Source organism: Anser brachyrhynchus (genome assembly GCF_964034855.1).
Source record: "Anser brachyrhynchus genome assembly, chromosome: 16".
Lineage (NCBI taxonomy): Eukaryota > Metazoa > Chordata > Aves > Anseriformes > Anatidae > Anser > Anser brachyrhynchus.
The window spans coordinates 9,053,055-9,580,892 of NC_137734.1; the positions used below are offsets into that span (position 1 = coordinate 9,053,055).

General features: G+C 42.5%; 7 protein-coding genes and 3 long non-coding RNA genes across 34 annotated transcripts; 5 read left to right on the forward strand and 5 right to left on the reverse strand.

The window, feature by feature from the left end:
- Positions 1-220: 220 nt before the first annotated feature.
- On the forward strand, positions 221-120,548 carry KCNB1 (potassium voltage-gated channel subfamily B member 1). Its single transcript, XM_080558318.1, has 3 exons — positions 221-361; positions 1,426-2,112; positions 109,941-120,548. The coding sequence occupies exons 2-3, from the start codon at positions 1,546-1,548 to the stop codon at positions 111,960-111,962; spliced, it is 2,589 nt and encodes an 862-aa protein (XP_080414444.1). The 5' UTR covers positions 221-361; positions 1,426-1,545; the 3' UTR covers positions 111,963-120,548.
- On the forward strand, positions 42,953-46,243 carry LOC308178985. Its single transcript, XR_013940092.1, has 2 exons — positions 42,953-43,985; positions 44,017-46,243. It is a non-coding gene; the product is annotated as an uncharacterized lncRNA (long non-coding RNA).
- Positions 113,635-155,943, reverse strand: LOC308178978 (somatomedin-B and thrombospondin type-1 domain-containing protein-like). Of its 3 annotated transcripts, XR_013940083.1 has the most exons (6): positions 155,414-155,943; positions 151,616-151,810; positions 150,601-150,679; positions 148,167-148,343; positions 124,143-124,281; positions 113,635-113,767 (listed from the first exon to the last, which is right to left on the reverse strand). XR_013940083.1 is itself a non-coding variant. In XM_080558340.1 (5 exons), exons 1-5 carry the CDS (start codon positions 155,628-155,630, stop codon positions 143,118-143,120), a joined length of 786 nt encoding a protein of 261 aa, XP_080414466.1. In that variant the 5' UTR covers positions 155,631-155,943; the 3' UTR covers positions 142,289-143,117. The 3 variants fall into 3 exon arrangements, 2 of the variants coding, with proteins under 2 accessions (XP_080414466.1, XP_080414467.1); XM_080558340.1 differs by lacking the exons at positions 113,635-113,767; positions 124,143-124,281 and adding an exon at positions 142,289-143,235; XM_080558341.1 differs by lacking the exons at positions 113,635-113,767; positions 124,143-124,281 and adding an exon at positions 143,242-146,825.
- LOC308178984 lies at positions 155,824-157,023 on the forward strand. The gene is made up of 2 exons (XR_013940091.1): positions 155,824-155,960; positions 156,086-157,023. It is a non-coding gene; the product is annotated as an uncharacterized lncRNA (long non-coding RNA).
- Positions 157,024-172,264: 15,241 nt separating this feature from the next.
- On the reverse strand, positions 172,265-178,310 carry LOC308178979 (uncharacterized protein). Of its 2 annotated transcripts, XM_080558342.1 has the most exons (5): positions 176,554-177,476; positions 175,952-176,087; positions 175,006-175,132; positions 174,355-174,494; positions 172,265-172,856 (listed from the first exon to the last, which is right to left on the reverse strand). In XM_080558342.1, exons 1-3 carry the CDS (start codon positions 176,680-176,682, stop codon positions 175,089-175,091), a joined length of 309 nt encoding a protein of 102 aa, XP_080414468.1. In that variant the 5' UTR covers positions 176,683-177,476; the 3' UTR covers positions 172,265-172,856; positions 174,355-174,494; positions 175,006-175,088. The 2 variants fall into 2 exon arrangements, with proteins under 2 accessions (XP_080414468.1, XP_080414469.1); XM_080558343.1 differs by lacking the exon at positions 175,006-175,132 and having other exon boundaries at positions 176,554-178,310.
- Positions 178,311-185,677: 7,367 nt separating this feature from the next.
- STAU1 (staufen double-stranded RNA binding protein 1) lies at positions 185,678-216,308 on the reverse strand. 17 transcript variants are annotated; one of them, XM_080558319.1, is made up of 17 exons: positions 216,140-216,307; positions 211,314-211,380; positions 205,914-206,190; positions 205,577-205,701; positions 203,667-203,823; positions 202,109-202,247; positions 201,219-201,384; positions 195,814-195,912; positions 194,264-194,494; positions 193,511-193,654; positions 192,693-192,839; positions 191,857-191,929; positions 189,783-190,102; positions 188,902-189,024; positions 187,299-187,384; positions 187,152-187,199; positions 185,678-186,666 (listed from the first exon to the last, which is right to left on the reverse strand). In XM_080558319.1, the coding sequence occupies exons 3-17, from the start codon at positions 206,104-206,106 to the stop codon at positions 186,579-186,581; spliced, it is 2,139 nt and encodes a 712-aa protein (XP_080414445.1). In that variant the 5' UTR covers positions 206,107-206,190; positions 211,314-211,380; positions 216,140-216,307; the 3' UTR covers positions 185,678-186,578. The 17 variants fall into 17 exon arrangements, with proteins under 17 accessions (XP_080414445.1, XP_080414457.1, XP_080414458.1 ...); XM_080558331.1 differs by having other exon boundaries at positions 194,264-194,476; positions 216,140-216,305; XM_080558332.1 differs by lacking the exon at positions 216,140-216,307 and adding an exon at positions 215,802-216,052 and having other exon boundaries at positions 194,264-194,476.
- Positions 216,309-216,444: 136 nt separating this feature from the next.
- LOC308178980 lies at positions 216,445-220,452 on the forward strand. The gene is made up of 2 exons (XR_013940084.1): positions 216,445-217,331; positions 219,459-220,452. It is a non-coding gene; the product is annotated as an uncharacterized lncRNA (long non-coding RNA).
- Positions 220,453-222,849: 2,397 nt separating this feature from the next.
- Positions 222,850-245,290, reverse strand: CSE1L (chromosome segregation 1 like). 2 transcript variants are annotated; one of them, XM_080558303.1, is made up of 25 exons: positions 245,136-245,290; positions 242,596-242,691; positions 241,906-242,048; positions 239,602-239,703; positions 239,037-239,182; positions 238,626-238,716; positions 238,240-238,347; positions 237,374-237,466; positions 235,956-236,123; positions 235,727-235,856; positions 234,973-235,038; positions 232,935-233,137; positions 231,955-232,039; positions 231,181-231,242; positions 230,493-230,629; positions 230,228-230,331; positions 229,667-229,764; positions 228,673-228,823; positions 227,934-228,142; positions 227,117-227,214; positions 226,823-226,908; positions 225,700-225,781; positions 225,121-225,267; positions 224,081-224,312; positions 222,850-223,385 (listed from the first exon to the last, which is right to left on the reverse strand). In XM_080558303.1, the coding sequence occupies exons 2-25, from the start codon at positions 242,678-242,680 to the stop codon at positions 223,296-223,298; spliced, it is 2,916 nt and encodes a 971-aa protein (XP_080414429.1). In that variant the 5' UTR covers positions 242,681-242,691; positions 245,136-245,290; the 3' UTR covers positions 222,850-223,295. The 2 variants fall into 2 exon arrangements, with proteins under 2 accessions (XP_080414429.1, XP_080414428.1); XM_080558302.1 differs by lacking the exon at positions 245,136-245,290 and adding an exon at positions 244,387-244,890.
- A 332-nt stretch (positions 245,291-245,622) lies between these two features.
- Positions 245,623-306,883, reverse strand: ARFGEF2 (ARF guanine nucleotide exchange factor 2). 2 transcript variants are annotated; one of them, XM_080558287.1, is made up of 39 exons: positions 306,801-306,883; positions 274,684-274,714; positions 273,704-273,827; positions 272,806-272,952; positions 271,740-271,919; positions 271,058-271,277; positions 270,327-270,398; positions 269,887-270,035; positions 269,336-269,466; positions 268,568-268,802; positions 268,213-268,312; positions 267,846-267,985; positions 266,883-266,991; positions 266,187-266,388; positions 265,343-265,454; positions 264,548-264,753; positions 263,543-263,627; positions 263,275-263,446; positions 262,067-262,218; positions 261,752-261,880; positions 261,206-261,364; positions 259,911-260,058; positions 259,102-259,201; positions 258,022-258,062; positions 257,770-257,939; positions 256,951-257,102; positions 256,668-256,840; positions 255,207-255,367; positions 254,261-254,391; positions 254,042-254,171; positions 253,445-253,580; positions 252,500-252,638; positions 252,361-252,415; positions 252,005-252,119; positions 251,591-251,721; positions 250,990-251,158; positions 250,445-250,583; positions 249,911-250,028; positions 245,623-249,118 (listed from the first exon to the last, which is right to left on the reverse strand). In XM_080558287.1, exons 5-39 carry the CDS (start codon positions 271,776-271,778, stop codon positions 248,942-248,944), a joined length of 4,797 nt encoding a protein of 1,598 aa, XP_080414413.1. In that variant the 5' UTR covers positions 271,779-271,919; positions 272,806-272,952; positions 273,704-273,827; positions 274,684-274,714; positions 306,801-306,883; the 3' UTR covers positions 245,623-248,941. The 2 variants fall into 2 exon arrangements, with proteins under 2 accessions (XP_080414413.1, XP_080414412.1); XM_080558286.1 differs by lacking the exon at positions 306,801-306,883 and adding an exon at positions 281,312-281,578.
- Positions 306,884-308,926: 2,043 nt separating this feature from the next.
- Positions 308,927-481,351, forward strand: PREX1 (phosphatidylinositol-3,4,5-trisphosphate dependent Rac exchange factor 1). 4 transcript variants are annotated; one of them, XM_080558290.1, is made up of 40 exons: positions 308,927-309,394; positions 377,533-377,604; positions 381,962-382,084; positions 388,815-388,919; positions 392,255-392,356; positions 405,869-406,030; positions 411,350-411,483; positions 414,775-414,890; positions 416,109-416,258; positions 420,044-420,191; positions 423,661-423,761; positions 427,419-427,522; positions 428,234-428,283; positions 432,555-432,630; positions 437,416-437,488; positions 438,829-438,971; positions 445,904-445,996; positions 449,335-449,483; positions 450,097-450,182; positions 451,417-451,553; positions 451,974-452,145; positions 454,313-454,500; positions 455,299-455,460; positions 456,022-456,232; positions 457,416-457,677; positions 458,700-458,906; positions 462,034-462,122; positions 462,480-462,562; positions 463,059-463,149; positions 464,924-465,052; positions 465,505-465,546; positions 467,334-467,551; positions 468,578-468,677; positions 469,324-469,467; positions 470,129-470,243; positions 470,694-470,760; positions 471,498-471,685; positions 472,362-472,464; positions 473,019-473,086; positions 475,123-481,351. In XM_080558290.1, the coding sequence occupies exons 1-40, from the start codon at positions 309,227-309,229 to the stop codon at positions 475,163-475,165; spliced, it is 4,974 nt and encodes a 1,657-aa protein (XP_080414416.1). In that variant the 5' UTR covers positions 308,927-309,226; the 3' UTR covers positions 475,166-481,351. The 4 variants fall into 4 exon arrangements, with proteins under 4 accessions (XP_080414416.1, XP_080414417.1, XP_080414414.1 ...); XM_080558291.1 differs by having other exon boundaries at positions 457,419-457,677; XM_080558288.1 differs by lacking the exon at positions 308,927-309,394 and adding an exon at positions 319,046-322,410.
- Positions 481,352-527,838: the final 46,487 nt, after the last annotated feature.

The window sequence follows — 527,838 nt, forward strand, 5'->3', positions numbered from 1 at the left end:
TCTCCGTTTACGAGGCAGCAGAAGGAAGCACCGGAGCTTTCCTTTGTGTCCTCGCCGGGAGAGGGGCGGGGGAAGGGGGGCAGATGCGGCTTCGGCGTTGACGGTGGGCAGGAGCGAGGAGCCGCAGCCGAGGGAAGGCCTCGGAAAAGCTTCCTGCCGAGGGATCCGATTTACCTCCTTTCGCTTCCCCTCCCCCTGGGCTCCGCGGACAGACGGGAGCGCGGCCGCCATCCCTGCGCCTCGAGGCTGCCCGCGGGGGGATGCGAGCGGGGCCGCCCCGGCTGCCCGCCCCGCCGCACCATGTAGCCGCCCTCGGCCCCGCACAGCCCCGCACCGCCTCGCTGGGAGCCCGCAGGAGGAGGTAGGTGCGGGCCGGGCTCGGCCCGGAGGAGGGGAGCCTTCCCCCGGCCGGGGAGCAGCGGCCGCATTTCGCTGCCGGGGTGGGGGGCACTTAGCTCGGCGGGGAGAGGGGCCGAGCCCCCCCGGAGCTGCGCGGCTGGGCAGGGAGAAGCCGTTCCTTCCTGCGCCGGGGTTTCTCTTCGTGCCATCTTGTGTAAGCAACAGTGCTCGGGGCTGTTCTAAGCCGCCCGGCTTTGCGAGGAAGGCTCGGGGGTGGTTCTTATTCCCATTTTCGTTGGTTTCCCTCTTATGCAGAGGGCTGCGTGGGGTGGGGGGTGGGCGTCCCTGGGTAGCCCGGAGAGGTAGAGTGGCTGGAAATACTCCCCCGTTCCCTTCCCCGGCGCTTTCCTCGGGGAAATCTGCGGGGCTGGAGTTATAAAAAGCCTCTGCTTCTCCCTGGCTCCTACGCGGAGGGGAGTTGCCTCGGGAGGGTCGCAGGGGCGGCCGGGGGCCAGCGGTGGCGGGGCCGCTTCTCTCCGGGATGGGGGCCAAGGCGGCAGTACCTCCGGTGGCTGTCGGCCCGGCTCCTTTCGGGCCGCTTCCCCTCGCAGCACCGCGCAGAGCCCTTTAATCCACCAATTCCCAGCCATTCTTCCAGAAGCAAAAAAAAAAAAAACAAAAAAAAAAAAAAAACCCGCACCGGGGCTGTGCCCAACCTCCTCTCCCCCAGCACCGCGCGTGCAGCCGACCCTAGAGGGGACCCTAGGCACAGCTCCTAGATCCCAAGGCGGTGGGTGGTGTGTGGGGGGGTCAGAGGCACCGATTTCGGGGGGGGGGCATCACCCATCCGCCACCCGGGGGAGCTCAGCGGCGGCTCCTCCGGCGGCCACGTGGGCGCGGGCGCCGCGTTCAGCACCAGGGGCGCGGACAGCGCCTGCCCGCGGCCGCCCGCCGGGGCGCCGAGCGCGGTTCAGCACCACGGGGGCGGACAGCGCCCGCCGCGCCCCCTGAGCTGATTAACGGGGCCGGGCGCTGCCCCGCGGGGATAAGGCCGGCCTCGGGCCCCATGGTTGGCTTCTCTTACAGCTCCGGGGCATGGAGGGGAAGGAGAGGTGAGGAGAAGCCGGCCCCCCCCTCCCCTTCCCTCCCCCGCCAGCCCTCGCCCCGCGCCGCGCCTTGGAGCAGCCAGCCTGAGGGGGACCAGAGATGCCTCTGGGGATGAATAAGCATGGATCTCGCTCTACTACCTCTTTGCCTCCGGACCCCACGGAGATCGTCAGGAGCAAGGCCTGCTCCCGCAGGGTCAAGCTCAACGTGGGGGGGTTGGCCCACGAGGTTCTCTGGCGGACCTTGGACAGGTTGCCGCGGACCAGGCTGGGTAAGCTCAGAGACTGCAACACGCACGACTCCCTCATGGAGATCTGCGATGACTACAACCTGGAGGAGAACGAGTACTTCTTCGACAGGCATCCCGGGGCATTCACCTCAATCTTGAACTTCTACCGTACTGGCAAGCTGCACATGATGGAGGAGATGTGCGCCTTGTCCTTCAGCCAAGAGCTGGACTACTGGGGGGTGGACGAGATCTACCTGGAGTCCTGCTGCCAGGCCCGCTACCACCAGAAGAAGGAACAGATGAATGAGGAGCTGAAGAGAGAAGCCGAGACACTGAGGGAAAGGGAAGGGGAGGAATTTGATAACACTTGCTGCGCTGACAAAAGGAAAAAGCTCTGGGACCTCCTGGAGAAGCCCAACTCCTCCGTAGCGGCCAAGGTAAGATCTCCACGTCTTCTCAAGTCTTGTGTATGTTGGCTTATGACTGCAGAGATGGTTACATGAGGTGTTGCCCTCCTGCTCTTGCTTTAGTGTCTGGGCAATTGTGGCTCAGTAGATGCTGTGAGAGAAGGGGAGAAAGACCTCCCAGATGTGAACGAGGCTTAACGTATGTTTTTTGGGTAGTTTGGAAGGTATCTGGTTTGTGCTTCTCTGAGGGCCACCTAGGCTGGTCAGTGTGGGAGCAGCTCCACGGAGCCCTGGGTCAGCATATGCTGATTGCTGGGGCTGGAGATTAGTAGGTTTGTTATTCTGTGGTCTGTCTTGATGCATTGTGTAACAGAGATTGCTTTGGGCCCAAAACATGTGTGTATCCTACTGCTTAGCTGAACTGTTTTCTTTAAAAGAGGAAATCTACTTGAATTCCCAGACCCAGGTCCAGTTCAGAAATAATGCATTCCCTTTTCAGATGACTTCAAAATTTTGTGAAATGCATCTCCTAGATATGTGTATCACGTACTCCTAGGCTGCAGGTCTGCTAAAGCTAGCATCTGAATTTCTTCCTTTACCTGATTCTAGACTATTTTAAGTCTCCCTGTACAAAGCTGCTGCAGCTCTGTCCCTGTCAATAGCTGAAGTGCTGCAACTCTGAAGTTGGTGCCAGTGCAACAGATCTATTTGAAAGCGTTTGGAAGATAAGATCCTCGTTAGGAGAAACCAATGTCAGAGTTGGCTCTGATAATTTAGCTGTCTCATGTTAGTCACATATTCTTCACTGAGGAAAATCTCTGTGAACACAGTGATTCTGTAACCATGGGGACAAAAGTAAGGGGGGAGAGGTTGAAAACTGTAGGATGGATAACTGGAAAGCATGAGAGACTGAGCAGCAGGGACCAAAACTTGCATTTTCTATGTACCGGCATCCTCACAGTATGGCAAAGAAGTAGAAAGCAACATTACAGAGGTGGCTGAGGCCTATCTCTTTTGTACATGCATTTGCAACTACAAACCCTAGCTCCATCCCTCAGGAAGCCTGGCTTTGGAGGGCTACTTAAGAAAAAAAGCTTTTCCATTCCCTGTCTCATCTCCCAGAAATTTTGCACACCACGAATGGAGAGCATGTGTGAAGTTTTGGGAAGGGATTTTATTAGGTGTGGAGCTAAATGGCTCATTCTGGCAGGGGAAGGGAAAGGCATGGTCTGCTACTGAACCGATTATCACTTTTTTTTAATGACAAACGGAGCCCCAGAACGTCTTTTTCTCTCCAATGGCACAGATGACACTGAATGCATTAATCATTTATAAGGCTCCTTTGGCACAGTCCTGGAATCCTGAAACACAGGCCCCGGGCTTCGCTGTCTGTGGCACTGACTCAAAATCCATTAGAGACTGTTGATGTTCATGATTTATTGTATATGAGCAGGGGGTCATCCTTGCCAAATAAATGTCTTTTGTGATTTATAAATGAAATACACTCTAGCTTCATTTTCTGAGAAAATTCACGGAGTAAGTGCATTCGGCATTGCAGGCTCTGGATTAATTGAGAGTGAACCGTAATGCATTATTATCCTTCCCATTTAAAGCTCCCATTCCATGGCTTCGTTACTGCAATGAAAATGGTTGCTGTATGTTCTCAGACCTCAAATATTTCAGCAGTTCTCAAGCACTGATTTCGACTCGCTTCGAATGTAGCAAGAAAAATGGGCATGATGAACAATTAGCTTACCAGGCAGGGACAGGAGAGCTGGTAAGCCTATTCTTTATCCGTTCTTCTCCCTGCTGGTGGATAGCTTTTCTCTCCTGCCAGAGTGTGCCCTTTGCTTTGATCGCCTTCATGAGAATTCATTCTACATATTGAATAGGCTGGGCCCAATCTTCATCTTCTGATAGACGGGTGTGGGGATAGGGACTTGGCAGCCTGACCCGTTATCTGACCTAACCAGCTGTGCCCAGGCTCCACTTCAGGCTGCGTTCTCTAAATCTGAGCCTGATAGCTGAGAAAAGCTGGCCAGAAGCTGTCTGTTCAGTGGAGCACTTTTGCTGAGACTACAGGTCTCCAGGAACTTCTGTCATCTTTCCTAAAGCCAGATTCGACCTGCTTTGCCAGGTCTGGGCGCTCCAACTGTTCCTATAGAATAGCGTGCTTTGTCCCCTTTCTGAGGTCTAATGACTGTCACTGAATGACCTAGTATCAATTTTCCCCCAAATTATTTTCCTTTCATTTATTCTTTTTCTTCAGACTTGTACAACTCAATGCAAAAGTTTTTTTTTGTTGTTGTTGTTTTTTTTTCCTTCTCTGTTTAAATATAACATGTACAGGCCCCCTTCATGTTCTCTGTAAGGAATTTAGAAAATGGCCACAAATGCATGTTCTCCCTAAACCCAACACAGTGTCCTAGTAAGCCATGCGCCATCATCTAACTCCTGCTCTGATGAGGTGGGTTTTCTTGCTGGCTGTCGACGTTGTTTGTATTTTAACACTTTCTGCACAACACCTAACCAGATTCCTCCATAATAGCTTGCTGCAGAGCTCCTTGTGATACTGGGATGAAATAAATCCTGAGAGGGTGAGTCGTCTTCTTGTTTGTTTTAAAAAGGAATTATAGGTGATGTACCTCAGGGTGGAAAACAGCCTTAAAATAAGAGAAGAAGAATCCCCCAGCCCTTTGTTTTTATTGCTCTGTTATCCAGTGGGGATTTGCGCGTATCTTTTGACTAATCTGTCTGGCTTTTAAACTAACCACCTCATGGCAAGCACTGACTTATTATGTCCAATGCTACATCCTGTACGTGACCAGAAAGAACACTGTTAGATCCTGTATTACCCACTCCTTGAGAGCCTCCAGATCTCCCAGATGAGGAATCAGATGGCTGTTGAAGCCCCAGGGTTACTGCCTTGTCACCACCCAGTGCTAGCACAGGGGTGTTTGCTCCTTCCCTATAACACTTCGGTCCCTCGTGGCCGTAACCAAAGCTGCACTGTCCTCGTGAGAGGGGCTGAAGGTCTGCGTGGCAGTACTCTGACTGATCATCCCTGCACGTGGAGTGCCCTTCCCTGGCATCAGGCAGTGCAACAGGCACACGAGCCCTCTGACCCACCAGGCTGCTTGACTCAGGCTCTGCCGCACTGCTGGGTTCACTTCTCCCAGTGGCAAAACTCATATGCACAAAACTCAGCACTAGGAGGGACACTCCGTACCAAATGAAAAAGTATTGAGTAGACAATTATTTAATAGTAGTATTTAATGGTAGACATTTATTTAATTAAACTTCTCGTCTCTCCCTTTCTAACCTCACAAGACAAAGGATCAGTTTCTCTTGCTTCCTGTGACTTTACTTGCTGTATATCCCTGCGAAATACCCACTGCAATCTTTGTGGATGCTTCCTTCCCTACTCTTCCTGTGATCACTGTGTGTTCCTGCTTATTTCTATCATTCTCCCAGTCTGCCTTAGTATGTTTGTTTTTAATAGCACTTCTCCTGTACTTTGTACTCACAAAATCCATTTTTGACCATGAGGGACTCTGATGCTCACTTCTGTCTGGATTTACTCCAGAAGAAGACGAGTATGGATATTTTCTGGGATAGTTATTGCACTTTGTTGTGTGGTGGTTTTCCCTTGTAGTTCCCTTAGGGAAGAAACCCAGCTCTCCAGAAGCCAAACTGCTGCTGCTTTTCCTCGGGACTTGGTGTAAGCACGAGGGCAGCAGTGGCTAGCAGTTCTCCAGCACTCTGGTTTGGGGGATTTATCTGAATTGGCCTTTCCCTCACCAAGGCTAAGCCTGAGCAGCTTGTTTCTGCCAGCTGCAACCCAGTTAGCAGCCCTGGATTTCCAGAGCACACGTCCCTCCCATAGCTGTTGTTTTTACTAATGAAACTAGTTAGGATTTGTGGGTCTGTCCGCCTGGAGAGGCATTCATGTCCCTTGGGGCAGCCAGCCTAGCTGTAAATCCAAGTAGACTTCAGAGCATCCTGAAAAATCACAGGCTGCAGTTTTTTCCTGCTTTCCAGTATAAACACACAACAAATCAGAGCCACTCAACACCTTAATTAGCTTATATGGTATTGGAAATCCTCTGATCACTTGCAGAACTGCTGGAAAGATCCAGCATCACCCTTTTTGCATCTTAGGGAGAAAAGAAATCCTCCCTACTTTGAGTTCTTACAAATTATTTTCCTGATCAATATCTGAGCAATTAGTGTTGCACAGTGGGGGACAGGAGGGGAAAAGCCTGCTTGTCTTACAGACTCCTGTGCGTGTGCTGGGTTCATCTATTTTTCTCTTGCTGTCCTGAAGGCTGAGAAAAACAGGATGACATCACCCACTTTGCAAAAAGCTGCTCTGCATATCTGCATGTCAAGTAGGCTATGCACTTCCTCTCTGCTCACGGAGGGCTGATTCCACTTCTCGCTTGTTCCTGTCTCATTGGGAGCTCAGCTGCAGCAGTCCCTCTGTTCTGGCAGGCTACTTCTCATCTTTTTGCCTCGTTCCTACGATGCCTTTGCCAGTGCAATAATATCACATTTATCCTTGAAAACATGCAACTCCAATTCAGTAATCTTATTATGCATGCCTCTACATTTGTTGAACAGCTTTTCTCGAGCTGCCCGCTGCTCTCTGCTGCTAATCTCTGGGTGCATTGCTTAGGGATTGAAGAGGTTGCTCTGTAAGCTCTCTCCTTATTATTATTGATAGTGGGGACAAAATAAGAATGATAAAGCCTCTTGGAGATGCATTTGCTACATCTAGAGCATTCTTCCCCCACATGGGCTTTCTATTCCTGTCCCTCCCTTATGGCGTGCCGTTTTCATTCATCTCCAAGGCAGTGCCTGCATTCAGCAGAGGAAACCCCTCTCCCTAATTGTCGGGGTCTCATCTCAGCTGTGTCTTCTGTCTCTCAGGCTTCCACCTCCGGGCAGGTGTTGACTTTGACAGTTACAGCTAGATTGCCCACATTTTGCTGGCAGCTGTGTCTTTTTTTTTTTTTCTGATGCAACTACTGCCTTGGCTTTCCTGCTATATATAGGAGAATATTCCCCTTCACCCAAAGTAAACTTCTGCCTTTGGAGAACATCAAAAGCAGAACCTCATTCCAAAGCCTTTCCCATGGGCTCAGGGATTTGCCACTTTGGTTTATAGCTTATCGCTGGGTTTCTAGCACAGCACTGTCCTGTGGATACACAAACAATTGCTGTTCTGTATCAGTCTCATTTCATCCTGCAGCTCCTTTCTGGGTGCCTATCCTTCCAGTGAGTTTACAATTCCTTTTGCCTGGGGAGCCCTAATTCCTCCAGCCATTCCCTGCAGCGTGTCCTTTGCTTCTGTCTCGCTGATGACCTTTCTGCAATGTATTGCTGTGCCACCAGTTCCCAAAACTCCCCCGCACGACAGCCTCCCTAAGCCCCCAGTTTAGGGCAAAAAAACAATAGTGCTGCCAGGTCAGTAGCTGTGTCCTGTGGTTCTTTGTTGGCTTTAAAGAATCTTGCCAGTGATCCCTCTAGCATAGGAGGCGCCACGGCACCGGCTTCTCAGCCTCCTGCATCCCTAATGCAACATCTCCTGTTATTTTCTGGTGCACATCTGCCAACAGCAAGCTTATTGCGAGCTCTCCAGGTGGGATCCTCGCCCGTCAAAGGTGATCCTTTCTCCAGACCTATTACTGCATCACTGAGCACCCCCGGGATCCAGGCAGACAGCTGCCTGGCATTTGCTGCCATAATGTTTTGGGTTCAGCAGCTTACAACACAAACCTGCGGGCATGCAGTCTCTTAAAGCATTTTTAAAAAAGAAAGTTAAAATTGTTAAGCTTAGTAGTCCTCTTGATGTACATACTATGCTTCATGGACCGTATGGTGTGCATAAACATGTATGCCGGCATACCCCTGCATTTTTAACTTACCTGTAACTTTGCTAGGAGGGCCTGGACCACGTTTGTGGTCTTCCTTGAGGGCAGGTATCCACATCTGTATGAGAGTGCCTGCCTCAGGAGGGAAGCAACAAGCTACCGTGCTCGGGATGAGTTCCATGGAGGACGTGTGCTAAAGAAGTACAGTCAATGCTATTTTTAAAGCACCAGCTCTCATTTGTACCTTTGAAAAATCTGTCTGAGATTCATTCCCCTTGCTGCTCAGTGTTCTCCCCTCCTCTCTGTTAGCTCAGCCTGTGAACAGATATGATTTAAGGTGCCAACATCACCAGTCAAAAATATAGGAAATGGTGCAAGAACGGAAAATCCCTGTTTTTTTTTTTTTTTTGTCAGCTGTAACTGCAGAAGCTTAGGAATAATGATTCAGAAGACAAGTGCTGGGCCTGATCCATGCAGGAAATGCAGGCATGGTGCGATGCTCGCAAAGCGTGAGTGCAGCTTCAGCTGGTACAAAGCCAGCATCAGGCATGTTGTCCCCAACTGGGGTGCGCCAACTGCAGCAGCAGCCAGAGCTAGCTACGCAGAGGTGCTCCAGAGCCTTGTGAAAAATCAATTCTTTCATTTTTTTAATACTTTCTTCATTTAACTGGTTCTATACAGTGGGATAAGTGTCCTGGCCATCAACCTGTGGGAGGGAACGGGGTGTTTAGCTCTTGGTTCCTCCCTCTGTCTGTTCCCCTTGATCCTGCAGTTCACAATTTCCTTCTGATTTCTTTCAACGTGAAGCCCCCACGGAGAGAAATAATCCAATGCTACTTTTACAACACTAGCGTTGCTATTTTTCACTACTAATGGCAAAATATTTATGTCAAAGAAAGTTCACAGCCGATCACTTAGTTCTTATAATAAACACAGTCAATATGATTTACTCCATGGAGATATCTGGCAGCAAGAGAAAAGACGGTGGGGCCAGTGAATGTGAGCAAGGCACTAATATTAGCTTTCCCTGAAGAAGCTATACGTTGTCCCTGCTTCTACTACACGGAGGCAGACAGGGATCAGAGAGATCGTGTTCCCACGAGAGTTGTCCACGTTGCTCCCTGCACGGGTTGGGTTGGCTTCCCGGGAGCAGCAGCACGGAGCTCGCTGGCCTGATGGTGCTGAGCTGCTTCAAGGGCAGAGCGGCTTCACCTTGCTCTGGGTCGTGCACCTACAAGCTGGCAACAGCCCCGGGATCCCTGCCCCATCGCTTAGGGCTGGGGACCTGAGCTGCTTTAGCTCTGGCACCCTTTATCCTTAGGATGACCTTGCCCTAAGGTTAGTCCCTGGGGAGATATCTGTACACACCTCCTGACTCGCCCACTTGGTATAGCAGGGGCAAACCTTGGAGGTAAGCTTCCCCTCTGGGTTTGACTGGTTTCTGATTTCTCTCTGCTGTCCTAGCCTGTCCTAGCTCTTCTTGGCCTCTCCTGTCTCCTTTATCTGACACGAGCTGAGCGTGTTTACCAGCAGGAGTCAGTGAGGTCTCCTGATTTTTAATGGAAAAAATCTACTCACTCTACAGCAAATCCTGAATATTTTCAAACATCCCTACACAGGCGCTGTGACTTTATACCTGCTTTAGCCCCCTACCAAAACGCTAGCACTCAAATATCCCAAGCACATTTGTTTTCTACGTCCCACAATAACGCTGGCAGCCCCAGCCCTGCCTCTGTGGAGGGCAAAACTCCCGTGGAATGTAATGGGAACAGACGAGTATTATAACGTCTGTACTCATCAAGCAAAGCTCTCAAAGTGCTTTGAAAAGATGGATTACTTAAGGCCGGGACAAACCTGCGGTATATGTATTATCCCCATCTTAAAGTGAAGAGGTGATAATTGCCCAAGGTCGGTGAGGGAGGCCAGGGCAGAGCTGGGGGGGACGACCCTGGCTTGTCCAAGTCACCGCTGTGTTCCCGTGCTGGAGGTGAGCTTCCAGCTGCCCTCGCTGCTCCCCTGTAACATCCCATCGCAGAGGGAAGGGGGCTGGCAGCTCTTTGGCAGTTTGTTGAGGTGGTTGGGGTGAGAAACCAAAGCTCTTTGTTTCAGCAGGGGTATTCCTGTCTGATGACCCCTGTCTGCGTGGGAAGGTCCTAGAGAGCTCTGTTGTGTTAGAGGAATGAGTGGTTACAGAAAAGTGGAAAGGTTTTCTCTGTAAGGTCTAAAAGCACAAAGTCTGTCCTGGGGCAATTTCTGATGCAGTTCTGACTGTGGGAAGGGGATTCTGGTAAACTGTACTGAAAAGCAAGAGTGAAAATACTAGGCAATACATATAATTACACTGTGAAATGATATCATCATCCCAAATATCCAATGCATTATGTATCTATATGTATGTACATATAAGTATGGAAATTCCTTTGTAGCAAAATTACCCCATAGAAGGAAGGTATGTGTTTGCAGCTAAGAACTCCTAGTCCTAACAACCAGCTCCTCTCTTCAACAAACACAGCAAACGTAGTGAGCTACTCAAACATTACTCAACAGGAATAATATCTCCTCAGACAAAGCAAGTGCTGCCTTTTACGTTAACAATATTCACATAAACACAAGGGACAGACATGCTGGTCAGAGCATGGGCTTTTTGTTGCTTTGGGAGCTTCCTTCAACATATTTTAGGCAGCAGCAGGAAAGCTCTTGTGTGGTTTGCAAGGACTGGGGTCTTCAGGGGAACAGCAGCCACTTTCCCCACTGAAACTCAAAGTCTGCCCTGATTGTGTCTTCCAAACCCAGGGCTCCAGCCCCTGCAGCTTCATGTGGATTTTCGGAGAGGGGAGGCCCCGTGGTTTGCTCCTCGCTGGGAGCACAAAGTTGCATCACTGCCCCCTCCCTGCCCTGCCACTCATCCCGTGCATCCAGCCCTCCCCTGGCATTCAGCCTCTGCCCAGCCTCAAGGACTCACCAGCACCGTTACGAATGTTGCCCCTTTTCCCGTTCACAAGTCTCCCCCAGACATTTCGTAACCTCTGTGAGTGTTTCTGCTGCCTGCTGAAGTTTGCAGCCAGTCTGGTCTAATAACTTTCCATCTGTGACCATTTTGTGACTTTTCCCCCGAGGGTCGGCATGGGGAAGGTTCCTTAGGTCACCACCCTGCTTCTCGACTGCATCTCAGACCTGGGTTTGGACAAGAGAGATCAGTAGCAAAGAATACAAACCAAAGTGCTTGTCTGTGCCTGGATATCCTGCTGATGAAACACAACATCCATTGGGCATCCACCTAATGCAACCAGAAATTTGTGTCAATAAAGTAGGGTGAACAGTCACAAAAAAAACACAGAAAAAAATATTTTAAAATTCATTTTTCCTGTGGTACACCATCATTTCCAGTTATGAGTTCAACTTATTCAGACCTGTTTGGACTAGGATTCATGCAGAGTCTCTAGCCAAAAGCTCAGATTAGTTTTAAGTCCATTTGCTCTTGCTCATTTTTGAACAAAATGAAGCTTTAAATCTCATTTGCATTACATAAATAGCATTAAAGCCAGAAATACTCTCTGATTGGTACTGATGGATGAAATGTTTCTACGATATGATTATCCTTACCAAACTCTATTACAGACCTAAGATTCCTTGTGGGTATTTGTTAAAAAAAATACTCATGTTGTTAAAAGAACAAATTGAAGATGTGAGCAGCGAGGTACGTCTTGCAGTCTCAGTACTTAAAATCTTTTGTAGTATTATCTATAGTAAGCATATTTTCCGTGACACGTGAATTCTTCTCCACATGCTGTATATGCTTTCTTTGGCTGGCTTCAGTGATACCTGATTCTCTTCTCTTCTCTTCTCTTCTCTTCTCTTCTCTTCTCTTCTCTTCTCTTCTCTTCTCTTCTCTTCTCTTCTCTTCTCTTCTCTTCTCTTCTCTTCTCTTCTCTTCCTTAATCTTTTTCTTTTTCTTGATTTTTTTCCTGCTCTGGCTGTATCCAGCACACTCAGTTCTAGTCAGGCTCTCACGTTTCCTCTGCTAGCAATGCTCTGTTCCCCAAATTGCTGAGGAATGGCCATAAGCACGACCAAGCCCCTCGTACCCACCTGCAGCCAGCATGCTGCTGTTGCACTGGGTGCTCGCGGGAAGCGCCGTCCTTGGCTGCTTTACAGAGGAGGTGCTGGACGCGTGCTCCACGTCCTGCTGGGTTTACTCTCTGGCTGTCGCTAGTGTAAAGCGGGACTGGGAATGTGTTGTTGCACAAAGCACCGGGAGCAGCTCCTTGGCTCTCTGAGGAGCCTCTTTAATGGGACTGCGTCCTTATCTACAGCAATTCGTCAGCTGTCGGTCCCCAGCTTTCTCTGCCATGGCATCCGAGTGCCTCGCAATGTGTTTGTCCTCCCGGTTGTGCTGTGAAGGAGAGCAGTGCGATTCTCCCGAGTTACACGGGGAGGTACAGAGGGGCTGCCTGGCTCCTCAGGGTCTGCGATGCATCAAAGACCGGAGCTCTAAGCCAGCCCTAATCCCGGCACCGCTTTTTTCTCTGGTGCGGCTGGATCCCAGCCAAGAGTGTCCAGGAGGCAGCTGTGGTGCATACAAGGGTTTAACAATTCTGTGAAAATGCCTGGGAGCCCATCTCAGATCAGGGCTTTATTCAGGTTTCTGGGAATCTCATTTGTATCTGGCCCATTCTCAGATCTGAAAAAGTTTATTCGTACAGCTGTAATGTTCGTTTCCAAATGTCCTTCCATTGCTCTGCATGCATAATTTCTTTTGTATCCTGTTCCTTTACTAATTGTAGTGATCATGCTCTAAACTCTCTCCTGTTCCTCATTCCTGGTGCATCTGAGCACTTCCACTATCTGAAATTGCTGTAATGTCTCTGTACTTCTCCATATCTGGCCATTCGCAAAGCTCCACGTGGCTGGATGGAGGAGCGTAGCTCACTTTCAGAGGCTCTTTGCCCTCTGCCATCAGAAGAACCCAGCCTTGGTGGTGGAATAGGGAGCTGTCGCTCCTTGTTTACGTATTTGTGATTTTTTTGGTAAACCTGTCTTTTGTAGCATAAAAGTTAAGTCTTTTTAGAAAAGAAAAAAAAAAGTGTTGTCTCCTTTCCTGTCAATGTGCCAGAAGTTTATTAATAATACATAATAATTATACTTTGCATTTCTTACCTTCTTTCATCTGAGGATCTTAAAGTGCTTCACAAACATTAATTAAGTAATCCTCAAGACTGCCTGGTGCAGTAACTATTATTATCAATCTACACTTAAATATAACAATGCAGAAGAAATTGTAAACAAGAAAATCCCCAAGATACAGCCAAGAGCAAGCCTGGCCTAGCAAGGTAAGGCAAGCTGGAGCAGAGATCATAATTCTGCAGCGCTATTTTGTGCAAGGGAAGCCAGCTGCCTGCCTGTCAACATGTAGGTGCTGTTATATTTGGGGTTGACTGGTGCTGGGCACAGAGCAAGGACAGTGGGTAGGCGATTTTCTAGACCAGAGTGGTATTATCTGTGCTGGCAGGAGCAAGGCTGAGGTTGGCAGCAGAGCTCACATCCCTGGTTGAAAGCAGAGGAGCTGACAGCAGGGAGCTTGCTCTGAAATATTCTCAGGGACGGAATTTAGTGATCCTTGCTTCGAGAGAGCCTTCGTCTGTTTTTGGTTAGGAGGCAATCCCCAAGGTGCAGGCCATGAAGCTTACTTAGTGTCCCAGGAAGTCTTTCCAGCCCTCAGCACACCCCGCTGGCTGTCCCAGCTCTCACAGTGATGGGGTCTCCTCCGATGCCTGCCCCAGGCAGGTGCAGGGGGCCCAGCGTTGCCAGCACGGCACAGCCAGTCCCACCGGGGTGCCACCGTGCGGGGACCTTTCTTCTCTGCTGGCTCCCCTGCTCTCCTCTTCCACAGCAAGCCTCTGCAGAGCTGCCCTCAGGCTGGGGAAGGGGATTTTGTGGTGTCCCCACCTAGAGCAGCCCTTGCCCATCCAAGCATCCCTCCATGCACAAGGCTTTAGGAAGTCCTGGGCAGGGTGGATGGCAAAGCTCACCTTAGTTCTTCCCTCTCAGCCCTTGGACCAAGTGTTGCACGAGCATCTGTGTCTTATCATCTTGACTGGCTTCACTCAGGAATGAGTTTGTTCTCAGAAAGAATAGCTTTTGTTAGGGTAGGATGGAGATTAGAGATAAATAAATGCCAAAGTTGTGGCAGCAAACATCCCCTGCCTTTACAGCTGTACCTCGCACTTGTTGCCAGCGAGCAGAATTAAACTCAGTCAACGTGCAGTTATTCTTAGCCTCTAATCCTCCTCAGGTAAAAGTCTGATTGATCTCAGCAGGTTTTGCAGCATTCAGCCGAGAAAAGCCAAGTCTTTTGAACGTGTTACCCGTTACTACGAGGACGGAAGGCTCACACAGCTGCAGTCTGGGGGTTTGCTGTCGAGCACCTGCCGGTGTTGGCAGTGCATTAGGACAGGTTATGCCGGTGTCGGGAGGTGCCCTATGAAGGCGGTGCAGCCCCGCTTTCCCAGCAGTGCTGACACCCCTCTGGCACCATGAGAGCTCCCAGATGGGTCAGCCCCCAGTCGTGCCTTCAGCAGGAGACACCCGAGGGCATGACTGGCACTTTTGGTTCATTTTGTTGTGGGCTTGGAAGCTGTCTCCAGGTATATTGGGTCCTATTTATTGCTATTTTATTTCTTCAAGCTAAATTTAAAGTAGATGAGGCGTAGCATGTGTGGTTAATTCCCAGTGCCCTGGGCCTGCTAGACCTGCCTCAACTGAAGCAGATCTCAATGGGAGCACTTCGGGATCAAGACCTTCACGCTTCCCAAGGCACGAGCAGACCCAACCCTCTCTGTGTGTACTTTGACCCCTTCCTGACTCCAGGGTCCTGTGTGTAGCTCAGCAGGACACCACAGGGAGCTTTTCTGCTGTCCTAGTACGGAGATGTTTCCACCAAACATGAGCTGTTCTGCGTTCTAGATCACATCGGGTATCAGAGTTCATTTTGCTAATTGAGACGTTAGTGCTTTCTGCCTGTGTTTGCACACAATGTTATTCTATAGGAGTAACTGTAGAGCTCCTGCAACCCCAGGGAATGATCTCATTCGACACCTGCAGCCCTGGCCAAAGCCAGCTTCGGCATATGAAATCTGCCTGCTGAAATATGAGACTTTCATCGTGCCAGACAAATGCATAAGGGCTCACTCGAGTGATGCCTGGCCTCTCTTTTGTCTCTGCTCAACACAGGGGCAGGTGTAATTCCATTATTTTTGCATGCCTGTTAAGCTACAGAACAAACTTGTTAAAATTTCTGGCTATGAATGGCCGTGAATGAAACCCTCTTGACTTAGCGGTTATTTTTAAAGATGCTCTTAAGAGCTTCTTGTAAAGTGGCTGTGAAATATTTCTTCGTTTGCACTAACTTCTGGGAAACTTGCTCCATGGTCCAGAAAACTTGGGCATGGAGAATGCCACTTCCAGGAGTTATAGGTGTAATTTATTGAATTCATAAACTCTTTGTAGGAAGTTCCATCTTTTTGTTGTGTGTTTATATACCACTAAGTGCAATACTGCCCTGACTCACGGCTCATGTATGCTGCCCCAAAACAAGCCATAAATACGTTTCACAGAGAACACAAAAACTGCTCTTGAAAGGTGTGGGGTTTAGTTTCCATAACTGTTAATCACTTTCCCAGAGTGGCCTTTTTCTTGATGGGTCAGTGCAAATCAGTATGACCAAGTGTCCCTCTGAGCAGAGTATCCTGTCTCTGACGGTAAGCAGCAATGGATGCTTAGGGAAAGAGCGAGAAACCAGACACGTTTCTCTCCCTTTGGCAAGGAAACGTCGTTATTGGTTTGGGTCAACCTGGATTCACGATACTTGGTCTAGGTGCAAGCTAGGATGCTCAGTAAAGCAGAGTGAAGCAAGCACAACTGCCTTTGCCTGCTCTGCTGCTGCTCTGCTCACCTCCCCAGCGCTCCCTGGGATCCCAGTCTGCGGCAGGGCTGCAGGCAGTGAGGAGCAGCGGGGATCTGACGCCCAGCCTGCTCGTCCCTCCCCGCAGAGGCAGCACTCTCCAAAGCAGTAAGCGGAGCAGGCATGGAGAGAAAGTTATTGCTTTGGCTGTCCCTGTTTGATTTACCTAAGCTGGTTGCATCATGGGTTTTGTTGCTATAAACTAATCCTAAAGCAACTCGGACCCAAGCCCCCGGGTGCCCTGTGCCAGTTTCAGTACGTGAGTTTGTTGCTGATACTTTCCACATGGACGTAATCCGTGGGTTTGGTTTGAGCAGACTCAGGCAGACGTGTGTGCACAGAGCAGGGCGAGCAGTTCAATTTTGTGCACGCATTTGCTGCAATTTAGCATGCAAAGCAGGCAGATGGAATATGCAAATGGATCTTGCAGTTGATACAAGCAATTACTCAATCTGCGTGTGGAAAAACAGGATAATCGTGTGCAAATTAGATGTGTCATCACAAGTGGCGTGGCTGTGTGTCTACATGGTCAGCAGGTCAGATTCTTTCTATTGGTAATTAATGAATTTATATCCAAAAGGAAATGAAATACTGAGTCTCCTCCTAATTTTATTTTATTTTTTCATTTTCCACCAAGTCCTTAGACAGTTGAGCTCAATTTAAATCTCTGCTGTCATTTCATCCCTTGTTCCCCACATTATCACCTACCTGCTGGGATTTTTCTTTTCCTTATCATTTTTTGGGGGAATGAGCCATAACCATGGTAATGGGCTCCGCCTTCCTGCCCACAGAATGATCTTTTACACCAAAAGGACACTACAAACCCCTCTTTAAAAGACCAGTTCTTTCAGTAAACATCCTTCGCTACTGACCTCCTCAATGCAGTCTTTCCAAAAGTGTTTCTGGTGCGTCTGATGAGCCTGAATTTAGCTTGATTTTCCTGAATTCAGCCCGGTGGCATTGTCCCGCTCTGGTGTGTGTGCTCCCACCCCCAAAACTGGGCAGGAAAACACCAAGCTGAGAGCTGGCAGTCTGTTGGCGGTGACGTGGGTGGTATCGGCACGTCGGGGGCATGGCTTTGCCCCCAGATTTCTGCGCAGACCCATGAAGGTCATTTTCTCTCCTGTGCCTCCGGCCCACATCTGCAAAAGGCAGAAAATCTTTATTTGCTTTGCCCATGCTGGTCTTGGCAGGACATAAATCCTTCAGGCACCACTTTTTTGCTCTGTACTTGTACATTGAAGCCCTAATTCAAGGGGCAAAACAAACACAATCTGCCTTTTTACCGCTCTGCTGCTGCACCGTCACTGGAGCTTGTGTTCTTCAGAAGGAACACAGATAAAGCTCAGTTTGGCCAGCTGTCTTCTTTTTGATTTAGTGTCTTAGGTGGTCAACAGCTAATGATTAATGTTAAATGTCACCTCTTTCCCTTTCATACTGATGCCTTAAACTGTTGGGATGTTTCAATACATTTTAAGTAAAATAATGATGCGCCATGCCAAAGAACAGAGAGCGAATATGGCAAAGCTCCAGCCTTTGCACCTGTTCTGATTTGCTTTTTTTTTTTTTTCTAAAGTGCTGTATAATTGTCTTCTTCATTAGCAGCCCGCTGAATTCTGGCATGTGAGGGACTAAAAACTCTAATGAATATGGATTATTTCAAACATTTTCCTCTGGGACCAAGTAGAGGATGGAGATTAGGGGGGCTATATGTCGGTGCACGAACGAGGAACGGGAGGTGCCTTCCCCTGCCTTTTTAAAAATTTCTCTCTTAAGGGTGAGTATCAAAACAGGCAGCTGATCCTCCCTCGCTGCCTTGGGGCGTACACGGTGCTCACATCCAGCCAGAGCCTCCCGCTGGGTCTGGCTAGAGGCAAAGGGAAAACCTGCTGCGGGTGGAAGGCTTCAGCACGTGCACGCTTCCAGCACGCGAGCAGTCTCACTCAAGTCAACAAGCCATAAGCATCTGCTTAACACGAAGCTCATAGCAAAGAGGGAGTGAGTTGTTGTGCAATTAAAAGCCCCATTTCACCAAGAAGGCCGGGAGCACCTGCTAGCTACGTTTCCATGAAAATAAGGACATTTTCCTCCTTTGGTTGGAATTCCTCGGTGCTTAAGGTTAATGTGTCATCTGCAGCATCCGAGAGGCCTGGAGAGATTGTTTCTGTGGAACAGATGTTCAACAATCTGCATTTTATTTTGCCGTCAGTTTGGACTCTCTCTCCCTTCTACTCTCAGAAATCAGCTCCTTCAGACCTACAGGAAGCCAGCCCACTGCTCTGATCGGGCTCCTCCTGAGGGCATCACAGAGCACTCCGCGAGGTTCCCCTCCAGCCCTCCTCACCCACAGGGAAACTGAGGCATGCTGAGACAATAACAGCTTTCCAGGCCAGGTCTGAAGCACAGGCAGATGTTTCCCAAACCACACTGGCCATGCAGGCAGTGCCCAGCCCCCCCCACGGAGCTGGTGCTGGGGGCACACACCTCCAGGCCACGCAGAGCGGGGCGCGCAGACAGCAGCCAGGTCTTCGTCACCAGCTAATAAATCTCCCTCGTTAACTGGCTGCACAGCGACACTATTCCTCTCCAGGTGAAGAATCACATGGCCATAAAACTCTGTAACATAAACACGGCAGACATAGTCAGAATCCTATTTGGACAGATTTATGGCTTGACTATGGAGCAGCAACCTTGCCTGGGCTTTATGCCACCAGTAATTAATATGCATCCTGGGCTCTGTTTTCCTTCTGGACAGTGTACTCTTGCACGCTTATGTTTTAAGCTGCAAGCATGAAAGTCTGCCATCCTCTGAGGGAAGAGACTGTCCTGGGGAGGCTGTGCTGGAAAGCTAATGCCCTGCAGATTGCATGGAAGTGGTGGTGAATGGCCAAATTTGGGAGAGCAGCACTTCCCCAGCACACTTAAAGCCTCCAGGTAGCTGGCAATGAGTCTTTGGGCAGTGGTTATCACAAGGACAGTCAGTGTTTGCCATATTTTCTGCCTACACTGAGATTAAGAGGTCGCTGGAGAGGCCTCGTGCTGCCTGCTGACACTGGAAGGTGCTCTCTAGTTCCCTGCCCCACTGTGGGAGTTTTAGACACGACAGCTGTTTCCCGTAGGTACAAATACCTACACCAAACCTCTCAGTGCAATTTCTCTACTGCTAATTTATTCTAGTCTCATTCAGCAAAGCATCTAAATGTAGGCTCTGCTTTCAGCATGTGCTTTCATAACTTGCTTGCGTCCCACCAAAGCTGGCTGCGGGTGTGCTCGGGCTCTCTTGAAGCAGATCGGTGCCATGGGACAGCCAGGTGTCTATTTAGGCAATCCGGAGTGCTGTGGTGACACAGAGGGGCGAGGACATGAGATTTATTACCAGAAAAGCCTCCTAGGAACAGGGCAGGCAACAGGATCCTGTTGTGCCCTGGAGAAGCAAGGGACCAGATGGGGATAAATCGTGCTGCCTCCACTCGCCTTCTGTCCTCAAGCGCTGGCTAAAGCCCCCGTTTTATTTCCTCCTCTTGAGGACTTTTCTTGGAAGGACACTGGTGTCCTTCGTTGTCCTCCTCCAGGTGTTTGCACCCAGAGGTGAGCACAGGAGTTGACCCCCTGGAGCTGCTGCCCACACACTCAGACTTGTCTTTGTTGTTCACACTCAGGTCTTCTTTTTGCAACAGCTCTGCACGTTTCTTTACAACTCTGCACTTGAAAAGTTTGAGAAATAATTAATAAATTAAAGAGAAAAAACAGATATGGGAGAGAAACTTATTTTTCATTGTACTGGGGGCTGTGATCCTGGCGTTGGGCACAGGCTTTCAAACCGGGCATCCCCCCACCTAGGAAATCCCCGCTCAGCATCATCCAGCTCTAGCAAGAGACTTCTCACAGCACCACATTTTTCCTCCTCCTGACATGCCAGCTGTTCCCTCTTCACTGTCCTCCCCCTTTCTGTGCATTCGGTCACAGCGTTCATTTACAGAGGAGTTTTGGTGTTGTGAGCCCCCTCCCTCTGCTGTAGGGGAAGGTTACATTATGAAGGATTTATCTGATTAATGCCCAGTGACCTACTGCCATATGAAACTACCCGTCATCAAGCAGAAGGCAAGATACTGAGCACATTAAAACCTCTCACTTTTAGGATTTGAATGTGAAATGAGGACTGTTGCTTGGCTGGGTTATTTGTTATGTCATTAATGGGATTTCTCTGCACTTTTCTGTCTCTGTACCACTCGGAAAACACATCTTGGTAGCCCAGCAATCCTAGAAACATAGGCTTTAACAACAAAATCAATACGGTTTCATTAGGCTTAGTGCTTGGCATGCAATTATGTTATTTTCTCAACAGCAAGCGGCTGTATTAGCTCGGGCACAGGGAAGGCTTAGCCGGGAGCTTGCTGCTGCTTGCCTGGGTGCGGACGTTGGGTTGCTGCAAGCCAGGGCTCGAGTTTAACAAACACCAGCTTTGCACTAACTCCCCACCGTGGTGCTTTCGTGGGCACTACGCGTAAGCGAGTTTACTCCTTGATTTGTGTGTTTGAAGCCATGGAGACTGCAGATGGCAAAGGCTGCCTCGTGTTTGTCATTGGGGTTAGTCACCGGGGGCTGGAGGAAAGGATTTTGTAGCTAATGAGTGCATCACCGGTGCTTTCTGACCCTCCTGCACAATATCCCCAAATAACTTGGCCGTGTGGCAGTTCCGCAGCATATATAGGGCCCAAATTATTTCTTTTTAAAGAAATAGATTAGGCTACAGGACCTGGTTTTCTGATTGGTGCCTTCATCTGTATCAGCCAAATGACAGCCAGGAAGGCTGGTTGCTGTGGGATTGGTACCTCCAAAAGGGATTTATGGGGAGAGGAGAAAGGGTGTTCAGAAGTCAAGGATACACCAGCATAAGGCTAAGGTGTGTGATTTGGCCTTGTTTGTATTCTTACTGCCATTTACAGAGCTCTCTGGCGGTTTGTGAGGTTTCATGTGAGGTGGTAAGAGGGGTAAGAGCAAATTCTGTCCATGCAGGACCCACAGCTAGCTCCTCACCCCAGGACTGTCAGAGCAGCAGGGGTTCGTTTTATGGCAGCACGCAGGCAGCTGGACCATCTGTGTATTTCTAGTCCTTCGTGAAGGTGCACAAGGTGTGGGTGGGGAGGCAGGTTATTTGTCACTGGAGGCGAGTAGCGCACACTACGCTCAGAATGACCTAACTGCTCTAATTATAGAGCTGACAGCTGCGTTATAATTGCGATTTCCAGGTGAATGCTTCCCCCCACTGCTGAGGAAGGGTTTAAAAGTGCAGACAGATCAAATTTGCTCCTTTTTAATTTGTTCAATGATAAAAGATTTGCATGGAGTAAGGCGTTTGTATTAGCAGCACTACGAATGGTGAAGCTGACAGGTAACCTGGAGTTGTAACTCATGAGACTCATCTTAAATGTAGACCAACCACCTTCTAAATCTCTTCTCACAGCCCGGGCCTCCCCTTCCCACTGTTGACATTTCAGGGCAGCTCCAGGGAAAGGAGCATTCTTAAAATTTCATGCTCATAGAGGTGCAGATCATGCCTGTTGCTCACACCATTAAAGAGATATTTGCAGTCATCAAGATGATGGATGGTAAAGGCTCCTGAGCTTTCCTGAGCAGAGCTAGTCATTGACTGCAGAATAAGGGGGGATGCAGAAGGATTGCCAGCAGATAAATCCATCACAGGAGTACCGAGATATTATCACTGGGGTTTGGAATATCCTGAGATAGCTCAACGTCCTGGCAATTTTGCATCCTTTATACTCTCAGCTAGCTAATATGACTTTCTAGAAATGCATCAGATAAACTGAGCTGTTTTAAGAGGGTCTGTCTCTATTATTCACATATTTCTAAGCTTTGCATGCCAGCAGAAATAATAATTTTCCCCAGGGGCACCATTCATTCATACACCCAAAATGCAGCCACAAACGCAAACACCAATAAAACTCAGTGTTGTTAATTAGCAGCCTCAGAAGCACCAGGTCAGGCAGGTAGATGCTATCACCACTTTAGAACAAAGTCAACTTAGAAACAGATGCAGCTATTTACCAAAAGCTTCCTGAAAGCCAGCAGTAAAAGTGTTTGTTTTTCCAGCATACGCCATGCACTCGTCGCCATCCCTCTGTTTGGAGGAAGCAATCTAGGAGAAGCTAAAAAAAATACACGACTTAGATCATCAGAGCTGTAAAACAACACTGAAAAAAAAGAAGTAATCCAAGGAAATCTTCCTAGTTTACAACTGTGTCCTAGGTGTGAGGGAGAAAAGGTTGTAGGGAAGGACTTTATTTGAGGGTGTGTGCTGGGCAGCGTTGCACAAGCTCCGAATCTCTCTTTGCAGCCAGGACACCAAACGCAGGCCAGGTGGGAACACACCCAGGCAGCTCCTGGTGAAAGCCTGACTTTTTTTTCCTCTGATTTTGCTTTTCTCACCGACCTTTGAGCAGGGAGCTATGCACGACACAGTGATGGGTCTGGAGGTCCTACAGAAAGAGCCAGGCATCACCTCTTGGCTCTGCAGGTCCGAGGCTGCTCCGTTTGCCCCCGTGGCTCTGTGTTGTGGGATGGGAGCACAGAAATCTGTCCTCTGTAGGAGCTCAGCTCTTGTGGAAACCAGCAAGGAGGTTCAGTTTGTATCTTCCCTTCTGCAGCAACGTGCAGGGCAGAAAGGAGAGCTGGAAGGAGACATCTGAGCCCAGGAAGAGGTTTTTAACTTCTGAAAGCGCCAGTGCCGGATGCCAGCTGAGGCAGGCAGGCAAAGAGGGTGGCTGGTGGGGACATCGACAGGGGCTGGCGGTGTGTGGGACAGGCACGGAGAGCCAGGGGCAGAACCCACAGGGCACAGGGCTGGGGAGGGACGGGGCAGGGCTTGCAGCCGGGGCACTGCAGGGCTTCGGGTGCCCCGAGACACAGTCTGTGGTCGTGTGTGAAACTGCAGCTCCAAAGCAGCAGACCCAGGGACAAAACCACATTTTCTAAAATAATAGGCATGTCAGAACGTATATTTTATTTATTGACCTTTCCAAAACTCCATAAAAAATCCTTTGCAGGAGAGCCAAGCTTCGCACCTGACTCTGGGGGCTCAGGCAGCGCGGGGACACACCGCGGCCACCGCTCTGTCCCCGGGAGCCGGGCACGAGATCCCAGCCCTCGGGTGTGCATTCGTACATAATTCATTAGCGTGTTGTTGTTTTTTAAGATGACATTTGCTCTGTCTTATGTCAGCCACGCACTTCTGACTGCTGAGCTGCTTATTCTTTCACTTAAGCCCTGCCCTTGTTCTGACAAAGGGTTTCTAGTAGTTTATTTTTGATTGCTCACAGCCTGGTAGAAAGTTATACATGCAGATGTTATTTTCCTGGTAACACAATTCAGCTGTGGTGGTGTTGTTTCTTTTTTTCTCCTTGCAGCCTGTCTATCAGATAGATAAAACGGGCTCTTTTTTCCTCCACTGTCAGAGTTTTCAAAGGCTTCTTCAAAGCAGGTGCATAAATTATAGCAAAAGTGAAGTCAGAGAGAGGAAAACTCTTAAGTCTGAAACCTACTGAGAGGGATTATGGGGACTGGAAAGTATGAGTCACGCCACGGCTCCTTCTTTTAGACATGGCTAATGCTGCTCCGGAGCAGGGCAGAGTCCTCTGGAGGGGCAGCCTGTTCTCTGCTTGGAAACACATTTCCACCCTGGCAAATCTGATCAGAATTTCAAAAAAATGAAAAGGAAACAGGTTGCTGAGATGTACTTATCCTTTGATCTTTCCCTAAAGTCCACTTTCTTGGCTTGTTCTCCGGTATTTTGGTATTAACAGTGTGGCAGTGTTTAGCTGTTTTGGCCGCTCAGCCGCTGTGCCCAGAGGTTTATCCCGCCTGCCATCTCGTTATGCCAATGTACTTGTACACAGAGCCCAAATTAAATGCCCGGGGCTGAAATTTTGCCTCCTGTGCTCTCAGCCTGTGTGTTTATGGGGGCAGCCCCATGGGTGCCCTGCTGCACCTGGGGAAAGAGCTGTCCCCTGCCCGCCGCTCCCTCTGGACCTGGTGCTTATTTGTCCTCCCCTTGTGCAGAACTGAGTACAGATATTGAGCCACACAAATGTTAAAGGAGCTTTAAGGAGCCGTGAGGCTTGAAGTCAGCTCCCATATAGCTCCTAGAGTATGGAAACATTGGGTCTGTGGTTGTGCCTGCCTCCATCTCGTCGTAGGGCTGCCTGGCACACCGCGCACATGCACGTGGTGAGCTACACGGCCGGGAAATCAGAAACACTCACCACGGAACTGGGCTCTTCCTGCTCTGCCCCCTGCAATCCTATTCTTCAGTCCCTGCGAGTAAGCCAACTGTTTTCCCACAGGCGATTTGTGGCATCCCGGCACACAAAGCCCTGGGTTTTGGAGCTCCTTTTCAATGGGGAAGGGAGGACGTGACAGTGCTCAGCCGGATCTGAGGGCTCTGGGGGTTCTTCTCCTGCCCCTTCAGACTGAGCTGAAACCTGGCTCCCCAGTGCCGAGCAGATTTGGTTTCCTGCGTGCGATGGCCAGAAGAGACCAACAGCCCCAGGATGAATGTTAGAAAGGTGCTGAAGTGAACAGGGCCTGCAGCAATGCAGGGAGTGTGTTGGTCACGAGCCTCAGGTGAGTGGGGATTTATGGCACCAGCTTTGTGGCATCAGTCTGGACCTTGCACCCCTTCCAAGAGAGCTCTTTGAGGAGGCAGAGAAAAAAGATCCACAGCCAGACTGTGCTTCTGAAAGTTTCTAAGGGAGCAAGGTTAACAAGGGCTGTCTTATTTTCAGCTTTCAGAAAGGCAAGTTACCTGGAAATGAGAAGACAAGGCTTGTAGGGTTTTTTTCCCCAGGCAAACACAGGAGATGGCTTAAACTGCAGAATGCCTTGTTCTTCAGTTTATTCTCCAAATATAACACATATCCAGAGGGATATAATTTTTCTGTTAAGTTTGCGACACTATCTTTGTTATCTTCGTTCCCGATGATTCACTTGTCACAATAGGAACCTCGGCGGAGACACGAAGCGCAGCGGCTTCCCCCCGGTGCTGCACCCTGCCTCGCGCGGGCACGGCCCCGCGGGGTTTCCCAGCAGAGGTGTCTGTACTGACAGCTGTGATTCCAGCACATCCACCCTGAAGGGGGATCCCCTTGAGATCCCTGTTTGAACCCCTTAGGGTTGGAAATCGGCCGCAGTTAGCCCGAGCCTCGAGCCTGGTGCTGTGTCGCATCCCCTCTGCCAACTCCTCTATCTGTGCTCTCCTTTATTTCCCCTTGGCTCTCCTCGCCACCCTCCCACACTGGTATCTCCTTCATCTTGGCGTGCCCAAGCCCAGGCCACGGTCACCTCCCCCTGGTGAGGGGTTTCTCCTGGCTCACACGTCGGCTGCTCTCCCGTAACCCCATCTGGTGCCACCTCCTTTCAGTGACACCCGCACGGGGCTGTTCAAAATAGCGTTGCTAAAACTGTGCCGTGCTTTCCCCAGTTACCGGCTCCTAAACCCCCTCCCTCCCTCCTTTCCCATTGATATATATAGTAGGGAGAAATGCATATATTTCTTTCCTTCTTGCTGCATAAAATGTAGGCAACGCAAATTTACAGAGAGCTTCCCTCCCCTCATCTTGTGGGGCCTGGGTAAGGGGGAAGGCTCCCTCTACTACCTTGTGCTGAGCTGGTTGGGTTTTGGTATCTTTTAGGAATGTAAGTACAGGCGGATTGTGTTCAAGGTTGAGGTGGATTGCTGTAAGGTGAGAGAAGCCTGACCAAAGCACTTTGCACAGTTCTGGTTGCAAGATGAGAGTTGTTTCTTTTTCATGCTGCGAGTTGAGCTTTCTGCCCTGGGTGTAATTTCTCCCCTTTTTTTGCTCCTCTGCCCTCAAGACGCCTGTTGCCAGCACCACAGGTCCCTGCCATTGCCCTTCCCGGCTCCTCTGGGAGCAGCAAATCCCCGTGAGCCTCCCGCATGAGGCTGCTTTGCTCTGCGAAGGGCACTCCGCAGTGGTACGTCTGCTTTGGTTTTGCAAAAGCAAGGAACAAGGGAGATTTGGGTACTTTTGCCTGAAGGAAATGAGGACGTGGATCTCAAGGAATGTAAGGAGCATGGTACCAGAGGAGACCCGGGGGTGTTTCTGATGTTGGCTAGGAGCGAGTGTCCCTGCAGATATCTGTGGCATCCCAAGCCCTACGTGAGCCCTGGGACAGGAGGGAGGGCTGGCAGGGTCTGGGATGAGGCCAAGCCCCACACTTACCAAATTTGTGCTCATGGGGAGATGGCCTGCAGACCATGCCAAAGAGGGGGGTTGATGAGCTTTTTTTTTCAGCTTTTCAGCGATGGCAGGGCTGGGCTGCAGGGGGAGGAAGGCTGAGAGCAGAGCACCAGGCAGCCTCACGGGCAGAGCCAGCCCAGCCATGGCTGTGCTCATACCTGACCAGCCACACTCCCCTTGGGTCCATGGGCAGCGCTGCCCACCGGGTGCCAAATATCCAGGGATGGTTGCGTTCATATGCTTACGTTACAGCTATTAACAGCAATACGTAACATGCTAACCATGATTTTAACCCAAATGGGTAGGCTACCGCAAAAGCCACGCTTACTTTATCACTTTTTCTAATTCTGGCCTGCGAGGTGTTGGAGATGCTGACGTTTGGCCCTGCTGGGCTCGTCCTCGTGCGCCTGTGGCGCAGCCTCCCAGCGGGCAGGGGTTTCTGCAGCCCTCTTGCGCTGGGTGGATCTGTGCTGATCGGTGCCAGCTCAGGATCTGGCACCGGGGTAGCTGAAAACAAACGTTCTTCGGTATCATTTTCAATGAGAAGGTCGAACGGTTCAAGCCTATGATGAAAATAATTTTCTGCCAACGCTGAGATCAGCAGCGCTGAATTCACACGTCGGAGCGAGCGACACGATTCCCTCCGTACTGACTAATGCAGCCATGCAGGCTGCGGCTGCTCACACCTCTTCAGGGCTTTACTCACCAGCTTGGCTCGGAGGATCAGTTGCCAAACTTAAAGTTAGAGCTTATGAATCACGTTTATTTACACTGCAGCAGTGCTTGGGAGGTCTTGTCCTGTGCCAGGAGCTGCTGTGCTGGGTGCTGCGCAGACACCCTGACCACGGACTTTCCTATCTCTTTCGGGACAAAGAGAAGGGAAGGGGTGAGGGCAGGGGCCATAGCCAACAATTGGAGAGCACGAGTGGTCTTGCTCTTACAAGGTCTTTGTAGATGATGCTGGAAAGGAGAGAAGCATTTTTGCTTTCCTGGGCAGGGGGGTGGGATACAGAAAATGTTGCCTCTCAAGGTGCCCAAACCTGCTGTTAGCATGGGATGGGCACCAGGGCCTGTTTTCCTCAGCATAGAGTAAAACTTTAACAGCAAAAATTCTTTGGGAGGAAAAGATAAATGCTCTCAGCATTGGCAAATTAGTGCATTATCTCCTAGATTAATTACTGTAAAGTGAAATAAGGTGCTCGTTATTTATTCAAACTTTCACTAGAAATCCTCGGTGGATACTGAGCTCATAGGCCTGACGGGATGGAGGAAGTGACAAAGCCGGCAGAGAGGCACATAGATAGAGCCACGCTACCGCTGCTTTAGTGCCGAGCTTGAGGGAAAGGGACCACAGCAGCTTCCCTGCACGGAGGGAGGGTCGGACGCGGGACAGATGGACGCGGGACAGATGGACGCTCCCCGTGTGGGAAGTGCCAGGTCTTGCTCTCACGCAGGGAATCACTGCAGGTTCCCGTGCTCCAACTGCTGACACCGCTTTTACACTTGTCATGCTGGTGGCGTCTACGTAAGCTGCAGGCAGCTCCTGCTTTTTCACCTTCATGGCAGCGAATGCGGATCGCTCCTTAACCAGTTAACGGGACGGGGCCCTGTTGAGTTGTGGCTGTGTTCCTCCCATGCACTGCGAGGCTGCCCAGCCAGGCAGTGCCAGATAACCGACCTCTTCCCGCGACAAAGCAAATACAGAGCTCAAACCACAGGACATGTGCGAAGGCACTGACTGCAGCGGTGGCCAAGCAGCGGAGGACGGCCGAGGCTTTTGCTTCCATGGCTCGCGCAGCCCTTGGCACAGATCAGCTGGGTGACGGACAGGGGCACCTTCCTCCCAACACCTTCTTGAAATGCCGATTGCAAACTTTGCGTGGTCTTGGCAATTTGAGTGATTTTGATGTGTTTTTGACGCGCTCTTTGCCTTCACAATACAACAGGCTTGTGCAGGGAGGCAAGCGATGCTGCGGCAGAGGCGATGGCTGGCGGCAGGGCAGGAAGCAGGCTCCAGGGTTCACAGCAGAGGCCAACAGCCGAGGAGCCCGCACATGGAGCAGCCGTCTCCAGGACTGGCAGGAGCTTTGGGATCAGTGCAGAGCTGGAGAGGGGGGTCTCCATCCCCGGCAGGCGGTGTGTTGCACGGCAGTGCCCTTCTCTGCTGGTCTTTGTGTGCGAGGGAGCTGAAATTGTGGTCCTGCGGTCACACGGGGGAACTGGCTGTTGTCTCCTTCTGTCCCCCCCATGGGACATCTCCCCTCTTGTGCCCGCTGCCTGGCGGGCAGAGCTCAGCCGTGTGCGGCGGTGAGCGCGCAGGGAGCCCTCGGGCTCTTTGGAGTATTTTAGGCGCTGGTGTAAGACAAATGAGAAGTGCCGTTCCTTCAGTGGGCTAGGGAAACTGGGTTGTATTGAAAAGAAATGTTATATAAGGGGCTAAAATTAGCAGGGTGGAAAAAAAAGAAGTCTGCTAAATAATCCCGTCTCTCTGTTGACACAAGCAGACTTCCACCAGAAGGGAAGGGCTCCTTAATTATACTTCTGCAACGGGCTCCAGCGACGAGCCACCGAGGAGGGCTGGAAACTTGGGGTGCTCGTGGGAGAATGGCCTGGGCAGCACCGGCCGAATCCCCCTCCCCATGTAGGGTCTGACCCCCCCGGAGCAACAACTCGGTGTGATGGGAGCCCTGCCACCACGGCAGTAGGTGTCCAACAGGAAAAAGGAGCTGGTGTCGGTGGAGGCAGATTTTTGGAGACAGCAGGGTGGGAGCTGAACCCCCCCCCCGAGACCTGTTGAGCATCCCCATGGGAGGAAAGTGCAGCCTGTGGCTGGTGGGCAGTGGTCCCAGCACCTGAGCAAACTGATCTTTCCTCCCAGCACCTTTTTGATCCCAGCACCTCCCTTCTGAGCCCGTTTTATGGCACAGCCAAGGTTCGTTCTTCCTGCGTCGGCACTGCCCACTCTGCTGACAGGCTCTGGTTTATTTGCTTTTCATCCTTTATCCCCTAAGCTGTAACCTTAGAGACCTCGCTTGCCCTGTCAGTACCAGCTGTCCTTTTGCTCTTTACCCAGAAAAATGGCCTGGCGAGCCCGGCTGGGTGCTGGGGAGCTGCGTGTGCACCTAGGGGTGCTGCTTCGTGCTGCCCAGGGAGCCCCGGGCTGTGCACACCCACGCTCCCTTGCCCCCTGGCAGGGGACGGCGCAAGTTTGGTCATTTCACAGCTCTTGCCTCTCTGCACGAAGGAGGGGATTAGAGCAGTGAAAGGACAGCGGAAAGTAAATCCTCTCCCCAGAAGGGCGGCGTGGGCAGACGCACCTCGCGTGGCCGGGGCCTGGCTGCGGTGCTCCCCTGGTGCTGCCACCCCCGCAGCACACTGCCCGTTCACTGCCACCCCTGCAGCACACTGCCAGGTCTCCAACACCGGTGTGCTCAGCATGACGGGACACAGGAGCCGTGGTACGTAGGTGGGAAGCACTCCAAGCCGCCCCGGAGCAGAGGGATGCTTCACATGGGAGGAACCGAGGGTTCCTCGCTCCAGCTCCCTAAATCGGGGCAGCATGAAGCATTTGGGTGTTACCGGTGGGTGAGAGAAGTCAGCCTGTCCAAACAACCCATGTTCCTACCTCCGGCCCCACAGAGAGCAGGACTCCATGTGCGGGAGTTCCCCAGTTTGTGCCCCAGGAGGGCACGGGGGCTGATGCCTGCAGTGCCCGCGCTTCGTGTCATGCTGGCATCAGATCAGTGCACAGGCTGCTCCTGTGCTCTCCTCCCCCAGGGCCCATGGACACATCGCCCTTCAGCTACGGCGAGAGAGCTGGAAACATTTCCAGCAAAGCCATTTTCTGACTGAAAACTGTGTTTCAGCAAAATGATTTTCTTTCCTGCCAGCATTTGGTTTTGATTTTCCCACAGGCCATTTGGAATTTGTATTTGCCTTTTTTTTTTTTTTCACTGAAATGTTTTGGAAATGTTTTGCAACGATTCCTGGGAGTTGTAGTCTAGTTCTTCCCATCCCTGCCCTTCCCTCTGCTCTGAGCTCCCAGGACAGAAAACCCCTCTGTGACTCCCCGTGTGGGCTTATCAGGAGAGGAAACCATGCATTGGTTTGGAAGCTGTGATCCAGAAATGAAGATTAAACAGGAGGCATTTGTGACAAACCCAGTGGTAGCTGGTGTTACCAGTATGCACTGGTTTATACCGTGCTAGACATAGTCTTTAATTCTGGCGCTCTCTCATCCATTGCCTTGCTGGGATACTGGTGCCCAGCAAAAGGGGAGATTCGCTGACAAGAGCAGGCTGAGCTATTTTGAGCAGAGCCGATCCTGAGGCACATAAATCACCCAATAACTGCAAATTTTGTTTTGAACTTTAAATTCAGACAATGGAAAATAGGATTCCCAGATCACGTAAACATTCTCTTTCCATTGATGGAAAAATAAACACAAGCTGCTTAAATATCTGTAGCACATAATTTATTAATCGCATGAGGATGAAAAACACAAGCCCACTGTGATCTCGATAGAAGACTCTGGGGAGTGCACAAAAGGCCGGGAGAGGTCAAGACTGGAAAATGAAGCAGTTGTGGTTCCCAGTTAGGACATGGCACACACAAGTTTCAGTGTCTCCGACAGCACTGGATAGGACGGAGCGGGGATGCAAACCTCACCCGTGTCCTCAGCAAGATTTCCAAACTCCTGTTTTTGCACCAAAATGGCCAGCTGTAGCTGTTCTTTTTTGTTTGTTTGTTTGTTTGTTTTTGTATCATTTTGCTGAGCTAGCAGCTCTGTTCCAAAGCTGCCTGGCGGTAGCAGGGCAGGATCCCGAGGCAGCCACGGGTGCCCTTAATGGTTTACCCCTTCTTGGTCACTTGTATGACAGCAAACCCCTCTCCTCTAGGTCCTGCTGCCCTGGGGCTGCAGGCTATGAAGCATCATGACCAAAGAAGAAATTGCTTACACATTCCCTTTCATGCAACCCAACCATCCTTGAAATTCTGTCCATGTGAATTTGGGTGTCTTGGTCATCTCCTAAGCTTCTTACAACGGGGCTTGCTTTGAGGTGGTTCTTCACGTAGGAACAAAATAGCACATGTAGTGCATGTATAATGCCCCTATCCGTAGGCACCAAATGCCTGCCGACCAGCCATGGCACACGGGCTCTCTTCACCCCCTAGACCTACCTGCTAGGTGCAAGCTCTTCCTACAGTGCCTGCACAGAGCTGCTTGGAGCTGCAAGCACAGATCGTTGCGTAGAGGGATATTTGACCAGGCATAGGTGAAAGCTGGGTCCAAAACTGCAAATGGTATTTGGCAAGAGAACGCAGCACTATTTCCAGTTTGGAATCATTTTGATTTCTCCTGAAAACATATGCAACACCTCTGAGAGACTTGATGGCTCCAAAACTTTTAATTATCCCTCTCCTTCACCCTCCCATGGCTAGGAACCTCTCACGTGTCTTCTCTGCCTTTGACTGGTGTGTGCGGTGTAGCACTTGTGCGCTGTGAGGACTGCTCATGTCTTTCCCAATGAAAATCAGCACAGGCAGAACGATGCTTATAAAAGCAGAGCAAAAAGGTCTCAGAACAAAGGCAGTGTTTTTGGAGGTGCCCCAGGGCTCGGCCATGGGGCCGGGAGCACCACAGGAGCACGCTGCCCGTGGGTGGGGTGTCCCCAGGGGTGGGAATCTCATCTGGGCACTGAGCCGCCTGTTTGCTTCATGCCAGCTGTCAGGAGATTTTGTTTCTGCATCATGGAAAAGCAGGATGGAAAAGGTATTTTACCCCCAGAGCAGACTCCAAGAAGTGACTAAACCCTGGTCAGCTGAGCATGTGGTCACAAGTCGATGAATACACGTTGGAAGGAGCTTGAGAAAAAATGTTGTGTTCTTACAAACCAGACTTTTCTGTTTCCCATGGTATTGACTTCAATCAATTTCTGTTGTATTGGACCATGTGAAAAATATCACACAATCCCAGAGAAAACAAAAGCAGAATTAAACCCCAAGCACTGTGCTTTTGCTCTTCAGCAAAGTCTCTGCAGACCGAGCTTTCTTTTGGCTTCAGAGAGAAGCAATTTAGAAAATAGTTGGGAGGTGGTTTCAAGTGGCCATGAATCTCAAGAGTTTTGACAGTTTTGTTTTTTCTGTTATATTATAAGCCTTCTCTGTGGTTGTGCTTACGATCAAGATTTGAATTTCAAAGCTGTCCCCAGGCACCTCCTCGTTCTGACACTTCAGGTGAAGTGCCTTCAAATAAAACAGCTTCAACTTCTCTGCCAGGTGACTGCTCCAACTTTGCTCCCTCCTGCCACGGAGATGCCAGCTTTGTAGATGTGGCACTTCTACGGACCTTCAAAAGCCTCTTGCATCAAACGGGATCTGAGATGCAGTTTGGAGCTGCTAGCAAAGGAGCTGACAGTGCTCGGTGCCATGAGCAAACCAGGACAGGCTCTATCCATCCACTATCCATCCATCTATCCATCGTTTGGATGCCAGCCCCGTGCCCCAGGCAGCCAGCTCTGCCCATGGCACCACTGTCAGAGACCCCACATCCCTGCACAGGTACAGGAGGAGGGCACAGCATGCAGAGGTGCCGTGGTTTCCCCAGGCTCAGGTGAACCATGGGCTCACAAGAACAGTGTGTCCCTGGCTGCCCGCTGATCCTTGGCTGCTCGGGAACACCTCTGAGGGACGTAGCACATCCTGGCCACACCGCAGCCACAGCCGTAACAGCAATGGCAGTGCCCAGCCCCCCTGTCACTGAATGGAACCGGGACAATATGCTCTGGTACTTAGGAAATGCAGTTTCAATCCTCCCTTATCAAAAGATAGAGGATGATATTTTTTTCTGGAACTAGAAGAGACCGTGGAGTCCTCTGGCTGTCTCAGATTTGCTCCTGCTGGGAGGGAGCGCTGACCTTTCCAGGCTGCCCAGCTCTGTGCTCTCTCACAGAGAGTTTCTGCTTTTCTTCAGACTCCAGCATCTTCCCCAGTCCTCCTTTGCCCTCCCACTATCAGGAGGAGTCACTTGCGCATGCTGTCCTCCTTCATCTTGTGAGCGATTTCAGATGCAGGATTTGGGAGAAAAAAAAAATAGTTCTCTCTAGCTGGACATCTCTGTGACCTCAGCTTAATTTAAATAAACAGTTGGTTTTTTAGGTCTTACCAACAGTGAAAACTTCTCTTTCTGTCTGCCAACGCAATTCTTATTCCCACTGGTTTTGCTTCCAAAAGATGACAGGCAGAAAAACCAAGCTCCTGCCTCCCCTCTTCCTAAGCTCCCGCAGCAGCGGAGTGGCTGGGCTCACCCTGCAACCCCTTCCAGCTCAAAAAGGGCAGCGGGCAAAGGCAGCCGGGAATGTTTTCAGGAGATTCTGGGTTTGGAAGCAATGTGGAGCTCCTCAGAGCAGTGGGAGCGATGTGTGCTCACGCGGGGCTCTGCCGGGGCTGCCGTGCCAGGCATGGTGTGTCCGTACCGAGGCTGTGATTTCCATCCGAGCCGGGGCAAAATTTTTCTTGATGGCTTTGTCATGCCCTCATTTTAGAAATGGGACAACGTGATTCAAAGAGAACAAACGACAGCCCCGGCTGTGCCAGCAGCAGCCGCGGGGTCAACAGGAGCCGAGCCCTCTGTTTCTGCCTCTGGAACACGCTCTTCTCCTCCCATTGCTCTTCTCTGCTGCAGTCTGGGGAAGGGACCTCCCGGCAGCCCTGTGATGAATTTCCACCTCTCTGTGTGCAAGAGGGGAGCAAAGGCTGGAGAAACAGGGCCAGGGAGGGGAGGAGAGCAGGAGGGGTGTCCTGGCCCAGGACAGGGGGTCCCAGAGAAGTGCAAAAGGGCAGCAGGGGGCTAAATCCTGGCTGGTGCGTGCTGGGAGCTGTGTGAAAGGAAACTTCCCTCCTGTTTCAGGGAGCCAGGGCTGCTCAGTATGCATAAATAAGTAGTAGGATTTCATCAGAGAAATGCCTAAGTCCTTCTGTCAGTTTTTCCTATTAACTGGGCTGTGTAGCTGTGCCCCAGACTTTGATCCAGATCACTCAGGGACAAGTCGGGATGTCGGGAGCAGGACCCAGCCTCAGAGGAACAAGCTCTGCACTGGTATCGCTGCCGAGTCGGACAGCAAATAACCCAGCTGTGCACCCAGCCCAGGACCTTAGGCCGAAAGACTTTAAATGAAGGCTTAGAACAAAAGGTGGAGAACTTGCAAAAGGAATTAAAGCAGATCTAAAGCAGCTAGAGTCTTTGCAAAAGGAATTAAAATATGATTAGAGCAAATTCTAATAAAAGACCATAGGCTCCAAAAAAAAAAAAAAAAAAGAGTTAAAGGAACATCTGGAAGTTTCCAGAGAGGCTGAAAGATGTCCCCTGGGCAGAGGTGAAACTTGTGCTGGGCAGAGAAGCTCGGAGCACCCCAGCTGGTGGCACCATGAGGTGCCTGGGCAGGAGGGGAGTCGGCAGGCCAAGGGGAGCCGCAGCGAGAATGAAGGGGCTGAAAATCCACCTCCAAAAGAGAAACAAAGCAGGCAGAGATCAGTCCCTGGCTGAAACGGAGCCTGGAGGAGCTCCAGGCTGGGAATTTGTTGCACTTTTCTTTCTGCCAAGCCACAGAGGCCTCGAGGGCAAGGTCAGGCCATCTCCACTCGAGCAGGCCCGGACTGGAGAGCTGCACTGACTGGGACGCAGACGTGGGACTTGAAGGTTAGAAAGGGGGTGAACTCCTGAATTCCTGACTTTTCCAGGGGGTCTTTCCCAAGTGACGTGGACCAGGGGATGCTTGCTGGGTTGGGGTTTGTGATGGGGAGGCCAGCGAGGTTTGCAGCAGAGCCCGACCCTCCCTCTGCAGGCAGTGCCTGGAGCTGGCTGGGGCACTGCTGCCCGCACGTCCTGCTTCAGCTCCATGTGGGACAGGCTGCAGAGAAAAGGGGTAGAGCTGGGGAAATGCAGGCATGTGCTCTGGTCTGAGAAAGCACTGAGAGCTTTGGGGTGAGGGCTGGCTGCGGGAGGCGGCAGGGACAGTGATGGTTTTTCTCAGGTACTGGGTGGGAAATGTCTCCTTGCAGCTGAGCTGGTGTCCAGGACGTGCAGACTTGGGCTGTAATGTAGTAATGTGGTGAAATGCCAGGGGGCACTAAGCCGTGGTTATTCTGGATGTCAAACGGTACTTCGATAGAGATATTAGCATATTTTTTTTTCTGGTAATTAAATGCGAGTCTTGTATGAGGTCTGTCTTTCTGTACAGTGAAATTAAGAGATGCTATCTTACAACAAGGCACCGTCTCTGACTGGCAGCACCAGAGCTTTGCAGCAAGAAAAACTAGTAGGAGCCTGGCAATTAGAGCCTATAAATGGCATCTCACTCAAATGCCAGATAACAGGAAGAGAGTAAAGATGGATTAGCCAAGCACAGCAAGTGAACAAAGCCCTCTCCTCTCCCTTCCAGCCCCCTTGGCTCTCTCCGTGATGCTCTCAGGCAGCACTGAAGTGTTTTTGGTCAAAATCTTGTCTAGCGCCTCGTGACACCCTCCCTCCTCTCATCGGGAAGCAGGCAAGTCAAATGGCCTGGATATCAAGCAGAGGAAGCCTAAAGCTGAGCTGGGCAGGGAATGACCTGTACAGGGCTTGTAGCCACTGCACCTTCTCCACCTCCGTCCCAGTTTTTGCTGTCTGGCATTCCCTGGATGTGGCACGCTGTCATCTGGGAGCATCCTGCAGCTCTGGAGGCTTCTCTCCCAGGGGCTGGTGCTGTTGCTTAATCTTTAACGTCTGATAGTTCTCATTGCAAGAATTGCATTTAGTTGCTTATCGGTTTGTCAAAATTCCCCTTAATGGCTGTTTAAGTTAACTTGCAGAGATCTTATCTGCCATTCTTCCTTCATTCCCCTGTGAAACTTATTAAAACAACAAATAGCAGGATGGAAAATTCAACTTTGGAGTCAGCATGGCTGGTGTAAAAACTCAGCTCTGGCAGCAGGGATGCCATCAGGAGGCTTCCAGGATGAGGTAAACGTTTCGGCGTTTGCATTTCTGGGTTCCCTTCCACCCCTCGAGGGAGCACTTTTGTGCCCAGAGCAGGAGATGGGCATCTAGGCTGGCCGCTGTGCCACCGGTAGCCTCCTGTCACGCCAAGCCCCTAACTCTAGGCCAGAGTCCAAACAGCTTCTGGGCACCAAAGCCTCAGGCATCAGGTTAAAATAAATGATTTTTCTTAAATAACATTCCCAGGCCGGTGGCTTTCAAGCTGCATCATTACCACTTAAATTTTGAGCGAGTCAGGGCAGTGTGTGGGGTTTCTGTTGTGCTCATGTTCCGGGGTGCTCACAAACTCTTTCAAGCCCACGCTGGCACCAGCACCACAGGAGCTGTAGGCTCTGCGGCTCCTGCCTCCCACCGCCTCGCTGCCGCTCAGCCCTGCCGAGCACAGCTTCGTGCCTCCGTCCGCTCACCCAGCTGGGCTTCTGGTGGGTTATTGGAGGTGCGATGCCCTAATGAAAGAGACGTGGGTGGGAGACGGTCTGAGCTGTGGTCTACCTGCCGGAGACGGAACTGTTTCTTTCCTTGCAAGCCTCACAGCGCCAGGAAATACCCTTTGTGGCGGCGGATGCCATCGACAGAATCTCATTAGCACAGGATGAGGCTGAATTGTAGCAGCGCATTTCTGAATCCCTTTGAGTTTCTGGCTTTTGTGCCCAGCCACATTTGCAGTGCATTTGCTCCACGACAGCTTTCCGAACCATTTATCTTAACGTTGCAGGTGCCCAGAGGATCCCATAAGGGCTAGCAGGGGCGTTTTCAGTGTTGTGATCCTGGGGAGGGGGAATGCTCTTCAGCCGTGCTTTAGGCAGTCGCTGTTCGAAAAGGGCATCTGCAAGGTTTCCATGGCAGCTGATTCCCACTGCTGGAGCCGCAAGCTGCGGCTGGGGATGCTCTAAAAGCACAAGAAGGAAAACCCGGGCACCCCCCTCATTTGCAGCCTCCGGAGCTGCCTGCAGCAGGGGAGCAGGAAGGACCAGCAACGCGGGCACTGTGGGGCCAGCATTTCCTTAGAAGAGGCTGGGGAAAGCCCTGTCTGCGTGGGGTGGAAAGGGGCCCCGAGCATCCCTCCCCTCCTGCGTCTCTGAGTTATTCCCCATCCATTGCACGGGCAGCATACGATCACGTGCGATTCGCACGGGAAGCAAAGCAGTCTGTCAGTGCCAGCAGCATCCAGCGAGAGCAGAGATTGCGATGAAAAAAAGGAAGCACTGAGCATGAAGCAGATTTACTGGGTTTGCTGGAGCCTTTTTATCCACTTGTTATTTATTAAACTGGGCCCTCCAGCAAATATTTTTCCACCTGCAGTGACTAGACTTCAGATTTCTTCCTCTGTGCAGCTCCGTAAGCCCTTGGTGGGTAGGGAGAGGCTCAGCGCAGGCAGGGGGAATTGGCACTTCACCGCATGCTGCCAGGCAGGAGGTGGGAAAAGCTCTCTCAGGGCCTTTTACAGGGAATGGGCCACGTTTTTAGGACCGAAGCAACCTTTTGGGCACCTGTCAGCGCACACGGTGCTGTCTGACCAAACAAGCAAGCCCAGTGGCTGGGGCGGGTTGTGTTTACAGGCCGGTGTGAGTAGCAGCGTGGGGATGAATTTAGCAGCATTGCATAAGCGTGGCATTTGCAGACACAGGCGAGTTCTCGCGCTGATGTCAAAGAGCAGAGCTCAGCTGGAGTCCGTGCAAATCCCCTCCTACCAAGGGTCGGCCTCCGGTGCCAAAACTCCGGAGTGTTTTGTTTTCAGGGCACCGGGAGAATTTTTCAGCCTTTTAAATTTTTATTTATTTATTTATTCTAATTTCAGCTGGAGAGCTGAAGTAACTACTGGCGTAAAGCAGCTGTCTTGGTGCTGAGGACTCTGCGGGGCAGGCTGTTTGTCAGCTGATGAAATCCCAAAGTGTTTCAAGGGGGCAGGGTGTTTCTCGGTAGGAGACGGGCTCGCAGGCTGGGTTTATTGACCCTGCTCAGATATTTAGCTCGAGACCTTTCTGACACAGGATGAGCTCTAACACCAGCGCCGGTTTCCACAGGGGGAGCACAGCCCCACCGGGCAGAGGACCCCCGCGGTGGGGAGAGGGCCTCCTGCCCAACCTGGCCTCTGCCAGGGCCTCCGCTCCTCCTCCTCAGGGCTGACACCTCGTCCTGAGCCCTGCAGTGGTGGTTCTGTCCGGCCTGCAGGGCTCCTCTTTGGGTGGTGGTGCCAGCAGCCTCGGAAAGTGGGAATGCAGCTCCCAAACTCTGAGGAGCCTGGCAGCACTTTTGAATATCGCTGTGAGACTCAGCCCCGTTGTAATGTGCCTGAGAAATGGTTGTTTCCCTGCTAAGTGGGTCTTAACAATAAGGCTGCCTGTGATCTGTGGGCTCTTGGCTGGCAGCAGCAGGGGGGAAGCTGAGGACCAAAAGGATGGCAGCATCCAGGTACAGAACGCTTGCTGTAGGGGGGAATTTCCCAGTGAGCAGCCAAGGGGCGATGCAGCACCTCTGCAGCCTGGGCAGAGCGCAGGAGACAAGCAGGCAGCTCGGGAGCTCCTGTCCTGCCCCGCAGGATGCTGCTCTGCTCAGGACCACCCCAACCACATCTTCGCCTGGGTTTTCTGTAAGGAATGAACAGGTCTGATTGTGTATTTTATTGCTGCTGGGCTGAGTCCCCAGCTCACTGCTGCCTGCAGAGCGCCGTGGGCTGCCCCAGGCTCCATCCGCCTCCATATAAAACAGGCTGGCAGCAGGGAGGAGGGCACAGTTACCCCAAAACCCGAGCTGGAAGCTCCTCGGGGCAAGGAACATTTGCAATCCGGTGCCTGCTGAGCCCTTGGATCAGCACTCTGCTCCCCCTGCGCTCCTTGCGATAAGTAGCACTAAAAACCCGTCCTGCCTCGCACCCTGAGGGCTGCCACCAGATCTCTGTTTTCCTCTCTTTCCCATCACCCACGAAAAGGGGGCCTAATCCCCGTTTTGGGGGGAGCAGGGTGCTGTGGCTGTCCTGCAGCAGGGGGACGTGCACCAGCCCCTCTCCAGCCGGCGCAGGCGCACCCCAGCCCGCGGCGTGCTGCTGGCAGGGCTTAGCGCTGCATCCCCTCGGCCAGCTTCTAAAAAGGAATTATTTATGTCTCGTGCATATTTCTGGGCTCGACTGCCAAAAATGGCAAGCAGCACTGGGGCGTGCTGATAGCACGGTCTGCAGAGGAGCAGCAGTGCCCGGTGCTGGGCACACGAGCACTGGGGCAGCCTGCGGGCAGCCCCGCTGAGCACGGGAAGGGGCTGGGGGCAGCCAGGGGGCCAAGCTGCTGGGGGATACTGCAGGATTCAGGGCAGATCCTCTGTTTCCCTGAAGTACTTTTTGAGGGAAAAATATATATATATATATATATATATATATATCTTTTTTTAGATCTCTGTAATGGGTAAAAATAGCTGATATGTTACAAGAGAGACGGAGCTGTGCCTGCCCAAAGAATTGGTGTCCTGGTTTGTGTCCTGCTCCTTCCGAGAGCAGTGCCTCTGACAGACGGCTGCTGAGGGGAGGAAGATTCGGCTCTTTAAAGGAGGGCTTCAAAACGTGGAAGTGATTAGTGGTGCCAGTCCCTTGAGAGGAGAGCAGAAGAGATTCTGGAGAGGAACTGGAGAATGTTTGCTTGAAGATGGTGGTTTGCTGAGTGTCTGCAAGCTCAGCGAGCACCCAGGAGGCTGCAGGGCAGCAAAACGGCAGCAGGGGCCATGCCCTCACCAGCCGGGAACAGCCCGGGGCTTTGGAGATGTTCACATCTCATCAGGGTTTTTGCTAGGGCAGGACTGTGCCCCGGGAAAAGGGGTTTTACCATCAAAGCCACTTCACAAAGCTAAAAACTTGGGTTTTGTTCAGAAACCTCCCAGCAGAACCACAACATTTCAGTTATGCTCGAATTAAAATGCTTTGTGGGCCGTGTTAATTTTGTCTGAATCCCCCACAGGAACAGCCCAAATGAATGCATGGTCTTGTTTTGTTTAACTATGTTAAATACAGATATTATATTTAGCTATAATTTCTCTATTACAGTTAATATTCCTATCAAGTGTACTGATCTCGTTAAAGCACAGCATTTCAGTGAGTCGCTTTTCCTTGAATTCCATTCCATAGCACATTTCAAGATTTGAGGCTTTTTTCTTGCAAGGCAGAAGGATTGTGTTGCAAAAACCTATAATAACTGGGATTTCCTGCAGATGGAAATTCTGGTTCCTGCCCACATGGCTCGATAGAAAACTGGTGCAGCCATGCCCCGGGTGCTATTTCTGCAGCAACAGCACTGCTGGAGCCACCCAGAGCAGCAGACTGGGGCAAACAGGACCTGGTCCTGAATGTGTAGGGTTCATGCCCTACCACACCATTTCCTACAGTAAGAGCATTATCACCTGTGGCTCAGTGGGTTCACACAGAGCTGTGCATCCCATGTGGACACAGTAGTAGTTTATTTCCTGGAAATGCAGGCACGTGATTCAGTCTCACCCCTATACTAGGGACGTGCCTCTTGATAAAGCCATGCCATTGGATGCCCATGAAACCTAGATTAAAGGGCTGTGGAAAAATGTATGGAAGAATCCTTCTCTGCCAAAAACCACAGGTTGCATTTGTGATCATGAGCTTTTCCTTTTTCCCATAAATTCAAGCAGTAAATACCCTCCCCTGAAATACCGCTGAGTGTCAGGGTGTCGTGCATGGTACAGCCCTGTAAGTGGGACAACTAATAAGCTCCTAATGGGGGAAAATTAAATTAGACAGCATTTGGATGGTGCTTCCTTTGGATAATATAATCCAACTGTGCAGCCTGTCAGCCCGCAGTCTATCCCCACTGTCACGAATGGAGAGATTCATCTGATATATTGGCATTTATCTCATAATAAAATGGATCAACATCCAGGGTTTCTGAGGGCTCATACGGCAGAGCTGAAAGCTGCTGTGGCGTGAGGGACGTTGACCCTGTGTCAGGAGCAACAGGCATGGCACTGATCCTGCACCTGGGCAGGGAGCGCCCTGCTGGGGATGCTTCTGCTTCTAAAATAAAAAAATACCATTAATTTCCTCAGCCCTAGAGTGTGGACAACAGTGAAAGCTTCTAAAGTGCGTTGATAATAGTAATAAAGGAGAAGATCCCCGAAGCAAGGTGAGCGGGACGGCAGGCGGCCCAGCCACCACTAACAGCAGCTCAGGGGAGGGAGGAGAGGCCCGAGGTTCCTCAGCCCTTGGCCAGCAGCGTGCTTACTGCGTGCTGTCCGTGACTGAACTGATTTCCCTGCGGGAACACCACGGTCCCACCTCGGGGGGGACCACGGTCCCCACGCCTGCTTTGCGAGGCTGCCGGAGGCAACCGGCAAGGGGCCGGAGGTTTCCCCTCTGCCTCCTGCCTGGTGGCAAGGGAGGCGTTTTAAACACACAGCGAAAGTGTTCTCAGAATAGTCCTCCATCTGAAGGCACAGCTTTGTTGAATTAATGCCGTGAGACATCAATTCAATTAATTTTTCGCGCTCCTCCTGTTCGCGTGCTGACGAAACGCGTCCGGGAGGCGGGAGGCTCGGTGTGCAGGTGCTGGCAGCGTGGTGCTGCGGCACGCTGGTTCCTCGGCTGCTTCAGCACAGCGAAACAAACCCACGTGGCATTGCCCTAGCAAAACTTATCTTGATTTCTGGTCTGTGGTGAACTTCAAAAATGTCTTTTTCTCATTTTTCTCAGGTTGCTGGCCAGCCTTGCTCCCCTGATGGCTGTCCGCAGGCCTAGTTCCAGGGGCCCATCACCGGAGACAGGCCTGTCTTAGACAATGGTGCTCAGTTTTAGTTATTATCCTTGTCTGCCACGAATGACCAAATGTACTTGCAGTGCTCCGGGACTGTTAGAAGATCAAAATCTGAATATCGGTAGAACCGCTCCTGTCTGATGGCAGCCTGGGGAGATCAGAGGGACACACCGCTTTGTCAGGGCCGAGCCTTCCACGCCCGAGATCTGAACGGGCGTTTTGGCCTCAGACAAGCCGCCTGTGTTCCCTGTGCTCATTACGTGCAACAGAGACAGGTTTTCATCTTGAGAAGCATAGGGAACATCCTATGAGCAGCCTCGTGTCATGGCAAAACTCTGGTCTGGTCTGCTCAGGGGAAGGCAAAGCAATCCTCCTTCGATTGCTGCCTGCACCCTGGGGAAAGCAGGGCTTCTCCTGGCAGAGGGCAACCTTGTCCCTCATGCTGGGGACGTGGTGTGACACCGTCAGTTCAGTGCAGGGCTGGGCCTGGTGGCTCTGTGCTGCGGGAGGTGTGTAGAATCATAGAATCATAGATTCTGAGCATCCCCAGAGCAGCCCTGGGATGTTGGTGCCCTGAGGAAAGCACCAGATCTATAATCCATAAATACGTACAGGCACACCTGTGCTCTTGCACACGTGGACATGTAGGCACCCAGGCTTTTGTGCACGTCACCTTATATATATGTGCCTACATATGTGCCCCCATCCTTCACCTGGCAGCTCTTTGGTTAGCTGTGCAAGGGGATTTCTATGTTTATTTAAGCCCTGTTTTGATGGTAGTGATTTATCTGGTGATCAATTTTAGCTTGCAGTCTGTTACTTTGTATTGTGAATTTCTGCCACTTTCATTTATTGGGATGATGCCTCCTGTTAGCGTGTTACTGCAGCACATCTTTCATTGTCAGAACCCAGTCCTGTAGCTGTTACCTTTAGCACAAAATTCTGCAGATTTATCTCTCCTTGCTAAGTGACAGGGGAGTGGTAGAATTTATTTGGACCTGGGATGTGTTTGTTTGGTTCTGTGGAACACAAATTTAACCATTACTTGAACCATTCAATCTGGAGCCTCTCCATCTGCGACTCCTGCTCTGTTCCTGGAGCTGTGCGCAGTTACGTGGCCCAGGCTTCAGTGGAGCGTGCTGGAATTCTTTCTTTCTCCCATAAGCTGTCCAGATCTGCTTTGCTTGAAAAAATTAGATGAGATTATACAGATATTTGCTGCTCCCTGATGAGGAGGGAGATGCAGAATGGGTTTGATGCGATCCCGGTCCTGCCACCATGTCAGGAGCAAGTACCATGTGCTCAGGATGCAGTCCTTCATTCTTCGATGGGGACTTCTGCTCCGAATCAAGGCTGAGCAGCCCCAAAGAAAAACAGTGGGATCCTGCATGGCAGTGTAAGGGAAGGCATGGCCAGAAGCCATCGCGTGTCCCCAGTGTGAGCTGGGCATGACCCGCTGGAGCACAGCGCTCACCAGCCTTTTGCTGGGACACCAGGAGAACAGGAGTGGCTGAGCTGGGGTCCAGCTGTTTTCCAGGCTGTTCCCACACCAGCTGCTGCACACGGATAGTACCAAACCAGCTTCATGGCTAGTAGGCAAGAAACAATACTGGTTTTTGTGGTTTTGTGGGCTGAAAGCCGAGGTCTATCTTGGTGTAAGACGTTTCCTCAGTCACTCCTTGCTTCCTGAGACCAGCGTGGTTAGATACATCTGTATGTGCCTCCTGCCTCTGTGGTGTCTAGGTGTCCATAGGCACCTGGGTAAAACACCCCAAGGGCTTTACCATCCTTCTAGGTGATTCCCAGACTTGGCCATGTCCTGGAGTTCTCCATTTCATATGCACTTGTCCTGGCTTTGCCGATCCCTGCTCATTCCCCACCAAACCGGTAAAGGCTGATGTGGGGAAGTGCTGAGCACCACCGTGCCCTTGGTGCTGCTCATGGCCCAGTGGGATTGGGCTGTGGATCTCCCTCCGACGGCATCCCAAACCCCCGGTGGTGCTGCTGGCCGAGCAGGCTCTGTCTGGAGCTCCCGGGGGCCTGAGCCCTCCAAACACGTGGGCTCCGAAACACAGCAAGAAAGCAGCAGATGTAAATAGGAAAGACAGAAATCCCATCAAAACATAACCATGACAGACAAGCCAGGAGCAGCAACGAGGCTTTATTTACATGCTAATCAAATCAATCCTGCTTCGTCAGCCACGTTACCTGCATTGAAAGGGGCTATAAATACAGAGGAGAAGAAAGAAGCCACGGAGAGGAACACATCTAATTCTGGTAGGTTATTGCCATTAATAGAAGGATATGCACTCTGTACAAGACCTGATTAAGAGTTTTTGCCCCTGCGATACCTAAACAGCTATGCCTCCAAACCTCAGTCCAGACATCTGCAAAGCGTCTCTTGGTATTTCCTTTCCCCAGCTTTTTGATGTAGCACTCTTGTGACAACCTGTGTCATCTTGTGTCAGATACAACAGCTTGCTTTGTGTTACTGCTTCTTGTTGTGGGAGTTTATCGCTTGGTATACCATGGCGTGACTCTGTGCAGCAGTCCGAGTGAATGGGAGCACTGGGCTTTGTTGGAAATAAAATGGACAGGAGCTTTTTTCAGTGGACGATGTTTGGGTAAAATTTTACCTTCTTTAACATTTTTTGTATTTGAAAAGGCTTATTTCCCATCAGGATAGTTCCTGGCATAACATATCCTCCCTTCTCTTGTATTGTATCTGCTCCTATCACATTGGCAGACGAAGTAAAAAGGATGTAATGCCAGCCTTTGAAATGGGAATTTTGTCTTGACTTCAATGGGATTAAGATCGTCTTTGATCTTCAGGAAAGCCAAGCTAAAAGGCAGCAGTGGATGCTGGTGAATAACAGGGCAATTTTAAGGTATTTTACAAACCTTCATTTAGATTCCATATTAGTCTGAGTAACAGGAGAAAGGGAGAAAATTGCTGCTTTCTTTGAGAACATATATTGTGATTCATTGTGTAGATGTCCTTTAGGGACAGAACAGTATGTGGTTGCTTAAGATAAAAACTTAAAACATGCACGGATATCCCTGGCAGATAACTCCAGAATGTATTTCAGCTCTCTTCTCTCTGCATATTGGCAGCAAGAAGGTGGGCACTTTGCAGCTAAGGAACAACCTGTCAAACTGCAGCAAGCCAAACACATCATAGTGACTGTATAAACAGACTGAGGACTTCAGTGCATGTTGTCCGCTGGCTTGGTTGTGCTCTTGTTAAAGCTTCCCCTGCCAAAACTGGGAGTATATGGAGGTCTCAGCTTTGTTTAAAAGAAGAAAAGAAGGTCTCAGGTCTTCATGAATGATGAAAAAGGCCTAAAGATATAAAATCTAAAGGTTAAAAAACAGGCAGAGAATGAAAAGCGTGAAACAGCCGTGTTCATGCCAATCTCGTGAGCTGAATGTTTAACATGAGCAGCATCTCCCTCCACCCCTGGTTCACCTGGGTTTGGCGTGCTGCAGGCACTCACAAGTGCCCATCCTCATCCTCCTGAGAACGAAGGCCACCTCTGCCCCTGAGGCACAGACCGGCCGTTGTTTTCCTTGCAGCTCTTCTTCAAAAGCCCCTCCTCCCCCAGCTGATTTGCAGACACTTTTTGTCTGCTTGCTCTAAATAAAAATAGGTCAGTTGTAAGTAATTTATTATGCAATGATTTTACTCTATTTTGCCAGACAAAAAATCATATGGTTGTAGCAAATTGTAGTTTTGGACAAGTAATGGTTCCCCTCCAGCTGTTACAGCTCTTCAGATAAGTTGCTCTTGAACACTTCTCAGAGATCTCAAATATTGTTCTTTCTGCAATGAATGAGCAAGTCAGTGAAGTGGCTCTTTTTCCGTAGAAGAACTGAAAAGACAGAGAATGACAAAAATATTAAGTGGTAATGGAGATTTACATCCTCAAACTGTCTTTCAATTAAAAACCAACCAAACCTGCACCTTCCATTTGGGTTGGGTGAACATTAGAATTACCTTGAAAATTAAGTTTTAAGAACTGTAGGTTTGAGGTAAGTACACCTTAAATACCAGATTTCTGAGTACTTAGGGCTGCAGCTGGACAGTAAATTCGGTGGTGCTGGTGACCTGCATTTCAGCCCTCCATCCTCACCCTTCCCAGCCCCTCTGGCCGAGGACATTGGTCCTGTGGTGCCAGTCTGTGCCGTGGTGTTGCTGGTTCAGGGATCGGAGGGGACTGGAGGCAAAGCCTTCTCCTCCTCCACATGTGTACAAACGCCACATTGCCCCTGGCTCCGTGCTCACTTTCTCCAGCACCCAGTGCCCAGAGCGAGAGGAAAGGGCGAAGGATTGCGGCCACCCAGACGGCGAGAAGTCCGACTGAGTCACATTTGTGAGCGCGTGGGAAACCTCAGCAGAGCTCTTCTCCATTTTTTTCATATGTGCAGAATGTAAGTGCAAACAAAAGGGATTGTTTTCAAATTTTCTTCTAGCTATTTTCCCGTTAGCCTCTAGGTTTCAATCACTGGTCAATGCAATTTGGAAAATCCCATGGGCTTCATCTGCAATGTGCCTGGAAGAATCTGTGTGCAAGTGCCTGCTCTTTTCTCTCTCTGTCAGTGTGACATGGTAGGACAGGTTAGGAGACATTTCTGCTTTCTTGTATGAATGTGAATCCCTGTCACTGCCAGGCTCCATTCTCCGCTCTGAGTACAAGTCGTGCACTCTGTGAATACGATCAGTTTCCTTACTGGACTGATTAATGAACACGGGCAGATGAGACAGCCTCAAATCCAGCCCCGGGAACCAAAATGTGTCTGTCTTTTCTCTCCTCATCTTTTGCTTCACTTGTATGAACCACCTCCGCACCCAGAAACATATTTGCAAAATCTATTTTCAGCCTCACAAGGCAACATGATACATATCAGTTAACATTTGTCAACCGAAAAGGCGCTGATTGGATAAAAATTACAGACCAATCCCTGCTGGAAGTAAACTGTGACAGCTTTGTAGCCATTCATTTATGCCATCTCCAGATCTGACACTATTTTTAACCACTAAATATTAAGATGCTCCTTAACGCATAGATTATGCTAATGTTCAAATGCAATTACCCTGCCTGCACAGGCAAGGGCTATTTTGTTCTGCAATTGCAGTAATTAAATGCACATAAATTAGGTACATTTTTGTGAAACAGGTGTATTTGAAATGAAAGTTTTTCACCTCCTTATTAGTAAAAGCTCAGATGGCTTATTAGGGCTGGACAATTAACGTGAGAGAAATTCATTTTTACCATGGGCTTTAGGGGGAAAAAGTGGTTGGTTTGGGTTCTGCAAATTTCTTTTGTCTTGCAGTGCTGCAGACGAACATTTTTAATTGAGACACTCGGCGGGGATCCCCTAACGCTGCTCACCTGTCACCCCGTGGCCATTACGTATGTGGGGAGATTTCTTTCCACCTTGCCCCACAAAGCTCATGGGAATGTCAGGGGACGGACCTCCTGGTGGGGCTGACGGACACCCTGGGTGATGAAGGGGAGCAGGAGAGCAGCAGCACTCCTGGTGTGCCAGGGGCTCTCTCAGCTGGTTAAGAGCAGCGGGTGCAATTGTGCAGGTCTGCCATCACACATGGCAGCTGGGGAGAGCTGGTGTTTGCAGAGGATGCATCCTATTTTCCATGGAAAGCGAGTTTTCTGTTCCCTCAGACAATATACATTCAAGCAGCAGATTGTCAGGCGCTCATTAAGCATTTATGTCTTGTTGACATTGTTTAGCAAAGATCCCTGGCAAAAGAGGTCGTAGTCTTTGTTGGTCCAGCGGTGAATTCTTTACTCTGCCTTAAGCATTTTGCTGCGTGTACCTCTCTCGGGAGGACTTGGGTGCCTTCTGGTTAGCTGGCGGCTTGCTGGAAAACAGAATTGCTTTTTTCATACATAGGCAATAATGCTTCAGGGTATAAATTATAGTCAATAAAAACATGGCTGTAAAATATGCATCATGCTCCTCCAGAGTCAGAGGAGTGCTGTTGTATGCTTTAATGTTATGGACAAGATTGCTAAAATTACAGCTGGCTTTTTATCTCCTGCTCTTATCCTGTAACATACCCTCTTGTAATATCATCTGGTTTTAATGCAACGTTTTATGGCCAGTTGTTGTAGACAGTCCTACAAAGCTGAAATCCCTGGAGCACTAAAAATCAGCTTTGTTTTATTTATTGTTTTGCATGTTATTTCCTCCTTATTCTTAATGTAACAAATGGAGTCCTGGGGACAATACGGCAAATACGTTGAATGTCATTGAACGGGTCATGCAGTGCAAGCCGATGGTCCATCTGCCTGCAACAGAGGCTGGCCAGCTGTTTGGGGACACAGGCTGCCCATCTCTAGCAGACAGATGTATCAGGCACGATTTGGGTTTAATGGGAGGGTAATGGAGCAGGAGAAATTAAGGCCGTGGTGTCACAGAGCCTTTGCTTTGATGTGCTTGGTGTCTTCCGGTTTGCTCTGGGGGTCGGGTCTGTCCCGTCCAACGCTGTGGCTGCGAAGTTGGAGGGCGTCCATGTCCCCCTCGGCAGCACCGCTGCTTTGTGTGTCTGCAGCTCGCGGATCCCTTGTGGCTGCTGGCAGCAATGGAAATATCCCGTGTGCCCTGGTGGTTGGCTCACCTCCACGAACACATAGAGGTTTCCTGGTGCTCCTTGGTTGTATTATGAACTTTTGCCTTGCTCAAAGTCAAGTAAGTAAATCTAGGAGGAGATACTGTGCAAGGAATGGGGAAAGTCAGGGAAGATGTCATCTGAGATGTTGGACTAAGGAATTAGATCACAATTTAGGTAATTTTACACAAAAGCTTCTTTGCCCTGTGCATCAATTCCTTCATCTGTAAAACTCAGACACTGGCTCTGTATTACTGCCTAACCCCAAAGTTCCAGTCTGTGTTTCCTTAAGGCAAGGCAGGCTAATGATACACGCAGTTTTTTTGGAGGGGCTCTTGACACAGGCAGGAATAACAATTAGAGTGCTCTAAAGAAGAGAAAGTTCTCCAGGAACTGAAAAGTGAGATTCACCTCCAAGAGATTCTGGGCCGTTAATCAGGTTCTTTCTGGCACTCTCTGGATCATTATGATAATAATATAGTAATAATAGTAATAAACTGTGACCATCCGCAGGGGAACATTAACCATTTGTCCAGTGCCTGTATTAGTTCATCTATGAATTCATCATCGTAGCAAGAAAAGTTTAAAACATTCTCAGGTCACGTTGAGATCACCATTTACTGCTGTCTGTTCTTTAAGACAGGAGATTTTTGCCCAAAGTGATTTTCTGTGTGTGTTTTCCCATGAATTTTCAAAGTTGTTAGTGCCCAAGGGACAGGGCAGCGATGTGGAAAATGGCCAGCCCCCGTGCGATTTGTTCTCATGATGAGGCTACGTGCCTCCTGGTCCATTAAGGGTAAAACAAAATTCAATTAAGCCCAGTTTCAAAAAACTCCAAGGCTCCTAATGCATATGCAAATGCCTAACAGCCCATATCTATTAGCCCAACTGGAATTACTAATCTGAGTATTTTAATGTTTCTTGGCCTACCTGTTTGATTTTGGCTGCCTGCAGAGGGTGGTGAGGCAGGACCAGAGCACCTGAATTCTGGCCGAGACAGGCACTCATGTAGCATTTTCTTTCTATGGAAAACTTCATAAGCCTCAGAAAGGCTAAAGCGTACCAGGAAAGATCTGGCTGTCTGACCTCCAGTTATTTCAGCTGCTGTCTCTGAGGACTAGCCCCTGTATTTCGCTGTGACTGTGCTGAAGCTGCAGTGAAAAGCTGGAGCCTGGCTGAAGTCAGGAGTCATTTGCAAAGAGGCCGTGCCGCTGAGACAGGGCATCCCGAAAGCCCCTTGGGCGCTATGATTTCCATCTCCTCTCCCTCTCCCCAGCCTTTTTTCTTCTGCGAGGAAGGAACGAGGTCAGAAGGACCCTGGATGTTTTCATTTTTCAGCATGTCAGGAGGTCATTGCCCTTTCCATGCAAAGAAGGTTATGGGAGTTGCTGGCACAGTTACTCTGTGAAGCTTTTGACTAGAAATAGAAAATTCACACGGACCTGTTCTGACCCTGGTCTTTGCACACTCACAAAACTGCCCAGGTTTCCATTTCTAGCCCACGAGATGATGATAGGACTTTTCCTTTCTTTGTAAAAAGGCCTCTAACTCAGAGTTTTTCTAGAAACTGCGCTAAATAAAGTCACTCGTTGGAGGTCAGAAAGTTTGTTTGCGTTTGGTTGGAGGATAGATCCAGGAATTGCGTGTGTCTTCTGAGCAGGCATTTCTGAACCCAAGTGAGGGAACATCCTTGGCATTAATTGATATTTTCCCTTTGAGTCTCCCGTCACAGTCTTATTTTCAGTGTCACTGATTAAAAAATAGCTAATGGCTCAGAGAAGGCATTCTGGCAGCTGGGAAGACTTTGGAGAGAAGTCTTAGGGATTAAAGTCCCCGTCCTGTTCTTTGTGTGACCTCGCAGTCGCTGATGGTCCTGGGCCGCCGTGGCTGCACCCCTTGGTGGCCGTGGGCAGGTGGGTGCAGCTCTCTCCAGTGCCGCCCCAAGATCCTGAATCTTCCAAAGCAGAAGGAAAGAAAAAAGGAGAAAAAAGGCTTTCTTTAATGCAAATCGAAAAAGGAAACTTCTAGTACATAATTGCAGCTCTATTTGTATTGTTTGCTTTAAGCATTTAAAGCTTGCTAAACTCCCAGGAGAGGGATGTGATCAGTGACTTTGCCATCTTGTAATATTTTGGCTGTCCCCAGAGCCACAAAAGAAATGGACTGTGAGCTAACAATGAGATCCCACCAAGTTTCCGATGGATTCAATGCCCCCTCCTGCTGCCACAGCAGAGAGCACGCAGCGCAGCTTTGGGGACAACAAACAGCATTTTGACTGCAGCCCCGGCCACTGGTTTCTTCTGCTGATGTCCTGGGTCTGAGTGCAAAAGCTTTCCTGCCCTGCAGCTCCCACGACTCTTAACCATGTTTGGTGTAGATGTGCTCTAATTGCATATTTCTGTGGCAGCCTGTATATATGGTTTGTGGCATCTCGTGAACAAAACCGATTGTAGATAGTCAGGAAAGAGACAGGGAAGAAATTTATCTTATCACCCCTCAGGGCATGCTTTGTGTGAGAAAATACATGGGGCAAGGGAGAAGGAAAATGTACTGCTTTCATTTTTAGAAAGGGCAGGTTGGAGAGGCCATATAGTTCCCTGGCTCACAAGCATTGAACGGATGACAAGTGCCCGCCTCGGGGAACCAGGGGTTTCAGTGCTAGGAGGCCCAGAAAAGAAGCTGTGCTCTACCAAGATGTAACTGGGCAGAAATGGCAAAGAGCTTCCAGTTCCAGCTGTGCTGGTGGTGGTTCCTACCATCTTCAGTTCCCAGCGTGGAGAACCTCCCGTAGCGCAGAGGCGAGGTGGCGAGCGGGGCCAGCTGGGAAGCGGCAGGGCTCCCAGCGCCCCTGGTTGGCCATGCCCGTTGGGGAAGGTGGAGCTCGAGGTTTCCCAGGGTGCCTGTGTTTGCTCAAGGAGTCTTAGAAGCAGCTGAGAAGCGGGAGCAGCAGTGACAGCTAAAGACGCAGACACAACCAGCCTCACGTGTGTGTGGCTGCAGGTCTGATGGGTGGACTTCAAAGACACTAAAAGACTGTCGATGCCAAAGGCAGACCATTTTCTCCTCCTGAATGTGCTGCAGCAAGTCTGAGGGTGTCCTCAGGGAAATGATTCACCCCTGCTTGCAAACACTTTATCATCCGAAATGCCAGCCCTGGAAATGCCACTGCTGGCCTCCAAGCACCAAGGAGACAAAGCGTGACTTCATGTCTCTAAGCGGTCTCTTTGCGGCACATCGTGGGGTAGCAGGGTAGGGACTCGCTGCAGACTCAGGCAGGTTTCCTCCTCTCCATCCTCTGTAGGAAAAGGAAGCAAAATCCCCCACCAGCCCCAGGCTGAACCCTCCTGGGCACGTCCTGCTGCAAGTCCCTCTGCTCCAGGGACCCCCAGTGGCAGCCCTTTCCTCGGGACCTTTGCTGGAGGAAGGGTGTTTGGATACCTTGATTAATAATCAACCGAAGCTCTTTGTACCTGTTTCCATGGGGACCGCAGCGTGGCTTAGGCTTATCTCCGAAGTAGTTAGTGCAGATAATAAAAGCAAGGAAGATACCGCAGAGCAGACTTCCAGTGAATCCAAACCTTGCCTCTGTGGGTGGGAGCACCGTGCCAGGGCTGTTTCCCTCCCTGCTGCTGGCACCTATGCGAAGGGTGAGGCTGGGGCTGGAGGCTATAGCTCTGAGCCTGTACGACCAAAGCCACAGCGGGGCCAGCACAGGAACAAACAAGGGAAGAGTGATCAATGAAAGGATGCAATGAACAGACAGAAGTGGCGAAAGGTCACAGGGGAGAGAAGTTTTTCAGCTGCTGCTGCTGGGCTGTGGTTGCTCTCACCCCAAATCTGGACCAAGAGACTCCAGGCTCTGTCGTAATGCTCTGGATGCTTCTGCGATGCATTAGCCGAGGTGTTTAGGGTTGCAGTGTTAGCCAGCTCATGATGAAAAAATAGGAGAACAGACAGATAGTCAGGAAATCTCACCTAAAACCTCTGTTAAGCCCCTATATCCTACTTAATGCCTTAAATTGTGTTCCGAGATGAAGATGTCTGGCACGGCTGAAAACCCATTAAATGAGCAGAAGTATCCTTCCACAGAGGTGAGAAGGGATGAGCACAATTACCAGTGGTCACTGCAGATGCTCTTGGTTTTAATGCTAGATCTGTGTGTCCCAGCTGTGCTTTTGTATACAGAATGGGAAACCCAGGCCTCACCTCTGTCTGTCTATCATCTATACATCAGCTTCCATTCATTTCGAGGAACAGTTCAGGGTTTAGCATCTGGCTTGTGACTGATTTATGATCTTATAGTACCTCTTTTAGTCTGAACAGCAGGGAGCTGAAATAGTCAAGATTTAGTCCCCTTGTTTCATTGCCTGCTTGAAGAGGTGAGCTGGTGCTACATAACAAATTTCATTTCCTTGCCCTGCCCCAGGATCTTTTGAATATCCAGTAGATGTCACATCTGAACAGTGTTGTGCATGCACCCAGGGAACTACCTCCAGGCATTCTGAAGTGAGACAAATAAATCAAAAATCAAAAATTCTTGCTTTTCAAGCTTCTAACTGGCAATCTGCATGATGAACACGTGGAGAGTGCATTAAGCAGCAGGTGTGAGAGACATCCTATGCTTTGCAAAAGAGCATCGCTGCAGCAGAGAGAGGCAGGCAGACTGAAAGGATGCCAGAATGTTCCTCTCCCTCTTTTGATGAATTTAATTTCTCAGCACCCGGTGCAAATGCTGTTGGAGCTCTGCAAGCCTCCCAAACCACGTGTGCTCTGGGTGTAGCAGGGGGAGCGTTTCATGCTGACTGGTCAGACAGGGAGGACTTTTTGGCGGACTTTGCTCAGGCACCATGTTCATTTTCCATTCCTGCCCAGCAGAGCCACTTCGTTAGGCCCACTCTTCACAAGTCACAACCACTTGCCCTCGCTGGTCGTGTTGCCTTTGTGGTGTGAGCAGATACCCCCGCAGATTCTTCTCAGGGAGGCAGGCAGCACAGCACTGCCATGGGTGCCAACCAGCCTGACTGCGGCCTGTCACCCGGAGCGTGTTCCGTGAGGCCCTTCACTAAAAAACAAAATGCCCACAAATAGCTTGAGGGCCGCTTGACAGCTCTGCAAAGCCCCATCTGGCATTTCCTCAGGGTGGAGGCACTGCAGGACTTCCCTGCACTTCTCCAGAAGTTCTCCTCCTCCTCCAGCCTCTCCTTCCAAGCCTGCAGGCTGTTTTCCTGCAGCAGCGCTGGAGCTTAGCTCAGCTCACAGCTCCCAGTTTCTAATCCTGTTATCCAGGACCCTGTTGTTTTGTGAACAGTGGTCATGTGTGAAAAGCAGGCAAAGCTTAGCAGGTGAAAAAATGTCATGGAAAGGAGTTTGCTTTGTAGAGTCATGTATTTTCCACTCTCTGCATCATGTTATTTCCACATCTCTTTTGCAAGGTGCATGAAATATTTAGATGCTATATGCAACATATATTGTACCGGAGATCTTTGGATAAGACCCAAACCTTCTAAGGAGGTAAATCTCATCGTCTCACCTTCTGTCTCGAGGGTGAATTGATCATGCAGCAGCTAACAAGATAATAAGACGCATCCTATTTCAGGCAGTGGGGCTCTTATCGTCCTTTTCAAGATCAAGTAATTCCTCGAGGTCTGAGTAGCATCACACGTTGTATTCATGCCCCCGGCTTCACAGGAGCGCCCACATAAATGGAATAAACAAGAGAGAAAACAAAACAGGCTTGTTTTGAGGATGCTGCAAGGATTACACGTTGTACAGCCCCGAGCACAACTGGAGCACATATTGGATTGAGGGGCTGGGAGAGTTATGGAAACAGACAACACGACAGCAATAAATTCCTTCATACAAGCCCCAAGCTTACACCTCTACAAGCTACTCCTGCTTTCTCCAGTGTGTGAGGGGAGACCCAAAGCTGGAAGAAACAATGTGTTTCCTTTGAAAAGGGATGCTAAGCATGAAGAGCAGCTGGCTTTGGCAGTCAAGATAATAATAAGTTTGAGTGCTAGATTATTTACAGCATTTGGCTCTGAAACAGGGATGAATACAATGAGAGTACTTAGGGTAGGCTCTGCTGAAGCACTGAAACTGGCTGCTGCTTGTTAGGAGAGGAGCATACAATGTGCAACAAGTAAACAAGGAAAATCACTACACTGCATGGGATAAAATGTTCTCATCCTACTCTAGGGATGAAAGCAGAATAAGTGTATTTTTCTGCTTAGGATTAATGGCATTATTTAGGCTAATTATTCTGGATATTTCCCTCTTCTTTTTTTAGCTTTCTCAAAGAAAGGAAAGGAATCTTTATCTGTGTGAAATGTTTTCATTTGAATCTTGGCTTTTTCAGATATTCATTTTCTACTCCCACACCTCCATAGTTCATGTTTCATTAAATGAACTAACAAAGCCAGCATGGCTCGTTATCTAACAACGGTTTAAGGTCTGACTCTGACCTCACTGTTGCACCCATTCTGCTCTACCCTTTTCCTGTTAACTGCAGCACAGTCAGTCCTGCTTGGTTTCATGGAAATGATAAGAGAATCGCTTCAGACCTTATCCCAAGCTGATATCAAGTTGCCTTCAGCGACCCTGAATGGCCAAGCCCTTAGCCAGTTCCAGCATCCAAATGTTGCTTTTAGAAAGCTGTCCAATGGATCACTACCTTGCTCTTGCAAACTTGCCCAAAGCAATCTTCAAATTTGGAATAGCATTTTTCCCATAAGACTCCCAGCATGCCTCTTTTTCAAACATGGCTCTGAAAAGCTTTGAGAACATCTACTAACTGTGGTGATTCAACTCAGATCAGCCAGATCTACAGGACAAAGACATCTAAAATATGTCATCCCCCACCCCTCCTCAGTGAACTTTTGCCAAAAGTCAGCAAGTTTTTGATTTAGTTAGGAGGGACCAAGCTATTGTTTGGCTTATTGCTTGATCCACAGACAAGGGATATGGGACAGTGCCAAAGGCCCTAGGATTCAAGATGTGAAAGCTGTTTTTTTCCTATGTCCAAATTACCATGTAACTCTATCCTACAGGAGGATAAAGTTCTCTTTTCTGTCAAACTGGGATTTTGCTAGTCCTTTTTTTCTGCAGTGTTTTGGGGTCAGAAATGAAAAGTGCTGAATAAGTCATTGGTTGTTGTCTAACTAGGAGCACGGTGCCAGCCTGTGCTTCCAACTTTGATAAGTAAGTTTGGGGGCAAGGACTGAGGATCCCAAAGTGCTAAATCTGTCGGTGTTGCTAGTCCAGCACATGCAGCCTCTAGGGGATCCCATCAGGCTCTCAGGCAGGATGACCATTGAAATGTATAGATATGAAAAAATAAAGGCTTGAAAAATATGTGTATAATAAGTTACTCTGGACCTGTGAATATATTCACAATGCAAGTCATGCTCTCCGAGAAAGGAGGAGGCAGAAACATCGCCGTTCAGTCAGCTTCCTTGGCAGGAGTCTGATGGGAGAAATCACCATACCACGAAGGTCCCATAGCACGCCAAACCCCGACAAGCCCGAGCAGCATTTTATCTGCAGTCTCACGGATGTCTGCTCCTAAGACAAGTCACAAATGTGAAGATTTTCCTCGAGCTGTTTAGCTGAGGGGAGAGAATTGCCTGGGCAGCTCTCACTCGCAGGGCTAACTGGAGTGGAAAAGGGCCTGGGGAAGGATGGGACCCTCTTCAGTTCCTTCCAAGGCTGTCTCAGACCCCAGAATGATGCCCTAAGGAAGCAATTAGCTCCGGATGTGTTTTATGTTTGTAGGACCTTTTTCTGTTAGTGTGTTTCCAGCTGTATAACTCAACCCTTTGCTCTGAGTTTATCCTGCAAAATGTCTGAAGTAAAAATTCCAATGGATCTGCCAGACACAAAATGCCCTGCTCTCTTCAAAGCAGTAAATGTAGGTAAAACTGAGTTGCAACCCATTGAGGTGCTTCCAAAAGAAGTCAGACCTCAGGATCCCACAAGGTGAGAGGCATCTCGTCATAAAAGTTGAGAGGGACAGTTAATATAAAGGGTCAGGCTTTGGTGGGAGCAAAAGGGGTAAATAACTATTGCTAAACAGTGAGATTTGGGACCCCCTGGCAAGGAGCTGGCAGTGAGGCAGCAATCTGACCAAGCACAACAGAAATGAGCACACTAAGCTGGAGGTTGTTCCTTCGAGTCTGAGTTCCGAATAGATCTGCTGTAAATATTTGGTATTTTGGGATCAGGTCTCCTCACCATGGTCTATCAGATGGGGTTATATGGAGACTGCTGATAAGTTTTTGTCTCTCCCTCAATATTTTTAGTGAACTCAAGTTGAATGATACTCTTCTGCAGAGAAGAGCGTGTCTCCTACTCCTTGAACTCAACACCTGGTGTGTCCAGTTTAACATGGGGGTGATGGACAGGTTCTTTTCAGAAGGCTGATGGCATGCGGGAGAGGCCAAGGAGGTACAAAAATTTCACTTGTACTTAAGGAACTCAGCGTGGGTGGTTTGTCCTGTAGTTCTCCAGCAGCTGAGACTTTCCGTGCAGAAACTGCATGTCTGGGGGAAATCATAATCCTACCATTCAAAACCTTGCTTGTTTTCATAAAGTTCTTCTATTTTATTTTAAGGCATTCTTTGTCATGTGTTCCATAGCTTCAGGTTAGCACCTCTTACCAGTTACAGTAATTATATTGTCTAATTTATCATCAAATAAACAGCGTTGTAATACTGATGTATCATTACCACGTCCATGCAGTACTCTGAACACCAATTTTTTTAGCGTACAACAGGATAGGTGCTTTTTTAACATGTCCTGGCTGCTTCAGTGTTGTCCAAGGTTTCATTAGACCTCTTTGAAACTGCTGGAACAAAAAGAAAAATTCCTCCCTGCCTCTTCTCTACATCTGTCCCCCATGAAGCCAGGGATACGCGAGCACAGGTCAGGACCTGGCACTGGAGATTTTGCCTGCTCCCATCAGGAATTCATTTTGTTCTGGGTCTTTTCAAAGTTTGTCCCTGCCTGGGTGTAAAACCCCACCATAGCACAAACACGCAGCTCTGGTTCAGGCAGGGGGAGGCTCCTCCGACTGCCTGCAGCGAGGCACCTGACTTCCCTGCCCTTCCTGCATCAGGCCTTCCCAGCCTCGTTTAAAAAGCACCCAAATTTTCCCTTCTCATGCCATCCCTGCGTCACTTCCCATGCTGCTAGAGCTGCCATCCCTTGTTTCTGACCCTTGCTATGTAAACAAGCTCTCTGCAAGTGGTGTGCCCAGCAGTTAAGGCCCTGTGGTTTTAGCTGATTTAAATGCTTTGAGGTCAGTGAGGTGAGAGCGCTGAGAAACCTGGAAGCTGCCGGCCACGTTCATCCAGGCTGCACACTCGGCTGGGTGACATTTCTGGGTCTGTCTGCTTCTATGTATGGAACGAGATTAATTTTTGATGCTGTTTCCTGTCCAAGAAGAGGATGAAGATAGGCGATCTTGTCATCTGTGAGGAGGAGAGCGGTGCCCTCCGTCGCTCAGCCTCTGGGCACTGCAGGGAGGGAAACTGGGTGGTGGTGGGTTGGGGTCAAAGGGAGGAGAGACAGAGGTTCCTCCAGGAGCATCTCCCCACCCCAGCGGGGAAGGATGGGAAGGAAAAAAGAAAGAAAGATGAGGAACGTGTGGAGGAAGTTGTTGGGGAAGCCTGGGCATGGGAGAAGGGAGGGGAAAGGCACAGAGACAGACACGAGGACATTTCCTCCTGCAGCGAGATGCTGTGGGTGAGCGATGCGCTGTCGGTAGGCTCAGGGCCAGCTTTGGGGATTCTTGGTCCAAGCGGACCCCGAGCACTCAGCCCCTGTTGTCTCCCACCAGGATGCACAGGTTGCCGCGGGCTATCACTGTGGTGGTTTTGGCCACTGGTGGTGTTCTCCAGCACCAGGCACAGCCACGGCTGGACCGTGTGCTGGTTCCAGCCAGGTGCCTTCAGCTGCTTGAAAGGATCACCCGTAAATGAGTTTTCCTCTCCTCTCCTGTGGGCGAGTTGGCTGGAAGGGACACAGAGAATTACTTTGGGCTAGGCTCTTTCTCTAGCGACTGGATAGAGAGAGAAAGACCCCCAGAGCTAGAGGGAGACGTCTCGGGTTGCAAAGGTACAGAAACAGCTTAATTGAGTCACAGATGATGTCTCTGTTTTGATATTTAAATAATTGGCTGGCTCAGATACCGCTCCATAAACAGGTGGTAAACACACATTCCCTGAAGTCAAAACACAAAAATCAGGGTTTAAGGTTTCTTCTCCCTGGAATATTAAAGGGCAGACCTAGAAATATCAAAGGTTTTGGAGTAAAATCACTTTCTAAGTGACCTTTATAATTAATTTCTCTTTTTATTCCACCTGTACTGGGAAAGCCATGCACTGAGTGGTGTTTAGGATATTCCACAATGGACTATATTGTTTTCTAGTTTTCTTTATTAAAATACTTCCTAGGTACTGAATGAATCAGAATATGGAGATCCTGTTTCTTTTCTTAACAGTCTCTCATAAAAACTGTTGTAGGATTTTACAAAGGATAATGTCCTGTCTTAAACCAGAATATAAAATGATATAGATGAAGTATAATTCTCAATTTAATCCTATAAATTCCTGCATAAAATTATGCATAAACTTTTTATTGAGGCCTGCAGGTTCTTAAGATAACACGCACAGAAACTGAACTGACTTTGGACTGCTTTGTCCCTGTGTACTTCTAAGAGACTTTTGTAGAGGGAGGGACGGGACAGAGTGCCACAGGAAGGGATTCACGTGAAATTGGGAAGCGCTGAGGCTCGTGCTTCTCTTCAATGACTGTTCACACCGGCAGAAAGAGCAGAGAAGTGCACAGAGATGTTCTGCTCCTCTAGGAGCCTACGTGGCCTCTGGGATTGGTCCTGGCTGGGAAACCTGCATCATTTTTCACCGGCATAACATGTTTCCAACAAGTTGGTACAGACCCTGCACGCTGGGGAGGGAGCAAGAAGCAGGAGTGCTGGTGCTGGAGGGATGCGACGTTGGGGGCCTCCCCAAAGCCTCCTCACATTAGAAATCTTTCACAGAGCTGCGTCAGTTCCAGTGAAGTGTTTCATGGGGAACGTCAAATCATTTTGACTTCCTTGTTTAGTTTCAATAACATCAAAGGTGCTTCATTTTGCTCAGGTAAAAATGTTTCCCTTTGATTTGATCATTTCAATTTGTGTCATTTAGGCTTTTGAGTCAGATGGAAATACATCCTTTAAAATGTGAATTTGTAAGAGTACTGGGTACAAGTGCTGTTCAGTATTTTATAGTGGCTTATGACTTTGCAGTTTTAGCAAAGTTTGATCGTAACTCATCAAAGTGAAACAATTCCACATTATCAAAGCACGTTACCTCACGTTCGCTTTTCTGTTACTCCAGAGAAAACACGAAAATGACAGCTCTAGATTACCAAAGTTTCCACAAAACATTTCTTTCTGATTAGCTTTGCTAAAGTAGAGATAAATCTAACATCATACCCAGTGAGTCTGGAGAACTGCAAGCTCTGTTGCGCGTGAAATGACAGCTTCAGAAGTATCAGTGGAGTATTTGCAGCCTGTTGCTCTTCCTCTTTCCCCATCAGAGCAGGTGGGCCCTTTGGGGGAAGTGCTGGTGAGGTTTACCGGCATGTTCTGGGGTTTTTCCTTTACTGTGCATAGAAAAACCGAATGATCTTGGACAAGTATTTAAATCCTGCCATTGGCTGGCTCTTGGTTCAAGCTGAACTGGTATGTGCTGTTATTTCCAGCCTTCGTGCTCTGTGGTTCTCTGCTAGCAGCTTCCCCAGCTACTGTCTTCTCCTTACAGCTCTGTTGCTATTGAGTAGTTTTACAAAGGAAAGCAGCCTGATTCGTGGGACCAAAGGCCATCCCACCGTGACTGCTCCATCCAGCTGCAGTTTGGGAAGAAATGGGGACATTCAATTGCACATGCTGTGTTTTATTGGAGCCCGGGACGGCACAGCCCCTGCCACGCCAGGCAGGCATTGTTCTCGCAGCCTCCTCCACCACCTGGCCATCCTTGCAGTCGATCCTGTGTGTGTCTCAGGCAGGGAATAGTTTCATGGCATCAAGCAAATGCCACGTAGGAAAATGGCAGCAGTTCCCGTGGAGTTCTGCAGCTGTGAGGTAAATGCAGGTCCCTGTAGGAGCTTTTAAACAAAAATCACTAAAATTAGCACGAACAGTGGCCTGTCTCTCCTGCGCTACCAGCATGGGACTCTGCCTGCAGTGAGTTTTCCCCAGGTTTTGCCTCTCTGCAAGACCCAGAAGTTCTCTGGGGCTCCACCAGTGAAAACTGGGACTTCTGGAGGTTCCTGTGATGTACAAACTGGTAGCTGGAACCAGGAGGGTCTGAGCGCACGCGGCGCTGAGGGCCTGTACATCTTCTCGCAGACATACAGAGCGTTGTTAATGAAGGCAGAGTAAATTTACTTGTTCATGTGATTAGCAATTAATAATTAGATATCCCTCCCAGTTGCAGCTGTAATGTAATCATTGCGCGTGTTTACCACTTGGTTTCAGCTCATTGCTAACTGATGATTCTCAGGTTAATTCTCCAGAGTGCCAACCTTATCTCCTGTCTGAAGGAAATTATTAATAAATTCTTATATAGCTCAGGGAAGCCGTTCCAGATTTGCATTTTTTTAGAGTGTACGTATTCTTTCATTCTCCCCTCAAGGCCTTTCAGCCTTATCTAAACAAAACATCCCTGTTGTCATACCAACCCTGTAAATTTGTTTTCGGATATCTTTCCGGTTTTCTCCGTACTTTGTAACTCAACTCATATCACTTCAGAACATAAATTCCTACAAAGCAGGACAATGTTATCCTGCCACCTATCAAAATGATTCCTTTCATATGTTGGTTTTTGAGGAAAAGGATAATTCTTGAGCTGCCAGGGCTCAGGCTATTGAAGGCCTTGGAAAAGTCATGAGAGTTTTGACTTTTGGTGACAGTGAGGACCACGTGGGAGGGCCCTGGATCATTTTCCTCCAGAGCACCCCTGGCCTCTGGTCTGCCATTCCCAAGGGGTCAGTGGGAGAAATCAGTTACACAGCCTGTGCATACACAGCCCAGAAATAAATAAAATCAGAGGGATTTAAACAACAACAACAAACACACACACCAAAGAAAAACCAGACACACTGAGCATTTGGGATTTAGCCATGACTGTCTTTTGTAGTCATCAATGCAGGCCTCTAAAGCAACACAGTAAAAGGATATTGTTGATATCATTAATCTCTTCTGTTAAATTACCTGATGCCTGCTCTAATGGGAAGCCAGGGGGTCCTCAGTGCTTGCCCAGGCAGCTGAGCATTGAGGACATGGGGGCTCTGCTCTCAGCCAAGGCAGAAATAAAGGTTTCAGGATACCCGAAAGGAAGCAGGCAATCAGGAGTAATGGCTCCTTTATTAATAGGACATTGATAAAGCCATTTAACCCCTGGAAGACATGGTGCCATCAGCAGAACTGGGGCAGTGGCCAATTTATCTCTGCCACAGCTGCCGCTTGGTGATGCAAAATGCGAGGGATGAGAGGTAGGGCATGGACGTGGGGCATGAACAGGGTGGCAGCTCTCAGAGGGAAACTCGCCTCTTCAGAACGGTGTTACCAGAATGGCATATTCAGTTTGCTTATCTGAACAGGATGAAATTCAGTACTCGGTATTAGGGCTGTGTTTTCAGAAAACATATTTTTAACCTCCGCTGTGTGGCTTGCCTGCCTGTACACTGCAGATTCACCAACGGCACAAATACAAAAAGAACACAGCACTGAAAATAGCATCGCAGGTCCCCATCCTGCATCACGATGTGCTTTGCAGTCTCCTTAAAGTCAGTAAGATCTCTTTTTATTGGTGATACCAGCTGTACTAGCCAACCTTATGGCAGACTGAGGCTTCAGAAAGTCTGTATCTCTCTTTCCCTCCCCAAGAAGTCTCTGTTCATTCTACCATATGTGGTAGAGATTCATTCATCACGTTCCTATTTTGTATATGTGGGTCTGACCCTACCTCCGCAGAAAAGGACTGACATTGTAGGGGGGGACAGTGACGTTTTTTTGCTCCATATGAATTTATGTCTCCTGGCCTGCTTTATTCAGCAAGATTTAATTTTGCTTCCAAAAAGTCTGTAAAATGGTTCTTGGCAGATGTGGGTAAGGAAAATGTGTCCTTTTGGACATGACTGCCATTGCACGTTAGCAGGGTGCTAATTACAGGCAGTGCTTTGCAGATCCTGTTGCTAATTAGAGTGATTTCAGTGTATCTGTTGGTCATTAGCATAACCAAGCCCAGCTGACAAGCATAGTCCAGCTGAGGCTGCAGGAAATGTGCAGAGAGAAAATGGACAAAAAACAGGCTACAGTGAAATCAAGAAGGGTGAAGCTTCTTTGTCAGCCAGACTTCTTGAGCTGTCTGTGGAAGGGAGTGACCGAGCTTTTATTGATAGCACTTGGGTACAAGCAGAGAGATGGAGACAGCCAAGTGTTACTGGAAGGAGGAGGAGGAGCCCACAGCTGCCCAGTTCTTGGGAGGGAGCCTCTGAGCCTCTCTGCAGTGGGTCTGGAGGCTGCAGGTTCCTCGGCCAACACACAGTACCGGGGGGTCCAGCAACGTCGGCTTGGTCCCATATTGCTGCTCTTGGACACTGAGATACGGACGGGCCCGACGTGAGGGCTGTGTTAAGGTATGGGCTGAGCTGGACAGTCACAGCGTGGTTTTCTAGGTGATGTCCTCTTCATTCAGTGTGAAAGCACGAAGCTCTTACCTGGACTTACCTGGACATATGGGCTGCGGGTCGTTGTCACTCTGCTCTGTCACCCACTGGTCCCAGTTGGACCAGAGTGGTCTTGCCTGAAAGCAGAATGCTGAGGGTCAGCATGTCTGGGCTCTAACCCTGGCATTGCCACGTCACTTTAATTACGTCCAGAATATGTCATTTGTAAGAGGGCCTGGGAAAGCTAGAAATCTTGGTTCTGCCATTGTCCAGGCCTAGAGTGTGGACAGAGCACGCTGTAGCCCCTTTATGGCCTGCATGATCAACCTTTTGTTCTTCTGAAACCAGAATATACATATTTACATGTATATAAATGTCTTCCAGCCTTCCTCAAACACAAGCTTGTGCGGCTACTCATGTCCTACAGTAATGTTAAATATTGCAGACTCACATGGCAGGGTCTGGCCCCAGGTTTTCCGTGTTAGCAACTGAGGAAGCATCACCCAGGGTAGCCTAAAAAATTAACATTCTCTCCCCTCTCTAGATGGACACTGCAAGTCTAGGCATTGCAGAAAACCAACCAGGAGCCATTCCCTGGCTTAGCTGCCATGGGTAGTCATGGGATGGATGGATCTGTGTCTCCCAGTACATCTCCGAACACCAGTTTCTGCCATTTTACACTCTTCAGATTACAGTCAGCCTCTCTGTGGTACCTCTGGGTAACTGTCTCCATAATCATGGTGCAGTAGGATTGGTAGTGGCTGCCGACAGAAAGAGTTTCTCAGCTTCGAGTACTTGCAGTCCATTCAGCCCTCCAGGCCCAGCAGGCTCTGCCACCTGTGCCAGGCTCAGCACCAGAATTTGTACGTAACTTGAATCCTAGCCAGGGCAGAAGCACCTTGGAAAACAATGAAAAAGTCAACCATTGATTTACAATTAAGGTTGATCCAGCAGAAAATTAGAATTTGTTCACATTTGTTCCTCATCGCCGTACTGTCTGCTCCTGGCCGAGGCAGGGGCACTGCTGCTGACAACGTGCGCTGGCTCATGAGCTCCGAGCCTGTTCCAAGACACAATGCTTTTGGCTAGAAATTAGTAGGAGGATTAATATGATAATGGATGCATCCTTAAATTTACTTCCCCGAACTGGGTTTGGGTGTGTTTTCGGATACATCCCAGCATCCTGGAAGTTCTCCAAGTGGCAGAAGGACCGGTCCTCCTGAGCACCGCTTGCAGCCAACTGGCCTGGGGCCACTGGGTGGGAGAGGAGCTGGGCTCCATGACAGGGGCTGGGCACAGCAGCACGCAGGATGCTGAAGTTTTGGAGAGGAAAAACACTGCAAAAATGATAAATATTTGGTTTTAATTTTTTTAAAAGACTAAAAAATCTCAGGTTGGCAGAAGCTGAACTGTTTCTCTTCCTACCTTTCCCCTATCCAATTTTCTCCCTCTCTTCTCTTCTCTTTACCATTTTTCATCCTTTCAACCCTTTTGCCTTTGCTTTCTCCTTATTTTTTTATGGGGAAATATAAAAGATATGTTCAGTGAAATTAGAAAACATATTAAGAACTGCATGTGCTTTATAGATGTTATCATAAAGACACCATCGTTGTGACAGTGTGCCGGAGAGATGAAAACATGAGTGCCATTTCAGCATCTTCCTTAGCATGAGTCAGAGAGATTGATAGTTATCCTCTTGCAATTAGAATTTTTATTAGCACTGCCGGTGGCCCTTGGCATGCTGTGAATGGATGCCATTTTCTTGGAGTGTTTAGTCTTTCATAATGCTTTAGAGAAAATAAAGATGGGCTGGATTCACTCACCACATAATGCTGAGGGGAAAATCACATTTTATGCTGCCTGAGGCTGGGTTTTCGAGCTCCAGACAGCAGGCACAAAGCACGTTAGCTGTCTGCCCGGAGCAGAGCTCAGCAGTGCTCACGTCCCAGCACCCCCTCGCACTGGAAGCTGGCTGTGGCTCAGCACCTAGGCCAGGCACTCCAGCCTCGCTGCTCCCCCACTGCTGATCATCCCTGCTCTCATCTCACGGGAGGCATCTCCAGCTCAGCCCACTGCTGCCCAGCCATCTGTGTCAAAACAGCCATTTCATTCCTTAAGGGAATTTGCCCTTCTCTACCTTTTCTTTTGTTGACACAGAACCCAGAGTGACCTGATGAGGGTTAAAGAAGCTGCGGCACTCTTTTGTAGGATGCTTTTCTTAGTCAACTTCATGAAAATCCTGCTATCATAAAAAACAATTCTACTTTTTTACCTTTCAATAATATTCATATTACTGAACCTGTGAGAGTAAACCCTGTGCTAGAGCCAAAGGGCAAACTGGAAAGTATGTTCTCCTTTGAGACTTTCAACACAGCTTTATGGTCTTCAGAATTCAGCTCCCAAGTAAGACAGGCGCGAGGCTGCTCAGTACAACCCCACATCCATTTCTGGGAGACAGGGGCAGTGGTTTTGCAAAAATCATCCTCTCAGAGCTGACGTTGCCCTGTGAGCACCACAGGCTGTTCTGCAAGCCTGTCAAAAAGTGTGTTCTGGGGATCAAGCTCTCTTGGTGAGGCAGGTGCTTCCTGCTCTCTCCCCAAGTACTGGAGGCTCTGGAGCACCCACTGGAAGCAGCTTTGATCACATCACGAGCATTTCAGCCACTCCCAAATCACCGGCGGGCAGACACACTGCACCCGTGGTGAGATCTGTGCTGCAGCTTCATCAGCACCCTCAGGGTGGGCTTCAGATCCGTTCTCCAGCTCGGCTGCCTGTAGCCATACAAAGATCTGCCCTGCAGTGCCTACGCCTGTCTTGAGAGTGGGCTGCAGGCTTCTAAATCAGGCTTGTGAGCATCGCGGCCGACTGCGCGCCCGTGCGGGCACCCGTGGGCCTCCACACCCAGCGGCTGCTGCAGGATGGACCCTGCCTGGGGGGGACGGATCGCCTCCTCGGGCACCGGCACCACTGAAGGTCTCATGATATGCCTACCAAGCCACTTGTCATTCGAAACAGGCCCAATTTTTCCTCTAAAAAACCCCATAATATGCGGGTTTATTTTCTGCAACTCTTCCAGGCCGGTTACCCCAACTGTTGGCAAATGGCTGGGTTGGGGTTGCCATGGATACGCGCTGCACTGATTCACATGAAATACATCATTGCATTATCCCCGGAGTGGTGAAAGCCTTTCACAGCTGATAATTTTTTAAGAGAATGATTCATCGTTAAATATATCATGGCAGCTCGGCATTGTTTGCTCTTCCTTGGAAGCATGATCTGGAAATAGGCAGCTCTTGGGATGCTCCTGAAGTTGAAAGCAAGGCTGTGAGCAAGACGCCCACAGCAGTGCGCTGTGGTGCTTAGATTTCCTTCTTCCTCCCTCCTGGGGAAGCAAACCCTGTGGTTGAGAGCCCTGTCCCCCCTCTGGCTTTGTGCCCCCCGTCCTCACCACGTGTGCTCCTATGCGTGGTGCTGGTGGCCCTCTCAGTCCCGGTGAACTGTGGTGGCAGGTCAGACCCCAGCCCTGCCACACCTGGCCCACGTCCCACTGCCCTCCAGACCAGCACAGGGACTGGTGAGGAGAAAGGGGGCGGCCAGCAGTGGGTAGGAGAGGCGAGAGCATGGAGGAGAAGGAGGAGAAGAGGAGGAGGAGGGGAGCACGGACACGTCCAGCGGAGCTGGGCTCTCCATATCCAAGGAAGGGTTGCAAGCTGCTCCACGCCGTGCTGGGTGGCCGTTTAAAAACCACTTAGGTGCCCAACGGAGAGGATTCATGGCTGGATTTTCAGATGTGGAGGGACGGACTGCAGCTCAGGACCAGTTGTGTGTCCTCTGGAGTCCCCCGAGAGCCAAGGGACAGCAGTGCTGGGGCTGGGGGGGGGCACGGCGCTGACTGCTCTGGTTGTGAAATGGTGCATTGAGAGAATTTGCCGAGAACACAAAAACTTTTCTTTTCTGTATGAAAGGGGCCCTCGTCAAACAGCTGCCTGCACTTAGAAAGTAACCCAAAACCAAGTGAAAAGAACAAAAAATGGGCTGTGTGTTCTTGACTCCAGGCCAAAATAATCCTCAGTTATTCCCAAGATAAAACTGTTTCCTCTGTCCCTAAAAGCCAAAGACGTACATTTCATGCATAATTAAAGTGGGATTTTAGCATACATCAGAGCCTGGGGTTGCATGAGGCACAAATGGGGCTTTCCAAACAGGGCTTTTGATTACCAGTCGTTTTAAGTGAAGGAAATAATGGCACTGCAGAGCTCTCCAAGCCCTCAGAGAGGAATTTCTGCCATGACTGATGGTTCCCAGTATATTAGGGCTTCGTCCCCTTTAGCAGCCTGGAAGGGGACACTGGGGGAGACCAAAATCCCCCAGACCCTGACCCAGGAATGGAGACCCCTGCCAGGCTCTGCGCTGCCCTACGCCGACCGCTCTCACCTAGCCTCCCCAAACCAGCATGCACTGTGCGTATTTTTGTAGCTCTAATACCCAGTGAGTTTTCAATCCTTTAATCCCCCTTTCCATGCTTCTCTGAGAGCAGCCGCTAAGGGGTGAGGGACGAGGAGAGCAATTCCCATTTGTGCCCTACTAACACTGCTGCTAAAGCCCTCTTCCGTGGGTCAGGCACAGCACAGCTCCTCCTGGGAGACTTTGAAAGGGCAAGCTGGGCTCTCAGGGAGGTAATTAACAACTGCTGGTGTTGCGGGGGTGGTAGGCAAAAACCTGAGTGCATGGTACTGGGCACAAACCTCACCCCAGTATCTTCTCCTGGGGTGGGTTTGGTCCAGGGTCTGGTATCCTGCAGGGTGGCCTGCAAACGTCCCATGTCCTTGCTCCCACCCAGGCAGTGTTTGTAAGAGAAACCCTTGGCTAATGGAGGTGTCTTCTGAGAGGACCAGCAGGGTGAGAACTGGGGGTCCTGGCAAGGAGAGAAGGGAGGTGTCAGAGGAGTGCTGCTGCTTCTCGCCCTTGTCTTTGGGTTTGGGGTTCATTGCAACCCTTTCCCACCCTCTCCCAGCCCCGCTTGCCCACAGAAGGGACGACTCCTGGCAATATTGGTCACCGTCAGCCGGGCGAACTACCCACCCTTTCCTACAAGACCAAGAGGCAGCGGGCAGCACTGCCTGCCCCACAGCACGCACCTGTGAGCGGAGGCAGGGGGCTGCGTGCCAGCACTGCCCCGCGAGGTGAGCCCCGCGCCCCCTGCCTGCCCCCGGCCTCTCACCGTGTCGCAGCAGCCCTCCTTCTATCCGGGCTCATCCCAATCCTTATTAAGGGTTTGCTTCAGATAAGAGCATTGAGAAAACATGATCTCCTTTCCCCTTTCTTGCTCCCTCTCAATGACACGGTCCCCTTCCCAGCAAGAACAGGCTGCCTGCAAATCCAAATCCTGCACTCGGTCTCCCCCAGCCCCAGTGTTGTGCTGGCCACACGCTGCCTCTGTTCTCCCTCCCCAGCTGTGGCACAGACCCCCGGACCCCTCTGGACCCCTCACAGACCCCCGGACCCCTCCGGACCCCTCTGGATGTGGCCAGGCTTGGAGGGCACCTCGTGGAGCCAAGCATATGGCGGGCACCTCGTGGGGCAGCGTGGGGGAGTTCCCATCTCAGCTCTGTAACAGGGTGCCTGAGGCCTCATCAGCCCTGTGCTGGCAATTGGTTTATGCAAGGGGATGTTGACACACACAATGCTGAGAATAAAAGTCATCTGTAGGGCACGGGCAGAGCGGAGCAAAATGGAAAAGATGGGTTCCCTTCTGCTGCGCGGAGCCATTTAGCATAGCGGATTTCAAAGGCCTTTCAAAAAACTTCCACAGGCCAGGGCCTAAAATGTAGGTCACAATTAAGCTCTCGGTTTCAAAAGGAACCTGCGTGGAATGATGCACGGTGTGTGTAATTATACCCAGGATCGTAGGAACTGCAGGGCCACTGGCTTGGCCAGGCCGGGCCTGCAGCCGGCTGGGAGCAGGGCAGGCCCCAGCCCTCCTCAGCGGCACCTCCAGCCCCTGCCGGGCAGTGGTGCTGAGCAGGGGGCTCCAACCACCCCGTCCCAGCCTCCCTGCCCACTACAGGCTCATGCGAACTGGTCAGAGCCATGGCATCTGGAAGTGCTGGCCGAGTATTTCCGAACCAGCAGCCCGTGCAGCCCACGTGCACTCCGGTTCTGCTGTGGAGCTGTTGTTTGGCTGGGGTCTCTTATGCGCTTGATTTCTCTCGTTATCTGCAGTTGTTATTGAAGTGGTGCACCCAATGATCCCAACACATCTGCAAAAACACGTCCCAGTATCTTGCCAGCTTGCCCAAGGAGGCCTGGGTGACTTTTCCCTGCCTGGCACATTCTCTACATTGTAACTCTCTCCTCTGTAGGACGAAGCACTGTGTGTCTGGTTGTTTGTTTGCTGTCTGCTCAGAGCAGGGCAGGCGAGAAACACAAGCACAGGACCCTGAGATGCTCCATCACGCTCTGTCCTGTAAAGGAGGGATTCCCAGGCAGGGCAGGTTTTGGGTCCTGTGCAGAACGGTGTAAACTGCAGGTTGGCAAGGCATGGCTCCAGGCTCAGCAGCCCAGGGAAGCTCTTCTTGGAGGCATCTCCTTGGGATTCCACCAGCCAAGACCTGCTGGGTCCTGCTTGGTTCCTCTGAACCAAGACCTGCTGGGTCTCTCAGAGCTCCTGGTGCAGCCTTCACGCCTGCAGCAAGGGGGAAGTGGAGAGGAATTTGCTCCTTCTTCACTTCTGAAGTTGCAGCTTTGCACATAGGTGTCCTACACGAGCTAGGGTGCATGTTGAAGTGGCTGCATGTTAAATAGGTATCATCCTGCTTGTGAATTAGGCTGTTCATTGAGTGCCTGCATTGCACTTTATGCCTGCACTTGCCTGGATGTGGGTGAGCAGTGGGTTTTCAGGGGTCAGGGTGGGTGTGCAGTGAGGAGCACAGTACTTACCTTCATTATAACCAAAACCAATTCTGTGGTTCTTCTACCTCATTTAAGGGACCTGAGGGAATCCCTCAATTAGGACAATTGCTGGTACACTTATAATACCCCAGGTTCTCCTTTGGCAACCCCTAACTTGACATTTGCAAGCATTCACAAAATCAGACCATGGGTCAGTTAACTTTCCGTTGAGTCCTGAGATGCATTATCTATTGAATTCTTTAATGTCATACTGTCTTTCCGTTGGCAGATTCAGTAAATGGCATTTTGACCTGTTTGCTAATGCATCTCACTGCAGACTAGAAATGTTCCTGGACAATACAAGCACAGCTCTGAAGTACTCCTAAGCCGGCAGTATGATAACACACTTCAGAGACGGAGCTGAAGTGCAGGGGCTGTTGGCTGATCCTTGGGTTTGGGTGAAGGAGTTACAGAGCTCTGGAGGAGTTACAGAGCTCTGGAAACCTCTGCTCAGTCCTGTTGAGTTCATGTTAAAGACAAGGTTTGCACTGTTTTTCTGAAGTCCTGTGGTTCCCCATGTGGGGGTCAGTTTGGGCTGCTCTCTCTCACGAAGAAGCAGGTATTGGGTTGGCCGAAACTGAGCCCATGCTGCCGTGGCTTTGCTCTCACTGCCTCTCTGTGCTCGGGCTGCTGCACATCACACCCCATACAGCAGCTCCCCAGGGGTCCCTGCAGTGGGATCACACAGGGAAAGGTGGGTTTAGCCACGCTGACTGCTACCCGCCAGGAAATTAGCAGTTCCACGGCAGTATTTAATGTCTCAGAGTTGCCCAGGTAGTTTCCAGTAAAGCGCTTTGCCTCTAGAAGCTCACGTTTTGTTAAAATACTTGGATTTCTGTGTGCTGGCTGTCTGCTATCCTGATTAAGTTTGGTTAGCTCTGCTGGGGGACAGGACCCATGCTGGGGTCTGCTTCCTGTGCAAGCACTGGGACTACGGGGAGGTGTTTCACCCACCTGTTCTGGAGGGGGAATGTCTGTGGGGACGTGTTTTCAGAATAAAGCAGGAAGGGAGATGCTGTTCTTGATGAAGTTGAGGTAATACAACTTTGATTCAGCTTTCAAATGGCTTTTCTTTCCAAGATGCATCACATTTTCTGTCACCCATGGTAACATGGCATTTCTTAAGGTTATGGCTGGAACAAATTTTTTTCAGTATTCTCAAAATGCTTTTATTTATCTGAAACATATTTTCAGCAATGTTGTTAGGTAGTAAATGTCAAAATGTCCTTATTTCCTGTGGGAAATGAAAAAACCTGCCTCTCGACAAGCTCTAGTTTTAGCGTGGAGCTGCTTGGTTAATGGCAAAGACCTGAAGTGGCATACTGGAAACCTTCAGCTCACTTCACTGCACACCAGAAAATTATATATACTTATACAGCGCTATTGTATGGAGTGACCCTTAGTCATATTGTCTAAGCCGCTTATCGCAACAGAAATAAGATGTATATGGTAATCTTCTTATACTTACTGACAAACCTGAACAAGGCCAGCACTGTGGTGGGGTCACTTATCTCTGCCTATAATAAGGTTACTATACAAGGAGATATTAATGTTGTAAAAGGCGTCCTGGAGATTTCGTGTTTAAGTCAGTGTAATTATTTCTGTCTTAAATAAGCAAACATACGTTTCTTCGGTGATTCAGGAGTGGTTCATGCTCCAGAAAGGCAAAGGAATGTGTAGGACATCCCCATGGACATACCAGTCTGTGCTTTGTGCAGTCAGGTGATACTGTTCTCTCTGTCTTCCCCAAGCAAGTCTTGTAAAACCAATTGCTCGCAGTAGCATTAAGGATCATGCCGCTCAGCACAGGGGTGTGTGTGGCAAATGTCTCAGAGTTGGAGTAATGGCAAACACTGATTTTCAGTAGAATTAAGTGCAAAGGTACAAGCTAGGAATCATAGGCTGACATTGCACCCACATCCCCCTTCCTTTCCAGAAGTGGCCAAAAAGGCCAGCAAAGGCCTCAGCATGCTCCTGCTGTCTCTAAGAGCTCCTCGCCAAGGCTCCCTCTTGCGCATCTCCCTGGTCCCCTGGGGGCTGTGCTGGGCTCCTAGGCTGAGCAGGGGGAGCCACATCCAGCTACAGCTCTCGAGGCACGCCGTGAGAGCATCTCCGAATCCAGATGGTGTGAGCCAAGGGTTCCCTTTCTTACAGTGGCTGGGTTGTTAAGAAACAGTTGGAAAAGTAAGAAGAGCCACGGAGCAGTTGACGGCACGAAAGAAAGATTTACACCTTGTCTTTGAAACTCAAGTTGCGGAGCATTTTTCTGTAAGGAGAAAAAATGGTTTAGCAAAAAAGCCTCTGTTTTTTCCCTGGGGAGAATATCTCTTAGTTACTCCAGTAATTCCCAGAGAGGGATCTGCTGAGGGTCTCTGCTCAGTGGAACGTTTTTGGAGTTGCTCCTTGGAGGGCAGAAGTGGTCAGCGAGGGAAATTTTTTTACAGTTCTCTGCAGGGAAAAATGGGAGTCATGAGTTCACATGAGAGGGGTCGCTTTCAGGGTTCAGCATACATGTACGCTCCCCGCCAGCAAAGCCTTTCACAGGCACAGCAGTGCCAGTGAAGCGAGTGAAGGAAAGGGTTGGGGCTTTTCTTCATCCCATACCAAGGACAGGAACGACCTCTTGGCCTCTGTCCCCCAGCTGGCACCAACAGAGATTTACATTGGCAGCACTGACCGTGCAGTGCAAAATGGTTTTTAAAAATAAATTTGGAACCAGTCACTGGCCAAGTTCACCAGTGCTCGACACGATGGTCATGGAAACAGCCACAAGAATGGAGAGCAGCGATGCAGGGAGGGAACATCGCAGAGATCCCATTAACGCAGAAATCCTTTTCCAGAAGCACAAAACTGAGACTGAGCAATGCATATTTGGGATAAAACCAAGGCCATTAATCTTGGTTGCACTGAGTACTTGCAGCTCCTATTCAAAAAATGTTTTGAAGAAAAAATCCCCAAAACAATGCTTCAAAGATGAGGGGGAGCCTCTGGTGTGTTTTCTTTCTTGCTTGCTTACATGTGGTATAAGGGGGAGATTTCTCCCTGGTGCTGGTTGATAACAGGGCTATTGCTGCCAGCACTGAATAGCAGATCAGCCCTGATGTAATCAGGGTCATTAAGCTCATTAGGTGTGTGTCTGGAGACAGGGGCTGTGTAAGGAAGGCAAGGGAAACCCAGTCCCAGCGGTACCTGCGTTCGGCTGCTACCTGAGCTGGCAGAAGACCTCCACTTGCTGGGAAGGGCTTGTCGAACTAAATCCCAAATGGTTGCTCCTTAGACTTCAAAAACAGGATTACCAAGGCAAAGACAGCATCCAGGCCTCAGGATACAGCTGTGCTGTGCACCAGGCAGAGCAATAATTCTGAGTGTTCATGTTCTGTTTTGCTTTTGGAAGGTGTAGGATTTGATAAAGCACACACGTATACACACACACACACACACAAAAAAACAACAAACACACCTAGCCCCAACATTCATTTTGCAGTTCCTTTACCTCTTAAGGATGAGCAACCAAGGATGCAAGAGGCCAGTTCTCCCAGCACAAAGTCTCAGCAGCCCCCTGACTTCTTGCAGCACTCCCTTTCTGTCTTTCCATAGGATGCTGAAAAGCAAAAGGCAGCTAACTGCAAACGAAAGGCAGAAGTGTAGAGGCCTCAGCTGATCTTGTCTTTTCCTGATTGTTCCAGGAGATGACGATGAACGCAGCCTCTCAGACGATCCATTGTGTAACCGATCCATGCTGGCATGGACCACGGCTGACCCCTGGGAAGGGGAATGTCTGTGCCCGTGTCCGTGCTTACGCGCTGGCTCTCGCTGCGGTAGATGAGTCATTGTTCACCGTTCATTCATGAAAGTCAAAAATGGCACTTGGGAACTTTCCAAATCTTTTAGGAAAATGAGGCCCTGGACTACTGACTGGTTTTGCAGCAGACGTGGGGACAGGACAGACGTACGGCATGCACTGCAGTGAGCTGCAGATAGTCGAAGAGCTGTGATGGATGACACGGTGCTGCCTCTGCTCTGTCACTGGCACACGTGTCTTGCATGCTCTCCCGTGGAGCTGACACCTCAGAGGCTGGTTTCTTTCCAAAGGCACGGTGATGAAATGTCTATTGTGATTAGGATTTTTTTTTTTCCAAGAAAGAAAACACATCTATCCAGCCCTTTGCCCTTTGGCAGCTGACTTGAGCTCTTCTTCACCTGCTTAACCCAGGAGATCCGTTTTGTGAGCAGGGTGTCACTTCTCATTTACCTAAAAGCTCACAATACTCCTAGTGCTTGCAGATACTGCTGTTGTCATGACAACAAGGTTATTGATGCATAATAGATATGTACTTTTTTTTTTTTTCCAATGTGGTTAAGTGGAGAAAGGGCCAGAGGGGCCATAAAATTGAGTGGGAAACCCCCAGACCCACACACATGTTAATAAGCCTTTGAGACCTCTTTCCTCTTCTCTGCTACCAAGCTGAGCTGGTTCAAGTCCCCACAACTGCCCTCAGAGCAGCCCTACATATGTCAGGGACAAGTGACAGCAGAAGGGCATGTGGAAATACACCCAGAAGATGCCAGCATCCCTTTCAATGCAGGCTGAGTTATGCTGATCTCCATGCAGACCAGAGCCTGTAGCTAACCAAAGTGACATTTGCCAAGCTGCCTTCATTCGTCTGACCCTTTACTTAAGTCAATTAGTAATGTATGCTTTATCAATACCACTGTTCAATTATTAATAGTGAGGCCAGCAAAGAAAAGTCAGCATCCCTAGTGTCAAACCCAGGCTGACGAACAGGTTCTATAGCTAAAATTTCAATTTAGCTAAGTAAGTTCTCCTTTAAATTTTCTGGGTTTCATCTGCCCATTTTCTATGGCAACCAGCAAGGTCAGAGAGAGAAGGTGATGAAGTCATTTCAGTTACATTAGATGGGGCTCCATTAGCCACCAGAAAGCCTTGCATGTGAAGGATTTTTCCATGAAAAGGGCCCCTTGCTCAAGGACAGATGTGGCATGAGTCCTGGCAAATCTCCCTCTGCAGAGCTCTGTTGTTCTCCTTTGCTGGAGGAGCGTCTTCTCAGGAGCTAAATCAATTCTATTTACATATGGTATTGAGTCCAAAGAGCAGAAAAGCCCTCCACAGAAAGATGAGAGTAAGTGGCTGCTCGGAATTCATTGTCAGATAATGATCCAATCTCCCAACAAATAAAAAGCTTCTCTTTACAGCTCATGCACTCCACTTAACTTGGCCCTGCAGATGCTTGCAGCAGCCTGCCTTTAATAAAATCTTCACTTTGCCAGGGCTCAAGTACCCAAGATGCGAAGAGTGACGCTGGGAGTCTCCATGTGCCCAGCACTACAGGCGTGCAGTGTCCTGGGCATCACGGCAAGAAGTGGGGAAGAGGCTGGGGGGAGAACAGCTCTCTGAAATCAGGTTAATCTTTCCCATGTCAGTGCCTGAGGCTGTTCCTGCAGTGCATACCCATCCCCTCCCTGAGCCCTGGTGAGCAGAAGTCACGATATTTTTGCCAGGGGAGGCTCAGGTTGGAAATGAGGAGACATTTCTTCTCAGAAAGAGCGGTCAGGCACTGGGACGGGTTGCACAGGGAAGTGGTGGAGTCACCATCCCTGGGGGTGTTCAAGGAGAGGCTGGACGTGGTGCTTAGGGACATGTTTTAGTGGGTAATATAGGTTGTAGGGGCACGGTTGGACGAGATGATCTTGGAGGTCTTTTCCAATCCTAATGATTCTGTGATTCTATGATCTGCCTACGACTGCAGCGCTGCGCACCCGGGAGCGGGGAGCACCGTCCCGGGGAAAAGCAGGGCACGTGAAGGAATAACAATACTTTGCTCTTATGTAACTCTTGCCTAAAATACTTCAAAGTGGGCTTGCAGATAAATAATTAAAGATAATACGGAATTAGCTGTCATTTTGGATGTCAGAAAGTAAAATTCTCCGTCGCTTTTGTGGCAGTTAGGTATCGAAATCCCCCTGTCTGTGGGCTGAAGTGAGGCCATGTGGCTCCTGAAGCTGACCAACTGAACACAAAATGTTTTCATTCAGGTTACAGACAGTCAATTTTGGGGCCAAAAATTATTTACTGACAAAAATTCATGAATAGCTCTGAATAATGAACAACTGAGAAATTTCGGATTCGCCCACAGGCTGTTTGCAGGGGTGGGGAGGGGGGACAGGGGAAGCAACATTTGTCATATAAATTATTTGTGAATTAATCACTCTGATGCTCTCTGAAGCCGATGGGGTACTTGCATAAATAAGAGTATTCATGGAGAAGACCAAGTCTTTAATGGCTCTTTGAGAATGGGAAATTCATTAGCTGAAAGCACTGATTATGAATCAAAAGGATAGGGAGGGGAGAAAATCAAGTCATAATTAGTCACTTAAATTGCATCAAGTAGAAAGCAACTGATTTTAAACAAGTCCAAACAAAGGGGAAATGATTCGTTCTGATTAAGTCAGTCTCTCTTGCCCTTTTAAAGATTTATGAATTAATGTCAATAAATTATGGCTCTTGGGACTCAACCTATAAAAACTGCATAGAAATGCAGGATAATACAACATCAGAGAAGTGAATTAGACACAGTGGAACAGAAATTAAATGCGTGTTTATTAAGGAGGTATATAATGAGCCTCACGTCACCCAAATATTGACCAACTGTCTCTAGTCTAAACTCTCCCTCCTCTTTGCTCCTGTTGTTACTGATTCTCTCTCTGGCTGCTCTTCTAATGCTGAAGTCAGAGCCAATTTGATCACTGATAAGCTTAATTACACTGCTGAAGGACTTCTTGTAAAACTAAGTGATCTGAATTAATTATGGTGCTGGTGAATTATGTAGCCTGCACATAGAGACCCATTCGGAGTTTCTTGTCTTTCCCACTGCAGCGTGTAATCTGGATTTCCTGGAATCTGCTTTTCAGCTGCCCCCAAAGGGATGCTGCGGGGAACGGCTGCGGCTGAGGGGTCTTTTTTCAAAGCAATGTGTTGAAAGGAAGGCATAGGAAAAGCAAACAGTGTTTTCTACAAAATGGGAAATGCAGGCATGCCACTTGTGGTGCCAGTGTGGTGGTGGTGGTATTACCATCGTTGTTGTCATTACTGCTCCTAAGCGAACACCAATAACATGCTCAGTGATCTCCCTAACAGACATGTTCATCAGAACTGTATCACGGTGGGGGACAGAAATGATGCGAAAGGTCCTGCTTTACCAAACTGATCCATTCACCCCGTCCTGCTCTGGTCTATTTTGGGTCCCTATAAATCTCCTGCAGACATCACCTCTGTCACAGCCTGTTCTCCAGCCCCTAACTCTGTAGACACTTCTCTGTTCCAAATGTAATTGCTCTTCATCCCTTTTCTTCCTTTTTTTCCTGCTGTCCAGAACCATAGCTCATCATCCTACACTTCTCATTATCTTAATTAAACTAGGGCAAATCAGTGGCCTGTTTCATAACCTGACATTACCCTGTACAATTTCTGAGCTCCAAAGATGTGAATTAGTGTTGAGATACCTCCTTGGAGAAAGCTGGCACCTCGGTTCCCTCAGCTCTCGGTAACATGTCTGAGGAGGGCTGAGCTCCAAACCGAGCAGAGCTCTCAGGCATGCCCATCACACCAGACAAAACCAGCCTTCTCCACAGCAGCCCAGTTCCTTCCCAGTGTCTCCGACTGCTTTGGGTAACTGTCCTGCATACTAACAGATCTATCTCCTAACCTGTTCACAGCCCACTGGCCCGGTTAATGGTTGTTTTGTTAAATTTAACCACATTTCTGCATCCTAAGATGCCGCCTGGTAGTGAAACTCAGCACCCAGGCGTGGGGTGAGGGAGCGGGGAACGTCCCTGGGGAGAAGCAGGGGGTGCAGCGGGCTGCCCGCACCGCGTCCTCCGGCCTTTGGAGTGGTTTTGGACAGTGCCTGGGCACAGCTCATGCCCTGCTCAAGTGCTTTCTAGAATCTGGCTTCTGGGACGATCAGAAGGGGAAAAAAGGGAGAAAAGATTTTAAAAAAACAAGTGTTTGGATCACTCATTTAGGTGTCTCAGCTTGTCACAGAGAAAGTCCTTGGGTAATACTACAAATTTCAGAATGGGGAAATGAGAAGAAGAGCACACGGGGCTGGGTGCGACCCGGAGGGGGTGCTGGAGTCAGGAGCTGTCCCCACCATCCCCACAGACACGCACCCGTGTTTACAGACAGCACCGAGCAGATACGGGGCAGCCGTTACCTCCCGACTCTGTGTCTGCACCTGTTGATGGTAATAGCACTATTCGGTTCTTCCAGGAGAATTACCTGCTGTTTAATTAAGCAATGTTTGTGCAGTATCTAGGAAGGCCCTGCTGCAAACATATGGCGAGCAGCCCCAAGCTGCATCAGTGGGGCAGCTGCTGTTTGCTTTGCACAGCAGCAACCGACCGCACGGCGCGCTCTGCCTGTTTCAGGATGAGTTATGGGAGAAGGGAGGGAGTAGCATTAGCACATCCATTTTTCACAAAAATCATCGAATTTACCCAGCCCCAGAGAGCCCCTGTGGCCACCCCAAGAAGGAGGCTTGTGTCGCCTGCATCCCAGCCCCTCCTTCATTCTTCTCCGTAACGAGCGGTGAGATTTTGTGGTGGCAGGATGGCTGCTCCGGTGTGATAATGGAGTCTCAAGGACACGTTACTGGGAGAGTTTACAGCCTGGTTGTTTTTATTCTCCAGGCCCAGGGCTTATTTTGCAGCCTTGTTCTTTCTTTACCTGAGGTACTCTCGGGGCAACAACAGTCGGGGTCTGAAGGGAACTCCAGCCGGCGAGAGGGGCCGGGAGCCAAACCTGCAGGAACATTAGCGTGGAATTAGACATGAGTCACCAAACACCTTCCCCCTAATGAGCTTCGAAAGTGGAGCACCATCTGGCCTCACCTTCAGCCCGGGTTATGTCAGCACCCTGCGGTGCTCGGGCACACCGGGGGGGCTTCCTCGTGTAAGCGGCCCGGCCCTCCACACGGCTCGGCCCTCTGCGACGGGGAGGAAAGCCTTCTCCTGGGTGGCTTCTGCATTGGGGAGAGCAGCTGGGGGAGCGGGACCACCAGTCCCCAGAGAAACCTGGTAATTCACTGCCAAACATGGGCTGGAGAGAGGAGGGCAGTGCAGCCAGGCCGTGGTGACAGTGCCGGGGCCTGTGGCGTAGCAAAGCCGCTGGGGACCGAGAGGGGCACAAACCCACCGCAGGGAGATCTTCCTGCAATGCAATTACACCTTTCATACCTCGTGTAAAGGAGATGTTAGTTCCCAGAGCGAGCAAACAGCTGCCTGCTCTGGTTGTACAGGGAAACGCGGTTCAGATGGTGGCCGACATTATTTCTTTTCAAAACACTGCCAGAAATTTTTCCATTTTTACTCCGAAGTGAAAATACATTTTTAAAACATGCCATCCCCCCTGCTGTCTGGCCACTGCAAGACACTCAGCAATATTAGCAAAGCTGATGGCTGCTAAATGGCCTTCTTTCCAACAGTAATGAGCTGCATTTAATAATGAATTAAACATCATTAACCGGGGAAGTTTTTGGTGAATGCTTCTTTAATATCATTGTGCAGCAATTATCACTGGAGTGAATAGCTCAGCTCTGTCCAGCTGCACCATTTGTCATTATTTGGAGGAGCAGTAAAATCACTCTGGTCCAGGAGGGCTAATAACGTTAAGTGACACTGAGTAAAGTTTAACAAGTGTTTCTGTTCATCATGCAGCCCAGAATAACAAAGATGCTTTCTTCTGCTCCACCTTGCTTCTGTATCCAGATGACCCAGCTAGCCCGGAGATGTTTCTGCAATCAATAAAGGCCCCTCTCAGTATGGTCTAATTCATAGGCACATGAAGTTTCTTTATTAAAAATTGATACACACAATTAAACAATGATAAAAGATGATAATGGGCGTAATGAGGCTGTTTGGTATTTGCAGTCTGTATTATACAGTGCCATTCCACAGTAATGAGACCTTCCATACTTATTTGTCATGTGTAGTTAGAAGGTCAGATTCATGAAAACATGCTTGGTGCTCTTCCAGAAATCCTTCCCTCTAATACAATAGTCTCTAGAAAAATAAAATAAAAATAAAAAATCAAAGTAAAAAATCACTGGTATTTGTTTGGTGTTCCCTTACTGCTATAGCCAAGTGACATTTTTTAGCAAATGGTGTATTTGCCAAAACACTCCAGTTCAGGAGGAGCTGGGGGCATCGCCCAGTTTGCAGCCACGGGGAGTTGTTCAGGTTGCAGCAATGAGATGTGTGATTCAAGGGTGTCTACACATTTTGTCTGGACAGTTGTAAAAGGAAGTGGTTTGTTCTGATATTTTCTGAGTGAAATGGTTCCTCCCTCTTTTTGAAACAGTGCTAAAATAACTTTTCTTAAAAATTAATAATAATAATAATAATAACAATAACAATAATAATAGTAATGTTCGTTTCAGTAACCCAGAACAAAACAATTTTTTTTCTTTAGGCAAAGCAAAATATTTTGAGTTAAGCCAAAATGCTGTTTTTCAGTACATTCATTGAGCTGAACAATCCATTATTCAGCAGCACTGCTCCTGTCATCCCCACCTCTCAGCTGGAGCGAAGGCTCAGCCTCCCCTGCTGCCTTTTCTGTTGGGAAGGGTGAAATGCAAGGAAGAAACTCTAACGTGGGGGGCACTCCTAAGGGTTTTTCTTCTCATAAGCTCTGCGGTGTCATAGCTGTGTGCCATGTATAATGACAGAGTGATAAGGCATTTCAAGCAAGAGCAGTTTCTTGGGTCTGTACCTGTGTGCAACATTCAGCAGTGATCGCCCTGCAACAAACAAATCCAACCGTAAAGTACCTATGGCAACAGCAATGCATAGTAAACATGTAGGCACCGAAATGTTTAGGGACAGAAATGGATACTTGTGATTTAATTAATTTTTAGGCATCCTGGGCAACTGGAGCTCCAGGCTGGACACAGCCATGAGCAAACTATAGCTGCTAAAGATTACAAGAGGGCAAAAATATTGCATGAATTATTTGCCAGACGTCCTACTTGCTGGTTTCCAGGAGGGAAGGTGATGTGCTGCTTATCCCATTCGTGGGACCTGTTGGAAAGTGGGGGCTGTGGGGCTGGGAGGTCTGCCCCAGGGCAGCGGGGTTCCTCAGTTCCCACCCTGCGCAGTGTTCAGTTTACGTGAATATTTGTGTTCCTGGCTGCAGTGCAGTTAAAACCCAGGAGGGGTTTCTTCCTATCTCCCCGTGCACCCATTTGCAGCCTCAGCAGAAACCCAGTCTCTGTAGCACAGCTACCAGCCCGGGCAGAGGGGCACAGGAGCTCCACTCACTGCTGGGATGCTCCTGCCAAGGCTGCAGGTGCTGAGCCACTCGGGGCTCTGTGCAAACACCCGTTTACTTCCTGCTGGTATCGGGCGTGAGCGCAGGCTGATCAGCTCCGCTTTCTTCCCGTTCAATGATCAAAATATTTACAGCTCAGTGAGTGGGGCTGGCAGCAGCCCCAAAACTTTGTTCTTGATAGTAAATGTCACATTTAATATTGATGATGTGGGCTACTCAAGTCATACTCGTATGAGTTATTAACCATTGGGAATGACATCTATAATAGGAAACTCCTAAAATGTGAGCTGCCTCATATGTGCACATCGCTTCTCTTTTGTAAAAGATAGAGAAATCCAAGCAATTCACTAAAATTATATGGATGCTGTTCATTGTTATATGGCCAGGAGAACCGATCTGCTGTCCAGGCTGGTTTATTGTTCACCTTAGCAGTGCATAAAACTGTGCCCTGCGGGGGAACAGAGCAGTTATTTTATCGTCTGAGCAAACGGAGCAGGGAGCAACGCTGCGCCGTGCCACCGGAGCCAGGTCCCTGCTGCCACCGGCCCCCAGCCAGCCCAGCTGCCTCCCGTGCGATTTTGCTTCTGCTGGTGGAAGGGAGCATGCCAGAGGCTGGCACCTTGCTGAATTTTCCTGAATTGTGCAATTCTTGAATTTTCTTTCGATTGTGCACTGAAATTAAAATAAGCTGTTTCACAGGGATTCAGGCCAGCACTAATATAGTATGAATGAGTTGGGCGCTGTATTTTAACACCACTAAGAAATAGTTGGGTACATAGTAAAACTAATTTGTAGTTGATGTTCTACTGGGACTTACCATGAGAGAGGCTCTGTACTTTACCGATATTATAGAAACCAAGAAGCGAATATAAAGTTACACAGAATGTGAACATTTATAGCTTGTCATAAAAGGGTTTCTTATAATTTTTAGATTAAATTCTCTTCTCGGGTATGTTGGTGCAAATGATGAGTATTCACAGAAATACAGTGATTTGATCAAACCATACTACCAGCTTCATCAACCACGGTGTTAATCAACTCAATTTGATATGAATATTCCACGTCTTACTGCATGATTCACACGCTACTGAGATGAGTAGATGCTCTGGAGTGGATGGTTATTCATTGATCCTACAAATCCATGTAAGCCACCAGTTTTGCAAGGCTCTAAAACACGAACAAAGTTCTGTAAGGACATGTGTTGCCCAGACTGGGGAGGAGTGTTGTATGGCAGCTTCAGCAGAAAAGGGATTGAGAGTACGGACAGGCCAAAGCTGCTGCATTTGACGTGTTTTTGCTTCGCCCTCAGCCAGCTAGCAAGTTTCCAAGGTGAACACATCTACTGTGCCCTATAGCTGGCTGAAAAAAAAACCTCAACGTACAACATTGCGTTATGCTTCACCTTCCAAAATAGCAGTATGGGTTTCAAGGTAAAGGGTGGAAGTGAAAGTGGTCATAGAGGAGGCTGCAGCACAATGCAAGAAACAGTTATTCCTCTCATGGTGCTTCTAAAGCTGTCAGAGTCCACTTTGCTTCACTTTATGTTGCTTCTCTGGTAAAGAATAATGGAAAAGCCACAGCAGAGGCTGGTCCAAGCACACCCCGGTGCGACCTGGAGCCCCCTGGCAGCTCCTTGCTGCAGCCCTTCTGGTCAGCCTCGCGCCGCTGGTCCAGCAGGGTCTTGCAGCTACCTCGGGTAAAAGAGGCAGTAATTACCTGCTCTTCTCACTTCTGTGGTCTCTCTTAGCACGTCACAGGCTTGCTGTGTGCCAAAGTCTGCCCTGACTCATTCCTTAGCCCAAGCCAAGAAAAGCCAACCTATTTGAGCAGCAGCTATTAACCTTATTTTACAGATGGGGAAACTGTGCACAAAGAGAATAAATTATTTACCCAAGGTCACAGAACAAATCCAAAATGCCATAATTAGGAAAAGGACCCAGATTGCCTAATTCTCCTTCCTGTGCTTTAGCAGCAAGTGCTATTTTTCCTCCTGGCTGTGACTTTCTCTCCCTCGGGCACACTGTCATCCACGTGCGCCCCTCCCTGGTCCCCTTCTCATTTCGTACCCATCCCACTTCTGCCTTCCTGACTCAGCAGTGCTCCGGTACACGCCAAACCAGTCAGCTCGATGTAGCATTGTGTCTGGCAAAGTAAGATTTGCATTTGACTCTTAGTAGTCTAAATGCAAATTACACGGTTGTGTTGAGGCGCCAGTTTATACTAATTTGTGCTCTGTTTGGCTTTGGTAAGAGCTACCTGAGAGACTACAGCTTTTTTTAACCTTTAATAACGACAGGGCTTTAAAAGCTTGTTCTGTAAAGTGGTGGAACTGATTGTTTCATCAGCCTAAATTGCCAGAGAGATAAGCGCAGTCTACGGACACACTCAGGTCTTTCAATCCTGTGCACTTCCAGCCGCCTGGGCGAAGTGGGAGATAACTCAGGTTGTCCTGGCAGCCCTGCCAAGGGCCCTTTTGCCTGTAATCAAGTGTGAAAGCGTCAAGAGCAGATAATACATCCAAATGATCATCAGCAGTATGTTAGTCAATTTTAACTCCTTGGTGCTCTATCTGGGTGAGGCTTTTCACAGGACCCGACACACGGTATACTGCCAGAGTCTGCAGGTGAATGTGCCGCATTCCTGTGAGGCACTGTCCATCAGGAAGGAAAATACATTATCAAACCATAGCAACACTTTGGCATTACTTTTGCAGAATCAAATCAGAAGTGAATTTAATGTGCAAGACAGGGAGCAGCCAAATGACATCCTGGATGTCGTGAAGGTCTTAGGGAAAGCAGAAAGGTCCGTCAGATGAAGGAGCAATCACCAGGGTTAGAAGTTAACTTCCTGCAAAAGAAAATAAATGTAAATAAAAAGATCACAGGCACAGGGTATAATTTTGCAAGATGCAGTTACTAAAGGGCAATCAGCATGAACCAGGTGTGCTGTGAGACCTTCCAGAGCCCACGTGCATGTTCAACCTGGAAGCAAAGAGCTGTATTTCCAGCATCTCAGTTAACACAATTTCCCAGAAATTCAAAAGCTTCCAATGAGAAACTTTAGGATGATTAAATGTTAAAGAAGAAAAAGAAAAAAATAAAAAAGAAAAAAAAAAAAGAAAAAAAGAAAGTACTATTTCTCCCTGGCTTTGCAGCTCGCATTCAGGGAGAGGAGCTTCGTGACCTGGAGACCTTTCATGTCCCAAGGCACAGCGAAGCAGGGTTTCCCTTTAGCAGACACAAAGGGGTGTGCAAGACCCTCTGAACCTCACAGGAGCGTGCAGACGTGCTTGGCTGCCTTTCCTTGGTCTTCTGAGAGCCATCTTGAGATATGTTGGGAATGACAATGACGTCCTGAGAGCTGCCAAAATATCACAAGGAGCAGCTGGCAAAAAATGTTCCAACCTCCCGGTGCCCTTAATATGCCGTAAACAAATCTGCTTCGTTTAAGCTACACACAAGGTGGGTAGGAGACTCGCTCCCAGATTTATGGGGTTTAATGGTTATAATTGCCCTTACCAAGCATAAGAAATGTAAAGTACTTTAGGAACAAATATCACGGGGACCAAAATACTTGAAGCCTTCTCAAGTTGTTGCTAATGTTTCAAAAAGACCTAGAGCTTTTCTGGAAACCTGTAAAGGAAAATGTGTCACAAAACGGCTTTCTTTTCCCTTTCTGGCCAGTCAGAGCAGCAAGAGACTGTGCCATCGGTGCATTTGCCACAGACCACAGGCAGAAGAATGAAATATTCACACCTTTTGGCTTAAGGTTTCAGGTACCTACCTTCTGCCAGCCACTCCATTTAAGTAACAATGACCGAAGCCCAGCTCATTTCTTAAAAATTAACAACTCCTGGGAATATTTGAGCATTTGGAAACTAAACCAAAGAACGTTGCAGCAAGTCCCTCGCTCCCAGGGAAGCCTCGAGGTCAGGGTTGGTGCCCTCATTTACAGGATTAAAATCCCAGAGTGTCCCAGTGCGGAGGTGGCTGAATTCCAGTGGGGAGGAGAGCAGTCCAAAGGCAAGGACACATGGCCTTGCCAGCACTGGGGAAGCTGTCTGGCTTGGAGCTGCTCTGAAATCTCCATGAGTTATTACTACAGGACCCTGACACCTCACAGCGAAGCAGCACTGAATTATTTTGCAGTGCTCTTATTTGCAAGTTCCTGTTGCACAAGCGCAGGTTACAGAAAAGGTCTAGCCCCGGTTTGTGGCTTTGCTTGGGTGTTACAGCTTGGTAGGGGAGTGCTTTGTCACACCAGGGGTAACCAGTGCTTATGTAAATGTAAAAGACCCTTACACCATTTTCCTGCTCTTTATCTTCATGGAAATTTAATCTTGCATTCAGGGCATTACGGCTAGCAGTAGAAACCTCTCTCATCTGCGTCCTTGCTCCTTTCATCCTCACATTTCTGTTTGCTAATGCACCAAGTGGACATTTCCAAATTGCATCTGCAGCTGCCTTTTCTGAAGAGCCACCCTGCTCCTCGCAGCCTCCTGTACCCCAGGACTGCAGCCTGACAGTGGCCATCACCTCTCTTGCTGCAAGGCTCGCTCCAGCCTGGCAGGGCAGGGATTAGAGCTTGGGCTGGCTCTTCTGGTCCTAAACATGTGCTGCAGCCCTCAGGGCAAGGCAGCACCTCCTCTTTCTCCCTTCTTTTTTCTGTAGGAAAGGACTGCCCTGGTGTAGGTGTCCATCTCCTGAAAGTTCCAGCTGCCTTTCACAGTGACGTTTAGCCCTGACCCAGACCAGGGTCATTTGCTCATTTTGCTGATGCCTGGTCAAACCCGTGACCCCATTTCTTACGTGTTTAACCCTGTGCCTGTATAACACAGGAAATTGGAAGGCACAGCCTGGCATGACCGGGCAGCCAGGTGTGACACCCAGATATGAGCACAGGGTCCCAGGGGGTTAGGATCTAGGAGCTGTTGACTTCACCAAGAGGTAGGAGCAAGGGCAGGCGTAGAGCCTGACTACCTGTGTGGAGCTGGCCCTCGGCCTCGCTGCACCTCTAATTCAAGTGGTGACTCACGGCCTGGAACTATTAGGTAGATGGCATATGCAGTTACCGAGTGGTGTTTTTCAGTGCTCATTTTACTTATTGCATTATATTTTGATTTATAATTATATACTCAGAGCATTCCTCTCCTGGGCTCCGTGCGTCCTTGCCAAAATTAAAAAGTACAGTTAGCAAAACTAAAGCCAGCAGATGCTCAGAGCTCTCGGTCAAAAATAACCAGCCAGAGCTGACTCTTTTTTCCACCAGTTCTTCATACATTTCCTGTTCTCCCTACATTTTCTTTCCCATGGATCTCAGGACAAGGAGAGCAGCCCCCATACCAACCGCCTGGTCCCCCAACAGCAATGCAGAGAGCAAGAAAACAGTTCCAAATCCTTCGCCAGATAAGGAGCAGCATTTGCTGGTAGTCCCAAGCCTTCCAAATTCATCTATTTGCACTCCTGGGAGTTGTTAGTGCTGGGAGAGAGGTTTGTGTAATTGCTGGGTGGGATTTGCAGGTGCCTTTGGGAGGTGATGCAGTGCGGCGATTCGGTACCTGCCTTTCTTGTTCACGTACATTCAGCGTCCTGCGAGGACGATCTGGGGACTTAGGGTGGGGTTTCTGGAAAGACGACGAGGAACAAACTGTATAGCTGGTGTCTTACACCGGGGTATGTGTACAAACACGACAAGTCAGACTAGCTCCAGAACCAGTGCCCTCTCCTTTCCCGGGGCAGTGGCTGGTAGGTGCTACCAGAAGAGATGAAGCCAGGAACTCAGAAGCTGCCTTTACAGTCCTCTGTTAAGGAGTCAGCTCAAAGGGCTCTGCTGGAAAGGGCTGTGCAACCAGCATCAACAAATTATCCGCTAAAAAATCCTCCGTGGGGTCTTTAGACAAGGTGAGGCAATATTCACAGGTTTGCCTCTACCAAGTATGAGTGACAGCTGGCAGGACGGCATCCAAAGAGGCAGTCGGAGGGTTATTAAACCTGCCAGCAAAGAAAGCACAATTTCATAATTATTTCAGGCTTCCCTTGGAGATCAAAGAGCAAAGCTGACACGGGGCTGGTAGGGAATTGTCTAGATTTAGTGTGAGGCAAGAAGAGGCTAACGCTGCGATTACTGCTGGAAATGACTGATGGGGGAACACCTATGGAGCCAGGAGCTGATTAAGGATAAAAAAGCCTTGCCTTTTGCTATTAGTGAAGTAAAAAGGAGGCACAGTCTGGCTGTGGCAGCAGGCTTTCATGGGAATGCTGCAGCAGGGAGCAGTGCAGTGCTCCAGCGCGGTCCCAGCAGGTCTGCCCCAGCGCGACATCGCACGTTGGTTGAAGAGGCTGCTGGGAGAGATGCTAATTGGGGTGAAACCTGCCAATTTCTGTGAAAATTCTGCATCTTCTTGAAAGCTGCCCATAGAAATTTAACTTCCCCAAAATGTAAAATGTAATTTCACATTACATTAAAATTTTCATCACTTAAAATGTAGCTTTTCAAACACAGTAAGAAAAGCCAATACACACCGTGTGTCACCCAGGAGCTACATTTCTAGGTACGTGCGTGACTGGGTCTTGTCCTGTTGGGAAGGGCACCAAGCCACCCAAAGGCAGAGCAGTCCATGCGAGGAATGGAGCAATATCCTTACGGCACGGGTGTTAAGAGTGGGGAGGTGCAGGAAATCCTTTTCTAGTCTGAAATAATTTATAGAAGGATTTGAAAATTTTCCTTTCCCAAATTGGGCAATGATTTTTTCCCACAGACCCTATGTTTTGAGTCTGAGTACTCAAGACATTTTATTTCAGTATTTTCAGACCATTATATCTCAAAAAAATCCTGATTTATTTAAAATTAATAAATAAAACTAGGAAAAGAAGGTATTTTGAGCTCAAAGGGGAACTTTTCATTAAACATTGTTGAACAGGAGAATTCTGGGCATTCAAAAATATGCATGTATGTTTTAACCAGACCTTGAGAAGCCAGCTCTTGTTCCCAGAATGTTCCTGCTTTGATAAATGAGCGCATTGTGACAGACATTGCTGTAATATTTCCGGCCTGGTCACGTTCAGAGCAATCCCACTGATGGGTCAGGGAGAAAGAGATGAGTTTGGTGAGGTGGGGAGGCACAGCAAGAACTGGAGTCTTTAAAAGTCAGCCTAGAGCTAAAGGCTGAACTGAGCACGTGCTTTTTTATAACTGTGTGAAATATCCCACAGGCTAAGGGGGCATGGTGTGCTCCCGAGGGCCCTTAGCAGGCTGTGGCACCGTCCCCGCGCTGCTCCTGGAGCACAGAGGCACGCGGTGGGGCAGCAGGGGAGCGCTGCCTGATTCCGCCTCTTCTCTGCACGGCCCCAGGTGGGCCAAGGCCTGGCAGCACCTCACCAACAACAAATGCCCTCAGAGACAGCCACGGCCTCTCGCTGTGTGATTTTGTAGCTGGGGAATCTTTATACAGAAACCAGCCCAGGCTGCCTGAGGAATAAGGTCAGTACACAGGCCAGACAGCACGCAGCAACGCTGAGTAGAGCGGGGCTTTCCCCTCTGCTTCTAAAGGTTTTGCAGCCACCATTCCTCTTCCTGCCAGTATCGTGGGCTGCTGGCAGGTCCAGGGAGCATCCACATACTCAGTCCTAGGGAGAGCTTTCCGTTTTCTGGGACGGATTTTGACTTTTGTTGAACGAGCACAACTATAGCTGCAGTTTTTGTGTGTTGCTGAAGCTTGCAGACGGCTACTTGTGCTTCCTGAAGGCAGAGGGAAACCCAGCAGCAGTTGGTATCCAAATCCAGCAGAGAACTGTACCTCTGGCTCCAGGACAGCCTGATTCCTGGAGATCTGCTTTTGTTAGGTCGCTTTAAAAAATAGCTGTTGCCTTTGTTGTGATAGAGTTGCTTAAGAATTTATCCATGCAACAACCGAGACAGGAATGTAAGAGGATTATAATAATGTTTTCTCTGGCCCGTGTGGGAGGATGTCATTTCTGCTTTGGTCAGTTCGCTGATAATTGGGCTCTGCAGCCAGCAAGCAACTGCATCTCTCTGGTGCAGGTCTTTGGAACAGGGGGGATCTCACTGATCGAGACAGTGGAAGGATAAACTGTCTGGTTCTGATGACTGAGGGGGTCCAGGCGATGTTCACTGCAGGGTGGCACTGCAGTGGGAACTTCTGAGCTCTTACCACCCTACAGACCCTTTCCCACAAAGGCAGCTCCATTTGGCAACACCAGAATCTGACCTGACTTCCTTGCCTGTCTGGAGAAGCTTTTGCGGTGCCCTCAAAGTTCACTCTGCTGTTTATGCTGTTCTAAAATGAGTTTCAGCACCCTGGGCATTAACAGGGTTGTTGCCCAGTAAAGTCAGTCTGTGAAAAACTTGTAGTTTTTTGAGCAGACTGGAAAAAAATAAAATCATACAATTTCTACGGATAAGAAACAGCATTTCTAAGAATTCTGTTGATAAAAAGCATCCTGCCAGAAGTTACTTAAATAACACCTCGCTGAGATTTCTGTTACTCAGAAATTTGTATTGCCTCAGTTCCTATAAAATGAAAACCCAGGGCTGGCTTTTTTTCCAGGACGGTTGGCTCCTGACCACAGGGGCTTTTGGAAAAGGGGCAGAACGTGGCAGGGATGTGGCACCCGCTCGTGGTGTTAGTGGCCTCAGGCACAAAGCCACCAGGAGATGCAGCAGCTGACAGCCCCAGCTCCTTCTTACAGCAGCAGGCTCCAAGGTGGAGGCAGGGGCCTGGCACATCTGCAGGAGGAGACCCAGAGGGTGAGGCTGCAGCTCCTACAGAGATGTAGGAAGCTCTGCTTGCGCCTGCCCCGGCTCCTTTACCAGGACTGCCCCACTGTACGCTGCTTACGTGCTGCTGCATGAGCCCTGGCAGTGATCGCTCAGCTAGATGGACACCAAGACGCTTCCCAGCCAGTTCCTTCAGCACTCCTCTTGGATGCAAAGACGTTATTCTTCCCAAATGCTGTGTGCCCAGACTCATGCCCGTCTGGCTGCGCTCACACCGATCCCTGTGAGCACCGACACCGCAGCCCGTCGCTGTCTGCTATAACGGGACCTGCAGGGTATTCCCAGACACTGACCTCTGTGAGAGCCACAGGGACCTGTGGAAAGAGGCACGGCTTCACATGGCTGAAGCTTCCGTAATTACTGAGATAGAATGTTAATTAATTCCTTAATTATATTGAAACAGTGATCAGAGGTTTAAAAACTAACCTCTTCTACCTGATGCCTCCAGTGCAGCCCCTGCCCTGGCACAGCTCTGGTGAAGTGCAGGGAGGTGCTGGGGGAGGATCTGAGCTCCAAGGGCAGGGCACCAGTGCTGGCAGGTGCCCTGGGGGCTACAGGGCAGCCTTAGCCCTGGTGTGACAGCAGCACCCAGAGCCACGGAGCAGCCATCAAGAACAGTTTCAGCTTGAACCTTGAGGCAGACCTGCCAGGTCCACATCTTGGAGAAGCACAAATCTCCACCCAGAACACATGAAGGTAGCTTAGGAAACATGAGAGTTCCCTTTTAGAAATCAGTATCCACCTCTGTCCTCCCTGCTCAGCCCGAAGGACACAGGCAGTTCGTGTCTTGCACACAGCAGCACCCGGGATGGTGCTCACGGGGCTCACCTGGAGCTCGGGTCTCTGGAACATCAGGCTCCTTCCATCCTGTTATTTCTAAAACACTTTGGGTTAGGACAATACAGAATACCAGCAGACGTCATTAGGCCGTGCTACTGGCCCATGTGAGCTGGGATGAGCTGCTGCCCTCACCCTGCACTTCCCGGACCATTCCCTGGGCTTTTGTCCCCCTTGGCCTTGTGCTCCTGCGGGCTCTGCCTGGCCTCGTGGTCCTGAGGAGCCAGCCTCGTTGATCTAGCTATTTTCCTACTCCTGTCAACATGAATAAACCATATCCCCTTTAAGCTACCTACAACTTTTGACAGCTATAGTGATGTAAATAAAGCAGCTAACGCAGATGCTAATATTAATTCGCATGACCCAGTTGTGCTTCACTAATAGTATCTGGGTTACCAGGCAGGCGAGGCAAGAACACAAAATATTTAGCCTGTCTCTGTCTGTTACACCAAAAAGCAAGCGTCTGAAGATATTCATTTCTACAGCTAAACCTCAGAGGCACCCTCCATTAGGAAAAGGCAGGGGAAAGGCCTGAGAAGGTCACAGGCACCCACACTCGGTGAGGGTCAGTAGCTAAGCCCTGCTGGCCGCACACCGGCTGGTACAGCACCCTTGGTGTGCTCTGAACGCGCTGCAACGTAACGGGTCGGGGCTTATCCTGTCCGGGGCTGGGCGTGCATTGCACGGACTGCTGTGGCACTCGGAGGTGAGCTGCTTGCAGGACCGAGCCCTGTGAGCTGTGTTGTGGTTTGTTACAGTGGTATTTATGCTGTTAGTTAGCAACAGCGAGACTCTTCTGGGACTGCAGGACGATCAGCCCCGCAGCCTGTGCGCTCCTGCACATCCCTTGGCTCCTGCCCAGGAGCTCCGCTGGCGCTTGGCTTTTGGGAGAGCAATTCAAAGGCTGTCAAGGCTTCTGTGTGCAGAAAGGGAGAGGTGAGAAACATGGATTTTGTCACCTAGCTGTACGCAGCTGAAACGAAGTGGCTGGGACATTCAAATCCGCCCTGACATCCCTCGTACAGCCGGACACGGCTGCTCAGCTCTCCGGCGTGCGTGGGCGCTCACAAGCCTCGCGCTGATGTTCAGCACAAGCGGTCCACGGGAGCACCGGGGCTGCTGCAACCCAGCTAGTTTTTACTAGCATTGTGCTTCTCACAGCAGGCTTGGAGGCTTAATTAAGCTTCTAGTGTTCTGTAAAGTTCATTTCACTGTTCGGTGGAGGACAGTTTAGGATAAGCATAATAGGATTGCCGCTGCTATATACAGCCACATAAGCCAGGAAGTCCTCATAATGGGCCTTTACCCTGTAGGAAAATCTTTTCAGAGGATGCTTTTTATAAACTGTGCAGTTACGCACGCTATGAGTGTTTGGGGGAAAGGCATCCTTCCGTACGCAGGTCTGCCAGTACCAGCCCAGGTGAACGCTCTGCAGTAACACGGGCCTCACAAAGCCCACTAAGGGTGCTAGTCGTGTTTGCTGCCCTGTGGTGTGGGCTTTCCTTTTAGTCACCTCCCCTGCTGCTGATCCTGGGGCTGGAGCTCCAGTGAACGTTGACGGGGGAGGCGATGGCTGCATTCCTGCGGGGAGTTGCAGGATTCACCATGTCACAAGGCAGGAGCAGGGCTGCGTTCATTCGGGAATGGCTAACGCATCAGCACGTCCCACTAGGAGCAGAGATGGCTTCTGGGCTACTGCCTGCAAGAGCCAGAGCCCTGCTGGGCCCTCAGGCACGGAGCCCTGCTGGCTGTGCTCTTTGAGAGCAGCACAAACCTGGGAGTTGTCCCTGGGGCACGAAGGAGCACGCTGCACTTAAAACAAGGCGTGTTTTTAAAAGCACCCGGTGCTGACCTCTCACTTGGGCTGTCCCTATGGTTCTTAAAAGAGCTGCCAGCTCAGAAAAGCCGGCACCAAAACACCCTGGCAGATCAGGATGCAGCACCGAACTGATGAGGAGGTGCCAGAAGGCATCCGTAGCACCCACGGAAAGCAGGAGACCTCTTCCCACTGGCTCTGGTCACCTCAACATTCAGCCCGCTCCTTAGCATCCTTTTTTACTGTTGGGTTGATTGGCGCTTCAGTGAGCTCTTAGAGGAGGAGGCTGAAAGCAGATGGCAGAAATGTGGGGGTGCCTTGATCCCCTGGGGCATCAGCTGGGCTCAACGCAGTGCCTCGGGGCAGGGGCACGGAGAGATGCCAGCAGGTGGAGGGGCAGGGGGGGCTTCTGGGGAGCAGCGCCATGCTGCAAGGCATTCACATCGCCCCGAAGCACAGGGACAGAGCTCAGCAACGGGCAAATCATCCCGCTAATGCTGCTCCCAGCCGGGCCGATGCGGGGCGGTTTCCTTATCTGTGCCGTTTCTGCAGAGCGGCAGGTAATTCACAGATAAAACAATCAGTGCTTATACACACATGCAGACACTTAGGAGCTATTCCTAAGCTTTCCAAATCCCTTAATATACCTTATGTATACAGTTTGGAGTTTGTAGATTCAGCATGATAGATTGATTTCACACGCTATCTCGATGTGAAATGACATTAATAACTAAATTCTTATGTTTTTAGCCCTGGCTAAGCTACTGCAGAGCACTGAGCTGTAAACGCGCCCAGGGTGCAGCGGCAGTGCAGGCAGACCACGCTGCCTGCTTGTAGCTGGTGTTACTGCCTGGATGATACAAAGCCCAAGTTGCGCTGCAGCCATCGGAGAATTTGACCAAATAATTGCAGTTTGAGTATATGCCGTAAACTATCGTCTGGAATTATTGTTTTTGTTTTCTGTGGCTACTCCAAAATGGAGAAAAGGCATGAGAACCGAGTGGCTCGTGCAGGCTGGCAGGGGGAGTTGCTACGGCCGTTTGAACCAGGTGACTCCAGCTTTTGCTTGGTGGGTTTTTTTGCAGACACCCCCAGGAATTTCCAAGGGGTTTCTCCAGTAAAAGCAAGCAGGCAAAACTCCTGGCTTTTCTCTTCACCCAGCTCACAGTGAAAGGGGAAACACGTGGTCCCCTTGCCCGGCGGGCACAGATGCTGACCTACCTGCCGAGCCCGGGCACACTTGTTACACCGGGGGTTGTGTGGCAGGCACACAGCACAGCCTCTGGAGCTGCTCTGCTTGTGCCCCGGCGTTTTGCATCTCCCATGGCGATGCCGTGGCTGTACTACCAAGAATGGAGCTTTCGAGGAGCCTTCGGTGCTTCTCCCTTTTGCCTTCAGAGGAAAAAATATTTCCACTGCGTAAACCAGGCTGTGGCCAACCACGGCTATTGTTTTGTCTACGTTTTTATGTCCCTTTCAATATACTTGTCAGCTCTACCACGTTCTGTCTGTTAGAAAGCGCTAGGGTTTACACATTACCTCATTAGTCTTACTGTCTACCCAGCATTTTTTCCGTCCTACATGTTCCTCACTCCTTTTACATCACTGTGATTAAATCGTTTGCCCGGGCCATTAGCAACGAGCCTCGGTGTTTTTACACTCCTGGCTCCGTAGGAGATGGTGTGGGAGAGGGCCGGGGAGGGGGAATACGTCGACTTTTAAGTCACAAGCTGGGGATGTCAGCACAGAGCAGCGCACGGAGCGCGCATTTTGCAGTGCTGCTGTCGCAAAGCAACACAGCAGAGCAGTGGCTCTGTGTCAAGAAACATTGAGCAGAGCAGTTTCTGTGTTTATTTTTTGGAGCAGCCTGAACTAGGAGAAGGAAAAAAAACACACAGTAGCCTACCCAAGTGAGCAGACGGACACCTTAGGTTCCTCTGAAGCCGTTTCTCTCGAAAATGAGGTTGGAGCCCGGCGACCAGCCCCAGCAGCACGGCTGCGAGGCAGAGCTGTGCGAGGCACGCAGGGTTAACCGGTGGCCTCCCAGCAGAGGTTTTCCACTTGATTGTTCTGCTGCTGGATCGCCCACCGGGGCTGCCGTAATTAAGGCCCTGTCAACTTCCAGCAGCCGCCTTTACACGCTGGGATTTTCGTGGGGGTATAATTTAACCCAAAGCTCTTGCCTGGCAGCACATTATTTCGCAGGGTTGCTTAAAAACATGTTTAAACCTTTCCAAATTACAGATTGGCCCCCAAAAATGCTTTCTCAAACTAGGGTCACCTTTTTAAATATAGGCATGGAAACCTGGCTTGTAAATTATCCGGGTACCTGTGGGGCGTGGGGCTTTCAGGGGGCAATTAAGGCGCGCTCGGAGGCAGGCGCCTGGAACACCGCCGGTCTGTGCTGCAACAGCGGGCAGCTAACGAGGGCTTAAAGGAGAGAAACTGCAAGGGAGGAGATGTGCGTGGCTCCCCATCAGGCTCTTACGGAGCCTGTTCTCTGGATAGTCCCATCTGCTGCGGGGACGTGCTCGCACCGTGCAGAGCCGCGCGGTTTCTGCTCCTGCGAGCAGCTGCAGTGCCCTGTGCAGGTGGGAGGCAAGGGAGAGGCTCAGCAGCACTGTGCACGTACACGGAGGGACCCTGAGATGCGACACAGGGTCTGTTCTGGGGGGAAATCTAGGTCTCGTGAAGGATGGCCAGCCATGAGGGGTGGGGGGATGGCTGGGACGTGCACCCAGGCACCTGCTCCTGTGCACCTTCCCTCTCCCTGGGGCCACATCCAGGCTGCACAACCTGCTGGCAGGATTCGGCCACAGGACTGGAGCTCAGCGCAGGTGCTTAACGCGGGGATATACCCGGAGAGCCCATAAAGCCCTGTGCTGCGGGAGGGAAATCCCCGTGACATTGCACCTGACTGGAGCAGCGGGAAGGAACTGATGCGTTGAGCCACTGTGCCACCTGGAGTCTGTCCACTCGGTGCTCACACAGCCGTTCGTCTGCCAAAAAAAGAACACCCTAATAGACTTATTTTCTTCAGAATAATAAAACAGAGAAACAGCAACAAAGCCAAGAACGTTGAGATGGTGACAGCAAGAGTCTGGCTTAAATCCCCAAAAATAACATCAGCTAGAGCCTGATTTTGAACCAGCAGATAATGTGCTGCAAACACAGGGAGCTGGGGATTGTTATTTTTTTCTTCAAAAGATTCGTTTTTAGCAATCATACTTGTCATTTCTCTTTGAGTATAGTTCCTTCTGAATTCCCCATTTCTTCTACATTTTTGCACCATCTTCACATAAAAGTAAATTGGCTGCCAAATTGGCTTTCTGTGAACAGCAATTTTGGAAGGATACAGGGTCCGACCTGGCTTCCTCTGGGCATCCAAACCTGCAGGGAGAACTGCTGGAAGAGATGGGTGAACCCTACAACAGGCCCTCCAGAGCCCTTTTTCCAGGCTGCCTTTCACTGGGGGCATGCTCCCACACCAGTTTTAAGCTCGTTAAGCTTTCAGAGTTATTTTTTGGTGCCGAGAGAGGAGGTTTTGCAAAAGACCGAACTGAGAGGTGGAGGTCTGGTGCACCACATACGACAATCTTTGAAAAATCCCGTGTTTAGCCCGGTTTTGCTCAGGCTGTGGCATGCTCAGTGTGGGAGCCAGGCTGACCATCTCCCACCCACAGGGGTGCAGTGGCACGGGGGGGGGCTCTGCCCTCTGCCCCCAGCAAAACCCTCCTGGCGCGGCCGTCAGACACCGCTGCTGGCAGCGAGCAGGGACACGGCCCCTGCCGTCACTTTGACAAAGCGACCCTGCTGGCATGCTGCTGGTGCTGTTGATAGTATTTTAGGAATTTTCAAGAGTTGTTTTATTCGAGGGATTTGAAAGGTAAACTGTCAGCCTTTCAGTGCTCCTCCGCAGAGCAGTGAAATAATCCAGAGGCATGGGTTTGCTGGCTCGTTTTCTTCTCTCTTTGCTAACTGGGGTCTTTGTTAGCCGAGTGGTTTAAGTGGGTTTTGAAGCAAAATCTAGAGGTGTAGACAGGATGGGATTTGATTAAGGCATCTTTAAATAGAAGCCATTCCTTCCCTTCCCAAACTGCCCGGGGTAAAAGCAAGCAGCTGCTGCTTACCAAGTACTTGTGATTTTTTATTTGGTTTTCAATAGCATCGTATCTTACATGCAGGTTTAACACAGCCTGAGCTGCTCTTCATGTTTTCAGGAGCAGGTTTTCAGCCAGAATGCCCTAATTCTGTCTGGTTTGGCATCCAACATGCCCAAAGGCAGAATTTAAACAGAAAGTTTCCCCTGGTCTTGTGGGCCAGGGTGGTGGGGCAGGGCAGTGGCAAACGCAGAACCCAGTGTTTAAATCTTTTTTGGTAAAAAGTAAAAGGCTTCCCAGGTGAACAGTCTCTCTCATGACTTTAGTTCTTCAGTCTTGTTCTTGAGCTGACATCTGCAGTCTGTGGGGAGGGGGATGTTGAAGTCCCACTGTTCACAGAGCGCATATCACACCTCCATCTTCCATGGGAGCACACGCCTGACCCGTCTGGGTCTCCTTTTAACAGCCTCCAGCTGGGATCCTGCCTGGCACATCTGCGGTGGCACAGGATGAGACCATCCAGAGCAGAGCATTATTTATTCTTTCTACAAAGGCACACAGCATTAGAGGAAATGAGCTAACAGTGACAAACCCAAACCACGCATCCTCGGCCAAGCATAGCTGCAGTGGTAGCAATTCTGCAGCCATTTTATTCCCCCTGAAGTGAGGGGCAGGGCCCTCCTCCTCCCCATCCGCCTTGCGATGGACCTGTCCTTGCCGAGGTAACCTGTCATCCCGTGGCGATTCCCTTCTCTTTTCTCTTACTTTTCTTTGAGGCGCTGTCAATGTTTCGTACCTGCTTGTCATCTCCCTCATTCTGATGTAGCTCTGCGTAGCCAGCAAGGCTGCTAACCAATGGAGAAACGGAGGAATTTTTTCCCCTGTGCTTTCAATAGAAGCTCACTGAAAGCTACAGTTTGGGAATTTGGGAATTTCCAACCCAGGTGGAAATCCTTCCCCAGAGGCCTGTATCAGGACAGGCTGTGGTTTCCATGCAAACTGCCGAGCTGCATCTTGCAACCAGTGAATTAACCCACAGCAAAAGTTGGGACCAGATCATAAGTGCTGCTGATTTACAGAATTGAATCACATTTTCCACATGTGCTGGGACATTGGGGTGCTCTCAGAGCCTCCCAACTCTGCAGCAAGCTGAGCTGCGTGCTGTGCACAAGTGCTCCCCAGACATTGGCATTTCTGAAACCTGCCTTGCAGGGGTGTGCTTCCAGCTTATTTCTACCTACCACTGAAATAATCAAATAATCTCTGGTCATTGGATTATTTTTTTTTAAGGTGTGTGTTTGAAGTGATCAAAGTGGCTTTTCAAAGGTTTTCTTCATGTGATGGGCTGAGCTTAGGAAGCTCTCAAGGTAAAACCCAAACAGCCTAATGACTCCGGGACTCGGATCTCACCTCCAACAGCAGCAATGAGCCAGGAGAAGATGAGCAGTTCAGGAAACAGAAAATGAACCTTTTGAAGCCAATAATACCCTCTGGCAGCGAGCAATCAACTGACAGAGAAATGAGAGAGAAGGGTAAAAAAAAAAAAAAAAAGAAAAGAAAGGCCGTTCAGCCAGGCGGCAGGAAGGGCAGCGCCATAAAGCAGAACTATCTCGTAAATAGAGCAGCACCTTCCTTCCTTCCTCTCCTTCCCAGGGGACAGTGGCCATGGGAACAGACACGCTTCGTGCCCTCTGAAGGGGATGCAGGAGAGAGCAGATTGACCCTACCTGCAGCAGGTTAATGGGGACACACGGCTCCAGTACAGCTACTGTTGGGATGGTTTTTCCTCTCTAAGAAGTAAAGGAAAACAATAAGGCAACGTTAGCTTCCCTGATGAGGCAGGCTGGCCGGGACTGCCTTGGGAATTGCCAGCTCACTCCACGGAGAGCCTCAGCTGCTGGGGACTTTCATTCACAGCTGTTCTGTGCCTGATTTCAACCATTTAAAGGTTATTCCTAGATCCCCTTGGTTGTTCTTGTAAACATATGTACCTGGCATACTGAGGAGGTTTTTTTCCTCGGTATTTTGTCCTCTGTAAATGTTTCTCAGTGTAGGTTGGGTTTGTTTTTCCCACTCTGCACTGTGTGTCTCCCTGGGCTGGGTTTCTTCCACGTATCATTTCCAAATACGCTGAATTCTCTTAGGAGCAAGCTGGGATGTCTGTCAAACCTTGCCCCGTAGGGGATTCTTAGCATTTTGTGCTGCAGCCATCAAGAGGCCAAACAGAAGAGTAGGAGGTGCCCATTTCTGCAGATGTGCTGAGCTCTGGCTGACCCCAGGAATGCTTCCTGCAGCAACCAGACCGTGGCTCACACTTGTCCATGGGGTAAATCCCCCAGCTCAGCAGTCAGCTTTGTTGCTCTGGCATTTTGGCATAAGCCACCTGGGTGCTTTGTTCAGGACCCACCTAACATCTGGGCTTCCCCACGGACCAGCAAGCGTACGTGGAAAGAGTTAAGCGCTGCCCTGGGGAAGGTAGGTCTTACCGCTCTGTCTCCCTGCAAGAGCAGAGTGCTGAAGTGTCTGCCAGAGCTCGTTAGGGATAATGCAACCTGATCGGAAACAGAGCTTTATCCAGTGGCTAAATGAGCCCACGGGGTGGCTTTCATCTGACCTTGCACTGGATCGCAGGGTCTCCCTCGGAGGCACGGCTCCGCACAGCAGCTCTCAGCTGCTCGCGCTCTCTTGCCGAGGAGCGTTATCGGGGAGAGGCAGGACAGATGTCCCTGCTGCAGGAACCAGCACGGTTAGACAAGTCACAGGCCGTGTGTGCACACGGACAGCTTGTTTTCAGCTGGCCAAGTGCAGTCCTAATGGAAACATCCAAACAATGCCAGGGCTGCAGCTCGGCAGCGAGTGGGGAGCTGGCGCAGCTGAGGCGAGCAGAGAGATGAAAACAGCGGGCTGAGGCGGGGACGGCTCAGCTCAACTGCAACCAAACTTCAGAACTGGGCAAAAAAAAAACCACAAAGTGACCTGGCCCTCGTCCACACGTGGTATGTGTTTTGCAAACCCCAGCTGTCACGCTCACAGTCCAGTCGAAGTGTGAGATAAAGGCACCGCGTCCCTGACAGAAAAGCCCAAGTTTCCCAGGACATCGAAAGCGAGCGTTTCCCTGGAATGCCAAGTTCTATCTTTGGCGAACAGAAATCAGGCTCCTTCGTACGCCGCTCCCCCAGCGCACCATGTTAGCTTGCGTTTGTTTAGCAAACAGTTACTAGGAGGCCTCAGTAGCATTAAAAAAAAAAAAAAAAGTGATACTGGTATTATTATTCATGGCTGGAGGTGGGGAGGAGAAGGGAAAACAGTGCTCGTGTAGCCAACAAGTTCAAGTAAGGTTCAACTTTGCTATTCCAAAATCTGCTGCTATGATAATGAGACAGTCAAATCAGCTCTAATTAAGAGCTCAGGAAGGCTCAGCCTTTCAAAGAAGTACACTCATGACAAGATTAATTCCTGCCAGCCAGTATGTAGTGTGGTATCATCCTATATTAACATAGAAACCCTGAACAGAAACAGGCAACTGAAAACGTGCTAAAAACCAGTGAAGTGCATCATTCCCCTTAATCTTCAGTGCTGGGCTTTGCTATTCTGCAGGTGGATTAAAATAGGATGGACCACCTGGCACCGTTCAGCTGCCATTTACAGCAAACCTTGCCTCTTCCTCCCACCCACCCCTCTCCAATAAACGCTCACGAAGAGGCAGCACACCTGCATTTGTCAAACAGTTTCAGGTGACTTTTATTAGTGTGAAGGGCAAAATATCAATAAAACAGACATTAAAAAAAAATCCCTAAGGAACAGTATGAAAAACAGCTGTGCTCCTTATCCAAAAAGGATACAGTGCTCTGTGCTGCTGGACTGCCTCTGCAGCCTCTGCTGGGGGTATGTCGGGATGCAGCAGCACAGGAAAGGCTATGAATAGAGATTTTGAAACTATCAGAAAGCCTAGGGCTATCCAAACTGGAAGATGTTTATTTCGTCTGGTTCGGAAAGGCTTACTGTTGTGTAAGTGTCGTGTCCGGTGCTCCCAGAAGTCAGTGAGCATAGAAGTAATGAGAACCTCCAGATTGCCAGCTGACACTTCAAAGAGCTCGAGCTTTTTCTTGAGCTCAAAAGAGAATTTTAAATATATATATACATCTCCGCACCTCGGTTCCATTTCCTATATTTGTAACTTGAATGCATGAAAACTGTCTCACTGAGCTGAGATCAAACTCTCTTGTTGAAATGCTGATGTGCAGCTGCCTTGTCTTTTCTCTTGCATTCAAACAGATTCTGTATCTACTCTCTCTATTTACTACTTAATCTTAGATTGATGTGAATGAATAATTGCCAAGGATTAGTTTTTAGCTGCTTTGATTTGTATACAGTTGTTGCTATTTATTAAATATGTGATATCTAATCCAGTGTTTAGCGCTTACAAAGGGAAGAACCATCTGTGCTGGAGACTGCAAACACAACGTGAATGAAGTGTTTGAAAGGGCTGTGTGCTCTGCTGCAGCCCAAGGGAAGCCTCGGGAGCCCTGGCTTGGGAGGGATGAACCCACATGCGGATGTGTCCGCAGCAAAGCCCTGCTCTCTGCAAACACAAAGTGGGGGTGGGCGTGAGGCAGAGCAGAGAAGCTGATCAGGAAAACAAGAGAATAAAGGACTGAGAACGGGGAAGGTGCTGCGAGCTTGGAGGAACCCCTGCAGTGATATTTCCCATCACCTGGGGCCTTCATATGCCCCTCTTGCAAAAATAAGGGCACTAATATTCAACTTATTTGCAGGCTACTTGCAGGGAATAGACGCTTATCATCTGTAATCCCTTGTGTGAGCACAAAGCTTACTCATGGAGGCAGGAGATGCAACTAAAGCTCCTCTTACATCAGGCTGTAAGCGTGTGGGCAGCTCTGGGCAGCCTGGGCAGGGGCTGCAGCCCTCGTACAGGAGGCTTTGTCTCGCTGAAGAAGTCTATCTTCCCCAGCTTGTAAGGCAGCAGAAGTGCCTCAGCCTGAATGTCATGTCCTTGTTCCAAGTCTGAATGGGAAAAGGCTGATACCTGATGGAGAAGTCTCCCATGTGCTGCAGGAGGAGCCCAGTGCTGTGGTTTAATCTAGAAGAAGGCGAAACACTGCACAGCCGTTTGCTCACTTTGTCCCCTCCCCAAAGTGGGATAGGGGAGAAAATTGAAAAGTACAAGAGCTCATGGGTTGAGATAAGGGCAGTTTAATAACAAAGGGGAGGAAAGAAAATGGAAAGAAAATGAGTAAAAAATAAATAAAAAGAATAAACAAAGCAAGTGATGCAGATCACAGCTGCTCACCACCTGCTGACCAATGCAGAGGATATTTCCACTGGCTTTCTATGCACAGGAATTGGCTGTTCATTGAAGGGTACTCTCTTTATTCATGTTATTAGCATGGCTGATGCTGGAAAACAGATTTGCTGCTTCTCCTAATGCATTTCTGGAAAAATTGTTAAACAGGTCGCCGTTTTTGCAGACAAAACATCACTTGAGCACTGCTCCAATTTCCTCGCTAGGTGATAACCCAGTGTGGTATCAGTGACGAGGTGTATCGCCCTGCAGCACAACTAATTATACCTTTCGGTGAGGAAGTGGCAGTGGAACAGGTTTAGTCTTCCAAAAAAACTCCACACTCTGGTATGTGTCAGAGATCTGAAAAGAATTAATATCAGTTATTCTCATGCATATTCACGAGAGGAAGACTAGTTTAGCAATCAAGCTAATAGTTTTTGCTTAATTACATTCAGTTGATTCCGTGCTATCTTGGCACATTCCTGATTGAATTCAGCCATTAAAATAAAATAAAAACCACCTCCCACAAGTACACCAGTGAACACGAACAATTTAAGTTCAGCACAGCCTGTAAATAGTTCCTGAGGCTGAGCGGACTGCTTGGGACACTGGGAGTCGTTCATGAGCATTCACTTTCCCTAGTGCAGGGTTAAATCACAAAAGGACCTTGAGGAGCGGTTCCCAGGTGTTCACTGCTGCTCAGGGTTAAGGCATTGGGTTTTTTTTATTATTATTATTATTTTTTCTGAATTCAAACCCTTGGCAACTGAATACAAGATAGAAAGCAAGAATGGGAGAGGTACCTGAAAGGGGAGCACGAAGCTGCAGGGATGGTTGTGTCTGTGGAGGAGGTCTGGATGTGCAAACAGTTTGGGTCTGCGCGGTGCTGTCTGGGGCTGGGCATCTTGCACAAGCGCTGCTTGCTGGGTTGCAGTCTTCCCGGACAAAAGGCAAGGCCAGGAAAAAAAGGGGAACATTGAGCTTATGTGTGTTTGTTTCCTATTTAACTTTCCCCAGCAGCAGAAATAGGACAGATGCTCCCCTCTCATCCTTTCTTGAGCACTATCACTGTGCTGATGTCTCAAGGCAGTGTATGTCTTTGAAGTTTGCCTTTTCAGTGTTTTCATTCATTTATCATTTTCTTCTCCTGTGCACCATTTGCATCTGGGCTTTGCTCAGGAGGAAGACTGACACCATTTATCATTTAACGGGGCTTGATATCTCTCTGACAACTGAACATGTTCTTTACAGCATCAAGGAATTTACAGGCAGCCATGCCTGAAGGCTACTTTTCTGCCCACTTTAGCTTAGTCAGCAGCAGTTGCAGCAGCAGCTTTCTGGGTGCCTGTAGGTAAACAAGGCATCAGCATATAATCAGCAGAAGTATTATATTCCCTTTTAGACTGAATAGACTTATCCTCCCAACAGATAAAATTATTACAGCTATAACTAAAATCAAATAATTAACCAATATTCAATCTGGGCTCTGCCAGGCAATGACAAAATTGAGATCTCAGGCATTACAAGGCAAAATAGACATGGTTTTGGTTTTATGGATTTCCTGCTATGCAGTGATGCTTACAGAGGAGCACAGGAGTCTGAACTCTCCCAGCCTGTGGACGCAGTCACTGGGGGCACCGCAGGGATGTGGGGGAGCTGGTGTGTGCAGGGTCCTGCCCCTCCACAGGGCAGATCTGGTACAAATGGGTCTCAGGGGGCTCCTCAAGCCAGGGTGCAGAAGTGGTACGGAAAGTGCCCGATCAGGGGAACTCTTGCACATGGCCTTACCTTCCACAGAAATTAGAGGAACTTGGCATTTGGTTTGGGGTTGTGGAGATTCAAGGTCTTTGACTGCGTCTTAGCATCCTTCCCCATAAAAAAGCAGACTAAAGGTTCTGTGTGCATCCCGTGCCTCTTTATCCCCAAGTTAGGTCTCATCTGCTTGCCATGATCCAAGAAGTGCTACCTGTCATTATGGCCTCTAGAAAAAACAAAAAACAAAAAACAAAAAACAAAAAACAAACAAGCCAAATGGTCAGAATCATGGCATCAGAAGTGACCACTTTCTGCAAACTGCTTCGGTTTATGAATAGATAGGCATTCTCTAGTGAAGAGGTGTTTCCTAAAGCCAGTCCCTGTCAATAAATACCTGCCGTGAGTGGGAGCCGTTACCCCGCGCGCAGAGATTAAGGAACCCTCCATCTGTTTCTGCACCGCACAGCACGTGGGATAGTGCTCAAAATACACTGTGCTCTGTTCCTCGGGGCCTAGGGAGACATGGGCTGGCACAGGCATGGCGGGAGGGAGCTGGACAGTCTGACTCAAAGTGTATTGCTCGCTCGGGGAAATAGGAAGGCTGCAGGAAAAATCCCTCAGTAAATGGAGCATATGAATGAAGCCTGGTCCTGATGCCAAGTTTAATCTGCAGGCCCTGATGGAGCTAAAAAAGTGCATTAGACAAAACCATTATTGAACTTCTTGATTACATAACAATTTCCTCATCGTATTTCCAAGAATATTGAATCTATATTCAAACACCCTCCCACTCTCTCCCACACACCACCCCTTCTCCTTGCTATATCAGCTTCATTACTGAGCATGAAGACAGAAAAAGTATAGGGCATGTTGCCATCAGCAGAGAGATCTCAGATGCTTACACTGGGATTTTAGAGCCATCTATGGGATTTGGTCAGCCTATTCTTATTAGTTTTAATGGCTTTGAAAATCTCCAGTCTTATGCCTTGACCTCAGTTAGGGTCTTTAGCGGTGCAAAGAACAGAAAATGAAGTAATGTTTATTACCAGCCCTAAACGCTGCCTTAAACTTACCCCACCCTGAGCTGTCTGGGAGGTAGCATGCGCAGTTTTGCTGCCCACAAAATTCTGCTATCACATGCTGAAGAGAGGCAGGAGATTCCTGAGCATCCTGGCTCCTTTGTGGAGCCCTCTCCTTTCTACAGGCGAGCAAAGACCTTGCTGACACCAAGGATGAATCCCAGGGCCTCTGTCATCTACCAAGCAGGATCAGGCCAGCACAGGAGCATAGCTCCTGCAAGGTGGTTGTTACCTGCCGAATCTGGGGGGGGATTTTGGAGAAGGTGGGGGTTAGTGGCTTGCAAGCCTGGCACATCCATCCTGCCTCAGGAAGCAGCAGTTGCACACAAACTGGCTACACTTACTCACATAATCAGCTTGCTTGTCTCATTTGCATGTGTAATAACCAGCCTGTATGTACAATCATGCTAATCACTTCGAGGCAATGCTTTAAATTCATTCAAAACCTTGCCCTACCTGCCCTTGGGTTATTCAGCTTCCACAAAGGAACCATACCAGCAACCCAGATTCGCTCAATACAAATCTTTGCGAATCAGTCGATTTGGCGGAAGAGAAGTTTTTTCTGGAATCCTGCCTATCCATACTGAGGTGTGCACTCCAAGCCAGGGCTGTCATTAGGAGCCAGTCCAATATCCTCTGCAAGGCACCTAGAAAAGCACCTGAGGGGGAATTTCACAATTCATGGTGTGTTGATGCAGGTGAAACGTGATAGCAAATGCAGAAACAGAGAAAGGGAACTTACCCAGCTTCTTTCATGCCATCTGTTAGAAGAAATGGTCTGAAAGTTGGGCAGGGGATAACTACTCTTAAACCTTATGAGCTTTATGGTGGTTTAGAGAGCGTGTGTGATGCTCAGCTGTGGATACCTGCCCAGTAAGGCCTGGCCTGCCAGGGCTCCTGTCCGTAGCTCTGATGGATCCCTGCGTGAGGACAGCAGGGATCGGCTCTCAGGACCGTGGCACCAGAAGCACACAGGTCACAAGTGAGCCTGGAAGAGCAAAGGAAGGAGGAAGGGCTGGGAATCGAATGGAAAGGTTGCCCACTGCACCCAGCATCTCTGGAGGTGCTCTTGGTAGTCTGAGTCGTTCCTGCAGCTTCCTGTCCCTCATTACCGCCAGTGGAAAACACAAAAGCTGCCAAGGCAGAGAATCAGTATGGCTCTGATAGGAAACCGTATTAGAAGGACAGACGGTGATTTCTGTAATCTGAAATCCAAGACTGTAAATACGTCGGGGTAGAGCCCTGTGCCACTGAATGCACTGCTAGTGCCCAGCAACAACAGCAGCTGGTTGCAGTTTGCTGCAAAGAACTGCTGCTCAGGTGGCTTTTTTGGGTGGTAGATGCTACCAGGATAAGACATACCTTAGAGAAGGACCCTCTAAACACCCTATGGGGATGTTTTTACCTCCATCATCTGGGTACTTTCCAACTGAAAAGTGCTTTGAGTACTTGAGGGCAGTCAGCCCACCTTTAGAAGTTTTTCTTAACCTGACAAGCTTCTAAAGATGTATGATTGCAGTAGATCAATAAGGGGGAAAATCTGTACCTCAGGTGCACTGGGGACATCTTGCTGCAACTTGCAGGAGAAGTGATAAATGTCTCTCTCTGTTTATTGCTTAGCTTCATGGCTAGATCTGGTAAACCAAAAAACAAATCTTACACTCAGATCTACTAGTTTTCAAATTTATGTTCACCTGGCATTGCCTTCATCTTCAAAGCAGGAAAGTATATCAAAGGAAACAGAAGGTTTGACACCAATTACTGCTGCTGGATGACATCCACTGAATAAAGATGGAGTGTTAATATTTACACTGAAATTGAAGGAGATAAAACACACTAGGTACATCTAAGTCTACAAATAAGCCCTTCTGTGTATAGCGGGCAGAGATAAAAACCAGCAAGAAATTGAAAATCACTATTGAAAACATCCCAAACACCTTCAGAAATCTTGGGTTGTAAACAAAGCCACAGCAAAAAACACTGAAAGAGCCTTCTAGGAAATCAAATAGGACTCCCTGCTTCTGGGGATATTTTATTGTTTTCAGGAGATGATCTTCTAAAACAACCAACTGTGCTGAAATAGTTAACAGCTAAATTTCTCCCCCCACTTCAGCATGAGACACTTGACTTTCATTTTATTCTCTTGAGTTTGAAACCATTAGTTCGTGCAGGGGGTGACAGGGAAAAGAAACAGCTTCTCTATCAGTAGGGGTCCATTTCCTGATCGCTGCGCAAGCCAAGGGGGTTTGGTCCCATATCAAAATATCTCTGTGAGTTTTGCCTCATTTTTCACCTTTCCCTTCAGCCAAATAAATACAGAATCCATGAATAAGCTTAAATGGTTGTTTCTTCTGATTGCTCATGAGTCAGATTGTATTTCTGATGACCTCTTTCTAACACTCAATTCACTTAAATGTAGGGATTCATTTTGAGGTTGTTTGTTTCCTATCAGTGGATTGTCTTCTGTGAATGCATCTTTATACTGTTAACAATAAACTTTCTTTTAAGTAATCTGTTTAAAAATGAAAGGGAATCTTCTCAGCATTTCTCCTAGTAAAGATTAAATAACTGAAAGTGAGGATATTCTAAAAATCCCAGTATTAGAGAATTGCACAGGAGGCCATTTACACCATTCACTTTTTCTATTTAATCCAATTTAAGCAATGAAACCAGACTGTTTAATGGAGCTAATGTTTGTTTCTAGTCAGATTTCATTCTTCAGATTAAATTGCTACATCTGCAGTGTCATGTACAAATCAAAGTTATGTAGTACACTTTTAGTGAGTTAAAAGGTAAATGTTTTTATTACATTGATTTGCAAGGTTGTTTTAAACTGCAAGTAGATTTTAAAACACTTTTGGAAATCAAAATGTCAATGTTGAAACTCTTACATTACATTTGGATTTTTTGAAGGCGTATGAGCCAGCTTCTCTCCTAAAACCACAGCTTAGGCTTACTATATGAATTCAAGTGCAGCTTCTAACCTTTGCAGAACACTTCTGCCTTTCAGCTTTTTCGGAGCTGAGACTCTTCCAGAGAAGACCGGGCTGTTTCCAAACCATATTGGATATTTACGTTTCTCACAAGCAAGGCTTGTGCCACTGTAGGGACTATCCCTTCAGACGTCTGTTATTTCCTGACAGTTAGGATATGTGTGCTGGGCTTGGCTGAAGAGAAGTCCTGCAAGAATTTCTTTCTGCAGTGCCCCAGGTGGTAACTGTGAATATTCTGGTATTGCAAGGCTGGCTGAGAAACATGACGGTGAGGAAAGCTAAAATCTAGTTACATGGGCAAGGAAGGACATGGACTCAGAGCATGTCAGATTTGCAATTCATGATGCAGAACTCTTGTCATACATTTTATAATCCGTTGCTGCATATTGTGTATTTAGTCATCACACACACATGTTGCAATTGATTTTATGCTTCTTTTCAATCAAGCAGAAGAAAAGCAAGCATAAGGGACCAGCTTACGCTGCAATGAATACATAAAACATTAGTCACATATACGTGTGTTTTGAAATCATTCCTGTATTTTGGCAGTAACCTAAGAAACTAGATATATTCCTACCCAATTAACAAGCTAGAGAAAGAATCCATGCGTAGAAAAAAAAATCCTCAAATTGTCTGTCAGCTCCAAAACCTCCCTCAAATTACTTTAAAAGAAAATGTAATTAGGGAAGCTGGAAAGTATAGAATTAATGTCTATATAAAACAGATATGGAAGGACAGTCTGCCTACAGCATCTGAACACTGCAAATACACTAATCTAGCACTTTATTCTTTCCGGCTCTGCATAAAGTCAGTGACCCAGGATCAGATTTTATGTGTTTAAATTTTTAGAGACTGCTCACTGCAGATCCTTCTTGTCTCATTGCACTCTTGATCGCAAGAGTCTTGTCTGTCTCACTACTGTGCAGTTTGGTTTGTTTTTTTCTCCTGGCTGTGTTGAGTAGCTGGGGTGGCCAGCTGGTCACATGCAGAATAGCTCAGAGCTCAAAATGTTTTAGAAAGTCTAGGAAGGTTTTCATGTCTTTCACAGCTGTCAAGTTTCAAATTAGAGGTGAGTCATTCAAAAAGAGTGTGTTACTTGTATGCTTATATGTAGTAGAGTTGTACACATCTATCTGTAATTAGCCATAGGCACCCCATTTTATAGATATAGCCATACATTAAATGGTCTACATTGCTGTGACTGAATCTTGCATTCACAATTGCTCTCCTTCTTGCTTAGATTTTAGAGCTTGTTGTCCAGATGGGCTTTGTTGGGCACCTAATTAGCAGCTAATCAAAAGCTCCTGCTGTGAACTGCTTCACAGTCCTCCTGGCGTCCTAGCTGCTTGGTACATGTTCCTTGAATACACTGAGAGGAATGGACAGGAGCTGAAGTAAATGTTTTATCTGCTCTATACATCTGATATAACTAAGAGTAGCTTCCAAAATAAAATCACTTCAGGATGCATTGGTCATCTGATTTCCAGGTACTAAGAGCAGAGTTACTCTTGAAAAGTATAAGTGGAAATAAAGCCATGTGTTAATGACGATGGTAGATAGTGTAATATATTCTGAGCCGAACTCACTGTCTTCTCTTTCCTTTCCAGATTTTGGCAATCATTTCCATCATGTTTATTGTACTATCTACAATTGCCTTGTCCCTTAACACACTTCCTGAACTACAAGGCGTGGATGAATTTGGGCAGACAACAGATAATCCCCAACTTGCCCATGTGGAAGCAGTGTGCATTGCATGGTTTACAATGGAATACCTCTTGCGGTTCCTATCCTCGCCTAAGAAATGGAAGTTTTTCAAAGGCCCACTGAATGCTATTGATTTGCTAGCTATTTTACCATACTATGTCACTATCTTCCTCACAGAATCCAATAAAAGTGTACTTCAGTTCCAAAATGTACGACGAGTGGTCCAAATATTTCGGATTATGAGGATACTCCGGATTCTAAAGCTTGCCCGGCACTCAACAGGTTTACAGTCCTTGGGGTTTACACTGAGGAGGAGTTACAATGAGCTTGGCTTACTCATCTTGTTTTTGGCCATGGGCATTATGATCTTTTCCAGTTTAGTATTTTTTGCAGAAAAGGATGAGGACGATACGAAATTCAAGAGCATCCCAGCTTCTTTCTGGTGGGCAACAATCACCATGACAACAGTAGGCTATGGAGACATCTACCCCAAAACACTTTTAGGTAAAATAGTAGGAGGACTGTGCTGCATTGCTGGAGTGCTGGTGATTGCTCTTCCTATCCCAATTATTGTCAATAACTTCTCTGAGTTCTACAAAGAGCAGAAGAGGCAGGAGAAAGCCATTAAGCGCAGAGAAGCTCTTGAAAGAGCAAAAAGGAATGGTAGTATTGTCTCCATGAACATGAAGGACGCATTTGCCCGTAGTATAGAACTCATGGACATTGTGGTTGAAAAGAATGGAGAAAGCATAGCCAAAAAGGATAAAGTTCAGGACAATCATTTATCTCCCAGCAAATGGAAATGGACCAAGAGAACACTCTCTGAAACTAGCTCTAGTAAATCTTTTGAAACCAAGGAACAAGGATCTCCAGAAAAAGCCAGGTCGTCCTCAAGTCCCCAGCACCTGAATGTCCAACAGCTAGAGGACATGTATAACAAAATGGCAAAGACTCAGTCACAGCCAAACCTTAACACTAAAGAGTCGAGTCAGCCTGGAAAGCAAAAGGAAGAGCTAGAAATGGAGACCCTTCCCGGCCCTATGGTGCCCTTGCTGACGACTCGTGCCGATGGGATCATTGACATGAGGAGCATGTCCAGCATCGACAGCTTCATAAGTTGTGCTGCTGAGTTCCCTGACTCTGGGAGATTTTCCCACAGCCCACTCGCTACCCTTCCCTGCAAAGGTGGCATTAATGTGATTCAGGAGCAGAGCAGAGGGGAGGGGAGTAGTGCCCGATTTGTGGAAATAAACCCAAGCTCTGAAGGCAGCCACTGTTCTGCTTTTTTCATAGAAAGTCCCAAAAGCTCCATAAAGGCCAGTAACCCTTTAAAACTAAGATCTCTGAAAGTCAACTTCATGGAAGAGGACACCAGCACATTAGTACCAGCATCAAATGTCCTGAGAATATATCCAGACCCTCTCAAGGGCAGGGGAGCTGCTGCTGCTGCCACAGATACTTCCTTACTCTCTGACAGATCTCTCATGAGCCCAGAAACCTCGATCTACACAACTGCGAGTGCGAGAACACCCCCAAAGTCACCAGAGACACAGACAGCCATAGCTTTCAACTTCCACGATGCTGGTATTCACAAATACATAGATGCTGACACTGACGATGAAGGTCAGCTGCTTTACGATTCGAGTCCTCCCGGAAATGTGAGTCCTAAGTACAATGTTACAAACAGTGGTTATCTAAAGCAAAAGGACAATGTTTATAGAACAGAGAAGAACCATTTAGAAGCTGCTGCTTTACCCACCTCCCCTAAGCTGATAGGGCAAAACTGCATTTACTCTATGGAAGGTATCACTGGAAGAACCCAGGGCCATCAGGAGACTGTCAGACTAGAAAATCACATTTCTCCAGAAGTCCATGTATTACCAGGCAGTGGAGGACATGCTAACACACATGATCAAAGCATCTGAGACAGGCTCCAAAAGAACTTACTGAAAGTTTAAAGGAATGTCTTTACAGTCAACACAAAAAAAAGAGCTTCTGCATGGCATGAACTTGGCTGAAATAAGCCACATGTTTCTAAAAGTCTGAGGGGAGGTCCAGTGTGGGTTTGTGAAAATGTCCTTCTCTGAAACAACTTTAAAGACATTGCCCACATCAGTCAAAAATAAGGATTGCAAATCATGATCACACATTGATCTCCTTTCATGTTGTCCAGTGAAGCCAATGTGACCAAATATCCATCCATTCCCCTTGAACGCTAGAGCTCCTTTTGGAAATACTAACACCTGATTTGCATTAGTTCCATAAAGGATGCCGAGGCAGCCAGATTTGAACTCTGGAATAAATTGCTGGGGTTGGTATAAAGCTATCAAAAACACAATGCTCTCTGCTTCAGGGCAGCTGTTCCCCATCTACAGCTTTCTCTGATGGATATTATGTCTAAAGGTAACAGGGAACACTTGCATTATTGGAAAATCCAAGTGAAAACCATTTAAAACAAATAGCGGTCTAGAGAAACCAATTATTAAAATGCTCTGTGTGTGTTTAACAATACAATATCCTGTAGGACCTGACATTTTCTTTTGAAACATCAGCAGGGTGAGTTGCACCACTTGTATCTAATTCCAAACACCCCCTAGGATGTAGTGAAACTCGCACTTACCCTCTGCTAAAATCGAAACCTGCCCCTGGGCCAGCGTGTGGCCCTCGGGGCACCCACAGCCCACGCTGGGAAGGTGTGAAGGAGCCATGCAGAAGCAGGGATCTCCGGCGGCATCGCAGGCCCCTTCCCGCAGCCGGGGAGCGCGGGGCTGGAAGGGGAGCTCGGCTCCTCTCCGTGCCCCCGTCCGCGCCGTGGCGGCTCCCTGCCCCATGGGGATGGCCCAGCGCGGCGGCCGGCCCTGAGGCCTGCTCCTCGGGCCTCCCCTTCCCGCCCGCGCCCCGACTTCAGGCCTCGGCCGAAGTCTCGCCCTTGGCGTAGGAGAGGAACCAGTCGGTCTGAAGCTTTTCGCGCCCGTGCGGTGCGGTGAAAGATATGCAAGCGTTACATAAATATGCAAAAAGAGGGATTCTTTAGCTACCCGCCCCGGGCCTGGTCGTGCTCTCTCTTGCGAGGAGGTCGGGCGGGAGCAGCTCCTGCCACGCTGGCGCGTCGTGGCAGCACAGGGCGGCTGCCAGAGACAGCAGGATCAGGCCTGATGTTTTAATAGCATCCACTCATTTTTAAGCGAAACGAGAAAAAAAAAAAAAAAAAAGATTTGACCATTTTAAATGAACAGAACTAGCAGCCACCAGCCTAGGTTTTTAAAATATTATTGTTTCAATAAAGTTATGTCAAATTGTGTAGGAAATAATTTGTCTTTGGTTTTTAATATTGGGGGGGAAAAGCACTTTACGTTGACTTTTTGTTGTTGTTGCGATGCTGGAGTAGGATAGCAGAGTGTAACAATCAAGCACTTTAACAAAGCACTATTTTAATTTGTGCCTCCTGTCGTGACTGTGATTTGTTACACGCCGGTAGCAAGTCACAACCTGTCCTGTGATAACTGTGATGGTAATCTTTTATGTTGTTATCCGTTTCTACTGTAAAACTCAGTTGTAAATAACTCTGTCAATAAGCGTTTCCTGACCTATTTCGGAGTACCTGCCGGGGCGTGTAGCTATCTGCATGCAACAGGTCTTGGGGCGTGCAGAGGCACGGGACTCGGGAGCGGAGGCGCACGCTGGAGGAAGACCGTAACCACACGAGTCCGCTGCGTTTTGTTCCTTCCCCCTGTGAAAAAGCCGTTGGTTAGTCCTGAATGTAACTGTCTCTCCGTCCACGCTGTACAGTACTTCTGTCTGTAATCCGTAATAGTGAATGCAGCATGTACGGACAAAAGCAATAAGCACATATCTGTTTTAGGAACTGTTAAGGGTTACGATGATAGCTTTGTTAGGTCTCTCCTTGGCACAAGCCTGCACACATGCTGAAGCAGTGGTCCCCGCTGGCCCCTGGCGGTGGGACACAGCCCAAGGCACCTGCTCAGAAGTCCTCCTTGCCTCCTGCAAGGCCAGGCCCTGGGGAAGGCGCGAGTGAGACCTGAGCCACCACCTCACGAATTCGCCCGCTGGCAGCAGAAGAGACCTCGTGTCATGCAGAGAGCTATGCGGGAGATACTCAAAATCAGTAAGAGGTATCCGTGCGAGCAAACTGTATTCTCCAGAGTATTTACGCAGGGCCAATTCCTGAGGTTCCTCAGCTTTTACTCTGTCTTCACTCAGCCAAAACCACCGTTCGTCCAAATGGGCTCTTTGCCTGGCGAAGGACTTTAGGATTTGGCCATAGTAAATACAAGTGTACTTAGAGGAACTGATGTAATGCTGAGATGCTAGTTAAGATTGAGTCATTAAGAAGAAGTAAAGTGACTTTCCAGCAGATAAGCTTTAAATACTGATTTATTCTATGGCTTCCCAAGGCCATAGAGCGGCAATGAGAAATTTTAAAGAGAACAGTCTTAACATAATCTCTATGTTTCGGTGATCATTCATGTCTGCCATCAGCACAAATGTAAAAAGAAAAAAAAATCAGGGAAATTTTTTTTGATAAAGTAAGTAATAGTGATTTCCAAGTTAAATATTTTTAAAGCTGATGCTTTCATGTGGAAAAAAAGTCATATTTTACATATCGCAAAAGTGAGCATATTTAAATATAGCCATATAGTGTAGTACTTACCACACTTTTTCATCCAAATTGATGTATTTGGTTTATAGATGGCACTGACAAAAATGTATAGATCAACAATTCTATCATTTTTTTAACTGATAATCAACTGGTGCAACTCTCCTTGTAACCAAAGGCCCTCTGTCTGCCTTGTGTGATCATTTACAACACACATCTTATATCATCTATTTAGTCCTACCTTTAAAGTAGCATTTTATTGAGTCACTTTTGAAAGCCAAATTCAAAAGTATCATTAAGAATCTACCTTTTAAGTATGAATAGCCAAAGTCCTATAGATTTCTTATAGAAAGCAAATAATTTAAAATTAAGCATATAATATGCTTGAAGAGCATTTCTTTCTTATTTGTGTATGAAGATGTAGCTCTCATTTTGTGCCCAGTTAAAAAGGAAGTATGTTTAATTTATTTTAATGAAATAAAGTCTGAATATGAAGTATGTATCTATATATGTGTGTGTGTGCACAATACACATATATATAATGTAAGCACTGGGAAATCTACTCTAAAAATAAAGCTATGGTAGACTAAATCTGTACTCATTACAAAAGGAAAGGCAGTGCTTTGAAAACATAATGCTCACCAAATCCTATAGATACTAGAAGACAATTTCATTTTATAGTTCGTTTGGTACATGTTTCCCAAAGCTCATAAAAGTAGGGGAAAATATGCAATATCTCTTGCATCAAGCTAAAGTGTGCAGTTTAATCACTGATATTTGGCATTCAGGTCTGTGAACTTACTGTGTATCGTGTATCGAGCAAGCTGACAGTTCCACCTGCTGCTGCAGAAGACATCGTATCTGAAAGGACTATGTACGTGTGATGTCTGCTCTTGCTTGTATCTTACGCCATCAACACCATTTTTAATATATATATAAATATATATATATAGAATATATATATTTGCGGAAGGAATGGGTGCAGTTTTCTTAACCAGGAGGCAAAGATACTTTGAATTTTAGCCTTGAACAAAGGAAAACAGCAGTCACTTAATGCAGTAGATTTCTCAGTGCCTTTTCTTAGAAACTTCACCTAAGCACACTTACGGAAAAATGAAACAAAACAAAACAGTCTCCTGTGAAATCCACATTTTCTGAAAGGTTCAAGAGTCTATAAAGGTAGAAGAAGAAAAAACAAGGAAAAGAAAACCCGTGGAACGCACATTCCCTTTCTGAACATGCCGTGTGTCAAATGCCGGGGAATATATGTCTGTGCAAGGCATGCAGGAACGAATCCAAGGCGGTTGGTTTCTTTGGCAACTATGGCTGTGATAAACTGTAGCCTTTTCTTCCCTTGCAGCTAATAAGATACACATTTCTAAGGAAAACAATTCTGTAAAATTGTAATGTATTGTTAATATTTGTACCTATTGTATATTTATGTCTTGACAGAATTATGACTGGTACAGTTTATAGTAAATAACAAGGGTATTTAAAACTCATTACAAAGACAAGGTTTCTAAAGCCAAGTTCTCTCTCTGTTGGTAAGCTCCACATAACATGATCTCCAATAGTTTTTAACACCTCATTTTAAAGCAAATAGTAGAATTACTGAGTAAAGCAGCAGAGCGATGGAGACCGTGTGGCCCTGGCGCCCTTCCGTGCAGCTCAGTGGGGAGGGAGATGGGGAGGTGGGCTTCCCGGGCAACTCCAAATTAGCTCCAACTTCTTCGGCAAAGCGCTCATGTTTGGTCAGTCACTTCTGCTTATGGCAATCGAACTGAACAACTGTTACCTTAGATTGTTTTAGGATCACCCACTTGGGGAGAATATGGCTTTAAATAGTTCTTGAATAAAGTACAGATGTTTTAGTTACCTCTGTACCTTCTGTTTGCCATTGTGTTGGCTTTATAAGTATCTGATGTATGGAAAAGTCATGTGACTTTCATGCATTCCAGAGTAGTCTATTTTTCTGTTCAGATAAAAAAAAAAATTATATATATATACAAATATAAATATATATCTGTATTTTTAGCAAATTTATAATAGGGCAATCAAGTCAGATTTCTTCTTTTTGTATTACAGAATAATATATTAGATGCTTTCTTGTTATTCATTTACATAGATGATCCCCTAACTTTTTTGTTGTCATTATTTTCCTTCATTCTGAAAACACCCGCAACATCCCTCCTGGAAGTGTGTCTGCGAAAGGTCACTGAGTTTGTCTGATGTTGTCGCGTTTTTGTATTTTCCTGTTTGTGGTACTTAAAAATAACCAGGGATTGGTTATGGAAACTAAGATGATCTTTCTGAGAAACAAAGAAGTGGGCCACACTCTGACCTTGGTTATGGCAGTGTAAATGCCAGCCAGTGCCACTGGCTTCAGCATTAACCATAGCCTGGACTTCAGCGGAGTTTTTCCAGATTTACATCAATTAAGCTGAGAGCATAAAGAGACGGGATTTGAATCTGACTGTCCTAATAATTATTTGGAGTTGGGATAAACATCAAAACTGAAAAGACAGACTCTTATTTTAAGGGCAGTGACCTAGCAATGCTCAGGCAAAGCTCCCTCCAAAGCTCCCACATCCAGGGGAGGTTTCCCTGGGTTAAAACAGAAAGGTCGAGACTTCTATTTCTACTTTCAGTCCCAGATAAAATCAGGAAATGAGAAAAAAAGTATAGGGGAATAAAATAATAATAATTTTAAAAAGTACCCATTCAGAAAGGGACTGGATTTGGATTTGGCTAAGGTAAATACTACCCATGTACCTTCTTATTAGTGATCTCTCTTGCTCCTTCGTAACTGTGCCGTCACATAAATTGAATAAAACATCCATGAGACAAACGTGCATCCTGAAGCTATCTCATGGACTGTTGAAGTCTAGCATGACCAAGAGATTCAGACTGTCCTGTAACTCCATATCAGATTTGCAGCTTGATTCAGCCCAGCAGTCCGGTCAGTGACAAGGTGTTTTTTTTTCCAAAGACGGAATTTTGGACCCACTTCCTTTTCTTAGCGCAAAACAATCTCCTTGTGTGATTTTCTTACATGCTCACAACACTAGCCAGTAAATCTGAAATGGATTTAATTTGGGAACACATGTATTTCAGAAAGTCTGGATAACACCCAAATGAGCAGTGTAAGCAGCAGACATTGGTATGCATGTGATTATGTGTCAGCAATAGCCATTTACACACAAGGTTATTAACTGGGTGGGATTTTTTGTTCTTTATTTTCTTATTTTTAACACAATTACTGCAATAGCCCATGATATATATCATCAAAGATCCCATAAATCTCTTCAAAAGGCACCTTCCACATCAGTAAGTTTGTCTGAGCATATTCAACAATACCACAGAAACCTTCTGATCACGTTAGTCTTAAATTTGGCCCTGTAGGTAGCCCTCCTACCACAACAGAAATGCCCCAAATACAAACCAGCTGAAATGATTATTTTTCAGAATGTGTTTTGCACCCCATGCTGATCAGAGGTAGGCTCTTGCACTGAAACTTTGTCTTGGCCAGACAAAGGAAACCTTAGGGAAACTGAACGTTTGCATTCAGGATGTGTATTCCCTTCGTTGCTGGTGTTACCCAAGCCACAAATAAGTGTCCTTTGACACCAATGGTAGGGTGCCACAGGTGTTCGTATCTGTAAATACTACTCAGAATTTTGCTTTGTGTGATTCTGGTTTCATCGCACAAGAAGTCTTCAGTCTAGAGGCTTAGAAAATAAAGCTTCATTTTTCTTTTTAAACAGAAATAATACTATTGCTATTCAGTAGGACTGAGCAAGTATTAACCTTTAACATTTTTAAAGGGGTCTTTTCAAGACTGTAGTGATGCTACCTTCAAAAAATAATAATCAGCCTGGGCTCAATACAAAGATCTGCCCAAACTAGAGCATTGAGAGAAGCCACGGAGCTAAATTTGCAAAAAAAATGCCAAATTCTTTGCTGCTATAAATAAATGCCCATTGAGGTCAATGGAGCTGTGCCCAATTTAGCCCAGTAAAGAATTTGGACCCCTATCTTTAAAAGCTAATGGAAAACCACAGGCTCTGCATGACCTCAGGGATGGAGGTGTCTGTCCACAGCACCTAAGAGGAAACCAGTGGGGTGAGGGAATGGGAAACAGAGACAGGTCAATGAAAGTCTGTGAAAGGAGAAAATCCTTCATGCAAGAGGACAATAACCATCCCCATCATCCCGGCCTTGACTGAGCAGCCTTCTGTGTCAGCTCGCTCTTTGTGGGCTTGATACCGCAAGCAGTGCCCCAGGTTCACAAATGACTGTCCCTACAGCAAGACCACGAGCTCAGCCACAGTTCAACCCTGGCAGCCCTCAGTCCAGGGACCTGCTGATGCTGGGAGGACAGTACTGGCCGACGGGCCATCCTTCAACTGTGTCACAACCTCTGGTCTTACTGGCAATCTGCAGTTAAGGCCATTTTAGGATCCATCGGTTCTGCTCTACTCACCGCGTTTCGTTTAGGATCTCTGCCCATTTTGCCTCCTCATCCTTTTATTTTTCACTACTCCCAAGTACCATTAGCCACACTTTGGTTCATGCTGTCACCGGGATTTGTTTATACCAATTTTGTTGGCTTGTGAGCAAGACAGAGGACTTTTTTTTCCCCATTCTTTCTGGGGCTTTGGTGATGGGCGCACAAAACTGTTTTTGCATTGAAACATTCCCCACTGGTGAGTTTGGGGGGGGGGGGGGGGGGGGGGGCAGCATCTCCATCTTCCTTTGAACTCTGAAGCCATGATACTGCACTCAGAAAGGCCAGCCACAGCTACCAACCAAACTCGCTTTCCAACTAGATTAGCATTAAAAAAAAGCCCCGACTAATGCAGAAAAAGTCTGCTTTTTCATCAGGCCAGTGAAACAGTTCTTAATTGGGGAGAAAACACTGCCTGAGGCAGTGCTGCGTGTGCTGCTCCAGGACACCTCCGTACCCGCCGACGGGTGACAGGCGGGCTGTCTGTGTGCTGCACATCGCGGCTGCTCGGTGTTTCACGGCGCTGGGGAGCAGCCTCAGCTCTTCCTTCTCCAAAAGCACAGGACGGCCGCTTGACTTGCGTTGCCCCGCCAGCCCTCAAACCCCGGCCAGTGCTTCCCGGTGAAAGCTCCGAAGGGCTGTGCTGAGCACCCGTAGTCGCTAAAGGGTAAGAAAGCTGTGGGGTTCCTCTCAAAGAGAAATGTGATATTCAGCAACAAATAGAAAACTGGAAAATGCAGGTTTCCTGTGACTCTCCTAGTATGTGTGGATCAAATTGCTTTTGTATCTGGAAGCTGAAACCAACTGTGACCCAGCTTGAAAAAGGGCAGAATACATGACAGCTTTCTCCATTGCCTCACACTTCACTTATGTTTTACCCTGCGCACTGGGGAAGCAATGGGGAACCCAGTTCAGCTTGTATATAATGATGGGCAGAGCCTCCTGCCTCTGCCTACAGCCCAGCAGATCCTGCACATCTTGCACAATCTCGTCTTTGGGTTATATTGGATCGACCCAAGGGGCAATGCATCGGCAGATGTTTTCTCCCCATTTAAGCACTTTTCCAATCCCCTGGCATTTTGGGGTGATTACAGCAACATTAGCCATATACTAGTGTACCTAGAGTCTTACATTTTTTGTAACTTTGATTTAGTCATTCTTTGTTAAAGTTTATTGACCTCTCCAGTTGTTTCCGTAAACAAATTATTAAAAAAAAAAAAAAATCAATGTCTTTATATGCATGTAGTAGTATGAAACTGTGATCAATGTGTGACATTCAGAAACTGTACTGTCTTGTAAAATATGTCCAAATGTCTGAGGATTTTAAAGCAATGGTCCCTTACTACAGACTACAGAAATAAATAAAAAGGTATGGATAAAACCAAAGCCTTTATTTGCTCTGTTTCATGGTCATATTTGCTGGCCAAAAATATAACTACCATCAGCTGGCACCGAGCTTCTGCTTTAGCTCATTGCAGCTGACAGCAGGTTTAGACATATGTTATTTGCTCACGGATAAAGCCGTGATTCAGGAAAGCAGTGCCGAGCTAGACACCTCCTGTTTTAAGTCTGACGGATTCAGTGCCCAAACCTGTGTGCTTCAGCCCTCACCCTGCACGGACGAGATCCACCCTCACCTCCTGTGGCTGCGGCTGGGCTAGGGGACAGGGGAATTTGCCAGCCCCCCGTGCGCTGCCCTGTACCGTGCAGCCTGCGACGAGGTGCCCGGCACCTCCAGGTGCCTTTGCCTCGGCATCTCAGTCACGAGAACGTGCAGATGCAGAACCAGACACAGATGGGAGAACAGCCGAGGTTTGGAGACAAAGAGCTTTGGGTGTGAAAAGTAGATAAACAGGCTGCTTTTGCTGCTGCTTGAGGCAAAAACTTGGAGTTTCCGATAGAGCCACTGCGGTTTTCTTCTCTATTAGATTAAGTAGCGGGCTGGTTAAATTATGAAAATCATCAGAGCAAAAGTAATTTGAACTGCTCAGGAATATTTTCTTTGAGTTGATTACATCATTTTTTTTTATTATTTTTTTTATACTAGAATTCAGTTTATGTAAGAGTCCTCAAAGCTTTAATCTGAACCCCCTGATTTATGGAGACATTCTGAGTTAACTCAAACACTTTAATTTATGGCCACTTAAAAATGTAGAAAGAACAAGCAAGCACATGTTTCTACAAGGACTGGCCATTTGTTTGCATGGTTCTGCAAGCCGCACAACCTCGCAGAGTAACTGCATGTACAAGGCAAATGGAAAAGACTAAGAAATGCAGTTATACATCTTATTTTATATAGCCACCACGGTTGCAAATGGAGACCAGAAAGTTAAGTACACAAGTGGACAAAACTCACAGAAATACGTGCATAGCCTCTTAACAGCATGTTTCTGCATTTACTTGTGTTCATTTTCAGTTTAGTAAGATCTTTTTCAGAAAATCTAAATGATCAGCTGAGTGTTTCATAACAAGCAGTGACAATGACATCTAATAAGATTAAGGCACTGAACTTGAAGGGAAGTTTACAAATGAAGAACTAGAAAGTGGAGAAATTCCTACAACATATGTCTTCCTCTTCCACTTTCTACTAATGAGATTTTTTTTTTGTTATTTGCCTGCCAGACTGAGCATGCAAGCTCCTGAATTATAACCCAGTATCTGTAATTATACTGTCCAAGGAGGTTTTCTCTATGAAGTGATTTACTTTATCAAGTAAATTAAAATAATGCCTATCTCCTCAGGCGTGCTGCTTCATTATTGTATGCCATTCAGATATTAAATATTTTTGTCCTAGTTAAAGTATACTACAGAAATTATTCTTTGCTTTCCTAGACCCCCAGCCCACACCACTCCCAGCCATTACTTGCATGTACTTTATGCCCCAGCAATGTGCTGGCAGCTCGAACCAAACCCCAAGGCAGAAGCACCGCATGGAAAGCAGGGTCCCTCCCTGCGAGGTGACCGGTGGTGGCACTTTGGTGGCCGCAGAGCGGTCGCTGCCTGCTCAGCGTTACTTCAGGCACCAGCAACCCAAAGTTACCGTGGCTAGCAGCAGCAGATTTACTGGTCTAACAACAACAGAAAGTGCCAGACTTTACACAGATTAATTAAATGCAGCAGCTTTGTCACGTTTCAGATCTCCTCCATCGCCTCCAGCCCGCTTCCTCCATGGCTGCAGCGGCACTAACCTCACTCTCTCTTTCTCCCCACCTGGGGTTTTTCCTGTGATTTTTCTTATATATGCTAAACTCAGCAGGTTTTTTTGTTTGTTTCTTTCTTTCTTTCCATGTTACACACCAACCTCTGATCCTATTAAAGAAACAACAACACCATATCTGTTTAATGAGGGCTGTTCCTCTAAACACCCAGAGCAAGCCTGCACCCTCCCGCACCGAGTCAGCCAATAAACCTGAAGGTTAATCAAACAAAACCATCTGGTGAAGGAGCACGCACCCCGAGTCAGGGCCCCAGGGAGCCAGCAACCCCCCAAGCACCCGTGGGGCTTGTCCAGCTCTTCCCACCGAGGACAGAGGGGTGCAGGACAGCCCAGCTGCTGGGGACCCTGTGCCGCTGGCACCCTCCTTGTGGCACCTTGCTGTATACACCATCTGTCCCCAAGGCCTGTATCATGGGCTGTGGGGTGCTCTATATCAACCATTGGCACAAATATTAAATGTATACTATGGAAAGTTCTGGTAAGTACATGTGGAGCTTTGGCCACAGGCTCTTTTGTGTGTTATTTTTAATTCTCTCCTTAATAAAGCCAGTGGAGTTTTTCCAGAGTTTAACTTGGCCAGCAGTGCTGGAAGCTGGGCTGCTGAAAATATAGCTGAAGCAGCATGGACCTCTCTCCTAGGGATCATAGAATAACAGACTCATTAAGGCTGGAAAAGAGCTCCAAGATCATCTGGTCCAACCATCACCCTACCACCATCATCCACTAAACCATGTCCCTAAGCAGATGTCACTGCCTTCTCCGGGGACACTTCTGTTCCCATGTAACACCACCTTGTGTCACCGAAACCAAGGAGGACACTTAGGCATTTCAGCATGGATGAACACGAGGAAAGGTTCAGGTTTTCAATATTTTCATCATTTCAGAAAAGTCAGTAACAATTTAAATAATTTACAAGGTTTTTTGTAGGAAAATCTCTGCTTATAAAATATGGAGTAGATTCTTCCATACTATCTCGTTCTGCTTACTTACCTTCCTTCCTACCTTCCATACAGAAATTGAGCTACTGAGAAATGCAACATCATTATTATTCAGCAAGCAAGAGCATTTAGAGGTAACTTTGCCCTAGAGTATCATCTGCAACCATCCAAGCAGAAGCTGAGACTAATGTGTCACAGCAATGAAAGTTTGTGGTTTCTGGTTAGAAACACAAGCACCGAGCATTAACCTTAGCTTTGGAAAAGAAGAGCACATTTGCATCACGCAATTTAATCCCTATATAACTGAACAAAGAACCCGCATCTCTAATCTAAATGTAGGCTTACACTTTGCTATACCCAGTGGCATTTTGTAGTGTTGGCAGATATGTGGTTAACAATAATAGAAACTAAAATGAATTGGTCTATGTGCTGAACAGAAAAAATATGTGATGTAAAATGCTGTTTTCATGCCTTGATGATAATTAGTCTAAAAATGAACTGCTCAGTGATGAGGTAGCTTCTAGCATTCTGTGGAATGGCGGAGAGGCAAACACTAGGGGACGTTCAGATGAGATTGATCCAGGCATGAGAAAGTGTAAGTTTAAATTATTTAACAAAAATGAATTCCCATAGATGTTCATGGTCTAGTTTTATTCCTCTTTACAGGGAGATTTAATAGCCAGATGATACAATAAATTGGAGACATTATTTTCTGATTCATAAGAGACTGACAAGGCCAAAAAAAATAATTTAAGTCCCCAAAGTGCACGATTGTAAGGCAGAGCTTGTCAAAACACTTACAACGCTACAGAAAAGCGCACTTACCTTCCAAACCTTTGGAAATACTCAGAGCTCGTGTGGCTACATGGAAACAGCCGCCTTGCATTGCTCCGACCCCTGTGCAGCCAACATGATGTGGGTGACGCCGGGCGTTCAGCTGAGCCATCGAGGAAGGTGATCGCAGCTGAGGCAAGGAGAAGAGTGGGTCACTGGGTTTGCCACCCCACCTGGCAGCCCAGGGACCCCCCCCCTGCCAGCACCGTGCCTTGGGCATGCAGGAAGCAAGGCCCAAGAGAGCGCCTCCTGCTCAAGGCTTGGGAAGACGAGTTAGATGATCTTTAAGGTCCCTTCCAACCCAAGCCTCTTCCCCAACCTTCATGGCTGATTTCCAGTGTTGTACGATGGCAACGAGGGTCTGGGACAGACATGCCACTGCTGCTGTGGTCAGATAGCTCATTTACATTGTTATGGGCCCAAATCCATCGTTATCAACTCGAGGGGCCTGACCCACGCTGACGGGAGCTCTGGGGTCCATGTGCTGCTCACCCCACTATTGGCAGGTCTGGGTGTCCCCCAGCTCTGAAGGGCTTAAAGAGACAACTAAATGGAGAAGCAAATCACAGTACAGGACAATAAATTAGAATGTATATAACCCTTTGCTATAAAGCAAAAATGATTCATTCCCCACGAATAAATTAGCCTGTAAGCTCTCCAGTGTAGCCTTCCTTATACATCATCCCCAAAGAGCTAGTGCTGACCAGCTGGGCAAGATAAGGAGAAGAAAACTTGGCCTGATATGCTACAGCAGCTACACCCAAGCTCCTAAACACAAGCTCATGCCAAATAATGTGACCATAGCTCTAACTCTCTTTTTTTTTTTTTAATGATTAGTCATCAAAAGCCATGAGGCTGTTTGTTGGAAGATAGCTATTAAGAGCTGTCTAATTGCATACAAAAGATTAGACCATTTTCCAAAGGTCTAATTGACCAGAAGAATCTGTGGTTTTCTCCATGTGCTTGTTTTTCACATCAGCAATATTGGTTTCCACTAAAATTTTCTAGCAAACAAATATTTTTGAAGCATTTCAGCACGCAGTAGGAAGACCGGCACGAAAAAAAGCAGACCACCAGCTGTTCCCCTGGGAATCCAGCAGAAAGGAACAGTTGATTTCCTATTATCATAAATGAGCTCGTTAGCTGGGTTGACTTCAGACTGAGTTCAGCAGTTCAGAGCCTCTGTTCCAGGATATATAGAACTTATATAACAAAAATTAAGAAAGTGAAGGAAGGATATTGCAAGTGCCTGTTTCCTCGCTAAATGATTTCAGCATTCTGGTGCCAGGGTAGATGAATGGAAGCTGAGCTAGGATGCTGTGCTGACTGGACCATACCCAGAGCTGTAGGAAGACTTTATAGATGTACTGGGCACTTAAAGAGGATTTCCAGGACAGCAAGGATCCTGTCCTGTATTGCAGTTTTCTTAATATATGCCTATATCACGAGTAATCTGTGCAATTGGTGCTCTCATAGAGTTCCAGAATAAACTTGCAGAATAGCATTTCTTGGACTTTATGTAAAGCAAAAAAGCTTTAAGCGTGGACATTCATTTCCACTATTGCTGCTGTTATGAGCATCTAGGATGACTTGATGGCCTTAGCATAATGGTGAAGCCTGAGCTCCAGTCCTATATTTAACTCTGACCCTTTGTTCCTGAGCACTCTTCAGTAGGAAGGAAACCCATATCTATTTCATTAGAGTATTACAAGGAGTTATTTGCTAACATTAGTTATTGATCTGATAAGAAAAAATGCATAATGTATTCAGCAAGATAATTAAGAGTGCAATACCAAGTAGGAATATAGTTTCATGGGAGAAAAAGCAATTATCACAGTGATAAAGAATAAACAAAAGTATGAGACTTTTGCTGTATCTTGTGCTTTTTGGGAATTATTTCTCTGACTTTATTCCCTAGCCCTTTTGGCAGAGTTTCTCTCTCTTTCTCACCCAATCTCTCCTTCGCAGCCTGCTCGCAGAACATTTACCCCTTTCCTCAGACAGACACCCTTCCCTCCAGCAGCCGTGCCTCCCCCTGCCCGGCCGCTCGGCACGGCTGGAGGCAGGGAGCAGCGGCAGCGCTCCGTCCTAACGCGTGAGCAAGGCGATGACAAGGCAAGAATTGCACACAAGGCACAGGCTGGATGTTTTCTCAAATGCCAGGTTTGGATTTTGCAGTTTAAATCACACAGAGATGCACAAATGGGTAGGGCTGGGGTTTTGTTTCCCCTCCAGGTACACATACCTCCTCATGAGCCCTTCTTCAAAACAGTTTCCCTTACACAGCCACTGTCCCAGCTGGTTTTGAGTCCAGCTTCCCCCAGTGCGTGCTGAGAGCACAAATTGTGCTTTCTCTAGCCTCTTCACAGCCCGTGCACTCTGAGAGGCTGAGCGTTTGCTGTGCCACCTCTCCCGGGAGGAGCGTTACCTGCATACCAGCAGCACCCTGTGGGCTCCCCACCACGGGCAGTCCGCGGGGCTCGCCTGGTCACAACCCATGTTGGAGGCTGTGAACCGCACCACAGCAACCTCCTGGCTCGTGCCTGGCACCTGGGCACTGCAAAAACTGTCACAGATGGGTTATTTTACAGAAACGGAGGCCCAGAGGTGCTGGCTGCCTGCCTCCAGCTCAGGCTAAAGCTCACTGCTTCTTAAAATGAACTGCCTGGTGGCCAAACCAGAGCAAGGGACCCCAGAGACACAGGGTGTTCATGTCAGAAGGGGCTGGGAATACAGACTTCCAGCTCCCAAGCTGCTGTCTCAAATATTAAGCATCCTTCCAGGGGGGAAAGAAAAGGGGGGGGGGGTAAAACCAACCTGTGTTGGAATACTGAGCCTGCATTCCGGACCTAAGTCTGTCATCTTCTGTATTGTATTGCCCATATTCTCTCTCTCTGTGGAGAAGAATATCTCAAAAAGCTTTGCAAATGTTTCTTTTCTTCAGTATCAACCTCTGCCTGGAACAAGAATTTTCTCCGCCATGGGTGAAAAAGCTGGGTGCCACTCTTTTCCTGGCTGTTACTCAAGGTATAAGATCCATATCCCTACCACAAACCATGCTGGGACTTCTAATTGGGTTTTCCTCCCACTGTAACTCCCTCTACCATCTGTTTCCCTTTTTCTCTCGGATGACACATCCCTCAGTCACTGAGCAGTGCCACTGAGATGCCAACCGAACCCTGGAGAACCAGCCGGAGCAGCTCCTTCTCTCTTCCCCGTGCCCCCGATCACCTCCAGCTCAGCTCCAGGTGTGAGGTGGGATTTCAAATGACCACAGCCCCATCTGGGGACAGCGAGGGGATCAGACACCGATGGCCTGGTGTACTCCAGTCCATGGTCCTGGCTGGGTTTTAACTCCAGCTCAGCAGTGGGGCTTTTTTGAAGACAGGGCAGGAACCCCATGTCTCTGAAGTCATGAGCAAAACTTCCGCTGCTCTCAGCAGGGCTGGGGTCCCACACTGGGTTTTAAATAGCACCAGAGCTGTTTAACCTATGACACAACTGATTTTTTTTTTTAAATTTTATTTTATTTTGCATAGCTCAAAACCATCGCTGTGCTTGCAGCAACTTCCCATGTCCCCAGTGCTAACGAAGGGCTCAGGAACCTCTCTGCTGAGATAATTGGTTGCCCCAGGCTTCAACAGGATCTGGCCACTGCTGCATCTAAGGAGATTACCAAATTGTCAGCAGTGTGGCTACTTCTTCTGGCCTCTGTCCAGAACCCCAGCCGTGTTGGAGTTGAGCTACTGCAAATGAAAATACATTAGAATTTTAAATCTGTTCATAAATGATGCTTGCTCATTGGGAATCGTGAAGTTAATGTTGCCTGCAGCTATTACTAGTGTTTTCAGAAATAATTCATTAGCTGCAAAAATCTTCCTTCACGTCTTGGGAGACGAAACAACAAAAAAAAAATTAGCTATTTTAATTTTCTTGTTGTTTTCCTCCTTTCAGTCACTGCCTTCTCCAGCACCACCCCCACCCCTTTTTCAGGTTGCAAAGTCATGACATGACATCTGAGAGTCCTCGGAGACACATTTCAGAGGAGTTCTGGCCACGTACCATCAGCTGGTACCTTCCACCAGTTCCCATAGCAATACTTTACTCAAGTATGGGCATTTTTTCTGACATTTCTTGAAACGCCAGTCCCTGCCTAACAGAGGAGCAGAAGGTAAACTGTAGCGGTGGCCTCTGGCTGCCAGAGGCGTGCTCCCCACATCTCAGCGGCTGCCCACGAAAAGGGTTTTGGCAGAAATACCTTCTGTAAAAGCCGACACAGAGCCCCCTGATACACAGCCCAGTGCTAAGCCACAGGGCACTGGCTTAGACTCCTTTTACCTGCAGTAACTCTAATAACTTAATTTTTCATGGAGTGAGGAAGACCAGGGAAAATTATTTTCTCTCTGCACTTCAGCTGCTCTGCTTTTGGTCCCGAAAGAAAAGAATCACATGTAAGTAAATGGTAGGAGAGAGGAGCCTGCAGATTGTCTTTCAAAGAAAATACACCCAGGTTTGAAGTCAAGTTCTATTGGTTATTCTACCATAAATGTTTTGTTCGACCTCATGATGCCTGAGGAATATGAAACTAAATTTCTTGCAATTTCAGGGCTCTTGCAGCTCTTTCTGCAAGCCTTGAGGAGCACCAAAGAGCAGCAACTGTACTGGGCTGACTGCAGCTACCCTGCCTGCTTGCTGCGAGCCTGGATGACCCCCCGTTTCTGCACAGAAGGGACACAGCCGAAGCCAGCCCTCTCCTAGCAGGAGAGGGAAACCACCGGGTTAAAACAGCACAGAGCGTGTGCTCCCACCCAGCTGCCTCTCTCATGAGTGTCTCAGCTTTGCTGGTAAATTCAAGGAATGGCCTTTCTCCCAGGACACGGAGTTGCTTTAACATCTACGAAAAGCAAGACAAAGACCCGAGTGATTTTAGTTCATTGTGCTGGAGAGCACGTGGCGAAGCCGCTCGTCCCCAGCGAAAACAGCACAATGGATGCCATCTGCAGACAGCAGCGTGTGCTGCTCTGCCTGCCCGCTGTGCCAGCTCCATCTCGGGGCCAGGCGGCACCAGGGCAGGGGAACCGACCCGGCAGAGACGAGGGGCTCTGCTCGTCGGTGGGTGCCCACCACGTGCTGGGGGCTTGTCTTGTCTTGGGGTCTTGCCCACCCCATTCCCAGCCCGGCTCTGCGCCCTGCCTCTTCTCCCGTTCCTCCCTCCGGACCCGGCGGCGGTGCCGGGTGGCATCAGGAAGGGAACTCGTTTTTTCCCCTTAGCGATTTGACACTGAAATTAGATTGGGTTCAATTGCTGGGCCATTACCACCTGTGCTAATGGCTGAAATTGCTTTCAAAGATAGACTGCGGTGTTTTGAATTTGGAGAAAGATTGCTGTCCCTTTTAATTACATTTTCTGTCCATAATGAGACAATTATAAGCATTTAATAGCTCCCAGTCATCAGCTTCCACTGTATGAGAGTGAAGTAGAAAGAGGCTGCTCCACCTCCCCGCTTCTCTTTCCCCTCCCACCCGCTAATTTCCTCGAGCAATTCACAAGTGTGGCACGTACATTCGCCTCTCTTCTGGCAGTGATCCGAGCAGCGCTCAAACTGCCCAAAGCTTTCCCGTGCACCCATTGCACTGCTCCAGCTGCGGCACTTGAGGACCAAACTCAGCTCCGGTCACCTTCAGAGGGCAGCACATGCGTAAGGAAGAGCAGCAGCCCACCCACTCACCCCCCTTTTCACTTAAACCATATGGATTTACCAATCAGGAGTATTTGGGGGCTTTTGAAATCAAAGGTTTCATTCATGTGTATAGAGTGAGAGAGGAAAAACATGGTCTGGGAAGTAACACAGAAGGTGCTGTGCCAGCCCAACGCCAGGCAAAACACCCCGATGCTCTTCTCACAAAGGTCAGCAGCTCCAGCGTTAGCATCATATCTGCACCCTCAGCTCAGGTTGGTGCTCTGGTATCTGAGCACTGGCGGGTCGATTCCTGCCAGCTAGGAATCCTTTCGGCTCTTTAAACCTGAGCTCCTCAATCTTAAGCAGCATCGGATCTTATTATTGTAAGACTGAATAGTGCAGCCAATAAATACTGCATTTAACATACCAATGGAATGAAGTACAGGGCTCTGGTCAAGAATAAAAATTTATTTACAGCAATATAAAAATATTACCATTAATCTAGGGTCTGGTACCCTAAAAAACAGAAATCTGGAGAGCAGCCATTACTGGCAGGATAAACTTAAAAGCCTCCCCAAATATTGGCTGCCTGTATGCGCTAGCTCAGTGCAGTCAGAAGGCATCTTAAATGTCCAGTGAAAATACTCCCAACTCCCACGGGCCTACCTTAAAGATCACAGTTACTCAGGCCCAGCTGAACACACGGGGATGTGTGTGTTTTCCATATGTTCATTCACAAAGCCTTTGCAGAAAGATAGAGAAATTCAAAGGAGGGAGAGAGTTTCAGGTGCAAGTCCGTAGTAAGAAGCACTATTAACCTGGGGAGATGTAAAAACCTCAAAGAGCAAGAGCTGACCATGGTCTTCCCTGTGTCAGCCCGAAGGCTAAACACCTTTCCTCAGCCCTAGGGTCTCCAAAGGGTCAGCAAGCCCTTGTGGTGTCTTAGCAGCACCGCGACTTGTCCCCAGCTGCCCCAGGATCTTACAGCAGCTCCCTAATGGTGGGGACAGGACTTTACCCCTCCTAGAGTACAAAAGGGAAAATAAATACTTCTCAGTATTTATTTATCTCAGTAGGATACTACCAGCTGCTTTGGAGCTAGAATGCATTGAAGTATTAAGGACTGCAGCTGTCTGGTTACAGCCCTACATTTAGGCATGGAGGAAAGAGAAACCCCTCTAGAAAAGCAGCCACACTGAGCAGCAGGACCTGCAAAGGAGGACAAGACTGGAGCAGGAAACAGAGGTAAACATGGTACACATAAATATGTATATTACAGTATCTACAGCCATGTGGGCTGGTGCTAGGGGAGCACACAGCAGGGAAAGTGAGAAGAGAAAGAGACCAGGCACCAAGCACGGGAACAACAGCACAGCCCTCACGGGAGAGGCAGGGTTGCTGTGGCCATAAACATCGCCAGTGCTTGGGACTTCACTGGGACGCTCTGGATGAGCATGCCTGGCTGTGTGACACAGAGACTCTGGGGAGCAAAGGGCTGGGACTCCCAAAAACAATGGATTTCCAACCGACTGACATGGTTTGGCACTGGGAGTTGCAAACCAAGATCACCTCTTTACATTTCTTTTTTCCGTACAGCTTCTAGAAAATAAGTCTGAAAAGATTTGCTAGGGTTCACACTCCCCAGCTACAGCGCTGACATGCTGACAGAAACTGCGTATTAAAGAGTTTCCATCAAAAAGCCCAAGTGGTGGGGCCTCAGCAGTTGTGCAAAACTTCTAACACCCCCCTGTCCTCGGGGAAACTTCACTCTGAGCCAGCCAGCCACAGGAGTTACCATCCACCCCGCTCAACGTGAATCACTGTCGTCTGATTAAAGATGATCCTCCCGGCACTTCTCTGCCTCAACCATGCTGTTTTGACGTCCTAGTTCAAGAGCTGTCACTTTAATTATAAGAATGAGCACTGATGCAGAGCACCGGCAGTAGCAGCAACAACAACAACAAAAAATTGCAAATCTCCAACTCATAGAAACAGAGTTTTAATGAGATTAGTGGAGACGGCTGGAAGGGACTGCACGTTGTATACATGGGATGAAATGAGCATGCTGCCTGCATCCAGGGCGCCTTGCTGAGGGACTCTGACCCCTTCACAAAAATGGCAAAGTTCGTAACCCCTCTTATAACCCCTGGATGAAAAGCTGAAGCAGGGAGAAGAGCTGCAGCAGGAGCCAGGAGCTGAACTAGGACTCGGGGTCCAGCTCCCAGCCCTGCCATAGCTGGGAACATTCAAGAGACATCAAAGTGCTGAGGCAGCTGTCAAATTATTGCTATTTCCAGCAAAGGTAACAGATAATCAAGATTTGCTACTCAAAATCTGGGGGGGCAGGAGTTGTTCTTTTCAATGAAAATGTGGTTTTTTTTGCTAGGAATAAGCTTTAAATCTCTATTTAGCCTTCAAATTGTTCACACTTTTAATAAAGACTTTGCAGACACCAAAGCTACCCAGTTTGTGTAATACCTTTCAAGTTGACCCAAATTTGTGCATTCAGGTTGAAGAAAAAACAAAAAGAAACAAACAAACAAGAAAGCCATGGTTTTGAGAACTGCATTTAGCAGGAAATGAAAAACATTAATTCTCACCAACCATTCTCACTTAGAAATGTGTCCTCAACTGCTTCTATCCAGTCCCACTTCCTAAAAAAGAGGTGAGAAACAGAAATGCTCCGTTTCCCCCCACAAAGCCCTGGGTTTTCGTAGCCCACCTCTCATTAGGACCATGACTTGTTTTTCTGTGATTCCTGCGACTTCAGGCAGCGAGCACCCAACCAAAACTGCTGCCCAGGGAATCCACAGCGAAACCACTGCCCAAGTGAGTGAACTGGAGAAAAAACAGCGGGGGGCCTGGCAGCAGTGGGGCAGCAATGGGTTTGTGATGATGGGGACAGGAGCAGAAGCTCAATAATGGGGCTTTCAAACCCTCTGCACTTTTAGGATAAATCCCAAGGCACTTTACAATCCAGACATCCTATTCTCCCAATCTTATTTACTAAAGCAATAAGAAATTGCACTTCCCATGGCACCCGGGGCACATTATTATACTGTGTAATTTCCTTCTGCAAAAACCCAATTAACTGTACATGTCTGCACCCATTCTGCCAACTATCTCGTTTCATAATTTTAGAACAACAGTGCAAACTGCCGGGGAGTTATCAGTAAGAACTGCTCCGCAATAATTAATAGACTCAAAGATTAAAAAAAGGAGCAAAATAGGCACACAGATTAACAGAGTCAATTATAACGTAGCTATCTACAGGCCCAGGATCTTGTCTAAAAGTAATTTGCCCCAGAGGGCAAGATGGAGACTGAACGTGCATTGCTTCGAGAACTGTTTTGGATTCCCATCTCTTTGTTCTTAAGGGACTGGGATCAGAGTGCAAGCAGACGTCATTGCAGTTAGGGAATCCTAAATCACCTCTGAGCCCTTTCTCGTTCGCTTCTGATCAACAGGCGTTGGAGTCACATCGACAAAACCATTCCCTAAGTGACATTTCTCTCTTATCCTAGCACGTACAGCTTTGTTGTGGATCTAGCCATGTTATATCCCTCCAGACCCCTTGTGAATCCAGGATGGACAGCGCTGACCCTGCTGTGCAGCTGTCTCCACGTCCAGGAGGTGACAACCTTTGCAATTCAGCCCACGGCCAGCCGCAGCCCCCGGGGAGAGCAGTGCCTCCCTCTGGGGTCCTGTCTGCACAATGCTGGGCTGCTCAAAGCACAAACACAACGAAATGCTCGGCTTTGACCTGCCTCAAAGCCTTTGGGCAGCTTTGGAAAATCCACTCCCAAGCAATTGCTCCAAGCAATTTGGGTTCTTCTGAGAACGGTGGGATGTGGTCTAAAATGGAAAAACACAGCAGAACACAGAGCACAAAAGAAGAAACTGCTCCATTCTAGAAACCTCTGCAGCTAATGAGGAATTTGAACATCTACTTGTCAATTCCACACAAGACATTTTTCCTCCCTGATTTCAGGTAAAAACTGCTTTTCCTAATTGTCTCCCTTCAAGCTTCCCTCAGAGCCCCTAAACACACTGAAGCTTTTTCATCAAATCCTGAAGACAGCAAATGAGAAGAGCCCAAGAGACAGACAAACGAGGGGCCTCTTCTGCAGCAGTCTCTGTCTCGCCCGTGTTTCCCCTTCCAGCACCACAGAAGCTGCTGAGCCTGTGCACTGCCCTGCAGTCTGGCCCCAGCATGTGCATTTGTGAAGAGGGTCAAAAGATTTGGGTGGTTTTAAAGAAACCTAAACCTATCACACATCTTTGCATATAAGTGAGGTTATTTTCTGGGCTGAAGACAGGGAAAACTGCTTTTGCATATCCATGAGCTAGAAGAAGAATGCTGTATTTACGCTGCATCTATTCACTTCTTAGCAAAGGTACACAGGAGTGAATGAATCCATTGCAGGCATACTGAGCATATAGAAGAAAAAAAGAAAAAAAAAGAAAAAAAAAAAGATCATAATCCTGGAAAATGCATTTGCTTAATTGCATGGCTTCCACATTTCCCAGTGAAGGACTTTAATCCACTCATTAAGCCATTTTTACTGCAATGTGCTACCATAAAGCAAACATATTTGCCATTGCATTTGCACAATTACAGCCGTTTAATAAACCATTCCAAACACATACATGTAGCAACCAACCTGCATTGTTGTTTTGGAAGCCATTTCTGGCGGTTAGAAATGCCGGATGGAAATGCATTTGGAAATACACCATATTCTAGTGCAGTTCTCATTGTCCCTATTAGCAGAGCACTTCCTGCCCTCACCCTTCCCTGCCTGCCTGTTCCAGCAGGCATCCTCCCTGGCCGGCCACCCAGCAGGCACAGGATAGTGCCCAAATCTCACGGGGGCACTACAGCACCCTGCTGAGTTCAGGGCTCCCGTGGCTGTTCCGTGGTGAGGAACCCTGAACCCTGCTTCTCCCCTCATTGTGCTCCCTTCTCTTCTGAGGAGGCAGGTGACATGCAGGTGACATGCAGGTCTGCTGGCACTGTGTTGCTTTCTGCAAACTCCAGCTGAGGGCAGCTGCAGTGCGCCACGACATGTCAGTTGCCGTCGTTTTTACACGAGGACCATCAATTACTGACTCCAGTTATGGTAAATGCTCCCCATCCTCTGACACCCACAACCATATCCATTTTATTGTACTGTGGTGTTTAACTGTCATCTCCGTTCCCAGGAAACCTCCGTGATCCACCATTGATATTGCAGGTCTGAATGTAAAAAAAAATAATCTTAATGGAGCTGACTGAATTCTCAGCTCCAAAGCTCCCATCTGCCACCAGGCAATTGCTGTGTCATAACACAAACAGAGCCACACAGCTGGCACGCTGGAGAAATATCCAAACCTGCCCTGTGAGCCTGCACCCAAGGTCTGGTTACAATTTTATACAGGTAGGTCTATCGTTCATGAGGAATAGTATCAAACCATTTGAAGAAAATACATTTTAAGGAGAAAAAAATAAAAGCCCACCTATGTGAGCCCACCCAGGGCTCACACGCAGCCTTTCCTCTGCCACTTGCAGCATCTCAACCAGGGGGACACATTTCCTGGATCCATCTTTCAGTAAGTCTGCTACTGACTTGCAGGCTACCTGCGAGATGAGAAGCACTCAGTAAGTTCTGCCCATACACTGTGGATTTAGGGTAATATGAATACTGAACAACCGCTGGTGATTGCAGATCACCCAACCTGACCTTCGAGCACATCCACCTCCTGTCCCTGCTGCTACCCTGACACACAGTCAGCTTTACCAACATGGGCTGTCCTGTTAAAGGCAAGGGAACTGCTTTTAAGAGTAACTAGAAATTCCTTACAGTTTCGAGGCCCTGCTCATTTGCACTGAGACCTTCAAAAATGAAGAATGAGGAAAGAGCTATTGCATTGTTAAAGCGAGGAGTGGAGCAGCAATGCAAGGGCGAGCATTGTTTTATAGGACACAGAACTGATCTCCTGCTTGTTCTCCAAGTACATTGTATTTTCAAAGAAAATGATCATATAAGGAAAGAGTGTAAGTGGGTAACAAAGACACAGTGACGCACACAGGGGCACTGCGAGGGCTGCCTGCGCTACCATATACACTTACTTCTCTGCTTTGACGTTTTCTGTTTGATGGCAGAAGATCAACCAGTTTTTGGAAGCAGAGATGTTTACGTTCACCGAGTCCTGCAGCTCCCACTACACTCTGTGGCTGAAGGTGGAAATTTTGCAGATTCTTTTCCATGCCATTTTTCTGCCTTTTTTTTCTTCAAACCATGCCTCACAGCAGGGGCCTGCTGGGGAGGTTTGCTCTGTCTGGCCAGGAGCTCCGCACCCCTGGCAGGGCACAGGGGCGGTTTCACATGTCCTCCCAGCAACCCGGCACCTCCGAACACAACAAGAAACAGTGACTGACACCAGCAGTGTGATTACTTCACAGCCCCTTGCTGGCAGCAGCCGTGCGGCTATAAGGGGTCATTCTGTGCCAGCAGTCTGACAGACACTCAAGCAGCATGGAAATCTGCAACTCGGTTTGGCAACCTCCCAGACAGTTACAACTTCATTTCCAGGGGAACCTATTCCTGCATCAAGCCCTGATATTCCCCCCGGTGCCCAGAGAGCTTTCCCTTTCTCACAACAAGGTTTGTTTCCTTGATAAAGGTAAGAAGAGGCAGCTTTACGCTGCACTTGTCCCCCGCCATACAAGTATGTCACCCTGGGCAGTGGCAGTGCTCCACGGGCTCATGTCCACGTGCTTACGTCCTTTTGGGTTGTCTGTTGGTCCTCAGGACGCTGTGTAGCTAAAACTTTCCCTTCTACCCAGCATAATAAACAGTGGTGCTTTTCTTGGAAATACTTAAGCTTTTTTTCTGGTTTTGGAAAATGAATGCCTTATGACTTTGTTCCTAAATTGAGCAGATAACATTAGTATTGGGAGGGCAGCATGCAGAGAGCACACATACCCACATACCTGTCGGGATTCACCCTTAGACAGATAAAGAGAGGAGGAAAAGGCAGGCAGGACACAAGCTCCATGGCTTTTACAACTCCACGTGACCAGCTCTTCCACCTGTGCTTACAGGCTGAGTTTTCACACTGCTGTGCCCAAACGAGCCCAGTCAATGCCCGCAGCAGGGAGCTGCGTGGGAGAAGTAACTCACGGGCCTCAGAACTGTGCCTGAGCACCATTTGTGAAACTACTCACTCATTTATCCCCTTGAATTGCAACTGAGCCTTAAGCCACGCTTCTTGTTAAAGCACTTCAGAGATCTGTTTCCATATTGCATCCAGCTGCTAGACAGTGTTAAAACAGAGAGGCAAAAAAAATCACAAACAATAACAGCATCCTGTTGACACCCCAGAGAAACCCGGTTTCTCCAGCTAGCATCCTCCTAACACAATCAGTGATTGTTCCTGGAAATGCTCTCCCCCATCAGACCGCTCATCCCAGCACCCACAATGCAGAAATGGGTCACAGGCTGTTTCAGGGAGGCCCACAACAGCTGCAGACACACCTGCACCCCGAGGGGAGGATGTCCAGCTGTGCTCTGTGCTCTCCAACATGAGCTTTGATGCTCACAGATCAGCCTTAGCTCACGGACGAGCAGAAAATCAGGGGATTAGAGGAGCCGGAGCAGCATCGGCTTTCCCCGCCAGCAGGAGGGGCTGAGCAGTTCCTGGTTTTCAGACAGGCTCTGCTCCGTCTGTAAAGGGTTAGTGGGTGAAGCACGGCACAAGGAATAACCCACGAGTTGGTTCATTAGTTTGGGGAGTGGTATGAAGCAGAGGAAGGTTAAAGCCCATAGCACTGGCACCTCCCTACATCCTTCCAGCAATTCAGGAGCACAGGGCCGTTGGCACAGAGGGGCCAGGACAGGCCTCACATAAAGTGAGCCCAGAGCATGCTCAGGAACAACAAGAAAACAACGCACGGAAACAGGGCCGTGCCTGGGGGCTTGCTTCAGCCTGAGGATGAGGGAAGGGGGATAAAAAGAAACCTCGTGCCCCATTTCCAGCCCAGGCCAAGGTGTGGAAGTCAGGGCTTAGGGACAGCGCGGGGTCAGATGCTGTGTGTGAGCTTACAAAAAAAGGGCAATACTGTGACATTTACCAGCAGATGTGCACAAATTGCACCACGGTTCCAGCTTTCTCCCCTTTCAATATCCATCTAACACATTTACAAGATGAGGCCATGCACATCCCGCCCTAAACACGTGTCTGGGTCCCACTAACAGCACGGTGACCGAGTGCGGCCCTCACAGGAGGGCACAACGGGGGTACCACAGACTGGTAGCCGGAGGCCCCTGGGGATCAGAAATGTGGGGAACAGCCTGTATAAGTGAATGCTTTTCACCCAGCCTGAAATGGGAGAACCAGTGTTTAAAATGACTAACACAACCCAGAAAGCACCCTCTTGCTAATACTTTGTTTTTGTGGTTTGAAGCTGCAGCAGGCGTATTTACGGAACAGAATCACCTCTGCTGGTTCAGAACCTGCTCTCCTTTCTCACCTCTCCTCGTCCGCTTGCAGTATCACACTGTCACCAAGTAAATAATGTATCTGGAAAGGACTCTGGGGAAGCTTCCTCCAAAATAATTAAAAATAAGAACAAAAATAAATAAGTAAAACGGAGAAGTCAGTGATCTTAATATTTAACTACTCAAAATATTCAAAATGAAGGACAAAAAAAAAAGCTCTGAAAAGCTAAAGCTAACAAACTCATTTATGGAAAAGCATTGCTAACTCCTACCATTCAAGCAGAACATACTCCACTACTCTGGCCACTGAGAAAAATTAAAAAACCAACTTTATCTTTAGAGCAAAAAGGATATTTTAGAAAATTAATATTTTTATTGGTGGTGGCGCTCTTTATCTTGGACTCCTAAGCTTTCTGGGCACATTTTATATCTTTTTTTCCAAATGCACAAGGACATTTTCCTTAAAAAAGGAAGCAGATCCTCATACATTCGGATAACTGCAGAAGCTGGGCCCCACATATCACTACACTCAGGGAGCTGACAAGCCCACTGAACATGCCATGGTGAAAAATGGTCTTTTACCATCTTCTGCATCTTCTGTTTCAAATGCAGAAAACGGGCTGAGTCACAGGCTAGACACTATAGGATTAGGGTGAAGAAAAGCAGAATTCTCCCAGGGCGTTCCTCCCTCTCCAACCCAAGACAATGAGAGATTTCCCTGCAAGTGAGAAAAATCACGTGGCTTCTTCAAAGGTCTTCTTAAATGATTTGTAAAATGTCCTGGATTTTTTGCTTGGTTTTTCATCATTAAAATTGAAATCCCTCAGCTGGAGAGCAGAGGGACCTCTAGTAACATCAGTAAAACTTAATTTTCCTTTTACAGAAATGCAGCTCACTGGTGCTTTGAATGTGTTTGCTCTTCCTTTCATCCGACGCCAGGCTGGAGCCTGGAAGGTGAGCTGCACGTGCACAACCGGCAGATCCTAACCCGTGGTGTCCAGCAGGATGATTTGAGAGACGAGGACTGAGCTCCTGGCTTCATGTACTTGCCGTGGGAGATGTTCTCCTGCTGATGCCCGATGGTGAGAGGTTTTTGGCGTTGTCATGGGAACAGCTGTCATCCGCAGGGAACAGCCTCAGTGCGAGGCTGCCTTTCTGGTTTGCTGTACAAAGCCATTTTCAGGAGTATTTTGCCTTGGGTTTCCATTAGTCTTATCTTTCCCAAAACCCAGGCTGTAGAAATTACAGAGATTATAATGATGGATGGTGATAAAGTCCCTAGAGGGAACCAGGCAGTGCTCAGTATTTGTCTACGCCATGAGCTAATTTTCACTTGCCTGGAAAGTGACCTGATAGCTTCATTACCTTCTTCTACTTAAAAGGCTCACTCTTGCTCTCTCTCTCACACTCTTGCATCTTTCCTTCCTTCCCCCAAGAATTCAGTAATAGGATTTGTTTGCAGTTACCCGAGGTGCGGAGGGGAAGCCAGCACACTGCACTGCCCTTTTTAGGATGTGCTGATGCACCGAGACATCTGCAATGTCTTGTTTCATCAAGCGAGGTAGAAATAGAGCTGCTACAAGGGTCTCTCACAGGCTAAGTCTTTCGTGCTCCTGCATGCCTAGGCTACAGTGACATTTGCAGAAGACTGGAAGCTCCACCATGCCACCATCAACAGCTCTTGTTAGGTCCTCCTGTTCCCAGCTCTCAGGGATGAGGCAAGGAAAACCCTGACCAACAAGTCACTGACCATAGCAACAGACAATTTTATGCGTACCGATTTAGTATCGTGGGTGTATCACAAGCAGTACACACACAAAAAACTACTATTGATTCTCTTCATAATGGTAGGAATAGCTTTCAGATATTTCAGACTTAGCCACATACGAGCCCAGTTATCCAAATAACTCACCTTTGATTTAAGAATAAAATGGGTGGTCAATTCAAAATGATGTTTTTCCTCCAGTATTTTCCCTGAAACAATAACTTGAAAATAATGAAGGGGGGGATTGAATGAATTATTTTGACTCAGATTGTTTCAACACAGAAACAGAAATCCAAAATCAGAAATCAATACATTTCACTTAGGAAGTACAAAACATTTTACCACTCTAAATCCCCCTCTTTTCTCTGTGTCCACCTATGAAGACAAATCAGCAAAATGCATGTATTCAAAGCAACTTCAGTCAAGTTAAAATGCATTTTAGCAAACCAACTCTGAACGTCAAAAAAAATAACCAAGCTCAGATCCTGTAGCAATCTGACCCAGAACATTATTTCTGAGCAGCCTATCCTCAAACTTCTCAACTCTCCATACCTTGCTCCACTCTCTTAAGAGACTGATTCTGCAAACTTTTTACACATCAAATTTATACTGAAACCAGCTAGAGTTTCCTACAGCTTCTACTGCAATAGAAAAAAGCATTACAAAAAACAAACAAACAAACAAACAAACACCTCTTTTAAAGCTCACATTCTCAAGACACTGAAGCAGGAGCATAATCTTCTATTTCAGCAAGGGTTGGGGTCAGGGAGGCTGTTTCATACCATTTACACGTGGCAGGTGCCAACCACCATTTCCTAAAAGATCCACAACAGAATGGTTTAATGTCAGTACTAAACATTTGACATCAAATGCTATGACAAAAGTCTTATGCACAAATATAGTGCTGTATCTCTTAAGTACTCAATAGATGAAAGGGATTGCAATTAAAGTGCTTTAAGGTACCACATCATTTCATTGACTGGAATAAAAGCTTCTCCGACTTGACAATATCATGTGTAACTTTCCAATACAGACTCTTCCTACCTGGTTGGTTCTGATATTACAGGAGAGTGGCACCAGGGTGAACACTACATTTGGAAGACTGATTTTTTTAAGCCTTACTAAGCAGAAATTACATCCTTTAGAGATTCATTACTCAGTTCTGAAAGCATCTGATATGAGAAGGGATTCACGTTGTCAAAAGTTGAGTTGATTTTGAAAGTGAAAAATGTTTCCAATAGCAGGCTCCATTCTGTTGCTGAAATGAGTGGCTGCCTCTTTCGGTTCTTGTGGCCCAATACAGAGCTTCTGCAGAAGAAAGCCTTCCAGTGACTAAATACTACTATGATTGTGTATCTCCAGCAAGAAAAAGAACTTGACTTCCAGCTTGATCGACATTCCTCACTGCAAAAACCAAAATGCTGCACTCTATTTATTTATTCATAAGCCATTCCTCAGCAGATCACATCCCTCTGTTCACAAGCCAGCGAGTTTTCCTGAGCAGGCCACAAAGGCAGATTATGTCAGACAGTGAAGCACAAGCCTTTTTTTTTTTGTTAATCCTGTTACTCTGGGATGAGATCACCCCACCGTGAGTCATTAATTCACAGAGACAGCTTGTAACACACAATAAAAAGCGGAGCCTTGTTCTAGAATCCCTACTGCACTGCCCAGGAGGCATCGAGAGGTTTTAGGCCTCTCAGTACCATACTACACATCTATCTATCTGTCTGAAGCACTTATCCTCAGTGCCCTGTAAGATTTTCACAAAAGCCAATGTAGACTCTAGACGGGTTTCAAGACCCAAACCACAGGCCTAGGCTACAGATGGACTTGAGCATTAAAACTTTCTTCTGAACCCATCCCCAGCCACTCAGCTGGGTTTTGACGAATATGATTACCTAGATGCTTGCCACTGCAGTGCTCTGCCACAAGTCTTTTCTGTGCCTGGCCTTCAAGTTATAATTCTTTTAAAGAGATTCAGTTATGTGCACATTAAAAGAAATATATCCACTTCTGCATACTGGTAGGTCATGGTGCTCAACTTCCTTCTGTAAATCCTGAGTAGTTCTGGAATTGGACAGCAGCGACTTCTCTTACCTGCTGGAGCGCAGGAGCGGACAGCAAGATTGGCTGGAACAAATTAAGCAGGTTCAGAAACTAAAGAGATGGCACTACACAGGTTAATCAATCTCACACTGGGAGAACGTCTCCAGTCTCTTTTATTTCCATTTATAGAGATGCGTGAACATAAATCACCAGAATATAAAGAAAATATTTTCCAGTTAAAAATACAAGGCTACAGCCGGCCCCTCCAGGTACAGCTGGGATGATTTGCTATTTAGAGTTCCAGGACAGCACTGCATTTTGGGGCAACTCCAAGATGCTCCTTGAAACCTGAAGTCAGGGACCCATTTATCCCTGGTACCTTCTATTCTCACAGATCTGAACAGGCTCATTTCTAAGTTTTTCCATTATCTCAGCAGCACAAGATCAACCCTCTGTAAGAGTGAGGATCAATATGGAATGAGGATCGATATGAAATGATGAGACCGGGGGCAGGAGGAGGGAGGCGAACAAAAGGGAAAGATATATAAGCACAAGCATCCATGAAGAAATACTACTGCCATGAAAAGAAGGCACTTGAGTTAAATCATTCTGCTGTTGATTTTTTCAGTAGGACTTTAGAAAATAATCATTAAACTTGGGTTCATGTGGGCTTTTTTGTCTGCTTTCTTATGTGAGGATGGGAGGGTTAATTTGAAAGAAGACAGCAGGGTCAGAAAGGCCTCTCTCAGGCAGAAGAGGCTACAGGAATGGATATACAGAAAGAGGCTGGCACTTCACTGCCAGCCTGATTTCTCTGGAAATTGAGGAGTACACATGGACAGAGATGACCCAGTGCAGACAGCAACCTCTTGAACATAAGCAGCATAGCCTCTGACATGGAGAAGTCATTGTTTTGGCTGTGATTGCTCTTGCTGCTCCGTGCTTGTGCCAGATGACTGTCACACCACTTGCTTGCTGAGACCGTCAGAGGTTAGATGAACAAGAAGCTGTGAACAGAAGGACAGGAGCAAGTGTCCAGCTGGCGAATTCTCTTCCAGGTTCCCCTGCATCGAGGGTTCCCTACTGCTTGCCAGTGCAACAGCTGATTCCTGAAACACAAGCATAAGAGGGAGAAAGTCACCACGCTGCACTCCTGCTGCAGGAAGCCACTTGTACAAGCAGGACTTAAATCACTGAGTCAGTGCCATTCAGTTTGCTAACATCAGTTTTCACTCCATAGACCCAATTCTCCCTTTCTGCTGCTGTAAAGCGGCAGCAGGCAGTGATCCCCACAGGATTACAATAGTGTGAAGCAGTCCTCACAGGAACACTGGACTGAAAGAAGCCAGAGCAGCACATATTGCAGATGCTAAGTCCAAAATGATTCACAGAAACATTCCTTTCAAGGTGTCCATCTTTGCATGCAACAACTCACGAAATGCTCCCACAGTCCTGTAACTCCTGTACTGAAACACTTGACAGGCTGCACAGTGAGCAAAATCTCTTTGTGTTTTCCTTTCTGTGCTCCCCTCAGCAGGCAGAGCTCTGTTGCCATTGAAGGCCACTGAGATGCTGAGTGAGTACCCAGCACACATAATCCACAGCACATATCCATGTGAGTAGGTGCAGGGACGTGAGCATCTCTGTATAACCACGTCAGTGGACCATCTGCTAAAGTCCTTCTACCTTGCTAAGAGCTGCACGCCAACACGGCTTCTTGATTGCAGCTGGCTGGAGGTACCAGACCTTCCTTCGTTGGAACAAGGCTACTGACAGGTCTCTTAAGAAGATGAAAAACAAACGAACAAAAAAACCCACAACACTGTTCCCTCAGGCAGTCCATCAATACATTGACCAGAACTGAATAGACAAATATCCTATTAAAACAACCAAGCAGATCTATGGGCTGTTTTTCACAATCAGTGGCTGCAGAAGAAATGCTGGCCAAAGAGCCACAGAAACTAAAAATCTGCTATAGCAAAGGATCACTGCAGGCAGTAGCAGCACAGGCTTTGATACAGATACTCCCTCATGAGCACATAGACCTGGGCTTGAACAGGAGACTTGTAAAACCCATCTCCACAAGCAGCTGGAGTACAAGGAACAAGACACGCAGTGTGTTCCTTCCCATAAATCATCACTTACTAATTTAAGGGAATTCCTCACATCAGTGTGTCTCAGACCTGTCCTTCGGAGAAGCACAGATACCACGATCTCCACATATCCTCTTGCCCTATGCAGAGGGCTGTCAGCAGAACAGTCCAACAGATCCCTAACTTCTGCTTGTTTTATAGTTCCGTGGAAACTGGAATTAGTGCTGTAGCTCCATGAAGATAACTCTGCCCTTGGCTTAATGAGATGTCATGCTCCAGAGCAGGGTTTTATGCATCACACATGGTTGGAAGAAGACTCACTGTATTTTTCTTCTGGCTTCAGGTCATTTCAAAATACCAGAATCTACACAGGGAGGATTAAGATCCCAGATAAAGCAGGCTGCACAGAGCAATCCCATCCCCTTCAAAACTTGGGCTGCAGCTTTACCTTTAAAAGGCTTTACTCCTTAAACACATAAGCTAAACTTGCCAACTCCAGCCTTGCTGGTGGGGAAGGCAAATACTGCCTTTGCTATAAATCAAGTCCATCCATTCTCTTTCTTTCCCCCCCTCGCCACGAGCATGGGCATAAACTACTGCAGTCTGGACATTTATGTGCTACAACCGCTACAGCTTGCTCCAGATGATGAAGAGCAGCTGATCCTCCTAGATGCAGGCTGAGTAACAGTTTCACAGATGTCAAGTTTGCTGCATTGTGCTTTATTTGTAGATCTTTCAGAAGATGATCCAAAATTAACAGATCAATTTCCTGGCTCAATGCTCTGCATTGTTTATCTCTTAACCTTCTAGAAGGAGGAAGCCGATCCAAGCAATTGAATTACCCCTGATGGCCACAGAGATCTGGAAATAAATCAAATATTTTGGGAAACCTCCTGAGCTTGCACACATTTCACAACGGGGGTTAAAATGAACTAGCATCTTCTACAGAGTGGGAGACAGGTGGAAGGCATAGATAACAAGCATCTCTCTTCAACTTGACGCATTTATAAGCCAGACTCCACTTAGACATTAGACGATAATTAGGAAATACTCATCAAAATATACCAGCATTGCTGAGTTTATTTTAAACTCTGTCAGATGTTTTCCTTCCTGAGAGTCACTCTTGGAACAATATCTCAGGGAGCTAAATGCTGGCACAAGCTGCCGAACTGACAGCGCGAGAGAAGCAAAGCGCAGGCACGGCGTGGGTGTGACGGAGCAGCAGCTGTGCATGCTTCCCCGCAGAGCCTCAGCCAGGAGCCCAGCAGACCCAGGGCAGTGTGATGGCACAGGGCAGCTGGTGTAACCACTGCTCTGAGATCACCAGCAAACCACCAACAGCTCCCCAGCAGGGTGGCTGGCAGAGTTACATAGGTGAAAATTCGAAATGAGAGGGAACTGAGTATACGGCCAGACTCATGAGCGGATCTAGGTGTACTCACACATGCTGCATCCTAAGCTCTGGCATCAGCTTTGGCCTCCCACCATCCCTTTTCTCAGGGCAGCAGTTGCCTTCCCATCTTCTTCCACTGTTCTTTCTAAGCATCACACTTACGCTCTCCACATCTGGCCAGCAAATCCCAGCCTGAACAGCTTGCCACACGTTCCTCTCACAGCACTGCTCCATTCCAACACTGCACGCTCAGATACGTCCACTGACTCTGACAGAAGGCAGAAGCCTTTTCACAGACATTTTCCTCACCCTACTCAACGGTTGTCCCCACCAAGAGTCCTTTCCTCCACGTAACCTGGTTTAAAAAAAGTATATTATTTCTGGAAACTCTAATTAGTTATAGTTAGGTAATAGCTCTGTTCATATAAAGAATACCTGTATTAAATATTTAGGATGTTGATATCATGTAAATCAAGCAAGGTGTCCAGCCCTAGACAAGAATCAACTTGATCCACCACTGCAAGGTCACAGTGTTGAGCACCAGACCATGCCATGAAGGTTCTCTAGTGGATGTGTGGGGGTCATCTACAAATCCATGTGAAACGTAAGGGAGGCTTCACACACACACACAAGAGGAGGAAGCTGCAGACCAGACATCATTCATGTTCCGCCAGCCATTTGCCTGCTCATCTCTGCCAAAGCTGCCCAGCACTGCCAGTCCAAGGAGGCGTGAAGTACGTCTCCATCGTCCTGCAGACATGAGCTTTGCCCACTGCTCAGGCCAGCCCGCGCCAGCACTGCAAGCCTACATTGCTACCCTGGTAATGAACTCAAGTGAACACACACAGTACTTCAGCTTGGCACACATAGAACTCATACCTGCCCAGAAAAATGCCACAGGCATGACTTCATTTGATATTATAGGCAGTAACACTGGAGGGGTGAAAGTTTACTGTGTTAAAAGTTGCTTTCCCTGCTGGTTCTCACATGCCTGTAATGAAACGGACCCACCAATTTATCTTCCAGACCTACAGCAAGTCTCTGGGAACAATTCCTAGGCTCTGCTCAGTTCCAGTGGATCCAAACCAGCTGCTAAGACATGGGCCAAGTCCTAGTTCACTGAAGTCTGTGAACCAGTCACCATCCACTCCAATTCCATTATCACTTCCCATGTTGGCAGGCTGAAGGCTGGAGATGGATCAGGTCATCATTCCTGAGGGACACAATCATATTGAATTTGCACAACTATTCCACATACAGTGTTGTTCACCCAATAGCTAGGCAAATGAAAATGCCCTCCTCCTCTTTTTGCAGGCCTGTGAGGAAACAAGTTTCTGAATATACTTTTTATTTTGCTTAATCTGACGTTCCTGTCAGGCTCCAATGTTTTTGTAAAATAACATTATTGTAAGCTTTTAAAATTATTTACATATTGAATGCAAGAAAGAGTTTTTCCTGGCCACACCAGTTAGACTTTTTCCTCTTTATATAAAAGCCTTTTGGAACCTTTGTACATAACGAGCTGAGGCAAGGAAGGAAAAGAACCTTACATGATTTCCTCTTACTAAAAGCCTGAGACAAACCCTGATAAAAGGACCACTATTGGCAGTCCTGCTAGTGCAATACTTTGTGTGCTTAAAGCCTAATAAACCTAGTTTAGAGTTCCTAAGTCAAATGAGCACGCTTATTTCAACCTTTATACATGTTTTTAAAATATCACTCCCCACCACTGACAGACAATGACTTTCTCAGTCAAGGCTGTTTTGCAGTTTCATAGGATGCCTTTAATAAACCAACCAGAGGGTTAAATTCCAAGAGTATCAGGATAAAAGCAAGGCAGAAGCTGTGCCTCCGATGACTACAGCAGAGGCTTGGGAGCCAGGACTCCTCTGTTGCTGGCTCTGCCACAGATGCGTTTCACAGCTTCAAGCCATTCCCTTCATCTTCCATCTTCGCTAGAGTCTACCCAACCTGTACAACTTGGGTGGTCTCCATCAATCGCCCCAAAGCATTTTCAGCTTTCCAGGGAAAGGATGCTGAAAGTGCAAGGAGTTAACAGTATTTCCATCCAACCTCAGGTGCCAGCCCTTACCCCAAGTCCCTAAGCCAGCTACCACTTGCCAGGAATATTCATAAATGGTCACTTGTAGGGAAAAAAAATTCTCAGTGCTTAACAATTTGTTTTATTTGACATCTGACAGAATCGTTAACTTTGGAGGTATGGTTGAAGTGTCTTTAAAACACCAGCAAAAAAACCCACACAACTGTTCCACTTAAAAGTCAGTGAGATTTAGCAGACTAAGAGCAGGGACTCCCACAGTCTAGACCTCTCTCTGCCACTGGTTTAATACACTACCTTCACCAGGATATTTCATCTCTGCAAGAAAGTGATTAGAGCATTTCCAGCGTAACTCACAGTATGCAACGAGGATCACCACTTAATACATGTACAGCGCTTCAGCGAGCTGAGTGCAGCACATTATGAAACTGGAACAAGCAGATCAAGGGAGAAAAACACAAATTCCAACATGAAAAAAGAACCCAAAACTCTTACTTTTTGCTTCCGCTGCCATCCCCGTAGCAATGTAGACTCTTGGAATCTAAAGCTGGGTGCTGACACTCCACGCAGACGGTGTGGCCCTCCCTGAGATACTGCATCCAGTGAGTGTACGAGTGGTGACTGTGCAAGCAGGCCGGTGTGATGGCCACAAGCTGGAATTCGACACAGTATCTGCAAGCAAAATAACCAACTAGGTTAGTGCCTTCCACGGGACAGTAAGAGCAAGATGAAATTCAGTGACTACAGATTACTAATTAGAAACAAACAAACAAAATCCAGCACCCAAGGCTATGAAAAACAGAACATGTGAAGTAGCTGTATTCTGACAAGCTTAAACGGGGAGTAAAGCCACTCTGTGATGCTTTCAACTCACATATCAAATAATAGCAGGTATTACCAACACCTCTTTTTTAAATGGAGATGCAAACAGGTCAAGCATTTGACTAAAGCCAAAAACCAACAGGGCCAGATCTTCTGATTCCATGCCTGGTATCTATTTGCTCAGCCACACTTCTCCATCATCTGCTCTCAATTACTTACAATGAATTTTGTAGAGTGATTTGTGATGGGAGCTAAGATTTGGTCCGTAAAGGATTTCCTTGCAATGATCTCCCTCCTAAGAGACAGTGAGGTTGTCATGTCTCATTACAAAGACTACCTGACTGACATGGCACTTCTGCTCTGCTCAGACTGCTCTGCGCTTCTGCTTCTAACCAAACCTGGCAGGAAAGCTGAAAAGACCTGGCCTTGTTTGAAGGGGAAAACCAAGGAAGTTTGGTAACTGTCTACAAACACAGCAAAGAATTGGGTTCCAGTCTAGACTGGTTGTATATCAGTTATCACGGGGATTTCCAAACACCTTCAAGTGAACCGTGCGAGCAGCTTGCTTCCCTGCCTTATCTGAAAGGGAGCAGGAACAAACGCATGCAGTAGACCTGTGCTGACATTTCAGAATTTTACAGGGAGAAGACTCAACTAACTATGAGTGCAAGGGAGGCACACTATGGAAATGCTTACATGTGCAACAGCATGTGGGGAAATAAATCAACAAGTGTTTGGTTACTTCACGCTGCAAGAGCAGTTCTGGGAACCTACACACCATTCACAGGAATGGCAGCTCTCCACAAGAACCAAGTAAATCATCAGGGACTACAACAAAATTCTGTGGAGAATAACCACCCTGCAAAGCTGTGTGCAAGGGCTAATAGGATGAAAGATAACCTTTCATACCAGCACTGTGTTGCTGCAACTAATGACCCCAACTGGGAAAGATGAGGACTGGGAAGGTCGATGCCAGCCCTCTGTATTTGGGGCACCAGCCTGGAGGCAGTTCAGCATGCACAGAGGCAGCTGTGTCTCAGTGGGTAAAATGCAACAGATGGTTTTCTGCACAACCCTGTCTGTACCTGTGCTGTGCAACAGTACCACAGAAGAGAACGGGCAGCATTACAGCCAAAAGGAGCTAAAGTGGGAGGAGGAAGGGTTTCCCATGCAACAAGATAGCAGATTCTGTCCCCTTAGAATTTATTCCATTTACATAGAACAGTGCAATCAGCACCTGTTTCCACTTCTGACACCAAGGCATCATCCCTCAGGTTAGCAGCTCTCACCAGTGCTACTGGGGGCTCAGCATTAACCATCAGCAGCCAACAATAGCTATAACATATTTCTATTCCATGACACTTGTCTCCATTATACAGTTAAAGACTGAACCTCAATGACATATAGATAGAAAAGAAACCCTGGGTTAGGAACACTCTTCTCTCTCATGGCAACTAGTAAGGACCAAGGCTCCTGTAAGGCTGATGTTAACAAGTTTTCCAGTCAGTGAGTATCTTAAGGAGAGACATGCTGGACTTACGCTGGTTAAAGAAGCAGCACAAGTGTCATCTGTCAGGATTGCTGAGCAGGTGCATCACACTCCAGTGCCCACAGTCTGACAGCATTAGCTCTTGTAGAGTATATATACAATGTATGCTTATAGTAAAGATGCGTGTATAAATATTAAATATGGTCTCTGGTTAGGAATCTTTTCAAGAAGCAGTCTAATTAAGAACAGCCACAAAACTTTCAATGGTTCCTTGCCAGACATCCTGCCATGAAGACAAGCACTGAGCACTCCAACTGGACATTGAGAAGAGCCAAAGTGACTGGTCTTTGGCTTACTGACCACCCAATCTCAGCTCATGACATCACTGCTGTTTAAGATCTGAATTTCAGCCTTGCACTGGCCTTACATCAAGGCAGTCCAACAACTTTCGGGTTCACTGCAGATATTGCTGTTGCTTAGGGGAGAGCAGCACCCTGCTCTAATGAAGTGCTCTTGTCCTGATGGTCCTTATCAGCAGGATGCTGGGCCCTGAACTGCTACCAGAAAGATGTTCAAGGTGGAGTGTGACTGTGTCCCTGTGCAGAGCCTCCAACTTACCCCACTCTTTCATTGCCGTCATCTGCAGCTCTTTTTTTCCTTGCTTTTCCAAAACCTCCTGTTGTTATTAACGCGGGGACTGCATATATCAAAGAGAAAAAGTACACTGAGTAAGTGATAACACCGCACTGAGGCTGTCAATGTCTGCAAAACAGTGAAGCTGGACCTTTAATTTCATATGGTTTTATCTTTGGCAGGACAGAAAAACAAATATAACCTTGTATTTTCGTATTATCAGTGACCACCAAACATTTCACTGAGAAGAGAATCTGTATACCTACTATATTTTTGCCTGAGTAGAGCAAGCCTTTGCATCTCTGAAGTAGAGTAAGGCACTCCCAAAAGACCGAGCGGGAGGCAATATTCACTTAATGCCGACCCTGAAGAGGTTTGGAAAAGCCAGTTGTAGCTAGAATTCAGACTGGACAGATTTTGACCCAAAAATAACAGTAAAAAAATCATGAGCAGTTCTTCTAAAAATCAGCAAAGGTATGTCATAAAAACTTAACCAGAACAAACTCAGATCAGGCATTTCTCCACAAACCAGCAGGAGGTTTCCTCTGCATGCACACTGCTCCAGTGCAGAGAAGTCATACCTTGCCTTTGATGGGTATTGCTCCTTCATGACTTCTTACAGATGACTCATTAAAAGAAAAAAAAAGTGCTCAACACTCACTTCCAGAAGTTTTAAACTAGCATTAATCTACCAACTCTATCAAAAGTGCCAGAGATTTACAGTTGTATAAGTGAGAACACAACAGGTCTGTAATATTTCACTTTTGAAACACACCAGACCACAGCAAACGGCAGGCGCTATTTTTAAATATTGTCCCAGGAAGGATATCTCTAAACCCCTGCGTGAAGAGCTCAGTTCTCAGTTACACCAGACAGGCCCAGAGCTAATCTGCTGGTGTCTGAAAACAACACTTTTCAAATACAATAAAGACCAAGCCTGCTGGCCTAAACAAGAGTCATCCCCCTATTACCAAGACACTTACATTTTCAGTGGACTTACTCAGGGACTGCTTGCACTCTGTTCCTTGCTGAGTCCAGTACTCCACGCAGCCAGCCCTCTCCTCCAGAGGAGGGCATACCTCTCCTCCGTTCCTGGGCTCCTGGATGACATGCCTCCTCCGAACACGATACGTTGTCTTGCAAGGCTCTGCACAGCCGCTCCAGACGCTCCACTGAGATACAACACAGGGGATAACTGGAAGAAGAGTAAGAAACAGGAGTGTGAAACGTTACAGAAATGAGGCAAGCAACGCGCCTTCTCCAGAAAACGCTTTTTGACACAGTTCTGTACCACCTTCCTTTTTTCACACCTGTCCCAAAGTTGTGCCGGGCAGTTTCCGGTAGCTCTGTTCCCAAGAGTCATCTGGCCAGAAGTTCCAGCCAGCCAAGCCAAATCAGACTACATGGGGCCACTCACCTCCCTCTAGCTACACTGCTGCAAGCCTCCAATGCAAACTGGCACCTGCACTGAATGAACTGGAAACTTCTAAATTAGACTAGGTCAAACTGAGTTGTAAGAAAAGAGGAGGGTAAAGAGGACAAGGAAAGGAAACCCTTCACCCATGTAAGGCCTAAAAATCTTACTGATTTCTCTTGTCAGGTGTCACACATCAAATGACAACCAGCCATGGAGTCTGAACCATTGCATGGCTGGCTGGAGTTGGTGGCAGTGTTCAACAAGTGAAATACAATACAATAGCTTCTACCTTGTACATGTTGCAACCAATTTCAAGACATTTATCCAAGACTTCAAATTTTGGGAATCTTTAGTAAGTAATGCATCAAAAATCTTCATGTCTTTGAGCATCCCTACCTGCTCTCACACGGTATCCTTGGTACCAAACTCCAAAGCTTCAGCTTGCAAGCAGCTACAGAAACGTCTTCCCTTAGCATTTACTATCCCATCCACTCACTCTAAAACACACCGGTATCATTCCCTATGTCGCATATCCCCTTTTGTGATCTCTTCCCCATGAGCGTGCCCATAGTTGAGCTTCCTCTGGAGAGAACTATCCAAATCAACAGAGGACATGCTCAAGAGCACAACAGCATTCACCTGCTGGCCTCTCTCAAAGGCAACCTGGTACAATAGCCCAATAATATACTTGATCAATTGTACTTAACCAACACAACCTAAACATCAAAAACAACACATCCAGAAAAAAGCACTTGCAGGTAAGCCCAGTCTTCTACATTGTTTGGATCTATATAAGAAATACAACTTGAGAAAATCATGCCTTGCTCAGATATGCCACCAGCAGGATTATTCACTCAGCTCACTTCCCATCACGTTCTGCCTATTTCTTTATAGCCAAAAAGACTGGACAGAGAACTGTACTTTTTCTTGGTATTGTCCACAGAAGCATTTTAGATTTTAAATCTGGCAGGAAAAAGAAAAAAAAGGAAATTTGTATCATTATGCCCAGGTCAGTGTTGCTGATGCGGTAGGTCTGACACAGCCACACAGAGTATCAGAGGTGGGTTTAGCATGTGTGTATTCACATTTTCCACTGACTCCAGTAACTACTGCTTTTGCAAATATTTAGGCAGAAGAAGTGCGATTCCTGTCCTCCCTGAGCCTTTCATCTTCTTGGGTGGCGCTTCCAACCAGCAAACAAAATTTGGACTGAGCACAAAACTCTTAGGAGGACCAAGTGAATGCAGCGAGCCTTCCACTGGCCAAGGGAGAGCAGGGGCACATCAGGGAGCACCGCCTAGCTTCACTGTCCCTGCAACGCTCCTGAGAAACAATTCTGTGGACGCTAAACCGTACATTTATTATCACAGCATAGGAAGACTACCTGCCAGAGAACTGCCAAAACATTTCACTGCTTCTGTGTCCACACTTCATCTATGAACCACACCATCTGACCTGACTTAGCAGAAGGCAAAAGGACACCAGAATCCCAGCCTTGGCTGCTCTGGCATCTCTCTTTCTCCCGGCAGGACACTGGCTGGCCTCCACTGTAATTGTGTCTGGCCAGCCCTTCTGCTCAGGAACTCCTGGCGGGTATCAGTGGGAACAGAGCCTCACATGCCTTTTGTAATTAACTGTGCCTCACAATTCAATCTTCCCTGCCTGGCTGAAACAGTAACAGGAGCACACGGGTGCAGAGAAGCTGGGATGTCACTGTTTTGATTACATCCCTTCTTCCCTAATATTTTCAGAAACTTTAAAAGGAAGATTCCTTCTTTAAAAGGAAGATTTTTCATATGCTTTTCTTTTTTGTCCAAAGGCACCACAAACAGTTTTTAAACCTATTCAGAGATTTATCAATTATCTAACAGATTGAGACATTTCATAGATGCAGCGATGTACCACAAGAAAAGCCTGTGCATCAGCTTGTATGCTGCACAATGTTACGATCTTTTTGTACATCATATTTTGAATCTTCTGCCCTTTTCGGTTTCATTTGGCCTCAGATATTAACGTCTTTGCCTTCATATTTTGCTTTAAAGTTACTTTGATAAAGTAGCTCTGTAGCGATTAGACAAAAAGAAAACTGCAGAAGAAAGGCCAGGCTACAAAGACAACACAAATCAAAGCAGAGCTGGGTCCCTTCCATGCAGCACAGAGGGACCACAAGAAGAGGGCAGCGGTATCGTGCCACGCACAGAGCCAGTCCCCAGGACCCATGCAAGCCAGCAGGATGCTGCCGTACCGCCGGAGCGCCACGGGACGGCACCGCCGAGCACCGTGCGACACCAGGGACACCACGGGACTGGAGCCGTGATCGCCCTTTGCCATTTCCTCATGAGGTGTAAGCACCTGCAAACACATTTCTCTTACCGCCCTGCTGTAACACGAACGGGGTGCATGAGGGGTTCCTACCGACGCCGGCTATCCCGGAGGACTGCCGAAAGCAGCGGGAGCAGAGGAGAACAGCCAGCAGGGCTGGGGCACTGCTGTGACAGCCTGGGGCCAGGCCAGCACGCTGCAGGGGGGGGTCCCATCGCTGTCCTGCTCACCGCTGCCTGCTGTGCCCAGGGGCTGGTGGTGGTCTCCTTGTTCACAATTTGTCTAAAGTGCATCGGGATGATCTTATTTCCTTCCAACTTCAGGATGAACTTATTTCCTACCTGCCTTCCTGCTCTCTCTTGAAAGGAAAAAGGCAATTGAATCACAGGAACGTCAGCCTGAAGCAAAACTGCGCAAAGGCACAGCTATGCAGGTTGGAAAATAAAAAAAAAGCCATTACGTGAGGGGATAAGTCTCCTCGAGGATGCTGTTTGTGGGAAAGGGATATGGGATTGCACCACTCACTAAAATAACTGATCTCCTTAATACACACCTGTACTTTACCAGCAGACGTTTACGGAGGGCATGCTGCCCGCCGCCCCCGAGGCTCAGCAGCACGGGCACTGCGGGGCTGCAAAGATCAGCATGAGCAGTGGGTTTGATCCCACCCATCGTTACCAGCCCCCACAGGCACAGGGACGGGGGCTTCTGAGTCAGGAAACGTCCCATTTCACATGTGTAAACCCGTCAAGTCGCTCAACCTCCCATTCACCACTCAGAACAGCGGAGCGAACTCCCCCCTTCAGGGTTATTTTGGGGCTCGGCTCCCACTCCAGCTCGCCGAGGCAGGCACGGCCGTACCTTCCACCATCCCCACACACACCCTGACGCCCCCTGCCCATGGCACCTGGGCACCTCCAAGCCTTGGTGTGGAGCAAAGTTCCCCAGTTCGGCCACCCCACGCCCCCTCTCGCCATCCCCACACCCGTACCTCAGCCCTGCCCGGTGCGGGACACCTCCGAGGAGGACGGGCAGCGGGGCACCGGGAGCCACACTCACCTGGGCAGGCCTGGGCATAGTCGTGGCAGCAGTCGAGGGTGTGCTCGCACGCCTGGTCGCAGTAGCAGGGCCCGTAGGAGCCGTCGGGCCGCCAGCCGGTGCCCAGGCACGACGGGTCGCGGCCGGGGCAGCACAGCCCGAGGGCGGCACAGCCGGCGGCGGCGCGGCGGGGCAGGGCCAGCAGCGCCAGCACCAGCGCGGCGGCACGGCCCGGCATGGCGGCCCGGCACGGCCTGAGGGGCCCGAGGGCCGCCCAAGGGGAGGCTCTGCCCGGCCCCGGCTCCTTTCGTTACTCCTGGGCTGCTGCGGGGGGAAGGAGCCGGCCCGCCTCCCCCGCGCCCCGGCCCCGCCGCTGTGAGGGGAAGGCACCGGGCAGGGCCCGCCCGGCCTCCCGCGGGGTGCCCCGGGGCCGGGGCGCGGCGGAGCCCGGGGGCGGCTCCCGGCCCGGGGCCGTGGGTTCAGAGCCGGCTTCGAGAGCCCTCGGGCGGCTCTTGGTGCTCCTGCCGGGGCCCGGGTGCCTCCCGGCCGTCGTGGCAGCTCCCCGAAGGTGCTGCAGGGTTTTGAAGGGGGTCGTTTCTGCACTGACTGCTAGCGCTCGCCAGCCGAATTATCGTGAGGAGTGTCAGCAAAACCAACCAAAAGAGACCTTTTTTTTTTTTTTTTTTCCCCCAGATTTGACTCCAGCATACCTCAGGAGGCATTAAAAACCTGAAACTACTCCTCTCCCGGTACAGTACAGCAGCTTACAAGAAAGACGACCCAGCCGGCTATAGTGCCTCTCTACAGAGCTACTCTGAATTTTCTGCTTACTTTCAAATGCAAGAAGCTTAAAGTGATTAGAGCCACTCCTGTGAATTATTTAGCTATTCAGTGGGATGCAAAAGGCTTTACTGTAACTTCTTATCAAACAGACGTGCTTTAAAATATTGATCACAACAGATGTTCTACCTTGCCGAATACTGTACTGGGATTTATAAAACCCACCCACTGATTTTTTGCGACTGATTATGCTGTTGTACTAATGGTGGGTACGGGCAGAGTGTTCCCACTTCAGGGAGATTCCAGCAAAGATGCTTCTAGAAAAAAAAATAATAGAAAAATAAAAACACGAATATTGCTGGACAGGCTAACACTTTCATCATGCACAGTGCTGGAGGCATGGGAGCAGAGAAGACCTGGCATCGCACCAAACCAGGCATAACATGGTAAAATCTTCCAAAAAGATAACGATTAAAAGGAACTTTAGCTTCTTTGTGCTTCCCTAGATACCTGTATCAAGGAAATGATGTCTCATTTTCTTGGCAGTGGTCAGATATTGCCTCCTTGGAAATCATACACGTAACAAATCCTACAGTGGGTAAGAGACAAAAAGCCCATGAGAGGAAAGAGAAGAGCACTAAAAATTAGAGGCCATAGGGTCTAGGAAGAAATTTAAAGATACCAGGTGTTAATTCCTGCCTCTGCCAATGAGTCACTCACTATGTGACCACAAGTCATTTAATCAATGTATGTCTCATTCTTGATCTAGAACAGGAAGAACATTCAAAAGGAGTCTGCATTACTCAACTAATTAGTCAACACAAACAGAGGACTGTACGGCTTTTGCACAATTAACCGAGGGTCAGTAATAGAGAACACTTCCCAGGTGTTTGTTTCCAGCACTGACGCTGCCGTGCTCCAAGTTGGGGTAGGAGGAATACAACCATATTATTCTGAGACACACAAAACTGACTGAAAAAAAATTACTTTCAGAAAACAGTGTTCTCATATTAAGACTGCAATTTTGACTGTTCCTGTACTATTAGGAAAATCAGATCTGGGTCCGGATGAACCTGGGGGTTTACATTCAATACACCCCCCTTGGGGGCTCTTGGGAGAAAACTTTGTTGCTTATCTCATGTTCCTAGTCTGAAAGCAAAAGTTCCTCCTTGTGGTTTGACGTAATCCTAGGGGATTTTTTTTTTAAAGGCTTGGATCTTTTTTCCCCTGACATGCTCCAAAGATAATAATGTTAAAGAAGCCAGGGAAAACATGGCCCAAGCCCTGGACCATAGCAGCCCTGCTATGGGCTGTTGCAAAAGAATTGCCGAGTCTAAAAGTGGGACTGTTGGCCCTATGAGGTATATTGGAGCCAAGCAAGCGTGCTTTATAGAAAGGAACTGTGGCTAGCCCATGTTACAAGGAGAGTTCAGCAGCAGAACAGCTTGCAGGGCTGTCCTTGGCAGTGGAAATTGTCTTCCAGCTTACAGGGAACATTAAGCAGCAGCTCACCAGGGCAGGTGGAAAAGCAGCTTTATCTGCTTGTTCAAACACAGCTGCTTTCCCTGCTGGCCATGAGGGGCTCCTTCCCTCTTGCTCATTTTCCCTTGCTTAATTAAGTTGCACTGTGATGGAGCTGCTGCTGACCCAGTTCCCAGAGGCCCTCCTGCTCCCTTCGTTAACGCTGATGGACAGAGGATGTCAGCAGATGCAACGTCCGCCCCAAGTGACAAAGGGAAGGAAGCTTATTCTCATTTCTGTTCTGGATGGTGTCTGGGATAGTTCATCACTGTCCATTACCATCTCTGACACAGGCTGAGCCACCCATCTGTGGCATGGGGAATTCTGTCCAATACCAGCTCCTTCGTAAACTTCATTTTGCTATAAGCCCCCTCCTCCTGACAAAATAAAATAAAATAAAATAAAATAAAATAAAATAAAATAAAATAAAATAAAATAAAATAAAATAAAATAAAATAAAATAAAATAAAATAAAATAAAATAAAATAAAATAAATCATTATGTAGCCTGGATAGTATTTTCCACATTTTCAAACAGTATTTACCCTATTCCCTATATGTATCCATCTCTGTATCTGTCTGTCACCTGATGATTTACATGTACACTGTAAATGCATTAGGAGAGAGGTATTTTCTTTGTTCTGTGTTTGTACAGCCCCTTGCACATTACATCCCTTGTGCAGGACCTGAATTCTTGTGCATTGCAGCAATAAGGACATCAGCAGAGCTATCAGTACACAGGCCAAAAAAAAAAAAAGGTTCTGGTTTAGAGCATCTGATTTTAGCCTCCATTGTGACAGCCAAGTCTGTAAAAGCATAAAAGGAAAGTAGCCAACCAAGTGATCTGATTTCTTGGAGCTGATTTCTACAGATATGTGAAGGCCACGAGAGAGCTGGCTGCCAACTCATTCAAACCCTTCTTAGAAGCTATCTCATGAGATGCTCTGCTTGTTTTGTTCTGTCTCAGCAAGTATCACCAGTTCACTTGAGCCTTCCGGAGTATGACACAAATCAACAGACATGACAACAATGCTTGTCCAAAACAAAGCAAAGGTCAGTATTTCCACCTATGCTTTTGCTGCGACGAGCAGGTACCAACTTGAGTAATTCCAGGTGTACATATCAGCTTTGTTCTCAGCTTTTAAATACCAGCAGAGAAACCCTCAGAAACTTTAATGTTTTCAAAAAAAAAAAAAAAAAAAAGCTGGGACAAATAATCAAGCTTCCTACTACTATTAAATCCAATAGATGCAGCAAAACACCAAGACCAAGAAACCCAACGAGAGGTTGAGGCCTTTTGGGATAGGTGATAATCAGATTCTCCTCTGCTGCTCTAAGCGCAGATGGTATTTAAACAAACCAAATCTGTGTGCCAACTCCTGTCACCCCTTCGCCCTTTGGAAGCTGAGCTCTCAACTAGTAGCTACATTAAAATCTTTCAACCCTTTCTTCCTATCTGATCACCCTGTTTCTGGGGATACCCCCCCTTCATGAAATGATGCTGTAGCATCCTTTGAAACAGGGTGTTTAATTTTCAGTAGTAGTTATATTCAGATGCAAGCCCTACATTTCCTCGCTCTCAGGTTGCTGCTCTGGCAGGGCAGTAGCACTTGCTCCTAAGCCCTGCGGGCCTGACCCAGACACAGTGCAGCAGAGGAGAGGAGGGCCAACATGAAACCAGAGACCAAACTGCCCCATGCTATTCTTAACTAACTCTCCCTTTCAAACTGTCCATTATGCTTGTGCCTCACTGATCAGGCAGAATAGGGGCAAGCTGGCCACGTGCCAAGGCCAAAGCAACTGCTGCGGTTTTGTGTTCAGGGCACTTAGCTGATCCTGTAGTTTGCTGAGTGTTTTCCCATCCCAGATCCTTCCCTCTGTGTGGCAGATAGGAAAAAAAAAAAAGCCTCCAACACAAGAAAAGCAGGGAACACATGCAAGAAAAACCTGGCAATCTCTGATGATTTACCCTACCTGGATATTCCACTGAAGCCATTCAGTGGAGCCTGAGAAGAATTTATTTCTTGTTTCATTCAGTTGTTTAACTCCCTTCCCCTTGTGCTGGCAGTAGGAGATCTCTGAAGCATCTCAGCCCTTCATCACACCCGAGGCCCCGAGGATGCAGCTTTCCCAGCCCTGACGTTAAAATTGCTCAGTACACACAGGTCTTCCCTTACATGGGTCAAAGACATCCTTTGCACAAGCTGGTTAGTGTCCTCCTTCTCAGAGCTGCTCTAACCAGAGCAGAGACTGGGATCTGATCTCAGACTGCTGCTGATAAAAAGCTGAGCACTCATTTATCCACTAGAAAAGCTGCATTAGGTCAAAACAAAGACCTATCTCCCCTCGTATCTGTGTTCAATAGTGGCCAATACCCGATGCCCAGGAGGGAGTAAAAGTTGTACGATGGTATTTCCCCAGAATGCTTTCAGACCTTCCGGTAAATCACTTCCAGGATTTCCTAATAGCTGGTGCCCATGCCTCAGCCAATATGTTTTATACAAATCCTCTGCCATCCCACTTCAGACCAATGTAAGCTTTTAGCCCCCGCAGCCTCTCACAGAAGAATGCCGTGCTGCATGGGGCACAAAGTTATTCTCAACCTGGCATCACTTGATTTAATTGGAATTCCTGGTTCTTGTATTGGCAGAGACAGGGAACAATCAATTCTCATTTACTTTCTCAAGGCCACTTAGGATTCTATAGATCGCCATTGAGTTCTCCCTTAATCACCTCTCTTGCAGGCTGAAGAAGGAGCTGAAGGGGCTGCCCTGGCAGTGGTTTGATTTAGGAGAGAGGTGCCACGAGCCCAGGCTCTGCCTCAGCAGTTCCACCACCATGGTTTCCCTGCCACTAGTTGTGTTTCCAGCATCCAGTTCCTTCCCTGCTCACCTCACAGGTCCTGGCTCTCTCGAGTCTTTCTTTAGGTTAGCTGGACCTTAATGACAAAAGAAATCACTGCTGCAGATGTGGTCTTGCTTTCCCATGCACCCACTCACAATACGAATTCACACAGTTAAGGTCAAGATGAAAACAAACTGACACAGACATGCTAAGGGCTTAGGAAAAAAAAAGAAAAGAAAAAGAAAAGAAAATCTGATGTGTGAAAATATCCTAATGCAAGAATTAAGGTTTTTTTTTTTTCTTTCTTTCAGAAACTCAAAACAACAATTGTAAAATCTAGAGGAGCTAGGTGATTTACTTTCACACCTGCTCCTGCTTTCTTAAAATGCCTGTCTGCCTGCTTATCCCAGGCACCCCATACAGAAAGCTGCAATTAAAAAAGTGTTGGGGGGTCAGGAAAGGGAGGAAGACTAGGCACTGAGTCTTAAAAAAGGCTTATTTGGGAAAAGATTCAGGTGGAATTTTCTTTTATCAAGACCAGTAAGCAAAGAATACATCTGCAGGGATCCTAACGCCACTTTACTTGGAGGAGATTCAAGCTCTGCGCTGCAATTCTCTCCTTTGCAGCATCCTTTGAGATCTCAGAATAGAAGTGAAAAGACCTTTGAATGGCATTCTCCTTCTCCCTTTCTGTATGCATCTGCTATTTTTTAGCACGCAGACATGGGTTAAGAGTTGCTACCAAGCACAATTCAGAGATATTGCTGATTGCCATCTGAAGAAAGCAGACTATAGACCCGTGAGACCTGAGATACTAGCTCTTGCTGTAGTAGAGAAGAACATCAGACCAAACAGTCCTAAACTCCACCTGCAAACAAAGCCCAGCCAGCAGCAGTCCTATATCCTGACAAAGGGGTAGGATCTCATTAGGACTGAAGGGCATTTTGGTCAGCACACCTGAACTGGGCTGCTGACCCAGAACCATCTCAACCAGAAAAAAATCCTTTCTTGTTAGGCCTGGACTTTTCTGTGTGCTTAGGAGGCAAGGAACAGCTGCACACCCCTTCAGACATGCCTTTGCCACCCTCGTAAAGCTCACGGTCACCTGCAGAGAGGAAAACCACATCCAGACGGAGTGTGCAGAGGGCACTAGCAGAGGGCAGCAGTCTTCCCCAGTCTTCCCCATATGACCGCGTAGGTCCACAGTCTCCATTTTTCAGGTCACGGATTTTGTCCCCAAGACCCAGACTCCCAAGGTACTGCCGAGAGAGTCCCCATCACAGCAGAGCAGTTATGGCTGGGCCTCTGTCACAGCAGCAAACACCTTCTTGGGTTTAAACCTCAAGAGCATTTGCGCTTGATAAAGGCAGCATCTCAGCACAGTCCCACAGCTCAGACTGCAGCCCAGGGGAGGTGTGATCTGCTCATTCCGCCTTCTCCTCTCTCGTACGCAATGCTGCGTTATAAGACCATGGGGGGAAATCAGGATGGAAGAGAAGTAGAGGTGTCACTCCTCACTCAGGTGTGGCTGTGGGCACAGAGACCAGGGGTGGAAGCCATGCCCTCTCCTCTGCCCAGACCCATTCCACAACCCCATCACATACAGAGCGGGGCTATGACTCACCCAGGGCATAAAGGAAACAAACTCGTTGTCATTAAAAAGCTATTATCTTTAATGAAAGCTGGAGGAGGTTCAAAGTGGCCAGGACTCTTATTTAGAAAACAGAAAAGATAAATACTTTAATAAAAAGCTTTTAGTGGTTTTCTCTCTAGTTCTTCTGCTTCCCCGAAGAAAAAGAAAGGAAACCAGCCAACTTTTCTGAATCCAGTACTTTGTATTTGGATGGGCTTTCTTTTCCTAAGAGAAAGTGAAGGAACAACTTGAGAGTCTGAGCCATGACGGACAACCCTATGAACAAGGCAAGCCATACTTCTAAGCAGAAGAAAAGCCCTGAATAGGTTTGCATTCAAGTCAAAGCTGGAATTTTTCCCTAGAACCTGACTCCACAAAGCATCACTGGGAATCTTTTAAATCCAGAATAACCCTATAGCAAGACACACTCTCTAGAAGGAACACAATGCCTAAAATCCTCCATCAATTCCCCAAGCTACGTGACCCTCTCCCACATCAAGTCGAAAGCAGTGCCTGGCTTTTCAGATTCCTCCCAAACTAGTTCCACTCTCCTACTTTCACCAGCTGCCTCCACACACACAGCCACCTCCTCCTTCGGCCCCTGCACCTCTGCATCCTCCTCCAGCACTGCTTCTCTGGCAGCCCCACCACGCTGGGGGATCCCTCCAGGCAGGAGCAGCCTTACCCTCCTCCCCTGACTCGCGCTATGGCTTGGTGCTACAGAAATAGCCTGTGGGATTTTGTTGCTGGTGTTTAAGGAGGAACCAGATCAACACCAGATCACCCCCATCACACGCAAGTTAACTTTAGCTGATGTTCTGAACATAAGAGCCTAGGACTCCAGGCCCCCATTTCTCCTTCTCTGCGCACACAGTTGCCAAGCTGCAACTTGGCATAGCCCAGAACACAGGTCCCTTTGCTTCTCACAAGTGGATGTCTGTTAGATTAAGACAAAGCAAGCTAACATCTTCCTTTTCTGAAACTGATAAATCTAAGACAAATATCAGTGCTTTTGTATGTGTGGTTTTATTTCAATGATTTTCTCAAAAGTGACAATAAAAAATGGATATGGGATTTACAGTGGTACCCTTCTGTATCTGAGGTTAAATGAATCCACCCACAGCTAAAAAAAACACAAACCAAACAAAAACATTTAGGTATAACTTGAAATGTCAAGTCAGTTGAGCTGGCTCGGGCGGCAGAAAGTACAAAAGTACAAACGGGCAATGTGCAAGTTGCAGGATCAGGCTCCAGTGCACCACAGCACTGCTTGTCCCCTGGGACCCTGTACGATACAGGATCACTTAGGGATAGTCTACAGTACAGTTTCTTCACGGCAGTTGTCACACAGGCCCTGGATTTCACTCTTCTAAATCTCTCCCCAGATGTTCAGAAGAAAAGCAAAGCAAACAAAACAAATCCTGAAGTGATACAGATGCTGCTTAAATAGAACATGGAGGTTTCTTTTATACTGAAAAGCGTACTTAAATACTATATTTGAAATATTACACTGCACACAGACATAGCTGTTCCAACTAACCAGGCTCTGTAATGAGGTATAAAAGCTACAGAAGAAAACAAATATACTTAAATACAACTAGTCCTGCTTTTAAGTTGCCATTTGATTGCACATCCAGAAAAACCTTGGTTTTAAATAAATCTCTCTAGTAAGCAGCAGATATGTTAGCATTTAACTGAGATAAGTGAAGTTTCAAAGACAGATGGTCTCATATCTCTGTAAGGTTCAGAAATTTAAAATGCCCAGTTCAAAAGTGGGTTGAGCATTGCCAATATTAGTCAAGCTTTTAGCTGACATTTGTGACTACCTTAACAAAAATGAATTGATTTCTGATCGTAGTGTCAGGATTAAACTTATCTGAACACACCCTGGATCTCTGTAGTCCAGGTGTTGCCCATGTCACAGTCACACTGCCTTTGTTTCATACGTCATGCTGTCAGGAAGCCAAAGAGGTCAGAGAACAGGACCCAGCTTAATCTCTGCCATGCGGAGTTCCTGGAGGAGTCCACAGATGAAAGAGTCCTGGTCTGATCCTGCTTGCCTGCCAAAGATAATGTGAGTGCCTCTCATGCATGCGGTGAGTCAGACACATCTGGTGCAATCTGCCAACCAAGTGGAAATTACTGCTCCAATGTTGTAAACAAAGCCTGATGCTGCTGGGTCCTGTCGACCAAACGGGCCTCATTCATGCTGGCAGTTCCTTGTCTCCGCTGCATCTTTTTCACTTCACCAAGCATTTGTAGAACAAGACCTAGAACAGATGAGTCCACATTTCTAGACCTGTCATTGGCCTTGGAGCCATACTGCCTCGTGAAATGTATCCATTTCCCCTTGTGTGAAAAACAAACAAAAACCACAGCAAGTCGGCCCTTGTAAATTAATAAAGTTACAGCTAATCTACAAAGCAGCAGATACTCACTTGCAGTAAGGTGTCACTTAGGTGATGAAACCAGAGGCCTTATCTTCAAGAAATATATTTCCACAGGAGGTTCAAGGACACTTCTCTGCACAAATTCAGTCTCTGCAGATGATAGCTAAACACTTCACAAAACATTATGAAGCCAGAAAGAAATATGATGTGAATTAGAGCTAAAAACCAAAGCACTGACCCCAACTCACAGAAGTCTGTTACTGGCATTTCTGAGTGCAACTGTGGAAGATCATACTGTAGTACCTGTATTAAAATAAACGAAACTTCCAATACTAGCTCACCTATTTAATAGTTTTATTCAATTGATACAATTTACATGGCAGAAATGGTCACTTATTTTCTAAAATGAGAGCAGAAGCTGTCATGGGCATGGGAAGGCACTGATCAGTCAAGTCTGCATGTTCCTCAGGCAAAATCAAGTCCCCAAGGCACAGGGCTTTCTGCACTTTGCAATTTAGTAAATAGAAAGTGAAAGAGGTTTTGTGTTGTTTTACCTGGAACAGGGTGCACTGTGTTTTTTTTTCCTCTCCTGTTTTTTTTTGTTTTGTTTTGTTTTTTGTTTTAATTTCACACTATTTCAGCTATACCCAGATTTGAATTCTAGAACTCTGGGAGGAACTTATTAATTCACCTCCTCCAAGAACATTCTTCTTTTCAATGCCCAGGCTCCTCCTCTGATCCATGAAAAGCAATGCCATAAATTACCACATGAAAGAAATATCCTTAATCATTAAATTAATGACATTTTAAAAAGGACTTTTAAATAATACTCCTAATGAGTCAAAAAAAATGGCATTATAAACCCAAATCACCTTTACTCCCAGTGAAAGGAAACCAAAGATGAAGACGCCCTGCGAGATCCTCCTAACACTTCCATCACTACAATTCTATCCACAGAGCTAACCCCACCATCTCTCAAGGACCCTGTACAGGTTTATGGTTCAGGTATGGTACAGGAAACGACAGCTCACTGACAAGCCTGTCGCCCGCAGCTGAAGCCGGTGTCGCATTCATGAAGGCCTGAGAGCTCCTGTCTTCTCCTACCCTCAGAGATCCCCCCCATACAGCTTTACATCTCCCCCCTCCCGAGCAAGAGTAGAGGGAACAATGCTGTCATGGATATAACTCCATCAGGCAGTGGGAATATCTGACAACAGCCAGATATTGGTGAGCTTTCCTCTTCAGTGTGAGGGAAAATCGTTCGTCTCTTCCCTGGATAGGTGCCTCTGTAAGATTCCCTGTCACAATTCAGACAGGCAGGAGGCAGCTCTTGGGAAGCTGCAACCTTTCCATCTGTGGGGTTTGGTTTTTTGTTTTTAGAAGGGGCATTATGGCAGTAGGGAGAACCCATTGATGTGACTTCCAGCAACAGAGCAAGGGAGGCACCCAACTGGAAGGAAAAGGCAGCGTCACATCTCTCAGGCAAGAGGCGATGACATCCTTTGTGCCCGTCATGTCCAGTTCATGTAGCACGGTGAACCCTGCACCCAGCATTTGTCATGCAGGCCTGGCAGTCAGAGCCCTGATTCTGCCTGCTTTCCTTCACTGAGGAAATCCATCTGTGCTTTCCCTCTGCTCTGCTTTATTCTTGCAAGTACTTTTCTCCAGAGGAATAAAAAAAAATAGAGCCAGGAAAAGAACAGTAAGGGGCAGATTTCTATCTGTTTAAACTAACAAGATGACTCAGAAGCTGACCCCTCCTCACCAAGCCTTCTACTTGTCAAAAGGCTACATAACAAGAGGTCTACCTGGTCAGCTCTGCTAGAGGAAAAAACAAACAGGTATGTGTGCACAGAGACATTCACCAGGTCACTGTAACTTATTCTGAGACATGAGACCTCATCAGCCTCCCCCTCATCCCCACCGGTGTTGCTACTTGCCTTTACAGCTAACTGTCTGATGTTCAAGGACTTGGACACTGCTTTGGTCCCCAGCGTACCATCCCCGATCAGAGGAGAGTCTGGCAGGGGGAATGTCAGAGTTCAGAGGAGTGACAGAGAGGGTTTGCAGCAGGAAACCATGACCAGCAGCACAAAACGTGGGTCACCCTCAGGATACAACAGCAGCCGTGAAGCATGAGCCCACTGTACAGGTAGGTAAGCTAGGAACCAACAAGAGATGCAAACTGCTGTTAGCACTTTTGGCAGCCACCATTTTCTCCAGGCAGTTTTCCCAAGCTCTAAGGCGTTTCCACAGCAACATAAATTGCTGACTAACAAAACTTCTCAGACACTTCCAGTCCTCCTCTGCAGATTTCCAAGAAAATTGCACCTACAGCTATCCTGCTGTAAAACACTGACAGTGAATACTCAAAGGGAAAGTCTGCTCTGAACTGCTGGTGTCAAGGGCCTGATCCACAACTGTTAGAAAATGGATTTCCTCAAGACAGATCTTCCCTCATGAATACTTTATCTCAGGGGAATAAAATATTTTTCTCTCTTGGTAGACAAAATTCTTGCAAACATGAATGGAGACTAAGCCTGTGTAACAATTACAGCAACACTCCTGTGAGCCTGCAGATGGTTTGCAACGAGCAACAGGAGATAGCAATCTACTTTCCTTATCTGTGGGCCATTAAGTTCCCCAGCTAGATTTGGGAAAATTGCTGGGGCTAATGTAATGTCTACAATTAATCCAGTAGCACAGCACAGAGAGTGCACATCCTTGCAGCTACTAAACAAGGGCAGAGGTATATATATTTCTTCCGACAAATGGTATCCAGAAATCAGCTGCTGCCTAAGGGCCTGGCTCTATCATGGACCGATGCACAAGCATTCCACTATCTGTGGGAGGATCAAAAGCAAAAGCCTCACCCTTTCTATTAAAGAGCAGTTGTGAACCAGAAGCAGTAGGCTCTTGAAGACGTTGCGGCCACCCACAGCAGGAAATGTGAGCATGTGTGGAGAAGAAAGTGTGTGTCCTACTACAGGCCAGCCCCTGGGTGCTGACATACCGCCCCACCTTCAGAGAGCAACCATCAGGAATGGGCTTCAGGGAATCCATCTGGGCAAGCAGCACCATGTGGGGCTGCATCTGCTTACCTACCCCCCGCTGGAGGGATACCTTCCACCTGATGAACAACGTGCCTTGCTTCTTTGTGTAGTCATGCTGAGATCACATCTGCCAAAGTCTCGCTGGCCCTGGACATCCTCGCTGAGGAAGGTTACAAGAACCCAAGGGAGTCTGTGTGAAGTGGAGAAATGAGGACAACCCCTAGCTTTAATATCTGGTTTGAGAAAAGGTTACAGAAGCCAAATGCATTCTCAGTAATAGATGGAAGACTTCAAGGTGACCCAGCCAGAGCATTCAAAAACAAACAGAGCAAGTGACAGGCACCAGTGAAATGCACTCTCCAGTGGATGGATGCTTTCTAAAAGCAACAGGCAAAAAGGGTAGAAGAAGAATAGGAAAGTCTATAGCTGCAGAACATTTAAAAAGATGCTGTAAGAGAAAGAAACACTCTGCTTAAAAAATAATTAAAAAGTCTTCCCCTTACTGCCTGTGGGACAGTTTGAATGTCCTGAAAACTGAATCTTCTCAGAGCAATCACAAAACCAAGTTGTGCTTCATTGCTCTCCATGATAGCATCTAGCCTGCCAACACAGATGATAATTTAATAATTTTATCTATCACTGAGCAGAGGTGAAGGCAGAGGCATCAATACAAGCAGCAAATAGTACAAGCAGCAATGAGGAAATGGACTGTGCTATCCCATAAGCTGATGCAGCCACTTAACAGATGGGTCTAAAAAGAGTATAATAATCAACAAGGAGTCAAGTCACAAAGATGCCTGGGTCTTAGGGAATATAAATGTTAAACCTCTCACTGTGTATGAAAACACATCTATTAAAAGCAGCAGCCAGAGAAATAATCTGTGCTATTTTCCTCTCAAATGCTCATGGCACCAAGAAACAGAGCTGTTTGAGAAAAGTAAACATTTGCTTAAACATACCAGCCTAGTGAGTGACTCCAGAATTCAGTTTTAGAAAGTTACCCGAGTATATACAACATTGTCTGTTTCTGCTGTAACTGATGGAGCTGACAAATCTGTCTTTGTCCTTATTGCCCTGTTCAGCCGCTTCACAGCAGCAGAGTAAGAGCTCTGGACGTGCTGTGATTTTCCTTTGCCCGTCTGAGCGCTAGTCGGGAGCACTGTGCAGAGATACAATCGGAACAAGCTGTAAGTCAGCCTTGGTCCAAAACATGCCGCTTTGCCTTCATCACTTCATTCAAAAAACCCGGCAGCCACAGTCAGGGGCTGACCAGTGCCTGCAGAAGTGAGGCAAGAAACACTAGGTGCAAACTGCTTTAAATCCAGTGGTAACACCACCCCCATCTTTCATCAAAGGCCTATATTAAGTGATTTTCAAACAGGGTGATCTTACCTGCATTGGTACAGCCAATAAAGACCATTTGATGGTTTCTCTGTTATCTGGGAAACCTACTGCACTACACAGCTGTACGCTGAAGTACTACAAAGTCCACTGCAGCTCGAATTTATGAATAGCTTATGGTTACACATAGCACAATTACCTGAGCTCAGAGCATACCAAGCTGCTGAGAGCCCATAGCAGGCCGCAGCCAAGCTCAGCCAGTTCTCCACTACCAGAGGGGTTGAGAACACCTACAGGAGAAGGTAGGGTATCATGTGTAACAGGGAAAAGACGTTATCGTACTCATGAATGTGACCCCTGGACTGTAGTATTTACCAGCTAGGCCTTCCACATATTCTCATTTTCCTGAAGCCATGTCCAGGCAGACTTTTGGTAAAGGCAGCCACGCTCCCATTTTTGAGCAGCCTTGGGTAGGTTTAAATTAGAATAGCTCAGTTGGAAGGGACCTACAAATATCGATCACAACTGCCTGACCATGTAAGAGCTAACCAAAAGTTAGAACATATTATTAAGGACATTATCTAAATGTCTCTTGAACACTGACAGGCATGGGGCACCCACTGCCTCTAGGAAGCCTGTTCCCGTGTTTGACCACCCTCATAGTAAAGACATTTTTCCTGATGTCCAGTTCAAGCCTCCTAGTGCCGCTTTGTGCCATCGCCTCATTTTATCAATTACCAGAGTGCAGAGACCAGCACCTCCCTCCCCGCTTCCCCTCCTCAGGAAGCTGTTGAGCTCACCTCTTAGGCTTCTTTTCTCCAGCCTAGACAACCCAAGTGCCCTCAGGCTCTCCTCGTAGGTGCACGGGAATTTGGAGCACAGGTCTGGAAGGAGCACGAGGGGATGCCCTCTAGTTCCAGAAGGATCATGGCAGATGTAAAATGAAGGCATTCCTAAGGCACCCTGCCTTTCACAGGTGTATCAGAAACCCCAGAAGAAAGCTTTGAAACAGAAGCCTGTCAGTGCAGAAGACCTCTTCCACCTCTGCTCCTCTAAACACAACCTGGGACAAGTTCAGGCTTACTCACACCTTACTTTCAGGGTTTCTCCCTGCTGCCATTCTTTGTGTTTTTACAGAATAATCTCAAACGCTGGCCCACTGTTATTACAGCAAACTGCTACAGTGACAAAGGGAAAGCATCCTGACTATAAACACACACAAATGGACAGTTGATGCAGAAAACCCATCTGGCTCTTAGCTAAGCTTTGAAAAACACATGCACACAGCACCCTCTACAGCTGCCGGTCAGAGACCTCCAGGCTCAGCTCAGCACATGCATTGAGCTCCTCCATCTCGCTACCCTGCATCCAGAGTGCTCCAGAGCCGCTTACAGCACATCAGTTATCTTCAGACAGTTTTGTCATCCACCCCTACACATACGAACAGTAGCACCAGTGCTTGAATCCTGACCTGGTCTCCTGGTGAGAGATAAAACTTGCAACGTAACTCAGGTACATATGTCCTCACAGCTCCCACTGGACAACCAGCAGTCTCTCCTCCCTAATCTAAAGTATGCTTGCTGTAAGATATGCTCACTAAATTATTAAAGTAATTATATAGGCAGTTCTAATTCCTCATCAATATGTTGTTTCAAGAGATTATGCTGCTTACAGTAATTGAGGAAAAATCTCTGCCCAGTTTAACGGAAGACTGATTTACATGCTGATTAATAGCTAATTTTCCATCATTGCAGCTTCCTATTAAACATACATGCCAAAGCCCACTTATCAGCTCAGATACCAAATCCCCTCCCATAAACACTGAAACTTATTTATGGTTTTTAGTAGCAGAAATGTCCTCTAAAAATCATAGGTGCTGTAAATAACTACCAAGCCATTACGGTATCAATTAAGCTGTTGCTATCAGGTAGTAAAAAACACATTGCAATACTTAAAATGCTGCAGGAAATCTTTCCTTAAAGCCTTCCTTAGCCTGTTATCCAGTCCTTACTCTTGCCCTTCATCTACTTCAAGCAGAATTGTGGCTGCTAGCTCACTGCAGCCCTGCACATAAGTACCCAGCTGCTTTTCTCACTTGGCATTTAGCATGTATGACCCATCAAAATTAGGCCAGGACTAGCAACACATGCTGCCAGGTGGCCTTGCTCCTCAGGAATCTAATGAGGCTGTAGGATTGGTTTTAAACCCCATTCCTAATGCACGTACCGGCTGTGCTCACAGGGAACAGCTACTTCCATCATTAGGCCTGGGGTTTGAATCTGAACCTGCTGTTTGAGATGCTGCAAGGTAATATAGATCCCAGGTCTTCACATCAGCTTGAATTGAAGAGACTATTTACCTCGTTTGTATTGCCAGCGGGGTGTACAAATGCTACCAGACCAGGACCTGCATGAGACATCTGCCAAAGCCTTTTTGAACGTGCACCATGCAGATACCACTTGATTGCCAGGCTAATGGGCACAACAGATGGAGAATGCCTTCTCCTTCCATGCAGACGACTCACCACTAATTCAACCCCTCTATGAGAGGACACTGCACAGTACAGGTGCATTTATACAGGTTCTAGCTCCCACTGAGCCCAATGGTACATATTCTGCAAAGCTGTTATATGGAAGTCTGGAGGTGCAGGAAGCAATACATACTAGCACTCCAACTACTTTTCTCTGGATTAGGGAAGCCTTTAGCTTCAACTTGTGGAGTGTTTCCCTACCTCAGCACATATGTAGATGCAGAATTCATATTTAATTCTCTTGCTCTGCAGACTGGGAAGATTGCCAAACAGCTTCCAGGGGAAGGCTACAGGATCTGTATCAACATCTGCCACTAGTATCTCTAGCCAGAAGCAGTCCATTCCTGCTAGCTGAACACATCGCACATGAGGGAAACATCCAAATCCTTACAGAAGCTGACATCAGCTATCTTCCATCCTGGACTGCTGTCACCTCTCTAAAGGACTCATGTATGAAAGAATTTGCAAAGCCACTGCAACTTACCTGGAACATGATTGCCTACATCTTTCACCAGGCCAGCTAAAACCCCCCAGTGCCCTTCTGTTGTTTCTGGGGAGTATCAGCAGCTACAAGTCTCAGCTAAACACCTTTTGCTTCAGGATATGTGAAGAGTAGCTATACTGCCATGAGATTGAGACCCCTTCTCCTCACTTGAGGCAGCAGGCAGCTCCACACAATGACCACACAGAAGCACTGCTGCAATCCAACTCCAAAACCAACAATTAGGAGGACCCAGGAATTGGCTGTTAAAAGGTATGGAAGACAACTCACTCAGCTGAGTTCACAGAGTACTCAAGGTTTTTATTAAAAATAGGCTCTAAAGATTACAGAAACAGACTGCACTGCAACATCCAAATGTACCTTCCCCGCTTTACATGCGGATGATACTTTACTAAAGCTTTCAGAGTGACAGGGGAGAACCAAGACTTGAATCCCCTCTCCTTACACGCAAGGCCATCATCCCATACATGAGAATAGCTCTTTAAGGCTTCTATACTTTGCATGATACTGACAAGGTAACATTAGTTGACAAGGTAACATTAGTTGCCAGGTGAACACAGACAGCCCTTGCAGACAAAAGCACCAAATTATGTTAAACATACAAGTTCCAGAATCCATTCTGATTAAATGTCTCATACGAAGGAAAAAAATGTAACACCCTCCATCTGTGAGTTGGCAAGACACCAATTTATCATTCCCTGCTAGCTCTGAGAAAAGACCAAAGAGCTGTTGCAGGATGATGTGGATGCTGTAGCTTGGACAAGGGATCACAGGCAGCAGCATGGAGAGGGACATCATTAGCAGGAGACAGCTTTCACCTAGAACACTGAAATCACAGCAGGTCCTGGGACAACTTCTGACAGATCTCAACCTGCCAAGAAAACACCCGACATGTTGTCAGTTGACTCTACATCAAGCAGCAAAACACAGCTTTCAAATTCCAACCACCCCCCCCCCCCAAAATTATTAGACAAGGGCTATTCTGCAAACAACCAAAAGAACCCCTGCACTGTAAGGCACTCCAAATAGGATGCACTGGTAGAACTGCATTTTGGGGGCTTTCAGAGTTGTTCTTGATAAAAGTCTGGGGGAACTCACTGAGAAGAGGGTGCCAGTGTAACGTATTTGGTCAGCTCTACCAGCTTCACCATCTGACACAGACCAATCATACTGCTTTTCAATTTGAGTGTGCCATATAGAATGGTCACATCTGTGCTCTCCACAAATACATACTGACGAGACTTCAGCATCCTTAAAACTATGAACAGCTGAACACCAAGTACCTAAAGAGCAAGACCAAGCTGTAACTGAATGAAGCCAGTAACAATAGCTGCTTATTCAATGAAGCAAGATTGTTAAGCACATTTTCTAGAGCATTAGTGAAATCCTAATCAAATAGCAAAGTTTTCAGAAGAGACACTTGATCCTTTGTAGAAAGTGAAGAAAAATACGAAAAGCAATCCCCCTCCCCCATCCACTTTTGCTGAAAACTCACTTATCAACACCTCCAAGGCATGGAGAACCTCTCACTGACAGAGAAAAGTCTAGGAGAACAAAGGTTCCCTGACTTTATATGAAGCACTTAATTTTATCCCTGCTAAAGTAGGGCAAAACAACAACAAAAAAAGCAATGTTTATGTCATTTATGTTAAAATGAAACCTGTAGAGATCTCAGCCATTTTTGTTACTGAAGATCTTCTGAAAGCAAGAATTCTTTCACTTTTGATCTTCAAGTCTTTTATGCATGTCGGGTAGTGTTATACAATCAGTGTTACTAAGGTACGTGCAGACAGCACCCTCCAGTGCTGCCTGCCCTAAAAGCATGCAGCATACACGAGGATTCCCCACCCACAGGGGTGCAAGGGCAGGTAGCCTCAATACAGGGCCAGGTGACAAACTGAATTTTGCATCTGTGGCATCAGACAAACTGGCTAAAATAGAAGTTTGAATCAGCATTGCCGATCTGATGGGGAAAAAAGTTTGAAGTCATCATATACCACAGATTGACAGAGATACTCTTCAATTTATTATCGAGGCACTTCATTACATTCAGAAAAAAAATTCAGGCCCATAAAAACTGACAAGGCATATTACTCTCTGCAGGCAAGATGGTAAAAGAAACAATATTTTAACAGATGTAATTCTCAGGTCAATAACTAAGAAGTATTTTCTATTCTCCTGAGCAATTGTCTTTAAGAGATCACATCACCACAGGTTCCAGGCTGCTGTTGACTCACAGTGCTAGATCAGCTCATTATCCTCACTTGCCACCTCACACATGCTGTAAAGCGACAAACACGAGGCACAAAGGGCTCCTGCTACAATGCTCAGATCTATGTATCAGTCAAAGTTCCAGGGAAACAACTTACCATTCTCTTCTGCCAGAGGAGAAAGTAAACAGTGAAGCAAACCAGGCCAACTCGCCGCACTGCACAGCTGATCCACTGCCAGCTCCAGCCATCACTTCAGGTCTGCAGCAGGCCCAGCAGCCCCCTGCCCTTGCACAGGCCTAGGAGTGAAACCAAAGATCCAGTCAGCACCCAGCCTCACAAGGCCAGCACACACAACACCTCTTCCCTGCTGGTGCATCAGACAAGGTCTGGCTAGAACAGTGAGAAATCAACACTGTCGCTCTGACGGGGAAAAAAGTTCCGTCATCACCTACACCAGCAAGTCCCTGGGGTGTGACACGGCTGCACTTCCACCCCCCCACACACAGCCATGGGGAACAGTAAGCTAATGGCAGCAGAAGTGGCAAAGCCACACACATACACAGGCCCCAGAGAACACTCCAGCAGTGACACAGGGCACAAAGGGCCCTGGTACAATGCTTCTGCAAGAGGAAACCCTCTGTGCTCTCAGCTCTGCAATGCCCAGGCTAACGCTTCAATTAGACGTGGCAAAGTCTCCAACCACACAAACTTTGCCAAAGCACTTCAGAAGCAGCTCCCTGGCAGAAAGGAGTTTGGTTTTTCTAAATTTAAACCAATGATCAACAAGAAGGACTTAAACACTCTCACCTGCTTAAAGCTCAGGCTCTGTGAAGCAAGCCAGGCAACTGCCCTCATCACATGGCTGATCCCAGCCAGCTCCAGCCATCGCTTCAGGTCTGCAGCAGGCCCAGCAGCCCCCTGCCCTTGCACAGGCCTAGGAGTGAAACCAAAGAAGCAGTCAGCACCCAGCCCCACAAGGCCAGCACACACAACACCTCTTCCCTGCTGGTGCATCAGACAAGGTCTGGCTAGAGCAGTGACAAATCAACACTGTCGCTCTGACGGGGAAAAAAGTTCCATCATCACCTACACCAGCAAGTCCCTGGGGTGTGACATGGCCACACTCCCACCTCCCCACGCACGTGGGGTAATTCATGCAAATGCTTCCCCCACAAAGAACTGCCTGGCTGGCCTGCTCAACAGGCACAGCGGTTAACACTGAGAGCCCAGAGAAAAACACAGATGAACGGGGCTTCTGCAGCACAGCAGGAGACTGCTAAATGCAGACCTAACAGAAAAGGGAGGAGGCAGGGATAACAGCTCATACGCTTTTGCACGTCCAACCTTTAAGGACGAATCAAGTTTCCTGCCTTCATACTGCAGAGGCAGGAGGTTGTGTGTGCAAGACTAAGTGCCACGCAGTCGCCAAACCCCAGGCAGAAGAACTAGCCCAGGCACGACCACAGCATGCCCCATCCTGTGAGCACTGCTGCATACCTACCAGCAAGGGGCAGAGCAGAATGGCAGCAGCAGCCTGCTCCTTTCACCAGGCAACATTCACTACTTTAAGTCACACGCAGTCATATCATTTTCCATAAAGCTCATCCCCTTTCCCAGAAGTCACTAATATATCCATGAGCAGGCCAAACATTTGCAGAACATTTGAGGAAGAGTCTATCTGAGTAATTCAGGAACTCCCTTAAATACATATTTTTTTAAACCAGTAACGAATATGGTTAACTTCAAGACTTACCATTCACACCCATCAGGGGTTCAGGCACAGTGGAGCAAACCGGGCAACTGCCCTCATCACATGGCTGATCCCAGCCAGCTCCAGCCATCGCTTCAGGTCTGCAGCAGGCCCAGCAGCCCCCTGCCCTTGCACAGGCCTAGGAGTGAAACCAAAGATCCAGTCAGCACCCAGCCTCACAAGGCCAGCACACACAACACCTCTTCCCTGCTGGTGCATCAGACAAGGCCTGGCTAGAGCAGTGAGAAATCAACACTGTCGCTCTGACGGGGAAAAAAGTTCCATCATCACCTACACCAGCAAGTCCCTGGGGTGTGACACGGCCGCACTCCCACCTCCCCAGGGAGCTCGACGGGGACCAGCGAGCGCAGGCCGGGACCCCCAGCACAGAGACGGGGACACCAGACGGGGAAGCGATCCGAGAGTAAAACCCTCGGGGATGGAGCCGGGAAGGGGCGGCCATGCCGCCACCTCAGCCGCTCCCTCATCGAGGGACAGCGAGGCGGCACGGGCTGGAGCCCGACCGAGCGGGGAGAACACGGTCGAGCGCGAAATCCCCCCTCACCGCTCCCCCTCACCCCTCAGGATCCAAGCACCCCTCTCACCTCAACCACGCCGGAGCAAGAGGGCGGCCGGTCCCGCGCACCCGGCTTTATGGGGCCGCCGGGGCCCGCCCCGGGCCCGCCCGCACGGAGGCGGGAAGGCGGGAAGGGGGAAGGGGGAGCCGCCGCCATGTCGGGAGGTGTTGCGTGGCTCTGGTGCTCTCCCGGCCGTGCCTCTCCTTCCACAGGTCGTCTCGGCTTTGCCGTGGGTCCTGCTTGCTGCCCGGCGAGGCGCTGGGGAAGCGATCGGTTGCTCCCCGCTCCCGGGTGCTCAGAGGCCGAGGATGGAGGTAGCGTGAGGTGTGAGGGGGCCTGGCCGCCATTTCGCGGTGCAGCCAGCGCCGAGTTTTCAAAGACTTGCCCTTAGGTATGTGCAAGTGGAGAGGCAACGTCCAGCCTGTGGGCAAATCTGAATTCGGAACAGGAGCTCCCAAACTGTTAAATCCAAGTACTGTGCTTACACCACCTCAGGCTCCTTGCCTGCTCTGCCAGGTTCCTGCTCAGCAGTGGCACTGAGAGGATGCGTACCACAGCTTGGGGAACGGGTGGCATAGCAGTGAGTTTGCTTTTAGGTGGCTGTAGGTAGACAAGTTACTTTCCATGAAATATTTTGCTACTGAATAATGTATGGAAAGGGAAAAAAAAAAAAAAAAGATGTGTCCTGAATAAGAGCAGCCTGGCTTTGTAACCCAGGCACTGCTGTGTATATTGATCTTAGAGCTATAAATTTACCTTGGTAATGAGCGGTGAATCCAGTCATCTATATCTAGTGGGGATGTGCCACATGGCATCCCTGAATACACATTAAAGGTATTTTTTAGCGACCTACACTCTTGCAGAGTGTATGCGTCTATTTGTGGTCAGAAGGTTCATCCAAGCACTGCGTTTTGTCCCCGGCCAATGGTCACTGTATAGCAGGGGGTGCCACCAGATCACTCCAAAATGTTCCACAACCACCACCTGCCTCGCAGCACCTCCTGGGGAAGATGGGAACTTTTGTTGCGAAAATGAGAGCAACTAAAGAGAGGAGGTTGAAATGGAGTCAAAAGTTTGAGGCAGAGGGGACAGGCAGGGGGAGGCACAAAGCCATATGCTTTTTATATCTGCAGGGTGGCCTTTTGAGCTAAATATGAGAGTTGAACAATCAGTTCTGCAATACTGAGCTCTTGGCAAGACTAGCTCTAAATCATGCTTCAAAACCTTTTTTTTCTGTTTGTAAAATACACATTGGTTATGACAAGATACCAGGTAGCACTGCTCAGTCACGCACTCTTAAGTTGTATTTAGGGTTAATCCTGTGTGACTTCTCATATCATTGCTTAAGCAAACTAGCTGTTAATTTGATATCAAACTTCTGCTAACTAAAAAGGGATTCTGTGGCAAGGGAACCAGATCAAACTTATTGCATGATAAATACATCCTCTGGGATCAGTGGAAGGGGTAGTTTAAGGATGTTGCTTGAAACGTGATGAAAACAAGAAAAGACACGTGGTAAATTGGTCAGCTACTTTGCAAGCACATCCAGGGCTCTGCAATTCTGCTTCAAAAAGCCATGTGAGATATTTTAAACACTCTGAAACAAGTAAGCCTGTCTTGTTTTATTAATCTTGTCTAGTAGTATCTACAGGCATCTGTACTGTGTGTGTACATATGTAGGTATTGTAGAGCACATTTGGCGTAACAATGCATAATTCAGCCGCCACAAAAACGCTCTTTCCAAATGAAACGTGTTCATAGACAACTAATTCCAGAAAGCAGCTTATCAAACAGGACTTGTGGAATAAATTTCAATCCCATTAATCCAAGTTCCAGAACACCAGGAGATGAAAAGACAATCATGGGGTGGATATTTTAAGAAGATTACCGGGAAAACTAATCTTGTTATAGTGCAAGTCCACGTCACATGTAAAATTCAAAAGGAACTGTAAATGTGATTTGTGTTCCCTAGCTTGGCAGGAAAGGAAAAGTGGGAAGGTCTGGGCTGTTAAGCAGCTGAAGTCAAGCTTAGTGTCAAATTTATTTGATGTCACTGTTTTTTATTCTTTTTGGCAGAAAAATGTTGAAAAACTCATTAGCTAGATGAATTCTTTAACTCAGGGCTCGTTGTATCCAAGACTCATGAAACACAGTAAAGTTCCTCAACTGGTGGCAAAAAAAAATAATAATCATAATATAAATCACAATTCTCCTTGTGTTTTACCTGCGGAGGAATCGCTTCCATAGCTCATTGCTGGCCAGAGCAGCCAGCCTGTGGAAGCTTTGCTTCACAGACTTTGGCCAACGAGACACATCTCCCGAAGGACAGCACGCACTGCTGTCACGCAGGGTGCTTGTTCATTGCATCCAAAGGCAACAGTTATGCTGGGGTAGGCCTCCATAGTCTTGTGTCCTGTTTGCCTTTCGATTATTTCAGCTCCACCAGTAAGACTCATGCAGGAACAATTGCATTGTCAAACCTCACTAGGAGTGGTCAAAACTAAAGTGATGGTTAAAAGGCAGTTAGTTGCATGCTTTTTTTCCTTTTATTTTTAAACAGTACTCAACTTCTGAAGAATGCTTTTATATTATATGACAGCCTTCACAGGCATATTTTTGACTTCTACATGGGAACACTGAGTAATGGCACGCACACAGTCGTCATTTTCTTTAGTGTCCAGAGGAGGGGAAAATTGATGAAAGAAAAAATGCTTCTTAATTGCTAAAAAAGACTTCATTAATCTCATGGAATTATTTAATATTTCACATGCCAGTATCTGCTACGTTATGTTCTGCTTTTTAAATCTGAACTGGATATGAAAAAATATAAATTTTAATTGGGATGCAACCTCTGACTTCGCAACCTAATAACCTACACTAAAACCCTAGCACCAGATGCCTTTGATAGTCACAAAATTTCTAATAGATTATAATATTCCAGCATGAAATTTTGTGGTAGAAAAAAATAGAAAAAATGCATCAAGAATTTTATGAAAACTCCATTGGGTCAGCAACTTCCCTGTTCAGCACTGTGATAATCAAAATATAACAGTCAGCACACTGACAGGGTATTGAAAAAAAATCTGAGCATCTGCCAAATCATACACATTGGCCTTTTGGAAATATGAAAAAATCCAAACACACGAAATTCACAGAACGTATAAAGGGGCCGTATGAAAGAAACCACCATAGTTTTGATTGTGGAGCCAGATATTTTCTAGCCTGTAGCTAAAACTAGAAATAAATGAAGACCATGAGTAGCCCAACTGAATTTCAGCAAGAGACCCAACAAGGAGACATACTGAGATTTGCCAGTTTAATAGAAATCTTTTGCACATAAATTAAGATTATTTATTCTTCTTTCTATAGACTGTCAACAGTTTCCTTCCCAAAATGACAGAAATAGATCACAACCCCATTGTGACTGTAGCAGGAACCTCAGACCTGTTTGTGGTAGCAGATTAAAAGGTCAGTAGCTATTGATCACCAGGGACACAAAACACTTACATGGAGAAATGCCAACCTTGATTTTCTGATGACCACAAATCTTCCCAAAGATGCTGTGGTATTTTAGGGTATAACTGTTGCAGCAAGTCTTAGAGTAAGCCTGAGCACTCCACCTTGCAGGACTGGGTTTAACGCTGATTTAATTCATTTCTTCAGGTTCAGCCTTAAAATTGATCAAAACATTTTAATTTTTCCAAGCTCAGAGAAACCATTTAAAGAGTGGAAACAGTACATGCCTGTTAGATGAGCAGCTGCCTTGTTAACAGCTTTGCACTGAGGACATAGCAATTTCTAATGATACTAGTAATATTTTTGGCTAAAGGAAATTTTTTTTTTTTTAGGAAGAATGTAGCTTTGATGGCTTACAGATTACTCTCTTTTATTATTAGCAAATGAATTTTACATAGGCATTGATGAAAGAGACTGCTCTGTCAAAGAGATGGAGCAAAAAGACAAAGGCAATTATGGACCAATATGGTGTTAACTTGGAAGTGACTTTAGAGAAGGGTGTGAACACTTTTATCTTGCAAAAATTGAACTGAGTGTCCATTTACATGGGACAAGTTTTTCAGCTGCAACGTTGAAAGAGTGTACAGGAACACATTACAAGACTTTTCAACTTACACAGTACAAGAGAAAGCACAACACAGTTATTGCTAATAATGCTTAGAAGAGGCAATTATTTAAATGTATTTAGCCTTTGTGAAATTGTAGTCGTACATTTTTAAATTTTTATCCACTTAGTAATTAAAATAACTTTGTGACTCAACATTTTAATACATAAGCTCTTCAGTATCTACTTAGAAAGCTTTAAAAGGACTAGACAAACATTTTATGCAAATACAGTGTGTAGGACTGTTTCACTGAATCCCCTTTACCAAAAACTACTGATTTTTTTTTTTTCAATGATGCCTTTGTTTCCCAACTGTTTTTTCTTGGCAAGAGCTAAATAGTCTTCTCTCCATTAAAACCAAGCTGCTGTGTGAAAGCAACAATGAGCACTAATTAGCAGTATATCCTTACTGTGATGTACTTTGTTGCAATTTTAAGTACAGCAACTTGGGAGATTGCACCCATGATAAAATGTGGAGTAGGAGCTGGTGTCTGCAGAGATGCCCAGTTGTACCCAAATGGCTTTTGCATTTGGACTTGGACATGAAAAATACCAGAGGTTTTGTCCCTTTAACATAGGGCTAGGATTGCCTCTTTAAGGAGCATTTGACCTACCTTCTCTTAAAAAAAATAAAAGAGAAGGAGGAAAAAAGGCATTTAAACATTGAAGACTATTTTATGGTTAGAAATAGCGAAGAATTAAAGAATGGTAGTTTAGAATGGTACTGTTGAAAGCATACTCTGTTGAGGGTATTCTTTGTATCGTTAACATTGGATATTGAAAAATGTAAACACCTTATAGCAGGTTGCTAAAACATTGAAATTCAAAATGGGAGAAGGAATACAGTTTAAAAGCACTATATTTTTTTCATTTCTAGTTGAATACAATTTATTACATTAGAATACTGCTAGTGGTACACAAAATCATTTGTCTGAGAATAAAATAAACTCTTGGATAAGTATTCACCATCTGTATGATTTTATTCAGTTCTAATCCAGAGATTAAATTAATATCCTAGAGATTTTAATTTGCTTTAACAGCTTATTTTCCCCAGCCTCCTTCCATGGGATGTTCAGGTTCTTGCTCAGAAGTTCCTGGGTATTAAAAAAGTATATGAATCTGATCAGCAGATAAAGGGTAGCAATACAGCATGTCACAACCACAGAGATGAAGTTGAGTATTTCCAGATTGGTAACTACCTCTGGAGCAGTATTTCTTCATCTGAACTTAAACAGAGGAATCATCTACATAAAACTACTTAAACATAGAAGCCCTTAAGGAAGCTATTACATTGATTCACGCTTGTTCTGTTGGTTTTTATCTGCAGACAAACCAAACAATTATGTGGTTGCTTCACAAAACAAGAAGATTATGTGAAGTGATATATACGCGTCGTATCCCTTCCTGCAGTTAGGCACTTCTGGAACCTCGACCATTTGTCTTTATACATGAAATCAGAATAAAAATCCTATTTTAAACTTTGGCCAGTAGGTTAGAACACTATTTTGATTTGATCCTCAGGTAATGAATAATTGCAGTAGAATTCTACATACGGCTACATTTAACCCTGATGTATGTTAGTAAAATTAACGTTCTCAATTCTCTGGCCAAACAGCTACCTTGCTAACTGCAGATTCCCCAACTGAGTCCTTTCAGATAGGATTTATCTCAAGGAAATACCAGCTGTCTAATCAAAAAAAAAAAAAGTCTATTTGACACAAGGTGAGCCAGTATAAGAGCTTCAGCAATATCGTTGTCGTTACATTTAGAACTGACTGCAAAACAAAATTCCATTTTAAATGCAATTCAAGGTATGGGAATGTATTGTAATATCATGGAACAAACATGTATCACAGTGAATCCGGGCTGCTGCTCATTCTGTAGGCACATTTTAGTTATCCTACAGGTCAGCATTCCCAAAAATAAATTTTGCACAGATCCTTGTTCAAGATCCATCACTCTAGTTCCAGGATGGAGATCATGAAAAATCATGTTTCTTCCTTTGGGAAGTCAGGATTTCCTACTAACAAAATATTTTGCTTAAAATATTCCCTGACCAATTTTCATTATTCCCCTTTAAGTGTTGCAGTTTTTCATCTCAAGCATAACAAACTGACCCATTCAATAAAGCAGATAAAACTCCAAAATCCTTGGATAAACCCAACTACCCTTCTTCTTATACATCATCTTTAGCGTGCAATCTGTTACTTAAAATAGAAAACTTATGCAGCAGTTGTTAAACTTGATTACACAGCACTGGAAAAGGTTTCATTTGTTAAGTTTCATATGCAGTACATCTACAAAGCCACTTCTTGGGTTCTTATACAGGGCATTGAAACGGGACATTTGACTGCACCCCTTCAAAAAAATAGTGGCACAGTATCACTCTTTTGACAAGAGCCATTAATAAGTGCAGCTGTATGTATACTTGTAATAATAAGAAAAGACTTTAAGGAAAGCAATGCAAAAGCTGCTAGAATTTAGACATTGGCTTAAGGCTTTGAAATTTTAGAAAAAAGTAATGAATGCTTTCCTTTCTATACCAGAGAATACCAACCTAATGACCGGAGTCTATCAGAGTGAGGGAGTACAGGCAGAAAGGACATTTTCTTTGGTGAAGGAAAATATACTGCCTACACTCTCTTTGCTGATTTTATTTACAAGCTGAACTACTGGAAAATTAACAAAAATATTTCCAGGATCTGTTTTCCAACATTCTGAGCTGCTACTTTGGAGCTTGGTATGCTCTGCATGTTTTTGGAAGTAGGATGGATAGGCATTGAAAAAGGTCCAAATGAACTAGACTGAAATGGACTGAAATTCAGTGGCTTATTCTGCTATGTGACATCTCCTATCATCCAGTAGTCTGTCTCCTCACGAATCACCCTCAATTATAAAAGTTATTAAAGCAGTAGTGGAAACCCCTCAGGATCAAACCTCCTTCCTCTGCACTTGAAGGCAGTGGCTTAGGGGCCGCTCTATTTGCAGAACACTGGCTATATGATTTAAAAGACTGAAATGATGTGGTAAATTCTGAAAAGAAACAAGGTCACTATCTCAATCATTAGTGTAACAGTTACAAGACTGATGTATGCTACTAAATACTTGGTTGTCCTTATTCCCATTTAAACATAGTAATTTTAAAGGGATGTTCTCTGTAGCTGAACTGAACAGTATTATGAATGCAAAATTTCACAATTTACTAAATATACAGTAGATTCAGGAACAGCCAGATTAGTAGTGTCATATTGCCAAATGTTTTCAGAGAAACATAAGGGGAAATGAATTCATTTACTCAAGTTTGTGGCAACTTAAGCAGAATCAAATAGGATAACGGGAAATCCACTGAAGGGACCAAAGGAAAACAACCCTAACCAGTGAAAATCTGAATATTACAAAGTCATTTTAGAACAAGCCTTATACTTTTTGTTTTTATAACGGGATCATTTCTGAACAGTAAGACTGCAAGCGCATTCATAGAAGCCAAGCTAATGTACACATTCAGAAGCTCCAGCTCATTCTGTTGCAGTCAAAAGGTTTCTTAAAGATCCCAAAGTGAAAGTAAAATGTTCAAAGAAATAATCCAAAAAAGGTGAGGTGTCTTGCAGACAGCACTTTGCTAGTACTCAGAAATGTAAGCTTTATACCAGTACTAGCCTGCTAGATTACTGCAGTGAGGGTTTTCCACATTTGCCTCAGTTTTCTCATACTCCTCTTCTTTGTGGAACACTCTAGTATCAGTTGAACTAAAGCATAATACAAAGCCTTTAGGTGATTACGTACATTAGTATGTAATCATTCTTCCAAGCACAGAAGAGCCAATAGAAAAAAAAAAAAAGGAGATTGTAGTGCTCTAGAGAAAACACACTTATCTAGAACTCACTTTGGGTTACCTAGAATCCACAGAGACCTGAAGTCTTCCATGATGTGGCTCTTATTTCAAGGTCTTTGACAAAAGAGCCTTCTCTTACATAGCACCTCGAAGATGAAGGATGCATTTAAGAGCATTGAAACAGAAACATCTATTGCAAAGTACCTTAATGTTCACATGAAACATAGCATTATCAGCAAATTAATGCGGTAAAAAAGCTAGAAGTTCCATCCAAAGAGAAAACTCTTAAGTTGCAGCAGCTAAACATAGGCAGACCACTACTACCAATGTGATAGCTGTTTTCCAATATTAATTGTTTGGTGAGTAGTTTCTAAGTTGTAAGAATTTGCAATACAAAGCCTCAGCCTAGCAAGTTTGTTTTAATTTTTAAATGTACAGCATTTTAGTTCTACAAATGTAAAAAAAAGAACTTTACAATGTTTTTTGCACTTAAAATGAGCAAAACCAACTTGATTCAATAAAATTTGGTATGCAGTTAGTGTGGCCCAATTGCTTTTGATAATGCAAATAAAATGGCCAAGACATTTAGCTTTGAGACATAGCATGTGCAGTAACAGCTTTTTATGACAAGAGTTACTACACGCACTGCAAATAAGTGTTTAGGAAGTGTTGCTACAGATTACCAGTTAAGTACACACTGAATGTAGTTCACATCCAAATGACACACTGCCATGGGTCAGTCTACGGTGCCAGTTTTTGTTGCTAGAAGGAAAGTTCCTCCCAAAATTTACTAAGTTACCTCCCAAAAATTACTAGGTGCAAGGCAAGGTTATGACTCAAGTTACAAGCAAACAAGGAAACTTAAAAGTAGAGACTTAAACTTTGAAATCACTCCAGCCTGTTGTGCCAGGTTTCTTTTCATAATCATAACGTTAGTTTAAGCTCCCATTAATACAGTTGCACTAACACACTGTGGCACAAATAACAAAATGTACCCACATTACTTTTGAATTTCCTTGACCTTGCCAATTTTTCACATTCTCCACATTACTAAATAGCAGTTATTTATATGTAGTTGATAACCATTGTACAGTTACTCCATAGCTTTACAATACTGCCCGTACTATATCACAAGCATTACAAATCCTATAAAAAAGCAGCCCCTGTAGTGGCATACAAGAATAAATTAACCAAAAAAATTTAGTATTACCATTTATTGGTGACAAACACTACGTTTTACTTACATTCCATGGGGAGAAAAAATTCCAGCGTAAACAATGAACTGAAGCAGTACTTAACTTGCAAGGCTATCGTGCTTTACCTGGACCATATGCAAAAACTTTATTGCGCACAGTTCAGTGCGCAATAACACAACATCAAAAGCAACACAGTTTATATATAAACATAGGTAATTTTTTTCAGCCCTACATGGAGATGTAATTAAACAGTATAAAGCACTCAAGGAAAATCAATCTGCAGTTTTATATGCACTACATTGAGATCATATCCTGTAATGTAGTGAGCTGTGTGCGGTCTATACACACAATCTTTAAAACATAGATCAGAGATCATTTAAAGTCATGTTGCATTCAAGTTCCCATACCCCCACTCAAGAAAACTAGAAAGTAACCAAAAATGATCAAAGTTTAAAATTCCTAAAGTGTTTTAATTCACTCAACCGTTGGATAATTAAGCTAGGTTTGCGAAAACATTGGACTTTTAAAAAATGGTGGGCACGCAATTTGTTTCCAGTGAAACTTGCTATTTCAATAAAAACAAAATAACCACATACATGGATATGATCTTCCCAAGTTAGTTCACAGATAACATGTCAGTCTCAGAAGACAAAGTTTCTAAACTGTGCTATTGTTCTAGATACAATTAAGAAACTTTTAAATGAAAAATTTATAGTGTCATTTCAATCAAAACAACATAATGAAACTAAAAATTTATCACTGTTTGAAGAAAAAGCAACGGTTATGATTTAGACACTACAGTAGGTTTTAAAGACTGTAGCACTCTAAAACAGTTAGGTTACATTAATAGGAAGCATTTGATTTTCTCTGGTGCTTTCAGGTTTGGGTCCAGTCAAAAGCCTTTTTAGGCAGTGCTGTCCAGTGTTTGTCCCAAAGTGTTTGAGTTAGCCGGTTTGAGAAGAGGGTCACTTTCCATTTCTTGTTTCACACATCTACAAATGAGGAAACACCTGTTACATGTGGGATAAAACACCACTTCCACAAACAAGACACTTCTAAATCTATTACAAAGTATTTTGCTGTTCAGATGTCAGTCTGTTTACATGTAACTGACCTCTATTTTTAATCAATTAGCAGTTCGCTAATTCCACCATTTTGGTTATATAAATGATGAAACAATTTATTTTTTTTCTGGTCAAAAATAATAATTTGCAACCCCCCACATTTCCTCTGACAGCAAGCTGTGAAACCTATACATTGTTTACAGTTTACATGCAGGAGACTTCTAGAGGCTACTGTAACACTCAAACACACTGAAAAATGTTATTTATAAATACATGTAACTCTTATAAGCAGAGGAATCAAAGTCAGAATTCCTCTGTGTCACAGCCATTACATTTTATCTACTTGCTCTTGCATTAAGTTTAGTAACTTGCATTTGACACATGAAAATTATAAGCTTGATCATAAAACCTACCCTCTCATCCTTCTGAGGAAGGTAACAGCCCTTGGCATTTTAACTTCTCTGGCAAAGAAAAAAACCCTCATATTTTATTTGTTTATAATACATCTTAGGGTTACATGTTTCCATTAATGCAAGGGTAAGTCAATGGGTCACACTCACACAGACATTGGTCCATTTCCTGTTCTTGGCATCTCTGTGGTTTGTTGGTCCAACTCAGACAGCAACTTCAAAATGTTCAATGCAGCCTAAACGAAAGAAACAGCATTCGAACATTCAACTTGAGTCCATTTCATTTACTGAGTGAAACCAAGAGTGGGACTCACTTGAAACAAAATAAGCATTCTAACTTTGGTAATATATACTTTTTAAGATGTGTAATTATGGTGGAAAAAATTCAGTGGTGATCTTGCCAATAAAAAGCAAAATGGTACTGTGACCAGGGGATTCCCATAGCATTTGTTTTAGCAATGGGGAAAAACTAATTAAGTGATACTATCATGGAGAAAGAAACTAAATTAGTAATGGCTCCAACTGTACAGAGCTTAGGTAAAGAACATTAAAATACACAGAACCAAAAAGTCCTTTGCAGAAAAAGAAAAAAAGAAAAAAAATCAAAAATGCAGCACAGATAGGGCACATGTAAATGCTTAAAGAAAATATATTTTCTCAATGCGGCATTGCTAATGTAAAAGTCACCTCCTTTGAGAACTGAAGAGACTTTTCAGTTTTATTCAGATCAATTTCAGGTGTACGTCTTCAAAATATCCCTGATTAGTTATTCAGCTTTCACTAATGCATGCACCATATCTGAACGCAGGAAGGTTTCTCACATCAGCTGAATAACAATGTTTAAACTCCGCAGAGGCTGTCCTTTTCCTTTCATCTACCACACTGACTTGTGTGTGTATTCTTCCAGGAGCTCTTTACAGCAGGGTGTAGAGATAGGTATGAAAACGTCAGAATTAAGTGATGAAGATCAAAGAATCGAAGAAATCTCAATCAAAACATAGCCATTATAAAATTACTGCAAAATTTGTAAAAATCAGTAAAAACCAGTTTTTAAGCGTATGTATTACAAACTCTTTAGTGTGTTGTCAGTACACTGGTCACCAGTGTTATAACTCTTTCCAAGTTATAGTAGTCTGTGTACTAGGAATGTGCTAGGAATACCTAATGCCTTTTATAGACAGAGCAGAAGACAAGGTCCCTTACAGTTTACAGACTAGAAGACTCATTCTTCCACAAAGAAATATTTCAGCTACCGTGAATAAAAAGATCTTATTTATAAGGGAGCTTAACAGATTTAGACTTCTATTTAATGGTTTATTGCATTTCTTCCCCTTTGGATTCCACTCCAGCAGAAAATCTGGTAATGTGAACCCAAGTATTGCAGTTCCCAATGAGATATCAACCCATTCCATTAAAGAGAAAAAAAAGTGATGTGCTCTTGTGTTTTAGAAGTTCCTTTTTACACGTTTTCTTTAATATGTGTTCAGACACATAATATCAAGATAAAACAAATACACTTTTTGTAGATGCAAAATCGTGAGCATATATTAAGCATGTTAAAGGTTATTTAGATTATATTCTGATACTATTCCTCAGTTATTTCAGTAACCCGTGATACCTTTGACAAAACAGTCAGGGAATTATACAGCACTTAATTGTTATCCAGCAGTAATATGAAATCTTGGTCTATTTGCTGCACCTCTTAGAGCTCACTGAAGACAAAAAGAAAGCATTTCAGCAATATTCATCATACCATATCATGGCAAGATTCTACGTCCTTTCCAATTCCATGGCTGATCAGTGGTGGCTGAGAGGAACAGTTTATAAGAGATACAAACTCATTCTTGTTATTTTTTGGAAAGTCTTTATATTCAACCTAAAGGAAACAGAATGATTTAGTTCTTTTCAGTTAACCAGGTACAGGAAATACATCACGATTGCTAAAGATTAGTTCCCCATACACATAGCCAAACCCTACTTTTATTGATTCTCTGACAGCCAGTAAGAACCATTTACTTCGAAGTTTGAATTCAGTTGCAATTGTTTTGAGTAATCACAAGAACTCTGCAAGCTTTCTGAATAACAGTTGCTACATAGTAATGACTGTTGCTGAGATCTTCATTCTGATCACAGCTACCTGCATTTATTTTTTTCCTATTTTACTTCTTAATCCATAGAGGTCTTATTGAGTAATATTCATAATGTATCAATATAGAAAATTAAATGCAATTCTAACTAAAGGGACCAAACACAAGAAAATGTAGAGCTTACAGCAAATGTTAATGTATCAAGGATTTTTCAAAAAAAACAATTTCAGATCAACCAAATACAAGTTCACATTATGTTCCCACATCATGACAATTTGCAGAAAATACTACTTTCAATTTCATTCTTCAATAAGACCTAGAGATTAGCGCTGAATTAAGTCTGAACACATAGTGCATAAATGCATATTTGAAAACCAAATAAAAGAGCTGTAAAATTCAGTACATTTCGTAGGTAAAATAATATGTTTACATGAACTTCAGCTTAACAAACAGCTTCAGAGTACATCAGTGCTAAAAGAAATTTAAACGAACAAGACATACTAGTTTGGATAGCTTTGGAAGAACTATTGCAATATTGAACATTTACCTGGATTCCTTGAACGTTGGAAAGATAGTCCAGCTGCTCAGAGGGCCTAGTAAGTGGTCCGTGGGGTACGTGGCCTGATGAGTTGTTATTTTTTAATATGGTCTCAGCAGTAGGAGAAGTACCACCATACAATAGCTCTCTAGCAATCATTGCTGTTACGGTAGCCTTGGCGGGATTTGGGGCTGCCCTATTGAATTCTTTGGTGTGGTGTCCTTGATTGGCTCCTACAGCTTGTGCAACCTCAGGGACCATGGGAAGAATTCCAGCGGGAAGCTGCTGATGACTGAGATAAGGCATCCTAAACTCATCTTCTTTATTACCTGCGGAACGGAGAGGTACCATCAATATAGAGCTTGCTTACTGAGTAAATGATTCAGTGCAAGACCTGCTTCTGCCAGAAGGAGCACATTTACCTCCAGGAGCAATTTCTCCACATTAGTCAAGCTTACAGACATCTCAGACACTTGCAACCACATTCTAGATGTATCTTTTGGTTTCAGAATCATTTATTTCATGATTTAAACTGCAGGAGTGAATAAATGACACCATAGAATGGCTAGAACCATTAAATATTAAATCACCATTAAATATTGTAAAGACAGTAACAATGTAGCCTGCAAAGTTTATACCATGTATAATGAAAACGTAAACAGGTAGGTAAGATTAAATGTAAAATTAGCACAGCATGAAGCAGCAAGAATCACTGTTTGCAACAACTATCCAACCACCATCAACTGATAGCAATTTATTGACCTTACAGCCTAAGTTAGTTTTAAGAGGTATAACAGCAACTTTGTATGGGGAACTCATACACAGAACTGTGGCAAAAAGTTCGAGGTGTGCTCAAGAAAGATGGGGAAGACAATGCCACCAAAATAAACAGAGGAGTCAGTATTAGGGCTGAATAGATAAGTGAAGTTCAACAGGACTGAGCTGCTGCAAGACTAAGAATGAAAGCCAAAACTGGTAGATGGAAGAAAGCAGGAATAACAGAGCAGTGATAGCAAAGTTTGAGTAAGGACTCAGGAATTTTACCTAAGATTTTATGAATGCATGAAAACATTACTAACATCCAAGTCAGTCAATCCCATTTGTTTATAACTTAAACAACAAAATTATACTTAAAGAAACAAATCATCTGAAATGTACTATCCAGAACAGAATTATTTAGTCATTAACAAATATTCTATAATGACTGCTCCCAAGTTTACATTAGAGAAATCAAACTCCTCTATGCTTGGTGGCCAGGATTTTTTATTTGTTTTGACACCCTTTCCCATTTTCATCCCAGGAACAGTCTTCAACATAGTGCAGTTATTCCCTCAACACCTTTAAGGTGATGCAGCCAAATTTAACACAGTTAACTACCAAATTCAGCAACATCCTCCCTCCATTGCTACTCTTCTTCAGACAGGGAGTAGCATTTCTGGGGCATTCTTCCAACCCGCAACCGTTCTTCCAAACCTGGAAGGCTGTTCCGAGGTGGCAGAAACACCAACCCTTTTCCATGGAATCTGCTTCCATCCTCATTTAGGCCCTACACCAGAGAAACTTTCTCTTGAGTCAAAGAGGCTGATCTCTCCTCCTCCCCTTACCTTTGCCTCAAACAGGAATTGCCTCAACTTCATTTCTGCTTTTAATAGTAGGAGCACCTTCCCTGGACCAGTGCAGTGCTCGATTCTGAACATTTATTCTTGCACTAGAAAGCCCTAGACATCAATTAAAGCTTGCCCCAAGACTCCCCCGCTAGCGGTGAGAGAAGCCTTGACACCATAGGTTGGAGCAGCTGCACTGCCACCAACTGCTTGACTGACACATTAGCGCACACATGCTTTTGGATCAGCCAAAAGCTGAGCAGGAGGCCAAGCAAGCCAAATACTGTACAACTTGGGAGAAATAAGCACTTTGGTATTTCAGCTAAACCCTGGCATGGTATAGATTTAGTTTGCAGGCCAGCAGTTGCACACCTCTGCTCATTATAGCATGTTAAATGACACTACTGAAGGGACTGGGAAATGTGTCTTACATACGTACATGCCAACAGGGCCATGCTTCTTTCAGGAAGGTTACTTACTAGTTGAAGTCTCTTCAGAGCCTGGCTCAAAGAAGGTTACTTTTCTTCCATCACCTGGTTTCTTCACTGGTGTCTTTAAAAAAAAAAAAAGACCAAACAACATCCCTTAAAAACTTTTTTTCCCCAAGATTTCAAGATATAGATGATCTATCAAAATTTTACTTAAGAATTTATTATTCAAAAACCTCAACTATTACATATCCATCAAAAAGACAAGTTCAGTGATTCTTATTTGTTGAATGAGTAAAACTAGCTACAGACTATTGTAGTGTTATTAGGAACGCAGATGTTGAGAACTTGAAAAAGTTAGTTAAGCTAACTTTAATATTGCTGATAACAACATGCATTGGACACAAGTGAACACATACATGAAAAGGAGAAAATTAAACCAGACTTGCTATTTTAACTCCACAGTAATATCTGCTGAACCAACAGATGAAGAATGCAAGGCTTTTTCATGCTACGGACCCACCAAAGAAAGAGACCTCTAACAAGCTTTTGTCTGCAAATATTCATAAGGCCATCTGAAACTACTGCTACCACAAAATCCTATACAGCTTACATGTTTGCAAGTTTCTAAGACCAAATACATCAGTTATTCACAGGTTGAGCCATTCTGTGAAGAATACATTCATTTAGCCTTCTGATGTGACTGATTTTTTCTTGCAAAATTGAAATTCTTGATGTATCCAAAATGTACTGTTATTTAGAGAACAGCCACCTCAATACAACAGTCTTCTGACTAGTGCAGACAGCATGAATTTAGGATACTGTTACTGTCTTCAAAGCTGCTATTTAAACTCATCAAACAGTGACTGATACTTGAAGAACATTACCTTCTCTTCTGTCTTTAATGCTGGCTTTGGAGGCTGAGGTTGAGGGATTTTGAAACCTAAAATTTCCAACATATTTTCAGCTGCATTGCGTTTAGCAACTTTTTTGTTCGTGCCCATTCCTTCAGCTGTGTGTACACCAACTTTCACCTGGACAAAAGAGGAAGAAAAAGCAAATAAAATCTTAAGCAGTAGTATTAGGATTCACTCATCAATCACCTGCATCTCAAGTACAGCATGAGTCACAAAATAGCTCAAGTAATTATTCTAAACAAGAATTATCCTGACATTTATTATCCATGATCATTGGCCTCTAAGCACAAAACCAAACAGACATAGCATAATCAGCTGTATTTCATCATCACATCTTGGCACCAGCCTAAATGCTCAAAAGTGGTATCACAGTCGATATCCTTTTCCAGACTGAAGTTACATGTTTAGCAGATTTCCTAATGCACTGGAAGGGAACTAATTTTTCTGCTTTGTCCAGGGTACAAGAGAGAGCTGGAGAACATTAATTATTAGAGGCTAATAGATACTCAATGTCAAAAATACGACTATGCTCCTAGCAGAATGTTATTATTCCTGTAAATTAAATACAGTAGGAAGTTACAAGTAGACTTCTGGTGTCCTACGCTATATTGTTTTTCTAATCATGACTCAGATCACTTTTCTTGAACCTTTATCTTCCTTGGATGGAATCTACTACATAATTTCTTAATAAATTTCTTAATAAATTTAATGGAAATGTGGCCATAATCCTGTTATTTTGTGTATCATCATGACACTGATTACAATAAGCCAAAAAAAACCATACAAACCTGCATAACAAATTCCCTGCGTCTTGGAAGACCACGTTCTGTGATAAGCATGTACTCTGGTTCCTTTTCTTTCTTGGCCTGCTGTATCTGGGCAAGTCTGCTAATGGGATTCATGCCTTGACCATATTCTGGACTTGTTTGCAGCTACACAGAATAACGTTTAGGAAATAAGCCAAAATTTGTGAATATTTGGTTCAACAGACAAAATGCAGCGTGCCACTGAGCTCATTCATCTCTAGAATTTAAAAAACACTAAAGCAAGAGTTACTTAATGAAACACCTTTACGGCCAAGGAGAAACACTCTATTTATTTGTCTCTGCTGTCATGGTTGACCACATACGACCTACCACTGGAAACACCTTCAGAGGGATCGTCGTATGTTAGAAGGGACGTCGTTATGTTAGAAGGGACGTCGTTATGTTAGAAGGGACGTCGTTATGTTAGAAGGGACGTCGTTATGTTAGAAGGGACAGGTTTGCAGGAGAATTTGCAGAGGTGAAAATCAGGCAAAACCCTAAACCGTGAAATCTAAGGCTTGAAAGTCAGAGCTTGATTTTTAGGTACCACCCATTCTTTTATCTCATTTCTCTTTCATTCTGAATTTACTGTTAACCATTGTAATAATGGTGAACCCCACTTAGAGTGGGAGCAAAATATTTGTAGCACCAAACTACATTTGAGTTCAAAATTGACTCAAACATCTCCCACCTGACGATTATTTACAACAGTTGGATTTTCAGTTTGTCTCTTACCTTCACTATTGATTTTGTTTTCTTTTTGATTCGCGGCTTCATTTTCTCAACTGTAGGAAGGGGCGGCAGTTTTTTCAGTTCTTCTAGGACTGCTATTGCAGCATTTTTCTTTGAGATCTTCTTGCTCTTTCCTTCACCTTCACCCATGAATTCTCCAACTGACACCTTGGTTACAAAGCTCTTCATATGGGGAGGACCACTTTCCTTAGTCACCTGTTTCAGAGGGAAAAACTGAGTGAAAGCGTGATAAACACTTAGTAAAAATGGTAGGGCACATTGTTTATAGCAAAATTCTCTCAAACACTATGGGTAAAAAGATTTCAGATTTTCATACAATTCAGAAAATGACTATGTAAATCATACCCTAATAACATATTCCCACCCAAATAAAAATGTATTTTTAAAAGATCAGATGCAGCAAGCAGTAAACAGCATTAACATATTATAGTCATTAACCCATCTTATTTATTGATTTACTCCTTCAATATAAAAATGATTGGTCTATTTCATCAACATGTACTTCCACACAAATAAATTCACCTCACAAAATACATCATGTTACAGCAATAGAACGTTACTGAGAAAGCAATTATTTGGGATCCAGCAATTTAGTTTAGAAATCAAGAATTCTGGACACATCTAAGGGTTAGCTACTTGCTACAAATTTAGTCTTAACTCCATTCATAACAAATCGTACTTCAAAATATTCAGAGTCAAAAACTGAAAATGAGTTAAGAACTTCCACCCACAACTGGCTTTGTGTGACTATATTTTTACCAGTGATGCTCATGCCAATCTGTTACAATTGTAATATTCATATAAAAATTCATAAAACAGTTTTAAAAGCAATTTAGTTACACAAAATTGCATTTTCTTACTGTAATCATTCATGTAGTTGACTGAAATGTTACTCTGCCAGCTCAAGAAGGCAACATGATACATTAAGATTTAATGCAACAAAGATGGTCCTATGGAAGCTATTGATTTAAGGTAACTAAAATGATCAAAGAGGGGCAAAGAGGCAGCAAGCAGCCAGGCCAAAGGGAAAGGAAAGTAAGACGCACATGAGGTCAACTCATGGCAAGAAAAGAAACCTGTCTATGAGATTCTGCAACTTGCGGGTAGTCCACATCAGTGCTTAAGTAAGCAAATACTTCCATAAATAAATTCTTTTAGAGTGAGTTATACTTTTCTGCCTGGACTTCACACCTCAATGTTCTAATCTTTAATGTGGGTTTGTGTTTTGTTTCTTTACTATAATACTGTTGTTTCAAAAAACTTGGAAAAGATTGCACAGATAACCACAGCATAGCTGTTCACTCATGCTATGATTTTAGTGCATGAATCTGTGAACAGGTGGATTTCTTTCTTTCTTTACTTAACCATGTAAATTCTGAGACAATCAGAGCGACTGTCAAAGGTAAATGTGTATTCACAACTAACAAGGCATGTTAAAAGTCAGTTGTTTGGCTTATCTAGAAAGACTCTACTTAATGTGTACCCTTGATATTCTAATAAAAACAAATCTAGAGCTTGGAAAATAAACATACCTCAAAATTCACAGGCAAGTTCCTTTTAAGTGCAATCTCAAAAACTTGGCTTATTTCAGATTTATTGAGATTTTCATCATCTGGTTCTTTTCCGTTAACCTAAAAGAAGCATACTCTATTTAAAATAATGATCCTATTAAATTGAATTTTATTAATCCAACCAGTTTATTGAATTCTCAAATTTGTAAGTAGTTTAACTTTTACTGCCATTTTACGTGAATGTGTATAAGTGCAGCACACATACTACAGAACTAAAATTTAGGAAGCTCATTTAAGGTGTATGTGTAAAAGCTAGCAAACCTCCATATTTTCATGTGCTCATCACAGGAAAAAACAAATAGAATAAGGGCCAATGGGTTTAAAATCTATTTATAGAAAACCAAACTGAAGTGTTGAATGAACTGCTTTCCAAATGGAAGTACCTTTATGAAATACAGTTTTCATATGCTGATTGGACATTTGTACCAAAAGCACTAAGACAGTAACAGATAAGAGAAAGGGCAGGAAAAATAAAGATTCTGAGAATGGGACCAATGTCAATAAAGGATGGATCATTACACCCTGGCATAGTCCTGTCTTTCAGCATGCTCCCTTGTAAGTTCTTCATCTACGGATTTTTCTCATCATTTGAAAAACATACTATCAGGAACTTGCCTTAAATCAAATAGTGTATATTTCTGACATCTTACACCTGCTAGAAGGACAGCAGTGCCAGGTGGAGCTTACCTACAGGCACTTCTACGTATCTCCAGGTAAAATTTTGATTGTGATTCCAAAAATGTCTTCACTGATGTTGGTATCAACATGAACTAAGAGGCGTGGTAACAGCAACAGAGAAATTTTAACACTAAGTGTCCAGCAGTGATATAGGAAAGATTATGATAAAGATGAATAGCAACAATTACACCAATTATATTATACCATAAAACTGGTTAAACAACCAGGTAACAAAAATGATTTAAATATTTTATTGGAGCAGCAGAAATATGCTAGAGAGCTCTTATCAATTAAAGCTAGTTTTGGTAGCAAACATCCCCAATCTCTGTTACTAGCAAGTTAGATCAGAACATGAAGGACATTTGGTTTCCACTACTCAAAGCAGCCTCTTCCAAGCTCAGAACAAAATATGGGTAAAATTAATCTGTGATTTTCACGCCTTCCTACTGTCCCATCAGATTTTACAATGTTCTTATGGACTGACCACGTATTTCAGGTTTGAGTCACAACATTTCAGAACACATACACCCCAACATCCTGTCCTACAAAAATAACGTCTGATACTTCTGCTAACACTACTACATCTAGTCTTCAACCTCTGAGCCAGATGTGTACATTGAGCAACCTTCAGGTCTGCAAAAACCAAGACCACATGATGGCACCACTCCCAAAGGAGTGAAGTGCACCACAGTGCACAAGAAATGTCAAGGCGATACCTACCCTACAGGAACCCCACACTACATCTCAGCAGGAGGCACAATGCAGGTAAAATTTGGCAAAACTAAGACTGAAGCTAGGAATCAAAAATCTTGATCACCATATTCTAAAACCTATTTCAAATGCAGGTGGTAGGTTGAAAATGAACAGCATCATATTCCAGGAAAAGTATTTGAACTTCGGGGCTTATTTTATTATGGTCTAAGTGTTACAGCAAGTTTACTGCCAGCAACTATAGGAATGATCTTTACTGTCTTTAACTCTACTGTCAACATATTAGCACAATCACTTTAATTACAAATATTTTTCCCGTCCTTGTAATTTTAGATATATTCCAGCTTCTCAAATTCCCACATTTTTTCTTTTTAAGATGACAGGGCAGGGCTTCTCTTTATAGGATTAGACTTTTTGCATTTAAAATCCTTTCAAAATAACAAATACTTTGCAATTACCCACTACATTATGGTGTATATTCTTGACATATTATTTCAGGTCCGTTCATATGGTTTAAAACACAGGTACTTTTTCTTTCCCCAATGTTTTTATTAAAAATGAGTAAATTAGGTACTGTTTTCTTTTCAGAGTTTATATTAGAAACAAGTAAATTAATAACAAAATATTACACTATAGTTATTCTACTATTTTGTCTCTATTTGAGTCCTAGACCAGTTTATTTTATAAATCAAAGATAACCACCCCCTCCCCCTTGCTGCATACCTCAAGGCAGATAATCTATAAAGTCTGCTTTTAAAGTAGTTTGCACGTGTGCATTCCTCTCCAAGGAATCTATGCCTCTAAATCAGAATGAGACCACAAACAAGCATTTACTACACTTAGCTTACATCAAATTGTTCAATCCATCTCTATCAAATGAAAAGTCACACAAAGAAACAAAAGCGATACATTAAAAAGCTCCTGGATAAATTGCAAAAGCAATGTACACATTTACGAGGGGTCTCCTCTATTCTAGGAAGTCTTTCAACAAGTACTTCCTCAAAGACTGCTTATAAGCAAATTATGAAAACCGGCAGAATTGCTGATGAGAACCACATTGATTTCAACATAGCTGTCTAGTTTCTTCCATGTTACGGGGTATAAAGTGCAGCTGATATTGAACAGATAAATTAGGAAAAAGAGCATAGAAGCAGTTCTGGTTTTGCTGTTTTCATGCAAAAAGTTAGAAGTTCTGTCTAAGCATTGTGCTAGAAACCATTGCTTTCTAAGCTTTAAATCTGTGCTTTATTATCTCTGTCTTTGAATACACAAATAACCTTGTACTGCCTCCTTGCAGGGTGTCTTAACTCCAATCATAGACCTAATTTAGGGTGGAACAGTCCTTTGGAGGTTTCCTACTACAGCCTCCAGCTCAAAGTAGAGATGACTTAAAATTAGATCAGTTGCTCAGACAGGAATTTGTATAGTTGAGGGCAAATGTTATTAATTTTTTTTCCCTGCCACTTGCTTCCAGATTTGTGCTAAGAAGGTATGGGAAATGGTTATTCTTACCCTTAAAGGCTAGTCATTTTATTCAATGATTTCTTCTTAAGCATTGATTATTTTCTGGCTAAAAGTACAAGAGTTCAAGATTGTACAATTTATTTATACATGCGCACACTAATGGGATACACAAAAATGCGTTTAAAAGGAAAATTACTGGCAACATCAAATGACAGGAAGTATCAGGATTACGTCTGCTTGTGAAATCTCCATTTGTCTCCATTGTATACACGCTATGACAGAATCTCTTACATCTTACACTGTCGTATCCCTCAAGGACCTTGCCTCACTGAATGCAAAAACTAAGAGTGCTCACTTAGTGGTAAAATCTTCCTTATTTCATCTTCATCTTGTCTAGTGCAAAAAACTGTTACAAAGACAGTAATTCCCGCAGACACTCCTAAAACCATAATAGTTCAGAACCACAAATATTAATGAACCTAGTATTTGATTACCACATTTGAAATTAAGACCTAATTGGAGTGTTCGCTATAATCCAGCACTCTGTGTTCAAAGGATTGCTCTCCTTAAGCATAGCTGTATTTCTCACTGTTCACTTTGTAGACAAGTCAAGCATAAATTAAGAAAATGACAAATGCATGTTTCTTGTGAAAGTTCACCTAAACTGACTTGTCCAGCATATGTACAGAAGGGCCAAAACAGAAGGGAGGTTACAACTGGTTTATTCACAAAACAGTTCTCCCTTCTTGCAATCTTTTGCATCGCTGACAACAGCATTTCCCTTGTCATGTCCTTAAAACCAATAAAAAGAAGAGATACCCTCTAGGTTTACTTTCCTAACCTCTTGATTCACACCGTTTACAATGAATGAGACATCCTATAGAAAAGGATACACAGTCATATAAAGACAATTACAGCGTTTGCTCTGGTGACCTCACATTACTCAACTTTAAACACAACTCTACAAATATTCAAAAGCCACTTGCACATAGGCATTTCTGAAGTGAACAGAAAAGAACTCAAGTTATGTGTGATCCTATGATTTTCTGTAGAGTTGGACTCCTCTGGTCCAGTACACAGACTTCCACTAGCTAAGGTGGAAAACCAGCTGATGACAGTAGGACAATCTTTCAGGACAATGAACACAAAAAGAGGCTATTATGCATCAGTGACATAGGATGACAATAGCCAGAAATTTAGGGCTTCCCTGCATTGAAAGGAAATATCCCCCTGCCCTGTTTGATCTCTTCTGCTTGAAGACCTCCTGCTTGTCCCTGACCACACTCTACCTATTACCATTTTTGATTTCAGTGCAAAAACGATCTCAACTCTGTCAGCTTCTGTTCCCAGAGTCGCTGTCTTCCCTGATTACAAGCTTTTGTAATCCCTTGACTCCCTTGTTAGTAGCCTCCATTATTCACTAATTTACATTCTTCTAGAACTCTGTTACCTGAAACACTACCATCAGTGCCTCCTAGGCCTCTTCCCTGAACTATCAAACGCGGTATTTTTCCCTAATTATCTGGGCAATGCTCTCTCTAACACTAATTTTTAACTCAATGTCCGTTTGCTTCCCCACACGTTTCCTTAGTTCTCTTGCTCTGTCATTCCTGGTAGTTCCCATTTTTATTTTTTTTCCTTTTGCCAAATTCTTTGTTTTACTTCTTTTTCAGCACATAGCCAGACTATGTAACTAAAAGTTCTTACACTCCCCAGACTCTAAGTTATTAGTCCTAGCCTCTACTCCCTGGTTTTAAAACCAAGGCCTTGTAACTCAGGCAAGACTAAATACACACTTTGTAGGAGTCTGTAGTAGGAGTAGTCAGTCAGCACATATAAAGGGAGTGCATGCAGTCAACTCAACCCCAGGAGCTCATGTGCACACAATGAGACTTCCTGCCTAAGCAACTTAAAAATAAATAAATAAATAAATAAATAAATAAAATAAAAAAACAAGGGTCTTTGGAATGGGAAGTGCTGGGCAACCATAAACATATGGAGGGATACAAGTTTGTTTCTTATTATTCACGTTTACATATTATTCATATAAAAAAGTGTGCATGAGTTTACTACTTCCATGAACTTTCTGCCCTGCTGTTCTTTCCAAGATCACAGGGGAATTTTGCCCAGGAAGCAAACCCTGATCTTTGCCTGTGCTGGAATGTAAGTACCCTGTTTAGACACTTCTTCAGAAGTTTGCATATTATCTGTACCTGATAAGACATTAGTTCCTATCTATGTTTCCAGTGCTCATATCTGACAGAAGTCTATAGCATTGCTGTGGAAATATACGACAGCAAAAGAATTAATATAACTTCATTTGGGAAAATTCTAGTTCCACAGAAAATTATTATTTAAATTGTTTCTAGTGACACAAGTAGATCAACACTACCACATAGAATTAAATTTCACAACTATCATCTTCCTCTCAATTTGGAAAAAAAATAAAATCTACAACAATATCTCAGTTTATCTTAGCAATTTATGCTTAGAACACTCAGATTAATTCCCACCTCTGGTTTCTCAGGCAAGGGCTCATTCTGCAGAACTTTCAGTGCTTTAGCAGCTGCATCATGCTTAGCAGCTTGTCTTGTTCTTCCTTTCCCATGAAACTGCTGCCCTCCGATTGAAAGCTCAACTTGATAAAGCAAAGGCCCAACAGGAAATGGGTAAAAGTACCTACGAAGAGAGAGATTTAAATAAGTAAATAATTTTGCTTGCAAAAGTAAACAATCAGAAACGTAAGTTATGCATGGATGAAGCTCTTGGGTATCAGGAAATACCACTCAGCATGAAGCAATAGTATTAAAAAGACAGATTTTCATTCAAGGTCTAAAAGATCTTAGGGAAATCTCTCTGAAACAGAGTATCAGCATTTCTTGTTTTTAAAATATGAAAACATTTCTAACCAACTGGAACAGTGAAAGACAATATATGCTTTGACAAACTTGGCAGTCCAGCAAGTTTGGAATTCTTGATTCCAATGCTGATAACTTTGTTTAAACTGAAGCTGAAATTTAAATAGTCAGTTTTAGAAAAAGCATCAAGCTGTTTTCCTCACTATTTGTTTTTACACAGAAAGGAAACACAAGAAATATTTAGCTGTTCACTTTGTGAAGCTGGATATATCCAGCCTTTTTCCAGGTTTTGAAGTGCCCTTCAAAACACTTCATCATTGGGTTCAATTCCTTCTTCTCCTTCCTCTTCCCCAGAAGAAGAACCATAAAAAAAAAAAATGCAGCTATGCATGGGGTGTACTGATCAAAACCTTTTTGCCCCAAACTAGCTGAACTTCAAGCTTAAGGGACGTTGCATTTTTGGTAGTTTTCAAAAGATAGCATCAAAAGAAAGCGGAATTTCAAAGATTTGGGACTGTAAAACCAAACCATTAAACAATACGTACCGTGGAGGATAAGTACCACCTCTCATAGTATAGTTGTAAGTGGATCTCATCCCTGTATAAGGATCAATAGGTTTGTACATAGGTTTCTTTCCCAGCTTCATGCAAAGTGCATTCAACTCCACTGTGGGGGTTACACTGTCTAAATGAAAAGGAACAAAGAGTTGTCTGGCTGTCACACGAGACTGAAGCAATATAAACTCTCATCCTGTCTCCAAGCACTGAAAAAGGAGGCTACATTTTGCCATGTGCAATACTCTTAAACAAATGTGTTCTGAATATGAATACCAATGAAAACGAAGAAATTAAGTGTGTGAGATGCATATTAAGTTGGCAGCCTACAACAATTTTGTAACAGGATTTGTCACAAAAGTGTAACTTTTTTTAATAGTATGTTTGTAACTATTTTTCTGGTAAACCTTTGAGAAGGTACTGTTTTATTTATTTTTACAGCGTATTTCACAATGTGGTGTGCAGAACGAATGTATTTTTCTTAAAAAAATCCTTTTAAATTAACAGACATGCTACATATCTTCTGCTTCTGTTGTTTACTGATAATGATCAAATGTTTCTCTCTGTACTCAATGACTAAAAGGGATCTTTATGACTTCACTTTCAAATTGCAGTTTGCCTTATGACAAGGAAGGTATATTGCTGCTGAGGGCTCTAAACATTTTTCTCAATGTAGACTTCACGTAGATGAGAAATTGACTCACTGACTATTCTCATTTGATAAAGAACAGTCACATAAATGGTCATTTTTTTCCTATCACAAGCCTCACTAGCTCAAAAATCAGCGTGTACTCTAGTACAATAGTGTTTTGATATAAGGCAATTGCCAAAATAAAGTGAAATTACGGAGCATATTCACAGGAAAAAAATAGGTAATTGCTAGTTTCTAATATTTCCCCCGTTCACTGTACAGAACGTTTCTAAAGAATGAATTCAAGTGATATCAGAATACAACTGGTATTAAAGATAGGTTTTACCCTTTGCTGAATGAAATAATGGTATCCTAATAGCTCTCAATTCAGGTGACACAGGGAACATGCAAAACTATCGCATGTGCAGCTGAGATGTGAAGCTACTTCATACTTAATTTTACATTTTAAATACATTCTAAAAGCAATCTTACTAAACTAAGAAGTTGCCTAAAAATAACCACAACTTAAATGCTTTTATACAACTCAACTTCTACTTCTCTTTAAAGAAGTACAATGATGCACCTTCCAAAGTTCAGATCCAATTGCTCAACACAAATTTAGTTTTTGGTTTTTTAACCTAAATTTCCAAAGAAATCTTTATCGTAAAAATTCTGAATTACTCTGTAAGAATCACTGAACATATTCATCTGCCTATGCAAAAAATTATGATCAAAGATTAACACCAGATGACTTTCTACAAAACCCAGATATTGTTATTTTTAAATAAGCAAAAGATAATTTCAGTATCACGATTTTTATTCATCCTTATGAAACTTTAACATACATGCCGAAAGAAAGGTGTATTGCATACGTGCTTTTTGTGTTGTTTTTTAAAATCAGCTTGTTGAGGTATATACCTGGATTCTTGCCTTCGCTACGAGATGGACGAGCTGTAGGTTTAGGGAATTTTGTCCCTTCCAATGCTTTGGCAGCTGCCGCATGTTGCGCTTTTTTAATACTAGTTCCTTCAGCTTCCCAGTGCTGGTCCCCGAGAGTCAGCTGCACTGTAAACACCTCAAAATAGAGAAATACAAAACAAATTTTTTATTACAAGTGGGTTCAGAATTCACATTATTTATTAGAGCATGTCATTGAACAGTGAGTCTTTAGTGATGCAAAACTCAAAAAGATAGTAACCAACACTTTTCTTAACTACTATGTCAACTCCAGATTTTAAACACTTGGGACATCTACAGGATACTCCTGATTAGTCAACTACGAATTTCTCAAAAATTGTAGCCAGCACTATCCTGCATGTTGCAGGAGATCATATAGGCTATAAAACAGAAGAGGCAACGTGCACAGAGGTGACCACTGCATGGATAGCTGGTATGCCAACATTACTCTGAACAGCTGCCTTGAAAATCGGACTGTTATTCCATAACAGCTTGTTGCTTTAGCACTTTTTTAAACTATATTTTCCAGTAGTTTAAAGAAAGGTAAGCTCACACTGCACCATAAAACCACCTACATGCCCCCAGGTGAGTGCAAGCCTGTCCGATTATAGAGCAAAGCTCCATGGCGCTTCTTTTTAAGTATGTGGGATAAGGAAGGATATATATTGCCCTAAATTTTCACAAATTAATCAGACAACAGAAAGCTAAAGTCTCCCTGGTAATTAAATGAAGTTTAATTTCAATCAGAATGAAAATGCAAGTGAACAGATGCTCTGAATATTATTCCAATACCTTTTGTAAATGCAGACCTTGCCAGCTTTGCACATTGAAGCTGCCATTACACACATTACGGATAAAACATTTTAGTTCTTAGTATTATTCATTTCGAAGGCAATTCCTCTAACATACAACACTCGCACTGTTCCAGGAAACACTTTAAGGAGAGGATGTCAAATTAGGATATCCCAGGCTGTTTTTCCTTATATGCCTTGACCTCAGTACTCATACAACAGAGACCCCCAATGAGTATTAAAAAGGTAAATAATGCTAAAGCTCACATTTTCAGTATTTTTTGAAATAACACAAATTGCTTATATATTTGCCGTATTCCTGAGAAGTTATCTCTTTGCACACAAACAGAACACTACACAAATTATATATTACTGAGATTTTAGCAAACTATAAGAGATACACAACGCTATGTGATGAACAACACATGGTGGTTTATCTTAGGCATTTTGATGATTCCCACCGTGAAGGACTAAAGATCTGTTCGCTAAATTACATAACTACATAGACACAAAAGCACTACAACTCATTATATAGTATTTTTCCTGCAGAAAACTAGTTGCCATAAAACCTCCTGCAACTCAAAGGATAATTTGGACTAAGAAACTATTTTGATCTTTTAAAATTTGTGGGATTTACTTCCAAATATTAAAATGCACTACAGGAAGAACACAGAAAATTTGAAGGCAAGATGCAGAACACAGGTTTAACTTCATACCAGAAACAGATCATGAAAGCTCATACTTACTACAAAATTTCTGAGCAAAGGCTGCAAGGGGCAAACCTTGCTTGACTCAATGGAAATCAAACCCAAGCACCTCATAATGGAGCCATAAAATAACTCTTCAAAAAAACTAAGTAGTTTTAGGTAAGAGGTAAGTTCAGCCATAATATACTTTGGGAAACCAACCTTTTAGCACATATTACAGCTTTACACTCCCTTATCACTGGCATTTTGATGAGCTTCCCATTCCTCTCTATTATTCTGTATTACCTTGCACCAAAAGCACATACTTTGCCTTTCCACTAAAAAAGTGAAAGAGCGTGAACAATAGAAACAAGAAACTTATATGAATGTTTACCTTAGAATGAGCTGGACCTTGCTCACTCAGAAGCTTATATTCAGGCTGAATCTTGTTGAAACGGGCTAACTCATTCACAAGACACATTGGGGTTTTCTCTTTGGGGTTTGCCATGTTAGAAGGAGCTGAAAGATTACAGAAAACAGACAAATGAAGAGGTAGCAATGAACACTACTACCATTTTAAATAAAAATCCCACATTGTCCTAACATCTAGGTGTCTGCAATACAGAGTTCACATTACAAGCTACTATAGCTGGATATATACTACTTTTAAAATATTTATAGGCCCAAGACATCTAGAATACATACATTTATTAACAGACGCTCAATCTTACCTGCAGCTGCATTGGTGGATGTAACAGATGCAGAGGGTAAAGCAGAATTTTGGATAGGTCTACCTGCATTTTCAGAGGGCAAAGAACTAGTAGTAGAAGGAATACTCAATGGCTGTGAAAGAGACGGGTTCTTATTCAATATTTGGCTCCCTGCAAGGGCAGTAGAAGGATTCTGAATTTGAACTTGAGACATGTTCACTTCCAACCAGAGAAAATTACTGTAGGTAAACAGCTTTGAATGCAGGCAAACTCAGTATGATGGAACCGAATTGCTGACCTAAAATGTAAAGATGAAAAAAAGATTACATTGAATGTTTAGCATTCTTTAAGTAACAATCTATTAAAAATTATTTCTCAATTAGCAAAAAAGGGGAAAAGGGGAAAAAGCATTCAATTACGCAGGCCTTGTTTCCATTTTCTATGCAGTGAGTCACTTAGACATACAGTTTTAATAGCACATTTCAATCTCTAAGCTCTGTCATTTCAGTTCCATGTTGTTTTAGTTTGTGAAAGAGTAGCATAAAAGCCTTAATTATGCTTGCTCACTTAAGATGAGCTACCTGTCTGCTCTATCACTGAGTCAACTTACAAAGCAATCCTGTTACTTAAACTGATAGTCACTGCTTATACACTAACTGTAGAGCAACTTTCCTGACCAGCTTACACTTCACGCATTTTACCATTTCAGGTTCTTAACTTGGAAAGGCAAGCAACAAATGTATTATTTACAGAGCAATTCTTCAGAGCATGCACCCTATTATAATCACTTTTTTTTTCCCCTCCAGGCTCACTAAAGAGAACATCTAACCATTTAAGAGGAGAACACAACTGGTGTCTAGCAGAGAGTGCCAAAGTCGGCTACTGAAGGAAAAAAGAAGGTATAAGAGTTTATAAACTTGTTAAGTGACATGCATTTTGAAGGGTACTTCTACTTGAGTCATAAGGTGTCTCAGTGATACTTCAGGCCATCAGTTGAGAGCTATTTGGCCTTACAGTCCCGTAAACAAGGGTTGAAAGTGTTCGTAGGCAACGATGTTAATTTAAGAAAAAACACCTCCAAGCAATGAACTGGCAGCAGGCGTGGTGAAGTATTGTGATAGGTCCTTCCTCCACTGACAAATTAGTGTTAGATTTTTTCTTACACATGGATGCAACATTATCTTCATGCTCAGACAGTTAAACCTAAATATACACTAACAGGTTGCCAGTTTGAAGGATATCATTGCTGCCAGAGCTCAGCTGTCCGTATCTGCTTACGACCCACATATCAAGTCTGTTTGTTCAAAGTAAATTTTACAGCCAAGTACATAGGTTTTACACACAAACACACACACATGTATGCACCCATTGGTCCCACCATTGAATTATTAGGGCACCAAAGTTTTATTCTGTCCTAATTTACAGATGAAGGTTACAAGTGAAATCATCACTCCAGATACCACCAGGGAGCTATTAGTAGCAACACAACTCCGCAAGTGCTCCGTAAGCTTCAAATTCTGAACCTGTGAATGGACTTCCAAATGTAAGAGGAGTGCCAATGAGTCAGAGCGAAGCTTTTAGCTAGCTACTGACAGAACAGTTCCAAGAGGAGAACTTAGGGTAACACACTCACGGATACAAAGATTTTATGTGATAAGAGGAAAAAAGCTACTGGAAAACAACACGCACACCCATCTACTATCTGGAATATTTTGACTTTGAAGAACTATCATAAACACATCAGGCTTACCATACTACTGGTTGGATAGCTTTGTTTTTCACTGGAGAGGGAAATTAGTTCAGAAGAGCTCATTAGTTCACCAGATCTATATGTTGATTACACGCAAAGCGAATTTTATATTTGACTATTAAATTTGCAGAAGTCATGCATTAGGTACATTGTAACTGTAGAATGCCTATTAGGGACTCCTGTCTGAAGGAGCTCCAGAAAGCTCAAAGAGAAAGATGAAAAGTATGTAGACTAAGGCTCCAGGATAATAATTTTGCAATAGCAAAGTTTCATTCACAGGAGCATTACTAGAAACACTGAAATTTTTCAGATATATAACAATAATTAACAAGAAAAGAATATGCAGTCTTGTAGTGCAATAAAAAAAAAAAAAAGCCAGTTCTCCCTTCCTACGGAAGTTCAAAGCCCTTCAAAGGCAATCAAGTCCAACAATTTGTAATCCACACATTTTGAGAAGAGGACACCAAAACTTTTGGTTTTGAAGTCAGTAATGTTAGGATCTTTCAGATCACGCTGGAATGGAAGTCTAAAATTATTCAAAGAGAACTCTGCCTAGAAGTGCTTCATTTTTAAAGCAATGCACTATTCTGCCCTTATTTGCAATCAACTGGTTATAGGGAACATGGAATTTCAACACCAAGATACATACATTAAAGTGGTTTGCTAGTTAACCGTCATACAATGCAGAGAAGGACAGTATACCTTCAATAGCAAAGCTCCACTGAAGAAGCATCTCATCAAATCCATTCCTGTCTAGAAATATGCAAAGGTCTCCTGAATTCAAGCAGAGCATCACTGGATATTTAAAATCTATAGCCATTTTACTCTTATTGAGTACTTTCTATTTACAATTTGCATTTCAATTTTCATTGTCACCATTACAAATTAGTTTCTTTCTATATTGTATTCAATTTTCCAATATTTTTGAGGTGTACTAAAAAGCCCACCCCTTATTTTTCCTTTTCTCAAAACTCACTCTGTAGTTTCATACAGCAATTGTATAAGCCCTAGATAGTGGTTAAAAATTGCATAAAACCATAACTCCTCATTCCAAAACCAGCTCAGTACAGGATACTTTACATCACCATTCTGCTACAAGCCAGCCTCCTGGACACAATGGAAACTACTACTACTGCAGAGCACAAACTGAATTTTATCTGTATATCCCCAGAACAACCAAGACATTTTATAGCCACCAATGTCTACTCACAGCAACTGTTTCAAGGATGTCAATAAGGGCTTCAGAGCAAAATCCAAATTACTCAATATAATGAGTGGTTCAGCTTTTAAAACATTAGTAACGAAGTATTTTAAGTTGACTTTTATGTATTATTCTTGCCTTCATCCTCTTTTACTCCCATGATACTAGTCAAACCGTTACACTGATCCCTATTTTTTGTATTCCAAGAAAGTCCCTGTCAAGGATATTATTAGTTCACTTTCTATATTTACTGCAGAATACTACAGAACCTCAGCTGAGGACACCTCAGACTGTTTTCTACTCCGATCTCACTCCATCAAGAGTTATAATCATCAGAGTTCAGTCTGAAAAAGCTTTTCTTCAAACAGCTCTGGTCAGAATAACATTAAGGACAGAAAATTCAGCTGTTACTCGCAAAATCTATGGAGACTTGAACTCACGTCCTAGCGCTTGAAACAGTAAGGTTTTGGAAACCCATCCAATTGCGAATAGACTTCAGCTGTTCACATTCCATAACCAGGCAAAAAAAATCACTGCAGACATGTCCGTAGTGCCCAACATGCTTATTATTCTCCGCGTGGAAACCAATTGCCCAGCTTCTTTGACAGTCTGGCTGCTCAGTCACATTTAAATGGACTGTTGAAGGCCTAGGAAAGCCTTTGAAGCACACCTCGGTGGAATTCACCACACACCCTCTTCCAGCCTTTTAAGTCAAAAAACTGGAAGAGTTCAGCCTTCACATACCTTCTGGGAATCCAAAAGGATTCCAACCTCACAAGAAGTCAAGTGCCATGAGTTTAAGCACAGCTCACCTTATGCACCCATAAGATGGCAGCAGTCCCACCCGCCCTTCTTTGCCAAATGCTTTGCAATCACAAGCGTAACCATGATTTGATGACCAAAATTACTGTACAAATACTTGGCCTCTGGAACTATTCATTTAACAATGAAGAAAAAATTATACCCAGCAGTATCACGTGAGCGCTCCTTGCCATGACTGTTTCTAAAGGTGAAGGAACAAAGCAATGCCTAACAGAAAAGCAATTTTAAGGAATCAAAAAATCTAAATCTTTACTTGGAATAGAAATCTGAAACCTGCAGAGCACACCAGGATTCAGGGTTTATCCCCATGACATTCAATTAGTTGGATAGCTCAGCGTGCCACTCGTTTTCCACAGCTGAACAGAAATTTACTATCAGGGAGACAGCTAAATTGCAAATAACAATAAAACTGTTTCCAATTAACGTATCATTCTTAACTTATCCGTATTAAGTGAATGTTTCTACAACAATTGGTACATCATCATCACATCATGATTCTACGGACACGTTTCTTCCTCAGTCACCCCTATACCAACCTCATGTTTTTATATCCTGATCAGAAGTTGAATTTACATCCAGCAAGTTATCACCAATTCAGAACTATTTCAGAGCTCATTAGACTGAATTTTGGCAGAACCAAACTATTGCTTCATAAGTTCACCTTCATCATGAGGCAGTTAAAACATCTTGTGGATTGTTAAAATTCCACTTCGTAAACTTCTGACAATTTTAGACACTAGGTGGTAATTTACACAATCACATTACAAGTTTGCATATACAAAGAGCAATTCTGATTTCTTTTTAAAAACATTTATTTGCTACTTTGACAAGTAACTGTTTGCTACTGTTTGACAAGAATATTCTCACAAAGCAAACTAGGATTTTGTTTATAGTTTCTCAGCTACTTGTGTAGCTTACCATGCTGTTGTTGATTTGTATGAAATATTTCACTAGGGTATAAGAACCTACTGCCCCTCATTGTACGTTCAATTATATGTTGTTTGTGGATAATGAGAGGGTTTACAACACTTTTTCAATGTAATACGCTCTCTACCCTATAATGGATTTACAAACTCATAACTCTTGAAGAAAAACACACCATAATCTAGAAAGTTGAGCCTAACAATTTATAAAGGCTGTCTCAGTGGATGGAGAAACAAAAAGCTGCTAGTATTTCAGCTGATTTTTCCATGTAACCTGGGGTTAACTACTTCAAACTTCTCAAGACCAATGCTGCTACAAATTAACAGACCCCTATACCGTACTGGAGGCGCTGCTGCAACTTACAGACTAACAGAGATTGAAAGACAGATAGGTGAAGGAACAAGTGTTTTACTCACACCCTCTTAGCATAACTTGATAATCACGTACCTTGCTCAACCCTTCCACGTTTACTTTTTGCTAATTCGGTTATTAACATTTTAAATTTTATTGAGACAGTGCTGTGCTAGAATATTGTCAAGTTGTCTTGGGGCTTTTTTTGTTTTGTACCATAATTGCCAAAGGTGTTGCAGATAGAAGCTGGAGGGTCAAACAGCAAACAGACACTTCCCGGGGATAATCAAGTTTTTACCACAACTTGTGGTTTCTTCAATATAATGCAAATAAAAGGTAAGAAACTTCAATGTTTTAAGTAAGTTTCCTGTACCTTTAGGAGATCCAGACAGTGAAGATTTGGGTTTAGTTCTGAATAGGATATTTATGATGGAGAATGCCTAGAAGGAAAAACAGAGAGTTAGCATTTTGCTTCCTAAAGCTACAAAAAGATCTGTAGTAAATGTCTCACCACAGCATTAGTTTTACCTCATCCTTTTGGATGACAGGAATTTGTATGACCATTAAATTCTTACTGACGGACTGCTCAACACAGCTATGACCTCCCAAGCAGGAATTCCAACCTGATCCCACAATTGTCTTTCACCACTCTTGCCTCAAACTTATGTGAGCTTTCTTACACAGAGTAGAATCTCACAGCATGCTTTGCAGGACTAAGAATTACTTGCAGTTCGTTTTTCTGCAGTAAGACTTCCAGTGTTGCAGAAGTTCACTGTCTAAAAGCCCTCAAGATCAGCTACCGATATTAGACCTTGAGCTTAATTCACTAAAACACACCAAAACCAAGGCACCAACCTGAGAAACTTCAGCAGCTATTACCAGCAGAAAGTGGCTATCAATGTTACCTTCTGCCTACACGTCTGGTCTAACGGTGATTTCCCTCAGACATCTAAAAATCAATCTAGCTAAAAACATTTTAGAATAAAAACATTTCAGTACTAAATATGAAACCTGTCACTTGCACGGACTGTTCTAAATAGAAATCAATGTATTTTATTTTGCTTACAAATATAGCACAAAGCATTTAATCTTCCTTTTCCATGACTGAAGCCAACTGCATGCAGATGGCTAACAACATTGCTACCAGCAACAAAACGGGTAAGATCTCAACCTTGGTTAAGGTTAGAAGAGGAGTTAAATAAACATGGTCTTGAATTTACTTCAGTTGTTTCAAAGTCTTACAGTGAATCTTAGAAGTGTAACCAGTTATCAGCAGTCCCTGAGAACACGGGAGGACACAGAAGCCTGAAAAAGGCAAACCCCATGCCTATTTTTTAACTGGAAACTGAAGGTGGGAGACAAAAGGATTACAGTCCTATTAGTTTGACTTCTCTTCTAGAAGTGTTTCTGGAGGTTTCATTTATTAAAGCATCTGGAAAACAACGAAATGAAAAACATTCCAGGCAGGATCAAAACCAAGTTGTATATAGACAACTAAACTTTCTCCTGCCATCCCTAGTGGTCAAACCAGGCTTAAAATGAATCACACAACCTCAGCAGGAACGAACACAAAGTTCTAGGCAGGCACTGCCTGCTGATCAGACACAGGACAGAAAAACCACCAAGTGACACCAGCAAACTGAGAAAGGAGTCACAACCAACATAACAGTGCATTACCTAAAACAAGCCAAAGCTGACAGGCTGTTTTAAAAAAAAGCCATCATCCTGAGATCCAGAAACTGAAAAACAGTAGGAGGAGTTCTCTGTGCTCAGTGTTAGGGAGACCTCAGCCAGAGCACTGCAGCTGTACTGTACTGGTGACAGGCTTCGAGCCCGTTGTGGACCCAGTTAGCGAAATAAAAAAAAAAAAAAGGCAAGAAAAGTGGGAATATTTTTTTTTTTTAGAAAACATACACCCTGTAAAAGAAACCTTAAAGGTTTGGGCTTCTATATGCTGAAGAGGAGATGGCTGAATGGGGCCCGACAACCAGCAGTCCTCAAGTACATAAAAGGGTTTTGGGTGGAAAAGATAACCTGTTCTCCATGCTTACAGGGACTGAACGAGACGTGCATCGAGAAAGTGCATTGAGAAAAAGCTTTCTGATGGTAATGATTGCAATGCACTGCACCACGTTGGGTGACAGAGGTGGCTTAGCTGTTGGTACGCTGTGATTGATAAACGTTCAGTTAGAATGAGGTTGGCATAACTGCCACCGCAGAGGGATGGACTACCACGCTTCTGGAAGTCCCTTCCAGCCCTGGATTCCCAGGACTACGCATATGCCTCTGTCTACCTGACTGCACCAGAACGCTTCCTTCTCCCATCACTGAAGGGCATCTGCCCCACAGTTAAACAGCAGGTTTGGCAGAATGGGGGAGATCTCACGCCGGTTCTGCCACGGACTCTCTCTGATTGCTGACAGGCCAGCTGAAAACACAACAGAGACCAGATTCTCAAAGAAATTTGTTTTATTGATGGTCAGAACCAGATGGTCAGGACCAGAATATGGAAACATGTCCTGATCTCTCAGATGTGCACATTTGGAGGACCAAAAGTGACTATGTTCTCATTATGCTACCTATTACAAACTTGCACGTGCCTCCCATTAAAATATTCTTTGCATTTGTTCATGAACTACTGGCACCAGAGAGGGAGGGCTTTTTGTGGAATGGGAACAGAGTAGGATGAGAAACAGAACAGATACCTCATAAAATCGTCAAGACTCAGATTTGCAATTTCTTCTTCTCAAGCACTTCTTGAGATCACCGACTACAAATCATGTCGTAGACAACATTCAAGGAAGTTTTACCTACCAGAAATGAGGTTTTAAACTAAACATTTTTTTTTCTGAAACTAGATGTTTAATAATGTATTGCATCTTTACAGTTGCTGCCCCTGCAGTTGCATAGCAAGGATGTTTAGGTTTTCCTCATCAATACCAAACTGTTCACAAAGCAGGAACGTTCGTTTACCCATTTCACAGATGGGGAACCAAAAAGTCAAGTCCTATCCCTGCAACAGGATGCAAGGGTCTGAGGTGGGGCCTAGGCACAACTGAACCAAGTAAGCGAACTGCGGAACAGCACAAGACTTACTACCTAGCCCCTTGCCACCTGCATTTTACACGCCCGGATCTCTATTGCCACCCAACGTCAGCCAACCCTCATTGGGTAAAAGCGAGGCAGCGCAGCAGCGCTCAGCTGCTGCTCAGGAGCTGTCCCTGTAGAGCAGGCGTGACAGATGAGCCTGATCCGCCCATGAGAAATCAGAAGTTACGGCCACATCACCAAGATAGACCGACTACTGGCCAGCACACCTAAACCTTCACCTGCTCTTCGCAGGCTGAGGGGGATAGCTGTGCATTTATTACCTAGACAAAACAGGGCTTAGAAAGGCTCCCTCCCTTTTCTTAAAAGAACTTAAAGTAGCTCCAATACGGTGGCTGAGCCTCTTTCTTTTGTTGCACACACATTCTGGAGCATGAAGAATAAATTGCTACAAGTTCTAGCAGGTTTGTTGAGATGGCTCTTTTCCTAACATAGATTTGAAAACCCCACATCACCAGTAGCTTTGTAATATGTAGCAAAAATGTTAAAGCATTTGACTTCTGCAACAGTATTAAGAACAATACCTAACTATTTACAACTGAGAAATTCAAATAAATATGCGCTGCCAATCAAGATAAAAGAAACCTACATATTTTACAGACTTGAGGCTATTTACACAAAATATAAATCACTAGCTGAACAATGCTGCTTCTTAGACAAATCTTTTTCTATAGCGTTTGGGCAGGATATGGTACACCTCAAAGACAGCACTCACTGAAGAAAAGGATGATGTTCTTTCTGAGCACAGACAAGAAAAATCTTCAAGGACAGAAAACACTAAATATTAAGCAAAACAGCTCAGGAGCTAAGACACGGATTATTAATTAGAGAAGAGGTGACAAAAAGCTACAATTTGAAAGTAAAATTCAAAGGAAAAGAGGGAACTAGCAGATGTACACATAACCCAGTCAGTCCAAACATAACTCGAAAGAATAAAGCAGAAAGTAGAACGGCAATCACGAATAAATGCTTAGACACTCACTTCTAGCCAAAAGATATTTCACTTCTACTGTCAAAAGATATCTCACAGAATTTAATTATATATATATATTTTCTCCTGAAGTCGAACAGGTCAAAAAACCACAGCCACTAATTACAGTTAACACGGTAATCAATGCACAGATCTCCTCCATTGTTCCTGCTGCATCTTCAGGAACTTTAATAAAACAATCAACCCCCTGGCAAGGATTCCAGACAACGCAATTAAAAAACATTTTTCTGAAAGTTCATATGCCCTCAGAATAAAGTTGCTGTTTTTCAGTGAGCTCTGGAACACAAAGAGCAGCTTTCAGTTCTGCTCTGACTCCACACAATTACAGTTACATTACCCAGATCAGCTTCAACCTATGAATACTTCAGTTTTGCCCCAATATGCCCAATGCTTTGACTTGTACCGATGGTGGAAATGTGATTAACGATAAATATTGTGAAATTGTCAAGGAAAGAAAGAACGGCTGCTGAAAGCAATAATGAAGAATTGTAGCTCGCATGTGTCCTTTACGAAGCTTTGGAATGAAATTCTGATCTAACACCAGAGAACGGAACACGGAGTAAAAGAGCTCGGCCACCTACTCTGAAAACTTCCATCAGGATGTGACAGACCTCCAGTTACCTAACGACACGTAACGCCTCGGTGGTGAGCTAAACGCACACACTGCCGCGTGCCTCAGAGGATGCACGGGCACGTCCGAGCCCCCTTTCCCAGGCGACAGCCGCGGCCCCGGGAGGTGTCCGGAAGACCCCGGGCGCTTACCGAGCAAGGAGCCAAACCACAACGCTCCGGCGGTGCGGGCAGGGGCGCTCGGCGGTACGGCTGAGCGCGGGAGGTGAGGCTTTTACAGCGTCCCAGGGCAGGCAGGGGGCTTGCGCTCGGCTTCTATTAGCGCCACACGCGCGCACACACTCGCACGCACACCCCCGGCCCTTCCCGCTCCGCACGCCGCCCGCAGGCCCCTCGGCACCCCCCGGCCCCGGCAGCAGGCGGCTCCCAGCCCCCGGCCCCGGCCCCCCGGCGCCGGCACCGAGCCGAGCCCCGCGCCGAGGCCGGGCCGAGCCCCCCGCGGGGCTGCCGGGGGCGGTGGCGGCGCTCACCTGGCGGCCTGGGCTGCGGCTCCCGGCCGAGGGGCGCGGGCTGCGGGCGGCTCAGTCCATGGGCCGGCGGCGGGGGGCGCGGCGGGAGGCGGCGGGCACAGGGCAAACACTAAAGAGAATGAGCGGGGCCAGCTCCGGCCGGGGAGGAAGTGACGGCACGGCCGCCCGCGGGACGGAGGGGGGCGCAGCCAATCGGGGGAAGGCGAGCCCCCGTCCGGAGACGCCCCCCCGCGAGGGTCCCGCCAATAGGCTGCGGGCAACGCCGTTCGGCTCGGGGACTACGAGGCCCGGCGTGCCTCGCGGCGGAGCCGCGGGCGGCTTTGGGGAGGGAGGGGGCGGGGCGGGACTACAACTCCCGGCGTGCTGCGCGCCCCTCACGGGCCTCGGCGGCCGGGCAACATGGCGGCGGCGGGGAGGGAGCGGGGCCGGGCCCGTTACCCGTTACCTGCCGGGCTACCCGCAGGGCTACCCGCCGGTACGGGGCGCGGGGAGAGCCGCAGCGTGCTTAATGAGCTCCCCTTTCGAAGCACAGGCGGGTGTGGGGGGGTGAAACCGTGCTGAGCCCGGGAAGAGGTGCGAGTAAACCCGTGACAGGAGGGGGAAAACCTGAGGGGTACGGAGCCGGCGCCGCCCGGCAAAAGGCACCGGCTGCACCAAACCGCCCCTGCTGGGCGCTGCAGCCCGGGACACGCTCACGTTCCGCCTCTCCGTCCAAATCCGACTGTGTTCGTCCTGAGGTGCGCGGGTAACGCCACCCGTGGTGGTTGTGCCCAGCCCAACCGGCCCCGCTGCTCGCTGACCGCGCACGGCTCAGCCGCAAGCCCCAGCCCGGTGTCGGTGAGTAACGGCCGCCACCTGCACCTCGGCCCCGGGTAGCTGGGGAGTGCTGCTGCCGGACTCCTGACATCACCTGGAGCAGAACCACGTACATCAAGTGAAGTCAAAAACCAGATACGAATGCACTTGTTTTGCATTAGGAAAGCAAAAGTTCCAAGGTGCTACTGCTGAAGTCTGTAATTTCAGATTTGTCATACAAATCGAGCCTTCAGCTATTGTTTTTTTTAATCCAGAGAGCCTCGCCCTTCAGAGTGAAAACCACACAAGCAGCAGCACGCAGCTGACTGCTTCGCTTCTAAGGTGGCAGATGTTTCCCTTCCTGAGTCACTGGAGCAAAGTGCTCTGCAGGATTTAAGTAAGTGCTATCATTATGTTTAACTATTTTAACAATGCTTTCCTTGTCTTTATGAGTTCTTAAAGCAGCACAACTGCTTTTTGTAACAAATCAGCACTAGCCAAACAGCAAGAAAAACCACAGTACAATATTAAATAGTCCCCACTTGTGCTAGAACAGGTCAATCCCTTCTGTTATTAAAAGATACTACGAGAACTTTTTGATTTAGAAATATTTTATCTTTCTTAATAGGTAAAAATACATTTTAAATTACAAGGTTGCACTTAAACCCCATGGCATCATTAAATCGCAAGTCAGTAATTTCTGCCATTGTTCAGCGAAAAAAAAAAAAAAGAAAAAAGAAGTGGCATCCAGCCCACATTTACTAACCAAATACATGTAACTTAAATTCTACAGTAAATGCAAAGTCTTCATATTTAGAGGGTAGAATCACAACTACAACACTGCAGCAAAACCAAACAAGAAATAAAAACCAATATATCTAAAGCTCCATATCCATTTCTGTATTTAACACTGGTATGGATACCAAAGATACCATGAAGAAAATACATCATACACATAAAATCAATTGACAATATAGCATTTAAAAGACATTCTCCAGTATGTAAGTATATAGATATATATCCCATATCACATTTAAACACCTATTCATATGCTCTTGTGGTCTGTTGCATAATGATACGTGCTGTTAGATCCTTTAATTATCCCAAGCCAGCAACAGTTACATTTCAGGAGGAAATGAAATTTCAACTGTTGTGCAATTGTTACTGCAAAGGCTCAATGTTGTCTGTAACAGAAACATTTGTACAGTTATTTTTGTAGAAAGTTAGGTGGAGATAGGGAAATACAAAGCTAACTTTTTTTCCATACTGAATTTCATTAAAAATTCTGGTTTATGTTCTCTCAACCCCCCCTCCATTGCCCCTTCCCCAGTCCCTCAGAAAATTGTGAATGTCTGGATAAGTGTAAAATCGCTATGATTGGGACAAAAAGCATCTGCAGCCAAATTACAAACTTGAATATAATTTTAATCAAATACGTATGTAATTCAAAAGTCTGAGAAACCCTTGGTGCAATACCTCAAATATCCACTGTTTTTGTCCTCTCATTTGAAGGATATGTACTCCTCTATTATGTGCACGATTATTACTTGTTGAAAAATGTTACAAAAGACTTTTCTGTTCTTATTTATGCAACAGTTTAAACAGAACAAGGACAGAGACCTATTTCTAGCTAACAATTTGTAAAATATTTGAGCCTTTCATTTTCTTGTATGAAAGCAGTACTGTAATTAGTTATTTTCAGATGTTCACCTAGAAATCTGATATTTATTATTAATATATTTTGTTACTTACTTTGAAATATCTCTTACATCAGACACAAAACCAGAGTGTGAATTTCTCTTCACAGCTTTTGGAAAGGAAAACTTTTTACAAGGAAGCTAAATATATGAACTAGCTGTGCTAAAACCCCTTTCATTCTGCTTTTCTGACTCATTTGTAACAAAATATTTTTTTCACTTTCTATTCCTTTAAGATTCATTTCTTCACAACAATAAAGCATTTACTTCTATTTTCATCTTGAATACAATACATTAAGTCCAGCATAAGCTTTGACCTTGCATGAATTAGATTATTCTGAGAGAAAATGTTTAGGCCTGTAGTCACGTTGCAACTAGCTGTCAACAGAAGTCACGAAGCTTTTTACGTACTAGCTGGTACCTACTATTATAGCCAGTATTCCCTAGGAATACCTCAGATCTCTCCTAAATTATGTGAAAGGCAATAATTGCTTCATTTAAATAAGTAAGGGTAGAAAGCCAAGGGAAAATAAAGTATCTATTCTGCTTTTCAAGTTTTTTTTTCCCTCTCACCTACTTTTTGGCTGAGAGAATCAACAAAGCACTTAACAGTTATTAAAAAAAAACACAGTTATTTCTGTGAAGGAAAGATTAAGGTGTTTTAAGACAACAATCAAGGTTTGACATGGGGAGCTTTGGGACAAGAAAACTGACATGCTGTTTTGGAGCATGGTGTATAGCTGCACCCACACCAGCACTCCACTAGTAGTGTGTGCTGCCTGGCAGAGGCAGCATGGTTTGTCAGGTGAAACAATTTACTCCAACAGATACAGCTGGATGCCTGGACCTCCATACTGCTACAGACTGTTTTTATTATCCAAGCTAGTGCAGGTATATACATATATATATATATATGCCGCACTGCAGGAAACGCACCTTTATTCTTCTAAAGTTTTTTCAAAATGTTTTCAAATTGATTCACCAGCATTTTAGCAGCACTTTTGACAGCATGAAGCATGCAGTCTCAGGACAGATACAGACCACTCTTCTTTTACAAGAATGAGCGAACTTCAGGGAAGGGGGAAGAACTGTAAACAAATAGATTGCTGTGAACAGCTGAGCTGGAATCTCACACAATGCCTTGTGGTTATTTTGTCCTCGTGAAAGACAGTATAAAGACATGCTCTGACAGCTTTAGTCTGGCCCGTCCTTCTTGACAATATTACAGGAAAGCTGTTCTTGATGAAAGCTCATGGAATGAGTACAGAAGTACATTTAACAGTCAAAGAAGTACAGCTTGATGGAAGGCACCTTCAAACAAGCTACTGAGAGCCTAAAGAAAACCAAGTTTTCTGAAAGCATAAGTCAAAATAACTGAAAGAATATGCTCTGGCCTCATCACTTAATTTTTAGAATAAAATGTCTGGCTTGCTGAAAGGATGACTCCTATATTAGCACACGTTTATATGAAGAGACAAAGAAATAGGACTTTGCTTTAGTACATGCTGCCACCATTGCAGGAATGCTGGTAACATCATGGTCCATTCATGACCCATGAAAACAACATGTGTTGGTCTTGAAGGTTGTTTGTTGTTTAAACCAAGAATAACTTTTTTTTTTTTCCATTATAGAAGACTCAGAATATTATTTAGAGATAGATCACCACAGGTCAGTAGGATCAAAATAAGGACAGTAGGTGAGAATTCTGTGGTTCCAAAAGGTCCTGAAACAGATGTCCCTTTACACATTTCATGTTCAAAAAGGAGCAAGTAATCCCTTTTCCTTTGAATATGAATAAACTTCTACCGTTATCAATTGCAAGGGAGAAGTGTCTGTTTACTTTCAGAAGAGGATCTCAGGTGATGTGCAGGAGTTAATTGTCTGAAACTGAATTAGATGCTCACAGGTCCTTGCAAGATCGAGGTGACAGCAGGTGTTTCCAGTCTGAGCTTTCTAAAGGAAGAACTGGTCCAACTGTGTAACAAAGAATACACTGAAGGGTGGCTTAAAGAAGTTCAGCCATCTCGTGGAAACTGTTACCACATTGCTTGCATTGGTTTTCATTAAAATTAGCAGATAAATCTGGTTAGATAAATTCAGGAACATAACCGTCTCCTGAAGATTGAGGATTGGAGGTGTCAGAAGCAGCAATAAGGTCTCCACCTGAATAAAGATGAGGGCACTGCCAATAACATTCGCCTGTACTCTGAAGCACAAATGCATTTTCTTGCCGGCACTACACTTGAAATTTTCATTTCCCTGAAAGGGTAAGTGCTCTATACAAACACTCACATGCCTTATGGAATCTGCCAAATACATCAGGACTAAATAACATCACTAACAGTGCCATGGCTACAGCCGTGTCTACAAAGTCTAAGATAATAAACTGTGAGTGAACTGAAGGACAGTTATGCCACTAATAGTTGTTGATCTGAAGTAACTTAGGCACTTATTCACACGCAATGTCTGTCCAACGACAAAGAGTCACGCCTTGCAAGAAGTGCAAGATAGTGAGTGTAAGATTCACTGATAAACTTCTACTCAAAAGAGCCCATTTCCTTGGCTGCCTCTCAAAAAGGTTTTGGCTTGGTGCAGTAAATCTTGTCCAGGTCCATCTACAGTCTGTACTGGTAAGAAACATCTGTTCACTCACTTCACATACCTCAGCAATCTGTCCCCTAAAGAAATCTTGCTTAGGACTACAGAACTACGACGATCTAATACAATGAGCCCCTTAGTACTGCATTGCATTGAGCCCCATTCTAACACAAGGTTATCTAGCACACATACGTCGGCTGTCTACTTGACTAGATGCAAAGGTAGCATGTCAAATTACTGTTACATGAACACCACTACCGATTTAATTTTGATCCTCTGATGTTGACATCAAAAAAATAACTGTCCTCCCTCTTATCCAAGAAAAAGACAAAGTTGTAGAGCAGGCAGTTATCTGAGTAGCGTTTTGGCTTGCAGGTTATGAATGACCACAGCTCAGTTAACATTGACATTCGAGGTAGGCATTCAGTTCCTTGCAGACATCACACACATCTCCCCTGTGGTTTCAGCCTGTCTAGTGAAATCTACTCTACAAGGTGCTTCTGCAAACTTGCAACACTCACAGTCTTACCAGCATTAAGGCAAACGCTTTTCACGATCACCACCGTATTATTTCACTCTTGAGAACTGCTTTCACTTTACACCTATGAACAAAGAGGGTCTGACACTGCACCAGAGTCAAGAAAACATGTTGATGCTGACTTATTTAATACATTTTTAGGCACTTAAGCAGTTTCCATTGTCTGACAAGTAACTCATTTCTTCACACATTAAAAGATACAGCCAGCATGCATTTATGCATGGCAGCCACAGATAAAGTTCTTAAAGAAGAACTGAAAAAAAAGACAGCTGATTCTGCCTTGTGTTTTACCTTCAGTAAAATCAGTAACTTTCTTGATGCAATGCTCAGCTTCAACAAGCATTGTACCTGTAAAACCCCAAAACTGATTCAAGTAATCTGCAGAATCTCTGTGGTCAAGTAACTTAAAACAAAACAAAACCAACATCTGCCATGTATAACATTGCTTAGTATCATGTAAGTCTGACACATTGCTCTTACTCAGAGTTTTTCAGTCTCTACAACTAAATTTATCTATATCCCTGCAGTACTCGTGCTCTAACAGCCTACGGTTTAGCAGTTCGGTGTCCAGGCCATCTGAGAACTCAGTAAGGCTCAGGCACTTATCCAGTCTCTTTTACGCAACCATAACTGTAACGTAAACTGATGCACTTAGAATTCAAGGCTACCACACCTAATCAGCATATTCATTAAGACAGGGAGAACATCCTAGTTAAACAGAAGAAAAAAAGTCACTGCTTCACTTGCAATAATACATCACTAAAAATCCACTTGGGAAACTGATGTCTACTCTAAGAGGGTACCATTACATGCTTTTACTGCATGACTCGGACATGTCTTGTCCGAAGAGAATGGCTGCACCTGTTGATGAATATCAGAAGAGTAATAGCAGCTTTGGATCTTCTGCCAAAGTTTTAGATTTGCTCTGCGTGATCCTACAACGTATTTAAGCTATTACTTAAGGTAAAGAAAAATCCGTACAGTCCTGCTATCTTATATTCTATCCTAAGTTTAAAACACTACCTTTATTTTTTTTAAACCAGCTACATTCTTCTAAAACAGTAAGCGCACAGTGACAGGCATTTTAAACAAGTACTTCTTATTTATTCACAATTTAGATAAAGTTTAAGGAAAGACAAAAGAAATACAAAGGACAACATCAAAATGAAAAGGAATTTTAGTGACTGAAGGGAGTTTCTACAGCCAGTGCTCTCCATACATTTCCAAATGTTATCCAAATACTGCAGATGCAGATTTCAAATAAACCCCCATAACAAACCGCTACGACTATTCCCTTTGCAATTAAACTGGGAATGGAAGTTAGCCACCGTTTATCTATGATTACACACACCACCAAATTCTTTCAATTTCTGCTTAAAGCCACATTTATCTGTTACAAGATGGATTCTGCAATACATTTTCAAGTAGCATTTTTCATTTTCTCTGAGCTCCGCTATAAAAAAAAAGTCAATGTCAACCTTCTGTATAACAAAACAGCTTTTGATCTTGCTTGTGAAATTTATGCAATTCAGAGCAGTGTCACACTTGCAGCTTGGAGGTATCCTTGGAGATACTGCAACGCTTCTGCATTCAGACTAGTACTCAGCATTGATGGAACCTTAAAATACGATAGAGCAGAAGTGTCAGTGTGCGTATACATTAAGCTACTGCTACATCCTGTTAATTGCCGTGTCAACACACTGTACAAAGTCAAATGACATCCTGACAGCAGCAGTTTTTCACTGTAAATGCAGTTGCTGGAATTACAATTCCTGATACTGACAATATTAAGTTTTATGTAGTACTTATCCGAATTAAACATGAAAGAGGATGTTAGCAAACCATCAGTTATTAAAGCAGATATCTGGATACAGCAAACAGCGGATCTCCCAAGCAATCTTACTTACCAAAATCCTGAAAACAAATACACTATGGGTTAAAAGTCGACTTAAATTTAACTTGTTTAATTTAACGTGAGTTGCCTGAGGTTTCCTGAATACATACAATTGAACTGGAGACAAGTGTTAAGCTGTATACCTTCATGTGGATAGATTTTCATGTAAGAAATGGCATATTAATCTTATCACTATAATAAGAAGGGCTAATATTTTTCACATTATTTAGGTTAGTAGGAAAAAAAACTTACAGAAGCTATATTTAACGATAGCAAAATAGAAAGCAACACCTAGCATTCTGCTTATGATATGCTTCATCTTGCTGAATATCAAACACTATCAGAAGAGACCCACTGTCATATAAGCGTTTTTTCTCTGTAGAATTACGTTTAATGTGCCATGTATGAAAGTCACCTACCCTGCCAGGGCACGCAGTAGACAGTTTGTGAAGAGACTGTGCCAGATGGATTCTAGGATTGTTCACCATTTGACCTACAGGATCGTGCTCTTTTTTCCCAGCAAAGGCTAGCTGAGAGAACGCAGTCTGATATCCTGGAGTATCTTCTATGTCAATGAAGTGTTCTTCGTCAGGGATAGTGTCATCCTCAGGCAGCTCAAAGAGCCCAATGAGGGCCTGCAGCAAAGGAGTCCTATATAGAAAGATGGAGGAGGAGTGTAGAAAAATACGTTAGGGCAGGGTGTTTTTTTTACAGGAATGTTCCAATTATTCAGAACCCTTTCAACTATTTAGTCCTTGCAGGTACTAGCTCAGCTATTGAAAGTTGATAGTGCCCAACCTGAGCTGAACTCAAAGAGCTGTGGATGTGTGTATTTTACAAGGGTAATGTGGGTGTTCACAGTACAAACAGGAACAATGTATCTATTTTTGATCAGGTTAAATTCTCATGAAACTTACCTATGAAAAGTAATTCTTTTATAGATTACACCTTTCCTCTAATATTTTTCTTCTAAATTCTCTGTAACAGTTACTGTTACTGAGTTCAGGCTACCTGACAACCTGGACTGCTAGACTGGCTCACAATCTTACCAGATAGCTTTCCCCAAAAAGCTACTGTCACACTAAGATCTTACAGTGTCTTGCTCAGGTAGTAAGTATCTGTTTGCTATAAGGTTTCCTGATTAGCAGAACAGCTACAAACAAAAATGGGTCCTAGCTTTTCAAAAACAATACAAGCTAAAAGAAAGGTAGTCTATTTTCTTAAATGCAACTCTAGCTAGCCCAGTCAGTGTTATCTTCATCACAAAAATCTCAAACCAGTTCTGGCACCTGCTTTGAAAATGTTTTACTTCTTGAGAAGAAAAAGTGGTGTGAAAAGCCTTAAACTCAGCCTCATAACAGTAGCAGGCCTGAAGAAATCACAATAGAGTATTTTGATGAGTCGTTCACATTTTCATAATCAAGTAGCTTCACCAACAGAACTTGAACTTTCTACATACCACAGTTTGGTGTACTCAGTGTCCATCATAGGAGGACATTCTGTTAGTATTTTTGTAATGCCAACAGCACAGATTTTCTTTTCAACTTGTCCGGACACTTTCTGTATTTCAGGAATTATAATTTTCTCCAAAACCATTCCAAACATCCTATTACGACATTAAAAGAAGAAGTATTAGAAAGCCTTTTCAGCCTTTTAGTGACAACAATCAGAAACAGTATGAATCACGAGAAGAGAGAGAAAAACAGAGAATTTGTTACAGTGCTGCCCTGTCATAGTGGATGCCTGGTAGAAATTAGATAGTAGAAATTTTTCATGAAGGGAGAAAAATAAAAACATCACTCTTCCATTTTTATGAGCTGCTCATGAGATTAATGGTCTTGAACAATCAGGGAGGAACTATGGGCAGCATACCAGAGAAAGAAAAATTGCTAGTCTAAGAAGTTAACCACAGTAGAAGAAACGTCTGGCTAGTCAAATTAGTGACAAATGCAGTTTGCAATTTTAGCTAAAGGAGACAACCATTTCTACTTTAAAAGATAAAAATTACACAACAGTCTTAAATAAAAATCATACTAACTTTGGCTGTATGCTGTCAAATATTTCTTGAAGAGCTAATGCCCCATATTTTATGCAGTACAAGTTAATGAAGACTAGGAAACCTATAATGAGAAAAAGGATAGTCAGCAACAAAATACATTATAACAAATTTGTCAAGGGGATAAAAATGGTAATCTTTGCAAGTGTTCGGTTTTAGTGAAGTACATTAACTTGTTATCTTGAACCCTGTCTAAAAAGCTACAGACCTTTTCACACACCCTAACATGGCAATAACACAACTAGGACAAGATTCAGTCCTTTCCCCCTTATATCATTTTCAAAGCATTAGAAAAGCTATTCCCAAACTTTTCAGATTAAGGATCACAAGAACACTTCAATGCTTTCACCTGAAAACTTCACGCAATGCAGTTTTTCAGATCAGGTGTGAACACCTTTGCATGATCTTTGTACCAGAGCACAGATACAATGCATTAAAAGCATCACTTAATTGGTTGTGAAAGGCCACTAAGTCATTCCTACTCCTATCAGTAGGAGGCATTAACCAGATTTCACAGGGTTAAATAATAGATACTGCTTAATTTGTGCAACGGTAAAATCATTAAAACAATTTAAGCAGTATGACAATAATCTTCCAGTTACAACAGCAATAACCAGAATACCTACCTCAGTAATTTGTCACAGTTTTCCTCGTTTAACACAAAACCTTATCAATAATTTATAATATTAAGGCAGAATGACATGGATCCATAGACTATTTAACAGTAATAAAAAGTATAAATAAGAAAAAGGAAATGTGGCCCGTATTATTGTGTTGTGCAAGATTAAATTGTGTGTTGGAGATTAAATAGAAACACTTTCAGATAACAATACACAGAATAAGAAAGCGGAAGGGAATACAGACTTCTTTCCCTTCATTTCCCACTCCTTCAGTTTCAATAAGGTTAAGTGTGATCTGTTGTGTAAACTTCCCCACACACCACCCTTGATTACACAAACAATTTGAAGCAAGTCCCTGATGTTAGCAGCTCAGCACCCTCCCTTTGTCTGCATAATCACAGGACATGACTGCATACTTATTCAGTACAGCTGCACATTCTAAACTGTAGACATCACTGAAGCTTTTCATATAGCAAGAAACTTACTTTTAATAAATTTTGTTGTTTTGGAATTTTGAAGTCTTTGGAACAGTAGAATGAAGATCTGTTTCCTGTACTGGTCAACTGATTCACTAGAAATTTAAAAGATTAGTTATTCAAGCCATACTAGCATTTTACTCATGTCATTTTACAGAAAACATGTATAGAACTGTTCAAATCTAATTTACTGACAAATGTGGCATTTTTCAGTTGTTAAACATTAACTACAAAGTGTACAAACATACCAAGTATTAAAGTCTACGGAAATTATTTTTGAATGTAATATCAACTCATACTCACGGAGGCATGTGCTCTATAATACTGTTTAGAAGGTAGAATCCTTGATGGTCATTAGCTTTAGAGGCAATCAACTTCTGAAACACACCTAACAATCCAGGCTGTAAGTAAAACAAATATATAACACTATACAACGGTTCTTCATCCATGACCTACCAGCAAGCTGGCCCTTACCATTTAAAAACATACAACATGGCAAAAGCTTTCACAACCTAAAAACAGGATTCTTTCTGTAGGAAGACAGATTTCTCTTGGGACCAAATGATCCTTCTTTGAGCCTCAAAATTAGCCTTGATCAAATGAACAGCAAAGCTAATTTGAAAATGCGTGTCTGCTTCATTATTGGCATTGTCTAATCAAGTCTGACTACAGCAGATCATGCAGCAGAAGTAACAGAAGCTAAGTATGCAGAGTAAATATCCCCATGAATTCACTAATCCTCAGATTTTCCAGCATTTTGACTCATCCTCACTCACAATTCTGGAGACGGTTCCAAGCAGAACCTCCAAATTTTCCCGATCCAGTGTGTTCCACATAAGGCAGGTAAGAAAGTTAAACCACAGAGGCTTAACTGCTTCACTGTATTAAGTGCAGGAATTTTGCATCTTTATCAATAAAAGCAAAAGGATTCCTCTTTTCCCCCATAATGGAAAACCATTCCAAAAGCCTGCATTCACGTTATTTTTTTTTAAATTTAAAGTACAAACATATATTCTGCACAAACCCAGGTATCCACTAAAGAAAAAAAAAAACTTATAATTTTTAATCTTAAATCAGTATGCCTAGAGGCAAACACTGCTACTAAACCAGTCCAACTTACGATTTTGTCAGCAGCAGCACTTGCTATTGTGTTGGCACCCCGCTCTAAATAAGCCTGCAGGAGTCGGACCAAAGGCGGAATATTTCCTGTCCTTTCCCATAACACTGGCTGAAGGAGATGAGGAAATAACGCCATATAGGATGATGGGATTTCATTTTTATGCATTTCCAGAAGTAGTGACATCACTTGAAACACATATGGAATGAACTCTGGAAAAGAAATAATGACACTTAAATTCAGCAAAAATGGTCACTTGTCAAGATTGACAAGATTGTCATAAGAACCACGTATCTATCGATTGAACCTACAGTTGTAAGATATTAACAGAAATATTCCAACAAATAAAACTTTGGAGAAAGTATACTGCTTCTCAAATTTAATTATTCCAAACATTTGCAAGCACTGTATCTATGTATACATACACACTTTCTATTTTCTCTTTTGGTGTTTCAGAAGATGGAATACAAACTACTAGAAACAGGGCAATGTAGCTAAGAAGAGGATTTGGGGGTAGTGATTGTCAGATACTTCTAAAGATGGAGTTTGTTTAAAAAAAATAATACAGTTGATGTATCCGATGGAACAGCTCAGATTCTTCCTAGAAGCATTTATTAGGACTGTGAACATCCTGTGTTCTCACTTGAGTTTCCTGTGCTACAGAAAAAAAACCTGCCACAACATAAACCATGACAATCAATTACAGCAGAGAGAGCACAAGCACTTACTGATTTGAATTTACCTTGCACATCATTCTGTAGTATCTCAGTGAACACCATAAACAAAGCCTCTTCAAAGCTGCCAACTGCATCAGGGTTTGCTTTGCACGTTATCCTTATTGACAAGCATATTGATTCAAACATGTAATGGTTAAAGTGAGGTTTGCTTGGATTCTAAAAACAAGTTATGAACAAATAAATCAACTTAAACTTGCTGCCAAGTCACTTACTTAGCAAAATGTATTTTTAGATTCAACTGAATTCTAAAAGAGCAATTGGAAGTAAGAATACTATGCCTTATTAATATGCTGATGAAATTAAATCTATAGATTAAAGCAAATATTGAAAACCTTTAAAACAAAAATGAGTTTGTTTTTCCAAGTATTTCGAATACAGGTGTTTTTCAGAATCCCTACATGAACTAACAAGCAGTTATAATATGATGTAACAAAAACTCTGCAGCTGAGTTTAAACTACACATAGTAGTAGTTCTTTGGATAGTTGATGAAGGTATTCTAAAGCATTCCCTAAATTAACATTCAAGAATATTGAACATGGAAGAATATTAGTCCAACTTGAACGAGGGAGACTAAGAGAATTTTACCCACCAAAAGCAGGTGGGTAATTTAATTTAATCCGCATTTCAGTGTCTAAATTTAATATTAGTCTCAGAAGTTTCCTGGACAAAGAATAAACGAGTTGCAACAGAAACAGATTATTGTAATGGTGGCGTCTGAACAAGCAAACATTTATACTAGAACCAATTAATATTATAAAAAGATTTTACATGCTGTTCTCAAATTTCAGATGAAAGTAGGGGAAAATGATTTGGAAGGACGCCCTAACAGGAATAAAGTACTTCACTGGGAGGCTATTTTTACTTATTTTAGTCAAAGTATTGAAGAATTTGCGACATATTAACAGAACACAAACAACAAAGTATACATAAATCTTTAAAAAAGATTGCTCTAAGAAAAAAGAAGTGTGAACACTTGGCCCAGATAGCCTGTTCTTTACCTTACTGACAGCCAGCAGTTTCTGTGTAAGCTGTGTGATGACAGAAGGGATGTAGGGAATTATGGATTCCTGCAGCAGAGAAAAACTCCTCATGATTGCTGCAAATAAATTGAAAGTTATTAACTTCTTGAGAGAGATAGATGGCAGAAGTATGTGTCTAAATCCTTTTACCATTAAATCAGATCCCAAGGAATTAGGTACAATAAGGGTGAGCACCTGTTGCAAGCGCAATCAATCTATAATCATGACACAGGATAAAGCAAAGCTTCGTTATTCCCACTCCGTAGACTGAGCACAGACGATTAAGCAACTCACCCAAAGTAAAAAGATGTTCTTCACAAGTCACAATACCATTATGTTTAGTATTTCTCTTTGGTTCCATAATTTACTGAAAAATGACTTAATACTGGCTGGTAAATAACTGTAGACTGTACAGACCGCTTTAGCATTTTTGCACAAAATTAGGCTTTTCAAATAAAAAATTCAGTAGCCTATAACTATAAGCCTTTACCCCAAATTAACCAAGTTACTCTTACAGTGCAGGACTCACACAGCACTTACCTTTCATTATGTATTCATTTTCAGATGAGCCAGGAAGCGTTAGTGCTTTAAACAGGTTTGTTAGCAGCACTTCTACAAATGGTGCCATTTCCGCAGCTGTAATGCTGTAAGGAAATCACAGGGCTTTAATGATGAAATACATTCACAAACTTCAAGCATCTTACAGTACCGTAACAGCAATAAATGAAAGATCCCCTACCAGTATTTCATCCGTAATGTACTAAAACTAGATAGCAATGAATTTAATTTCTGCTTGGAAACTTACAGAATAGTATTATTCGTCCCTCTCACGGTGAACAGTCTTTCAAGAGCATGGGCTGCATAAGTATGGACCACAATACTTTCTGCTTGAAGATGATTGATTAAGAGAGGAATAGACAACAACAGTTGTTCCTTAGGTACCTAAAAAAAAAAATATAGCAACAAATTATATAAATTACAGAAAAATAGAGATGGTTCAACACTAGAACATAATCACTGAACTCATCAACTGTAAATTGAAAGCGTGGCAGAAAGAAGAAGTCTCAGAAGGCTCCTCCAGTTGCTAAAACACACCTTGACAACTGAGAGGTACCTATTTCTGTCATCTCTTGAGTATTTCCCCTACAATATCAATGTGTGATTTTAAATGCATATATTCCTAATGTTTATTTCTTTTTCCACTTTACTTTGTCTTAATGGGTAATTAAATCTGAGTGGGTCACAGGACTAAGCATGCTAAGATACACAGTGTCCAATAGCGTATGGACAGAATATAGGCTACATGTCCATTTGATATTTATAGCAGCAGTATCATTTACTTTCAAAACTCAAAATTCAGCAGGAAATGTTATGTATGGCTGTCTAAACACCTGCTGAGTTAACATATGGCCAAGTAAGATAAATTAGGCTTGGCAAGTGTAAAGTAACAGACCACAGTATGTTTTTACTGTAAGAGTAGAAGAAAAACTTACTTGGCTCCTAAAAATCATGATATATTTGATACCATCAGCTTTTAGCACAGGGAATTCATTCACTGCAATAAAAAAATACACATTACTGAACATATTCTACATATTAGAAGTGATATTAACTCCTGAATCCCCATCCCAGGTAATACACAAAACATTTTTCTGTTTTGCTTATTTTATGCATCTCTGTCTGGGCACTCTGCAATAACATTAAACATATTGTGCAACTGTTCAACGTAAAAGTTCCCCTTCTGGCTCTGATTCTAGCAGACTCCAATGGCATGTTCCAAGACTACCCACTACCCTCTGAATGTCATAAGATAATTGCTAAAGTATAAATACATCACGTTGCTTAAACCTAGACACCTGTAGTCTCATCAATACACACTAGTACAGGCTGCAACCTGGACTTCAGTACTTTAACTTCTCCGAGTTTTGTTTAACGTAGATGTTTGTTGTAAGGTCTCAATTACAGATGTCAAATTACATTGATTCAACAAGTTAAAGCATGTCAGCGGATAGCAACCATGTGTGTACGTGCCCTGATCTTGCAGACAGCATGTGGTAATCCACCTTTGTTTAAAAACTCATTCATTGCTGGTCAAACTAACTTGAATTACTTCCTATGTGCCAGGTGTAAACAGGCTTCTGGCTCAGAGATAATGCTGATACATGAGCACATTTTAACTTCTACTTGAGCCTTAAGAAACAATGGTCACAATCAAGGTTCTAGACATATCACAAAAGATAATGCATGAAAACTAACATTAAACTTACCACTAGGAGACTTTAAGTCGGGTAGAATGTGATTCACAAAGAATTCCGTCAGATTAACAAGTTCATTGGCTTTGGTTATTCCATGCTAAAAAAAATAAAATAAAAAAAAAAACCTGTTTTTATATATGCTCTCACTCAGCTATTTTTCCCACTGATTTTTGTATCTTTTTAATAAAAGCATTCTAAAGTGTGTATGCCCATAAAAAGATGCAATTTCAATAATCCCAAGCAGAGGACCACCCCATTTCTTAACTTTTTCAGTGTCTAGGTTTCAGCTGTAACACTACTGGGGTTCAAAATTCATTAGTCCTGAGTTGAGGAATAATAGCATATAACAGTAATAACAAACCAGAGTTTTAGACAGAAAAACATTAGCAGCTTATTAACTTGATACTTTTTTTTTTAATGACAAGCCTTTTGAAAATGAAGAGTTTAAGAGTCACACTCCAATTCCGAATGAGAACAGAAAAATTATATAAATACTTCAGTTTTACCTGATTGCCATTTCTAAGACAATAAACACTAAAACAACAAGAGACATTATGGAATATAATGACAAAAACCGTGTCGCTCGGATTCCTTCTAGCCTGCTCAACACCACTGATCATCTTCTGTGAAGCTGGATTTGGCCTTCCATGGCTTATAAACTCTGGCTCAGTAACACGTGAAAGCTCACAGATGCTGGACTCAAGCCAATTTTGTTTCTTTATGTCACTGTTTCACACATACTAATAAGACCTGCCAAATGGTCACAAGTGCTTGTTGACTTTGCCCAATCTATGTGAAGATGACATACCATCACATTTCCATCAGCTGTGAAAGTATTATATTACAGATGACTTTTAGTCTCATCAACATTAAACTACTACAAATCTAGTTATTCCCATTTAGAAGCAGAATAAAAGGAATTGCATCAATCCTCTAGTCCTCATAGACATTGTAATTTTTGAATGCTTATAGATTAAAACAAATAGCAGTACCTTCTGTGTCTGAGCTTTGGATGCCAAAGACGTGACAAGGTAAATAGCTGCATCTTTGTGCTTCCAGTTAACAGATGGATTCTTTGCATATTCCTGCAGCATGGAATTAACGTATCCAGAAAAAATCCCTGTCACAGGCCCCTCAAAAAACTTGCACAGGCCTCTGACCAGATCACAAGCTGCTCTGCGTCTGGTGTCAATATCTGCACAAGAACAAAAGGTTCTTTGGATATGAGAAAATACATAGCTTTTCATGTTACTAAGCACAATAATTAAAATGTATCAGAAATGCACAGCTTTTCAAGCTACAGCCACACTCCACATTGATGCCTAAGAACACATTTAACTCTTCTTACTTAATTTAATACCAAGGGCTATTTGCACAGCAAAATGAGGAATGGACACCTAACAGTAATGCACGTGTTTTCACTGTTTTCAATGTACCCTACAGAAAGTTTCAGCAAGGATTCAGGGGGGAGGCTTTTTACTATCTTGATAATTACACACAGAAACGTACTGAGTCTGGCAGTTATGAGTTTAATTTTTCTCTACAACAGCCTGTATGATGATGTGTTTTTAGACTGGTGACTAAAACTGCCTTAATGACACACCAGTGTTTTGGCTCTTGCTGAGCAGTACTTACATGGTGTCAATGCTTTCTTTTTCCTTCTCTGCCTTCCTAGCAAGGAAGCTTGAGGTGGGCAAGAAACTAGGAAGGGACACAACCTGGACAGCTGATCCAAAGGGACCACAGTGCTATTATCCCATGCCATGTAACATCATGCTCGGCAATAAAAACTGAGGGTAGAGTGTTTTTGAAAAGGCAACCATTGCTTGGGGACAGGTTGGGCATCAGTGTACTTGTGGGAAATGGTAAGCAATTGGCTTTTCCTTCTGTTTTCTTCCTCTTTCTTTCACTTATTAAACTATCTCAACCCATGAGTCTTCTCAGTTTTGCACTGCCTAGTTTCTTCCCCCATCCCATCACAGCAGGGTGGGGAGTACGCAAACTGCTGTGTGGTGCTTAGCCACTGGTTAAAAACAAACAAACAGTATTTTTTTCTAGTAAAAAATCTGTAAAAATTGTCTCAAGAAAAAAAGAAAAAAAAGGTCAGCTGGTCTTTAACACTATATACTAACAGAAGGGACAAAAGGAAAATAAAGCAAGTGAATTTAAATGCAACAGAGTGCATTTCTAAAGACATCTCAGAAGAACACAAATACTTCTTGTCTAAATTCTCTTAAAAGCAGAAATAGCTAACAAGCTTTTATAAGCTTCACTAATACCTATAATCCTGGATAAGAATGATAAAATATTTGCTTGAAAAAAAAATCAAAACTTTTTCCTCTACTTCCAATGTACAGGAATTTCTCAAACCTATTATGAAGTTCCAGTCATCTAAAAGTGTCAGTCAGCGCTATGTCGGTGGCACAGAACAGCCCATACAGAGTTATCACACAGATCTAGATTTGGTTCATTTGTGCGCTGACCTGGCTGGAGACAGACAATCAGAAAATCAAGCAGCTCTGTTAGCACAGCGCTGTGTTTTCAGGACAGTTATTACAGTGGTTGGAACACAGTGCCAGCATACGAAGGCGGGCTGCCGTCCAGCTGGCTTCATCACAGATTTGTATGCAGAACTGGTCAGAGTTTCAGTTTAAACACAACAGACTACCAAATAGAGGCAGAGAGTCTATCCACGTTATTTAAAACTCCACGCACAGGAACTAAATACACAACTATGGCCACTACTCAGCATTGACTTACAGGCTATATTTGCTGATACGAGAACACGTGTAGCGCAGGAGACATACCGATCCAATTAAGAAAAGAAACTATAAAAACATTGTTCAAAACAAAAAGACACTGGGACAGGCACATCCTGACAGTAAACTTGACCAAAAAACTGGATAAAATATCTTAAGGAAAAAAGCTTCCCAAGTTCAAAAATAAGTTTTAAAAGCCTCAGTATATTGCTTCAGCTTTTTAGAGCTATATTTAAAGACCAAGTATTCTTAGTATAAATCTGTGGATTACCAGATCCTTCCAAATCCCTTCTTATATATTCTTCAGAATTATCTTCAAATGCTTCTTCATCAGCAGCTGAAAATATAAAATACATAAGAGTTTTAATACTGAGATGTTTTTTATGCTAAAAAGGGGTATCATTATCAACTTACTATTTTTTCAAGTACTTCTCTGTAACACTCATAGACATGAATCAGAAATATCCAGTCAGACTAGCCTGTTTAGCTTGCTGCCCCACAAATTGCAATCTTTCATACTCATGAGCTAATGCATTCCTGATTTAAAAGACATATTCAATACTAAGTGTATTTAAAAGAGTTTTCCGGAGTCATAGACTTAGAGATACTTCTTATTGCTGTAACACATTTGGAACACAATGCATTTTAGATACTAGGATTAACATAAATCCATCTTGGAGAAACAGACATTACAATCCAGTAGGCCGTATATCCATGCCTATTTAGGCTCCTTCGATTATTCTGGTGTTCACTTCAAGCATGAAAACATATTGATGGTACATGACTTAGACATTCTATATTTTTCAATTTGAGATCACAGTAGGACAGAAAAATTATTAGATACATTCATACAACAATTTTACAAAGCCCATAGCACAGCAATTTGCTGTAGGAACTTGGTTTTGAATCTAGTACTAAAGTACACGGGATGTGATCCTCAATTCTTAGTCCTGTAAAGCAAAACATTATTATAATTACAGTTATATTTTACTGTGTCTTTGAAAATTCATATCTTGAAAAGGTACCTCTAAATTCCATATTGGGAACAATAACTTTTTCACAGATGCTTGTCAATGTATTCTGGTCTTCAAAGAGATGCTTGTAATGTGGTCTTTCACAAACTGAGGCCAGAAACTGGATTGCATTGCTAACCAACTAGAATAGAAGCACACACAAAACACATACAACTTTAGCATGAATGAATAATTTATAATTCATTATTGAACTTGACAAGATCACTTTTTAACAGCTTACCAAGTCATATTTCACTTCTTGGCCTGTTGTGACTAACAGATTCCAGATTGCCGTTACAAAACGTGGCAGGTAGGGCTGGAATTCTTCATCATATTTTTGAGCATATAAAGCAGCATTATCACAAATTTGTGATTTCAAGAGCTCCAGTAACCCAGCTTCTTCTTCATCCTCACATAAAACAAAAGTAGGAACTTAAGCATCCACATTTCAACACTACTTAAGTATTAAAAGTATCAACATATTTCAAGGAAATACAGTATTATTTTACCATGTTCTAAGTAGGTCAGAGAAACCCATCCCACTTTCCTGGAACTACTGTATTTTGCTGATTTGTACTGGAAGTGCACTACAGATCATACATTTGTGCTATTATATTCACAATTCAAATAACGGTACTACACACTTTAAGTGATTTAGACCCGGAAAGATTCAGTGCAGAATTAATTTTCCTATTAAATTTGTAAAAGGTAACACAAAGCACTGAAAGTACACATTCAGGAGGCATTCTATCTTGCTACTTTAAATTGATACAGTTGCTAGAAGTGTGTTTTTTTTTCCCGCCTTCTCCATATCAGCACAGATGTTTGTGGAACTGCAAAGCGAATTGGAAAAATGTGTTGGAATAATATTAATAATTAAAAAACACCACACAAAGAACACCCTCCCTCTTTTTTTTTTTAATCCCAACTTTCAATTTTAATGCATGTCAGCATGCAACTGCATGGATGTCTGTGCTTGGATGTCAGTTCAGCCCACAAACAAAAGAGAAGAGCAAGAAAAAAGATAAGCAAGGCTTCTTTTGCACCATCGCTAGCCTAAAATGACCATGAAACTATAGCACAAGATGCACTTAATGTGCCCCCGATATATTTTAAAGGCATTTATAGTTTCATTGGCTCCACCACGTGGCAAGCTACTGTACTGCATCTGGAAGACAACAGCGTTTAAAATAAGGAAAGCATTGCACAAAATGAATTTGAGCTTTGATGACTTGGTATCGCTTTTCACATGTGAAACTACTAATTATTATAATTAAGCAAAGACAGCAAATGGCAAACTAAACTACTTAAAGATGTCATGCCTTATATGTTCACATGTTTCAAGTTCTTTAAGATACCCTGTGTTCTAAAGGTTACTTTCGCAGATCCCCTCAAAAGAAGATATTCACTGACAAGTATTGGTAATTTGACTTCTGCACACAGCTACCTATACCTGTAACTAATATATAACTTCAAGAACTGGAAACCAAATTTTTAGACAATGGAGCTACTTCTCTTAAATTGCATTTCCTTATAGTCATTCTATTTCTTTGTTTACCCAACAAAGGAAACATTACATCACTCAGAATTAGACCTCGGTTCTCTTATCAGCCCTCTCCACCATACAGAGGCAAAACAGGAGGTTTATGCAGTACTTACATCAGTCTGCAAAAGTTTATTATCTAAAGTTAAAAGAGTATGAAAATTTGTCATCCATGTTTCCATGTTATCTTCAAAAAACTCAGGAAGATCCTGTGAAGGAAAAGCATAAATCGACATTTTAATTTGTGACTGCACTGCTCAGATAATATATCTTTGTTTTAAGTAATATGTATCCACCTTATAATCTACTAAGGGACAATGAATTGTGGAAAATACATCTACGAAACAAAACACTACCACCTTGCCCTGCCCTACTACAAAAGCAACCCCATAAATGAAAACCCGACAGACAGAGGCTTTGAAGCACATTTCCAAAAATACTAGTTGCTTATACCCTATATAGCCTACAGCTTTATATGGAAAGAACTTTATTTCCCCTGTCTCTTAGAATAAGAAAGCACAGACCTTCCTTTTAGCTCCAACTTGTTCTTTTGCCCAATATAGAAAGAGCAGCCCAGCAATCAAGTCATGATCATCACACTTCACAGGGTTATGCTCACGGTGAAACACTATACATCACCTCAGCAGAGTCTATTTTTACCATTTTTCATACAGTGCATTTGTTTAATGCTAGAAATTTAGATCTCATTAAAAAAATAAAACTCCACTAGAATTGCTTGCTACTATAGTGCTATAGTTACTAGTTTAAACTAATTGACTTTCATCTACTTGACTGAATTCGTATCGGTACAGATGCATTAATAAAAGAGCACAGCGGGTATAAACTCAAGCATTTGACTTTTGTCTTTCATGGCTCATACTCAGAGATGGCCTTAAAGGCTGCCTCAAATGGATCCTATAAATAAGAGCGTAACAGCTTTGTGAAATCAAAGCAAAACTATTAGAAAAACAAGGAGACTCACCTGAAAATTTAAACTGTAGAACAGCTTCGCAATTAGAACGAGAGAAGAAAATAGAACCTTCAAAGCACTAGCATCATTTGCATGTGTGCTGCAAAGTTCAATAGTTGCCTAGAAAAAGACATAAGATTCAGTGAAGTAACACACACACAAACCAGATCAACAAGAGATATTGACAAGTATCACGTGACATGGTATTTTTCACTTTTTTTTTTAAAACCAGAAAATACAGTTCCTTTTCTTCCTCTTACTGATCCCATCTCATTCCTCACTCTAGCTGGAACATCATTAACAGTTCCAACTGTTTCTAAGTTTTCCTTTTGTAGACATTCACGACAAGCAATTCAGAACGCTAGACTTGTTTTTAGAAATTATTCAACAATAAATACCTTAAAGAGGTTTGTCAAGGGCAATGCAAAGGCATCAAGTACAAGTTTGATCTCTGTCCATAATTCATTTGACTTAAATTCATGGCGGTACCTGATAAGTGAGAAAAAAAAATACACAAAAAATAGAATAGTCTTCAGTTGACACAAGTTAATTTAGGAAGAAATGTGATTTTTCACACTGGACCTTGAAACAAATCTGGTCAAGTAAACACAAGAACTAAACAGCATAGTTAAAGACTATGAAAGGTGTAAAATTTGATAACCACTTCAAGTCTTACTAAAAAGTCAATCAGCATAATTAGAGCCACAGAGGTAAACTTTGTAAATACAAAAAAATTAAGTCCAACAGTAAAAAGTCTGAGTCAAACAAAAATGTTTTGACCCATATATTAATTCCCTTATTTCCAATACCTTTTAAATAAAGAGTGAGCAGTACGAAGGACCCCATTAATGACATGGAAATCTCCACTTTGAAAACGATTCACCATTTCTGTCAGCAAGTCTGGCCATTTCTGAGGGAAGTCTTCCCGACCAATAATACTAATAGCATCACTTAACTGGAAAGGAAATATAACCATTACATGATATAATAGCAGACTACTTACAAAAAGAATGCAGCTGTCATGCCAGATGTTACAAATATTTAAGAATGCTTATTGTTCTTGTCAGATTCAAAAATCATCGGGTTAAGCATCTACTATTTTTCATCACAAGAAATCTCACTTTAAATCCAATGTATCTGCACGTGCAGTTTCACTTTCTACAATTATTATACTTAACCACCTAGTGCTGGAACTTAGATATAAGATATTTTTTTAAAGTGGGCAGAAGTACCTTCAACAATATACTCCAAGTTATTTGGATAGAGGTGATGTCACTGGAAGGCCAAGGGAGCGCTGCCAGTAACCAGAGCCTCTTAGACACACTTGCAATATTCTAAAAGTCTCATGGACACAACCAGAAATTGCCTTATTACCTGCTTTTGTATTTGTTCTGGGCTGCTAAGCATCAAGGGCACGATGTTGGCTTTAATGGCTATCCTGTCTGATTCACAGATTTTGTTCGGTTCATCCTCCACCTACAATTAGAACAATAATTAAGTCATAGGCATATTAGTACACTTCAGGCACTGTGCAAATACCAGTACTTCGAAGCCAAGACATTTATGCAACTATTACGTTGTTGAAGAAGCTAAGAGATCTGTCAAAGCCTACAATGAATCTCACAGTGGTATCTGAAAAAAGCTGAAAGAAATTACACCTTTCTACAAAACCTTGAACTAATTTTCTCCTCTAACACCAACTTTACAAAACAATTCAGCAGCAACAAGGGTGGGTGCACGTGCCAGTAACATACATAAATTTAACCAACAGTCTCCTCTTTCAGCACACCAAACCATGTCTGTCCTCATTTCTGCTAACCTCAAAACTTACTGTGTGCGAGCTGCCTCGAGCCTTGTTTTCTAGAAACTGTACAGGAAGATGGGTGCAGGTGACACACACACACAAATGTTAACATGGGCTTTAAGAATTAGCCAACCAGTTCAAAACCTTGTCAGTCAGTAGTACTAAGTGGTAGTAAATTATGGCATCTCTATTAAAGAAATAAAATTCTAAGGCTTGTCACCAACCAGTGACAGTCACATTATCTGTGATGACAGCACTGAAGTTTAGAAACCTAGAAGTCATCCAGCACTGCAGAGAGTAATTCAACAATCTTAAGATGCCTTTAAGCAGATGGCACTACTAAACTTGTACTTAGATAGATGAAGAGGAGAGAGGTGGTAGTGAAATGAGAAACAGCAAATCCTACTTGTTTGAGGTTATTTATGAGATTTTTTCCAAGGAAATTAGGCTTTTTTTTTTTTTTTTTAAACAAGACATGGAAAGCAGCATGGGTGACCATCTTACAAATACTTGAAATAAAACCAAATCCAAGAAAAAAAATAAAAAGCACACTCTTCCCTCTCTCCAGAAATGCCCTACACAGCTGGCTTTCCAGGGTCTACCAAATCAAAGTGCTTAAGTAAGCAAAACCCTTTTCCTTCCTCTGAGCTTTGTATCAGTCCAAGTTCAATGCTATTAAATTATACCATTTGATCTAAGTAAGGCAGCCTTGAGGCTGTTCATGTTCACACAGCTTCTGAAATGAAAGCTTCAATTTTGAAAAAAGCAATGTGCTTGAAGTCACACAGCAATCCTACCAGTCCCCTGGATGCACTTACTGCAGGGCATCTCCTCCTACTCCAACACAAAACCTCATGCTGAAGAACTTCAGTAACCCATACCAATGAAGACACAAATTTTTCTGTAACTGAGTGCTATTTCTACTGTAAATACTCTACAGATAAAGATGGAAATTTGGAGAAATGACTGAAAACGCAGTGTTACCAACACAAAGTTCTAGAAATTTCATGCCAGAGTGAGTGTGCTGATTTTAACAAACGTAACCAGATCTAGGACTGCAATAGCTTCTTAATATTTGCATGACAGGCAGGGGAAGAAAAGGCACATGCAAATTTTTAAATAGGCACTGAGACATAAAACAAGAGTACACATTTGGTACTCTTTCAGATATACAAACAGTTCTTTCTGGGAGACAAAATACAAATACTAGCAATTAATATCTTTCATCACTGAAGGATTTGAGCTCTTGAACGTAATACTTTACATCATTAATTAAATTCCACTAATGAGGAAAGTTCTAAATGATTTTTTTTTCTGACATCTTCAAAATAAAGGATAAAATGAAGTTAAATGGCAATATTTCTATCTTACGTCTACAAATACTTCTACACGTTAGACCGTCAAGGCTTCTATGCCCCAGAAGCACTAACATGAAATAGAAACCAGCATCATCACTTCCAGCTGCAGTGCTGGCTAGAAATGGCGCTAACACTACGCCAATAGATACAGGCCAACCTGGGCAGCTCACAAATATAGAAACTTCGCAATCATTTTGGTGTAAAAACATTACAGTTAGTTAAATGGGCTGTAAATATTGTACGCATATTTCTAAAGAAGTACGATCACAGGAAGAATTCTTCCTTCACCATTTTATCCCCCAGCTCTATTTCTTTTTTAATAGAATGGATTCCAACAGAGGAGGTTTTAGTCCCTTATCCCTAAGTTACGCTTGGTGTTTGTTTCCTATATGATCTATCTTCTCTCGCAAAGTGAAAACATACAAGCATTCTTCAGTTCAAGGTTACTACAGACTACAGTATTGGATCTTAAAAGGATTACTAGATCTTAGCAGAACTACTCACTAGAATACCTACAATTCTCCAGTTCCTTTTAATGTAGTTCTTGAATGTTACAGATGCACAAACTTTGATGACATTTTCCTGTGATTTCTCCAGCAGCGTTAAGAGTAACAATGGATAATTCTGGCTTCCTTCAACTGACTCAAGAAACTTTTCCGCTGTGAGAGAATACAGTAAGGTTAGCAAAGGTTGAACTGATTTTCTAACTGGAGTCCTACGATTTCTCAAAGGTCCATTTAAAATAATCAACACATGAACACATCTCCAGAGCCTCACAACAACAGATACACTGGGCAAGTACCAAAAGGTACTGTAGCTTCTTCATTACTAAGCTCTTTAATGCTTCTGCTAGTAACAAAAGCTCTCAATTCAAAGCAGGCTGTGGAAATATAGCCTCTTCAGCATTTTTAAAAGCCATGTCCTGACAGAAGCCAGCCCCTGTTCATCATAAACAGCATCCCTGTTTTAAATAACAACAGTACAAAAAAAGTCAGGAAAAAAATATGAAAAGCAAACAGAAAATAAGTTTATATTTACATCCACCCTTCACTAGGTGTCAAGTTTTTGTTTTCTTGTTGTTTTTTAAAGGAGACAGAGAATTTCTGTAAAATAAGTTTTGCATAAACTTCAGCTGAAGTTTGTTATATACAGACTGAAGAGCTAAAATGAAACCAAACTTCTTGGTCTCACACGACAATCACTTACCAGGACGCCTTATAGCAGGATCTGGATCCAGTGTTTTCTTTAGATACTCAGTTAAGGTCTGTAAATTGGCATCGCTCAGCTCCATTTTGGCAGAACCTATGACCCACAAGTAGTTTTGTTAAAAACACAAATTAGAAAATCCAACCTATAAGCTACGCATACGTAAAACTTGATTCCGCAGAAGACACCCATCTGCTCTTTTTGACTACGTTTCATAAAGCATGGTCTCATCTTATATGGCTGGTGCAATAAAACAACAGCTAGCATGCACTAAACACAAAAGAAAAAACATTCAATTTTTTCAACTCCACATAGCTGTTACTGAACGGTTTATTGAAACCAAGCTCCTAAAACAGGACCACACATCCAGCGAACCATTACTCAGGTACAGCGCAAAGATGATCACTTACTCTTTCATGACAGCATGAGTTGGGTTTTGCTTTTGAGAACTACTGTCAGCCACAGAAACCTACTCCTGGTTGAAAAGCTGAATAGCCCTGCCTTAGATAATTGGAAATGGAGCAATTCAAAGTGCATTGGAGAGTAAAGGTTTGCTTAAAATAAATACTCATTACCTACAGAAAACTCTGAACAGAAAATGAATTTCTATAAAGATGAAAGACTGCACACTGCCAAAGGGGTTGTCCACTCTGCAAAATTAACTCAGACTAGGGTAGGCATTCATTTAAACAGCAATACTTATTTCAGAATAACTTTGTGCAAATAAATCAAATTAGTCCTCCCTAGTCATCCTCCCACAGATACCCTCATACTCACCACAGTGATAGATTAACTTCACAGCTTTAAATGGAATACTTAAAATCACAGTAACACTAAAACAATATCAAGAAATGCTGTAATAGATGTGTTGTGTAGGGTATCACCACCTATTATAGAATCATTTAGGTTAGAAAGGACCCTTAATATCACTGAGCCCATCACCTAACACTACCAAGTCCACCGCAGAACCCCATCCCTAACTGCTGCACGCAGCCATCTTCCTCACCAACAGCACGGCTCATTTGCTAGAGAAATAATGAGGAACCAAAGGCTATTTTTCCCCTGGAGTTTCTAAGTGTTAAGGTAGGCTGAAATTTACCCACCCCACTTTGCATTTGTTCTATGTTGACAGTGAGTGCAATAAATACAGTTTCTATTTAAGCACGTTTGCCAAGGAAGTGAGTTTTAATTACTCCGTTTTTATTTTACGCTACCTGTATTGCTGGAAGAGGGGGAGCAGTGTCCCTCCCTTCTGGGGGTTTACTTGCCTGTAGCCTTATTCACCTGTACACATCAACCAACAAAACCCTAACAGAGTACAGGGTAAGCAAACAGCTCCAGCAACAGTCACCTCATCTGTTCTCCTACAAAACGACCTCATGTATCAGTGGTGTGATGCTGAAACAAATACTGAAACCTTTCAGAAAGAGAGGAAAAAAAAATATCTGCTTTGGAAAAGCCGGCAAGACTGAGGTACAAACCCACGTGGAATTCATTTCATAAAAGCTTGAACCTGACCCAACATGGAAGCCAAACTCAGAGCGCGCTGCTCGGTTTGGTGGGGATCCTGCCTGGCCTTCTCCAAATGCCTCATGCCCACACAGCACACAGGGGTCCCACGCCTCGAGCCGGCTTCAGGCTTATTTTGAAGGCCAAAGGTGATGACCTGAGGCCGCTGTTCCATGCCGCCCACAGAGCAGTGATGTTCACCTGCCGGCTCTCGGCTCCTCACCCCCTCCTCCAGCTGTTCCTTCCCTGCTGCCTCCCACGAGGGACACGAGCGGCTCTCACCACCGCAGCCCAAGGCTTTTCGCTGCGCGCCGCTCTGCGTCCCCTCGGCAGGCCAGGGGAGACGAGAAAGTTTCGAACTCCCTCTGCAGAACCCCCCAAAGGCGCCGAACGCTTCCCCGCGGTACTCCAGCCAGCAGCAGACAGCTCAAAGGGGAAATTAAAAATAAACCCCAAAAGCGCGGCCGGCCTCGCGCTGCGAGGCGCCTCAGCGAGCTGCTCCGGCACCGCTGCCGGGCACGGCCCGCCTGAGGGGGCGCGGGGGCGGGCTGGGGGCAGACCGCCGGGTCACGGCCGCACCGCATCGCCATGGGACCACCGCAGGGATCACCTCCGCGGCTCCCTCCCGCCGCAGCAGGAGGCCGAGGGGAGGCCGGCGGCGGGGACGGAGCGCGGAGGGGAGCCCTGGGCAGCCCGGTCCCGATCGCGGCGCGGTCCCGGCCCCGGCCCCGGCGCCTCAGCCCGGGATGGCGCCCAGGGGTGGGGGCGCAGGGCCCCGCCGCCCTCACACTAACTTGCTCCCCGCCGCCTCCCCGACTGACAACCACGAACGCCAATGAGCGGAGCCGCCTGCCAGCCGCCGGCCAATCGTGGCGCGCGGGAGGCGGGCCGAGGCGCCTCAGCATGGTGAGCTGCGCCTCTCGCTGCGCCGCGGGCCCAGCGGGCCGAGCGCGGAGCGGAGCGCTGCGGCGCGGTGCCGAGAGCCGGGCGGCGGGGCTGCGTTAGGGCCGGGCGGCGCGGGCGAAGCTCACCTGGCGGCTGCCCCGGGGCGGCGGCGGCGGCGGGGCGGGCTGGGCCGTGCGGGCCGGGCTGCGCCTCACATTCAAACCGCGCCGAGAGGGCGCGGCGGCGGCACCGTGACGGCAGCGCGCGGGGCGGGGGCGGGGCCTGGCCGCAGGGCCAATGGGCGGCCTCTCCTTCCGCGCGGCGAGCCAATCGCGGACCCGCTCCCCACACGGGGCTGGCGGCCAATGGGCGGCCGCGGCCCGCGGGGCGCTGCGGCGGGGCCGGGCCGGGCCTGCGGCTGAGGGGGGAGGTGGCTGCTGTGAGGGAGAGGAGGAGGAGGAGGAGGAAGGCGGGACGGGGCTGAGGGCTGCCACCAGCCGAGCCCCAGGGGGCCTCTGTGCCTCACACCACGTAATAAGGCCCCGAGGGACCGGGTTAGTCAGTATCCTGCTGACCAGAGGCACCCCCATCCCCGTAAAGTCCAAAAAAAAAAAAAAGCACAAAAGACACACACCGCTTCTTAAAACTTTATTGATTTACCACTTAATTAAAGCATGGAATATTATAACAGTACTATACAGAGTATTTTCATGTAGAAAACTTTACATAGTTTTTTCATATTTTATAATTTCGCTATTCTCTCAAAAATGTATACATCCGTTGGGCAAAGTACTGCTCTTTAAATTATTGGTAGTAAATGCACTTAATACGGAGGTCCTCAAAAACATAGGCATTTTAAATAGGTGAAAACATACATTTTACACAGAAATAACAGTAAAGGTGCTGAACAAACAATTTACATACTAAAGGGAGCCGCACTTTTGACAGGAAAAGCTCAGTTTTAAAAGGTTCTGTATTTAATCCTTCAATAGACAGCAAAAAGTTGGGGGCTGGTTGCTTGCATTAGTGAAAGCTGTTCTGGATTGTTCTGGTTACAGCTCAGAAAGTGACATGAAACACAGGTAATAAACCTCTGAAAATAACTTCCTTGTAAGATGGTAGAATCAACGTGGAAGGGAGGTTTTAGGATTCTCGTTACTGTCCCTCCCCTGCTTACCTGTTTCCTACAAGGTTCGAAAATAAGTAGCAATAAATACCATGCAGTCTCCATATTAATACCGTTATAGTTAAAATCACTTTATACTTTAATTTGTTGCATAACACTACTTCAAAAGTCTAACCTTGTTTTTATTACTCCATGTATTGCACAGATGTTGATCTCTACCAGGCCATGCTGACACAGAACCCTGCTCTCGTTCATAGTTCCACTGCAGCCTAGGAAACTACTACAGGCAAAGTCTTATCGTCAGCAGAGTCAGGACAAGATCAGAACCAGCAGTGATTACTGCAGGAGTTTTGGCTCAGCATTTTTAGCTTCCCGGAGATGTCTGTGGGTTATGATCTTTCTGACTGTATAGGGGAAAACAAAAAGCTGATGCAAATACAATTGTTTCAGGTATTACACTTAGCAAACCACTCTTATTGCTTTAACATCTACAATCAATTCAGAGAACTGAGACAGGATTAAGGCTGTGTCAATCCCACTGCATTCCAGTCCCCTCTTCTCCTTCATGAACTGCAGTAAGTCTAAAACGTTTCTAATGTCACGTGCCTAATTTCAGCAGTTTATAAATGGCATAAATACAATACAAGCTCTAATAAAAGGAGTCTCTCAGGACTAAGGCTGAAGGAAAGGAATGATTAAAGGCCCTAACTGTATATGTAGAGATAGTACAAATGTTGCACGTTAAAGAAAGCCCATGATGCAGTTGTAACTTCAGATTTGAAAATTATGAGACAGGAGTTGTAAGGCTTTCAGAACAATAAAATAAAGAATAATTATGCAACTCTTTACAGTTTTTGTTTTGATAGGTGATAAGGGTATACATTCAATGAGGCAGTGACATTCAAAAATCTGAAATATATATATATTTTAAGGACTATCTAGGGCAGGAAGAAAAAAGAAGGACCTATTCTTACATATTTAAATATAATTAAAATAAATACATTTTTTTACTGTAGTTAAGAGACATTACCAGGGAACAAGCAACTATACTAAATGCAACACAAAAGGACATCTGAAATGCAGCAAGTTAAATATTAGCATTGCTTATTTTTCAGTCTTTTCCTATGGCAAAATGCAGCCCTATATTTCCTCCTACAAAATATTAGTGTATGGATTTATCTACAGGATGTTTAAAAGTTAGAGAGCTGCAATCATGGTTTACTTTTCTTTGGTTAAAAATAAAATCATGAAAGCCTTACTGGTATTATTGCCTGCAAAACAATTGCCAAACAATGCTTACATTGAACAAGCCAATTTACTGAAGAACGCTGTAAGAGTCCTTTCGAAATAGCTCAAAAGAAAAAAATATTATATCCCAATGCTATGACAACTATGGCTGCCCTACCAGGAAATTCAACTTATAATGCAAAAGAATAGTTTGAACACAATACCATTTTTTCATTGTTGTTGTTAAATACTCTTATATTTGAGGTTTGCTGATATGAGTAGCACAATGATTAACATAACACTTTTGTTTACATATATTTTAGGAAGTGGAACTTCTCCATACTTTTCCATTTCAGAAAGTCCAAAACTTGAAATTAAAATTAGTTCAAAGGACAAAATTCAGTCCTGCAGTACTGCACTTGCAAATTGGTGTTACATCACAGAAACCTGATGCATTTGGAGGAAAGGAACATCTCCAGGGTAAGCAAACCTGTAGTGTTAAGTCACATTTGGTTCATATATACTTGGAAAGCAAAGAAATATATTGGTTACTGTTATAGTACATGAATGATCTTAAGTTTAATTTTGCTAGAGCTGTCATGAGAATTCAATTTTTACATCACAATAGGAACTAACAGCTGAAAACAGAAGTGATTTGCACAAAGACAAATCACAAGCTGCAAATCTGCAGTAAAAAGACAGAACTGGCTAGGTATTAAGGATAAGACTTATTGCTAAACAGACAATTGTTACTGAATACATTATGGTCATGGGTAAACAAGTTTTTTTTTTTTTAATTGCTTTGAACCCTGTTTTTAATATTACTGTAGATGCTTTCTGTCCATGATTTGGCAATGTACAAAAGTCAATGGAAAGTTTAAAAGTCTTTTCTTTTTTTAATACCTTTAACTCAAAACTGACAAGCTAAATGGGGTAGATACTACTGTGTACTCCTGATGTAAAACCTTCCATAACAATAAAAATGAATCTTGGTAGGTGAAACACTGATAATAAAAGAAAATAGTTTTAAAGTGACTTGCTAAACAACAGGAAAACCGCTTCCTCAAATATCCTATGGGCTGTCCACTATGACACTCTGCTGGGTCTAGCCATGTGCACACAAAGAAAAACCCAGAATGATCTTGGGTGGTCATTAGCCACTGCAGTATAGTTTATTATGAACACGCGCTAACATCACAAGGCTATACAACTATATTCATTATTTCCAAGGGGCATAATTTCCATCAAGGAATTCAGCTGATTTATAAGATTTAGTTGGGCTGCAAGACTGAACAATTGATAAAAGACTAGAAGAGACAGACTCAATCGTAAGGATGACGAGCATTGAAACAAATAGACTTTACATCCACTGTATTAACTTTGTAAGCAACAATTTAAATAAAAACTGCTGATAGTCTCATAGGATGGACAGGAGTTTTTTTCCCCACCCACCCCCCAATCCCTCCCCAAATGCCACTGTGGTAAGAGTAACTCGCTGCTCTGTTGCTAGACCAGGGTTCCATTTTTTCCCCATCCACTTCAATCCATCTCTGGAACACAGCTTTATGTACAAGCAGAAGTAATCAACTCTACTTAGGGCTACCACGAAGGTAAGTGTGTCCCAGTTGTCCGTATTTGCTCCTCTGTTATGCAGATTTTGAACACAACACCTATACGCAGGAAGAACTTCCGTAGCACAGCTCGAAGCTCAGGAATCAGGTCAAATTGCATGATTTCACACAAGTACGGATAATAGGTTGAAGCATGTGCCCTAAACTATCAGAGGAGATAAGAAAAGAGAAAGTTATTCTCTATTCCTGTAGGAAAGCGCAGAGTTTCTCTCATAACACCGTAGCAACATGGACATCACTGAATTGCTGCTAAATGGTGAAAAACCAAATCACCACTACCACCAGTTTCTTCAAATATTGATAAACTGCAACAAAACATTCAAGACTATGCAGGAGTGAACTGGAATTACAAAATTAACAATACAAGGAAGAAAAAAAACACCAAGAACAAACACCACACTTTTAAATTTTCCAATACAGCTGGAAAAAATACTTCTGGAATACTTCTGGAGAAAAAAAGCCACCCACAGCCTTAAGCAGAAGTTTTTCTTCATGTGATACTCCAGGGAATATTTGCATTCACCTTTTCCTCAAAAGGGCTGAGATCCCAAAGGTTGTTTTTCACCATTACTGTCAAGGAACTAGAATTCCAAATTTTATAACGATGAAGTTTACCTCTGTAATTCTATGCACCTATAATACAGCCTAAGCACATCCTTTACTGCACACTCATGGTGCTTTTGTGTGAAAGCTCTGCAGTAACTGTATCAAGGTTTCTATACAACCCAATTTCATGGATGAAGTCCAATTCTCACTATGTGGAATGCTTGCTAAAAGATGGAAGTGTAATGATTACTGTATTTCAAAGAGAGTACACACTACATGCATCAGCAAAACAGCCATCTTGTGATATGTACAACAATAGAGACTGAATTCAATAAAAGCCAAGATGAAAACACCTGAATGCAAACAGAGATGGCATCCAGCCTGTTCTTACCTTTTCGTCATTGATTTTTAGTGTTTTTGTTAAAAGCAACAGCAGGAGATTGGTCCAAGCTTCTCTGTGGCTTTCCGAGTTCACGGTAATAAAATATGCCAGGGCTTCAGTGCATACACTAAAGAGATGTCACAGTTCAAACAGGCCATAAAGAAAATCCACAAGATGCATTTCTAACATGCACTGTTTGTCCTCTCATAGTGTATTTTGTTTTCATGTAAGATGAAACATACGTTCTGTTTAGATTATCACATTATACCTCTGAATCTTGTTCTGTACTCTGATATGAAAAGTATTCCTTCACTACCACTTTTTTAAAAAGAAGTCAGTCAAGCAGGAAGGTGTTTCATTTATTTCAAATTAATTGTTTCCTTTTTGCTAGATTTGCTTTTAATAAAGAGCAGTCCTTTATATATCTTCATATGCTTTGCATGCTCTGCTCAGCAACTTAAAAATGGAACATTTGTATCCAAGGATACACCATGCATATTTCACTGAAAACAGAACACACCTGAACCAACTTGATATTCTTACCTAAGCAGTCGTTGTTGTATAGCATCCCAGGAATCTCGGTGGTTTTCATCCACATACATTCGAAAGAGTATTCTCAAGCAACAAGCCAAGCTGCTCGTCTCTTGTTTTAAGAGATTGGGTTTTGATTTACCCTTGAACCCTAGAAATCACACATAAGGAAAAGAGAACATTCACAGTTGTAGTTATCAGCCAAAATGTGAAGTTTATCAAGTACATCTCCATTAATGAACAGCAGCAGGTTATCTTTGTTTTTTTTTTTGCAGACAGTATTTCTTCCTCCTTTATGTTGACTGACACCTAATCTATTTTTATAAATATATTTAAATGCAGCAGTAACAACTATACAGTGCTGCTGCAATCAAAAAATAAGTAATTTAGAAGACAGAATTAACCTCAAGTCATCAGAAAAGAGACAAGGAATAAAACCATATGCTACCACATAAAATGTAGAGATTATTGCAGTAGCATACTTTTTGCACCTTGATAGGTACAAGCCCTAACAGAGCTTAGTATATTTTTTTAACCAAACTAAACAAAAGCCTCACCTGCTCTCCACAACACAGTTCGTTGTTCGTAATTTGAATTAAAGGATTTTGAAAATGAATGAGACTCTTGCAAACAATCTAGTAACTTGAAGAGGTGATGCGAAGACATGTATTTATACATTCCTTGGTCCTCTGTGTCGATGTGGATATCTGCATCCAACGCATCTCGCTAAACCAAAGAGATCAAGACAGAAAGAACAGTGTCAGTAATATGTGAAGCATCAAAGTCTCTTAAGATTATATAAGAAGAGCATACCATACACCACTAACTCGAAATTCCATTTTTAGGTACAAGTGAAGTATTAGTTCAATACACCACAGCAAAACGTTCTGTCAAAGCTGTGGGTTCTTTTGTTGGAATATTTCAAAGAGAAGTTACGGTATATCCTGGTTATTGATAAGAAAAACTAATAATCTGATTGTCAGACTGCCAGGGAACACTGGAGATGGTCAAAAATCACTGCATAAGAGTAATAACACATATTCAGGGCAGTACAGAGAGCTAGAAAAACAAAGACTACATACTGTATTTTGTAAACACTGTGAAGCATTCAGTAATGTACTTTACTGCTCAACAGGTTATTTACGTGTCTGATGGTACCTGAGCTGCAGCCATGTGCTCAGCATCTTCCTTCTTGCTTGTTGCTGGATAGAACACTATATTATCAATTGTCTGTATCAATTCCAGCTGTACCACACACTTTATAAGGAGGCCAGCAAACAGTTTCTGGTCTAATGAAACAAAACAACAAAAGTTTCAGAAGCAACTTATGACAATCGACATACGATAAATTAGCAAAACATTATATTACCATTAGCATTTTTATATTTAATGATGCTGTGAATTACCTTATAAAAATAAAATTTGCCTAAAAGGAATAAATGCAAGTTTTAAAGACAAATTCAGTTTTTCAAGTTCACTATCAAGTACCCTAGAGCTTTCTCTAAAAGACTACAGAAGGAGACTTAGAGTGGCTATAAAAGTTGATGTAATCAACTTGCATGTTTTCCTTACTTGTATAAGGACCACCTTTCCAGCTTTCATCCGTTGGATTTGAAAACTGACTGTGTCCTCTTTCTGAAGCATTTTTATCCACACTGCTTAAAGATTGGCGATCTAGGTCCAAATCCTAGAATAAAATTTAGAGCAATTTTTACAACCCAAAGTGCTAACTACCAACCAGCTATTAGAATCTTAGATTCAAAAAATTCCCGTATTGACTCTTTTTTATCTTAATTGGCATCACTGTCGAATACAAGTTAATGTCAATTTCAGTATTTGTTGTCAGCAAATACTAAAATGCAATATTTCAAAAGCTAACTTAACACACAACCTTTCAGCTTCCTTTGTTGCACTGGATTAACTCTTACCAGATGTTTTTCGGCTGAATCTTCCTCCATTCCTACAGGCCTCCAAGTAAGCAAGCTTCATAACAGAGGGAGGGGAAAAAAATAAAGTAAATATTGTTGCTCTGAAATCAGGTATAACAACTATGCTCTATGAACTTACACATGAGGAATAGTAGTTTTGAAGATTTCTAGCATACAATTGCATGTCTGGCCCCAGACTTCCGGGCTGAATTTCTGTCCATTTAGTATCACCAGGTTTTCTAGGCAGTTTGTACCTGATCGAGCCAACTGCTCATTATCTGTGGAAGACATGTTCCATATTTATCAACTTTTACAATATCAGTGTAAAATTAAGCACTCTACTATTGCTCCATTAACTTTTTTTTTTCCAATGTTGTGAAAGGCATGCTACTTCAGCTCAAAGCCTACTACATAAAGCTACATTACAGTAAAATCAAGCTCAGGACTCTACAGAATAGAAAAACAGTGTTTGAAAATAGACTTCATGAGACTGAAATCCAAACAGGAAAGACAAAGGTCAAGAAAGAAGCAGAAAGGGAGCATACACTGGGATGAAGGAAGGAAAGCATGAATTTGAAAGTTATGATTTCCTCCAAGCTAGTCCCCCCCATTCCATACTAGTAATATGCAAGATTTCAGGCATAAGAGTCTGGGGGCCCAAATGAAAAAATATTTAGAAAGACATATCTACAAGCACTAGATGGTTGATAGAGAGAGAAAGAGGGGAAAAACAGTTAAAAAAATCAGAATGCATACATGCATATATATATATATATATATAATATATATATATATAAATGAGATATTTAATCCACACAGCCAAATGAAGAAAGGCTGTTGCCAAAAGATTAAAGAGCTGTACGAAAATCTTTTGCTTGGTCCCAGTAGCACCATAAACACATTAATAGAAAAGCTGCCTACCTGATTAAATAGAACAACCCTGGAATATTTAAGATACTGTACACATCTATTAAATCACACATTGCCCTAAAGGTAGTTTTTATTCTTCCAAAATTCAGCTTACTTCCCCCTTCTTAAGTAATAAGTATTTCAAAAATGTATTAATCAAAATTAAATAAGCTACCTTGTTTTACACACCAGTGTAACTGTGCAAGTATGTCAGGAAGAAGGATCTCATTTAAAGCTTCATAGAATTGCGTAAAGACATCACAGATTGCATAAAGTGCGTGGTTGCATGTAGTGGTCATCCATTCAGATTTCTGTGACAAAAAATTAGAAGCTTTTACTTGTGTGTGGTTTCTACTGTCATGATAGCACTTGGCTTATGACTGGCTGTTCAAAAAAGGAGGTAGTCTATGACAAGAAGTGAATTTAGATAAAACTGGAAGAGCCCCCAATACCTACTACTGATGATATCTTTTCAGAAGCATTTACTTGGCCATACGATAACTATTCAGATGACTATGCAGTTTCACAGAGCGTGAATATTCTCCTTGAACATATTCAGTCAGGCAGAACAGACAGGTCACTGGATACTATGAGAAGTTTTCCACATGGAAGCTATCTGCATTTGTCATGTTATAGATACCATTACAAATGGAGTTTGGGGCAGCATGAGCTGGAAATATACTGACATGACCAATGATACAAGCTGCAGCCTGGATTGTTTGAGTTCTTAAAAAAATACTCTAGAGTTTGCTTGCTTATTTGTTTGTTTTACCTCTGTTTGTTGTTCAGGGAGTTTCATATTATCAAAAATCCGAAACACAATTCTGAACAGATCTTGCCACCAGTGCTTTTCAAATGTATGGCCATAACTCTTCATTATTTCAAACATCACCGTTAAGCCTCTGTAAACAAACAAAGATGATGTTAAAATGTGTACCTGTGATCCCTTCACTAAATGAAGGCAAACCAAAAACCAGAAAAGCCTTATTACCTTGTTCGAACATCTAATTTGCAACGATTGATGATACAAGAAAGTTCAAATAAAATGGGGAACCATCCTCTGACCCATACTCTGTCCCCAGGAGCAACGTTCATGTCATCACTTGTGTATTCTCTTAATACCTTGGAGATGAGCAGGAAAAAAAGATTAAAGAAAATCTCGAAAGTCTTTAATTATAACAGATTTAGATACCATTCATGCCACACAGACAGAATTGAAAATTTAGCTTAGTTTCTACTCTAACACTCAACTCCTGTCAAATATAAATCTGAGGCATACCTATTTGTGAAGATAGCTGGAAAAAATATATAGAAAACAAATATTTCAAGCCAATCAGTTTTACTTAAATTCTGCTAGAGACTTTAAAAATTGCAGAGGTTTGTACTTCAGGAAGCAAGTTTAACAATGATAGGTAACAATTATACAAATTAGGCAATAAGAGAATCTTAATTCAGCTGTTGCACATAAACCCATTCTGCACTTTCCTGTCATATCAACTAGAGCACGCACATCTTGCAATGCTAACATAAAACTGTTATCTAACTCCAGGCTCTTTTCAACAATGTGATTATTATATTAATTATATTAAATAGTCACACAACAGACTGATGTACAAAACCATGTATGTTTATAACCAGTTTAACCAGATATAATTAGGATTATGGAACGAAGATGTTTTGTTTTCCAGGTCCTAGCATAGAAGTAAAAGGACTACTACTATCAGTTATTTCCATTTTCACTTTTAGCATTTTAACGATTCCTAGTTTATTGGTTACAGAACACCAAAATTACTCCTATTTCTGAATACACTTTTAATACAAACTCTTCCTGCTAGAAGACTGAAGTTCAAGTCTGAAAGCTCTTTCTTAGTTGTAAGAATAATCTCAATTAAACAGTAGAGGACAGTGAAAGAAAACACAAGGATTAAAAAAAATACCTGTGGTCTTTCTGAAACATATTTTGCACAATATCGGATAAGTCTAATTGCTTCCATGCTGGTGTCTGGGAATGCAACATTACAGGCAAACTCAGAAAGACATTTTACTGCATCTTGGAATGAATCAATTGCTGCTGGAAAGTGCTGTTGAAAAATATTTGCTGTCAAGAACAAACAAAAATCTTATTAAAACTTACTGGTATTAACATACAGATATGAACTGGCATTGATTTACTGAAGCCAGACATGGCATACCAGTACTGAACAGACAAACATAGAAGGAACAGATCTTCTGGATTAGGTAGTTCCATTTCTTTCCTTGTGCTCTTCCCCATCCTGTCCTCCTAGCCCCAGTACCACATGTTCTCAGGCTGGGCAATTTCTAATTTATATTCTAAGATTCTTTCATATTTTCTCATCTGGTTCAATTTCCTTTCACAGCGTACACCACCCAAAAATATTTTAAAATCTCTCTTAAAATATCTTAGAGAATAATAAGAGTAAAAATAAATAAATAAATAAATAATAGGAGTAAAGCTTAATGGTAGCTTCCCTGCTGTATATGAAGTTACATAAATTTACCTAAGCCACCCAAGCCTGAAGTTATTCAGATTCTGTATAAATAAAGGAAAAAGCATTTGATTTCATGCTTAATGGACAGACTGCATAGAAAACAAATTCACTGTATACAAGCTTTTGAACAAACTACAATTCCCAAGATCGACGTACTTCAAATTGGACTCAATCTTTGTAGGTACGTTCCAACTGAACTATTCTAATTTTAGTTCAAGTTGGCTAAAGAAGTTTTGCTACTTTTTGCATTTATTAATGCTGTCCATCACTCTTCTCCTCCCATGCTTATTAAATATTCCAATATTTAATGGGAATAGGGCAGTTTCAGGACACTTAAGAAAGCTCCCATCAATACTGAAAGTCTACTTCAAGAATATTCAAGTCAGTTGTCTTCCTTTGAAAGTGGCAGCAGTGTGTTGTTCAAATACAGTTTTAGAGCAGGTAGCCTGTATGAAATAAACTCTACAAGTTATCACCTATCAGTGTCACAAGAATCGTGATCCCCACCATATGAAATTGAAACAGCATGGAAGTTTGTGAAATCTATGAATACAGTTTTCCTAATCCAAATTAATTTATTGCAACAGAGATGGGCAACATAGGAACTTACTGAATTTATTCATGATTTGAAGAGTTCTGTAGCAAGGAATTATTTTTTTCCTACCCACAGGAAAAAATTCCTATCCCATTCCTATCTATTTTTTTCCTGTCCATAAAAATCAGTAGACTTAACAGATAAGACCTAGCTGCAGAGTTTAAAGAGTTTACTTGCAAGACATTGTATTTATTTACTAGGGAATACAAAGCTGATATGCAGATGGGCCTTTTAAACCAGAGTCACAGCAGCTAAGCTAATTTGGGTACTTGCATCGGTTCGGAACTACTTACTAACTATATGTGCTGTAGTTTGAAAGGCCAGCTCCACAATATTCCCATCATGGTCTGATGCTGCTTGGTGAAAGACTGCAAAGATATTTTTCCAGCCTGAGCGAATATTGCCAGCTTGGGAGTTCACCATCTGAGCAATACAGCGTATTACCATGTCCCGAATAGTTGGAGATCTTAAAAAGACGGAAACCAACACTATGTCAACTACCATGTCCACTTACAAGACAATTCAACCCACACAAAGTAGAAATAAAGCAAGCTAACAAATACCAGCCCATCACACCTGTTTTTCTTCATAATATGCTCAAAAGGCCTTAAGAAGTCTTTCTGGAAACGGAAGTTGGCTAACTCTCCCTTCTCAAGAAACTTCATGGACAACTGCCTTAATGAGTCTACTGCAAAGATGGCAACATCTTCATTAGGGTTACATCCAACCTAGAAGAAATACAAGTTTTCAAGCACTTATATAAGTAATACATTAGCCAGTAATGTACCTATCATTCAAGTTTCATGGTCAGTCCACTGAGAATTTCAAGCACATTCTAGTTTTCAGATATTTAGAAAATAGGGAGCTGTCTCAGTCATTTGAGACATCTAAGCAGCTCCATGCATTTTGTATGCAACAATAGCATAAGAAAAAACAACTAGACACTCAAAAAACAAACCACAGAAAATCAGTTAGAAAAACACATGGTACAACTTCCTAAGAAAAATAACTTCGTTGTTTCAGGATTATCCGTACGTATCTTAGAGGAAAACTAACTTGGAATTTGATCAGGAGGATAAGACAGTGGCGTATATGAAGAAGTATAAACATCAAATCATATAATAAAGTGATTAAAAAGATCATTCTCAAACATTTTCATGCCTGTTTATACCCTTTAAATGTTGATGTCTTTTTCACTTTTTTTGCTAGAATCTGGTTGTCTAATTAAACATTGTTAGGACTACTCCAAATCAACTGCTGAGAAGTTTGCGCCTTTTATGTATTTTTTTTTTTTTACACCACAACCTACACCACTCAAGAACATTAGAAGAAAAAGATGATTAAACAAGTCCTGCCACATTCATACATGTTCTTTAACTTGATTTTTAAAAATACCTTGTTGAAGTGATCTCCAATCACTTGCCAAATCCTCGACCACTGCAACCTAATGCGATTCATGTTGTAATAGGATATCTCCACTATCTTCTGCAGACTGAACATGCGTGGATGGTGTGGGGAAGCCAGCTCATCCATAGAAACAGCACACAGCCATCTGACAAAGTCAACTGAACATTAAAACACTACTGTAAATTCAGGATGTTACACTGAAAAAATTCCTGTAACCCACCACACAGTCAGCATACATACCTATCGCGTTTCCATCCAGTCTAGTCGATCCTGTAAATATCCTGTGGAGGAAATAAATGTGTTGCAGATTTAGCTGCTCAAGAGTCAATCACACATCAGTGCTGTAGGCAATTGTCAGCATCTGTCCTGGAGGTACTTCACAACCCTCAACACCATAACCTCTGCAACTGTTTTAATCTTTGGTAGCAGCTCATGTTCCTTTCCTAAGTCTAAGCAGACTCTTCCCTGCTGCAAGTCACAGTCTGCTATGCTTCTTCCAGGAAGAAGCATTCCACAGCAGGAAACAGGTACAGGCTCATATTTTTGTTCAGTACAAGTAGCTCTGGAACTCTCATTTGGTTGATAACATGTTAAATAGCATTGAGGGAGTGAAGAGACATTAAGAGAACTTTGCTGCAAGACTCTGCTGGGCCAGCCACTCGCTTGTTCTTTACATGGTTCGAGAGTACTCTAAGTTGTGGCTGTCAAAACAGCCACAGAACTAGGGATCCTTATGACTATTGTCCCTTCCTCCCCTTCAGCTGTTCACAGTCTTGACAGAAGTTAAAATCACTGACTGTGATCCACATAAAACCACTGGTAAGTGTAGAATACTCCCAAATCTATGACGTAGTACATACACATCATGTTACAATAAATACTACAAGCTTGAATATGTGATTAATTCTGCTTCCAACATACAGCTTATGATAGAAGCATCTCTTTATCCAACATTTTAGAGAGACGGATGAACAAGATAATGTTTTGGACAAGAATACAGTTATTAATGAATGAAAAGCTGCAGAAGAGCAACTAAAGAAATGCTGAAACACTGAGGTTCACAAGACCAAAGAAAACTGCATGATTTAATAGAATTAGGACATATCTTCATTTCAGATACCAGTCCACTTTAGGCTAAATCTGGCAGGGGAAATCCACATACACAGGATGCACGCAACACAAATTACACAGTATCAGCCTCTTTCTCAGACCAGAAATAGGCTTCAAGAACAAAGGTCCCTGATAGTCTGCAAATAACATGAGGATGGTCAGTAACTTCAAGCCACGTTTTCCCCAGAACAAGTATTGTATTCTAAGTACCTGTCTACTGCTACCACTACACTCTGTGAACTGGTCTCTCCCACTGACTCTTGAATGCTTGCCATATGCCGTTTATCAGCTCCACTTCCAACAAGGTTACCTGCAATAACAGCCAATAGATATCAGTACTTAGCATTATGAAATCATGACCTTATAGTAACCTTAACTTTATACAAGTAAACAAAGATAAGCAACTACTGCATCCAATTACCTTGTGAATTTACATGGAGTACACAGTGCCTTTGCCTGATCTGCGTCAGATTATGACAAAATTCAAAAGCAGTAAGAGGCACTTTTTTTTTTATGAGGGCATTGTGTCTTGGCCATCATGTTAATTAAGATGAAATGCTGTTAATAAGATTGGAACTGATAAAACAGCAAGCCCAAAATGCAGAGATAAGGAATTTCTTTGGAGAAAACAATTATCAGTCATTGTAATGTTCCTAAAGATAAACAATTTATGTTTTTACTTCTAAACAAAGCATGAAAAGGAAGAACAGATAACACTGGTATGAAAACAATGACTTCGTTTGTATATCAAAACAGCTTTGACAACATCACATTCCAACAACTAAATCTTGAGTTTTGTTAAATAGCTTAACACAACTGAAGTAATTAAAATAGGAATGTATTTGGTAATTATTAAAACATCTTTAAGTATAAATTGTTTTTTGTTTAGGTTCCATTAATCCTAATACAGTTTCCACTGGAAGCAAGTAAAAACATTTTTGTATCTTATAACATTGAACTTTCTCAGCCATCATACTTCACTTATGCATCTTCATGAAGTCCATGATTAATCATCTTACCTAATCCCAGGCCCATAAACTCTTCCCCTCCAGACGCATAGCCTTTAATGCTTCCTTCCCTTTCACGCCCAGCACCAGATAAATACCGAGTTTTCACTCCAGTTCCTATAAGTTGTGCTAGTTCCAGCTGGCTAATACATTTCAAGATCTGAAAACAAAGATATTTAAACACTGTTTCTGAATATCATACATTTATTCCTAACACTCTCCAGATTATCTAACCTCTAAAACAACTTGGACAACTATAACAGTTCTGATGTAACTGAAACAACATTACTAATACAACTGGAAATAAAGTTGCATTGAATGATTCATTCCCTACCACCAGTTGCCATGAATCATTCCCATACTAGAGGAACAAATAAACAGTACTAAGAAATCTAACTTGGATCTCTAACTATCAGAAGAGACCATTTTATTACTTCTACAGCACCAACTTTCAAAACTATGAACAGCTTCACCATTCCAGAGATGAAAAGATTGCATCATTGCAGCTGCCACTGTGCCATGATGTTCAGTGCACATAGTGAAAATGCCACTGCTGTGCCTTGCTATAGGCACAGAAGGGACCTTCTCTTCTTTCCTTACACCCCCACTGAAACATCCCTTTTACTGGCACAAGCATTTGTAGGGGTGTACTTTAAACCACATCCAAGTGACTTGTCAGCTAGAGTCCCTTTTGGCTCCTATCACCATGCAGCCAAAGACTAGTGCCAGAGAAATTAACGCAGCAGGAATGACCCTTTCAGCAGCATCACAGATTTGTATCTGATTGAAGAGTTTCTGGAAAACATGCTTTATGAAAATATACATGATCCTGATAGATTATCCTTGTCTGTCCCGCACTAAATTATTCTGGCCACGATTCTTCACTCAGTTGTGGTGTAGAAGTACCCAACCACTGCACAGAGAAGTCTGGAGCTGTGAGGTGGAGTGTTTTTGTTTATATGAATAAGAAGGTAATAGTTTCTGTGCAAGATTCCCTGAAGTCAAATGCAGTTTCAGTATGGTTTTAATTCCATATCAAATGTACCTATCAACATTATAATACTGGTTACACAGTGTGTAGAGAGCCTACCAAAAAAAATTAGCGTCCTCCCCTCTCCCGCCTTTTTTTTTTTTTAAATAAACAAAATAATGCACTTGCATTGATATTTCAAGCAGAGTTCTGATACATCCTGGGAGGTAGATGCAGTTACTAAAGACTGAAAGTAGTGAGCAAATCAAAACAGCAAAATCCTGCAAGTTTTCAAAGGACAATGCAGTTGCACTACTTAAGCTATTCAAATTTTTACCTCATGCCAAGAGTTCCCGAGATAGTTGCCATCTGTGTGAGCGACTGTAATAAGTGTCTTAATTGTATCTATGTTCTTCTGTTTCATTTCTGTAATACTGGAACTGGCGGTCAACAAGGAAAACCGAGCAAGGGCCTGTACATAAGCATCTCGTTCAAGCTATGAGACAGAGAAACAAGTCATTGTAATCAAGTCTCTGAAGAGCTACAGAAGGATACTTCTCCAGCATGCCTATGCAATTTTCTTCTACGTAGTCAGTGACTATATTAGAACACTTTTCAGCACAATGAAAACAGTAAGCAAGCTGGCAAATGCTCTTAACAGGACTTGGCAATAAAAGGCAAGCAGAATTTGAGAAAAGCTTTAACATTTAAAGATCTTCAACTAAAAAGAGATGGTAGTGTTTTATTTGACCATTTCAACAACGTATGTAAGCTTTGTTTTCTCTTTGCAAGTTATTTGCAATTCCCCATTCCATTCCTCCATCTCCCTCCCAGAATCTACACTGCCTACATTAGCAATCCCCATGCTCAGTATCACACAAACCTGCATTCCGAAGATACAGGCTATTCGAATTGCACATCGTATTCCTTCCAAACAAAGGGATGCAACTTCTGTGTCATCACAGTTCTGCAAACCAACACTGTAAGCTGCCAACAATGGCGTCCATACAAGCTAAAGAAAGGAAGAAACAAAGTTCAGGAATTTGCTAAGAGTTTAGCCCAAAACACTGCACAACATGGACAAAATATATCCAAAATAAAACCCATGTGTTACATTCTCTCAAAGTCATTTCCCCACTTTTTTTCAATGCTTGAAACTCTTAGCAATGAAAACACTTGGTTAATTTCACACACTCACTTTGAACATGGGCCTGACATGGTCCAGATGAGTGGCACTAGTAAAAGGAGCCTTTGCATGGCTTACTGCCTCCATGAGAGCTTTAGCAGTTTTAGCCATTTGTTCCATCTCCAAGTTGTACAACAGCCTCCGCTGCTTCTCATTAGCTACACCTAAGGGAAACACCACACAGATGCATTGGTTTGTTTTCATAACAGCACAATCCACATCTTCTTATTGAGTATCACAAAAGTTATATGAAGGTGTTCCAAACAGAATCCAAATGTGTCTTCCACAAGTGTTAGAATTCAGGAAGCTGTCATAGGTCACAAGCAAGGTGCTCTACTACTAAAAACCACACGCCAACTTAAGACTTTATTCTACACAATGCAATTAATTCAGCAATTTATTATATGCCATGTGTTGTGACCTAATCATTGGAAATCAGAGAGGCATACTCTATCAAGTCAAGTCACGCCGCTTATAAAAATGGATGGAAAATGCTTCATTGCTTAGGCTGACATGCTCAGTACAAAACCGGCTATCACCAATTTGAAGAACAAATTACTAACTGTGTTTCTTTACCCTTACACTAAAGATTGCAACTTCACTTTTTAAGAAGATAAATTCTATTCCTGTTCTGATCTAGGAAACTTGCAAGTGGCACAAAAACACCAGAAAAGCGCTATGCTGAAGATTCAGAATTCGCTAAATAGAATTAAATGAATAGCCACTATCCTGAGGAAGCAGAGTACAACCAGAGATAATGGTTTCTACAAATACACTACATGCATAAGTCTCTTTCAAACATTATCATAATGTGACATAACGAGACTGTAACATTTATCAGCCTTTGAACTATGCCATGCTACTGATAAGGAAACAAAAGCATACCTGCTGTCTAACATTTTGCTAATTAGCAAAGCAAGCGCTACCACCTTATTTTACCACTTCCCTCACACTTCCATTAAAAAAAACATTACAGTTTCTAGTGCCTCTCTGCAATGGTGCTGGATGCACTCACACAGTTATGTTTCCATCATGGAAGAAGCTGCATTAATCAATAACTGAGACAGTTTCATTCCAGATATGGATATTAGCATTCTAAATTTAATTTATTTATTGCACAAAGTTTTTTCAAAAGGGATCTGAACTGCACTATGCCATTCTGAAAGTTAATGCAATAGTTCAGAATACTGTGGTCATTCCAGTTTCTAGTTCCTTCTTACTTGGTTTACTACTCTTGGTTGTAATTGCGTATTCTTTTGTCTCTTTCATAGCAATTTTCTTTCCTTCTATTTCTTCATAGATCGTGGATAAATACTCTACTGGAAGGTCTTTACTGTCATTGATTCCTCGATTCATTTTAATATATTGTTCCTTTGTCATTTTATTCTTTACCTGTAAAAAAAGAATCAAGGTATCAGACTTTGCATGCCAAGTTCCAAGGAAGTCTGAACTTTTACAAGTCTGTTTTTGTTTGTTTTTGATTTCTACCTGTGGACTGTGCAAGTCTGTAGTCAGCATTATAATAGAGTATGCCAAAACATAAGCAGTGTCAGCACTAGCAAAAAGTGTTTGCCTATGAGAGGAAAGAGGGAAAAACAAATCAGGTTATTAATAGGCTTAATTCCTCTATCCATTAGCTCTATTTCAACATGCAAGAAAAATACCCAGAAGCAATATGTATTTAAATAGATCATAGACTCAAGTTAGTCTTCAGAAACGCATGAAGCCCCAAATTTTTTTTTGTTTTTATTTGTACCTTAAAACCTAAAAGCAACATCTTTGCAAAGCTGGATACAAATGATGACTAGGGGATTTTCAAAGGCACTCCCAAAAGATTATATTTTATCCTTCTTTGGCTCACCATATAAAAGCTGAGCAACAGCCTATTTTTCACTCCCAGGGATTCATCAAGAATTATACAAAACCATACCCTGTGATACACCAACAGGACTACAGAATGGGAATCAATTAAACATGAACACCTAGCAAAACATCAGTGCTAGTTTGTTTATTGCATTAGAAACAAAAACACTGTCTCCTTGATGTCAACTAACATACATGCATCTTTGTTCAGCATGTAATTGCAAGCAAAAAACATATGTAATATCTTATCAGTTATTTAAGCCATGTATTTTTAGTTTAGCAGTTACTATTGCTCATTGCTGTTGTTTACTCTTGACTAACCCACATTTATCAAAAACCAGAATAGCTAACACACAGACAATTTAACATACTTAGGGCTTCCCTCTTCCAGTAATTCCTTCTAGGAAGTGTTTGGAAAATAATGAAATGCTGCCATCCATACGCTTTCTATATGTTTTACCTAGCTGATGAAGATGTCCTGCAGCAATGTAAGTAACAAGAACTGCTCTCCCACACAGACCTGTAGAAATACCCGACCCGGTAAGAGTGGGAGTTATACCTTATGGCTAAGGGCCATGAACAAAACAGCCATTTTTCAGGTACTTATCCAATACAAAGGTTTTGATTTACCGTTGGTTGCACTCAATATATCTAGCAGCAAACTTCTCCATTAATCTATCAATCTTCTGGGCTTCACCTGGCAGCCGGAAGCCTTCCAGAAATATACGTAGAGCAGAGACAAAGTCTTTCCCACAGAAATCAAGCTGGTCTACATAGGCATACATCACTTCCTTGTTAAACTTGTTGCTTTCCCCAAGAAATTCCCCTACTTGAGTCTAAAAAACACAAGAGACAGTTATTACTGTGTAATCCAACTGCCAGCTTCGCAATAAAGTTCAGAGTACAAGAGTTGCACACCAGTGAGTTTTGTAAGACTTCACTAAGCAGGCAGAGCAACCGTTACAAGGATGCCAAGAAACCAGTCTCAGTAGAAAATGGATTTAGCTTGCATATTCTTGCTTCCCTCATTCCCCATGGTGAATTCTGCATTACTGGAGGGCCAAGGAAAGGTGAATTGCACCCAATTTCACATGCAGTGGAGAATGCTTTGCCACTGCGGCACATGATATTCCTTTGCTAGCAAGATATTGCTAATGTAGATATATATATAAAGCCATGTGTTCCTGTTTATGGGGACCCCTTCAGCACTTTATTGTAAACACAATTGCTTTACTAAAAAGCCTGGGACAGCAAGTAAAGAGAAAGCAGCATTGGAATTAAGTATATTCATTAGAGCCCTTAGTTTCTAGTTATCTTTTAATTAAATATGAACTCTGAGTGCATACACAAATATCAGACGATGACAGGGGCAAGAGTATTCTTGTTAAAACATTATGAATTATCTTATGTTGCCCATAGTCTTACAGAACAGAGACGTTCTTCTTGGTGCAGAAACTGTGCAATGTCCTCTGCTGTAGTACCAAGCATTCCCTGCTCCTGCAGATATTGTATTCCTCTCTTTGGTTTTTTGTTAAACCTATTCACAAAAACAGGGAGAAAGGTGATAGATACAATTGAAAACATCCCCGCCAATAATGTTTTAGTTTTAAAGAGCTGTTATAAACCAAACACTGACTTGCAGTTTTGTCTTTTTCAAAGTTAGGAAAAGGACAAAGAACATGCAATAAATACAAGAGCTGTATCACGCAACAGGCTATATCTCATAAGGTACATTCAGTTGCTAATAAGGTTATAAGTTACTGCTACCATTAAAAACTGACTATTTGAAATACCTGAAATTGGAGAATTTCCATGAAACATTAAAAATGTCGCTGTTTGTAACATTTATAGGCAAAGATCTCCAAATAAATGAAACAGAAATAAACTATTGCTGGAAAAATCATTTAATTACAACTGTTTCAATAATAGACAACAAATGGTTTAAGAGCTAGAAGACAATTTTAAGCCTGTCCGCTCAGATCAGTTTCTATCTAGGTGTATACATACACACTTTTCTCTCTTGTGTGGCTGAACCAGCACAAAGGAAAGCTGTGAAACCACACCCCACTCCACCCAAGATTTCACTGGATTCCTTTTTAACCATGACAGCCTCCAGTGTTAGTTTTGACAGCAGTAGGCAAGAGCCTTCCAGATTAAAATCAACTTGTGTCCCTGCACGTGTGACTGTCTAAGACCAGAAGAAACAATATGGTTGTATGTATCATTTCTTTACTAGCAAGTTTTTATTTTCTTCTCATACTGAACTTACAGCTCTATCCCATGTTCAATTATTTCCTTTTGTTGTTTGATGACTTCAAATTGCTCAGGGTCATCTGGGACAGAGGTCTGGGTACCAACACTTCCAACTCCTGATGACACCGTGGAGTCCAAGGAACTGACACTACTCCGTCTCCCTCCACTCTCAAGGCATTTCCCTTCAGCCATTTCCTGTTCAGATGGTTTGTACGAACCTATTTATAAACACGGAGAGACTTAAGTCATCCTGTTCAGCAAAAAAAACATTTAGTCAGAAAAACTTCTACTAGATGTTTATGAGCCAAAATTCTTATTTGAGTAGGTTTACTTTTTGACAGTCTACACTACGTGAATAAGCTATATGGATGCAATTCTAAAACAGTTCAGCAAAAGGAAAAAGAGCATTAGCAACTATGGAGAAAACTTGCACTTCAACCTCGCAACTGTAAGATTTGTCACATTTCTTGCTCTACATAAATCAGCTTTTCTAGTGTTGACAATGGCCTGGCTAATAGTCTTAAAACAGAATCTGGTTATTTGAGCCAGACGTTCAAAGAATCAGTTACTGCAACATCACTAATAACCATCTGTAAAAATATTTTACTTTTATAAACAATTTGTCACGCAAAAACATAGCATCTACACTGCTGAATGACTTTCAAACCATAAGGAAACACAGGGACAAACTTACTTAAACAAACCATCTTACCCAAGCTAGCCTGATGATTGGGGTTCACATAAAGGTCTTTGCTCCATTCTACCATACACTTTAAAATAGAAACCAAACATTCAAGTCCTTTTTTCCTCAGGCTTAGTTCCTAAAAATATCCAACAACAACAAAAAACAAAAAGCAATACACATTATATATACACAATATATTATAGTTTTAGGATGCATTACATCACACCATTCACATCTTAATAAGTTTATCAGTTAGCGGAAGACCTATTGATTACAGAAAGTAAATTTCTGTCCCTTGACTATTTAGGCTGGATACATCCAGGTCAAAAACAACCATAACCAGACTGACGCCACATTCCTGCTGCTTCTGCAGATGGTCTACTGCCAACTAGTAAGTACAACCAGAGGATGATATACACCAATTCTATATGCAGCTCTGTTGTTGTATGAATCATTAAGAACATACAGCAAGTATATAGCATCAGATCTCTCCACAAACAAGACAAGTGTCTCACTACCTTAGCTGTTCAGTGAACAGTCTTATTCAAACACTGAAGCAAAAGTCTCTTGGTATTGCTTCCACTTTCTGGTTAAATGAACGCAGAAAAAAAAATAATCCAGCAAGTACTGATGCAATTCTAATCAAAAGAATGAGGTGCACTCAAGATGAAGGTACTGCTGAGGCATAAATCTCAGGAGAAAAGTCATTGGGTAAAACAGAAGGTGGCTCATTTGATTCTCTCTCCCTTGGCAGGCCAACAAAAGAGCCCAGAACAAGTTCAGTATCACAATGAAAACACACACAGTCAATCCAAGTAAATCCATCATATTGCTTCATCATCCAGTTGTAACTTATCTAACGCAGCTAACTAATAAGTAACATCAGTAGATTATGAACCATGCAAACCACTGGAAGTATCAATAATGTAGAGATATCATCATTTACAGAAAACAAAATCTGTACCTTGTCTTCAGAAGTGTTATTCTTACCTGCAAAGGTGTCATTCCCAATTCATGCCCACTTCGTCCCTGTGCGATTTTGGACAAATCATTTACAAGGCGTTCAAATATATTAGCAGCGTTTAAATCACAGTCATAGTTAACATAAATATCCACTACACACTGGGCATCTAGAAAATAGATGAAAGTGCAAGAATTAGAGTTCAGCATAACAGCGTTTTTAAAAGGAAACACAGTTTGAGCAGGCAGCAAGGGTTAACACAGACATTTAACCCAAGCACTATGGGATCAAATTAATTTTTTCACAAAATTTCTTAAACATTATATGTAGCATTTGTCTTCAAAATAATTTTCCTCTGCTGCCAGAGGAAGTATCTGCTTTTCACAATAGAAATACCTGCACAAATTCTAGTTAAAGTCTGAATCACCATCCATTTGTGTTCAAATGAGCTTGAGGAAGTCTCTAGAATATTCAAGAAGATCTCTTTGAAGAACACCTGCAAAATAAATGCAGTAAAGGACTTGATCTGAAACTTTTTGGAACTATATCAAGTGTGCAAATTCATTTCTACTCAGTAATTTCTCTTGAAAAGCGTTCTCTTGCATACTAGAATTCAAATTTAGCAGTAATTTATCAGTTTACTAAGCCAACAAAACTAAAACATTTACTTCTAAGATCCAACTGGATTTTTATCATGGCAGTATCCTTATTTAAGAACTAGAGCATCATTAAAATGATAAAAGTTTCTCACCTCGATCTGCATTTTTAAATGGGTCTTAAAATTTGAGAGAAGCGTGAGAAAGATGGCAAGAGAGAGCTCAAATACATCAGGAACAGATGAGACTCCATTCTTAGATAACGCTACACAAAGGTATTGCTTTATTGCATTGATGAACATTTCATGTGTCCTGAAAACTGGACCAGCATTCTGCAGTACTGAGAGAAGAAGCTGAAGAGACACTATCTTAGAACGCAATTCATGGGATCTAGAAAAAATTCAACATTAAAGAGTTATTGTATCTCTGAATAAATACTTGTGTACTTCTTCCACATCAAGAAAAAAACACTGCTATTTCAAGCCATTTCAAGAGGGGAAAAAAAAACCATCCTGCAAGTGATGCTGGACAACAGCTATGATCTTCATTTAGAAATTTGCCAGGAATATTAACAACTTGGACTTGGATAGTAGATACTTGCAATTCAATCCTACTAAAAAGGATTCCTGCCCTAACACCACTGCCCTCAAAAAAATGAAACCCTTCACAAACACTATAGTTAAGGCCACTTCAACTGATATGGTTAATAAACCTATAACACACACAAAAAATAATCCCTCAAGTATTACATTTCTAGTAGCATGAAGGAAGTTTCAATCTTAGATTCATCAAGCTAACTGAAACAAGGGCCTGACAGGTGAATTCTGAATACCTGCTTTAGTATACAGCAACTACTTCACTGCACTCCCTCTGTCTCCAAAAGCTATCTAGAGAGGAGAATGTAATGAATACAATCTCATTACTTGGGATCTGGTGGTCCATCACCAAGTGGTTTCATGGAGAGCTTGCACAGTGACCTGAAGACAAGGAAGGCATCCTTTTGTAGAACATGGGAAAATTTGGCAGCAGCTTGATGTCCAGATACATCTGTTTCCTAAAGAGCAAGAAATAAAACATTAGATTCTCAATGAAACAAATGAACAAAGCAATTGGGAAGATTCTACAGCTCTTCTGAGAAATAGCTACTGATTAAAAAAAAGATACACTTGTGAAGGCATAAATGAAACCCTAAATGGGAATACAAGTGATCTGATCTTTTTTTTTTTTTTAAACACATGTTGACTGCCTTTCCCTCTTTCCTCCAATATTAAAATACAATTAACAATAAATTTTAGAACAGTTATTTTCAACATCTACCTAAGCTGGAGTTGCTGCTTCCCCTTTTAAACCAAAGAAGGACACACACATTAAAGCTTCTGTTCCTTCCCTCCCCCAAATTCCACTGTATTAGTTGGTGTGAAAAAAAATATTTCTCATTTCTATCCATACACAGGCATCCGGTGAAGTTATTTACCAGGTTATCAGTGGAGGAAACAGATTGTCCATCATCTGGAATCCCGTTTGTTTGTACATTTTCGTTACTAGAGACAGAAAGAGCAGTATCTGCAGTTTCTACCGCAGGTAGAGCCTTAACCATTTCTGTTACCTGTTTCTCTTCAGCCGCTAAAGGAGAAAAAGAAAAATACAATTGAAATCACCCACTGAGCTTGTCCCACGACATTTGTGAAGCTCTACAATTGACTGAGACAGAAGGAGCACTAATAAATTAGAAGAATTTTTCAGTTATGAGCAAAAAAGGAATCCTGTAAGACAACGAAAGACTGTTCTTACTGCTTTAGTAGGTGTTCTTTACAAGATACTTATTAGTAATAATAAAAAAGTATGCTTTTATAATGAGGAATAAAATATTTTGCAATATGCATGCATCTATTTTACTTCAGAAGATTTCACTACCTTTCACAGCTGACTCGACTACATCTTCCAAGATGCCTTTAACCATTTCCTTTCCTCCATCAGTTGTTTCGTCTGATAAAACAGAGATAATTTTTGAATTTTGTACTTTTGTTTAGGAAGATAAAGAAGAAAGGGGACAGAGGCAGAAGGGTTAAAAGTTGTAGATTTTCTTCACTACCTCTCATTTAAAACCATTTCCAAGAGGCCACATAAAAATACTCACTTATTTTATTTCCTTAATTTAAATCAAAGCACTGATATTTTTAATGCAGCAGTTTTGTCATTTGTATTTATCAATTCTCAGGAATTTTTTATTCTTTCATATACTTTCCTAAACTGGATACAGTATAAGGATATGATAACGTCTTCATAATATACATTATTTTTTACCATGACACTTCAATTATCTCAAAGTAATTCTGTCACCTTAGGTGTACCACGATTATCCTCTCTCCTTTCCTTCGCTTTTATCTAACTAATCAAGTCAAATTCCAGTATAATTCTATATACATAAACTATATATAGTTCTACTAGAATTCTAGGGCAAACATAGACCTTTTCTTCAATGATTATAATGTTGCAGATAATATGTAATGATGGCCTGTATACTCTCAATAGCTACCAAGAAGATGCAAATATGATTTCAGCCAATAACCCCAATCATTTCTCCCAAAAATAACGTAAGAGAACAATTTCCAACAGAAACGTAACCAAAAGCACTACTTGTTCACCTGATGCTGAAGGAATCAGATCCTGCCCTGACTTCAAGTTTCCATATTCTGTTCTCTCAGGCTCACCGTTAGTTAATTCTACACTTAGAGGAGCAGCACATTTGCCTTCCTGATGGTTGCGCTTTAACTGACCAATCTTTGGAGACCTGGTCACCACTTGAGTTGCAGGAGACTGGGATTTTTGCTGATTTGTTTTTTCTATTTCTCTGGATTCTTGTACCTTAAGAAAGCATTACGATAAAGTTAACGTAAGGCAGAAAACATGATAAGGAAAAATAAATGCCTATGTTAGCCAATATTCCTGTGAGAATTCATGTGCTAATGAGGAAAAAAAACAACAATGAAGATACCATCACTCGGCCGCTCCAGTCAGAAACACTTGCTTTAGCTTAGCCACTCTGGTATCTAGTTCATTTTAAAAGCAATTCATCATTTGTTTGTAGAAAGCTGTTCAGCAAAAACTACAATGTGAAACGTTGTTATCAGCAGTAAGTTTCATGTGTTATTTTTAACCAATTGGTCGAATTCCTTAACTTCGATATGCTTCACTGCAGGATTTAACAGTTGTTTTAAATTTCAAATCAATAGATATCTAACTACAATGACAGACCTATACAAAAAAAAATTCTATTCATTTGTCAAGCCTAGATGTTTGATAGAAGCAAAAGTAATAGGTACATACAGATTGATTTTCCATCCGTGTAAAAATGACATTTAGCATCTGTGTAAGTGTAGCTTTGGCAGTCGTCTGATTAATAAGATTTTTACTGGCCAGATAGATGTTGTAACAGGTTCTAACTGTTTGAAGAACTGTTCCTTCGTGAATTTCTATATACGGAGATGTTACCGCAGTGAGGAGAGCCTGAAAAATTCCATAAAACAACAGAACTGAGGCAATATACTTCATGCAGGTCTTCCATAAAAATCTGTGGTTTTGTTACGAAACATAGATCTTTTTATAAGACTTCTTTATAAAGAAATACAAGTTTTCTGAAACCACATTTCAAGTAAAAGAAAATTTAACAGAACTTAGATATATCTTTGTTCTCTCCTAACCTGTTAAAGTGTTTTTATCAGAATTAGTTTTCCAGTGAGAAATTCCTCCTCTAACCTAAACAGTTACTATTATGGTTTATAGCTTCATTTCTGTAAAAGGGACAGTTGGCCTAAAATGTTATCAAATTAGGTTATTAAAAAGTTCACCAATTTCTAATCTCAGCTACATCAGCTCACATAGATACCAGAATCAGATCACACTACTGGTGCTCCTATGACTTGTTGAGAAGATGAGCTGCAGCTCTCTGGAAAAATGGACAAGAGAACAGACTAGAACAGCAGTCCATGATACTGCATTACATTTGCAGTGCCTTCAATTGGAAGTTCCGCAGCGTGATAGTATAAGGGTGATAGGAATTCAGTGACCTAATGAACGTGGGCATTACTAACCTAGAAGATGAACACCAAGCTGTCCTATTTCTACAAGATAAAGTTTCCAGTCCAGGGGTCATTCCAGAAAGTAGGACCAAAGTTTATACACTACTCCATTATATTCTGCTTCACCAAAAGAAAATTTCACATATCAATTCTGACGCTATGATAGCCTCCCTAAATTCAGTAACATAGGACCCAGTTTCTCCATTTCTTATGACATTAGCTAAGCAGCATTTCACTTTTATTTTTTTTCAGTTACAAAATCCGAGATAAAAATAGCAAATCAAAATCATGCCAAAATGTGCCAAATAAAATACCTTAATTATCTGCAGTTGTACCCCTTCATCTGTTTGAGGACCCTGAAAGCAATTGCAAATTGTATCAACTATTCGGTCAATCAGTCGTTTTCCAGGAGCTCCGCTATCTGGGGCATTGCCAGTGATATGTCCATATGCAATGAGTTTCTAGGTAAAAAGAACACAAGCTAGTTCTATGACTCAGACAATCACATACTGTTTAGTAAAATAAAGTTAAGTACAGCATAAGAAGGGCGACAGGGGGGTAAACAGCATACCTCACTTAACCAACTTTATCATAAAAATTATCACCTTCAGTAGTCTGGGTCCTAAATACTTGTCTTGTTCACACACGTGGACAAAACAGGACTTAATAAGCAATACACACTCCTCTGCCACTCAGAATATTTCTTTCTACTACAACCAGACAAAACTTTTTTTTGTCAGTCTTTGTACCTATTCACGATAGAAAAGTTATGCCCAAGAAGTTAGCTAAGGTCAAGTTGCCTTTTTTTTTTTTTTTTTTTTTAAGTATCTAAGGAGGAACAAGGTAGAACAATCCCAAAGTCCGACCTCCCATCACATCAGCATTACAAGGGACACCATGGGAAACAGACCTTTCAAAGCAAGGCAGATGAAGTGTCTTTACAGAATAACGTGAGCATCCATGAGCTTCAATGAACGTTTGTTTCACTACAGAACAACACGTGCATTTCCTGCTTTCACAAGATTCACTTTGAGCCAAGTGTGATGATAACCTGTTTTGCATGGTTTATGCATCCAAACACCCATAGCAGATATCTGCATACCTGCATGTTCTCAGGATAATATTCCTTCTGCGCTCAAAGAATGCCAACAGCATGCAAGGTTTTTGTAACTGCATGTTACTCCATTTCACTCTGTCCGAATTGAAGCTTACCTGTAAACAATCCAGGGAAGTACTGACAATGCGCGGTGACTTTGACTGGCAGGCCAGCTCAAACGGAAGGAAGTACTTATCCGCTTCAATGAAGTTTGCTTTTGGTGGAGCAACAGTGCCTTCTCTAGGTCAGAGGAGAAGAACTGTTAATTTTTCTAAATACATATATCACAGCAAGCTATCCATCCTCTCTTTTCTGATTAAAGCTGAATAGTATACAGAAGCATAAAAGCGTAACGTATTCTCTTATGCATGCTTTCTTTAGAAAGTTCAATTTTCTTTAAAATCACATTAAAACAGCTTTACATTTTCATATATTGCATCTGACCTCTTCCATTTATCCTTCAGCTTACCTCTTACCCCACTACACTCCAGTACTGTCCCTCTACCCGTAATACTGGAGAATAATTTAATGATAAAATTTCCAAAGTTACTCTGAATTACTTAAACAGAACCTGTATGAAAAACAGTAAGGAAAAAAATAAACATTTTGGGGGCTCATTTCCTAGCACTGTGCCATGATTTTTAAAAGTGTTGTTCTAAAACATTTTTTAAAAAGTTTAAGGAATTTGATTACATAAATCTAAATTAAAAATTTATTTAAATATAAGTAATACTGAAATTGGTACTCTTGATGTATGTAATTAGGATCATATACCACCAAACACAGCAAATCATTAGGAACAGTAGGTATTCTATCAGACTCTATTAAGCACAGTAACAGGAAGTGAAAAATTAGCACCTTTTAGAAGTTTTGCAATTATTTCATAGTGAAATTCAGAAGGCAGTTATGGCTTGAGCACGCAGAGCCACAGACATTGTGTAATTGGGACACATGGGCCAGATCATGTTTATGGCAGAAAGGTAAGTAGCTGGATATTCACAAGTACATTGCACTAACTTGTATGTACTCTTACATTTCCACTCCCAAATTATTCAACTTGATGCTTTCCTGCAAATTACAGCAATTAATAATTTACCTTTGCTTTTCCAGCTCTGTTTTTATTTCATCTGGAAGAAAGAAAAATTCAGACGTTAACACCTAAGATGTTTTTGATAACATCACCACAAATATGGAAAGCGTAATAAAGCAAAGCTGTTTCAAACCATTATACTTCATTATTAGCTACTCCTTTCCTGTAACTTCTTCAGCATCCCAAGCCAGAGACCATAGACAATTGCAAAATTTACGGGAAGGCATAGCTCTCAACTTCTACAGGAAAAAGCTATCTTTTTTTCCTAAATATTCTTAATAAAAAGGTATATTTAGAAAAAAACTAACAACCCAAGTATAATTTTTCTTTTAGGGTAAGCCTACATCACAGAGAGCTCAGGTTTAAGGAAGTCTTTAAGCCGCTGCAGGAACCATTAGTTCAATGCATCAGAGCTTCCTGTTAACTACAATGCTGGTTAGTTCGCTTCTGACAAACCTTACAATATGACATCAGCTGAATAAACAAACTCTTACTCAGAGATAAGGAATATTAAATGGATGCTGGCACCTTGCCAGCAGCTTTTTTTTCCTCTCCTCCTTCTTCTTTTTGAAATTATACTTTTGGGGAGCTTTCTATAAGAGTAAATACGGGAAAAATGCATCCCTCATTTCTATTACAAACACCAGCAAATCCTTAAGATCCTAGCACGTTTTTTTTTGAGGATTTCTAATGCATCACCATGATGCACATTACAGACTGCACTACACCAGACACAAACTGAACATGGACACAGAGCAAATACAGCACATGCCGTAAGGGTGCACAGCTACGCACATTTTTAATACCACCTGGAATCCTGTCCCTCCCATCCAACTTCATGCCCCTGCAAGTTACCATACCTACGAAACTTGTTTAAACTGCAAGGTTATTGGAAACTGATCAATCACTCAGTGCTGGCTCTTCATAGTCCTGGCAAGAAATCAATGTTTTGGACTGTACTGAGTTAGGTGACTTCAGTGCTGCCTGTGACTTCTTTCATCTCAAAAGCATCAATACGCAAAACATATTAACGAACAAGAACTGCAACAGATACATATTATAGGGTTTTGCACAGTCCTTTTGTTCAAGGAGCATTACAAGAATCAATCCTTGCAGAGTATGCCAGTTTTGTAGCACTACTATTCCTGTTTTACAGAGAAAATGGAAGCAAAATGCCAAGGAAACCCATACAACTACAAACCGTAGTACAAGCCACTACATCTAGGACTTGGACTTTCTACTCTGTCTGCCATATTCTCTCATTAACGAAGGCCAACAGGGTCAGGAAAGAAGCAGAATGACACCCATTAGTAATAAAAGATGCAAGTAGAGCCAAATGAACAATATCACCCCAAATTTGATGGAAGAATAGACAACAGCAAAACTGAAGAGTCAGAGACCCACCATGGGTCATGGCTCTGTTTAGAAGTCCACTGTTTTCTAATTAAGTTAATCATGCAAACAAGCATGCCTAAAATAAGCTATTCACTTTTACAAAAAAAAAAAAGTCACCACTTCTGCCTATCCCTCCCCATTTCTCAGCTCCTGAGCAATAACCATTGCAGCTGCTTAAGCCAGATTTGCTCCTGCTCACCTCTGCCACTAAATTGGGCTCTAAAAAGTGCAAGCTATCTCCCAAACTTTGGGTCAGTTGGGGTTTAGCATCCTTCCTTCTATAAGCACTCAGCTGCTGGAAGGAGAGCTGAAGGCGACAGGCACTACCTTCACTCTGCCGTGCTGTCCTGGGGGAGGCACAGGGCGAGCTTGTTGGGAGGGCAGCTTGGGGTGGGGTTGAGATGACTGCATTTTCTCCAAAGTAAAAATTCCTCAACTAGAGATTAAGTTGTTTGTATAAAAAAAAATCAAACTACACTAAAAACATGGAGCAATGAGCCCACCCAAGAAAATAAAAGGTTGTTTTGTAAAATTTAATACTGCACAAGCAAACAGGTTTCATTATTGGCATCTATAGCTGAGAATAATCTAAGTGCCCAATTCTATGTTTATAGAGTAACCAAGTGATGTGTTTTCCCCCACCAGCACCGCCAAAAAATTCTCTATACACAACTGAAAGACTTTTTTTTCTTTCACACAAATCACCCTCCCCCTCATATTGTTAACTAGTAAATCAACATAGCAAAAACTGTTTTAAACTCAAGTTTAATGAAGCTTTTAGCCTTAAGGACACATGATCCAGGCCCATCTTAGGTTTAACATTTCAATAATACCTTCACTGAGATAGGTATATTAGATCTTGCACTAGAAAAAATACAAGAATAGTATCCCATATTAAAGCAATGATGATTTTACTTTCCAAAACCTTCCATAAATTAAATAACAAAACAAAAAAAAAATCTAACCAAATTCTGGTGAAGTTCCCCACAATTTTGTTATATAAAGGGTTTTCCAAAGCAGCATAAAAGTGTCTGCATAACAACAGCATTTTACCAAATAACGCTGGCAGAAAAGAGTAAGTGAAAAGACAAAAACAAGTTACAGGCATGCCCCTGCTACTGATTGCATCAAAATCGTTTGGAAATCTCTACATTCAAAGAGCTCATTTGGTGGTCTGACCACCAAAAGCGAGTGAAACAAACTGTTGCCTAACTGAAGTCTGTTACCGTGAGGCAGTCGCCAAGCCCAGCCCAGGCAGAGCCAGCCTGCAGCAGCCCTCTGCCACCGCCACGCTTCTTGTCTGTGGCTGCGCCCCTTCCTCCTGCAAGCGGAGCGATCCCAACACAGGTCAGCTTCTGGCCCTCACAGGGCACTGCTGACCCTGCACTTGGTGCTTGTGGTACTAGAGCTACCTGGTACTTTCAAGGGCAGACCGCAGAAGCATGCCTCCATCTGCTTCAACCAGCAGCATCTTCAGCTCCACGCACCACGCGTGCTGCCCACTCAGTGCAAGCCTTTCGGCGCTCCCACCAGCCAGCACAGCTGGAGCAGCCAGCGAGGCCTTGCAGCCATTTCTTCCAGAGCTTCTTTGCCACAATGAAAGCATTTGGCATGAAGCACATGCCAAAAGTAACTCCTGTTCTGCGTTAGACAGTTTAAGTTTGCATATATTGAAACCTACGTATTAAAAGGAAGGACAATTGCTGGCTTGCAGCTGGATGCACCCCGTGCTAATGAATGGTCAGGTTCATCCCAGTGGAAGCAAACCAGTTCCTGTGCAGAGAGCGGCAGTTTGTTAGCACAAGGACATGAGCAATGTCGTTCCAGAGCTTGTCAGAACACTGGAAAGCAATGCCAATGCAAACACACAGCAGAAACAGCCTTTTTTTTTTTTTTTTGGTACAGTCCACTGCATTGCCTAATTCCAGGCTGCCTTAAATTTAAAACAAAAAGCAAACATGCAGAAAGACATCCTATGTTTATTGATTCTATCCCTCTGTAGAGAGAGCCCTTTACAGGAGGCTGCCACAGTGAAGCAAGACCTTGCCTTGTGCCAGCACTCCCCAAGCACGCCAGCCAAGAGGCTTTACTAAACCAAGAAACAAACTCACTTTAGCCATTTGTCATTTCTATCACGAGACAAACACATATATAGATTCCTAAGCGAAGGCATGGCTGAAGAGATTTTTTTAAAAATTAATTAACAAACTAAACAAATTCTGTTGCTTACAAAGCTCAAAGATATGTACGTGGAAGTGCCTAGGCAATCAAATGTCACAGAACCAGGCTGGCTGCATAGTATGTCATTAAAACCAGTCCTAGTAGGGGAAGATTAATAGTTCTGAGAGTCTTTCTTTGAGAGACCCGGGTACACAATTAGCATTTCACCCATACGAACTGCTGTGATACACGCTGCCTGTACTCCACTGGAAATTCTTCAGGATACAGACTGTTTCAGTAGGCTTGCTAAGAACTGTGTATGCCCAGAGCTCCACAGAGGGGCTTATTAGGCAACTATTTATATACAATACACTGGCTGTCTGTTTAAAACCAGTTTTCTTAAAAATCGCAGTTTTCTAAGGCAGAACAGAACAGCTTCTCTGTTTAAAAACTTTATTTCTCCTCGCCTCTCCTGGGGTTTACTGGCACTAAGAGCACTGGATACAACTATTACACCTACTGATGAAGCAAGAGGCTGAATGAAGGAATCCATTCAACTCTGCTTACTCAACATTTACCCTGTATATTTCAAGAGGGGATGGACAGAGCAAAAAAAAATTTTTTTTTTAAATAACTGAGAAATGGTTTTGTTACCAAACCCATTTCCAAGGACACATCTATCATTGCTTTGGGCCAACAGTACAAGCTAACAAGCCCTGTACAGTTCAGGAGTGAATAAGCACTCCTTTCACCCTTCCCATGTTTATACCCTATTTGAGCCTACAACACTTCTCATTTCTACGAAGTCATGAAGATATTTTGCAGTCCAAAACTGCAGACTTACTGCTCCAGTAAAACACACATTGGGAATGGAAGAAGAGGGCAACAGCAGTTTAGAATTAAATACCACCTGTATTTCCTAGATAAGAATGACAGCAATTTTCACTGGTAACTTACTTAAGATCTCAGCAGTGAAACACATTATAAACTAATAAAAGGGAAAACAGGAGCATGATTCCCATAGTTAGAAATACATTCCTCTGTCTCACCAAACAAAAATTTAAAGCATGTGTAATTAACAGAAACACTACTCCAGTAACACCACAGCAGAAGCTATAGAAATAGCAGCAGGCTAGGTAGATTAGGTAGTTCCAGAATACACCAGTTCCTCTCTATTTAGAACAAGAATTTACTTGTGACACGTGCCATGCTGACTGCTTTATAAAAGATATGATAGCTCAAGGCTCCATTAAAGAGACCATTGTACAAAGAAGACAGCATAGCAAATGGAATTTAGTCATAGGTAGAGGGGCATTACTTGAAATACGGCATGGAAAAATAAAAGACAACATCTGTCACAGTTACTAGGTCCATAAAGCTGACTTTACATTTCTCTCACATTGAATTAATTGTACTCAGACTTAATTATCAAAGGATAACTGGACTTTACTATTATTGAAAACACTGCAGCTTCTTTCTTGCAAAACTATTTGTGTAGATTAAGAAGTCTGGCCTGAATTCTTTAGACTGCAAGTAATGTTCTTCCCACATTCCCTACCATATTTACTACAGCACAGGACTTGATAATTAACCTAACACTTTTGAAATTAAACTCAGTTTTATTTAACAAAGTATAAGCTTAATTAAGCTTACATAAAGTAAAACTGGTTTTCTATTTGAGTAGAAAAGAGCTTATTCTACACAGAATAAAGTTTAAAAACAAAAAGCACACATGAATGTAAGGAACTATCTTCATGTTGTCAACCTGAAATGATGTAACATTTACTAAATGTAACTGTAATCAAGGCCCTACTAGTGTAGGAGGGTTGGGTAACAGAAGGTTATCTATTCATGCTGACCTCTGCTTTAGTCCTGTCAAGTCGTACATACTTTTTTTTCAGCATGATTAACAACGTTTATATCTATCGTCACAAGCATTAACCGACATCAAACGTAGTGTACCTTAAAAAACTGAGAGGTAAAACAGCTATAATCCAAAAGACAAATGCCAATAAGTGGCTATTGCATAGTACTTCTCCCCTCGAATCACAGTCTCTGATGTGCTAATAAACGAAGACCTTCCTACTAAACTTTCAAGAAAGTTCCCTTTCTCAAAAAGTATTTATGTAGCAGACAAGCAGGTTTCCAGTCCTGTAAATGGGTTGGGTGGATGTTGGTGGGGAAGTCCGGAAAGGGAAGTAGGAAAAGTAATCTCTATTGCTCACAATGTCAACTTTAAATAGTAATAAAAAATACACTTCTATGTAGTTACCACTAGGTAGTTAGCACCTTCAGATTTCTTCAAGGTAAGGACTGTGGGCAGGAAGGTAAAAACAATGGCTATTTTTCAAGTTTGCTTTCATAATACATTTGACAAGACTTGCCTCTGCTCAGCGTCCTTACTCACTCAGCCAGTCTCTCCTGTTTCAATTTTCTACATACAGTAAATACACCCAAGTTAAAGGAAAAATGTTGGTGCGAACCAGGTGAAACTGTAAGAGATATCTGTGCCGTAGAATAAGAAAGGCCACAGAGAACTCTACCTGTAAGAGCCGTACTGCTTTACCTAGTTTTTCCCCTGCATGTCATGCCAGCTGCTTTCACAACTTTAACGCCTAGTCCTGTACTATGAAAGGACCGATTTGCAGTTGCAGGTTTGAAGACCAGCCTACGAAGTTTACAGAAAGCGCCTCAGTTGTGCAAGACACCACACCGTATGCGGCCGCCCCAAGTTTTTAGCCAGTCCATGAGTCAGACAGAAGGTGTCGGAGAACTACCAGGCCCGGGACAGCAGAAGAGCCCCCTCCGACACCCCGTGTCCCAGCCAAAACGCTCGGAACTGATTTCCCCCAGCTGGGTCCCGGCGGAGCAGCCCCGCGCCCCTCCTGCTTCACAGACCCCGAATGCAGGCGGCGCCTGGGCTGCCCGCCTCGCACCGGCGCTGCCCGCCCCTCCCGAGCCCCGGGCCGGGGCCGCGGGGCTGTTCCCCGCCGGGACGTGCCGTGACAGCCCGAGCAGGGCCGGGTAGGACCGGGCCGGGCAGCGGCGGCGGCTCCCGGCCCGGCGGGGGCGGACTCACCCAGCGCCACCTGGCAGGCTCTCCGCAGCTGCCCGTGCGGGGGCCGCTTGGCCTCCTTCTCCGCCAGGATCTTCTCGAGAGCCCGCGACACGAACATGCTCTTGGTGCGGGCGTCCTGCTCGCGGCCCGGGGGCTGCATGGCGACGGGGCCGGCGGGGCCGGGGCCGCCCGGGAGCTGCGCCGCGCCTCCGCCCTCAGCGGCCGCCGCCGCGCCGCAGCCACGGCGCCGCCATCTTGGCGCCGTCACGTGACCCGGCCGCTCTGCCCGCCGCCCCGTCGCGACCTGCGACCCCGCGGCGGCAGGCGGGGCCCGGCCCGGGGAGGCCGCTGCCCGGGAGTCAGAGAGTCGTTAGGGTGGGAAAGGGGATCCGAGATCGTCTGGTCCAGCTGTGCCCCTACCACCACTATCACCCACTAACCCATGTGCCTAAGCACCACGTCCAACCTTTCCTTGAACACCCCCAGGGACGGTGACTCCCAACACCTCCGTGGGCAACCTGTCCCAGTGCTTGACTGCTCTTTCTGAGAAGAAATGTCTCCTCATTTCCAACCTGAACCTCCCCAGGGCAACTTGAGGCCATTCCCTCTAGTCCTATCACTAGTTACCTGTGAGAAGAGGCCGACCCCCAGCTCCCCACACCTTTTCAGGCAGAGAGCAGTAAGTTCTCCCCTGAGCCTCCTTCTGACCAAACACCCCCAGCTCCCTCAGCCGCTCCTCACAGGACTTTTGTTCAAGGCCCTTCACCACAATAAGCGGAGCTGGCAGCCACTCCTGCCCCTTCAGTTCCAGCAGGCTGGGTTGGCCCTGCCTAAACCAGGCTTGGTGCCCATCCACGCTTTTTTAAAACCCAGCCCCTTTGCATGTCCCCGGGTGTCGTGTCCCCCAAATGGTGGCTGCATGCGTGCTGAAACCGCAGTGGCAAGGGGAAAACAATGTGTTGGGCGTTGGGTGATTTCACTAGCAGGACATGCCAACTGCAAGCACTGTTATTGCTGCAATTAGTTGCATTGATTGGGTTGGAATTACTGAAAAGGAGGTCACGTTAATATAATACTCCTCATTTTTATAAGGCTTTTAACCTGAGCATTCCAGCGTTTCCACTATCACTGCTAACTTCCACAGAACAAGGCCTGTGAAGAGACACTAAGAAAACAGACATTTCAAAGACCCAAAGTCATGTTAAAGAAGAATTGTTAAAAAATAAATTTCACGCCCCAGAAACTTGGTATCCATTTATAACCTGATGCCCAATTGTTTCTTCTCCTTTTATCCATCGCCCTATGTGGTAGGGTGTCTTATTCCCCAAATCAAATTCTGGACTCTTTGAGAGACAGTATAATCTATGGCAATCATCTGCAGAGATAAATTACTCATTTGATGCCCTCCTTTAGAAACTTGTAACCATCACTAACATGCAGTCACCTCTTCCACATCTCTCCACAACGGGCTTAATCAAATTAAGACAGCAATATCTAACTAAGAATACAGGGACCTATTAGATTGTCTATACTGTAATTTTATTTCTCAAACACTGGCATTCTTATCTTTTAAAATGTCATTAATAGACACTTAGTATTGTCAAGTTCTGCAATTTTTGTCTAAAAAGCACTAACGAAGGGTTCAACCACAAACGCCTGTGTGCAGCATTAGTTTAGTATTACTTCATGTGGAAAACGGGCAGGCGCTATGTGACCACCTCTACTGTCCAGAGGTTTGTGTGAACTGGTTACATGGAGCTGAGGATTCTACTTACATGGAAAACTATGAGTTAGAGTACAGTAAATCAGATATGATGAGGGTGGACAAGAACAGGGGGAAGTGCCTCTATCTGGAAACAGTTTTTAAAGTTACTGTCTAAAGACTTGGGTTTTCCCAGGAAATCAGCAGTTCCAGTGTGGCTGTGATAAGAGTGCAATTTTGTGGTTCGTCATTAAGTCACAAATTGTCAGGGTGTAACTGCCTCAAAAACCTGCTAGTTATATCTGTTCTCTTGGCAATAATAGTGTGTTCAGCCTCTTCTAGTATGAGCAAATGCACCATGTAATAAATGTGGGACAATGTTGGAAGGTTAAAGTCCTTCTGAGCGTTTATCAGCTGAAGCTGTCATTAGGCAACCGACTTGAACTTTCCTCCACATTAAGTGATTAATACAAGTTTAGAATGGATCGCTATTCCAAGTCAGAATCACAGAAATGCAGGGCTGGGAAGGTCTTCAACAGATCATTTAGTACATCTCCAAGCACTAAGGCAGAACGCTGCCTCTTACTGAAAAGCTCCAGTAAAGGAGATTCAACAGCATTTCAGTTTGTTGCCTCCAGTGTTTCACTAATTATGCAGTTAGGAAATTCCTAACATCTGGTCGGATGTTAACTGCTATCCATTAGCAGATGGAAGGACTCTATATCATAGAGATATGAATGACAGAAAAATAGAGACAAATAACATAGAAATCAGAGTATCAAATGATTATTATTATTTTTTTAAATTAACATTATTTCCAGATTGTGACTAGAGTTTGGATTTTGTTTTCTACTGAAAGTCTGGTTGTTCCTGCATTTTGTTTTAATTTCTGGTCTCTTATACAGAAGATGTTCATCCCTGTAATCATATAGGTATGCTGACTTCACTCTTGTAGCCTCAGTAACATAATTGTTTTTACACTGAGGACATTTCATCCATTTCATCCTTACACTGCATGCTGATACTCTGTGTATTAATTTCATTGCACAACATAGTGAAACTACCTAGCCTATGCTTCTTTAGTAACAACTAACTCCAATAAAAAATTTGAAAAATGCAACTAATTTCAGAATGCTGAGATAGACCATATTTTTCCTGGCATTTTCCTATCAGGATTCAGTATGGTATTATTTTAAAATAGAATAAACTGTGTAATCATTGTCTATATTTGCTATTTATTTTTCAAAGTATGTTGCAGATGTAAAGGTGCAGGGTTTTAAGTCATTACATGGTCTAGTATTTGGTATGGAGTATCTAGTTCCATAAAATATGTCATAATATCCTTTGGGCTTGTAAACATCTTAAAGTTTTAAACCGTATTTGTATATCTTTGTATGTCTGTGTTCACTTAAGTGTTACGTTTCCGAGCTTATCACCTTGGGCATCAAGTGGTTGAGACAGTTTACATGCCAGGTCGATGAATTCATTTGCATTAAAGACCTAAATACAGATAGCATTATGGGTTTTAATTGTAATTTTCAGACCTTGTTCCCAAAATGCAAAGTCTGAGAAATATGCTTTTTAGGTTTATACTCATTCAGTGTGTCACTGGGATGGAATTAGGGAGATGTCTTGCTGTGCACCTCATGACTCAGCTGCCTTCTTTAATCCTACTCTTGGCTCCATCGTAGCTCTGCTATACCTCAGGCTTTCAGATCCTCTCCACAGGATATCTCACTGACTATCTTAACAACCAGGCAACATCTAATTTAATTTGCTCTGTTCTGAAAGATAAAAAATTCAATACGAACCTTGAGAGCCTCATTACTGACAAAAAAAAAAAAAAAAAAAGAGGTACAATTACAAATTTCTTCTGGCTACTTTAATTTAGCACATCCAAAATAAGAAAAGGTTTAATAAGTCTCCCTAATAATGTCTTTCTAATAGAAAGGGAGAGATGAAGAAATAGTACACACAAAAAAGTGAGAACAGGATCACCTGTCACAGAGTCAAGTACTGACAGTGAGAGAAGTCAAAAGACAAACTGATTGTTCTTGGACTCAAGAGTCACTTCATTTCAGTGCTGAAATCTGCAGTCTCAGTGTAGAATATGCCTCGGAGAACATGATGGCCTTGTGTTAGGGACAAGTCAGAAAGGAAGATTTGGGTGATGAAAGCTGACCAGTAGTCAGACTTGGATGAAAAATTGTCATATTGGGGACAGTGACAGAGAACATTGTAGCCTCCATTAATTTGTAATCCTAAGGAGCAATGGTAATGCAAATAAGCCCTGTCTCTTGAAAAGCTATCAGCTTAGCAATAACAAGATAAAATGTGTAGTTTTCTTGTACTGATATATTACACCTCCACATGCTAGCATTTTTAAATGCGTAATTTTGAAATATGCTCACAATCCAAGAAAAGAGGATCCAAAACCAGTCCCCCAAGAATTGCCCACATTTGTTATTGCTGTCTATGCATCTGATTCTTCTTTCACTTATATTAGTTTAAATCAAGGGTAATTCTACTGTTATCAGTGAAATTACAGTGATGCAGAAGTGACATAACTAAAAGGCAAATAAGGCCCTCAATCTTTTTTGAGGGATGCTGACTTAGTTATTGACACAAAGAAGACTGTAATTACTGTCAGCAGCATTTGCAGAACTAATTAAGCAGCAGAAGCTCTTCATGTATTGTCAGCCAAATTATCAGTTCTGATTTTAGGACCTTTATTGTGGGACAAGATTAGTTTTCACTGGAGAAGCAAAATGGATATGGTCTTGATTTTAGGGGATAGATTGAGGAGGCAGTTTTACAGAAATCTTTTTTTAGTTATATGTCAAGCAAAAAACTTGCCTTTCAAATCTTACAGCAGTATTTGAATTCCTAGGTGTACGATTACAACTGAGGTTATGGTTTGGACTTAAAAGATACAGAAGTGAATACCAGGTTTCAGCTACAATTAGCTTTTTGAGTGTCAGTGGCACATGAAGAATACGAAGCTGGTGAATGCGAGGCTCTACTATTTAAGGTTTGAGTTATAGGTAGGCTCAAGTCTGAGACTCACTGAGGTTAAGGAAGTTGGTTGTGGGACTGCACTAAGTAACACGTGCTCATACTGAGAGAGAGTTGGAGCCTATTTAGTTTTCAGACAACTTTCGTTTCCCCTTATGATTTACAACAGAATTCCTGCTATGAGTAGGATTAGAATTTTCAATAGTTAGGATTGAAACTCACTGGAGCTGTTGTTAGGCCTAATTTACATGGACTAATTTGCATGAATTAGGGGAGGCATCATCAGAGACTATGGATATGTAAGGCTGAAAGTGACTGCTTACTTCAAGTTGACAGGAGAATCAAGAATAGGTGGAGAGTTAGGAAGCAGGCTGAGCTTTGGGTTGTGAATCCTGTAGGTTGTGGCTTTGGGTTGTGACTCTGTAGGTTAGGCTAGAGTTTATATTAGGTTTCTGGGTTCACAGTACCGCTCATAACATCAAGTTTGCCAATTGTGTTCATCTTTTGAGATAATAAAGATCTATTCTCAGTCTTAAAATTATGGCTATGGTAGAATTAGGGTTAGAGTTTGGATTCTACCAGGGGAGGTGAATTAAGTTCAGGCCTGAGTCTGATAGGGTGGTCACATTAAGTTTACAACAGAATCTATTGGGGTAATGGAGACTGTGCTCTGTTTTAGAGAGGAGTGGAGATGGATTTCCTCCTTAGGATCAACATAACAGTCAAAGTGAGGACTGAGGTTAATTTTTAGGGTAGGGTTCTTGAGTATACAAGCCATTGTTCAGAAAGGTGTTCAAAAAGCAGACAAGATAAATTTACTGTTGATGCCATCAGGCACTGATGAACAATTGTGCTTTGGACTGCTGTAAACCACAAGCTCAGAGCTAACAGGTTAAACTTATGGCTAGAATTAGGCTTTGATAATAAATTTGCTAGGGAAGATGAGCCAAGATCAGTCCTTCATTTACTGGAGTAAAATAAGAGATGTTTGGAAAAATAGTGTTAGTTTTTGGGAGATGAAGAACTGCTTGCTTAGAGCTATCAGCAAGGAGGATGGAGCTTATTTTGAATATCAGTAAGATGTCCTAGTGTCTAGGAAACTGCATTTAGTTCAGGAGCTAGATGATGAAGACAGACTTTTTGCTTAAAGTTTTCCATACAGTTTATGTTAGGGCTAAAGTTAGATGTGAACTTATACGGGACAGCTGAGTTTAGTCCTAAGTTTAGGTTGCTACTGTTACAAGTCAGCAAACCATGATTAGTTTGGTGACTCACATCCTTTTAGCAATTGCTATTATGCATGGCATCAACACCATCATTATTTTAAACCAAAAGAGACAGTCAGTTATCCATGCCAAATGGAGCATCTTTCAGGAAACAGTTTCACACATGCAGGATAATCTGGAAAAAAAATGATGTATGTCACTCCCCAGTAGATACCACGTGCTGTAAATATCACCATATAGAAAATTTAGGTATCTCAAACAGGTTTGCAAATTTCTTTTCTAGAAACAGGCTTAAAAATTATAAATGTCCTTTTGTCCCTAGAAAATTCTTTGAATTTGCCTCAGGAGAAGAGTACAAAAGATCCTGCATGTTGCATACAGTGTGTTTATGGGATGCATTCTTTCTGCTTGACTTCTCTTCAGTCTGTTCCATTTCTCACCAGTTTGCCTTTGTGTGACCTTTGATGCCCTAAGAAAACTTGTTATTGCTGTTTACTCCCCAAAACAGCATATGTGGTAAAAATCTATAGCTTATTCTTACAAATATAATAAAACAGGAAATGTGAAGAATGGAAATGTGTTCTGTAGCAGTGTTCAAAAACTGATTAAATCCTTTCAGCCATTCCGTAGTTTACAAAATTGAGAAGACAACATAACTCTCCAGCAGAGGCCTTTCCTCAGCCACAATAAAAACAACTCAGAAATACTAGTATTTATGCCATATAGCAAGGCATTCACCCTCATGATGATATTCTGCCTAGGCTGGGGTTCATGACAGAGAATATCAGGGCTGTTAATTATGCTTTCCTGTTTTATTACTGACCTGTCTCTCACTTGTTTGGGCTATTATATTTCTGCCACTGTGCACACATGACAAGGATCATGTGCTAGGATTTCCCACCCACAACCCAGAACCACTCTCATTTCTGTTTTCTTGAAATAGAACTCTCTTCCTCTTTGTTCTTTTCTTTCTCTTTCATAGAAATTTGAGTATATTTAACATACAGGCATGTTTCTTGCTTGTTGGTAATGAGGAGAGAGCATGCAACTGGATATAGAGGCCAAGGATCCGTGAATCATTTGTACCAGACCAATGAGTTGATTTGATCGAAGACTGCTTGATTATACAAGAAAAAATGTGGAAGAGGTGGAGAATAGTTCCTTTAAAAATCAGAATTCAAGCTGGTGGATGCAGCTTTTACATGATATTGTTACCTTTCCCCATTACTTCCATGCCAAAAAGATTACACTGGATAACTGGATATTATTCTGAGGTGTTCCCTGTGGTGATCTCTGCTCTGACTGGGTAATACTTGGGGCACTTTTAACTGGAGACAAGTTATTCCCACAGAGCATTTTCCATGCTAATTTATATAAGGACAACAGCTGCAGAAAGATGGGTCAGTTTTGGGTTGGACCTGGTTGGAATGCCAGAAATGTAAGGCTATGAACCCACAGCCAGGCTGTTACTGAATAAAAAATGCTGTCTGCATTTAACATTGGCCTTCAAAAGGCTTAGATCTTTCAGCTTACCCCTGCCTGTTTGGAGCACCACCTACTGCTAAACAAACTAGTCCTTGCTCACATATCTAGATAGTTTTACTTTGCCTAAGTGGAAACCATGGGTATCTCTAATTTGTGTTTTATGGGCCACTACATGTCTTCTTTCAAAACAGTTCAAGCAAGTCAGCAGGACTGATCCCAAATTCAACCGGAGGATATGGTGCAGATTATGCAGTCACCCCATATGCTCGGGCAGACTAAGTGTAATGTGTCTGTAAATAATCTATGATCAGGCTTTGTAAGGCAGCCATATAAATGGGAGGCCACAGCCAGTCTTGTGGCTGCTCATCAGAGGACACATAGATTCTTTATCAATATTCATACTGGTAATAGTATATATTTTACTGGAGAAAAAGTGGCTTTACACAGCTCACAGAAAGTATCGCTACAGCTTCATGACTAGAAGGTTTCAAGAGAGGCAAGTCAGTGGGACAGAGAGGGATCTGGCTGCACCTTTGCAAGCAACGCTGCAAAACTGCAATGAACCACGGAGTATGAAATGAGAGTACGTTCCATCCAACACTGTGACAAGCCAACAATCCACAGCATGGCCTAATTCTCTAGGGTCTGCAATGATTGCACAGTGAAAAAAGGGAACACTTTCACATTTTCTGAAACACTTTTTTATTTGTTATTTTTGCCTGAACTGCCCTTATGGGTTTTCAAACCACTTCTGCTGTGTGCAATCTATCCATCCAGCTAGGGAACAGAAACGTTTCTGGGTAATTTACATAACCAACTAACATGAACAGCTTGAATTTCAAACACCAGTTGTCAGATGGAGACAATCATGGTAAGTTTGAGATAGAAAATGATCCATAGACAGAATATTTATGTTCTTTCCCCTCACCAGTGTATCATCATGAAAATCATGCTTCGCTTATAAATCCCAATTCTCCATACACCATAGGGAAAAAAATATGTTATGGAATCAATATGTGGAGTGAAAATCAAGATCCCAAACCTGCAAAAGACAAATAGAAAAAATTGAGAGGCCGCCTAAAACCATATCTACTTGGGAGCAGCCTGTCAATATTATTTGAATTTATCCTGATGTTAGACATAGCACTTGAGATATTGTTCATAGCTGAGAGCATGTCTGCACTAGGCTTATAATCTGAAAAAAAAAGTAAGAGAGCTAGATGCCCACGCTGAGTAAGATGCACAGTTTCCAATCGTACCGTCATGTTCTTGTTAGGCTGGTTTTAGCTTTTTCCGATCTTACCACTTGTTCAAACTAGTTTTCTTCACTTGAGGGCGCCAAAGGTCTAGTTCCATAAAGGGAATGCACTTGAGTTTGCCAGCACTATTGCTGAGAAGTGTCACACAGCAAAAACAAAACAAAACCAAACCCGCCATTCTTTGACCTCTAAAGTGCAAATAAGGACTTTAGTTACACATGTTAACATGATGAGATCTTCGGTTCTAGAGGTGGAAAGAGGTTATCATCCTAGAGATCATAACAGAAGACCACGTGCCACTGTCTGACTTGGATCAGATATCCAGAAGCTTGTAGAAGAGAGGAAGGTCATGAGTACTCCTCTGTGACCAATACCCCTTCCACACAAGTGAGTAGACAGACACATGACAGAGTTAACCCATTAGGCTAAACAGAGACCTGAAGATTTTGCTTTTATTTGCCTCCCTTGCATTTGTTCCTAGTCCCTCCCAATCCATATATGTCTGAATTCATAGCTACCATTTAGCTCGTTTTAGTTCTACAACTTAATATTTAATTCAGAAGTAGATCTGGTTCTCTCACAGTCTTAAAGAGTTTACTTCATATTATCTTTCTCTTCCCTCTAGCTTCTCCTTTTCAAAGAGCTTTTTATGGCATTAATCTACACAGTAGTCATTAATATTTTTTAAGATCTATAAGCAGAATATCTACTTTCTGTCACTTCCTCACAATTGAATTGTCATTCAAGCTGTAAAATACTTGCTAAACCCAAGATGTAACAAAAGCAATATTCCACTGATGTCACACGCAAAGCCACCTTTCATAGCTAAATCACATATGACTAATATATTGGTCATGCTAATGTGCTGGGTTGTATTTTAAATGTTTCTAATGACGTTCTGTAACTATTTATATGACTACTGTTTCAGAATAATCTGGCAATTCAGTTGAAACATTTACGGTCTGTTTGAGCTACAAGCCCACTTCCCACCATGGTTTCAGATATTTTAAACACCCCTGTCCTCTTGGAATTTTTCAACTTTTCAATTATTTTGTTGACAGTGCTATATAAATGAGAAGGCAACAAGACAAGATGCGTTAATTTTTATACATGCAAAATCAGAGGCTGAATCAAGGGTCACTGAGGGTCCTCTAGATGCTGATTGCTACCATTTTTCTGCTACTATGCATAGTTTCGTATACTACCCACACCTCCTTCCTGAGCTAAAGGCAGGTGTACATCCCAGAAAACCCTCCCTCAACTACTTTATGCTATTAAAAACCAGATGGCTCAATTTGCCATCTAGTCAAGGACAAGCACAGAGGTCAGCATGTGGAAGAGCAGTCTCGCCCCCTCCTTGTGGGGCTTGCTCAGTAGCCCGTCCTGCTATAGAAACGCAATCTGGCTAAGACAGCCTACTTTCCTACCCACTAGCTGAGACACTGAGCACAGTCACCTGAATTCCCAGGTCTCACTGAGGTGGACACAGAAAGCTTGCAGGGGATTATGAGCATAAAACCTGTCAAAATTGAGAGGCATGAAGGCCCCTTGTAAATGTGCTTATATGCCCTTTGACAGGTGGGAGGGTTGTCTGCATTCTTGACTAAGCAAGGCATCCTGTGCATGTCTGTGCTCATGGACAATGAAGAAAAATATGTGAAGAAAACTGACAAGAGAGGGAATGAGCTAAATCATTGGAAAATCCTGAACTGTCTTGGGCCTCCTGGAAGGAGAAAAGCGAAATACTGAAAGAACATGTCCTCCCATATTGCACGCAGGGCAATTAGGACAGCACTGTCAACAGATACTGGTCACAGGGGACAACATGAGCAGCAGCACAACCTTGTCCCTATTACATGACATGGAAACCACAATGCAGTAAATGAGGCCAGAGGGAAAGCTATGAGGCCTTAAATCTGCATATACTTTGTCTGCAGCCTGTTGTTCCAATCGACATTTCCTTTAACTCCAGTATTGATCAGTGACTTGTACCCACCCAGTAATTTAAAACCAAGTTGTTTTCAGTGACACTCATGTCAGGATGTATGAAGAAAGACAAGATTATCCAAAGGGTGTATTTCTGATTTTCATGCACAGCTATGGAGGTGGCACATGTAAATCATCAAAATTTGCTGTCCCTGGGTACTTGTGACACATTTGCTAACCAAAGGGCATGGGACAGTCAAACCTGAACCAAATGCCTATCTCTTGCTTGGAGAACAGTATAAAGACTGTAACTTGGAAAAAATAAAAAGTTGTAACTATTTAGCCAAAATACTCTGTAAACCACACCAGGCACTAGAGAAACACACAACAACAACAACAACAACAACAACAGATTCTGCTTCTAATTACAGACGTAATAAAAATTGTGATCTTTTAACCTGTGTAACACATCTGCTTTCTTACAGTAAATTGCATAAACTCCTGCATGGTAAGTACTGCTTTATTCTTAGCATACAGTACGATAGATCTTCTTTTTTCTTAAAGTTTTAACAATTCCTAGATAAAGTGATATTTGATCTGATAGTAAAAGACAGACACTTAACTTCTGTTCTTTTTCAGATCAATAAGTATTGACGGTGTTTTACGTGTTATCTTTAAAGGAAATTTCAAATGCTTGCACTGGCTTCATGTGTTTGTTATATTAAAATGCAGCCCTATGAATTTAGAAATATATTTCATATAGGCATATGGTTAAGTAACATTTTACTAAAAATAATAAAAAGCAGAAGGAGAAAGAGATTTAAAAAAAAAATCAAAACAGAGGTATTAATTCCTTTCTGCACCAGCAAATTCAAACAAAGCCAAAACACAACCAAATAATATGGAGGCAAAAAACTTTATTGCATTCTGCACTTCAGTATGGTCAGTCTGATGGGAAAGACTTTGAATAACCTGACTTTCAGAAGCGATGGGTGCATTAACTCTGTGTAGAGGCCATAAGTCAGGTCATGGTGTTACTTACTCACAGAACTGTAAGGTCAGAGGAGAAAGAGATCCGTATTTACAAGAAAATATTGTGCACACTGGTTTCATAAGCAGTGAAATCCCCTGTAATTTTACGGCTTGCATTCAGAAGCTGAGAAAGCAGAAGTTTTCTGGGGATCTCACAAGCGTTCCCACAAATTTATTTTGTCTCTGATATTTTGCTAGCAATCCAGCTAGCCAAAGAGAACTACAGCTAGCAGTACAGCTGCTCTTGAGGCAATAAGAAGCCGCTGATATGTAATGTGAGTTTGCCTTAGCCCAATATGACCATTTCTAGGCTCGACTGGAACAGAACGCACTCTGTAGTGCTATTCAACCACGGAGAGAGTTCAGAATGAGGCAGAATGTGAGAGTGGTTTGTGCCAAACAATTTTATTGGCTCGGCTGGTTTACATCTGGCTTATATTTTAGCTGAAACCTCAAAAATTGTTGATAGCATGGCTTGGATGACTGGTTATGGCTCATCCCTATAGGTAAATGCCCAACCTACAAGATTATCCATTTCAGCCCTTAGTGGCTTGGGTGTGTTTTCCATTTACCACAACCCCACACTGATGTGTTGAGTCCACAGAGTTCTTTACTCTAGATTAAGGAAGGCAACAAAGAACAGATAAGGTCTCTCGTGTGACCCCTCCTCTGACACATACCTGTAATTTATGTGCAGAACAACCCACAGCTCCAGTCGGATGATGGCAAGTTGGTTCATTTGAAGATACTGAAAGCAGAAAATGGGATCAGAATTTCTTTCCTATTCTCATATTGTAATATATACCAAATTTTAGCATGATATACAAAGACAAATATTAAATATGTCCCAGGCTTTTGCTTTCTGTGCTAAAGTGAGGTTGAGTCAACAAGTCCAGTAAGATTACCATAGTAGCTGAAGAAGGTACTCTTCTAGGATGAGATCAAACCTGGGAGCCTTGTGAACTTTGTACAGTGTGATATCCAAGCATTTGTGAGGCAAGAATACAGATCCCCAAAACATCAGATTACCTTAAAAGGCACAAGATTTTACAGAATTTAAAATAGGTATGTTCTCTACTAGCCTTCTGATCATAATGATTCACGTTTTGAAGATTTTCTCTGCAATTCCCAAATCTATGCTTCCACTTAAAAATGAAAGAAATGCTCTCACTGATCATGGTTATTTTCCTGAAGCAGCAGTGGCATGTCATCCATGACAGGATATGTGAAACTGAGCATAGAAATTGCTTTTTTTTTTTTCTAACCAGAATGTCACTCAAAATAGCCCTGACTAGTAAGATTGAATTAGAATGATCTCATCCAGAGATCTCATAAAAAAGTGATCACACACTCTTTTTCCACCATTCTACAAACATCTCCGTACTTTGATGAGAAAACAGGAAACACATGTCTTCTATAAATGACCAGGACAGATAGGACAATGCCATGATTCCCACAGTTAACATGTACCAAACTTCAGAACAAGTAGGGAAAGCACCACATCAGTCTTCTTCACAAATAAATATTTAGGAACCCCCAAAAGGGAAGAAATAACATGCATTCTCAAACTTAACAGCTACCAAGCAGATAATTAAGCTGCTAGTAAGAGCACTGCGAATATGATAGATATACAAAAATGTGCACATGAATGCAGTATCTCTGTTTTACAGTCTCAAAAATTAAAAGCTAAAATGTCAAAATGGAGCCGTGGAGTTGGCCTGTCAAAGAAAGAATTGCCACCAATTTGATAACAGTGGTAGAGACTAAGAGCTCTGCCCTTTACATGTTTAGGGATGCTTTTGTTGATGATTTTGCATTGTATTAATGAATCCCTTTTACCCTCCTGATAAGTCTCTAACTGCTCAATGTATCACACACATACAAAATGGTCTACATGAAATACAAACACTGCCTCACTGCGGGCTCCTTTCCCCTGAGCACCTAATGCACCTGGGCTTTCTGACACATGCCCGTGATTTAAATATAATGTCTTAATCTCCCAAGACACATAGTCCTGATGTCAAGTTAGATACACTTGGCAAACAGTGCTCTCATCGTACTGCTGTGAAGAATAATGCGTTTGGCATCATTCTCAGAACTGCTTTAAAAATATTTTAAGACCACATTAGCTGATTTTCTGAGGGGAAAATTAGAGTTCCTTGGCTAGTTTAAAAGAAACACAGACTAGTTCAACGTTACTACTGAATATGGCACTGTGCTGCGTACATAACTGGATGATGTGTTCTTATGGTTAGAGGCATACAAGAAAAGGAAGCCTTTCAAACAGAGCAGAAGGCAGATAAATAGGCAAGGAATACATGTATCTGCATGTATGTGTGAATCAGTGCCAATTACTAGAATTACCACTGAACTGATGTAAAGAGCTAGTTGTAGCAAATATGTCTGTAGTACAAGACATAAATCAAGTGCATACAATGCCTAACAGGTGGACACAGTTCACAGTTTGTATAAGCTACTTCCTTGGCAAGAAGCGTCTCTGGATGTCTGCCCAGGGGCCAGGTGCTCCTCACTGATTGACAGGGCTAACCTCACAGCACTTCCCCCACTGGCATATTGCTATATATTTTACATTAGGACGGAAAGCTCACCCTAAGAAAGATGCAGAATGGACAGAAAATTTCTTGTGAAAACAGCACTGCCTGTACAGTAGCTCAGTTCCCAGTCCAGCATTAGCAGAAACTCCCTATAGATCTTTCCCCTTCTGCTGCCCATTTTTAATCATTTCCAGAGGGAATGATTCTATTTATTCTGCTTGGCTTCTAGCTGTTCTCTCTGCTGTCCAGTAATGTACTAGTGGATCTCCCAAGGGACTCCACATTTGATTCACTGTCTCAGCCCTCTACATTTTTTTCCAACACTGCATGCCCTAAAATCAATAAATCCAGTCTGGTAAAGAGTTCTCCTATTGCTAACAGTACAATTGAGGTAACTGGAGGATTAATAAAACAAATTATTGAGTGGTTATTTATATGAGAATTCAGGTGGTATTAGCAAGGTACTTCATCATGAGGTTTAAATACAATTCTCTCTCTCTTATGCCCACAGTTTCCTTCAAATCCAGATCTCAGACCTTCTGCATCTTTCAGGCCAACCTCCTGCCACGCGCCTTACACTGAACTCCCATTCCTACCCAGGGCAGATCTGTAATTTGAGGAAAGGACTCTGACAAAATATCTGAACAGCACCGGGTAATGTCATGATAAGAAAATACAATCATTTGACAGGAGGAGCAATATAGCTGTATGTACACAGTGCTGTGCCAGACAAATTAGATCAGCTTTTTCTGTAATCAGTCCACATATAGTGCTTCACTAATGCAATGATGCTCTTCCAGCAATAAAGACCTATGAAACTAACATCGGTATTACTGCGTGGTGCTGATATTTTACCTTTTACCTTGGTATTTAACCCTGAATTAATTTACAAAGGATAATAGTCATATATAGAATATGCGAGATTTATACAATTCTAAGTCAATGGAAATTAAATTCTGCTTTCCTTGTAAAGCCAACAGGACACATCAGATTTTCAGCTGCCGCTTTCACAGGAGAACTTGGACTTTCTTGTAAAAAAAAACTGTAAAACTAACACATTGGCTAAACTCCCAAATTTGCATTTTTCATGTTTTCAGCATTTCAAAGGAACAGCAACACGTCCAAAGAAAGCAGACACTTCTCACACAGAATAATTTTGTTAAAATCCCACATTTCTATAACAAAACATATTAAAGAGAGGGTTTTTTGGTGTGTGTGTGTGTTTTTTAATTTTTTTTTTTAGTTGTCCTGGCAAAAGGGGCTGCTTTGTGAAATCAGTAGTCATCTGCTACCTGCAAGGTACAATATGAGACTCACATGACTCCGTACTGTAAACTCTATCTTCAGATGTGCAATACAGAAACAGCTAGAGACACCAGACAACTTTAGACACTTTAGACAACCAGAGGTGTAACAGAATCTGAAGATCAGATTTTAAGTGTTTGTCTATCCAGATATGATTATCTTCATGAACATGGCTTATTTTACCTGTACTGTACACTCAGTGCTCCCTGTGACTGACATTAGTGTGCTTCTGGTGTGTAGCAGCCCTAAAAACGATCATTTTAAGAAGCTTAACATACTCAGGCTTGAAAATCTGAGACTATTGTCCTTTTCAAGTATTTAAAACCATGCCTAGGTCAGAAAAGCTTACAATTACTAAAATAAAGAGAAATATTAGAAACAACTTGTCTTTAAAAAAAAAAGTGTATTTACTAAATATATATATATATAGCAGACAGTGAGAGAGCAGATGGGGAAAATATTTTTGCCAATCACTGTTTTTGACTGCAGAGTGAGAAGTCTAATTGAGTGGAAAGATGCAAATGAAACTGAATAGCTCCCAAGCCCTGAAGTGTCAGAGAGGTGGAAGACCCAGGGCTGGATAATCACTCACTTGCAATTTTTTCCTGTCTGAGAGGTGATAATGAGACTTTATTTGCCATGCAAGCACTAGTTAGATTTGCATGTATCTAAATTCTATAGGACTGACTTGTTATACGTTCTATCTTGCACACAAAAAAAACTATTTTGCGTTTTATTTTGATTTTCATTTAGATAATAGCGTAACTGTTCAGATATTGTTGACAGAAACGTATTCGGTAAATAGGAAAGAAACAACACTATGCAGGAATTGGGAAGAACCTGGTTATAATGCAACAAAAGTTTGTCAGAATGTCTTACACTGAAAGGAGTTAACAATGTTTGCAGACTCACAGGATTTTAGCAATTGCTCCTCTAATACACATCTGTATAACAGCCATGATTTTCCTTACTAGTGAGATGAATTCAGCCACAAGGAGAGCTATTAGTAGCATCTGGAACTAAGCTGCTAAATGACATTCTCTCTGACCTTTCTGCTGATCTTTATATCGCATAATTTCTTGCAAGAAACTTAACAGAATCATCAAGAAATGTCCCTGGTTTTTACCATACAGTACAGATTTTACTCATGTGCATTCAGAACTGTTCATGTTTTTCATAAGCCCAGTTCAAGACAGTTCCTTCGCTCCTTGATTCAGATTTAAGAAAACTTGTTTCCTTTCCTCCCAGCAGGAAAGGCTTCCTCTCTCTGCTCATTACTATAGTAATTAATTCTTTATTTGCTGTTAGGTATTCATTAGAAGAATCTTCATTTTTAACAAAAGGAGCTTTATTCTGGTTTCACCTCTTGTATCTTCTGCTTTCTGGGCCAGAATTAACATGAGAAACACAACAGAAGTTCTAGTGAACTCTCCAGTCACACTTACTTTACTTAACCTTCATTTTCTTTATTCTTTCAGTGTTTCCCAAATACTTTATGAGGCTAAATACTATGGAACAGAAGAAACACTATTGTTTCTGAGAAAACTGAAGGAAATGTGTGGGGAGAAATTGGGAGAATGGGACCATTTCTTTCTGTCTCCCCTGGACTGGTTCAGTTTATAAAGTGCAAAATGATTTTTCCATGTTGTTGCCACTGCAAACCTTTCCACTGCTCATCCTTCTTGAACACCTCTGTATCATCATCATGTTGGCTCTTATGACTTTCTTTTAAAAAAAAAAAAAAGTATTTTAGTGCTGTAGTTTTATCCTATACTTTGTTACTTAGATCCCTGCTACCATTTTAAGGAAACTTCCTATGCAAAATTGTAGCTGCAGTATGTTGTACTGACACAGAAGAGGGAAGCTGTAAATTTCTGATCTGGTGTTATTAGGAAGCATGCTCAATTTGAAACCGAAATCATTCTGTAATTTGTTCAGCTAGTGGAATGGAAAAATAATTAACATATCACAGGTCATTCAAATGAAATATGGAGACTCGGATTTACTGAAGCCAGCCCTCGCCACCCTTATGCACATGGGTAATGTCAATGAATTCAGTGTGACTATCTATGTAATTACCTTGCCCAAGCTTAGTTTGTTGCTGTGACCTGATGCATACCAAACAGGAATCTGGCCTAAGCCTAAACTTCATGTACAGAAAACTGACTTCTGCCCCAGGATTTTGGTCCTTGAGGAATGGAAATACAGCTCCAGTGCAAGTCATCACCAAAGTACCAGCCATTCAGAAGAGAGAGCTTTGTCTACAAACTACTTAAGAGGCACTGTCTCCTCGTGCCTGGGAGAAAGCAAGGAAAAGAGGCATTTTTCTCCTTCTCCAGGGACTATCAGGGCTCAGGGCTGCTGTCTGAACTTTGCAAAGACTTTCAGAAAAGTCTGAATTGTGGAGGTCTTTCTCATGGCTTGGAACTATTTGCATAGTAAGACATTATGAAGATCAACAGTGGGTGTAAATGTGTAAAAAGGGCTGCATAATCTAGTTCAAGTCAACATCCTCAGAACAGGAAAGAAAATCCTGTTTAGAATTTATATTTTACAGTCACCCAACACCAGGGTGCCTCTAAGATCTATAAAATCTCAATCTCGTACATGCCAAAGACAAATACCTTACACTTTGGTAAGTATTTTTTTTCTTAAAAAAAAAAAAAAAGTATTCTGCAGCATGTTATGTACATCTAATTCAAAGAAACTAATTTTTTTCCTTTTTTCCTTTCCATAGAGCTGTGTCTATGTGTCTACATGGCAACATTTTTCTTCAGTTCTGAAAAAGAAAGAGCATTTTTTTCACTTCTACTCCAGCTGGACATTCTGAAAAAAAAAAGCTTCAGATTTTTTTACTTTTTGACTTAATTGGCCAAATTTTTATCCAAGATGAAGATTTCTCGAAAGTGCTGAACTTCTGAAAGCAAAGGGGCCCAAACTGACTGACATCTTTGCTATTGTTAATGCAATTTGGTTGTTAAGAGAGGCTTCAAGAAAAACACATCTGCCCTGTTCCCTTCCATCTTCAGTCTAAGACATTCTGCGTCCTGTGTTCTGGGCCATTAGTGTTTACATCGTTTCATCTTCTGTGGCAAAGCATATTGGCCTCCTCCTAACTTTAATCTGCTGTCACTGGCTTCCTGTTATGTATGATGTTACAGCATCCACACTGTAATTCAAATTAAAGTGTTTTGTGATTTCACGAGTGATACTGTCGGTTTAATGGCATTTTTATTGCTACTCTTATTTTTAATGTTTCTGTACAAAATCAGCAAGTGGAAAAAAAAGCCCTTTTTGATAATATCAATAAGGCAAAAAAAAAAAAAAAAAAAAAAAGTCTGATTCCCATTCTCCGAAGGGTCTGCTGTAGTCAATTAGTATTCTGTTAGAGCTTGGTGACGTTTTCCCAGAATGTCTTTCTACGCCTACGCTGTGAGCTCACAGCCCATGCACTGACCTTATAGAAGTGGTTATAATTTCATGGACCGCATCCAGCATTTATGCATGTAGCAGTGTAAGGCTACAGTTTCACAAATGGCTTTCAACTGATCTGCATATTAGTTGCTGCCAAAGGAGGCAGTCCCATCCTTCTCTCAGCCTTGCCCTTACCACAAGACCTTAGGTCTCCTCTCATGCCAGCGGCGGCTCTTAGGGGTTGCACACTGAGCCAGTCAGGGAAAAAATCTGTCTGAAAAAAGGAGCTTTTGTTTGTTTGCCTTCCGGTTAATTTTCAGCTGGATCAGCTGATCCTGATCCTGTTCACCACAGTGTCACAAAAGAGGTGGTGAAAACACGCAGCAACGGAGAAAGGGGAAAAAGGGTAGCCCACACTTAGATGGGCTTACATCCAATAATGAAACCACAGCCTGAGCTGCATATAGGAGTAAATTTCTCCTGATTACATGAATTCAGCCCTGTAGGTATAAAATACATGCACTACGATAACTATAGAGAGAGTTTTACCATTAATACAAGAAGTCCAGGGAGACCACAAATGCAAACTTAGGTATTATGAAAAAGCTATCTATTTTGTGCTAATCTGATATCTAACTGGTTGAGTCCACCCTTAGACAAAGATCTTTGGTTTATCAAGTGCGGACTTCCTTTGCTCTCAATATTTAGTGGTGAAGGGTTCACATATTATTTCACAAATGGTTATTACTGAAATCACTCCATATTTAAAAAAAAAATATTATTACTGCACTAAATTGCAGGTGTAGACAAAAAATAGAAATTACAGCTCTGCTTAAATACACTTGAAGCACTGAATATCAAAGCAGCAGCTGATGCAGCACCACATTACATGAGGTTTTGCTCCTTTCCCTTACACCAACACTGGAAATAGGCCCCAGTTTAGTCAATCACTTATGTGTGATCTGAACATAAACATGTGAATGATCCATTCATTCTCAACAAGCATCTTAAGCACTTGTCGCAGCTGAAAGCCAGTGGACCACAGATTGCTGAGCTATTGCCAATCCCTAGCCCCCAAAAGTCGGGATCTGCATCTTCAAAAGCACTGAGGCACATGGGAAAAAGCAGAGACTGGAATGGGAGAAAAGAATAAATGGATGGATAACTTTTATTTTGTTTATCTAATAAAACATTTTTTCTTTTGTCTTGAAATCTCTGTTGCATGAGAGACTTTTTTCCTGCCTTTAATTATGAAAACCATACAAGTTCAGAAGTGGCTGCATAATTCTAGTCTCCACCTCTTAATTTTTTTAAATTCACATTGGTTGTGCTGTCCAAAAGGTAGGTGGCTTTTCCTGTAGGATATACTGGTGGCTGATAACAACAAGACACAAATGTGTTTAGGAAGAAGCAATTCATAAACAAAAACAAGCACCACCATTCATGTTATTATTTTTTTTGCTTCATGTACTTACAGTGAATAAAATACAAAAAGTGCCTTTTACTTGGTTATGTTAGCTCAGGGCAAATACTTATTTGCAATACTATCTGCAAAACGTCCAGCAGCCTCTCTTAGTACTGCTCAAAACAACAAATTTAATAAGAATATTAATTTGACACGAAAGAAAAAAAAAAGCAAATTTATTTTCATGGTTTCTTATAAGAAAAAAGTTCACGTGGAACAACCCCAATTTAATTGACCATTTAATCATCTGGCAAACTTCCAGTTAGTAAAACACAAAAATTATCCTAGCTCAATCACAGCGAAGTTTGATGCACCTCTGTTCCTGGTTCCTAATTCTAGTGCTTTACCTAAGAAGAACTAAGCTTGATGTCAAGACAATGTTTCTATATTGTTGACTTTAGAGGGTAAAGAGCATATCACATAACATCCTATAAGTGAGGAAAAATAAAAATGCTTTCTGTACATTAGTTAAAAACTAAACTGCTTAAAAATACCCTGATTTGAGCAAGACCTTTTGATTAATTAAACCAAAATCTTCTCTCGGTTCAAGAGCCCAATAAGAACCCTTAATTACATAATCAAAAATTATGTCAGGAAGGAGCATCATGAAAATCTCATTATGCACTTTTTAGTACGTGATTAGTTTTAACTAGGTGGGTATGATTGAGGAAGAGCCAAAGAGGGGAAATATGATAAAAGAAGTGAATCAGACAGTGGAAAGAAAAGAGCATCAGAGAAGTGAATAATGACAAATAAAACTCCCTTCCAGAATGTCTTCAAAAATTGGATTTCTTGACTTGATTATAGAATTACAGAATTCTACACTGATTACAGCATGTTTGAAATAAGACATGCTTCTCAATGCTATGCATTTAGGATTTGACACAAAGCTCACTGATGCCAATGAAAAGGCAATAGGCTGTATTTCCAATTAACTAGTGAGTTCAATACCAGGAATATGTTCCAAAAATTTTGTCCATGTCACCTGACCTTATGATGGAAACAACTGTCTGTTCTCATTGTGCTGTCTCTCTGCTAAATGTAACGGTAATACAACATTTTACAAAATAGGACATAATACAAAAATTCTGTATAGATTCTATGAGATAGCTTAAGTATATCCTTCCTTCTTCTCAAATACCGAATCCTTTTTGTCATTAAGTTGTTGACCTTTGGTTTTCTCTGGGATATTAGTTATGAAATAATAAGGTACATGAGGACTCCAAGGAGAAGCACAGGCTTCAGGCACTGCTGTCTCGTCACACACTGACGCGACCTGAACAACAGCATGGTTAAAATGTAAATAGCTGACTGGAAACTCGTGTGACATTGTGGGGGCCCCCTTGAGTGTGTTCTGTAAGTCAAAGACAGGAACTGCAAACTCCTGCATTCTGGGTTTGCACATATTGACACTGTGTTCTTGGGCAAGCCACTTCAGCTGTCTATATCTCAGTTACTCCATTTTCAAATGGACATAATAATACTTAACTTCTTCTGCCACACACTGTGAGTCTAATTAAGTGCTTTCAGAGTTTGACTGAATGTGTACAATATTATCCTCTAATCAAAGAGAATTCCACCCGGCCCTGCCTAGCAATTCAGTTCCTTTGTTCTCCAAGCTCACTCTAAGCCTCTCTATATTTGTCCTACGCCATTCTGCAGACAAGTTACCTGAGCGTTTTTCTTCCAAAAATTATTTTTATGCTGATTGTAAAAAAGGAAATACAAATGCTCCACTGGCAGTTTAGGCTCCTGGAGAGTGAGAACCTGAGAAATTATTTCTGCAAAGCTCACTGCAAACTACGTCTATATATCTTGCTTGAAGATAAATCATTTGTAGAAATCAAAGGGATTAATTCTTAGCTAGAATAAATCAGCAGTGGCTTTAGTGAAACCAGTAAGCTGCAATGAAATATATAGGGGTAGGTGAAAGGTGATTCACATCCACTATACACAGGCCAGGATCTGATTTCAATTACACTGGTGGAAATCTCCATTCACTACATTATTTTGACTGAAGTTTCTAGAATTACTCTGCATATCTACAGATACAATGACAGGTTTTAAATTAGCTACTTCCATTCAGTAAACAGTGCCTGGAGTCAGGGCTTGTTCCCTGCTCAGCAGCAGCCATAAAAGCAAGCAGCATTTTAGAACCTATATAGAAACAATACGCTGAACATCATGGTACCACCGAACAAATCCCTGGTGCACACACGTCTTTAAAGCATTGCAGAAATCCATTACTACCACCTCTAAAAGGATATAGTAGGACTACTATAAGTACAGAGGAGGGCAGTAAAGGTGATCAAACACATGAAATGGCTTCCATATGATGAGAGACTAACAGAACAGGGTATTTTAACTTGATGTAGAAACCACTGAAGGCAAATATCCTAAAGGTCTACAAAATCTTAAATGGACAGTAGAAGGAGCAAGGACAGTGATTAAGCTCTATTTCTCACAATATTAAAGTTAAGGCGTACACGTAAATTGCCAGGTCTGAAGCAAAAGGGATTTTTTAATTATTTTTTATAGAACACATCATGAAATGTGGAACCGATTGAATCCTGGAAATCGCCAACTAAAGAATCCTGGAAAAGCCAACAGTTCAAATGTGTGTGAAAGGCTTTAGGAGAACTCATTGTGAAATAGGTCCACGAGCGACTATTAAAAGCAATGGTCCAGGTACAACCTCTAGGCTCAGGAAATCCTCATGCTACCTTAAGCCAGGTAGGTCATATACAGCACCTGAGTGCCAAAATTGTTTGGGGGAACAAAACTTCTACTGACCTGTGGACTTCACATGTACACCTTTGATATTTCTATACTGCTCATTGAAAGGGGCTGTGGCTGAGTTAATGCTGAACTGGGCTGGTAAATTTAGGGTGCCCTGCAGACTGACATCATGTAACAGATCTGGAAACAGTATAACTGCGATCATGTGAGCTAAGGCTCTGTGACAACTGCCTTTATGCAGTCCATACCCGCTCATACACAGTTCCACACAAAGCTCACTTCTAGCTTTAAGCTTCTCTTAAAGTTAGCTTGCCATACGTGGACTGTTTGAGACACATTTTCACCAAGAGGTCCATACAACCAACTTGTACAGCAGCATACAGGAGCCTATAATCCAGTAGCTCTTTTAACACGACAATAAGAACACACACAAAAAGACCCAGTGGAGATCCATACAAGAAAGTAATGTTCATATGTATTGTCCCCTAGATGTACACTGTACCCTAGACTCTGTCATCCAGATACTGTTCACCACAGAAAGGCTCAATAACGTGTGAAAGTGTGGTGTACCAAATTCTACTGAAAAGCAGTATAAACATCTTCAAAACTCAAAGCATGTGAGGCTGGAGTTTATTTAGCACCACGATTAATTAATTAATTATTTAATGGGATCAATTCATATAAATCACATATACAATGTGTACACATATACAATGCAGAATGTGTAATGCACTGAACATCTGCCTTTGTCATCAAGCCACTTTGAAACTAAGCATGAGTGGCTATTCTTTGTTAAGCCAAAAATGGGGATTGGATGCAAAATTTCCTAATGTTAGCAGAAAGAACACTTGTTAACTCCAGCAAACTTCAAATACGCTTTTGGGAAGACTAATAGAGAGATATGCCTTTCAGAATGGAATAACAATGGTTAAAGGAGAAGAAGAAGGAAAAAAAAAACAAAACAGTGGGGAAGAGGCAGGTAGGTACATTACTGGATCTTCCTTGCTAAAGAGTATAATCTCAGTTTAAATTAACAAATTCTACAATCACTCTGGATTTCTAAATCTTATTCTACAGCAGCCTTCCCAGAACCTTCAGCATGGCCTTCACAAGGCTGATAGCGAATAATATTTTCTCCTACAACAGGGAACACAATCAGTACAGAGACAAACACATAGCTGATAATTTTTTTTTTGGTATTGTAATACCATGTAGAGACCTTAACACCTTGATGTTACTGTGGTAGACAATGTACAAACATAACAGCTCCAAACAACTTACAAGCACATGTAAATTAATTACATCTTCATGAAAGATGGTGAATTTCATGGTAATTGATATGTCACTCTCCTGATAATTGACTCCCTGACTGTTTTACAAAGTAGCAGCATTTTTTTTGTTTGCTTTTGAAGTGCTCACTTGAAAAAATATTGGTAGTAAAATTTATCTTCAAAACTGAACAGTAGTTGTAAACTACCTCGTTTTTAAAAATAATTTAAAAAAAAGAAGGAGAAAAAAAAACAAGCTAGGAGGCACAAATTCAGCTTAAGCTTTGTTCAGTTAATACACAACATCCCTTTAAAAATAAAAGAGCTGGCTGGCTAGTTACAGATTTTTGTCTTTAAAATTAAAAGCCATGCTAGCAACTAATAAATCATCCAGTCTGAAGTAAGGATTCTCTGTGTATATCTGAGATAATTTGGAAAGAAATAAAGTAAACAGTAACTAACAAAACTCTTTACAGTACCAAAAATATTTTTTTCTACAGGTAAAATAAAACTATTTCAAAAAAGAGTGAAAATTCTCTCTTTAATTTTAATGTAAACTTCTTTCATAACATTTTAATCTTTCCAGTCAGAAGTAGCATCCTTTTAAAATACCTTATATAATAATGCTTTTAAAGTTAACAATAAAGTTAGAAATTGTGTATGTATCTCACACACAACGTAAACAAAAGGGCATGCACACTACACAGTAGTTCAAGCATTTCTCAGAGAGCATCCCACAGATTCTCTACGATGGTCTCCTGTCTCAGCATTTGCTGAGGAAATGAAACTATTATGAGACTTCTGAGGCAAAAACAGGATCTAGAGTTAACAAATCAAAACTTTCAAACTGTCAGCTTTCTCATTCAGCCACAGGGTGGGGGCGTAGCTTTGGGGATGCTGATTTTTCCAAACAGAGAATACTGTTATTTAAACCATTAGGATGTTTTAAATGAGAGTCTTGTCACTTGTCCCACACAGAAATATCATTTGATTTTTAAAAAGACAGCAACTAGAGACACACTAACTAAATAAATGAAAATGTTCTAGTAACTCTCAGAAGAAAACAAATGGTAATAATTAACTTGAAGGAAAAACAGTGAATTTAGAGTCTAATCTGACCTGTCCTGAAGTCTTGCTTCTTTGTCCTTGTCTCAGGCCTATGCTGTGGCGCTCTTCCATCTCCTGTAGTGCCCCTCCACGCAGCTCAGATCTGTGCAAAACCCAGAATTATCTCCTGCTATCCCCTTTCCCTCAGTGCTTTTCCCTCTGATTTCCTACAATTATGGATGTATGAGCTTTCCCACATTTTTCTTTCCATTTTGAGCAATCATGTTTCTGACTGACTTGGAGTGAAGGCAACATTTCTCATTGATAAGGTTGCAGAAATGGAGTGAGATTACAATGTATCATGAGAATCATGTTTGCAAAGGTGTGAGTTCTGTACCTTGACCCAAAGCTACATCATAAGGAGATCTGGCAAGCTAACATATCAATATTACTTGATTCAGACAATTTCAACATCTAGGTCTAAAAACATCTTCGATATTTCTTTATGAAGCAGACATACAGCCTGCTGCCACTATACCTTGACTGAAGAGTTGTTTTTTCATGTCATGTAATATGATATCCATGAAGCTTAAATCAGAATTAAAGATGACAATTGTGTGTTGGACTGCCGTCATTTTCTCCTAAATAGAAAACTTAATGCTTAGGATAAAAGAGACCTACCAAGACAGAAAAATGTCACTGTTAAGTTGAAACACCAAAAGAGGTATTTTGTTTTAGCCTGAGGAAAATGATGTTTTATTACATTACTTGTGTTCATGTTTAAGGTAATAGATGAGATCTGTCCCTGCAGTTATGCCACTTAAAAGTTCACATTATTAACTTTGTTTTAATTTTCTCTTGAAATATTTTTCTCCTTAATTCAAAGGAAATAAATATTTATTTTTACCATGAAGAAAGCCTGGCAGCTTTCCTATGGTGCATTGAAGATATTTGAGTGAATCTCCACTGGTATGAATCACATTAGCTTTCTGGAAGTCAGTGGGACCAGCGGTGACTTACAGGGCTCCGTTTACTGCTGTGTGCAATTTACTCATTTCACCTTGTACCCACTTTGCATAAGCAGTTAGAGCCAACTAAAACCACAACATTTCTGATTCACACCAGAGAAACACTTACATTTCTTGTATATGTTCTCCATTGGCGTAGAAGTGTGTGACCTCTCATTTCTGCATAGCTGTGTACTTTCTGTGTATGCATTCCTGAATGCATTTCTATGCACCAGAACTTTGTGTTTGTGTGCCTGCCCCTCAGTACATCTCAGAGGAGGGAGATATGGAGATTTGGGCGCATTTCTCTGTGCATGCAAGTGCCTGTTGTGCATTTCTGTCCCAGTGAAGCTGTGTGTACGTCTCCACTTTCAGAGGCGCATGCATTTGTGCCTATTTCTGTGCGTATATGAGTTTGTGTGTGAGTGTGCCTGTCCTGGTGTGCATCTGCTCGCAGCAGGCCATGGGCTGTGAGGGGTCTGTGTGTGAGTGTCCGCGGCATGTGGTGGTGTGTTGCGTTACTGCGGTGTGGAGTGCCTAAGTTCAGTTTCTGCATGTGTTATGTGAATGTAGTGTTTGTGGGGTCCGTGTGTTGGGTGTGAGGGGCGCGTGTGTGAGGGGCAAACGGACTGAGGGAGAGCAGGTCGTGTGGCGTGTGAGGGAGTGTGGGTGTGAGGGGTGAGTGGATTGAGGGAGCGTGGGGCATTTGGCATGTGAGGAAGCTCGGGTGTGAGCGAACTGAGGGGTGAGTGGATGGAGGAAGCATAAGGCATGTGGTGTGTGAGGGGTGAGTGGATTGAAGGAGTGTGGGGCATTAGGTGTGTGAGGGAGCTCGGGTGTGATGGGTGTCTGTGTGAGGAGTGAGTGAACTGAGGGGTAAGTGGACTGAGGGAGTATGGGTGTGAGGGGTGAGTTGTGTCTGAGGGGTAAGTGGTCTGAGGGAGCACAAGGCATGTGGTATGTGAGGGAGTTCGGGTGTGAGTGAACTGAAGGCTGAGTGGACTGAGGGAGCGCGGTGAGGCCGCGTTCCCGCCGCGCGCTACCCGTGACGGCCGTCCCGTCCCTCCCACCCTCGCCCCCCGCCGCTCTCCCCTCAGCCACCCCCGGCCGGCCGCTGCCCGCCGTTACCCGGGCCGGGCCTCCAGGGGCCGGGCTCCGCCGCCTCCTCCCGCCCCGTCCCGCCTTCCTCGCCCGCCTCCCGCTCCCCCACACCCCCCCGCCGCCGGGGCTTCCCTTCCTCTCCTCATTCAGCGCCGCCTCGGCCGCCGAGCGCCCGCCGCGCCGCCGTTCCCCCGGCATGTCCCGCAGCCGGGCTCCTCTCAGCGCCCGGCTCCTGTAGCGCCTCCGCCCGCGGGCGAGGCAGGGCCGAGGGGGGCGGCCAGAGGGGTGCCGTTCCCGGGGCTCTCCGGACACCGCGGGGCTATGGGGGGCTCCTGAGGCGAGCAGCGGGGAAGCGGAACGCCTCGCCCCGCCGCCAGCACTACCACCACCATGGAGCCGCCTTCTCCTCCTCCTCCTCCTCCTCCTCACCCCGGCGCGGCGGAGCCCGCCGGCTGCCCCAAGGACACCGACCGCCAGCTGCGCCTTCGTCTCTGCGTCCTCAACGAGATCCTCAGCACCGAGCGGGACTACGTGGGGACCCTCCGGTTCCTGCAGTCGGTGAGCAGCGGGGGGACAAAGCCCCCCTCAGGGGCTCGGCTCCTCCCCGGGCGGGCCGGGGGCTGCGAGCCGCGTCCCGGCGGCGGGGCAAAGTGTGAGGGGGGCAGGCTCGCTCCGGCCGGGGAAATTTCTGCTCTTCGAGCCGCAGAGGGCGGGGGATGCCCCCGCTGCGTGAGGGGGCCGCCAACGGCGGCGTTTGGGCCTCCGGCGAGGAAAAAAAAAGCATAGCCGGGGCGGTGGAGGGCCGGCTGTGCCGCCCCTGCAGCCCCGGGGAAGCACGCGGGTGCCCTGTCGTGTTGTGAGGTGACAGGGACCGCTCCAGGAATGAATGTGCCTCGCCGAGTGCCTCCCCCTTTTGTTGTTGTTCAGAAGTTGCTGTTCCGCCCAGCCGCGAGCTCTATCCTTGCCTGTTGGCTGTTATTTGTAAATAAATACTATATATATATATTGCTTTACGGGTAAACACAAACATGGGATTGGGCAGGGTGTGTCTGTGCATGTGGAGACAATTATACCCGCCCTCCAAACAGAGTGGTTCAGAAGTAAAACTCCATCTGGATGTTTCCTTTTTCCTACGTAGGCTCTAGATGTGGAATTCATCAGCATACCACCACAGTCCTGCAAATAACTCGAAGAGCCTGCAGTAAAAGTTACTAGATAACAGATATGCCATAAAAAAGAAGAAGAATAAACTATTTGATCACACAGAGATCAGGAATCAAAGCAAGGGAAGTCTCTGCAGAGATTTCCAAAAGATTGGTCAGGGCAAAAATTCTTTCTGGTGTTTTGCTAGATAAGTACTAAACCTTGATTTCATCTAAATGGCTTAGACCCTGGACCCTTTTTGACTCATCTTCCCAGCAAAGTTTTTGTTTGTTTGTTGTTTAAATTCGGTTTGTCTTCAGCGTTGTTCAGAGTCACCCAAGTGGCAAACTGTCTAGCGTAAAGATAAATGAAAAGGAAGTGGTTGCTTTAAGAACTAGTCTCTACTTAAATCCTCCTTTTCTCTCTCAAATAGTTGAACACAAAGTCTGTAATTTCAGAAAGCTTCCAATTAAAGTGTCAGTTAGCTTCATTTGAAATGAGGATTCTGTCTCACTGTAAGGAGATTCCTAAAATAGCTGCAAGTTGCAAAATGCCCCACCCTATAGGCAAAACAAAATAATAATCATAATAAAACTCAGAAAATTCCTCTGTCCTAAGTACTGAATTTGCGATTTTGTGAGCTGCAGGCTGGAATGCAGATTCAGGCTGCATGTGTTTTTTAGCTTCAGTTCCTACAGCTAAATGCATTCGCATTATTAACTAATGGGATTCTCATATATTAAACAGAACAAAACAGTCTTTTATTTATTTATATTTGTTAACTTGGCAGTTTTTGTGGGAACAGCGGTGAGTAATGTGCCTTAGGTAATGGCAGGAGAAGATACCGATGGAGTATGCTTGGCTGCCTTCTCAGGATGGCTCGCTGCAGCCGGAGCCTTTCACAGTCACTTTGTTAGTAGCTACTCGCCAGAGATTGGCGGTAGAATTATCTTGGGGGCCGGTTCTGATAGTGTAGCTTTACTCCCCTGTGGAGTTTCTGTTTCGGTAATTATGTTTGAATAAAGCACTGAGGGATGGGATCTTTCCTATCTCTAGGCCTTGGTTTAGAGCAGTGTTCGCACATAGGCTTAACTTGAAGCACGTATTGAATGTTCCTCTGCTGTCCTAAATAACAACAAGTTCCTTCAATCATTGACCTAGTTCTTACGGGCTGAGTCTCTATACAACTGCATTCAGGCAGCTGAATGGTTTTAGCACCAAGGAAAGGAGAATGAGGGCCTACTGCAGTGCGTGAGGGTGAATGGAGCAGTAGTGGGAAGATATTTTTAAAAACAAAATTTGGAGTGAAATATTTTCTGCATGAATTTGGTGGAAGGCCCTCACTTAGTACCTTCTAACAAGTAGCTCTGGGATTCGGTATTCTCAAATCTACGTGGGCCTCACAAATTAAGTCCACTTTACTCCCATTAGCTTTTTTCTGAGTGCTCAGATGTGACTGTGTAGGAACTGTTGCTTTTGCCCCATGGGTCTCGTTCTTACTGTCTCGTGTTCCATGTGAGCAGCACTTACCCAGTGCAAAATAAACATAAACCCTTCTACTTTCTGGGGTATGGTACCCAGTTAACACTCAAACGTGGTTGTGTGATATTAATGTGTTTTTTTTTTTCAGTGTGAATTGTACTGAAATTGATTATTTTTCCATAAGTTATAGAAAGAATTTCTTGGCAGCAGTAGAAAAAAGGCTGCAGTTCCCAGATCCTATGGAAACTAGTTCCTGTTGAACATGAGCTGAGACAGGAGGGGTGCAGGTTCCTTTGCTTCAGTAACTTTAATCACTTTGATAAATAAAGGAAGGCTAAATCTCGCATCTTTCAGTTATCAAAATGAGTTTTCCATAAGTAAGATGGGACAGTTGTGCTTTAGAAAAAGGTTAGGTGAGGGAGTTTGTGCTCCTCCTTAAATATTTGCTGTTGAAGCTGCAGTTCTCATTAAGTATTCTCAATAAACAATGTTTTAAAAAGCAAACAACTGAATTCTATGGGTTTATTCACAGCCCTGAGGTTGCTTGCTAACAGAAGCTTCCATGTGTTCCCTAGTAATGTAAAAGAATCTCTTAAGTATTTGATACTATGGATTTGCAAAACAACTAAGAGTATTTTTGTCCTTTTTAGAAGACTAGCATGTGACCATGTTAAAGGAAAGGTTTCCTTTTATCTTTTTCTTATTCTTAGAAATCTTCCCCTCCCCCAACCCCCCTCCAAGCTATAGGGAAAGTAGTTTCCCCGGAAACAAAGGGACTCAATCTTTATTTTATTTGCCTTGTGTAGAAGATTGTCTTTATTTTTGCTTCTATGGATTCGTAAAGCAGGTATCATGAAAGTTATGGCACGTCAAGTTCTCTTTTTCATGGTAACTAACAGTTTTTGTTGTGAGAAAACATCTTGCTATTGGTTTTGTGCTCAGAAGTAAAAACATTAATAAAAATGCTCTAGGTATTTACCTATTTAAATAATGTAGTGTCTAGAAGCTGTTATTTCATACCTCTAGTAATTCTCACAAAAGTTTTATCTGCAATGTTAACTTAGCTGTCTCGCTACAGCTTAACTGTTTTATTCAATCCAATAGGTTTGATTTGGGGGCACAAGAAGGCTGTTCTGGTCAGTTTGTTCCTGGGCAGTTTCTGTTACACCTGTGAGAAGTCCCATTGCAGTATTATGAACCAGAAGTTTGGAGAGAATGAAACCTCATCGCTTTTTACTGTGGTTTGCTCCAGATCTTGCAAGATGAGGTGATCAGTTCCAAGGGTTATAGCTATTTTATTAGAGTGCCTAGATTCCATATTAAATATTAGTATGGTACAGATATGATACTCATGCATATCATAGGATTTTGATAGACTTACTTTTCCTAGATTGAACCTCAAAATAAGGAGTTACCATACTGAGAAAAGGCAAACTGTTTTCTACCAGCTCTCAGCTAATGATCTGAAGTTACTCAATTATGAATATGCACAGGCTGTATTGTGTCCTATCTTACCTGCCATTGTACTAGGCAGGTGTGATGTTGAAAAATACAGAATCCTGCTTGAAGAAATACTGTGGAAATCATGAATATTAATAGATAATGTAGTTATGTGGATATGTGCTAAATTTCTTTGTAAAGCCCCATTATACAGACCAATTTTTAAAGCAGCAGGGAGAACTACAGGGAATGGATGAAAACATACTGCTGCCAACGTCATTAAAGAACTACTGATCAAATGAGAAACAAAGTGGAAAATTGTCTGAAGCTAATGGAACTTGACTAAAAGTTACTGATGGAGTAAGATAAACTTCAAAGAGAACAGGGCAAATAGTTCTGTTGTAAGTCTCTGCTGAGATCATAAGCCATAAGCATTTTCAGTCTCCAGACTTCAAGATTCAATTAATCCTTTGCCGCCCCACAGCCTCTTTTAACAGTGCGATTTATGCAGAAATGTTTATGCGTTATATGCGATCTTGTAAATATTTCACTTTTATGTGACAGAACTAAAACAGGCGATGATTCACTTTGATGACCAGTCTGATAAATGTTAAAGCATCTGTCTGGTGACATACAATTTTGCTAGCATACCAAGGTTGACATGAATTTGTGGCTGACAGTAGAGCCTTTGGGTACTGAGGCATAACATTGGCACGCTGCAGCCCCTAAGCTTACCTGTTCTCTAGGTATCTGTTCTTGCCTGTGCTGTAGAAAAAAGTCCCTGCAAAATTCCTTGAGAAAAGAAAGGTTGTGGTTTGTTTGAATGCTATATAGTCGTTCCAGACCAGAATTACGGTCAAATCTGTGATATTGGTATTGTGGTGATCAAAGACCGTTTTTCAAGTGAGGAGGTGCAGAAGCCCTGAGTAATTTCATGCACATTCACTGACCATTGTTCTAAAGATAGATTGAATAGTGGTATGCAACAATTTGATGTCAGCATTTAGAGGTCTGGCTTAGCAGTTTATAGATGTAATCATATTAATTGCATGTGAAAGTGTAGTAACAGTAATTATCCAATATACTAGATTGCAATGGTAGGTATTTTGTTGTATACACACATTTTTTTTCCGCAGTCCTTTAATTTCACTGAACACTTGGCTGTAACCTGCACATGCAGCTCCCACAACTTGGTCAGGTAATTGCAAGTATATACAACCAAATTGTGCTCTGCATCATATACAGATATGGCTCTTTCATCTCTCCAAAGACAAACCACCAACGTGTAAATTTTAATATCAGGATGCCAGGATGTAGTTTTAGCTTAAGCAGTTGCTGCGTGCTCAGTGCAGGCATGAGAACATGAAAGTTGAGCTGTCCTTATCAGACAGGTATCAGGTTGGATAACTAATTGTACCAGGACTATTTTTAGGTTTGAATATTATGGCATCCTTTATTTTTATATGAAGATTAGAAGTCTTCTTCCATCTTATCTATTGTATAAATATTACGTTAGGACACGTGCCATCAGATAAATTAACCCACATCCTACAGTCTCAAAATATTTGTTATGCTCCCTTTTCTTGTTTGCTTTGTGGCTGTAATTGATCTAGTATCTCTGGATTTTGCACTCCACCCATCTCGAAATATGATAAGCATCACAGGCCTCTTATTTTTTTCTTCATATTTCACAATCGTGTTTGCATCCAAGATTAGGGCGCTGGTACTCAGAGCAGCAAACAAGCCATTTGCCTCATCTGTGAGGTGTGGTTTCCTGTCCTGCTCTGTTCTCTGCGAGTTTCACCCTCAGTAGACCCAGATAAACTCTGATTCTGGAAGGTGAACCATATGGTTTGGGTGATGCCGTTCCTCTGCTATGAGACAGCTAAAAGAGCAGTTGGGGAGAGGAAGGAGATGGAAATTTGTTTGGAAGAGATCTAAATTAGCTTTGCTGTTTGGTAGTTCCAGTTAGTCAGATGTGCTCACCTAAATCCAATTGTTATGATTGCCTATGATCAAGACTTTCTGCTGTTGAGTCTTAACAACATGGGATGTTTTTCTTAAAAGCCTGGTTCCTGACACTTGTAAATTGAGGAAGATTGTGGCTTTCATTTTAAAGGGCAAGTTTTGTAGCCCTTGTGGTTGTAGAGTATGAAGAACACCAGCAAAGCATAAATGTTCGTTAGTTTTTAGGAGTTTGCATTATGACTCTTGAATTGAGCTGGCAGTTCTGTTGGTAGTAGTTCGCTTTTCAGATAGTGCTCTGCAAAAACAGCTACTACAGGCTGAAATGCAAGCAGGTGAGGAAGTTCTTTTGTGCTGAATACTAAGAGAATGTGAAGAAAATGGTCTGGAGGTAGAAAGTGAAACAAAATGGAAAACGGAAAAGCAAAAGAAAGCACTGAAAATATTTATTCATCTTTAGGCTTAGAAGGAAGAAAGCCTCATCTGGTGTACAGCAGCGAAACTTCAGGGATATCAATGGCATTGTCAGTTTTTTGCAGCAAAGGATTTTTTTTCCATACATTTTGTTTCTCTTGCATCCTGTAGCTGTCATATTTCACAGGTCAGGGTATACTAAATGATGTTAATTCCTACTTCCATGTATCAGAGGGATATGACATAAAGACAGAGGGATCTTCGTAGTTTTTACTTGTTTCTGAAACGCCAGCAAGTGATAACCTCTTCTTCTTCCAGTGTACGGATGGGAATGCAATAGGGAGTACGGTCCAAGGCTACTTGGAGCAGAGAACTAAAAACAGTCTCAGATTTTCTTGCAGACCTGCATGTGTACTTTCCGTCAGACTTTTCACTGAGACACCGTGTTGTGTATTTCTGTGGACCTCAGGTGGACTGCTTGCTGGGTCCATGTGGACCACTTGTGGTCTGGAGAGCCAGCCGTGGGTCTAAGAGCAGGGACTGAGGATACAGAATTCAGGGGTTCTCTTCTACTTGGAGACATATGTCTGAGCTCAATTTTCTTCACTTGGATAGTTGCGTGACCAACCCATGTCTTTTGTGGTGAGGCTTTACAAACCAAAGGCCTGTAGGAGCACAGCAGATTTTTCACATGAATTAAGTTGTTTAGTTATTTTTGGTCTCTCACAGAAGAGCCACAAGGAGAAAATACCTGTAAATCCCCCATGTGTTTTGACCACTTTGCTGCCACACAGGTGAGAAATAAACCTCCTTTTTCTTTGCTTCCTGTAGCTTGCTCTGGCTTGGTGTGCAGCTGACCCTTGTTAACTGTTCTCTCTCTTCTTTGGTCTCATTCCATCCTTCAGAATGCAGTGTTTGCCCCAACTCTCCCTCCTCTATTGCAGTGATACCATCAATCAGCCCTTTTGCCATTTGTCCCTCCCTCTCACGTCGGGGATGCCAGTTGTCTGAACATGTGTCGTGCTCTCTGGGGGGCAGGGAGAGCCTGGCTGCCCTGTGCTTTCCCAGCGCCGTGCTGATGCCTCTGCAACAAAACTCTTTTGCAATAGCAGTCTGGGGCTGAGTAAGTGCACAGAAGGGACGAAGACCCTGGGCTTTGGTAGGAATGGGCCTGTGGATTGAAAATGAAACAAACTTTGCAGATAGCAGGACTGATAGGAGTAAAGTGCTCCATACATAGCTGAATGCATGGCCAGCTTTATAGTTTTTTGTCTGACTTTAGCAGGAGGCAGACTGACACACATTAAAGGAGCTTGTTTGTACCTAAGTATAGGGAGAAAAAGTTTGACAGTTCTGTTATTTTTCCAATTCCCAGGTCATGTAGCATTTGCGCCATGGGAAGGCGTGCTGCCTGGCGGAGTTGGGAAGCGTGGTTCCAGAGTTTACAGTATATCAAAAAATCATCAGGAGTGCTGTAGATGATCTTGACAGATCATGTTCTGATCTGAAAGGAGGGTCGTTTCTGATGGTTTATCCTGGTGTTTAGGTGTCCTTACTGTTGGAAACATTTTCCTAATGCCTACTGTAATGTCTAATCTCTTTTTTTGCAGTGAGCACAGAGGTGATCTTTTTCTCTTGCATCAATTTCTCAAGTATATTGTGGCTGTTACCACATTTTGTTTCAGTCTAGACTAAATTGTCAAATTATTCAACTCTTTTCTCACAAGCTATTTAATTTTACCTCTGATAATTTGTGCTATTATTTGGATTCTCCACTTACTGTGTTTCTTGAACTCTAGTGCTTAAACTGTGGGCACAAAGCACTTACAAGTCTTTAGCAGTGCAGGGTTCTTATGCGTTATACAGGAGGAGTATTGTAGCACAGCATCCATAAACAGTTTGCCTGAATTTGTACCTGTCTTGAGGACAACTCATTGATCATACCAGTGACAGCGACTGTTTGCATACAGGCTTTATGGGAGCAGTGTAATGTTTACAATTCTGGGAAGTGTCCTGGAAGGACAGCGCTGAGCTCAAGGGGCAGAGAGTGACGTGTCTTCAAGTAAGCTTTTCTGGTCAGACCTGGTGGCCCAAGAGGCATCCTGCTCTGCGGGGTATCTGAGGCTTGAAAAACCTTCTCCCAAGTGCCCTGTCTGCCTGCAGGTATGCAGATGAGTCCCTGGCAGATGAGGCTTTCAACAAATTACCTATTTCTGTTGCCTGCCTATTGTTTCCTTCAGGCGCTTGCAAGAAAATACAAGGGACTGTGTGAGAATTTCCTTTTTATTTCCAGCTGTAAAATCCATTTTCTATTTTTTCTTTCTAGTCTCAACTGGATTCTCAATCTGCAATGCATGCCTTCTTGGTAAAGGTCTTGCAGAGCTGTAGTGGGTTTTTAAGGTGTAAATTGTAAGGTATGCTTTCACGTTGGTGATGCTCGGAGTCACTGTGCAGTGGCAGTCTGTAGTGGTGGCCAACAGAAAGAGTACTGCTGACCCACATGCACGTGTATCTGTTTATCTGCTAGGCCTTTCATTATCTGCAAAGGTTACTGTTAGTTTTCTTGCACTAAATTAGGATTTAGTGACACAGCTTTGCAGAACCCTAATTTGGCCCCTCAGATCTTGTTGGACCAGGCCTTACCTGTGGCAAAGGCTTTCACATCTCCTTGTTTGACACTCTCGAAATTAGGAAATTGAAAGATATCTTCTGGACTCCCGTATTTTGTGAAGATTTTTCATTTGCAAATAGCAATTGTCACAATTGCAGATATCTGTTTTGTGGATCAAACCTTTGAAATGGTACTGAATGGCTGTCTCTGCCAGTTCCTTGTCTTCACGGCAAGGTTCCTTTGCAGCCATCTTTCAGCCAGGCCCTTTTGTTTCGTGCTTTAGATGACATGCAAGAATGCATAGTTCGTTTGTAGTTAATGCTGCTGCGTGTTCCCGTCCTCCTTGTAGTGTGGTGGGATGCTTAATCCATATTTACACAGCAGTATTTCCATTAATGCCCTGCATTGACAGATGATTTCTTGATTAATGCAATCAGTAAAGCAGTGCTGTTTCAGAGTGCATGAAGGCTGTTTGCATAAAGGACCTAAACAGTAGGGGTTGTACTTGTGGCATAGGAAGGCTGCTATTTCTTCTTCTGGGGTGACTTCAATCCATTTTCCACGCCTCCTTTCTGTCTCTTAATTTCTGTCTCAGTGTTTTACGTTCTGTTTTCTACTTGCATTGAAGCAACTGCTCCTACCTTTTTGAAGGACGGAATGGAAGTGTCACTCTCTAATCTATTTGGAAGAGTTCCTGTTTAGCAGAGGGAATGACTGCAGCGTTCTCAGCCTTTAACAGCCAGAGGCAAGAAAAAGATTTGAAATATGCAACAATGTCATTTTTTAGTCAGCTACAGAGACTTCATTGTGGAGTAATGCAATTCCTACAGAGCTATCTCATGCAGAGACTGAATGGCACCTTTTACTTTTCTTTCCGTTCTGAGTCACAAACTGAGGCTTGGGCTGGGGATGCACCACGAGGATGCCAAAGACCTGAGCAAAACCTTGGACTTGAATGTTGTTGCAGGTGAAGACTGCTGGTTGATTGCCCAGCCTAGGCAAGACTGGTCGAAGCTTTAACTCTGCCTTCTGCCCAGCTGATTGAGGCAAGCTGCAATGGGCACTCAGAGCTGCAGCAGGACCTGTACTGGGGGAGAACCTCAGGGTGGTTACTCTGGCTAAAATGGCTGACTCCCTTCTTCCCCCTTGTGTAGGAGCCACTCGTATGAAGCAACCTCAGCTCCCTTTGAACTGCAGATCTCAAGACCAGAGGGGGAGAAAACAGTTCTGTGCGGAGAAAACAGTTCCTTCGCTCTTCCTAACGAGCCCTGCTCCTTGGAAGAATAACCCACTGCTTACACAGCTGAGAGCCATATGTCAGGCCACAAGATAGTAATTGCGCAAAACTGAATGGGAGCTGTGACAGGCCCTTGGAAACCTAAGGAAAGGAGGACACACTGACCATTCCAAGCATCATGATGCCCATGTATGAAAACCTACCTGCTTTCTCATCCAGTGCTGCTAGCACAAGGACTTGTCGCTAACTGGATGGCAATGCGACTTGAGCAGTTCAGAGAACAACAGGCAATTTTGTGTCGTATATTGCTGAGCTGCAGAGAAGGCAATAGATTTCTACAGCTTGATTATTTAAAAATTGGGTTGTTTACTTGCATTATGGGACTGTGGAACTCAGATAAAGAAGCTTGTATGTTCATGTAAGAATGTTGAGTCAATCTCATTGCTATCGCTAATTTTACGGAGGAATATCAGCCATACAAATAACACCTAGCTGCAACCCAGCTGACATCTCATGATTCATGGAGTAAATTTTTGAACACTTTCAATGCAACCTTCAGTTTTTACTTCTGGCTTTGCTTGCGGTCAGCTCTTGTGTGCCAACAGGTTAATTTGTTGGTTCCCAAACTACTTAGCCTATGTAAAATGAGGCTGTTTTAATGTTTTTTTATGAGCACTGTCTTTTAGTCATTAAAAGCATTCATGGACTAGTCATCATTCAGTTGGCACAGAAATACACTTTCAGTTAAATAAAAGGAGCAAACAGTCTAACATGCAGGGTGCTGATAGCATGTTGCCTGTGGATTTGTTAGTTATTTAGTTGCTGGTGTTTAAGAGTTAGGGCTAACATTTCCAGGGCTCCTTGGAGCAGGTGTTGGGAAGTACTTGGCTATGTTTTGGATGTGAAGCTTGATGTGGTTAGGCTGGGAGTTTGACTGGTACAAACCAGGTTGCTGGTTTAGATGTGAACTAGTGGCACTGCCAGTGCTGCCAACCACGGGTTCTTTCTGCTAACGTCTCTGTCTGTTCTGACACATGAGGGGAAAATATTGATTGCCGGGGGGTCGTGCTGCTCATCCCTCCCCTGAGCGGGCTGCTTAGAGAGAGACTGGCAGAGTCCTTTACAGTGGTGACCCTGACTGCAGAGACTGCCATCAAGGAGCGATGCTTGACTTTGTGATCCAAATGATTTATTAAACGATTTATTAAGAAACAGCTTTGAACTTGAGACTCACTTTACACTGGAAGTGCTGGATGGCTGTCAGATGTTAAGTACTTTTGTACATGTTTAATGAGCTTAGATTGGAAAAAAAAAAAGGCATAATGACACTATCCACATTTCCTTATACATTTGCTTATCCATAGTAAATCACTTGGTGATAACACTTTTGTCTTGCAAGTTTTGCTTGCTCCTGTGCCTATCATCCTAGCGTGGTTTGAGTAACTTGGAACAACCCGTCATAGGATACATACGGGAAATGTGTGTCAAGAAAGAGGAAAAAACCATAAAAGGTTGCATTTGGGGTTATTTTGGAGGCTGAGGAAACTGACAATGAGAGGAGCTCCCTGACATTCAAAGTGTGGTGTGTAAGTGGCGGATGGCCCTGGTCTGGGGACAGATTCCTGATAAGAACTCACTAAAATGCAAATTCTTATCTCAGAGAGGTGGGTGGGTTTTAGCTACATGGCAAAGTCTCTGGTCTCATGGGACTTTGTCTAATCTGACAACTGCTTTGAATTCACAGGGAGCCATTTGCTGCTAACATTGTCACTAGGAGGCTCGAGAACCCCCTTTCATTTTGTTTGAAGGGGCAGGAACAGAAGGCTGTAAAACTTTCGAGCTGGTAAAATGCTTCAGACTCTGAAACCCAATTCTTATGCACAATCCAGGTGGTTGTGGGAACAATGGACAAGCCTGCTGCAGATAAATATCAGTGGGCTGTGGATTATTTAATATGTGGGTCACAGGGGGTGGGGAGATACTGCGGCAGAAGTTTATCTGATGTTGTCAGAACTGATCAGTGGTTAATGCCCTGTATTGTTAAGCAAGAGACTCAGGCTACGGACGTAGTAAACAAAACAGTGTCGGGCTTTATCCTCTGGCCCTGAGGCCAAGTGTCACGATCTGGTCTTGCCTTGTCCCCCCCCATCTGTCCTAGTCTCAAAGTCGGGTGGCCGCATCCAGCCTGCCTCCTGGCAATGGTCCCTGCCCCGTCCTAACGCTGCCACCCTGCCTGGGATGTGGTTAGGGCAGCGTGAGGACGCCTGGGTCACAAGGGTGCCAGGCGCTTTTCCAGCACTTCTCCAGCAGTATTCCCAGGCTCAGGCCAATGTACTGCTGCTGTTAGCCTTCTAGGATGGGCATCCCACCCCCCCCCCGTCTGAGGCACATGTCCCTGAAATAGGGCTGGGGTAGAGCAGGAATGCCTGTGGCAGAGGTAATGCCCAGCCCCAGTGCGGGGCTGTCTGGGGGTGGCCGGGGATGGGTTTCCTTCTGACGCTCTGTGCTTAGGTGAAAGTTGTAGGTGCCAGGCCACAAGTGGTGGCAATTCATTTGGCCAGCCTTCCGTAACTGATTTCTGTCACTGCTGACTCTGTCATTGTCCCAATGTCTTCCGTTCTCTTGGTCTGTGCAGGAGGGAAGGGAGAGGAAATGCAGTCTGAGCGGGTGGGGGCTACTTTAGGACATCGTGAAAGGGAAGCAGACTGCAGTTACCTAATTCTGACTGTCACTGCTAACAGTTGGGAGCTGAGATACAGTAGACTGAAAGCATGTTGGTCCTTCACGTGAAGTGCTGCTTGCTCATTTCTGTTTTATTTACTGCCCTTTTTACTGTGGAAAATCCAAGGCTTCAGATGATACTTGCTGGACACTTGGATATTATTGTGATTTTTTTTTTTTTACCTTATATCCCTCTGGATGCTGGCACTTCTGTCTCTGTCATGTTACCGGTGCTGTGCTCAGAAATCATCTCAGATGGGAAACAGCTGTTTGTGAGGAGAGGGTTTTGACAAGATGCAGAAAAGGGAAGAACAGCGGGGGGAGGTTTCCAAAGAGAGCTGCAGAAGTACGTTTTTTAGGAGCATTCAGTTGTCAGAGGCACGATCCCTCAACAGGAAAAGATGGATGTTGGAGAGGGGCTTTTCCCAGAACGTGGTTCCTTTGTCAGCTCTAATACCAGAGCATGTGCAAATAGCCCTGTTACAAAGAAACGCCTCCTTCTTTGCATCGGCACAAGTGTTTTGTTCACATGCATGGAGAGCAAGTTCTGGAAGCTTGTCAGTAAGCAAATGATGATTTGGGGGCTCTTTGGGCTAAAGATAATTTCTTTGGGAAATAATTGAAAGGTGAGATTTGCTGATTACGTTATTTATAGAAGACAAAAGTGCCACTGGAGTTCTTAACTTAGTCGTTTAATGGTATGAGGCACACAAAATCCAGTGTATTTAGTGGTGCAGTATCTATATTTTTGCTGGGCTTTCTATTGAGCCAGGCCTCCAGCTTTGCCACGGCTGACTTACTAGCTTACTAGTATTCTGCTGGATCCTGTCCTCTGGCCTTCACGTTCCACCCAGATTCTCGGTTTATGTTGCCTTGTTTTACCAGGGTTTGCAAAGCGTTTGCACAAGGACCGATAGTCTGCCTCCTCTGCTCAGAGTAACTCCACTTAGGAGTTAGGGAACAAGAGAAGAAAGCATTTAGAAACAAAAATGAACCAATAAAGTTAAAATGTATTGACAACTTTTGAGCTAAACACAACTGGAAAGAGTATTGGTTTTGAGTGAATGGAAGAAGTCAAACAGGACAGAGTGGTACTTCTGGAGTTAGAACGGTCAATGCAGACATAGTACCTCATTTCATAGCCTTTCACTGTTCGCCAACCATGATGGCTCTGTGAAAAACTCAGTTCTGGGCAGTTCCTGCTATAAAATTAAAAATTTGTATACAGGTTTCTTTATTACTTCAGTTTCTGTTGTTGGTTGGGCTTGTATTTTTTGTATGTTTGCCAAATGAGGCACGACTTTCTTACTCTCTTTATTTAGTGAACAAAACATTCCCTGAAGTAATGCATGTTTTCATCTCTTATTTGACTATTAAGTTTCTCTTGCCTTAAATATTTAATGTACTCGATTGCATTCTGACATGGTGAACAGGTCAAGCTGATGAAACTTTGCCTAGTAGATGGATATTTTTTTCTGGTGAAGGGTGCTGGAAATTTTCTTCAGTTACACTGAGTAGCAGAGGAAAAAGAAAAAAGATAGGATACTTAGGATGATATTCTGCTTTGCATTATGTTTGGCAGAGCATCTTTTTGGGGCTTCTGCTATCTCCATGGACTTTATCTTGCAGGATGCTGAAGCCAGGAGGAGCTGGTGAAGCTCAGCCTGCTCTAGCAGGTGCTATCACCTTGCAGTATCAGCCTTTTGTATATAAATATGAACATCATCAACAGCAAGCACATCTGGGAATTTCACTCTGACCTGTTTCCTTCCACATCTAAAACCAGCTTAGTATGCATCTTGACATCAGATAAGTTAGAAAGTATGGCTAGTCTTTTGGTTTTGTCTGTTACACTGTGTATGCAGCATATGTCACAGGAGATCCTTTTGCACAATAGACGCCAATGAGCAGTTGCACAAGAAAAAGCCACAATATTTGGAAAGTAAAGTATGAATCAAATTTTTACAGCACACAACCAGAGGAACTGAAATTTGCAATCGGCAAGCAAGAATTAAATTGCAGTGGCAGCAGTTGCTGTGTCCAGGTGGTGTGTGTTTGGAAGCAAGGCTGCATGACATAAGTTCTCTTTTAATGTGGTTCTGGGTGAGCTGCTGGGGCAGCATGGTATCAAAAAAACAGCTTAACCCAGTGGAAAGAAAAGTCTCAGGCTGTTTTTTTTCTCAGGCTTTGGAAAAGAAAATTTTTGCTTTGAAGTGCATTAAGAATAAAGATACTGGTCTGTGTTTATGCGGCACTTTTTCAGCTTTATTCTCTCAAAGTAGAAAACCAGCATTTAGCAGATGGAGAAACTGAGGTCCAGAAAAGCATGATGACTTGCCTGAAGGTTGCAGAGGAAGTAACTAAGAGAGCTGGCATCTGAAGCTAAATATCCTATCTTGATCCTTCATTTCCCTTAGGAGAAAAACCAGAGTAAAAGATGTCACACAGGCTATACATCCTGGTGGAAAAAAAGCAGCAAGAATAATACTCCTTTAATTCAGTCTTCTGGCAACCAGCTGACAAATCCTTGGCAGTTAATGCTCAATGAACTGGTGGTCGTAGCTCTGTTCCAAGGGGACTGTTAGGCATAACCAGAAGCAGTGTTGGCAATCTCTGTGCACAGACCAAGAGTCAATGACGATGTGGGATGCCGGTACTCTCAGAACTGGAAAATTATTAGTGCTGGATGCAAGAGACTGTCCTCGGAGAGTTTTCCTGCTGTAGTCTGCTGATGTGAACATGAAGTGTTGAACATAAGTCTCAGCTCTTCAGGAATTGCCAGTCATCAGCTTCCCATTGCTCTCAGTGAGTAATAAAAATGTAAATAAAGAAGTTACTTTATGTCTTAGAATTACTTAGTGGCAGTTGTCTGAACAGTTGTGCTTATGCTAGAATCTCAACAAGTGCAAGTGCAAACACTCAGACATCTGGTTGTTTCACGCTTGCCTAGTCTGCTTGTGTGTATGTTAGCTGCTCTTCTCAGCACTATGCAAAAATACTTTATTAAGCAGTTAGTGCAAGCCTGAGTTCTGCAATCAAGCCTCTGCTGAGCACAAAGGGTCTAAAAGACAGAAGTGAAGTGAAATTGTCAGTGGTTTGAATGTACTGCTTGTGCTGCCCTTATGTTCACTAGGAAATGCCAGCCTGTTCCAGGAAAGTGAAACTGTCAGAGACCAAACAAAATCCGAGCGGACATTTGGAAAAAGCTTAGTTAGAGCTGTCAGTATATACAACACTTCACTTGTGTGGCTCCCCTCTACTTCTTGATTTTGGTGAGGAGCCGGAACTTTGGAGATGCCACAGACGGGAAGCTTCTTCTCAGGCAATTTTTAGTTCCAGTGTTCGGATTTTGAAATCGAAAGAGAATTGAATAAGCCATTGAATCCTGAAGTTCACTGCGCAAATCCATTTTTCACAGCAGGAGGGTGTATGTTTTGGGCCTCTATGCACACTTCTGATCTTCCAAGGCTTCAGCTGCCTCCCCTTCATTTGCTTTGAAGATTTATCTTCAGTCAATGCTCTTGTTGGGTGTTGTCCTAGTTCATATTTTTGCGTAAGAGGACTTTTGTTCATCAGATGCATCCAAGGGGAAGGAGAGAACATTGTATTTTCAGCCTCATCATCCCTACTGTTGGAGCATGCAGGTGATGCTGTTGTATGGCCCAAGGGAGATGGACACATAAAGGCCCACTAGGGTTGGGTTGATTCACACAAAATTAATGTTGTGGATGCTTGAGGGTTATAATCTTGGTACTTCCTAGTCATTGCAAACAATTGGAAATGCTAGGGAACGCAATATGCCAGTACTCTGGAATCCCTATTTCATTCACACTGTTAGTTTAGACTACAGTAGACTGAACCAGAAAGTATTCCCATTCATTTTACTCTGTTTCACTGCTTCTAACTTATATTCGCAAGCACATTTAGATGGGTCTACATGATGGTTAACATGGCAGTTATTGCCTTGTGCCATTCCTAGAACCTGAAGTCCTAGGAAAGCATGACTGGGGGTTCTGTTTTAGCTCCCGTAGTTCCCAGGTCAGCGTATAAAGGCAGGCTTTTATGTTGAATTGTAGCAGGCAGTTCTTTAGCAACAGATGTGTGTTCTGTACACCTTTCTCTGAGGCAGGTGTGACCTTCAGGAGAGGAAGGACCAGAGCAGAGGACAAAAATTGCTTCAGCCATCTCATTTAAATTGGTTTGTAAATGTGAGTCACAGTCCTTAGCCCAAATACATGCTAATTAATAGTTTATGGCTATCAGCAGAACCAGTGGCTGAGGGTTAGGTATTTGTCTGTTTTGCCACATAAACATGGAAAACACTGGAAAAGTAGTGGGGAATATACCTAGGGGCTTTGAAACTCGCCGTGTGCCAGAGCTCCTCTGCTGGAGCCCTGAGCCGGAGCTGTAAGCCCAGCTGGCGCACGGTACCCTGGGGGTGGTGTTTATTTGGGCTGTGAGGGCGGAAGAGCTCAGATGTGGTCTTGCTTTACAGCTGCTTGTGTCTAGACCGAGCTCGGATGGCTGTCCAGCCTTGTGCTCATCACCTGAGTCATCTACAGTGAGCCCCCAGCCATCAGAACAGAACCTGATTTTTGGAAGAAGTGTTAAATACAGCTGATGTCTGAGTGACAGTCTCAAAGGAGGAAGAGAAACGTGCTGTCTTATTCTGCTTCTGTTTTCTAGGCTTATGTTTTTTTTGTATTTGCTGTGTAAGCAAGTTTCAGTGGAGCTGGTGTAATTGTTCAGAAGGATTGAGACTTTGGGTGAAGTGGAAACAAATTCCCTAGGTTCTTTTTGTTAGCTTGTTCTGTATGGGGGAGTAATTTGCACTTTGGTGTCTTTTTTTTCTGACTAACTATACACCAGGTGTGGCACTAGTGACATTTCATAATCTTCATGGCGAAGCTTCTTATTTACATATTACCTGTCCGTTCTAATGTGTGTTTAAGTCAAATTTGGCTAAATGGATCATTTCTATCTTCATTCATCATTATATAAATCTTTTTTACACTTTTAAGGCATCTTACAGAATCAAAAAGTTTTTCCCAGCAGTGTAAACACGAGGCAGTGACCCACCCAGGTACAAATCTCCCTTGGTAACGTGGTACTTCGTTCTCAAACTTCCTTGTCTTTCTGGGGCAGCTCTGATGCTGCCTTTAGAAACTTTTGGGCAGGGTGCACAATGCCATCCACTGGGAATTTTCCTCAATTCAGAGACACACAGCATCTTTGCCAGCATGTATTTCATATGAGACTCTGTGATATTGGGGTTCTGGGATGCCTCTCCAAAAGGGTAATCTGCTTTGGCGTACCTGGAAGAAAAAGGCTTGATGTGCCACGATATGTACATCTCCTTAACAGCATTCTTCAGAAAATTGAGGGCTTCTGTTTATTTTTCCCTGGTGAGGCGGGCCTTATCTTTTGTACTTGTTAGTGGGGTTTTCGTGTTTGTAGGAAGGGGTATTTATCAATTTCAGATGTGAAGTTCTGACATGCACTGAAACCCTGCAGCATTTTCTCTCCCCACATCTTTGTTTAATCTTCATTGAAGGGAGATCTACCTGAGGTGTGCAGTGTTGGGCGTACCAGAATTTCATACCCAGTGAAGAAGTTCTCATTGGTTTTAGGTTTTAGGCAGAATATATCTTGGGAGAGAGATGGAGAATAACTGAAATGCCACTTCTCTACATGTTCTGTCTTTTCTTGTAGAGATATAGGGGCAGGATTTTTGTGAGGTAGAAAGATATAAAAGTTTTTCAGCTCAGAGACCATTGACCTAGAGAAGTTTTCATGGATCCAGAACTTGAGCAAAGTAACTATGTGAAGGTCTCCTGTTCCAGGAAAATGCTGAAAAACTGTTAATTTATAGCAATATCTTTAGAGCTATTGGATACGAATTTTCTGCCTCAGTGTTTTCCCCTGATTTTAGTGTTAGTTGCATAAAACCCTGCATTTTTCCTGCATATATCTGCCCTTACTGTTTATTCACCAGCTCTGATTGGAGCTACCCCTATAGCTATTCTAGTATAAAATAGCTTTTTTCAAAGTGACTCTCGGACTGATTTTAACCATCAAGGTGTGATAAACAGAAGGATGTGAAATAAAGTAACTTCTTTCGTTTGTGTGAAGGTTTCAGTATTTATAAAGGAATTATGTACCAAGGATGTAAGGAAAATGGTAACAGAACAGATTAGAAAAATCAGGTTTTTATATATTTCAGATTCAAGTGAATTGTGGTTGTGTGTATGTGTACAAACTGAATTTTGCAGGCAGTTTTACAAAGCAGGAGTGGTAAGATTTTAAAAACATTTCTGAAATTGGTTTTCTGTGCAGTAAGTGGTGAACACACAACAGCCAAGGGAAGGGATTCTCTTATGCTCATGCCAGTATAAAAAGGGGTGGCATGTGCAGGTCCCTGCCTGGCTGGCTCCTGGGGCCCGCATGCTCTGCAGCAGGAAGGTTCTGCACCCCAAAGGAGTCACAGATGCAGCCTAGCAAGAACATCACCCCCTTCCTACGAAAACATCTTGTTTGAAAGTAAATTGCTGCTAGTTTGGAGCAATTTCCATTTACTGCCACAAAACAACCTTAATGTTTGTTTTCAGTTTCTTAAACTTGTGTTGGAATAGTTCCTCCCCCCCACATACCTGCTTTCCCCATTTATTACTGTGGAGTACCTTCCTGACTGGGGGGGAATTAAGGGGTTCGTGCTTCTTGGGAGTGAATTCTTGGCTGTTACTCATTCAAGTGGAATCTTGATGAGTTTACATAGCAGTCATATCTCCAAATTCATAACTTATTGATGCATGGTACCAACCATTAAAGCATGCATGAGCTGGAAATGTTTGCGGAGTGAAGTGCGTTATGGAGGACATTCATGCATAAAGAGTGTGGTGCTAAATATTAGATGATGCTCCTCCTCTGGAGCTCATCGCTGCTTTCCAGGTCTCCAGTTCTCCAGCTGCAGTGGCTGTTCCTTCAACAAAATAATCATCATAAAACAAAAGCGGCAGAAGACTTACTGTTTTTCTTTTTCCCCTCATATACAGCTAGGTAAACGTTTCCTTAGATGAAACGCCGGGGAGGTATAGGTTCTCTTCAGTGCTGGGAACACAGACATTTCAATCTCTGCTGATGTTAGTCTTATGAAGAAAAAATTAAGTCCGCAATTGAGTAGAATAAATTGAGCAGCAGTTTTTTCAGAGGCAGACATAAATTGAGCAGAACAGTATGACCAGTCCATAAGCTTGGTATGATAGTGACAAGAAAGCATCTCATTTCAGTTCTGGGTGGTAGCGCTTTGTTGGAGAGCGCATTCGCTCACAGCAGAGCTGAGAGAAGGCACAGCACGCCCTGGAAGAGAATGAGAAGGAATTGTTGAGGAGAGAAGACAGGCCAATTTTCAATCCCATCAGAAGACTTGGGAACTGAGATTTACTTTTTCTTTTAAAAAGCAATTGGAGAGCTGTTAGCATGGGAAGAAACTGAAATGCCGTTTGTCTGTCTGACTTCTTTCTGCCCTTTCCTACATGCACACCCTAAGTGTTTGTATACAAGAGCATGGTCCATACAAGTTTCTTTGTCTGGATCTGCCACCTGGAATGTTCTGGGTGGATGCCATGCTCATCGGCGTAGCTCAGGTTAGCCCTAAGTGCCCTTTTGGTGCCTTGAACCAAGCTGGCTGATGCTGCTGAAGCCAAGGAGTAGCCCTCACAAACTTGCTTCCAGCACAGAAATGGTTCCAATTAGTAGGGTCTGTTCTCTCCTGCCTCTTCCATTTTTCTTCCTCCCTCATTTGTTCCAAAGCTACCATTCCCCAGGTTGCTACCAGCACAGTTCTGTTAAAGCAGACGTGGCTCATGATGCCAGTGATTTGCAACTAGTGTTTAACCGAGCGGTGTTCCTTCTGCTCAACAGCAAAATTACTTGATCATATTTTGTTCCTACAGCGTTGAGGAGGCTAGCGCTATGGCTATTTACATGTAGCTACCAGTGCGCCTAAAAAAGAAAATTACTTTTGCACCTAGCAGTTTTCATAGCACTTAGTCATTCCAAGGCAGGCTATGCAAGCACCTTGCAAGTGTTCTCATTTAAAACATGGAAAGAGCCCTGAGAAAAAGTACAAAGAGGTTTTAAGTCAAGTGCTGTGACAGCAAGATCTCCATCTCTGGTTGTTTGATTCCTGATGTATTCATGGAAATGGGATTTTGCATGTTTTTGTAGAAAAGCAAAATCACCTAACTCCATTAAGAATTGTCTCCTCCTAATTGGGACAACGTGCGAATTTCTGGCTAGTCACTTGGGTAAAAATAATAACAGCATGTTTTGTCTGCCTGGGTTCTCAAAGGTATAAATCACTGGACCGCTTTCAGTTGTACAAATTCTCATTCCAAATCCTCGTGGGGGAACTAGATGCTGCTGTCGGCTTTCCCTGTGCGCCTGGTTCTGCTGTCTGCGCACAGGAGCACCCTACTAGGATGGAGGTTTGCTGTGTGAACAGGAGAATTTTGCCCATTGTTCCTAAGTCACAGTTCGGCTCCAGAACCTGGCTGGTCTCACCTTTTTTGAATGTTCTTGGCATCTATCTGTCTCATTTCCAGTCATCTTTGTCCTGGCTGGTTTCATTTTGCTGTGAAGTGGCTTCCTCACACCACTTCCTTAGTTGTGCAGCTGCGTTTTTTGCTCTTGTAGACAGCATTTTCCCCTTAGCACTCTTGCCTCTCAGCCTGATATTCCCACACTTTATAAATATGCTTGCAGTGGTGCCATAAGCTGTCCCTTCTTATTTATGGATAGAGTTGCAAATTTGATCCAGATGGTGCTGTTTTCCAAAGTCTGCTTCTGAAATCTGCTTGCAAGATATGATCTGCCTGAGCATATGCCCTATCGGCTGTTTTCAGGAGATCTCCTTTCAGGAACCCTGGCTATTTTTGCTGTATCAAAGTTGTGCTTTCCTAAATGCTGTGAGTCCGTGGGCTTGCATCCTTTTTGTTTGCCACAGCAGCACAGGCAGTCTCTAAAAGCTGCTTAGACTTAATTGTTATTTTGACATAATCGTTTCCAAGAGACTTTGTGCTCTTTTAGCTTAATGAGAACAAAATATTATTTTACGATACGTAGTAAAATGACAATTAATGATACCATTAGTAATAATTACTAGCTTTGTACCAAGAGACATTTGACAGTAGCTCTGTCTGTAATAAGGATGTGGTTTCTCAGAGCACATAACCGAGTGCCAACCACATTTAATGGCAATGTGCTGGCTGGGTGTGTCCGTGCTACCCAAGACCACTCGGTTTGCACGCTCTCCTTCTCTTGAGTTTCATCTCATATCATTCACACTGCTTTTCTTTTGTTTCTCCCCCTTTTTCTCTCTTTATGTGCTTATATTCCTTTCTGCTAAAATCTGAAAGAATATCACCTTTGGGGTGTGCCGTAGCAAATTTTCTCAAACAAGCAAATTGTCACAGAATGCCTTGAGGAGGTCTCTGACAGCTTCAGTTTTACGAGGTTGTATCTGAGCAGAGCAGAGTACGAAAACACAGCTGGATGTCAGAGGTATGTAGTGAAGTCTGTGCTTCAGTCATGCTCAGCCCAGCTTGTGGAATGAGAGTGTACAAGCACTGAAAAAGCCCAGAAACCTACTAGGTAATTAAAATTAAAACAAAAAAACCCAACCCTCTCTTGACTTTAAAGTGTTGGTAGGCCTCTGCTCTGTATCGCTTGCCATGTAGCTCCTGGGTTGGTCCTTAATCATTGATTTACACGTTCAGCTGCATGTTGTTCCAGGTAGAGATCATAGCAGCAGTTTGGCAGGAGGAGCACAGGTGACATTGTCGTCTTCCATGGGAAGCCTGACATGTGCCTCTTCATGGGACAGAGCTTTGGTTTGTCCATACATTGAGGTCCAGTAGCAGCTGGCTTTGAGGAGACTGTGAATAATTAGTGACTGGGGCAGGGCCTTGTCCTGAGCTTCCGGAATCGCACTGATTGCATTGCAAAGAAGACTTGCAGAACTGAGATCTCTTACCATTGCTTTCCACACATTCAGGGTTGGGGGATCTTCACAAAGAATTCTTCTGAATGTTGTGCTACCCTGCACCAAACATGTAGGACAGGGACGTAAATCCTCCTGCAGGTGACCTCCAGCTGCTGTTGACAACTACCGAACAGATAGGTGCTTCGATGTGTACAACTGAGGCAATTTAACTTCTCTGTTCCAATGGAGGTACAAAATCTCAACAGTGTGTTAAGTGCTCTGTAAAAGAGAGGCCAGAGCACTCTCCTGCTACAGAAGAGCAGACATTCTGTTCCCTTGCGTTGGCATTGCGTCTTTTATAGTCGTTTCTGTAACTTTCTAACTCCTTGAAGGAGTTTGGCTGTCCTGTAGTCGCAGCCCCTCTGTGTGCACCTCTGGGAGTGCTGGCCCAGCTGTGCTCTGCTGGAGGCAGCCACTCTGCGGGTTCACTCAAACGGGAGAAGGATGCAGAGGTTAAGCTGAGAAATTGCTCAGACGTTGTGAATGATCCCAGTCAAAAGATACATAGCGTGAACGTATAGCACAGAACACACAAACGGATTAAGCTGCCTTCGTGTTACCCTGTTGTTCTTACAGCTCTGCAAAGAGAGGGACTCTATTCTAAATCATTTTCATGTTAGTGGAGTGCTGAGGCAGATGACTTAAAATATAGACTTGTCCTTTTTTGTATCTTGTGCAGTGTACTGCTGAGCAAACTTTGTAAATGTTTGTCTTAAATCTCATAGATGCCCCAAATCGGGGAGAGTTTTCCACTTTCATGTCACTGTTGGCTCGAGCAGCCCCATGAAAAAAAGGGACAGCTCTGTTTTCTCACAGCAGAACATTCGGTGTTGTGCTGACCCTTGCTGAGAAGGCCTCCTCCCTTCTGTACTGCTTTATAATAAATCAGAAAAAAAAAACGTAAAAATAAAAGCTTTTTTTGGTTCCGTCCTCAAATCAGATAGCTCTAAGCAAGTCTGGTTAGCATTTATTATTTTTGTTGCTGTTACCAGGGAAGTCAGAAGTAATTTCCACATGTGGTACCTTCTCTTACCGAGCTGCTGGGGGAAGGGCTGACTTGCTCAGGTCTTAGGGATGTGAAAGGCGGACAGAAGGGAGTCAGCAAGAGGTGCCAGGTTTGCCAGGGATTCAACTGATTTGAAAGAATAAGTTGCCTTGATTCCATTATTTTTGCAAAAGTTTGTCTGAAGACCTTCAGAAACTAGGGATTAATTCCCCTCCCCACCCATACAAACGTCCTTTTGGGTGAATAGATTCCTCAGTTTCTTCTAAGTGAAGTATTTGAAAAGAAATATTGTCATCAGATGTATGGCTTAGTTGAAAACTGTTTCCTGAATTATCTGTTTTTCTGCCAGTCAAAACGTCTGTTTCCATAAATGAACTTTTTCAACCAAAACCCAGAAATTATCTATAACACAGTTAGTTCAGTTTCAAGCTTCTGGTTTAAAGCTTTTTTTTATGTAAGTGTATATATATATATTTTTTGTATGGTTATGAAGTGTTCTTAGTTATTATCTGTAACACATTTTAATACATTCGGATGTTCTGCAGGAAGGTAAGTTTCAACATCAGTGTTGTGAATTTTTGTGAGCCAGAGATGTAGTGAACGAGCATCATCCTGTGCAGGATGAGAGTGGGAAAGAGCAGTGTAATGCTAAGATGTATGTACACTGTCAAATTGCCTTTTTTCATGTTTTAGATGGATCCTTTGATAAGGGTTTCCATTCCCACATAAAATCATGGTATTGTAGCTGTTTGGAGAGCTTGGAAAAGAAGGGACATGGAAGAAAAGTGAAATTATGGTAAACATATGGTGCAATTAACTAATTAAGTCTGTGGATTTGTGTCCCAGGTTGCGCTAGACATTGGTGGTTGTTTTACTATAGCTTTTGCTTCTGACACCCCACTTTCTCTGTTTGACATAGCAAGTGAAACGTGTGGAGTCCATCGTGGACTCCAGGTCCTTTCAAGTCGCCACCTGTTGCAGCGTTCAGTTCCTCTTTTGTTTTAACACTGCAGAGTGTTATTAAATCAGCTTTATGCAGCGAGCAAGAATTACATCACTAAAAATTCAGACTGCAATGAGGAAATAGGAGTGCTCTGTTAATCTCTTAATTTTTTTTTACCCTCTTCAGTGACTCAGTGCACATAAAATATATGCATATAGGGAACATGTTTGTAGCCTTTCCTCCTGCTTCTCCGTAGCTTGGTATTACAGAAGTTGCAGCTTAGGCTTGCACGTTTTCCTCTGAACCTTTTCGTGCAATACCAAGGGTATCTCACCTTTGCAGAGCTGTAGTTCTCCCTGAGCTGCCGCTGAGGTGCATTACCATAGAGCAGTCTGCCCACACGCTTAGCGTGCGGAATAGCAGTGGGCGGTTTTGTTGTGTTCTGCCACAGCCTTTGATGCAGACAAGAAATTCCCCTGGAAGCCTGGGAGCCATTTTGAGAACAGGTGCCAGTGCTTGAGAGCTTTGCCTTCCCTTCTTCGCACGCACCGACCTCTGAGGAGTGTGAATTTGATTTATGGGGAAAGACAGAGAAAGGTGGGTTGGGGAATAAGGAATAGGAAGGAGAAAAATTGGGGAGGAGGCAGGGAGAGGGGAGAAGTGGCCAAGTGAAAGGGAAATGGAGAGAGACAGACAAGACAGAGAAAGAACTGTTTCCCCTTTTATGCGGAAAGGGAGCCTTCAAATCAAGATGACTTCGTTCAGCTGTGCAGGCCTCTTAATACCCATGAACTTGCAATTAAATGCGGAAGTGGCAGACAAGAGACGAGCTAAAAGGAGATATTGTTAAATACTCAGCATTGGAGGATGCAGGGGGGAACTCAGTAAAAGGACAGAGCCCGAGCCATGAATAAGCACTCAGTTTGCTGGGATTTTGCTGCTGGTGGGAGGGGTGCTGGAGGTGCTGGAGGCCTCAGTCATTCAGAAACGCTGCAGTGGCAGAGGCCCTTTGTCCTTCTCCCCTGGATGCTGCCACAAAGAAGTTTTATTCAATTTCATGGTGCTGAGTCGACAGGCCTCTTTCTGCTAAACGAAGGGTGTCTTCCCCGGGCCAGGCTCTCGGAGAGCTTTGCAGAGAGTCTGTGAACCTCGGTTGTTGTTTGGCTTGGAAGTACATTGTTTGCTGCTTGAATTTCTCTTGATCTCTTGCCTAGATAACCCCAACTGGTTCCCATTCTGCTTTGGAAAATAATATGCGCCCAGTCAGTTTTTCCTGGATTATTTTACAGTACCAAGACACCCAAGAGGAATCGGGACTGTTGCTTTGTTGGGTGGCCAGAAAGTTTGGAAGTGTTTCTTGTTTTCTTTTGGGTCACAGGGTAAAAGCTCACCTACCCTCCTAGTGACAGATAGTTTGCACGTGATTGTGCGTGTTTTGAGTAACATCTGCAGCCTGGTGAGAGGTAATCCCCACTTATTCCTGTAAATTCATTTTACCCTTTGCTTCTGGCCAGAAGATAAACTCTGGTAGTGGAGAGATCAGCTAAAGCTTGCGAAGCATTCTGGAATTCTTTAGGTTGGAAGATGGGAAGATGCTGTGTCTGTGTGAGGTTCCTGGGAACCAGGGGCCGGGAGGGATTTCACGGGGATCCCGGAGTGCTCTGTTACTGTGAAGCAAATACAAAATGCCTAAAAATTCATTTATGGCTTAAGTACTGTCACTTTGAAGCAAGAATGTTTGGTAACCACTTCTTCCGCATTGTTTCCTGCCATATTAGTACACCCTGTTCAAATTAACTGGAGAGGACCATGCCAAAACCCAAGCCTTAAGTAAGACTACTTAGTCTCACAGTTACTGGATTTATGTGTAACATTATGTCAGCAACATGAATTTGCTCATTTGCCCAGGTAACTCTAGAATCAGTTTTAATACAGCCTTATGCTAAAGGATGTGGTATGATCCATTAGTCGGAGTACAGGCAACAGAGACCCATTTGTAGCTTTGCCATTAAGTAGATGTGCAGTTTCCAGCATTTCATTTATCTGCAACTGTACTTTGCAGTGTGATTGTAACTGTACTGGTAGGAACCTAATCCCGACGTGTTTTTATCCAGAACTTGTCCACATAAGTTAAATTTAAGAAGTGATTCTGATGGAAAGAACATGCGTTGTGTTACTCAGGCTTAGTCAGGAGCGCAGTGATCACAGGCATCTCTGTTCCCCCCTGTTGCTTGTGGGATATATTTGGTGCACGGTACGAATCCTGGTGGGTCTGTAGGTCAAACACTTGAAGCTCTCTCTGAGGTAGACCCAAATGCACAGCTTGTGTTCATAATATTTCAGGATGTATTTACTAGTCACGATGACTAGGAGGACCTGGTTGTTTTTTTAAAGACTGTTATGATGAGCCATGACCTCCACCTTCAGGACATGAGGCCGTGTTCTAGGAATCCGATGCTGAGTTACCTGGTAAGCAGCAGCACAAGGCTGGAATCTGCCCTTGAGCTAAAGAAGCAAGTGATTTGCAATTTGTAAGACTTTAACCCCAGCTTAGTGCCTGCCATGGAGGCACATGTAAGTATAGAGGAGGTCCCACTGAGGGAGGTTGTTAGTGAGGTCTGAAGGAAAACCCGGTGTTGTTCTGAATGGGATGTCTGCTTCATGTCTTCAGGAAACTGATGGATTCTCGAAAGTTTGATTTCCTGTACTATGACAGAGAAGTAGATAGGATAAAGCTGCCACACTTATTTCAGTGTCGCGTACTTCTGAGCGTTGGAGTGGGAAGAGGTTTTCTGAATGTTAGTGAAGGCTTTAGTGGAACATGAGGGATGCTTTGACCTTAACAACATCTGGTCTACACGATCCATAACCTGTGAGAGCAGGGTGGGATTTCTCACTCCATAATCTGCCAAACTCACTGAAGTAAAGGAGACATAACTGGAATTAAGATTGAACAGAAAGGGAACGTTTTGGGGGGATCAAACCTTATTTCATGAGTCTGTGGCAAGCGTCTGAAATGCTCATGTATTAAAGATGTTTCTGTAAACTAGGTTTTTGGGTTTTTTATTACTCTAAGGACCGAAGCAGTATTCAGATTATAGCACGTGACTGGAACTGAAGTGTGTCTATTATTAATAGCGACTAGGATGTGCCCCAGCTCGTAGAGGCTGAAAGTAGGTCACCGTTCTGGCTCCTCGGTAACGCTCCAACTCAACCCCAGTTTGTCTGAGCACATGGACTTGTGCTGAGGGAAGCCCCTGAATGGGGTGATTATTTTGGTAGCCTCTTTGACTGGTACCGTGCTAACATTCTGCCAGTTTCTTTTTGCTTAGTTTGCCAAAAGTCGTCTTATTTTGTTTGAAATTATGTAGGTGGTTATTTTATTTCCATCACTCTGTACAGGACTGGATTCAAGAGGCTGACCTGTGGCGGTGCTGCTGTGGAAGGGACAACAAGCAGTTTGCACTGCTGTCGTTTTGCAGGGAAGAGATCCTGAGAACCAGTGCCCAGGGAAGTGGTTGAGTCACCATCCCTTGGAGGTCTTTAAAAGATGTTTAGATGTTGAGCTTAGTGATATGGTTTAGTGGAGGACTTGTTAGTGTTAGGGCAGAGGCTGGACTCAGTGACCTTGGAGGTCTCTTCCAACCTAGATGATTCTGTGATTCTGTGAAAACTAGTAGTTCTCTTTGTTACTGCAGCACTCTGTGGATTAGGCTTTGTTGTAAAAGAGACATTTGGCTGCCTGATACCAATTGTCTGCAAATTATCTCTGCAACGTAAATGTGTCTGTTAAATAACTCTGTTGCATTTCTAACTTCTCAGTCAAGTATACTGGCTCTGGGTAGCGTGTATTGCACTACCCAGCATCAAATATAGACTCCTGGTAATTACAGACATCTGGTGGGACCAGCTTTGGATTTGATTCTGTGCCCAGCACACTTGGCCATCCACATAATGTGCTCTCTCTCACCAATGGCGTTCACCCAGAGATTTTTGCAGGCACGGAAAAAAAAATACTGAAAATTTGGCCTCTTTCATCAATATAAGCAACTGCTTTGATCACAAACTAGAAAATAGTTGGAAGTCTGAGAATGCCGTTCAGTCTTAAGCACAAGTACCCTAAACTGTTAGGTATTTACTCGTGTCAGACCACTACAGTCTGCTCTCTCTCCGTAGTTGCCACCATCAGGATTTATCATGAGTTTTGTAAGATCTGGTTGTACATATAACATTGGCAGCTGTACTTATGTGATCAGAAGAGAATCCTAGCTTACAGTTTTGACATAGTACCTTTCCAATTCTCTTGGCCATAACTGAAAGCTTGAAAACTTAAATTCTAAAGACTTTTTTTTTGTGAGCAGAGCGCAATCTGCGGTAACATTGAAAACTTCAGATTTTTCTAACCAGATTATGTTTTATCAGTTAGGGTGTATCCCACAACCACACTTTGTGTAGATCAGTAGAACTAAGAGTGAATTCCTGCTAGAGTCTTTGCAAGGCATTGCTTTCTGCTTCATAATCTCATTTTTATGGGAGGCTTAAAGTTTTGTCAAAGGTGGGAATGATTTAGAGGTAAATGGATAGTGCAGGTTAAAACAGTTCTGCTGATCTGAGACTGCTTAAAACCTTTGACGTGCAAGACTTGGGGACTTTGGACCCTTCTCATCTCTGCAGCATTTTCAATTGCTCTTTCACAATGAAGCTGCTGTCCCTGGGTACTTGAGAGGGAGTAATCCGAAGGCACACAACAGAAGGGCAAGTTCCCCTCCCCTCCACTGCTGTTCCAACAGGACAGGGGGATAATCTGGGAGTTGATGAGAATCGCCTTTCTTCAGGGACACGTGGCCTGTTGGGTTGGTGTGTGCAGTTTGTGCCCCTCAAGTGTGGGGTGCAGTGGTCAGGAATGGGCTGCTTTTCTCTAAATCAGCGTCGAGCATCCTGCCCTTTGTTCTCCTTCTCATCTGGAGGTGTTTGGCCCTGCACTAACAGGCCAGCTTCAGCGCCCTCCCAGTACAGCTTCAGCAGCTGAGGGCAGGGTTCAACCACAAACAGGTCAGGATTTGCACTGGGCGAGCAATGGAAGGCCTGGTGGAGCCCCTTAAATACTTTTTGGCGTATCTCAGGTCTGTGAAAGAACTGGGTCAGTAATCAGAGAACAGGATGTGTCCCAAATACACGCTATCAGTGTATGCCTACTGCTTGTAATCAACACTGTCAAACTTGGAGGGGATGTAAAATAAAGCAACCCCCCAAACTGAGCCTGCTTGTGTCTCCCAAGCTTTTGTTTGTGGTTAGGGAAAGCATTGCTGGGAATTTGACTCAGAGCAGTTCATCTCTCCCATCTCTTCCAGCTCTCAGTACTTCTGGCTAATATGGTGACTTGGCTCTTGTGCAAAGATTCCTGTCGAAGGAAAGAAGTGTCTGTTTATAATTTTTATTTCTTTCCTCTCTGTTTTCAAGCATATGGAAAATATGTGGAATAAACAATGTTGAATGCATTTGTTCTCCTCTGTCATCTCCATGATTTAATCACTACTGGGGCTGCGTTGTGCTTTGCCGGCATGAACGCTTTGTCTCATGAGGCCTTTCGAGCTGCTGCATGAGTTGTTTGCTGCCTAAACCAAATCCCTGGAAAGGATTATTGCCCTGTGGCCAGCAGCCATCTGACTATTTCTTGAAATGCCCAATTCCAGTGGCTAGTTCTTGTTCTGTTGCTGTGACTTTGCAGTGTGCATGGGAAGGGCTGCCTATTATTTGCTGAAGAGATTTCAAGTGCAGTTGCTGCGATGAATAGCACAGCTCTTATTAAAGCCAGACTGTAGCTGGCTTACGCATGACAAACCAAGAGGCAGTGAAAAGGCACCAAGAGCTTCCCAGTCCTTGTGCAGGGCCTGGGCACAGTCCGTTCCCCTAAACCCTAGGGACTGGCAGTACGAGTTCAAAGTACTTGATGGAGATGGCATGAACGAAGCTGCTGGCTCGCAGATAGAAAGGAGATATTCTGCCTGTAGGTAACGGGCAGTTCCCTTCTCTTACTGCAGTGGTTGCCAGTACCTTTTATAGGTTCACATCTTCCAGTGCTGCTTCTGTGATGGCAGGGCTCATCTTCCCTCCCTCAGCATGCAAGCTGTGACATTGCTGGATATGTGGCACCTTCAGCTCTGCAGCAGGTTCTTCTTCAGATCTGTTCAGCTCATTCCCTTTGTTTTGATTGCTTGCTCTATGCAGCTCTTTGGTCCACTGTTTTTTATCTTCTGTGGCCATCCTGAATAGAAACCTTGGTTTGGTTTCAGGAACCGAAGAAGTGTGAGAATCAGGGTTTGTTCCTTTCTTGTCCAGTCATCTCAAAAGCCAACTGTCCACGTGCTTTTTTAGTCCATGCGCCATGCTTTCAGTATGCCGATTCAAACCCTGGTATAGCAGTGATCTGCGCCTCCCGGGGGTCCACTCCTGGCTGTACTGGAAAAACACCCTATCTCCAAATAATGTGAGAGCGTTCTCATGCAGAATATTAACATTTTACTTCAGAAAAATGCTTTTACCACTTAGCCAGGCTAAGTTCAGCCGTTGTACCCCTCTATGTGAAGATAACCCAGTTATGCTAGGGATGAATTAGCTCCTTTTGGTTTGGCAGTGACAGGTGCTGTGAGACCTGAGAATACATTTTTAATGAATATTTCTTAATTCCTGGCTTCTTGTCTAGGACTTGCTACTCAAGCGTCACATCAAGCGCTTGGTGAAGTGGTGGTTTGAATGCTTTGGGACAGGCTCCTGTGTGCAGTCAGCATGCTCACTCAGATGAAAAGGCAGTGATCATAACTCGTTGAGAGCTGTTCTCCATGGGCTGGTCTCTCGTCACCAAGGGCAGTGATGTTTCTCTTAGTTCCTCTGACAAAAGCAACTGAGTCAAACAGAGAATTGTTCTGTGTAGCTTTTAGATGCATTTGTTGTTTGGTAAGATACCTTCTCCACTCCTGACTCCCTGGAAGATTCAAGTTGTCTGGGGAGTGAAAAATCTATTTCCTTGCCAAATTCTGAGACTGTTTTCTTTAATAACAAAAAAAAGCTGATTCCCCCACCCCACCCCAGTAATTATGCTAGGAGAATTCTTGGTGCCCAGCATGCAGTCTGTGACTCTGCTGGAGCAGAAACAGGCTGGTGGAAATGGGCGGTGGATTCATGGGAGGAGAGCAGATGAACAACTGAAAAAAGGACAAGGGCTTAGATGCAGGTGGGAAGCAAGGGCAAGTAGAGGAAATAATCATTTTTCTTCCTAGCAGGATTGATTACAAGTCAGCAGCTGGAATTGACATGTTGAAGATCTCTTTTGTTGCAGTCATGCGCCGATAGCCATATGGCAGCACTGTAAAGGGGCAGCACATCAGGCAAACTCCAGTTGGCCCTGCCTTCAGTTGAACTGGCATACTCTTTTGCCCTGATGTAAACAGATGCCCTCTTCACTCTTACTCATTTTTCATTGGGATTTCAAAATTAAGGGACGGTAATTATTTTCTTGGTTTGGGTACTATTATTATGTTTGTTTTTTTTTTTTTCCTATAGACCATAATGCTGGTAAGACCTCAGTGTAAAGAAATAGTGTCACGGTAATGGCTTGCATTATGTTAGCAGGACTCTGCAAAGGTTTTTGTTTTTTTTGAGTAACACAGGAAACAGATACAGCAGCTAACAAAATGCCCCTGGTAAAAATCCCAGCACTCTAAAACAAATGCATGTGTGCAACCGATGTTTATAATGGGAAGGAAGAAGAGATGGCTGGGAAAGCTGATGAATATCAGCCAGCATCTTGGAAGAGATGAAGGAAGGGCGAGCTTCCAGAGCTGAGCTGGGTGAAGTGACACAGTGGAGACAGACTGTCCTCTGCTGTACGCTGGCTGGGGGCTCTGGTGGATTTGGCAGAGACAGCTGACCCTGGCCCATGGTTTTCAGGAAGCAACGAGGTCTGTCAGAGGCCAGAGCGCTGCCATACAGTGTGCAAAGAGAGAACCAGCACTGCAAATCAGCATGACTGAGGGTCCTGTAGCTGGGATGGGCAATGATGGAGGAAATGCTGGGTGTTCCTAGAACGCTGAGTAAGGGACACATCTGCATCTAGCTGAGTGTATGTGAGGTGGAATGAGTTACACCATGGGCTCTGTGTAGCTCAAGTGCGGAGTCAGTGGAGCTTGGTAGTATCGTACCACGGCACATGTTATCTTTCCAGTCTGCGCTATTTGTGTTTCATGAGTGCTGTGACTCCCGCATTTTGTACTGGGTGTTTGCATTGTCCGTGTATGTACACCTGACCTATGCAGGATTTGTTAATAGTCTTCCAGATGAAATATCTTAGTCCAATTCTCTCTAGAAAGGTGTTCCCCTCCAGTGATTACTCATAATGATCCCGACTGGTGGTCCTGGTGGCACTTGTACTCTGCCATGGGATAAACCCATTTATCTCTCTCCCTGAAGAATGCAGGGCTGCTGCACATTGACTGAGTAGTCTTGACATCTAAGTGCAAGTGGAATGAATCTTGCGTTTACCATTTGATGAGTTTAACTTTCTTAGGGTGTGAATCCAGCTTTTTATATAAATACTTGAATCCTTTCCAATGATGACTTTTTTAATTTAAAGAAAACTCTGGTAACAGATTTCATAAATACGAAGTAACTGAGGGAGATAGTGGGATATAAGGGCTCAAAAAAATTATTTCACTTTGTAATGTCTGATGCAGGTTCTGGAGTTAATGGGATATTAGCTGGGAAAAGTGTTAGCAGAATGTGATCTGGTGATTTTCTTTTAGTCCTGAGTGAGCTGTCTGCTGCTCTTTGGTTTTGTGGCACATGTATTTTTTAAGTGATCTGGATCTTTCTTAACTAAATCTGTTGTTCTGATACCCCCAGACTGCTTTTGAAAGCTGAAGCACAGCAATGGGCTCACTTAGCTGCTGTCGGATGGAGCTCCCCTGGCACCCACTGTCGTTCATCTGTTGTTGTACATTATTCAGAGGCAGTCGAGTGGAGATAGTTTTATACAAGTTCAGAGGAAGAAAATGGGGGCACATCTCCAGGAGATGGTTCTGGCTGATAGTAAGTTCTCCCAGATGAGACCACTGCAGAGAGGAGCTGCTCAAAATGATTGCATTTCCTTCACTTACGTTAGTTGTTATGGACATCAAATCAAAGTGAGCTCAGGAATAAACCAGGAGTTCTTAAATCCTCATATATTCCATGCATCCTGAAGATCTTCTGTAGTTGCTGAATGCAGAATTTATAAGGTTTAAAGCTGTGTTTGCAAAGATTATGCAAAAACAAAAAACAACAAACAAACAAACAAACTCAGCAAGACCCTGGAGTTTGGAACTGAATCACTGCTGCTCACAGCAATTATCTCTGGTAATTCTAGAAAGGGTAAACTAAAGAATTAACCCGGATTACAGCCTGAGAAAACCAGGAAACTTTGCCACTGATCTTAAGGGGCAGCCATATGAGGTCTGAAAGGGGTGTGTACACTACAGTGCAGGTCTGAAAACATGGCAGGTGATTTGTGACTGCTTATGAATTGTTGTTTCAGGTTTTTTTATATATAGTTTTTGGTAATACATGTGTTTGGGGGGTGAGGTACCCCACTAGCCTTGCCCTACAGAAACTGTTTTGGTGAAAAACATGTCATTTGGGCTTAGTAATCTTCCTAAAGAAGCTTTGCCAAATATTGAATTAAATATAATTTCATAATTAGCCCTTAATGTGAAAGGAGCATGGCCTCTGAGTGCAGTCAGTAAGCTAAAGATCTCGTCTAAGAGCCATCAATACAGAGGAGGGTTTTTTGTATAATAGAGTGGCTCCGACCTTCAACTGACATTCTCAGGTATGCTTTTTCTTGTACAGTCACTCGGGCCAGAGGATGTGCTCATATCTGCAGCCTTGTTCTGCATCCAGCACAGTGTAGGTTCTAAATATTTACTGTAGTGGTAATATCGGCAGATGCAAGCAGAGCTAACGTATCGTTGTAAAGTATAGAGGCCGCATAATGAAGTGACAATTTTATTGCTTGCAATCGCATTGATTCCAGCGAGCATCCTTTCATCAAGTCAAATGAAATCAGACAAACAGGATGCTACCCACAGGAACTTTGGAGCCTTCTTCATCTTCCCTCATCCATATTCCTGCAATCACGTATCTTACTCTAATTATCTGTGGATAAGCGTGCATTTCTACAGGCAGAATTAAAAAAAGGTGTTTTGAATTCTAAATCATATCGTGGCCTGCAGGCTGCTTTTGTAGTTAGCTTGGATTTCACGTGTGGTGATGTTCAGCACTAAGTTTGAGTACTGTATGTTGCTGTTAGAAATGGGTAAGATGTATTTTTGTACCCTAGTAGCCAGGAGAGAGGGAGGAAGAAAAAGACAGGTCCTCTCATCTGTGATCTTTAGTACAGAGCTACTGATAAGGGGAGGTGGTCTCGTGGTTGCTTGAATTGGGTTCAGGTGGCAAGCTCTTGGTAGTGGGGGGCTGCAGGGGTGGCTGCTGTGAGCAGAGACCAGAAACTACCCCGTGTCCGATCAGAGCCGGCTCCAGGTGGCTCCAAAGGGACCTGCTGCTGGCCAGAGCTGAGCCAGGGAGCGATGCTGGTTGGGCCTCTGGGAGAGCACATTTAAGAAAAGGGAAAATAAACTGCCGCATAACAGCAGCTGGGAGACAGGAGTGACAAAATATAGAGAGAAGCAGCCCTGCAGCCTCCAAGGTCAATGCAGGAGGTGCTCCAGGCACGCAGCAGCAGTTCTCCTGCGGCCTGTGGAGAGGCCCCTGGTGGAGCAGGCTGTCCCCCTGCACCCATGGGTCCCACACGGAGCAGATCTCCACGCTGCAGCCCGTGGAGGAGCCCCCGGTGGAGCAGGTGGATGTGGCCTGGAGGAGGCTGCGGCCCATGGAGAGCCCCCGCAGGAGCAGGCCAGGGCCGGAGCTGCAGCCCGTGGAGAGGAGCCCATGCAAGAGCAGGGGGTCTGGGGGGAGCTGCTGCCCGTGGGGGACCCGTGCTGGAGCAGTTTGCTCCTGGGGATGGACCCTGTGGTACGGAGCCATGTGGGAGCAGTTCTTGAAGAGCTGCTGCCTGTGGGCAGCCCACATGGGATCAGTTGGGAAGGACGGCATCCCGTGGGAGGGACCCCGCGTGGAGCAGGGGCATGGAAGGACCGAGAAGGAGCGGTGCAGGCAAAGCGTTAGGGACTGGTCCCCCATTTCCCTGTGTTGCTTGGGGGGAGGAGGTAGAGGAGGGTGGATGGAGAGAAGGTGGTTTTAGTTTGTTTTTAGTTTCTCACTGCTCTAGTCCGTTAGTAATAGGCAATAAATTACAGCAATCTCCCTACGCTGAGTCTGTTTTTCCCATGCTGGTAATTGGTGAGCAATCTCCTTGTCCTTAGCTCGAACTTTGAGCTCTTTTTCATCGTATTTTTCCCGCTCTTTGAGGAGAGGGAGCGAGAGTGGTGTGGAGTTCAGCTGCCCATCAGTGTGAAACCAGTGTATTACTACAACAAAAGAAGAAATGGGACTTCTTGGTCTCCATATTTCGGCAAGAGAATCACGCTGTAGTCTGGGTCACTGAGCAGAAAAGATTATTTTGCACTTCTTGGGATTTCATCATTTCTGGTTAAAAGCTTGTTTTCTTCTTTTTTTTTCTTTATTTTTTCCTCTGTATTCCTCTTTCATTGGACCAGACTAGGTTCCCAGGAAGACTTCAAATAATTCCTTCATGTGACAGTCTTAAAGCAAAATTCAGCACACCGTATGTAACCAAACGACCTACTTCTTAGTACTGACTGGCCTGCAGTGCTCCCCTCTGCAGGGCAGATGCATGCTTGCAAGTGTTGGAATGGCAGAGAAACTGCACAGGGGCATTAGAAGGAAGGAGCAAGTTGGGAGTGAAGCAATGGAGGAGGTGAACCAGCGGTGAAATGGACAGGGAGTGCTCTTCTGTTTTCATACCTGCCATTAGGAATAGTGGAAGTGAGAGAAAAGAAATGGATCTGAGGGGAATAGTACCTGTACTCAGTCTCCCATGGGTTTTGCTTATGGCTTATCTGTTTTTGCCTTGTTTTCCTGAACCAGCTGTCCATAACACGCGAGTGAAGGAATGTGACTACCCAGAAGCATCAGGTTTGCTGTTCACAAGCAGCTTAGCCAGTATTTCCCAGGAAGCGCTGGGTCCTTCATAGGCAAAACTGGAGTCCCTTGAAAAGGGAAATGCTATGCCTCCTAGACCAGAAAGAAGAACGATAGCCTTCCTGGCCACCAATTTGGAAACCTCTGGCTTAGAGCATCAAACAGGACAAGGCCCTTGCAGGCAGTCTCCTCAGGAGCTGCTCACCCTGGTGCTGGCCAGCCGGAGGTTTTTGTTGCCACAAGCTTTGGAAATGGTTTTCCTGCACCCTTCCTTCCTATTTTGGGTGACTAATTACTGCGGCAAACCGAATCCTTGAACCTTGAAGGGTTAAAAATGATTTCTCAGGAACTGCTTTTCACAGCATCCGAGCATGGGGGAGGCTTTCTTTGTGATTTCTTGCAGCGAGTAATTCAATTCAGACGAAAACAGGCCTGAAACCCGGAGCCCTGTGCCTATCTGGTAGGTGCTGTGATCTCCCCTGTGGAGCTCTGTGCTTGAGATTATTCACAGCTTGGCCAGACTCAGCATGCAGGGAACAATGCCATCTCTGAATTGGTGTCGAGGCAGTGTCTGGCAGTCTCGCTCTCCCTGTGTCACCTCTGCTGATAAATCCAGATGTCCTTATAGATACTCAGCACTTCATTGGCATTGCAGATTTGCTGCTGAGGGCTCTGCTTCAGCGGTGGGTGCAGTACGTCGGGGTGGGGGTTAGGACACGGGCTGCCTGTGAGGCAGCTCAGTACCTTTGCCTTGCTTTCTTTCTGTCATCCTCTAAGAGAGATCACAGCGCCTAATTGCTGAAGCAGGCGGCTGGGTGGAACCGGCCTCAGAGTGCAAGCACTTTAGACCTACATGCATATATTTAGTGCCACATCAGAGACTGTGGTATAAATAGAAGAGTTGGGATGCTGGAGTGGCCTGGGAAGCTAACCCGAAATTAGAGGTGTGGTTCCAAAGTACTCCAAAACTGTTCCCATGGGTGGAAAGAATGGGGAAAGGAGAGACCTCCACAACACATACTGCACTGTTTAACCCCAGCAGTACTGCTTAATGCATTACACGGGTGGAAATGAAATGCAGAGTGAAGTAATTGAGCAGTTTAAAGGAGGAGGGAGAGAGAACGAGTCAGATGGCATTGATCAGTGGGCTATAGATCTCAGGTAACTAAGCTCTGGTTTTAGAAAGCAATAATTGAGAGTGAAAGGAAGAGCCCTGCGCTGAGTGCTGGGGCAGACAGCTGACTGCAGAGCTTGGGCATCTCTGAAAGTCGTCGTACTCAAGCAAGCTGTAGCCTTTTGCAAAAGAAGCTGAACTCTAATGGCTCAGATCAATTCCTCTAGTGTGTCACGGAAGAATCCAAAGTATTTCTGCTGGCCGGATAGAAACTATCCTCTGGGAAGTCAAGCTGAAGTTAGCTCAGAGTGTTTTGTGCAGAGAGTTTTGATCTTTTTGGGCAGAAGCAAAGCTGCCATGGCTGCTATTTGTATGTGAGTGTGCCAGCTGATGGCCACGCAGTGGGGAACACAGACCACGACTTCCTCCTGCGTAACTCTCCTGGGGTCCTTGAAGACCCCATGAGCAGATGGGACTGATGTAGAGAGGAATCAGGCCTAGTGATTTTCTGAATATAACGTGAGAGCTGAAATACTCCCTCCTTTGCTTGGTTCAGAGGAATGGTTGTGGCTGCAGTGAGGCAAGCTGAGGCATGATGCGGTAACTGTGTGGATGTTACTCATCCTGGAAGGCCTTTGGACTCACTGTTCCCCGCTAATGCATTTAGGGCGGTGATGCATTAAAAGCTGAACATCTGGCTTGGTTTTAACAGGCATCAGTAGCGTGTCATCTTCTCCTGAAGTGTTAAATTCCACAAAATACTGTAATTCTAGCCAAGCCTAGAAATTGACCTCTGCAGCATTGTTGAAGCTTGAGCTTCACATGGCTGCTTGCGTAAGACTGGAAAGAAACACAGCATTAACTGTGATGCCATTAGAAATTGGACAGAACTTAACAAGCCAGGCAGCTGGTAACTCTCCTTCTCTTCCCACCGTAATAATGTTCTAGGTGTGTCTGAAAAATATATCCTGTCAGACGTTGTTGGTATCTTCCCTGTGTTCAGTTCCTTGCAGTTCTGGTGAAGGTGATGGACTGACAGCTCTGGAGATGGGGCCTTCTGTTGCAGCAGAGCAAATGCAGGCAGTAGCAGCACACTTCAACCTTTGCTACCTACAGCAGTATTGTTTTGGAAGAACTCATTTGTGATCCACACTGACCTTTAAAGAGTTGCCAAATGATGAAGAAAATAGGGTATTACTAGAGTGAGCTAAACTCAACTTGATGAAGAATTTAAAAATTATTTTGTATCATTATATAGATGAATATTATATTTATTCTTTACCACCTCCAAGCCCCTGATGTACTTCTTCCTCTCTTTCCTGTGTTGAAATTGATTAGCAGCTATACAGCAGCAGGCTGTATTAGCTTGTGTCTTCTGTTTATACACGGGTGTATTGCCTTAGGTGAGAATTGCAACTGCCTTGCTGCTGAGACAGTCAATAACCAAACTGCAGAAGAGTCCATATTCCTAAAGGAGCGGAGAGATCAAAGTAAAATGTTGGGTAAATGATGCTACAAACATCACTGAGTATTCGCTGTGTTTGGATAATGCCAAGGTAGTCAGCTGAAGGTTCTGGTACAAAACAAATTCTCTTGGCTGCCAGGATATTGCCGACTCAGTAACAAAAGACTGCACCACTCAAGTGTGAGTACCACAAGCTTTATAGGAAAATAATCAGTTTTATATGGAAACTTACTGTGATCGTGGTGTCCAAGGAATTTTAATCCTCATTGAGGCAACTCAGTTAACTTACATTTCTGTAGGTAACCTTGATTCTTCTATTTTTTTTCTCCTGGGTAAAGAAAAAGAAAGTCTAACGTTCTTAGGAGTATGAAGTTGAGCTGAGCAGTTCTGTATGTGCAGCCCTTGCAAATACATGCCTATGCAAACAATAGGATGAGGGCGAATTCATTTTGCGGATCTTTGGGCCTCTCTGATTTCCTCTGGAAGTGATTTCCCATGAGCTGAGATGGGCTTTAGCAAAGCAGAGAGAATGCGAACAACAGGGAGCCACTTGAATGGGAGCTTTTGTACAGGCACAATGTGAACAAAGCAACACGATAAACTGACACAAGCATCTCTGGCATCCTCAAAGGATGATTTGCTGTCATATTTATGAACGGATTCTGAGGCCAGTTCTCAGCTAGAAACAGTGGGTCTCTTGCTCAAAAGATACTTTTATAAAAACAATTTAACACCTAGAAAAAACAGCAATATATATATATGTGTGTGTGTGTATATATATATATATATGTATACAAGTTCAATATATTTGTCAGCAACTTAAGAAACCTAAAATAGCTCAGCAAAAACACATGGGACCTTGCCTTGTATGTCAGAGAGGCCTTCTGAACAGAAAGGACAAGCAAAGCAAGAAGTCTTGTCCAGTTAGGCAGACCCCAGGGACCTTTAGAGAGCTAAAGTAGCGCTGGGTGACGTATTAATGTATCAGCACTGGATGTGAGAGCTTGGATCTCGCCACGGCCCTCTCTTCCTGTCCCATCCTGCACAGCATCAGCTTCTATTCTGTTTAAAAAATAAGCCACATTTTATCCTCTGCATGAGTAAAAAGGAAAACAAGCAAAACTAATAAACAGAAAAATGGCAGCAAGTAATTTAGAGCTGCCTATGTGAGAGTCTGCCTGCGGCAGGCTCACCTTCACCAAACAGCAGGAGAGGTAGTTACAAGCTGTGGTGGCTGGAGCACCGTTAGCTGCACTAACCCTGGTGACGCTGTTAGTAATGGCAACAACATGAATGTTTTTTCAGGTATGTGACAGAAGGGGGGTACCTGACCTGCATGGTTTGCTGGGAGCAGTATCTCCTCAGCTGTTCAGGAGGCAGTGGCTAACAAGGATAACTCACGTAACCCAGCTCCCTGGAAGTGGAATCATACAAAGTGTTCCATATTAGAAAGGAAAAACAACCCAAGATGTAAGTAGCTACCTGATTTTCAGAGCAACTCAGTGTCCAGCATCTATCTGTGGTGTCACTGAACAAGTGCATGCTCAGGATGCTGGAAAATTAGGTAGAAACAAGAGCTTAGACCAGCAGTTTCTAAACCAGAAAGCTAACTTTCATTTGCTTCAGACATCTATGTTGTTATTTAGTTCTCTACTAGTACTACTTCAAGAGTATTAAAGAAAATTTATGGATCATCGTTAATACTGACTGACTTTCAATGTTTTTCTTACCATGGAAACAAGCTTTGCATCTCAAAAATAGTCCTGGCAGTTTTACTTTCACTTGGTGGTACATAGTGAATATATAAACAAATAGAAGAGCGAGGTCTCAGCACTGCTCAGTGAAGACAGTTTTCTGGTGAAAAAATACATAATGGAAAAGTTCATACTGGTTTCATACTTTCTTGTGAAATATGTACTTCAAGGCCTGACAATGTCTGTTAACTCTGAAAGCTTTCTGTAGCATTTGCAGAGATGAGAAAGAGACTGAATGTGCTTTCATGCAGATCCTCTGCGAAACATTGTGTCCTCCACCGCTTGTTTTACAGAATTCAGGCTTCGTTCTACACTAACCTCATTAATGTCATTACGCAATCCTCACCCCTTCCCAAGAGACTTGTCCATTGTCAAGGGCAGCTGCATTTGCTTATTACAAGAACCTCAGTCACTAGTAGCATCAATACAGAGCAAAGCTCTTGATAGAGCCTCCGATTATAATTATAAATCAATCCAAATTTCTTTTTAAGTGCATTAGCAATATACAGCTTTGGATGCACTCACCCTGGGGATACTACTTCTATATATTTGTGTTTTTCCCAAAAGCTCGTCTTTTCTGCTAGGTAGAAGAATGAGTAGAGTTTCATACCTTGATAAGTCAGATCTTAATTATTTTCAGGTTGAATGAATGAAATGAGAATCCCACATCTGTGGAAATACTGGCTAGTTCTAGCTGTGAGGAATGGGCTCTGACATGAGGGATGAATGAACGTGCCTTCTTCTCGCTCTGGAGATGAGGTACAAGTCGGGCCTGTCAGGGAGCTACAGCTCTTAAGGTCACATTTGCTTTTGCAACTTGCTTCAATGTCTGGTTAGGCCATAGTTTCTTTTTTAATCCTTGTATTTTGCAAAATCAGTGTTATTGCTACAGACAAGTGATGCACAGAACAAATACATTGTAGTGCTCGTGTGGTAACTAGGACAGCAGAGTGTGAGAAGCAAGCCGTGCAGCGCAGGCAGTTGGTCGCAGTCCAGGACAGTGAATTGTTGTGTTAAGGGGAAAACCTAAAGTGTCTCGCTATTACACCATCCTTCTGGGTCAAAGGAACTTTGCTTCTTGCCTGCTGTGGAAGAGGTGATAAAATTTCTCTGATTCTCTCCTTCTGGTATCTTACACTAACAGGGTAAGGGAATTTATTCTATAAAAGCAAATGTAAAATCTCTGGGGGAAGGAGACCCCTCACATCAGGACTGGATTCAACTTTCTAGGCATGTTTCCAAGGTTCAAGTGTTGCTGAATGCTTTGGGAAGAACTTGGAGCTGACATTTCTCTGGGAGATGTTAATGAAAGGAAGGGGGTGAGAGGCGGCCGGTTTCCTTAGGAACACAAAGACCTTAATCATTCCAGTTCTGCCTTCTTGTAGGGGTTGCATGTAACGTTTAATACTGATTTCAGGATTCTTTTACATTCACTGTACTCGATCATGAAAATACTGGTGAGCATTTGACTGCATTTAACATTCTGTCAGCTGTTGTGCATTATGACTAAAATCCCTGCATTATTTTGTACGTCCCAGTTTTATTATCAGAAGAACTTAATCCTGTTTCTTGAAAGCAGAATCCATTTTTCTAGGGACATCTGTACCAATCGCTTGCTCATCTTATTTATAACAATTGAAACAGCAGGTACGCTTCTCCTTTTAAGTGCTGTGAGCACTGTTAATTTTGCTTGCATTTAGTAGTCAGATTTCCTGTGGCTTTGTTTTGTGGGTACTGAAGATGCAAGCATATTTTTGTTGATAAGACTTAAGTGAAGAGAAACACAAGCCATCAGTGCAAACGTTTGTGTGCAGCAGCACTGCTAGGAATATCGCTTGCAGTGGGAGACTTAACTCCATCTCTTGTAGTTACAGCAATGTAAAATTGATGCTTCTGGGTCAGTGACAGCTTATGTTGCTATGTGACACTTGGGTAACAGAGCTTAGTTTGCTTTGTGCGGGAGACTTGCAGCTCCTCGTGTTTCCTCTTAGTGGGTGCCTACAGAAGAGAGTGCTGGGGAAGTTGGTTCTCACAGCGCTGTTAAATGTGGCAACAAGTCTGCAGGCTCTCAGGAATCCTGGCCTTACAGCCTGATCATGCCATCATTCCTCTAGGTCAGGGAAGGCAGAGTTGCTGAATTACCAGGCACACTGACAAGACCTAAGCCTTGGCACAGACGGAGATCCTGCTTTCAGATAAGTGTCCAAAGCCCAACCAGGCGCTTGTGATGCTTTCGTTTTGTTAGTTAAATACCCTAAATCCTGGGAATGCTGGAGATTCAGCAGTGAGAGCTTCATGAATCCTCAGATGTTAGAGCTACACCCTTTTTCACCAACTGATGAATGTGTAGTCCTTAATGAATAACAAAAGACCTTTGAAACAATGAGGAAACATGTATTCTTGTCAGAGGGTTTGTAGGTAGTGTCAAATATAATGGTTGCTATGAGTGAGGGCGGGATCCATCCCTGTGTTGCTATGTGACAGCAGTGTCACACTTGATACCTGAGCAGCAAAACTGCATCTCCTGTTTAAATGTCTTCCCCGGCTTTACCCTGTGAGTTGAACCTTTCACACTCAGAGCTCCTGAGGAGTCAGCATCGTTGCAATCAGCACACATGGACAGGTTCATTCAAGCTCTGAAGCTGGGTCTGGAGCAGGATCTCGGATCCAAGGAACCTGGCAATGTTGTATAAATGTCAGTCTGACAAAGCCTCACACCTTTTGGTGCTTTCATTGTGGCTTGAAGCAGAATTCGAAAGGGTGCGTAGAGCTCAACTGTGACTCTCCTTTATTTCACGTAGCCCTGTATGAAACAGTACTAATGTCTTCCTTGACTTGCTTCCTCCCAGCCTCTGGCTGCCACTCGCTCTGCGCAGAGCCTCACTTTAGTCCTTGTTTACGCCAACAGATGTGCTTGTGTAACCTGAGAAGTGATTTTAAAACGAATTGCTGCTCTTATGCAAACATCTTTGTAGCAGTGGCTGTTTGCAGTTTAGTTTAGATCAACTGGGAACAGTTTAGAACCTGACATAGGATACTTCCAGAAAAATCAAAGCATCTCCGCAGAGGTCTGCACCTGCTTAACTAAATGTCTGTAAATCAGCAATGTGGAAATACCGTCCTCTTCCCCTACATTTGAAAAATCTGATACTTCTTCATTGTGCCTTTAAGTCTAGATAGGAGTGATTGCTTCCCCTGGGTTATTGTAACAGAGTCACGGCCTCAGCACTGACGATGTTCTTGCCCGCCTGTTGCTCAGTGTTTGCCAAAGTCCGAGCAGCGCATCAGTCAACTTAAACATTTGCAAAGCATTAGCCGTAGTTTCCTCCGTAACCCAGGCAGTGAAACTCTAGTTTGGCTTGGTGAAAGACTTAATCATCTTATTAAACTAGTGTAGACCTGAGTACAGATAATTCTTTAAATTTACAGGATGAGCTGAAGAAACTTAAGATCCTAATAATCACTCAAAGATCCAATGGCTTCTAGCTAAAGCCTTTGAACTTTCTCAGTTGCCAAATTTGACTAGCAATTGCTTGAACTCTTAAGTGGCTTTGTTGTGGTGTTGCTATATTTCTGGAGTTACGTCTGCAGCACTGAAGCTTAGAGATAAGTGAACTTGCAGCAAGTTAAAAACCACGACCCTTGTGGAGAGCCATGAAGGTGTAAAACCAGAAGTTGTAGACCAGCAGATCTGATTGTCCTGTGTCAATGAATAAAATGTTTTGCAGCTAATCAGAATAGAGGGTCTCAGTTATTAAAAAGGAAAATTTCCCTGATTTTCTGCACAGGGACAGATATGTTATATATCATGTGCTAGGAAGAGATTGCTTTTACTCCTCTTTCTTGTTTTGTAGTTGTCAGGCTGATAGGGTCCATGCGAGCGACTTAACTGTTCATTTTGGCAAACGGGTTTAACTTTCTATACCATATTTCAAGAACAGCACGTACTTATTATTGTTATTTTTGTTATCATGTTTCTATTTTAAAACCCTTTTGCAGAGGGCTGGGAGCTGTAAGAGCATGATCACTGCTTTTATAAAATGACTTGAGTACTGATGATGAAATACCCAAAGCATACAGAATTTTTTTCCATTATAATGGAGTTCAAGTAATTCCCTAAGTGTCAGTATAAAGTAGGGAGTCATTCCAGTAGCTGATGTTACCTCTGAGTAAGGATACGTGTTTTTATCTCTTCTCTGCCTAGATCATAAATAAGGTATTTCTTCATTATAGTGGAGCAAGATGCTCATGGAGTTCTGTACTGCTTTATCCTGCTACCCTTCCCTTTATCCTGGTACCCTTCCTGGAGAAAATAATGCAGTTGGTTCATGCTTTTAGCAGCTAGCTAGCGTGGTGATGGTATCAAGAAGAGCACAGGGTGATGCAGAACCAGTGATTTTAAGAGCATCTGCTTTACACAGGGAAGCTGTAAATCTCAGCAAGGCCTGTCATTTCTTGTGTGCTTTGTATACTGGGGTTTAGGTTTTTCGCAGAAAATATTGCCACTTCCCTGTCTATGCAGCCAATTCAGAAGCGATCTTTAAGATGATTTACAAGAGCCAATGGTAAGTGCGTGTTGTTACAAACCCCATCAAAACCAGAACGTGATAGAACACGGGAAATGGAAAGACTAACTTGTGAGATATTCATCCAGTCACAGAACTGTCTCTGGAGCATATTTAGATAGGGCAAAAGATTGTACAACAATTGAAATCTTATCTGGTGAGCCTGGGCATTTCAAACATCCTTGCATGGCTCACTGGTGTTACCTGGCATAAGCATTCCCAGAGTTACTGGTCACCATGGTGAGCCTTTGGAGAGGAGTGTGTCTTTGAACCATTTATTCCATGCCTTGTGCAGTGGAGGCTAGCTGACATCAGTATGTGTGAATGATTTTTTTTTTTTAATCTGTTAACATGAAGTTTGTTTAAAGGAAAACAATTAAAGTGTTGATCCTCTCTCACTGCTTTATTGCTGAATTTGAAGACTGCCAGCAAATGGTGCGTTGACTCAAAGTGGTACATAGTGGAGGTTCTTTTTCCTAAAGTGTGCTCCTAGTTCTTCAATGGCAGGTGAGAGTCAGCACTGAAAGCTCCCCTGGAGGAAAGCCGTGTTTCCCCGTGCATCTCAGGCAGGTAGCTTCTGTTGCCTTGCAGTTCAGCCATCTTTTCTCTCTGAGAGCTTTGCTTTCCAGCCTGAAGCTACTAAAATGGAAAAATAAAAATGCCAGTTAGACTTAGAATTATTCTTGGTGATTGGGATAGCAAGGAGGAGGCATTTAAGGAAGACTTTGTGTATTTGTTAGTAGCTGTAGATGCTTCTCTGGTATATCGTAGGATGTATGCTGATTGATTTAATCTTGCTGATTACAGAACAGTTTTGAGGAGCTTGACTTCCACATTGTCATCAAGCAGCTTTCTGAGAGGCATCTCTTTCCTAAGGACTGTTTGCTTAAATAGCCATGAAAAATCCATGGTGACTGTCAGGAATAGAAGGCTCTTCGTGTGTAAGTCGGGTTCATTACTAGGAGACGGACTTGTGTGTTCATTGGTGAAGCTAAAAGGAGCTCTGTGTTTTCCTTGGTTTGGTTCCCTTCTGTTGTCCTGGAGGCACATTTATTGACACCCCCTTCCCCAGCTAGACACTGAGGTTTTATCCATTGCTGTGATGTGTTTTCTGTTCTCAGATCCTTGTTTTCATGTTCCCTTACTGGGTTTCTTTTTCTCTTGCCAGAAGAAATGAAAACCGGAGGGCCTTTTATTTGTACCTTCTCCAAAATCTGTATCTTAAACCAGTCCCTTAAGAATATAAGTAAGTGAAAACAGAAACTACTCCCTGGAGTCTGGAAAAGCTCGATGATTACAATGGTTGGGGCCGAATTCTAGCTCTGCTGCTGCTTTGCAGTTTGGGGGGCTACAGTTAGTGACAAATTTGTTCCTGTTTTTGCTTGTCCAGCTTATACAGCCACAACCCAGTTCTCCAGGTGGTCGCTGTCCTGCCTTGTGCTCCAGTCAGCATGAATTCTGCCAGAACAAGGGTAACAAGGCTGGTGTCTCTTCTGCACTGTTCGCGTTTCTGTTGGTCGGACGTTAGAGGCAGCTCTGCAGCAGGACAGTTCTTGTTGGGTGATGGTTTCTCTCAAAGGTTTAGATTGTAAAAGATTTAGCTTATTCCTATCCTGTTTCTCTAATGAGCCTCTGCTCACCAGCTAGGATGGTTCATACAGCTTTAATGTAATTTAAAAGCATTTTCTAAATGTATCTGAGGATGTGTTCTTTTACTATTATGTATACCAAATGGGTCAAATGTGGAAAAACAAGATGGTTATGCAGTAAGTGGAAAACTGTTCAAGGAAAACTGGTATTTTCACTAGAAGAGAAAGCACATAAAAACCCCAGTGGGGAATAGCTCATAGATGCACTGAGTAAAGGAAACAGAATAATAGAGTCTGAATTTAGATTTTCTCAGAGGTGAGATTTTCACCCCCATGGCATACTTAGTGTCCCTTTGGCTTGACAGAATTTCACCCATGCTTCAAAGGTGGAAGCAACTGACCTGCTCACCAAACCTGGCTGCCAAGTAAATGGAGAAGAGGTGCCCTGGTGGTTATTAAATGTTATGATGTGAGTGTCATCTCTGTAAATGATCGGAGACTTGGAGAGTGTGCTGGTCCAATAAGCAGTCTGTGCTTGCTCTTTCTTCTACCTGTTCCTTAAGCAACTGCTCCTTGTTGGTGTAGGAGACAGGGCAGATAGGGTCTGTCTAAATCCACCTAGTGTTTACGTTCTCACAGGGAGGATGCACAGAAAAATTATGATGCTTCCATTTTTACAAACGAGGAAATGTAAATGGAAAAGTTAAGTGATTTACTGCAGGTTGTAGTTTATTCCCGGTGATAGGTAGCAACAGTTCATTGGTGGGTTTTAAATTAACATATTGCTAGTTTGTAGTTCTGTGTTTAAATTTAACAACATTATAAACAGATTGTGACTGGAGAACAATAAAAATTAACCCTTGACACTGAAAGACAATGACTTTCTAATCAATGCCAAAGTACTTTTCTCTAAACAATCCTGTGTATTCTGGCAGGGAGTGAGTAATTCCTTTCTGGTGGGCTAGTCATGTTGATTTAAGAAGCGCAAGTCTCTAGAAACAATACACAAGAAACACAAAGGGTAAGAATAAGCAGGACTCTCAGGAGAGAAACAAATGAGAAAAATCTCTCAATGCTTCCTGTGAAATTCTTTACCCAAACAAAAGTCTTGGACAACTGAAGAGAGGCTCAGAGGAAGTGAAGATGTATACATGTTTGTATATATGCATACATAGTTGTTCATACAGAAATACAAGCCATGGTATAATTTGTAGATATTTTGTTTTCTCTAAAATCAAAATCCTTTTGAACCAGTTGTAAGTTGCATTGGTGGTCTAACGTGCAAGCCGTGCTCCAGTGTCTTCCTGACAGTGAGGTCCCATTGTAAATGGCTTTCAGAAAAGAAGCAAGAGGTGAGTGTTTGACATGAAATTTAGAGATCTAAAAGCAAAGAGACACCAAAGTCAAGAGAAGAGAGCATACGGACCCTGCCAGACCTTAAAACTGAGAGCATATCTTGAAGTAAAGCGAGTTACAAGAGTCAGAGCAGTAAAGTGTTTCTGCTGTCTTTAGAGACCTCCTTGGACTGACCCCATGGAGCCAGCCTGTGTTGTGATTCCTGTCCTCGTGGGGCCTGGCAAGAGGCTGTCACAGCAGGAGGGTAACTTCCTTCTGATACGGCAGTGATGCATACGCTTTCCTCTTGCCATTAAGCTAGAGTAAAACATCATATCCCATATTGTAACCCCAACGCAAGGACATTATAACGGGGTTTATGAAAGAGCGAGAAAAAGAAACAATGGACTGTAGAAATCTTGGCTTGGTGTGTGATTACATTCCTGGGCAGTGCTCTTATTGCCTTCATTACTTTTCTTTATCATGTCAAACACAGCATTTAGTTCTGGCCTAAGCCAGAATTACTTTCTGGGAAAGTATTTAGCCATGGACTAAATGTTAAGCAAGGGTTGACTTAAATCATCCCACTGAGATGTGGGCTAGTTTGTACACCAGGCAGTGCATGAACCTTTGTAAGGCCAAGCTGGCCTTCTCGTCACCTCCCTTGTTTCTTTCCAGCTCTGCATTTCTCCACCAATATTCTCTATTGTTCCCTCTGCTGGGTCTGGAAAAGGCTGAAGGAAAGAAGTTTGAATTCTGGGAAGGAAATTGTCACCCGTGCTGTGCCTCCTTTAATAGACCATTTTTGAGGATTGTGATTTCAAAGTGAAAGACACATTATAGATATCAGGAAGCTATTTTGATGAGAACAGTGGACTTTAGTATCCATAGCATGTCTTTGTCTGTGCCTGACTATTTGTCTTGCCAGAGGGTTTGAAATATTCTAATGCTTTGCATAGGGTTTTCTTGAACCGTACTGCTCCTTCCTTGCAAATGAATGGTGATTTATTAAGCTTTTGCAGGAAAGATAAAACCAAGAAGCACTTAAAACAGATTTTTCTTTAATAACCTGTGGGTATTTTGTGGCTTCAGCACTCAGATCTCAAAAGTGAATTATTTGAATTAAATTGGAATTATTATTAAATAAAACACTTAAAAAAATCAGCATCACCCACGATGAAGAAATGCATCTCAGAAATTGCTGTGTTTAATTTAGGGAATAAAGCTTAATGTTATTGGTTATAGTAGTAAAATTTTGAATGTTATGTAATTAAAAGCAATGAATTTTGAAGGGAATGCCTGAATAATGGGAAGGCTTTATAAGTATGGGACTAATTAATCATCTAGCTTCTGAACAGCCATTGCCATTATCTCCCTGCCTGCTGCATAAAGTGCCAGGAGCGCTATAATGTGCAGGAGGATCTTGGACCAAGGACCGTGGGTTACGTCTCAGAAGATTTCTGGCATCCCTGCGTGCACGGGTCATTCTTTTAAGAGTTGTGCCCTGCAGATGAAGTTCGCTTTGTGACTGTTCCTCTGTAATTAGAAGCGCTGCTGGCAGCTCCGGGGCAAGGGATAAGATAAAGATGAGGTATCAGCCTGCCTCTACAGCCAGTAATTGACAAGGCATCAGGAAGGATGTGATGAAAGCTATGTAAATTAGCACTATGATAATGAGCCAGAAATCCCATCAATAGGAAAGGAGCTGTCACCTTTAAGGCTGGAGTCAATACTTGTTAATTCTTTAGAATGAGTCCGATTTAATCAACATGTGCATTTAAAACAGAGATTGATCCTTTATTACGTGGAGCCGAGGAGGGAAGAGCAACAGATTGACTCAGTCAATGCAGACAGCGAGAGCAGTGTAATTCCTGTTGGCTGAAGTGTCTGTGCAGCTGCACTGATGGTGGCCCTTAGTATCCTCCCATCTGACCAAGGTGGCTTTTCAAACTAACACCTTCCGTGTATTTTGGTGACACCTCCGCATGCCAAAACGGCCTGCCAGACTTGTGTTTGTATGCTGCTGGCATGCAGACACCAGAGTCGGAAAAACACCTTTATCAGGGCAGGGAGAGAAAGTAATCCACAGGGGGGAGGAGAGGAGGGAACAAGCAGGAAGACTTTTAAGAGACACTTGTCAGGATCTCTCTAATCTGTACCTCACAGACTGAGCCTTATTTTTATGCTGTTGGGGAGAAATCCCCATGCAGGAGGTTATACATTGCCCTCTCTGTACTGCTGGAGGAAACAAGCACCATGCCTGAGCTGCAGTGCTGGCACGCTGAGGGCTTTGCAGACTGGCTCTTTGAAAGAGAGTGCCTGCTTTTGATCCATACGGTGGGTGGCATCTCCTTGTCCTTCTTCCAAGAAGTTGTCCCATTCTGAGGGAGTTCAGCAGAAGTAAGTGGTGTCTTGTCACCCAGCTTTCTTACCTGTAGCTCACCCAGGCTTGTGGAATGGATACTTGAAGATCTCCCCATGCAACCAGCCCAACCTGACAGCAGCACAAAGATTTCCTGCGCCATAGCATGTGTGCTGCTTCCTGCTGTGGTTTCTCAGTGTTTGCACAGGTATTTTGTATCGCCCACTTTCTGGCTTTGGTGGGTGGCTGACAAGAAGAGCAAGCCTCTGTTCTTTGGCACGACTGTTCCTGTGTCATTGGTAATGTTGGTGTCGAGGCTCTGACCAGCAGAGCCACGTATCGCTTGTCCCAGGTTCGGTTAAGTGTCTTGAAGGTAAAGGGTTCCCCCCTTTATGAATGAATGCAGGTGGCACTGTATCAAATGAGATGGGGATGTCTTAGTAAGTAGAGGGAAGGTCCTTAGATTGCTGAGAGTCAGATACCATGGTTATTTTGTAGCTTCATCACTAGTAAACTGCCTGTTACTTGGTTCAGGACAAGAAGGCCATTATTTTAACATGGGGGAAAAAAACAGAGTATTGAATTGAAAGCAGCTCTCTGCACACTTGAGTGGATGGAGAAGACTGGAATTTAAGGCCACAAGTCTTTGCTTTTGAACGTTTTTGGGACAAAGCCCGTTCCCTCCCCCTCCCTGACTGTCAACCATGTACTTGTACCAGGTACTTGCTGCTCGGTTAACACTTCCCATGTGCAGCCAGCAGGGTGTTAGCCACAGGATGTAACAGCAAACCGCTTCAGTCGCTGTTATGTACTTCACAGTCTAAAAGTGTACACAATACGAGACCGGGGTATAGGGCCCAGTGTATGCAGAGCAGCCAGCTCTTCCCTACTGAACCATGCCAGGCTTTAAAGTCAGGACACAAGTCTAATAGACCAAGTGTTGCGGCCCTGTCCTTGTTGTCTCCCTGGTTTAACCTGACCAGTGTGGTTCTAGCGCAGGAGTGGGGCTATCCAGGGCAAGTTTTAGAAAGACCAAAGAGAAATGTGAGTTTCGTAGCTGAAACTAATTTGTTTCTACCTTGCTTATGAGTACTACCAATAGCGCTCAGGTGAGTGGGTTATGAGGCAGTTCAGGAAGCTAAGGTGGCTGTAAGGGAATGACTTAATTTTTGTGTGGTTAGTGTTTGGTTATTGGAGTTACCCCTGCTGCCTGCAATCAGGCTGCAATTGCGTAAGCAGCGATGCAGAGGGGGAGTTTGGTTGGTGTGATTGCCTGTGGAATTACACCTCAGTGCCAGCTTGTATTCCTTCTGAAATACCTGGGCTGGAGAAAACTACAGACAGCTTCCAGGGATTGAAATAGATAGAAACAGGAAAATGGGAAGAGTGATTCCCTGGAGTACAGAGAGCAGGCACATCTACTTGGGCAGCAGCAGAGGAGGAGGAATGCGCTTACTTCCCTCTCTGCTTTACCAGCCATCTGTAGTGCCCTTAAAGACAGTTTAGATGATCAAATAAAGGTTTTAATAAAGGATATTTTGTTGGGATGATAGTTGGTGGAGCATTCAGAGTTCTGTCCTTGGGCTTCTCACTGCACAAGAGGTACGAAACAAACTTTACAGAAGTTATTGCCTTTTTTTCCTAATTCTATAAGCTTTCAGGGTAACTTTTAGGAACACTTATTCCCCCAAAATATACTTGTTTTGTTTTTATCTCTGTTGTGTTTTCTATGAGGATGGCCAACACTTTGAATGCCACATGTCGAAGTGTAATTTTGTAAGCATATTTTGCCTTTAAGTTGCTTTATGGAGTTGTTGTGCTTAGGTATGCAAATTGGGTGTCGCTTCCCCCCCTTCCGCTTGTGAACAGTCAGCTATTTAGGGAAAGTAACTGAAAATACATCCACAAATGGGGCCTATTTACAATCCAGGACCTCACATTTATTTTGTGCAAGTAAAATTGATCACTGTTTTAATACAAAACTCAGTTAAAACAGGCATTTATTTAATTGGCAGAACTTGAAAGCCTCACTTTATTTATGTAGGGAATTCCGAGCATCTGAATAGATACACCACAAGTCACTGGCAATCTGAGACTGTTGCTTTTATTAAATTCTGGGGTGTTTTTCCACTCTAAATATTTTATTACAAATAAAAGCCCTGCTATGTGCGAGCACTCAGTAACTGGCAATCAGCTGAGTTCACAGATGCGGTTGGGACTCTTGCAAAGGCTAAATTCAATCCAGTGTGTAAACGGGGGGGGGATGAAGTGTTAAATAAGCTATTTGCTTTGGCCCGGCGCGTGGTGGCAGGGGGAGCTGGGCTTTGGCCGAATATTTGGAGGTTTGTTCTTTGGGCTGGTAGGGATGGGTCATTGGGGAAGGCAGTGCCAGCAGCATCTGAGGTGACTGATGATGGACTTGGATGCAGAGCCCCGGCACTGACAGAGCCTGAATGGCAGGAGCATCGTTCCAAAGGGAACTCCTTGTGTGAATTTCTTGGCTAGACAGTAGGTGCTACTATTCAGCCTCTAATGAAAAGGCAGCTGAGGGGAAAATATTTGCGAGGAGAAGATGGCAGCCTGAATGAATGGCCTGCTAAATGCCCCAGGCAGTGCGCTGGCATGTTGGCTGTGCGTCAATGTCCTCTTCTTGCAGGGGCAATACTCGGGGTTGGATGTGGCAGAGGGTATGAAACCGTGCACAATTCTAGCTCCAGGTCTACAGGCACTGACTACCTGCACTGAACACAGCTTTCAGAGGGCTGTCCTGGTGGTAAGCCCTGAGCTGCTAGGAGTTGTAGTGCAAGGGACAAACCTGTGGCATTACTGAGAAAAGGGAAGGCTGCAGAAAGCTAAGCTGGGTTGCATTTGGAAAGGTGTGCAAGGGGAGATCTTTTGTTGAACAAGCAGGGCCTGCCTCACAACTCCTGCAAGGTAACTTGGTTAACTTCAGACGAAGGGAACTCAACATTTCAGCTGTTTTTCATTTAAAAACATCAGGGTACTTTGAACAAACTGTTTTGATCACACAGCTGCTTTTGGTAAAATTAAAATATTGGATGGAAAAACTCAGGAGGAGTTCCTATTTGCACCTCTCTAAAGAAAGAGCAAGTAGGTACCAAAGCTATGTCTTTAGCTTTGCACTGGGGTGCACACAGTCTAAAAGCATAACTATCATCCCATTTTCAACCTGGCCTTCCTAGCACAGCACAAAACGAAGTAGCTCTGAGTGAAGATGACATCTGAAGCGGCCTGTATGCCACGCAGAGCACTGTCCATCCTCGGAGGCGCCGAGGTAGTGCTGGTGCGTCCTCCCCAGACCTTCCCAGCGCTCAGACCAAGTCGGAGGCTACGGGGTTCAGGGAGGGCAGCTTGCTTGCTGCAACCATTCAGCTGAGGGCATGCCAGCAAGCTTCTCTCAGTCTCTCAACTTCCCCTTTATGTTTCAAATATAATGGTCTAATTCTTTGCTCTGATTCAGAGGAAGCTGGGGTTTTAGACCGTGTGTGATATGATTGTGTTCTGCAAGAACATGTGTGCAGAGAAGAAATGCTACAGTGAGAGGGAGATTTTCTAGAGGCTGTCACAACAAAATAAATGTAGTTAAGGGGAACTACGAAACCCAGCCCTTTGGCTGGGGTGGGGCAGTAGGACAGGAGGTATTTTTAGACAGTGTTCTGTCTAGCTCTTTGACCTGGCAAAATGGCATAGTTTTCCACTTGTCTGCGAAGGAATGGGACAGGTTGCTGCTCAGTACTGGATGTGGTGCAGAATTTAGGTCTGGCTAGGCACCACAGACTGGTGCTTTTTAGAGCAGCCCAAATATTTCCAGTCTGTAAAACTGGGCAGGAGCCCTAACATACGAATAAGCTTCCTTTGGGTGTTTCTGAGGTGGTGTGTGGATGGAGGGCAGCACCAGACCACCCTGCGGTGGGCTTGGGCTTCTTGGCAGAGCATAGGGATGTAGTGGTGTTTGTTTAAAAAACTAACAATAATCCAAGCCCCATAAATTATGCTGTCGATCCCTAGGAAGATTTTTGGTTTGGTTAAAATTTTGGTGTCATGTTTCATAATTACTTGAGGATTCTGTCCTGCATGCTTGTCCAGTTCAATCTTTGACTCTCTTATTCCAGTAGGGGAAAGATGGCTGGAAAATATCGCATACATCCCCACAAACAGCAGGACCCCAATGGTGAGCACTTTAAAAACAGTGCAGAGGCTGTTGGATTGGGCTCGGTTAGGAAAACTAGCTCAGATCAGCTGCTATACTTTCAGCAAGCAGCTCTTCATCAGCTAAACTGTTTGTTCCTGGTCAGGGCTGGTGACGAAAAATGTGCTTGTGAGGTTAATTTTTCTAATTCCTCTTTTAAACCAACATGTGAAAGACGCTTGCTCTTTTTTCCTCTTTTTTATTTTTTTTGTGTGTAAATAATTGCAAATGCAGCCGGGCAGCCTTTGCAAGGTGCAGCTGTGTGCAGCCTGGCTTTCTCAACATGTAAGCATAACCGGCGGCTGTGTATATGTGAGCGCTGTCTGGGGTAATGCATGCAAAGCAGAGTTCCAAAGCTGTGTTCTTCTCTTTGCTGGGGTAGGAAGGTTTTTGAAGCATTGTGCAGCTTGGGAAAAAAAAAGAAAAAAAAAAAAAAGCTTTAAGCTAGGTTTAATCAAATTTTGAAATATTTACTGACATGTTGCCCTGAAACAGAAATGCTCCCTGTTTTTTTTGGAAGTCAAACCTGAGTGAAAAATCCTGTGTGCTTGGAGAAAAAAGGCACATCAAGTGCTAGGTAGTTTTTGCAAGTTTATTCCCTGTACTCCTTACAGAGATGGGAGGGATCTGATCAGAGGCCATGGAATCAGAAGCTTCCTTCCCAGACTCCGTGGGCTACCTTGGATAAGCTGTAACCTCCTCTGCTCCTCAGTGCCCCACCACAAAGCGAGGCTGGGAATAGTTTCCTTATGAAGTAGTCTTACTAAAGTCAGTATTTGTGAAACTTTCCAGTTAGTGTACTTGTCCTCAGACCATACAGGTTTTGAGTATTTGAGTGGCTTGTTTATCACATACACTGACTGATTTATGGTTTGGGTTCCTTAATTGTAAAATACCTTGTAATGGCCCTATGTTGGGACAAGAGAGGTCTTGAATATTAAAACATAAAGATTAAAAAAAATAAATTGTAACTGCAGATATGACAAGATGAACAGAGAAAAGGGGCAGGAGGCATTAGGTAATGATTTAGTGTACTTCATTGCTACACTCTTCAGTGAAATGAGACAGTACTAGAGCTGGCCTTAAACAAGATTGCTTGAATATCAAAAACAGTCCTTCAATACGGAGAGGTCAGTTTGGGCTAACTTGTGCTGTGGAGATGCTTGAGGGACTGCTTGCAGGACCAAAGTAAGCTTAAACTAAACTGATTTCAGGATCAGTATTGCAGCTCAAATATACTCTAAGGCTAGCAGTAGTCCGTGCTGTGGAAATAAGAGCAACTGCGCATCAGGGTGGGGAGCCAGGGAGCATGCCAGAGGGACTAGCAGTTTGCAAAATAAATACTAAAAAGCAAATAAACAAGAAATATTTTTACTGAACATTAAAAAAAAAAAAGTCTGCTGTTTGACTTGGCCTGAATTACTCCCCAGAACTCTATTTGTAACCCTTTCACTCTTACCAGCATTATTCTTTAGTGAACTGTGAAATAATTGTAATACAGATATTTACTATGTAGTCAAAATATAGAAGTGTACATCTCTGATGTACAAATGATATTTTTTTCCCCAGAAGACATAGAGCACAGCATAACCAGCAGTTTCAGTGAAGACAATAAATTGGAGACTTAACTTTTAACTCTTTCATTTCAGAGGGATGATGTGTCACAATCTTGTGGCTTTTGCTTGGGGAAGACAAAAATCAGTGTCCTTGAGAATCATTTTCCTTCCAGTTATCTGTAGGTTAATCCTCTAGCTCACAAATAAGCACAGCCTTACTGACAACTTTGAGGTGGGGAATTCATAACCTTTATGTTCTGTTAGCTTCTCGAAAGCTGCCCAAGGTGCATGAGGCATGTGTTATCTGCGACCCTTTAGCAGAAAAGGCTCTAGGCAGTGGGAGTTCCCTCCTCTTACCCCTCCTCCCCCCCTTTCTCCTTCTGGGATTCCTCTACTTCTCACCAAACCCTGTTTTTCTGTACATTTGGAGTTCTTGCAAACCTTTCACAGGCTACAGAGAGACAGCTATTCCTCTTCTGCTCCAGTGGTGCGAGTCCCAGAACGCCAGGGGCTTGTGTGCAGTTTGCTCCTCTGCTGAAAGCTGCGTCCTCACCCTCACACCACACGCACTTGAGCCCGTTTCTCCCAGCAGGAAATTTCAATCACTAAGGACCAGGAATCCTGACACTGTGTGCTGTACCAGAGCCCCAGTTGCTAGTCATGAAAGAGCACAAGTTCCCAAAGTATTTACAGCCCTGGCCAAGCCAGCACAGGCACCGCTGCAGCTGGGAGCTGACTGCCGGCACTGTCTGCAGCTGCTGCACGGGCAGATACCGGGATATCTCCTCAACAAGAAATGACAACTTGGAAACCCTCACCCACGGCTGCACCTGTGTCTAGTGTGCTTGCATGGAGACTGTCAAACACAGTCATTACTGCTCGCCTGAAGTCTGTTGGCCAGTACACCTGAAATCAGGATGGTTTCACTGGGATTTCTGGCCAAGGCGCCTACAGGACTCAGTGCTTCCCATTTTACTTCAGCTGTAAAGACAGAGTAATAGGAAACCTTTAAGTGCATAAACAGATCCCAGGCAAATACTTCTGAGGACCTCAATAAGATGAAATGTCTGTAGTTATGAAATTCTACTTGATAGTTTTTCAGCTCTGAACTTTAGCAGTTAGCAAGGTACTGGTCAGTCAGTTTGTAGTCTTGGGTTTTCTTAAAGTTAGGAATCAAGTTAGAGAAATGGTGCCCTAATGCTTCTGTGCTGTGGTGGAAATGCACCACTCAGAACACTGGAATGTTTGCATACGTAAAGGAGATGCTCAAATATGAATACATTATACATGCATTTTGGAGTTTGATACACAACCTGATTCAAACTGAGGATGTGCAAGTCGCAGTGCACCAAGGATCACCAGTCCTGCTTGTCAGCCACATGCATATACATAAGTTAAGATCAGAAAGACATCTCCTTGAGAATATACCCATAGAAGCCATCTCAAGATTTAGGTCCAAAGCCTGATGCTGAGCTGACGTATGAGGCTATTTAAGTACGTCAGCCAGATGTGGACACAATGTTCCTAATGAAACGGGATCCTGGGATCTTGTTATGTTTGCAATGTAGACAGAGTTTGTGGGTCACCCGAGATCATGATACTTGGGCCCCGTGTAGATGCACAGTGTGATTTGGAACAATGGTCAGTGAGCCTGGTGGCAGTAAGCTGAACTGGTGTGGTGGTTAGCTTAGAGGTTCAATCTAAGCTTGAAAATTGATATTATTCAGTATCACCCCATGGGACCTGGTTGCAAGATTGAGGGCCGGGCTGTCAGCTGGGTCCAACAACGTGCCGGTCAGCGAGGTTGCCTGGATTCACACACCTGCAGGTTTTGGCAGTTCTGTTTGCTTGACCATCCACTTGAAGTAAAATCTCAGAGCCACAAGATTAACAATGATCAACTCATTACACTTACGCAGAAAACAAGTGTGCAAGAAAAGACTCACCGTTTTTTGTAAGCTTTTATCTGCTCTCTATGACCCTTACCTTCTTGAGGGGATAGCACAGGGGAAGTTGTAGCCTATATTGCAATTAATGTAATAAATTCCATGGACTTTAATGATACCAGGTCTCATTTTAAAAATTTCAACTTTGTCTATTAAGTGTTTAATGTGTTATGACACTGTGACTGAAAAGAGAGAGCAGAAAAGGGAGAGGATGCTCTTTCTGATATCTAAGTTCTTTATCTTAGATCAGAAGCTTGAACCACTCGCTGAAGATGCTCCAGTCTTTGCTACAATTACATTCAATGCCTGAACTTAGCTATCTCTGTTGGGGACCACTTGATATTTCCAGTCACTCTGATGCTTTTACCTTCTTCTTGAAAAAGGAATAGCTGTGCAGAGCCCGAGACGATGAAATGTTCCCTGTGCTGCTCACATCTTTGCAGTTGGAGTTATCAGTAGTCAGAAACTGGCTGCAGTCTGCAGGCTTTTTTCAGCCATGGGCATTATGAATACAAGTTCTATGGGTCAGACACCGAAGCCTTTTTACAGTGTTTACGTCCTCCTGAAGCAAACTTCTGTTAGGTAAAGGCTAAGCAGACACAGACTTGTCAGGATTTGTTCCTCTACGTAAAAGAGAAATGAAATAAAACACTCCATTCAAACAAACTACACGCTAAAAGCTTTTTGAAGAGTTCCATGGTGCAGTCAGATGATGAAAATCGTGATTGTAGAAAAAAAGAAAGTCATGAAGAGGCTGAGAAAAGGGAAGGTATTTCAAAGGCTTACAGGACTTAGGCACATATCTTTCTTAAGCTCCTTTGAAAATCTAAACAAATAATTTTTGATGACATTGAAAATGGATTGGAGTCATCCAAGGTTAGATCCTCACAGAAGGGCTTCCTTAGGCTCTGGGTTTGCAAAGAAGACAATTTTTATTTTAATCTACAGTAATTGAAGGGATTTGTGGTCTCGCTGGGGAGGAGGGAGAGCATGAAGAGGAGGCGAGAGAGCCAGAGTGCAGGCGATGCAAAGAAATGAGTCCTGAAGGATTTCAAAGGTGAAAAAGGTAGCTTTTGTTGGACTCTGAAGACTCTGAAGTGAACTGGGATCTTCAGACCTGCCTGCGGATGCAAATATTAGTGACGGCAGGGGAGGAGGGCATAGGAGAGGTCAGCGCAATGGTAGAAGGCAGACAATGGGCTCCTTTGCAGCACCAGTCTGGCTTTCACATCGCAAAAAAGGTTTTTGTAATTCAAATGAGAGCGAGCCCTCCTTGAGAAAGGGATCTGTCTTTGGAGAGAGAAACACTGAGACATATTTCACTCTCACTTCCCTTTGGTTTCACCTTCCTTCATCAGTCAATGCATGAATGAATTCGGGCTGACCTTTTTTTGTTGCTGCAGTATTCTGGTGTAAACATCAGTACACCAGCAGTACTGATACAGCCTGGCGTATTTTTGGAGCTTTCTTTGTACTTTATTTTTCCTGGGAAGTGCAGTTAGATCAGTTCTGTTGTGCTGAGTCCCAGAACACTGCCATGCTGAGAGTATCTGTGCACATGAATTTTGCAGGTATTCACTTGCAATGCACCCACAGTGTTCCTGTGCACCCGTGCTGAGACATGCAGTCACTGGTTCGCTTTTAGACGTGATTCATTTGCACTTTTTGCCCTGGAACTTTGCATTTGCAGATGCTGTGAGACTGGTACAGGCGAGGAAGGTGGTCTGATCTCAACTTGTCACATGGGTTCTCTTGTTGGAAAGAGAAGGCATTTGTGGAGGGTAATTCAGCCTTTCTTCCTAGACATCACTCCTAGAGTGCAGTGACTCATTCTCTGAAGTTGCCTGCCTGTTGTTTTCTGTTGTGGAGAGAAGCTGTATCACCAGCTTAGGGTAGGATTCAGCTTCTAGGGGGTGCAAGCGGATGAGATGAATCCTAGCCACGGCAACTTGTTGACAGAAACCTTCTTGTAGTGGACCCTTGTCAAGAGAGTCCAATTAAATAACAAGTGATAGGAATGTCTGACTGCCTCGAGAACCACTGAAACTCCCAGTGCTATGCAATGCCAGCATTTTGCAACTGTTTTTCATTAACTTCGATGTTATAGACAGTAAATCACTCGATGGCAAGACAGATGCAAGATAAATCAGCCAGGCATGGACGTAACTGCATGGGCCTTCAAATGTAAGATTGGTTAAGGACAAATCAGTTTGGGTTTTGGAAATCTGAAGCAATATAGTTTACATAAGCAGGGGGAACTTCTCTTATGTAGTCTATAAAGAAATAATCCAGATTGTTTATTCGAGCATTTTATTTATACATATACTTCTATGATTTTAAACAGCTGAGTTTCTGAATGCTTCCCTGTATTTCATTTGGTATTTATCAGGATTCACTGAATGTCAGGCTAAGAAGTGGGAAAGACAAGGTTTCAGATTGCCAGGATCAGTGCTTAATTCACGATTATTAAGTTGTCATTGTTAGTGGAGGTTTTGTAATATATATAGACGTATTTATTGCTTATGTATCTATACTATTAAAAATAAAATCTGTTGAAAACATGCCTCAGACAAAACATCTCTCCCCATGTTACATCTGGATTTTGCAACTTAAGCTGCTTTTTTTGTGATGGTCTTTGCAGTTTCTTCTGGGATAGAGTCTACTTCTTCTGCAAGTGGTCATGCAGTCTTTTGTAGGAGGAGATGATTCACACTGTAACATCCATGTGTTTGTGTGTGAACTAATTGTTATTGTCAATGACAATGCTTGAATGAAGTCTCCTTAAAGGAAGGAAGCGTGGATGTGGGCCACGGAGCTGGGGCAGGGGAGCTCATGTCCTCCCCAAGGAAGGTGTCCTCAGGAATATGAGAGTAAGAGTTATGAAGACAGAGATATTCATATTTCCTTTCAAAAGGCAGTGACGTGAGTGTCACAGAACATAAGCAATGAGTACAAGTAGTCCACCTCATTTCTTGTGTAACATAGCCCAAGATTGTGCAAGGGCAGTAACCTTTGGAAAAGAAGTGCCATTTGAAAAACTGTACTCTAGAGTCTGTTTGATCTTCTGCTTAGCAATAGGCAATGCTGCAAGCTCACAGCTCAGGCTGCCTGAACCGTTTGCAGAGAATATGTTCAATATTCCATAATGCGCATAACTTTCTTTTCTCTTGAAATCTTTTTGATTAGTTAATAGTTTAGTTCCTCGTCAGGGGATAGATCAAAAAATAAATATGTACCAACGAGCTTTGAGGTTTTAAAGCCAATTTGATACACAGGAAGCCTGAAATTAGGGCAATAAAGGATATTTCTGATGCTATTTCCTCTTGCTAAACACCTCTGCCTTGTAGGCAAGTCCCTGTTCAGCTGTTTGCTGATGAATTCATTTGGCAGTAGATCTGAGCTCCTTTTCGCAGAGTGCTTTTTCACAGCTGTGGCTTCTCATTGTTTCTGAAGAAAAATGTTCTCCATAAGTGAAATATCCTTTGCAAGAATTTCATTATAATGCGCTCATCTGATGCTTAAGTTCTTTCTTCCTTTACCAGATACCGATAACTTAAAATGTGTTCTTAGAGAAATCTCAATAGAGCAATGAGTGAATCCCAGACTGCCAATTTACAGTGTAAGGTACAGTAATTCATTCTCTAAAAGTAGGAGAATCGCTTCAGTCTCGCTCCGCTTTACATGTGTAACACTGGTGATGTCAAAGGAGTTCCTTCTGACTGAAGTTATTCTAACAGAAACTGAGGCTACTGAAAAACCCGAATCAGATCCAGAGTTCTCCATACGTGTGCTGGCTTTTGTCCAGGAATGCAAGAGATCTTTGAAAACTAATTGTCTGAATTTATACAAAAATTACTTCATCGGTCATTAAAATTGAACTGTCTCTAGGATGGAAGTCAGATTTTGGTTAATAGTGTGCAGGACTGTGGGATGCTCCAGGAACAGCAGAGCTGAAGAAGGTCCACCCCTAGCTGAAATGACTTGATTCCCAGTTGGTTAATAACCCGGAGCTGTGCTAGCATGCAGTGAAAGATCTGCGTTCAGGTAGTTGCAACATACTTAAGAGGAAGTGCTGAAAGACTGAATTTTCTATAGAAATGCAGGCTTACTTGTTCTGAATAATAACAATGATTAAGATGCGATGGGGTTTATTTTGTATAAGTAGTCCTGTGCAGTCATTGTTACGTTATTTTGAGGTTATCTATTGCATTGTCTCTCAGACTTGAGTGCAGGTGAGAACTCCAGTTCACATGTAGGATGCAGGATATTTGTGTTTCCTGTCGTTTGGGTAGAGCTTTAGCTTAGAAGCTGCACATCTGATAGAAAGCAAAAGAACACGACCAGGATGGCAAGGTTCAAAGCTAACAATTGAGTAGCATGAGCAAGGATGCACCTGCTCTTAAAACACAAGCTTCGGCAAGCTTCACTCAATTTCAAGCTTCACTCATTTTAAATCATTGGACTATTTTAGTAGAGCCACGTTTCCACAGGACTGCCAAGCTGCTTTGCTAAAGACAAAGGAGTTTTTTGGGGCATGATCAGTACTGCAGTGGAGTCAAAAGCGTATCTGACAGCCACATTCAGTCGCAATATTTACTCAAGTGATTAAAAAAAGAAGGTGAAATTACACTTGCAAGTTCTTGTTCAAATCTCTGACAGATTTTACTATGTGTTGTCAGAGACGGATTAGTGTATATCCCCTTTGTTGGGGCTGCATGGTTAGCAATGTCCGATGGTGAAATTCATTGTTCACGTCACTTCTGTGGTTTTTCACTGGGGGCACATTTTCTTGGAATCAAAATGTCTGCACTTGCAAGGAGCATTCAACAATTGTTTGCACAAGTGTAAAGGTGTAAAGAAATGTATTTGTTTTAACACCGAACGTACTAGGTACGTATGGATCCCTGTGTTGTTTTCAGTGCTGATCACTAATGGGTCTAACGAAGTTGTCTGTCACTTTTCTATCAAGGACAAGATGCAATTGCAGCCCCCTGTTCAGAACACAAGTTTCACAGGATTGTGCTTTCGGCTCTGGCTGAAATCCTTTTGGATATGCTCGCCATTGCCTCATCGCTGTTTCTGTTCTCCTTTCGTTTCCCTCTGGGTTATGCACAGTATGCCTGCCTTGCTGTTCGATGAGAAATCTCCCAGCCTGTCCGAATGTTTGAGGAAGTGCCCCTTTGAGAAGAGGCCCGAGCAAATTCTCGCTGCCTCGTCCCCGGGATTTGCCATGTGTTACTTGTGCTAGATGGAAGGTGCTAAACACTCATTTTCTGTAATGAAGTTAAGACTGCAAGTCAAAGTTTAACAAGGGCCACTTGAAAAGCATTTGAGACAAATCCCAGCTGATTCAGGCTTCCATGTGAGAACAACTCCCAGTTAGCAGACTTTTTCCTGGAATTGTGCTTCATGGTTTTTTGGTTCAGAGATGGAGCAAAGAGACCCCAAGCAACAAGGTTTCATTGCAACCATGGGTTTTAAGGATAAAGAACTGGAGAATGAAACCTCTTTAAGAAGAAGGGGCCGTTAGAAATGCTTATTTGGTGAAATGAAGTTTTGTGCCTAAATCGCATTCTAGACTTGTAATGTGTCTCCTACTCTTTGTTGGAAGAAGAATGCTATTTTTCAGTCATTATGAACTCACCCGATACACCATAGCACAGAAAGGAAGCTCTTCGTCCTGCTCCTTCTAATTTGTTATAGATTTCCTTGAATTCCGCAAGGCATTGTGCTGTAAGACAAACTCTGAGCTGTGTTTATGCATGACATGAGGGGCCATCAGACATGGCCTGCTGAGTTTGGAAGCGGCAGATCTCTAGGGCAACAAGTCACAGTGCACAAATAAATGTTATGTTGATGCAGCAGCAGAATTTTAAACAAAAACAAATCCTCTGTGGGCTGTTTTCCTAATGATTAGCATGCACACATGGAAGATGAGACCTTCGCAGGGCTTTGTCAGGAGAATGAAAATCTACCGGCCTGCTTTCCCATTTTTTCCCTGCGTGTTTTTGTTCTGGAGCCATGGGCCGTACTGGTCCCTTCTGTGCGGAAGCAGTAGCCCTCCATACAGCTTGGGTAGCTCAGAGACCTGGGTCTGCCCAGCGTGAGCACAGCAAAACACTACAAATGGCAAGACAGCAAAATCAACAACTGCAGGGATTAAAAAAAAAAAGTCTATTTTTTTCTGCCATCCTATCTGTTGGGTTTTTTGGTGAAGTTTTTAACCTTATATCAGTCATGACCAGCGTACGGGCAGGTAGAAGGCTGACTTCTGTTACTTATTCATCTCTAGCTCTTCAACAGCGTATTACCCATCCGATACATCATAGCTGTTTCAGTGAAGTTTGTATTATAAGCTGCTATCCTTCCCTGAATTCATGCTAATTTGTAAATGTAGGAAATGTAGGAAAATAGCATGTTGTGGTAGAGGGTTTTGATTTTGGTTGTGGAGGAAAGATGCTCATGGTCATTCTGCTGTATCCTAGGAGGGAGCAGGCAGCATTTGACTCTGCAACATTATAAATAGCCAGAAAAGCTCCTATCCCTTCAAGTATTTACTCTTTAATTAGACAGTATGTTTTGGAATATAAACGAGATAATGGGCATGGCAAGTTGCTAAAGTTCCTCCTCCTCCCCTTTGTCACGTCCTGCCCTAAATACCTGTCTGATTTTCCAGATAAATCACTTGGTCTAATAAAAGTTTATACCACTCCCTGTAGCTGTGTTCCCCAAAGAGAGCTGCGCTCTGCTTGTGTAGTGGTCCTTAGAGGCTCTCACCAGGTGGAGGGAGGGATGGTTTTGATACAGAAGAGTCTGGGGCCCGGTATAAAACCAGTAGCACCAAAATAGCTTGACGTTTGGAAAACACTGACCTAAATGTCTGAACAACATCTCTGGGAAAAGGGCTGCTTTTTCCAAGCTCGAAGCAGTTTGGAAGGGAAGTGGTGTTGTCATGTGAACAGGGCACACAACATTAGCTCCACGAGCTGCTGTTTAGTAGGCTGCATTTATCATGCTTTTAATTTGAGTGACCGTGCTGCAAAAGACTCTGTTTGCAGATGAAAAGGTATTGAAAGCTGGGGAACAAATAGTGCTGCGTCCAGTAAGCTTAGATTTTTTGGGGCTGCATTTTGGAAAGTATACTGCTAAATTTCTGGGGCAAAAATCTCGTGTAGTTCTTTTGTTTTTAATGTTACTGGAGAGATTGCTGCTTGTGCACGTCAAGACAAATCAGAGGCTTGTAGAAGATCTGACAAACTAACTAGTAAGTTGACTGCCTCTTTCCCTGTTAAGTATTTCATACTTTGTATTCTCTCTTCTGTGCCTTTCTCGTTTTTTTTCTTGCTCTCCCTTTCTCCATTTCTCACGCTCCTGTTAAATGATCTTTTCAGACAAGCATCACAGCAAAGCTGTTTTTTAGATTAACACAGACTCTGCTTTTTTATTGACTGGCCTGTAACAGTTAATGTGATTTGCACTTCTGTTTACCATCTTTCTATTATTAGACCCAACATACTGAGACTCATATGCAGGTAAATATTAGTCACCAGTGGAACTGCTAATTGTCTAGATTAATTAATCGTTCCAGTTGGATTTGTTGTCTCCAAACAGATGTGATTAAAGCAAGGAAGAGTCACTGATTGGCTTATCTTTTGCGAATAAGGGACTTCAGTATGACGTGCTACCTCACATCAATCAGATGCCTGACTCTTAATGCTCAGGTATTGCACCCAGCAGTGAAGTGGGAGGGCAACAGCTATTCCTGTCAACCCTCCTGTCATTAGTCATCCCGCTGAACACTTTATTTCAGACACTTCCTGAGTTTTCCAAGATGCTGGGCAGCGCATTCGCATAGCAGCAGTTCCTGGCCAGGTTAGTGACAAGGTGTCTGGGCTGGCAGTTATCAAATGGCCGTTCTGCCACTGGCACAAGTCCTGTTCCTTTACTGCAGGAATCTGGTTTTCAGACTTTAGTCCACCCAATCTGCTCCAAATTCTCCATATCTAGCTGGAATCCAGCCAGGATCCCCTTCCTGTTTAGTAATACAAGGGGAGGAATGTGCTTGTGGGCCTGGAAATTTGGTCACAAAAAAGCAGGTTGAGAACCCAGGGCCCCAAACAATTGTAGGGGCTGTGTGTCTCGTTAACTCATCTTTTATTATTATTATTGGTGCCTGTTCTGTAGGGTGACATGATATAGAGCCATGGCTTATCAGAAACAGGGATGTGCCCTTTTGGGGGCTGAAAGTGAGACGGAGGCACATGCTTGCTGTCTTCCAACCAGACTAACAGAGGCAGAGGCCTTCTGTAAGCTCTGAGTTTGTTTCGATGACATTGGTTCTTATCAGGTTGTAAGCTGCTGGCAATCCCAACAGGCAAAAGAGGAGAAGGAAAAAAGAAAAAGCTGAGTGTGCATCAGCTGACGTGACCATTGCTCAGGAGTGGTCAACTTTTAAAAGCCTTTTATTATTATCAAGCTGTAACAAAGCTGCTTTGTACCATAAATACAAAGAATTGACCCGTTTCTCCTCTGTCTCAGGTGGGTAAGACAAGTTCCTTCCTTCTTTGCTCACAGTACTCCCCAGGGCTCACCCTTTGTGTGGGAGGCAAGTTAGAAGCCATGGACAGAGGCAGGGAGGAAAGCCCTCTCCCCTCCCGTGCATGGCTGTTGTAGTTTATCAGAGCAGGTTCTGCCTGCACTGCTTTCCCTTCAGTCTCACCTGCAGGTAGTTGCATCTCTTTGCTGATCCTGCTCTCACTTAAGAAGAGCCTTTTAGCCAGTGGTTGCTGAAAAAGAGGAGATTTGAAGTAGAAATCCCCCAAAGCAGGCTTTGATAAATCCTTCCCGCTGGATCAAATGTGCTGTGGGCATATTCGGTGCAAATGCAAGTAGCTCCTCACTTCTAGTGGCCAGAATTAAGCTTTTAAAGGCTGGTATTGGAATCATTGTCCATTTATGTCTGGCCTGGGGCTTATTGTTGATCGCCACTTGAAATCAAGCTTTTGCAGAGCTGAGGAAAGGAGTAGCCTGGCCTAGGTGTAAAGTTCTAGCATTGTTCTGCCTGTTTATAAACAAATGAAACAGCAAACAGGGTAATGTGTCCCAGGTATTGTCTGGAGATTTTCATTTCCCTTCCCCAAGTATCGAGTCTGTTGAAAGTGTCCATAACCCTAGTCCATAGCTCTGACATACCTCAGCTCTAGCAGCATGAATGTACTTCTGTTAGTTCTTTTTTTTTTTTCCCCCGGTCCTTTTCACTGACACGCATCTTGATGTACATCAGGCACTCTGCCTCCCAGAGTCAAAACAGCTGCATCTTAGAGAGAGGGGAAACCCTCAAAGGAAAAATAAACAGAGCCTTGCTGTGGTCTGTTGGTAGTAACAGATAACTAAGTCTAAAAATCTCATCAGAGGTAAGACATTCATCACCAGGCAAAACCCAGTGTTGTAGGAAATGTCTTTTGTGTTATCCTGAATGCAAGTCTGAGTCTAAGAACTGTGGTGGTGATTTGGTAGATGGTTACATTCATTCAATCTTAAAGGTAATCAGCCACACTGTGTTGATGGGAAACTAGAGGATAATATAAAGGAGTGGAAAAAAACTATATCAAGACGTTTGAACATCATTTTTTCTTCTCTGCAGGCATTTCTTCACCGGATCCGCCAGAATGCTGTGGACAAAGCCGAGAAATACATAACAGAGGAGAATGTTAAGGTATTTATTCCATATTCCTCTTTGATAGGGATTTCATAGATAGTGAAAGGCTAGATTCTGGGATATAGATATCAAACATCCTCATGTCTTATTGATGCTTATTATTAAACTGGTTTCCAAAGGAAAAGAGGCTCACGCTGACAGTTTCTCAGTCTGCCCATTTGTTTAGCTGTCATCTTCCAACATTTTTTCATCCCACCAGCTAATTTCAGTAGAATTTGATAACAGTGTACTGTTGTCAGAAACACTAACTTCTGGCAAGATTTGTGAACTGGTGTACAGAGGACAGAGAGACCTTTTTAGCCCCCTTAAGGGGAAAGGCATGGAATGAAGTGGCTGTGTCTATCTATTTTGCTTGACAGTAATCAGTGAGCCAGTTTACATCTGTTGTCTCTTCCAAATCTATAAATGAAATGTGTTATAAGAAGGAGGCAGGAATATTCCTTTGGATTGTAGTAGGAAGGAATTTGGGCTCCTGTGGGAGGACTGAGGAATGGGAGACCCTAGCATGAGGACATTGCTGAATGAATTTTGCACTGGAAAGGCATATGGGACACAGAGCTGTGAGGTACTAGCTTCTCCACTGCATACTGTCACAGGAGGCCTTGTTGTGGTTTATATTCATAAAAATAAGTAACACTTTCTTTTAGCAATTTGGCTTAAAAACCCTCTTTGTTACACACATACTTGTGAAACCAAAAACTTCTTTGTACATATACACAAATGAAACCTCAGCATCAGTGGGAAAGGATTCAGCGTCTGCCATCAGAGTCTTGCTTACTGGACGTGCATTTGATCCTGTAGCTTCTACATCAGCAGTCTTTGCTTTATACATTAATGGAAGCAGAGTGCAGCAACAATAGGTACATCATACTGGCCAGCACTACTACAGCTGATGTGTTTCCATTTTACATAGCAGTATCACCTGGAAGTATAGAGGTCCTAGCAGGGATCCAGCCTCCATTATGCAATTCTTTCTGTGGGCTAGCAATACGCTATTATTGATTGACTGGCATCAGCATGGGGTGGTAGCAAGAAGGTTTGGCAGATTTGTAGAGCTAAGCCTCTTGCTGTCTTCAAATTTGGAAGTCCCTGCTCCCTGGAAGCTCACCATCTACAGTCTGAAGTAAGTTTGGGGACGGCTGAGAGAAAAGTAGGCAAGTGATTAGTGATAACAGATCCTGTGAGTAGAGAAGTGTGCAAGAAACCTCTGCAGGAGAAGTAAATGTACGCAACCATTTGCCAATTTGACAAACAACTGCAGAGGTTGGTGAAAGTTGCTGTTAATTTTCTCTTTCTTCAGATACCATTATGACTGCTATACACTCAGATGCAGTGCCCACATAGCCCATGCAAAAAAGCCCTTATTTTCTCTGCTGATTAAATGTATTTGTATTCTAAGGTCCATCACATTCCTCTGGGGAAGTACTACTTCATTTTTGTGTCATTCCTCAACTGCCTGCGGGTGCCTTTGTGAGGCCACTGTGAGGCCTCATTAATTCTTATTATTACAATACCCAGCTTTCAATAACAGAGCTACTCTTTGGTAATAAAGGACCTATGCCTGCTGCTGGTGAAATAGAATCACAAAGGCACAGTTTTTCTGACCAGAGTCAATGTTATCTCTCTCCCTTCCTCCTCCCGTCCTAAACAATGCAGTTGTCTTTCCTGCAGTTGAAAGATGGTTGTTCTTTCCTTCTGCCGATCCTTGCTGGTAGAGGCAGGACAAGCGAGGCTGTGTTGGGACTTCTGATAGCTCTGCCTGCTCAGACTATATATCTTGGGTCATCAGGGAGCTGTGAGGTGGGTGGCAGCAGAAAAGGTGGTAGCAGAGAGTACATAAATGTTTTGGTAGCTTATGTAAAGAGAACCCTGTCTTTTCCTCTCTTTCTTCATGCAGCAGAAATGTCTAGAGGAAAATCCAGGGTATTCTGGCAGTCACCTACCTCTAAACAAAAGGAAAAAGTACTTTTTAGGCTAAAGTGGGTTATGGCTCCCAATACTGTTTTTACGGGTTTCTCCTACAGCTGGCACTGAGCAGTGAAGTTTTCAGTAATCTTTGGCCACTGTATCCTCTTCCAGAGAGGCCATGCTGAATCCTGCGCAAGGCCCAGTACTCCAGTGACTAACAGCTGCAGCAACATCATCAATGTTGTTTCAGTTTATTTGCTGCCTTATGTGGGAATAACTATTGATATTTTAGCATCATGCTGCATTTGCAGTAGGACAATGATATCATTTTACTGATACAGCACAGTGAAGGCAGCACAACTTGATGGTGTACGCAAGCTGTCAGGCATAGATCCTTCACATGAAATTTATCAAGGGTAATTGTGTATCAGATATAAAAGCAAATGCAGCCAAAGTCTCTCTGCTGCCTTGATTTTTCAAGTGACTCCTATTACCTGTGAAATCTGCTGCAAGCAGAGCTCTCCTGACCATCACATAATTTATTAGATTACACAGATATTCCTTGGATCACAAAATACCCTCCTGAAGACTGCTCCTGAAGGAGAAAATCATCCTTGACAGGTGTTTTCCTCTTCCTTGTTCATCCTCTTTTGGCACAGCTTCTGGCACAGCCATGCAGACAGGCTAATGTGTCATCACATCACTTTCACCCATGCGATAGAACCATCATATGCTCTGCTTGAATGTGCACTGGAAGTTTTCTGGAAGCAATGAAACATTCCAAGCTCCCTGTCCTTTCTTTTCTGATGGGTTCAGAGCCCCTCAGTGCAAGTAGTGTGCTGGAATCTTCAGTTTATTCAGGGCCAGAAAGGAGCAATGTGACACAAGTATACATACATGGTAGTGCAGACTACCATACTTTGATATTCCTGAAGTCAGAGGTGAGCAAAGAAAAGGAAAACGCAACATGATGTGCTCTGTGCATGCAGCCAGCTTGCAGGAGTTTGAGAAAAATGCTCTCCCTATCCTTGAATAACACAAGATACAGAGGTGTATCTGAGTACATGCACAGAAGGCTCCTTGAATTCCTTGTCATGTCTATCCCCGCAAAACCAGAGGGAGACTGGTTTTAAACCAAGAATCTGTTTTCATTCCTGTCCTTAATGATTATACTTAATTTAGAGATTATTTTTTTTTAATTACTACTGTATCACCATCCACCAGGCTGAATTAGTGTCACATCTGCTGAATAAATTCCACTGCATAATAAAGCTCATAAAGCTGAAAAGGTTAATGTTACTGTAAGGTGCTTCGGGAACTGTTAGAAGATCTTAGGCTCCTCAGTTCCCCCACTAACTGCCAGGAAGCTGAAGGCTGGTTCTGCCAGGCTGTTGTCTTTGGGGTTCGTAGGAGTGACACCCACTCACTGTGCAAGACCTGGGAGGCAGCTTCCAATATGAAAGCTGGTTTGACTGCACAGCAAATCTTCTTTTTGCAACCGGCATGGTTAAAGCAGAGTGATGGAGAATGCTGTCGACAATGTGTATGTTACTGCAGGCTCCAGGTTTTGGTCTGCCCAGTCAGGCTTTCCTCCAGTGGCTGTCAGTACTGATAGCAGTGTCACCATGCACCAGGGTTTCTCCTCCTGTGCAGGTAATCTCCCATCTTCTATAAATGTATTCACACTTTCTTTTCATATTTCCTGTGAAGATGATAGCCTAATAAAATTCTATATGTTTATAGCAGCTTTTGTCCTGGCAGTTTATTTCCCTTAGCATACACGTATTCAAATTCCTAGGGATCATTTAGCTGTGAGATTGCACAATCTCTTTTTAGTGCACATCTAAACTAAGGGCCCCTCTGCCACTACAAATGTCTTTTACAGTCACTGATAGTGGTGAAAGGGAACTCTAAAACTCTGCTCTTGTGGTTTGGAAATATTTTACACTATTCTGTGCTCCTATCAGTGAAATGCTAGCTCACATGTTGCAGAGATTTGGTCTCTGATGTACAGGTACATCTTTGTGAGTGCTAGCTTCATGACCCTTTCTTCTAGGAAATGCTTTATGATGTGTGGGAAGGAAAGGCAAATGACTTCCTGCTTCTATCTCTTGCAAAGTCACTTTGGTTCTTGCGATTCCATTCACCTGTTTGGTCTCATAGGAGACTTTCTGTAGACTTGAAAGGGATTGTTCACATTTATCATGCTCAGGTGCCTGGAAAGATAACCTTCATTTACAGCAGGTACATCAGTAGCAATAAAGATTTCCATAGGAGGCCAGGAATGGGGCAAATACAATGTAATTCCTTCGTTACCAGTTACTATCTGTGCTTTAGATCTTTTCACCAGTAGGTCTAGAACCACAGTATTTTGGTGCTATTAGTCTAATATACCTGAGAGTGTTTTATTAACAGCTAGCATCGGATTTCTCTTTATGTATTTCAGATCTTATTTTCTAACATCGAAGACATTCTTGGCGTTCACAAGGAGTTCCTGGCTGCTCTGGAATTTTGTTTACAACCAGAACCTCAGTCTCAGCATGAACTGGGAAATGTTTTCTTAAAATTTGTAAGTACAATGACTTAACACTATCTGAAAATGCAGTTTCCTGTCATAAGCTTCCATGCCCCTTAACTAGCCCTAATCTCTTATGGCTTGTAGCAATACTGTGACAATGTGTGTCTTGTATGAAAGTTGAAGTTAGGGTGGGAAAAAACTTGTGAATGAGGTTAGAACAATGGAAGCCACATCAAACTCAGCTAAACAACGAGGTATTTTTAGAAACTCTTTCTTTTCCCATTGAATATTTTTTTTCCTTTTTTCTCCCCCTCACACAGCTGATCACACTTATTGTTGAGAATTTATCTACTTTGGTTCCAAATATTTCAGAAAAGCAGCATGATGTCAAGTAAAAGAATATTTTTGTACTTAAATAACACTGGAAACCCATGAAGACATAAACTGAAAACAAAAGACTGTACCTCATCTACAGTAGTTAGTGTCTGCATACATGTATCATTCAGTAAATGAAATGTAACATGAGATAGCTTATCTTGTACTTGCTGAAATACAGTACGAGTTACCATATGCTACCTTTTACTATGGAATAAATGAATTCCTGATTTCTGTAGCTCAAAAATATAGAAAATTTGGCTTTTAGACTCAACAATAGCTTAAGAATGCCACAGCCACAAAATGCAAAATAGTTGTGGTACACTCTGACAGTTCCAGGTTGTTCAAAACATTTTGACAGGTTACTTTTGGGTCATCTGACTTTATGCCTGATTGTTTTATTATTTGTTCTCTTAATACATTCATAATACAATTATGCGCGCCAGTCACATTGGTACTGCTAGGTGACCTGGAAAGCACAAACCTATAAATAGGGACCATGGAACTATGGAATTGGAAGTGAGAGAATCATGGAAGTCAGAGAACGCTGCTTCTCTCATTATAATTTGCTTCTTATTATTGCAAACTAATATGAACTTAGAGTATGCACTGATTGTGTATGCAAGATCAATTATTGCATACACCCAGTCACAAGCTGGACTCATTTAAATGCTGATTTACTGATTTACAAGTATAATAATTCAAAGCTATGGATTTTTTTGCATGCAGCTGCCCTCCTGAGATGTCTGAAAAATTAGAAAGTATATACGTAATAGCCATTTCTTCAAATTCTTATTAACTGCATTAAGCCACAGGCCAACTTCCCATCAAAATATGTTGTATTACACTTCCATAATTATAATTCATGCTTTCACAGTTCATTGGGCTTGAGTGGACAGAGGTTATACAGCCATTCTTGACTTATAGAGCTTTACCAATTATAAATTTTATTTACGTTGTGACAATTAAAATAATAGTAGAATGTGTATTGAAACAGTGCTCCAAAATTGTGTCATCTGTAAGGACTGACTGTATGACTTAAGTGATGTACTCAGTTAAAGACTTGAATACCTGCTAGAATCATTGCCCACCAACAAGATGTCCTGTACTAACATATTAGTACTCATTAGCAAGGGTGTCTTGAGTGATGCTGTCAGATTGTCCACTGTGTTTCGGGGTGGCACTGACTAGCCAGAAATGTTAATATCTTGTAGTTTGACTGAATTCAAGCCTGGTACATGTAGTCATTGGCAGTATCTTCTTGTACATGAACATAGAATTTTGTAACTTTATTCCTGCAGAATTTAATAATTATGTAATTGAATATTCCTTATTTCTCAAACATGCAACAAAGCAGGAATTATGAAACGATAATGCATAGAGATGAGTGCTGGTAAGAATTTGTCTTGTAACAGAGGCCATTTCACTGAGATCAGTTTACGCTGTAGTCTGTGGACTGCATTGCAAATAACGTGTACATCAACCATTTCACAGTCCCTTAGGGAAGAAAACCTGTAGCTCATGCAGGTGGAAGTCAAACATCTTTCAATTCAGAATATATGGAAGAAGCTGGTCTCATCAGTAATGACCCTAAGGAAGTGTAGGAATAACATTAGAAGCTTTGTGGCACCTCAGGACTGAGCAGGGAAGAGTCAACAGCAGGTTATCGAGAAAGGAGGAAATGATCTGTCCTTGTGTTCAGACTGTGCCTAGGTTTTAGAATAGCCTCGCTGCAGGTATGTGGGAGTGAGGGATGTGGAATTTGTCCCCTCTCACAGTGCAGGCTTCCATAGTGAGTCTCCAGCAGGAGATGCTAGCAGCAATTGTGGTTCAGAGTTAGTCTTGAGTTCCTCTCTGATCAGGTTTCCAAAGCTCCATTTCCCTTATTGGGGTTGTTCTGGTGAAGCAGAAGCATTCACAGAAAAAAACAACCAAACAAACAAAACCCTCAAAACTGCACCTCAGAAACAGTCATTCCTGAAGGCATTTCCATGATGCTGAAACCATTTTTTTGAAATTGTGTACGGTATTTTGCTACCACAAGAAGCCCTTGCAGTACACTTGAGGTTTCCTGGAGAAAAAGCCAGCTGTTCTCTTCTAGTGATGCACTCCTGCAACATGGCTGAAGAATGTGTTGTGTTGTTTTGTTTTTGAGAGAGACAGAACATGTCATTAGCCTGTTTACCCAAGGAAAATGTGGGTGATACTTCTTTACTTTCTTTTTTTTTTTTCATTTTGCCTAAGGTTCTTGTATTGTAATGTGCTTTAAAAAAAAGAAGTGCTGAAAAAAATGCCCTCAGTGCTTTTTTTCCCCATTATCATCAAATCACAGTGTATCCTCAGGGAGTTTGCAGCGAGGAAATGACATAAGGCCTGTGAATCTTAAACATATCAGTGTATCTTCTATCATGATCACCTGGCAAGGTCATTCCCAGTTCAGCTTATAAAACCCATCCTTGTCAGCAGCCAGATGTTAGCATAGGTACTCTTCTCCAGAAGCTCAATGTTAAAAGTGCTCATAAATTTAGAGAAGAGTTTGAGAATGTTTGAAGCACAATTTTTTTTTTTCAGACACAGAGTTTCTCAGAGGGCATTTCTTCTCTAGTTTCCTTGTATTACACACCTCTGACAGACGTTTCCAGATTCCCCATGGTGAGATCCACCAGAATAGTGTTTGGGTCCTGTTGATGAGATCTGTGTATCCTAAATTTCTTCTAATATCTATAGACTTGACTATTTTCATGGTTTACCTTGGCCTAGAATAGCCTAGCTCAACAGCAGTCCACCCATGCTCAAAAAAGGATGCCACTTTTAGTCATAATTAAGCCTCTAGGATCATGATTGATCCATTTAGATTAATGCTAGGACATCCTCCCTGATCTCCGGCTTGGAAGGATTCAGATCTTGGGTAACACCTGAAACAAGCCAATATTGCAGTGGCTCCAAAAGAGCTATACTTTTTCACTGCAACTAATGCACATTGACTTTTGGAAGTATTTTAACAAATGATGAAATATGCTTGCTCTGTTATTCAGCTGTGAAAAGCACTTTTGTTCTGGAAGACAGACCTTGTTTGCCCTGGTGTATTCTATTTGATCAGAAGATCATGAAAAGTCCATTGTCTGATGCTAGGTACTGGAATTTTTTAAAGAGTTGTTGTTCTTTACTTTCTGTTATGGTCATATCAAACTCACTTAAATGTTAATTCAAAATTAAATCTGCTGACTGAAAAAAAAAATGTAGAACAGATCTTTAACATCAAAGAGAACGTATACACTGAACTTTGAATAATCACACCTCGTCAATATAGGCTTTCTTCTACTGGTGATGAAAACATAAGACTGCATAGCAGAAGGGCAGAGGATTGACCGGTGCTTGATTTCTTTCACTGTCATACTGGTAGAGCTTTGGTAACCTCGTAGCTATAAAATAAGCTTGTTCAAGTGAAATGTTGTCATCTCATTTTTAGGAGCAATGCTGCATGAGTGATCAGTTTTACTGTTTAAGTCATCAGGGATTTTGTTTTGTTTAGAATGAAATCTCTTTTGTTTAGGCTTTTCATGTTGACAAAACTGATTTTAGCTTGCTTTGAAAGAAGAAAATGTCATGCCTCATTAAAAATACATCCAAATAACATGATTGCAGTTTACCAAATGTCTTCCATAAATTTTCTAGCCAAAAGTATTTTCAAATTTGCACTAATTTGTGGGCTGTTCTACCAGACCCAAAATAACATATATGAAAAATAAACTATTTGTTTAAATATTTAACCAAACTAAGAATGTTATAGACTTATTTTTGTCACCAAAACCAGAAGGTCTATCTGTGTATCCAGCAGATTTGCTGAATAAGAAGGTGCCATTTTTGTGTGGTCACTTCTCTGACCATAATTGCACTTTAATATAGAGTAACTGTAGGTTCCCAATTCCTGGGCTAACATCTGTAATTATGTAACTGATAATTTCCTCACCAGGGGATGGGAGAGTCCAGGACTGAATGTCACCCAGAGAGGAAATTAAACACTTCAGACACTGAGTAATTTAAAACATAGTTGTCATATTTGTGGGTCTCATGCATGAGGGACAGATGGGAAAGACTTGATGAAAGCACTCTGGTGTGTGTATAATTATTGTACTGTTTTGAGTTCAGCAAAGGGATTTTGTCATGATCTAAATATAACCTCCCAAAACTCCAGACATTTGGAGCTGTAGTCAGAAACCTAAGCAATGACATTTTGTGTGCATTGATGCACTGGATGCTGTTGTGTTAATGGTTGCTATTTTTAGTTTCACGCATGCTGCTTGTGTGCATCCAGGGAGCTGAGGGGAGGGGAGGAAATGTAGGGGAAACTCATAAATCTGTCCTCTCTCTCTGCAACTCTCCACGTTAAGGATAAAAACAATTCTGGGTCTGTCTGCCTCTTTTCTATTGTGCTATGGATTCAATCCTGCCTTTTCCTGCGTCTGGTGGTCAGAAGCCTTTGTTTCTTTCTAGCTTCCCAGTATTAGAGCAATATGAACAGCTGTAGAAGAAGGATCTCTTGAACAACTGTGTTCCAGCTCTTTGCACCGCACTTCGTGGCTGTTGTTTTATTTGCTTTGTACCATTGTTGCTGTGTTTGGAAATGCATCTTTTTATTGTCAGTTCTTCCTTTGGAGGCATGAGGAAGGGAAAATAAAAGTCACCACATTGTTAGTTAAAACAAATAAATCTAAAAGTGCTTTTCAGTGTCTGAGCATGTACATCTAACCATTGAGCATCTGACCAGAATGTCAAATGCTTCTCCTAAACTAATGTAAACACAATTTCTTTTCCATGTGACAATAGTGAAGGGAATGCCCGATGAGTGCAGCTGTGTTCCCAGGGCTTTGTGTTACTTAACTCCTTCAGCTGGCAGTAGTTTTTGGTTCGATCACTGTAAGCTCTCTTAGAGGTAGCCAGACTGCAGGTATCTCATCAGGAGCTAGCACAGGGCGCTCCACGTCTTCTGAAGAGTGCCAGGAGGCCTATCAAAACTCAGAAAATTAACTTCCAAGTTCTGGAGAGATGAGTTAGTTCAGGGAGAATATTTTCATGCTAGGATCCTAAATAGAAAGTTGATGTGAACACCACAACAAACTCCACAGGGCATTGTCTACATGGCATGATGCCCCGAGATGCTAGCTCTGCAAGGTCTTGTGCATTATCCCTAACCCAGCTAAATTGCTTTTAATATGCAAAGTAGCTTTTCTGTGTACCTCTGCATGGTACTTCACTGTGGCTTAGCTGAACCAGGAGAGAAGCTACTATTATGAGAGGCACGCGATAAATGTTGGGTGCTTTTAGCTTCTGAACCATTTAACCTGACTGAAGCCTAATGCAGCCTCTTGACCTCCTTTTATTCCAGTGAACACAATGCTGAGATCTCGTAGCATAGCTGCTAAAAGTTCAGCCCTTCCCAGCAGCCTTGAAAGGATCGACTCACCTCCTTGCCTGGTCCACTAAGGCATGGAAATAGTTGTTTCTGCTTCTTTTGTGAATCACTTCATAGTGTTTGCAGATGTTTGCTGTGGACTCTGGTAATGTTCATTATAAGAAGATGCACTGTTTTTGGCTCCGAAGATCAGTAAAGCAGAACTGGGTGCTGCCAGTTTTCCCTTGGTTCTTGACCAGGGATTTCATTCCACTACAGGTGGTGGTGGGTATGACATGATCCACTCCAATTAACTCAATCTAGTCGTAAAGCTACCTTTCTCCTCCTTTCATTTCCATGGTCGGTTGGATATTTTGTATATGTTCAATGAAATGCTTCCATTCAGAAGAGCTGTTGTGGGCAGCTGATGCATCACTTCGTGTTTCAGAACACGAAGTGAATTTGTCAATTCACTGGTGTTTTCCCCCTTGGCCCGGCAAGGCAGGGGATTTCCAGCTGGTTGCTCTACGTGCCATAGTTCCCCTCTGACATGTTCCAGTCCTTGGTTCTTCCCAGCCATCTCTGTTTCCTCTTCCTGTAGCAGTAATCAGCACAGCTCCGAAATGTCAGTCCCGCTTATGTCCCCCTTGCTCCCGCCTTTACTTTGCTCCTGTCTACTCTGCTGTAATATCTTAACACATACGTGAGTGTCCCTGAGATAGCAAAATCCATTCTTTCAGCAAAGGATAGATTATTTCAGCCATGCATTAAAAGGAAAAGTGCTGGAGAGATCTGTGCTCAAAAGCTGATGCTAATTTACAAGAGTAAGTTTGGAATTAGTGGAACACCTTTATACATTATTCACATTTGGGGAATATCATTCACTCCGTGTAAAATGCAACCCTAACGCCACTTGTGTGCACACTCCTTTGTAAAGAATTTGGTATCAGACTGAGACAATATTGTCACTTCAGTTTTATCCAAGTTAATAACTTAATATGCTTTTCCTTGCAGAAAGACAAATTCTTTGTGTACGAGGAGTACTGTAGCAACCACGAGAAAGCACTCAGACTGCTAATGGAATTGAACAAGATCCCAACAGTGAGAGCATTCCTCCTGGTAAGCACCTTCTCTAGCACTCTTGACTTACTGATCTGACTTTGTACTGTACTCATAATACCCCCTTAGTATCCCAGGAATGCGAAGCATTTTGCAGACATTATTCATTCCAGCTATGAAGCACTCAAGAAGGATGGGTATTGAAATCACTGGTGAGTTCAAGTACAGAACTAAGCACAGCTATGGTATGAGTAATTCCATTAGAAACAGGGAATATTTTTTTTAAAGAATCAACAGAAAAGTTGAGTAAAGATTGTGAAAGGACTAACGTAATAAGTCATCAGTGGGGCTGTGACTAGCTCCCAGTGGATCTGGTTCCATGCTCAGTTCTCTGACCAATTTGCCATCTGCAGACCCACCAGAAACACGTGGCCTGCTTCTGACACTATTTTCCCTGGGAGCCCAGTTGTGGGCAAGAAACGTAGGCTGGATGAATTCTTTTGGTGGTGTCATTGCTGCTTGTTTAAAAAATGGCCCAATTCCTCATCCAACCCATGATGTGTTAGTATCTATGTTGGGAAGGGAGTGTGGCCTACAGCCTTCTTTGGAGGCTGGGCTGGGAGGAGAAACAACCTGCAGACAGAGCCTTCTGCCTGAGGTTTCTTATTTCTTTTCTTTTTTTTTTTTTTAATTCCTTCCGTATTTCTCCTCCCAGCATCCACCCCAATTCTCCTTGATTTTAGGTGTCTTGTTTTCCTACTCATGGATGGGAAGGCATTTGGAATGGGGATGATGCGTAGGTGAGGGACCAATTCAGCACGCTAGTTTACTGCCTTAGTGAATGCTGTGAAGAAAAAGAAAGGCTTTGCAATGGACCCTGTCTGCTCTTCTTTATGCTCTTGTTTTTTCCTTTCTGCCAAAGGCTTGCCCTTTCCTAATAGAATAGAGCAGAAGGAAACTCCTGCATAAATGCCTGTCACAAGCAGAGCATTCTTTTAGCCACAAAATATAGGCCTTGGAGGGAGGGGCAGGAACATGCATGCTATTGGGTACTCGGAATCTCTTTATCACGTCTGAGTTTAATGAACACCATTAAACCATTAGTTTGAGTCTCCAAATGAGCCATTCCTGTTCATGGACTCCCCTGGATGCTTCTGTTGAGGGAAAATAACGAGAAATAGGAGCAATGAAAATGAATATAAACACCATCCTTCCCAACATCCAGAGTGTTCTCTGCATTTCCACTGGATTGGCGAAAACCTCCCGTCTCTGTTGCCGGCAGCAGCTGGCAAACTAATTATGAAGCACATTAAAGATATCACACTGTCTGCTGTGGCTTGCAGCAGCACCTGAATCCAAGAGAATTTTAAAATAACAGTAACTATGGGAGGAGAGGCTGTGCTGAAGTCTTTTCTTTGTTGTGGCTGTTGTAATTTCTTCCAGGCCTTCAGTCTCCTATCCACTCCCTCCTAAAGCCGATGCTATAATGCCACCATGCAGAGAAAGCTGCATTAAAATACAAAGCTTTGCTTGTGAGTATGGATTTGGCCCGATTGCCCCCTCGCAGCTGCTGAAATGCAGAATGTGGGAATGTGTTTGAAAAATCAGTAAGTGTTAAAGGGCAGTTTTGAGCCCAGAGCTAGAGGGAGGGCTGAAAGGAGAGACGGGAAGGACTGAATCACCCGAGACTTGGAAAATTGGACAGGGAGCATTGTGAGCTGGTAGCCAACGCCACAGATCTAGAATAGCCCTGGGGAAGGGTTATTTTACAGACAAGTGTCTGTAAAAATACCACTTAGGAATAATGAGATTTATGTAGGATGTCTATGAACACTTCTTGAAGAAGAGAATTATTGAACTACAGCCAAAAACCCACTATGTTTGAGTGTGTCTGAGCCACAGCACACATTTCACAGGGGAAAATGTCATCAGTGATGCCCCAAAGCAAGCGCATCTTGGCTGAAATTGATTTAAACTTCAGCTTCTGTTGACAAGGCAGGTTTGCAACTGGGATGATTTTTGGAGCAAAGTTGTCCAGATTCATGGCCAAACATAGAAATGTAGGGCTAGGTTATCTCAGATGGATTTGAAGTCCATCTGAGTCAACTGCCTACCTCTGGCATCATGCAAAACCAGCATCTTCAGGGAAGTACGTAAAAAGCTTACAATAAGTCAATGATTGTTTATCACACAGAGATTACAAATTACTGTGAAGAAATAAAGACAGGTCAGGGACTGTAGGTTTTTCTATGCCATACTCAGTTCTTAAATTCCCCTTCCATGTCAGCCCTGAGAATTTCCATAATGTACTAAGAAATTAAACATTTCTTGTAGTGTACACAAATTTATCTGTGAAATGATTCTCCCAGAATGCCCCTCCAAAGGTGTGTGAACTTTTATGTGAGTATTGCAAGGGTTGATCAGTCACTGCATCTGTTTCTTAACCTAAAATCTGTTTGGACTTCTGTTTCTTTGGTGTATTGGTCCAATATTTCTCAAGGGTTTATATTGTCACCTTTCTTACTATGTTCAAGCAACACTGGAAGAGTAGTCACTGTCCTGGGTACAGAAATGACCTTCACCTTTGTCTGGAAACCACAGGGCTCCAAGAATAGTTAATGTTGAAACAGTGGATTTTTTTTTTTTTTTGAGCATTAGAATTACTGAAATCTGGTTTCCTTAAATGTCATCGCCTCTTGCATCAGCGTTCTCCTTTTCCTTTGCCTGCACGTCCTGTAACTGCTTTGCTGGGCAAGCAGCATCATGCGCTGCGACTGGTTCAGAGCTACATTTGCAGTGTTTAGCCAGCCAGAGCGCCCATGCTGTTTGTCCAGCTGGGCTTAGACATAATGTTTTGCCAGAGAATTGGTGGATGTGATGCAGATGACTCACTTATTTCAGAGCTATATTTGATTTCCTTCAGACACAGAGACTGGCCTAGAGTTAATTACATGACTGCTAGTTAGTATGTTTTATTTTAGCTTTTGAGTTTTCTGGAGCAATAGTGCAAACTTTGCATAGTGGATGAAGACAAATGGCCATGTTGATTGTGGGGGTAGGTTGGATTCCTTTAGGTAACGGTGCATCTAGGTTTTGCTGATTGTCATGGTATTATGACATTTTCTTTGAGTCACCAGCTGTATAATATTCCTTTGAGAAGAGACCTTTCTATACAGCCACTGTTATCCCCAGTGATTTTTCTTCTGCTGATTCGCAGAGTCAGGCTTAACTTGATGGCCATATTTCAGTGGTGAATGAAGTCTCATTTCCTTTATCTTAGGAGTGGCAAAGTTCTTTGTGACCATAATATGTATTATAGAAACAGAAAATCGTGTCAAAGAGCATGTGAAAGTGTTGTGTCTGGGTTAACATTTGTTTCCTTTTTTTGATTATAGAGTTGCATGCTTTTGGGAGGCAGAAAGACAACAGACATTCCACTGGAGGGTTATCTGCTGACGCCAATTCAGCGAATTTGCAAATATCCACTTCTGCTTAAGGTAAACCAACAAAAGAATTTCTCTAGCTAGTTGTTTTACTGTTGGAGTGATTTTTGCAACTTTTTAGCCATGGCTTTTGCTGTCACTACTACCTGCCTGGCATGTACTTCCAAAAGCTGAATCCTCTCTGCAAAACATGGCTTTTTGTGGGTACAGTCAAAAAGCTGGCTGATACTGCCAGGCTGTTAAAGTTGTAATGGTGTGAGTAGAGCAGACAGGGTGACTTACTGTCTAGCTAATGTCTTTTGACTTCAGATCTCTTCTGATGTTTGTTAAGACTTGAGTGCTGTTTTAGCCACTTCCTGGAAAGCTGTGTTCAAACAGAATTGTATCAGTATTCTGAGGAACTCTACGGCTCTGGGGACTGGAAACAGGAGACATCTTTCATTGCTAGGTCTCTAGTTTGAGTGTGTTCAGGTCAGTAATGATCAAAATTCTTTATCATCTGACAGCTGTTTGGCGGCTTGTTTGAGACCTGTTTGGTTGTCTCAGACAAGTTCCCAATGGACAGGTGTCGTTGCAGAAATGACTACTGCAATTGGCACTAATTGGCCCCCTTGCTAGCAGTCTTAGTGTAGGAGCTGAAGAGTGGGAGACCTACAGAGAACTAATTTGCCTCTCACCCTCCAGGTCAGGGCTGGGTCACGCGCCTGGTGGGGAAAAGGAAAAGGAGAAAGCAGTTTCTGGGAGAGCTTGCAACACCAGTGGCCTTGCAGTTACTCTGTGGCTAAAAGCCATGAATTTTCAGGGGTGTCATTCTTAGAGTGACATTATATTTACTAAGATAAACTTAATTAATAAAAAAATATAAGAAGCAACTACCTTTTATCTCAGAAGAAAGGTCCCTTAATTGTGGAAGAAAATAATTCTGTGATGAGCTAGTGTTCTTTGTCACAGGCTGACCATGTGAATCAAGTGTATGTTGTGTAAAATTATTGCAGTGCTGTGTCTGTAAATTCAGATTGAATAAGGGCTTTCATAGGTACAAGTTGGTTAGCTCAATACTGATGTATTTCCTTTTATTAGAGTTCTGTTTCACCTTCTGAATATTTAAATTATTTCTCTCCATCCAACTGGAGCTTTCAAGAGGTAGATTTTCAAAATATGTCCTTCCTACAGGTGGAATCAATTTTTTGGTCTATACAGCACAAATCCATCTTACAGCAGGTGTTCATGCACCATGTCTTGTGGACCTGTTACTGGGATTTACATGTATATGGCCAGTTTATCAGTCCAGTCAATCCATTGGAGTGCAGATTCCTCTTATGGTTTTAAATAACCGGACGTGCTTTCTTTGTTTCCTTTCCCCTGCTGTTAGGCACATAGAAGAAGCTAATGTGTGGGACTGCTACAGGCATTTCTGCCAGAGTATTAATAATAATCAAGACGGGGCAAAGGTGTCTAGATCAAGGAAGCACATGAGTGGCTCCAGCTCTGATTTATCTTCAGAGAAGTCTGGTTATATAGGGATAATTGACAACGTAATGATGCCTCAGCTTAAGACCAGTGTATTTGTTTATTTGGGGTTAGTATGGAGAGAATTTGGTAGCTGTTCAGTCTGTGGATCTGTTCGATGACTGTGAGCAACATTGTGCACAAAAAGAGAGCTCCTGCAGCATCTGATACGGTGACTGGAAGGGGGGATGTGCAGACCTCGAGATGTGCATTCCTGACCTAGTATTTTGGTAGTGTGTTTTCTCATTTTCAATATGAGGTGTGTTCAGTGATTGTTATCTACCGGTGTGTTCAAGATGTGAAAATATGAGATTGTCTTGGTTCCTTACAGAGATCCCTTTCTTATTTTCTAAGAATCTTCAGTCAGAGGAAACAGCGTCTGTATTCTTACTTTTGAACCGATCTCTGCATTTGTGCTGCTACTGAAAGACGAAGTGTTAACTTCCTGCAGATTTCCTGTCACAGTTACCCTTTGTATGAACGGAGTTGTTAGGTACAGAGCCGGTGGGCCAGGTTCCTTCATCTCGTTACTGATTCCATGCTGGAGATATCTTCATCAAGCCAGAATGGTCAAAATCTGCTGTACCTTTGCTACATTCATCTTTAGTGATCTTTAAGCAGTTTTATCTCAGTACTTCTCAATCTTTTTGAACCAGAATATCACTGTTAACATGCTGCGTTTCTCATGTTCTGCTCTGTGACCTTTTTGATAAGCTGAAGCCAATGCGGTTTGCTGCACTGGCTCTGACCACCAGTCATCTCCGAAGCACAGCTTGGGGATCTCAGCTCTGAGCCATGCACATAGCTGGTTTAGGGAACTCCCTACATCTCCAACTGAGTGCCTCTTTTTCTCTTTTTAATATGAAATTGTTGCTGAATCACCTGTTGCTAACGAGACTTGCTTAATTTCTAAGCTTTTTTGGAAAATGTGTTTGAGTCGTAGATCTCTATCAGTTTGGATAATCTGACTTTTTATCTACAGACAGAAGCTTGACTTGCAAATCAAAATCTCTATTCTGTTTTAAAAGCCCATCAAAATATTAGAATGTCAGAAACTGCCAATATTACAGAAATTCCTGAAATTTCAGGGATTTTACTCAGAAATGAATGAGAGATGCTCTGTCACTCAAATGCCAGAGGAGATGCACACTTTTGATTACAAGGTAGTATTATTGATGCAGTGACTTTTTGGTATTCTTCAACTTAAACTTTCCTATTCCTCTGTACCATTATAGGACAAATCTTTCAGAAAGTGTGAGGTTCTGTGTCAGTGATTGGAAGAGCTATCAATGAAACGGTTTCTCTTGCTCTTTAAGAATTTGCTTTGCAAAGAGGGAGTGATCAAAAGCCTAAAATAAGTTTCTCTGAACTGTGGTGTTTCCAAGTACAATGGCAACTGAAGGCATTGTGCTCTGGGGAACAAACGTTGGCCTGTGGAAATAAGGTGTGTTGTTTTTACTTTCTCACATGTACACAGTTGCGTATGTCAAAAAGCCAGCGAGTACAAACCTCATTTCTTTGAAAGCCAAAAATACCACCAGGAAGGCTAAGACTCAGCAGCGTTTCTTCACTTCCAGCCACAGTAGGGTAGAATGAAGGTAAATTTGTCTTTGATGCCAACACTGTGCCTGCCTTGTGGGATGGGGGCATGAGTGTTTGGATCTGTTGCTGTTCTCTCAGAACCACACACATGTGTAGAGCAAAGAGCCACGAAGGGAGTGAACAGGGAGAGCTGCAATGATGGGTCTTGTAATCTGCATTCCATTTTTCTAGGGATTTCTTTGTGTATACAGGCTGATATAAATCACACAGTTTGCTACTTGAAATTTCCTGGACAGGACATAAAAATTTCAAGTAAAAGCTGAAGGGAATTTAGTTTCTGTTAAGCAACAAATCTGCCTCAGTCAGTGAGGCTATGCCATTACTAGGGGGTGTTCAGCTCTGGCAATGTGTGTGATCATTAGAAATCTAACTGATGCTGATTCTCAAACTAGTGAGTTCATGGTCAATGAACTGTGTCCCATTCCACACTTGTCTGATGCTTGCTGGCACAAAATTACCACCGTGGACACAAATGTTTCAGACATCAAGAAAGCTAAGAGAAGGGGAGGGCTGATTTCTGTTAGTGCTGACCAAGAAAATGCAACTTGCCAATCAAAAAAAAAAAAATTAGATTTAAAAATAACACAACCCTCAAATTAAGCATTTGTTCTCCCCTTGCCACTGAACTGCAGTTATTGCCCCTGAAATAGCAGTTTTGTATTCATGGGAATTGGATCTTATTTTATCTAATTCCCAGGGCAAACAGATACTCTGTATTCCAGCTGATTAGAAAAATCATAGTGTTATCCTACTTTTCTATTTTTGTTTTTAATAAGAATTTGTGAACATGCAGATTTTCTGATAACTTTGAAATGACCTTCTTATAGTATAATCATTTAGGATAGCTAAGTAGTTAGGTTTGATAAAGATAATATGAACATAGTAACTCAGACTTATATGTTTGAAAGCCAGCCACAAATAGTAGGGAAAGGCACTTTTAAAACGTGATAACTATTTTTGCTTAATTCCATATGTGAGTGTTGTTATTCCAGAATAATAGCATCTCACATTAAGTTGATTTGGGTTACTTAATTAGGAATAGCATACTGGAATATCTCTAAGTGCAGATACACCTTAAAAAAATCTTATCAGTAATTTCCAGTGTAAAGTATGACATCCTGTAATTGATCTTACATTTTTTCATCCTGTGACCAAACTTTTTTTTTAACCAAAAAATTAAGGAGACAGAATGATCATTCAGGTGATGGTGATTGATAAAGCTCATTTTTTTTGCAGTTTCTTTTTCTGTGCACCAAACATAGCAACTTTGGAGTGTCTGACTAAACAGTTTTTAAATTTTGGTTGCTTTCCTTGGAAGTCTAGTTTGCAAGCCTTATGTTTGGTTTGAAGCGTGGGACTCAGACCTCACCATGGTGTTTCACAATCTCTGTGCAAACAGCAGAAATGATAATATTTTTTCCCTAGTACACTTTTTGTCTGCTTCAGGCAGCATGAGAAGAGAATTAGCACAAACTTTTTGGTCAGTAAGTTAGTTTTATCCCCAGTCCAAACCCTCCCTGATGTATCTATCTCCCACTTCTTTCCCTTGCTGTCACACTTCAGCAGAGGATTTGAAGTCCATTTGGGTGTGTTGGAGCTCTGAATGTTTGTTAGTGATGAGATGCATTATAAATTTTCCTTAAAAGCGAGAAAAGAGTCTTTGAGTAGGTTTGAACAAAATGGAGCTGTGCTTGCTGTGATGGGCCTTATGAGTTGGTAAGCAGCAAAGACAAACAGATGGACAGAACTTGAGAGCATATACAGTGCGAGTGACTTAAAACTTCATTTTGGATGTGTACACTGGAGAGCTTGCTGAGTAAATATTTCTAGCAGAACGTCTTGGATTAAGGCAGCTCTGTCTCACTGATAATAATTGTATGACTGTATTAATTAGCGGTAACTATACGTCTTAGGAGTAGAAGCAGCTGTTGTGTAAACCAATCTCTGAACAAAAATAGCCTTTTCCCCCTAATAAAGAGCATTTATGTCAGCAAGAAGAAAACCCTAGGGGAAGAGTGATCATGAGTTAATCACACCACTGGGGGTAGGGATTAGGAACAGTCATTTCTGTCTCCTTCCTCCCAACACGCGAGGAATGTGAAGCACATGATGGCCACACCCCTACAGGCTCCTGATAGCCCAGTGCATGTCACAGAGGTTGTTTCTTACTTGATGTCTGTTCTCTTAAGGAGTTGCTAAGTCTCCAGCCAGAAATGCACATTACACCTCTGATACTTTAAAAATATCTCATAATACATGCAACTCTATGGAGGATTTAGGGCAGTAATTATGTATTGCTTCATGTGACGGAAGACTCATTGGCCCTACGAGGAAAAGAAAAACCTGGAGGAGAAAGCCGAGCATCCGGGCTCAGAGCCCTCTTGTAGGGGAGAGCCCAGCAGTGAGGTGTACACAGGCCTGAACAAATGCAGTGAAAGGCAGGGATGGGAAGCCAGTGCTGGGGACACAGAACAGAATGAAGAAAACTCCCTCATTCCCCTCTTCTCCTTCTGCATTCCTCTCAGTGATGTTTAAGGAACAAAACCTTCTAATTAGCCCTAATTGAGTACATTTAATCTTCGGGGCTTTGCTCCCCCCTCAATCCTCAGAAGAGTGATGTTGCTCTTAGATTCATAATATTGCCTGGTTAAAATCCAACTCTTCGTAGCATAATGTTACAGCATTAAAAATTATATATACACCCTACAGAGTTGTAAGGAATTCTACCAATTTATAAATCATACTCTGTCTTCAATGCTTTCTATATATAATCACAAATAACTGCTAATATATATAAAACACGTTTTTGTTTCACTTTAATTTTTAAGCGTATGTTGAAGATTTGATGGCACATCTAATGTAATCAGTTTTAGTGATTTATTGCTGTCTAGTCTTTACCTTGCAGAGGCAGTGACATAAATTATAAATTTAAAAAACATACAGGATAAAAACTGCTGTGATTGATGGGTACACAGAGCCTGGTGTAGCATCTATTTTCTGGTTAGTTATAGTAGAAAATTTATTTTAATGCATGTAAACTGAAAAACACAAATATAAAACTTCTAGCTACATTTATCTTTGCAGAAAGGTGTGTTTTTATGCATGTTGTGTTTTTTGTTGTTGTTATTGGTGGTGTTTTTTTAACCTTTAAAACACAATTTGGAACTGAACTGTTTATTACCGTGACTTTTTGAAATGATAAGAAATATGGTGTCTTTATCTCTGTAATCCTGAGATGTTCACTAAATTACCAACGGATGTATCTCTGAAACCATGTTTTATGCATGCACTGGTTTGTAGTGCAGAGTGACACAGCCTGGCGAGCAATGATTTGCAGTGTTAACAGTCGTTGCACAAAATTCGTGTTAAAGCCATGCGTGAGTGTCCTCAAGTATGAAGACAGAAAGAGTTTTTTAAAATACAGAGACTTACAGAGATTAAATTTCAACTGCTAAACATGTTCAGGTGCCATTTTTAAGCACACCATCATCTTTGTGTGGCAGGGAGGACATGTGAAAGGATGACACAGGCTTCTTTTTAAAAAAAAGATCAGTTAAGCAGAATAACATCCTTTCTGCTAGGAAGTATTAAAAGTGTGTTTACATTTGAAAAACCTCTAGTTTCCTCTGCCTGCCTGCATCGTTCGCTCAGCATCCCTCCTGCTACCTTTTTGCATTTGCCTGTGCAATGTTCATGTTGCTGAGGTCTCTCCTCAGAGTTTTTTTGTTTCTTTTTTTGGGCGTCAAGCACAATTAGTAAATAGACAAATGCATGAACAGCTGATGTGTCTTATTTCTTATGTGATTTAGTTTTTATATTTAGATTCTATCATGTTTGGAACTCTTTTAGCCTTCAGCTATTTAAAGCTGTATCTGATACTGAAATGCTTCAGTTGGAAATCCTTTCACTACATTGCATAATTGAAGATTGACATTTCTTTGTAGAGTGCTCTCTCTCTTTTTGGTACAGTTAATAAATGAAGTAAGGCAACATTTAAGTCTCTAGCAGGGCCTTTTCCTTCATAGTTATTTCGTGATTGTTAGATTATTTGGATGGAACTAAAAAGCCAAGTAATCTCTTAGAATCCAAATGCAAGAGCTTTACCTATGTATCTGTTACTTTTACACTGTTTCTTCTAAGGATAAGTTGACGAATTGTAGCTTCCAATTTCACCTTTGTGAATTTCCCAAATATACCTTTGTGAATCAGTTTCAAAGTGCAATTTGTTATCCAGGGATCCGAACCTGCTCATGTGGAAGCATGTGAAATTGTTGCATAGGTTCATCTACGCATAGGGGCTGAAGTAAGCTGGTTAATACTCAAGGATCACCTCGTCCAAGCTGAAGAGCGATGCATCCCTACAAAGAGGAAATCATGCAAAAGTGCAAGGATGCCTGCATGGATGAACAAGGAGCTCCTGGCCAAACTCAGGCACAAAAAAGAAACACAGGATGGAAGCAGGGACAGGTAACCTGAGAGGAATATGAAGACACTGTCTGAGCAGCCAGGGATCAAGTTAGGAAAGCTAAAGCCCAGATACATCAAGGGCAACAAGAAGGGTTTCTACAACGATGTCAGTGATAAAAGGAAGACTAGGAAAAATGTGAGCCCTCTCCTAAAGGAAACAGGAGACCTGGTTACCCAGGATATGGAGAAGGCTGAGGTACTCAGTGACTTTTTTGCTTCAGCCCTTACCAGCAAGTGCTCTAACCTTATCACCCAGGAGGCAGAAGGCAAAGACAGGGACTGGGAGAATGAAGAAGGAGATCAGGTGCAAGAGCATCTAAGGATCCTGAAGGAACACAAGTTCATGAGTCCTGATGAGATGCATCCAAAGGTCCTGAGGGAACTGGTAGATGAACTTTCTAAGACACTATCCATCACATTTGGGAAGTCATGGCAGTCTGAAGTTCACACTTGCTGGAAAAGAGGAAACACCACCCCAATTTTTAAAAAGGGAAAAAAAGAAGACTCAGGGAACTACAGGCCAGTCATTCTCACCTCTGTGCCTGGCAAGATCCTCGAGCAGATCCTCCTGGAAACTATCAGGTCAGGGGAGATGATTTTCCCCCTCTGCTCTCTTGAAATCCCACCTGCAGTGCTGCATTCAGCTCTGGAGCCACCAGCATAAGAGCATGTAGATCTGTTGGAGTGGGTCCAGAGGAGGGCCACAAGGGTGATCAGGGGGCTGGAGCACCTCTGCTGTGAAGAGAGGCTGAGAGACCTGGGGAAGTTCAGCCTGGAGAACAGAAGGCTTCAGGGAGACCTTATAGGAGCTTTCCAGAACTTAAAGGGGGCCTACAGGAAAGATGAGGAGGGACTCTATGAGGGGCTGTGGTGACAGGACTGAAGTTTTAAATGAAAATAGGGTAGGTTTGGGTAGATAGGTAGATTACCTATCCTTCCTTTCTGCATGCTGTTTAGAGGGACACTACAGCTGGCTGTGGATGTCTGAGTGCTGTTACTCCCCTCGTAAAATCAGTTGGGCTCTGTGTATAGGTGCTGTGAGTGGCACAACCTCAAACTTGGCAGCTATGAAAAAGCTGTGCAATAAAAGGAGAATGCTGTGCTGAGAGGAGACAGTTCCCATTTTGATCTGTGTTCATTAAAGAACAGTTCTTTTTTTCAAGCTTATAATACAGAATATGTTTGCAACTTTTTTTTTCAAGAGGAAGAGAGAAGTCAGAGGATAACGCTGAAGATTAGAAAGGCTGTGAAAAATACCAGCTTTTCTGTTCTCAACTGCTGGTTAGTCTGAAGGATTAACAACTTTGTAGCTAGAAAGTAGATATTTTATGAATTAGTTTAAGACAGTCTTCGCAAGGAATAGATTTCTGCAAGTGGTGGCAACCTCATGTCCTAGGCCTAGTGGTGCATAAGTTGCAATACATGAAGTCCTTCCAGACAGCAGTATAGACGAGCTGTATGGAAGACAGGGCCGTCATACCCAAGGTTTGCCATCTGGTCTCTCTCTCAGCTGCCTTTCAACATGTTGGCAAATGCTCTCATAGTTTACACATCATAAATCTGTCACTGAAGTAAATAAGCACCCAGAGCTCCCTGGCCGTGTTTCAGAAGTGCCGGGCTCTGCTCTTTCAGGGGCTGTCAGTGGCAGAGCAGCAGGGCTCTTCCTTGCCTGGCTTACGACTGAGTCGTGGTGGGACAAGCGAGACACCTGCCCCAACGGAGTGCCACTGCTCTGACTGTTTCAGCTGCTGCTGCTGTTGAGGCAGATGAGTGCCCAGCCAGCACTCCTCTCCCTGCCTTTTCCAGCCTCCTCTCCTGCTCCTTGGTCAGCACTGCAGGCAGCTAGCTGGGGGCGGGGGGGAAGGTGCTGTGGTGCCATTTTCTGCCCTTCCTTCTTTGGCAAGACAGAGCATCACCCAAAGTCAGGAGACTGGGGGGTAGGTATAGGGGAAAGGGAGAATGAGAAAAGACTCAGGAGTGTCAAAGAGCTTCATTTTCCTCACAATAGCAGCCACTGCAGAAAATGCTGGGGGCCAGAAAGTAGGCACTTGCTCCCATATCTTCCCTGCTTTCAGGCAGGAGGAGGCACAGAGCAGCTGGGGGGTATTCTGCAGAGTATGAGGACACAATAGGGGAGGGGGGTGTCTGGGGCATCAAAGCAGGCTACTGTGCTGCTGGAGCCAGGGAGATGGATGTGTGCCACAGGCTGTCTCCCTTTGCTTACAAGCAAAGATTTTAATGAGAGTCATGTAGCAAAAATTGTTCTCTGTTTTGGAAACAGAGGCTGGTGTCACCAAGGTGCAACCCCTCTCTTCTCCTTACTTGCCCTGGCTGTGCTTTGAACAAAAGTGGGGTGAGAAATTCCCCAGGGAATTACATTTGTGATAGTGACTGACAGTTGTAGCAGGCAGCTTCCCTTTCTTCTTCATGTGTTGCTCTGTAAATCATCCAAGAGTTACAATCATTAACTCCTCTCTTAGTGGGATTCCCAGTTGTCAGCACATGACCATCTCCTCCATTGTCATTCAGCAATTGTCAATCACTGTCTGTAATTTTGAGGAAGGAGAAACTGCAGCTGTGAATAAATTCTCAAAATACCAAGTCTATCCAAAGAATTGAATAGTCGCATTTTACTGGACAAACACGGACATTCCCCCCCATTCATTTGGACCTTTCTGTGTCCAGGATCTGTCTGGGTAGGAATGAGGGTACCTCCCATTGTGTTGTCTGGATTCTCACGAGACCTGTCTTTTGTGTTATTTAAAGGTGTCTGAGTAGCCGAGTAGTTTCATCTCAAGGTGCAGACTTGAGTTTAGAACATTCTGCAAACTGAGAAGTTAATATAGACAATATTCTGCACCTCACAGTCCCAATTATTTATTCTGCAGACATTCATGCTAGTAGAAAAGTACAGCGAGGTATGCACAAACCTGTCACCCACTAAACGAGACTTCTGTCTGGAGAACTTTGTAGAGCTGATGTATGAATCAACACTAGGACAGAGAAAGCTCCTTGATTTAGCAGCCCAGTGTCTGGATTGGCTAAGTGGTTGGATTAGCAGCTATTGGAGTTACCATAAAGTAATGCAAGCTTCAGCAGGACTTAAGCTTCAGCTCACATCCCTCCCCTGTCTCACAGGCTATGTACCTTCACCCTAGAAGAGCCAGTTAAGTTGATCTAGAGGGCGTGTGAGGACACAAGCCAGTTTAGGAGCAGAGTTTGTATTGCAGTTGCGCTACCAATTTAGGGGAGCTGAGCCCCAGCCATACTCAGGATCATACCTGCAATCAGAGTATGTCAGTGTCAAGCAAGACAGCATGGCACAAAGATCTTTAGTGCCAATATGGCAAAAAACAGTGGGGTGAGGAGACGCTTGCTTAGGTTAACATGACAACATGGAGAAGCCAAAGACAAATCAGACCATAGAATAAACTTTGTCGGAGCCCATGACAAGCATTTGGGAATTGTAATCTCTAATCTTGGCTGAATACCACCTGGAACAGTTTGGCTGTCTTTACCCTTAGCTGTGGGAGCTCTGGGCTGAGGCAGTTCAGCTCTGTTCAGACCACACTGCTGTGCAGGCACCATTTCAAACTCTTTTTTCTCTCTCATGCAAAATGATGCAATTCAGCAGCAGTTTGCCATTTAGTCATGGGACTTTAAAACAACCAAATAACATGTTGAGGCAAAACATAACATAGGGAGAAAGAGAAATATTCCCGGCAATCTAAAAATGTGGGTGTTAAACACGGTATTATGTATCAAGAGGGAACTACTAGCCTTAGTTAAGGATTCGTTAATGCATTTTTATCCAATTGTGGCTGACTATAAAATAGCATTGGTCTAAAAAAATGATTAATACTGAGTTGACAGTGGTTGCCCCTTTTGCCAAACTCTGGTAAATGTTGTCAGGTCCCAAGTTTTCCTCCTGTTGTTCTTCAGTGGGCAGTGTTTATGGGATATTGTGTATTGAATCAAGTGAAGCAGTCTCTTATGAACTCCTTCAGAGCAGGCAAGCTGTTCATCTCTGTTACTCTCTCCAGTCAAAATACATGCCCCAGCCTCCTAGAGGTGAGGAGGAGTCCTTGCTAAACTCCTGCTGCTCTCTTGGCACCTCTCTTTCTCATGCCATCATGTTTGCCTTTGGGGGAGCCCTCTCTACTTGCGACGTGCCTGTCTTGGAGGTAAAAGCACTGAGAACTAGAAAGTCTTGGTTCTGCAAGTGGCTTGCTCTTGGACAATTTACTCTTGTGTTTGTTTTCTCCTTGATAAAATGAGCATTGTACATCCCTGACGCACATACACACAAAAACAAACATGGGACTCCTGTGGTTAGTGAATTTCCCTGTGATTTCTGGACATGCAGACTGACTGCCTAGAGCTGTAGGCACTTAACTGAGTGTGGTGATTGATCTTGGCTGGCTTCTGTCTGTCCATCCAGCAGCTCCCTAACTCCCCTCCTCAACATGACTGGGGGAAGGGGGTTTGCCCTTTCTTAAGCATGTTTAGAATAAAATAGAATAGTTCAGTTGGAAAGGGTATTCAAAAAACTTCTAGTCCAACTGCCTGACCTCTTCAGGGCTAGCTAAAAACTGAAGCATGTTATTAAAGGCATTATCCAAACACCTCTTGAACACTGACAGGCATGGGGCAACAACCACCTCGCTAGGAAGCCTGTTCCAGTGTTTGACCACCCTCATGGTAAAGAAATGCTTTCTAATACCTAGTCTGAGCCACCCCAGGTGCAGCTTTGTGCCGTTTCCACATGTCCTATCATTGGTGACCAGGGAGCAGAGACCAGCACCCCTTGGCTTCCCCTCCTCAAGAAGTTGCAGAGAGCAGTGAGCTCACCTCTCAGTTTCTTTTCTGCAGGTTAGACAACCCAAGTGCCCTCAGGCTCTCTCACAGGACATGCCTTCCAGCTCTGTTACCCAGCTCTGGGTGCTTTCAAGGATCTTAACATCCTTTTTATACTGTGGAGCCCAGAACTGCGCACAATATTGAAGCGAGGCCGTGCTGACAAGAAATAGGGCGGGAAAACCTCCCTGGCTGGCCGTGCTGTGTTTAACACACCCCAAAATGTGGTTTGCCCTCTTGGCTGCCAGGGTAGGCCTCTGGCTTGATCGCTGCTGACCCTCATGGGACAGAGCTGTGAGTGGGACCGGCGGTGCCGGGCCGGAGGCAGCCCCTCGCCTCCGCTCATGGAAGACACCTGTACTCTGAGGAATCTAGGTTAGGGGTGGCATCACATTGGGATCCTGCCATAGTCAGGGGAAAGAGGCTTGTCATGAGGGCCGTTCCGGCTTTAGGTGAATCTGCCTTGCACACTGGTAGCATTTCTCTGCTGTTTGTAGATCTAAACAACCTAGGTCCTGAAGCTTGACGTGCGTTGGGATTAGCCTACGCCTGACCATCTGTGTAAGTACTGTGTATGGCATATACAGCCTTAGCATTGTTCCCGTAAGGCCATTCCTTACACAAAACCCAGCTTCCATAGCTCTGGTTGTTCTTAAAGAGACCTGCCATGGGCAGAGTCTTCATCAGATCGTGATGGAGCCCAGCGCAGCTTCAGTGAAACGTTGGATGTGTATCACTGGGAATGGTATAGGATGAAGACCACGGCTAAGTCAACAGGCCAGTGGATGTCTTTGACGTGGACGGTGTTTTTTTATGTAATAATTTATTTTAATTTATTTGGCCTTGGGTCATGCTAGAAGCAAATGTACTTGATACAGCAAAACGTGTGGCTTGAACTCTTTTAATTTGATACATTTAACATAAGTAATTCCTTAACTTATTTAACAGCATTCATATGAAGCAGCAACCCTGTACACATGAAGAGCAGGGAACAGTATCTACAGTAACATACCCGCAAATTTCCTTTAGTTCTGCTGCATTATTGTCATTTTCCTACAGGACTGCACTTTCACTGCTGTTTGCTTTCCACATGCAACTTCTAGATTTTTTATTTTTTATTTTTTTCTGAAGGAATTGGCTAAGAGGACTCCCTCCAAGCATCCTGATCACCCAGCTGTCCAGAATGCATTGCAGGCAATGAAGACGGTCTGCACAAATATCAACGAGACCAAGAGACAGATGGAGAAACTGGAAGCCCTTGAACAGTTGCAGTCCCACATTGAAGGATGGGAGGTATGGTGCAGGATTAGCAAGCCCTCTGGAGACAATTCACTGCATGGTTTAGTGGGCTGAAGTTTGGTGGTTCATAATGTGTACAGGGATTTCTGATGTATAAATGTACTAAAAGGTGTGGGTGGCATCACTTTGACAGGTTTAGAATTCAGTGTTTATTTTGGGGAGTGCAGGCTACTGCTAAATTGTAGCAGAAGAAACAGATCATGAAATAAAGAAAGGTACTAGAGCTGGAAAGGACTAAAATTTCAAATGGTCAGGTTTCATTTGAAGGACAAAACTAGAAGATGAAATCAGGAGTGGTTTAAATAACACAAGCTTCTGTTTTCGTTCCTACGAGCCTTTCGTTTTTGTGGGAGCTTTGAAAGTTGGCTTCCTACAGATTTCCTGTATAAAAGATAAAGGTTCAGTTAGAAAGCAACTAGTATATTTGTATTTACTCCAGTTAAGTTTTTCATAGATGTGTTTATAGGGATGTGTTTATCAGTAGGTGTATCTGTATAGGTGGAAGCACGTACTCTGGAAGAGAGAAAAATAAGAGAGGAAGGTAGCTGAGATGTGAAGCTTGGGGACAGAGGAAATCTGAAAGAAGAGCCACCCGGGAGAAATACTGGGAAGTTGGGATGGTGCACAAAAGGGTTGGCAGCTTATCTTGTGATGACTTTAGTTGAGGCCCTTGAGTCAGTGCAGTTGGAAGCCTCTGGGAGGTGCACCACAGGGAGTCAGCGGTGTTAAATGGTCTCATAAAGACATTGGTGTCGGCATGTAGCAAGACTGACTTTTAAAATATTGATGCTGATCATTGCCAGCTGAGGACATCTTTTTAGAGGTCATATAAACTTCCTCATGTTTGGAGTCTTGGGTGCTCTCCACAAATCTTTTTTGGGTTGTTTTTTCTGTCTTTTGTGTATATTTTAAACCTTGCTCATTTTTTCCCCTCAAGGATGTTCTTGGCATCTAGCTAAAGACACGAGAGTAACCCAGATATCCAGCTGTGTATTTATTTTTTGGATAGCAAGCTCAACAAACAAAAAAGGTCATGTAATATTCTATATAGCAGGATTTCCAGAAGCAGTTAAAACCATTTCAGGTTCAGTGCAACTCATGGGTCCTCCAGGCAAGAGGTATGGTTTGAACTCTAGAGCTTGAAACATGACTCTGAAAGTGTCCACGATGTCATAAATGAAGTGGTATCAAACTTATTGCAGTGTTGGGGGTGGGAGATGGGGTACTAATCCACAGCAACATTCTGGGCCTAAAAATCCGTTTAGATTTGTTTATATGTAACAAAGTCACTTATGTCACTCACCCCAAAAGTTCAAAACGGGAGAAGTGTTTTTGACTATCAGTAAGCTGTGGAAAGTTACTGAATCTCCTTGTGGCATATTGAGAGGAGGAAAGCTCGCTTTATAAATCACAGATGCAGACTAATACTAAACATGATCACATTTTTTCTTCTGTGCCCATAAAGAAATCTGAAACTGAATGACAGTTTCTTATCTTTTGGTTGCCACAGTGCCATAGTCTTGCAACTTAGGACTTTTTTGCAAAGTGCTATGTTAGTGAATAACTGTTTTCAGTTCTTTCAGATGGATTTCACAGTTTGTTCCTAATGAGAAGGGTTCCTAACTCCTATCCTGTGGAATGTTGCAACTGATGAATTAAAAACATTTTTAACTTAACCATACAGGGATGCAAACCGCAGAGCTGTCTGTAAGAGAAAGTGTGTAAGGCAAATGTCACGTTCAGATTTTCTGTTCATCTGATGGTAATCTCTCCTAGAAAATAGAAAATCTCTTTCTCTATTATCATGGTTTTAGATTCTGAAACGTTTATGTCCTGTATGTGTGGTTATTTACCATATGTACTAATCTGATAAGGCCCATAGCTTCCAGCAGCTTTAGTACAAGCCATTGAAATTGTCAAAAAGAAGTAAACATCAGCTTACTTATGACCAAGTTCTTTATGACTACCTGAGAGGTATCCTGACTCTGTGGAATATGCAAGCGGCCCAACATGAAGCTTGGGAGTAATTTTTTCACTTAATTTGGAACAGGCTCCACCTTACCTAGAGTTTCTGTTTAACCAAACCAGCACAGTTTCACTGGTTTCTATGATCACGTGCTTCCTTACAACTGTCCCAGTGGGACCATCCCTGACCTATCTCTATCTTATTGCCATCAGCGCCACCCTCAACATTTCCAACATGAGGAACAACATAACATCGTTCGACTTCTGCCATGTCTCTTCTTGCTCCCAAGGGTCATCTCTAGCTTCACTAAGAGCAGTAGTTATTTTCTTGAGCATTTGCCTCAGTTCCACATTTTTTCTTCAAAATCTCTGCCTACCAGTCTGTCTCTCCGTCTAATACAACCATTCTCACTATCATGCGCTGGCATCATCCTATCAGTCTCTTTCTGAAACATGTTATAATGATGGGTCATGTTGAAGTAAGCCAAGCCTGGGGAGCCTTTGAAGATCCGCAGCTTGATCAGAGTTTTATTCATCTAAGTGAACTCTGCTCAGATTCATCCTTCTGGAATGCACAGATTCCTTGTAGTTGTGTTTTATGGAGTAGTCTCAGGCAGGCCAATTTGATTCTGGTTAATCCTTCGGGGAAACAAATTAGTTTTAAAAAGGGCGGGGAAAGTAGAGGATGCATGAGAAGTCCAGCTTTTGTGTAAAATGTTTTTGTTTGGTTAGTGAAGAACCAGTTAATTACATATTGATTATTCTATGGGGTCAGCTCCTCCTCATGAGTCCTTGTGAATTATTTTCACTAAAGAATTGCTACGTGAAGAATCCACACATTCTCCCAGTCTGAAATGTTTAGGGAAGCAAAACCCCCATCACAGAACAGCATGAGTTGTAAGATGTGTTAGCGCTCAGGCAGATCAAGTGTTTTGTAATTGGCTGTAATTTGCAATTCCACCAGCTATGATGTTTTCTTTTTTTGCCTGCAGCTTGGTCCCACTTAGAAAGGTGAGAAATCCTGTCTTGTCTCTGAAAACATCAAATAAATCTTACTGCTCTGTTTCTTACTATTGAAAAAACTCTCAGATTGGTATAAATGGGAAGTAGCTAGGCCAACAGCAAACAGAAATGCATCAACGATGTTCAGATACCATAATGATGGGTCTGATGGAAAAATAAAGATTCTTAGATTTTAAGGTGAGGACCAACTTGTATGCTTTGACTTCCTATACAAAATAGGCCAGAGAATTTTACCTGGTAATTCTTGTGTCAGTAAAAGATTAAGTCCAATTACTGATGTCACTGTGCTCCTTGCTTTTGCTTCCTCAGTGTGTCTTTTAGGGAATTAAGTACTTGATGCTGAGGTGCTCTAACGCCTTGATTTCTACATGGGCAAACCGTGTGGGGAACATGCTTCTATGTTATACAGTTGGTTGGTTTCTGTTCCTATTTGTGTGTGTGTTACTAGGCTTTGGGGTTATATTTCTGATATATAGTGAATTCCCATGTAGATAGTCATGGTCAGCAGGTCATTTTCAAATTAACGAGTGTTCACTTCTGGACATGTATTTCTATAGGTGGATTTAAAAAAGTAAAAACATATCAGGGCAGCAGATGGAAATATTGCATCGAGCTAGTTCCTGCATGACTAAATCCACAAAGTACAGAAACACATATGTGGAATACACAAAACTGATGTCCATACTTGGCAGCCTTTAAAGAATAGCAGACTCCTTGTTAACTAAAAGCAAGACACAGCACAGCTTGCAAGGTTTGATTTAGAAAACAATGTCATTAAAACTTTATTCACACCTTTAGGGTGACTGCATTGCATTTAGAAAGGCTGATTTCAATTCAGTGATTTTCCCTGAATAGCTTAATGGTAGCAGACTGCACCTTCCTGAAAAATATTCACTCATACAATCTCTAAAATCATTCAAACAAATCCTTTTGAGGTGACTTTCTAGATAGAACTGGATTTCATGCCTGTTCAGAGAGATGTCTTCAGTTTCTGTAAGTGGGGTGAATTACGTTTTACGAGTCTTTTGTGGTATTTGTGAATATTAGAGTTATTGGACCTTTGCAAATCAAGCGGTTTTGTTGATAATGAATGTCATGCACTCCAAAGTCAGTTCTCTTTTCCAGTAAGACTCAAGACAGTGGGTCACATTATCTGGTTGACTCCCTTATCTGCATGCCAACCATGGGAGGAACCCACACTGTTACCCTAAGTTATTCTTCCTTCCAACTCAAAAAGAAATGCAAAAAATATTAAGTGTTCCAGGACTGGGTGGTAAATGTTTCTTATGTCTCCATGTGTTTTCCTGAAAAGAAACCTTTTTGTTGATGATCTTGTACCTTTGAAGTAATAGTAGACCAAGGAACTAGTGCCTAGGGTTTAGCCAAACCTATCTTGTTTGGTCAGTGGTGCAACTGAAGAGCAGATTCTCAACTGTGCTCATTCAGAATGAGCAGACACTTGGAATTTGCCTGTTCTGAGAGTGATCCAGCACAGTCCCATGGTTGATTTTCATTTGTGCCCAACTGCATTGGCCCTAAAACTCCCATTTCAAAGACTATGTGATTACTTTTCCTAGGAATAATCTGAGTAACAATTTGGGGATTGAATGGTTTAGAGTAATCTACTTTGGTTTTCAGCTTCCAGGGATCCTCATGTGATTGAATGGCTTGAGCATCAAGCTCAGTTATCTGCATATCTGCAGTTCAGTGCATATGATGGCTTGCACCTAGCACAGTGTCCAGGACCCGACCTGTGGTTTTCATGGCTACGTTTCTGACTTGCATGTGTTCATTAGAGGTCCAGAAAGGAGAGCAGCTGCATATACTTCTAACAGAAGAGCTGGAGAGAGAGATCACCACTGAGATGATTTTCCATTGGGATGGTTAATAGTGACTCGTGCCACAATCAGATCTACAATGTTAGAGAAATATCACTTTTTTTTTTTATTTTTTTTATTATAAAGCTTTCCTAAAGCCATCGCTTGTCATATTTTGAGTGAATACTTAGGATACGATGGGAAGACTAATGGTCTTGAGAGACTCACAAAACAACTGCTTTGAGAATGAAAGATTTTTCTAAGGAAAAATCTCTTGGATCTAAGGAATATTTATCACAGAGTATGAGGATTTGTATAAAAGTATTTGTAACACAGAAAAGGCATGATGTGTTTAGCTGCAATAAGAAATTGAGGACTTCCTCCTCCTAAGTGCATCAATCATTTGGCAGTTTAATGAAGTGCAGATAAAATAACAGAGCTTTAGTAAAAGTGCTTCGTTGTGTGCACACAAAAAAGTGAAAAATAAAAGATCTCTTTTCTGTTTCAGGGGTCGAATCTTACAGATATCTGCACGCAGCTCTTGCTCCAAGGGACTTTGTTAAAAATCTCAGCAGGGAACATCCAAGAGAGAATGTTCTTTCTGTTTGATAATCTACTAGTCTATTGCAAGAGGAAATCCAGGTGAGTCCCTCTGCTTTTATAATGGGACTGTTCGGAGGTTTTGCAAATGGGAAGTATGGTCAATTACTAATCACTCACTGTATTCCCTGTTGCTATGTAAGGCTGAGTCACAGGTGTGACTTTCCTCTGTTTTTGACTGCTGCTATTGCTTAGACTACGTGAGAAGGAAATTACTACATGGTAAGATAAATATGCCAGAGATTAATGGGGTCCCCACTCTGAGAAGCACACAATCCAAAGAAAGAAGTTGATACAGTGCAAAAAAAAATCACTAAGTGAGTTCTTACAGCTGGAAAGCTTCCCAGAGCAGATGGATCTCCAGGAGTGATGTGCAGAAGCAGGCCTTGCCAACTTTCTTTGTGAGGTTGTTCTAAGCAGACAAGGGTGACATGAAAAATGATATAAAGCCAAGAAAGGGGAAAATAGAAGACTAGGAGAACATTAGGTGGATGCAGGGCACAGAGGAAAGAGGAAGAGATGATCAGTAAGTTGCTGTTCAGCATTTGCAGCCCACGTGCTTTGTGCATTGTCTTCCTTTCTTATACTAGTGGCAATTTTTGTATCATTTTACCTTATAAAACATAAGCATTGTTAACACCTACTACTTATTATTAAAATAGCGTTGGCAGTGAAGAAGGCAATTTTCTTCTGCAGCAATTATAACGTATTTCAGTTCTAAAGTTTTTCACCTCCACACTTCTAGTCTCATTCCCATGTCTTGGTCTTTTCTGGATTTATCATACATCCTCTACTATTCAGATTCTCCTCTTCCTTTCCTTCCTGTAATATCCTCCCTCTTCTTCAGTTTATACCTCTTTACTGGCGATGACCGAGCGGAATGGCCAAACCAATTAGAACTTCTCAAAAACTAGAGTGTTTTATCCAAAGAAAATTCTTCTGTTTCAAAAAGTGGGTTAAATTTCCATTTTTTTGTTCATGGAAATTTTGGAACCATTAAGCTGGGAAAAAAATCATGACACTAGTGTTCATACTTCCTGTGTGAATAACGGTGAAACTCTAACGTAAAATACAATTTTTAGGTGAAATCTACATTAGAAATTATTACAATGTAATATAAATATTTAAATTAAAAGAAAAAATGGCAATTTGATCTTAAATGGCTTCTAATCTTATCTAATTGAAGCATTCTGATGTTGCTGAAATGAAGCAAGAAAGAGAAAACATTTTATTTTGACACTTTACCAATTTGTCAAAATTCATTCTTTCATATGAAACAGAGTTCAGAAATTGGAGTTGTCTAACAGAAAACTATTCCTTTAAAAAATCAACTTGCTATCTAATCTTTTAATTCTTCAGAGCTCTTAAAAACTGTCTTTCTAGTCCTGTTTGTAGTTCAGGTTAGCCTAGCCCCTCCCGCTGTCCAGGCATTTTTCCCAGAATACTAAGATTTAGAAAACAAAATGTTCTGCTGCCTTTTAAGCAACCCTCTGTTTTTGTACAGTGATGTTACTGAGCTACGCTGTAGTTTGGCTTGATTTTGGAGGAGGCTGCTGTAGCACTTTGATTTTCCCAAAGGATCGATATTGTTTATCTTTGTCTAATAATGTAGCTTAGACTGATGAAATGCCCAGAATCTGATTTCCATTAAAAAATGGAATATTTTGTTAAGTCTGCTTGTAATTGCCAATTGAAAAATATATATTTAGGGATTGCTGAGTGACTTTAGTTTTGGATATTTCCCCTGTCTAGCTGCTATTTATAATTAGTCCAGGATGGAAATGAATGTCTATCCAGTTGTGTTGCTGTGATCATTTGACCAGCTGCTTGACAAACAACCAACATGTTAGTGGAACACAGATTTTGGAAGAAAAACAAACAAACAAACCAAAAAAAAAAACCACCCTTCCTTTGTCAGTTTGCAATTTGAAATTGAGTGACTTGGTTCTTATCCCATTTATACCATGCTTGTAGAAATCACTGGAGTTTTCCTTGATCAAAAAGTGCAGTCAAAATTCTGCCCTTGATCTTCAGTAAATAGTCAACCATGCAGCCATTTGAATTTGGGCATCATCTCTTCACAACAGCTTAAATTAGAGGTAGCTTTGTTGAGACCGTTTCAAAACGAGTTTAACATCAGAATTAGAACTGTGATTTTAGATCTAAGACTGCAGTCTCATCCTTTGCAGAAGCGTTGGGAAGCCTGACAAACTGATGACATAGATTTTTTCAGAGCTGAGTATTGTTTTGTGTTTTTAGTGGTATCATAGACTGCTGTTTAAATTGAATCCTGATGTTAGGAACAATATGTTTCATGTGGGGAAGTGGGCTGAGTATTTAAAGAGTTTTATAAGGCTGCCAGTACAGCTCTTTTTTTTTTTTCCTGACTCTAACAGACGTCTTTAGGAAATGATCTAATAGCTCCAAGCTCTCAGTCCCTGTCAGTCTGATTGTATGTAAATATATGGTCATCACCAAAGGTATATTTGTCACTTAAACTAGTTGTAAAAGGAAAAATTGTTCAGAAAAAAGCATGGTGATTCTCATCGCACCTCAGTTTATCACAAATATTTCACTTTGACAGAAATTTTCTTCCCAGCTGTTTTTTATTGCAGTGCTCTTTGGATCTTATGAGCACCTGGCAAGTTGCCACAGCAATTCCCTCACTGTACAGAGTTTGGACACCTGCCATCTCAAATGGTGATCATTTGACCAGTCATGTTTTGGTTCACATAGCAGGGTTGTTCTTAGATATTAAAGCTCAGCAGGTGTCAGTCGGATAGTTTTAAACCTATTGTAGACATAAAAATCAGATGCCACATGCAGAGATGTTGAACACATGTGACAGACCATGTGATACTAGCCTCTTTGCATGTTTCATTTCATATTCGGAACTTTATATACCTACCACAAATTTCCCAAAGCTGTAGGCAAAAAGGAGGCAAATGTAACCTTTTTTCAGGTGATATTGCAGTTCTTATCCCAAACCCACATAAAGTTCAGTCGTACTGTCATTTCAGTCAGTTAAGTCCTCAAGAATGTAAAGCTTAAATACATCCCAGTCTTCACATAGTCTTGCAAAATAAGCCCTTTCCTGCTGTACTGATACTGTTGCACACGTATATTTGTGAACTGACTTGAGTATTCAAGTTACTTCCAATCTGAGAGTAGCCATATATCATAGCACTCTATATTCAAATCCTTTTTAATAGTCATATCTTGGATTGATTTGTGCTGTTGTTTCCTGTGTCCGTTGAATCCAAAACAAGCTGTGTTGTATATACGTTATGCTATTTGCTCATGTGTATCTAACAGTCTAAATCCTAATTGCAGAGTTGCTGGGAAAAAAGCATCTAAACGGACAAAGTCAATCAATGGGTCCCTTTATATCTTCAGAGGCCGAATAAACACAGAAGTCATGGAGGTGGAGAATGTGGAGGATGGAACAGGTAAGACAATAAATACTGTCTTTTAACCACACAAAGTCCAAATCTTGTGTGGGAAGTTGGCACAAAAGTATTCATCCTTCTCCTTTAATGAAGTCTTAGCTAGTTGTGTAACATCCGATGTCTTCATTCTTAGACCAACTCACACAGTTGAAAGACTGGTCATACTTTCAGGCATTAGTCCTTCATTCTGAAATGACCTTACGAAGAGTTTATGTATCCAGAAGCTTGTCTATTTTTTCTCCTAATCCAAGTTAATTTAGTAAAAGATTTTTTAACTTTTTTCCATCCTTTCTTTTCTTACATCTTAAGCTATTACAGCTAAAATAACAGAACTTCTAGATCTTCTTCTAATTTAGAATACTACCAAATATTAGTCTTAGCATCAAATCAGTAGCATGGAATGTGGCCGAGAATGAAATATGGGAATAGCTGTTGCACTATTGTTCTCGTGTCCTGACACAAGCTGGAAGAATTGATGGGTTTATTATTTCATCTACAAAAGTTGCACCAGGCCCTGCTCCTACTGTATTAAGTCAGCAATTAGTATTATTTCCTTTCACAGATAACATTTAAAGAGTTCCTATGTCCAGTGGACAAAAACCGTGACATGCAACAAGCTAGTGTATCTCTAGAAAGTTCAGCACAAGTAATCCAAACAAGCATCATGGCCTTTTTCAACGATGCCATTGTATTTAAAATATTTTCGTTCTTCTGAGGTGAAATTACAAAACATCACTCTTAGGACTGAAGCTGTAGAGAAGACAGCTTTGTGGGCAAAGTATTGTGCTAGGAATAGGAATATGCTGATCTATTTGAATGGAACTTCAGTCATTAGTGTGCCCACTGTAGATTTTCATCTCTGGCCTGTCTCTAGTCATGAGAAAAGTTGTCAGGGCTCTTCCAAATATGAGGTTTCACTGCCCTGGAGTCACAGGGCACAGGGCACACTTGATCACAGACCTTTTTTACATAATTTGTGCAGGGGACAGATTTTTCAGGTTGAACAGCGTAGCCATGGATACTCCTATTAATGTTTGTACTTCCAGGGTGGTAAGTAACAGTCGGCCACATGGACAGTCAGTAAGACTGATGCATAAGGAACACCTCAAAAATCAAGCTCTCCAAATAAGAATATTTTAATAAAGGTTTCGCACACTGATCTGATTCAAGAAGCAGGCCTTCTGTTCACAGTGTGTGTTGTGCTTTGGGATTTTACAGCAGATTACCACAGCAACGGCTACACGGTGACAAATGGCTGGAAGATACACAACACAGCCAAAAACAAATGGTTTGTCTGTATGGCCAAGACTGCAGAGGACAAGCAGAAATGGCTGGATGCTATAATCAAGGAAAGAGAGCAGAGAGAGAGTAAGTGGATAATTTATTTCTTAATGCATTGAATGAATTGGTGTAAAAAGGAGAAATGAATTGACATGTAGAAATATGTCTGAGGGAAAAAGAAAAGATAGCAGTTTTTCCTCCATGTTTTGAGAAAGACTTAAAATCTATCCTTAATGACAAGGAAACTCAAGTGATTGAAAACAAACATTTCTGAATATGTGCAATTTTTATGTTTTTAAATTTTTTTTACGGGCTTGTGTTAATAATATTTATGAAATTGTTTTCACTTACCAAAGGGTCAGTTTCTTTGATGCATTAAGTTACTGAAAAAAATTAAACAATTTTTTGTCTTTAATTCATAAATAAGACAAAAATGTTTTGTGTGAAAAAGTAAAATAAATACATCAGTAAAATAAACGCATGATTTTGAAATAAGCAGAACAGCTCATGGAGAAAAAAAGAGAAATACTTAAATTTAGACTGAGCAGTGACAAATGTGTGCAGGTGCTTGTCACTTTTATCTTTTCTTGTGGAATGAAACAAAAACTAAGCTTATCTTAAAATGATGTTGTACAATAAATAGGAGCAGGGTTGGAAAGCTGTGAATCAGTGGGTGGTAAAAGTTCTGAGTTCCTTTCTAAATCAGAAGTAGCTTTCACAAGTGAACCTATTTCCCTGTTTGCTCAATGGGAACAATAGTAGCTCACTGTCAGAGGAAATGACATTTCTTTTAAAATGTTCTGTGCCTGACTTTTAGAAGGGGTTCCCCTCTCTGCAGATACCACTCTATTAAAGATCTAATTGCTCATCCATGCTAGTATTGAAAGAGGTCAGTCTGAAACCCGTTATTAGTAGTATGTTTTCAGGACTTGTACTTGCTATGCTATAATGCTTTAAATTTTTAAAGAACTTTTAAAAGTTTATTTAAGACACTTACAGATCTGTTACTGAAGTTCAATGAAAGCGGAGAATATAAAGCCTTTAATGTCCTTTGCAATCCAAACCTTATTTTTTATGTTACAATATTTTGCAGCAGGAAAACATCTAATCTGCTAAACACAAATCACATTGCAGTGTTACGTTATCACAGAATGTAAAATATTTCTAACATAGCTTATCATGTATGAACCCCAATGCACCTTTTGATAATAGCAAGGATACTACCCTACAAATGTAGATCAAGCATAGTGTGATTTCAAAAGAACTACCTCGATGCAACAGAGAGAATCAGTTTTGATTTTTTTAAAGGAAATGTTTTAACATTCTGAGCTGCTGATCCGTACTCATTGACCAATGCTGCAGTTTTGCATGTTTTCAGTAAAATACATTTCTTGGCTCTTAGTTTTACCCTCAGAGTGCTAAATCATATCTCCAAAAGATCCAGTGAGTCTTCATTTCAGAGTGAGTTTTTTCTTTATGAGGTCACTAGCACTCTGTGGAATTTCCTACGTCTCAAGTAAAATGTGTGAGGAGAGAGAATTTCGATAAGAAGTAAAAAGACTGAACTAGGAAAACAAACCAAATACTAGCAGGGAGCTTGAGAATATAGTTAGGTGACTGAAATATCAGGAAGGGAAAGGAATTGTTCCTTAATAGAAAGTTTGTCAAAGTTTTCCATGCAGTGTTGGCTACTCCAAGTGTTTTTTTCTGACTTTTTTGTCATGTGGCTTTATGATGTGGCAGCTGATGACAGGAGCATGGATAAGCATGGATATTCTGGCAGACATTCCAGACTTTATTGGAAAATCTCCTTTGGATCCGAGTAATTGAGAAGTCATAAGCTATCTGTGTTTGGATTAGAAGGTGTGGTGGGATTCCCAATTCTGTAGGATGAGTTGGGTAGAATGTGCTTTTCAGCCTGCCATTTACATCAGAGCCTGGGGAATTTGGTGATGTAAGACCAGCATGAGAAGTGTACTGTTACACAGGCTGGTTTCTATCACAAGTTCATGTTGCAAATTAGCCTCGGCTACATGTGTCAGCATTTGCACTGAATTGGATCAAATCATTAGGGGAAGATGATGGAAGAATAACAGCAATAAACCAGGTGATTTGCAGAGCCAAAACCTGTAGCCACATATCAGACACATGCAAGAAATGCTGTATTTGAAAGACAGAGTGCTGCACAAGGCTAATTCCTGGAACATGCATGTGAAGCCTCTAAGACAAATGCATTAAGCATTTTGAGAAAGCTAGAAAGCAGCTCTGATGTGACACAGAAGACTGTTCATTTGTTAATTTGACAAGTTCAGTATCTTACCATAAAGTAACAGAATGTAAATGCAGTTAGGGTGACCTGCTATTCCCAACGAATATAGTTTTCATTTTCTAGCCTTACACCGATCACTTAAACTCTACCTAATGTCAATCTCTGTAAAAGTTAGGCAAGTAAATCCAAGGCCAATTCAGACTTCAAATTGATCTTAGAGATGGCCAAACTCTGGGGCTCTGCTTCGGACTCCAGAGTTCCCTAGGTCTGCAAGTGAATTTGTGCTGCCTGTATTCAGAAGAGTCCTGGTCATGATTCAGAAACATGATTAGGAGAACAAATGTCTGCCGAGTCTTGCTTCCTGCTCTGTTGGTTAGTTATCCTAATGCACTTAGAGATTTGTATTTTCAACACTCTGTCAGGCAATTTTTTGGTGAGATACAGGAAAGAGGAGTGAGAAAAAAAAAAAAAGCATGAGCATAACAGCATTCAGAGCACTTGTTTGAAACTCAAGAGGTTTAGATCTAGGCTTTTCTCTCTGAAAAGTTCAAATGTGCAGTTTCAGGTCCCCAGCTGAGTCTGATTCAATTTTGGACTTGCACTAGACTATCTAATCCATAATTTACATACATGCACATATATGCCTAGGAAAGGTTGTAGAAAAGCAGAGCCAGAAAGCAAAATGGTTAGTTCAGGCTAGAAGAGACAAAGTGTTCTCTGCAGCAAAGCAACTTTTTTGATGTGCTGTCCTCTTACAGCAATTAGCACTTTATTTCTAGGCAAAACTCAATTTCCAGGCTTTTTTGACAAATTTAAAGAATGTCAGAAAATGTGAGTTATGAGGACAGTTATTGCAACATAGAAAGCTATTCTTTTCAGAGATCTTCCTCCTGACTATACCACTTTGAAAGTTAACATGTGCTATGTGGTAACTCATACAAAGTGGAGGTGAAATTTTCTCTGTATCCAATTATCTATCATTCCTTAAATCATTCAGTATTTCTTTCAATGACTGGATAATAGGATTTTCAAACTGAATTTTAGCCTAGGGGTATTAGTAAATAGGCTAATTAAGAAAGGATGAGAAAATAATGTTCCCATCTACCTTTGATTTATTTGAGGATGTGAATTTGATGTCAGCAGTTTTGTATTTTTGGCTTCAAGTAATAGAACGCTCAAAAAGTCATCTGCTCTGTCAAGCATAGAGGTGCCTTGAACAAGCCTTATGAAGGCAGTTATTTCAGGGTCAAAAGTGAAATTGCAACAGGAATTCAGTTTCAAAAGGTATATATTTCCTCTCTCTTTATTTGGAACTTCTCCATGTTCTGTAAACCGTTCTACTTTTGTGCTGTGATGGGCCCATAAGTTTAAAGCTACTTTTAAAAATTGGGAAGAAAAGCTGTGAACCTCTCTGAGGTGCTACACGCACCAATGACAGCTTTGCACTCAGATCAATAAGTGATCCAATTTCCCTTTTATTTGGAAAATAAACCTCTTCATTTTTGTGTTTCTATCACTGTCTGCTTGGCCTCAGCTTTTGACTTTGAGGAGCCACTTTTTTCTAATGCTAAGGGTCTGAAGGAATTCCTGCTTTGTATTCCAGGTTTGAAACTGGGAATGGAGAGGGATGCATACGTCATGATTGCAGAGAAAGGAGAGAAGCTGTACCAAATGATGATGAGCAAGAAAGTGAACCTTATCAAAGACAGGAGAAGAAAATTAAGTACTGTTCCCAAGTGCTTTCTTGGCAAGTAAGTGGCATTTGAATTGAAAAGCCCTTTTTGATGGCAATTGAAAGAGCGGACTCTGAATTTTCTGCGAATGGCATTGTGAGGTCAGATTAGATGTGCTTTGATGGAGCTTAATTGGAAAGGCCTACCCCCCATTACAATTTTTATTAAAATTAATCACCAATTTCTATTTTATGCTGTACAGTGACAGCTTCTTCTATTGTACAGTAACACATAACAGCTGTTTCAAATTTGCCAAAGGAGTAGTAAGAAAAAATACCTTAACTCCCACAAGCTCTGGGCTGTTAGTGGCCTAACCTGTATCCTCTCTTGTATGCAAGTAGATGCTGACCAAATGATGTTTAAATCCAACAGAACTGTCCCGCTCTCAGGACTGAATATCCTGTTTGCCAGTGCAGCAGACAAAAACAAAAGGTTATCCATTAATTGCCCTTCCTTCCCTGTGGTCTCTGTAATGGCATTTTGCAGGCAGCACTCCTTGTTTACAGGGTGCCAAAATGATGTGTTGGCTTTCAGCATGACGGAAGACAGTCTAGTAGCATAGGTTGGTAATATTGCTATATCAAAACCTCTTGTGGAGATTTGGCCAGGCTGAGGTGCCTACAGGTATCCCTATCTCTGACAAAAGCATTATTTTGTCTAATTTTCCAGCATCCGCCATTAAAAACAAAACAAAAACAAACAAAAAAAACCACCTCTGCTAATGTCTTTTAAGTTGCTTGTTAATGCAGTCCTGGGCAACTCAGTTGAGTGCAACTCAGTGCAATGCAGTCATGACTCACAGACTCTTCATATCATTCCTGGGGCTTCCGCTGAACAATGTTTTTTGGCTGTGACCTATTCATTTTTTTCAGATATTCCTGCCTAAGGGAGAAACTAAGGAGTGTGCTGGGATGTACTTAGTGGTTTTCTGGTAAATGCAGCTGAGAGTAACACTAAGGCCGCAAAAGTAATTTTTCTCTTGGCCTTTGGATATTAGATAGCATCTAATAATTCAAGAAATAAAATGTGGTTGTAGTGGAAAAAAAAGCATGAACTACTTCTAACAACCTTAGAAATATCACGTGTTTATTTATAAGGCTGTTTATGGCACTAGTCTGCAAATCCTTTTTCCTAACCACTCTTCGGGTGTACTGGCGTTGAGGCATGTGAACGGTGATACAATCTGCAGTCTGGGAGTTGAAGCCAATATATGTAAATGATCTGCTTGCCATGCTTCTTTTCAGCACTGCACCAAATGGATTGCAAAGCCTTGACCTGTACTGAGCTTGTGATAGAGAGGATCTGTTAACCTCAGGAGATTCCAGACATATCTGATCATATTGCACAACCCTGGATCGGCTGGATTTTCCTTTGTATTTTCTGAGTAGAAACCTAGCTGTTCTCAGTCCCTTACTTTCAGGGGAAGAGCTGGGAATAGTGTCTTGACTGGCACGCTAGCTGAGAACTCAGCATGGCAGTATGAGAAATGGGGATGCTCTCAGTTATACTGAGAACTGCTTAGAACAAGATGAGGAAACAAATCAAGTTTTGCCATTCACTTTGTGAGTTGATGCTTTTTTAGCAAGTCTAGCATATGCCAAAAAAACCCACCTCTGAATATTTCTGGATCACACACTTTACAGTGTTTATAAAACTTCTGGAGCAAATGATGATTGATTTTACTTATGAATCAAATACCACGGAAGTCTTAAAGTAGCTTTTAAGAAAACCATCCCATAGTGCTGAAACTTCAGAGCTGTGAGAGTACATCCGGTTCTTTTGTTTTTCCAGTGCTCAGTTTCAAACTTTAAGATGACTGCCTTACATTTAGAATCCTAATAAGCTTCAGGGACACAGGTCCAAATGAAAGACGCAGGAAAGCTAAGAGGTCAGCAATGTTCTGCTGCAGTTTAGGGCAGTTGTTTAAGTGCTATAAACTGTCATAGACCTATTGCACTTGATGGAAGATGTACAGCGACTGGGCATCAGCCTGGGCACCTAACGCGATTATGGTCAGTGGCCAGCAGGTCTGGGATGGGGCACTCCACAGGGTGTATGTCTTGTATTCCCAGTAATTGATGTGGAGGACTATTCTCCTCCTTCTGCAGTTTGTACTCTGTGTTTCAGCTTCTAAAAGCTTTTAGAAACAGTTCAGAATCACTGAGAAATTAAGAATGAGCTTTCCTTCTGAGATACAGGGCCTGACTCATCACTACAGTAGTCTGGCTTTAGGAGTTTTACTAAAATCTGCTGGTTTCCATGGGATTCCCCTGGCACAGCTGAATAGATTCTGTTGCTTTTTCTACATTATGACAGTTACAGAGTAGCCCCTCAGCAAACCGAAGTTTTTGTTATTGAAGTTGTTGTTGTTATTCTAAAGGCATGATGTAAATACTACCTACAGCTTAGATGAGTCACTTCTGATAAACATGAAGAGACTAAAAATACTTCATTTAGAGCCCACAGTTGGAGGCATGGATGCTGGTTTTGATAAGCAGCAATCCTCCGCAGATTGGCAAGCACCCAAGTGGTTTATTAAACTCAGATTTCCCATATGTTGTGCTACTTTTTATATTCCTTTTGTTCTTTTTTTATGAATTTAACACATTTCTAGTGTAATTAATAATTAACCTGGCAAACAACTCTGATCCCCCTAGGGCTTTGGCAGTAATTGCAATGTCCATTTTTCTGTACTTACTGTTTCTAATTGAGTAACATCCTACATATTTATCCATTTCTGGCTTCTATTCTGCCCATGTGTGCAACTCTGCCCCTCACCAGAGGGAGGTTTTATTTCATGCTGCTTATGCAGACAGACCTAGCACCTTTTGTCTGTAAATTAGAAGCATCATTTATGTATCTCACCAGCAGCAGCTCCAGGAAATGGCCTTAAATTAACCTGTTAGGGGGACTTGTGCTGTTCTGTGCTTGAATTCAGTGAGTTTGAATCTTCTGTCCTAAGTCTTACTGTGATTCCATTTAAAGCCAACACACTTAAAACACTGAGGGGGAAAAGAATCAGGGCCAGTGAAGAAAGGTGAGCGTATGTAATGAAGTCAGACCATGAACTCTGCTTGGATGGATAGCCTGGATTGAAGTAGCTGTTTTCTCTTCTGTGCATAAGGTTTTTAAGGTCATTAGTTAATCTTGCTTTCCTGCTCCCCTTCAGATGTCTGCATAAAGTAAGGATCTGCAGCAGCTTTATAGATTCAGCAAGGTCTTCTTTCCTTTTGTGTATCTGTTAATTATGATGACCTAAGGGGAGTGTTGGGAAAAGTCATGAACAGGAGATCTGGATATTCTGCAGAACATTTCTGCCAGAAATGTACGAAATTGAGCTGCACAGAAGAGGAATCACTCCTCACAACAGTTTTCACACATGCTTCAAGGACGGTGTCACCTGTGGTTGGCTGGGGGCTTGCAGATATATGTCTGCTTATATTCAGAGAGAAGAAGACAATTGTTTCTGTTCTGCTTTCCTTCGCAGTGAGTTTGTATCGTGGCTCACAGAGATTGGGGAGATAAGCAAACCTGAGGAAGGGGTCAACCTGGGACAGGCACTGTTGGAAAATGGAATTATTCATCATGGTGAGTGCTCCATGCCATAAAGAGATGCCAGATTTCAATAATGCCTTGGAAATGAGGGTGGAAAACTGACTGCAGCTGTTCATATGATGTTCGAGTGCTTTTCTGTACTATACCCATCAAATGCTCAGTTGTTAGTGACTTTTGGGATTAATGGCAGTGGGCAAATTTATGTCATGAAAACAAGACTCACTGGGTATCCTAAAAGCATTTATGTCTGCAGTTGCTTGATTTCTCTGCAGTATCTTTGTTGTCGTGTACACAGACTATATCAGGTATACATTCATTTATGTTTTGTGTGGTTGAAAATCTTTAGTGACCATTAATACAGCTTTCCATGTGGGACATCAACAATACAAATAAAAGTTCAGCAGTACTCTTTTAGAATGGAGCACAGGTAAAAAAGAGTGAGGGGCTCCAGATGCTGGGTCATTCTTTCTAGTGAGACTGCTTGTCTGAGAGAGAAGAGATGATGGAAGGTTTCTGTGGGATTTGTTATTTTCAGCTCATTTTGCAAAAGTCTCTCTCTTTAACATAGCAATGCATTATATTTCTTCATTGTACCTAGCAGATGACCTTGAAGTCATGTAGCGGTGGGTAGCACAGGACACTTGTTTGAAACTTTTCTGTGCTATCTGCCTTTCTACTAAACAAGGACTTTCTCCAGATTATGTCCTTTAACTTCAGGTATCTCCTGCTCTTTCCTGCTATTTTCACGTTTCAGTATGCAGACAGAGCAACACGTTTATATTTTATTTAAGCAGCAAATGTCCCAATTTCAATTTTCAGGTGAGTTTAGCTGCAAAATGTACTTCAAAGGGATAAGGCATATAGGTCTCAAATCACCAATGGTCTGTATTTCCATACAATCTCTTGGAAACCAATTTAAATAGGGGAACCATTTAATTAGGCTAGTATTGCTTTAATCTCTTGGTATCACATCTCCATAAACTCGTCTTTCAGGTGAGAACAACACTATTAAGAAATAATGTCTATTATCTTCTTTTAATTAACACAGAGAAATCTAATATTAGCAGCATGATAATCCTTCATACACATACACTTTTACTCCCAGTTACCTAGACATACTTTCTGGCACATTCAGACTGTGAAATGCCAAAGACTGGAAGGAACTTGATGCTTACTTAGGTAACAAAATAATTTTTTTTCAAAAATATGTAGGGAGAAGCCTATCATGTCACATTCAACTGAGATTTTATACGCACGAGGTCACAAGCATTGAATGCTTTTAAATACTTGGCCCTAACTCTGGCTCTGGAGAACTGGAACGCTCTGGCTTCAATGCGTAGGAATCCCCCTTTGAATGAAGGCTACTCTTTTGCACTCACACCCTTACTTGCCTAAATTCTGAATGTGTACAGTTGCACCGTCAGTGCAAAAAGCTCTCCTGAGACTTGCTATTTCATGAGTGTTTACCCTGCTGTAACTTCATACTCTGACCCTTTCGGCAGTGTCCTCTTTATCTAAACACAAATTTACAGCTCAGAGGAAGTTGTGCTGTTATATTCACTGCTTCCCTCATTCAAACACACTGAGCAAGGCACATCTGATTGGTTTTAATGTTACCTTTACTTGGAGGTCCTGATGTTACTGTCCATAATGAGAGTTATTGCTAGACATTAGAAAGTATTTGCAATGCTGCATTTAGTTAAGGAAATACCCCTTGAAATCTCGATAAATCATTATAAAAGAAAGTTTCCCATTCTGTGTCTCCTCATGTATCAAGAACTTAAAACTTAAGCACCATCATGAAGCCCTTACCCCTCCTCTATATTAAGCAATATCTTTTATCTTTTGATTTCACTTGGCATAACATTACTGTCAGGTGAAAACTGCTGATCTTTCAGCCTGCCTGAGAAGCAGGGCCATAGAAGATTGCTGAGTGGCAGAGTGCTGAGCTCTGTGCATTTTATCACTCCATTTCCTCTATCTCCTTTTATTCTGTCTTTTTTATCTGGGACTGCTGATGTGCAAGTTCTGGTACCTGCCACAGACAGTACAAGTGATCAGAGCCTCATCTACTGTGTGCTGGCCACAAAAGACCAAAAGACACTTTCTGCAGACCTGGTTCTCAATGGGTTTCAGAACACAAAATCCAGAGCAGACAGACTCTCTAAGAAGTCAGTAGCTAACACAGGCTAGAGATTGAACATATAGAAAAGTATATACACCTGATCCAGCAAATCTTGTTTTACTCTGAAAAATATCACCACAAGTAGGAATCTTCATGACATATTCACAGACCGGCGTGTTGAACATAATGAGGAAAAGTCTTCGGAATTTCTGGTTTTTGCCTTCTAAGCAATCGCTCTACCCACTCTGCAAGGGGCAGACTAAGTCTCAAACTGAATCCTGGTACTTCTGAGTTGGTCTAACCCAGTGCAATCCCTTGTCTCAGGTTAATCGAACTCAGTCTAAGGTGCACCTTAAATAGTATAAATCCATATTGTCTCTCAGTTCATCAAACACTATGCCTATGCTGTGAAATACTCCATCCAAAATGTTAAAGGGTGCTCCAGCACAAAGGTGTAGCCATGGTTTTGTTCCATTGGCAAAGGCAGAAAAGATAATTGTGACTAAGGTATCCTACCTTCATCTGCTCTCTGCTTGGGTTACTGTTCTCTAGATCTCCCCTTCTTTACGTAGTTGTAACTGGTCTCCATTAAGTTAAGTTGTGAACAATGGCATTTCTACACAGGGTATTGTAAAATCTGGAAGATACTTTATTGCTTATTTTGAATTCGAATATTCTTTGGAACCTTACAGTTTTCACTTATTTATTAATCCGTGAAACAAATAGTTTCTACCACAAATTACTATCTCCACTATGAGGTTTTCACTTTAGAAATAGCTTATCTTAGAATGGAGCCAGGATAAACCTATGTCCAATTGGATATGGACTTCAACCTTCTTCTGATTTGGTCCATTGGATAAAAGTGTTTGAAACTGGGTATGTTTTTTTAACACTTCTGATTTCGGCCAATGCTCCTTTTGAAATGGTTGCTTATCACACTGCAATGTCTTCTGTGTGCTTGTCTTTATAGCCTGTTAGTATATAGCATGACCCAATGAATTTTAAGCTAGTCTACTGTAGAATAGCTATTCTGGATGAAAAAGCAGTCTTTCAAAGTGCTATTTAATTTTTAGAAGGAACTCGGTACTAAATACAAGGACCTTGGTAGAAGAATACTTCTAACAGCTGTAGTTCCTCCCACCAGAATACTCTCTGCTTTTGGAAGTGCAGAACTTCAGGCAGCTGCAGAAATGGCTTTACTGCTGTGATAACTGTTGTGGGAATTTGCAGGCACTTTATTCAAAACTCAACAAAAAAAATCAGACAACCTCAATTGCCTTCACTAGGGTCATTTCCAAAGCTTTACATAAATTGAATCTGATGCAAAGGGAAGAAATTTCAACTTTACTGGAGCCATGGTATTATAGGAAACTGCTTTTGTTAGTGAAACTATTCAGAAGTGCACAGAAGCATATAAATCCACAAGGAGAGATATGAAAAGTTGAGTCTTCTCTTCAAAAAGCGACTGATACCAGTTAATCTCTAGGTACAAAAGTACCAGCTGGCCTATGAACAACATAGCAGGGGAGAAAAGACTGATTTTAATTATCATGCTGATGTTTTAGTTTCAGATAAGCACCAGTTTAAGAATGAGCAGGTGATGTACAGATTTCGCTATGATGATGGAACGTATAAGCCAAGAAGTGAATTGGAAGACATCATGTCCAAGGTTTGTTACCATTCTTGTGATTTGTGTAAGAACCCTCAAATGAGTTTCATCTGCCTCTAAATGCTGGTGAACTGTTGGATAGGAGATCCCTAATGCTGTTTACCTTTGTTGTATTCAGCTCTCCATACTAATGCCATAAGAGGCATTCAGTCTAGAGAGAGGAAGCAGAGCTTAGCCGTAAATAACAGTACACTTGTGACTGCACCCAAGACTACTTTTTAAAATCCTAATATAGTAAAAAAAAAAAAAAAAGGGGGGTCTGAAAAAAAGGATAGGCCATAATGCAGAATGTCTGTTGAAAATGTAGGCATTATGGCTCAGGGAGATAGAAGACATCAATATTTAACTGCCGCTCCCGATAAGCGTATGTCAAATGAGTTCTGCTGACCCATATATGCCCATATATTATTTAATAAATTGGATTTCTTCTTATGGACATCAGTTCATGGGTTAATTGCTAGGAAGGATTAATGGAGAAAATGTTGGAATGGATTTGATTAGAGATAAAAGTGTATTTTTCAGTTTCTGGAGGCAGGGAAATAAGAAAGAATTGTTTGACAGAGGATAAAGGATTTGTTTTGGAAAACAGTTAATCAATAGATAATTCTGGCTGAGTAGAGACATCAGTGTACAGGTTTTGCTAGCTGTAGCTAAACAGCATTTTTTGGACAAAGAAAAAACTGATAATATCATCTATTTTTCCTTCTTCAGGGCGTGAGGCTCTACTGCAGACTACACTGCCTGTATACTCCAGTGGTAAAGTAAGTTCACCTTCGTGATCCCCTCACATACAGTATCTGGCTTTGTTAAAGGGACAACATGCTGCTATTTAAATCTTGCTTCTTTCTCATTATAAACTGTAATAAACATTTTTGTGGCTCTTTTACTTTCCTCCTATCTCCACAATTCAGCTCTGTAGTTGGACTTCTGTTGGAAGATGTTTGAACTGGATTTTGGGAGAGTGAAAGGCTGGCGTTGCATTCTTCCTGGGATGTGCTTCCTCTTTCAGTTCACGAGAGCTATTAGCATGCCACAAGTTTATTTGTTTACTCTGGCATTTTCTGTGAGATAAAGTAGGTGTGATTAATGAGTGACTACTGATTCAGGGCAGATTGTGTAGTGTAGATGATGTATTATTTGGTTATAGAAAATGTAAACAGATGCTGAAGTGATGTGAGCAGATGCCAACGTGATGCTAGGATGCTTTCATTCAAAGAGCCCTAAACAAACAACAACCAATCAAAAGTGAAATAAAACATGAAATTGTAATATGAAAAAAAAAATGAAAATCTTGAATGGAGTCTTCAGAACTTGGCTTTATATAAATGAATTCTAAAGAATAGAGGGAACTTACCTCTATTCTTTTATTACGTTATTTTATTTTATTACTTATTACAGTTACTTGCAGGTAGTTAACCCTCCCAGCCCACAGGAGATGATTTGCAATCATCATTGCCTTACTGTGGACATCAGATGAGCATTTCTGGCCTGTAATGGAACCCACCTTGAACCATTCAGGTGTTCTGTTTAGGCACCTATGACTGAGAATTGGGCATTTTTACTGAAGAGAATTTCATTTTTGCATAGAAAAAATGGATGAGGAAGAAGTCCCAAATTCAGCACAGCTTCCCTCTTGTCCCTGAGTTGAGCAGCTGCAAAGATAGTTACAGTTCATAAGCCATATCAATCATAAATTGTTTTTGTTGTTGTTGTTGTTTGTTTTTGTTTTTGCCAGAATAGCCATTCTAAAATAGTATAGATTTCAGTCAGCCTGAAGGGTAACGAGAGCAGGAAAGTGTGATGCAGCCCTGGTAGACAAAGTAGTGATGTATATGGATGTATGTGTATTTGCACACACACACATTTCACTCCTTAAGATGGTAATTCACATGCAAATTAGGAATAATGGTAAGCAAAACTGAAGAAATGTCTCTGGCCTCAAGTTACCCACAAAGTGAGAGGGATGTAGTCTTAAGCTTTAGGGAATCAGCAAAGGGAAAATTACTACCACAGGCCTGTCTTGTGGTGTTTTATCAATGTGCTGCTTTTGTGATAAATCTCAGCTGGAGAATCTTCTTATATCAGGAGTAATCTGTATTGTACATGTAGCAGTATGTAACTAAACTGTGTGTGACCAGTGAAAAATTGCACACTCTCAGAATTTTTAGGATCCTTCTGGACAGACTGAACATTTTCAGTATGTTTGGGCTCTTCTTCCAGCCATTTGCTTTCCTACTCACCCTTCCTTTATTTCCTTGTTAGACATCTTTTCATGTCTTCTGTTCGTATCTTTTTGCCTCTGACAAGCCTAACGTTTCAGGAGGTAGCTTTTTGCCAAAAGTTATTTGTGCAAACCCTTTGACTTTCTGCTCTGCCTTTGGACCACTGCTATATTTGGAATCTTCAGACTGCTGATGCCTGCAATCACGCTAACAGGGTGGGAAAGATCTTTTCACAGTGCAACGTTCCTTCTAGAAAATCAGGAAAACTGCTTGTAGTGGCTGGTGCAAGTGCCAAGATAATCTGGAGGAATCAAAGTTCACCATTCAATCATTTTGTGGACAGCCATGGAATATGTTTTTGCTTAGTTGTCCTCCCTTGTGGCTTGAGAGAGTGTATGCAACTTTTGTCTTTAGGTTTTTCTAAGTAGAGTCTGACATTAATGTACTTTGAGGACAAGGTATTGTACCCCACTTGCAAAAAAGCATGCTACTTTGAGGGATGATACATGAAGAATGTTAGATATAGAAGAGGTTCTGAATATGTCTCTGATCTAATTCAGGGCAATTTGTGAGGGCAGGAGAACTTGCTCACTGTTTACATGTTTGATGGACAATATTTCAGTGTGTAGATGAAATACAGCCTGTGGGGAACATTATATTTCTCTAGTTTCTGTGAGGCAGCAATGTTCTGCCAAAATTTCTATGGTTCCCACTTCTATATTTGACTGTTCACCTGCAGATCCTGGTTCTGGATAACATTCTGTGATGCGTACTCCTCTCTTGTTCGGGCTAAATTGAAATGAGGGAAAAGTCAGTGAACTAATGTTGAAATATTCATCCTGGATAAGCATTTAAGAACAAGCAGTGAAAAACTGGCCTCGGACCAAGATCCTAATGCCAGTTTATTCAAAGCTCTATGCCAGCATCTCTATTAAAACATAGGGAGTTGCTTCTCACAATCTGGAAACCCCTACTCATTAGTACTCAATATTTTAATGCTTTCCTTTATTGTTCTGACATTTCAAAAGCACATTTTCTCAAGATAAGAGTGTAAGAGGGGAAAACTGCCCAGAAAACTCCCACAGTTTTGTGCTGGGCTTAGCACATTACTGGAAGACAAGGTAAAAAATATGTCTAAGCACTATGAGGAAAGCTTTTGTTCCGAGGATATATTTCTGGAAATGCTGTCATTTTTTTTTTCCAAGTTTTGAAAGTTCTGTTTCCCTTTCTAATTTCTCACACCCTGCATTCTGCTTTTCTGCTGCATTTAATTACAAAAGAAAGTCACAGCATATTTTTATCTGTAGATGATTAGTGAAAGGGAAGCATAGGTAGTACGAAGTTTAGATGGTGCTTTGATTTTAGATTTTTAGAAAAGAAGGAAGTATCAGATGGTGTGGTGCTGATGAAGGAGGTCGATCTGACAGAACAAAAGACTAAGGTCTTCCCTCAAGATGCCGCTACAGATATATCCAGACTGTAAAACAGTCACAGTGGCTGTGAAAGTTTCCTTGCACAGTCATGCCAGGGGACCTCAGGCTTGAAATGGAAGGACCACCTCTGAGGGTGAGAGAGGAATTAATTCTCCATGGCCCATTCAGGATTTGGCCTCTCTACTGAGGATCTTAAAAAGAGAGAGCCAATTAATGCAAATTAATTGTGGTAGAGGCTTTTGTGATGTGGAACTAGGAACTGGATCAAGACCACCAACCCTTTTTCAGGTCAGCCAATAAATAGCCTTAAAATGGAAAGATCTTTTCACTCCCTCACGAGCTAGATTCAATTCAGTGACCTGGAGGAGGAAGGTGTTAGAGCCCAATGTTCTGAGCCACACACTACTCTTATATTTGTATCAAAATTCTTCAGAAGTATTTTATGAAAGACTAAAAACATCAGCTATCTCCATGGCTCTGAGGAGATGAATGGAAGGAAACTGCAAAATGCAGCAACTTACAATAGGGTTTCATTGCCTGATTTCAGGACCAGTGCTGCTCTCTACAAGGGCTGAGTGTGAGATGGTAAAACTTGTGTTACAAGATCTAAACGCAACACTTCTGTTTTATTTGCAGTGGTTGAAATTAGGTAATGCCACAGAGGAACACTCTACTCTATTTGTATCTGGCTGCTCAGGCATTTTGCTCAAGGAAGTAAAATCCTAACAGGTGCAGAGAATCATGAGAATCTCTCTTGACAGAGTCGGCTAAAAGGTCCTTAATTCAGGGAGCCTAGCAAAAGGGGTCACAGAGGGAATATGCAGGGTGACTGCCTATGAATATGTCGGTGGGTAAACACTGAAAAAGCAGAACTGTTAAACCTAACAGATGGGCCTGGCACAGACCCAGTAAATGTAAACTGGGTACGAATGCAGTTAGGATGGGAACAATATGACTTCCTGCTAGAAGAATGCGATTTTCAACAGGCGCGATGGTGGCAATATACTAACCTGAGTTAAAGAAGAAGCTCAGTGCGTTTGTGGAAAGAATGTCCTGGCAGGAATATGAACTCATTGAAGATGGCTTGAAAAACCATCAAGAGAAATTTAAAATATTACTGATCTGTATTGATTTCAAATATCTTCTTAATTCAAGTTTTTAGAAAAGTTTAAAAACTCCATGCTTCTAAAGAAAGGAAGGTATCTGCTTCCTATTGCATGTCTTATTTATTTGTGGCTGGGAGTCTCATAGTTTTTTCCATCTATAATTCTTTCCTCAACTTCTTAACAGTGGATTGTAATAGTATATTTAGGTTTAGAGTGTAAAGAAATATTTACCTTTTGTCCTGATTTTCCCCAAATTCTCTTTCTTAATTAGAGATCGTGACTATCACCTGAAGACCTACAAATCAGTAATCCCTGCAAGTAAACTAGTGGATTGGCTTATTGCACAGGTAAGAAATTTTTAAGATATTGCTGTCTTTGACAAGTAGCTTATTTTTTCAGTTTCATTTAAAAGTAAATAAAATGCATTTATCTAAAGAACATTACAACATAATTTAACATATTCAATGTCTTTGAACTTTCAATCATTTGCTTTGTGTTATTTTTTATTTGGAGAAACTTGTTATTTGGCAGCATAAAGAGAAGGGAAGTATTATGTTAGCCCAAGGAGTGGTGAACTGGATGTTCTTGGAGATCTTTTCTATTTCTTGCGATTTTTTCTGAAGATGTTCAAAGCAATGTTCATCTGGTACAATCTAGTGTTGGTGTGATACAACTGAAGAATGAATAAAATCTGAATCACTGTCTTTAGAAGTTGGAGTTGCCCAATATTTACTGTGTAATTACAGAGAAGAGCCTATAGATTGGGGAATTAAAAATTTAGCTTTGTTAGTCTAAAGCAGTCTAAAAGGAGAGGGTATCCTGTTGCTCACCACCATAGAGTCTACTGCACATTCTGGCTTTGTCTTAAATGATGGTCAGATTCACAGTCACATCAAGTCCAGTACTGACAAAATGACATAAAAGAAGGATAGTTTGAGTTAGAATCAGACCTCTTAACTATCAGGTATGTTGTCCTTCAGAGATGTTTCCTGCAATTGCACTTGACATCCTTCTACATTAATAAGATTGCTATGATTTAAGGTTATTCTGTGCCAAATAACTGAGTGAGAAAGGAGTAGCTGATTGCTTTCCTATTAAGAGCCTGGAAGAGAGTAAGCGTATTATTACTGAAATTGTTGTATCAGTTACTTGTAATTTAACAGGGTCTTTTCATGGAAAGCTGAGGAAAAAAAGTCTGCTTTGGCCAAAGAAGAGAGATGTAATCAGGCTAATCTCACCATTATAATAGCTAATCGTAGTGCCATAGGCAGTAGAAAGACTCAAAGAGTGATGTATAAGAGCAGCTCTTGGTCTGGAAAAATGTAGCTCATTACCTTCCCCATTATTCTTCCTTCTGGTAGGTTAATCTGGCTGTTCTCCTGTTTGCTGAACTTTACATTAAGATTGAACCAGATTGTACTAAAACCAGAAATGGAGATACAGAAGATGATGTAATTTATATAGTGTACGTGTGCATGCATACATGTACACAGATGCATTGATGAAGGAAAATTCTTCTGTGCTCAGTTAAAGGGGAACACTGTTAAATATTTAAATCACTGCCTGCAACTTAGATGAATTTCAGTCTTTGTAGCTAAATCAATCTTTGCTGGTAGATCCTTACAAACAGTAATTTTCAAGGCAATTTGCTTGGAGTTTTCATACCAGATTGAATCGTTTTCTAGCAACCATTCATACTTTGGCCATACCAGCTAACAATAGGTTTTAGTAGGAGCTATTGAATGTTCAGCATTTTGCAAAGCAGTGCATTTACTTAACTGCTCAAATATCTGCTTGTCAGTTTAACGTTAGGAATCTGTTCTTGAAAATATTGTTGATATTGTCTGATTTGATAACTACCTGTTAAACAAAAATGCTGGGACATTTATTTCTTCTTCTGACAATCAATTTGCATCATGATTTAAGTTTAGAAATGGTGCACAAAAACAGCGTGGCTTGTTGTTCTGTTAGATTAGGTGGGATAGAGATGCTTGTCTTCAAAGATAGTCCTCTCTTGTTTCTGTTTGCAATTTAGACTGTAAATGCCAGGAGGAGCCTTTCCTAATAAGAAAGCTGTTTTTCATTTCCTTGACCTTTGCAAATATTCATAAGACTGAACGCTGTAAAATAGTAGGAACTTTTTTTCTAATCAAAGAAATTGAGTCAACTGTATTTCAGGTGCTTAGAAGCAATTCTTGAAGGGAAGGATCTCATTGTTTCATTGATTCTGCACCCTCTTGGCTTTATTTTGCAACCTAATCTTTCTCCCACTGCCAGTAGACTGAGAACAAAGATGAACACAGACCTCACATAAACATGAGAGCACTTGTAGATCACAGAATCTCATGTGCAACTGAGGGTTCATTAAAGGGCACTATCACAAAAACAGTGCTTTTCTCATCTGCCCAAAGATTTACATCAAGACCTCCAGAAATAGTCTGTGATAAAACATTGCTAGTTGATCCCCAGTCCTGAGTCTCAGAAACTTCAAATGGCAATTTATGAAAGCTAGAATGAATGTAAAAGGAAAAATGTGAAGTAGAAACCTACTGGTAAGATAGATCCTTTAGGCCTCTTGCTCCTGTCATTCTCTTGTCTTCCCATCCTTCCACTCCTTCTTACCATTGCAGCACATACTGCACCTCTGCATTTTGCCACTTGAAAGGAGCAAGCACCTCTTCTGATTGGGAAGAAACATTTGATAATTGTCTGCAAACCTGATACACTCATAATCTTAAAACTCTCCTTTTCCATGATATTAACAAAATATTTAAAAGTGGTTTGTTTTTTCTTTTTGACACATCTGTGTTTATCTGCTTTCCTTTCTCCTACATGTAGCTGTAAACAATTTGGGACACAGACCATCTTCATCGCTGATCTTATACATCTCAAAACAACCAGCCATCATCCATGATTAGGACTTTAGACATCATATTGCCACCAGAACTAGACAACATGAATAAACTAATGGTGGCAGTAGCAATAGTAGTATATAGTAGTAGTAATAGTAGTAATAGTAGCAATAGTAGTAATAATAATGTCTACTGCGCATGATTCTTCTCTGTCTGTAAACTGTTTCTGTAATTCTGCTGACTTGAATTCAGTGATTGCATTGGAATAAACCTTAATTACTATGTCAAAACTAGTGCATTTAGTTTCACGTGCAATTTCCGTATGAAAAAAATTTCTGAGACTCATTCTGTCAAGATTGCTACTTTTAGGTGGTTCTTTTTCCTTAAGGTTTTTGTTACTGCTTTCATTGTATTTGGACAAATCACTACATAACATTTAGAAGGACTTACAGATGAGCTGACATAATCTATTTTTAGTTACCTTTTCTAATTAGAGAAGGCTGTTTTGCTGGGGGAATGATTTGAGGCCAAGTGGTCATCATCAGGAGTAGCCTGATGTAGTAGAAGTAGTAGAAGTTCTACAGCCTTCCTATACAGATCTTGTTGCCTCAAACAAAAGCAGATTCCTAAAGGTTAAAAAAATAATAGTAGAAGGCATTTTTCTTCAGTTTATTTACAGTTGAAGGACTAAATTAGATTTTTAAGTCCCAGCCTCTGTAAAATAAACTACCCATTTATCCCATAAATTAACACAAAATGAGTACTGAGGATTGTCGCATGGCAGGATGTTGAAAATGAGAAAAGACCTACAGAGATTGAAATTAGTTTATAGTGAAAGTTAAACTTCAGGTTTATCAAAGCCCTTTGCTTGGCTCTCCTTGTGTGATTACATAATCACGCAGCTCCTCCAGAATGGCCTCAGTCTTCTTCCTACCAAGACAACATTATTTACTTCTTGATTTGTAAATGTCATGGCTTTTTCGTGCTCTCAGAAGGTCTGTTCATCAAAAGCTAGTAATGCATCCGAGTCACAAGAACTGATCCTGTGTTTAAGTACTATCTTTACACCATAGTGGTGTTCTTTGCCAGCATTTGCCTGGCACATAGCCACCGCTCTATTTAGTTGGATGTGAAGCATACATTGATGTTCCACTGGCTCTCAATCTGCAAGTTGGTTTGTTTCAAACAAAGTCAGTATACTGCTCTGCCATTGCTGCTAGAGCTTCAGGGTAGCTTGTTCTCCAGATGGGAGGGGAAAAAAGAAACCGTAATATTTCTGTTGGATACAGCTTCCAGTTTACTATAACTGGAAGTATGATGCTAAAATAGTCCCTTTGCAAAGCTGCAGATCCCCCACTACCTGCTGGAATGAGCTGAACAGCTGCTTTTAGCAAGATGGGAGATCCTGGGTTCTTTTGTGTCCCTTAGGGAATTGGGAAGCAGACAGTCTTGCATTACAGCCCATGACCAATGTTAAAAATGTTTTTTATCTGGGTAAGACCAATAGTTCCTCTTGATTTTTATCTGCACTATTCAGAAATTGTTTCTCTAAAAATACAATCAGCATGCTTGCAGAAGTATTCACTTGTGGCTGCAAGTTAGCAGATGCATAGAGAAAACTGAGTATATTTTGTATTTAGCTGAACTGTAGACACAAAATTTAGTGTTGTTTTTTCAGATATATTTGTAAATTTGTAAGTCACCTTTAGTACCTATTTTGAAATACTATGCTGAAGGCTGCCAGTTAGTGAGCAACTGAATCCTTTGTCAGTCTGCTGGGTGAGGAAGGAGAGTGCTACTGCAGGTTTAACCAGTACGACCTTTGGAGTTCACATACAATGCACTGGGTTTACGCAGTTTTGTTTTGTTGTTTTGTTTTGTTTTGTTCGCTTGTTTGTTTTCCTTGGGTTTTAAGTATAGATAAGATCTCTTAACCTCTCTGTCTGAGTTTTGTCGTCTGTGGCTAATGGGCCCCGAAGTCTGACACTGTGATTGCAAGTAAAAAGTCTTTACATTAACATAGTATTATACTCCTTTGTAGGTTAAACAACTGCTTTCCAGAGTTTTGGTCTTTGTCCTCCTAGTTCCTGTCAGAGGGAAAAGATGCTATATATAGGAATGAATGGGATTTGGGCAAGGTGGGGGTAGTTATATTAATTGCTTTCTATTGTTCCCTCCCTACAAAGAGCACCCTGCTAATTGCAAAGCTACGAGCCATGTGGTGGGGAGGGGAATTAGTTTAGGAAGTTGTCTGAGGTGTAACATTTATTCTGTTTCTAGGGAGACTGTCAGACTCGTGAGGAAGCTGTCGCGCTGGGTGTCGGACTCTGCAATAATGGCTTCATGCATCATGGTAATGCATCAGTACCTCTTCCCACAGCCAATTAAAGCAGCTCTGCAGTCATATTAGCTGACAGTGTCTGAAAATCCCTTTTCTATATACTGTGCCATATATGCTGACATGCGAACAGCTGCAGGCATCCCAGCAGATCCATCCAAAAAGCAGCCTTTGAGCTTACAAAAAATGTCTGAACCCAGTACCTTCGTAAGTGAATCCCCTTGCTAGTGGTTATGATGGGCCCTGCAGTGATTAGACAAGCTAGAAGGGGAATATTTTTTCACTGCATCTCTTTCAAAGCCATCAGACCAATGCACAAAGTACTGTACTGAAATGTCACCCAAGAAAGGTCAGGTGCAAAGTAAAATTGCCTAGTTCCTGCTGCTTGGACAGCAAGTACAGTCCTTGAAGCTGAACCTCTGAAGCTTCTAAATCTGAAGTGCCAAATTGCCAAGTGAGACATCATCCATCGTCAGTGACGCTGCTTCTGAACTGGGGAAGTAAACAAACTACATCTGTATCAGTATCAAGTAGCCCATACAAAGTACCCAGAGTGTAACAGCATTTGTGCAATGAATCATCCAGTTCACATCATAAATAACACTTGCAAAAACAGTGTTTTTGAGAGCAGATTATTTTAAGTAACTAGTAGAAAATTTGCTTAGTGTTTGATAAGAATGTAAAAAAAATTGATTTGCTTTAAAGAATTTGATCTCTTCTGAGTCCATGTAAACATTGGTATTCACAGCACCCTTTGGCAAGGAGTTCCTCAGTGTAAGTACATGGTAAACGAAGAAGTAGTTCTTCAAGTTTTAAAATTGTCACTTGCCGCTTTTATTTTGCAGCCCCAGGTCTGGTATTTGAAAATGCATTAAAGAACTTTATCACGCCTTTCAGAATTTTGTAGATCTTATTTCCCTCTCCAATCCTTTTTAGGTTGAAAAGTCTTAGCCTGTTCAGCCATATGCCTTACCTTTAAACCGCCATTTTACCTCTCTTTCTTCCTTTTGTATTTTTACCATATTCTTTTTGATATGGGAGAGGAGCACAAGATATTGTGTAGCATCTTTCTTCCAAGGGGATCTTGTGCGTTTTATATGCAATCTACTTGACAAGGAGGTCAAACATCATATCATGAGCTACTATGTACTGTAAAGAAAAGCATGGCCCTAAAATACATGGCTCGTAGTAGCTTAAAAAATACAGAGCTGAATAGCTGACTGACGGGGATGCATCTGGTCTTTACTCTGTAAAGACAAGTGAAATATTTAAGATTTCCTTTAACTTTATTTTTTGTTTTTCTGTTTCTTTCTCTGTGCAAATGCATGTATGTGTTTCATGCATATTGTTTCCAGTCCTGGAGAAAAGTGAATTTAAGGATGAATCCTTATATTTCCGCTTTTATGCTGATGAAGAGATGGAAGGAACCAGTTCCAAGAGCAAACAGTTACGTAATGACTTCAAGCTTGTGGAAAACATCCTGGGAAAGCGTCTTCTGGTAAGAAATGTGTTAATGCAAACCTTTACCTTTCTATGAAACCGGTATTGTTTCAGGCTAGAGAATGTGAAGGAAAATTATGATAGAGTAGAATAAAAATTAGAATTACAGGTGTAGCTAGACTTGCCTTAATGGTAAAAATACTAATTCTTGAGCTATTTTGCTGTAGAGCCCCAGTTTTTGCAGCTCCAACTTTTCTAGCTGGGCAGACTACACAGCTTATTTTAGAAGCAAGGGATGTGTAAGGTGCAGGCCCCCTTCTCAAGCATGCGACCAGGCCTACTGCACTACCTGGAAGATTTGGTGTACAGCTTACAAACACGTATGCAAATGCAAGTAAGTTTCTGCCTACTTCTGACAGGTCTTATGAAAAGAGAAGGCTCAGAGATAAGACTATTTCATCCAGTTCACAGCCCAATCCCTTTCTTTTCCCATGAAGCCCTTGAGAGAGGCAGTCTGGAATTGAGCTGGCAGCTGGATGTTGTCTTAACAGGCAGCAAATGTCTCTGAGTTCACTGAGTGTGTACCACAGGGTTGGTGTGGTGGAGGAGGAAGTAGTGGGCACTACAATCTTGGGAGATGTCTGCCATCAAGGTCAAACACAGTTTAAATACCTTTATATAGAGAGTAGATTCAGATGAGAGTGAAGTGACTGATCAAAATACAGAGATTTGAAGACATCATTGAGTGATGTGAATATGCCCTGCATTACTGGATCAAGTAGCAGCCTTATTTTGTTTATAGAAACCAGTTTTTAAAAAAATCTGTTCATTTTTTTGCAACACTACTGTTATCTCCAGATTCCCACCTCACCAAACGCCACCACAGTCCTTAATGCACTGGGATTATTCTAATGCTGCTTTGGACTTGGTAGCTGGATTGCGTGTGCTCTTTGTTTTGAGATCCTTGTTTCCTGCCAGTAACTCCAGGCCCATCTTTTTCTCCCAATGAGCACCAACAGAATGCAGGAGCAGGATAAAAGCTTGGGTCAGAAACTACAAAAGCGGAATTGCTGGAAAAGATCCAGAGGTCCATAACATGGGAAAATTTTCCCTGTGGTTCACACAAACTTCACTGTCTCACTATTGCCTTGTCTCCCAGGAGACCAATCTGTGTTTGTCTCAATGGCCTGAAGTAATATTTAAAGCACCATGGGACCTCAGAATTGTTCCTCTATGCATCCAGTGCCAGAGACAGGAGTGTCGTGGTAATATGATTACCCTCCTGGAGAACCGTTGGATAAAGGGAAGCGGTTAAAAGGTGCTACACTTGTGCTTTTTTTTTTTCCCTTCTGTGATCTGCAAAGCACTCAGAGATCAGTTTTGTTCAAATTGATGGGAACTGTCGTTGTTCAGGTATTTTTAATTTTCTTCTTCATCAGGATAAGATAGCATGAAGCATTCTATAAGAATAGAATGCTTATTCCACTTTTTTCTAGCAGTTCAAGGTTTTCTGTTACAAAGAAAATGCCAAAGCCCAGCAATAGTATGTTAGCCCTGAAAAGAGGGATTTAAAGTTGATTCTGTTTTAATGTAACATAATTGTTTATTAGTATTCACTAAAGGGGCAGAACAAACTGAAGCCTCTTCAGCAAACTGCAAATCTTCCACACACAAACTATTTACTAGTGATTAACTGTAATCCCTAATTGGTCCTTTAAGTCACTCCTTTTTTTAAAAAACTTAAATATTTACAACAGGAATATTTTTAACATTACTGTTATTGTAGTTCTGAAGTGCATCAGTCAACCTGTCAAAATACAATCCTGTCTCAAAAAGTAACCAATCTGAAATGGACTGCACGCGCTGAGTAAGAAATCTACCACTCAGAGGGAGCAGCTTTTTTTTGAAATAAGTAGTAGCCACGCTAAAGGTCTGAACTGCATTCATTTGCACAAATAAATTAGCAGCCCCCTGAATGCTTAAGAAGCACATCCCACAAATAGTGCCACAGGAAACGCATTACATTTATACACAGAAACATTTGTGCCTGACTTGTATTTCATTGCGTGTTTAGCAATTACGAGCAGCTGGAATCTTGAGGTTTTGGTGCCTGTGGAACATCACTGCTGCCTCTTCACATGACAGAGTATTGATTTTTCCCTTCCCCCAAGCCCACCATAGAAAGTTTAATGGAATTTCCTCAGCACTGGCTTTTGAAACATGCTTCTCTTCCATGAAATCCTTGTTGGTTAGTGCGACAAATCCCACCCATTCATCTAAGTTTGCTCTATCACAGTAGAGCTTGCCCTTGAAAACCGAAGACAACAAACAAAAGCTTTGACCAATATATTGTTGGAAATACCAAAGAAAAAAAGTGCTTTCAGTTTGAAAAAATGCACTTCAAGCAACATTTAATATTCGTTTGTGCAATTTTTTTTCCTATTGAAGGCCATAAATCTTGATACACTGAAAAAATATACAACATTCTTTGCATATTTGAAGAGAATTTGGATTTTGGATTGATTCCAAACATTGTGACTTGGTAACTGCAGTATGCTAGTAACTTGTTAGCCCAAGCACAAATTAAAGCTGCTAACTTGGAGCTTAATATCAGGCAAGGATAGTTGCCTGTAGAGGTGGGCTGTCCTTGAAGTTGCCTAAGAAGATAATTACACAGACATTGCTAGAATCTCCAGAAGACCCTAGTGTATCATTTATCTGATCTCACAAGAAAAGCATGTCGACCGATTCCTGATGATGATGCCTGTGTACATTTTTTATAGCATTCTGAAACCTGTCACGCTGGATTGGAGATCTGGACTTTAAGTCTAAACCTCAACTTTCCAGACCCGTAATATCTCATACATTCTTCCAGGGCACCCAGTATGTTTTACTACTTGCCAGCAGTGTGTCACAGTAGCTGTAGGAGTAGTTGCAGTCTCACTGCAGTTCTCAGCCCAGGCTGGGGCATGTCCTGCAATTCAGCTCACACAGGTGCCTGAGTACTGTGGTGTATTCAGTCAAAGCTAATGGGTTGAGCACAGAAGTCAGAGCTACCTGGGTTTTAGTTTAACTTCACGCTTGAACTCACTGTGTGGCCTGAGCAAGACCTCAAGTCTCTCCTTGCCTCATTTTACCATCTGAAAATGAGGATGCTAAATCTCATCTATTTGTAGGGCTTTCCTGCTACCCTTACGTCTAGAACCAGCTTTGAAGATGAAAACATCTTTCTAATTCAGTACTTCAGACCTCAAGTTTTAGATACTAAGTAGAATTATCATATGAATTCATGTCTTTTCAGTTTTAAATCAGCTAATTCAAGAAACATAGCATTCACCTTAAAATTCATATACAACTATAGAACACAGTTCTCATTCCAATCACAAATAAATAATAGTAATTGCTATTACTCAAAGCCGTACTTACTCCATAATAAAAATCTCTCCCATATTTAATGATTTTGGGAGAACTATCTTTGTGCTTGTGCTAATATAAAGTGACCTAATTCTGCAATATTTCAGCAAGGACAGCAAGAATTGCACTCCTCCTTTGCTCTTCATTACACTAGTGTACAAAGGTGTATTCAAATTATTGATTTAAAACACCCCTGGGAACAGGGCCACTAATGACAGCCCATCCTCTGGGGATTTCTGATCTCCCAAGGAGGCAGGCTGGCAAGTCAGTAACAAGAGGCATCCATCAACTAGATGAATGTGGCCAGATAAGGGCTTTTAGTGGATTTGGATACTAAATATTCCAGTGAACTCTGAAAAGCATCCTTTAGGCTGTAAATCTTTCACTGTTCAGAATGAACAGTCCAATTTCAGTTCAGTTTCACCGTTCAATTTCAAAGATCATAAACCAGAAGGAACTTGGAGATGTTTTGTACATATAACATCTGTTTTGCTAATGTGACAAAAGATACTTTTAAAGATACTAGCAGTAGGGCTGGCCTAGGTTCTGGAGCTTCTCATTGAAAAGAAATTTTGTTCTAGTGCCCCAGAGCTGTGGACTTTTGAAAGTCTGGGGAGACTGGAGCAACCTGGGAGGTGAGGTGGTAGGAAAGTAAGTCTGTTCAAACCAAGGCTGCTGAGGGCCACAGGGACTTCAGCAGTTTTGTGAAGCATTCAGACTTGACATCATCTCATAAATCACTGCTCCTTATGAAATTCTTAATCAAATCAAACTGTTGAAGAGTGTCCAACAGAGGGGTTTATGCTGGAGAGCTGTGAAAGCCAAGAGAGAAGGATGTACGTCCTGGACCCTGGTTTGGGAAATGATGGGCCATCTGCTATGCTGCCTCTTCTGCTGCTGATGTCCTCAAGAGGTTCTTTAGGCTGAGAGTTCCCGCTTCTCTCTATTTAGCCTCTTCCTGAACAGTAAGAGCAGCTTGGGGAGGCTGCCAAGAGAGAATTTGATCCTTCACCTCCTTCACTGAAGGAAGAATCTTGGTGCCCGGCCCAAGGCCCTTTGTGTGTATGCAGTGGGAGGGTTCAGCAAGTATAGTGGATAAACAAGTATAGTGGATAAACCAGACGCTATACCTTGTACATTGAAGTGTCACGCCCCAGGCATTTTCTGACTCCATGATCCTCCTTGTACAGGAAAGGGGAGCAGTGAAGAGGTACCACATTGGCATCATGACCCACATACCCAAAATGCTTTGTGTATGTAACAGATACAGGTGTAATAGACCATTCTTTTCACACCTTTTCTTCTCCCCACTTTTCCTCCCTATCTCTGCCAAAATTCTCTTTGAATAGGTTCTGACTACATTTGTCCTCTGGTTTTGATTAAACATGCTTATATCTCATATGGTTTCATTTTTTAATATGGTTGTTCTTCAAGATTAAACAGCTGCTTCCTTATGTTCAAAAGAACTGATTGGATTTCGGGGGCATGGAAATAATTCTTGTAGATGGCAAGTTAGCTAATTGGTTTGGGTTCCTCAGGGATAAATGGTGTTCAGATGGGGAATTGCGAGGTATTACTCTTTTATAATAGAGAATGAATCATAGCCCTCTCCAAGTATTGCATATTGAATATTTTCCATAGTTTACCTTTTCATAAGAGAGTGTTCCCACTACAGAAACATCGCTATACAGAATGTGAGATTTCTTCCTTTACAACATGGTGATGAAGTTCCTAGTGATGATGCACTTGGGAATTCTTAAATGTATTTTGGTTCTTTGATTTCAAACACTACATTTTGCAGATGCAAAGAGCAAGAGAGGTTATTAAAAATGACAGCCTATAACAGATTTTCATGCCTGGTAATGGTAGCTGCACCCAAACAGTCATGTAAATTTGTGTAGCTGATGGCTTCTTAAGTTTTGCAAATCAAAGCCTTCACATTTTGAACTATCTTTTTTTGCATGTGCTTTCAAAGTCCAAGAAATGAAACTGAACATTTCTTCAAATGTAAAACGAGAATTGCATGGGAGAGCTATCCTAGAAATTTTCTATTTAACCCAAATTGTGAAGTGGTAGAAGTACATGTTTGGTTGGGTTGAAACCCATTACACTTGCAATACTAAAAATCTAACTGGTGGTATACCCAATTTCATAAGCTGGCCTTGTATTAAACATGCTTAAATAGCATTGTTTCTGCAAACATTTTGTTAGGAATATCCAAGAATGGCAAATGTATTTTTTACTCTCCTATCTGTCATTTAATCAGAACATCATCTGAGGAGGACTTTTTCTCTGCAGGTGTATTTTGTCATACGTTACTTTAACATAGCTGTATGGCTCTTGCAGGATTCGATTTCTTTAATTTTTTTCTAAGATGAATTCCTGTAAAAGGACAAAGTTTTTAAGCTGGTGGCATTGGCTACAATAGAAAAAGGGCAGTATTTTAAAATAGCAGGAATAATTAGAATCAAGGACATAATTCTCAGTAATGTTTTTCCTAGTAGCATGCTAGATTATAGATAGCTTTATTTTTCCTTTCAACTTGATTCTGATTTATCAGATGGTTCTTAAATGTGTAGTGTTAGCTCAAAAACAAGATGTTTATCTACTACAATTTCTATTTGTCCACTTATCAGAAGCCAGGCTTACTTTTATTTTTTAAAATGGTTAGTGAGTTGTTAAGCTTTTTTTTGTTGTTGTTAATAAACCACTAGAAAAGGAGGAGTGAAATATATATTTACTGTGATTGATATGATTTTAAAAAATATTTATAAGGCTGGTCTGTGTGACCTCATTGCAAATAGAAGTAAGCAGATTCCCAGAAGCAAGAACAGCCATCTTCTACCAACCATTAAAACTACAAACTGAGCATATTACATGGTCTTATTATCTTCCCTCTTTGTTCTCTCTCACCAACCCCATCTAGGGTTTTATCCAGCAGACCAACTGTTGTAATGTAGATTTATGTAGTATGTGTTGTTGTCTATACAAAGTAAGTGTGAGATCCCCAATTTTTCTGAAATTGATAGCTAAAAAGGAGTCCTATTACGTTCATTATTGGGTATATAGGAAGCATTCAAAAATAAATAAATAAATAACTTCATTTTGATCTGTAAGTTCACCTACCAATGGGAAATACTGAATATTAATCACTTCTTTAATCTACAAGTGAAAGATATTACAAAGAATGAAGGGCTAGAAGTTAAGACCAAACGGAAATGAGAAATGAAACACCCATTTTTAATAGAGGAGTTGGTTAACCATTCAAACAAACTCTCAAGGGAGGGAATAAATTCTTCACTTCTTAAAGACCGCAGATCATAATTGGATAACTGTCTGGAAACTCTGCTTTAGTATAGTAAGGGCTCAATGCAGAAATAACTAGATTAAATTTTATGGCTCACGTTCTGTAGGAGATCAGACCAAATGATCTAATAATCCCTTTGGCCTAAAGATCTACAAGTCTATGTCAATCATGACTTGCAATGAAAAGTCCAGTTTCTCAACTCCATCCTTCAGCCTTTCAGCTAACTCCGTATTCATGAATAATTGCCTAGTGCTCTTTTCGTTTTTAAGATTTTACCAGAAGAGGATGACTATGGATTTGACATAGAAGAAAAGAACAAAGCAATTGTGGTGAAGTCAGTTCGAAAAGGGTCTTCTGCAGAGGTAAGGACTTATATTTGTAAATATTTTGTGTTTGATAGCTAAGAATGTTTCAATGTTTTGAAAATGTATAAAACTATCTTCTTAAAGTCTGTTTCTTTCCAAAGGCAGCTAATAGAAAACTGGGAGTCTTCTACAATTCCCATACTGATTTTAGTAAGTTGAGAATGTCAAACAGAAAGGACTTTTGAACTGGGGTTTAATACTTACTTTTTTTTTTTTTTTAGTTTAATAATTAAGTGATCTGAGTATTCTTGATTCTCATTTGTTTTACAGTCAGCAGAGAAAGCATTCCCATGCTCAAAATCAACACAGGTTGGCCAAAAATTGTATTAATCTAAACCTCTGCTGTAAACCATTGCCTGACAGATAATCCTGCTGTCCTTGCTTTGGCTAGCTGCCTGTGGAATATCCTGCAAATCTGTTTGCATTTTAAAACAACAGAAGCACACAATTTTCTGAGGAATCTTTTTCTTGATCTTCCAAGACAAACTGTTTGTGACCATAAGCCCATCTTTTCAACTCCATCATAAAATATTGCTCAAGGAAAGAACTAAATCTGCATGTCTGAATCGGAGGGCTCTCAGCTCATTCTGGAAAGACCTGAAGTCCAACAGAAATGTATTTCATTACATTCCTGGGCTTTTTAATTGCTTTGTGATACTAAGGATATCCAGCATGTAATTCTGTGTGGCTCAGCAGCTGTAGGCCATTTAGAGACCCTATGCCTGCTGTCTCACTCCTCAGGGACAAAAATGAAGACATACAGCTTTGCTTCACAGTGCCCATCACAGCACATTGCATTCATTAGGACTGTCAGACTTCAGGGCACAGGAAGATTCCAGATTCACCGACTGAAGTGGGAACAATTCCATTGCTTGCATGGATTTATTCAAGATTAACACGTTGGTTTTGACTTTAGGATTGTGATTTCTTGTTCCTACTATACCAGGATCAAAATTGTCACGCACAGGTTGTGGTGGCACACAGCACTGAACGTCTTTCATGTGCAACACATGGCTTTTAGGGTTTTATTTAAAATCAGAACTGCCAAACATTATTCTTTTTAGTATTAGTGTCTTTTTTTCTTCTCAAGAGTTTTTAGAAACTTTTATGAGCCTATGGCAGAAGCAGTTACCAAACTGTGTTTAAAAGTTGTTAACCGAACAATTGCGGGAACATCAAATTCCTGTCCGGACAGGACACTTGAACTGCAGTTTGGGAACTCTTCACCTGAGGTTCAGCTTCTCAGTTTTGGCCCTAACATTGAAGGTTCATTAGAGCTGGGTTTACCCCACCAGTTTTAAGCCTGAAGATGGTTTATGAATGATGGTCTTACTCTATCAGGAGGAAACAACAGTAAAAAAGATTATCCTTCTGGGAGGTGTGGTTGCCGTCCTGCTCTGAACAGCCAACTGAAGAGCAGATGTCTGGTGCTTGAGCAGAGTGTGTTCAACAAGCAGCCAGTTGGCCAATGGCCACGCAGATGAACAGCAAATAGCATGCTGCTGGTGTTGGGGAAAAACAGTGGCCTGGATCCAGACAACTGCATTGAGTTGTCATAAGGAGCATCCATTAGTCAGAGAATTCAAATGCCGTGACGCTGCAGGTCTTTACCCGTTCAGAGATATGTTGTCAGTTGTTTATTAGCCTGGTTAGTTATATCCCAGGAGAGTAACAGGTTTTGTTTCTGACAGTTACTAGTTTGTAGGGTTTAATGTGGGACTGTGTACCTCATATATTCATGGATTTACTATGATTATGCATGCAGGTATGTTTCCCATATGCACAATCCACAGGTAGAATGATTGCAGATATGCAAAGATTTTAGGTGACATACATTTAGGACATACATTAAGTGCATGAGCTACTTTGAGAAAGTCACGCCTAAAACATAATGACTTTAGAAATATATATAATAATTATTACTTTATAATAAACCCACCGGTGTAAGTAAATGGTTGGATTTGATGATCCTCAAGGTTGTTTCCAACCTAAATGATTCCATGATTCTAATTGCAAATAGCATGAACATTTCCAGTAAATTATAAATCAAAGTTTGTAAAATTCTACTCTTAAGTTAAAATGCATCTCTACTGTTATTTATACATATTATCAATTTTATAGATTATTATTTACAAAAGAAGAAAGGGGAAAAATGTTATATACAGGTACACAAGAGGATGTTGTGAACTGTATAAGCTTGAGAATTAAACCCAGGAGAGAACTTCGTAGTTTCTCCTTTTAATAGCTTAGATTTTGAGCAAAAAAGTATAGGTTTTTGTAGGTAAGCTTATTTCTGACATTAAGACTGCAAAATATTTATAAGAAAAGCCAAGCCATGAATAGGCATAGTCAAGGGTTTTTTCCAGTTGTATGCTTCCAGATTTGTTTTTGCTACAGGATAAAGTTTCATATCTGGGAGATTTATGTAGTACTCTTTAAACTTCCTTTTTCCCAGTCAAGAAATTTGTCAATGGATTCCAGGCAGAACAGGAAAAGGGCTTGTCACATTTAGAAGAAAGCCCAACTAATGGACCTTGATGTAACGGGAAATAATACTAACCCAGAAAGGATTAATAATTGGGTCCACAGATTCATCTTTATTTATTAATTTTTACTCCATTAAACTGAGTTTGATATTTTCGCAATAACCTAGTACCCAGTCTAAGTGCTGCTATGTCACATTTTAACTGATATAGATCATTGAGAAGTAAGTTTAAGGTTATTGTCCAGTGTGCAGAACAGGGGATTTGTCTCTGTCTAAAGTTAGATGGACAAGTTAGGAATTAAAATAAAAATGTTGTGGCTTTTTAGGTTGATAAACAGCCAGTGCTTCACTTAAAGCACAGGCAGGGTTTTACCAGCACTTAAAATGAGGTTACGTTTACTTATGTGACTAGTAGTAGACAGTTTTTGCATGGCTAGAGGTCAAAAACTATGCTCTTGGTTCCTTGTCCCTGACCTGTAGGTTGTAGGGAGTCACTTCTGTATCTCATTGAGTAACACAGCCTAGTCTCAAGTCCCCTGTTTTAAAAAAAAAAAAAAAAAAAAAAAAAAAGGGCAGAAAGGTACAAAGGAAGATATATTGGTGGCATGGAATGTTTATGCAAGTGAAATCTCTATTTTTTTTTTTTTTTTTTTTTGGTAAATGCAGCCAACCATTAAGCGTGATTGACAAAGGATTTGATGAGCCTACACTGTATGTATACAGTATTTGTAATCCTAGGAACCGCCATAGGAGAGAGTAGTTGAGCCTCTCAAAGCACACCTTGGAGCCTTAACTTTCAGAAATGATGTGAATGATTCAAAGTTTTCTGTGGCGTTGGTTTCATTTGCAGATGGCTGGCCTGCAGACAGGAAGGAAAATCTATTCCATCAATGAGGACTTAGTCTTCCTACGCCCGTTTTTGGAAGTTGAAACCATCTTAAACCAGTCCTTCTGCTCACGAAGGCCACTTCGGCTTCTGGTAGCCACCAAATCAAAAGAGTAAGTGCAGGTTAACTTTTGGCCTCCATGTACACAAACAAAACTGAGCCATAAGGATTGTCATTTTGACTCAGGTGTGGAGCTTCTCGGACTCTAGTGTATGTCCAAGCGAGAGCTATTTCCACCCTGTTAAAGCTTGGTTTATTTTTGGATGTCTGTAACTATATAAGCCCATACATTTTTTTCAATCCATTATGATATCTTATAATGAGGCTTGACCCTGCTAATGCCTTGTGCATTATTAGATTATGTAATCCCAAAATTTCCCATAGAATTGAACCTTTCAATTATCACCTGATGCTGAATTCTAGTCCAAGATGTTTTTCTAGTAGTTTCAGTAGAAAAGATCCTCAGCTGGTGTTAAGTCAGTTAAATAAAAATAAATAAAATTTAACAAAGAAAATCTCTCATCTGCCTTGAAGAATGGAGAGGGAGTGGATGATATTTTCATGCCCCTTTATTTCTTACTTATTTCTAAACTATTTGGGTGCTTTTCTGTATATGTTTTGTTCAAAACATGGTTGTGAATGCCAGAGAAAGATGATAGAATTGCCTAGAGCTCTACCAGCCTGACTTAAAATGCTTCTTTCTCCTCCTCTTGATTTACCTGCAGGATTATTAAAATCCCAGATAGTCCTGAAGCTCTTTGCTTTCAGATACGGGGAGCAGCACCACCATATGTTCATGCAGTAGGAAGAGGTAAGTAGGAAGACTGGTACAATTAAGCTGGAGTGCATACACACATCTGTATAAGGGTATGTGTAGATACACTAAGCAAAATACGGGTTTCTCTGTGAAACTAATTCTGAACAGGTCCTGACAATTTATTGGGTCACTAATCCCATAAACGCAAAACAAGGAATAATTTAATTCCACGATGCATTTGCATAGTGACCCTAACCTGCTTTCTTGTAAGACCACTAAGAAATGTCTTTACAGTCACAGGGAATAAACATTTAGAACTGAGGTGGCTGAGAAAAAGTCAAGGTGTGATACTGCCTGTTGCTTTCTCAATATTTTTGTCTGGTCAGCTACTGCTTTCTCTACTGGTTTGGATCACTGTAGTTGTGAATGTGCTATGGGATCAGCTCTTTGACAGACAGACAAAGACAAATTTTCTGATGTCGATTAAGTTATAAGGCTTGAAGGCTAAATCTCTCTTTACATTGGTTTATACTGCTATAAATTATCAATATATGACAGAGGCAAACTGTCTTCCACGGTCCTTTTAAAAGGAGAAAACACAGTTTGACAGAGGTATTTACTACTTCCATAACTGAGCTAGCTAGAAAGATTCTTCTTTTTTAGGATTTTGCTAACAAAAGACAAATCACATTTGGAATAAAACTGTAGGAATTTTAACCTATGGTGCCTTAAAAAAAGTTAGTCACCTTAACTGTAGATTTCTAGAAGCTGGATTTGTTATCTGAGTCTTGTTCACATGAACCTGTAATAAATCCACTGAAATTGTTACTGCACTCTAGACTTAATCTAGCTTTAAATACATCGCAGTCTTTTTCTTAGACCCTGACAAACTCCATAACATGTAAATATTCTGTATCTTTCAAGTGCAACAAGCTGAAACATATATAACTGTTCGCATTTAAGAACTCGCCTACTGTAAGCATAAAGCTAGCAGGGCCATCTAAGAACCCCAAATGATTTCCCACAGGGTTTTCAATTTCTAGCATGAATGCATTTAGGTTGGGGGAGTCTATGTTTCCCAGCACTACAGAAAATGTGAAGGATAGACACACAATGTTTTTCTCACACGACAAAGCTTTCCTGCAATAAGTACCTAGCAAAAGCATGATAGCACTCACCTGGCTTTTATTCCTACTCTTCTTAACCAGAAACCCTTTTCAACCTTCTCAGCTTTCTGTTCCCTAGACAGATGGCTTTACTGTCTAACTTCCTGCTGTCGCTTTTTCAGGGTCTGAGGCTGCAGCTGTAGGCCTTCATCCAGGGCAGTGTATTTTAAAAGTCAATGGAAATAATGCATCCCATGGAAATTATATGGAAGTTCTGGAGCACTTCACAGCATACAGGACGAGACAACAGGAAGTACTGGTATGAATACAAAACCTCAAAGGAAGTACATTAATTCCTCCCCTTCTGTGTTTTTATTCTCTCTAAATATTCATAAAAGCAACTTCCACAAGTCTCTTTCAACTTGCTCCCATGCCAAGGTCCTAGTGTAACCGAAGGAGCTGATTACAGTCAACCCCAGTTGCAAAAACATCTGCAAATAGTATGTGTGTCAGTTCATACTCTATTAAATATTATTAACTATTTGCTAAGACTAGAAATGCATCCAAATAATGATCCAGACTTTATACTCTCTGAAATTCAGAGGAACACTGGGACAATGTTGATATTTCAGCCAACATAGAAGATAAAAACTGTAAGCTAGATTCACTTTTGTAGTCCAAGCTTATACAGATCAAGCATTTTTTTGAGGTCAGAGCTGAAGCCTGTATCTCTTGAAAGGGATTGTACCAGTGGGTGTACAGAACACATGAAGATGCTGAGGAGGACAGAGTTCAGCAAGCAGCATCCAGTGCGTATCTGAATGGCAGCCATCCTGGGTCTAGCAAAGAAGACTCTTCACTGGAAGGAGGTGAAGAAGTTGATCCCCTTCAAAATAGCCAGCAGGAATCAGGTAAAGATTCTTATGGGGGAAAGAAACCTAGGGAAGATTTGGGGGCTTCAGGAAGAAAAACGTCAGTAGAAATATAAAGTGTAACGATTATTATAGAATATTTCTTGTGTTGGTAAAGCTTTGTAATAAAATGAGGTCTGCCAAAAGAAGTATTCTATGCTGCAGTTTATTTGGGAGAAGAAAAAAATTGAGATACGCGTAGAAATTATACCCCTGCTACTCTCTAAAGGCATGTACTCTGTCCTGAACAGAGAACAGGATTTTAGAATTACTAAGTGGATTCTTAGATTTCTGTTTCCTGCCCGTGTCCTAGAGAACCCTTAAAAGTATCAATCCAATTTATTATTTAGATAGAGGAAAAAATCTACTGCTCTACCTGCTTTTTATTTGCTGTTACAGCCCTGGTCCCACTGTAAATGACTAAGGTCTTGCATGCTTAGGTAGGAACGAACTGGAGTTACTTAGCTGATAACTTTGATATCAAGCCATGGACCAGTATAATTACAGAGTGTAGCAGAGCTGGGTCAGCATATACTCCACTGGAAAAACAATTTCATGGAACAAGGCCCTCTCTTTGCCACATGTAGTAATTGATATGCCACTACATGTTAAGCTACTCAATAAGGCCTGCAGGAGACTCTTACCTAGAGCTGCGTATCGTTAACTGGCCTTCCCAGAGCTAGGTAGGGTACAAAACCAGGTTAACGTGATGGTAAAGCAGGTTCCTCAATTTGACGTGGTAGCTGCGTGGTTTCTGCTATAGGCTATCCCAAACAAGCGTAAATGCTTATTCTTACCAGAACCTATAAACAAAGCAGGCAAATCTGTGAGCACATCTCGGGGCTTGCACAATTTAGCTTGTGAGATGCAGATGTAGATAACCTATGTAACATATACTAATGCTCGAATCTTCATTTGCTGTAGTGACTTTATTTGCCTGAAGCAGAAGTGTTTATACACTGGCAAAACGAGGATCCTAGCAAGGTTCAGGCTCGATCCCAGAAGCACTGTTGATGTTTTTTAGTTTGTTGTGCCCCATACAAAAGGAAACAGCTCCTGTCCCTTCTGGTCTTTACAAGAGAGACAGTTTCTGGGATGGAAAGGCAGAGCAGTTTTAGAACCATTTGCTCAGGCACAGCAGTTTCAGAACCATTTGCTAGCCCTGGCAAACCAGGAATTTATGGACATTGGGAGCTAAAGGGAGAAAGTCTGGAATTAACTCCATTTAACTCCATTTAAATGATGCTGATCTGGAGGAAGTTTTCAGAGCACATTAACCGCTGCGTCAGCAAAAGGTGGGAGTGTATGTCTTCCAACTTGGAAAAGTGTAATTCATACAAAATACTATTCTACCTTCACGCTGTGAGCTTATTTGGAAATGTAGCTGTTAGGGGAGAACACTGAAGCCAGATTCACTCTGAAGGACTGAGCCTGGACTCTCTGTATGCCATTGGCAACTTCCCTAAGAACAGCTGCACACCTGTGCAAATACCAGGTACGGCCTGGTGAGCCTGCAAGTCTGATGGCCATCAGTGCAGCTCTTCAGTGGAAAAGCTGGAGCAGTGCCCTGGTAAAAGCATGTCAGCAGTCGTCTGGCAAATCTCAGTCTGACTAGAATTTAAGCCTGTTCTCTGGTGACAACAGCATTGCCTGTGTTTAAAAATGCTATCTCCTCACCCCCGCCCTGCCCTGCCATCTGAGTCTTACAATTGCACAGAAAATGCATCTGGAGCACTTCCCAACACTCGGACAGAAAAGTGGCCTTCTTCCAGAGGGTTGTTACAGACAACAAGACTCCAAGATTAACATACTTCACTTCCCTTTGAAAGCTTCGGCTGGGGACTGTGTGTCCGAATGCTGAGCAGAACTAAAAGGGGGGTGTCCTGTGCATGGATGTGCGCATGCACACGTAGAAGAACATCCGAACACGGACTGGACATGTTATTGTCTAAACCTCTACTACAGTCCCCAATAGTGGCCAACAGCAACTGTCTTCCACAGAATACCCTCCCAGCCTCTAGCAGTCTGTGGTTCAGAGACTCCTTGAGCCAACAGTTGTGTCTTTGAGCCTTTGCATTTAATAGCTCTCACCAGACTTCTCTTCCCCACGCATGTCTGTATTCATGTGTGCTGCCAAACACCTCTTATGACTTAATTTTGTTTCCAGCCCAGATACAACAGACCATCAGCTCTCCACTGATCACTGGTGAAGAAACACCTCTCATTAGCCTGACTGTGGATAACACCCACCTGGAGCATGGGGTGGTATATGAGTACGTCAGCAGCGCAGGAATCAAATCCTTTGTCCTAGAGAAAATTGTGGAACCAAAAGGTTGCTTCAGTCTCACCGCAAAGGTACCTGACCATGTACATAGTCATCTCTGCTCCTAAACAGAACAGGGAAGCTAATAATACAGGCGTTTCTCTGGTACTTGGGTTGGCACTTTGGATGAGGCAGCACGTAGTCTCCTCAAACCTGCCTGGAGCTTTCCTCATTAGAGTGCTCCAGCTCCTACTAGCTCTTGTTTGGTATGGACAAGTTAGCAAATGTTTCCTGGGTTTCAGCTGTTGAGGTAGAGAGAGGGAAGGAAGCCTCTCTGTGGAACTAAAGGCTTTGGAACTCTTGCTGTTTTCTGTCTGGTAATGTACTCTTTGTTGATACTGAAGTTTAATCCTTTCAGGCAAGAATTTCCTTTGCTTCAGAAAAAAAAAATCAAGCAGCTTTTTCCTATCTGATGGACCGGATGGCTTGCTAAAGGAAGGAGACAGAAGTGCTGCTGTTGGAAATCAGCAGTGTCTAGTATCTTGATCCATTTATATACAATAATAAGATAATAGTAAATGTTTCTGCCACATGCCAGTAACATTATAGTTATGCTCCATGAAAATGAAAGTATGCCTGAGTCAGGTTACTCTGACAGTGCCCAGTGGATATTTTGAGCAATTAGTTGTTCTGAAATTTTCAGAGGTGTTTTATGTGTCTGAGGATTAGACATGAAAATGGTTCTTGGGTGATGATAAAGGCAACTTGTTCTGAAGGCATCTTTACTCAGCCATGAGTAGGCTGCCTACTCCATACAGGATCTACCATTTATTTAGTGGAATTTCCCCTCGCTGTCAAATCTCGTATAATTGACATCCTATCTTTTTTAGATTTTAGAGGCCTTTGCTGCAGAAGACAATCACTTCGTAAGGAATTGCAAAAGGCTTATATCCCTAAGCAGTGCGGTGGCCACCATGCCCCAGTATGAATTCCGGCAGATCTGTGACACTAAGCTGGAAAGCATTAGCAGAAGGCTTGCAAACTACCAAGAGGTACAACCGTACTAGTTATTGGTGAAGTCTCAAGACAATACTCTGATAACTGGATGTGGTATTCTTTATTAGTGAATCCAAATTGCTTTACAGATAGGTGTCCTTGTGGCATGAAAACAGCTCTGTACGTTAATCAAATTGCAAGTTCCTAGGAAAAAGGACTTAATCTGTAAACCACTCCTTTCAGCTTGTCAGAGCTGTGAGCTGGAAAATATTCTTGCAGGTTTATCTCCACCACATCAGTGTATAAATGTGGCCACAACAGAACGATCAGTGTCTGATTTGTAGAATTAATATGAACATAAGTACAGTGGGTCAAAGTGTGAACAAAGTGTGGTCATTTGTGCAGTAGCTACCTGTGCTGTTTGAAAAGAGGGCCCTAGAAAGTGCTGCTAATTATTTTCATTTGCTGTTTAATAGGCATTTTATGGGGAATGTGATATTCCAGCTGCAGCACAAATCGTATGATCTGAATAGGAGGCAGGAAGAGAAAGAGATTGTCTGTGTTGCAACCTAATTTTTTGCAAGTGAGTAAGCACATGCTTGTTTTATCTCTCCCAGTTTGCAGATGGATTGAAAACAAAGGTGAGCCCAGCCTTCAAACAAGCCATCATGGAACCACATTCCCTCAACAGCATGGATTTCTGCCCCACCAACTGCCATATTAACCTCATGGAGGTATCATACCCCAAAAACACTACCTCAGCAGGGAGGTCGTTCAGTATTCGCATTGGACGGAAACCCTCTATTATTGGTCTTGATCCAGAACAAGGTGATATTAATTTTCAAATCACACTGATTTTATTTGCATAGAAAGTTGTGTCTTTCCACTGCTCAGCAAAGTCAAAATTAGTTCCAAAGGAACAGTCTCACCAGTATGCTTTTTTTCTTCCCTAAAATATTATAGTAAAATGACAACCTGCTTGTGTAGTAAAATAGTAATGCCTTTATGCATACAAAGGCTTCAGGTCAAATGTTCTACTAGCTAAGCAGTGTGATCATATCATGATAATTAAGTGTCTGGGGATTTAGCAGAACTGACTGAAAAAGTAAATGAGGGCTAATAGTGCTAGAAAAGGTAGTTCCATACTGTGAAGAGAGGCTACATTCAGGTGGAAAATATCAGGTCAATCAGATTGTAATACCATTTCCTTTTGTCATTACTAAATAAATTCCATATATTGGAGCTGGAAGTCTACTCTGTCAAGGGGATCTACTTCTGATAAACAGCTGCTGCATAGCACTTATCCTGCAACCTGAATATTAGCGTTCCAACATTTCCTCGTCATGGTCTCTCATAATGTGCTTCTGATTCATTGTCTGACAAGGTCAGAGAGCAGGAACGTTTGGAAGAGACACAGGGAAGTGCAAACTAACCAATCTACTGAAGAAATGGCATTGACTCTATTCAAAATGAGTCAATAAAGAAGCCCTGCTTGCTTGAGGATATTAAAATTCTATAGTATTTTAAATATGACCATACCACAACTGTCAGCATTTTAAAATGAAAAAGTATTTTATTTATCTTCTGCAATGACATCATCCTATTTCTTTATATGTGTGTGCGTGTGTATGTAAACGTCTGTAATGCTGGAATATAATACAGACCAACTCCTGAGAGCTTGAATTCATGAACATTTCAACAAATGCTTTTGGATATTCAAATAGACAATGGGGATAGGATAGGGGTGCACACTTGCTGTCATTACTCCCAGAATTTAACTTGTTTCTGGACTCCAGTGAATTCAAAATATCTAGTTGACATGCCAGGAAAAACAAAAAAGTAAAAAATAATAAAAAATAAAAATAAATGTTTTTGTCATGAAATATAATTATATTAAATAATTATGTGATTTTTTTTTCCTATTAAAATTCCATGTACCCTAAACTAGCATTACTATGATGGATTGCAGAAATTCATGAGAGCCATACTAACTAGACCCTTTAATGTTTAGTAGGTACCATAAATCCAGTCTCATATACTCAACATTGCATCACCACTATGGCTGCACCATCCTGGAGATGTCTGACCCCAGAAGATGGAGATCTTGATGGTAGCTTTGGCCAGCAGAATGGAGGAACAAGTCAGGAAGAAAGGGGACTCAGTTTTCTACTCAGACAGGAAGATCGGGAGATACAGGACTCATACTTGCACCTTTTTAACAAACTTGACATTGCAGTGAAGGAAATGAAGCAATATGTCATTCAGATAAATAAGTGAGTAAAGAATCCAGTATGCTCTGCAGAGATCACTACTATCAAAACGGAGGCATTAACCCCAGAAACCTCATTATGCCTATTGGCCCTGACTGTTCTACTGTTATTATACTTGCTTATTCACATGCCACTTGCATTACAGCTCGCTGCTAGTTATGAAGTGTCAAACCTACCCAACGGAGATCCACTAATGTGTATATATATATGTATATATATAGTATACATATTATTGCTCCTATAACAGCCACTGTTTTGCTTGATATATGTTATATTCTCAGATAAGAGTGTCTTAGTTTCCAACAGTAGTTTTGGAACTCTGAATGGACAGAGTGTCTAGCCTGGAGGTTTTGTCTGTCCTAAGGTAGACTAAACAAAACTCGTGATCTCTAGCAGCTTTCTCTTTGGCACCTATGTTTTCCTTTCCCCTTGTCATCTTTTTCTTTTCCTCATCATGGGTCTTCTGGAAGTAGTAATGAAGGATTTGAGTCTGTGTATTGGGCATAACTGGAAGGGTTTTGCTAGCAGGTGCTGCAGGGGTGATCAATGTGGGATGAGGCCACAGCTGTTTCCAGCCTTCTCACTGACAAAAGAGAAAAAGCCCATTGTGCACCAAAACTTCAACTGACTGGAAAGCATGTGGTGGTGCCTTGGCTCAAACATACTTCAAAAGAACAGTAGCTGCTGGGGAGAGTCTGTGAGCTGAGGCAGCGCCCCAGAGGAGAAACCCAGTGCCTGGGATGGGAAAAGTGTAGACTGTTGAATATGAAATAGAGCCCTTGCCATTGTTAGAATAATTAAATTGTACCTTATGGAGGTACAGTTATCTGCAGAAACTGGAGCTTTTGTGAACTGAGATTAACAGATTTCAACAAACCCCTCTCAGATCTCACACTTTTACATAGCTGTAGTCCAGGTACAAATACTGGCAAGGTTGCCTCTGATTTCACATAGCTGAATTCCAGGATTAGTCATTTGTGAGGCTGTTTACCAGTCCCTGAGAACCAAATGTTTTCCTTTTGCAGACTTTTGTCCACCATAACGGAACCTACAGAAGGTGGTGCCTGTGAGCCACCATCCACTGAGGAGACATCTCCACCTTCCCTGGGAACAGAAGAGAGTGATCCTGATAAAGCTGAACATGGTGGCATCAAGAAGGTCTGTTTCAAAGTTTCGGAGGAGGACCAGGAAGACTCAGGACATGACACAATGAGTTTCAGAGACTCCTACAGGTTAGTCTGAAGAAAGATGTGTCACTTTTACCATGCTAAAATAATGTTTTGAAGTTCTAATCCACGTCTGGATTCAACAAGCAGGAGGGCTGTCTGTGGTTTTCTACCCAAACCAACACACTTGTAACATGAACTCTTGCTAAAGTTATGCTGTACTACTTGCGGTTCTTTTCCTCATCTCTGTTTGTCTTGTTTTCTCTCAATGTTGGAGTAGTAAATGACAAATTGATAGATCAGGATTATTTTCCTAGAGCGTATTATCCACTGTTTACACCAGCAGGTACATCTTGCATGAATAAAACAGGCAGGTATCAATCTGAAGTTTCCAAAGTGTGGTACACGTGCACGAATGTGGTGCCTTTCTCAATGGTTCCCTAGCAAGACATCGTGTGATCTTAATCTGAACAGTGTGTGCAGGTTACATCTGTGGAAGGGAAGCAACTGAAGAGTACAGGAATCTAAGTCTTGTCTCAAGTGTGCATCCCTTGTTGTGCCATGAGGTTAAACCTCTCTTCAGGGGGCTCCGTGATGAGGATTGATGAATTGCCATGTGATTCCTCCTAGCAGAGAGGAGGTCCAGACTTCAGCAAGCTGTATCTTCCTTCCTGTTACAAATGTTTTCTCAGAGCTTTCTAGGAATTTTATATTCTTGGAGTTACGTAAACAGAGATGCACATCAAGTAAGAGGCTGCTGCACTTGATTTCTTTAACTACAACATCTAACATTCTCTCTCTGAGCTGAGTTTTGCCTGGTGCTAAAATGTGCTGCTCACGTAAGGCTTGAAATCACAGTGAGCAGCAGAGAGAAAGCACCAAAACCCAGAAGACCTGACATCTTCAGCAGATGCTAGAGTTTCGCTGATCTGATGACCCTCAGAACGAGCTTTAATATATCCTGATTGGCTTTTCACAGATCTTGGAACTCTTGGTTGAGGTTCTCCAGACAGACATCCATTGTCATCCCTGGTGCCATCCACACTTCTCCTGAGTGACCACCATATCTTCACCAGATAATCAGACATCCAGCTATGTTAGTCCCTTGAAAATACCACCCTAACCCACTTAAAGATTAGAACTAGTCTTCTGGAGTTTGAATATATGAAATAATGTTAGTTTCCAGTCAGTCAGTAATCCTGTAGTAAAATTTATTTACTTAGCAAAGTATTTACACTTGCTATAGTTATTTCACTACATTTACTACCAAGAGGACATAATACAACAAAAAAACTTTTCTCATGCCAAAATGCCAAATACCATGCCAAACTGCCAAAATACCAACAGTTTTAGAATATTAAATAAAATAAATAGGTCTAATATGACTTTCCCTTCTATACCATATAGCTGTGAACTACAGAAACTCAGCAGGGTTTGCAGACTGTTCGGTCTTATAATAGCTGCTATTGTAAGGTGTTTTTTTTTTTCCATTCAATTCTGCAAACAGTTTTCCCAGAAGATTACGCCACTGAGAAACAGAAATGGGCATTCATTTTTTATTTTTATTTTTAATGTGCCTTTGAAACCACAAAGGCAAATGTTTATTCAGGTGTCTCTAAATCTTGTTTTTGAGACATTATTGACTGCTGCTTCTCCTGGAATATTTGCTGCTGAAGAAAATCTCACACGCTCCAAGTCTGTCTTTCGTGGGAGGAAACATTTCAAAACTTAACTTCTCAAGAAATGGAACAAGTTGCAATCATGTCTGACCGTTGCGATTTTATATCCCTAATAGGCCATTTTGACATTTATAGTAAGGCCAAAGGCTTTTCCTATACAAAGGAGTAAAGAGACTTTATAGTGAGTTAGGAGGATTAGAATAACCTGAATGAACGATGCACCTTTGAAACTTTCATGCTGCTACAGGCATGACTCTTCACCTGGTGGTGTTTTTTTATACTGCTGCAAATGTTAATATGTTACAGTCATCAGGACTGCAGAAAGGACAGAATCAGAATAGTTTACACTGGAAGGGACATCTGGAGCCCACATGGTCCAGTCTCTCTCTCAGAAAAGGACAAAGATCGGTTGCACAGAGCCTTGTGTAGTTGGATATTGAACATCTCCAAGGACAGCAAACATCCAGTCAGTACAGGACCAGAACCAGCAGTTAAAATGTTGAGATCTGCGCTATCTATTCGTTGTGCTAGATTTAAATCCACACATGTGCTCTGAAGCTGCTTTATTGAAACGTGAAGTATTTCTTTCATTGTTAATAGGAATCCCATTTGTGAACACTGTTTAGTTTAAATGGTTTCTATAATTGCAGCTGATCTATTCTGAGTAACAAAATGGTATCAAAAACAGTGTCTGTGGATCTGTCACTTGCTCCAGAATTTTACACACAAATGTAAGATGAGAAAGATTATTCTGTCTTATCTTTATTAGACAGGCAATTAATCATATATTGCAAGTAATTGTTATTCAAGGGGGAATAAAATGTATTTTAATAGTGTGTAATTTAAGTGGAGGTGGCACAGACTGATATCCATTGCCTTTTTGATCACTTTTAGGAAGTTGTGGTTAGTGTAAACTGAACGTTAAACAGAGAGATTCATGCTACAATTTTCTATGCATGCATCAGCCAACATTGGCAGGAAGACAGCTGAAGTGACTCTTCGGCTTCCTAAAGCAGTTTTAGGATCTGCCATGCCTGATTTTCCAACGGTATAGATCCCTTAAATTTCTGTCCCAACTTCAGTATCTGTGCTACTACAGCTTCAGTTTATGCTGGATCTGGATTCTGTGGTATCCTAAGAACTGGTAACGACTGTTGAGTTCAGTGAACTCATAGTTTAATTACTTCTCCCCTACTCCGTGCTCCTAGAAAAAGTTTAATGATGCAGCCCAAATGAGGTCATGGTGGGAAATGTATTTTCATTATTTATAGGATCCAGACAATATTAAGCATTGAGTGGTCACCGCAAATGGAGAAAGATATCCTTTTACAATGCCAGCCTGTGAGGCCTTGCTTAATGGTTGTTCTCCAAGTACTTAGGCTTTCTTTTGTGTGCACATAAGAAGAGAATTTGTCATGGGGATTATTACAGTGTTAATAGAAACAGAATGATGGTATATCATAGACTGGGTGTAAGGGCAGTTTTTTTTCAATCACCTTTGCTTTTCTTTCCAGTGAATGTAACAGTAACCGTGATTCAGTGTTGTCATACACCAGTGTACGGAGTAATAGCTCTTACCTGGGCAGTGATGAGATGGGATCAGGTGAGTACATGCACAGGTAACATGCCAGACTCCTTAGCAGAGGTGACAAGTTTTTGCTGATTATAAGCACTTGCATGTTTAAATAGCAAATGTGGTTTCTTCAAAACAAATCACAAAAATACGAAAAGAGAGAGATTTGTTCTTTCTCTAAAGAACCAAAGTAAATTTGGAATATGGAAGAGCTATTAAACATTTTTGTTATGTGAAAAATCCTGAGTATTTTGATCTAAGAATAAGAAATAAAGCAGCAATCATTTTTTACCCACTCTAGTATGAAGTTTTGCTTGTGTCACCTGTGGTCTCATCACAGATTATGTTCATAAGACAGTTAAAAGTTTTTCATCTTTCTTTTCTTAGGAGATGAGCTTCCCAGTGATATGAGGATTCCTTTAGACAAACAAGATAAACTTCACGGCTGCCTGGAACACCTTTTTAACCAGGTACATAAAGTATTACACAGCATTGTTTTCTCTTTATCAATGTCAACACAAGAAATTGGAAGTATCTGATTGAGTAACTGACAAGTAACTGACTTGTATGAAGCATTAGATTAAAGAGAAGAAATCTTTGATGGAAAAGGGAAAAGATGAGCAAAATTCTAATACTTCGCATGATCTTGATGAATCATGTTTACAGATCTCAGGTGAGCCCTCAAAGCTTAGCCAACAGATATCTTTATAGATGTATAGCACCAGAGGAACTTTTTGTATTGTTTTTATCTCATCAGCATGTAGATCATTGTCTGTGCAGAATGTTACATTCAGTGTGGGGCTCTTGAGGTTCATGGTTATAGAGCCTTAATGCTATTTGTTAATGAAGGGGAAATTACTCCAAAATACAAATAGTGTAATGACTTTAGCATTTTTCCAGAAGAGTTCTGTTCAGATTTTCTTCCACAAGCCATTCTAACACTGACTGAAAATATTCCTACTGTAGGTCGATGCAATCAATGCACTTCTAAAAGGACCAGCAATAACTAAGGCCTTTGAAGAAACCAAGCACTTTCCAATGGACCACAGTTTGCAAGGTAAAGAAAAAGGTTGAATGTATTTAGTAATACACTTTTCTAAGATTTAAGAGATTAGCATGAATGTACATGCCATATGGCCACACAGAGTTATTAACTGTGAATCTATCCAGTTTTATATTATGAGAAGGACTCAGTGATCCTTGTGGGTCCCTTCCAACTTGGGATATTCTATGACTCTAATGGCAAGTGCCATGTCTGGCCACAGAAATTTTGCATCTTTAAAAGGTCATTTTTACATGAATTCCAGCTAAAACAAACAAAACGCTTTTCTGTTATATGCTATTGAATCCTTACAGCTCTTTCACAAGTCTCCAGATTGATCCTTTGATGTGAGCACAGAGATGTATCTCAAAAGGTACAAGGTAGAGATAGTCAGATACAAGGTAAACTAACACTGAGGAGCTGATGAGGGGCTGTCCTCTATACATCTGAGGCACCAAAAGTTTCTGCCTGAGTTTGCTTAATTCTGCTTTTCTTCAGAGATGGTAGTAAATTCATCCTCGCATGACACTTATTTTGAAAACTGATTCCCATAGAGAGCAAACAAACGATACCCTGTTTTCTTTTCCTCAGGGAGTATGATGAGACTTTTGTCTTAATAGTTTTGAGGCCCACGATGTGGTTTCTTCTCTCACTGAAATACACAAGGCTTTATATTCTGAACATTTGCTGCATTTCCTTTCCCACTTGAAATGTGAACTGCTTCCTACTATTCTAATATACTTCAGGTGCTGTAGTCATGGGCTTCCCAACCTTTCAAAAACTCTGTTTTTAAGTTACAGTGGCAAACTCGAGCAGAGTTTCTTTATTCTTCTTTTTCTTCTTAGTTTCTATGAAGTTGTTTTACATGAACTCATCTTTACAAACACATTCACACTTACATTGATTATCTGTTAGACTTTCCATGTGCTGTTGGAATAAAGTGAGGAAATAACAGACACCCTGTGTTCACTTCCTTCATTTTATTTTGCTTAAATGGAGTTTCGTTTGACAACTAGATTAATTGCACTGGGAGAGTCTTTAAGTTAACTCAAGTTAACTGATGATTGCGTGTTCATCACACTAAGGAACAGACAAACCCTGCTTACGTCTGGAATCCCCAGACCAAAGTGTCTCTTCAATAGCTACCGTAGATGCCTTTCAGTGACAAATGTAGATTTGAATGCTGTTCCAGTTCTGTTCATGAGCAGTTATTTGGCACTGTTTTTCTGTCTGCTTACACATTTTATTGCCAACAATGGGCTTTTTGGCTTAGCTACGTAGCGAAGTCATGAAAAATAGATCCTCTGTTCTGTAATTAAATAATTAGCTGACATCAGGTGAAAGGAAGCAGAATATTTCATAACTTCTCATTAGTATTATGGGATGTGAATGTTGCAGCCAAAAAGCTGATCTGATTCTGCACAGCCCCAAACTTTAGATATGATACGCAGGCCAGTATATCAAATATGAGTCACAGAAAACAGAAGGTAATTCTGTGCTGTGCGAGTAGCACAGAGCTCCCTTCAGCATGCACATCGCTCAGGTACATACGTTTTAGTTCACAGTCCTGAAAACAATGCTGGGAGACTGCTGATGATTAGATTATAGGAATAGTCTTTATTTTTCCCCTTTCTGCATTAAATCTATTTAAGAACCTCTTTCATTCACGGTTATTGCTATTGATACTGTCTGCATCTCTGCTTGCATCTGTATGCACATTATAAATCAAAAGCCACTCTCAGCTATATAGCATTTCCTCAATGCCCAACAAACTGCATTTTTTTTCTAGAATTTAAACAGAAGGAAGAAACCACAGTGAGGTGCAGGAATAACATTCAAGCCAGCATTCAAGAAGATCCGTGGAACCTTCCATTGCGCATCAAGAACCTTGTTGAAATCATACAAAAACATGTGGAAGGTCAGTAAATGGGGAAAAGTTTGTTATCAAATAGCCCTGATCTAATCGAGTCTAGCAGTTCAATTTATCATTTTATATCAATTTGTAACAACGCTGTACTGGGCTCTAAAGAAGAACAGGGAAAAGAGTCCTAAACCTGGTTGAACTGGAAGAGGGTAGCTGAATCCAATGTTTACACTCAGTGCAAAGCACTGGGCAGCAGTCACCTCCTTTGGGATTCATCCACACATGCAATTTGTTTCCAATAATTCCTGGTAGTTAATGGAGCATTTAGCTTGTAAAATTCTTTGATTTACACCTTACTTGTTTTTCTGTCATTAAAATGTCTGTGTAAGGACTACTATAGTACATAGATATAGCCATGCAGGGGATGAGGACACTGTTAATCAAATAAAATCAAATCTACTTTGGCATCGTGTTAACTTGCGCCTTCCTTTCCTTCACTGTTTTAGATGGGAAGAATCAGCTGCTTTTGGCCTTGTTAAAATGCACAGGTAAGGGGTATCACTTTGTTGCAATACACTGTATATACATCGTCCCACCAGAACTTTTTGTGAATGCCTGTGCATACATCTAAGCGGTATTTCCTTTGCATTTAGCTTTAGTCCTGGCATTTTATGCTAACATTTCTTGTGTTCTGCATCTATGGCGGCCTTTTCATGCATCTGACATCTGTTCTTCAATTTACATTGCTTCAATTACAGTGTAGGTTGCTGTGTCACCTGGCTGGCCATTGATTTCGCACAAGCACTGTTTTTCTGTCTTCCTTTTTTCTTTTGTACAACCCACATTCCCAGATGGCTTTTACTGTTTCCTGCTGTGGTGAGAACATGCAGCAAAAATGAGACCTATTGCACAACTGTCTGTGAGACCATGGACACTGACATCTTTCTAAACAGAGCAGGCACGTTAGGGATTTGGGACTGTGTATACTGAAATTACAGCCAGGAGGATACTAAGAACCTAAATGTGCAGGCAGCTCCTAAAACCACTGTGGATAGACACCATTAATCTGTTACCATGCACAAAATGTTGTACTCACAGATCAAGTGACAGGCTGTTCCCAGGAGTGAATGTGCTGTCTTTTTATAATTGAAATATCTGTGTGGTGTATTTTTGTTTGAAAATGAGGTAATAAATAACTGCAATAGGCTGTCATTATTTCACTGTGCCGGCTTGATTCTCATGTTCTCATAGAATGAAGATGTTGGATTAGCATGGCTCTAAATCACCTCCGTGCTCCTGCCAGGCCTGGTCCGTGGGTCTGTCAAAACCAGCCTGCAGTGTCAGTCTAGTGTCCATAAAGGCTGCTTTTAATGACAACAGCTATACTGAGTCCATAAGTGTTTACCTATGCCCCATCCCCTCAGCAATTTCACCAGTATCCTCTGGAAAGAATGGAGGAGCAGGTGGCACTGAACTGGCTATGCCAGCTTTATGGCAGCAGGGATTCGCTAGCTTTGAGGGCAGTTCTAAGCTCTCTTTACCTTACTTTAGCAGTTCAGTTCGTACTGCTGGAAGGCGTGGTTGCCCTTCAGTTGAAGATAGGGCCCAGGGCCTAGACTTTATTGGTCAGTCTATTGTGGTCAGTGCTCCATAAAAATAATCCAGATCTTCAAAGCCTCTGAATGATGTCTTCAGCTTCTTTCTCTTGGGAACACTGCAGTGCCTATTGGAGGAGCCTGGGAAGTAGCTCTTCACTTATTCATGTTCCTCTTTGGCCTACAATCCCCTTAAGTATGACAAGGTTGCTTAGACCAGCATGTGGCTGCCTGGCAGCCTGACTGGAAGCAAAGTTAACATGGGAAATTCTCCCAGGAAACATAAACCAGTTGGTACCCTACTGGCAGGCCCAGTTAATGCATTAAGCATATGGGAAGCCCATGAAATACAGATGGATGAGGGGCAAATGAATCTCTAATAGCCCAGGAGAGAAGTAATGGCAGAGATCCTCTTTCATGAATTCTCTTGCTTCTGTAAACATAAAAAGAAGGGAATCAGTCCAGATTATGGCACTAAGGAGTTACAGCTCTTCCCAGTCAGAAGAATGAGCATGCAGATGGCAGAGGTAAAATAAAGAGTCAAGTGGCCTGGAAAATTTTCAGCAAAATTTTCCCATTGATGCTATCTTTATCTCTACAGCCAGGGCATGCAGCAAGAAGAGGTTATCTGTTATGTCTGTGCAAAGCTACAGCAGAAGTCAAATGTCATGCACACAGATACTACAATAGCAGTGAGTATTCTCATGACTACTTTATGCCTCTCTCCTCTTCTCTTGCAGATACTGAGCTACAGCTGAGGCGTGATTCCATCTTCTGCCAATCTCTTGTGGCTGCTATTTGCACCTTCTCGGAGCAGTTACTGGCTGCTCTCAACTATCGATACAACAACAATGGGGAATATGAAGAGAGCAGCAGAGATGCCAGCAGAAAATGGCTGGAACAGATAGCAGCCACTGGTGTTTTACTAAATTACCAGTCTCTGCTCTCCCCCACTGTGGTAAGATGAAGAGTTGCGACACTCTTGGGTCTGTTCACATTTGTATGTGTGCTGCTCTGCCACTCACAATCCAGCCAGAGCCCTTTGTTCTAGCAGCATGTTGAGGCTCTCACTGCAGCAACCTCAGGAGACTCCCAATGCTGACAGCCATGCCCCAGTATTCCATATCCCATTACTTCCATCTCCTCACAAATACTGGATGGCTGTCACACTAGAGCACTGTCAGAATCAAACTGCTTTTATATTTGGAGTGATGTTGCTGCGTTTAGTTGCTCAGCTGTTGGTGAAGCATGTGTGGCCTGCCCTCTTCTGGTGAAATCACACATTTCAACGAGTGGATAAAAGTTCTGAGTATTCAGAGTTCCAAACATGAAAATCTAGACTTTTGTTCATACAGCGACTGTTTTTATAGAATAGATGGACTGAAGTGTATTTCTCACACAATGCCGTGGTGCAGTGATTTGAGCCTAAGCTAAAGGCACCATGTCAAAGGAGGAGAAGGTCTTGCATAGTTCACCTGCACCTAATGAGTAGATAATCCTCAGTAGATAAGCTACAGTAAAAATGTTAAGAGAAAAGCGTAAAAAAGGCAAATAGCTCTGACAGTATAGAGAAGTGACTTTTTTGGACTTTTTAAACATCATATATTGAATGTGTGCAATGATTATTCCTTCACATTGCACGGAATGTAAGGACATTTATTTCACAGTAACTGATACGCTTTTCACATTTGTAGATATGGGGTAAAGTTTGGAAAAAGAGACACCTTCAAAATTATTCAGTGCTTCAACCTCTCTACTCTCTGTGAATCGCATCAAGCGACATCCAAGCGAAGGGTAGCTAAGCTTGTATCACAAAGTTAACGAGCCATTAGTAGTTACCTTGGGGGTGTGGAGTTAGTGGAAAGCTTTGTATTCTGCTTTAGGTCTCCTGAAGCAAAGCACACCAGTAACAACTATCCTGTCCTGCTATTGATTTCCTTCTGGCAGATGATGACCTATTTGTATCTGGTTCTTTGCCCCACAGAAGGAGGAGCGTACCATGCTGGAAGACATCCAGGTCACACTGACTGAACTGGACAAAGTTGCCTTCTATTTCAAGCAGATGGATGAAAGTCTTGTAGCAAGTGAGTATTCTCAGTTTCTTTGGAGGTCTTTTTTCGTGTTTGTTTTATAGGTTACATTTTCCATGATTATAAATCTAACAGACCACATCAAACCTGGAGAGTACCCAGCAACCTCTCTGAAGGACTGTTGCATTCCCTCAGCTTCCTCTGCAAGCACACAACATAAAAGCAAGGATTTTGATATCCTGGGATGTCAGTGGCATGTTCTGTGATTTAGGTCTGTGCCAGTGTACCTGACTTGTGTGATTTCACATGTAGGAAGATAAGACAGATGATGAACAGTTCCTGACAGATATTTGTAATTAACCACTCTACCAAAGGAAGAAGGACTGTCCCTCTACAGCTCTTCTGTGTCCTCTGTCCCACCTTGCCACATCTCTCCCCATGTTTTCTATGAGATGCCATGAAATAAGATGGGATTTTAATTGTTAATCACATTTACTGTATTAGCATCAAACATCATGCTAGCTGCATCTTTTAAGGATAAACTTTCAGAACCTGTTTTCTCTCAGTAAAGGTTCTCCCATATTCATCTAATGGCAGAGATGTGAAATGTCATTAGATTATCTAACAAACTCAGGCAGCAATGGTTTCAGATTTGGCCTTCTGTGGTAATACAGCAACTGTTTTATCTTTATTTCTGCAGATACTCATGTCTTCTACCACATCGAAGGAAGTCGTCAGTCCTTGAAGGTTATCTTTTATCTTGACAGCTACTACTTCTCCAAACTGCCTTCTCGGTTTCAGAATGGGGGAAGCTTGAAACTACACACGGTGCTATTTACAAAAGGTATCTATAAAAAGCTTTCTTGAGAAAAATAAGCTAATAGATGAGATTAAAAGATTCAAAATAAAGAATGACCATGAAACTCTTAACATAATGCAGCTGAAAAATAGACATATTTAAGAAGCAGATAGTTGTATTCTGGGAAGATCTGGGGATTGGTGGAGATTAGAATAAAACACAGTCATGAGAACAAGATATGCCTGCCTGGGGCTTTTTTATGCCTTCCTGCAAAGCTTCAAGTCACAAAGACATATTGGGCTATATGGACAGTCTTATCTAGTATGGTATCAAGGGATGTTCCCTGGGTACAAACAAGTATTTTTAAAAGCACACACCATGACAGAATTATCTGAGCTGGAAACAAAGGAATATTGACTAGATAGGAAACATTCATACCAAAATATCCATCAAGGGTCTATGAATGGGCAGTAATTATTGTTAGACAGAACTGCTTTCTGTGAAGCTCACCTTTATACCACTGCATTCTCACACTGGGAAATTCATTAAATTTATGCTGTAACAAATTAACCTTGACATGATCTAACAGTCATGTGCAGAGCAGTGAGATGATGTAGAGATAAATAAATAAATTAAAAGAAAACTAATAACATTCTACATTTGCATTTACCATAATAATGTCTTAGCTAAATGTTTTCTTTTTCAGCTCTGGAGAGTATGGAGGGGCAATTACAACCAGCTGGTTCACCACTGGAAGAACTTCCCCAGCAAATTAATGGTCTCTCTCTTGAAAAAGTGCAGCAATACTACCGTAAACTCAGGTATTTCATACTTCTCTTTTCCTTTAAAAGACATTGAAAAGAGTGCTCCTTGCTAACTACATTAAAACTCATGAAAAAGAGATTCCACTCTTGATGATTTCCTGTACAAATAGGATTCTTGTACAAATGAGGAGATCCTCATTTTGTGAGAAACCTGTTAATTTTCTTCCCACAGTTAAGCTTGTTCTGAAGTAGTGCACTGTACAGAATGAAATTCCCATCTAATTTGACTTCAGAATTTTGCACAGGGCTAACATTATATAAGAAAGGATTTTTGGAGTATTTCAGTACAGACTATATAAATTTCTGCAATCAAAATGCTTCAATAAGAAGGCAGATCTTGAAGTACAAGACTTCTATCATAGTCTTCTCAGACGTTTTGTACAAGACAGTACACATATGTGCTTGAAATGAGAATCACTAACGTAGTCCTTGCTGGCATTTTTGCAGGACATTTTATCTAGAGAGATCAAACTTGCCCACCGATTCCAATACTACCGCAGTGAAGATTGATCAGGTATTGTTATTTGTTTTATTTCTTCATGAGCCAGTCTCTAAAACCCCAGTCATGGGACACCCATATGGTACACCTGTACAAACCCAAACATAATTTTAAAAAAGTTCTCTGCTCTAAAGAAGTGATGTGAATTTCTCTGGAGCTTAGCTACAGTTTTTTTTGTTTGAAGAAAATGCGGGTACCTAGAGTAAACATAATCCTTAGCTTACGCACTAGTAAGACTCCATATCATGCTGATTGCCTCTGCTAAATAACGTTAGATGTTAGACAGAATGAATTAATTCTTCTCTCCCACAGATGTATAAAAATGAACAAACATTCAGATTACAAGTTAGGTTTTGTTCACAATTATAGAATAAAACAACAGGACAATAGTGCTTCCCAGCATCTCATCCAAAGGCAGGCTAACTGGGGCAGGTGACATGAATATTTGCCTGTAAGGCAGTAAGTAATACTGCAGTGAAGACAAATCAGAAAATTTGTAATTGTAATATGCATTGTAAACAAGCTATGTGATTCATGGTAATGGCAAAAAATTGCCCCAAACATAAGCCACCATTTGTATTTTTCTACTTCTAAAGTTCATGTATGTTCTAAATAGTTACTACTGCACAGCAGTTACCCTTGTGTAGATTTAAGGTCCTGTGCTGAGACACAGGATAAAGAATTGTAAATGTCTTTATAACTGAAGGAGTAAACGTGCCACTGATGTGTTGTTGTTTTCTTGCTTTGTTTAGCTTATTCGTCCCATTAATGCAATGGATGAGCTTTGCAGGTTGATGAAATCTTTCATTAATACAAAACCCACCCAGTCAGGATATTCAAACAGTAACATATCAGGAGCTGGCCTGCTACCTATATCCTCCGAGCTCTGCTACCGACTTGGAGCCTGTCAGATTACTATGTGTGGCACTGGAATGCAGAGGTGAGATTAAAAAAGCTGAAATGTTACTGCTGTGATTAAAGTTTTTGTCTTTTATAGAGATTTGAGCAATATATATGATTCTGTTCAAATCAGTACAAAGGTAGATGCTAAGTGAATATAATAAGGATCTAAACCTACTGCCATCTTTATTTTAGGGTAGGTTATGAGTTTTAATACTTCCGTTAATAGCTAGTTTTGACACACAAACTTTGTTTCAGTGCATCAACCGATGCAATTCACTAAGTGAGCTCATTGCATATAACTTTCAGTCAATATCACCTTCAATACACACTGAAAATGTGGGAAGTTGCTCAGAAATAGCTGTATAATTTTGGTGTGTGCAAACATTGGTTCTAAACACACCACTGTTCTTCAAGTGAGTAAAGAAAAGATTTGTTTGTGAATATGCTTACATGACGTCATGCAGAAGAGCAATGTAACATTGGCTTGTGGTAATGATGCTGCAGACTAAAACAATTGCAGAATCTAAGTGTAAAGAGACTGCAAATGCAGGACTAAGCTTACATTATAGTTTAGTAACTAAAGAAGCTTAGTTTTAAATATAAAAAAGATAGCTAATAGAATACATACGTTAACAGGTAAGTGTCCTATACATACCTATATGTACATTTTAAAATATAATCTTTGATTTTCTCTCTCCTGTTCCCATGTTCAGAAGTACACTGAGTGTGTCCCTGGAGCAAGCAGCCATACTGGCTCGAAGTCATGGACTTCTGCCCAAGTGTATCATGCAAGCTACAGACATCATGCGAAAGCAAGTAAGTATTTGGATGTGTGTATCTGTGGCAAGCCACCAGTTTAATTCCTGTAATATCACAGTACAAACACCAATTTATTTCCCTACGGCACTGTATTTTGTGCAGTACAAACTCATACAGCCAAACTTCTATTAATGTCTGAACAGCTTTATATCTCTGACACAACAAAGTAACTTTTGCATGTACAGCCATTACAGCAATTAAAATATATGCCTTAGTGCACATTAGTTAAAGTGTGTGCCTTGTTGATTAAATATACTTGATAGTCTCTACTTTTTAAGACAATTTCTGTAAATACAAAAAGCAAAAGTCTCAATCAGTGTTAAACTGTAGAAACTCCCTAGTGATAGACAGCAGTGCTTGTAAAGTGCTTTGGGATTAATTTCATCTTTTAAGTAAACGCAGATGACTAATGTATGTACCCAGTGGATTCCAGATCTTCTAGAGGTAGTTAATGGATTCTCAAATAGAAAACATAGTCCCATTATAATATTTTCCCCTAAGGACAAGATGCTTTATCAATATTGTCAGTACCATAAATTCTGTTTCTTTAGGGACCAAGGGTTGAAATCTCTGCCAAGAATCTGAAAGTGATGGACCAAATGCCACCATGTGCGCCCCGGTAAGTTATTATATATTATGCATGTTATCTGAGTGCTTGTTTTATGTTCCTGTATCAGTTGTGGAGTTCCTATTCTAACCAAAGATCTCCTTAGTAGCAATAGCAGAAAAAAGAAAAAAAAAGTTCTCCTTTCTCACTGTACTAAACTGTGCTCTGTAGCTTAATAAGCTTTGCCTGTTATAACTGGCAGATCATTAACTTCACAGGTTTCTGCATTTTCTAAATAAAGTATCACTGAACAGAGAAAAGGGTCTTTATTGGACCATTGCTATGAGTTGGAAAAGCTAGCGATTGACAGCCATCTGTGGAATGCTCAGAAAAAAATCCTGAATGGCAAATCTGACTGTAGATATGCAAAGATAATTCATAAGCTAGTACTTTGGCTGCAGTCCTATTGTGTGCTTAGAATATCTTGACTGTATTTACGGCAGAGAATCATCTAGGTTGGAAAAGACCTTCAGGATCATCACAAGTCCAACCTGACCTACTGAGTCCCATCACTAAAACCACATCCCTTAATGCCATGTCCAGATGTCTCTTAAAGACTTCCAGGGATGGGGACTCCAGCACTTCCCTGGGTAGCCAACCATACAGTAATGCAGCTCTAAGAAAGACCCTGGTTGCCCAGGGTTATGTATGCTGTTTTTGTCTAGAACACGATTTTGGAAAGCACTGTACGTTTGTAATCCTACTGCACCTAACAGGAGCTAGAGATGTTCAGCACCTCTCTTTACAGGATACTTTCTAAGAGCATCTTTATTTTTAAGAGAAGTATCTTTTTGGCCTATTTACTCCAAACGCATTATGTCGGAGAGAAGAGAATAATCTTTAATAAAGTACACCACAGCATTTTCACACAATGGTCATAACAAATCCCCATGATTTAGATGAATATTTGCACAGAATCAGTTTGTACAAATAATTTCTGCCTCTACTCTTGTTAATGGCATTGTTTACACGAAGCAAGCAAAACAGTTCCAGCATGCAGGAATTGGCATCAGAAAAGATCTAGTAAAGTCTTTGCCATCCCTTCAGACAGAGCTATCTGCCCCTCAAAATGTTTATAGGAAATTACTTTAAATTTTAGAGACTGTCACAGTGCTTACCGTAGCAGTCTGCCTTTGGTTTATTTTTTTCAGAGACCTTAAAGGGAAAAATATTGGGCATTTATAACCACAACCTTATCCTTCTGTTAGGTTGTAATTGTTATTTCAAAAAGGAATAAAACAATAGTCTGGGTTGGCTCCTCTACCATGTTCCCAGTGTCACACATCAGCATTCTATCAGCATGCTTATTTTGCCTTGTTAATGACCTACATTATTTAGGTTCCATTATTATGACTGTAACAACATGCTATGTTTAAAAATGAACAGCTTTACAAACAAAAATGAGACATTTCTCTGTTTTGGCATACATGCTAGATTACCATGACAAATTCCAGGACTATTTGCTTGGATTATTTCAGGGTAATAAAGCTCAAATACGTATGTTCCTACTGGGTTCTATCATCATAATTTGAAATAAAACTGAGCAAAATTAAAGGAAGATCTGGTGAATTAACTTCAGTTCTCAGTATCATCTTTCAAGATTTGTCAAACTCTAGAGTAGCAGTCTTGAAAGGTTACCTTGATTTTATTCAAATATAATGTAGAAAAGACTACCACAAACAATCACATGAGTCAAGATGCACTTAGGTTAACCATCGTCCCCCATTAAACCCCAACTGGTTTAAAAGAAAAGAAATAGAAAAAGAAAGGGATTGCTGAAGACCTGAATTGGGCCAAAGTTAAAAAGGAGTGACGGAATGTCTCAAATAGTATTTAAACAATGATGGTAAATAATGTAGTTAATAAATCACTAGTAACACTTTTATATTTGCAATTATGAAAAATAAGGCTAGTGGCATTCTTGATATTGGATTACTTATAAAGCTTGCGGAATGTTAAGGAAGAAGCTAACTCTTGTATACTATGCCAGTAACTTCGTGTTATCATTCCTGTGACATTTAATAACGTACTCTTAATCTGCCTTAAAGACTCTACAGGTTGTGCCAGCCACCTACAGATGGGGATTTATAAAAGTGAGAGCGGCACCTGCGTTGTGGCATCATTCAAATATTCAACAACATGCAGCCCTGTCTGAGGACCCACGCTAACTAACGCTGACAGCGCTGAAACAAGAGGAAGAGATGGTGCTCTGAAGTAGTCAGAGGTGAACGTGCTGGATCCAGGCACCAAGAATCTGCCTTTGAACTCCTGCAGTACACACAGGGATTCTTGTATCGCTTTGACTTCTCGAAGAAATTCTTGAAACAAAGATCACAGAACTAAAAGGGATGTTATTGCCATTTGCTAGATGCCTGGAAAAATGACAATTATGCATCAAGAAAGCGCAGTTTTACTGATGACTTGTTTGTGCTGCCACCTAAAAGTTGTGGACTTAAAGGTATGGATTGGTTAAGAAAATCCAGAAAGATGCCTCTCTCTCTCCCTGTACTGTATCTGGCATCCATTTAATTGCCAGCATCATTTTGGTCAGTGGCCTTGAGCAGTAGCTTCACAAACACCACTTTTTAATGTACTGACCTGCACTTTGGAACAACAAATAGCACAATCTATGGTTTATTGAGATACGATCAGAAAGAATTTCTTCTGGAGTCATTTTCCACTTCAGCCCAGTGAGAACCAATCTATGCTGCAGAGTATACATTCCATAATACTTCTCACATTTACTTCATGTTACTTACTGTAGCTTTCAGGTTTTGGATTAACTCTTTTTACTAATGCCCTATTATGTGCTCTGGAAATACAGTGGTATATAAGGGGAGAGATTGGAGTGAAAGATTTTAAAGGAAACTTTACAAAGGAAAAATACAGTCTTATAATCTGATTATTTGAACAGATGTAGTTTTTAAAACCAGTCAGAAGAACTATACTTATTTATGTGGAGTGGAATACGTGTTTTGGATCATGTTATTATATATACAAGATTTAAATAAAAATTATATTGTTTAAAATGGGACCAATATGCTGGCAATTACACAGCTACTCCCAGTTTACTGAAAAGAAATCTACATTATTTAAAATCTTTCAATATTTAAGTAGTCTTTAATACAGTTATTAAGATGTATTAGGGATGCTTTAAGTTAAAAGAAAAAAAAGGAATCATGTATATAATGTACTTTATTTTTTCTTGTTTAAAAAATTGTTCTCCATTCTGTCAGTATTATCCTAAGCACAGTAATTTTTTTCCAAATTACTGGCTGAAACTAATTGAAACATGTCAGCAGTCTCAGGACAGAAATAGCGTTCTCTTGGAGTGAGTGCCTTAACATGACCACCCATCCCTAACAAATTTCAATTGTAGGCAGGTGTCAGTGGGCAGGTGTATAGGATATTTACCATTCCTCTGTTCCTCCACAGTCTCATTTAAAACAGTTCATTATTAGGAGATCCAGAAGCGCTTTGCAGTGATGTGTATTCTAGAAGATGAAAGGTGGTTTTTGTTTTTTTTTTTAATATTATTATTTCTGAGGTTGTTTGTGTTTTAGCTGGGTTAGTTTTATTTTATTAACATCCCAGCCAATTCAAATCTTAAATTAAAATCAGACCCTTTCAATTTGGCTATGAAGGTCTTTTAATTTTTTAATTTACACATCAGCACAAAACAGCTTATGACAAGTTTGGGGATGCAGCTTGTTCTGAACCTTGTTTCTGATTCTTTAAAGTATTTTCTTCGTGACTCACAGACTGAAATCATTTTGGGGAAGGAACGTCTTTTGTTTGATCTCTTAATTATTTCCTCTGACTTAGAGTAACCTGTTGCAAGGAACTAGGGCAACCCATCATTAGCCAGCTGTCAGATACAGGGGTTTGTTACTAGAGTAACCATTTTTTACTGCAGTAAGATGAGCAAAGCATCATTTCAATGCACTTTCTCATTTTTTGGTCAATTTTGCAAGAGTTATTCTTGGCCTTTGCTGTTTGAAGAAAAAATGGATGTTTCTCTACTGAATTCTCAACTTAAAATCTACTTAATATTATCAAAATAAGGACTGTAGGAAAACCTAAAAGCAAAAAGAACACACATGCCAAGATCCTCGCTTTGTCTACATCAGCTCTGTTCAGTGGAACTGCAGCAATCTGTACAGCCTGGTGAGGATCCTTGCCCACATTTATGCAGTCATTGTAGACGTTAAAGATGCATAGAAGAGCATCTAAGGGCATTTACACTGTGCACTGTTTTACATTGAAATGTACATGTTATTCTCATTGAAAACATGATAGAAGTATTTTTATTATTAAAAGTTGATTTATATTATAAGGAAAGAAGATATGATTTTATTTTTCTGTTACACCCTTGATTTCCTTAGTGTTTAAGTTCTATTTAACATTTTAAGTTCTATCTGATATTTGTATGGAGCGGTGAGAAGTTCAAGCTGTAAGGGAAAAGTAGTTTTCGATACCAGCTCAAGCTGGCAGCACAGTGCTAAACACTTCCTGTTTGTGCAGTGCAGCTACAGATGTGGTTTTACTGCAGACTTCATATTAAAGTAGAAAAACTGTTTTGATGCGGTAAAATTGCAATGTTGGAATCCAGGGCTGGAAAAGACAGATTGAAATAGGAAGAAGACAAAAAACAGGCAATGCACAAATGAACCTGCAAGTTAAAAGAGCGGATTAAGTCTGCAGAATTTCCACAGGTAAATGCAAAATAAGAATCAGGCCTGCCGCAACTGAGCAAGTGGGGATTTCATAGAGCTGAAGCATCTGATACATTGCCATGTGGAAAACTTAGTTGAGATGGAGAAAATGGAAACTAGCAGCATGATTATGAGGTGTGTGAGCAGCTGGCTAAAGGAGAGAAGGAAACACTGAAAAGAAAGTGGGGGTTGGATGGGGGTTGCAAGTGGAATTTCTTACATTTCAGTTTTGTAACTGAATAGATTTAACATTTTCATTAGTCACTGAAGCACACATGCTACCAGACTGGGGTTGATTTGGCACTAATCTAGAGAAGGTTTAGGACACACACAAAGATAGCCCTGGAAGACAAGTAATTGACTGGGATGAAATTATATAGTACAGATGCTAGCACATGCAGTCGAAGATTAAACAAAGTATTTTGCTATATTTCATGTTAACTGAAAATAAAAGGACCTTGGTTATAGAGATTGCCAGATGACTTAGATTCAATACAATTGTCATAAAAGCTCAGCCTGCACCAGGAGACAGATTTCCAGTTGAGAAGTATTCAAGCCACTGTGCAAAGGCCTGGTGGGCTCCTAGCTGGACAGCCACGTACAGTTATAGTCACCAAATAATTAAGTGAGACTATAGTGGCTAGATGTTGAGAAAAGACACTAAAATGGTATCAGTAAAGTGGGTACAAGTCTGCAATGAAGAGTAGAAGAACTTGAGTTCTTCAGCCTGAGGTACAGTATATCTGATGTCTTTATAAGAAGGTAATTGTAAGAAAAGCAAAGGCAATTCAGTCTAAACCTAAATACAGCCACACAGAGAAAAAGGAATACAAACAATTGGGGATAAATACTAGCTGAGAACTGTTTTGAACCTTAGAAAACTTTTCCAATCAGAATCTGAAAAAAAAAAAAAGGCAAACAAAAAGCTAACAACAACAAAACAAAACCCCAGCACTTTTACAAAGATGCTTACAAAGCTTATAAAAAAAAAAAAAAAAAACCTGTAAGCAGTGGTGCTTAGAGTAACAGGAGAGCCTCTCTGGGTGGGTCAGGAAAGGCTGTGTGCAATTATGTGTCTGTGACAGAAGCGGAAACAGGCCCAGCTCTGCCCTGTTTTGTCCATGGCATTTGCAAAGCAGAAAGCTTCAAGTCCAGGCCTAGCAGTCTTTTAGCATTAGACATTTTCAAATGCCAGTACTTATTTGCAGACTGAACTAGTAGGATTCTTAGATGAGAAGCCACAGATTCAGACAGATGTCTCAACAGGTCCTTTCAGAATAAAAAATATTGAAAAGACAAATTCACCTGGGCTCTGGCAGATCTTTTTGCTTCCATCATATTTTCTTATCAGTAAGTGGTGCTAAAAGCTCACTGCTCTGCTATTTGGGAATATTTTCAGTGCTAATTATTTCATGGGTCTGAAGTGATTTAGGATATAAAACACTAAGTGAAAACAACAAGAATTTCAATGTAAAAATAATTTGAAACACTCCTGGCTCCCTAACAGTGCACATAGTACAATCTGTCATACTGCTTGGCATTACAGGTGTCTAGCACAGCTGCTAAGCACCTGGTCATTGGTCAATGGCAAAAGGGGAAAAAAAGAACAGCACAAACTTAAACAGCTCATGAAGCTATCATTCACAAACGCATAGTGCATAGACTTGCTGATAAGGTATCAGCGATTAATCAAATTATCCAGTACAATTTGTATATAAAACTAGTAAGTATAGTGTAGACCTACAGAGTTAGAATACAAGGGTCAAAGTAAGACAAACCTGCAGTAGTTATTTATCTTAACAAGGAAGTAACAGCACTCTTTTTCTGCTCTGTATGTAGCGTGAGAGCCCTGGCTTTGATTAGCACTGAGAAACCATTGTCGTGCCACTGGGCTCTGAGCCATCCCTGTACGCAGAAATCCTTTCTGTTTTCTATTTAATACTATGGTGTAACAGCAGGTTTGATGGTACTGTCGCAGCATCACTACTCTTCATCACTAAAGGGGTCTTTCTACTTAAAATAAACAGAATACCTTCTAGTGCCCTTAAACCATGGCTTTCTGAGGTCTCTGTCTCACTGTTCCCAACAAACCTCCTTTGCTGTAATGAGCAATTCACTTTTCCTTCCTGCTTCAGTTTGGGGAGGGAACTGGGGAACTATTTTCTTACCACTGTACTGTGAAGAGTCAAAGGAGAAAAACTGTAACCCGTTTTCAAAATTGGGAATTGTAAGCTGTTTTGAAAACAGGGAGTGCTTTACATACATAATATAATATAGTTCTAGTGACTTTAAAAACAGGAAGATGGATAGAAAAATGGGATAAACATCACAAAGACACAAAGAAACCTCTGCATTTAATTCCCATAGGTATATTATTTGACAGCACTTGGTTGGTTAGAGGAAAGACAACTGAGTATATTTTTCATGCAGTCATTCTGCTCCATTTCAGGAATCAGAAGTACCATATATTTATACACACCATCAGGGAACCTACTTTAACATACCTGTTTTCCTTTAGGACAAAAAAAACATTTATGTATGAAGTTTCTTCAGGCTCCTTATCAGCAGCTGTCACTATCTTTGATTTGATCAATATCAGAATTCAGAACATAAGTGAATGTATGTTAAATCAATAATCTTTTTAAAAAAATGGTCTTGGCAATAGGCTATTCATTTTGGATTTCCAAATAGTCCCTGTTAAGCCTGTTTCTTCTATTGCACAGTTTGGCATGCATATAATATGGTTTATTTCAGGTCCTACTAACTGTCAGTGTTTCTATATACTGTGAGAATCAGGCTCTGATTCACTGTTGCAATCAATCAAGCGTACCAGAAGAAAAATTTGTTACTACCTGTACCCCCATCAGTTGACTGGGTTACTCGTTTTTACTCTCAAGGCTACCCTGGCTTTAGAGCTGATTTAAAGACAAAGGACCCAATTATCTTAGAATAACTGGTTTGGTTTTCATAGTTAACCTTTCACAGCTGTGTCTAGATGAGATAAGCCCGCAAGATGAAAATCACTGCACTAGTACAGCAAGTATAGAATACGTAACTCATTGCAGAGGACAGAGGACTTTTGAAAGGCTTTATTTTTAGTCTTGTTACTAAGGGTAGCAATGGCCACACTAATCTGACAATAGGTTAGACCAAATTTAAAAGGCTTTTGAAAGATAACTGATGATCAACTACAGGAACAAGACTGATACAAAGTTATTGCATTTACAGCTCATTTTGCACCTAAGATCAATTACCTCATCTGGGCAGGGGGGAAATGCTGAAGTGACACAAGTTGTACAGTATGTTTTTGCATAAAACAGACCTTTACGTGGTTTTAGGAAAATGTTCTGAGATGATATTTTTATATCGGTTCATTGGACTGGCATTTTCAAATGTTTTGTAAAAAGAAAAAAATGTACAGAATATTTGAGAGGTTTTTTCCAGTTATGTTCGAGGGATTCTAGTATACTAATAGAGTGTTATATTTTTCTTCATGTTCTGTATTTTTAACTAAGCATGTGTATCCTGCATTAAGATAAAAGTCTTAATATAATTTGTTCAACTTTTTGTGTTGTATTGTCTAATCCATGTTGTCATTTTGGTATTACTCCTGTGTGTGTGTTTGGTATACTGTATGCTCTGTGTCTGTCAGAGTTGAAATCAAGTCACTCAGAAAACACTGCCCAGATGGTCATAATGATGGGTCTTCTATCAGACAGGATTCAGAGCACTCCTCTTGGGTTTGGATGGTTGAAAGATACCTGAATGAGGAACATTTCTGTTGGGTTTTTAACATTACTTGGGCTATTGCTTGTTTAAGCAGAGACATTTGGACTTCATGAAGAGTAAGAAAGTAAATGGAAAACTGTATTAGAGGTCAAGTCCATTTTGTTTTGTGGGACAATTAAAAGAGCTCTTTCCTGCTGTCTGCAAACTGTATTCTGTCTTCATAGGTCATAGACTAAGGAACTAGATCTCTTTCCCTTCCTCTGCAAAAAGAAGGACAAAAACTGGAACCAGGACAATGCATTGCTGCCTTTTATTCCCACAACTGAGCATCTAAAACTTTCTTTGACCCTGAAACCAAGAACGATCCTGAGTCTTCCCTCAGAGCACTAAACTCAGAATTACGTGTTCTGACACTTACTCAGAATATCAAAATGGGTGACAACATTTATTATTTTCCATTGTGTATGTACTGCATCAAATGCCTGGCAATCCAGCAGGTTGCACGAGGAAGTTCTGGACAGCCAGCCAGCCTGCCTCACCACACCAGCTTATTCTACTCCTAAATGCCTCTGATACACTCAGCTTGCCAGTGCTCTCAGCTATCTCTGACATGGGAACTCTTGCCATTTTCCTGTCTATCTAGGGGCTTGCATTTAGGCAGAGATTCTGTTCTCTGAAAGAACTTACTGCAGACAAAAACTCTGCACACCTGAAAGCATTCAATAGGTTTCCAAGAAAGAAGAGAGTAACATAAGAGTTAATCCTTTCAGTGGTGCCTCTGATCAAGATACAGTGACTTGGGCTTCCTTCTCTTTGTAGTAATAAAAAGAAACATTGTCAAAGCCAGATTCAAGAACAGTTTTGTTTGGGGCTTCCTTTGCCCTAAAAAAGAACATCTGTTTCGTCCCATTATTGCATGGTGAGCTAGGTTAGGTTTTTGGTTCTTATACAAAATTACACTGGTGAATTCTCTACATCCTCCAAGTCTAGAAGCCTGAATATTACAAAGCAAGCACAAGCTTCTAGTTTTCACAATGGTTTGACTTCCATTGCACTTGCAAGAAAATTAAAGGTGTGCTGCTGGTTCAGCAACTCCTGACCTAGAGACACATTTCAGCCTTAAAACGGTTGAATATATGACACTGGGACAGAAACCAAAGAAAAACGAACTAAGTCAACGTGCCATAGATAGAAGCAATAAATAATGAGCTACTGTCCAAGCAGTATTTTATACTACAGAAAATGACAGCTGTCAAAGAATGAGGAAGTTGGTGCACGTCTGTCCTCTGTCACTAACAAGTTATGCAGTGTGGTCACTCAAGTTTTGAGAGATATTATTCTGTTTCAGAGGCTATTTTTATAGAAAGAGCCTACATAGTAAGAAAAGGAAAATTAAGGTAAATGGGCATTAGGAATTGAAATTAAGGAACAGAGAACTCAACTAGTAAACTTTCCTTCTGAGAGTAATACAGATCATGAAAGGTACACTGAAGTAATCTTAGAGATCTGCATTAAGATTCCTAGTCCAATGTTCATCAATCTAAGAGCCCTCTCCCTCTTCAACTACATTTCCTACTTAATCAGCATCAGTTTTTATAAAGTTCCTTTTCTTTTCCCTGGTGAATGTGACCAGCTTGCTTTCTCATTTGATCCCAGTCACCTGGGCAATCAGCTGGTCACTGGCAAAGGAATTAGCTGCTTGCTTGCAGGAGATGAACTAAAATGTCTGAGTTTTTTCATGTTACAGTTCAGAAGTGAGGGGCAGAGACTGTGACTGTGCCAGTTCTTTGCCTTGGAATCCTAATAGCATTTCACTATCCTGAATTCATAAGATGTCTTGAACAAAGAACAAATACCACCAGGGAAGCTTAAAAATGAGAGCTTGTACTAGTAGTACCTTTTATTAGTAGTACCAGTACTAGCCACACCTATGACTTGCACAGAAGTGATGTAAAGAAGTCTGCCTTATTAGATCAACAGGACAAAAGAGTAAATAACCCCAGTTCAGAGCAATCAGAACAATTTCTAGAAGGTTTCTGACAACCCTTTTTCCTTGTACAGCTGCCGGTAACAGCAGTTCATGCAGGGGCATGCTGCTGCTGCTGTTGAGTGTGCCAAAGGAACAGTGCTGAAGGCCTGCTGAGAAGCTGTGCTGTGCTTGCTGTCTGCCCCAGCTCCGCAGCTGCTGTGACAGCAGCAGGGAGGCAGCTGCAGCCCACCCAGATCAGGAGCAGGGCACCCCCGAGACCATTTGCTTCCAAACTTCCACAGTAGGCAGAACCAGATTTTATACCTGCCAGGGGCTGCCCACCTCCTGGGGGCACAAGTATACAGGAGGAAATTTTGGAAGGAAGACACAATACTTGTCTGTGCCCAGTCTCCACCTATGCACTATATTATGCTAGGCAATTTTTTGCTACAGATGACATATGGCCTTAATCTTCAGTGTTTTTCTTTTTTTTTTTTTTAATTGTTGTCCTGTGCTCATTAATAGGCTGGGAGTTTTCTTCAGTGACTTAATCGTTTTCATCTTACAAATAGTTTTCTGTTAAAATAAATGCCTGTCTGTCTTGTATAGGCTCATCCACCGATCACTACACATTCAATAAAATTGTTTTTTTTTTTTTCTATTCAGGTCATTACACATATGCAGAGAAAGATGATGTGTGGACAATGGGTTTGCTGCATTGAGTATCTCAGGTTCTATTTGCAGTTATGTTCTCCTTACCCTGTGGTCTGGTGAATGGCTGACAGCATTTTAAGTCAGTACAAAATAATACCTTTTATATAGAACAAAAAGAGCAAAAAATTACCTTTTTGCTGGTTTTCATTCAGAGTTGAAATGATTACTTGTCAAAACTGTAGTCCTGTTGATTTTCAATAGCAGAAGCTGTGTCCAGTTCTTTGATTAAGATGAGTTCTCTGAGAAGAAAAAGCATGAGAAGGATGAAATTGCTAAGTGTAAAAAATGTAAGCTGAACATCAGGAAACATTCTCAAAAGTAAGGTCGATGAAATGTTGGTCAAATCCCTTATGAGGAGTTCTGATCATTTGGGACTTACACAGCATATAATTTGAGTGAGCAAAAATGAGCTACTGAATTAGCTGTAGAAATGAGCAGTGAAACCTATAGGTTGTACTGTTCAGTGCATTACACAACAATTACACTAATCCCAATGGCGCTTAAAATCTACTATAAGATAAATTACTGCCATATTAATGTAATTTTTCTTAATTTATCACATAGGATCACATAGCCATTAGGCTAAACTATTTACATTTACATATCAAAAAGGTAATCCTTTCCCAAAGGAATTTGTAATCCAAAAGTTTATCCAGCAATTCTTTTGAAGGGTGTTGTAGGCACTTCCTAACAGAGGAGGTTAGGTAGACAAACAGAAAACCCCACCACGACTAACAAAAAAGGCAGTCCTACAGAAGCAAGGCTACACCTTCTAGGACCAAGTCTTGAATGAACTGCTCAGATTATATATCCATTTCCAACTTGACTGGAAGTGAAGTTTTATTAAACTCCTGATTTTTACACTTCTAAACTGACTTAAACTGTCTCCTACCTTATACCAGTTGGTCTTGATAAAGCTGTTTGCTTTAGGCCAGTTTATCTCCTGCTTGCTCCCCTGCTGCCCGTAATGAAAGGTAGTTAAGAGCTCCCTGACTAACGTGACCAGCTGAGTTACAACTCCTTCTCCAGTCACAACCTGGAGGAAGAGCACTGCTGCTAAATAGGGCTGCTTTTTCTAAGAAGTCAAAGCTCCCTTGGAGCTCTTTCACAATCCCTTCTGGTAGTCATGATTCACCATTTGAAAAATACTTCGCCGTGCTAAAATAATGACTCATTTTGCAAAATGTCAATTAATGCCCTGCAGAGTCTGCAAAAAATAGGTCTGTTTTTAATGAATTAGAATTAAAATTAGTAATTAATGCTTGAATCAAGTGATTATTTTCTTGATCCTGCTTAAAATTAAATTTGGTTATAAGCACTTTGAAGGCAATGAGCAAGGAATCATTATTATTTAATCAGGTTTAAATTACTTACATAATTACTTACATGAGTGACGTATTTTTATCTCGAGATAATTAAAAATAATTAGTATGGCTGTATCACATTTTTAATGTGCAAAAATCTAATTCACATTATTAGCAGTGCTTGAATACTTGCTTCTTTTTTGGATGGAATTTATCTGCAAATTATTGTGCCAAAGTTAATGAAGCTATCATATGAATACATTGCTTGGAAAGAGTGATTTGGAAAGGATGCATCATTTATCTGTAATCCCATATGAACTCAGCTCTACTTTATTTTTCAGGGTTTTTTTTATTAAGGTTGTGTGAAATAATAAGCAGTTTTATAGCCAGTACAACAGCTAAGGTGTCTTGCTGAAAGGAATAACAAACCTTGGGCCTTATTTCTATTGCCTATTTGGTGCAAATCAAGTGTAGTTTCCATAAATTCCACAGAATCACAATGCTAAACAGCACATATAACCCAAGCACAGCAGCACAGATTTGCATTTACTAAAGTAATAGTTTTCAATTTTTTTAACAGTGTGGACCAAACAATCCCCAACAGACAGTCTACTTTTTGCCTATCTATACGGAACAGAACCTCACAAATGATCACGCACTCTCTTACTAATAGCACAACATCGATTCAGCTATCTAAAAGACTTGTTTACATGGGAAGGAGAGATATGAAAGTATCTGAAGTATTTTTTACCTTTTAAAGCATTCTAACTTTAAAGGACGATTTAATTGCCTTTTAAAGCAGTTTAACAGATGGAGATAAATAGGAGGAGCCAGGATAATGTCATTAGCCAGAAGTGCTTTATGGATCGCATTTATTAAAATTTCTCATTAGAGAATTACACTTGGGTTCTGAGATGCAGCCTAGACCACGGCTGTGGTTAGCCTGCTTTTATAAAGCGGAGCTAATTACAAAGTTCAGAACAGAAGTTTCCCAACTGTTCATTCAGTATCTTTGGGGTTTTCACACCTGCTTCTTGTACTAACCCATCCTTATTCACCAACAGACCTCTAGCTTTAGCAGTCAGTGTGTGCCTTGGCTCAAACTCACAGTGGAATAAACATTTTCCTTCCTTGCCCACTATGGCTGCACCTCTAGCCCTGGGCCTAGAGAGGTCCAGCTCCTCGTCTGATGGGCTGTTGGCTCTGGGTTGCCAGTGAGCACTCATCACATCTGGCCCCCCTCTGGCAGTAGTTTCTGACTACTTTGCAATAATCTTCAAATATATTTATCTCCACAGCATCCCTATGAAGTATTGGTACTGTTTACCCACTGTATGGACAGAAAATGAGAACAAAATCTCTGAGATATAACTCCAACCGCATGAAAATCTGTTGAAAGACAAGAACCAAATGGCAGTTTTCACACAGGGTGAGGATTACCAGCAATATGCTCGGATCTGTGTTGGTATCTGCCAGGACTTGTTCACCAATGATTTTAAAAATAAAGGGGTAAAGAGTCTTGTGAGAAAAATGCAAACGACAAAATGTTATTTAGGGTAACAAAATCCAAAGGTAGTTGAAAAGAACTGCAGAAAATGTTTATAGGAGTGAGTGGCTGAAGTGATTAAATGGGAACTAAAATTCAACGTCAGTAAGTGTCATGTATTGGTCACTGAAAAAAAGAATTAGGTATTGGATGTACTGTCAGGCTTTACATTTGATATCCAAGCTCTGGAAAATCTCTTTGAGTTTTTGTGCCCCACTCCCTGGAATCATTAGTTCTGTGCTCTGAGGCAATCATAAGGAAACCAGAACAACAGAATTGCTAGGAAAAGATGAGAAAACATAGCAGAAAACCTTATTAATTCCATGACACACCTGAGAATACTACAGGAATTATTCTTCTGGTTTAGGCTGCCAAATGCTTCTGAAGAACCTTGAGGCTGCTCGCAAGCCACAGGCCCAGTGCCGTGTGCAAAGTTTCTGCGCAGCACCGAAGGAAATCCCCGGCACAGGAGCCAGCCTCCCCCTGACCACCAAACCAGCCTCCCTTTCAAATTCTACTGACTGTTCCCCCTGCCCTTCCTCTCTCCACAGAAAGCTTCTTGTTAAGAAGCTCTGGGCTTCTTCTTCTGTCAAGTGAGTTTCCTTTAATTATTTTTTCCCCCACTAAAAAAAGTCAGAATCACTGTTCAGAAACTGCCTCAGCTATCAAAATCTGGTCTCAGAGCGATGAAGAAAAAGCCATAGGAGACTACATATCTTTAGCTTCATTCCTCATTACTAGGTAGCTTTTATTCATAGCTACTCATAAAATTGTAAAACACATTAAATCTCATGGAAATACCAGTATTTAGCAGCAGTAAGTAAAAATCCTGCTGGTTTCAAGTGAAATAACAGGCTTTTTCAGACATAGAAGTATGCAGGTGGAAAGAATTTATGACAAGTAGCCACAATACCACTTAGTATGTCTCTTTGACAAAGGTTCCAAGAAACCTCCCAAATTTCCAAGTAGTAGTGGAATTAAAGCTACAATTTCAGCATAGCTCTGTGTCAGCAACTACAGAGGCTGTACATGTACTGCCTGGTAAATAGTTTTATCTATCTCTGCATGTGGAGAAATGAAATACAGAGAAAGTAAATGACATGTCCATGTCAATATAGGAAAGGGGGGGGGCAAGATTCATCTCCCCAGACTGAAACCTTTTCTGCTGGGCCAAGCCACCTTGCTCAAGGCATGCGGGAAGTCCCTGGTGGTCAGCATGCAGGCCATGAAGGCTTTTTCTCCTCCCAGAACAGCCAAATACTAGCTGGCAGTTAAAACTGTGCAAGTTTTTATTGCAGTTGAGAATGTACTTCTGGATTCATGTTCAAGGAAAGTCGTAAAAGGGCACATGCATTCTTCCAAATTAATTCTGTATTAGATATGAATCTGAAATTTGCATCATCAGAGTTTGCAAGAAGGCAGGGGGTGAGGAATTAAAACTAAAAAAAGCTATTAAGCAAAGATATATCAAATATCTCTTTACAATTATGCTGTCTATATATAAAGCTGAAAGGAACACACATTAAGAATTCTAGGCTATGTTTTCAGAGCTGCCTGGGGTAGTTGGATCCCCTAAATAGAGAAAAGAGTAAATATTCAGTTTCCTCCTCTGGGGAAAATTGGCTGATTTTGTCAGTAGGACATTGAATCTAGTCCATCGTATTCACAGGAATAATCTATATAGCCATTGACACAAACACACAAAATAATGAACTTTCCAAAACAAATATACAAAAGGAACATGGCTTTTCTGTGTAGCGAGGGTGGAAGGAGGTTTGCCAGACCCTGTAATGACAAAACAGGTAAGGTAGTTGTAACTGCCTTAAACTGGTCCTCCCAGCGACGTTATTTACTGCACTTGAGAGACACTCAAACAGATGTGAAATTGTTTCTTACCTCTGAAAGCCAGAGGAAATGAAGGGACTCTCTCCCAGTCTCCTCCCCCAAATGAATTTTTCCACTTATTAATATGAGAAAGAAGCAAACATGCCAGCAGTCACAGGAAATTGTTTTTAGAAAGCTATTTCTGATCGATACAACTGAACGATCACTATTAAGGGCGATTATTAAAAATGAATTTCAACGTTCATATCTTTTTGCACATGATGCCATTCACATGATTTGTTGCATAATATCCCTTCAGTAATATTACTTTTTTTTCCCCACTTGCTCATCTGGAGAAACCACAGATGATGGACTGCTAGAGAGAGCCCCCATAACTAGCTTCAAACATGTTCAGGCTCATTAGTTTTAGACATACCAGCCCATAAAAATCTTAAAACATACTGAGAGGTTCCACGTGTGTCCCAAAACCAATATATACAGCAAACTGCAATCTGTGTAGAACTACAAAATCCCTCAAAATAGATTTAAAAGACAGCACAAGCCTCTACTCCCACTCCTTTCACATTATTACAGCAGGACGACTTGAACGCATTCAGAGTGGTATCACCAATAACGGAGGCTGATGCTAGTAGGTGCTGAAATGTAATGTCTTCTCCATACACTCCAATTACATTAAAGTGACAAAGGTTTGAGATAGTCAAACTATTCAGTTATTGATTGGCCTTTAGATAGAGAGCATTTGTTTCCAGTTTCTCCCTTTAACCCTGTGTTCCATTAAACTCGCTACAGTTACCAGTCAGAATAAATTGCATTTTGGAAGATTAACTAAGTCAGACGGTAGGGCTAAGTGCACAATCTATTCTCTCTCGTACCAATCACTTACAGTTCATCAGCTCTTGTAATAAAAAATGAGAATGTTAAAAGTCTCAGAAAAAGCAGGGCTAAACGGGTATGTTATGTTTTAATCACCTGTTTTTTTTCCCCCTTTCTACAAAACAGTGAAGAGCATGGGACTGTCAAAGAGCAGACAGAAACATTCTTTCATTTCCTGATTGAAAAATACCGTGAGAGATGATTGCTTCAAAAACCCTCCCAGGATGCATTTTTTCCTGTTTAACTCAGCCTTCTTGCAGGGAGAATGATCATTTGATATAAAAATTAAAATCGCTGGTGAAGAATCAATACAGATGAGTCCAATCAACAGTATTTTAGACTAAAAATCTTTTGACTAACTCTTTTTAAAATGCCCTTCCACTGAAAGCAGGGAAAGTATAGTCAGTACAAGGGAAAATATCATCACTTTCTACATATGACAGAAGACAGAGGTTGGCATCCACCCACATGATTGGCATATCCTGCAACAGGCTGTACCACTGAAAGCCTTAGCTCTTGTTTAGTATTTCCCTAAACAAAACTTCTACAGAAACCAACAGATGCTGTTCATTTCACTTAGTTCCCTGAAAACCCTTTAATTTGATTCTAGATGCTGCTTGGCAAAGCATTTAATGTATGCTGAAATGTAAGGTCAAATGGGCTGGTTGCCTGACTAAGAGCACGGGTACATGGTGTATGTACAGAGCGAGAGGCTGCTGCAGCCAACAAGGAGAGGTCCAGCTGCACAGCTCTTGCCCTGTCCTGTGCCAGTTTGGGCACTCATCAGACTTTTCTGTGAGCTTATTCAACTTGCTAACTCAGCAGAAAGCCGTTTATTCTTTCAGTGTTGTGTTTCCTGCTCAGCGCGCTGAATCAGCTCACAGCAAGGTTCACTGCATCAGTACAAGGAGAAAGAGGAAAGCAGGGAGCGAGGAGCGGGGGAAGCAGGCTGTCCTTTCAGCAGCAATGAGCTGCTGTACTGGCTTCTCCATCTTGTGCAACTTCACTCAGAGGCACTTCAGTAAAATCTGGTAGTCAGCTTTCTGGCATTCTGGACCCAGATGCTGTACCAAAGAGAAGAGTTTGCTGGTGGCCAGCTGATGGATGCAGTCAGAGGCACTTTAGTTACTGTGAAGAAGGCTGCTGGCAGTGAAAGACTTCGCCATTGCCAGGGGCTTACTACTGCCCCTCTGCTGCAGCTCAGGGCCCACATCTGAACAAACAGTTCCAGAATGCATTTCTCATCTGCACCAGAGTGAAGCTGGAGAGCCCACTTCATCCCACCACTGAAGGGTGGAATATGTGCTGTTGGGTAACTGTGGGCTGACTTTGTGACAAGAAGCACAAGCACACAGCTAACCTACCCCGCCAGCTCAGCTCATGGAGAGAGGAGCCGTCACCAAAGGCAGGGTGAAAACTCTCTGGTAATACCCACCGTCTTTTGGACAGAGATATGGCCTTCAATTTTATAGCTCAGGGATGGGAGGGGAAAGTTGAAGGGAGAGAAGGGGTGAGGAGGGAGAAGGAGATGAGAGGGGATGAGGGGAAAGAAGTTCAGCTAGGTGAAGAACCCTGTGAAAAGATTATAATAATGACTCTCCGGTAGAAAGGAACACTGTGGAGTATACTGTATGTGATGGACCCATAATGTTTGGAGTCTTAGAAAAGTAAAGTCTTAACAGTAAACTTAAAGGATGAAAACGATTAGGATGAAAACCTTTGCTGTCTTCACTGGTTTCAACCTTTGGCCAACAGAAAAGCAGGGCGCTGTGGAACAGAACACGAAAACAAGTATAATCTTCCACTGACTCCCAGCTCAGCAAGGTTGGCTAGGGTTTTTTTTTGAAGTGAGTTTAAAGATCAATTACTAGGTTAGAAGTGAAATCTTTTGCAAAGTCTATAATTGATGAGTTCCAGAGAGAGTTCCTTTGTTAGCTGCACCACATCAGATCAGAACATATCTTTAGATGCTGTCAGTGAACCAGAAAGCAGCAAGAGGATTTCACAGGGGGAAAAGAATAATCTTACGAGTCTCTGAAATGAGTGCCCTGCTGGTCTGATGAATGTGGGTGAAATCCATGATTAAATCTGCTACCATTCCTGCTTTGCTGTCTGCTGTTGTCAGGCTTTATATTAAAGACAGGTCAAAACCTTAATCTGCATTCATCTTGCATGTCTATTGAAGATAATAATGAAAAAAACATCAAACTTACCAGGGTCAGGTTTGATTTCTTCTAAATGAATTTCCTGGTGATAGGCTCTTTAAAATCATCTGTTCTGCTGCATTTGTTTTCACATATTCTTATTTTTTTCCTGCATTATGGAACATTTGGCTAATACGTATGATATAAACATGTGCTTCTTCAGGGCATAACAAAATGCTCGGAGATCATTTATTTACTAGAAATAGTTAATGGGATGAGCAGAGGCCTGCTGAGTATGTAAAAGAATGCCCATAAATTACTCTGTGCTTTTTAAGAAGTAAGAACATGAAAACCATTAAACACAAAGCCCTTTATCCTGGAAGTCCCACAGATTACATGATGAAGAGGAAAAGACTATTGCACTTCATTGTAAATATAAATGGAAATTATGAATAAATATAAATAAGATTAAATGTTGCTCCTAATCTTTTTCTTGAGAAGGTGTCAACTTACGGAAAAACATATTCTTGCATGCAGATGTGGAATTAGAGTGCAGAAAGAATGTGAACAAGCACAATGGATTTACATGTTACATAAAATGCTGTGCACGGCTGCAGGCCTCTGGTCTAATTCTTTAAGGATTCTCTTAGAAAATGTAAGCCAAACTCTCAAAATGCTTAAGTCATACTTTCTACATTTGCCTCCTTACCTGTTAGTCTGTTCCAGACACTACAATATATAATGCAAGCAAGCATTTAGGAGATCAATCTCTATATTTTATGAGCTGGCAGATTCACTCCAAAGGTGGCTGTACTAGCATGCTTCTTTCAATTACTTCTGTCTGTGAACTCTGAGGTCACAATGAAAGCAATGTATTGGAGGACAAAAAATAAGAGATGATAATTCCAAACAAATATTTAAGCTGGTTTACATAGACACCAGAATTTTTCTGGTGAAGACTGTAGATGCTATCACACCAAAGATTAGATTTTGAGGAAAACCAGAATGCCTTATAGAAATGATCCTGATAAATCCCGATAAATCAAAGGCAATCACTTTATCCCCTCTCACATGAAGTAGCAGGAGTATTATTTAAGCAGTACAAAAGCATAAGGCATTTACTGGCAATATATGACTAGTTGAGAGGAGCTGACGACCTTCAGCTTTGTCTTTAGCTCTTCACCCGAACTGATTTTTAAGCTCATGAATAACATATTCTGAAAAGGTGACTGAAGGAAGCAAAAATAAATGTACAGATTTTACAGAAAGGGATAACACAGTTTATGTTTATCTGTAACACAAAGATAGTATTGTTGACCTGTAACACAAGGCGTATTGTTGAAGAAGTCTCAGATACTGTCTAATGAAAGAATGCATAAATTGTCCTCCTTTACAGAACAGATAATTGACTTGTCTCCTCTCACATATGAAGCCAATGATGGAACCATGTACAAATCTCAGACTAGCCTGGACCCCTAGGACCAGGCTTCCAACGTACGATGAGTTAAGCATCCCCTTTTTCTCTGAATAGTCAGATAAATGGCCTGCAGGGAACACACGGGGACCCCATGGGAACTCCCTGCTGGCAGGGGCCAGGTGAACGCCCAGCCCTGGGGAGGTGTTTTGGGACTTCGGTCTCACTGGACCAGAAGATGGCAGTAACTGACTTTGAGACTCAGAAATGCACACAAGGCAGTTAGGGGCGGGGGAAGAAATACAGAAAATAGACTGTGAGAGCTAAGTAAATAAAATTACACCGCAGATCATGGAAGAAATATAGATAAGCTCTTTTTCTTGTTTCTGTGGCTATTTTCACTATTTCTTTGGTGTCTAAAAGAAAGACAAATTATTGAAAAAATATACAGCTCACAGAGCTTTCAGCTAGGTATTATTTTTAGCACTAATCACATCTGCATATTACAAAAAGAACACTGCACATTTCTAGCTGGCATTCAGCAGCTGTATGCTAATGTTATTTGTGGAAACAGGCTCAAAGCTTGTACACAAGAAAGAAATGAAGCACACAGAAGCAACCACCTTTCCCCAGGCACCTCCACAACAAAATGTGCAATATTCTTGAACCAGAGCTTTGACTCTAGACATGTAGCTTAGTGACACTCCTCTCTGCCCCTTTGTGTCGTATTCTTCCTCTCCCACTGTAATTTTACAGATACATCCCATCAATTATTGTGTTGTCCTTACAGTATGTCCTGGGTGTCTTCTGTAAGTCCTCTTCTGCCTCAGTTTTGGCCAATGCTTCACCCTCCTCACATCTTTCCTGGAGCTGCCATTTGCTGCAAACTCCTATTCTCTGGCCTGAAAACTGCATATGCACACAAAAGAGATCTTTGGAAAATGTGTTAATTTCCCTCATTTTACTCAGGATCTATAAATATTCTACAGAGGGAACATCCACACAGGACTGCTGAAAGATATAGTGAATCTAGTGTAGTTATTAAAAGGTATTAATGATAACGACATTCCAAAACCGTATTTATTCTGGAAACGTAAGAGTTATAAATTAGTTAAATTACCATGACAGATCCCTGTGTGGTATAATTAATGCTGCCCCATTAATCTCAATCCAAAAGATATATGCTGATTTTTTCCAACAGAGAATCTGGCAGAATGAGTGGACGAACATCACATTCCCCCCTTGTCCCGTCGAAAGAGTTAACGTTTCAGAAGTACTGATGAACATTCCTGGCAAACAGCTCACATAAGCTCTCATGAGAAATATTTTTTACATCAAATATTCATTACATCATTACAAATAATACACCACAAGTTAGTCAACAATGGTGTGTCAATGAAAGAAAAGGCAAAGGTCTTTCTGTAAATTACGTCTTGCGGATTTTAAAAGACTTCTGCAGGATAGATTACGTAAGTCGGGACTGTCAGAATAGGACCTTCTTTGCATCTTTGCCACTTTAATTTCTACTGGTATGTGCAATTATTTCAGTGGTCTGGCTGAGCTCTCAGCATGATTCTGCTGTCATCTGATTCTCGTAGAAAGAGTATCTATCCCTGCCTTGTCAGTCTGAACTCCTACTGACACCACCCCAGACAAACCAGCTCCTCGTGTTGTCTTTTTTCAGACTGGCATTACATCTAAATTTCAGTCCCTTCAAGGTTATAGCATCTACGGTTGAAGCCCCATAGACAGTACACACCTGGATATGTCATCCAATTCCTCACAGATTAACAGCTCCAATAGCACAGTAGAACACAGAGTTTCCCACATCTCAAAATCAGAATCATGCTCAATCTCAACATCAATTTCCTTCCCTTCTATCTTTCAGCTAATATTATTCCAACCTGAGCACTGGCATCAGCAAACGTGTCCCTTCACTTAACTACTGCAGCTTTTTCCAGATGGCTTCTAACCTTGTTAGTTATCAAGATGCAGGATTAAAATAAAATAAATAAATAAATAAATCTGTCAATAAACATAGATTCAGCTTCCTAAGTCGCTCCATAATTCTCATTCCAGTTAATGTCAGAGTAATTGCAGTTTTATATGATCAGTGTCCTAGCCCAAGTACAGCCCTCCCATCTGCATAAATATTTCCCGATCTGTCTTCTCACCTAGCCCTAGGAGATCAGTAATTGTTTTCTATTATAATTGTTTTACCATTTGGGTCTTTAGCCTCAAGTTCAAGGTGTCTCTAAGTTGTCATCCATGTGAATGTTATTCTGTTTTCAGCATAACGTCCCTCCTCATTTATTCTGTCATATCTCCTTCTCCTTTCTCATTGAGGATTGCCTGTCCTTATACTCTGTATCTGGGTAATGTAATATTACAGCCCATTTCCTGAACTGGCCACATTTCAGTTACTCCAATTACACCAGATTTGTCTTTAAGCAGCAGATGTCCTTGCTCCTCCAATCTTGTTTGCTGTTTCCTTCCCTGCCTCTTCATGCCCTCCAGCACACAAAGTATTCACCTGCTAAACAGTAAACAGAAGCTGCTCTGCCTTATTTAAGTGTTTTTCAGACCTGTCTAAATGGGGGTTGTTGTGCAGTTATTATCTCTGTGTCTTATATCAAATGGGAGATTTCTGCACTAGGAGGTGCTCAGTACAACCTTCTTAGGGAGACAAGGCAAAACGGCATTACGTAAGAGCTTTCTCATTTTTGTTGCTCACGTAAACTCCTGGACAGTCAACTGTAACTTTTCCTGACTACAGGGAGGGCAACACAACAGTTGTACAAGAGCATCTGTAGCAGTCTCTGGACATCAGCTGCTAGAAGCTGAAATGAGCCTCAGCGTACCTGTGAAAAGAGAGCTCCAAAACTTGTAGCTTATCTGGGGAGATTTTTGCTTCACCTGAGTGGTTTCTGGGTCTCAAAGCCAGGCTGTCTGACATACAGCTAACATGGTAGGCTTTGTCATTTATTTCCACAGATACGTCTGCATTAGCAAAAAGACCATATTACGTTCTTCCTTCATCCTTAGACTGGAACAATTGCAGTCCATCTGTCACTCTGCCTTTTATAACCAAGGGGATAGAGATGTAGACTTCTCATTTCTGGTTTATGTCTCCAGGTACCCTGGCTGTGCTAGTGCCACAGCTCTGAACACCAGAGGCCTCTCCTCCTGCTCTAGGGAAATACAGCTTTACACCCAAGCTCATCAACTTTGGTCATAAAAATGGCATAAGGTTTTCCAGCTCACACAGTCATTGCACATTTTATTTCATTTTTATTTTGCTTGAATACACTTACTGCATATGCATTACGCAGGCTATGCCAGAAGCATCACTCCAGAAACATATTTAACTCGACAGCCTGCTCAAGTGGAACAGCAGTGTTACTCACTACACATCGGGCTAAAAGTCCTACCCAGCACAGCCTTCCAGCGGAAGCTTTCCTTCCTCATTCTGACCTACCCAGAGCAGAGGAATTGCTGTTCTCTCTGCCTCAGTTCTGAGCAACACATCCCTAGGTTGGATTCAAAGGGGATGTAGTCAGGATATGCCAACCCAGACAAAGGACAAATTTGTTTCTCAGAATATGCATAGAGGAATAAAATTATAACTCGTTGCCTGCAGCTTTAATAAAATCAAAGCAAACCATCTGATTTATATCATCCCCGTGTTAGGAAAATCTCTCGGAAACAGTACTCTATGTAGAACAGTAAAAGGCCCATCTGAAACAAGTGAAGGTCACTGCTTATTTTTATTTACTCCACAGGTGCTAAGAGCCACTTGAGGAAGACCACTGGACTGCATCCAGCACCACCCTGAGTCCACAAGAAACTTGCCCTGTCCTCCTAGCTCACCAACCTGTGCGGGGCAGTGGAGGTCCCAGCAGCTTCCCTGAAGGTCATGCACAATACGAGGTCATTTTGCATCACTTACATCCGCTGTGCACTCTCAGATAGCAACCACAGCAAAAAGTCTTGAAAGAAAAAGTTAGCCTGCCGTTATGAATTGTAATGAATATTCTCAGTCCTAACTGACCAGTAAAGGAATGGCAAGTGTCGCTTTTACCTCAAGCTCACAAATATTTTCTGTTGCTAGAAAGATATGATTTCCCCCCTGAGAATAGGTTTCCTTGGTTTCCTGGCAAGAAATGCATAAATTTATAATACTAAGACTCTTAGTCAAGTATATGTTGCCAAACATTCACGTCCTAGAAATACTGCTGTTTCCGATTAGTTATTACACCAACTATGTATAATGCCATATGGCCTTAATAACATGCCTGTCACTTTCAGAGAGTAATTACTTCAATTTTGGCAGCATTAATCTGCAATATTTGCTGTCTCTTTGGATGACATTGTAATGGTGCAATGCAAAAGTGATCAACATCTCCCAGGCTGTGAGAAAGGCAGTGTCTGAACAGATTATGATTTAAACAAGGCAAAGATATTTTTCCAGAGATACAATAAATTATTTTCACTAATGCTATTTTTTGGAACATTTGGAAGCAGAGGAAGGGACCATACTACTTGGTACAGAATCTCTAAAATCTGCCAAGATTCAAAATTTGAATAAAAAAAAACAGAAAAAAAAATTACTGCCTGTTTCCGTATCACTCCACAAAGTGAAAACTGCAACAGCTAAATTAGAAAAAAATAATTCACAATTATATCCTGTCATCAGCAAACCAGCTAAGAACACCACTTATAACTGTAGATAGAATGCAGATTTTAAATCATTGTACCAATCTAATTCTGGAGGATTCTAATTTTAAATTCTGGATAGGAGAGATGCTGTGGTTTTGTAACTGCTTAGAGACCCGGTACAAGAGTCATTGAGCCGGATATGTCTGCCCTGCAGGTATTGCAAAACTGCTTCATAAATTTGTAAAGCAGTAGTTCACACGTGACTAATCATATATATCAGTGTAGTCTCAAATGACTTATGACCTGAATTGGTCTCATTACCCATGTAGTGAAGTGATGTCTGCCACTATTTTAATTGCTTGCAAGCCTGGGAAGTGGAAACAGGAGTCAGAATTTGTTAGCGTTCACAAACACCAAGTAAAATTAACATGTCGAAGGCCTGGACTTATGTTCACATCATCCTGTGTATACATGGACTAATATCCTGTCAAGACATACACATCTTTTTAGCTTTGTTACCATTAGCATTCCTCCTGATTTTAATGGAAGCAAAGTTAGCATGCGAGTCTGTGACCAGAACTAGAAGCAGATTGAGATTACCACAAGGGAAGACAAAAAGCTCAGAGACAGTAGCAGGGCTGTACCTTATCTTCCTTGTCAAATCAGTCATAAGAAACCTGTGGAAAACCTATTACATCAATCATAGCTTTGATATATGATCATACTTAAAATGATCATCATATGATTATACTTAAAATATCTGTGTGTAGATCATTTCTGGGCAAAAAGAAAGCCACCTGCTGTAAAAGATCAGTAAAGTCTTCGTGTGTCAAACTGCTGTCTTCACATGCTCAATCCTGACCATAAGCACAACACCTCAACGCACCTGAGCACTGGTAGAAACAACATGCACTGAATAGCCTGAATACGTACATACTCACAAAGTCAATATCCATGCATGTATGTCCATCCAACATATTCTGTATCCTTGTCAGTGTATGGACCTATTCCAGATTTTATTTTTTTTTGTTGGATAAATACTTTTACAGTTACAGTTCTACATTAAATTTGCATAGATCCATGACAGATACACCACATTGATGTTAAAATCAGCTATAAAGATAGCAATACAAATCATTCCCATTCCATTAGAAAGGAAACTTATTAACATTACACCCTATGCTAATCTGTCAGCTGTACATATACGGAGAGGAAATTTCAAACATGGACACGATTATTGCATTTGCACGGGATACAAGTCACTGCTTGTCTTTACCAGAATACTGGTCATCACTCAACACAGAACATCATCCTGCACTGAAATGCAGGGAACTCAGCATGATTCTGGTGTTCCCAGTGACAGAAGTCACTTCTGATTTTCAAAGATTCCATACAAACGGCGTGGTCTCTCTCCCTACAGAATGAGAAATAGACTGTCAACAGAGTTTGAAAAGAATGATATCACAGCCTTTGTCTGATTATGGAGAAGACTTGGGCTTATTTCTAGGCCTGGCAGTTGATCGTTATATATGTCAATTATCATTTACTATGCACAAGAACAGGGTGATACAGTTTCACCTCCCACCATATATTTCATTGTAATCAAGGAATAAAGAAATTCCTTCAGTGTGGTCTACTTTTCACAGGCTGCCACTCTTATTTCTGACACTATCATTACAGGTGACTTTTTTGTGTAGGACAGAATGGTTAATCATTTTTGTGAAACTGCGCAAGTTGATAAATGAAAGGCAGAAGGCACTTTGGCTTAAAAATCCCAAGCCCAGGTGGGAGCAAGCCTGCAAAATAAAACAGCACAGAAGACTCTGAAAGCAGTTTATCTGTTACCATGGCCAGCTCCAATAATAAAAATAAGTATAGTTTTTATAGGTTGTGCTGTAAAGTATAGAGAGAGTCTTTGTTTCGTAGTGTTTGGTATCAAATTCAATGTCAAAATTCCTATTTATTTCATGGGATGAGTCCAAACCAAAGCAGAATGCTTACGCTGCATACACTGCTCTGCTGCTTCTTTGCTCTCCTCTGAGCTCTCCTAAGCACTCAAGGACACTGACCTGCTTTTCATGTCCTCAGATACAGTCAGGCAATTCCTTAACAGCATTTCTATGCTGTGTGATTTAATCCTGTGTAAAGATGTTAGGTACCTTTGAGCACTAAACCCTGCACAGCAGAAGTCACACAATCGTATTAGTGTAGCTCTCCACACAGGCTAAATAGCCTTGTTGAGAAGGGCTGTGCTGAGCAGGACTTCCCAAGGCAAGTTTAGCAGCTCCCTGGTGGTAATGCAGCTATCTGCACCATGCTGTGCAGGCACCACTTTGGTTTCCTTTGCATAAGATCCGGATCACCCTCAGCTTCACTTGCGCCGTTTCTTTCCCCAGCCTGGCTGGTTCCACATCCTCTTACCACATATTAAGAAATGGACTCCTGGCTATACATGTGGTTGCTGTCAAGACTACAAAATAATACTAAAAACTCCTTCATTTCACTATGAAGAACTGCTGCATGGCTAAAAAACTGAACAGGTGTTATCTAACACCTATGCAAGAAGGGATTGTGCTGTTTTAGTAGAAGATGGCAGAATTTGTGGCCATCCTCATGAGAACTTTAACATAAAGAAATGAAGTAATATATGTGTCCATCACTGTTCAAGGGGATGCCTGAAATCCTCCACTAACAGAGCTTCTTCTGTCCCTTTGATCACTGAAGTTTGGTCTGCTTCAGAGGCAGCAACATTTCTGGTAATTACAGATTCACTACAAAAGAATTGGTAAAATATCTCAGTCTGGTTCCCTGCTCTTACATGCGCTAGAGTATACCATACCCTAGAAAGATGCTGCTGGGATCAAGCCTGAACTATCTGTGGGAAACAAGAAAGGGCAATCCAAAAGAACAGTGGATCAGTCTTCTATATGCAACACACTGCATAAAAAGGTCTTCACTTTGAAAGGTCACAAGAGTACATAGGCACAAAATGAAATGGCAGAAAGGATCTGGGGTAGCTGCAGCTGCGTCCCTGGGTGACCAGACATCAGCAGCCTCAGCAGCCTCTGCTGGCTCTCCTTCTCTAGCAGTAAGGATTCAGGATACCTCTCAAACCTTATTCCAAGAGCACAGCTCATCAGGTAACCCAGCCCAAAAGGGAAAATGTATATGAAATGCTCAGTAGCTGCTTATGATTGCCTTGACCATTCTTATGGCAGTATTTTATACTTCTAAGCCTTACAGGCAATCTGTGACTTATATAAATTACATAGGACAAGCATCCTTCTGCATTTACAGAACATCCTGAATGAGTCAGCTGCACTGCTGGGGATCTGACACTGTCCAAAGTTTAGTTCTAAAGAGAGTGTTTTGAGTCAAATGAATCTAATTTGTTTGAGTTGTTGGGAATGAACAGTTTCTTCCCGCGACAGGTTTTGCTAAAAATTTATTGTATGAAAAACATTAGAGGTGTCACCAACAAAACAGCTCCTCCGGCTGAACTGCTTGCCTAGAGCTTATTGCAGATGGGTGGAAAGTCATCATGTGCCGAGAAAGTAAGCACCACGACATTTCATTTCCTCATTGCCTCCCTGCTCCTTGCAAATGAAAATGGCAGCGAGAGTTTGCTGACGTAGAGATCCCAACAAACGAAGCTCTTCGTAAGAACTTAGTGAAATGGGGAGTGATGGATGCATATCACGTTCTCAGCCCTGTTCCTATAGTTACTGGTCTTCTGAATCTGAAAACTCTCCCTCAATCTCCAGTGTAGGAATCAATGTAACCCTGGTGGATGGAGGGGGGCGCAGGGATTGGAAAACTATTTCCTACAGAACTAAACTAAATACAGAAAAACAAAGCTAAATATTCAGAATATTTCAAGGACATAGTTTTTGTTACTGAGGAAATTCAATGGCATCCCCATAGATTTTGCAAGCCTTGTCATAAAGACAAAGTCATTCTGATTGAATCAAGCCTCTCCAGGATTGTAGGAGATTAACCACCTCTCAGGACTCAGTTATAGGATCAGTTTTCTGTGATTTAAGTGTTCACTATGCATCAAATAGTTGTACACGAAGTTATCAAATGCATACTCTTAGCCAATAGCAAAGGTGATGTAAACCTTAGTTAGAGTAAACCTTGGCAATATTTAAGTTAATTCTTTTGAGTCCGTATTCGGAACAGGCTGAAAGAACGCATAGAGTTTTACTGTTATTCAGTTGTGGTCATTCACTAAGCCACAGTAACTCAATTGTGTATCAGATCTTTAGCGGCTCATCTAATTATGTAAACATGGCTAAATGCATAATTATCACTTCTTGCATAGTGCAACTGCATGCTTACCTTTTAAATTAACAGTCCCCATAACTTTCTAAACATCCAAATGATACAAAAGTTATAGCACATTTATGTGAGAGGCTGGATTATACCAGAATTTTTCTCATACTTCTCCTGTCAAAATAAAATTATTTAAATGAGAATTATACAACTAAGTAAAAACAAAACAAAACAAAAAACCAAGCCTGTCCCTAAATACCCTTGTATCCGCAAGGTACAACTTGGGTACAAACTGTACCCAGGTTACTTGCTGCTTTGAGCAGTACTGCACAGCTTTCCTGAAGATGGATGCAAGCACAGAGACTGTTTGTTTCAAGGCTGCCATTAAGAAGGAACAAGATCAATGGTGTAGGTCGACCCAGGAACTAGTAGAGAAATGCAGCACCTGGATGCAGGGTGCAGCTAGTAATATTTACGCCTACCAGGCTATCTATTTTGTACAGCCTGCAGTGTATATAATTTCTCAGGACAGATCTGCCATTACACACATCACGCAGCAGGTGTAAACAGAAAGATTTATCAGCACATTAACAAATGACTTGATGAAGAACAAACAAATATTTCCCCTAGTAAAATTAAAATTAAATGTCAGTGGCATGGCTGCCAAATGTTCAGCTGCACTCACATTAGTTTGTACCGAGAGCAAGGAGCAGATACTTTTTCAACAATTCTAAGTCTCCCGAGGGTCAAGCTGTGGAAAGGGGACCCACAGATGGATGGGAGAGTAAGCAGACAAGACAACAAAGAGGCAAATGGAGAAAATAAATAAGAGGTTACTGGCATTAGCAGAAATCCATTTGTTCCGCAAAAGATTGTAAGGTATCAACTCGGCTTGTGTAATTATCGATCTAAATAAGTGCCAGTGATGTTCAGCACTGCCACTGTTGTGAATACCAAAGAAATATGCTTAGTCATGTGGGATCGTCAAAACTTCTTTCAAATACTATAGGAAACTATGGCTAAAATCATAGACTCAGAGACAGACTGACACAGTGGCATGGAGTCTGGTGTAAGCCCAGCCTAACCACTTCAGACACATGAACACCTTTTTTACAAGATCTTTCTGCAAGCTTGTTCTTATGTACATGAAAAACAAGTTAAAACTTTCATCCTTCCCAAGCTTGCATTATAACTAGAAAAAAAGAAGTAGTAGTTGTTCTTATCACTCTGTACACAATACATTCACAATAAATAACCCTATAGATCCAACATAAAGGGACTGTGTCCCTCCAGTTTCCCCGTGTGAAATCTAGCTAGTAGCTTCTTCTGCTGGAAAAATGATTTTCTTCTAAAACAGCTGCAAAGTGAAATGGTTGTTCCAAATGCAGAAATGCACCATGGGTGCAATTTAACTTCCAAAATCCCAACTCTCTTCATGGGCATCTATAAATCTCTGCCCTTTAGACCAGAACTATCATGCATCCCAGCTTGCTAAGCCCTTTTAATTTAATGCCACACATTTATTTGGAAATACTGTAGCAGAAAAGCTTCAAAAGCATTACTTTGGCGTTATTACACTGTGAGAAATGAAGGTGGTTTGGGGTCTTCTGGCCTAATTAGAATCCATTTTGTTCAGTCATCCTCAAATGAAACTCCTGTTTTCAAAGGATTTTGTGAACAGGGTGCTAATGAAATAGAATTTATAGTATTTATGGGGCAACAGTATAAATGGAATTTAATAGCCAAGTGCCAGCAGGGAACCGTCTAATCTTTATCGAATGCTGATTAGCAACCAAGGATTTCTGGTGAGATAATGAGCCCTGGACTGGCTTCTATCCAGTTTTTGACACTGGCACCAATGTACATCTGCTAATTGATAGAGGAATATATATAATAACTGAACTTCAACTAATTAGTAGAGATTTAACCAAGTCATTGAAGTTTATACCTTTGAAATTTACAAAAACATTAAAAGTCAGATAATCACCACAGGCACTTAACATACACCTTAGTTTATCCTATGCAAATAAATTAAGAGAGAAATTTCCTGAACTGGGGCATCCTCATGAAACTTAGCACTGCAATAAGAATGCATTACAATAACTTCCATCAGTCCAAACCTAGAAACAAAAAATGAATCCATGCCAACCTGAGTGAACCCTGCACATTTAGAGTGATTTCAGATCCTCATAACTGGATCTGCCTGTGAACTTTATCGTCACGTCCTGAAAGTTCAAGTGATCAGAGCAAAATAAATGAATTCTGAGAACTTTAACAGCTGGATCCACCTCTGTCTTCACTGAGAAGGTCACTACACTGAAACATGAGAGCTGATGTCAGCCACTCACTAGTACAGCCAAGCACAAAAATATATGCATTTTCAGAAACAAGACCTCAAGCTTTTGTGTTTTGTGTTGTAATGGAATTTTGTCTCCATTAAGAAATCCCCAAAACATTTCATTTTTCCAAGTGCTAATACACATTTAAAAATCTCTGACTCTGCTTACATAATTGCAAAAGTTTTCACTACAAATCTCAAGGTCTGTAAAAATGAAATTCAGATCTCTTGACCTGATTCAAGATGGCCAATAAAACAGCCTGTACAAAATGTCAGTCCTGAGCAGAGAGGAGACACAGAAGGTACAAGAGAACAGTGACCTTAGCACGACATTACTGTGAACTGACTGGGCAGGAACTGACAGTGTTTGAATTACTCTGTAGTATTTGTCCATATGGAAGTTTTCACACCATGTTCATTGCAAAGTACTTTGAAGATTAAACTACAGTGAATTCACTACGGAATGGTGATAAATAAGCACATGCATAGGGAAAACTACTGGAGGTTGGCTAATGCCCTGCAGCTTTTTCTTACTTGTCTTTCCTTTTGCTTACCTATTGCTAAACCATAAACAGGTGAGAAATGGACTGCTTAACCTTATGAAGAAGATGGGCAAATACAGATAGCATATTAGAGTTTTCTGGAAAAATTTCTCTAAAATCCTTTTGGAGCCTCAAGAGCTTCTCCAAAATCTGTAGTAATGGCACGATCTTCTACCGGAATCTCCTGTAAAGAATCTTTCAAGATCTGTCTCCTTGAAGTACTTCCAAAAAAAAAAACAAAACAGTGTTAACCTGTCTCCAAAACCTAAATGAAATGTTAGTGCCATGATGACCTTCTGCATAACTCAGAAAAATTTTGCTTCTGTATCTATAGAGTGTAGCCTGCAGCTAACCTGATTTTGCTAATTAACTTGGTTCTCATAAGGCCTACAGTGACTACTACAGTGACTAGCAGGTGGTTCTCCACCTTCTTCCAGCAGCAAGATAATGAATATGAGATGTCTGTGAGCTGTGCTACTCTTCCGGACACCATAGAACGACTGAATATCAGGGAGATCTGTGCTCTCTTAATGCTGTGATCAATAGGGTTTTTCTTGTGTTCTCAGGAGAAAAGTGCGCTTGTCAGTGACTGTATCCTGCTTTCCCTCAGGTTTCTCCTAAGCGGAGATTTTAAAAGTACAGTAGTCACGTTCATTGCATGTCAGGAATGTGGGGCTTGAAAGCCTTCAGGAAAGAAAACTTTTTATCCTTTGTACTTTCAGTAGCTCAGTTTTTCACTAAGAAAAACAAAACAAGACAAAACAACAAACATAAGCTTGTACAAAGCCAAGTACTCAGTTGTTTTACACCAAGCAGATATACCAGTGTCGTGTATCACTTGCCAGTTGCTCTGCAGAGTGCTGCCCTGGGACTCCTGCAATTGGCTGGACTGTCAGCTGCTATGTCTTGAAATAAGTGTTTCCTTGGACCACATTGACATTGCTCTCTTACGTGCAGATCCCCTGAAATTTTTCTCGTGGTTGGAGGGTTTGGATGAATTTCACATTATTTCCTTCCTCTTTATAATTGAGAACAAGATTTTGACTGTGCATGAATATTCACTGGTAAAACAGAACAACTTCTGAAAAGCAATTTTAATTTATCAAGCAGCGTATGGATCTAACTGGAGACAGTAAATGGCAAAAGGTTCGCAGCAATGAGTAGCTTCATGGGGTTTCTAGCTCTTTTGAACTTTTGACCAGTGAGAAATATCTCTGGTGTAAAAGTGAAGGATATGCATATAAGACACTGTTTCATAGTCTTTTATCTTTGTACAAAAGCAGAAAGCCAGAACGTGTCTTGAGTGTGTGAAGAACAAGTATGGTCCCATTACTGATCACCATTCCTATTTATACCCTGCTGGATACGTGCTTAACAAGTCAGAGCTAGCAGGTTTAAAAACTACTGTAATGGAGGGAGGGAGTGTGCGAGTAATGCCAGGGATGTAACATATGACTATCAAAGTATTCATTTACTGAATTTCAGAATAAAATGCATTTCACTCAGTAACAATGCATAAAGACTATATTATGAACTTGTAGTGAATCAAAGGGCACAGGAAAGATATAAGCCCTTTACACTTGTAAGAGGGCTTTTCTAATTTAGGTTCAGAACTTCAGGGAGAAATAAGAATTCTCACCCCCCAGTCTGTCTCATTCTATCCATATCTGGGGTTTCATTTAAGTCCTTTACAAAATTGAACCTTTCTCTACAGTTTTTAGATTAATTTTCCTATAGAACCTTTCCAAATCACTTCCTCTTACACCTACTAGTGAGATCCAAGAGGTCTTCATTCCTATAAAAAGTTAAATGACAGGAAGCTACAGAAGAGCATTCTTTTTTGCATACAACTGTTTCAGTTTATTTTCCATGCATGTGCCTTTGAATAAAGAGGTTGTCTCTGACTTCAGATTTTGTAAATAATAACAGTGAGAAAAGAGCATATGACCATATAATAAAATGGGTAAGAGCTACCAAAGGCAACTGTTTAGTAAAATAATCCTAGTATAGAAAACTCAAGACAGATGAAAAGCATATATAGCATTAGAGATCTTTGCATGCAAAGTGATTTAAAGAAAGTAGATCCCAGTCATTCAGGCACTACAGTCTTATTTCATTTGGCCTTGCTTAGTAAGAAAGTACATTATATTTTTAAATTGCATGATGAACAGCCTCATTACAAATGTGGCTATTTGACCTACAATGAAATATACTTTTTGTCACCCAACTTGGGCATCAGAAGTTGTTGGCCATAGCCTGAATATGTTTTACTCTGAAAGCAGGTGACAGCTGTTGCTCATTTGAATTACATATTTGGAAATTCCTTTACAGGTAATCAAGACAATTTGGAACGTACATGATATGAATGTTTTTTATCAACAGCATGTGCTATATGTGTGCTACTAAGTTAGGAAAATGTTGGCGATATACCGGACAAATGTTGCAGAATCTAAGCAGTGAACCTTTCCAACACAGCTGTGATCTATATGTAAAACTACACTGTATTTTCAAGAGCAGCACTTCTAGACATTTGCTATTGGTTTTGTATTCTTCTAAGTTAAGAATGCAAAACTCAAAGAGAAAGAGAGAGAGAGGTTGTACATGCTGAACATCAGTTCTGCTGCAATCATATAAGGTCATAAAACCTTCTTGAGAAATTCGGAATGTTTGTATCTTACATCATTTCTTGCTAATTGAATCTGGGTACTGTTGGAGATTATATTCTGGATTAGATTAGTTTCCAATTTCATTCAGCCTGAAAACTCCTGTAATTCCTATGCCTGATATTGCAGTAAGAGCTACTTCAGCAGGTCAAAGAGAAAACAATAAAGGAAAAAGTGGGACGCACAGAGTGTTAAGAAACTTGCTGGAAGAGGTGGAGTTTTACAGCTGCAGCTTTTGTTAAATTCATTATTTCACATTCATATTTTATGACTTTTTAAACATTCTCTCTCTGCTGTACACTGCAGAAGAAAGGCACAATCTTAAATCACTAGTAACGGCCTGTTTTGGCTTTGAAGGACTGGATTGTTTCTGTTTTGTTTTTATGAGTTTTGTTGTTGGGATCTTTTTTTTTTTTGGGGGGGGGGGGGTGGTGGTGGTGGTGGAATATCAACATGTCCAATGACTTTTCTTTCATTCTATCAACAACCTTTAGTGACAGAAATGACATTAAAATCTGACATCAACGTTCTTGTAATATATTTTGCTATATTTACTGAATCTTTTTTCATCAAAATAGAGTGACTGTCAGAACAATGGATGTCTGCTGTACTTTCTGTTCCTGCTAGAATCAGTTGTATAACAATATGCTATCTTGTGACTATATAATCACTGATATTTCCTTGCTCCCGTGGCATATTATTTTGACAAGTGCAGAAAAAATAGCATCAACAACATTCTATCTCCTTGGCACACTGAAAAATACAGAACAGAAATTGAACAAAATGAACACAGACTACTGAGAATTGGCTATCATACTACTGGGTTTTCATCATCCTCTAGTGACTACACAGACTTCTCTCCTGCCATATGTTCCACCTGTTATGGCTAGCTGGATAAACATTTTTTTTTCAAAGCAGAACAAAAAATTTACTATCTATGTGTTGCACAACCTTTAGGCTGCAATTATTAATTTTCAGGTCTCCCCATCATATTCCTTCATAGGAACAATATATTTCAAGAAAGGCAAGCTAAGGTAAGAAAGAATTACCAAAATACTCCAAAAGGACAGGTCTCAACATCTCATGACAGCTGCCTGAATGCTCGCTGTCACTACTAGGTCTCCTCCACATTCATTGAAAAAGTAGTTTTTAAAAAATCAAACTGCTTTGAAGCTTATTTATATTATGGAAGGAGCACTGGCGGAAGCAGGAGACTTGCCCTTATTCTCTAAACAGAACAGAAGAATGTTTGCTAGACTGCTTCCTTCCTGGCTTCCCATTCTTGCAAGCCTTCTCTGCCCTTAAAAAGGATTTTGGATTTTTTGAAAACATAGAGCTATATTCATTTACTGTAATTGAATAGAGAAATAGAATATTGATTTGCACAGACTAATTAGACACAGCCCATCCATTTACATGAATATATGTCTTAACAGGCACAGAAAATTACAGCGACTACGCTTGAATATTGGGCACTCAATTTCATTCAGCCAGGCTTCTGAAGTGATGAAAACCAAGGCCTTGGATTTAAAATTTAAGTTTCTCTGAAATCTTTTCTGCCTTGGTTTATTACCATTGACAAACCATCTTTGCTTTGTTTATAATGTTCACTGAGTAATACAAAGGCCTGATACATATTATACTTGAGGTAGGCAAGTTACATGATAAATGGAGTTCATTTTTCTCATGTTGTTAATTTAAAGACTAGTAATGTATTGCTATACCAAATAAGCTGCTGTGTTCTCTGAGTCTTCGACCATATATCCTTAGTACAGAGGTTATTTTTTATTTCTATTGCACCACTGTGTACATAGCTTCTTACAATTACTGGTTATATGACAGGAGAAAGATTTCAGTCAATCACGGCCAAGAAGAAAAATGTTATTGTCCCACCTTTGCTGATAGTTTTATTAGCATTGGGCTAAATTCATTCCTAGGTAATGTCATTGATTCCAATGGCACTACAGCAGCAATGAATTATGTGCTCACATCCCATTTATTTATCTGTCCTTTCAGAGTTAGCCACTGCAGCTTATCTCTTCTATGTCCTGAAGATGGACAGTCCAATTTTTAGGGTGCCTTATTTAAGGAGTGGAAGAATTCAGCTCTTTTCACTTTGTACTAAATTAACTCAGCTAAGTTTCTTAGACATCAGCCTCATTACCAGTAAGCTAAAAAGCACTTCAACTCTGCATTCACTGCATATTTTGGTTATTTCCATCAGATGGAATAGTCTTAAAAGGATGCCCTTACTCCCTGAGTACCCAAAAACCTGCTAACTGGGCCTTCTGCCCTACAGATGTGGATTCAAGGCCCTGCAAATTAGGAAGGGTCTCTCACATTATAGAAGAGTGAATGCTCTACAGCAGGGGCTTGGGATGATGAGGGACAAATGCACATCAGTCAGCTCTGCCAAGTGTTACACCCAGCTGCTTTCTCTGCTAAGCTCCAAGACACAGCCCTGCAAACAGCTATCAGATTGACCAACAGACAGAAGAGAAAGACTGCTTTGAAAATCCCGTGGGGACTTCGATGGAAATTATTTCTTTAGGAAGGTTGGCAGTTTCAGCAGTTACAAGATACATGTTTCCTTTCAAGCATCTAAGCTCCAAGAGGTTTTTACTGCCGAGAAGTATGCGTTTAGGGATCCCAGCAGTGCTTCGGTGTTCTTCCCAGACCTGAAAGGGATAGTTAGATGCTTTCACAGAAATCCAGAGACTTCACTGAAGTATAAAAGGATAGTGTTTGGAGATTGGAGTCGTGGCTTTATTTTGACAACTTACTACAAAAGCTCTTAGTTTCCCATCCTCAAGTGACAAGCAAATCTTAAATAACAAAGATATCTAGGAGGCAATGTTGCTGCTTCTTTGATCTGGTCAGAAGAGTGAAGGTCCCTTCCTCTTCTTTAAGTCTAACACCTGTCATTTTGTAGTGATTTCAGGTTAATTGCTACTTATATTTGGAATTCATTACCTACTAAATTTGACTGGTTGATGAACTGCTTATGGCAAGCTAAGAAATGTGGAACTGGGTCAGTGAGAGCAAAAGTTGGTGCTCTTTATAGACGCTTTTAGAAGATGGAGCATTAAATCTAGTTCAGTGAGTGTTGTGTTTCTAAAGGTTTGTTGTCCATTTAGCTTTTTTAGCAAGAGACATCCAGCATCTTTTCTTGAACAGGGAAGCACATCACTATCTTTCTTACTTTATTTGATTAATGTAAATGATTTGCCTGCAGCAATCAGACTGTTTGCCAGGATAGTCATTATACAGTGACAGAGATTAGTGAGGTACTTAATCAAAGACAGCAGTGATTGATACTCCGTCAGTTTTGGTCTTTAATCAGTGAAGCTTTCATCCAATCATCAGCCATTAAAGAGTCTCATTTGTCTGATTACTTTTGGAGTATTGGACTTAAAAAAGAAATACATAAAAGTAGGCTATAGCCTTCCTGTCACAGTACCCAGATATATGACTGTGGTTACTTTTTCATCTTAGTGCAGGGAGGGAAAATAACACATATCAACAATTATTTATACAGGGTGGTTGGGTGAGATGGTTGGGAACAGGACAGGGAATTTTTCAGTTCAGCTATAGAGCACTAGTAGAACTTAGCCTCAGGTCAACAATGACCAAAACTCATTTTCGTTTGATAGCTCTTTGGAGGCCTCCTGGAAATGAGTTGGTGGTCTCAGTCCAGTTCCTAGAAAGCTGTAAAGTTGCCAATAAATTTGTCACTTTTCATTTTATCTCATAATGGCCAACCTAGATTATAGGATGAACAAACTGACCAAAATAACTCAACTTTCTTTCAGAAGGTTTATATAATTTGTGACATCGTGTTGAGTGAGCGGTGCCTGGACATAATTTACTCTCAGCTTTCTATGCACACTAGCAACATGTCCAATCACTACAAAATGGAAGATGTGTCTCACAGTGTGTACCATGAAACTACATAAATCCCAAGCAATTCTTCAAGAGCTTTAAGAATCTCCCAGGTTTGATGAATTATGGTATAAACAAAGCCCAAATTGGACTGTCAGGTAGTGTAGAGTTATTACAGAGAAAGAACACTCAATTTTGATGCATAGAGAACTGCAGAAACAGCTGGTGATAATTGCACGGTGGAGGTAGATCCACTAAGAGGTGGAAATGTAAATAAAATGAAACTACAAGAGCTCTGAGATTCCACTTCCTCCCAACAGTCACATTTGAATGGAATGGGAAGACAAAAAACATCAATTAAATAGAATTAAAAGGTTCTAAAAAGATAAGATATAGACTGACTGAACCCAACCAAAGAGTTAGGAAAAACATTCTTGTTCCACTTTCTCAGAATTGTTCATTTTTAAAAGGGGTGTCAGTGTCTGAAATTAGCACAATGGTAGGTGTACTCATAGTATCTCCAAGCTATATTGATACTCATTAGCATGCACATTTTTCATAAGCAGAAGGACATGGATGGTTCTGAAAATCTGGCCCTTTAGCCAGAATAATTCGTACCTAAAAATATGCCCTTATGCATATGATTGGTTATAACTGTACAAGAGTAAGTGAATTTACACAGGTAGAAAATCAGAGTATTCTGGAAATCCTGGACATTTGTGTTAAATAGCACTCAATTCTTACTAAATTAGGAAGACTGGAGGCAGATGGGGTTCCCCGAAATTGAATCAGAGGATGGTGCCAGTTACAATTTAACTATGTGAAGAGGTAAGACTGGAATGAGGCTTCGAGCTAAGGTCAGAGATGCCCATTATTTCAGCAGTGAAAGAAATATGGGTCTTGCCAGTGTAGATGAAGGTAGACACACTTTCCTTACTAATGTTGTCAGCAAAACCAAATCTTCACAGAATTCTGCAAAGCAGCTGGTTCAGCTATATCCCCAGGTCCCACAGTCATTTGGCTCAGAGAACTGTCCATTAAAGAGATATCATACTCTTACTCTTGGGTCTGTGTTAATGTAGAGGAGATGCATGGGTATGAAAGTTTGGTGCTTGAAAAAGGAAAAAATGATTTATGTGTGGCACATAAACCTGGTGCTTTGGAGTTGATCACACTGACTATTGATATCCTGCAAATCATTAAGTTTATTCACGCTATCTATATTTTCATTGCTGGAATGAAAAATGATTATGTTTAGGAATGAAAGCATAATTTCTCTATCACTACAATCCTTCAAAACAATATAAATTACTATCAAAACCCCGAAGTTTTTATTTCAGTTTTAAGTTAAACTTTAAAAAGGGTATATTGACTGTGTATATTCCTGACATCTGCAATTAAAAACAGGCATTGTGACAAGTGAAAGACTGTAGCAAACTGCAGTGGAACAGTAAATCCACACAGTACTACTATGTCGGGTTGAATTTTAACCAAGATGACAAAACAAGTAGTGACTGAACATTATTTTGTCCATAGACTTAGGAAGCAAAATTGACAGAACTTGTCTCCTTCCCAAACTTGAGAGCTCTGATTCACACCATGGCAAGCCAAGAGAAACTCCGCCAAAGTTGGCAACAGTTTTGCTATAAGAAAACTAGAAATCAGATTATCTGGGGACTTGATTATCAGAAGTAAAATGCTGAAGTCAATGAAGTTAGACTGATTCACACAAGCTATGGACCTGTTCTAAAACTTACTCATCCAACTGAAGACAAACTCACTGCTTTGTACTGGTAGGTGGCAGAAGGCTATAAAGCCTTTCTGGTTTTCTGCCTTCCCCAGCTATGCTGCAACCACCTGAGACAGTTTTGTAGGCAGTACATAAGGAGTTTCCAGCTGCCAGCCTTATTCTTCCCAAGTAAACCTCTAATTTCCTGTATTGTCAGATGCAGTATTCTGTAAACAACCATAGCTCCCTCAGCAGACTCATTTAGTAACTCGCGAATGGTCTGTGCTATTACTCATCAATGCTGCATTTTCTTGCCAAGGCTCAAATGAGACACACAAAGTGACAGAGACTCATAATGAAACACAACATTTTCATGCATATAGCAAACTGAAAAGTGGGGGGATACACCTTTCTTTCATGTAAGAAATCTTTTGTATAATCTAAGTCTTATGGTCCTTTCTTTCTCAGACTTCTTAACAATACATAGCAGTTGTACACAACTTTTCATCAGTAGATCTCAAATTGCTTTACAGCGGAGGTCAGCATCATTACAGCACTGGTCAAAGCTGAGTCTCAGGGGAATACACCAATTTCACCAGGCTGCTGGTTCAGAATCATTTGATGTCGGAACAATGCATTTGATGTTTTCAGTTCAAAGGAACTTTCCTTGCTGTCCCACCCCCCTACCCCCACCCCACCCCCGCCTACCCATTATAAACTTTCTGTATTTTCCCCTTTCTCCTTCAGATAAGAGGAGTAGTACCCTCTTGGTCATCACCCTGGGTAGCTGAACTCCACGAGGCGATTCACCTTGATTCACCTTAGGCTGTCCTTAAACGTTAATTGTTCTCCCTAGCCTGTCAAGTTAGCCACCTTCCTCTGGCTATTTTGAGTACAGCTAGAGGTACGCAAAACCCAGCACTAGATTCCTAGAATATAGAAATATATCCTCGTTTTTCCTCACATGTTATTTACATTGCAAAAGCATGCGAAGATCACAATGTAACAGCCCTTAACATTTGATTTCATTGCACAGACAACTTAGCCAAAGAATTTTCTACTTTGTTTAAACTATAGCACGGTTTATGACCATTATTTCTTATACTGTTGCTTAAAGGATTGCTTACCATATCGTTGCTACATATGCATATAAGGAACACGTACAGGGAAAAATTCTCCAGCATTCCAATATATGACACTCAACTCCTGAAGGAAATAAAACTTTGAACAGGTTTCCTGACCCAGCAAAAGAACACTTAAGTGTCATCAGATGTTGTAACACACATGGTCAAATATAGGGTTGGCCTATTGACCCTCAGCTTTCCAAATACACTGGCAACTATTGTTATTGGCACGGCACTTTGGGATATTTTCTTTATGACTGTCATTAGCATTTATGTATTTTCATCAGAATGATTCTGTAAGAGTAAAAGATTCGTAAGATTCAAATAACTGGTCACGGACATATAGGCTGCATGAATCATCTGCACCTGGGCCTCCTCTCAGTTAATCTGCTACAGCATTATAAATAGTAGCAATAATCATAACAAAATATATCCACTGCAACAAATAATTTAACTATACACACAAATCCCTTTTACTGAGAAACTGTACAAATAGTACTGAGGCCTTTAAGTTTGTATTAAAATTGGTGGCCAAATTTCCATAGGTTTCCAAAATTAGATTAGTTTGGGCTGTTTTTGAAAATCACATTCTTATACATACCCTTAAATACAGTTTTATTAGAGACTTGAAGTTAAGTGTGTGCTAAAGCATCCTGCTGAATGAACAAGATGGTGTGACTGCATACAGCTGTGGGTCCCTGACAGTCTTGGGTTTCTATCTGTTGAGGACAAGGTAGCACCACAGCTAAATAAATCCTATCTGCTTGCTTGTGAGACACTAACTTCAGCTTGCCTTGCTGCATTCAGAACATGCTGAATTTTGGGAAGAAGGAACCAAAGAGAGTCAGACTTTTTGATGTCACAAAATGTCAGGGGAGATCAACATTTCTCTTCACATTTGTTTTTGTTCAAATGTACCACATGCCCGTAACATCCTTGCAAATGGTCACATACAATGTGCAGTGCTTCAACAACATTACTTCCACAGCCAAGGGTGATAACAAATAACTACATTGCTACCCCAAAAGAAAGACGCGTACAACTTTCAGGTAAGAGTATCAGTGGAAAAAGAAACTCAGTGATTCTAGCACTTGATGTACCAATGTGATAGTACAGGGTCTCAGGAACTCTCCCTGCTAAAACGGTGGGAGAAATTTAACCAGCTATGAAGAGTTTAGATCTTCACTGAGTTTCACAATGAAACTTTACTGAATGAAATTGGGTTCGAACTAACTTCAGAATTTGCAGCTATGTGCTCAAAAATCAGAGAAAGGTTTTAAAAAATATTTTTATAAACAAATTAGTTTCATGCCTTCAAAAAACATTTAAAAGGAAATAAGAGTATATTAATCCATGCGTTCTAAGGTTTATTCTCCGTTACATTCTGTATAATTAACTGTCAAATTGTTACCCACCAGCTAAACAAAATCCATAGATTTTATACAATACGTAATTAGGCAAAAGAAGCCAACTTACATCATGAATTCCTCCGCATCTCCTCCTGATTCAGAAGGTATCTTTCAGTCTTTACACCTTATTTAAAAAAGGATCAGTCCCAGCCTAATTTGCCAGATATTAAATACACACCCAGTGGCAGAGCAAATTTTCTGGAATTTCTGAGATTTCTGAGGAGAGTATAGATTTTAATCAATTGGCATATCCCTCAGGATATGATCACAAGTGTTCTTTTAAGTGGAAGAGAGAAAATATAACACCCACAAAGCTTCTTTAGACTGGGTTTCTAACTTCCATGGGTCTGGTAGAAAAGAAATGAAAAAAATCTGAAATGAATGCATACAACACGTGTTCAAATGCCAGCAACTCATGGGCATCATGGACAATGCAGTATTAAATTCTGATCTCCTAAGGGGGGTGGGGGTATTGTGCCCCATACCCTAACGGATTCCCAATAAAAGAAAGGGGAAAGACTTTTTAATCGTTCCACATGAATTTACAGTATGTTAGTAATCCTCAAAATTATTGTTTTCCCATTCATAAATATGTGACATTTTTTTGATTTGAATTTGCTCAATCCATAAAAATAGCAGGCGTATAGCTACCCTGAATCTGAGTTAAGATTTTCAGTGTTAACAAAGGATTTTGTTAAAAATGAAAAATAAAAAGGTGGCACAAACTGCAGTCTCTGATCACCACAAAATATAGTTGTATGTTACTGCCACTATAAAGCATTAGTTTCACTGAGGAAATAATGTAAGTTGCTGCACAGCTGGAATTTTACTCTTATTGATTGTTCCTCTAGATGTATTTTAAATGCAAATGAGATTTTATTTCAGTGTAAAACTTACTGTGGAAAACATCTCAAGATAATATATGTAGAACTTCTAAAATATGTACATAAAAGAATGATTCTTTATGGTTTCATAGTTATTGTCATACCTATATATTTTTTTAATTTAGTCATTATAAATAGATACCTGCCAGAATACAAAATGTGGTCATTATGCAAAGAAGTTTCAGCTTGATTTCAAAAGCAAAAGTTTGGAGGAAAAAAATGGCTAGACTGAGAAGAAGTAGTATTAAACTATGATCAAAAAATTAAAACACTACAGAAGTTTCAGGATACTGCTGACATTAAAAGTCCTTAATGAATAACACAACTCGTACAAACAGTTTAAAATCTCAGGGATGCAGAGACCAAATGAGCCATATCATTTATTTCATACACACTGCAGAAGAAGAAGAATTTCTACACTGAGATGATTAACTAAAAATCTCATGAAGCTGAACAACAAAACCCTAGAAACAGGAAGATTTTGACATGATGCAATCCAAGATTTCCAGGGTCAAATATTAATATTTATCAGCAGCCGATTAAGACACCAGATGAAATATTAACGCAAATTTCCTTTATATTGCCAGACCCCTGTAAAGATGAGTTAGTGTAAACGAGAATCATTAAATCAAATGAACAACTCACCAAGCAAAATAACTTTGACCACCTCTCAGTGAAATGTATCTGAGCACATTAACTGCAGACTTCTTTTTGAATATTAATACTCAGTTAGAGAAAAGTCAGGACTATAGGAAAAGTGCCGCAAGTGTCAGAAAGCAATTTTCCTCCCAAAAGTCATTTTTACTATGACATGGGAAATAATTAAATGAAACAAAGCAGGAAAAGTGGGGGGAAAAATGAAGGGAAATTAATGACTTCTCTAGGCTTGCATTTCGCAACCAAAAATAAATACAGAAAAGGGTCAACATTTATGAACAACAATTTGCAAAGACTAGCCAAGCTTATGAAAAAAGATTTGGGAAGGAATAAAATATCCAACAGTGAGAAGTCTGAAGTGACAATAAAATGAAGAGGAGACATACCCATGGTAGGAAAGGCTAAGGTAGAAAATAAAGGAATAACTAGACACTGTTGAGAAAACTAGTACAAAATTCTTCTGGCGTATAAAGAATGACATGTCAGTAGAAGAGAAGACCGACTCTTTAGAGACAGTCTGAGTAATTTACTGAGTCTACATGATGATTCTGCTAAAAAAATTACTTTATCATTTTTATCTACATTTGCAAAAATGATTTGTTGAAAACTGCCACATAGACATCTCTGCCAAAGAAACAAAATTGAATTATAAAGGAGATTGTCAAGAAAGACATATCCCAATACTCACATTTGACTGTAATACACTGCTGTGGGAATTGATGGTAGTCCCCTCCATGTAAAATAGCATGGCATCCGGGCAACAGTGTTTACAACACCCTACAGGAGAAGTTGAGAAGTCATTGTGACAACATTGTCAGAGTATAGTATGCTCTATCTGCATCTCTTCCCTCTTTCTACTTTCTTGACAGATAAAATCGGTGCAGTTGATTCCTATCATTCCTTCTTATCTCATTTGCTATTTCTCCATGCCAATGGAATTACCAGAGGCCAGAAGAAGAAACTTCAGGCAGCTTCATCAGATTCAAGTTGCCAGTTTGTGAAATTATGAAAATTGTGGGTCCAAGTTCTAATTCTGAAGGAAGTTACATGGGGAGGTAGTATTGATTTTCACAGTTTCATATATTGATCTTTCTTCTTTGAAGGAGAGAAAGTAACAGTGTGGGGAATGAAAAGCACTTCTTTAGTGATATACTGGTGCATACTGGTTGCATAACCATTTTGAGAGCCATCCAACCAAGATAATGCAAATTTCCCGGTATCTGTAATGACATAATCACATGCATATCACAAAGTATCTTCCCATTTTGGTCTAAATTTGTCATATAGCCAAGTAAATTGTTATAGGCAGAAATGATGACATCATTTTCTACATTTTTTTTCCATTCACAAAGTGTATTTGGTTATCCATTTTAACTGTGTATTTAATTGGAAATTATTTCATGGATTTCTCTGCAGTTTTCCTGTCTTCCTTCCCTACCTTTCCAAACAACTAACCTCGGTGCTTGCTTCTCTGTGTGAAATATCCAAATTTTAAGCATTGACATTTGCTTGTTAATTTTTATTTGTGTTATATACATACAATTTCCGTCACCTATCTGGTTTTTACAAACACAATTACATACCAACAATACGCAGTTATACTTAGAGACAGCACCAGCCACCTTTGTATTAAAAGACTGAATAACAATAATTTGGAGCAGAGTCAAAGGAAAATACAGGCGCTTTTTGATTTCCACAACATGCAGAACAATATCCAGTTACTACACTGTATACCCGCATTTCTAATGGTAGTGACTTTTTTTTATTTACTGTGGGCCAGAATTACCTATATTTGCAAGGCATTTTTGTAAAGAGAATGTAATACCCATCATGAATGCTGAGTTCTGCTGTTATTGCTGTATTTGAATCTTATGACACAAACAAGATTCATGATTGGGGAATTTTTTTATCTTTTAAGTGTGAGCAGTGATAAATCACAAATTACCTTCTTTTAATTGCCTAAAATATGTATATGCAAGGAAAGTATCAAGATCTGTGCATCAGTTCTGCTACAGTTCTTACACCCGACCTACCATTTTATTTATGCCACTAGTATACAAGCCATGCCCCCTAAATATTTAATTAAAAGTACAGTCGTTCAATCGTTCAATAATGATCTCCTTCCTTCCAGTTTAAATGACTCTAGTCTTGGATAAGACATAACCCTGGAAAAATACATGATTATAGCTTTAGATCAGGTGCAATGTACCTTAACCCCTTCCAGAAATGAAGAACTGAACCAGTCTGTAAATCTGCCATGTCTTCAGGCTATAAGGAGGAACTGAAAAAGATAGGGTAGCAATATAAACAAATCTCAATTATTTAACACTTACTGAAATGCTTTTTAGTTATAAAGAAGAATAATACATAACAACTTTGGCAAGAAGGAGATTATTGGTCATCTCAAAAACCCCCAGGAGGCAACATGGACCATCATTTATTTAAACTGAATGTGGGTAGAGGAAGATGTCACCCACAGCAAGGTTAGAACACTTTCTCCTCCTTCAGCAAAAGGAAGTTTCCTATGGGTTTTTCCAGACCCAACTACATACAGATCACACAAGTCTAGCCTCATCACAGCATTAAGGACTGGGATAGAAGTGGACCAGAGTGTACACCAGTGTATTCCCACACCAAGATCGCTAACCACAAGGAGCATACTGAAGACACTGATTTCAGCAGAATTACCATCACTGTAAATTAGAAGTGCATCAACTCAAACAAGTCAGGCCACCAGGTGGCAGATCATTAATAGTTTAAAACCTGTCTTGGGGTCTGGTCATTATTTGACGTTACGATATTTTGTGAATATTAAGAGGTAGGGCTTCATTTAATAAAACAGCATTGGCTTTATAGAAGAATCAACTGTTTTGGACAGAAAACATTGAATTTCTGAAATAATTCTAAATGAAAAAAGCCTTCTGGCTGTAATGTTTCCTATGCAAAATCTTTCAAGTATATACAGTTTTATATCTACCTGTAACTGCTGTTCATTAGCTGGTATTTAGGCATGCTAACTAAAATCAATTTGAGAAGAGACTGAGAAACAGAACATAATCAAAAAGCCTTGTTAAGACTTCCTAGTGAAGAATTAGACCGAGAAATACACAATGAAGAAATGCACATTATTTTGAACACAGTATTTGGTACAGAGTAGATACAATGAAGGTGTATCCTCTCTGCTGTTTGTCATTAACAGATGCACAACTAGTTATATTTAATGTGCTATGACTCCTACATTTCTTTACCACCTAGCCACTTTATTATTGCTGCTCAAGATATTTGGCATGTGTATGTTGGAGTGACTTGATTTAGTTTTATGGAGCTATACCAACAGATTCAGGCCAGGGTTCCAGCTGTTATTTGTCAAATAGATTAGGAGCTTTCTTTTCTATAGTGTAGTGTGGGAGACCTCAAGTAAAATTCTTCCCCATGGCAGCTAAACAAACTAGTGTACTGGGCAGTGTATCATCATTACTACTATGTGAACAAATGGACTTTGGATCTTCTAATCAAACCTCATCTCTCAAAAGCAAGAAAGCCCCTAGGACCCTTGAAGCTCCTCAAGCTTAATTTGTGTCAGCAGGAAATCTTCCCTAGTCTATAGGTAAATAGTATGTTTTATTATTCTAGTTTCACAAATTCCAATAATCATATTTAGATTTTGGACTTTTTAACATCTCAAAGAGGGCTTAAGCATGGCAGAAAAACGGAAAATGATGTGGTTGCACCCATAACTTACCTTTACTTCCTTTCACAGAGGCATGTCATGCCAAAACTTGAGATCTAAGGTTTTCTTCTCGGCACTTTTTCCAAGCAAAACAGAGCTGCTCTTCCATAAACTCTAAACTACCGCCATCAGTCTCAGTGAGCCACTACTCTGCTGAAACTGAGGCAGCAGCAAGACTTACCCGCAGACCCATAAGCAGTATGGTTACGGGGGCTTATTCTCAGAGCAGCCTTTCCTCTGTTGTTAGAAGCATAGGCATAAGTACTAAAATACTGTAAATACCTGTCACTTTCACCAACACACTCTTTTACTTTGAATTCTGTAGTTACTATTTCTGAGTTGTAGACCTACCTCTGTCATCAGCATGCCATATAACCATGGACAGCATTTCTTCCCTTTCTGTTTCAGTTTCTCTACCTGTAACACAACGATAATGCTTATTTACTCACTCAGTACTTGTGAAGTGCCAGCAGCCAGTATTTTAAAGCATGCCAAAATTCCTAAGTGAAAGGTATTAATATAATTCAAAGATTGCAATGCAACATAGTAGTATATTAATTTGAGTTGCCTTGCATCGATAGCTGCAGGCATAAATCTGTTTCTCTCTAAAGTGAAGCACAGCTTTTTTCAAGCTCTACAAAACCTAGATGGTCATTTTAGTTAAAACGATGCAGGAAGATCAGGGGCAAAACCAATACTATTTCACAAGCTTGTCTGAGTTTTAGTTCAAAATATTCATTGCTTATGGAAGCAAAAGAGGACTTGCACTATAGAAAATAAACATGAAAGTAGTTGCTAGGATTAGTACTGAACAGTTAGACCACTCTCGTAGGTGTAACTATGCATTGAAGCTGACACTGTTCTACCATGAAGTGGTTAATTAGTTTCTTCTTGAGCGAAAACTATGCTTACAATGGTGCGTAAGAACAGTAGTGAGGGTTTTGTTCAAAAGCTCAAACTAAAAAGACCACGAAGCAACCTTTCACTGACACAGAATTTATTTTTTCCAGAAAGCCTTTAAAACTTCTCCTACATAACTGAATCATACCAAATATTAGTTAATAAATACACTGTAAAGTTTTGTTTTGTTAGCTGTTGAGTTCATATAAATACACATGGTATGTTATAAGTACCTTCTACAGATTTGCCCTTGTGGTGACATATTTTAAGCCTAGAGATCAGAGTTCAGGAAAAGCATGCAATAAATTAATGAAGCAAAATGAAAAAAAAATCTCTTTTTGGCTAGATCCTTCTTTGCACTGTAATAAGAGTAATTTACTAGACCCAGCTGAATCTTAGAATATGGTTTTTATGCACTGACATATACACCCTACACAGCACTGCAGACGAGGTTTTAAAGTCTTGCTCTTCCACTGAATTTTAACACCAGGACAGAAATAGCAGCAGTAGAGGATTACAAAATCCTCACATGCCAGGCAATGAAGTAACTCTTCTCCTTGCTCCTTGGGGAAATCCAGTGTGATTAAAAGAAAAATAATTGTCCATGTTCTTATTAGGCTGGCAAGCATGAATCTCTGGAATGGGATCAGACATTGGCTGTCAAGGCTTTTGTGAAATTGTATAGTGCTCCAAAACTATACAGCCGTCTCCAGGAAGGAGAATGCAATATGAAACTGTTTTTCAAAGAAAAAAAAACCCTCAATTTAAAATTAGGGTTTGACATAAATCCAACAGGCTGCTGTTGGGTGTTACATGAGGGATAAAACTGGTCCTGTTGCATTAGCAGTAAATGGATTGCTTACTCTGAAACAACTGTCATAATTTGGAGTGAAGAACACGTTTCATAGTTGATAAATTCTAACATAGTTAATGTTGTGCCATTCATGTTAAAATTAAAAGCTTGATTTGACTAATGTTTTCAGTTATGTCATTAAGTATCACCCATTTAAAAATGGAAAAAGTTTTCAAAAAAAGCCATCTATCTTCATACAAATCTAAGCTGAACTTACTATTGCACAGGTTTTTAATTGTAACCAGTTTTATCCGCATTCCTAGTTACAAAGGAACAAGCAGCTCCCATGCCCTCAGTAGTGTCTTGCAATTCACCAAAACACAGAGGAAGCTTGTTAGCATTGCGATATAACATATTCATTGTATGCCAGCTGACGTATTGCAAAGTTTGCATCTGTTGGCATGAAGATAGATTGATATTAGATAGATAGGATTCGTTCCGATTTGACACCATTCTAGCCTTCATTGTCCCTGCTTTCAAGCTAAGTAAAGAGCTATTTCCACAACAACTATGGAACAATTCATTTGTATCCTTTCAGAATACACAAGATCATTACTTCTGTGGCAAAACAGCCTTGTGATGGAAGGCCCTTCTAAATGATAAATTGCGCTTTTAAGAAATGTTGTTTAGAAGGCTACAATCCCAGAACTACTCTCTCTTGTATTCCTAACCTGTGTGCGTTGATAAGCTGGTGAGAGTTTTGATTTTAGTAACTATATTTCACTACTGTAAGTACATGTTTGTTATGCAAATATTTTCAGACACTGCGTACATTCAGTTGCAATCCACTAACCAGGTACGTTTGCATTCCCATATTTAGCTGCACCGCAGTCGTGGGAAATGTACATACACCTTAAAAGCATACTTCTCTGCATGTATTTGCCAATTTTTAAAAAAATGTAGCCCAAATCTTGGCACATTCAAGATTATTTGTAGGATATTTAAAATAATAATAATAATAATAATAACAACAATAACAATAGTAATAATAAAGATTTGCAAATGCTTTAAGCAATCCATGAGTGAAGTTGTACTAAGAAAAAATTTAAGGCAAATGTATTGCAAAGTCTAAGTATGCATAGTCAGTTTCCCCGGGCAGCCAGTTCAACTGTACTTCAACAATGACCTTAAGCCACTGTCCCCTTTTGATTTTCCCTAAATTTCTGTAATCCAATAGGAGTTCTGCTCTAAATAGACAGTTTCCTTATGAAGAAGATAAAAACAAAAAAGTAGTGATTTTAGAAGAATTCTGAAGCACTACAACCACCCAGTCATAGAGAATACCATTTGTACTCAAATTGCTATTGCAAATGAGTTACACCCTCATTCGTACTTTGGCAAGAAGTCACGTAACTCCACATTTACAGAATCTATAGTAAGATTTAATGTGTTGCCTGGTAACAGTGGTATTAACAGTTTTAATGCACATCTAATTTTTGATGTTTATGGAGATGTTCTTCCATACTACGACACCTGAGCACACACTCCATTAAAGCTTAAATAACTTAATACTATTAATAGCACTGTCATCCAACATACTACATTCTTCTGTACCAGCAAATGACAAATAGATCAGACGAGCTTTTATACAATGCAGTTTCCTTCTCTGTGCAGATGCAGGAGATAAGGACACATACCACACAGTACAGATATCCTAAGAATTTAAAAACAAAGGCATATGCCATCTAAGCTAAGTAATCTGGTGTACAGATGTCTTCCTTCAGCATAAATGCCACCTAGCCTTGATCTGACTGTACCCAGTAAACCTACCTTCTCCAGTGAAATATGCTGGCTTGACCTTAAATGCAAACATGACTTCTGCAGATTTATTGCAAATTTAATCCCATTTCTTAGGTCTGAATGCAAGGATTTATGCTCAAATTCACCCCTGATGTAAGCTATGCAAACATATCAATAACAATCTTTAATACCTAAGTATTTCAAACAGAACATAAACACTACAAATACCCTTTATGTAATATCTAGTTAAAAACATATCTTAAAAATATATGCCTCTTGGTATTTCTCGTGAACACATCTCTGTTTTGTGCATACATTTTTAGATGTTAATGCTAAGGTATTTCTGAACTCTACACTAAAGCAAGTACCCGAGGAAGTTTGACTTTTAATCTTAAATTTCTAAATAGACATCAAAAAAAAAACAAAACTGTTTGCTCTTCCATGTTACTCATGTCACAGGTTAAATATTTTCTAATACATAATATGCTCTATTGGGTGTCCAGCTCGATGGCATTCAGTAAGGCTGATTCTTTTACATGTTTAATTTAAATCCAAATTCTTGCTAATTTGTGTCTGGATTGCTGATGAATATCAGCCAGAATTCACTCTGCTCTCTTTATGAAGTCCACACAGAGGAAAGTACAAAGTTTCTTGGCTTCTGGAAAGAACCAAATCTCTGACATTGTATCCACTTACATTGTACATTAAAGGGGGATTTGAGCCCTGGGCTGTAGGCTGGGGATCCCCCCTCATGTCCGGAGTGAGACCTGGGGCTCAGCTGGGAGCTGGCAGCTAGCAGCACTGCTGTCCACCTGAGACTGCTGCCACACTCCAGTTCTTTTTCTTCTCCCTGTGTTTAGGAGCCAGAGTAGTGCTTGTTACAAAACGGTGCAATTAGCTTATAACAAATTATAATTACAGTACATCATAATTTAATACATAGAAATTCCTTTAGGCAACAGAAAAAAAACCACACCAGAATTTCCCAAGAGCAGCACTGTCCTGCTGATGCAGAAGCCCCACCAGCAATGCCACATGGTCAGAGAAGAGCAGCTCCAGTGTCAGAGAAGTCCAACTGCACATAAGCCCCTTGCTCCTCAGCAGCTCCTCCTGGAAGGGTCTCTGAATGTTTGCAGGGCAGAGCTCCGAGCTCCTACGCAGCTCCTGCGGACGGGAGCCCTTCTCGTAGACAGTCTCTCTTTGTTGCTGCCAGACCACACAGATCTCCTTACTTCTCTAGGCAAGTTTACATCCATATGATGATCTAAGCCACTACACTGAAGTCATCCTTTGGAGAAGAAAAGGAATTCCCGGGGAATTCCAGTTTCCTAATGCTCCTTTGACCATGGTAAGGGGCTGCAGGACACAGACAAAAAGGCAACACTGCCACTGCAGCTGCTCGCTGAGAGCACCCCTATGCCACTGGTTTGGCAGGTGGCAGGATTCAGATTAGTGTGGTTTCAATGCTTCAGCTTAAATCGATGCCATTTTTAAGACACGGCACTTACACTTACTTCAGTGCCTCAAATCATTCAACCCAGCATAACCTAAAAACTTGGGTAACCATACACACAGCCATCAAGAGACTTTAAAACTACACAGTCACTTCTGAACAGCAATTACTGCAGTTACAGGTTTGTGGACTGCATGCTGCACATGTAACTGAAGCTGGAGCATCTGATTAGCTATGCTCTTTCAGGTTTCAGATTTCCTCCAAGATGAATTATCTAAATCTAATAAAAAAAAATCAAAAAACCAACCCCAATTATTTAAGCCTCTCTATAGAGTAACTAATGGTGATAAAACAGAGGTTCATCAACATTTCCATCAGGAATTAAATTGTTCAAATATCTAAAAGTAATTAAATCCATAAAAACTCCTTTAGTTATTTATTTGCATTTTTACTAGTCTCTAATAGAAGGAACACCATTTAATACCCCAGATGCCCTTGGCAGTCTTTTGAAGAAAGTAATAAAAGATAATAAAAATACCTAGCTCTTACACGGTACTTTCACTAGTAGACCTTAAAGTGCTTTACAAAGTAATTAAGTCTCTTTATAGGCTTTAGTTGCAGCAAGTGAAAATCATGTCTATACATGTGTATCCATGTTTTGCACATAATAGTGGTGTACAAGCAATATATTTTAAAATTATCTTAGAGACAGCTCAGTGTAAAAAAACACACATGTACTCTAATTTATCACACTCTTTAGAATTTGTTTTCCTGAAGGCTGGAAGAAATGGTGAAAACCATTTGAATATTTCAAGGCTGTCAAGAGTAACATATGATGCATTCAATTCCTGTAGGCTTATGAAAGTTAGTTAACATTCGGATGTCCATCCCCAGATCGTCATTCCTTGGTGCCAGAGAAGAAAACAATATGAGCCTCTCTTGCCTACAGTATACAAATAATAAACCTCTTCAATGGATGCACTGTTGCAAAATTGCAACACTTTTATAGTTCATCATTCTGATTTCTCTACTCAGAGACCCTGTGGGTGAGATTTATGCATTAAACAAGAACTGTGATCACGACAAAGTAGCATCTTTTGAAACATAACCAAGCTAGCTTCCTGGAAGTGAAAAAAAATGCTTCAAAGAGGACAAGATGCTCAGCAGTTGTCAAGTTGCATTTCAGTTTTAAAGAGAAAAAGCAAATGCACTTTCGGTTCTAGTTTCTTTTTATTAATCTGTGTTTTTGCTTTGTATCATTCAGATGTACAAAGCTAAATCTCCATCTGTTGAGAAGTGTGGGATGTTGAAAACTCTGCTTTCATGATGACTTTCATGATCTAATTTAGATCTCAGCTAAAGATCATTATTCAGGAAACTCGAAGTTTCTAAAGCCACATGTTAGGCTTTGACTGACCTACTCTCTTTTCGGAGAGGATAGTCAGTCATGAAATCTCCCTAGTCTCAGATCAGGCTGAGGATTACGGTGTATCAACTATATCACTTCATCTCATAAACATCTGGAATTTCCTCCACAACAACTTTTATAGTAAAAGATCCCTTCTTTCACACACCAAACTATTACTTATTAGAAAGCAAACATATCTCATAGTGAAACATTGGACAGCCTGAGCTTTCCCCTTATTCTCTCCTGTACCGACATACTGGGATAA

Excerpts from the sequence above, each read along its gene's own strand:
- STAU1 (XM_080558319.1), bottom strand. The coding sequence starts at position 206,106 with ATGTCTCAAGTTCAAATTCAGAATCCTTCTACTGCCCTTGCAGGGAGC. Across the intron at positions 192,840-193,510 it reads GCAGGGAATTTGTTATGCAG|GTGAAAGTTGGTGTACACAC; the intron begins GTTTGTATGGTT and ends TCTTTTGTCCAG. Across the intron at positions 186,667-187,151 it reads TTCCTCAGAAGGATGAGAGG|ATGTGTGAAACAAGAAATGG; the intron begins GTAGGTTTTATG and ends CCTCATTTGTAG.
- CSE1L (XM_080558303.1), bottom strand. The coding sequence starts at position 242,680 with ATGGAGCTGAGCGATGCCAATTTACAGACCTTAACTGAGTATCTAAAG. Across the intron at positions 228,143-228,672 it reads ACTACAGAATGATGTGCAAG|AGTTCATTCCATATGTGTTT; the intron begins GTAAATTCAAAT and ends TTTCTTTTCCAG. Across the intron at positions 224,313-225,120 it reads ACTGAGTACACCAAACTGTG|GACTCCTTTGCTGCAGGCCC; the intron begins GTATGTAGAAAG and ends CTTTCTATATAG.
- LOC308178979 (XM_080558343.1), bottom strand. The coding sequence starts at position 176,682 with ATGGCGGCGGCTCCCCCTTCCCCCTTCCCGCCTTCCCGCCTCCGTGCG. Across the intron at positions 176,088-176,553 it reads CTTGCTCCGGCGTGGTTGAG|GCCTGTGCAAGGGCAGGGGG; the intron begins GTGAGAGGGGTG and ends TTTCACTCCTAG. Across the intron at positions 174,495-175,951 it reads ACCCCTGATGGGTGTGAATG|GCCTGTGCAAGGGCAGGGGG; the intron begins GTAAGTCTTGAA and ends TTTCACTCCTAG.
- PREX1 (XM_080558288.1), top strand. The coding sequence starts at position 322,144 with ATGCAGAAAAGGGAAGAACAGCGGGGGGAGGTTTCCAAAGAGAGCTGC. Across the intron at positions 411,484-414,774 it reads TATTGCAAGAGGAAATCCAG|AGTTGCTGGGAAAAAAGCAT; the intron begins GTGAGTCCCTCT and ends TCCTAATTGCAG. Across the intron at positions 463,150-464,923 it reads AATGGACCACAGTTTGCAAG|AATTTAAACAGAAGGAAGAA; the intron begins GTAAAGAAAAAG and ends TTTTTTTTCTAG.
- ARFGEF2 (XM_080558286.1), bottom strand. The coding sequence starts at position 281,450 with ATGCAGCCCCCGGGCCGCGAGCAGGACGCCCGCACCAAGAGCATGTTC. Across the intron at positions 254,172-254,260 it reads AAATTAGATGTTCGAACAAG|AGGCTTAACGGTGATGTTTG; the intron begins GTAATAAGGCTT and ends GTTTGTTTACAG. Across the intron at positions 252,639-253,444 it reads ACACTGGTGTGTAAAACAAG|ATAATGAGCAGTTGGCTCGA; the intron begins GTAGCTTATTTA and ends TGTCTTCCACAG.
- LOC308178978 (XM_080558340.1), bottom strand. The coding sequence starts at position 155,630 with ATGCCGGGCCGTGCCGCCGCGCTGGTGCTGGCGCTGCTGGCCCTGCCC. Across the intron at positions 151,811-155,413 it reads CTATGCCCAGGCCTGCCCAG|TTATCCCCTGTGTTGTATCT; the intron begins GTGAGTGTGGCT and ends CTCTTCTTCCAG. Across the intron at positions 143,236-148,166 it reads GATGGCAGCGGAAGCAAAAA|GAATCAGCTGTTGCACTGGC; the intron begins GTAAGAGTTTTG and ends CTTGTGTTTCAG.
- KCNB1 (XM_080558318.1), top strand. The coding sequence starts at position 1,546 with ATGCCTCTGGGGATGAATAAGCATGGATCTCGCTCTACTACCTCTTTG. Across the intron at positions 2,113-109,940 it reads ACTCCTCCGTAGCGGCCAAG|ATTTTGGCAATCATTTCCAT; the intron begins GTAAGATCTCCA and ends TTTCCTTTCCAG.